This window comes from Acartia tonsa, chromosome 3 (genome assembly GCF_053477335.1).
Source record: "Acartia tonsa isolate MP-2025a chromosome 3, ASM5347733v1, whole genome shotgun sequence".
Classification (NCBI taxonomy): Eukaryota; Metazoa; Arthropoda; class Copepoda; order Calanoida; family Acartiidae; genus Acartia; species Acartia tonsa.
Genome location: NC_137262.1, coordinates 7,016,927 through 7,593,642, shown reverse-complemented (window position 1 = coordinate 7,593,642; position 576,716 = coordinate 7,016,927). Strand labels below are relative to the sequence as shown.

The window sequence follows — 576,716 nt, the reverse complement described above, 5'->3', positions numbered from 1 at the left end:
GATTTAGAAAGCGTAGCAACTCTATAATCATTACCAAAATGTCCCTACGTCCGTTTTAAACATGTTGATTTTTTTACTTTTTTAACAACAAATTTTTATGTGATCAAATCATCCGATTGATCTGATTTTTGGTATATTGATTCCTGGGAGAACAAAGTATAATGTTATAAGCGAAGCAACTCTATAACCAAGTCCTAAAAATGTAGGTATGTCCATAAACATTATCCTGTATAAAGCAGTTTTCAACAAATTTACTTACAATTTTGCTTCGACTCTTATACATTTATATTTTGATTATTCAGTTCTGACACTATATAAGTGTTCATGTCCGTTTGTCCTACCGTTTCAGCGCTTCGCTTTTATGGATGTTGTCATTCTTGTTTACATTAGATCTTTATGATAAGATAAAAAGTATAAGCTGATTAGTAAAACTATTTTAAAATTACATACATTGAAATCAATCTTTGGTGTGGTGTGGACTATAATATACTATCAAACCTACCAAGAAATTTTAATAGAATTTTATTTGAATATGGTTGCAAATTGGCAATTATTAAAGTGTTGAATGTCATTATTTTCAACTTAAAAAAAAAACTGTCATGATATAAAAGTCAATCCAACCCTAAGTAAAAAAAAAGATCATAAAACGATATATAACAAAATATGTTGGTTAAATTAAATAATGGTTTACCCAGGGGTTGGGACAGTGAACCCGAAGATAAGATATGTTGTTAATTTTTCTGTAAGTCAAAATGATTATCATAATATAGATATTCTAAAATTTTAGGTTTGATTTACAGCATTAATAGATAAGAATCTTTTGTTGAGATAACTTTTTTATCTGTTTTGTGTATCTGTGCTGAATACTATTTTTAAAAGCAAAGCTTTTCTATAATTAGGGTCCGTCCGTCCGTCCGTACGTCCGTCCGAGATAGTTAGCTTTTATTCGTTAATTTAAGCATGTTAGAATTGTCCTATCGATTTCAGACTTTGCATGGTGATTTCTGTAGTACTTAGGTACGATTTAGAAAGCGTAGCAACTCTATAATCATTATCAAAATGTCCGTACGTCCATTTTAAACATGTTGATTTTTTTTACTTTTTTAAATAGCTTTTTTCGTTTATTTAGGCATGTTGGAATTGTCCTATCGATTTCAAATTTTGCATGATAATTCCTGAAATAGTTAGGTACGATTTAAAAAGCGTAGCAACTCTATAATCATTACCAGAATGTCCGTACGTCCATTTTAAACATGTTGATTTTTCTACTTTTTTAACAACAAATTTTTATATGATCTAATTATCCGTTTGATCTGATATTTGGTATATTGATTCCTGGGACAACAAAGAACGATATTTTAAGCGAAGCAACTCTATAATCAAGCCCTAAAGATGTAAGTATGTCCATAAACATTATCCTGTATCAAGCAGTTTTTCAACAAATTTACTTACAATTTTGCTTCAAATCTTATACTTTTATATTCTGATTATTCAGTTCAGACACTATACAAGTATTAATGTCTGTTTGTCCTACCGTTTCAGTGCTTCGCTTTTATGGATGTTGTCATCCTTGTTAAAAAGTATTCACATGAATTTAAATTCACGTTACAAATACACTCTAACCCTTACTTATAATGAAGTAAAAGGATCTCTGTAAAAGTACCTCAACAACCACTGAACCGATATGGTTCTCCTTTACAGGGTCTCTTCTCATAGGTCTGGTTTATAACTGCATTTTGGGTACCACCACCTTCCCAAGAGAAATCGTCCTAAGAAAAAAATTACCCCCTCCCAAAAAAGAAGTATGTATATTTTTTACAGAGAAAGAAGTACCTGATAAAGATTATCAAAGTGCCAGTGCTCTCTCCCTGGCTGATAATTCTAAGTAATATCTTATTTCATAAAACAAATCCCTTAAAGGGGGGGGGGGAATGGCGGGGGGCAATAACTAATAGTTGAGATGGTGGAACATAGTCTGATATATTGCTCCATTATTTTACAAATCTATTTAATCGTCCCACTTATTTTTGCAGATTTTTGTCTCCCCTTCCCTTAAATGCTTCCCCAACATACATGATGTAGTAAGATACATAGTTGGCTTACACTACAATGGGAGAGATAAACTACATATATATATTTTTAATAAAAACAAAGAAGTGGACATTCTTAGGCAGACGCAGTTTCAAAATGTTATTTATGTGTATTTATATTATCTATTGGCTTTTGTGGGGTTTATTTATCAATTAACTACAAACAATGAAGGGCATTGCAAGAAAATACCTTTAGCACAATTTTATGTAGAACTAGAAACCAGCTCCCAATACACAGATTTCATTCATGTACCTAACTGTACAAGGCATGAACATAAAATGTGATAGGTCGTAATTTTTTACCGCATTATCGGGCATGAAACATGGGTTAATGTTCAAACAAACCAACCAAGTAGACATCAAGCGATTGAATAGTCTAAACTAGATCTTAGATCAACTCGTAGATTCAGGAGATGCTTTTCCTTTGGACGGATAGACAGAAATCAAACTACCTATGTAAATGGAGGTATCTTAAGGGTTAAGACAATTGGCGGTAAATTGAGAAAAAAACAAGTTACTATTTAAAGTATCCCTTCTGTAGACTAAATTATTAGTGTAATAGTTTTGACATTGCTATTTTGTACCAATAAATCAAGATTTCAAACCTTTGTGTAAAGCATAATTTACAGTTCATTTACCCTCTAACTCTGTGTATCTGTCTTTTGTATTAATTTAGAGTGCAATTATAAAGAAACAAGGATGACAACATCCATAAAAGTGAATCTCTGAAATGGAAGGACAAACGAACATTAAAACTTGTAGATTGTCAGAACTGAATTAGAAGAATATTAGTGGATCAGTACAAACAATATTTTAAGAAAAATTGTTGCAAAACTGCATAAATAGATGATACTGTTTAAGGACATACTATTATTTACATTTTTAGGGCTTGTTTATAGAGATGCTTCGCTTATAACATTGTACCTTGTTGTAATAGGAATCAGTTTTCAAAAAATCAGAAGAATCGGATAATTTTAACATACAAAAATTTGTTGTCAAAAAAGTTAAAAATCGACATGTTTAAAATGGACGTACGGACATTCTGGTATTGTTTATAGAGTTGCTACGCTTTCTAAATTGTACCTAACTACTATAGGAATCATCATGCAAAGTTTGGAATCGATAGGACAATTCTAACCTGTTTAAATTAATGAAAAGAGCTAACTCTCTGTGACGGACGGACGTAAGGACGGACGGACCGACCCTAATTATAGAAAAGCTTCGCTTTTAAAAATCATAAGCTAGAATTGAACCTAGAATTGAAAGGTTGAAAAATAGTAGACTATGCATGATAGTAAAAATTTATATTTTTGTATTAACATAAAAATGGGTTAGTACAATGTTTGTGCTATAATTTTTCTTTAGACGTAAAATTTATTGTTTCTTTTCCGTTTAATAGTCCAACATTATGAAGAAAAATATAGTTTTATCTAAAAAAAGATTTTATTATTCTAAACAACTATATTTTGAAATATTGTTCAAATATAGTATAAAACAAGGATGAGAACATCCATAAAAGCGAAGCTCTGAAACGGTATGACAGACGAATATTAACTCCTGTAGAGCGTCGGAACTGAATATACAAAATATAAATATATAAGTTTTGACAAAATTATATATAAATTTGTTGCAAAACTTCTTAAATACAGAATACTGGTTAACGACATAATGCCATTTTTAGGACTTGATTATAAAGATGCTTCGCTTATAACTTTGTACCTTATTGTAATAAAAATCAGTACACCAAAAATCAGATCAATCGGATGATTATATCACATAAAAAATTGTTGCAAAAAAATTAAAATCAAGATGCTTAAAATGGACATCTTGGTAATTATTATAGAGTTGCTACGCTTTCTAAATCTTACCTAACTACTACAGGAATCATCATGCAAAGTTTGAAATCGATAGGACAATTCTAACATGCCTAGATTAACGGGAAAAGCAATCCGTTACGTACGGACGTAATGACCGCCCGATCCTAATTATAGAAAAGCTTCACTTTTAAAAAAAACAATTTAAAAAAATATAATGCCCCACATTACAGCAATTGTTTTGAAAAAAACAGTAATGTGTTATACAGACACTTTTTACTTAATTCTTACAGAATACAGTAAGGTATTTTAGAACCAACCTAAAATTATAAATGTGTTAAATAATCAGAAATATAAAGGAGATCTCAACTTAAAATCTCTATTCTTCACCATGATATGTGACATTTCGTGTTATATGAAGAAAGTTCAATATATTTTTGATTGAAATGTGTGACATTAAAACTTTTCAATTTACATTCATAATAAATTGTCATATTTCTTATGATATCATGGAACAAAAGCAGAGGCTGGCAGCCGCCATCCGCGCATAAGTGGCTTCGGCTGAATATAAATTTGCGACTGCGACTGAAGGTGTCTTAGAAAAGGGGTTGCTGATGCTTAGAATGGCTGATTCTTCCTCGAATTGCCTAATTTTCTTGATTTCAAGGGTTTATTTCGGTTCCGACGTTATCTTTGTCTGCAGATGCTGGGATAAAGCTTTTAAAGTCTAAGGATAACTGAGGCTGAGGGTAGCTTATATTAAGTTAAGCTTAGGCTGACTGTATGATTAATTGGTGGCTGCTGCTTGTTGGATGAATTAGTAAACGGCTAAATGAAGACACTCTAGCTGCCGAGCCCTGGAAAAAATCGTAATTTAAAAAATTTTAATTAGTACAAATCAAAAGCTTAACTTTTTCTTCTTTAAAAAATTGATATAAGATAAATCATATGGTTTTTTTTTATTCATTTTACAGGACAATTTGTTTCAAAAAACAACTATAATTATGATATATCTTTCAATATATGGTTCAGAATCTGTTGAAATCAAGTGGATATTAATCGCAGCTATACTAGAATGATTCTTCCCGGTATACTGACAGACGGATATATTTAAGAGAAACTTCTCAACAATCTATTATTAATTATAGAAAGAACAAAGAAATAGAAATGTTATGTATAAAAGTAACAGGATATCTGTCTGCCTGTCTGTGTGCTTATACTGAAGAACCAAGCTAACCACTTGACCGACATGGCTCCCCTTTACAGTGAAGAGTTTTAAAGGTTATGAGAATGTTTAAACTATTTGCCTGTGTAAAAATACCCCTAAGAGCGTGGTCACTGGTCACTTGTATATTGTAAAATAGAAGAATTCCTAAAAATTTAAGGAAAAAACTACAAAGACACCTAGAATGTAGAATAAAAGAAAGTGTTGGTCACTAAATATGTCCAAATTTGATATTGTGATATCAGACTTGAGTTAATACAATCCTATCATATTGGACGAGAAACATTCAATAGTAGACGTTACATTACCTAGACTGTTCAAATGTGCCATTATCCTAAAATATTAAGTATACTATTTTGTCTGTCCATTAATATCAATCAATGACTTTATTTTAGGGATGTTTTAGTCTATTTTAATTTATATTTCTTAGTATGGTTCTATGCCCCTTTTAGAAACAGAGCCTTTAGATGTTAGGAGCGCACCTAAAGTAAACGTACTTATAAGCTCAATAAGTGAATCTTCACAGGCCAAAATGGGGCGTTGAAACTCCCTCATTTATTCCCTGCTTGCAATCTAGTGTTCGAGAAAACACTCTTTTGTGTGTGCGTGGGTGGGGGGTGGGGTGATATTTTCATTGAACCATTTCTCTTTGAAAAGTTGATCTTTCTTGCCCAAAAAAAATCTATCTATGACCTTTCAGAAGATTTTCTCAAAATGAGATATTTTAAAGCTAAAATAGTAGTATAGATACACTAAACCTAGTGTAAAATCATTTCAGTGGCTTGACCAATAATGCTTAGTCAGTTAGTTTGTTCTACCTTGCTGGAACTGTAGTAACTTTTGACCAAATAATCAATGATATTCCTGCTAAAGAAGACGAAGAAAGTCCCTCAAAAAATCAGCATGTGACGTCATAAAAATGAGAAATTATCCATTTTTCTTTCTCACTAATCCTCTCCTCATCCCTCATTTTTATGATGTTAGAATTTTTTTGGGAGACTTTCTTCATCTTCCCTGCTGAATAATACAGTGATTAGTCTATAACGAATAATTCTAATATTCTAGTGACCATGAACCTCTCATTTTAAGATATTCTGCCAAAATCTTATTTTATTTTATATGGTATGATAGTTGGAGGAAAATAAGAAAAGAAATTTATCTATATTGCTGTTGAAAGCACAACTTTATCAATTTTATTCCCTATTAAACTTGGAGGCTTTATATTGACAAAAAACACTTTAAGGTTTATGTCGAATAAATGCGATTTTTAAAAATGACAAAAGCTGATATATTATCGACATATCATTGTAGTAGCTAATACCACTGATAATTACGTTTACATCATGACAAACGTCAATAATTATACATGGAAACTGGAGGAGAAAGCTGACCATCAACTGTCCATTTTACTTATAGAATGAAAAAGTATACAATTTTGTTTTTGTAGGTGATTCCTCCCACACAACAGTTAAAAAACTTCAAATGACTTTTAAGAAGATTAACTTTAAAGGACAACAAAGTTCACAATAAATTTAAGGAGGAACTAAGTATTTTATTCTATGAGCGATTTCTCTTGGGAGATTGAAGGTACCCATCCCCAAATAATTATAAATATTACCTGGAGCTTTAAGATGCTTCACTGTAATGGAGAACCATTTACGTTCAGCAGTTACAGAGATCCTTTGCAACACACACAGACAGACACATAAATAGTTATGAATTTCAAAAAAGTAAAAAATTTAAAGAAAATTAAATATACTTTTATAATTAATTAAGTATATATTTTAAAGATAAAAATATTCAAGAGGTACAAGAATTTATATTGGTTAACGGATCATGAAAATTGGCAATGAAAAATGTTTAAATTTTATAAATTTATTAACTTCCCCATCCTTTTTTAAAAACTTCAAACTCCTTGACCTCTAAAGGCACCGTGATAAGGTAAACTAAGTGATGTTTCTGCAAACTGAAGAAAAAATTTTGAATACTCTACTCAAGAAATATAGCAATCATGGCTCTCTAAGTATTCAACAGCAAATGACCTTGATGTATAAAAAAAAAAGAGGAATGTTTGACTATTAGAACTCGAAGACTAAGGTTTTGATATGAAAGGGTTATATGATCTTGCCCTTGCATGAAGTTGTGCTTCTCACAAATCAAATCATTTAATATTTTTAGCCTTCACAAAGGCCATAACAACCAAACAAGTCATAAAATTATGCTATAAGTATAAATAACATAATTTTTTGATGGAAAGTTTTGCTGTTTTTATAAGTAAAAATACTTTATTTGTTGATAACCTGTAAAGCAGCCTTTTTGCCATTTTACTGGTATTTTTGTTGAAATTGGAATTAACGATTCAGAGAAACAATGCTCAACTCAACTTCAACATAATTCAAAATATTGGGAAATTATTAAATCCGTTCCCAAAATTAAATTAAGTTAAAAAGAGAAATTGGAAAACTAACATCGTTTGTAATGCTTTATTTTTTTGCATTTATTTTTCCTGAGTAGTCTTTATCAAGGACAATTTTATTCTAAAGCCTAATTTATCAGGGAGGGAGGGGACATTGGGCTGTTTATTACACTAGTCCCCCAAAGTCTTATAATAACGATTTCTTATTTTTTTCTTATTAACCTTGTGGACTGTTATTACATTTTGATTTGTTGGTTCATTTAGTTGAGTGTCCAACCGTTTTAACCACTAATTGTAATCTACAGAAGATTTGACTTTATGCATCATCATTGGGGATGTATATTAATTTATCGGTCATTTTCTTATCTCTTTAGATCCCTGATTTTTATCCAAATTAATTTTTCCACGAATATAAAAATAAAATCATAGAATTAAAACCAGTTTTGTTAGACCCAAGGTCTTTCTATAACCATGATGAGACAAATAACTATTATAACATGCCATATATGATACCATAAATAATGTATTTTCTGCAAAATCTAAATAATCCCCCAAAAGAAACTGTTCAAAGCAAGGTAGGGTATATGTCAGGGAGGGAGAGGACATGGGGCTGTTTATAACATTAGTCCCCAAAGATTTTAAATAGGCTTTCCTATTCATTGGCTTAACAACATTGGGGACTTTAATGAATTTTGATTGGTTGGATTGGTCCAAACGTTTCTACCACTTATTGTAATCTACAGAAAGGGTTATTTTGTGTATCATCATTGGAGATGTATTGTCAATTTTTTTGGACATTGTCTTATCCCTTTATATGCCTGATTGTATGTGAACATATCATTAATTTCATACATTGTGACACTGACGTTAATGTATCCTTCTAGTAGATATACAAATCTATATTTTACTCCTGTATACCAGGGAGGGAGGGGATATTAGGCTGTTTATTACACTAGTCCCCAAATTTTTATAACAACGTTTTTTTATTTGTTGGCTTAAACACTTTGAAAACTTTTTCTTAATTTTGTTTGTTTGGTTCATTAAGTTAGGCGTCCTAACGTTTCAACCACTAACTGTAACCTATAGAAGGGTAATTTTGAGTCAATTTATCGGACATTGTCTTATCCATTTAGATCCCTGCCTGTGTCCACTATGGACTATGATTGGACAATAATGTATCCTTCTAGTAGATATACAAATCTATATTCTACTCCTGTTTACACTATGGACTATGATTGGATAATAATGTATCCTTCTAGTAGATATACAAATCTATATTCTACTCCTGTTGACAATATGGACTATGATTGGATAATAATGTATCCTTCTAGTAGATATACAAATCTATATTCTACTCCTGTTTACACAATGGACTATAATTGGATAATAATGTATCCTTCTAGTAGATATACAAATCTATATTCTACTCCTGTTTACACAATGGACTATAATTGGATAATAATGTATCCTTCTAGTAGATATACAAATCTATATTCTACTCCTGTTTACACTATGGACTATAATGGATAATAATGTATCCTTCTAGTAGATATACAAATCTATATTCTACTCCTGTTTACACTATGGACTATTATGGATAATAATGTATCTTTCTAGTAGATATACAAACCTATATTTTACTACTGTTTACACTATGGACTATGATTGGATAATAATGTATCCTTCTAGTAGATATACAAATTTATATTTTACTCCTGTTTACACTATGGACTATAATTGGATAATAATGCATCTTTCTAGTAGATATACAAATTTATATTTTACTCCTGTTTACACTATGGACTATGATTGGATAATAATGTATCCTTCTAGTAAGTATAGTATGTATCTTATCCCTAGTCATAATATTCTACCTACTAAATCTGACAAATAGAACATAATTAATTGCACAACTTTGAATCATAGTGAAGGAAAAGATTCTCACTTTCCAAGCCATTGTAGAATCTGTATACCTTGGTGTACATTTCTGAGATTTTATATCATATAGATGGCCTAGGTCTAGTGTCAATTGACAATATTTATTCAAGTCTTGGTATTCGAAGGAAAAGAGATGGACAAAAATAGTTTAAAACGATGCAAAGCAAAATATCTTTAAAAACATTCCAGGGTCTTTTTGAAGCTTCCTTGAAACCTAGATTTTAATCGGATCAGTAGTTCTCGAAATCTTAAGCTTCATACAAAAAATTATATAATAGGATAGTAATGCTTCTATTAACCTGTCTATATTTTTGTCATTTTTTAAAAAATTATTTAGCAAGTTGTGGTGTACATGGAGCGAGGCCATGACAATGTTATTCTATCAGAATTATCCATAACAGTATTATTAAGCGAGACTTTTTTCCATTGAATCCACAACTTTTATTTCATTTCTTTCAAAGAAAATAGAAAATTCAATTATTGAATCATTTTCACTAGGGTTCGGCAGATGCAGCTGAGGTAGGCCACTTTTTAAAATTGCAGCTGCATAATATCTTTATTTTACCATTACAACTGTCAATTCAACCTACATTTTTTTTAGATAATCCAAATATTTCTGGATTAGGCTCTTGATTGTCAAAATTAGGCGATATTATACGCGTTCCCTAAATTTTGCCGCAACTTTTTAGTGGTCCAGAATTGAAATCATCAGTAATGTTAATTAACTATGGCCGTCAAGGAGGGGGGGGGGGGGTTAGGGTAATACACCTCCTCCCCATAAAAGATTTACGATACATTTACCTCAAAAAATTGTAGGCGGGTTTTATATTATAGAAATTTTACCCAATGTGTAAATGTATTTGAAAGAGTGCAAAAAATTTGGTGAAATTTTTACTCCCCATTGCCCTCCCTGAAATGATAATTAGAATATACCAACAACCGTTGAATAAATAAACGGTTAAATAGCCCTGACTTTTCCTCTCATTTCTTTGGCCAGTTTTTGCAAGGAAATTGCGTTGCAATTTTAGTTCATGTATGTTCATGTTTTTATTTTCTATGCAAATCTTAGGGATGTAAGTATAACAAAACTGTTTTTGTTATTATTAATTTATTTCAGAAAACAATTCATTTTTTGGCAACTGCAACGTAAAGAAATAGTAAAAATATATATAAGAAAAACATTGTTCCGTCCCATAAAATCATCAGTTTTTATTTCTGTATTATAAGAAGTTTAAATAATCTAAGTACATTACATATAGTAATTATATGATTATGACAATTAATATGTTTATTTGATGATTGCAATAATTAGGATATCAAATAACCTCTTATGTTGAGTGATTCTTTTTTATTATCATTTACACTTCAAATAATATAATTGGATAAAACAAATTAATTATAACAAAATATCACATATTATTTTTTTTAAATGCGGTTAAACTTTTGGGTTAATTTAATGATGTTATAGATATGCAAATTTTTTTGCAGACTATTGTTTTAAAGAACCCTTAGAGCATTGTAAATATTGGGAAAATATTTTTCTCGTATTCATTCGAATCCGATGGATGGGAACCGGTTCTCATCCATACAAAAAAACTATGTCTAGCATCGTTTTATATCCAGCTTTCTACGAATATAAAATTGTACAATCATAAGATTAAAACCAGTTTTTTTGCCGGTGCCTTCGGCACCTCGGGGATAAAAAAACTAGTTTTAATCTCATAATTGTACATTCTATATCCGCGGAAAGCCGTTTATAATACGATGCGAGAAATAACTATTAAAATATTGAATTGTTGGAAAAGGTAAAACCTATATTCCTTTTTAAAATAAGGCAAAATATAAAGAAATCTTAAAAACAAACCGAATCATGTATAAAAATGCAATCGTCTACAATAATTTCAGCAACTTTATCCAATGTTATTACATTCAATTTGTTTCTTTCCACTTCTCCAAAGTCAGTTATGATTTTTAATTATTATGGTGAGCACACTTAGCATTGATAAATCTTAATTACTTAATAATTAATAAGGGTATAGATAGTCCCTTTCGTGGCAACGCTCCTTAAGGGGCGATTCGTCGTATTTTTAAAATGACTTTTAATAGGTTATTTTAGGTTAGGTTATGTTGGGTTATGTGATTGCCCAGCAGTGTTAGGCAATTGGTTCCGCAGGGTTAGAGCACTCCGCAAGGGCTAGAATAGGAGAAAAGCAACTGTGAAAAATACGAAGAATCGCCCCTTAAGGAGCGTTGCCACGTAAGGGACTATACCCTGATTGCCATACTTTTGTCAGGTTTAGTCTTCCATCTGTTTGTAAAAGTTTGATTTCCCTGAGGTTTATAGGCGGATGACGCGCGGCTGCCAAGCCCTTTAGTTTAACCACATACTAACTACCGAGCCCTGGTTTTCATCTTTTTGTTTAGGTATTTAAGACCATTATTGCTTTGCTCTTTTTTGTTGATCTGTCCATTCAAAGTAAGATTTTCTTCATTTTACTTATACACATAAAGTTTTTAAAAATAATATTTTCAGTATTTCTTCAAAACTGACTGATATCCGCTGGATTAGAACCGGTTATCAGCCATACTGAAAAATTATGTACATAAATTATCGTATTACAGACAATTTTCCACGAATAACAAAAAAATAATTTTAAATCAAAACTAGTTTAAATCATATAATTTATTATTTTATTATCCGCGGAATATTGTCTGTTTAAAAAACTATTCTTTTAAAAACAAAATTTCATTAAGGATCTGTAGCACGTTATATGCCAATTAGAATTCCATCAGGAAAAACAATTGGAAGAATATCACCTGAAGGATTAACAATTTACAACCCAATGTTTTGGAAGGCAGCAATGAAAAGTGTTGACACCCATGGTGGACGTGTTAAACAATCTGAGAAACCGCAAGTTAAAAAGTTTGCTCCCCCTGCACAAGTGGCCACAAGAAAGAATAGACAACCACAGCGTAATATTAATTTGTTGCCCGGATCTTTAGAAGAGAGTTTTGATGGTGGAGAAAGTTATGACTATTATCAAGGTTTTCTTTTGAATATGTTTACATAATTAGACAAAAATTGAAGCAAAAATTAGTATCATTCAAAAAAAGACAGTCACGCTTTTAATGGACTTCTACTTACAAGTAGTGCTTTTATTTTTATGTTGCATATTATTCTTTAAACTACAGTAACAGGATGTCTGCATGTATGTTTGTTCATAAACTGTTTGTCTGGTCCAGAAAGGGTTTAGGCTATTGCGCTGGGAGTAGACAACGCCCCACAGTGGAATCTTTTTTAAAAAAATCGGGACATCCAAAAAATTTAAAATCGACTTTTATCCATCTTAGGAATTAATAATGGCTGTAAGTAGACAGCTAGAAAAGAAATTTTTAAAAAATATTAATTTTTGGCGGACTTATGCCATTTTTAAAAAAGGTAGTGAAAAATTTCTTTTCAGTTTTGATGATTTTCCAGATTTTTTTATACAATTTTTTCAAAGCAACAAAAATACATTTATGTTCAGCTTATGCAAATAATTTTTGATTGAGGTACTTTTCAGATACCTGTACCAATGTCTAATTTAAAAAAATCTAAAAAAATATTTTTTTGGTGGTGTAAATTGTAAATTGATTTTTAACCCCAAAAAATCAGTTTTCTCCATTTTACCCAAAAACGGCCAGGAGGCCCCGGGTTTTGCAATAATAATAATATTAATATGCAACATGCCGTTTTTGAGTAATTGAGCATTTTACATTGCATGGTTTGAACAATTTCGTTCTTGTTAATTTCAAATTTTCCTTCGTTAGAGGGGGAAGGAGTCATTTTAGAGCCCAAAGTCATCTCTGCAATATTTTCAAACTTTTTAAGGCTTTCTTTCTTGACTTATGCATCATTTGCCTCTGGCGAACCGTTTTGCCGTTATTTGCCGCCGTTGGCGTGATTTTTAACGATTTTTGCCGTTCTCGCGGTTTTAATGGACATTTAAGGGAAAAAGGAGTCGTTAAATAAATATGACTTATAAATACTTTTATTTTAGCAATTATTTGCTAAATTTCATGTGTTCTAAAAAAATTTGTATTTCTTACTGGTTTTGGTCCAGCAGAAATTTAAATTTGGGGATTAATTATAATATTGCAAAAACATTATATACGCATCAGAGAGAGAGAGAGAAATATACGTCTGAGAGAATATAATATAAGTGATTATGTTTATATTCTTATACAAACTTTAAATGAAGATAGCTAGACTTAGAGTAAAGCTATTAACACAAAATCAAAAATGTTTTGAAAATTACGTTATTGTTGTTTATATCTGTAAAAAAAAACATTTGAAAACATGCCTTATAAGTGTCCTATTTTACTTATACTGGACCTACCTAAAAATGCCGGTACTCGAACTGGGTGCACCTGACGCTATATTCATGTTCACAAACATTGTTTGCATTGAAGAAATATTTACATAGACGTTTATTTTGTTAAAATATTCCTATCATAACTAAAGTTATGAAGGTTTATAGATTTTTTAAAAATAGGGTAGCTTCGCTCCTCCAAAACCGCCAGACGTACTTACCAAATTCACATTAGAAGTTAACAAAGGCAAAATTTAAGTTATTTCCTGGCTAAAGCAAAAAAAATTACATCATTTCTTCAAATACAAGCTTATTTATTGAAGTTTACTTTTGTCTACTCCAAATGTTCCGTTTTTTGGCAAAAGATCCCACTGTGCGCCCACAAAGAAACCCCATCCACAAAAGAAATGAGACTTGCCACAAACCTCTCGGGCGAAGACTTAGAGGTTGAAGTCGCAGCCACTAGTAAGCAATATATTACAGCTGGCTCATAATCATTGGGAAAATTTTAACATTTATAAATTAACTATCCATTACGAACGGACATACCCTAATTATAGAAAAGCTTCGCTTTTGGAAAGATTGAAGACTTATTCATAAAATTGATGATTAATAAGGAAACGAACCGAATGTGAATGTGATGCCAAACAACCTTGAAGATGACATTGGAAAACCACCCAAAGACAACGCTGCAATAGTTTACAATATTCTGTGCCAACAAGGAGGTAATTTTAATTCAAGCAAAGACAATCATGTCCATAATAAGCAAGGAATTAACATTAAGGGGGGGATGGGAAGTAGCTGCCCATTGGCAACTCTAAAATTGTAGGTGCCTGAACCCCTTAGTTTTTACACAAGTGAAGTTTTATCACTCAATACATAATACATTTACTAAATTTTTATCCAAACTTACCCACTTCCCTAAAAAAAAGGTTTTCCTTTCTTTCGCTAATGAAGTGTACACCTGGGATAAATCATTTTGATGAGAAAATTAGGGCACACTTGGACGCTCCTCCCCAGAATTTGAATTATTCTGGGTTTATCATATTTGACCCTTCCCCCCTCTCCCTCCCAAGGGCCATTAGAGTAATGTTGAGTATTGAAATGTATCAACTGCAAAGGGAACTTAAACTAAACCCCTAACAACATCCCTTTTGCTATATTTTTGGGCAGTCAGATAGCCCGACAATACCTATTACTGTAACTGCACTTCAAATCAGCTTCTACCAATAACGAAATTAATTCGGGAAAAAATCACGAAACCTATACGTGTTTTTCAGCTGTCGTTGGGGGGCAACATATCGTAAAATTGACGACATCTCCATTTGTCCCCCAAATATTATTTTAGATTTATTTTGCTTGTTGGTTATACCTATTCCTGACTTCAAATAATAATGTTATTCATATTAGATTTTTAGATTTATTATTAGAATTATTTTCTTTCTTTGTATCCATATTTTTTAGATCCATCAAATAGAAGAATGAATTCAAATATAAACATGAACATAGTCTGCAACTCTAAGAAGAATAAATAAAACATGAATTTTCATTTCAAAATTAAGTGGATTTTAAAATGAAATAGAGAAAGTTTGTTTCCTGTTATTTCACTTTATATTGAATTCTTTTAGTCTACAGTTTTAGGAATTTCAAATATAGCATTACACAGTTAGTATAAATGGATGTAGAATATACGTGGATATTATGACAGGAAAAAAATTGTCGTTAAATATGTTTTTTTTTATTTCCCCTTATTTATTTTTATTGGTCAGTTCGTTTATCCAGTGAAAGTTAGAAGGGGAGTGGATGGTGTAAAGGGGAGGGGTAAAGAGATCATTATTTTAGCCCGCTACAAGGTTTACTTCAGTAGAGAGCATGAAAATCTGGTGTAAATTCCATGTAATAATAAATCTATTACAGTATAATGTATGTAATATAACTGCAATAAATATACTAATGTTTTAACAACAAGGTCAATTATGTCTTAAGCTGTGTAATAAAATATTAACATTTTAAATGAAGAAAACAACAATAAACTGTAAAACGATTGAGTATCAAATATAACCATCCTTGAATAACTTTACAACTAAACATAACAATTAGAGTAGGAATGCTTCTAGAACAAATTCAATATAACTTTCTGCAGAAATGTATTAATCAAAATTTGCAGTTTTCAGACTCATAAACGTCCTGCAGATTTATAATTTTTTCTTCATAAATGTAATAAAAAAAACTGTTAAATAAAACATAACTATGTAATATGGATTGGTGCACCATATAATGCACCAGATCTTATACTAGGGTTGCGCCGGATACTTTTTTGGCCGGATACCGGATATTCGGCTGATTTCTAATGCCAGATATCGGGTATCCGGCCGGATATCTGGCCAACGCCGGATATCTGGCATTAAAAATCAGCTGGATATCCGGTATCCTGATAGGTTCAATATCCGGTTCAATAGCCGGATATGAAAAATGACCTGATATCCTGCCAAACCGAATATCCGGCCCAACCCTATCTTATACCTATCCTAAAGGTAGCAATTTAGAAGATTGATATTTTGCAAAAGAAAGATTATCTGAGGAAGATTAGGCGGGTGCTAGAGAGAGTTTGGCTGGGTGTAAATATAAGTTAATATTCTCCTCTGAGACTTAGAAAAATGCACCCATGCTATGCCATGCAGTGCATATTCTCAGATAACTAACAGACAACTTTGCATATGTATCAAAGTCAAAACTATACAAAGCCATTCTTTTTCATTTTAACAGTTTTCTACTCTAAAGATATTTTTCTGTAAGTTTGAATTTTTATGGGAAAAAGTAAAAATAAATTTTCTTTCATCTCTCTCTTTCTTCATAAAAGGGATTGGTATTAATTTAAAAATATCATCCACTAAATATATCAAGATCTTTTCAAGTAAACTTTAAATTTGGCATCCCCGTTTGAAACATTTCAGAGCTGGCAACTCTGGTCAAATATATTAGGTAAAGACAAACATTAGTTTAGAATTTAGATCAAACAGACTGAAACCTGATACCAGCCCCCCCCCCCCCCCCCATCATTCCTGTCTTCCGACATTTTGTAAAGTTGCATTCCGCTTGTGTCAGATGCCAAGATTGCACCAAAAGTTTTTAAGGAAAACAGTCTAAAGCTGTTTAAACACAAACTATGTAATTAACAAGATTTTATTATGTAAACCAAATTCTACATTTTTCCCAATAATTTTTACAAGAGATTGTAGGGTAGAGGGGAAACATAAATTTCATAAAAACTATACTTTTATTGATTAAAATTATTCCAGAATTGCGACCAAGATTTATGTAGCTACTAAGATGATAAACATCATAATCTTTTATCTATTTTTAGTTTTCATATTGTAAATCCTATTATATAAAGTAGTAAGGATTTTTGTCTGTAGCTTAAGATTTCGATAACTACTGAACCGATTGAGTTCTTCATTCTATGAAAGCTTCCTACAGTTCTCTGGATAGTTTTAGAATATTTTTATTTTAATTTAAGTTTGGTTTCAGGCTATTTTCCTAATCTCCTTGCCCCTTCATATACAGAGCTCCTAGATGCTAATAGCGCAGCCGCACTTAGTATACAGTGTAATATGGTTAAGTATGTCATATTCTGGGTTGAAACCCAGGTAAATCAAACTCTCTACAAGACAAACACAACTACAAATTTATTACCAAATTATTAATCTTATAATATTCGACACAAAACTCATATCAAAGGGTACAATTTTCTACATGTTTTAAGATGATAAAAGCTGTGATTCCTAATTTCCTAGCACCTAATAAAACCTAACCTAGCCTGGCCAAGTCAATTTTGAGTCTGTCAAAGAAACAATCCCACTGAAGACATTAAAAAATACGCTTGTACTTCTGCGTTATTACCTAATAAGAAGCTTGTGTATTGCATCTGGGAAATTGTAGCTTAAAACATTCAAAATTTTGTTGGTATGTGGTTAAATCCTACTGTAACAGGCTATTGATTCAGTTTTTGAAACACAGAAAATACAAAATTACATCCTCTAGTAAAACCTGATTCTGAAAAGTCAATACAAATTTTGTCTACTATGTAATTTATGATATTTTCATGTCAAACAATAACAGGGTTAAAGGCAGATTTATTTTCGAGGAGGGTAATATTATTTCTTGTTATAAGTTACTAGCAGGTACGCCCATATAGTATCTAGAGGCTACATAATTGAAGGAGCTGTCAAATTAGCTTAAACCTTACCATGGCTAAAATCTGAAATTAAAATAGCCAAAAACCATCACAGAGCCTATGTAAAGTTTGCCTAAAATAGATGACCTAATAGGTTCTGCTTTAGTTGTTATTGTCCATAAACATATCAGACGGGCGGACATGGTGAATTATAGAGTAGCTTTGCTACTAAAAAGGTAATACCTTTTATTGTGGTACACGAAAGAAAACTTAAATACATCTATTGTTATTCTTTAGTTTTACTAAAAAAAATTTTTTAATTCAAAACTAAAACATTTAGAACTAAAAATCATTTAATTAAAGTTTAATATTTATATAAAGTTTGTTTATGTAAAGATGCTTTATCCTCAACCAAAAGAAAGAGAGAAATGACTTCTTTTAGCTTTTAGTGGCAGTAAAAATGAGATTTCCATTATTTACAATTTACAGTAAAACTTGACATTTACTGCCTAGGAATAGCTGGGGGGAAGATACAGTTGAAGTTGAGGTTTAGGAAGGAGGTTTTGATGGGATGGGAAGGATGAGAGGGAGGTTTTGGTAGGTTAGATAATCATTAGGTTAAGAGAATATAAAAATGGGAAAGGGGTGGGGTATTGCAATTTTTAGTAGCAAAGCTACTAATCTATAATTTTTTTTGATGTGTCAGTCTAAAATATGTAGATCTTAATGTAAAGAGAATAGCAATACTTTAGATTCATTAAAGATATCTAGAATAAACTTTAGTTGAATAATTGAGACAATAATATTCTTGTTTAATGGAGTATTTGTAGGTAATCTTCTATTACAATATATAAATTATTTCTTAACCCAAAAAGGTAAACACAACACTCAGGAATAAAGGGAGGCATATCAATGCTTGCTTTTTTTTTTACTATTTACGATTATTAATTATCTATAATACAAAGTAGCTTGATGTCTGTATGTCTGTCCGTCCGTCCATCTGAAGCTTAAGATCTCGGTAACCACTGAACCGATCGGATTCTACTCTTCAGGGAATATTCCTACTGGTCCTGTGGTGGTTTTAGGCTATTTTCTTGGGGAGTGGGACACCCCCAACCCCCCAAAAAATAAAAAAGTCCCCACCCATTTTTTTTTTTTTGCAGAAGATTTCCTTGGACCTTTTTTATGCAGAAGATTTCCTTGGTCCTTTTACGATTTTCGCCTAAATTTTTTTTGATCACCTCTTGGGGCATAGCCCCTAGAGGCTAGGGGCGAAGCCGCTAGTTAATAATATGTTATAAAGAAATGTTGACTTTACTAAAGCGGATATTTTGTTATGGGACGCACGTTATAATTTTCTAAAAAAATCAACAAAGCAATTTAATGTAATTTAAATGTTTTTGACATCAAAATTTAAAACATTGCTTATGTTTATGATTTAAAAGACAAATATGAAAAAAATGTAGAGTTTCAGTTTCAGTTTACCCCATTGATGGTAAACAAAATACCCTTCTGTAGATAAAGATTATTGGGGAAGAAGAACCCAATAAAGTTAAATAAAAGAACCCAAAGTTTTTATGCAACTAACACATTTTGGGTAACAGTGTAATTTACAGTCCCATTTCCCCATCCTCCCTGAGAAGTTTAATTAAAATGCATATTGCTGCGCCACATTACTGCTATTGCGGGTGAATTTAAAAATAATTAATCTTCCATTTACTTATTATTGTTAAAAAATCATAATATAAAAGAAAGACTTTAGGGCTTTTGAGTCCACAAGTTTGTAACAGAACGACAGACAGACAATTTACTATTAAAACCTAGTTAAATTCTTAAAAATAACTCATTTTCATTGAAAATCAAGTGTCTATAATTTTCAGTTTATTAGGGCATCATAAACTCTCATATTCTACTTCAGGGAATTTTTAAACAAGTTGAAATTCTTTGAAGAAGTAAACCATTTCAACAGCAAGTTCTGACAACCCCAATACCTGGCAGAACGTTACCGCAATTCAGCTACAACAAACAGTTAATTTTCAATATATAATTTTGAAAAATAAAAGTTTTAAAAACCAGATAGTTAATCGAAATAATCATTGACAAAGATTGACTGACATTCCTTTCATTAAAGAATAAAAATAATATTGAATTTCAAAATAAAAAATCTGTTATTAGATCAGTTGCAAAATATTTTAAAGGCAAGCTAATACTTTATAGAGACACTTCGTTTATTATAAAAAAATATTATTTTATATATTACTAGCGGATATGCCAATACCATCACGGGGTTCTGTATTAAAAGGGGCAGAAATGGATTTTTAAAATGTTTGAAAATGATAAAAAGACCAAAATCTGAAGATGTATTAGCTTAAAACCATCATTAACCTTGTGAAGCTTTCCTAAATAAGAGAACCTAATCGGTTCAGTGGTCATTGAGATCTTAAGCTTTAAACAAAAAAACTAATACTTTATAGAATAGGATAAAAAAATCAATTCTGTTTGAACTAGAATGTATGAACTAAAATTGTGATAAAAGTAGAGATTTTTCAGAAATTTTAACACAATATTTTATATTCAGATATTTTGTTACCAAATCTCAGATTTTATATTGAATATTTAGAGCTATGTTTTGAACAAACCATTTTTAAAAGCGAAGCTTTACTATAATTAGGGTCGGTCCCTCCGTCCGTACGTCTGAGACGGATAGTTTTTTTTTGTTAATTTAGGCATGTTAGATTTGTCCTATCGATTTCAAACTTTGCATGGTGATTTCTGTAAAAGTTAGGTACGATTTAGAAAGCGCAGCAACTCTATAATCATTACCAGAATGTCCGTGCGTCCATTTTTAACATTTTGATTTTTCTAAATTTTTATGTGATCTAATTAACCGATTGATTTGATTTTTGGTATATTGATTCCTGGGACAACAAATATCAATATTATAAGCGAAGCAACTCTATAATCAAGTCCTAAAAATGTAAGTATGTCCATAAATATTATCCTGTATCAAGCAATTTTTCAACAAATTTACTCACAATTTTGCTTTGACTCTTATACATTTATATTCTGATTATTCAGTTCTGACACTATACAAGTGTTAATGTCTGTTTGTCCCACCGTTTCAGTGCTTCGCTTTTATGGATGTTGTCATCCTTGTTTTATAAAAAATATTTTAAAAAATACTATTAAAAACAAATTTTAATCCCTATTTTACGTATAAGCATAACATCTTTGAACTACGTTATTTTTTCAGCTATAAAAGAAAAGCTTATTGTAAAACTGTTATGGATTTAAGATATTCAATAATATCAAATTGTTATTAATGATTTATTTGGCTTCGCTAGTATGGAAGTTAATATCGCTGTGCAATTATAAACAATCTAAAAAGCTGCTCTATAACTAATGTGAATCCAAACTAATTGTTATTCCCCCCAAATATAAATGTATGTCTAATATTAAGTTAAATATTGTAGGTTAGTTCCCATGACCATTTAATTATCCATCCAGTGAGGTAATTGAAAGGAATAAGGATATGAAAGAGCCGTTTAAACTACATTTTTTGACTTAGACAAGTGTATTTGATTGTTATTAGTTAGCTTTTTAACAATCCAAATCTATTTGAAAAGTATTAAATAAAAAAGCTAAAAGAATAACAATAAAAAGTTACTTCCTCTTATTTATAAAATCATTAATGTATTAATAGTTATTTCTCGCATCGTATTATAAACGGCTTTCCGCGGATATAGAATGTACAATTATGAGATTAAAACTAGATTTTTTAGCCCCGAGGTGCCGAAGGCACCGGCTAAAAAAACTGGTTTTAATCTTATGATTGTACATTTTTATATTCGTAGAAAGCTGGATATAATACGATGCTAGACATAGTTTTTTCGTATTGATGAGAACCGGTTCCTATCCACCGGATTCGAATGAATACGAGAAAAATATAGAATAATTAGAAAAGCCTCATTAAAGAATCTACAGTTATTTCAAAGTCCTCACTATAAATAGATAATTATTTGTAATATATATTTAGACTTTCAGTAGAAAATATTGATGTCTAATCTGATTACATAAATTGTTGGGTCATTAATAAACTTTCAGTCCACCAAATTTTATAGATTTTTTATTAACCAAGGGGAACCAGTAATGGGGCAATAGACGTCATACTAGTATTCTTACATTTTTATTGTAGCAAAGGGGCATTAGAAAAACTGAAATTTTTAAATAGTAAAAGAAATAATAGTGTTGTAATTTTTTATACTTGTGATATAAGGTGGAGCATTGTCTTAGATATAGATAAACTTAGTTCCCTAGCCTATAAAAGTCTTCACTAAGGGGATAGCTGTATCATTCCAGCAATCTTTTAGTAAAAACACACAGACAAACTGAGATACATACTGCTATTTTGATAAATAAGATTGGTGGCCGAATATAATACTGACTAATGAGCAGAGATAGGAAGATTTTGTGCTAATCAATAATTATATTTGGCTGGAGCTTCCAGCAGAAATTAGACCAGAACAAATTATTACATACAAACCTTCATCAACTCAACAAAAGGTAAACATTTCAATGTGTTAAGGCAAAATAACATCAAATTTTAAAGTAGCGCAGCTTTTCTATTACTATGGTCAGTTTGGCTGTCACTTAAAGCCAATGACTAAGTTATCGATGTTTATTGGATAATTTTTAATTTAAAGTAACCAATTAGCAGTAAAATGGCATTAATTGTTGCAAGTCAGGAATCTAAAGGGATAAGACAATGGCCGATAAATTAGTGCACATCCCCAATTAAGATACACAATATTACCCCATCTGTAGATTAAAATTATTGATTGAAACGTGTGAACACTCAACTTCACTAACTAACAAATCAAAATTCAAAAAAGTCCCCAAAGTTGTTATAAAACGTTAAATATAACTTTGGGGACTAGTGTAATGAACAGCCCATTGAATCCTTTCTTTCTCTGGTTGCAAGTGCTCGATCGGTGTTCCCTTATTCATGGTTAACATTGCCTAAAATTTCCAACATTTTTTAAAATGTAGAAAAGCATAAAAATTTTTTACACGATTTAAATCATAAAATATTTTTTGATGTTCTCGCGGGAATATGTAATATTGGGTAAATTTGTAAATGTTTTGTATAAATAAAACATTCAAATTATCTGAGAATAGCATTATCTACTGATTATCTCCTACCGTTTAAAATTACAATATTTGGTTGTTGTGAGTCTAAATCAACGACGTGTGGCCGTGTTTTTGCGGCTCTGCAAAAGTTTTTTTCAACTTCAGGCTATAAAAAGTTAATTAATATTCTAAGCTTATTATAACTATTTATCAATTTAATATGAATAAAAATTATTATTTGTTAACATTATATTGCTATTTTTTATGCAGAGCTTCGCTATTAATAACTTTAGTGTTTCTTGTGCGACCTAGAAGCTACGGCTGGCAGGCAGAAGGTCCGACCATCAGTACAACTTTTCTCCCATCTATTTCCCGTCCAAATTGCACTGCAGAACTTAAATAATTTGAACCATGATTCCATTTAAAAGTTAGATTTGCCTGCCTGACCCCCCTCCCCCAATTTCCAACTGTTCTTATCCTTTCTATTTCTCTTTCTCTCTTTCAACTAAGACGAATGGTTATGAACTTTAAAGGCCTGAAACTTTTAATAGCTTCATAGTTTAACTTAATATTTTAATTATTATAAAATTAAAACTAGGTGAAAAAAAATAAATTATTTTATGTTTAATATTATGGTTAATCATTTTTACTTAACTGAAGGCTGAATATTTCAAAAAGTTTTGACTTCATGATAAGTTTTGGTAGATTGATGTTAGATAGATTAGTGTTAAAACTATTAGATTAGGCCTTACAGCATAACTTTGTTTTTAAGTTATTTAATATTTATTGAATTTGTGTTGGAAATATACTACGTTAAAATATTCTATATCATATATATAAATAATATTGTTTCTCATACATTTCGTTTAAGGTCAATATTGAAAATTTGTATTATTATACAGTACTTCAGAAGATCTATACAAATTTACAATGTTTTCTTGGGTTTTCCCATCTATATAACACTTCATTGATAATTTGTTAACTACACATTTAATATAATACATTTTGTCTTATAAAGATAATTGTTATAGTGCAATCGTGAATTATATAGTTGTCACGATTCTATGATTTCATTTGTTTCAAAAACTTTTTTTTGTCCAAAGATTTTACACAGCATTGAAATCTGAAGAAAATCTATTAAATTGGTGTAAAATGCTTTTGAAATGGATTATGACGTTTTACAACTTCCAATCTCAAAATTCTGCCTTGTCTTTACAAATTTTCTTTATTGTGACTTAATTAACAACTTTAAGCTTTACCAAAGTTTTGCTTTTAAATCAACACAATAACGTCATGTTGATTGGTCAGTTCAGACCATTTATTTATTACTATCAGAGTAAACGCGATTCAGTAATATGTTTAGCAAAGAAATCTTACAAAATGCCCAAAGAATAGTTTATTCTTAACACCTAACAGACCTAATAAGAAACAAAATTTGAAGAGTAGCATCGATACCCAATATGAATAGTGAGTATGATCCAGAAAAATGAGTTATGTGTATTTACACAAGGTGTGGTCAGGGACTGTGATTCAGCCAATTAATTCAATTTGATATTTCCGAAAATTAAATATTTTGTTGGTGTTAAACTTGTTTTTAGATGTAAGTGAAGGGAAGTGGATAAGAAGTTGAGAAATTAGAGAAGAGGGTTGTGGGGAAGTTTTCACTTATAATTGTTTGTCAGAATAGTATTCCCTGGTCCCTGGGTATGGTGAATCCTACTTAATACTGAGCGCAAACATTGGAAATGGCATAATACGATTATGGATCAACATTTATATAGGGAAATATTTTTAGGTTACGACCATGTAAAAGTAATAGATTACATATTAAAAGATCAATTCATTTATTAACTTTTTTACATTGTTACCTATTCTATTGCTAAAATCACTGTGTTGTACCTTTTTAGTGGTCATCTTAGTTATTTGAAATGATTATTTTGGCGATCTGTTCAAATTCTTAATAAATTGTCTACTGCTATGCAAAAGTCAAACTGCTTTTAAAAAATCAGATTCTCGTATGGCAGTTGGCGAAATCTTTTGCTACACAAAGACAGATATGTAGAAAGACATCCAAGGGTGGGTACAGAGGGGTGTTTACCTCCCTCAAACTTTGATATCCATCTTTTTACCCCCTACAAATTAAAAAAAAAGATAATAGTTATTTCTTTTATAGTATTATAAACCGCTTTCCGCGGATGTATATACATACAGAGTGAGGGATCCTAACTTTAAAGAATACACTGAATTAGAAAATTTAGCATGCCAATTTCTAACTCACAGTGTATTTTTTCAAGCGAAGGATCCCTCACTCTGTCTGTAATTTGTAACGCATGTTATATTAAATAATTTCTTTTTTTGGACGGAATACTAAGATTATTAAGAAGTCATTTACAAACAAAACATAGACAGTTAAAGTAGGTTTTCTAAACATGTCCAGTGGTGTTATGGGGTGATACAACCAATTTAAGCTTATTTCAACCATTTTAAAAATCCACCGGATTCGAATGAATACGAGAAATTTAATTACCCCCCTTAAACATTTGAAACCCTTTTTTTCCCAATCTAAATAAAAAGTTTGGACGTCCCTGCTCTTTTCTTTTTATGTAAGGATAAATCACAAAAATATTTTTCTTAAAGATTGAATATAATAACAAGGATGACAATATCTAGTAGCAAAGTAGAGTAATGTAATTCAATAGACTCCCATACGTTGAGTAGGTTTTGTAAGAATATTGTAAGAATATTTATCAAAAGGTCAGTCATTTATCTTTGATAGGAGCCAAGTGAATTGAGTTATACTTTTGTGAACCAAATATCTCTTAAAAAATTAGCAATGGGCAGATAGACAAAAAAAATTATAGACTGTTTGATCATTGGTCATAAATATCTTTAAACAAGGATGACAACATCCATAAAAGCAAAGCTCTGAAACGATATGACAGACGAACATTAACTTTTGTTGAGTGTCAGAACTGAATATACAAAATATGAAAATATAAGGTTTGACAAAATTATACGTAAAGTTGCAAAACTTCTTAAATACAGAATTCTGTTTAAGGGCATACTGACATTTTTAATACTTGATTATAGAGATGCTCTGCTCATAATATTTTACCTTATTGTAATAGGAATCAGTAATCCAAAAATCAGACCAATCGGATGATTTTATCACATAAAAAATTGTTATTAAATAAGTAAGAAAAATCAACATGTTTAAAATGAACGTACGGATATTCTGGTAACGATTATAGAGAGTTGCTACGCTTTCTAAATCGTACCTAACTACTACAGGAACCATCATGCAAAGTTTGAAATCGATAGGACAACTCTAACATTCCTAAATAACGGGAAAAGCTTTCCGTTACGGACGGACAGAACCTAATTATAGAATGAATTCTATCTTACATAGCAGGTTATACGTTGCTGAAAAAAAACAGTTGTTGTTATAGACTAAAGTCGCTTCTAAAAAGATACACAACTAAATACAATAATAAATACAACACTGTACTTGATTAAAACATAATTAACTTAATTCTCTCATAATGACTCCCTAATCAAAATCAAGTTAAAGTTTCTCGCATTGAAAATCCTATTAGTACATAATACATATAAAGCTCTCTTTGTAAGATGATAATGGGAATATTTCAGGGGTCGACAGCAGTTGGCGGCTGCAGACTGTATAGCAAATAAGCTGTTGAGTATATTTCTGCTTACCATTCAACAAAATTTACCGTGTTAATTAGCTTCAGTTCTAGCTGCGTTAAATATCAGCGGCCAAGTTTTCTGCGTACTTTTTAAGACTCCTCCTCCATTTTTAATTTTAGTTTGAAAAATAATAAAATTATATTGTTTTGTCCTTTTTTTTTGGGGGGGGGGGGGATTGTAATTTTTTCTAGGTGCGATTTCTCTTGGGTGGGTGGTGGTACCCTCCCCCAAAATAGTTATAATTCTTCTCAGGACCTATGAAAAGCTATCCAGTAAAGAAATACCACATCGGTTAGAGATCCTTCGGTACAAACAGACAAACATCCTGCTGCTTTATAAGGATTTAGTTTGTTTTAAAAGGGTATCAAACCTTTATTACCAGCTGATATTTTAACAGCAGTCCCAGTTGCCATATTTGCGGCAGATTTTCATTAAAATGCGGACAGCTAGTGGCTAAATATGGCTTCTGTCTACAGCTGAGGCTGCTGATCCCTGGAATATTTACTCAACTTACTTCAAGGGCATGAATGTGTGTGCTGAAGAAAGAGGTTTTTATTTTACTCTTAGAAAAACAAAGAATTCAAAAAATTCTTTCCAGTATGTTTTTCTTTTGTCTGTTTAAAATAGGCTAGACGTGCAAAGTATTAAAAAGAACATATTTAGAATAAAAGGATGTGTTTATTTTAGGTTTGTATTTGCCTCTAGAGGACAGTTACACAACAATAGTCTTGTCTTGGTGTATTTTTTAACCGAATTTTATGTAGTTCAGGAACTAAGAACAATCAAGCTTTAAAATTCACGACCTTTGCCTTAAATTTCTACAGTGCTTGGATACAGGCATGTACCTGATATAACCAACTTGAACTATATATAGTTATTATATAGAGTTATATGCTAATTGAGAACAGTACCTAACAGTTCATTTATTACTTTTTCCTCCCCAGGCCCCCTGTGTACGCTGCTAGTTGAACACATCCCCCCAGGGGAAATATCTAAATTCACCTAAGAGTTATCAAATCTAAATACCAGACAAAGAAAGAAGATTTTGCACTTTCTACTGAAGATTAATTTGTCCCTAAGCGATTGTAATTTGTTATTTTAATGTTTTAAAAGGATCTCACAGTAAGTTTTTTTGGTTAACTCATGAAAAGCTTCTCTGCTTTTTCTGAATAAAATTAAATAATTAACTGTATTTTGTTATACTAGGTTGATATTAAAGGACATTACAATAAATCAATAGGAATCGAGTTTAATACACCAAAATTATTTCAACTGTTACTTCAGACTGGGTCATAAAAACTAAAATGGAAAATGACAATTTTACTCGCCCACAAAATATCCCTTCATCAAATTTTAATTCCACATTATAAAATTGCACTAGCGTAGTTTAGAAGTATGTTTTGATTAAAAAGAAATTAAGGGTCTTAAAGGATAATTGCAGGTCACCATTAAAAACCTAAATTCATTTAGTGAAATAGATTTTTATTAAACATTCGCAACGCAAGTACCCATCAAACAAGTATATCTTAATCTGCAATCTTAGAAGGAGCTAATTATTTTTTTTTTTTTTTTTTTCTGGAAAAAACAAGAATTAATCAAATTTCTACAATCTTTGAAGTATAAATCCTTACAAAGAATGCATAAAAAACATTGAATTTATTAATAATAAAAAAGCATAGAGCAAAATTGTAGAAAAAATTAAAAAGAAAAATATCAAAATATAATCAAAGGTGGAACACATACAAGATTATTTATACGATGATGAATTATTTAATCAGCAATATTAGCAAGTTTATGTAACTAGAAAACTGAAGTAAATGATGATTATGATGGGTGTGGGGAGATGTGCGGAATATAATTTTAGTAGTATAGAAGACGGGTAAAACATCAGTTTGCGAGTCCTATTCTGTCAGTCATTGATCTGAAGTAGGCACTGATGAATTAGACCTCCTTGAGCTCTTTGGGGAGCTCGTTCTTGGGGTGCTTGTTCTCGAAATGCTGCTTGTAGGTCTTGGGATCAGGCATCAGAGCCTTGCAGATGGCGCAGGTTGATTTCAAAGCAGCCATTGCAGCCTTCTTCTGGTCATTGGCGCTGTGTCCAGCCTGCTTCTTCATCTTGGCCTGCTTCTCAGCAGCCTTCTGCTGGGACTGAATCTTTTGCTGTCCACGGGCCATTTTGGATTTTTTATTAAGTTGGGATTAATGTCTCTTGTAGAAGTGAATCAAGCAATATTAGCTTGGTCGTTTTAGTTAAGCAATTTATCAGTTTTCAGTTAAGCAATTTATTCAATAAGTCTTTAAAATATCTTTTCCTTTTTTATGAAAAATATGACATAAATAGCAAAAGCAAAAAGGGAGAGAAATTGTTTTTAATTAAATAGAATAAGAATTTATAACCTGGGAGTAAAAAAATTGTAAAGGAATCCGATATTTCTACTTGAGCTCAACACAATTGGAATTCCAGTAAATATTATTTCAATTACCTAGATTTCAGACCAGCAGCCAGTTTTTTTTTTAAATCTTTCTTGTGTCTAGAATCTAATTATTTTAACAACAAACGAGGATGGCAATATTCATAAAACTTAGCCTTCTAAAATCAAACGGTAAATCATTAACACTTGTAGAGTGTCGGAATTTTAAAGTAGAATATTAATTTATAAGTCTAAACAAAATGTATTGAAATTTGTTGCAAAGTTGCGTAAATACAAGATAAGGACACACTTTTAGTGCTTAATTTATAGAGATGCAACGCTTATAATATACCTAAAACATTATTTTTCAAAGAATTATTGTTTAAAATTTTTTTTATCAAAATCAGTATGTTTTTTAAAGGGACGTATTGGTAACCATTTAAGAGTTGATACGATTTCTAAGTCATGCCCAAATGTTATAGGAATCATCATGCCAAGTTTGAAATCGACGGAATATCATGCCTAATTAGCGATCAGAGCTATCCGGAACGACCTTCCTAATCATAGAAAAATATTTTAAGTTTTTAAATAAGAGTAGTGTCAGACACCATTGAGAAATTGTTAAAAATCATTGTAATTATTCTTATATTATGAATTCTTTGAAACATCTCAGTAATTCGCATTTCCCTTATAGAGTTGCGAACGCACTGCGGGACAGACATAGTTAATTATAGAAGAGTCGTAGACAAAAACACGCTAGCATTAATTCACTATACAATAATAATGGTATATAATGGTTTAATACCTATATTCAAGTTTTTGTGACTTCTTTGTTATACCAGAGTGGTCAGCGATAAAACTTTATTGTGTATAATTTATTTCTTGCAAGCATATTATTCAGAAATAATATATTTTCTCGTATTCATTCGAATCCGGTGGATAGGAACCGGTTCTCATCCACACGAAAAAACTATGTCTAGCATTGTATTATATCCAGCTTTCTACGAATATAAAAATGTACAATTATAGATTAAAACCATTTTTTTAGCCTGTGCCTTCGGCACCTCGGGGCTAAAAAAACTAGTTTTAATCTCATAATTGTACATTCTTTATCCGCGGAAAGCCGTTTATAATACGATGCGAGAAATAACTATTCTAATATTTAGATGTTTTATGTAGTTGCATAAAAAAATTAAGATTGCAAGGTTGCGTGATTTTTTGGCTGTAATAATTCATGTATGCGAATTTGCTGTACCAGTATTTACTATTTACATACATCATTTGCATGTAAATTTCCATGAAGGTCTTTCATGATAAGGACAGTGACATACAAGGACATCCAGTTTCTTCGTTTTTTTTGGGGGGGGGGGAGGAGGTAATTTAATGCATTTTTTAAAAAAAAATTGAGGGGGAGATGAACATTGAACACCCCTTTAGTTTCCCTTAAAATATCTTCAGAAACAAAAAATCTAAATTAATTAAATTAAATTGTAACTGTAGCCAGTTAATAAAAACAGTGTCTCAAGGTCCTTAGCTTCTTGGTATCGCAACTACTCAATAATAGCAATACCGACAGTTACCCAAATTGATTCTACTAAGTTTTTAACAGTACAATCATCTCATATGTACGCAATAAATGTACAGATAAATAAAAATATAGATGAATAATCCAGACAACTAACTGGCCTTTGTGGTGGGGACCTTTCGTCTGCAAGCATATTGCTTTCTGTTCTTTTGCAGGGTCTCGGCTGTGTTAATATTTCCGACGCTATTGGCTGATGTTCAAAGACCAATTAAAAGTCGGCACAGGGTCCCCAAACAAGGGTAGTTACATATAGCTAGTTCCCTTTATTCGCTTACTTTAATATGTACGCTTTTAGATTTTTCTAGTACGACCAAATTTTTAAAAATATTGTTGTTGCTGCACTTTTTATGGACATAATTTTTCTTGCTTCTTAAAGTAATTGAAATCAAATAATTTAGGATTTCGTGTCTTGATAAAAATTGTGTCCAGCTAGGAAAATTATTACACTAGATGCTCAATGGGTTAAAATAATCCTTCCAGCTTAGAATTGAATTTATAACAGACGATACTCGTAGCATGTTATTTAATCTCATAATGAACGATATTTTTGGACAATATAAATTCCACAGGCCATGTTTATTAATCCTTAGAAATTCAACTGTTAATGTTTATAGCTTACTTATTATATGAATGAAATGGATGAGAAAAAAATATTCTTTCGTATCCGTATTTAAGTTGTTGCTGGGAAACAAGGATAAGACAATTCAGAACAAATCAATCTAAGTTTTGTATTAATATCTAAAATGTAAATCATAATTTCGTCTAACTGGTAAGTTTTATCTTGGGATAATATAATTTAAAACTAAAACTCTACGTATCAATGATTAAATGTCCTCGGCCCTTAAGTAGTTGTCCTATTTTAAGAGATTCATATTTGCTAATGATCTAATGAAATTGTGTTTGTTTAACATTAATTCAATTTAGGCCCTTTACCTCAAGGCACCAGTAGAACAACCAATTCCCCCCTGTCCTACCCACGATCATTGCTTTACACATAGCGCATCCTCTTGTCTTCGGATTATGGGTCCGAATCTCAGCTGAACCGTGCGTTATAACTAAAGACGTCAAAAATGCTTCCTACTGCTTTTATGTCAGATGCACTACATTAATAGTTAAAGTAGGGGAATGCCTTGGCCCAAAGTATGCTCAACTCAATACCATGCATTGGACATCTAGACAAAGGTAGCCCAATCAAAGCGTTAGTTTTACTATATTAGGTTATATTAAAATTTTAGTTAAATATTTGATTGGGTAGACATATAAGCTCCACTCTTGAGGAGGGAGAAACCTCTACCTAAAAAAAACCCTTAGGTTTAAATATCTTTTTTTTTGGGGGGGGGGAGGGAGGTTCATTTTATGCAGAGAAGTCTTGTATTTCTTAATTTATTTCAACAAAGATTTAGTGTGAATAAAGGGGGGAGAGGGTGGATACATTTCTCCAACCCCGCTTTAAACAAAGCTGTCTAAAATATGGAAAGCTAATATTGAAGTCAAATATGAATATTGAAACCTAATTCCTCATATTTAGCTCTAACAAATACAAACAAACACAACAATGAATAAATCATTCTCACAAAATTAACGCCGTTTTAAACTTATTTAACTTATTAAAAAGGCTTTTATAAAAACTGATGCCGTTTTCAAATGAAAAAAAAGATTTTCAAACTCTTTGAAATTATATTCTTGAACTTGCAAGAGAAAAAAAGAAAAAAAAGGCGCAAATGTGCAAATTTTAGACCTAAGAGACTATTAGGCATACACATACATCCAACAACTTATGCAGATTGACTTCTGATAACTCCAAAGAAAGATTAAACGAATTTTTAGCATTAAAAATCTCAAAGATTTTTAAATAAAGAGGTGTGAATAAAAAGGAGGAAAGGGGGAGAAAGAGGAAAAGGCAAGAGAAGATTGAGTGAGATAATAACAACGAGAAAAAAATAAAAATTAAAAATCAGGATATACAAAAGATAAAAAATAATTTTGTAGTATAACCAAATAGATTTAAATACATAGTTTTGTTAAAAGGGAAAAGAGGAATGACTTTGAAAGTCGTCATTATTGTTAACTATTTTAAAGTAAACAACCAGCTTTCAATTTTAATTTTGAAAAGAAAATTCTTTGGTGGGGGGGAGGGGGGGGGGCTGGTCATTAGTGTGGCCCAAATGAAGGTCTAAATCGCTTTTCAATGTGCGGAATGTAAAAATAGGTTATGTATTGTTTGTAGATTTTAGCCCTATAATTGATTTTAAGAAAAAATCTATGGCTATCTCGTCAAATGCATATTTATTTTCACCTTTTCTTCCCAAAATTAAGAAAGCCTTACTCAGTTAGGGAGTTGAATCCATTTTTATAGAAGCAGAACTATAATCTATGATTATGGTTTGGACCCTCTAAAACTATAATCTACCCTTCCACTTTCCCCTCTCTTAGTGAAGATATCTTCAACACCGATACGATTTTTGAAATGTAAGATTCCACTTTTGCCTCTCTTGGTGAAGATATCTTCAATGCCAATACGATTTTTGAAATATAAGATTCCACTTTCAATAGAGGTGAAACTGGAATCATGGTTTACATTTTTAATATCTATGTTTCTGCAATCTTCCATTACTTTTTTAACATCGACATAATAGAAATGTACCATACTATTTTAAAATTATGTCAATTGTGAAAAAAAGCATAGATTTTATATATAATTTAAACATCGTTGTATATTCTTAATTAAATAAACAAAACATACAAAGAGCGTATATAAAAGATGTTTTGTTTATTTTTTAAAAAATACTTTAAAAAGTGTATCAAATGAGTATTCAAAATTATTTTAAGAAAGTCGTTTATTAATTAATTCAATTGTATATATTTGTAATTTTTTTGTTCAATTTATTTCTTCTTAATATTTCCCTAGTAATCTCTCATTTACTCATTTAAAGTATAAAAAAAATTACCATCAAAACGGACAATGCAGCGTTCAAATAAAACAAAGAGACATTTAGAATCCATTGAGAACGAAATACTAGCTGCTCATTTTCATTTTATTTCATTTTCAAGATTTGAGGTGAAAACACCAAATTCAACGAATATACAAGGCAATTCTACTTTGAATACAGGATGTGCTCCTGTAAATTGTGCTCAGTATACTTTTAGAAACTTTTGTAACAAAAATAAAAACTTATTAATGTGAAATCAATGCAGCAGTTGTGATTTGACTTGAATTTGGTCAACTTGTCTTTGTGTTTTATTTGGTTTCTTTTAATCTTAAACATTAAGGTATAGAATTCTTAACAATCTAGCTAAGTTATTCGTAGAAATGTGTAAAAATTTGTACAGGAAAGAGATAAAATTTGCACTTCTTAAGACAAAGATAGTTTTTTAGAAATCATATGGTTGAAAAATCTAGCTAAGTTATTCGTAGAAATATGTAAAAATTTTGACAGGAAAGAGATAAAATTTGCACTTCTTAAGACAAAGATATTTTTTTTTAGAAATCATATGGTTGAAAAATTCCTTTGCTGTATTACTGGAATGATTCATAAACAACAAAAAATAAACAAAGGTGTTTATCTGCTAGATTTAAGTTTTAAGTTGATGGATTATAGGACCAGTTTGACCAAATCGATATCCTTTTTTCAATTGTGCTAATATATGACTCTACAGGTTATCTGATTCTTGACTGTAGGATAAATATTTCTATAATTTTCTATATATTTCTAATAAACTGCTAAGTAACAAATTGTAATTAACCCCTTACAGTCGGGCCCCTTGCCGCACCTTAATCGGTTGGGGGGGGGGGAGGGCGTTCAACGCCCCCCCTTATTATCTCATATCCTATTAGAGCTAGAGGGCTAATTTTTTTTGTGCAAGTCCATGGTTTGATAATGAATTTCCGACCTTTTATAAGTCTAAGTCAATTTTCGCTTCCTTCACCTTTTTATTCAACAACCTTTGTTTTTAGGTCTTTTGTTACTTAAAAATTTCAAACGGCTGTAACTTTCTTATTTTTGAAGCTAGAAGAAAATTTTTATTCCAGAAGATGTTTATTTTTATGTAAATTTTACATTAGAAATATCAAATATAAGTTTCAGCGGCCGCAGCTGTACTTGGCAGCTGCCAGCCGCCGCAGTCGGCGGTCGGCGGGAAAACGGCGGCGGATCTTCATGAAATTTTAATACCTTATGTAGACATGTAAGAAAAGCTTAAGTTTAAAATTTGAAGTCTCTAAGTCAAAAATTACGGCCACAGGAGTCATTTAAAGATTTCTGGAGACCTGGAGGATCAGGACCTGCAGGATCATACCTGGAACCTGAAAGTGACACCTGTATTTTATATAGGATGTACTACTAGAGGATTTTTTAGTATTTTGGTATGATAAAATGCTTTGTTTTAGTCAAAAAATATTTTTGCTCTTTACCTGGATGACCCTGCCAGGTTTGCTGGCATCCTGTGCCCGCCAGGATGGAGATATTCAAAAAATTCCAACTCTCAGTTATGTGTCATACCCATACTTAAAAAGTCAAGCAGTTTGGGCTCTTTATCTTTCACACACAGAAAATGAGATAGAAAAAACCGGATGGGGGGGCGTTAAACGCCCCCCCCCCCCAACCGTTAAGGGTTAATCTGTTTCTATTAAAATTTTTGAATTAAATTCTTTAATAAATGGAAGACCAACTATTAAAGGAACCCTGCAAGAAATACCTCTCTTTAACTGCTGAAAGCCTGCCATAAGTAGACCCAATACATATACATAAAGAAAGATCCGCCTCCAAAAGTTTGAAAATATTGCAGAGATGACTTTGGGCTCAAAAATGACTCCTTCTCCCTCTAACGGGGGAAAATTTAAAATTAACAAGAACGAAATTATTCAAGTCATGCAATATAAAACGCTTAATTACTCAAAAACGACTGGGAGCATATTGAAAACTGTTTTATACACAATACATGTTGCATATTAATATTATTATTGCAAAAACCCCGCCCTCCTGGCAGTTTTTGGTTAAAATGGAGAAAACTGATTTTTTGGGTTAAAAATCTTTATATTTTTGGTAAAATTTTCTTACAAAATGTCAGTTTACACGCCAAAAAATTTTTAAAAATTTTTTTTCTTTAATTAGACAGTTCTACAGGTATCTGAAAAGTACCTCAACCAAAAAATATTTTTATAAGATGAACATAAATTTATTTTTTATTGCTTTGAAAAAAGTGGGTAAAAAAATCTGGAAAATCATGAAAACTGACAAGAAGTTTTTCACTGCCCTTTTTAAAAATGGCATAAATCCGCCCAAAATTAATATTTTTTTAGAATTTCTTTTCTAGCTGTCTACTTACAGCCATTATTAGGTCCTAGGATAGATAAAAGTCGATTTTAAATTTTTTAGATGTCCCGCTTTTTGTCAAAAGACCCCACTGTGTAACATTCTTACAATAAAACACCCTTTTTTATGGTCAAAATGTCTTTTAAAAAATTTGTTTTAAATTGCGTTTGAAAGCGTAAAATAAAAGCGGGAAAAAATGAAACTATTGTAAGTAATACAGATGCTCAGCTGTAATTGGTTTTTCAGCAAACTTAGCATTGACTCAGACTTCTGATTGGCTAGAAATCCTAAAGGCTGGCATTCTCACGCTACATTACTCTCAATACAACGCAAATTAGACTGATTTTTTAAAATGATTTTGACTGTAAAGAAAGGTGTTTTTATTGTAAAAATGTTATCAGTTACTGGCATCCTAAGTTTCTCCCAAAAATAAGCTTATAATTTTCTAGGCGACGTATTTTAATAATGAAAATTTTATTATTAGCAATGAAAAACTTTCAAAATTTTCATTGTACTAAAAACATGATTTTGAAATGTCTATAACTTTTTTGTTTTTGAAGCTGAAGGCTTCAAATTTTTTGTATTGGGTCTACTCGTGGCAGTCTTTCAGCAGTTAAAGGAAGCCTGCAAGAAATACCCCGCTCTAACTGCTGAAAGACTGCCACAAGTAGACCCAACACCCAAAATTTGAAGCCTCCAGCTTCAATAACAAAAAAGTTATAGACATTTTAAAATGACATTTTATAGTACATGGAAATTTTGAAAGAATCCCAATGCTTCTATGAAAATTTTTAAAATTAAAATGCAAAGCCTAGAAGCAAAATTAAAAGCTCATCTTTGTCACAATTTTAGGTTGCCTGTAACTGATTCGATTTTTACAATAAAAACACCCCTCTTTCTAGTCGAAATCTCTCAAAAAAATTAAGTTTCTTTGTACGTTGCATAAAATATAGAGAGGTTTTTACTAAAGCCCGAAATCCCAACTTTTAAGGACTCTATTTTTAGCTATTTTGTTCCTTGATAAATTTTCCTCTAAAAATACTTTGATTAATTGTCATGAATCTTTGCACATCTAGCCTAAAACATCTAAATAAATTTAAGATAATTCTCTAATTAAAGAAATTTTTTCTCCAAAATATTTATTTAGAAGATAAAAAGCTAAAATAAATATCTAATTCGGGGGATGAAAGTAGTTGACAGAAATTGACCCAACTTACCAGTAGAGAAATCGTGCGGACAAGTTCCTCAACAAAAATGTAAACATTAATCAGCTGTTACTTTCTTTAATATTTAGTTTAAGGATTGTCGGGTATCTATTGGCAGGAATCTAAAGGGATAAGACAATGGCCGATAAATTAATGTACATCCCCAATGATAATGCACAAAATTGCCCCTTCTGTAGAATATAATTAGTGGTTGAAACGTTTGGACAAAGTGGTTTAGCCAAAGAACAAAAAACGTTATAATAAAACAATGGAGACTAGTGTAAAAAATAGTTTATTGTTCCCTCCCTCCCTAGGTATTAGGGGTGTTTTGTAATTAAGAATTTGGAATGTGTTAACCCCCAACGACATCTAAAACACGTATAAGTTCAGTGATTTATTAGAATTTATTTTGTTTTTGGTACATTAATTTGTATTGTCTTCTAATTAATTGTTTTGTAAGCGAAGCAAATCTATAATTCGAAAAAAATTGTAAATAATACCTGTACTATCAATCATTCAGTGCACTGCACATAGTTAACATAGTATTTTGACCTAAGGGTTATAGATATACACTTCTTAATTGCGAAGCGTTGCCCCAAAAAATCATGAAAAATCCATTGAAACTAATTAACATTTTTAAAATCCATTCGGTTGTTAGTTGGTTACAACAAAAATGTTTTTTTTTATGCTTTGCTACTTATTGTGTTATTCTCGAGGGTTGTATAATGAAATATGTACCCAAGATATTTAATATTCAAAAGTTTAAAAAGTCTATAATTACTTTAATTTTAAGTTATTACGATAAAACATAAACAAATAAATTGTATTTATCAAAGACCCAACCTCCTACCCCCCTCACCCCCCCCCCCCCAACAGAGAGAAAACTCTGTATTTATTTACATAATATTTATTTGTATCTTAATTAATTTCAACTATTTTTTGTTTCAGAAAGTATGACTGGCATATACAGTAACACAGTCATCCGTCAGTAAGCACGACATTATCTATAATACAATTATATATAAGGTAATTGAAAACAAAAAGATGTTGTATAGTCCCTTTCGTAACATAGCACCTTATGGGACAATTTTCTTCATATTTTTCACAGTATTTTCCTATTTCTAGCCCCTGCGAGGGGCACTAACCCTGCAGGGCCAATTACCTAACCCTGTGGGGCAATCACCTAACCAATATAACCTAACCTAACCTAAAATAATCTATAAAAAGCCTTTTTAAAAATACGACGAATCGCCCCTTATGGGGCGATGTTACGAAAGAGACTATTCCCAAAAGATTTTTTATTATTTCATTTTTTTTTGGGGGGGGGGGTGGATTGGAAGGTATTGTCTCTTATGTAGTTAGAATCATATTTCCACATTTTTATTGCACAACCTGGAAGTCCTAACAGTGCACAGGAATGAGTACTACTTTTTGGAGTCATTACATTCCTTCTCCTCTATATTAATTTTGCAGATTTCAACTTTCAATCAATGATTTTAGAAGTAGGGCTTATTTTCATTAAAGGTTTTAATTGAAAAGTAATCAAATTTAGGCCTTTCCTTACTCTTAGGTAATACTCTTGCTTTTACTATTAGGATAGGTCAGGAAAAACGAAATGTTAATCTGACAAACAATTCTAAGTAAAAATTTCCTCACAACCCCCTTCCATTTTTGCTCCTCCTCTTACTCACTTCCCTCCAGATACATCCAAAAACAAGTTTTACCCCAACTCTAACCAACAAAATATTTAATTTTCAACTATTTCAAATGGAATTAATTGGCTGAATAGCAACCCCTGGGATTGGTAGTCTGTCTAATTTTACCAGATAATTGATTATTTACACATTTCAAATAACCTTATCTCTTACTCGTGTTTTTTTTCTAGCAATTTAGTGTAAACGTGGCAACTCTAAATGGCTCTACTTCCGATAAGTTAAAATTATATTTGTCACTCTATATTTCTTAATCATTATTTGACTCTAATTCTTAATTAACGAAAATTTACTATGAATTTTATTTTCAGATAACATTTTGAACGCCACCCAGAAAACTTGTGGACAGAACTATAAACAACTTAGAGTACTTAATTTGAACATTTTGGAGTGATAAAGAATAATAAGTGATAGAATCTATTACAATGGATATTCCTGCAATACTATGACATTTTGCTCTCCTTCACACACAGGACAAGTTACAAAATGAATTTAATTAATCATAATAGATAAAAAAGTGACAAGTCTGAAACAAAGGAACTTAACTAAAAAAAGTTAGGTACATCACTGATATTATTCATGGCAGTTGCTACAAAGAGGTATTATGTGGAACTGTGAGTAAACGGCATTGGAAACACTGCTCTGGCTGAAAACCGCTATTTTCTGCAGAATTATTTTTGCATTTTCTTGCAGAATTAAATAATTTTATATAATTTTTTCAATATTTGCATTTGACAATTTTTTTAATATGTTAAAATGACTTTAATAAAAAAAAGTTTTTTTTGATGAGTCCAAATTGATAGATTTGGCGATAAATGGTAAAAAAATTTTGCGAAGAACTGCGGTTTTTGTTTTTATAACCATCAGAACCAATCTGATGTCCCTCCCCTAAATTCAAGTTAATTTTATACATCAATTGATTCATTATGTCTAGAGTTTTATTGTAAATTAATCCTTTACTATGGGTGTTTTTTATTATTATGTGATTTCAATTTCAAACTTTGTATGCTGATTCCTATGAAATTAGTTAGGAAGCGTATCAACTCTATAATCACCACATTTAAAATGTGGTGATTTTTTACTTATTTTTACATCAAATGTGGGTGGGTGGATGTACTACTTTTTGAAACCAAAAGTAAAACTCGCATGATTTCAGCCTATACAAGAGTTACAGCTCCACAAAAAGCAACTGCTGTGCCGAATTTTAGAGCTGTAACTCTTTTATGGGCTGAGATCATGTGCATTTTACTTTTGGTCTCAAAAAGTGGCACAACCGCCCCCCCCCCTTCTGTATGTTGTAATTATCCTTTTCTTTTGATTTTGAGTTACGGATTCCTATTACCACAAAGTACAATTTATAAGCGAAGCATCTCTATAATCAATTCCTAAAACTAAATGTTTCAGGGCTTTGCTTTTATAGATGTTGTCCCTTTTGTTTTATTAAAGAAGAAAACTAGACTTTTGTATTATCACGCAAGAACAAACCTAAACTTTTTTTGATTTTTATGATGCCTAATTTTTGTTAGGTATTAAAATTGTATCGTTATATTTATATTTATAGAAATATATTATCTATTTTTTCCAATGTTTACTAAATGCTAATAATAAATGCCTACCAATATAAACTTAATTCTAAATATTTATTTTTTCTTTTGTCATCCTTATGTAAAGAAAAACAATGTCTGTCTGTGTGTTCATACACAGATTTTGCTAACTGCTGAATAAAATGCTTCTTCTTTGCAGCGAAGCTTCTTACAAGTCAAGGAATAGTTATTTCTTTCATCGTATTATAAACCGCTTTCCGCGGATATAGAATGTACAATCATAGGATTCAGATTTTTTAGCCCCGAGGTGACGAAGACACAGGCTAAAAAACTGGTTTTAATCTTATGATTGTACATTTTAATATTCGTAAAAAGCTTGATATAATACGCTGCTAGACATAGTTTTTTTCGTATGGATGAGAAACGGTTCCTATCCACCGGATTCGAATGAATACGAGAATAGTTATTTCTCGCATCGTATTATAAACGGCTTTCCGCGGATATAAAATGTACAATTATAAGATTAAAAACTAGTTTTTTTAGCCCCGAGATGCCGAAGTCACGGGCTAAAAAAACTGGTATTAATCTTATGATTGTACATTTCTATATTCGTAGAAAACTGGTTATAATACGGTGCTAGACATAGTTTTTTCGTATGAATGAGAACTGGTTCCTATCCACCGGATTCGAATAAATACGAGAAAGATTTATAACTACTTTTACGACCTCATTACCTAGATCGTAACTATTACGATGTAGATTTAAGGATTTATTTGTTTCGTCAATGATCAAAAGTTTTAAAATTTCTTAGACCAAGCCAATAATTCTATTAATTATTATTAACAAAATTCAACCTAACAAAGCTATTTATTCACTTTTCTACAAGTTCATCTGTATTTCTGTAAGTTAGCTGTATGAGAATCTAAACTATAATTCACTTGGTCTGTTCTATTCTTGGAAACATTAGAATCGTGCAAGAGTTGGGTGTCTTAACTGCCCTAAAATTGAGAGCTTTTCCTTCCAGTTCTTATCATTTCATCTATTTACAACCACCCTACTAGCAAAAAGTTTTGCACGTAACAAGACGAATTATATGCTTATCGTATAGGTATCTAAGATAGACTTTTCAGAAAGGCTGATTTTTTAAACAGGAATTTCGGTGTAAAATGAATATCTACTACCTACCTATTTAATTTAATGGTCCATTAGTCCCGGAGGACTCACATTTAAGTAAGAGAAATGTGTTATTTTTTTTTATTTTAAATAACCAATTGAATTTTATTGTGATGATTCTAAACCCTAATACATATCCTCTTAATACTTACTTTGTTTGTCTGTCTGTTGATAAACTCTTTTCCTATTTGTGAGCTTGGCTACTTATGCATGATGGCATCCTTGTTTATTTATGATGTTTCATAGGCTCATAGCACAATAATCATTTCCTACTTTTAAAAAGCAGTCCAACCGCTATGGGTGTTTTATAGTTAATTATGCTTATCAAAAAAGGGGCCAGTGCATTTTTTTGTGCAATATCATCTAATTCTGTAAATTATGAAAGTACCTTAATTAAGCTGTTTACAAAATTTCAATTTACCACCCCTTTTTCTATATTTACAATTTTTTGAAATGATATTCTTTTGTGTCAAAACTTTTTGAAACAACAGTTTGAACTCAACAAAACATTCGATGATATCTAATTAAAAATGCTCATTATTTCATAGTTTTTTTTTCATATAAAACCATGGTAAAACTTAATTTCTTTAGTCGATAACACAATATTAAGCTTAAACCTAGCATATTAAAAAAACAAGGGTCAATGCTGGAAGGTGCTTAAAATCACTTGCTCTCGTTCATGCCTAGTCCCCTTTTAGCCCTCTAACGGGTGTGCAAAAAAAATGCGGACGTTTTTTAAATTGAAATTGCGCGGCTTATGTTAATAGTAGAAAAATGTTACGCATATCGTTAGAACCGTTAGGAGGAAATATAAAAACGATTCCTCTGCTACGCATAGTTTAAGAGCTACGTGTTAAAATGACTTAAAACTTGAATTGCGAGTAAATTTTGGGACATTTTACCACCTAGCTCCTAGATTATTTGTACCACAAAAACCTTTCTTATATTTCCAAAAATACAGTTCATAGCGGTTCTAACAGTATGCATAATATTTTTCTACTACTAACACTAGCCGCGCAATTTGAAATTATAAAATGTAGGCATCTCTTTTTGCTAAATATCTTCTCTAATTTTTTGTTATATTTTAAAATTTACTTACAAGTCAAGTTTTACATCAGTTTGGACATTTTAACACCTAGCTCCGTAACTATACGTAGCAGAAGAATCGATCTAATCTTTTCAAAAAATAGACTTCCTATCGGTTCCAACGATATGCGTAACATTTTTCTACTATTAACACAAGCCGCGCAATTTCAATTTTAAAAATGTCCGCATTTTTTTGCACACATTTTATATTTTATAGGAGCCGAGTAAATCACGTTTCCCCCTATCCATGTCTAACAGACTGAAAGACATTTGGAATTATAGAGTAGCTTCGCCACTGAAACATATCAATCATAAAAAAACTTAATACAATGTTACTGTATGTAAAAAAAATTTATTCATTTCATGTAAACTTTAAACATAACTTGATTATAAATTACATTGCAAAAATATACATAACAGTGATGGGAATATATAGAACAAACATATATGGATGGGGGTGGTCACCAATGCCGCTTTGCCATAAATCATGTGAATGTAATATTTAAAAACTTCATTAAAATTAGTTTCATGAAATGCATTTGAACTTAATTTAGTGAACCGCATATTTTTTGCTAGTTAATGGGTTAAACTATTTTTATATGGCATATATTTGAAAGAATTTCAATTTTCTACCACGTAGTTTTGAAAATAATAAGACTTGAAAATCGTCTTTTTGTGATATATGAAATTCAAAAAGACAATTTTCAAGTCTTGATATTTTAAAAACTACGTGGTAGAAAATTAAAATTCTTTCAATTATATGCCATATAAATGCAGTTTAACCAATTAACCAGAAAAAAATATGCGGTTAACTAAATTAAGTTCAAATGCATTTCGTGAAACTACCCCTTTGCATTGAAATTGCTATTATGAGGAAAAATACAGAACATTCAAGTAACGGCGCCCGAACTGAAGTTTATTTTGGCATAAAGGAAGCTTGCAAGGAATACACCGCTCAACTGATTAATGACTGCCACAAGTAGACCCAAAATCCCAAATGTGAAGCCTTCAGCTTAAAAAACAAAAAAATGGATGATGGAAAAAAAACCCGAATTTTATTGTATTTTCACAGTAGCTTTTCTCCTATTTCTAGCCCCTGCGGGGACATTCACCCTGGGAGAACAATTTTCCTAATCCTGCAGGGCAATCATTAAGATTTACCTAACTTAACCTAAATAACCTACGAAACCTGCTACTTTGTTATTTTTCCATGGTCCAAAAAGTTATAGGCTTCTTAAATTACATTTAAGGTAGATGACAATTTGAAAGTTTTCCAGCACTTCAGATAGAAATTTCAATATTGAATTATGTCAGCTAAAAGCAATTTACAGTATTTGAAAACAAAATTTCCACCAATGGATAATAAATGAGAAGAAATCATATGCTACAAGTTTAATAAAATATAAACAGAGTATCTACAAATAACAACAAAAAGGTGCATAATTCTTGATTTTTACATTCTTGTTTAATTCAGAATAATATTACTTATTCTTGTTTTTTTTTAACGAACTTATTATGAATATGAATTTCATTTGATTTAAGTTATAAATGTTCATCAGTCTTATAACATAAAAATTTTCTCTTAATCTGTTTACTTAAAATAATAATTTTAGGCATTGTTCTTATCTGGAAAAGCCAAGAAACGGAATATCAACCCCCCCCCCCTCCCCCCCCCAAAAAAAATTCAAAACAAAGATGTTTGAGATTTTAAAGGAGTTATGAAATGTTAAATTAAAATTTAGGTATAGAATTGTTATAAATCGAAGATAATATATATTTAACCCACAGAAAATCTAAATAGCATTATAAAGGGGGAGGCGGAATTAATGCAACCATCTCGTAATCAGTGTGCAATGGCATATAGAATCCGAATTTCATTATGAAACTTAGGATGAGTAAAGGGAGGGGGCTGAATTGACACTTTTAGAAACCACAACTAAAAGTCAAAGGAACTCATCTAAATAAAGAGTTACAGCTCTGAGATTCAGCATGGCAGTTGCTTTTAAGAGGTACAATATGGAACTGTTAAGAAATGGCGGGTGAAACACTGCTACCGCCATTACCCACTGAAATTTTTTTGCATTTCTCGCTAAAGTAGCTAAACAATTTTCAATCATCTGAGATAACCTTTTTTTTTTCAAAATAATATCCAGCGTTCTCCTCTTAGTAATTTTAAAAATTTTTATACCCCTGAAGTTCCTTTGATTCTTAGTTTTGGTTACAAAAAGTGTCACTTCCGCCTCCACCCTTTGAAAAGTAACGGCTAACGGCTGATACCTAAGCCGTACAGTCTTTTTGTTGTTGTTGCTATTTTCAGTACAAATCCCTCACAAGCCCTACACCATATAGGCCGATCCAAACGGGAAAGGGACTGGTACTAGAAATCTAAAAAATTTTTTTGGTATCATTTAGCTTGAATTAATGAGCCTTTAGCTGTTACTTTTTGTTCAATTTAGGGAAATAGACCTACCAAGGATATTTGCACACTGATTACGAGATGGTTATATTGCCCCCCTCCCCTTTATTTTAGTTGAATTAATTCTAGATATGCAAAGCGGATGCAAAGATAATTAGGTATAATTTAAAGATTTTTTACTATTTAAATTATGATAACAAAAAAGGCCAGTCTGAAATAAAATTATGTTTTGTCACAAAATATGTCTGAATGGTTTTTATTTTTTATCGATAGATTGCAACATGGTTAAAATCACTGAATATACCCAAAAAATTAATGTTGTGTTTTTTTTTCAAGCGCTGCTAACCGATATTGTTAGGCTAGGGATGTCTACTGCTGCATCTTTCGGGCATAACTCCAGCAGCCATTAGGCGACGGTTTCATGCCTACTCATTCTTAGCAATAACCTCTTGGGATAAAGACTTCCAGTATAGGTCAGGGATTGACTTGTTAAATATCTACTCCAAGGATTTAGTTTGAACAGGCGGTTCCGGCGAAGGATCTTTAAAATCTTACTGTTCGTTTAATTACACATTTCCTGTTAAGACAAATTAGATGTTATTTGTACATAAAAAATGTTTTAAATTAAAATTTGCTTAGGTAATTTACAAAAACAAAACAAAAAAGCTTTTTTAAAATTTTATATGATTCAACAAAAAATAAACTCAAAATATAAAACGAAAGCTTATTCAAGTAGTTTCATGTAGAAAATAATAGAACCCCAAAAAATATTGATTTATTATGTTTTGCTCTGAAAACTTAATACCTACATAATAATCTTATATCGTCAGTATTAGTTTAAAAAACAGAAAAATATGTGGGAGGGGTAACAAAAGTGAATAAAATTAAGAGTACTAAAAACATTTTTCCTTTTTCAACCCTCCTAAGGAAAAAAAATCAGTGGGTGGGGGAGAAAATGATTTGCAGCCGAGGAAAAAAATTAATCTTGTGCAGATAAACATCCTGCATTTTTTACAAAACAAATTATAAGTTAGAGATAAATATGTCCATAATCTCTAGGGGCGAAGCCACTAATTATATATAAAACAACATGGAAGAAAATGAAATAGCATCTAGTTTGTTCCTTGAGTGACGAGTTATGAGAATAAGAATTATGTCACTCTCCTTTCCTGTTCTTTCGTATATACGTGTCCTGAAATTAAGTATATACTTTAGTCAAATAAGGTCTGAAAATTGAAAACTGATTAATGTCTGCTAGATTAGAACTGGTTCTCAGCTATACAGAAAAAATCAATTTTCCACGATTATTAAAATAAAAAACATAAAATGAATACCAGATTTGTTAGCCAGGCCTTCGACCCCTGGGGTTCAAAACTGGTTTTAATCTTATATTTTTTTCATTTATGATCTGCGGAAAGCTGTCTATAATACGATGTGAGAAATAACTATGATATGACCAATTAGGTGAATTTTTTTCTTCAATTTTTAGGGTGATTCCCTAGTAGTGATACGACATACATATGAAGCTTATCTACAATGTAGAAATCAATCGGTTCAGTTGTTAATGAAATCTTAACAGAAAAAAAGCTTAGGAAACCTTCAAATAAGTCCGGGATTTTTATTATACTGATTCATATTGAGATTTAAGTCTTAGGGTGGTTTTAGGCTATTTTTCCTGTCTCTCCCTCCCTCTTTACTTTCAGAGTTCTTACATGCAAGGGGGGGGGGGAGGGGCAGTCGCTATTAGGATACAATAGCACTTGTACCTTCGCCTTAAGTCCTTAAATTATTTTTTTTCTAGAAAGAAGAAAATTGTGTAAAACATTGCTTGGACTAAGGGGAATTCACCTAAAAAAGCCTACTCGGTGCAGCGCAGCGGTTGAACAGATAAACAGACATCATTCTATTTTGTAAGATATCAGTAAGTAAATTTAGGTACATAAAAAAAACCTTAGGACAATCCCGTTACATTACCTTTTAAGAATTTGAGGAAACTTAATTATTTTGTCACGACGCACCCCAGCACCTCTTTCTTCTCTCACAACCACTGGCGTCCCAACTTTTGTTCCTATTTAACATCCACAGGGGTTTCACCTCTCAGAGTTTGGCAGCTGGCATAGGCTGAAAAGATAAAAATTCTAAATAATTAAATAACAAATTGAAGAGTAAAATAAAAAAGAAATTATTACTCACAGCTTTTAGCAATCGTTTAAGTTCATGGATAAACTTGATTTTAGTTTTAAATAGACTTATTGACTTTCTGATAAGGGGTGTTTTTAATGCAACCAACTCTTAATCTATGTGCAAATATTGGCACTTAGGATTCGAATTTTGTTATGAAACCTGGCTTGAATAATCCTTGTTAGGTCTATTTTCCCTAAATCGAACAAATAGCTGCAAAAGTAACGGCTAACGGCAACAAAATTCGGATTCTAAGTGCCATTTGCGCATTGATTACGAGATGGTTCCATCCCCCCCCCCCCTTAGTATAGAGTTGCAATGCTTCCCAGATTCTACCTAACTGTTATTGCAATCATTGCAAGTTTGAAGTCGACAGTTGTGTGTGTGTGTGTCAATGCTTAAATAAATGGGCTATCTGTTACGGATAAACCGACCCTTACTATAAAAAGCTATGCTTTCATAAAAAATAAGATTATGAATGATATATACCTAAAATAGACCCGTTGAAGGAAAATCATTGTGTGTATTCATTCTAACTCTGAAATTTAAATATTAGTATTTTTAGGATATGGGAATGTTACACCCGTCATCGATTTAATTTGAAAACATTCATGGGACAAAACATTAGTTTCCAACACATTATTATATATTAGTCAAAATTTGTCTTTGCTAACAAGCCGAAGCCCCCAATAGCGACAAAAAAAAGATGTTTTAGCTATATTTTTAACTTTAGGATATTCTTAGTATATGAACTGTAACACACCACATTTTAGACTAACAACTAGTAAAGTATATTCACCCCCCAACCCCATCACCTTCGGCCATCTCACTTGACTTATAATTGACATGAGAAATAAATTCTGAAAAATACTTTATCTAACACTAAATAAATTTAAGAATTTTAATAATGTTAAGATTTCTAATAGTACTCTAAAATAGTAGATATTATTACGTCCAACTATTTATTTCATAATTTTTAACAACGATATTTTGGACGATTTTTGATGAAAACAAATGATAATACGGCTAACAAATGGTTTAGTAATCGAAATTAAACATTTAAGAGATCCTCTGTATTATTTTTAATTTAATTGGCATGACCTAAGAATCTCTTTAAGTGACATGACCAATGAAAGCAGAAATTACGTTATATGTCAAATGATAGATAGATTTATAAGCACTAGTGGCTGCGTCACTAGCATATTTAGGGACTCTATATTTGTAGGGATATGGAAAGGCTGAAAAATAGCCCATATCATATAGGGACTATAAATTCGAAAGGGCATGGAAGGGAAGAAAAATATTTCCTCGGACGGACGGACAGACACACGTACGGACGTCGGACAAACCCTGCTTGATCTAAAAAGCTTCGCTTTTAAAATAGGTAATGCTAATATTCATTGTAAATAATGAAATTAATAATAATAACCAGGAATCTTGTATGGGAGATAACAGTATACGATTAGATTATTGAATGAAATTTAATACACTTTAGAAAGAATGCAATAAATTAAGAATTAATTGAACTACAAAAAGTACCAGCATCGATCGATCACTATTATAAGAAATTGAATTATAAAACTACCATTTTATACTGCTGTCCTATCCCTCCCTAAAATTGCAACCCAGTTATTTTCAAGTCGAAATATTTACTTAATAACTAAAATAAAACTACTTTATCACAATTTTAAAATAGTTTACGACGCCATAATGATATGAAATCAGCTGTTTGTTGTTGTGTAAATATTATTGTGTTTTTTTTTAGATATTCTTTGTATAATATTAAAGCCGACGAAATTAAATATCAAATAAGTCTTTTTTGTTGACAACTAACCTCTGCAGTTTTAAAAAAATAATTATTTTTTTGTTTTAAATCGTCGACATATTTTTATTGGTTAAAAAAACTACAGCTTCAGATACACATCACCACCTAGCGCGTAAGTAGGGATTTTAACGGTTATTGCTAAACTCTATCAATTTGATGTAAAAATAATGAATTTTTTCTCGGTTATACATAAAAATTATAACTCAAATGCTAAACAAAATATGTATGGTTACTGGCAACCTAAAAATATGACAAAGATGGGATTTTAATTTTGCTTCTCGGCAACGTAGTTAATTTTTAAAAATTTTCATAGAAGCATTAAAATTCTTTCAAAAATTTCATGTAACACAAAATGCCATTTTAGAAGGTCAATAACTTTTTTGTTATTGAAGCTTAAGGCTTCAAATTTTGTGTATGGGGTCTACTTGTGGCAGTCTTTCAGCAGTTAGAGCGCTGTATTTCTTGCAGGCTTCCTTTAAAGTGGTTTATTTCTTGCATGGTTCCTTTAAGGGTATTAATTTGCCTTTACTACAAGTAACTTTTTCTTATTTAAAGTTCTCTTCTATATTAAACTATTGTAAAGCTTTCCACTTAAAAACAAAAACAGTGTGGGAATATAAATCTTAATATATGGAGGTATAGATTCTGTGTGTTCTACTATACTTTCACAAGACTTTAACTGGAATAATTATACTGAAGCTGGTATGTTTGATGGCAATAAGCCCCAACCTACAGCATCTATAAGTTCTTGTTCCAGATATGGTTGAATCAAAAAGCAACTTTTGATTTATATTTGATCTAAGCAAGTAAAATTTTTTTGGATAGTGTATAAATTCAAAGCAATTTGATTGTTTCAGTTCTTCAGACACCCAGAAATTCATTGAAGATCTCAATCATGTAAACATTGCCACAGCACAGCAAAAGCAAGTCTTTTAGTTGAAGACCCTTTTTCTAACATAGTTTTTTTTTTCAAAAGGTTTTCATGGTACAACTTTAAAGTTAAAGCTTTCTTTAATAAACATGAATTTCTAGGAGAAACAGAAATTCATTTGGTGATAAAGCTGAGGTTTAAGTCAATTTGGCCAGCAATCTTTCTTTATTGCTGGTAACTTAGATAATGTATGTAATCATGCAATTTTACTAAAAGCTAGATGAACTTTAGGGTCTGTCAAAAGTTCCAATTTTTTTCAAGCTAGCTAGGCAAAATCTTCTACATGGATTCTATCTTATACTTTTTCTTCTTTGAAGCTAACAATGAAAATCATTGCTTATTTGTCTTATATACCAAATCATGCTATTTTTTGATAACTTATTTATAAGCATTCAATCAAGATTACTGCTTATTTTGCTAATAAACAAAATCATGCTTCTTTTTTTGGATAAATTATCTGTCCATCTGTCTGTCCATCTGTCTGTCCGTCTGTTCCTTAAGATCTAGGTAACTACTGAACCGATTGGATTCTACTCTTCAGGGTATATACATATTAGTCATGTGGTGGTTTTAAGCTATTTTCTTGTGGTGGTGGGACACCCCCAACCCCAACAAAAATGAAAATTCCCCCCCCCAAAAAAAAAAATAATTTTCTTGGGAACACATTAGACTATGAGCAGCACCAGTAGTACTTTTTTTTATTATCTCTTGGGGCAAAGCCCCTAGAGGCTAGGGGCGAAGCTGCTAGTTACATATAAGCAATCAATGAAAATTATTATTTATTTGGCTTATATAACAAATTATGCTATTTTTGATAAATTACTTACAGGTAATCAATGAAAAACATTGCTTATTTGGCTTATATCAGTCAAATCTTAATTTTTTCTTAAATTGCTTACAGGAAGGGATTAATTATTACTCCTCCTCCTTTTTCTTCACTTCAAAATTATATAAGCCATTTTTACTATAAATGACTGAGTATTTAAAGTGTGCTACCTTTTTATATGTTTCAACATTATTTGGCCACATTTTGGTCAAAAATGCTCACAAATCAGACCTTTTTCGACCAAAGATACTCAAATGGTTCCTTTACAAGCCCAATCAATCAGTTTTAAGATATCTTTATATTTCAAAAAAAATACCAAACAAATTTGGGTGTTTCCTTGGTAATTTCCTCTTTTTTTTATTTTTTTTTATCAATTTTAAAAATTTGGGTACCCTCCCTCCCAACAACAAAATAATTTATTTCTGTAAAATATTATTATGTTGGACAGGAAGGAAGGGAGGGGTGGGAGGTAGGGTAAGTGGAGACATAAGCCTCATTAGTCTAGCATGGCAACCGGTGAACAGAATCATAGTTCTGCACCACAAGCCACAGGCGACTGACGATAAAATTACAAAAAGCTCAATAATTTTTTAGGGGGGGGGAGGGTTCATGGGGGCTTCGCCCCATGGTGCAGTGGGATTCCCCCAACCCAATTACTGGTTTTTGTTTACAAAAAAAAAAAAAATTGGAAATGGGGATTTTTTTTATTTTTAGGGGGGTTGGCCCGTTGGGGTGTCCCACCCTCCTAGAAAATAGCTTAAAACCACCGGAGGAACCGTAGGCATATTCCCAGAAAAGTAGAGCCCAATCTGTTCAGCAGTTACTAAGATTTTATAAATAATGTAAATAAATTTTTTTTGTGGGGGGGTGGTTTTTTAGTTTTTGGAGAGATTGGGGGTGTCCCACCCCCCAGGAAAATAGCTTAAAACCATCACAGGACCAGAAGGTATAAACCCTGAAAAGTAGAGCCCAATTGGTTCAGCGGTTACTGAGATCTTAAGCTTCAGACGGACAGACAGACATCAAACTACTTTGTACTATAGACTAGTGGCTTCACCCCTAGCCTCTAGGGGCTTTTTTACCTAAAGTTTCAATGGAGAATTTTAAAAATTTGTTTACATTTTTTTTGTTTTCTGTATTTTATAACTCTTTAAAACTTTTTATATTTATTTATATTGATTTATATTTTTTTAAACCTTCAAATTTTTTCTCTTTTTTAATGTTTTAAAAAAAAATTTGTTATTAGCCTTTTTAGGGCTTTGCCCCTACAGGAGAAGTAAGGTTTCTCAATCTTTTTAATTTGATAAAACAAAGTTTAAAAGAAGAAAAGAAATTTAAAACGAAAAAAAAATTAAGTATACAAAAGTATAAAAAAGCATAAAAGAAATATAAAAGAAATATAAAAAAATATAAGAATATATAAAAACATAAAAAAAAAATTTTAAATTTTTTTCTTTTGGGGGAAATTTTCATTTTTGGGGGGGTTTGGGATGTCCCACCTCCCAAGAAAATAGCTTAAAACTACCACAGGAGCAATAGGTATATACCCTGAAGAGTAGAATCCAATCGTTCATTGGTTACCGAGATCTTAAGCTTCAGACGGACGGACGGACGGACAGACAAACATCAAGCTACTTTGTAATATAGATAACACATACTTAAGACTTAAAACTTAATGTAATGAAAACCGTTAGGAAAAATAGAGAACTATGTCAAAAAGTTTAGGTTTAGCTATAGAAGGAAAAAAAGACAATTAACTGCACATTTATATAGTCCAGAAATTTTTTCCCCAAACATAGTAAAAATCGTCAGAAAAAGCCGTTTTTTAAGGAAACGAGAGACAGTTTTGCCCTATATTTGAGATTATATTAATGAGATGATGTTAAGGTTTGATAATCTGATGAGAAATTTTCTCGTTCACAGTCCCTTTAGGCAAAGCTAACAAATAAAATTATGAAACATATCAGGAATTTAAAGAGATAAGACAATGGCCGATAAATTAATGCACATCCATAATGATGACGCACTAAATAACCCCTTCTGTAGATTAAAATTAGTGGTTCAAACGTTTATAAACACAATTTAATCAACCAATCAAAATTCAGTAAAAATCCCCAAAGCTTACGAATAAGAAAACGTTATTGTAAAACTTTGTGTACTATTGTAATAAGCAGTCAATTGTCTCCTCCTTCTCTGGATACAAATACTAACTAAGAAAGAATAAAATGCGATGGTACTCTACAATTCACTTTTCTGTCTGTCCATCATTCTGGCCATGATTTTTTATGATTTTCCAGTATGGCTACGAAACCAATTAATATCTGCTGGATCAGACCCGCCTAATCCATACTTGAAACCATGTATTGTATTATATTATAGACATTTTTCTACAAATAGTAAAGTAAAAAGTTGTAATATGAACACCAGTTTTGTTAGACTGGGCCTTCGCCCCTTTGGGACTAACAAAACTGGAAAAACAGATGCAATAAACAACTAATCTTGGCTGTTTAGTTTTGACAATGCCAGTTTTCATCAACCAATTAAGATTAAATAAAAGTAAACAAATTTATAAATCCAACAAATGTTTATAAAACTTTGGGTACTACTGAAATTTAAACCCTCCCTTATTTTGCTGACAGTTAACATATTAAAAAGACATAGTTATAGAAACCTGCAAACCATAAGAGGGATTTTTTTTAGACATACAGACTTCTACCAACCCTTTTTGTGAAAACGTCGCTTAGAAGCAATAACATTTTGTATGTATCTTATCAATTTATATTGTTATAACTCTTAATATAAAAAGCTTCGTTAAATGTTTTAAATGGACATTCAAGACTTTCTGATAATGATTACAGTGTGCTACTGTCCTTCTCATTATGTCTTCTCATGTTATTATAGACAGAATTTATTTAATTTTTCGTCCCTTTTTCCCTCCCTGTAGACAACTTTAATTGTACCCAGGGAGGTAGGGAACATTGGACTAAAATTACCTTCTTAGTATGGGCATCACCAGAATTTTATTTTTTTTTTGGGGGGGGGGAATTTTCATTTTTGGGGGGGTTAGGGTTGTCCCACCTCCCAAGAAAATAGCTTAAAACCACAACAGGACCAATAGGTATATACCCTGAAGAGTAGAATCTGATCAGTTCAGTTGTTACCGAGATCTTAAGGGACAGATGGATGGACGGACAGACAGACAGGCAGACATCGTTCAACTTTGTATGATAGTAGTGGTTAAACCAACCAATCAAAATTCAGTAAATGTCTCCAAAGTTGTTAAGCCAACGAATAAGAAAATTTATGTTTTGAGATTTCTAATATAAATTTTACTTTAAGATAAACATTTTCTGAAAAAATTGTTCTAGCTTCAAAAATAAGGAAATTACATCCATTTAACATTTTAATTGACCTTAAAAAATTAAGTTGTTAAATGAAAGGGTGAAGTAAGCGAAAAATGACTTTGTCTCACTTAAAGTCGGAAATTTATTATTTAACAGGGAACATGCACAATTTTTTTTGCCATCTAACTCTAATAGGAGCCCAGATGATATGGGGGGGGGGGGGAGCGTTGAACGATTAAGGTCCGGAAATGGGCCTGATTGTTAAGTGTTAGCAACCTTTATTTTTAGGTCCTTTTTTTCTTAAAAACTTCAAACTAATAAAAATATAAAAAAAACTAACTAATATGTACCATTTCTACCATGTCGATTTAAATACATGATATGTTATCTTGAATGTATCATTCCAGTTTTGTCTCTATTGAAAGTAGAATGATACATTACTATTATGTCGATATAAATAAGGAAATCAATGTTTATGAATACGCTGATATGTAAACATGAATATATGATTTCAGTTTTGCCTCTATTGAAAGTGGAATCTTATATTTCAAAAATCGTATCGGCGTTGAAGATATCTTCACCAAGAGAGGGGAAAGTGGAAGGGTAGATTACAGTTTTAGAGGGTCCAAACCATAATCATAGATTATAGTTCTGCTTCTATAAAAATGGATTCAACTCCCTAACTGTTACTCCAGATATAAAGCAAAACATCAAATTTTCTGTCTGTTTACAAACATTAAAATAAAATATTAAAATCACCAGGAATAAACATATGAAGAAAGAAAGTATAAAAATTTATTTATGTACAATTACAATAATTTGGGAAAGCTAATTCATACTGCAAAATCATTGAAGAAAAATAATTAAAGATAAGTCTTACTCTTTACTCCTGGTTTAATAAAAAACAATCAAATTATTTTTTGCAATATTAATTTTTTTATTAGTATGCTTTTTTTAAAGTTGAATATGAGAATAAGTACCTATATTACATATTTTTTTACCTTCATTTAATTTTTTATTTAAGTAAATTGTCTCTTTATTGGCGACAATGTCTGAGCCATGAAATTTGTTAAAAGCACTTTTTCCTATTTTATGTCTTTAAAATGTATATTTTTTATAGTTTTTCATCATTTCTCTTCTCATAAGACTAATAGCTACTGTTTTAGTTCAATTTCTTACACAAATTATCAATTTAAATAAAACAATGTTTTTAGACGTTTTTCGGAATTATTCGGCAGGAATGGCAGTTCTGCCTACTTTTTATAATTGCTTCATAATTGAACTCTTGTTACATTAATTTAGGTTGGCAGTTCTTAAATTATTTCTTGTTAAAATCATGAAAAAATGAAGTTTTTGATTTAAAGCTTAAGATTGAAATTTTGAGATCAATTTTCATTGTAGAGAGGTCTAGTTTTTACGAAAAGGTCTACATATGAGACGGTAAAAACTTCAAGGTATCCACAAATTGATATGGTAAAGATTTAAAAATTCATGTTTTTTTGGGCCAGTCTACTGGTCATAACAGACAACCATCCTGTTACTTTAAAATAAATAACAGTGGCTACGCTCTTCAGGCCTTTAGAGGCAATTAAGGTAGGAGCGGGCGGAGTCTTCTTTCAAGGGTCCATTTCTCTTGGAAGGGTTGTGTTACCCTCCCCAAAATAGATAAAATTCATTCCAGGACCCATAAGAAGCAACGTTGGACATCAGAAAGAGATCGGTTCAGTGCTTAACAAGATCCTTCTGTACATGAATACAGACAGACTGACGGTTACACACACACAATATCGGAGTCAAGGGTCAAAGTTCCCCACTTTAACTTCATCAAATGCCTTCAAAAGCCTATTGATGTAGCAGATTGTATTTTGCCTAATAACTATAATTGCTTGCTTTGAATATCATAATATGTACAGAGTGCACATGATATGGAAAACGAAATATTTATGGTAACAATATTTATTTTAAGGGCTGTGGGGGGGGGGGGGGGGGTTGCTCAGAAGAGTACGTCATAGCGGTCATAACAAAAGTATATAATGATATGCTAATGCTTTTGTTGATCAGTTGTATAAAAAAGTTTTAAAAGATAATCTTATGGCTCGGTCCGTCCGTATTTTTTACTCTCAGTTACTTCCTACAAAGTTAAAATCAAAACTTTTCTTAACTGAGGGCTTATTATTTTCATGTGGCAATTTCTCTCAGGCGAACTTGGAATATTATAGACCTAATTCAATCTACACTACATACTTAATTAAGCATCAATTGTCAAATAGGCAATCATGTTTTGTTTACATAAATTTAAATATTTGCAATTTTGAAAAATGTAAGCGGCATTCGTGCGCATAACTAGAAAATGTCGTCTTTACCGAAAATAACGATTTTCTTCATTAATTATTTAATTTTTAAATTATTTGGAATGTAATTTAATGAGCACATAAATAATTCATAGTTTATTCCAATTTTTGTTTTAATCTAAAAATACGTTCCATTAACATGTGTGGTTTACTATAATAAATATGAAAGTAAAATACAGGCTCAAATATCAATTTTACCGTTGAAGAAAGGACGGTCCGAGGTCATTCCATTCAAAATCAAAGACATAAATCCATAAAAATTTACAAATTATAAGTAAACAAAAAAGTTTGTTTCATTATCTAAAGAAATAATATTTTTGAAATTATTATATATTTAGAATATAAAATTTTATAATCATAAATATTTTTTTATAATAAAATTCTTGAATCAATATCTTAAAATTGCGCAAATTAAAAAAAAATCTTCCAAAAAATAAATCTAAAATAATAAAATAAAATGTCATTGTTAAAAATGAATTCAACGGTCCTTTTTTATATCCTATTGGCCCTAAATTAGAAATTTGAATCTTATTGGTTAGTTTAAGCCGGTCTTGATTTCTATTGGACAACAGGTTTCAAAGTTGCCAAACAAAATTTGACAGGGAGGTAACTTTTTCTTTTATTATGAATATATTACATAATTTACTTGTGCAAAATTGCTCTGATTATAAAATGTAACTCATATGAATTTATTTGATATATTTCAATGATTGAAAAACATCAAATGTCAATAAAAAACACGATGAATTTCAGGGTATTTTATTTTTGAAAACTTTCCGGCAACCCTTACAATTTAGAAGGTTGATTCTGATTGGTTGCCGCCAACTTGACGTCACGTTTAAACCGAAAAGCCGCGAGTTTTGGATTCTCTTTGAACGGTTCCTCAGCTGATCCCGGCCGTGCACAAGGCTATACAACTGGTCCCCATTCTTCTCTGGAATGTGGGCTAGGCAGTGGTTGTAAGAACAGTTGGTGAATATTACATTAAACCGTCAAGATTTGAAGTAAATATCTAATATGTGTGTTTCTAAATAAAATTGAAAGGATTCTTTGTGTGGTCCTTGGATCTTAATCTATCTCGCGTGTTTCTTACAGTTAGTGGATTTATCTCGAATAGAATGTACTATCAAGATACTAAAATTAAAAGTCTGATAAATTTTCATTGTTTTAACCCTTGTGGATTAAACCTATTTAATTTATTGTTTAAATTCTATACTTATATACATATGTATAAGGTGTGGTTATTAAGCACTTTTTGCAACGTTTTAAATGAGTCATGTGTGTAGTAAGTACTTTCATATTGATATTTTGTTTTAAATTAATGATTAATACATGCATATTTAAATTCGTTTTAACCACGTTTATTTAACAATTTTAAAGTTTTCACTTAAACCACTTGTTGCGTAAAAGCTTTTCTATGAAAGAATTTTAAACAAACGTTTGCATTTTAATCGCTCAAATGTTTTTCAATATTTTAATGACTGCAATAAAAGCACATATATCTTGCCATTTAATTTTTCACCATTAAAAGAATTTGTTATGTTTTCTCTCAATTTGCCCTAAAGACCTTTAAAATAATGGTTTCTCCAAATTCTGTGTCTCCCTTATTTACGTGAAAGCGTCGGAATTAAATTTCCGATTTTTCTGGGTTTATTGGTATATCCCCTATTCCCCCCCCCCCAAAAAAAAATCTTAGAAGTTTCAACAAGTTATTTTGGATCACTGAAAGAAAACGAAGTGTCGGGTTTCGTTTTTTACAGTAGCCTTTCTCCTATTTCTAGCCCCTGCGGGGGGCTCGAATCCTGCGGGACAATCATTAATACTTGCCTATCTTTACCTAAGATAACCTTTTGAAAGCTACTGTGAAAACGCGACGAAACTCGCAACTTTGTTTTCTTTCCATGACCCGCTATTTCATTAAAAAAAATTATATGTGGTTTTTTTATTAAAGTTCTACAGCATGACCCTCAAAAAAGTATTTTTAAGCATCTGCAGCCCTTATTTCTCAATGAATTATAAAAAAAATGCATATGTCCTTGTTCTCCATAGTATTCCACATAAGTAGATATAAAAATATTTTTTTTACCTCCATTAACACCGGAGATTTTTAGAGCTAAAGTTTTGAAAAAGTGACTGAGGAAAAAGTAACTTTTAACATGAAACGACTTTTTTAGCAAAATTAAGGTAGAAATCCTTTTATTTTTGTTACTAGCAGAAACTTTATACAAAAATGAAATAAAAAATTTAGTTTTTGAGTAAAAAGCATTTTTTTACACATATTTTTTGAGTCTTTTTAGTTTAATGATATTTTGAAAAACTTACTTATTAGGCAAAATTGTTTAAGATTAAAAAACCAAATAAATCTTTATGAATATAGCAGGAAAATTGTTTTTGTTTCACAATCCTAACTTTAATAACAAAAAAGTTATAAAGAAAATAAAATTAAAACATAATGATTTTTTTGTCTAAAAAGCTTAATTAACCCCCTATTAAATTATTGAGATGTCAGAAAAGTAGGCGGAGCAACTGTCATAATTAATCCTTTTCTCAAATAAGGGTTAATAAATAACCTAAAATTTGCAAATAATCAATTCATTCAGTAGTATTTTTTGCCATTAAAAATTTATATTTTTTGGTGGAATAAAAAAGAAATAATTAGTTAACTTGTTTTTCTTTGTGTATCATTATTCAGTTGCCAGAAAAACATAATATAACCATCCAAAAAATAAGAGAAACAAAAAAAAATTCTTTTTCTCAGTCACTTTTTCAAAACTTTAGCTCTAAAAATCTCCGGTGTTAATGGAGGTAAAAAAAATATTTTTATATCTACTTATGTGGAATACTATGGAGAACAAGGACATAAGCATTTTTTTATAATTCATTGAGAAATAAGGGCTGCATATGCTTAAAAATACTTTTTTGAGGGTCATGCTGTATATATTTAAAATTGCAGAGAAGTGAAATATGAGTTATGACGGATATAAACGTTCGTACGGGTATGAGGATGGGCACGGGGAGAGATATAAGCGACCGAGGATAGCCCCTCCAAGGTAGGTAATACAATTTCGGTTTTTTTCAGCTGATTAATATATACCCAATCGTTCAAATTGTTTCTTTTTTATTTTACTTTCCTATTGTGATTTGATTTCAACAATTTTTACATATAATAATCAAAATCCTTGTTTTTTTTATTTTAATTACATCGGTACAGTTTAACCATTACCATCCAAGTGTTTGCTGTTGATTCGCACATTTATTTGGTGGTTTTTTGTTTTTATTAAAATTTGTAAATATTTAGAGATTTTGACCCCGATGTTAAAGAATTTGAAGACCCAAGCCTTGAGAATGAAAGAACTGCGGCCCGGGGAGAATACAGGCCAGCTATGATGTCATTCAAGGCATTTCTTACAGAACAGGTTATTAAACTAATTCTATTTTACAACTTTATCCTATGGGAAGCCGTAAGGACAGTTTTATTTATTATGGTATTATAATTTACCTAAATCAATTCCACATACATTACTTAATCATAGGTTTTACTCATTGAATTGATAGAAATTAATGTGAGATGTAAATTGTAAAATTTTTGAAATACCCTCCATGAAAACCAATATGTCCGTTTTGTACCTATTAAATGTTCTTCTGGAAATTTTGCTATTATAATACGTCTGTCATCAAAAAAATATTACCTCTCGTTAGTTTGAGAATATGTACTTTTTTTTAGGATGATAGTATAACAGACGACGAAGCCCTTATAAAGTTTGCAGAGTACAAGAAAGAGTTCAACAGACAGCAGATTAACGAGTTCTTTGTGGCCCACAAGGAGGAAGAATGGATGAGAGATAAATATCATCCGGACCATCTGGAGACGAGCTCTGCTTCCACTAAGAACTCAATCCAAAATAGATTAAAGGTAATTTTTGCTGTATTTTTGTTATTTATTTTGGCGTATTTTTGTCAACATAGTTTTGGTACCTACCAACATGTGAAATGAACAAATGTTCAAACTTAATCAGCTGGTAGGAACATGCGTGGGTGTGTTAATGGTACATTTATTATTTTCTTGTTCTTAAGGGCGTTTTTATTTAACGTGGGCGATAGAGACTTGATAATACTGAAACGTTTGGTCTTGTATACAACCATATGAAGAGCATTTATAAATTATGAATTTTATTAATATTTATAAGTAATGCATGCAAGTTATGAAATTTACAGGGATACCAGGAAAAGTAAATTAACGCAGGGATGTATATTTTCCAATCTAGTTTAATTTTCCCCCTCTTTATCCCCCCCCCCCCCTCCCTACCCAATTTGTTACGCTTAAAGTTTACAGTTTTTACATAAGATGATTACTTATTTTTTACTAAAATAGCTTATCCCTAAATCCCGTGCATGACTGCCCATAAATTAAACCTGTTTAAATTATCTTTGAATGTTCTAATAAGGTATTATGAATTTAGGTTTTCATGAACTTTTATAACGAGGGCATCATAGACGATATCACTCTCCAATCCGACAATGCTCAGAAAATTGAACTTCTTTTGGATTCCTTTGTGGCCCATCTTGAAGACCCAGACCGTGAAGGCCTACTTCTGGAACCTGATGATCCACTGCGCGAGAATTTATGCAAGACCAGAAGCATTTATTTTAATTCTGTCCATCCGGAAATAAAGAGAGAAGAGCTGCTTAGTGTATTGAACAAATATCCTGGTTATTTACGACTCTGCCTGTCGGATCCAAGTCCGGATACCAAGTGGAAGCGACGTGGTTGGGCAAGCTTCAAAAGAGATGCCAAGATTAAGGAGATTTGCTTCAATCTTTCAAATGTTAGACTGAAGGTAGGATTTTTTTTTTATTTTTTGCTCTCGTTTGTTTACATTAATAACATTTTTCTGATCTGCACAGCTACTTTAAAACTAGGATTTGTTAATGAACAGATAAGAATTAATGAGAGTAAATTTATCTTTTTCTTAGCTAACTCAAATGTTCGTCTTTAATTCTTATAAGATACTCATTTTTAGTTTTTACTAGTCTTTTTTTTCATGAATAATTTAACAATAGTTTAGATGCTAATTTTATACATAACGTTTTTACTGAAGGAAACTAATTTTCTTGTTATTTAACCCTCTGTCAATTATATTCCCCTCAGTCATCCAAATGCAACAAGTTGATTTGCGTAAATATTTATTTCCCTGTGGTTTTGTTTGTCGGACGCTTTAGTACTCCCAAAGTCATACAAATTGTCCGTATTGCAAAGATTCGACAGCCGTGCCCCCCCCCTCTCCGGCCCCCTTACCTTCTCACTTTGAAAGCTTTTTCTTTCTGTTTTATGCATATTAACCAGGCAAAATATCATTTGGGGGAGTCATTGCAACCATCTCGTAATCGATGATTAAATGGCACTTAGATTTCGAATTTCGATCTGAAATTTTGCATGAATAATCCTTGGTAGGTCTATTTTCCCTAAATCGAATAAAAAGTATGAAAAGTAACGGCTAATTGCTGCTGGATTAGTCACGAAACCTATCTCCACATAAATACTTTTTGTCGCTCAAAAACATTTCATTTCAGTTCGAAATTAGAATTCTAGGTGCCATTTAATCATTAATTACGAGATGGTTGCACTAACCCCCTCCCCCCTTATATTTAAATTTAAGATTTTCTCATGGAGTTAGATTCACCCTTTGAGTTGATCGGGGGAGGTGTATCTGCATGTCTGTGTTTAAAAAAACTGCATGGGCATCCATTACTCCCCCCCCCCCCCTCCCATGCAATATATTATAGCCTCATATCTCACTGATAAAACTTATCTGGAAATGGAGCTGTGATTTTCAAGCAGTTTACGGGATCTAATGTAACATAAACGAAACTTAAAACTTTTAAGAAAAGGATTGATATTGCAAAGTACACAACTAAAACGCCTTAAAAGGGTTAACAAAGTAGACCTCAAGTTTTTGTTTGCCTAGAAAATTGATAACACTTGTCGTTATACAATATACATATTAACGTGAATAAGTTGTAATTCTGAGTTAGTTGATAAGTGTGACTCAGTTCAGCAGTAGCGCATAATATTCTTCAAAATTTCAAATTAACTTCATGTTTTTAAAGATTGCGTGATCTAACACATTCATTTTTAACAAGGACAAATGTAATAGTTATTTCTCGCATCGTATTATAAACGGCTTTCCGCGGATATAGATTGTACAAATATAAGATTAAAACTAGTTTTTTTACCCAAGGTGCCGAAGGCACCGGCTAAAAGAACTGATTTTAATCTTATGATTGTACAATTTTATAATCGTAGAAAGCTGGATATAATACGATGCTAGACATAGTTTTTTCGTATGGATGAGAACCGGTTTCTATCCACCGGATTCGAATGAATACGAGAAACATTAATACTTGCATCCTAGCTTAGTAGCATATTAGTTGCTCATATTTGTAACGTTACTTGTGCTACAGGGTGACTCATAATTCTATTCTCTTGAAAGTTAAATATTTTAATGAATTTAGATTTTTAAGTTTTTGTAAACGAGATTTTTTATTAAGTAAATTAACGAATGTCAACTCTGTTCGGAAGTTTATTTGTTGAGTTATCAAAGAATTTTTATTGCTCTATTAACTTTACTTTTATCTTATAAGCTGTGCTATGAATTAAGGGGGGGGGGGAGTTTTGACACATTTGCGTAAACCTGGCACCTAGGCTTTGTCTTTGGACTGAGAGGATAGGTTATCAATGATAAAATCATTCTTATATGATGAATTTCACGAAGTTTTAAGATTTTTGGATAGGCCTCCAGGTTCCGGAGCTCCAGGCCTCCAGGTGGTCTCTGTACAGGTGAAAATGAAAAAAAAATTACAAATAAAGTTACAAATCAACTTATAAAACAAAATGTGCATAATATTAAAAAAGATGCATTTTTTGTTCTATAAGTTGACCTGTAACTTAGATTATTTTTTTTTTCAATTTCACCTGTAGGCCTAGAGCTCCGGAACCTGGAGGCCTGGAGCTCCGGAACCTGGAGGCCTATCATAAAAATCTTAAAACTTCGTGAAATTCATCATATAAGAATGATTTTATCATTAATAACCTATCCTCTTAGTCCAAAGATAAAACCTAGGTGCCAGGTTTACGCAAATGTGTCAAAACTTCCCCCCCCCCACCCCCTTTATTTTTCATCCCTGCGAATAAAATATTTTTATTTGGTAATGTTAAGAATTAGATATGTACACAAAATAATCTTTAACTAAATATCTTTTATGTCACGATATTGTTTTAAATACAGTTACTATTTGATAAGGTCATGTCCGTGCGACCGTATACATGACTTGTAAAGATTGAAATTTTTTGTTCCATTAAATGTCTCTAGGGACACTAAAGATTTGAGGGGGGGGGGGTGATCTACCATTTATATGAATAATGAAAGTATTTTGTGTGAGGTTAAGGTAATATTACTTAGTCCCTCCCTCCCCCCCCCCCCCCCGAAAGCTTGTTTATTATCCATAACAAGACAAACAAAGCAGAACTTTGCAACAGAATGATCTCATTTTTATTTCAACCTCTACATAGACATTTTGTTCATAACTCACCTGTATGTAATTTTTTTTTGTGTGTATTGTTTTTATGATAAATATTTTTTAGGAAAGCGAGATGGGGCCTTTATTGAACAAAGATTTATCCCGACGTATTAGAACTGTGGATGTGATGTGCAATGACAAAACTGTGCTGAGAACTTGCCTCCAGGCGGCCAATCAGATCATTAACAAGTTGGATGCCAAATGGGGACTTTTTCCTGAGACGAAGCCAAATGAAATCCTGGGTATTACGAAGAGTGCCAATCCTTTGTTGGTTAATATTGCAGAATATTTGGTTGAGGAGATGAGTGCTGAAGAGGAAGAACTATTGGGTTGTGCTGACAACAATTCTGGTGACAGGAGTCCAGATTATGACAGTGAATTGGCTTTGGTTTTAGACAGGCTTGTTCTGTACCTCAGGCTAGTTCATAGTTTAGATCTGTATAACTATGCCCATTATATAACAGAAGAAGAAATGCCTAACAGATGTGGCATATTTCATGTTAGAGAAGCAATGAAGTCTGGTGCAACTGTAACAGAAAATAAGATAACGGACTATAAAGATAAGTTTTGCAAGAAGATTAAGGAGATGACTGAAAGTTGGAAAGAAATGTCGCAGGATGAAATGCATGAACTGGGGCCTAAAAGCGAAGAAGATGCCATTGACATGTTCTCTCAGACTAACATTCAAGAGTTGGGCAATAATAAGCATCTCTGCTCGTTATGCGGCAAGAAGTTTAAGGGAGTAGAGTTTGCTAAGAAACATATTATCAATAAACATGAAGATGGAATAATGGCTGTAAAGAAAGAAGTTGTATATTACAACAACTATATAAAGGATCGTAAACGTCCTGCTCTTCCGGAAAGACCAAAGACTCCTGCCAAGCCAACTGCTAGGCCAGTAGCTGCACCCATTGCCGCAGCTATGCCACATAGATCTGTATTTAGCCGTTTAACTGAGAATGTTCCCGACAGGCATATAAGAAGTACAAATGTAAGGGATAGGTTGGGATATAAAAAGGGGAATATTGCTGTTACAAGTGATGTTAAGGATCCTAGATCTGTTGTTGATTATAGTGACGTTGAATTTTCTGATATTTTTGATTAAATTCTAATAATTCTATTACTTAAAACTTTGATTGATTGGCCAAAGAATTTTTTAAAATTTTCTTATGATCTCAGTTGTAAAAATATATACAAATAAGGTATTTGATACACAATTAAAATTTCAGATTTAAACGTACAAATAACAATGAGAGAGTGCATTTCTATTCATGTTGGCCAGGCTGGAGTCCAGATGGGTAATGCCTGCTGGGAGCTGTACTGTCTGGAACATGGCCTTCAGCCTGATGGTATGCTTCCTTCAGACAAGTCGGCAGCTGGAGATGATTCATTCAGCACTTTCTTCTCTGAAACAGGTGCTGGTAAACATGTGCCCAGGTAAATTCAATTTTTACAAATATAATTTTTCTTACAATGCAGCTATCGTTATTAGTAAAAAAATAGACTTTAAATTAAATCTCAAATCTTTTTGAATATGTTAAATGATTGCGCAACTAGCTTTTAATGATTGACGTATCAAGAAACTAATATTCTTCCAGGGTCTTTACTTTCTCTGTAAAACAATCTTTTGCATTTTAGACCCCGCATTTAGCTGAAACCCTCACCCCCATTATTTTGGTACCAATTTTATAAGAAATTAAAACTTCGCATGATCCCTATGTGACTCGTAAATCTTACAATCCTTAATTTATGGTATATTTACAAAAGGAGTGAGACTATGTGAACAATCTGTTTTAGAGCAGTGTTTGTTGATCTGGAGCCAACCGTAGTTGACGAGATCCGTACTGGAACCTATAGACAGCTGTTCCACCCTGAACAACTGGTGACTGGTAAGGAGGATGCTGCCAACAACTATGCCAGAGGCCACTACACCGTTGGCAAGGAGATTGTTGACCTGGTTCTGGACAGAATAAGGAAGCTGGCAGATCAGTGCACTGGCCTCCAAGGTTTCTTGGTTTTCCATTCTTTTGGTGGAGGTACTGGATCTGGATTTACCTCCCTACTGATGGAGAGATTGTCTGTTGATTATGGAAAGAAGGCTAAACTGGAATTCTGTATCTACCCTGCCCCACAGGTACTTGTTTACTAATGGAGTATTATAAATACTAGCGGCTACGCCCCCTAGAAGCCTGTAGTGGCACTTTAAATGTTAGGTTTTAAAAAAAAGTTGCATTTAAGTTCCTAGCTATGTTGCGTAGGAGTCTCTATAAATAAAACTTTTTTCGATTTTTTGTGATTTCTCTTGAAAGAGTGGTGGTACCCTCTTCCAAAATAGTGGTGGTACCCTCCTCAAAATAGTTATAAACCTTCCCGGGATCTATGAGAAGCTACCCTATTAAGGAGAACCCGATCGATTCAGCGGTGTATATAACTAGCAGTTTTATCTGAAAATCAACCTGTTAGCTTTTTATTATTCTTCAAAGGTTAGCTAGGCGGAGAGACATTTGTTTGTACATAAATATTTCCCAAAATTCGTAACGTGCGCATGAAATATTCTGCAAAATTGACCTTGCTAATGGGAAGGGGGATAAAATGTGGTTAGGGGAAAATAATTCAAAAATAAAATGATAACCTACCAAAATGGCGGAAAAAACTAGGAGGGGATAATTTTTAAGTAGCAAGGGGGAAAAAGGAATGTGCAGAATATACAGCCCTGTAAGTATTTCAAGAATTTCGCTATAAGCATACGCTCTATATTTAATACTAGCGGCTATGCCCCTAGAGGCCTCTAGGGACACTTGAGAGGAGAGTCTGAAGTTTAAAAAAAATTGTCAAATTTTTTTTCGGAGTTAATTTTTTTCTAGGGGCTATTTTTCTTGGAAGAGTTGTAGTACCATCCCCCAAAATAGTTAAAAACCTTCCTGGGACCTATGAGAAGCTACCTTGTTATGGAGAACCCGATCGGTTCAGCGGTTAGCGAGATCCTTTGGTACAAACACACACACACAAACAAACAGAAATCCTGTTACTTTAGTACAAGGATTTGTAACTATCTTTTTCTTACTCTTAATGTCTTTTTCTCTAAATTAGTTACTTTTGAATGTAATCGTCATTGCAAAATTAATATTGGACGGATATACTTAATTTAGCACTTGTGCATAAACTTAGAAAGATAGGATTATAAAGGGTAAACTCACAATAGATAAAATAAGTTAAATTTTAAGAAATTTAAAGTAACAGGATTAATCATGTTAAGTTGATAGGACAATTCTAACATTATAAAATTAACTATTAGAGCTTACCGTTACTTCATGACGTGCGGACAGTCAAAAATATATTTATAGAAAAGCTTCGCTTAATAATGTTTAACTAAATAATGCTTGCTGAGTTGGGAGTATTTGATATTTGATACATGCAACAATTTATCATGTTAAGCTTACTCTTACCACAATCTAAGTATGTGCTTAATAATAATCAGCTGTTATATCAGTGACTGAGAGTTGTTGGTTAGTTTTTGTGAAAGTTCGCGAAAGAAACTGTTAGTGCGATAAGTAAATCCCCCCCCCCCCCCCCTTGTAATAGTGAAATTGTTTTTCTATCAATAATAATGAAATATTTCTTTGTTAGGTTGCCACAGCTGTAGTAGAACCCTATAACTCAACACTGTGCGCCCACTCTACCCTTGAACATTCTGATGTTGCTTTCATGGTTGACAACGAGGCCATCTATGATATCTGCAGAAGAAACCTTGATGTTGAGAGACCAACCTACACTAACTTGAACAGGTTGATCAGCCAGATTGTGTCTTCAATCACTGCCTCCCTGAGATTTGATGGAGCTCTGAATGTTGATTTAAATGAGTTCCAGACAAATCTGGTTCCTTATCCCAGAATCCACTTCCCTCTGGTGACTTATGCTCCTATTATCTCAGCTGAGAAGGCCTACCATGAGAGCTTGACTGTTGGTGAGATCACCAATGCCTGCTTCGAACCTGCCAACTCCATGGTCAAGTGTGATCCCAGACATGGCAAGTACATGGCTTGCTGCCTTCTGTACAGAGGTGATGTTGTCCCCAAGGATGTGAATGCTGCTATTGCTGCCATCAAGACCAAGAGAAGCATCCAGTTTGTTGACTGGTGTCCCACTGGATTCAAGGTTGGTATCAACTACCAGCCACCAACAGTTATTCCTGGAGGTGATCTTGCCAAGGTCCAGAGAGCTGTGTGCATGTTATCCAACACTACAGCCATTGCTGAAGCTTGGGCCAGGCTTGATCATAAGTTTGATCTGATGTACGCCAAGAGGGCTTTCGTGCACTGGTATGTTGGAGAAGGTATGGAGGAGGGAGAGTTCTCTGAAGCCAGAGAGGACATGGCTGCCCTTGAGAAGGATTATGAAGAGGTTGGCATGGATTCTGGAGACGTTGAGGATGGAGAAGGCGATGAATATTAAGTGCCATTAGCTAATCAGTATTATATGTTTTATATGACTAACAAGTGCCTGTGATTTTTAATCATTTATGTATATATTTCAGATTGTAAGTAGTTTTTTCCTTAGTTTTAAAAACTGCTTGGAAACTTATTATCAAAATGAGAGAGTGCATTTCTGTTCATGTTGGCCAGGCTGGAGTCCAGATGGGTAATGCCTGCTGGGAGCTGTACTGTCTGGAACATGGTCTGCAGCCTGATGGTATGCTTCCTTCAGATAAGTCTGCAGCTGGAGACGATTCTTTCAGCACTTTCTTCTCCGAGACTGGTGCTGGCAAACATGTGCCCAGGTAAATTCTAAATGTTAAATCGCGTTAAAAAAATATTTTTTTAAAACTCAAATCTTATATTAATACGAGTCTAACCTTTGTGTATCTATTCACTGTTCCAATTCATGCTCAAACTCCGCTATATTTAAAGATGTTAAAAAATTTTTACTGATTTTTAAAAGCAAAGCTTTTTTTTACTCGTATGTTAAATATTAGTAAGGTTGTGGTATTTTTCTTTGCTAACAGTATTTTTTTGCCATCGGAGTCGTGTGTAAAATCAAATAGAATAGAAAACTGATTCATTTTATTAATATCCTCCCTCATGTTACCTTACTATTTGGTTTAACCTTATTTAGGATCTAATAAGGGGGGGGGGGGGAGTTCTGACACTTTTGCGTAAACAGTGATTATAGGCTTTATCTTTGGACAGGGGTGTATATTCTACATGGGATCCCCGGCTCAGGGGGGGAAAAAATAAAAAATGTGGTGGTTGGAAGGAAAAAAATGTAAAAATTAAGAAAACTGAAAACATTTTTCCATTTCCCCCCCTCCTTGGTAAAAAAAATAAAAGAATGTGTGGTAGGATGGTTAAAATAAATAAAATATAGAGTTCTTTAAATATTTTTTCATTTCCCCCCCCCCCCCCTACTTGGTGAGAAAAAACTAGGGGGGGGGGAATAATGAAATTTGTAGCCGGGGAAAAAATATAAATCTTGTGCAGAATATACACCCCTGTCTTTGGACTGAGAGGATAGGTTATTAGGGATAAAATCATTCTTATATGATGAATTTCCCCCAGATTTAAGATTTTTTGGATAGGCCCCTAGGTTCCGGAGCTTCAGGCCTCCAGGTGGTCTCTCTACAGGTAAAATGAATTTTTTTTTAAGAGTTAGATGTCAGCTTATGAGACAAAATATGTATGTTTTTTCTTCAAATATGTGAATAACAATCAAAAAGAAGCATATTTTGTTTAATTAGTTAACCTCCAACTCTTCAAAAAAAAATCTTATTTTTAATTTTTACCTGTACAGAGACCACCTGGAGGCCTATCCAAAAAATCTTATATCTGGGGGAAATTCATCATATAAGAATGATTTTATCCCTAATAACCTATCCTCTCAGTCCAAAGACAAAGCCTGCCTATAATCACTGTTTACGCAAAAGTGTCAGAACTCCCCCCTCCCCCCCCCCTTATTCATTTAAGATTTTTATTTGGTGCTTATTTTTACGGTTTATATAAAGATTCTTTCGTCATATTAACGGTTTATTGCGTTTGTAAAATTCATTACTAGTATCGATGAGAATCTTCTATAAAAGCCAGACTTTCAACCATATACGATTAAAAAACTTTTTTCAGAGCTGTTTTTGTTGACCTGGAGCCTACCGTAGTTGACGAGATCCGTCATGGAACCTACAGACAGCTGTTCCACCCTGAACAACTGGTGACTGGTAAGGAGGATGCTGCTAATAACTATGCCAGAGGCCACTACACCGTTGGTAAGGAGATTTTAGATCTGGTTCTGGACAGAATTAGGAAGCTGGCTGATCAGTGTACTGGTCTACAAGGATTCCTTATCTTCCATTCTTTTGGTGGTGGAACCGGTTCTGGATTTACCTCCCTACTGATGGAGAGATTGTCTGTAGATTATGGAAAGAAATCCAAACTTGAGTTCTGTATCTATCCAGCTCCCCAGGTAATGATTTCTTTTATTTACTGGGTCTAGTACAAAACTTTTTAACAATGGGAATATTTTTATGAACATATAGGGCACAAACAAGGATGACTTCAACTATAAAAGCGATGAATGCACTTTAATTAAACAGCTGTACTAGATATTCTTAAGAGGGGGGGGGGGGGGGTCAATGCAACCATATCGTAATCAATGCGCAATAGGCACTTCATTAGAAACCCAAATTTCGTTATATACATTGCTTTATTTCATGTTAAATACCACTTTTCAATTTCAATTACCAGCCGCTACCTGCGCAAGCGGCTGGGAAAGCCAAGAGTGTGATATGTAGATGGGGCATGTGACATTTCTATGGGAAAATAGGGTAAGAAGGGGAGAAATAAGAGAAGGGGGTTGTGGGGAAATTTTTACGTCAGAATCATATTCCCTTTTTCCTGGGCATTTCAAAACGAATGATATATTCTTTTTATTTATAGATTTTTAACATAATATATTCAAATTAAGATTTTTATTTTTATTTTAGGTTGCTACTGCTGTAGTAGAGCCCTACAACGCAACCCTTGTTGCCCACACCACCCTGGAGCACTCTGACTGTGCCTTCATGGTTGACAACGAGGCCATCTATGATATCTGCAGAAGGAACCTTGATGTTGAGAGACCAACCTACACTAACTTGAACAGGTTGATCAGCCAGATTGTGTCTTCAATCACTGCCTCCCTGAGATTTGATGGAGCTCTGAATGTTGATCTGAACGAGTTCCAGACAAATCTGGTTCCTTATCCCAGAATCCACTTCCCTCTGGTGACCTATGCTCCAATTATCTCAGCTGAGAAGGCCTACCATGAGAGCTTGACTGTTGGTGAGATCACCAATGCCTGCTTCGAACCTGCCAACTCCATGGTCAAGTGTGACCCCAGACATGGCAAGTACATGGCCTGTTGTATGTTGTACAGAGGTGATGTTGTTCCCAAGGATGTGAATGCTGCTATTGCAGCCATCAAGACCAAGAGAAGCATCCAGTTTGTTGACTGGTGTCCTACAGGATTCAAGGTTGGTATCAACTACCAGCCACCAACAGTTATTCCTGGAGGTGATCTTGCCAAGGTCCAGAGAGCTGTGTGCATGTTGTCCAACACTACAGCCATTGCTGAAGCTTGGGCCAGGCTTGATCATAAGTTTGATCTGATGTACGCCAAGAGGGCTTTCGTTCACTGGTATGTTGGAGAAGGTATGGAGGAAGGAGAGTTCTCTGAAGCCAGGGAAGATATGGCTGCTCTTGAGAAGGATTATGAAGAGGTCGGCATGGACTCTAATGATGCTGAGGAGGGAGGAGATGAATATTAAGCCAGTACAACATTTTATGATTTAACTTCTTCTGTTTTCTATCTACTTTCTGTAATTTACATGTTTGGTTTTACATTTTATTGATCTTTATTTTAAAATTAAATCTATCTTTATTTTCAGAATTTAAGTAGTTTTTGCCTTAGTTTTTAAAACTGCTTAGAAACTTATTATCAAAATGAGAGAGTGCATTTCTGTTCATGTTGGCCAGGCTGGAGTCCAGATGGGTAATGCCTGCTGGGAGCTGTACTGTCTGGAACATGGTCTTCAGCCCGATGGTAGACTACCTTCTGACAAGACTGTTGCTGCCGGTGATGATTCATTCAGCACCTTTTTTGCTGAAACTGGGGCTGGTAAACATGTGCCCAGGTAAGATTTTTCTACATATTACCCTAACACAAAAGTAACATGTCTGTCTTTGTCTTTACTGTAGAATCCTTATAACCGCTGGATAATATTAGTTCTCCTATACATTTAAGCTTTTTATAGGTCGTGGGTAGGTTTATTATTATTTTCAGGATATATCACCCTTCGAGAAATTTGAAAGTAAGGAATAGAGTTCTACATACTCCCCCCTCCCCTCCCTTTCACTTAGAGGCCTGTAGAAGCTGAATATATCAAAATTTTCTAAAGCCATACAAAAAATATTTTTCTTTGACGGTCCATCAGTCATCATTATTATGAAATCATGGGTGTATATTCTGCACAAGATTCATTTTTTTCCCCTCTGCATTTTTTTTATTTTTTTTCCCTCTGGGTTTTTTCAGCAAGGAAGGGGAAAAAAGAAAAATATATACAGAACTCTTAATTTTATTCATATTATCCCCCCTCTTGTACATTCTTTTAGTTTTTTTTTACACAAAGGAGAGGAGAAAAATTTAAGTGATTTAAGTTGTCTTATTTTTTTACTTTTTTTCCCCCTTAACCACATATTTTTTTACCCCCCCTTTAGCAGGGTTAATTTTGCAGAATATACACATCTGCTTAAAGTTCGTGTTTATTTTATCTTGATAAAAATACTTAAATAGATTAAAATACCTACTCTTTTAACCTATAGTGTTTCGCTACTTATGTATGTTATCAGGGTGTCGGAGCCGTTTAATTTTGATGCGGCTCCGGCTCCGCGGAGCCTTATCTGGAAATACGGCTCCAGCTCCGGCTCCTACCTTAAAATTAATATATCAACTTTTGTTCATTATTGAAATTGTTAAAATAAAATAAATAATATAAAATATTTTGCTTTTATTTGATTAAAGCTATATAAAAGTAGAAGGATGTGTGTCTATTTGTTAAGTAACAACAGTTTTTCAGTTATAGACCGTTGCCAAATTATATTATTACTTTAAAAAATCATTTTTGGCTAATCTGGAGCCGGAGCCGTTTTTAACGAAAAATACGGCTCTGGCTCCGGCTCCACCAAAAATGTTACTGCTTCCGGCTCCGGAACCCTGTATGTTATTCTTGTTTTTTTTATATTTTATAGTTGTTGAATGAAATATAAATGAATAATTTTTTGTTTTGTTCAGAGCTGTTTTTGTTGACCTGGAGCCTACCGTAGTTGACGAGATCCGTACTGGAACCTACAGACAGCTGTTCCACCCTGAACAGCTTGTGACTGGCAAGGAGGATGCCGCTAATAACTATGCTAGAGGCCACTATACTGTTGGTAAGGAGATTGTTGATCTTGTCTTGGACCGAGTTAGGAAGCTGGCTGATCAGTGTACTGGTCTTCAAGGTTTTCTCATCTTCCATTCTTTTGGTGGCGGAACTGGATCTGGATTTACTTCTCTCCTCATGGAGAGATTGTCTGTTGATTATGGAAAGAAATCCAAGCTGGAGTTCTGCATCTACCCAGCTCCTCAGGTAATCATTTTTCTATGTATGCAAAGCAAAGAAGCTTTAGCTTTAAGAATGAGAATTTAATTTTTGCTTTTAAGATGGAAAAAAAATTAAAGTTGAATTGGATAAATAAAATGAAATAAAATATAATAGAACCATCTAGGTATTAAATTTGATTATAGAAAATAAATGCAAAGGCTTCACTTCAGATAATATGACCTATAAGTAGCACCTTATAAATTAGAATTACAAAAAACATTACATACCAAGTTTATGATCGTTCTTTCCATTTAGTCTCAAAGAAATGAAACACTAGGAGTTAATAATAAAAGAATAAAATGCGTCTGAATTAAATTCTAACTGAGCCGAAGAAATATTTACGTCTGAAAATCCTATGATAGATTTCTTAATTGGTTTAAGTAAAAAAGTCTTTGAAAAATGAATTTGCTTCCTCTTGACAGTTTTGATTTTTAGATAAAAAAACCTACTATAAATGCTTCATCAGGGGTGTATTTTTTAACTAGAATATATGTGATTGTGAAAGGGGTAAAAAATGAACAAAATATGGAGTATTGCTAATATTTCTCAACAGGGCTGTATATTCTGCAAATTTGACCCGGTAGAGGGGGGGGGAGAGGAGTAAAGAAGTAAAAAGATATGTGGTTAGAAAGGGGGGGAATGTAAAAATTAAAGAGGACCGAAAGCATTTTTTTTAGTTTTCCTCTCCTCTTTGGTGAAAAAAAAACTAAAATATGTGGAAGGGGGCATAACATGAATAAAATGTATTCTTAAAATATTTTTTATTTTATCCCCTTCGTTGCTTGAAAAAACCAGGGGGAAAAAATAAAAAATTTGCAGCAGGGGAAAAATTAATCTTGTTCAGAATATTCACCCCTGTATTTATATTTCCCCCCCTCCTTTTATATACCTGAGGGGGGGGGGGGGTTGTTTAGACACATTTGGTTAAACTGTGTGTATTGGTTTTGCCTTTGGACTGAGAGGATAGGTTATTAGGGAAAAAATCATTCAAATGTGATAAATTTTCCATAGTTTTAAAAACTTGATAACTTGGGAAAATTTATCATTTAACAATGTGAATGGTTTTATCCCAATTAACCTATCTACTTAGTCCAAAGGTAAAGTCTTCACACTGTTTACACAAACTTGCCAACCACCACCCCCCCCCCCCCCCCCTCTAAAATTTACTATTAATTTTGTCTTTCTAAATCAAATGTAATTTTACTTAAACAATTTTAATTTTTTTTTTTTTGTTATTTAGTAGATAATCGAAATTTATTTTAAAGGTTGCCACTGCTGTAGTGGAGCCCTACAACGCAACCCTGGTTGCCCACACCACCCTGGAGCACTCTGACTGTGCTTTCATGGTTGACAACGAGGCCATCTATGATATCTGCAGAAGGAACCTTGATGTTGAGAGACCAACCTACACTAACTTGAACAGGTTGATCAGCCAGATTGTGTCTTCAATCACAGCCTCCCTGAGATTTGATGGAGCTTTGAATGTTGATCTGAACGAGTTCCAGACAAATCTGGTTCCTTATCCCAGAATCCACTTCCCTCTGGTGACCTATGCTCCTATTATCTCAGCTGAGAAGGCCTACCATGAGAGCTTGACTGTTGGTGAGATCACCAATGCCTGCTTCGAACCTGCCAACTCCATGGTCAAGTGTGACCCTAGACATGGCAAGTACATGGCCTGTTGTATGTTGTACAGAGGTGATGTTGTTCCCAAGGATGTTAATGCTGCTATTGCAGCCATCAAGACCAAGAGGAGCATCCAGTTTGTTGACTGGTGTCCCACAGGATTCAAGGTTGGTATCAACTACCAGCCACCAACAGTTATTCCTGGAGGTGATCTTGCCAAGGTCCAGAGAGCTGTGTGCATGTTATCCAACACTACAGCCATTGCTGAAGCTTGGGCTAGGCTTGATCATAAGTTTGATCTGATGTACGCCAAGAGAGCTTTCGTTCACTGGTATGTTGGAGAGGGTATGGAGGAGGGAGAGTTCTCTGAAGCCAGGGAAGATATGGCTGCCCTTGAGAAGGATTATGAAGAGGTTGGCATGGACTCTAATGATGCTGAAGAAGGAGGCGATGAATATTAAAGAACTGGTTTATGATAATTTTTAAATCACTTTGGTGCCAAATTACAAATAGTTTTATTAAAGCAAATTTTTATCAACTTTTAATACAAAATTTTATTTTCAGACTAAGTAGTTTTCGCCTTTGTTTCGAAACCGCTTACTAAATCAAAATGAGAGAATGCATTTCTATTCACGTTGGCCAGGCCGGTTGCCAGATGGGCAATGCCTGTTGGGAGCTGTACTGCTTGGAGCATGGTCTTCAACCTGATGGTAGACTTCCCTCCGACAAGTCGGCTGCTGGTGATGACTCCTTCAGCACTTTCTTCTCTGAGACTGGTGCTGGAAAGCATGTCCCCAGGTAAAAATATTATCTTAAGGGCTAATTTATATTTAGTGATGTCAATACTCAAAGGAGCATTAGTTCAAAGTTAATCAAAAAATAGTCAATTTGATTACATAGGAATACGACAAAAGAATAACCAAGAGTTTAAAACTTGTTAAGTTATTTTTTGTTTCCTAAATATGCCTTTTTGATAGTCAGTGTTCACTTCTTCCACCATTTCAAAAAAAATTTCACTTGGTCTTATTATTTTTATTTAAAACATTTTTATGTTATTAGATGTATTTTTTCAGGGCTGTTTTTGTTGACCTTGAGCCTTCCGTCATTGACGAAATTCGTACTGGTACTTACAAACAGCTGTTCCACCCTGAGCAGCTCGTGACTGGCAAGGAAGACGCAGCTAACAACTATGCAAGGGGTCACTACACCGTTGGCAAAGAGATTGTTGACCTGGTTTTGGACAGAATTAGGAAGCTGGCAGATCAGTGTACTGGCCTTCAAGGTTTCTTGATCTTCCATTCTTTCGGTGGTGGAACTGGTTCTGGATTTACCTCCCTTCTTATGGAGAGACTGTCTGTGGATTATGGAAAGAAGGCAAAGTTGGAGTTCAGCATCTACCCTGCTCCCCAGGTTAGTAATTTTGACTTTTTCTAAAAGTATCAATTCTTTGAAATTACCCTTTTCAGTCAAACAGGGGTTTAGTTATATACGAATACTGCACAGTGGTCTAGTTTGGCATTTAGTGGACATTTCACCTACCTCTACTCTAAGTCAATTTTCTCAGCTTGTAGTTGATAGAATCGTTCAAAATAAAAAGCATGCGCCTTATTACTCAATACAACTTGTAAATTCATATAGAAAAGAAAAACAAAAGCCAACTGGTCCAGAAAATACTTTGAAACTTAGCTAAAATTTCATATTTTCATACTATTTTCTTAAGTGGCAGAGAGCCTAAATTCGATGTTTCTAAGAAATAAAACGTTTAAAAACCTTGCATCATTAATAAACATTACTGTAGAAATGATTATATAAAGGTAAATGCCCAATCACCAAACTTTGTGCAACATACATTTAATACAACTAATTGAAATTTCTTCACCTTTTTTACGAAGTTAATTTCTCTTAGATAAGTAATAATACATAATCTAGTACCTAATGTTTTCAGCTGTTTAATAGCTAAATCTAGAAATTGTAAAATTTTGTTATTAATATATCAAATAAAATTAATTAGAATACGAAAATTAATTGAAGAAGTTTAATTCTACTGAAATATTTGGGAATAGTCCATTTCGTGGCAACGCACCTTAAGGGGCTATTCGTCGTATTTTTAAGATGGCTTTTGTTAGGTTATTTTAGGTTAGGATAGGGACTATACCTAAACATTTGATGTTAAAATATCATTAAATAGTCATGTAAAATGGCTAACAGCCGAGCAGCAGCCGTTACCCAGCTGCCATATGAATTAGCCCCCACTATTTTTGAGAGTATTTTTAAGCTCAGCACCCATGAAAACCTACCCCTAGACACGACACAAGCCCTATCTACACATTTTAATCTTGGCCACTCTCAGCCGTTTTCAACTGGTTCTCTAGCCGTTAAGCGGCTGGTACAAGAAATTTTTAAAATGGTTATTGGTAACATTAAACATGAATAAAAGCAAAATTATGTTTCAAGAAGTTGTTTCCTACGTAATAACTAATGGATTTGCCCTGAAATTGGCCAAAAAAAAGGCTAAACGGCTGAGCCACCAGCCGTTAGCCATCACTTTTCCACCTTTTTGTTTGATTTATGGAAAATAGGCTTACCAAGGAATACTCATGCCAAGTTTAATAACGAAATTCCGATTTTAAGTGCCATTTGCGCATGGATTATTAAAAGGATGCATTAAACCTCCCCCCCCCCCCCTTAAAAAAAAATAAAACATTAATTTTAAATCTCTGAAAGTCTCTTAATCTAGCATAGGCTCTTTGTGGGCAGTTTAAATGCATCAGAAATGAAAATTAACAGAGTAAGATGGTGAAAATTCAAAAGGCAAAATTCATGACGTGAAAATAATCCTGAACCTTCATGTTTCAAAGTTTATAATTCATCAACCAGTAGTTGAAAAGACAAAAACTCTTCGGTTTCATGTGAGATAGGGTATATATTTTCAAAATAAATTATTAATTTTGAGGAATTCCAATGTTGATTTTTGGCGAAATGTCCGGCCTTAGACCGCTGTGTACTGTTTCTACCTGTTGCAATGACAACTTTTAACTAGGGTTGGCAACCCGAATCCGGAACCCGACCAATTAATTTTTGGCTAATTTTGGAATCTAGAATCCGAATCCGGAATCAGTTTTTTAATAGCTGATATGGATTTTTTTTAGGTAGACTTAAACCAAAAAAGTATTTTATTGTTTCTTCTTAACTACAGGTATCATGTTGGGTAGCATCCAAAGTTTCGTTTGGTTTTAGTATTTATTTTCATTTCACAGTAGCTTTTCATGCTTATTATAGGTTAGGTTGAGTAAGGGTTAGAAAATGGCGGTTGTATTTCTAGAAATAAAAGAAAAGCTACTGTGAAATTAAAAGAATCCCATCCAATTTATGACAAAGGGGGGGGGGGGTTAATGCAACCATCTCGTAATCAGTGAGCAAATGGCACTTAGAATTCGAATTTCTATCTAAACTTTTGCATGAGTAATCCTTGGTAGGTCTATTTTAACAAAAAATTGGAAAAGTAACGGCTGGCGGCTCAGCAGTTTTGCCATTTTTTGGATACCTATAATACAAATTAGTCACGAAACTTCTCTCTACATAATACTTGTTGCCACTCCAAAACACTATTAAACGGTTCTAGACGGTAGCTGTTGATACTAGAAGTTTCAAAAATGGTTATTGCTATCATTTAACATGAATTAAACCAAAAATATGTTTTATAAAGTTGATTCCTACGTAATTGATGAAGGATTTACCCTAGAAATAGGCAAAAAACGGCTTAACGGCTGAGCCGCCAGCCGTTACTTTTCCAACTTTTGTTCGATTTAGAGAAAATAGACCTACCAAGGATTACTCATGCAAAAGTTTAGATCGATATTCGAATTCTAAGTGGCATTTGCTCATTGATAACGAGATGGTTGCATTAACCCCCCCCCCCCCTTGTATTGTTTTTCATATCAAAAGGCACCAGTCAATTTTTAAGACATTAGTATTTAATGAGAATTGATTCATCAAAGTGCTTCAGTGTCATTAATAGTTTCCCCCTCCTCATTCAGGGGTGAAAGTTCTGCAAAATTGACCCAGCTAAAGGGTGGGGGGGGGGGAGGGGCAATAAAATATATAAGGTTGGTTGAAAAATTTTAACCTTATTTTCCATTTTTCTCCCCTTCTTGGTTAAAATATATAAAAGAATATGTTAGAGAGGAAATAATATGAATAAAACTAAGTTCTTTTTCATTTTCTTCCTTCCTTGCTGGAAAGACCCAGGAGGGAATAAAAAATAAAATTTTGCAGCAGGGAAAAAAAAAAAATGAATTTACACCTCTGCCCTCATTATGTATCTGCCATTGGACTTGTACATATTTTTTTTTTAAATCTCACTTTTCTTGTGCAAATGAACTTATTTTAGGTTGCCACAGCCGTTGTCGAGCCCTACAATTCCACTCTTGTCGCCCACACCACCCTGGAGCACTCTGACTGTGCCTTCATGGTTGACAACGAGGCCATCTATGATATCTGCAGAAGAAACCTTGATGTTGAGAGACCAACCTACACTAACTTGAACAGGTTGATCAGCCAGATTGTGTCTTCAATCACTGCCTCCCTGAGATTTGATGGAGCTTTGAACGTTGATCTGAACGAATTCCAGACAAATCTGGTTCCCTACCCCAGAATCCACTTTCCTCTGGTGACCTATGCTCCTATTATCTCAGCTGAGAAGGCCTACCATGAGAGCTTGACTGTTGGTGAGATCACCAATGCTTGCTTCGAACCTGCCAACTCCATGGTCAAGTGTGATCCAAGACATGGCAAGTATATGGCTTGCTGCCTTCTGTACAGAGGTGATGTTGTCCCCAAGGATGTGAATGCTGCTATTGCTGCCATCAAGACCAAGAGAAGCATCCAGTTTGTTGACTGGTGTCCTACAGGATTCAAGGTTGGTATCAACTACCAGCCACCAACAGTTATTCCTGGAGGTGATCTTGCCAAGGTCCAGAGAGCTGTGTGCATGTTGTCTAACACTACAGCCATTGCTGAAGCTTGGGCCAGACTGAACCACAAATTCGATCTGATGTACGCCAAGAGGGCTTTCGTCCACTGGTATGTTGGAGAAGGTATGGAGGAGGGAGAGTTCTCTGAAGCCAGAGAGGATATGGCTGCTCTTGAGAAGGATTATGAAGAGGTCGGCATGGACTCTAACGATGCTGAGGAGGGAGGAGATGAATACTAAACCCAGTGAATCAAGATTTTATAGTGCCATCTATTTTTATATTTTTATAGCTTAAAACTTTTATTTAACCATTTGTATGTCACTTATTTTAAAAACTTTTTAGCAAATTCTTTATTTTCAGAAGTAGTTTTCTGCTTTATATCAAAGCTGCTTTTTATTGTAAATCAAAATGAGAGAGTGCATTTCTATCCACGTTGGTCAGGCTGGTTGCCAGATGGGTAATGCCTGTTGGGAGCTGTACTGTCTGGAGCACGGCCTGCAACCTGATGGTATGCTTCCTTCTGATAAAGCAGCTGCTGGCGATGACTCTTTTAGTACTTTTTTCTCTGAAACTGGAGGTGGAAAACATGTGCCCAGGTAAAATTAAATAGCAAGATTCCCTTGGGTTTAATTCAGGGTTGTTTATTCTACATAGGATCCCCGGTTAAGGAGGGGGGGGGGTGATGTACTTTTTTTGGGGCTTTTACTAAAGTTATAAAGCTAATTTGTAAAGAACATTTCTACATGCTTCATATTATTAACCCTTCATAGTGTATCACAAAGAATTACAAATTATTATCATAAATACTGTTAAAAAGGTTACTTAATATGTATGGATGTTTCCTTTGATTGGAGAGAGATATCCTTAGTGGGGCAAAGAGGGAAGTATATCTTCGCGTGGGCCAATGGCTTTTTTTATTTATTACAGACATAATCATAACGCTGATACTGTTTTTTTTTTTGCCATTTAACCTCTTTGCGCTCCGTGTGGGTCTAAGTCTATTTTCTGAGCTGGATCTTTAAATCGTTTCAATGGTGCGCCAAATCGGAGTGAGCAAACTTTCCACCAATGAGAGCACAGCATTTTTCGAAATGCCGCGCTGTGAATATCTTAATTTTATTGTTTTTTGATTTGCCCCAACATAAAATATGTTCTAAACTGATCTAAATATTTTAGAGCCGTGTTCATTGACCTTGAGCCTTCTGTCGTTGATGAGATCCGTACTGGCACCTACAAACAGCTGTTCCACCCTGAACAGATGGTGACTGGTAAGGAGGATGCTGCTAATAACTATGCTAGAGGTCACTACACTGTTGGTAAGGAGATTGTTGACCTGGTTCTGGACAGAATTAGGAAGTTGGCTGATCAGTGTACTGGTCTACAAGGATTCCTCATCTTCCATTCTTTTGGCGGTGGAACCGGTTCTGGATTTACTTCTCTCCTTATGGAGAGACTGTCTGTGGATTATGGAAAGAAGGCCAAGCTGGAGTTCAGCATCTACCCTGCTCCCCAGGTAACGTCCATTTAATTGTTTTCGTTCCCTCATTAAATGTAAATTTTTGCTAAGATTATAAAGAGCTTTGTGTTAATAAATATAACTGTACTAACGGTAAAACGGATTAGGAAGCTATGATTTGTGTCCATATAAATTTTAATATCGCCTAAATGCTATGATTGTCTGTACTATTTAAACAGACCCTTGTTTTCATTAAAATAATGTCTTGTTTTATATTTATTTACATTATGCTTTTTTTTAAAAACCTACACGTAAGTGAAACTTTAGGTTTTTTTTCTTACATGGTGCTGACTTCCACGGTAATCATGAGAGAGATGTCTTCTTATGATTTGAAATGAAACTATTGTTATATTTAGGTCGCCACTGCTGTAGTGGAGCCCTACAATGCAACCCTAGTTGCCCACACCACCCTGGAGCACTCTGACTGTGCTTTCATGGTTGACAACGAGGCCATCTATGATATCTGCAGAAGAAACTTGGATATTGAAAGACCTTCCTACACCAATTTGAATAGATTGATCAGCCAGATTGTGTCTTCAATCACTGCCTCCCTGAGATTTGATGGAGCTCTGAATGTTGATCTGAACGAGTTCCAGACAAATCTGGTTCCCTACCCCAGAATCCACTTCCCTCTGGTGACCTATGCTCCTATTATCTCAGCTGAGAAGGCCTACCATGAGAGCTTGACTGTTGGTGAGATCACCAATGCCTGCTTCGAACCTGCCAACTCCATGGTCAAGTGTGACCCCAGACATGGCAAGTACATGGCCTGTTGTATGTTGTACAGAGGTGATGTTGTCCCCAAGGATGTGAATGCCGCTATTGCTGCCATCAAGACCAAGAGAAGCATCCAGTTTGTTGACTGGTGTCCCACTGGATTCAAGGTTGGTATCAACTACCAGCCACCAACAGTTATTCCTGGAGGTGATCTTGCCAAGGTCCAGAGAGCTGTGTGCATGTTATCCAACACTACAGCCATTGCTGAAGCTTGGGCCAGGCTTGATCATAAGTTTGATCTGATGTACGCCAAGAGGGCTTTCGTTCACTGGTATGTTGGAGAGGGTATGGAGGAGGGAGAGTTCTCTGAAGCCAGAGAGGACATGGCTGCCCTTGAGAAGGATTATGAAGAGGTTGGCATGGATTCTGGAGACGTTGAGGATGGAGAAGGAGATGAATATTAAATTGTGACCGGTTTAGACAAGATTTTGTATTTTATTGTATGATTTATTTAGAGAAACCTTACGCTTTGTGATATTATGTTTTAGTAATATTGCATCATTTGAAACTAATGAAATTTTAGGAATGATTTTATATTTTCAGCATTGTATGTGGGAACAATGACTGCCCGGTACCCTATAAACAAAGATCCAGTGAAACCAGTATCTTCCAAAGATGCTGCACCTGTCCCCAAAGAAATTCCTGATATTATTGTGGACCCTAATTCAAAAAGGAAATACGAGAGAGGAAGATTTTTAGGAAAGGTAAATAATAGATATTAATTTACCAATACCAAATAATTTTTATTTTTAGACACCAATAAGCTCCGTCACCTAGAAGTTTTAAATTGCATGGGACTTTAATTTTTTCCATGTTTAGGGTGGATTTGCAAAATGTTACGAACTGAGGAACCCGAACACTGGAGAGGTATTAGCCGGCAAAATTGTTCCCAAATCAATGCTCACAAAAACTCAACAGAAAGAGAAAATGACACAGGTACAATGATTTAGATTGTAGGGTGGATGGGTGCAAATTAAATAAATGTTATTCTAAGGGACTGACAATGCGTGGATCTGGCAGTACTTCTTTTGCTTAGTTTTAATTATTTAAATAATTGCTTTAATATTTTATCTTATTTCTTTTGTTTATAGGAAATCAAGATTCACAAATCAGTCAAGCACAACAATATAGTCAAGCTCTTTTCATACTTTGAAGATTCAAATTTTGTGTAAGTATACCTACCTACTTAGAAATTATTTTTGCCATTCTAAACTTTTCTCGGATGTATATTCTGCAAAGTTTACCCTTTTAAAGGGGGGTAAAAAAAAATACGTGGTGGGGAGGAAAAAAATACGTGGTTGGGGTAAAAAAAATTAATAAAATATTTTTTTTATATTTCTAGCAGGGGAAGAAATGAATTTTCTGCAGAATGTACACTCCTGACTTCTTTTTATTTGCCTGTAGCATAAAAAAACTTCTAAAATATCACTCTGAAAATTAGTTATTTTTTTTATATAAATTAATATTTAGATATGTAGTGTTGGAGTTGTGCAGAAAGAAATCTTTGATGGAGTTACACAAGAGAAGGCAAGCAATCACAGAACCAGAGACAAGATACTTTATGAAACAGGTTTGTTAAGCTTCAATATTTGGACTGCCTGTACTTTCTTTTGTTTGGGCCTATATTGGGCGTCTTTATCAATAATAAAAAGTAGCTTGATGTCCGTCCATCTGAAGCTTAAGATCTCTGATTCTACTCTTCAGGGTATAAACCTATTGGTCCTGTGGTGGATTTAAGCTATTATCTTGGGGGGTGGGACATCCCCAACCCATTATAAAAAAGGAAATATCCCCCTCCTCAAAAAAAATGGGGGGAGAGAATGGTTCGCAGCACCCATTTTTTTTTAAAACTACCCCATGTGGCAAAGCCCTTAGGGCAACGCCGCTAGAATATATAAATCTTTCTTTGAGTTTATGTCGTTGATAGAATCAGTTTGTCCACAAGTAAATTTTTTGTTTAGATTTTGTTGGGATGTTTGTACCTTCACGAGAACAATATTATCCACAGAGATCTGAAGCTAGGAAATATTTTCCTGAATGATGACCTGGAGATTAAGCTGGGTGACTTTGGTCTGGCCACTATGGTAGAGTACAATGGAGAAAAGAAGAAAACTTTGTGTGGTACACCTAACTACATTGCTCCAGAGGTAATATTTATTTCATTTGTTTTTGACTTATTGTTTTTTTTTATATTTTAGTTTATTTCTTTTCTAATCATGAACCACAATAATAGATTTATTACCCTCAGATGGTTGGTTAATTAAACACAATCAGTTAAACTTTTAAAGAAATTTACACTTGTCTATTAATTTTTAATTGCTATTTTTTATTATAATACAAGCGATTCTATTTTTGGACGTTCTATAATTGCCTAATCTAGGCTTTATCTTAGGAAATCTAATATATGTAGCTGACATACAAATATAACTGCCCTTTAGTTCGTACCAATGTGGGATTATTTTTACTCTGTATGCATGTGAACTAGATTAATTAAGTTTATTTTAGGTTTTGGGAAAGAAAGGTCACAGTTTCGAGGTAGATGTTTGGTCCCTTGGATGTATTCTCTATACACTGCTAGTTGGAAAGCCTCCTTTTGAAACACAGTCATTAAAAGATACATACAGTAGGCAAGTCTTATCTTTCTTTTTATTAGGACTTTGAAAAAAAAAAGTTTCTAGTGTTCGTCCTCACCAATTCAATTATGTAATTGCATCTACTCACATTATTTGTCCGTATGTTTGTCGGTCATGCTCCAAAAGACAAAATCCTTATATTGTTGGGGAAATGTGATTGTTTAATTGCTATTTTAGACAGACCGCTGTAATTTTCAATAAAGATTCCTAATATTTATACGGATCTGCTCTGTATTTTTTGTCAGTCTGTTTGTCGGTCATACTTAAAAAGACAAAAAACCTCATTTCAGCTTTCATCTTAGTTTCCATGAAAACTATTCTTGTTAAATATTAATTTATTAATAGTTTATTTTTTTTGTTAGAATTAAGAGAAACGAGTACCATATTCCATCCAAGATTGGTCCTCTTGCACGCAACCTGATCACTAGGCTGTTACAACATGATCCCACAAAGAGACCAACTGTCGCACAAATCTTGCAGGTAAAGTTTTTCATTCATTTTTCTCTTATTCATTCGAAACTGATTAATATCCGGTGGATTAGAGCCGGTTCTCATCCATGTCTAGTCTATGAGAAGAAAAAAAAACTAAGTCTTATTATATCCAGTTTTCCACGAATATAAAAATGTACAATTATAAGATTAAACCATTTTTTTTAGCCCGTGCCTTCGACATCTTGGAAATAGTAAACTGGTTTTAATTTTTTAATTGTACATTTTGTATATACTACGATGCGAGAAAACTATTCTTCAATATTTTTTTTATTATCTAAACCTATTAATAAAATTAATATAATCAAAACTAGTATTAACATTTTATTATTTAGGATGACTTCATGACCATGGGTTACATGCCAAGTAAGCTGCCTGCCTCTGTGTTGACAATGGCTCCAAGATTTGATACTAAACTGAACGCCAGTCTTATTGCAAGACGCGTGCCTCTTACAGAATACAACCAGGTAGTTTTTCTTAAATTTATTTACGGGGGTGTTATATTCTGCACAAGATTCATTTTTTCCCCTGCTGCAAAATTTTAAGTATTTTTCCCCTCTTAGTTTTTTTTTCAAGCAAGGAAGGGTTTCCCCCTTGTGGAAAAAAATTCTGAGCTCTTTGTTTTTTTTTATATTATCCCTCCTCCCGCACACTTTAGTTTTTTCACCAAGGAGGGGGGGAAATAGAAAAAAAATATTTCATTTTCATTTTTTTTCCCCCCAACAACATATTTTTAATGATTTTTACACCCCTTTTAGTAGGGTTAATTTTGCAGAATATACACCCCTGTTTTATTTTCAATTACTATTCTATTAACGAGGAATTCTATAAGACATAAGTTATAAAACTGGGCAGTGGGGGGGGGGGGAGAAATAAAAATGATAAATTTTGCAGCATGGAAAAAAATAAATTTATTGCAGCATATACATCCCTGAATAGAAACCGAATTATTTTCAAGTTTGAAAATGCTCAATTCTACGTTTTAGCAGGGCAACCAGTTGGCACCGCCTTCCGTTCCCCAGAAGCGTGATACTCTCAAGTCTTCAGACACCGGTGATTGTCATCTTGGAGAACTGTACGAGATGTTGCATAATCTGTTGGGTAGCAAACCAAATGAGAGGCCGCTCATTCAGGAGGAAGAGGCTGAAGATCCAAAGGTTTGTCAGCATATTGTGTACTCTATAATTTACCCTGTTTTATGTCGGATTCATAGCTCCAATTGTTAAATATAGGAATACATAATATTTTGCAACAAAAGCTTTTGATATTTGTATTGTATTTCCAGAAAGTTGTCTTAACCTAGAAAATATCCTAAATTACATGATTATTTGATTCAGTAATAAAAAAATGTTATTAACGTTATGATCTGTTCATTGACAAACCTCGTTCCCTTAACTACCTAATTAAAGGAATTTATACAAACGTGTATGTGACTTAATTTTTTTATTTTATTTTAGTCTCAACCTATTGTATGGGTGTCAAGATGGGTGGATTACAGCGACAAGTACGGATTTGGATACAGTCTCAACGATGACAGCAAGGGTGTTGTCTTCAATGATGTCACTAAGCTAGTTCTTTTGGCTGATGGACACAATATCCATTACATAGATTATGAAGGTATCATCAAAAAAAAAATTTTACTCTTATATTGAAAGCTCTGTAAACTTGTTAAGTACAAAACCTACCAATTTCTAATCCAATTTGATAGCTTTTGTTTATTTTTTTTTTATTTTTTAAAATTATTCTTAAGGTGGCGAGCACTACTATACTTTGACAGAATACCCTGAAGCCATCGAGAAGAAAGTGAAGCTCTTGAATTATTTCAAGAATTACATGAACGAACATTTGCTGAAGGCAGGTGCTGATATGTCGGTAAGTGGACTTTTTAAATTATATTAGTTCCTGGATTATGATGTTGTATTAGTAAGTTTGTGCTTTCAACTTGTGGAGATTTAACTAAATAATTAATCTTTTACTTATTAAATTCTTAATAAATACTGTTTTATTTTTATATTTCTATTCTAATGTTTAGGTTCAAAATGAAGATGTTATGTCCCGTATTCCTTGTCTGAAGACCTGGTTTAGAACCTCCAGAGCTGTGGTTATGCATCTCAGCAATGGTACCATACAGATCAACTTTTTCAAGGTAAATTCAGATTTTCTTTCATTGCATGGCTAAATTAAGTCTTGGCAAATAAAGAAGGTTGTATCAATGGGTTGATTTTTGAAGCCTTTTAAAATACTGCAAGAATCCGGAATCCGCCAAAAATAAGAATCTGAATCCAGCCCAAAAATTCGATGGATTGCCATCACTAATTTTAAATTTAAGCTATCTTACAGAATCAGCACTTCATTATTTATGCCAGGTCATAATTTTTAACACATAACCAATGTAACTTTTTGTTTAGGATCACACGAAGATTATCCTGTGTCCTCTATTGGGAGCTGTCACCTATATTGACAAGGACAAGAAGAGTAGAACATTTAGATTTGATCTCATCTCAAAGTATGGCTGCACCGTTGATTTGTTGTCTAGGCTCACATATGCCTACGAAAAGGTAAACTTTTTTTCTTCTCTCAATTGACCTATACCTTATTAAATGAGATCTTTTTGTCAATACAGCTATCTTAAGTAGAGTATGTCTTAATGTTACTACTCTACTTTTGCTGGTCAACAGTCTAATCAGTTTTTTTTGTGATCATGTTACTTTTCAAAATTGACCCTGCTCAGGGGGGGGGGGGGAATAAAAAATAAGTGGCTGGAGAGGAAAAAAATGTAAAAATAAGAAAACTGAAAACATTTTTTCCATTTCCCCTCCCCCCCTCCCTCCTTGGTGAAAAAACTAAAAAAATGTGTGGTAGGAGGGATAGAATAAATAAAACATAGAGTTCTTTAAATATTTTTCCATTTTCAGTAGGGGGTACTTGGTGAGAAAAAACTAGGGGGGGGGGGGGGGAATAAAAAAATCTTGTGCAGAATATACACCCCTGTAAAATTGGGTTATGTATTTTTGTTCTTGGCAATTCTTCCATACAGACTAAGGATTGGCTACACTGTATACGAGAATTAAAACAGTTCAGCCATCATAGTACTTCTATATAAGGATTACTTTAGATTGCTAAAATAATTTCTATAATTTAGATTGACACGATGTTGAAGTGCAAATCTGCAGCAAAGAAGAAATAGTCCAACTCATCATATCATCCACACACACATCTGCACTTCATTTCTGTAATTTTCTATTTTTCTGTATGTATTGTCAGATTCTTGCATTCTGGGCAATTGTAACTCCTGATTTATTAGTTTTTAAAGTTAGTTTATATCTTTGAAGGTAACTAGCTTGAAAAGCAAATTTTTACTACTTGTACAAAATCTTTGTTATTAAAACATCGAGCATTTTTAGTTCTTATTTGTGATTACTTACAGCTTTCTTATGATCTCAAATAGGAATTTCACAGTAATTCATATCTTTGTTGAACTGAACTATTTTGATCAAAACTTCTCTATGAAAGAATAATTTAAACCGTAAATTCTTCCATTCTGTGTTATACTGTACACTACTGTACCTTATTATTCTATTATATTACGCTTATAAAAGTACCTAATAAAAGGCTAGATATTATACCTAGCGAAAACTGATAAATTTGAATACGCTTAAATTCTTTGGATTTGTGATTTTTAATTTTTGTTTTATGAAATACACTTAAAAGGGCATATTTTTATTGGATTACACTGTACCTTAAATTCATTAAGACTGTTAGAAAATTATATTTTGATACTAAATTGACAGTAATAAAAATATAAAAAAAATTCTTTTTTGTACTATGTAATTTATGCAATCTTATATTAAATACATTTTGACTCTACTAGTATGTTATTTATTTTGTAATAGTTTTTTAATTCAACTGTAACCGAAAATTGACCTTACCGATAGGTGTAAAAGTTTTATGACGAGAATTTATAAACAATGATGATAACCTCCATAAGTAGCGAAGCCCAAAAAATATGAATGCAGCGTGGCCTCATTTTTCAGTATATTGAAAATGTTCAGTAAGTAAATACTGAACGTTCAGTATTTGGAAATTTTGCTTAAATAAGATTGTTTTTCAAGTAGTTGATGTCAAATTTTTTCTGCGCTTCGCGCCTTACTTTACTTTCTTTTATGTTTAACAGTATTTTTTTTCAGATATTTTGTCTAATTTTGATTTTGCTTCCAGGTGGATTCTGGACAGGTAAAAAACAAATAAAGTTAGAACAAAAGTTACTACTTTGATGGTATGAACTGATTTGAAAATTTTGGATCAGAGTCCAGGTACTGCAGCCCTCCAGGTAGATCCTGGAGAAGTAAAAATATTTTACTTTTTGACTATCCACGAATGAGAGCAAGTGATTCTAACAGGCTGGCCACAAACCTGCTATTTCCACTATTTTTGCATGCTATGCATACTATTCCAAAAAATTATGCTATTTCCACTTTTGTCCAAAACTGCATACTATTTCCACTATTTTCCAAAAACTGCATACCTACTATTTGCCACAATTAATTTATATGCGAGATAAATCTTCAATTTTTAGGTAATTAAAACGAACTGATTTTTTTAGATCATGAAAAGAAAGCGAAGTATCGGGTTTTATCGCATTTTCACAGTATCTTTTATCCTATTTGTAGCCCCTGCGGGGGGCTCTAACACTTAGGGGCAATCATTATCACTTACCTAACCTAAAATAAGTTATCAAATGCTACTGTGAAAATACGGCAAACTCGCTACTTTGTTTTCAACTTTTTTAGAAATGTTTCCAGAAGAAAGTAGTTCTTCAGATTGTTGTACCTTTTTTGAAAGTTATTGGTATTTCCACATTCAATGTAAAGATATCTTCTTTAAAATTTTAATAATTAAATACTTTTATAATTAAATGATCCTATAGGTAACTGAGGTTTATGATCTCTAAACTAATATAAATCCTCTGTTTTTAGGTCCTTTTTCACATAACAATTTTAAACGGCTGTAATTTTGAAGCTAGAAGACCAATTTTTTCAGAAAATGCTTTTGTGTGTGTAAATTTTATGTTAGGAGTCTCAAGACATAAATTTCAGCAGCGGAAGCTGTACTTAGCAGCTGCCAGCCGGGGCTCGGCAGGAAAACGACGGTGGATATTTATGAAATTTTAATACCTACCTCATGTGGACATGTTGGAAAAGATTAAGTTTAAAATTAAAAGTCAAAAATTTCGGTCAAAGGATCCTTTTAAACATTCTGGAAACCTGGAGGATCAGGACGTGCAGGATCAAACCTGGAACCTTAAATTGTTGCCTAATTATACATATATATATATGATATTTTAGTATTTTGGTAACATAAAATGCTTTCTTAAACTCAAATATTTTTACTCTTTACCTGAATGATCCTGCCAGGTTTGCTGGCATCCTGTGCCCGCTAGGAATAAGATATTTTTAAAATCTTATTCTCACTTAAGTGTCATACCCAAACCCATTATTTAAGTCACTAGTTGCCTGTTAGATCAAGGGGGGGGGGTTCTCAGGAACCAAATTTATGAACCTTGCAGATTTTTTGGACTTAAGCTTTTATGGGTAAATTAACATTTAGTTAGATGTCACCCCACTTCCACTCCCCCTAGCCCCGCGGGGGTTAAAAAAAAGCCTTTAAATGAACCTAACCTTAACTATCTCATAAACCATTTGATCATGAGAGCAGATTTTTTTGGACTTAAGCTATCAGAGGTATAGTTTAAGCAAGAAGCAACTCAAGCAACCTCAGTTTTCTCTAAAACCACTTAATAAACCGTGCAGATATTTTGGACTTAAGCTTTTATTAGTGCAGACCAACTTTTAGTTTAAAAGTCATTCTCCCCCCTAGCCCTCCGGGGCTCAATAAGACCCCAAAATGAACCTGACCTTAATTATCCCTAACCATTTAATCATTAAAGCATATTTTTTCAATTTAAGTTATCAGAGGCATGAGTTATAATTTTAGGAAGAAGCAACACCTTAGCCACAATCCCCCTAGCACTCTGGGACTTTATGAAACCCTAAAAATTGACCAAACCTTTTTTTCTCTTGGATCACATTTGAACCGTGCAGATATTTTTTAACTTAAACAATGTGTATAAAATAACTTTTAAGTTTAGAAGTCATTCCCCCTGACCCCCCCCCCCCCCTATGCCTCCAGCCTTTTAGGGCTTTTTAAAACCCTAAAAATGATCTGGAATCCCTTAATTTACCAACTTTATCAACCAACTTTTAGCCTAGAAGTCAATTTGATGCCCCCTCCCTCCTAGCCCTCCGTGGCTCAAAAAGACCTTAAGATTAACCTAACCATAGTTAGGTATCTCTTTAACCATTCGATCATCAGAGCATTTTTTTTTTGGACTAAAGCTGTCTGAGGCATGAGCTATAGTTTATGCAAGAATCAACACCTGAAGACCCTTCTTCCTCCCCTGCCTGCATTTTAAGTCATTAAGTTGATTTTAAATGCACATTATTGTGTTTAAAATGCATGCTATTTAATACTATTTTGTTTTAAATGCATGCTATTTCATACTATTTTATGGAATTTGTACATACTATTGCATACTATTCACTTTTTTTCTGCATACTATTTTATGCTATTTTGAAAAAAAGTCTGTGGCCACCCTGTTCTAAGCACCTTCCAGCATTGATTCTAAATGTTTTTTTTTGTTGAATATACTAGGGTAATGTTTTCAGCAAGGTTTTATATGAAAATAACTTTGAAATGTTAAGCATTTTTGGACGAAATATCATCAATTGTTTTATTGAGTTCAAACTGTTATGAAATAAAAGCAGGGTATCGGAGCCGTATAATTTTGATGCGGCTTCGCGGAGCCGTATATGGAAATCCGGCTCCTACCTTAAAATTAATATATCATTTTTATTCATTATTGAATTTGATAAAATAAAATAAATAATATAAAATATTTTGCTTTTATTTGATCAAAGCTATATAAAAGTAGAAGGATGTGTGTCTATTTGTTAAGTAACGATAGTTTTTCAGTTTATTATATGGAAATAGACCGTTGCCAGATTGTAATATTACTTTTTAAAAAAAATTTTAGTTAGTCTGGAGCCGGAGCCGTTTTTAACGAAAAATACGGCTCCGACTCCACCAAAAATGTTGCTGCTCCCGGCTCCGAAACCTTGCATAAAATTAAACTTTTTCACTGAAAAATGTTATCTAATAAAAAAGGATGGTACCTTGTACACAGTGCGTTTGAAGGTGCTTTGACTTTTGTGGCAGAACCTAAATTGGGACTTATTGCATTTCATTACTCTAGGTTAGGTAACTTGTTTAACTTTTCAATAAAATCTAAAATGCAGCCGTTTTTGAGAAAATTAGATTTAAAAATTTCAAGTTCAATTTTCATCCACTAGGAGTTGCCGCATAATCATGACAAGAAAAGATGTCCCAATTTAGGTTCTGACACAAAAGTCAAAGCACCTTCATACGCACTGTGTGTAATGTTGTAAACAGTTTTATCACTGTACTTCCGTAATTTACAGCATTTGATTATGTTTTGGCGTGTTATTTAAGAGGGGGGGCGGATGTGCCACTTTTTGAAACCAAAAGTAAAACGGGCATGATCTCAGCCCATAAAAGAGTTACAGCTCTAAAATTCGGCACAGCAGTTTCTTTTGTGGAGAACAATATGGAACTGTGAAGAAACGGCGGCGGAACCGCCGCTCCCGCCGAATTTATAAAAATTATGAGAGAAAATATTTAATCTCAGATGATTGAGAACTGTCTAATTTGGCGAAAAAAAGCAAACAAAATTACGGCAGGAAACAGCGGTTTTAGGTGGGAGCGGTGATTCCGCCGCCGTTACTTCACAGTTCCATATTGTTCTCCTCAAAAGCAACTGCTGTGCCTAATTTTAGAGCTGTAACTCTTTAATGGAATATGATCATGCACGTTTTACTTTTGGTTTCTAAAAGTGGCACATCTGCGCGCCTCCCCCCTTTGAAATTTTAAAATCAATAAAACAATTGGTGATAATTCGTTAAAAATGCGTAACATTTCAAGTTTTGTTAAACTGTTTTTAACCTATTTTTGAATGGGGGTCAAAAATATACAAGAACACCTATAGAATCAGACTGCAGAGCCCAAATTTGAATTAAGTCCCCAATAAACTTTTTTTGGGGGATTTAAAAATTAATTTTTAGTGTTGCTGTAATCATAATGACCGGAGCAAAAGCTCTTTTTTTACTTCGGGTAATTTTGTGGCTTACAGAACATTTTTATATAATTCACTTTATATTGATACAATAAAAAAAACATTACTCTGTTCATTGGAAATAATTTTTTTTCCAAAACAATTAATTTCATTGAAAAATCTAACATTTACAATAAAACAAATAATTCTGAAATCTAACCAATAAGAAGACTTGTTTTATTTCAATTCCTAACAATTCAAAAAAAGAGTGTTTTCACAAAGTGACTTATTTCCAATGTAGTTAAATAATTTTTATTTAATTAAAATGAAAAGAATGAAAACCATACACATGAAAGATACATTCTTTTTAAAATTATTTTAAAAAATAAGTTTGAATAATCTTATTTTATAACGCATTTGTATATGTGACAAAAATAAATTTGTTGTATTGCATAAACATTTGTTGTCATTTAACCCTTTACAGCCATTTTTATGTTTTTAAAATAAGTGAGAGAACACAAACATGTTAATGTTAATTCGTTGATATATTATAAAGAATTAACTTTTTAGTGAATTTTTATAGTAAAATCATAAGGCCTAATTTTACTCTATACCGGAATACAATATTTATGAAGCAAAACACTCTAAAAGCTATGAATTTTACCCAAATAAAAAAAAACCTTTTGCTTTGGTCAAAATGATCACGGCAACAGTAAAAATTAATATTTAAATCCCCCCAAAAAAGTTTATTGGGGATTTTATTCAAATTTAGGCTCTGCAGTCTGATTCTACTGGTGTCATAGTATATTTTTTATATACGTTTTAAAAATAGGTTAAAAACAGTTTAATAGAAAACCATGGTGAAACTTAAATTTTACCATTAAAGTTAGAATAAAATGTATCTAACAAAAGTTGATATTTTATGGATGGTGTACACTAATTTGAAGAAAATTTTGAAATCTGGCTCCATTTTAGGTACTGCAGGCCTCCAGGTTGATTCTGGACAGGTAAAAATAAAACTTCGAGTTACAAGAAAATTTATTTATTAAAAGTTTCTACTTTATGGATGGTAAGAACTACCTAATTAAAAGAAATTTTTTTAATTGGGCTTCAGGTTCAGGTACTGCAGGCCTCCAGGTAGATCCTTGACAGGTAAAAACTGGAAATTTTTACTATTTAAGTTAGAACAAAACTTATTTTACAAAAGTTGCTATTTTATGGATGGTATGAACTAATTTGATGACAATTTTGAAATCGGACTCTAGGTTCAGGTACTGCAGGTCTCCAGGTTGATTCTATCTCATTTTCTGCTTAATTGGCACAAGAAAATCTAAGAGATAAAACTAAAAGATCTTTAAAATATCCTCCTAGTTATAAGGCTATGATAGATTTAAAATTTTGCAATGAGGAATTATATTTTAAAAATATTCAGTATTTGTATTTTTTTGTTCAGTATTTCAGTATTTTTTCTTATTTTAGGATTCAGTATTTCATTTTTTTTGTTCAGTATCAGTATTTTTTTGGTTATGGCCACGCAGTGAATGGATAACTGAAGAAACTTAAATATAGACGAGTGTCATAAAAAAAATTTAAACTTGATAATTTCGAAAACTTAAAAAACCCAGGAATCTATGTATCTAGCACCACAATTATTAGACAAATCTTGATGATACTATTTCAACTAAATAGAAAATTTGTGGAGTAAACTTGATTACAAAAATTCCATTTCGTTCTGAACGTAGTATGATATGTCTTTTGATGTGTTAAGATAGATATCTGGCCTATGTGTATACATTTATTAGTAGCTACTCTATAATTCCAAATGTCCATAATTAATGAATTGGGGAAATTGTGATTTTCTTGGCTCTTATTCAAGATCGACAGCTGAAATTTTTCGTGAAGATTAGTATGCTATATGCCCATATAATCTGTACATTGTTTTGTCCATCTGTCAGTTATTTGGAGTGCTAGATTGATTCCTAGATTTTAAAGTTTTCTTGAATTTTCGCAACTCCTTTTCAAGATGGGCTGAAATTTTCAGGGATTAATTTATTTTACATTCTACATATTTTCAATAAGTTTCATTACGATTTGTTTATTAATTGCATTGCTAGATCGATTTCTAGATTTTTAAGGTTGCGTGATTTCTCTATTTTATCAAGTTTAATGATTATTGTATGACATTGCTCTATAGTACATTTTTTCCAGATATCCATTCATAATTTATGAGCTTCGCTACTTATGGATGTTGTCATCCTTGTTTGAAAAATGGTTTGCTAGGATTTCTTCCAAGTTTGACGGATTATGGGGCCAGTTTGACCATCTAGATCTCTTGTTACTAACACTAATCAGTCATGTTTCTGTTTATTGGGTAAAAACGGTTATTTTGGGAATTAGCCTAGTTATCTAACCATGTATTAACGACACCATACTTTTCCGCCATTCTTATCAAGCATTGCTATCATACTGAAATACAAACATAAATTTTATAAGACCAAAACTAAAACCTCATCTGGAAAGGATAATATGCATGAAATACAAATGATTCAGGGTGTTTCAAGAGAAATGTCTTTTTTAAAAGCTTAATTATGCATAGAAAATAAAAGAATTATATGAAATGCTTTATATATTTAGAAAACCTGTTCTTATCCATTTATGTTTTAAATATTTAATAACGATTATTTCAACAAAATATGCCGTAAAAACCGGTTTTTCCAAAGGCCTTATTTTTGAAGATTTATGGATTTAAAGGTTTTGGAAAAAATGCACACATTTTTAAAATTCGAATTGCACAGCTTGTATTAACCCATTAGTGCCGAACCGGGTTTTAAAGCCCGGTTCCAGAAAATCACAAAAATAACCGGTTTCCAGCTTCATAATTGCATCATTCTCAGTATGAATCCCACCTCTACTACCCTGGTTTTCATTTCCCCCTGGAGCAGGCAGTTTTGCTTACTTCCGTTTGCCGGTATAGCTCAACAAAATTTGAAAACTACGAAAATTTTGGTGGATTCAAAATACCCCTTCTAACTTTTTTGTTTTTATAGTAAAGTCGCTGATTTTTTCGTGAAATCTAAAGTTTATTGACAAGTACATCTATTTGTGAATTCGTTTTATTCAAATTATTATTTTTTATATGATATTTTTATCGTTTTTTTTACGCCCTATTATGACCCGGTTCGGCATGGCCATAAATGCCCGACAGTTTTAAAACCTGGCTCGGCTTTGGTTTTATTACCCGGTTTTAACTTTTCAACCATTAAATATGATTTATTATTCTTGAGCCACCCTAATAAGTATACCCTAGTAATCTATATATGTGTCCTCCAATTTTTGTATGCTCTTTTTCTGATATGTATCACCCAATTTTTATGTTCTTTTTTTGTAGTGTGTGTGTTTTAATACTTCGACAAACGGGCTTTTTTAACCGAAAAGGGTGGTACCTATAGCCAAAACACTAAATGTGATATAAATCGTTTCGTATATTACTTGTAGCTCTATAGATTACATGAGGTTATGTAGTTTTCAATTACGGATCGTATCGTAGTATTAGAAACTGTTCATCTCACTTTGGACGTTCAAAAATTATATTTTTCATTTTTTTGTCGAAAAAACCGGGTTTTTACTACAAAACCGGGTATTAATACTGAGGGAAACCGCCCAAAACGGGTCCAAATGCCTGTTGGGCATTTATGGCCATGCGGAACCGGTTTTTTTTTGCAACTTTCCTGTGAAAGCCACTAGAGCATAACAAAAAAATTGGAATTCCGTTTTGACCATTATAAAGCTTACCTGAGATTTTCAGCTCGATCGGCCCATAAAAGTGGCGCCGGCACTAATGGGTTAATAGTAGAAAAATGTTATGCATACCGTTAGAATCGTCATAAGCTCAAGTTTTTGGAAATATGAGGACCATTCTTGTGCTATGTATAGTATAGGGGCTAAATGGTAAAATGATCCAACTCAATTTAAACTTTTCATACTTTTTCTCATATTTTTCAACGTAGCTCCTAAACTTCAAATAGCACAAAAATAGTACTTATATTTCCAAAAATAGAGTTAATGACGATTCTAACAGTATGCATAACATTTTTCTACCATTAATACAAGCCGCGCAATTTAAATTTTAAAAATGTGTATATTTTTCCCTCAACCTTTTAACCAAAAAATCTTCAAAATAAGGCCTTTGGAAAAACTGGTTTTTACGGCATATTTTGTTGAAATAATCATTTTAAATATTCAAAACATAAATGGACCAGAACAGGTTTTCTAAATATATAAAGCATTTCATATAATTCTTTTATTTTCTATGCATAATTAAGTTTTTAAAAAAGACATTTCTCTTGAAACACCCTGTATAAATGCAGATGACATGGGCAACCAGTTGGCACCACCTTCAGTTCCCCATCATCATCATCATCATCATCATCATCATCATCATCGGGCTTCCAGCTCCGTCAGAGCTCCGCCTCCTTCAGTTCCTCAGAAGCGTGATACTCTCAAGTCTTCAGACACCGGTGATTGTCATCTTGGAGACCTGTACAAGATGTTGCATAATCTGTTGGGTAGCAAACCAAATGAGAGGCCGCTCATTCAGGAGGAAGAGGCAGAAGATCCAAAGGTTTGTCAGCATATTGTGTACTCTATAATTTACCCTGTATTATGTCGGACTCATAGCTCGAATGGTTAGATAAGGGAATACATAATAGCTTTTTGTTAGATTTAGGGAAAATAGACTTACCAAGGATTATTCATGCAAAATTTCAGATCAAAATTCGAATTCTAAATGCCATTTTAACTGTTTTTAACCTATTTTTAAAACGTACAGGGTGAGTCAGAAAAAACTGAGTTTTCCGATTTTCTGATACAACAAGTAGGAATATGGAAAAAACAATTATAGGTTCTTGTTCTCTATAAAAATATACATTAAACTTAGAAAAGGTGTTTTTGAATATCTCTGAAAACAACGGCGACTTTTAGAGCATAAAGTTTTCAAAAAGTGTGTGTGATGACTTTTTCGGCCATTATTTTGTACTTTTTAGGTAGATTTATGAATAATAAAAAATGTCTACCATTCTAAAAAGATAAACAAACATATTTTTTGATTATTAAAATTTGTATTCAACATATTGTAAATATTTAACATCTTAAAAATACAATTTATTTAAATTAAATTATCACATTATGAATCAAACGTTTTGTTGTAATCTATTGTTAAGAGTTAATGCTCCATGACCGGAAAACCAGCATATGACCCGAAATATTTCATCTTGTTACCTAAATTCCTACCCCCTCCCCCTGAATTTCCTCTATATTTGGTGCAAGACTGGATTTAATCTCCAAAATCTCCGCCCCCTTTTGACAAATTATAGTTGTGTGTTATAATCCATCATAATAACTTCATTTAAATAGGGTAGGGTTTCTAAAAGGCATTTTCATTTCAAAAATTCAAACCTTGATAACTTTTTTATCTTAAGAGATTTTTTTGTCAAATAAAAAGGTTTTTTTTTCTTTTTACTATAAGCTACATTATTATAGAAGATTCTTTTAAACCACATGCATCACAATCAAGAAATATGAAAAAATGACAAATTGCAGTATTCTAAAAATGCTTTTGTGAGGCGCCAAAAAGCATTTCACCTTTAAAACTCATTAAAGTACTTTTCTTAGACCTTTTTCTAAATAAATATTGAAATTTTAAGATTTTTTTATACAAAATAGATGAGTTATTTTAATTTTTCTTGATCAACATTTTTCACACAAGGCATTTTTTGACACCATACACCTATCATAGAGGCCGCATTTTTAGAGATAATGAAAAACACCTTTTACAAGTTTGATGTGCTTTTGTACAGAGAACAAGGATATATAATTATTTTTTCTGTATTCCTTTTGGTTGTTTCTGAAAATCGAAAAACTCAGTTTTTTCTGACTCACCCTGTATATAAAAAATATATACTATGACACCAGTAGAATCAGACTGCAGAGCCTAAATTTGAATTAAGTCCCCAATAAACTTTTTTGGGGGGATTTAAATATTAATTTTTACTGTTGCCGTGGTCATTTTGACCAGAGCAAAAGGTCTTTTTTTATTTGGCTAAAATTCGTAGCTTTTAGAGTGTTTTGCTTCATAAATATTGTATTCTGGTATAGAGTAAAATTAGGCCTTATGATTTTACTATAAAAATTCACCAAAAAGTTAATTCTTTATAATATATCAATGAATTAACATTAACATGTTTGTGTTCTATCACTTATTTAATCATTTAATTTAATATAACATAAAAAATGGCTTTAAAGGGTTAAATGACAACAAATGTTTATGCAATACAACAAATTTATTTTTGTCACATATACAAATGTGATATAAAATAAGATTATTCAAACTTATTTTTTAAAATAATTTTAAAAAGAATGTATCTTTTATGTGTATGGTTTTCATTCTTTTCATTTTAATTAAATAAAAATTATTTAACTACATTGGAAATAAGTCACTTTGTGAAAACACTCTTTTTTTTGAATTGTAAAGAATTGAAATAAAACAATACTTCTTATTGGTTAGACTTCAGAATTATTTGTTTTATTGTAAATGTTAGATTTTTCAATAAAATTAATTGTTTTGGGAAAAAAATTATTCCCAATGAACAGAGTAACGTTTTTTTATTGTATCAATATAAAGTGAATTATATAAAAATGTTCTGTAAGCCACAATATTACCCGAAGTAAAAAAAGAGCTTTTGCTCCGGTCAAAATGACTACAGCAACACTAAAAATTAATTTTTAAATCCCCCAAAAAAAGTTTATTGGGGACTTAATTCAAATTTGGGCTCTGCAGTCTGATTCTATAGGTGTCTTAGTATATTTTTGACCCCCCATTCAAAAATAGGTTAAAAACAGTTTAATCATTGATTACGAGATGGTTGCATTAAACCCCCCCCTTAAGGGAATTTATACAAACGTGTATGTGACTGATTTTTTTATTTTATTTTAGTCTCAACCTATTGTATGGGTGTCAAGATGGGTGGATTACAGCGACAAGTACGGATTTGGATACAGTCTCAACGATGACAGCAAGGGTGTTGTCTTCAATGATGTCACTAAGCTAGTTCTTTTGGCTGATGGACACAATATTCATTATATTGATTATAAAGGTATAATCAAAATTTATTTTTTTACTCTTGCATTGAAAGCTCCGTAAACTTGTTAGGTACCAAACCTACCAATTTCTAATCCAATTTAATAGCTTTTGTTTTTTTTTCTTATTCTTTAAAAATTATTTTTAAGGTGGCGAGCACTACTATACTTTGACAGAATACCCTGAAGCCATCGAGAAGAAAGTGAAGCTCTTGAATTATTTCAAGGATTACATGAACGAACATTTGCTGAAGGCTGGTGCTGATAAGTCGGTAAGTGGATTTTTTAAATTATATTAGTTCCTGGTTTATGATGTATTAGTAAGTTTGTTCTTTCAACTTGTGGAGATTTAACTAAATAATCTTCTACTTATTTAATTCTTAATAAATATTGTTTTGTATTTTTCTATTTCTGTTCTAATGTTTAGGTTCAAAATGAAGATGTTAATGCCCGTATTCCTTGTCTGAAGACCTGGTTTAGAACCTCCAGGGCTGTGGTTATGCATCTCAGCAATGGTACCATACAGATCAACTTTTTCAAGGTAAGTTCAGCTTTTCTTTCATTGCATGGCTAAAATGAGTCTTGACAAATAAAGAAGGTTGTATCAATGGGTTGATTTTTTTTATTATAAATTTTAAGACTTTGAAGTATTAAGAACTGGGTATGTTAATAAGGTGCGTTCTTTGAGGCACATTATTCGGATGACCAATCGCATCTTATCATAAACAGCTTTCCGCGGATATATAGTGTACAATCATAAGATTAAAACCAGTTTATTTTTAGCCCCGAGGTGCTGAAGGCACTGTCTAAAAAAACTGGTTTTAATCTTATGATAGTACAGTTTTATATTCGTAGAAAATGGATATAATACGATGCTAGACATATTTTTTTCGTATGGCTGAGAACCGGTTCCTATCCACCGGATTCGAATGAATACGATAATAGTTATTTATCGTATCTTGTTATAGACAGGTTTCCGAGGAAATTTTAATTTAATTGAGAGGCCGAGGGAAACAAATTTTTCTATTCTAAATTTAACCTATCTTACAAAATCAACACTTCATAATTTATGCCAGGTCATAATTTTTAACACATAACCATTGAAGCTTTTTGTTTAGGATTACACGAAGATTATCCTGTGTCCTCTATTGGGTGCTGTCACCTATATTGACAAGGACAAGAAGAGTAGAACATTTAGATTTGATCTCATCTCTAAGTATGGCTGCACTGTTGATTTGTTGTCTAGGCTCACATATGCCTACGAACAGGTAAACTGTTTTTTCTTCTCTCAATTGACCTATACCTTGAGATCTTTTTACCAATACAGCTATCTTAAGTAAGAGTATGTCTTTATGTTACTTCTATACTTTTGCTGATCAACAGTCCAATCAGTTTTCTTGTGATCCTGTTACTTGAGTACAAGGAAGAGGATCAACATTTTGTAAGTGAATAAATAAAATTGGGTTAGGTATTTTTGTTCTTGGCAATTCTTCCATATAGACTAAGGATTGGCTACACTGTATAGGAGAATTAAAACGGTTCAGCCATCCTGTTACTTTTATATAAGGATTACTATAGATTGCTAAAATAATTTCTATAATTTAGATTGACACGATGTTGAAGTGCAAATCTGCAGCAAAGAAGAAATAGTCCAACTCATCATATCATCCACACACACATCTGCACTTCATTTCTGTAATTTTCTATTTTTCTGTATGTATTGTCAGATTCTTGCATTCTGGGCAATTGTAACTCCTGATTTATTAGTTTTTAAAGTTAGTTTATATCTTTGAAGGTAACTAGCTTGAAAAGCAAAATTTTACTACTTGTACAAAATCTTTGTTATTAAAACATCGAGCATTTTTAGTTCTTATTTGTGATTACTTACAGCTTTCTTATGATCTCAAATAGGAATTTCACAGTAATTCATATCTTTGTTGAACTGAACTATTTTGATCAAAACTTCTCTATGAAAGAATAATTTAAACCGTAAATTCTTCCATTCTGTGTTATACTGTACACTACTGTACCTTATTATTCTATTATATTACGCTTATAAAAGTACCTAATAAAAGGCTAGATATTATACCTAGCGAAAACTGATAAATTTGAATACGCTTAAATTCTTTGGATTTGTGATTTTTAATTTTTGTTTTATAAAATACACTTTAAAGGGCATATTTTTATTGGATTACACTGTACCTTAAATTCATTAAGACTGTTAGAAAATTATATTTTGATACTAAATTGACAGTAATAAAAATATAAAAAAATTCTTTTTTGTACTATGTAATTTATGCAATCTTATATTAAATACATTTTGACTCTACTAGTATGTTATTTATTTTGTAATAGTTTTTTAATTCAACTGTAACCGAAAATTGACCTTACCGATAGGTGTAAAAGTTTTATGACGAGAATTTATAAACAATGATGATAACCTCCATAAGTAGCGAAGCCCATAAAATATGAATGCAGCGTGGCTTCATTTTTCAGTATATTGAAAATGTTCAGTATTTGTAAATTTGGGATTCCGTATTTTAAGTAAATACTGAACGTTCAGTATTTGGAAATTTTGCTTAAATAAGATGGCTTTTCAAGTAGTTGATGTCAAATTTTTTCTGCGCTTCGCGCCTTACTTTACTTTCTTTTATGTTTAACAGTATTTTTTTCAGATATTTTGTCTAATTTTGATTTGGCTTCCAGGTGGATTCTGGACAGGTAAAAAACAAATAAAGTTAGAACAAAAGTTACTACTTTGATGGTATGAACTGATTTGAAAATTTTGGATCAGAGTCCAGGTACTGCAGCCCTCCAGGTAGATCCTGGAGAAGTAAAAATATTTTACTTTTTGACTATCCACGAATGAGAGCAAGTGATTCTAACAGGCTGGCCACAAACCTGCTATTTCCACTATTTTTGCATGCTATGCATACTATTCCAAAAAATTATGCTATTTCCACTTTTGTCCAAAACTGCATACTATTTCCACTATTTTCCAAAAACTGCATACCTACTATTTGCCACAATTTATTTATATGTGAGATAAATCTTCAATTTTTAGGTAATTAAAATTAACTGATTTTTTTAGATCATGAAAAGAAAGCGAAGTATCGGGTTTTATCGCATTTTCACAGTATCTTTTATCCTATTTGTAGCCCCTGCGGGGGGCTCTAACACTTAGGGGCAATCATTATCACTTACCTAACCTAAAATAAGTTATCAAATGCTACTGTGAAAATACGGCAAACTCGCTACTTTGTTTTCAACTTTTTTAGAAATGTTTCCAGAAGAAAGTAGTTCTTCAGATTGTTGTACCTTTTTTGAAAGTTATTGGTATTTCCACATTCAATGTAAAGATATCTTCTTTTAAATTTTAATAATTAAATACTTTTATAATTAAATGATCCTATAGGTAACTGAGGTTTATGATCTCTAAACTAATATAAATCCTCTGTTTTTAGGTCCTTTTTCACATAACAATTTTAAACGGCTGTAATTTTGAAGCTAGAAGACCAATTTTTTCAGAAAATGCTTTTGTGTGTGTAAATTTTATGTTAGGAGTCTCAAGACATAAATTTCAGCAGCGGAAGCTGTACTTAGCAGCTGCCAGCCGGGGCTCGGCAGGAAAACGACGGTGGATATTTATGAAATTTTAATACCTACCTCATGTGGACATGTTGGAAAAGATTAAGTTTAAAATTAAAAGTCAAAAATTTCGGTCAAAGGATCCTTTTAAACATTCTGGAAACCTGGAGGATCAGGACGTGCAGGATCAAACCTGGAACCTTAAATTGTTGCCTAATTATACATATATATATATATTTTAGTATTTTGGTAACATAAAATGCTTTCTTAAACTCAAATATTTTTACTCTTTACCTGAATGATCCTGCCAGGTTTGCTGGCATCCTGTGCCCGCTAGGAATAAGATATTTTTAAAATCTTATTCTCACTTAAGTGTCATACCCAAACCCATTATTTAAGTCACTAGTTGCCTGTTAGATCAAGGGGGGGGGGGGTTCTCAGGAACCAAATTTATGAACCTTGCAGATTTTTTGGACTTAAGCTTTTATGGGTAAATTAACATTTAGTTAGATGTCACCCCACTTCCACTCCCCCTAGCCCCGCGGGGGTTAAAAAAAAGCCTTTAAATGAACCTAACCTTAACTATCTCATAAACCATTTGATCATGAGAGCAGATTTTTTTGGACTTAAGCTATCAGAGGTATAGTTTAAGCAAGAAGCAACTCAAGCAACCTCAGTTTTCTCTAAAACCACTTAATAAACCGTGCAGATATTTTGGACTTAAGCTTTTATTAGTGCAGACCAACTTTTAGTTTAAAAGTCATTCTCCCCCCTAGCCCTCCGGGGCTCAATAAGACCCCAAAATGAACCTGACCTTAATTATCCCTAACCATTTAATCATAAAAGCATATTTTTTTCAATTTAAGTTATCAGAGGCATGAGTTATAATTTTAGGAAGAAGCAACACCTTAGCCACAATCCCCCTAGCACTCTGGGACTTTATGAAACCCTAAAAATTGACCAAACCTTTTTTTCTCTTGGATCACATTTGAACCGTGCAGATATTTTTTAACTTAAACAATGTGTATAAAATAACTTTTAAGTTTAGAAGTCATTCCCCCTGACCCCCCCCCCCCCTATGCCTCCAGCCTTTTAGGGCTTTTTAAAACCCTAAAAATGATCTGGAATCCCTTAATTTACCAACTTTATCAACCAACTTTTAGCCTAGAAGTCAATTTGATGCCCCCTCCCTCCTAGCCCTCCGTGGCTCAAAAAGACCTTAAGATTAACCTAACCATAGTTAGGTATCTCTTTAACCATTCGATCATCAGAGCATTTTTTTTTTGGACTAAAGCTGTCTGAGGCATGAGCTATAGTTTATGCAAGAATCAACACCTGAAGACCCCCCTTCCTCCCCTGCCTGCATTTTAAGTCATTAAGTTGATTTTAAATGCACATTATTGTGTTTAAAATGCATGCTATTTAATACTATTTTGTTTTAAATGCATGCTATTTCATACTATTTTATGGAATTTGTACATACTATTGCATACTATTCACTTTTTTTCTGCATACTATTTTATGCTATTTTGAAAAAAAAGTCTGTGGCCACCCTGTTCTAAGCACCTTCCAGCATTGATTCTAAATGTTTTTTTTTGTTGAATATACTAGGGTAATGTTTTCAGCAAGGTTTTATATGAAAATAACTTTGAAATGTTAAGCATTTTTGGACGAAATATCATCAATTGTTTTATTGAGTTCAAACTGTTATGAAATAAGAGCAGGGTGTCGGAGCCGTATAATTTTGATGCGGCTTCGCGGAGCCGTATATGGAAATCCGGCTCCTACCTTAAAATTAATATATCATTTTTATTCATTATTGAATTTGATAAAATAAAATAAATAATATAAAATATTTTGCTTTTATTTGATCAAAGCTATATAAAAGTAGAAGGATGTGTGTCTATTTGTTAAGTAACGATAGTTTTTCAGTTTATTATATGGAAATAGACCGTTGCCAGATTGTAATATTACTTTTAAAAATAATTTTTAGTTAGTCTGGAGCCGGAGCCGTTTTTAACAAAAAATACGGCTCCGACTCCACCAAAAATGTTGCTGCTCCCGGCTCCGAAACCTTGCATAAAATTAAACTTTTTCACTGAAAAATGTTATCTAATAAAAAGGGATGGTACCTTGTACACAGTGCGTTTGAAGGTGCTTTGACTTTTGTGGCAGAACCTAAATTGGGACTTATTGCATTTCATTACTCTAGGTTAGGTAACTTGTTTAACTTTTCAATAAAATTTAAAATGCAGCCGTTTTTGAGAAAATTAGATTTAAAAATTTCAAGTTCAATTTTCATCCACTAGGAGTTACCGCATAATCATGACAAGAAAAGATGTCCCAATTTAGGTTCTGACACAAAAGTCAAAGCACCTTCATACGTACTGTGTGTAATGTTGTAAACAGTTTTATCACTGTACTTCCGTAATTTACAGCATTTGATTATGTTTTGGCGTGTTATTTAAGAGGGGGGGCGGATGTGCCACTTTTTGAAACCAAAAGTAAAACGGGCATGATCTCAGCCCATAAAAGAGTTACAGCTCTAAAATTCGGCACAGCAGTTTCTTTTGTGGAGAACAATATGGAACTGTGAAGAAACGGCGGCGGAACCGCCGCTCCCGCCGAATTTATAAAAATTATGAGAGAAAATATTTAATCTCAGATGATTGAGAACTGTCTAATTTGGCGAAAAAAAGCAAACAAAATTTCGGCAGGAAACAGCGGTTTTAGGTGGGAGCGGTGATTCCGCCGCCGTTACTTCACAGTTCCATATTGTTCTCCTAAAAAGCAACTGCTGTGCCTAATTTTAGAGCTGTAACTCTTTAATGGAATGAGATCATGCACGTTTTACTTTTGGTTTCCAAAAGTGGCACATCCGCGCGCCTCCCCCCTTTGAATTTTTAAAATCAATAAAACAATTGGTGATAATTCGTTAAAAATGCGTAACATTTCAAGTTTTGTTAATAGAAAACCATGGTGAAACTTAAATTTTACCATTAAAGTTAGAATAAAACGTATCTAACAAAAGTTGATATTTTATGGATGGTGTACACTAATTTGAAGAAAATTTTGAAATCTGGCTCCATTTTAGGTACTGCAGGCCTCCAGGTTGATTCTGGACAGGTAAAAATAAAACTTCGAGTTACAAGAAAATTTATTTATTAAAAGTTTCTACTTTATGGATGGTAAGAACTAATTAAAAGAAATTTTTTAAATTGGGCTTCAGGTTCAGGTACTGCAGGCCTCCAGGTAGATCCTTGACAGGTAAAAACTGGAAATTTTTACTATTTAAGTTATTTTACAAAAGTTGCTATTTTATGGATGGTATGAACTAATTTGATGACAATTTTGAAATCGGACTCTAGGTTCAGGTACTGCAGGTCTCCAGGTTGATTCTATCTCATTTTCTGCTTAATTGGCACAAGAAAATCTAAGAGATAAAACTAAAAGATCTTTAAAATATCCTCCTAGTTATAAGGCTATGATAGATTTAAAATTTTGCAATGAGGAATCATATTTTAAAAATATTCAGTATTTGTATTTTTTTGTTCAGTATTTCAGTATTTTTTCTTATTTTAGGATTCAGTATTTCATTTTTTTTGTTCAGTATCAGTATTTTTTTGGTTATGGCCAGTGGCCACGCAGTGAATGGATAACTGAAGAAACTTAAATATAGACGAGTGTCATAAAAAAAATTTAAACTTGATAATTTCGAAAACTTAAAAAACCCAGGAATCTATGTATCTAGCACCACAATTATTAGACAAATCTTGATGATACTATTTCAACTAAATAGAAAATTTGTGGAGTTTAACTTCTTTAATCCGTGAAAATTTCATCTGTCTATCTTGAAAGGAGTAAATTAAATAAAGTAAACTTGATTACAAAAATTCCATTTCGTTCTGAACGTAGTATGATATGTCTTTTGATGTGTTAAGATAGATATCTGGCCTATGTGTATACATTTATTAGTAGCTACTCTATAATTCCAAATGTCCATAATTAATGAATTGGGGAAATTGTGATTTTCTTGGCTCTTATTCAAGATCGACAGCTGAAATTTTTCGTGAAGATTAGTATGCTATATGCCCATATAATCTGTACATTGTTTTGTCCATCTGTCAGTTATTTGGAGTGCTAGATTGATTCCTAGATTTTAAAGTTTTCTTGAATTTTCGCAACTCCTTTTCAAGATGGGCTGAAATTTTCAGGGATTAATTTATTTTACATTCTACATATTTTCAATAAGTTTCATTACGATTTGTTTATTAATTGCATTGCTAGATCGATTTCTAGATTTTTAAGGTTGCGTGATTTCTCTATTTTATCAAGTTTAATGATTATTGTATGACATTGCTCTATAGTATATTTTTTCCAGATATCCATTCATAATTTATGAGCTTCGCTACTTATGGATGTTGTCATCCTTGTTTGAAAAATGGTTTGCTAGGATTTCTTCCAAGTTTGACGGATTATGGGGCCAGTTTGACCATCTAGATCTCTTGTTACTAACACTAATCAGTCATGTTTCTGTTTATTGGGTAAAAACGGTTATTTTGGGAATTAGCCTAGTTATCTAACCATGTATTAACGACACCATACTTTTCCGCCATTCTTATCAAGCATTGCTATCATACTGAAATACAAACATAAATTTTATAAGACCAAAACTAAAACCTCATCTGGAAAGGATAATATGCATGAAATACAAATGATACAGGGTGTTTCAAGAGAAATGTCTTTTTTAAAAGCTTGATTATGCATAGAAAATAAAAGAATTATATGAAATGCTTTATATATTTAGAAAACCTGTTCTAATCCATTTATGTTTTAAATATTTAATAACGATTATTTCAACAAAATATGCCGTAAAAACCGGTTTTTCCAAAGGCCTTATTTTTGAAGATTTATGGATTTAAAGGTTTTGGAAAAAATGCACACATTTTTAAAATTCGAATTGCACAGCTTGTATTAACCCATTAGTGCCGAACCGGGTTTTAAAGCCTTGTTCCAGAAAATCACAAAAATAACTGGTTTCCAGCTTCATAATTGCATCATTCTCAGTATGAATCCCACCTCTACTACCCTGGTTTTCATTTTCCCCTGGAGCAGGCAGTTTTGCTTACTTCCGTTTGCTGGTATAGCTCAACAAAATTTGAAAACTACGAAAATTTTGGTGGATTCAAAATACCCCTTCTAACTTTTTTGTTTTTATAGTAAAGTTGCTGATTTTTTTTCGTGAAATCTAAAGTTTATTGACAAGTACATCTATTTGTGAATTCGTTTTATTCAAATTATTATTTTTTATATGATATTTTTATCGTTTTTTTACGCCCTATTATGACCCGGTTCGGCATGGCCATAAATGCCCGACAGTTTTAAAACCTGGCTCGGCTTTGGTTTTATTACCTGGTTTTAACTTTTCAACCATTAAATATTTGTTTATGATTTATTATTCTTGAGCCACCCTAATAAGTATACCCTAGTAATCTATATATGTGTCCTCCAATTTTTTTATGCTCTTTTTCTGATATGTATCACCCAATTTTTATATGTTCTTTTTTTGTAGTGTGTGTGTTTTAATACTTCGACAAACAGGCTTTTTTAACCGAAAAGGGTGGTACCTATAGCCAAAACACTAAATGTGATATAAATCGTTTCGTATATTACTTGTAGCTCTATAGATTACATGAGGTTATGTAGTTTTCAATTACGGATCGTATGGTAGTATTAGAAACTGTTCATCTCACTTTGGACGTTCAAAAATTACATTTTTCATTTTTTTGTCGAAAAAACCGGGTTTTTACTACAAAACCAGGTATTAATACTGAGGGAAACTGCCAAAAACGGGTCTAAATGCCTGTTGGGCATTTATGGCCATGCCGAACCGGGTTTTTTTTGCAACTTCCTGTGAACGCCACTAGAGCATAACAAAAAATTTGGAATTCTGTTTTGACCATTATAAAGCTTACCTAAGATTTTCAGCTCGGTCGGCCCATAAAAGTGGCGCTCGGCACTAATGGGTTAATAGTAGAAAAATGTTATGCATACCGTTAGAATTGTCATAAGCTCAAGTTTTTGGAAATATGAGGACCATTCTTGTGCTATGTATATATAGTATAGGGGCTAAATGGTAAAATGATCCAACTCAATTTAAACTTTCATACTTTTTCTCATATTTTTCAACGTAGCTCCTAAACTTCAAATAGCACAAAAATAGTACTTATATTTCCAAAAATAAAGTTAATGACGATTCTAACAGTATGCATAACATTTTTCTACCATTAATACAAGCCGCGCAATTTGAATTTTAAAAATGTGTATATTTTTTCCTCAACCTTTTAACCAAAAAATCTTCAAAATAAGGACTTTGGAAAAACTGGTTTTTACGGCATATTTTGTTGAAATAATCGTTTTAAATATTCAAAACATAAATGGACCAGAACAGGTTTTCTAAATATATAAAGCATTTCATATAATTCTTTTATTTTCTATGCATAATTAAGTTTTTTAAAAAGACATTTCTCTTGAAACACCCTGTATAAATGCAGATGACATGGGCAACCAGTTGGCACCACCTTCAGTTCCCCATCATCATCATCATCATCATCATCGGGCTTCCAGCTCCGTCAGAGCTCCGCCTCCTTCAGTTCCTCAGAAGCGTGATACTCTCAAGTCTTCAGACACCGGTGATTGTCATCTTGGAGACCTGTACAAGATGTTGCATAATCTGTTGGGTAGCAAACCAAATGAGAGGCCGCTCATTCAGGAGGAAGAGGCAGAAGATCCAAAGGTTTGTCAGCATATTGTGTACTCTATAATTTACCCTGTATTATGTCGGACTCAAAGCTCGAATGGTTAGATAAGGGAATACATAATAGCTTTTTGTTAGATTTAGGGAAAATAGACTTACCAAGGATTATTCATGCAAAATTTCAGATCAAAATTCGAATTCTAAATGCCATTTAAACTGTTTAACCTATTTTTAAAACGTATATAAAAAATATATACTATGACACCAGTAGAATCAGACTGCAGAGCCTAAATTTGAATTAAGTCCCCAATAAACTTTTTTGGGGGGATTTAAATATTAATTTTTACTGTTGCCGTGGTCATTTTGACCAGAGCAAAAGGTCTTTTTTTATTTGGCTAAAATTCATAGCTTTTAGAGTGTTTTGCTTCATAAATATTGTATTCTGGTATAGAGTAAAATTAGGCCTTATGATTTTACTATAAAAATTCACCAAAAAGTTAATTCTTTATAATATATCAATGAATTAACATTAGCATGTTTGTGTTCTATCACTTATTTAATCATTTAATTTAATATAACATAAAAAATGGCTTTAAAGGGTTAAATGACAACAAATGTTTATGCAATACAACAAATTTATTTTTGTCACATATACAAATGTGATATAAAATAAGATTATTCAAACTTATTTTTTAAAATAATTTTAAAAAGTATGTATCTTTTATGTGTATGGTTTTCATTCTTTTCATTTTAATTAAATAAAAATTATTTAACTACATTGGAAATAAGTCACTTTGTGAAAACACTCTTTTTTTATTGTATCAATATAAAGTGAATCATATAAAAATGTTCTGTAAGCCACAATATTACCCGAAGTAAAAAAAGAGCTTTTGCTCCGGTCAAAATGACTACAGCAACACTAAAAATTAATTTTTAAATCCCCCTAAAAAAGTTTATTGGGGACTTAATTCAAATTTGGGCTCTGCAGTCTGATTCTATAGGTGTCTTAGTATATTTTTGACCCCCCATTCAAAAATAGGTTAAAAACAGTTTAATCATTGATTACGAGATGGTTGCATTAAACCCCCCCCTTAAGGGTATTTATACAAACGTGTATGTGACTGATTTTTTTATTTTATTTTAGTCTCAACCTATTGTATGGGTGTCAAGATGGGTGGATTACAGCGATAAGTACGGATTTGGATACAGTCTCAACGATGACAGCAAGGGTGTTGTCTTCAATGATGTCACTAAGATAGTTCTTTTGGCTGATGGACACAATATTCATTATATTGATTATAAAGGTATAATCAAAATTTATTTTTTTACTCTTGCATTGAAAGCTCCGTAAACTTGTTAGGTACCAAACCTACCAATTTCTAATCCAATTTAATAGCTTTTGTTTTTTTTTCTTATTCTTTAAAAATTATTTTTAAGGTGGCGAGCACTACTATACTTTGACAGAATACCCTGAAGCCATCGAGAAGAAAGTGAAGCTCTTGAATTATTTCAAGGATTACATGAACGAACATTTGCTGAAGGCTGGTGCTGATATGTCGGTAAGTGGATTTTTTAAATTATATTAGTTCCTGGTTTATGATGTATTAGTAAGTTTGGGCTTTCAACTTGTGGAGATTTAACTAAATAATCTTCTACTTATTTAATTCTTAATAAATATTGTTTTGTATTTTTATATTTCTGTTCTAATGTTTAGGTTCAAAATGAATATGTTAATGCCCGTATTCCTTGTCTGAAGACCTGGTTTAGAACCTCCAGGGCTGTGGTTATGCATCTCAGCAATGGTACCATACAGATCAACTTTTTCAAGGTAAGTTCAGCTTTTCTTTCATTGCATGGCTAAAATGAGTCTTGACAAATAAAGAAGGTTGTATCAATGGGTTGATTTTTTTTATTATAAATTTTAAGACTTTGAAGTATTAAGAACTGGGTATGTTAATAAGGTGCGTTCTTTGAGGCACATTATTCGGATGACCAATCGCATCTTATCATAAACATCTTTCCGCGGATATAGAGTGTACAATCATAAGATTAAAACCAGTTTATTTTTAGCCCCGAGGTGCTGAAGGCACTGTCTAAAAAAACTGGTTTTAATCTTATGATAGTACATTTTTATATTCGTAGAAAATGGATATAATACGATGCTAGACATATTTTTTTCGTATGGCTGAGAACCGGTTCCTATCCACCGGATTCGAATGAATACGATAATAGTTATTTATCGTATCTTGTTATAGACAGGTTTCCGAGGAAATTTTAATTTAATTGAGAGGCCGAAGGAAACAAATTTTTCTATTCTAAATTTAACCTATCTTACAAAATCAACACTTCATAATTTATGCCAGGTCATAATTTTTAACACATAACCATTGAAGCTTTTTGTTTAGGATTACACGAAGATTATCCTGTGTCCTCTATTGGGTGCTGTCACCTATATTGACAAGGACAAGAAGAGTAGAACATTTAGATTTGATCTCATCTCTAAGTATGGCTGCACTGTTGATTTGTTGTCTAGGCTCACATATGCCTACGAACAGGTAAACTGTTTTTTCTTCTCTCAATTGACCTATACCTTGAGATCTTTTTACCAATACAGCTATCTTAAGTAAGAGTATGTCTTTATGTTACTTCTATACTTTTGCTGATCAACAGTCCAATCAGTTTTTTTGTGATCCTGTTACTTGAGTACAAGGAAGAGGATCAACATTTTGTAAGTGAATAAATAAAATTGGGTTAGGTATTTTTGTTCTTGGCAATTCTTCCATATAGACTAAGGATTGGCTACACTGTATACAATACAGTGTATAGGAGAATTAAAACGGTTCAGCCATCCTATTACTTTTATATAAGTATTACAATAAATTGCTAAAATAATTTCTATAATTTAGATTGACACGATGTTGAAGTGCAAATCTGCAGCAAAGAAGAAATAGTTTAATTCATCATATCATCCACACACACATCTGCACTTCATTTCTGTAATTTTTCTATGTTTCTGTATGTATTGCCAGATTCTTGCATTCTAGGCAATTGTAACTCCTGATTTAATGGTTTTTAAAGTTAGTTTATATCTTTGAAGGTAACTAGCTTGAAAAGCAAATTTTTACTACTTGTACAATTTCTTTGTTATTAAAACATCGAACATTTTTAGTACTTATTTGTGATTACTTACAGCTTTCTTATGATCTCAAATAGGAATTTCACAGTAATTCATATCTTTGTTGAACTGAACTACTTTGATCAAAACTTCTCTATGAAAGAATAATTTAAACCGTAAATTCTTCCATTCTGTGTTATACTGTACACTACTGTACCTTATTATTCTATTATATTACGCTTATAAAAGTACCTAATAAAAGGCTAGATATTATACCTAGCGAAAACTGATAAATTTGAATACGCTTAAATTCTTTGGATTTGTGATTTTTAATTTTTGTTTTATGAAATACACTTAAAATGGCATATTTTTATTAAATTACACTGTACCTTAAATTCACTTAAGACTGTTAAAAATTATATTTTGATACTAAATTGACAGTAATATAAATATAAAAAATTCTTTTTGTACTATGTAATTTATGCAATCTTATATTAAATACATTTTGACTCGACTAGTATGTTATTTATTTTGTAATAGTTTTTTAATTCAACTGTAACCGAAAATTGACCTTACCGATAGGTGTAAAAGTTTTATGAAGAATTTATAAACAAGGATGATAACCTCCTTAAGTAGCGAAGCCCAAAAAATATAGATACCGGTTATTTAACTATAGAGCAGTTTCTTAAATTAAACTTTAAACTTGATACATCACGAAAACTTATATCAAGAAATCTATCTAGCATCACAATTATTAGACAAATTTTAATGAAACCATTTGGAAAATTTGTAGAAAGTTAAACTTATTTAATCCTTGAAAATTTCATCTGTATCTTAAATAGGAGTAAAGGGGGGGGGGGCGTAATGACATTTATTCGTAATCCGTGAGCAAAATGGTCTTAAAATTTAGCTAGACCCTTCAAACTTGGTATATAAGCCTAGTCCTATAGGTATTACATCTAAATGGCAAAAAAATCCAAAATTTTTTATTTTAAGGTTAGGTTAGGTAAGAAAAACCCTGCGGAAATGGGGTTTTTAGGTTTTTTTTGGTCGATTTTGATGTGGAAACTTACCCTAAATTGTTTTTTTTAGGGTTTTAACTTAAATACACTGTATCTATTCATATGGACATTATTTAAGATGATTCAGCAAGTCGGGGACCGACCCCAGGGGGCTAGGTGGGTGGCCCGCAGGGGTTAAGTGCCTTTTCCCCAATACATATGTTGTGATACATCTAATTATAGGTTTTTTAGGTCAAGGAACTCAAATTCAGAGCTAAAATAAGCATTAGACTAATCTGAAGCTAGCCCCAGCGGGCTAGGTTGGTGGCCTGCAGGGGTTAAGTTCATTTTTTCCAATATATATCATTGTTATATATTAAAATATAGGTTTTTTAGGTCAAGAAACTCAAATTCTGAGCAAAATTAACATTAGACTAACCTGAAGCTAACCCCCCCGGGCTAGGTTGGTTTTCTGCAGGGCTTAAGAGCATTTACATAACCTAACCTATAAACTTACTTATATTTTTACATGTTTTTTCTTGAATAAACTTTGTCTATTAATGAGGACTTTATTTAAGATAATCCAGCAAGTCGGGAACCGACCCCAGCAGGTTAGGTTGGTGGCCCGCAGGGGTTAAGTGCATTTTTCCCAATATATATGTTGTTATACATCTAAATATAAGTTTTTTTTAGGTCAGTTAACTCAAATTTAGAGCTAGAATTAGCATAAGGCTAATCTGAAGCTAGCCCCAGCGGGCTAGGTCGGTGGCCCGCAGGGGTTAAATGCATTATTTTCCAATATATATCTTGTTATATATCAAAATATAGGTTTTTAAGGTCAAGAAACTCAAATTCAGAGCTAAAATAAGCCTAAGTCTTACCTGAAGCTAACCCCCGCGGGCTAGGTAGATCTTCTGCAGGGCTTAAGTGCATTTTACCTAACCTAACCTAGAAACTTACTTATTTTTTTGGTTTTTTCCTTGAATGAACTGTGTCTATGAATGAGGAAATTTTTTTAGATGATCCAGCAAGTTAAGGACCTCCTTGGGTCAGCCTCCTGTATGAAGAATCTTTTAAATGATGGCTTTAGGACTGAACACTGTGTATCTAAGTAAAACCTAGCCCGCCTGGGTCAGTCCCCGACTTGCTAGATCATCTTAAATAATGTTCTCATGAACAGTTTATTCAATTAAAAAAACTTCAAAAAAGTAAGATTCTAGGTTAGGTTTGGTAAATTGCATTTAAGCCTTGCAGGCAACCCACCTAGCCCGCAGGGGCTAGCTTCAGATTAGTCTGATTCAATTATTAGTTCTCAATTTGAATTTCTGGACCTAAAAAACCTATAATTTTATGTATGACAGCACATACTTTTTAAAAATGCACTTTACCCCTGCGGGCCACCCACCTAGCCTGCTGGGGTCGGTCCCCAACTTGCTTGATCATCTTAAATAATGTTCTCATAAATAGACACAGTTTATTCCAGAAAAAACCCTAAAAAAAAAGTAAGGTTCCAGGTTAGGTTAGGTAAAATGCACTTAGGACTTGCAGGCAATCCACCTAGCCCGCTGGGGCTAGCTTCAGATTAGTCTGATCCTTTTATTAGCTGTAAATTTGAGTTTCTTGACCTAAAAAACCTATAATTTGATGTATGATAATAAATACTTTTTCTAAAAAATGCATTTAACCCCTACGGGCCACCCACCTAGCCCGCTGGGGTCAGTCTTCAACTTGCTTGATCATCTGAAATTAAACTATGATCCACATGAATGGACAGTTTATTTGAGAAACAAAACCTAAAAAAAATAATATTAAATGTAAGTTTTTAGGTTAGGTTAGGTAAAATGTACTTAAGCCCTGTTGGCAACCCACCTAGCCCGCTGGTGTTAGCTTCAGATTAGTCTAATGCTTATTTCAGCTCTGAATTTGAGTTCTTTGACCTAAAAAAAACCTATAATTGGTTGTATCTCAATGCACTTAACCCCTGCAGGCCACCCACCTAGCCTGCTGGGGTTAGCTTCAGATTATTCTAATGCTTATTTTAGCTCTGAATTTGAGTTCTTGACCTTAAAAACCTATATTTTGATATATCACAAGATGTATTTTGGAAAATAATGCACTTAACCCCTGCAGGCCACCGACCTAGCCCGCTGGGGCTAACTTCAGATTAGTCGGTCCTCGACTTGCTGGATCATTTTAAATAAAGTTATCATTAATAGACACAGTTTATTCAAGAAAAAAAACCTGTAAAAATATAAGTAAGTTTCTAGGTTAGGTTAGGTAAATGCTCTTAAGCCCTGCAGAAAACCAACCTAGCCCGGGGGGGTTAGCTCCAGGTTAGTCTAATGGTAATTTTCGCTCAGAATTTAAGTTTCTTGACCTAAAAAACCTATATTTTGATATATAACAAGATATATATTGGAAAAAATTCACTTAACCCCCGCGGGCCACCAACCTAGCCCGCTGGGGTCAGTCTTCAACTTGCTTGATCATCTGAAATTATACTATGATCCACATGAATGGACAGTTTATTTGAGAAACAAAACCTAAAAAAAATAATATTAAATGTAAGTTTCTAGTTTAGGTTAGGTAAATGCTCTTAAGCCCTGCAGAAAACCAACCTAGCCCGGGGGGGTTAGCTTCAGGTTAGTCTAATGCTAATTTTCGCTTAGAATTTGAGTTTATTAACCTAAAAAACCTATATTTTGATATATAACATGATATATATTGGGAAAAATGCACTTAACCCCTGCGGGCCACCAACCTAGCCCGCTGGGGCTAGCTTCAGATTAGTCTAATGCTTATTTTAGCTCTAAATTTGAGTTCCTTGACCTTAAAAACCTATAATTAGATGTATTACAACATATGTATTGGGAAAAAGGCACTTAACCCCTGCGGGCCACCCACCTAGCCCCCTGGGGTCGGTCCCCGACTTGCTGAATCATCTTAAATAAAGTCCATATGAATAGATACAGTGTATTTAAGTTAAAATCCTAAGAAAAAACAATTTAAGTTAAGTGTCCACATCAAAATAGACCAAAAAAAGCCTAAAAACCCCATTTCCGCAGGGTTTTTCTTACCTAACCTAACCTTAAAATAAAAATTTTTGGATTTTTTTGCCATTTAGATGTAATACCTATAGGACTAGGCTTATATACCAAGTTTGAAGGGTCTAGCTAAATTTTAAGACCATTTTGCTCACGGATTACGAATAAATGTCATTACGCCCCCCCCCCTTAAATCAAGAAAACTTGATAACCCAAAATTCGTGTACATTTTGGACGTCTTACGATATGTGTTGGTGTGTTATATGTACGTTGTACAATACATTTATTTGAAAGTTGGTTTGCTAGGGTGTCTTCAGGGACAAGGGAATTGTATTCTGACTAACAATTCTAAAGGAAAATTTCCCCTCAACCTCCTTACCCACCCCTCTTCACTTACATGAATAAATAAATAAAATATACTTCCACAGTTCTTTAAAAGGGGTCATCTCAAAAAACGCCTATCTCAGAAAACGCCTATCTCAAAAAACGCCCATCTCAGAAAACGCCTATCTCAAAAAACGCCCATCTCAGAAAACGCCTATCTCAAAAAACGCCTTTTTCATAAAATGCCCACTATATTTTTAAAAATAAAGCCTAATTTATTAATAGTATTCTAAAGAATAATATAATACTTGTCATTCATGATCTCTTTTTTAAAACACAAATAAATAGTTACCAAATAAACCATTTTAAAAACTATGTACAAAGATGGATAAAATGGTAAACTAAAGAGTAGCTGCTATATTTAGAGAAAAGGGGTAGTTTAAATAAATGGGAGAAAATTATTTGAGGGAGAACTCATTGAAGGAAAGAGAATAAGAATAAGAAGGAATATAGGGATAAGACATCAAAATAACCTCACCCTATTTTTCCCCCAAAATTTATCAACTATGGAAAGTAGAACCTAAAAAAAATGTTAAATTGCTTTATAATTTATAATAATTAGGTATTCTAAACTATAATTTTTTATTTTGAGGAACAGCTATCTAATTCTGAGTTTAAAGCATATCATACTCAATAAATATTTTGTATTTATTTGTGCATTTTAATAGCTATCTAATTCTAAGTTTAAAGCATATCATACTCAATAAATATTTTGTATATTATTTGTGCATTTTAACATTAATCTAAAATTTCTTTCAAGCATAATAAAAACTAAAACATAATTTTGTGTTTTCCAAACTATTTATCCCTTCCTTACACCCTACCCAAATTTCACAACCCCATTTTGAAATTCACCCAACCAAAATTCCACAAATATCTTTATAATTATCTCTTAACAAATTTACTAGGTTTAGTCATATTTACAACATTTCAACCTGATATTCTGTTAATTCAAGATATTAGTTCAAATAATAAAGAAAATAAATAAAAGCTCATAGTTGTTCATCTTATTGTAATAACTGTAAAGTAAACTGGGTTGTTTGCAGTAGATATATGAAAAAAAAATAAAAAATTAAAGATGAATTAACTAGGTAAAAGTTTTTGATATTCAATTGTGATCAATTTTCAAAAAGCAAACCTTTTGTATGTTGTTACTCAAAAGGCTTACAAAAATAAAAAGTGCCCAAGGAATGTACAAAAGTAACATTATACTTCAGGGATAGATATTTCAATAAGAAGATTTATAATGTACATATTGTATAATATTCACAATACCTTCTTAGACTTACATGTTTCACTACAAGATAATTTTTAAGAATGTAGTAGGCATTTTATGAAAAAGGCGTTTTTTGAGATAGGCGAATTCTGAGATGGGCGTTTTTTGAGATAGGCGTTTTCTGAGATGGGCGTTTTTTGAGTATAGCCTTTAAAAGGTTACGTGAAAATTTCTATAATTGGTTGTAGACTGGCTACCCCTGGGATTTCTTGATGTTTGACAGATCATGGGGCCAGTTTGATCATCTAGATCTCTTGTTGCTAACACTGTTATCAGTCATGTTTTATCCTATCTGGTTATTAAAAATGGCCTAATATGCTTGTTAATGACTTATTTAGCTGTTCAAATTTTCTGCTGTTTAATTGGAATCACTCGGGACAGATAAACATACAATTGATTACCCACTTTTTCCCTAATTTCCGAAGTTGTACGACAGATAACACAACTATTGCAAAAACTATTTTCAGCTACTCCGGTCCTTTTTTAATTGTGAACTCCATTTAATAAAACGTAAAAATAGCTAAACTTGTGAAAACTAAGCGATTTATACAATCAAAATTTTAATTAAATTTTGATTTGTTTTTGAAGTTTGAAGCATTTTTAAGCTAGTAGTAAATATTGAGATAGGATGAAGATGATACGTACAAAATCGGAAACTAAGATTCAGCTGGTCTCGGGACATAATAATAAAATGAAGGATAACCCTATAAGCTTGAACTTGAGTTTACTGATAATGATCATGTTATTGTTGATAACTCTGGTTATGTTGTTGTTGATAACATTACTGATTATAATCTTAAGTAGCAATAACTTTGTCTTCCTTCCCATAAATTATCCTTATTTGAGAAAATTTAGAAAAGGATCTTAAGACAGTTGACGAAAGATTGATGACAAATAAAATTACCCCTTCTGTATAATATATTAATGAAAAGTTTTAATATTGCTTGATTGAACCAGTCAATGAAGATTGAATTAAAAGACCAAAGTTTTTAGGTAGGTTAACTAATTAATAAATCTTCGGAAATAGGCAAGTATCCTTTTCCTCCCTGATATTAGTCCAAATCATTGAGTAACCATTGCTACATTATCAAAAATAAAGCTTTTCTAGAATTTTGGTCGGTCCGTAACGGATAGCTCTTTCATTAATTTAGACATGTTAGAATTTCCCTAGCGATTTCAAACTAGAACAGTTCGGTACGATTTTGCTTTTATGGATGTTGTCATCCTTGTTTATCTATAAAATTTGCTTCATTCTATTCTATACCTATTTTTTATAAAACGGCTTGCTTTATTGCATCAAGATCCATGACAGATCTATATAGGAAATAAACGTCTATATCTGAGCTCGAGTCTTCCAATAGTAGAGTGTTTAATACTCATAGTGCTCCAAAAATCCATAATAAACTCTCACTGACCAGAACTATAAGACCCATTATTTTACTCTATAAAGAATAAATTCTTTTTTAAAATTTCATGTTGCTATTTGAATTATACTAAAGTATTAAATTTCTATTCATAAAATAGAAAATTTAAATGTATAAAATAGCAAATCATAGAGAACTTAGTTTTAGAATAATTTGATACTAGCGCTGCGCTGTAATGTGTTCAGATATTAAACTAAGATTTAACATTTAACTAAATATTTTAACCCCTTGAGGACGGTAATTTGAAACGAAAAAAATACTAGGACCCTAAAATATTTTAAAGAAAGAGAGACAAAATTATAAATACGGTTTTAAATGAAAAATAATGAAATTTAAAAAAGATGGAAGGAAAGGGAAGTGAGAGAGAGAGGGACATATAATCTCCAAACATGATGAAAAACGAAACTAAAGTCGTAGTATCTTTAAAAAATCTTTAAGTGTAGTAACTTTTTTGTAGTTGGGTTGATATTCAGTGATTGGACAATGGAAGAAAAAGATTAATATTCAGAGATAGGCCAATGGAAGAAAAAGATTAAGATTCAAAGATAGGCCAATGGAAGAAAAAGATTAAGATTTAATCTAGCCAATAGCGTGATAATTTTAGAACGCCACCTCTAGTTGAAGATATGATTGAACACTATTTCTTTGTGTTAAATGAGTTAATAATGAACAAAGGGTATATAATAAGTATCAACTGCCCACTCTCGTACTCACCGATGACTAATAATAAAAATGGATATAAAATATACGTGGATATTATGACAGGTAACAGTTGTCGTCAATTTTGGTTGCTAACTTGGAACCAATTTATTAGTACGATTATCCAGAAGGAGGGGATTGGATGTATCGTTATTTTAGCCTGCTGTTTTAAAGAATATGAAAATCTGGTGTTACATCCAGGTAAAAATGTATCCATTTTCATGAATTAAAATATATTCATCACATTCTTCAAAGAACAGTCTTGATTTAAGTTTTGTTTTTAAAGTTAAGGATATCCAGAGATATATGTGGATAAGACAATGGCCGATAAATTCATGTACATCTCCAATGATAATACAGAAAGCTACCCCTTTGGATGAAAAGTGGTTAAAACGTTTGGACATTCAACTTAATGAACCAAATCAATGAAAATTTAATAAGAGTCCTCAAAGCTTTGAGGCAACGATTAAGAAGTAGTGTCATAAAACTTTGGGGACTAATCTTATACGGAATTGTTTTATAATTATAAGAATTGTAAGTTATTATCACAGTAATAGCCTGTCCTCTCCTGATAATGCAATTTATTTGTATAACATTAATGTTATACTTCTTTGTCAATAATATGAAGTGTAATTTTTGTATTCTTGGACAAAATTGTCATTGATTGACATTTTTACATCATACTTATAACAAAAATGTGTTCAGATTGGTCCAATTACTGGATTGATCATCTAGACTTTCTACGTTTATTATTTTAATGTTTTTCTTGTTTTTTTAGGCAATATAAATGATGTATTGAGAATGGTTTTAAGAGAATGAAATTTAGAAAAGGATGCAATCAAATAATCCATATGAAGTAGTAAGGTTTGTTTTGTATGAAGCTAAAGATACTGGTTTGTATTGGTTTTATTTTTCAGGAAAGCTTCATAAATGTCTAGAATAGTTTATGCTATTTTCCAAAACTCATCCACCCTCCCCTATAATCCTTTACAAAGTAGTAAAGTTTTTTTTGTCTGAGGCTTAAGATTTCTGTAACAAATGAATATTTTTTATCTTAGATTTAGGCCAGGAGATGGTTTTACTTTTAGGCCATTTTAATTTATGCTAGGGAAGCAGTACTAGTCACTATTTTAAAAGTAGAGATATTGTGATTTTTTTCAACTTTTAAAATGAATAATTTTTAACTACCCAACTAAGAATATCAGCCTAGCTAGACTTGACTACTAGAATATTAAAGTTGATGTAAGAAGTTTAATTACACAACATCTCAGGATAAGATAATTAAAACTTTGTCATTTGTTCAGAATAGACATACGATGTATACAATACATATTGGTAGCTGGATGTATGTATGTATGTGAATTCAGTAAGCTATTCAAGACGGTTGGTATACATTTTTCAGGGTAGCTTTGCCATAAATGCCATATAGGTTTAAAAATTTCTTTAAATAAATGAAAAATTCTCTTTAATTTCAAATAGGAATAATGTGTAATGATTGTGTCAGACTTACTTTGTGACATGGACGTCCAAGCCTTTTTTTGTTGGGGTAAATGACAGATTTCAAAGGTGGGAAAAAAGTAATCTTATGCATTTTGAGAGAAAAAATTGAGGGAGTTAAAATCAGGGTTTTCAAAGTTTGGGCAGGGGTAATACTAATCACCCCTTTACTTGGACGTCTTACTTAATGAAGTAACATCACAAGTTCAAAATAAATGTAATTAGAGGCTTATTGTGTCACATCCCCTTCAGGATATATTACTAAAATGAACGATGATTAAAACAAAGCTTTTCTAAATAGTAAAAAGAAGAACGTAACTGTCAAAAAGCTTACTTCAGATACATGATAAGATAAAGTAAAATTTAGTCTTTTTGTGTGATTGATCTAACACTAATCAGTCTAATATTATTTTATTAAATGTCTGCAAAACCCATTGGTCATAAACTAAAGAACAACAATTTGGCACACAATCTTTAGAAATAGATTAATTCTTTTTGTTAAGTCAATCTTTTTTTAGATGGATTGACTTGCTTTTAAATTTAGCCCAGACATAGAATTGTTCATTTGTTTGCTAAAGATTTTAGTGGCTTGCACTAAATTTCAACTCTAGTGGATTAAAGCAATGGATTTATTATTACTGGAAATAGTATTTATCTCGCACTTTTAATAGAAGAAATAAACTTTTAAACAGGCGCTAGCAGGGGTCTGCGAGAGCCTGAATATACAGTTTCCAAATTGAACTGCATAAGCCTCATACAACTATAGACTTTTATATTATGAAAATAAAAAATGCACTAATCTAGGTAATGATTTCATAATGTTAATCAATATTAATATTTTTGGGTGCAAACCATGCTTCTAACTATTTGTTTAGATTAAATCCAGATATGTGTCCAAAAAGTTGTCAGAAAAAAGATAAAACCTTATTTGGAAGAATGAGCCACAAGCCATCACCCCTCATCAGTCTACGTTTTCCCCATGTCTATCCAAAAAGATAAGTTTTCTATGTTTGGTTATTTATGATCAGATTTGTGATGTTGCGAATCAAATTAATAAAAAATGGTATTAATTTAGATTATTTTTAAGTTGGTTTCAATTATTTAAAATGATTGATCTTTTTATGAGAATATCAATTTTCAAATTATACACTTCCAAAAATCACATTATGGGTTACATTTATTTATATTTATTCAGTTCCTTCATATCAAACTAGCGGTGGTGGCCCTAGAACCTAGGAGCCCTGTATTATAAAAGGAAGGAAAGGGCAGAAAAATAGCCTAAAACTATCCTGGGTTATATTTGAAGCTTCCCTTAAATGGAAAACTTAAGCGGTTCAAGATCAAGATAAAGAAATAATAAATCCATTGACACGATTTATGAATTTATTTTCTGTCACCACTCTAAAAACCCAAAATCTTTATTTTTTCTATAAATTGACCTGAAGGAGGCGTAAAAATAGACTGATGGGGGTGGAGGGGGAGGTAGGTTTATGATATAATGACATGTAAGATTTGTATTGTATGATGTCTCAATGATATTATAGTGCCCAAACATGCCCGTGGGCTCAGAGTCATAAGGTTCCCATATCAAACAGTTAAAAATTCTTTAAAAAACGTAAAATCGCCTTTAAGAGGCGATTCTTCGTATGTTTTAAATGGATTTTGATAGGTTATTTTAGGTTAGGTTAGGTTATATTGGGTTGGGCAATTGGCCCCGCAGTGTTAGAGCCCCCCCCCCCCCCCTGGGGGCTAGAAATAGGAGAAAAGCTACTGTGAAAAAACGAAGTAGCGTTGCCACGAAAGGAACTATACCCAATATTTTTATTTATTTATTTTATATGCATTTATTTAACTTGCTTGGGTCAATACAAAACACTAACAGAATGATTGTCTGTCTATCTGATTCTGAAGATTAAGCTCTCGCTTACCGCTTAATTGACATGGTTCTCCTCTTCAATAAAGCATCTTAAATGTCTAGAGATTTACTATTCGTCACCCTAAGAGGAGAAATCGTTCCTTGATTTTTTACGTTTAAAACTAAAATTGAAAGTAAATCCTATTATATAAACTATCAACTAATATATAGAGTAGCGTCACTGAAATTTATTAGGTTTATCATTTTGTCAGGACACTTTAATCATAAATGTGAATACCTTTTATGGATTGTTGGACCGAGGACATCAAAAACGATCAAAACCAGCCCCCTTAAACATTGTATTCAAACATCATACTTTTTGCTGTTGAAAAACTTTTAAATATTTACAGCTTCTCCGTCTGTATGCCCGAACGTAACGGATAGTTCAGATCTATTTTAAAAATTATATCTCGATTTTATTTTTACAACAAATGCATTTTTTTAGCACGTTACAGAAGAGTTTTGCTTTTATATATTTTTACAGTTTGAGGACAAAATTAAAGAATTATTGTCCCTTATTCTAATTTGTTGAGTTTTGCTTTTGTGGACATATTGTCATCCTTGTTTATCAAATAGTTTTTATTCATTAGCATATAATAGGTAACTGTCTTTTGCTCTTTCTTATATGAAGATTTGTTAGTAAAATTACAATATAGAGAATTATATAAACAATTTTTCTTATATTAGAATTGCTTTTTCAAAATAGATTTATTATTTCTTGGATCTTTCCCAGATGTCATGTTCTCTAATAAAGTAAACTCTGCAGCGGGCTAAAATCTCCAACTTTACCCCATCTTCTCCCATCCTACTGGATTAACGGCCTGACCCAAAAATGAGAAGGGAAAAAGCTAGCCAATTTGACGACAATTATTCCCCTATCACAATATCCACGTATATTCTACATCCATGTTAGAACAAAAATGGGTAAGAGCTCTCAAAATTGCTTTTCATGAAATTGAGAGAATGCCTAAAGCTATCCACTCGTAGAATATTGGATTCTACCCGTTGCTTTTGTGGATTTTTACAGCCAGACAGAAGGACAGCCCATCTTTGAATTAACCAATTATTCACAACCAAAAACTTTACCATACATAATTTTAAATCATCCTTTAATCCCGTGTTTCAAATTGACAAAGAATTTCAAGATTTTTTGGACTACGTATGCCAAATTGAGAGGTGTTTTTTTGGAAAGTGCTTCTTTAAAAGAAGTGAATTTGTTTCAGATAAATAGCAACAGTCTAAGCAAATTGTTTTAGCATATTAAATAGATTTTCTGTCCTTCGGAAAAAATTTGAGAAATGTTGTGTTTTATTCCTGTACTGTACTGGACTCTAAAATTTGCAAGAAGATTACTTCTAAAAAGGCCTAAAAAAACACCATTTGAAGAAGTACGTTTGGCTATCTTTTGTGTTCTTAGTTGCTTTGTATAATATCCAACGTAAAGAGTTACTGTAATGAAATTAATGCAAGTATAATAGTTGGTTTAAAATGTAAGAATTATTCAAATATGTGTTCTTATATGAAGCAAATTAGTAATTAGTAGTTAGATTCTTCATTTTAAATCCTCAAAGCAAAGTTTGTCAGGAGCTTAAATTTAACTGTCAGGACGACTTGCCGAGTGGTTAATTGTTGAAAAAGGCAAAAGTATTTTTAGACAGAGATGCAGATTTAGTTGCGGTTATACAGTTTCTAGCTGCTAAGCTGCGTTGGCTGTTTACATATTGACCAAAATTGTATAGATTGATAAAATAGAAAATAATTTTGATTTCCATCAAATTTTAATTTAAAAATGAATTTGTTGATTGATTTTCAAAGCTTATTATTCTTAACTGTGGGAGATTAGAAATTGTATACATATGAGTTATTATAAAATCACAACAAGCTGATAAATGCAAGGACCTTGGGATAGGACAATTGGTGATGCACAATTATCTGACTCCCCCCCCCCCTTACACACACACACATACATATAAAGATTTGTGTAAAATATGCCTTTTTAGGTGATAAACTTTTGGGCTTTTTTGGGGAAAAATAGGTTTTGAATTTATGTTAGTTTTTGCTTTGTCCTTTCACTGCCTGCATGATTCCGTGGATTTAAAATCGAAATACAGATTTTTTAACAACTTTTCCAACAAATTATGTTAATGAGTTTAATGTACAAAATTATCAATTAGAAGTAAAAGCACCTTTAAAATTTTAAGTACATTTAACGATGAAAGACACCTAGTAGACCGAGAATGAGAAATAACCACTACAAATTGTTTCCAAAAGTTTAACTGATTGTAGTTGGTTTATAAGCATAAATATGTTTTGTTCATTATTTAAACCTAGATGTACAATTATTGCATAATGTAAATTATTGGATCCAGAATTAAATTCCCATCTATTCAACTATTGATGGTAATGGTTTGAATCGATATACTAATTAGGGTTGGGCCGGATATCCGGTGTGGCCGGATATCCGGCCATTTTCAATATCCGGCCGGATACCGGATATTGAAACTATCCGGCCGGAAATCCGGCTCTATAATTTTTTATACTTTACACCAAAAATCTCTGCTTTTTAAAATCTTAAATGGCTATAATTTTCTTATTATTGAAGCTAGAAGAACATTTTTTCTGAATAAGTTTAACTTTGTGTAATTTTTTATAAGATTTCTGAAGAATTTTTTTTTACTACTTTAATATCTGGTAATTTGGCCGGTTATCCGGCCGGATATCCGGTAATTTGGCCGGATAACCGGATATTTGCCGGATATCCGGCGTTGACCGGATATCCGGCCGGTTACCGGATATCCGGCGTTTAAAATCAGCCGGATATCCGGTATCCGGCCAAAAAAGTATCCGGCCCAACCCTAAATTACTAATACAGGAAAAATTATGAAAGAAAGAAAAAGAAACCATTGGCAATAATGGATTTGCATGTGTCGGGTGAGGCATACGGTGACTGTGCCTGAATTCAAGACTGCTGCTGAGGTTGACCGAATTAAAATTTGTCGGTATTGGCTGGGGCTTACTGGGAGGCTAAGGCACACTGGATGGCCGGGGCTCCAAGAAATGCTTCTGTAACCGTGCGGCTGGTTACTGTGGCTGCCGAGCCCTGCTTTGCTGGATGTACAAGCATACTAAAGATTTAGAGTGGCTGGCTCCAAATTATTTGTGATGAAGCCAAAAATCCACTGAAACAATCAGACATCACTCTTCCTTTCTTCGTTTATGAAGAATAATGGATATAGAATACGTGGACATTGTGAGAGATTCTCCCATACCCCTATAAAATGTTTTTCCAAGCTGGCTAATATAACGAAGCCCCCTCCTTTTTTGACCTTACAACATTCGATCCCTAGACCATGGAGGAAAGTATGGACCAATATCGTAACCTTACTTGGCGACAAAAATCCCCTGTTACAATATCCACATATTCATAATCTATTTGAAGAATCAGTATTATTATTATTCAGTGAAGGCGAGGGCAATTGGCAAGACATAAGCTTTTTTACCATCAATAATTATTCGAATTGTAATTAGTTTTTTTTCTTCTTCTGTGTTTGTGAGTTGGGTTGTCCTTATAAAATATTGTTGGTATGTAAATATAATAGCAATATCAAGTTCAAATATGTTCAATTTTGTCGTATATGCTCCTCTGAATAATGATTTGCTTGTTAATATTGTGTATTCATCATGCTTATTTTATTTGACAATTCCTTTCCCTAATGTATAATTTATTTTAACCTATCCTAACAATTGCAATCTGTAAATATTCAAGTTTTTATTGTTTTTGTTATTGGGGCGAAGCTTCTCTAGAGAAATAGGTCTTAGTGAATCCGTCCGTCGTGTTCGCCGCTCGCGCTCAGTACATTACATTTACTCCGTCAATATGTCCAAAATAAACCGCTATAAACTTTAGTTTCTTAGCCTATATTGAAAGGAGTAATTTTACTTTTAAAAGGCTGATTTAAGCAACAAATTACAAAATGCCAAACATTTTTGATTTATGCTGTTTTATGAAAACACTATGGGCATATATTAGTTATATTTTACACCCTTTGTGCTTGAAGGGTGGGCTTTACTAATTAATAATATTTATAGATTTAGAACTGCAAACTTTTGTAGTCAACGCAAATAATATGTTTTTAGAATTTTTTTATAATTTAGCTGAAAACGTAAGCATTTATTCATTAAAAGAATAACCCAAAATCATCCTAGTAAGCTTCTTAAAATGTAGTACAGTGGTTACAAAGATCCCAGGGCAAGCAAAAATAAACTTCTTTATATAAAATAATCATAGAAGGTTCTTTATCCTATGTACTAAAGTAACAGGGTGCCTATCTTTCAATATGAATGTTTTTCCTCTAAGATCTCGTTTATATGATTGTATTATAGAACATTCAAAATACAATATGATAAAATAAAATTCTATAAGCACAATTATGTTTATAAGTTGCACTGAACTGTAAGATTTGTTTTCTTTAAATTGCTTATATATGTGAGTAAATTATAGAGTAGCTGATTTATTTAAATGATATCAAAGTTTGTAATAAATTTAGTAAGTTCTTTAAACTGAAGTGAATTATAACTGGTAAATAAATTAATGCCCATGCATCTAGCTCCACCCACGAGATAATATAAATAAATAACAAGAACAACATGATACATTCCAGATGAACAAAAGATGTATCTGTATTCTGTACAAAGTATTGGAAAACCTAATATTACCAAATATTATGCTTATCATTTTATTACTAGAGGCAATGCCCTTAGCAAATAGGGGCTAAAAACAGCTTGAAATCATTCTTAGATATTATTATAAAAGAGCCTGCTTGCTATTACAATACAAATTTATTTTAACTGGAGTGACTGCTAAAAAGTTTTAGTAATCAGTTACTGTTCAATGAGGAAAGGACGTCCAAGTTTTTTATTTTTGGGAGTAAAAAATTCTTTGTATAGCGCCAAAATAAAGAAATTTATTGGCGTTCAGAGTTTTTTTTTGGAAGGGTTATAATTGATTGAGTTTTAAGCTTTGATAGCTGAAAAAGTAAGATACTTACCCATTATGAAAAATTAGTTGAAAAAATAAAAGTTAATAAATTAAATAACGCGGAGAAATTAAATTACAGAGCCTCCAGATATTCACAATTAAAATAGCTATATTTTACAAAGTAGGCAATTTAAAGATCTGCATTCCGCCTTTTTTTCAGATTTATTAACATCTATTTTATTGGGTTCAACCTTTGGTAGCAATAATGTAGGTGAAACAAGGTACAAAGCTTTTTTTATCAATAAATTTGAAGCTGTTTTTAAGATGGAACTACATTATTAAAAATCTTTACATTCTGTTCATAAATAACAGACATATTAACAATATAATAAGTAATCAACGAAATTATAAACCATTAAAACTGAAAATCGACAATGGTTTTCAATTAAAGGGACTGTGAACGTAAATTTTTCTCATCTTAATATCAAATCTTAACATTATCTCATTCATAATATCTCACAGATAGAGCAAAAGGCGCTTTTGTTTGCTTAAAAAACGGCTTTTTCCGACGATTTTTATAAGGTAAAGGGAAAGGAAGAAATTTTCTGTATTATATAAAATGTGCATTAAATTGCTTTTTTCTCCCATTATAGCTAAAATTAAACTTTTTCACATAGTTCTTGATTTTTCCCAACGGTTAAGCTGACTTTTAACATAATCCTTGCTTTAAACCAATGTATAGTTACTTAGAAATTGATAAAATAAGCAATATTTTTTATTGAAAACCAAATACAATAACAAATCTAGAAACAGGTTTTTTATTAGTATCCAATTAACTTAAGATGGCCCACCTTTAATTACAAATTTGTAAATAATAACTACGCAATATTTCTTTATAAACAGTCTAATAAAAGTGTACACTAATTCTCCAAAGTGGGTTATTTATTGTCCAACACAATAAAAAAGGATATTATTATTTTGAATAACCTCTGAGATTCAACCCTTTGTAGACAGTGAGGTATTTTTTTTGTCAATAATACGAATTTAAAATAGATCTTTATTACCTAATTACTACGTTATAAAAAAACTAATTGGCAATTTTATATAATAAAATAAATCCTTAACAGTAAGTAAATTGTTTCAACTATATATGACAAGTTAAATATCCCTACAAACATTATAAGAAACAAAAACGTTCAGATTTTCCCTGTTTTTTCCTTTTTCCCTCCCAAAATACCATAAAATCAAGGCACTATTACTGGATATTTTTGTTAATAGGATGTTTTTGGTTGATCAGTGTAGTGAAATGTGCTTAGAAAATGTTAAGATTTGATAATCAGATGAGAAATTTTTACGTTCACACTCCCTTTAAGCATCTTCAAAATCAAAATATATATTCTATTATCTTAGAATGGAAGTAACCGAGAGGAAGTGGACATTGGGCTGTTTATTATACTAGTACCCAATTTTATAATAACGTTTTTTATTCGTTGGCTTAACAACTTTGGGGACTTTTATTAAATTTCGATATGTGGTTCATTAAGTTGAACTAACTCTAATCTAGAGACAGGGTAATTTTAACTATCATTAATGGGGATGTACATAAATTTATCAGCCATTATTGTCTTATCCCTGAAAAGTAACCCGCCAAAATTTTTAAAACTAAAAATTAACAACTTTTGGAAAACTTTTTTTGTGTGTGTAATAATGAAAAGGTTTTATTTAACCAGACGATGACGTTAGCAAATTTTTATTTAGTTAGGAAAATTGCAAGGGGGGAAAGCTCAACAAGTGAAAAATAAGAAAACAGTAAAGAACTTTTTATCATTTTTAGGTATACTCGGTGGATTTTTATGCTTTTATGCTCCCATCTTTGCCCCCTTGCCCATTTCTTAATAAATAGCCAAGAACAGGACCAATACAAAGCTTTTAAATAGACACACACACAGAAATTTTAGTCTAAAAAAGTTTAAATAAAATGACAAATCACAAATTAACAAGGATGACATCAACCATAAAATTAATGCTCTGAAACGGTAGGATAAATGGACATTATCATTTGTAGAGTGTCAGAACTAAATAATCATAATAAAAATTAATAAAAGTTGAAGATTGTAAGTTAATTTGTTGAAAACTGCTTAAGGACACGATATTAGGACTTGATTATAGAGATGCTTCGCTTAAAATATTGTATTTGTTGTTATAGGAATCAGAATTCCAGAATACAGAACAATCGGATAATTTTTATCACACAAGAATTAGTTGTTAAAAAGGTTAAAATGGATATACGAAAATTCTAGTAACAATTATAGAGTTGCTACGCTTTCTAAATTGTACCTAACTACAACGAGAATCATCATGCAAAGTTTGGAATCGATAGGACAATTCTAACCTATTTAAATTAACTAAAAGAGCTGTATGTCTGTGACAGACGGACCGACCCTAATTATAGAAAAACTTCGCCTTTAAAAATAAGCTGCTGCTAATCCTAAGAGAAAACTTAAGAACAGCTTTTTTGTTGAAATGTAATTTAATGCAATCAAGTGTGTGAATAATTATATGGAATTATAACACAAGGTGCAAGTCTTAATTTTACTTTAGGTTGCTTTTTTGGTATACTTATTTGTAGAATTTTCGCGGATTTAAGCTAAACAAAACTAGAAAGACTTACTTAGGATACAAAATCTGTCAAAAATACTTTTCAACAAAACCATGGCGATGCCTTTCTCTTCAACATTAAAGTCACCGAACCTTTAATACAAGATTACATGTAAATCGGAACAACATTTACGCTAGAAAGAACGTTGACACCTCCTTCCCTAACGCCACTGTTATTTTGAGTGACTGACGGGGAGATGGAGGGAGGGGACATTAGCATGTAAATTATACTGGTACCAAAAGTATTATAACCACGTTATCTAATTGGTTGGTCCAATAACTTTAATTGATTTTTTTTATTTTGTTTTCAAGCTAGAAGTGTCTAAACTTTTCTACAAATGATATTAATCTATATCAATGAGTACGTACATTAATTTATCGTCCATTGTCTTATCCCGTATGACCTTAGTTTTAAAGTGTTTGCGTTCGAAAATTTGTATAATATCAAAATTGTATGTAGTTCATACAAATTATGAACATTTTCGCCTGAACTAATTTAAATTATTGGCAATATACCATATCCAACCGTTTATATGTCAAATCAGATTTATAATTTTTCATTGATAGTGTAAACAAGGACAATTTTATGTTAGAAAGCGCGTGACAAATTCTTTATTGTAAACCACCTTTCTCAATCAAAATAAACCTGGTTTTTATTTATTATTATGCTGAACTAATTTAGAAAGGGGAGTATATTTCCTCAAATAATGTGTGTTGGGGGGGGGGGAGACTTATTTATTTCCACGAGAAGCTCTTTACAGTGCCTATTAAACATGACGTCATATTAAAATAGTTCATTATTCTAATCTGACGTAATTCGTAATTCGGGATATTTCGGCTAAAAGTTTTTTTTAATTTAGTAGCTTAAAAAAAATTTTGGCCTAAAAATCCCGAATTACATCATGATTAGAATAATAGACTATTCTTATATGACGCCATTCTGTATGAAGAGCTTCTCAAAACTCTATCCTATTATATAAAGTAGTACGTTTTTTTGTCTGTAGCTTAAGATTTCGATAATTACTGAACAGATTGAGTTCCCCATTCTATGGAAACTTCATAAAGGTCTCAGGATGGTTGTAAGCAATATTTTTTTAGGGGTGGTTTAAGGCTAGTTTTTTTCCTATCACTTAGAATAAGGAGCTCCTAGATACTAGAATCGCAGCCTCTAGTACTAACAAAAAAAAACTACTTATGAGTTGCTATGCACTAAAAATTGTAACGCGGAATTGTTGATAAAAATATGAACTGTAAATTTAATTATTAATATGAAAGCATGAAATTACAGTGATGCACAACAGAGTAAAAAAATTATTAAAAAATCAAATAGATAGGACAATAAAAGATTATTAAATCTTCTAGTTTAGCTTTGTGCCGAACGTATTTAAAACACCTGCTATTAAAGATAGATGTCTAAAATTTATTTTGTAGCAACTTCTCTTTAACTTTTCCCAAAAAAAATTTGGTTGGGGGTACAAAATCTCAATATGTTTCAATTGAGAGGGGTGGGGGTAAATCACGCCACCCTCTCTCCCCTTAGACGTCTCTTTGGGGGTAGAGGAAAATTTTACAAGAAACATGTGAAATAATCAACTGCTATAAAAGCTAAATATCTTTAATTTTCAATAATTTTAGTTTTTTTAAATTTCATAATGTAATTTTACGTAAATGTCAATTACGGCAAGATTTTAATTAACAAGGATGACAACATCCATAAAAGCGGAGCTCTGAAACGGTATGACAGACGAGCATTAACTCTTGTAGAGTGTCAGAACTGAATATACTAAATATGAATATATATGCTTTGACAAAATTTTACGTAAATTTGTTGCAAAACATCTTAAATACAGAATTCTGTTTAAAGACATACAGTTTTAGGACTTGATTATAGAGAGGCTTCGCTTATAATATTGTACCTTATTGTAATAGGAATCAGTACTCCAAAAATTAGAACAATCAGATGAATATTGATAATATCCCATAAAAAAATGTTGTTAAAATAGTTAAAAATCAATATGTTTAAAATGGACGTACGGACATTCTGGTACGCTTTCTAAATCGTACCTAACTATCATACAAAGTTTGAAATCGATAGGACAATTCAAGCCTTAAATTGACGAAAAAAGCTATCCCTTACTGACGGACGGACGGACCGACCCTAATTATAAAACAGCTTCGCTTTTAAAAAGTTACTTTTAATAAAGATTGCAAACTAAATGTAATGATGCAAAGATATTATATAGTAAATGATAAAGTTTAATTATAATTGTTTGCAGAAACTACTCAACCATCCTAAAATAATACACATGCTTTTAAATAGACAAACATTTTTTACTAAAAAATTAAAAATTTTGAATATTCTTGCGTCATAATGGTGATGGGTTTGAATCACGGCCAAATCTGTACCTTGATTACAGGGTTTAGAAATTGTTCTTCTGTTATATCAGATTGGGGAATTCCTTGGCATAAAACAGGTGTAACAAAATTGATTGTCTGCTAAAGTTTAGATGTACGTAAGCGCCTTTTCTATCAAATATATAGGAATTATTTTTATATTCTTCTATTAGTTTTAGACTATTATATGGCATTGGTGGTCATGACCTATTCATTGGAGACATTATGTGAAAGATAAAGACATTTGGGTGAATGTTTACCCAACTGGGCAAAGCGAATGATAATGATATTACTGTCTTCCTCATAGGTCCATCCATAGTTTATCTCCTTCATTGGCATTATCCTGAAAAGCGTGTAAAAGAAAGATAAGTTTATTGATTTAGTTGCCCCCTTAACAAACCGATTTGTCAGCCCTCGCTATATGTAGCAAATCACATAGAAATATTTCAAAATGTTCCTCTAGCTTTTTATTAATCTAATAGAAAGTAACAAATCCTAATATTTTTTATATAACTGTTGCATGTGGATACTTTAACAACAACAATTATTGAACGTCTCTTTAATTTACAAACAGGCAAGCCCCTAGAGGCCTTAAAGAAGAGGAGGGGGTATGGCATTCCACCACAAAATTTTTTTGTTTGAAATCAAAGTGACCGAACAGATTCTAAAAAATGAGTTGTATTTTTTTTCTTTAGTGTTTTCAGTCTTGTCCTTGTTACTGAAAAAAATATAAAAAAATCATTTTTTTGTAATTTTTACCAATATGAAAAAGTCATTTAGCAAATCGTTAATTTTTACGATTAATCTTAGTGTTTTTTTTAGCCAATCATTTGTAGATCTCATGGTTACGTAATCTGTAATATATTAAGAGTATTGCGTTACTGTTAAAGTTTGAAAACTTTTTTTCTTCTTATTCTGGCAAAAAAAATTAAAAACATACATCTTTTACAGATAGACAAACGACAGAAACAAATGATTTGTAGAGTGGCTATTTACTAAAAATACCTGTAGCTAATCTTTTTATTGACTTTGACTAAATCCCACCCCTTACATAGTCTTAGGAACAAAATATCTACATGAACCCCCTTTTGTAGTAGAGAATCTACTCTATAATTCTGGATGTTCGTCCATAAGTCCGTTATGGTTCGCGGTTGCTCCGAAAGATAAGATTACGTGAGAAAAATCCAACTAACACAGAGAATATATTTTCAAACACATGTCTGTTTATTCGTTAGGTTGGTTTTCAGAAAGGAAGTGATTTTCTCACTTGTCATTAAATATAGATTTATACAATCGTACGTAAATATTCCTCTGACCAATGATCGTGTCTTCTCAAAATTATCGAAGGAAAATATCGGGAGATGTGCGATTTTCTCAGCTGTTTTAATTGTAAATGTCTGCTATTTCTTTTGATCATTTCCAAGATCATCAAGATCAAGCAAATTTATAACTCACTTGGTCCATCCGCCCGTATGTATTTATTTTAGATTATGTGTTGAGGTTCTTATGGATATTGTCACTCTTGTTTCAAAAAGAAATCAATGGGATGCCTTTTGTTAAAGCAAATCCTTTTATGTTTGGCTTTATGAATAAATGCTTTGGGGTGGGGGATGAATATATGTAGGGGCTTCTTTAATGTAAGGAAAAATCCGGGAATATTCTCTTTCGTGGCAACGCCCCTTAAGGGGCGATTTGTCGTATTTTAGAAATAGCTTTTTAGAGGTTATTTTAGATTATATTAGATTATATTGGGTGAGATGATTGCCCCACAGGGTTAGGCAATTGGCTCCGCAGGGTTAGAGCCCCCCACAAGGGCTAGAAATATGAGAAAAGCTACTATGAAAAATACAAAGAATCGGCCCTTAAGGTAAGTTGCCACGAAAGAGACTATACCTGAAAAATCCTATTAAAGCTTTTTATGTCTGCAATGGCAGATCTCGCTAACCGGTGAACCGATATGGTTCTCCTTACAGTTAATCTTCTTATAGGTCTTGGGATGGTTTTAGGCTATTCTATTTTATTAATAAGTCTAGTTATTGCTTTATACTATTTTTGCCCTTCCATACTTCGAATATATATAGCCTATAGATGTTAGGGGCGCAGTCGCTAGTTTCAGGTATAAAACAGCAAAATTTATAGAATAAATCATAAAATTAGTACCAGTACCCTCTTGGGATTAATAAAATGATCTTTAAGATTATAATTTGACTATCCGCGGAAAACTGTCTTTAATACAATTTTATAAATAGCTATTACAAATCTAACTTGCCTAAATCTACATAGAGAGTTAATTTTTAAAGACGCACGGACACATCTTAACTGCACAAAAGCTGCTCTTCTACTAAGGCTATTTCAGATAGGATGTTTTGGCTCTTATGTATGGACACTCTCTATAACTTTGTACATACGTTAACTTCCATGTAATCCGATATTTCTAAGCATTATAATAATTTCTTCACACTACAGGATATAGGTTCTATCATCAGCTAAAGGAACAATCATTCAGTTATTCTATGAGCACTTAAAAGTTGTGTGGTTTTTATGTAAGATGATTAATTACCTTTTTTATATAATTATCTAAAACTTAAACTAACCTTTCAAAGATGAAGACGAAACTTCCTAACATTTAAATACTCATCTGACTTTGTTAATTAAATTGATTCAAAGTTTATATGCCATGACGTATCAAACTATTTTAATTTTAAATTGTAAGTAAAAAAACAACTATTTTTTAACAGACGTGAAATTGACTTCAAATACATTCATTTTTTAGAAGTAAAGCTACTCTTTAACAAATATATATGTTTTAATTCATAATTTATTTAAATATTTCTTTCCTTTCCTGCTAGTTTAGCTATCCATCTCTCTCAATCTATGCTCTTATTTGTAGCTAAGAAATTAAGTAAGCTTCGCTACTCTTGGACTAAATCATCCATTTTCTCCTATACAAGGTCTATTCTTTAATTTTACACCCATACATTTAAGGAAAAAAGGGGTGTTGTTTGTCAAACATTTCCACGTAAAATTCAAATCTAATTCAAAGAAATAAGTATTTTAACATTGTAAAATTTGCCATTTTTGGAGTATAGGAGTATTTTCCTTATTTTTTTTTGTATGTATATGTATTTCACAGTGAGTTTACTATAAGTCGGTGAGAAAGGAAAAAGAATATAAAATCAAGATTAAATTCGATGAAAAATTTAGACAAAAGCAATAAATAATAAATTAAGTAGATTTTTCAAGCCGATTGAAAAGAAAAAGTAATGTAAAATACCTCAGCAAATTAAGGGTAAGTCTGTCCAACCTTTCAAAACAAATTGTTAGAAATAAATACGCCCAGAACCTATAGGAGGATTTCCTGCAAAGAAAAATCTAAAATTCAGATAGTCAGACAGACAAAGTCTTTTACATAAAGTGAAACTTTTTTCCATTTCTTAGACACTTTTTTAACCAACCTTAAATAGTTATTCGTGTATAGTCCCTTTCGTGGCAACGCTCTTTAAGGGGCAATTCTTCATTTTTTTCACAGTAGCTTCTCTTCTATTTCTAGCCCCTGCGGGGGGCTCTAACCCTGTGCGGCAATCACCTAACCCAATATAACCCCTAACCTAAAATAACCTATCAAAAGCCATTTCAAAAATACGACGAATCGCCCCTTAAGGGGCGTTGCCACTACAGGGACTATTCCCCACTTTTCTAACCTTAGATAACTTTTCTATGTTATTGTTGTTATGTAAAATCATATCCTTGTTTACTGTTGTGTTGTATTCTTTTACCCTTGATTTTTTGGTACTTCCCAGGGAGAAAGGAGGCGACTGATTAGTTTTTAAAAGATATTTCCTGAACTTCTTAGACGTCTTAGTCCTATAATGTTACGTAAAAGAATGCATTTTTACAAATAGTTTGAAAAAAATGAACCAGCTTATAGCGGAGAAAGAACTACATAACTTTTGTGTCACTTTTAAGGAAGACGATTCCCTTTTCTCCCATCTCTTTTGAAGAGATTTTTTCCCCCCTTTCCTTTTTCTTTTCCGAAATGTATATGACGTCACAGGAATCGTCTTCCTCAAAAGTGACACAAAAGTAATGTAGTTTAGTCTTTCTCTTATAGTGCCTTAAAAAATGACGTCATTAAAAAAAACAAATGACCAATGATAGGCCAGTATATATTGTAATTGACCAATGTAATGGTAAATTGTTTAAAGGCCTATCATTGGTCATTTGTATTGTATGACGTAATTTTTTATTAGGCAGTATTAGCTGTTTTAAAATATTAGGATAAACTAGCAGGGAAACTTTACCATTCTTCTGAGCTATGAATATATATTTGAAGGGGTGCTGTTTAAATAAGATTTTTTTAAATCAAAATTTCTCCTCCTTTATCCGTGATAATCTTGGAAGTATGCTCCACCCTTCTAAAATTTACAATAGTCACCCGCCTGTTTAAAAAAACAATCCATAAAATGATTTGTGTTCTATTTGAACCTTGTATTACTTTCATTTAATTTTTTTTGTAATCACCTCAAATGAGCCAAAAATACGCGAATAACTAATTATAAAATGTCTTTGCATGGCAATTTTCAATTTATAAATGGCTTCGAGTGTGTATCTCTTTTAAACTATTCTTACATATTTCCCCTTTCTGTATCTTAATCTGAATGTAAAACTCCCATGATTTACCTCTACTGATAAGAATTTAAGAATACGAATAGCTTAATATTAAATTGATCTCACAAACTCAGTAATTTTACAGTGATTTATTTGCAATACCTGCCATAAATATTAATTTCCAGAAAAGAAAACTACAATTAATAAAAAAGAAAGATTTCATCTTAAGAAATTTAGGAATCTGAAACTGTTCTCCTATAAAAGGTGTATATATGTTTTATAGTCAGTATGGAGAACAAATTTTTACATCCTATCAGAGAAGCGTCCCTTCAAAACTGAATAATGACCACGAAATATCCAAAAAAAAAAATCATGACATCAAAAAAAGCATTTTAGTATACTCAGGGAAATTAATGGACAAAAAAATATGATAATCTTCTATGAAAAACAATCTCATCAGTAGATCATATGTTTAGTAAATTTTTCGACACCACTAGTTTGAACTAACCAATCAAGTTTGAGAGCCCTCAAAGTTTTTAAGTCAACTTACGGTTGACCAATGACCATGGTTATAAAACTTTGAATACTTGCAGTAAATCACAGTCTAATGCTCCCAAAGCACTGTTAAATTATTTTGAAATTTTTCTTTAAAAAAATGGTTAATAATGTAAACAAATTTGCAACTGATTTTTTCAGTATGACTTAGAAACCGTTTAATATCCGCTGAACTAAAACTTATTCTGAGCCATACCTAAAAATCATGTAACGTATCGTATTAGCAACAGTAACTATTATAATTTGATATAAATTCATGTTGGTTTATATGAACATAATCACAGTAGGATGTAATTGTAAAGAATTTCTAAGCTTCTTTTGGATCAAAGCACTTATAATTCAGCTAAATTATATAAATGTACATAGCATTTAGATCTTTAAAACAGCTTGACTGCTTTTAATATTTCATGCTTTATAGAGAAGCTTTGTGAGAGGCTGGATAGCCTTTTTTTTTATTTTCGTCTATAGTTTTTATGGAAATCGACCAAAGAGAAAGGGTTGGATACCCTGAGTTATTTATTTTTAGTCAGAATTGCGAACTGAAATTATGCTACCTTAAAGGAGAAAATATAAAAAAAAAATTTTTCATTGCTAATTTTACCCCTCAACTTTTGTTCAGTTTTGTAGAAACTCCCATTAGGATTTCCCCTTTCTTTTTCCTCCCTCAATAAACATAACAATCCACGCCCTATGCGAGCTCAAATCTTCATCTTATTCAAGACAGAATATATGTGTGTGTTTTGTGTGTATGTGTCTGTGTGTAATTTCTGTGTATGTGTCTAAAACAAGGATGGAATTTTCCATAATAAAAGTTAAGCTAAAAAACCATACAGTGTAATAAACTAATATACAATTATAGAGAGAGAGAACCTTCGCGATTAAAGTATCTAAAAATTTCTTACGAAAATGAAAAAAATAAGAAGTTTATCGATTGTTAAATTATTTAAAATGCAAGATGCCTATCGTAATAATCTTTCGTTGTGGATAGACCTAAATGTAGATTAGATTCACTTGTAAAAAAGAGGGAGGGCGAATATGAATACATTTTACAAGATTAAAAGTACTCCTTTTGAATCTATTGTTAGGCACCATGGGTAACTTTTTCCTTAATGTTCTATTCACCCCCCACCCACCCCTTGAGCCATCTTAGGGTCCATAATTTATATAACATGGCGGCGGCGTTGGCACTTTTTTTTAGCAAGCAATATCATTTTCTGCACAGCTAATATATAATCTGTATATGATGGTAAGTTTTTTGATTCCGACGGGTAATAGGTCCGTCAAAATGCAAAGAGAGAGAGGGGACAATGAGCTGTTTATTACACTAGTCTCCAAAATTTTATAATAACGTTTTCTTAATCGTTGGGTAAACAACTTTGGGGACTTTAGTGAACTTTGGTTGATTGGTTTATCAAGTTGAGTGTTCAAACGTTTCAACCACTTATTTTGCGCTACAGAAAAGGTAATTTTGTGTATCATTATTGGGAATCAATTTATCGGCCATTGTCTTATACCTTTAGATCCCTGGTCAAAACAGCAAAGGCAAATTGAATTTAAGTCAAACAATCTTGTATTCAACTTTATCTAAAACAAGCCATAATAATGTTATTACTTCGCTACCGATGGTTCTAATTGTCCTTAATCTTAATACAATCGAAAGCTTGGAATTTTACAACAATTGTCAATTGTGTAAAATAAATTTATAGCTTCATTTCTTTAGCTTTAAATTATTATTTAGAAATTTATTAATATAATAAACTAAAATTATTAAGTATTTTCTTTTATAACACTAATGTCATTTTATTTAATGCTTTTGGCTGATTGCAAATATTTATAAAATTCCTTAACTTTTTGAATGTAATATAATTTTTCTTCAACCCTTTGGAAAATATTTTTCGTGTCAAAATTTTGTAAATCCTTAACCAATGCCAATAAAACTATCCTAAAAATATACCAACCATTCAAGAAACTTAATTAGCCTAAAACCTGCCCGGATTTATACTAAACTTTTCTGGACAGCTGTTGGTCCTGCAAATTTCAAAGTGTAATCACAAACACAGACAATTAACTTCTTAAAAATATAAGATAAAATATTATTTACATTCAATAATGTATGATTTTCCAATTTTTGAATAAAAATGTATATTTTTTTGTTTATATTATGACTTCATAAAAAGTAATAGTTCTCAAGTTCCTAATTTTCAAAGAAATTGTTAGAGTTTGTCGAAAACTTTTTGATGATTCTAAACTTATATATCTAATGCCAAAGGTATTTTAGGAAATAAGAAAAAGTTGAATGTAATATATTTTGCTCTGACTAGATTCTAGATAGATTTCCCCCTCTCCTCTAATACATTTTAAATTTTACTTTAAACATTCTTTTTTTCCCCTTTCTTTACTTTATAAAAAAAACTATGGACTAACTAAAATATATTTTTATATCCTATAATATGAAGTATAAATTTTTTAAAGTCTGAAGCTACTTAAAACGATTGATTTCTCATTTTAAGGCTATTTTTTTATCTCGACAATAGAGCCCATTTATTCTAGGTTTCTTGTTAAGTAGCAAATCAGTATAAACCTAATATTTTCTTAAAAACTGACCCTTACCCCTTCCCACTTGATAATTCCAATAAGAAGAATCCTCTAGTAGGTAGACCCCAATTAAATTTTCGTATTCCTACTCACTCACCCCTCCGTTGGTTATATAAAGTGTTCATTTAAAACAAAAAAGATGATATATATATAGGATTTCCTCATTACCTGGAATGATTGTAAAAGGGAAATATATGTATAAAAAAATAGAAACAGCTTTTAAAGTCACTTTAGTCGGTGTTTGTTTGTTATCAAGAATCCAATAATAGTTAAATATAGCATCGTATTATAGACAGGTTTCCGTGGATATTAGACAAAATAATTTAAGATTAAGAATATTTAATATTTATTTTAGGTTTGGCTGAGAACCAGATATTAATAGGTTTCGAAGCCATTATACTGGAAATAATAAAATTTCATAAAAAGATTGCTGATTAATTTAGCTATTTAACTAACTTGCTGTTTTTTGTATTATCTAATATAAATCTAGGGGGGAAAAGGTGGCAAATTGAAAAATTTATTTGGACAAATCTGTTGGAAAATTGAGGATAAATACTTTCATCCATCTAGTTGTAGCATCCCTTCAGTCGAGTCTTGGAACACATTTTCTCGTATTCATTCGAATCCGGTGGATAGGAACCGGTTCTCATCCATACGAAAAAACTATGTCTAGCATCGTTTTATATCCAGCTTTCTACGAATATATAAATGTACAATCATAAGATTAAAACCAGTTTTTTTAGCCGGTGCCTTTGGCACCTCGGGGCTAAAAAAACTAGTTTTAATCTCATAATTGTACTTTCTATATCCGCGGAAAGCAGTTTATAATACGATGCGAGAAATAACTATTCTCGTATTCATTCGAATCCGGTGGATAGGAACCGGTTCTCATCCATACGAAAAAACTATGTCTAGCATCGAATTATATCCACCTTTCTACGAATATAGAAATGTACAATTATAAGATTAAAACCAGTTTTTTTAGCCCCGAGGTGCCAAAGGTTTTAATCTTAAAATTGTACATTTTATATCCGCGGAAAGCTGTTTATAATACGATGCGAGAAATAACTATTACCCAGGGAACTAAATGGATAAGACAATAGCCGATAAATTGCTTTACATTCCTAATGATGATACACAAAATTACCTTTCTGTAGATTACAATTAGTGATTGAAACCATTGGACACTCAGCTTAATGAACCAACCAATCTAAATTTAATGAAAGTCCCCAAAGTTGTTAAGCCAACGAATTAGAAAACCGTACTAAGTGTAATAAACAGCACAATGTCCTCACCATTCCCAATTTTCCATTTGTTTAATTGAAAAAATGTTCCTATATCCTAACCCTGTTAAGATCTTTAAAATCATCCTTATTTTTCTCAACAATTTACACTAAAGTATGGAGTTTTGGGTCCTGGGGGATGTGTGCTCTAATGGCGATTAAATGGAAATTGACATTTTTGAGAAGGACATCAAAAAATAATAGAAAATAAAATATATTATTTAAATGGTCAAGGGAATAGATATATAAGATTTTAGAAAGGTGAATCTTCATAGTTAATAATTTCATTATAAATTTACCATTTTTGCCAAAAGCAATATATAAATTTCAAGTTTACAATTTTCAGAAAATGCTTTGTTTCTTCGTGGGGAGGGGGGTGGATCCAGTCTGACTCCCTAAATATAAGGCCAAAATAAAAATGTACTTTCCCCCCAAAAAAATTCTTGTTCAATGTTCATTTCTTCTAAAAATAGAAGGATTTCCTTTAGGTTCAAACCCCTAAAGACTAGGGTCAAAGCCACTGGTCTATTGAATAGTCCTAACAAATTTCTAGCGATTCTTAATGAACCTCGTAAAAGTGTCGAACTATGACGTCAGAAAAAAATAACAATTAACCAATGAGAAGCCAGTATTCACTGTAATTGACCAATGGTAAAATATATAGCGGTCTCTCATTGGTTAATTATTAATTTTTTCTGACGTCATAGTCAGACACTTTTACTGGGTTCATTCTTAATAAAATAGATTCAATACTAAGCATGAAGCCAAAAATTAAAGCAAAACATTATGTGTGAATTTATTGAAATTATTCAAAAATTTCCATCAAATGCTCATTTGCGCGGTTGTTTCTGGAAAATTATCGGACAATAAGCCATTAGACAAATCTTCAACATTTTTTGGTTTTATAGGATTTTTCTTCCACTATAAGAATAGTTATTTATCGCATCATATGATAGACAGCTTATAGTAAAAAAATAAATTTATTTTACTAGTCATAGGAACTTGTATATAATACGATACATGGTTTTTTTTAATTGCTGAGAATCGGTTTTAATACATCGGATATTAATCGGTTTCGATGCCAAACTAGAATATAATTTTATTCTTTCTTAATTTGAAAAGATAGCGTCATTGTGTGTTTTAAATAAACATGCTTTTAGTTTTTAAAAATATAACACTTTATTATTACTTTAATTTTATTTTTTATAACAAAATGACTTTTTACATAGTATTAAATAAAAGTAAAACAACAATTTTCGACATCTAAAGAGCACGCATCTATAATGTATATTCTATCATTCAAATCGTGTTCTGAGGTCCATTTAAGGCCATTAAGAAGTTAGCTAACATTACAGCTAAAATGCATTCAAAAACGTTTTTTACCATTACTGCAAGTAAAATAACTCACGAGTGCCTCAGCTACTTTATAAATTTGGCATATAATTTCGTTCGATTTTGTTTCTTGAAATGACTTTTAATTATTCCTATAAGAAAAAATGGTAAAATGGGTAGACTTTCAAAAGTAAAAGTGACAATTTAAAGTGTCTATTAAGTAGCATTAACATATAAACCTACTATACCAACATTATTTCTTATAAAGTAGCTATTCTCTACTAATAAAACTTAACTGTTTTAAAGAAACGTCCATTAAACACAAAAGATGTAAATTATTCGGTGTACCATTATATCTTCCAAAATGTGTTACATTTTTAAATAAACAAAAAAAAAAAGTTTGGATCATATGAAGGAAATGAAGTCATTCCTTAAAAGGACAGAAATTTCATTCCAAAAAGGACAGAAATCATCTTCCTTTTTCTCAGATAAGTGAAATATGAACAAAAATCACTCTCCTTTTTCTCACATATCTGAAAAAGAAAATAAAAATCACCTTCCTAAATCTCACTTAATCTTCCTAATCCTAAGAAAATTAACCTAGTTCCTCCAAATTCTACCTTTTCATAACAAAGTCTACCTTTTCCTTACACATTCTCACTTATTCTCAGATAACCTACCTTATTCTAAGAAATTCTTCCTAAATCTAAGAAAATCTACCTTACTCCCCCAAATTCTTCCTTGCTCCCCCAAATTCTTCCTTATTCTAGGAAATTCTACCTTATTCTAAGAAATTCTTCCTTTTTCTAAGAAAATCTACCTTATTCTCCCAAATTCTTCCTTATTCTAAGAAAATCTACCTTATTCTAAGAAAATCTACCTTATTCTAAGAAATTCTTCCTTATTCTAAGAAATTCTTCCTTATTCTAAGAAAAACTACCTTATTCTAAGAAATTCTTCCTCATTCTAAGAAATTCTACCTTATTCTAAGAAAATCTACCTTATTCTAAGAAATTTTTCCTTATTCTGACAAATTCTTCCTTATTCTAAGAAAATCTACCTTATTCTAAGAAATTCTTCTATATTCTAAGAAAATCTACCTTATTCTAAGAAATTCTTCCTTATTCTAAGAAATTCTAACTTATTCTAAGAAATTCTTGCAAAACATAGCAAATTCTTGCAATACATAGCAAATTCTTGCAAAACATAGCAAATTCTTGCAAAACATAGAAAATTCTTGCAAAACATAGCAAAATCTACCTTATTCTAAGAAATTCTACCTTATTCTTCCTAATTCTTTCTCATTCCCCCAAATTCTACCTTATTCTAAGAAAATCTTACTTGTTCTAAGAAAATCTACATTATTCTGAGAAATTCTTCCTTATTCTAAGAAAATCTACCTAATTCTCCCAAATTATTCCTTATTCTAAGAAAATCTACCTTATTCTAAGAAATTCTTCCTTATTCTAAGAAAATCTACCTTATTCCCCAAAATTCTTCCTTATTTTAAGAAATTCTTTCTTATCCTAACAAATTCTTCCTTATTCTAAGAAAATCTACCTTATTCCCCAAAATTCTTCCTTTTTCTAAGAAAATCTACCTTATTCTAAGAAATTCTTCCTTATTCTAAGAAAATCTACCTTATTCTAAGAAATTCTTCCTTATTCTAAGAAATTCTACCTTATTCTAAGAAAATCTACCTTATTCTAAGAAATTCTTCCTTATTCTAAGAAAATCTACCTTTTTCTAAGAAATTCTTCCTTATTCTGAGAAAATCTACCTTATTCTAAGAAATTCTACCTTTTCTAAGAAAAGGGGTCTCAAACTCAAAAACCAAGTTTCAGCGCAATCCGACCACCTGTTCTTGAGATACGGTGACCTGGCTAAGTCCAAAAAATATTTTGGCACTTAGTCAAAATTTTGATGAAAAATTACCTAGGTGGACAAATAATTTTGATCAAATATTTGAAAATTATTGAAAGTGTCAAAATATTTTTGGACTTTGACCAAATTTACTAAGGATTCGAACCATTTCCCAAATCTTACCGTCAGTACCAAGGACTTGGTTTTTGACTTTGGGACCCCTATATATTACAAGAATTAGGGGGAATTAGGTAGATTTTCTTAGAATAAGGTAGATTTTCTTAGAATAAGGTAGATTTTCTTAGAATAGGGAAGAATTTGGGGGAATAAGGTAGGTTTTCTTAGAATAAGGAAGAATTTCTTATAACAAGGTAGATTTTCTTAGAATAAGGTAGAATTTCTTAGAATAAGGTATATTTTCCTAGAATAAGGAAGAATTTCTTAGAATAAGGTAGATTTTCCTAGAATAAGGAAGAATTTCTTAGAATAAGGTAGATTTTCTTAGAATAAGGAAGAATTTGCGAGAATTGGGTAGATTTTCATAGAATAAGGAAGAATTTGCGAGAATTAGGTAGATTTTCTTAGAACAAGTAAGATTTTCTTAGAATAAGGTAGAATTTGGGGCAATAAGAAAGATTTAGGAATAATGAGGTAGATTTTCTTAAAATAAGGTAGAATTTCTTAGAATAAGGTAGATTTTCTTAGAATAAGGAAGAATTTCTTAGAATAAGGTAGACTTTCTTAGAATAAGGAAGAATTTCTTAGAATAAGGTAGATTTTCTTAGAATAAAGAAGAATTTGGGAGAATTAGGTAGATTTTCTTAGAATAAAGAAGAATTTCTTAAAATAAGGTAGATTTTCTTAGAACAAGTAAGAATTTCTTAGAATAAGGTAGAATTTGGGGGAATAAGGAATAATTAGGGAGAATAAGGTTGATTTTCTTAGAATAAGGAAGAATTTCTTAGAATAAGGAAGAATTTGGGAGAATAAGGTAGATTTCTTAGAATAAGGAAGAATTTCTTAGAATAAGGTAGATTTTCTTAGAATAAGGTAGAATTTCTTAGAACAAGGAAGAATTTGAGGGAATAAGGTAGATTTTCTTAGAATAAGGAAGAATTTGGGGGACTAAGGTAGATTTTCTTGGAATAAGGAAGAATTTCTTGGAATAAGGTAAGTTATCTGAGAATAAGGGAGAATTTGTGTAATTAAGGTAAAATTTCTGAGAATAAGGAAGAATTTGGTAAAATAAGGTAGATTGATTAAACATGGTTGTAATAGTGAGGAAAAGGAAGAATTTCTAAGAACTAGGAAGAATTTGTAAGATGGTGGACAGAGGTCACCTTCCTTTAGTGAGAATTTGTAAGATAGTGGACAGAAATCACCTTCCTTACTGAGAATTTGTAAGAAAAAGGAAAGGAAATAGCCTTCCTATACCCAAGGAAGGGAATTTCTGTCCTTTTTAGGAATGACTTCATTTCCTTCATATGATCCTTACATAATGTTTTTTTAGCAAATATTAACAGTGAGGTTGGGGAAGGTTTATTACACCAGTCCTCAAAGTTTTGTAATAACGTTTTCTTATTCGTTGGCTTAGCAACTTAGCGGATTTTCATATAATTTTGGTTGATTGATTCATTTAGTTGAGTGTCAAAACGTTTCAACCACTAATTGTAATCTGAAGTCTGGGTAATTTTGTGTATTGTCATAGTGGATGTATATAGATTTATCAGCCATTGTCTTATCCCTTTAGATTCCTGAAATATTAAGCACTATGCATGTCATTTTGCTAACATGACAATATGCTCGCAGGTGATAATGATGGCACATCAAATTATTCATGGCAGTGTGGGTTTTGCCAAAATCTTCCAAATAATTCGATTTTGAAAACGTTTATGGTAAAATAATTGAAATGCTTTTAGAAGGTTGGAATTTGGTCTGATAGGTTTTTAAGAAAAGCAATAAATCACTGTCTTAAGCTATTAAAGAAATCAAACTCTCAAATATATTTACATAGAAAACTTGAAGCTGTATAATAAATGAGCCCTTTTAGATACTGTTAAGGACATAAATTGGTAATATCTAAAAGTCTTTTTTTGTAGTAAAATTGTACATATACAGGGTGCGGCACATAAATCCGGACAAATTCTAATTTTTAAACAAATGAACATAAAATCTAAAATTTTAAAGGTTTTTTGAATTTTAAAAACTGAGAGGCAGAATGGGTATATGACTATTAGATTATTCAAAAAAATGACCGCCAACCACAATCACCGCCTCTACCCGCCTCCTCAACCGCTGGCAGGTCCAGGTCAAAATGTACCTGCCCAAGCTGGCTTAGTTCTCCTTGATAATGGCAATGAGGGAGGTCTTTGTGGTATGAGCACATCTATTGTTACATGCTTCAAAGTAGCCCCAGGCCCAAAAGTCCATTGAGTTAAGATCGGGCTGCTGGGAGGCCACATTTCCTTAGGAACGTGAGTAACCGCAGGATCCAAATTCGCCCGACTTTCAAGCTACCCTTAGACACGGAGGCTCTTATTTGGACCACAGTTCAGCTAGAACGACGTTCTTTACCTTTTGAGAAATGGCATAAAGTTTCAGCTAGGGTTGTCAGCGCAACCCATAGTCTAAAATGAGTTTTAAAGTTCAATATGGGTCCCTAAATTCAAGAACCGAGAAATTTTCACGGTTTTTGACTTTTTTTTACATCTCAAAATCTGCCCCGTTTCACTTTGCTGGAGTGCTACGGCCAAGTCATTTCAGATAGAGAGCTCTAGTCTTTTCTAGTGTCTTACTTATGTATCTAACAGTATCCCCAGCAAGTTGCATAACTCTACTTCACCTACAGATGGGCTGAGGTCAGATTTAGTGGGCCCTAGTTAAGAATCCAGATTAAACCACCGGTGCATTTGGAATCTGCCTTGTTGTACATATGCGCTGCCAGCTCGGTGTACACGTCCATCTTAGTCCAAAGATTTTTTAGTGCTAAAAGGTCATTACCTAGGCTTTTTATAGTGGGGTCAAACGTCCTGATTGGTCAAATAGTTTTGATGCTATAGCCGTTTTAAAAATGTCCGGATTTATGTGCCGCACCCTGTACATATAGTGCAATAATAAAGATATGCTTTAAGGCTTTGGTTGTGATTGATTGTTAACATAGAGCTAAATAATAAAGTAGTGGTATGCACAGAAATCAACTACGGGGTGTGGAACCATAGAGGGTGAAAAAAGAGGGAGGTAGGCCTTCTCTATTTTAAATTTAATGGAGTGTTGACACCCCTATATCGCACGCCACTGTATGGTAATTATTGTTGAATAACCCATTATTTTTAGTTTCTGAGTTCATATTTTTAAATTAAAATCACAAGTATAGAGCTGTACTGTCTGTTTTAAACGAAACGACGTACAGACAGCCTTAGTTGTAGGACAGTTACGCTTTTTAGAATATGAAAGTTGGAAACACCAGTAAATTATGACTTTAAAACCTCCCTAAAAATTGTAAGGAATAAATTTATTTACATATCATTATCCAATAATGATAAACACTGCATGTTCCAACCAACGAATAAATATTTTATATAAGTACCCAAAGTTTTAAAATTAATGAATGAAAGTGCATGTTTATAAACCATTGGGTTCCAGTGAAACTACATTCCCTCCCCCATGATTATTTGACAAGAGGAAAGTATCGTTTAGATTATTCTATAATAGTTTATATTTTTAACGATAACAAGTTACCAAAGACAGAATTTTACTTTGACGAATCAGTCTAAAGATTAATTCATAGTCTATTGTACTATCCCTGTATGTCTGCGTATTTGTATTGTAGCCTAGGGAATAAAACGTGCTTTAATATATTTCAACTCACCACCATTAAAACATATCCTTGCTTCATTAGTAGTACAGCTACAGACAAATACATATTATACAGGGTGCTACAAATTTGAAAAAAACAAGGATGACAACATCCATAAAAGCGAAGCACTGAAACGGTAGGACAAAAGGACATTAACATTTGTAAAGTGTCAGAACTGAATAATCAGAATATAAATGTATAAGAGTCGAACCAAAATTGTAAGTGAATTTGTTGAAAAACTGCTTGATACAGGATAATGTTTATGGACATACTTACATTTTTAGGACTTGATTGCAGAGTTGCTTCGCTTTTAACATTATACTTTGTTGTCCCAGGAATTAATATACCAAAAATCAGATCAATCGGATGATTAGATCAAATGAAAATTTGTTGTTAAAAATGTAAAAAAATCGACATGTAAATTAACGAAAAAAACTATCCGTTACGGACGGACGGACGTACGTACGGACGGACCGACCCTAATTATAGAAAAGCTTCGCTTTTAATAAATAAAATAATGCTAACAAGTTGAAAGGTTTTTGTTGGAAGTGCAACTAATGTATAACTATAGAAAATGCTTGTATATTTGTTCTCATCTACAAGATTATTAATTTTTGTTCAAATTCACTTAAACGCTGTTATAAATGTGTTACAGTTTACTTTTCCTTTTTCAATCCTTATACTAAAGTAACAGGATGACTGTGTGTTTTTGTGTTTGTTGTACCGAAGGATCTCGCTAACCGCTGAACCGATCGGGTTCTCCTTAACAGGGTAGATTCTCATAGGTCCCGGGAAGGTTTATAACTATTTTGGGGGAGGGTACCACCACCCTCCCAAGAGAAATAATAATAAATCGAAATTTTTATTTTAAGTATAGAGACTCCTACGTAACATTGCGAGGTATCTATAAAAGACTCTTACGCAACATATCGTAGAAACTTGAACGCAACAAAAAAACAAACATTTGAAGTGGCACTAGAGGGTTCTAGGGGCGTAGCCGCTAGTTAAGATATATTAGACTTATTATTTAAGTTATACGTCTAATCAAATAGTTACCCTTGTTAAGGCTAAGCCTAGATTTTCCAAACCGCTTTTATAATAGCTTAATTTCTTATGGTTATCTATCGATGCGATATTATAGACAGTTTTCCATGGATTGTAAAAAAAAATAAAAACTATTATATCAATTTCAATTTTGTTGGTTCCGAGTGGATGGATCCCGAGCTAACAAAACTAATATTAATTTTGTAACTTTTATTTTATTGTTTGTAAAATATTGTCTTTGATTCGATGCGATACATGTCTTTTCATTATAGTTAATCGTCTTCTAAGCCTTACTGAAAAAAATATATTTACTTTTGTATCACCTGTGTATATAGGAAAATATGGCTTGGAAAAGTTAGCGTGTGAAATCACGTTGCGTCACAATAGGCAGTAACAATTTCTAGCAAATCACAACTTTAACCCCCCTCCCAGCCAGTCTGTCCCTTATGATCTCTAAAAATGCTAAATATGCTGGTATTAAGCTTTTTGGGTAAATCTTAACTAATTCAGCTGCAGTTTAATTTAATAATAAAATGCTGACGGCTTTTGAATTATAGACCTACTGACCTAAATAATAATTATTGAATAGCTACACTGATGAAAAAAAGTAAAAGAGAAAATCATTGGAGGTCTACATCATTCTTTGGGGAAATTGGCATAATTTTTCAAACATCATTGGAGTTATTCTTTCGTTCTTTTCTTGTCCTAATGTGTTTTTGAGAATTAGGATTAGATTTATCCGAGTTGTGTATTGTATATTATGATCAGGGCTCGGCAGCCGCGCATCATCCACCTGTTATCCTCAGGGTAATCAATATTTTAAGATTGGAAAAAATCAGCTCGAAGTCTAATACTGACCCAAATGTAGATATCCCTCTTTTCAACATTTTTAAAAGCGAAGCTTTTCTATAATTAGGGTCCGTCCGTCCGAGATGGATAGCTTTTTTCCCGTTAATTTAGGCATGTTAGAATTATCCTATAGATTTCAAACATTGCATGGTGATTCCTGTAGTAGTTAGGTACGATTTAGAAAGCGTAGCAACTCTATAATCATTACCAGAATGTCCGTATGTCCATTTTAAACATTGATTTTCTACTTTTTTAAACAACAAATTTTTATGTAATCTAATTATCCGTTTGATCTGATTTTTGGTATATTGATTCCTGGGACAACAAAGTACCATATTATAAGCAAAGCAACTGTATAACAAAGTCCTAAAAATGTAAGTATGTCCATAAACATTATAGTGTATCAAGCAGTTTTTCAACAAATATACTTACAATTTTGCTTCGACTCTTATACTTTTATATTCAGATTATTCAGTTCTGACATTATGTAAGTGTTAATGTCCGTTTATTCTACTAAGTTTGAAATAGATACCATCTAAAATAATGATCAGAAATACGGACTGACAGACAATATTTTTAAAAAGCTCCGCAGAAGAAAATAATATGTATTATGTACTTTAGTTATATTTCATAAATTTATGCTAAAACAAATGTAAAATAGATAAAACTTGTTCAAACATCATAATTTAATGATAGTACTGTGGTACATATCCATATCCATAGGCAGGGGCATAGGTAGTTGCAGATACTCCAGCAACTGGAGCAGGACGGAGGAGCCTGTAGGTTCCATAAGAATTAGGCAAATATCCTCCATTGTAGAGGCTACCATAGGTAGAGTATCCATTATAAAAGCCAGAGTTGCCATAGGAAGGATATACAGAGGTGTAGGCAGATACAGCTGGTACATCATACATCCTACCACCTCTCAAGGTATTGATTCTGGTCTGACCAACTCCATTCACATTAACGAATCCATTACCCACAAGTCCTGCAACTCCAGTTCCCTGAGCGTTAACAACTCCAGTTCCAATGGCAGCTGCAGCTCCAACTCCCTGGAATCCACCCTGGCCAACAAAGTTCTGGAAGCCACCAACCACACCAACACCCGGAACTGTGGCTACCTTAACAATATTTCATATCAGGAATCTCGGGGGATAAGACAATACATAAAATTGATTACAGCCCCCATATTAAAGATGATGAAAAGTACTTTATTTGGAACCAACCAATAAAAATTTAAAGTATCCAAAGCTTCTAATTCAATTAAGATAAAGTGGTTATAAAATTTAAAATGAATAATTTAAGTTAAAATATTTATACCTGGATTTGTCCGTCTCCATTGAACTGTGCCTGTCCTTGTCCCATGAAAACACCAGCAGAGAAAGCTCCAGCAAAGTCTACCTCTCCCTCGCCAGCAAAGAATCCAAGACCAGTTCCAGCTGCAGTTACATCACCTGAATTTTCACTTTTGTATTTTAGATTATCAAAAACTTTAACAAAATAAAATTTTTAATTAACCAACAAAATAATAAAAATTTAGAAAATATTTGTGCATTTTATATTAAATATACAAAATTTAACGAAACATTATAGGGGCCCTACAGGTTTAAATTTAAGAAAAAGGGATAGTGGGCATTGAGTCAAAAATGATCAAATTTAAGAGATTAGGAATGACAGATATACAGATTTGTACATCCCAAATTATTCTAATTATTTAGGCTCAATTTAGATTCAAACTATAGATAAGAAGTTATAAAGTTAAAAAACTACAAATTAGAAATTAACCTATTAAAATTCTGTAAAAGTACCAAAAAGTTTACAACCAAAAATTAAAGAACAAAATTGGGCCAGTGTCGTTTACAGTTAAATGTCCCCTCCCTCCTTGGGTCCGTCTAAAAAATCTTAATTATTATGATAATTTCTTTGTTTTTTGGTGAATTAATTTTCTTCATACTATGTACTACTGCCGGCACCCTAGGGGATCTCTAACCCAAAACCATCCCAAAGGCTATATTGAGATTTCTGCAATAGCGTTACGGACAGACAGACAAAGTGAATTATATCAAGTAGCTATGTTACTAAGAAAGTTTAAGAAATGAACCTGTTCCAGTAAAGATGACAGATCCACCTGGAGCTCCAGCAGCCATAGGACCAGCAGGACCAGTGGTTGCTACGGGAGCAACACCTGCCAGGGGCTGCTGCACTCCATAGGGATAGTAACCAGGATAGGGGTAGTAGGAGGCAATAGTCTCATAAGGGTACTTGAGCCCAGGGCGGATATACTGCTCCCCATACACAGGAATAATATTCCCAGCTTTCACAGCAGCCACGCACAATACTCCTAAAAATAAAGGAATTTAAGTGTTAAATGTTAAAATAGTAAACAAAGATGCCAACTAGTAATAAACACTAAAAAAAATAGAGAATAGAAATGCGGACAAGAAATTTTGGGTATAGTTCCTTACGTGGCAACGCACCTTAAGGGGCAATTCTTCACTTTTTCACAGTAGCTTTTCTCCTATTTCTAACCCCTATGGGGGGCTCTAACCCTGCGGGGTCAATTGCCTAACCATGTGGGGCAATCACCTAACCCAATATAACCTAACCTAACAACCTATTAAAAGCCATTTTTAAAATACGACAAACCGCCCTTTAAGAGGCGTTGCCACGAAAGGGACTATACCTGAAATGTTAATGGGCATGTAATAATAAATCAGAAATATAAATTTATTTTAAAAAACAAGTACAAAACCTTTATCACATATTTTCAGATAAAGAATAATCATATTTTGTAGCAAGAATGACAGACCGACGGACAAAGTAAATTACATATATTTAATGCTTCTGTAAATTTTAATTTCAAATGATAATATTTAAACACTACTAGAATTGAATCCATCACTCATATTTAAAAGATTAAAAGCCAACAAATAGGATAATTTAATCCGGGAATATTAATTAAAATAACAGAGAAAAAATAGGAAATAGGATAATTACCAAATAAAACCAATGATCTCATATTGCAATCTGATGTTGAACTAAAGATAATAGCAAGAAAAACTCTTTATATATGATTAAAAGTAAATAAAACAGTGGCGTGCAAAGTCTTTTTCCAAGGGGGTGCACAAAGCGCAACCAGAAATTTGACATATCCCTTAAACCAAAATCGAAGGAGAGGGGTGTATGTGGTTGCAATTTAGGGGTGTAGGCAAATTTCAGTGGGGGTGCATCAACCCTCTTTTATTTTTGCACTTTATTCTGCACACTCTTGATTTATAAAAAATGTCTATAATTTGTTTTGTAAAAATTGTTGTAGGAATAAACATAAGATTGTTTTCTGTTTATTTGAATTTAAAAATAATTTTAAAATCGTACAAAAATTAACTATCTCTCTTTGTGGGTATTTTTATAGTTTTAAAAAACTGAGCATAAACTTGACAATGATATCTAAAAAAATATATATAGTATTTAGAGAACTACTGTATAATTTGAAATGTCTGTCCGTCTGCCAGTCCGTACGTCTGTAACAGATAGCTCCATAGCGGATAGGAATGATGATTCCTGTAACTATCTATAGTACAAAGTAGAATGATGTCTGTCTGTCCGTCCGTCCGTCCGTCTGAAGCTTAAGATCTCGGTTACCACTAAACTGATTGGATTCTACTCTTCAGGGTAAATTCCTATTGGTCCTGTGGTGGTTTTAAGCTATTTTCTTGGGGGGTGGGACATAACCCCCCCAAAAATGAAAATTCCCACCCCCAAAAAAAAAAATTTCATATTTTTTTTCTAATTTTAATGTTTTTATGTTTTTAAATATTTTTATAAATTTTATATTTTTTATATTTTTTTATATTTTCAATTATTTTTCTTCTTTTTAAATTTCTTTTCTTCTTTAAAACTTTGTTTTGACAAATTCAAAAAGATTGTGAAAAGTTCCTTCTACTTTAGAGGCAAAGCCTCAAAAATGCTAATGGCAAAGAAATTTCAAAAAACAATAAAAAAAGAAAAAATTCAAAGGTTTTAAATAATATAAATCAATATAAATAAATATAAAAAGTTATAAAGAGTTATAAAATGTTATAAAGAGTTATAAAATGTTATAAAGAGTTATAAAGTGTTATAAAGAGTTATAAAATGTTATAAAATACAGAAAATATCTAAAAAAAAATGTAAACAAAATTTTTAAAATTCTCCCCTGAACCTTCAGAAAAAAAGCCCCCAGAGGCTAGGGGTGAAGCCGCTAGTGTACTATATAGAAAGTAGAATAACTGTATAGTGTATAATCGTTGTTTTTAAAATCGAAGCTTTTCGATAATTGGGGTCAGTCCGTCCGTATGTCCGTAACGGATAGCTTTTTTCGTTAATTTAGGCATGTTAGAACTGTCATATCGTTTTCAAACTTTGCATGGTGATTCCTTTAGTAGTTAGGTACGATTTAGAAAACGTAGCAACTCTATAATCGCTATCAGAATGTCCGTACATCCATATTAAACATGTGGATTTTTTTACTTTTAACAACAAATTTTTATGTGATAAAATTATCCGATTGATCTGATTTTTGGAATACTGATTCCCAGGACAACAAAATACAATGTTATAAGCGAAGCATCTCTATAATAAAGTCCTAAAAACGTAAGTATGTTCTTAAACATTATACTGTATTTAAGCAGTTTTTCAACAAATTTACTTACAATGTTGATTCGTCATTCATACATTTATGTTCTGATTTTTCAGTTATGACACTCTATTAATGTTGATGTTCGTTTGTCCTACCGTTTCAGATCTTCGCTTTTATGGATGTTGTCATCCTTGTTTTCGAAGTAACCAAACTGGTTTAAATTTGCAGGCTTATTAGTGGATGAAGCGCGGCTGCAAAGCCCTGAATATGATATGTGTAATTATTAATCCGTTTCACGATTAGGATATTATAAAAATACCTGTACAACCCTTTTTGGGGTTTATATAGAATAAAAATATTATCAATATGTTTAAATTAGGTTTAATATTAACAAGGACAACTTTTTAAGTATTGCAAAAGTAAGCTTTTCAGGTATATTTCACAATGGTTGAATTTAGTCGGACCGCGTCGGATAGTCTTGCTTAATCCCCTATAACATAGAAGCTACGCTACTTATAAGAATTATTATCTTATATACATTTTCTTTGTTCTTTTAAAAATCAAAAAGGGTAAATTACATTTCAAAATAATTGCGCAGAAATTGTTTGTCTTAACTGTATTTATGGGATGGACTGACGTACAGAACTTTTTGTAAAGTAGAATTTATCTATAATACAAAGTAGAACGATGTCTGTCTGTCTGTCTGTTTGTTTGTCTGTTTGTTTGTAGCGAAGGATCTCGCTAACCGCTGAACCGATCGAGTTCTCCTTTACAGGGTAGCTTCTCATAGGTCCCGGGAAGGTTTATAACTATTTTCTTGGGGGGTGGGACACCCCCAACCCTCCAAAAAATGAAAAACAACCCCCCCAAAAAACTAAAATTGAAAAAATGGGGTCGACTACCACCCCCCCCCCCCTAAAAAAAATCCCCCTCCCCAATTTTTATTTTTTTATTTTTTTTAAAATCTAAAATACGAAAAATTGGTTTGATCAAACCTCTTGGGGCGAAGCCCCTAGAGGCTAGGGGCGAAGCCGCTAGTAATACTTATAACAATACAAATTTTAGTTTTTATTAAACTTTATGAAATTACTTCTTAGTGTGATTTAAAAAATAGTTTTTTGCTTTTGCTGCGCTGCTTTTGGACATGAATGACCTTTGTTGCATATAAAATTAACAATGAAATATCTGTCTTTATGGATACCTTAACGATCTAAATAGGTTAGATCTTATTGTTAATTCAGGCAAGTAAAAATTGTCATATCGATTTTAAACTTTGTATGATGATTTCTGTAACTGTTAAGTACGATTTAGAAAGCGAAGCAACTCCATATCCTTTACTAGAAATTCCGTATATCTATTTAAAACATGCAGATTTTTACTTTTTGTTTGACATAATTATCCTATTCATCTGATTTATGAAACAATTATTCTTAAGACAACAAGGTAACAAATAAAAGGCGAAACAACTCCACAATGAGGCCCTTAAAAGAAAGGTATGTCCCTAAACAGTATCCTGTACTTCATTAATTTTTCATCAATTTTGTATAGACTCAAAAAAATAACATTTTGCTTATTAAGTTCTGAAACTTTACAAGTATTGTTGTTCGTTTATCATGCCGTTTAATTATAGAGCTTCGCTTTTTTTGGAGATGCTATCATCCTTGTTTTATGTCAATTGATACTACGATAGCGATTTTAGTGTGAGGGAGGAAAATGGATAGGGCAGGGCACTGATATAATTAGGTAAGAGAGTCCACATTAAACTACAAATTTATAGATGAAATTGAAAGACTTTGGTTCAGTTGGTTCTAATTTTAGATTAGTTTTAGATTGGTAATATATTATTCTTTCCCTTTTTTCTAATTTATAAAGAAGAACCATGGTTTTGATCCTACATTAAAGTGCTGTTAAACGGATAAAATTATGAAATTGCAGTAAAGTTTCTTGTTTATAAATATTCAATGAAAGTTTTTATAAAATCTTTAAAAATGAGAACTCTGAAAGTAATTTTAGTTTATAGAGAATTTTAGAAAGGAACATACATACAATTGAACATGAATTGTAAACCAATCACAAAAGGTACTTTTAGAATTGTATTATTAAGTATCTTGGCGTTTGCTCTTACAAAGTTTAAAACCGTAGGTTGTCAAATAAGATGTTTAATAGTTATTTCCCGCATCGTATTATAAACAGCTTTCCGCGGATATAGAAAGTACAATTAGAAGGCACGGGCTCAAAAAAACTGGTTTTAATCTTATGATTGTACATTTTTATATTCGTAGAAAGCTGGATATAATACGATGCTAGACATAGTTTTTTCGTATGGATTAGATCCGGTTCTTATCCACCGGATTCGTATGAATACGAGAAACTTGTTTCCAGTAAGCCTTCGAAACCGATTAATATCCTCTGGACTAGAACAGGATCTAAGACATGCTGATAAATCAGGTATCGTATCGTATTATATCCACTTTATGAGAAATCTCAGTTCAGTGGATAGTGAGTTCTGTATGGACAAGCATTAAAGTATTTCTACTTTTGATGCGGCTCTTAAAAAAATTTGTAGGTTAGTCAATCTAATGTTGCTCTACTATAGAACTATTGAAAAAGAAGAAAGACTCGTACATGAACAATTCCCCCAAATTAGAAAAGCGTTTTAGGCCATTTTGATTCATTGGTAGAATATTGAACAAATTATAGGCTACCATTTCATACTCAATTTAACCATTTTATAGACAAATCGTATTTTAGAGGAGCAAAGCTACTCTTCGTATAATAAAGTCCGGACGTCAAATGTGACCGCTAAATAATGTAACCTCTATATAAATAACTAGGATTTCTAAGGCTTCAAGCTAAAAGAATGTTTCTTTTTTTTAATACTTAAAGTGGTTATATCTCTAGCCTCTGGGGGCATTTTCCCCAATTTGATTTTAGTTTAAAAATAAAAATTAAATGTTTTTTTCTATTTTTTTTCTCTCTCCCACTTTACCTAACAAAATAGCTGAAAACTATAGTACGAATAACCAGTAGGTTCATTCCCTAAAAAGTAGATCATTCGATATTTAAGAATACAAAAAAATCAAGTTGCATTTTTATGGATATTCTCTCTTTTGTTATCAATAGAATAGACTATAGAGGGATAATTTGGTCATTTTAAAGGACTGAATTAGAGGGGGGGGGGGGGGTTACAAAAGGTTTTTCGTGGCCGTAACAGTTAGAAAAAGCTGTCTGTAATTTTCGTAAATCATCATCAATATATTTTGAATATAATTTTCATTTCAAATCGAATAAAGAACAATTTATTTAAATTTTGTTCTTGATTAATCTTGCTAGATACAGAATTGAACTAGAGACACAAAAAATATGATTATCTGACAGAGTAAGTGTGTGTGTTTATTAAGATCTCTAAAATGGCAAAGATGTAACTAGTATGTGTGTATGTAGTTGTGTGTGATAAAGCCCATGAAAATTTAAATTTTACGCAAGGATGATAACATCCATAAGTAGCGAAGCTAAAAACCTTGTATGATTTATAACGTGAAAATCTAGGAATCGATCTAGCACCTCAGCAAATTAGCAAATCTTAATGAAACTTTGTGGGGATACGTAAATTGTGAACTTATTTAATCCTAAAAAATATCAGCCGTCTATCTCAGATAGGAGTAAAGAAATTCATGGAAACCTAAAAATCTAGGAATCGAACTAGCACCCCAATCAATAAGCAAATCTCGATAAAACTTATGAAAAGTATGCAGAATATAAAAGTATTAAATCCCTAAAAATTTCAGCCGTCTATGTTGAATAAGAGTTGAGATAATCATAAAAACTTTAAAATGTTGGAATCGATCTAGCATCCCAACCAACTGACGAATCTTAATGAAACTTAGTAAACTTTTGAAGACTGTTAACATAATTAATCCCTGAAAATTTCAGCTCTCTATCTTTTATAGGAGCCGAGAAAATCACGTTTTCCCTTTCTGTCTCAGACGGACGGACATTTCGAATTATAGAGTAGCTTCGCTACTAACAAGGATACATCTGCCCAGAAAGGGTGGGGTTACCCCCTTAATAAAAAAAATGTGCTGCATTGTCATTTCCATCACAGGACCACTGCACTGGTAGTATAAAAGTTTAACAGTAAGCGAAATCTGAAGGGACACAATGAAAGTCAAACAAACAGACAGATATTCAGACAGAGAGACGAAACGACATAATAGCAGACAGAGGGACGGACAGACATTGTTCTACTTTCTAATTTAGATATTGTATCAATATGAAAATATTTGTTTCATCGCTATGTCAAAACTTTAAGATTCTATTGATATGCAAAAAGGTTTATATCGACTATATTCATATTAACAAAAAGTGGTCATGCAATTTTTTTTCTCGACAATAATCACTTTGACTATATTGCTTACTAACAAGTGAATGATATCAACATAACACTATAACTACATAATCATGTTGACATAACAACGACACCATTTTTGATAAGGATAACCACACCTACGACCATTTGCAGTCTTGTTTTGTCTCAAACCTGCCTCATTTGTGATAGATGGATCTTCCACCTTGCTTAACTTAAACATTAATTTTTCTCAAATGCACGTAAAAGATTCAAACCCTTAAATTGAAACGTGTCGTTGGCATGCCTATAAAATTTCCCTGGGACATAAAAGTTGTCAAGGGCCTGGTTCCCATGTAATAGAGGTACACCATAGAGTAAGCATGATAATAATCAAAATCATAGTAATAAAATAATAATAAATGATTTGTATGCTTCTTTTCTGTGTGTAACTAATGGAAACTGTTCTTTTAAAACTTCCGACAAAATTATTTTTAGTCTTTTTGACTCTGTAAAAACAACATTAAAAGATAGTTGGATTATCTATTTAATGTTAATAATACCGAAAATGAATTAAAATGACAAAAGGATGATTATAATAATAAATAATATCAGTAAAAACAATCCACGAAAGCTAGAATTTAATCATTTTGACGCGTTCGAGATATTTATGGACAGACACAGATTGATTTACATTATATTTTACCAGTTGCTGCACCCCTAGAATCGAGGGGTGAAAATACTCTAAACCCATTTGTCTGTTAATCTTTTGTTGTTGTGAATGTTTACGCACAAACATTTAAACATTTAGTGTTTAAACAATGCAAAATATTTTCCAATTAGCAAAGAAATAAATATTTTTACACAATTAAAATAGATCTTGATATGTATTTTCTCTCTAAAGATTAGAATCAACTGATAATACAATTTCTGAAAGCATTTAATTGTAAAAAATTAAATCATTAAAATTTTCCTGGACCTTTTCCATTAAGGTAACTAAGATCACACATATAGAGACTTAAGATGACTATATCAAGTCTATGTAAATCTTAATGAATATTCAAATACAAATTGTGCTTAACATGAAACAACCAAATCATTTGTTTTGTATGAACACTCTCGAACAGCATTCCTCACTACATTTTTGAAACCTTGAATTCTAACCCCTTCAATCTCATATACTTTAAAGCCAGTGCGGTGCTGCTACGAAATACACAAAATTAGATATTTCATCTTACAGGATATAAATCATTTGTGATGCTTGGTTATAGCAGGTCTCCAAGGTTAAGAACCTCTGACCAATAGCATAATGTAGGTAAGGGAAGTTGGCAAAATGGTTCTGTAACTTTGAGAGAAAGAATGGCTCTAAAGTCTAAGGTAGACGGGTCCAGCTTGGAAATGCCTTTAGATTTGAAGGACTGATCGAGAGAGTATAAGGGTAAAAAAATAGAGGTGGAAGGGGTTAAATAACTGTGTGGCCCCACCCCGTGGACCGACTTTAATTAGACCTTTGCCAAGTCGCTACAAAAGAGCAGAAAGAAGTTTGCTGTCAGACGAAAAAGTTCTCCAAGAAAAGGGCCAGATATTTATCTGATTCATACATCTATACTGATTACATTTATTGTTTGGTTAACAGTTCTGGAACCTTATAAAAAGCGAATAATTTCTCATTTAGGGTGTTATCGGAAGACCGTAAAATAAAATTTTTGCCATAAAAAATAAACATAACACCACCAGAACTATAAGAGTATATCCTAAGATTCTTGGCATAAAGCCGAATATGTCAACATTCCATCTAGTATTTACATGGTAGGATGGTTCGAAATAAGAAAATATGTTAGAATGGTTCAGAATATTATTATTTGATTTAATATGCATGTAAATTTGAAATTGCAAAGAAAGACAACAATATTTTAGCATCTACAAATTATAAATGGCCAAAATCATGAAATAGTGTCTTAAAACGTATAGTATTTACATGTTTTTAAAGCTAAAATTAGTTTTAACAATGTGTAAACTAAAATTTCTTTATTTGAAAGCATAAATTTGACTTTTACTAGTTTTCATTAAAATTCAGCATTTACCATGATTTGGCTTTTTATTTGTATTTTTTATTGAAATTGGATTTGTCTAAAACTTATGTCAGAAAATAAGGAAAACTGGATTAATATAGTCATATCTCTAATTGAAGACCATAGGATGATAGGACATATATTGTTTTAAAATGTTTTGTTGTTTGTTGTTAAAAGATTTATTCATCTTATGGAACAAATCATAAATAATAAAATAATTGTTGTTTGTATTCTCTTAGACATACAAGATACGTTTGACTTAAACGATGAAAACAAAAAAACATTATAAAATGTTATTTAGATAGAAATTCAAACATTAACTAGCACAGTTAAATGTTAATAAGCATAAAAAAGGTTTCTAATAATTTTTAATTTTCTGCCGTTTTTTGTTTGTTATTTAGTTGTTATTTTTATGAACATTTTTTTCTATATCTGATTTGAGTGACATTCTTCACAGGCATAAGGGATAAAATCATCAAAATACAATGCTTGAAACTGCAGGTATAAGACAATAGCCGATTAATTAATGTAAATCCCAAATAATGATACACAAATTTCCTCTTTTGTAGAATTCAATTAGTGGTCGAAATCAGCTAAATAAACCAATCAAAATTCAATAAAAGTCACCAAGGTTGTTTAAACGACAAATAAGAATATTATCAAACTTTGGGGACTAGTGTAATAAAACAACCCAATGTCCCCTCCCTCCCTATTGAAATTGACTTTCATACAACGAATATAATCTATAATTCCTTCTGTTTTCTCCGTATGTTCATTCGTAGGCTAAAAAACAACCAAAGTATTGCTATTTTACTAAATGGATTCAAAATTTCTTGTGATTTTTCCGCTGTATGTACTCTATGATAGCCCAATTCATCATTAGATGTGCCTGAATCCCGGTAGAGTTTAATTTAAAGAAAACAAAACATTATCATAACCGGTTCTACCCCCTCCCTTATTCTCTTCCCCACTACTTTCAGGTTGGGGGGTGACGCAAATTTCAGATCCATGATTTCGCGATTTGAGAAAAATTTATCTTTATATTATAGCGAATTAAATAATCTTGCAAGCATCGCTTTTATCTTATGAAGAAAAATCAGCGAAAAACGAGATCTGAAATTTGCGTCACCCTTCAAATATGACGCATGACCGCTACGACCGCAAGACGTGGCAGTAAATTGTCCACTATCCTGAATCCCATATATCTGTCTAATATCACAGACAGGGACAGGGATACACCATCTGAAAGAAAAATACATTTCTTGACAAAATATAACTTCACTCAACTTTTAAAAAATCGTATTCTTTGAAATTTAAATATTTTGTTTTTATAACAATTTTTGTCCTAAGAACAAACTTTACACATAATGTCACAAGATCCAGGGAGGTAGGGGGTCATTGGGTAGTCCCCAAAGTTTTATAAAAACGTTTTATTATACGTTGGCTTAACAACTTTGGGGACTTTTATTAAATTTTGATTAGTTGGTTCATTTAGTTAAATGTCTAAACGTTTTAATAACAAATTGTAATCTGAAGAAGGTGCAATTTTTTTTGTATAATCATTGGGGATGTACATCAATTTATCGGCCATTGTCTTATCCCTTTAGATCCCTTCACAAGATCAACCCTTTGGATATTTACATAAATCCACCCTTTCATAATAATACGCATTGTCTTTTACGCTTTTCAATTAGGAAATTGATTTTAAACTGCTTTAAAAAATATAATTCTTTATATTCTATTACGATCTTTAAAAAAGGAGGTATGGAAAGTGTCATGTGTGACGTCATTAAAATACGTCTAAAAAGGAAGGATGAGAGGGGAAGTGGGATAGGAAACCTCTAAAAAAGAGATGGATTTAAACGTATTTTTATGACGTCACACATGATACTTTTCGTATCTCCAAAAAAATATTCTATTTAAGATAAGGAGCTTGGTTTAGTATACTGTCATGCTAATATGCTAAAAAAAATCTATAGCCACAAAATTTTTATATTTTTTGGAGTGTAGCACAAAACCTAAGAAGGCAGCTGCTTAAAGGTTGATTATTTTTAATCGGTCGCCGCACCCGGTTATAGATTATATCAAGCCGCAGTAGCTTTTAAAATTTTTATTCGTGCTGCCGAGCCCTGCTTTAAGGTATGCAAAATTGGTTGCTAAATGGAGTATATAAGGATGTCATAAATAATAATATTATCTCAGATTTGGCACAGTAGCTGACACACATACCAAATATTTATACAACTAGAAGATTAAGCAGTGACCCTCAGTTTAAGCATCTAATACGCGTGGCATATAAAAATAATTCAAAATTCGAAGCTACCCTACAAGTAAGTCTGTCATTTGGCCGGTTGGTTATGCAATAATGAAGATAAGGGAGTGTGAAATAGCTTTATGAGATAGTATCCTAATTTTTTTTATGATAAATAGGGTCGGTCTGTCCGTCCGTCAAGTCTTCATTAATTCAAACAGGTTAGAATTTTAATTTCGATTTTAAACTTTGAATGATGATTTTCATAACAATTAGGTACGATTTAGGAAGCGTAGCAACTCTATAATTGTTACCAGAAAGTCCGAACGTCCATCTAATATATGCTGATTTTTAAAAACTTTTTTTGACAAAAAAGTTTTTGTACTATTTCAGAGCTTCACTTTTATGGATGTTGTCATCCTTGTTTTTTTAAAATGTATAATTCACTCATCCGAACAAACGTAATACATACAGTCATCGTTAATTATAGATTAGCGTTGCTACTGAAAAAACAAGAAACCAATGGTATTTTACAAAGTTGACTAAAGAATGCAGAATTATCTTTTATCCTATTTGTTAAAGACATTAATGCTTAAATCAAGGATTTTGCATTTATATGTGTTTTTAGTAGCGTATCTACTTGACAATTCACATATTTCAATGGCTCTTTTTTTCTTCATTCATCATGGACATTCAAAATTTATTATTTAAATTAAGAAAAATTACCACAAAATAAATAAAACAAGGATAATAACATTCATAAAAGCGAAGCATTAAAATAAAACGGTAGAACAAACGAACATAACTACTTGTAGAGTGTCAAAACTTGATAAGAATATTATTAGTTTAAAGGTAAATATAAACATAATTATATATGAACTTGCTTCAAATTGCTTAGATACAGGATTCTGTTTCAGATTATAGAGTGGCTATACTTTCTAAATCATACCTAACTGTTATAAGAATAAACATTTAAAGTATGAAATCGATAGCACAATATTAATATGCCTAATTCAACGGAAAGATCTAACCATTGATTTTGGGATATGATTTATGTCATTTATAATTTTTTTTCAAGGATGTTCCAAAAACTTGAAAAATCTTCCTTGTTAAAATTTGTTTGTTTGTTTGGACTTTTTAGCGTTGCACACTAATGCAAATATTTGCATATCAAGCAAATTTTGATTCATAGTCACCCATTCTTTTATAGAATTAGCAAAGCACGATAATTTTTTAGGAGGAGCGTTTATAAAAAATTTTAAAATTTAAGAGAAAGTTGTAAAAAATTAGCATAAATTATAAAAAGTATAAATCTTTTCCATTGTCATGTCTATGAAACATTAAAATTGATGGATTTTCATTGGGTTGAAAATCTTTCATTTAATACTAAATTATTGCTTTTTAATTTGATTATTATATATTTTAAGATTGGATATTGCAGACAGTTATGCCAAACGATTATTTTATCTTTTAAAAGCGTAGCTACAATAAAACTAGGTTCTTCTGTACCTATGTCAGTCATAGTCATTTAAAAGATAATATAAAAAGATAAAAGATAAATATATAAAGATAAATATAAGAAACTTTTCACAGTTTAATGATGTTAATTGTGTAAGCTTGTCTATGCTATGCTAATTATGAACTTAATTGTTCTTGATACTTTGATAAAACATATTATCTCGAACACAGTAATAGTGTCTGACTGATTATGACGTAACAAAAAAAAATTACCCAATGAGAGGCCACTATAAATTTTACAATTGGTCAATAACGGCCTATCATTGGCTAATTTTTTTTGTTACGTCATAATCAGTCAGACACTATTACTGTGTTCTATTATCTCGCTTTAATGTTTTAGAACTTATGAATATTCTCGAAGAAAGGGAGAATAAAATAGTTGTTTTAGCATCGTATTGTAGACAGCTTTCCGTGAATAATGAAATGTAATATTTTAAGATGAATTCCAGTTTTATTAGTTCCGAGGGGCTGAATGATGGATGAGGATGGCTCAGAATCAGTTCTAATCCAACGGATATCAATCGTTTTCGAAGCCATACAGACAATAAGTTCAACAAACGTGTATGTGTAAGTACGTCAGTATGTGTTAGGATATCGTTAACCGTTTGACCCTTGCAGTCTGCTTTTTGTGAAAGCTTCATATTTGTATCTGAAAGATTTTACCTAGTTTTGATGGAGGAAATTAAGGTATAAGTATAACTCAATTTGAGCTCAGTTATGTGAACACTTTTTATGTATATGCTTTTATCTTTTTATTATTTACTCTCGTTGCATTAATTAAAAATTATTTAATAATGCACATAATCTTTAAAGTAATGTTATCTCAACAATTTTTAGTAGAAAGGCTACAATATAATAATAAACTTTATCCGTGCGTTCTGGTGTTTTAGGAGATTATAAATGTGGAAAATCATCCAGCAACTGAAATTTCTTAAGCAGATTCCCCAGATCAATAATTTATCTAAATATGTTCGTTTGTCCGTCTGTCTGTCCGTCCATTTCGATTAGAATCGGCTTACTAATGGTGAAATATTATGAACCTAGCAATAGTGTCTAACTTTTTATCTTCGTGACGTAACAAAAATCCATCTCTTTTTTAGGGGTTTCCTTTCCCACCTCCCCTCTCATCCTTCGATTTTTGTTACGTCACAAAGATAAAAAGTTAGACACTAATACTAGGTTCAATATTATTTATTCTGTAGTTCTTTGAATTTATTATAAAGTTCACCTGATCAATATCTTTTCGTCCTTTCTCGATTTTTAAACAAGGTATTCTTACATTTACTTATGAGCTTCGCTACTTATAAATGTTGATATCTGCGTTAAAAATTGTCATCACTTAAAATTAATTATTGTGTCAACAATTTGATAATAATTTTTTAGAAAAAAGTTGACAAATATTTGATTTGATTTATTCATAAGGTTACAAAAAATATTAATCATGAATTAATAAATATTTAGTTTGATTTTATATATTAAGATTTTCTTTTTATTTAACTAAAAATCCTTTTTAGGATTCTTTTATTAACTTTTCATATGAAGGGGAATGGGACACTTATTGACTTTTTTTTGTATAAACGTTTGTTTAAATTCAGTTCCACCAAAATTAAAGAAGAAGAAATAATAGATCATTTCATAAGTCCAACCCCGGCCCTAGCAAAATATGTTACAAAAATATAACTTTTGTCGTAGCTTAATTTTTTTCTTCTCTTTTATAAACTAATTTTTCAAACTAATATCATTGTTCTAGCTTTGTTCTTTATCAAAAATAATTTGTAATTTACATGGACTTTCAGGAGTAAGACAATGGACAATAAATTGATGTTCACTCCCAATGGTTATTAACAATTTACCGCTTCTGTATATCTAATATATTGCTTGAAAAGTTTAGTTAAAAGTTTCTAATGAAAATTCAACAAACGTACCCAAATATCGGATCAACTGCAGTTCACGGTAAAATATTGCTTGTAACGAATATTGCCAAAAATCTATGAATTTTAAAGGCTGCTAGCTGCCAAACGGCTGAACGTACAGATCATACCCGCACACCATTTTAAGCGGTATAAGAAGGCCTACAAATAATCTGGAATAGCCAAGATCCAATGATGCACAGAGAAAGCTTCACTGAAGAAAGAACGCGTAAAATAGGCCTTTTTCGCGCATTTCTCTGCACTGCGAGATAATTATGCATTATTGTTTTATGGCTATTCCAGATTATTTGTAGGCCTTCTTATACCGCTTAAAACAGTGTGCGGGCATGATCTACACGTTCAGCCGTTTGGCAACTAGCAGCCTTTAAAATTCATAGATTTTTGGCAATATTCGTTACCAGCAATATTTTACCGTGAACTGCAGTAGATCCCAAATATCTAAGCCAACGAATGATACAACTGGAGAATGAAACTTTTAGTACCAGAATAATTTAGGTTCAATTTCCCTTCTCTCCTTGGTTACATGGTTTAGTTGTTATTTACATGGAGACCAATCTACCAAAAATAGACTATTTTATAGTTATTTGATTTTCCATATTGGTATAATACAACTTTCTTATTCAATTTCTTTTTATGCGAATAATATGTCAAATTTAGAAAACTAACCTGGTCTGTATGTCTTTCTTTAATTTTTCGTCATTTGTTGCTCACTAGTCGCCGGAAGGAAAAAGCAGTTTTTTGAAACAGGCTCTCTGAGATTATTACAGATTCTGATATATACATATATAGACTAATGAAAAATGCAAAAAACGAAATCAAAAGCGTTCCTTCTTGGGAGAAAATCCGGGAAAAAGATTTTAGCTATTTTTAACCTAAAATTCACATTGGCAAGCCTGTAAAAAATATACACACATTTTAAACATGTCATTGCTCAGCACATAGAAGTGATAGAAAAATACTATGCATACCATTGGAAAGTTTATAACCTCTAGTTTTCATATTAGTATATAACGTTTTTGTACTATTAACAGTTTTGGAGCTATCCTCTAAAGTATACACAAGTTTTAAAAATGCAGTTTTTTCTTGAATTTTAAGTTTTATACTTGTTACACAAACCTTAAATCTTATTGCTTAGCACCTAGAGTAATATAATTATTTTATATAGATACTAGCGGCTTCCCCCCTAGCCTCTAGGGGCTTTGGCCTATGAGGTAATGTTTAAAAAATAAGCTAAAAACCACCACAGGACCATTAGGTATATACCCTGAAGAGTAGAATCCGATCGGTTCAGTGGTTACCGAGATCTTAAGGGACGGACAGACAAGACAGACAGACAGACATCAAGCTACTTTTTATTATAGATATTTGTATATTCTAGGTACTTTGGGTATTTACAATTTTATCTTAATTAAAAATTTTCTTTGAAATGTGCATAGTTTATATACTTATAGGCAATGAAATTTAGTATAATATTTTGCCTTGATTGTTTTTGGGCTTGTTGTCATTAACCTGATTCTTTTTGTAAAATCTCTTATATGATATAATCTGCCAGCAAATCTTTGAAAATTGAATTTTGGCACTTTCCTTCTATGGGCTAGTGTAAACTTTTTTTACATAATCAAGCTAAGCAGTCACTAAAGATTTCATTTGGTACTTTCCTCCTTGGTGCTAGTGAGTTATAACACCCGCCCCCTAAAAAACCAGAACCTATGAGAAGCTTCACTGTATAGAAGGACCATATTTGTCCAGCGGTTACAGAGATCCTTTGCTACAGACAAAAATAGCTTACTGCTTTATATAATAGGATATAAGAGATTTTACAAAAATAATCAGGTTGATAACTATAACAACAAGCCCAAACATCTAGAGCAAAGTTTTGTAAATTCTAAAAGTATATAACTCCCCCCTCCCCCCTTTGGATCTTAAAACTTAATTAATGGGGGGTCTTTCACCCCACTACCCCCTAGAAAGAAAGTGTAAAAATGAAATCTTTAGTTGCTACTTAGCTCAATTATGTGAAAAAATCCGATTGATATCTCTTTGAATAAGCTCAAGCCTTAAAGGCTTAAGTTTTAGTGTTTTGGGGAGTGTTCTACCCCACTAGCCCCAAGGAGGAAAGTGCCAAAATGCCAAAAAATGGCTACTTTGCAAAAAAGTATACTTTAATAAAATCAGCTTGATATCTCTAAAAATAAGCCCAGAACTTAAAGTTTTAGTAATTTTAGGTGCAGTTTTACCCCACTAACCCCTTGAAGGAAAATACCAAACATTAGGTTTACTGATATATTTAATCATATAAGAGATTTTGCAAAAAGAATTATTAGCTATAACAACAAGCCCAAAAACATCCAGGGCAAAATTTTATACTGAATTTCATTGCCTATAAGTGTATAAATTTTCCCCCTCCCTCCTTGGTTCTTACTACAAACTATACAAATTTCAAAGACAATTTTTAATTAAGCAAAAATTGAAAGTACCCAAAGTACCTAAAATATACAAATATATCTATATAAAATATTAATTTTTAAAAGGTTTGTGTAACAAGTATTAAACTTAAAATTCAAGGAAAAAACTGCATTTTCAAAACTTGTGCATACTTCAGAGGATAGCTCAAAACTGTTAATAGTACAAAAACGTTATATACCAATATGAAAACTTGAGGTTATAAGCTTTCCAATGGTATGCATAGTATTTTTCTATCACTTCTATGTGCTGAGCAATGACATGTTTAAAATGTCTGTATATTTTTGTAAGCTTGCTAATGTGAATTTTAGGTTAAAAATAGCTAAAATCTTTTTCCCGGATTTTCTCCCAAGAAGGAACGCTTTTGATTTCGTTTTTTGCATTTTTCATCAGTCTATATATGTATATATAAGAATCTGTAATAATCTCAGAGAGCCTGTTTCAAAAAACTGCTTTTTCCTTCCGGCGACTAGTGTGCTGCTCTAGTCCTCTTTTATTGGTCAGTACTTTCTTCCAGTAGAAGGGGATGGGGTGGGGTAAAAAGTTTGGCAATATCCAAGTAATTATATTCGATTATTGCGACCAAAAAATCGAAAACGTTAAAATCAGCCTAGAACCAAATTATGTAATAACAAAGCGTTTATAAAAATCAATTTATTGGTTTTCAAAATGCTACTCGACAGTTTTTAAATTTTGATTACAAGAAAAAAAACGATATAAATATAAGAAACTAATATTATTACCTATTATTGTAAATATAAAATATATTAATGATATTTGATATTAGGTTGATTAAATATAATGAAATTTTCATTTGATTTCACTTTAACCTCTAAAGTATCCCTCTCTCGTGGAATTTTTTGAGTGATTTTAATTCATTTTAATCATGAAATATTTGTATCATTGAGTAAGTGGGAGTGATTGAGTAAGGAACGAAGAAAATTAGAACAATACAGTATAGAAGCTTAAGTAAATGCAAATTTATTTACCCTTCTTTCAGTACACTAAAAAAAATAAACTACCAAATGCTTAATTTTACAAATAAAATTGCAGGTAAAAGAAGAAAATATCAATTCAGCTTCTTTTGTTAATGCAAAACAATAACTTAACGTAAGAGAGCATTTTACCTACGGGGGGGGGGGACATCATGGCAAAAATGATTAAAATGGGATACTATAATATTTGTTTACAATTGATAATCTCATCTTATTTTATAACATGTAATATGAACATTTTATTTCCTCTTTACGGGGAAACAGGTTCATGGCTCGGCAGCCGCAGTTGTAATTCGCTGCCCTAGTTACTTGTCATGCAAAAAATCTATTGTACATTCAATTTTTCATACTGATAAGCCGCAAAAAAAACACAAGAAAAAATCCGCCAATGCAAACCAGCCACAATTTCAACGGACAATCTTAAACAGTAGACGAAAAAATGGTGTCTAAACACTAAACGTTCAATCATATCTCCCATTTTATCAACTTAAGTTCAATGTATTTTTAATTCAGCTGCAACTAGCCGCCTTAAAATTTGCGACTTCCGATCCATGCAAAGATGTTTTTACATAATAGGATTTGTAAAAGATTAATTGCAATTACACAACACTTTATTCTTTCCTGGGTTAAAGAGTAAATTTAAAGTATAGTACAAAAATTGAAATTCTAATTTTATTTTGCTATGGAAATTAACATAAAAGGGTGTGAAAGGTGGAGATTATTGTTTTAGCCAGCTACAAGTTTCACTTTATTCGAGTTCATAATATTAATAATCTGGTGTGAGATACAAGTAATAATAAATCCATTGTCATAAAAGCTAACTGTCCATCCTTTAAAGGTTTTCCTTTGATAAACATACAAAATATAAATCCATCTACTTGAATAGCATCTAATTAACAATTGTGAGAATTACCATATGACTTTAAAAGTTAGGTTATGTTTTCAATTTTAAAAATTTGATACATTTATATATTGTCATAAAAATAATTAAAACGTTTAGCTGAAATGCAAGAAAAACTCATAAATAAAAACCGAATATACTTTTTGAATTATCTAAGGTTATACTCAAAAGATATGTTCATTATGTAAATTGCATTTGTAATAAGAATTATAACATGGATTGAGTTATTGCGTGTCATTAATTACAAGTCTTGGTGTCATGGACAAACTAATTCACATCAAAAATATGTTCACTCGAAACCACTTATGAGCTCTTTAAATAATTCGCGATTCTTTGGTAAATAAAGGATGTGGAAAATAATCCTCTCCACTGTTTTTCTTATTCTAAAAATCACTGTCTTTTTGAGTGGTAATTCGACTGTAAAAAAGAATACTCCAAATTTTATTTAAAAAATCCTCTCATTCGTTGGTTTGAAAACTTTGGGACTTTATTCAATCTTGATTTGAGGTGTATACCGTTTTTATTTTCCTTAGTCTTATCTCTTAAAATCTCTACCTAATGTCCATGCCTTAAATTGGGGTTCTATGTATAATCCTCCAAAAATAACTTTCATGGGTCTTGTGGCCACAACTGTACTGATATCAAATATTAGCAAAAAAATATTAAAATCTGACTTTTTTACCTTTATAAATTTAGTTATTTTGTAAAGATGTAATTTTTTAGTCTGTAGAGAGTCAACACAACACTCAACAAGCTTATTTACCCTATTCTCAAATATAAATGTAATGGTATTTGTAGGGGATATTTCATTACATGTTTGTTTTATCATAAAAAAAAGTTCCAATGGAAATTTTACTTTGACTCTTTTAAGTTGATATCCTATTATATAAAGTTTTAAATAAGAAGGATCTGCTGAACCGATATGGTTCTCCTTTACATTGAAGCTTCTTTTAGGTCCAAGAAAGGTTTATAACAATTTTGTTTGGAGTGTATCTTCTTTCTCCGAAGAGAAATCGCCCCTAGAAAAAATTACTCCCTTCCGCCAAATTTTTTGTTTTAGCTCTAAATTTCAAAATCCTAATTAAAAAATATAGGGGACGGGTGCCCCAGATGCTTCTAGGGGTGTAGCCGCTAGTATTATAATATGTTTCATTAGCATTAACTTTACTTATCTATGCGTCATATTAAAGACGTTTAAAATAGTGCTTACATGCTTTGTTTGGCATGAATCACCAAAAAACACTGCTTAGTTAGGATAAAGGAACTAGAGTGTAGCCTCGAGTTTACAAGTTTGATGTTCAATCCAAGAACAACCCATCCTAACGACATAGTCAACTACTTATCAAGATAGTAATGGGTATATAATATACACGGATATATTGGCAGGAGAAATTTGTCTTTAATTTAGGTTGCTAACATAGACCACATTTATTGGTCAATTCGTTCATTCAGTAGGAAGGGATGGGATGGGAGAAATCTGGTGTAACAACCTAGTAATAATATTTCGATTGAGATAGTATAAAATAGATAGGTTGTAATTTATCTTTGCATATTAGAGAAATTTGTATATGTACTTTAACATAATTGACATTGTTAATCAACCAAGCTGTGCAAAATTTCAAGAGTTTAATTTTTTCTTGCAAATGAACTGTTTTTTGTTCATTTTATCAATTAGAAATAACTCGACTGTCAAAAGATGACCCAAACAAAAAGTTAAAGACTAAAACAATTTGTATTTTCAAAGAAAATTAAACGAATTTTGTTTATTCTTCATTCACTACTCACTCTCTCTTTCTTTCTTTCTTTCTCTTTCTCTCTCTCTCTCTATTATTCCCGCGGTTTTTATGTACAACAATGTCTATTTTAAACATTTCTAATCTATAAAATCTGCTTAAATGACCGAACACTTTAAAATTTCATTTATGCGTAAACAAATTTACACATTGAATGAAATTAATTTATATTCTTTAAGATGGTGTGCAAACCATAAATGAGGAAAAATGAACCACAAAGTATTCATAAGCGGGGTCATTCAATAATATTATCTTTTCAAACTAATACAGGGACAGGGCAATGAGAGATAGAAATTAACTCTCTTTCTCATATTTTACCTTTTATACAATACATGCCAAAAAGAAATTTAACAATATAAAGTCGATGGGTTAGAGTATGCTACCAGGGATCTAAAGGGATAAGACAATGACCGATAAATTGTTGTACATCTCCAATGATGATACACAAAATTACCCCTTTAGAAAATTGATGAAACGCTTGAACACTCAACTTAATGAGCCAACCAATCAAATTCACTAAAGTCCCCAAAGTTGCTAAGCCAACTAATAAGAAAATGTTATTATAAACGTTGGGGACTAGTGTAATAAACTGCCCATTGTCCCCTCTCTCTCTCTGGTATTGTAAAAGAATAGTTTTTTTTATCTTCTAATAGTAAATCCACGTTTCCCTGATATTCAATACAAATACAGGATAAGTCCATGCAAATTTCGACATAACAAGCACAATTGGGACCATAGACAATTCAATTTAGAGATTAATTTTTGGATAATCTTTAGGTGGAGCGTAAGAATAGTTTTTTTTCGGGATGTTGACACCCCTCCTTTATACAACCAGCATGAGAAAAGCAACTTTTTATTATATTCAATTCGTATCAAAGAGCTTCATCCAAAACTCTGTTCTATGAATATAAATATCAATATTTTATTTCATTTAAAACACTTGAACAGATGAAAAATGATAGCTAATGAAGACTTTTTAAAAAACAAAATTGTTTTTTTGGACATGTTTATAAAAACATTTTTGTACTTGTTTGCAAAAATTAACAATCAATAATTTGCAATAATTTTGCAATAAGAATAGAGTACAATATCCTGAATGTGAAACTAAATTTGTAAAAAATGTGTTTTTACAACGCGTCTGCTCTATGTCAGAAATGTTAAAGGTTCAAGTCTCTACCCACGCAACGTACAAACTAAAGATATTAAAAAAAAGGCTTCTACTACTGCTATGTCAGACATGATGTTAAGAATAGAGGATGTATAAGCCCAAAAACAGGAGGAACAACTAATTGCTATATGCTTCAGTTAGAACATCCATACTAAGGTTGTTATATCAACAAGTGTTACCTAACATAGTAACCATAGATACAAGAGGAAAATAGGTCTACCTTCAAGTATTACATTATTACACTTTTTAAATTTAATTAAATTTAAAAAAAAATTCTAAACAAAGCATTTTCTTTTCATTCAAAAAAAACTTTAAATCGATAAATAATAATTGGTTTTACATTTTTTTCTTCTTCAAATTCTCAAGATGAATGCTTTCTATAATTTTTTTGGGAAATAAACCACAGAAAATTTCATGTACTTTGGGCTTACAATATCTTTTGTTGCATTTAATAAGCTTTAACTTTATAAACTACTAGCGGCTTCGCCCCTTGCCTCTAGGTAATTTAGAAAAAAGAAAATTAAGTACCTCTGGAGATGCCACAACTAATTTCAAATAATTAATGGAAAAAAAATAATTAAGTACCTCTTGAGATGCCACCACTTATTTTCAATAATTTTTTCAATGCTTTAAAGTTGTCATAAACCATTTTAAATATTTGTTAAAATTATTTTATTTTCAGTCGAACTAAATTTTACTAGTATAGGATAGTGAAATAGTATAATAGTCACAAAATTGAATTCCTGTAAAGGAGGTGGTTAATGAATTGTGGTATGGCGTCGCTGGTATGAACATTGTCAGGGAAACTGTATAACTGATTGAATTTTTTTATATTGGTATAAAATTAATCAAAAATTTCCTTCAATTTGTCATAAAAAACAGCTCTTCTTTGATTGCTCAGCCTTCTTTGAAAGTCACATCAATCATATTGAAGATTTGTGATTGCTTCTTAGTCAAGGCATTTTCTCTACTATTACTTTGAATGTAAAACTCCTGTTTAAATACAAATATACGTTGCTAACTAAAATTGGTGTTTACAGATCCCTAGTCCCTGGTTAGGAGCATGAAATTAAAATTTTTCTAGACAAACCAACAAAAATGTTGTTTCTTTGTTTTCAAGGTGACAATGTACTATCTGTTTTTTTTACATAGTTCAAGAAATATTATTTGTCTGATGGTCTGATTAATAAGTAATGCTACTACTAATTTAAGTTTTAAAGTACAAAGTAAAACGATATTTGTTTGTCTGTCAGATCTTGTTAACCGCAGAAACGATTAGGTTGTGCTTTTCAGGGATTATACCTACTGGCCCTGTAATGGGTTTGAGCTATTTTTCTGGGATTGAAAAACATTCTCCCCTAACAAATTGCCCCCTTCTTCTCCCCTTTCTTCAAAAAAAAGAAACGATGCACAAACTGATGTAGACGAATTCATTAACAAACAAATTATTATCATTGTTCCCTCCCCACCTCTTGATGAAGCCCCTTGAGGCTAGAACCACAGCAACTATACTATAGCCACATTAAGATTCTTGCATTGCTTTGAATATGAAAAGTGGTTTCACCCCTAACTCTGAAGGCCTTTAAACAAGAATATAATTTAATCCCAATCCCATAACAATAATCTAAAACCACCTCGCGATTCGTATAAAGCTTACATAAAAAGCAAAACCGAAGGATCTTGCTAACCGCTGAACCGATATTGTTTTCCTTTACAATGTAACTTCTCATAGGTCCCAGGAAGGTTTATAGCTAGGTAAAACACCAGCCTCGAAAGAGAAAAAAACCTCTTTTTTAAACAAAATTAAAAGGGGGGAAGTGACTTTTACACCCCTTTCATCAAGTGTACCTAGAGGCCTCTCAGGGCGTGTTCGCCAGTAATAAATAAAAGAAAGAAAAAAACTTTGATACCTTAAGGATCTGAAAGTACAGAAGCCAGATAAAAAAGGTAATTGTTTTAAAGATTTATCAACACCTTGGCTTTTTATCTTTCTCATCAACAAACCACAATAAGAGTATGGGTTCAGCTCAACAAATTCACAATTTTAAATTTTTCTTCCTCTTGATGTAAAATCTGATATTTGCTCCAACTTTATTTTTAGAACTAATTCACCACAATTGATTTTTCCATTATTAGAAAAGCTTTATATAGTTCATTTGCAGGTTATTGTCGTTTTAAAGAGGATTTATTAAAAATTCATAAGAGAAATATCTCTACTAAAAAAATTGCTTAGTCAAAAACAAAAAATAGTTTTGATAGTTTTGGTACTTAAAATTTAGAATTGCTTTAAAAACCCCACACTTTTAAAGAATTTAATACCCAAGCCTGTCTCTCAATCATTGCAAAATAGCATGCTAATTTAATTATATAATTCTGTGACAAATGCAGTGATTGTTGGACACACTGGCATGGGAACTAAGCATCTTTATGAAATCAATCCTAAAATCATTTCATTTTTATTTCAAGGCCTAGTTTTTCAAACATTTAATACAGCTTGAATGCTGAAAATGTTTTTCATCTCAAAATATTTTCATTTAAGGTTTGTATTTTCTATTAGCAATAAGCTTGAAGCATATCATTATAACTTAATTGTGTTCTAAATAGTAATAATGAACTTTCAGATTAAAATTCTTTTATTATATATAAACTCGTAGAAGTAAGAAGTAGCTCACATGCTAGTATGTATTGATAATTTGCTTTTGATATAGATTTTATGGTAAACAAAATTCCCCTTCTGAAAATATAATAATTTGTGGAAAAGTTTTGACTCTGCAAGATGTTTTCAAGATTTTATAAAAGTTCCCAACTTTTTAAAACGAATTAAAGAACTTTGGGGACCAGTTTAATTTACTGTCCAATGTCCTCTTCCATTATTAAAAAAGTTTGGAGATTATCTAGAAATATTTAAGTGAAGAGAATCGTAATCAAACTCCTTACCACAATGCAAAGACTGCACTAGGCCTATTTCTAATAAAGTTAAATTGTATCATTGTTTCATAAATGATTGCCTATAATGGCAATTAAATTTAACAGTAAATATTTATTGGTATAATTTAGAGTTTAGTTGTTTCAGTGGTCAACAAATTTTATGGCGAATTGCAGTTTGAAATAATACGTCTAGGTTTATGCTTTTTAGTATCCTCAGTACATCTTATTTAAAATTGATAAAAATTTTAAGGCGAAGATACGTCTTTCAATGTTATAATTGTCTTACCGATTTCAAATTTTTCAAGATGTTTCCAAACAGGCTGATTTTTTAAATTTTTTTTTTACAGTAATTTATTCATGACATAATTACCCTATTCAGTACTTAAAATGTAAGTATGTACCTATACATATCTTTAAACAGTATTGATTATGTAAAGACTCATAAACTAATAATCTGCTTATTCAGTTCTAACACCTACCGTCTGATTTCAGAGCTTCGCTTCTATGGATGTTTCCATATTTATTAAATCAAGGACAACAATTTTCATAACCTAAATGACTATTTTTTTGATATTGAAATTGGACAATAAACAAGGTAGATTTAATTTTAAAAAAATTATGGAACATTATTGTAATATTAGTTGATTAATATTCTGGCTAACAAACATTAAATTTATTTAATCTATAAAAATTGTTTTTAAAATCATAAAAATTAATTACCCTATAAAATTTTTATTAGTATTAAAACAAAGTTATTGATCTCAGTGAAACTAGAATTTTCTTCAAAACACTCGGATTGTTCTATGTGTGATAAATGAAAAATTAATAGACGAACATGAAAATGTAATTAAACAGCCAAATAGTCGTACGAGTATACGTTATCTATAGAAAGAGCTACGTTACTAAAGTTCTGAGGTGGATTCTTAAAAAAAATTTGCCCCCCTAATCGCTTAGTGGGGCAAAATTGTTTTCGTGAAAAATCCACCAAAATCACATTAAAAATCTACAAAAATTAAACAAAATCATAGAAGGGTTATGAACATAAGATTTTATTTAATTTTTGTAGATTTTTTATGTGATTTTGGAGGATTTTTCACGAAAACAATTTTGCCCCACTAAGCGATTAGTGGGGCAAATTTTTTAAAAGAATCCACCTCTGTTTTATTCAAAGAGACGAGTGGACATGGGACTGTAAATTAAATAGGTACCCAAAAATTTATAATAGAGTTTTCTTATTCGTAACTCGTTGACTCAAAAACTTTGGATACTTTAATTGAGTTGATTACATCCAAATAGTGTCCATACTTTAACCAAAATTTTGGATCTACTGCAGTTCACATAAAATATTGCTGGTAACGAATATTGCTAAAAATCTTTGAACTATGAGCAGTGCAGAGAAATGCGCGAAAAAGGCCTGTTTTACGCGTTTTTTCTTCAGTGAAGCTTTCCCTGTGCATCATTGGATCTTGGCTATTCCAGATTATTTGTAGGCCTTCTTAAACCGCTTAAAATGGTGTGCGGGAATGATCTGTACGTTCAGCCGTTTGGCAGCTAGCAGCCTTTAAAATTCATAGATTTTTGGCAATATTCGTTACCAGCAATATTTTACCGTGAACTGCAGTAGATCCAAAATTTGTAATCTACAGAAAAGGTCACCTATGGATACATCAACATTTTATCATTAATTGTCTTATCTCCTCAGATTCCTGGTTTACTTAATCCTAGAAAAAGTAAACACGCTAACCAACTAATTATTCATATTAAATGACCAACTGTGTTTTCTTTAAACAAATAAACATCATGTCATTATTAAATCAGGAAAAAAGATAAATATTTTTTTGAGAAATTAGAGAATCTTATAAAAAGATGGATGAAAAAGAATAGTAAAAGTAATGCTGCTTAGCCTCTAAAGGTTGGGGTTGGATTATCTGAAAAAAACATCCATAAAGCTGAATTAAAAGCATTCAAAGTTGGCCAACTATTTAAATTACTGAATAATATTTAGTAGAGTGAGTAATAGATATTTATCGCATCGTATTACAGACAGTTTCTATATTAAAAGAAAAATGATTAGATTAAAACAAATTTTGTTAGCTCCTTGGAGCCGAAGGTCCAGGCTAACAAAACTGGTAATGATTTTAAGTATGGCTAGTTACGCTTACGAAATTTTTTCGTTACTTGAAGATTAAAGTTTATTAAGACTAAAAGACAATTTAAATTTGCCATAAACAAACTAACTTTGTCAAAAGTTCGTCTTTTTAAAAATTATGTCTAAAAATGTTCATTTCAATTTTCCTTTTCTTCTGCAACACAAGCTTTAAGGAAGGGCTGAAGGACAAGTATGTTTAATTTGGTATAATATGTTCTTTGTCATTTAGTTAGTGACATGTGAGACGTAAATCAATTATGGAAAATGATAATTTTTTCTAAATTAAAAAAACACTTACTTTTTCAGTTTAATTAGTTGCAATAGGGAAAGAAAACACCATACATTTTTGGAGGGACATTTGGTAAAGAGTAACTGCGGTACATAAAATCAATGGAAAATTTTTCGCTATTGTTTTGTATGTTGACACTTTTATCTTTTAATTGAGATAGATTTACTTAATATTTTATATCTTAAACTGTTAAACTTGCTGTTCATTACATTTAACAGATTAAAACTTTACTAAAATTAGGAAACTTCATTCGTATATATATATTTTTTATAAGACTTGATAGATATGTTCTATTTTAAAAGTTGTTATCTTGTTATTACTGCGCTACTTTATAGTTAAAGCAGGGCTAAACTATATGCGTTCTTTTAATTTTAATATTATAGGAATCACGTATAACAATTAGAACAATCTATGATAAATTATATATACCTATTTAAGGATAACTAACTTTTGTTTGAAAAGCGAAGCTTTTCTAAGTTTATGGATGGTCGGTCTTTCAGTTCATCAGTAAAGGGTAGTTCTGATGGTTGGTTGGTTGATGTTATCGTCATGTAGTTTCCAAACTTAACATAATGATTTTTGTAATATTTAAGCATACTTCTTCTTTTTCTTCTTTAATAATTTATTCCTTTAAGAACAAACTATACATAATTAAATCACATAGTCTTGAATTATTAATATATACAGCTTATAAAATAGCACATAAATTGTTAATAACAAGCGATATTATAATATATTGTAAAAAAAAATTAACTAGTTATATTTGGAGACAGTTTGAAAATTAAATACTAAAATATTTTGTGTTGTCTTTGTATTTCAAAACAAAATTAATAAATTTTTCAATAAGATATGTTGATATACCACCCTTATCTAATAATTTTGAACAGAATTGAGCTAAAAGCAATGTTTGAGAAAAATAATTGTTTTCATTCCATCTTGATAGACAAGGTTCTTTACTAATTTTTAGCGCCTTGTCTTTAGCTGCTAAAATGAGCATCGAAATTTGAGCAAAATCGTCACCTTTAAAGCATTCATAATAGATGTTAAAAAGAAAGAAATTTTCTTTAAGGAAAATGAACTCAGGGCGACCTTGGAAGTAAATTTCATCTAGAAAAATAGCAAGACAATGGGCGAAGTATTTCGGGAATTTGCAGAAAAAAATTGCATGATCTGAATCATTTTTTACATAACATTTAGTACAAATATCACTATCTATTAGATTCCATTTGAATAATTTTGTACAACTTACCAGTGTGCGTATGTATTGTTCAAAAAGGAATCCTTTATAATATAAAGTTATAGGTAGATCAAGAACAATCTTAAAACTATTTTGAAAACTTTCAATATCTGGAAACCATTTTTTATCTACCTTTCTAGTTTCTATTGAAGGATGAATACTAGCAATTTTTTTCTTATGCATTTGTTTGAAAAAAAGCGAAAAAATTGATGGTGTCTTGTATGTAAGATAAAAAAGAGGTTTTTCTGCATTTTTATTCTTATTCAAAGATAAACATTGTAAGGAACTAAACTCAAACTTATTTGAAATGTTTATAACCACTTCTTTTAGTTTTGCATAAATTTCCTGGTGATTGGTTAAATTTTCTATCAAATTTTCTTTAATAACAGGAATATAAAGATATTTTTGCTGAATTGTTATACTTTTTAATATAGAAGCAATAGTCTTTAAATTACATCTATCAAGGATTATACTTTCTCTACTGCTAAATTTAATGTCTTTAGACCAATAGGATGAAGTAATGGGCGATTGCAAAAATGTCTTTGGATTTTTTTCTAACTCTTCCAGAAAAATTTTAGATTTTTTAAACATTGTTTTCCCCTGAGGTGGGTATAAAGACATAAATTTATTACTGTATTTTTTCAACATATTAGAGCCAAAGTTCTTAAGAATAGAAGAAATAGGTACATGCTTTTGTTTTAGAATTATAGCTAGATTTGAATTAGGGTATTCGTTGGCATGTTTGAGGATATTAAAAAAGCTTGTTATCCAAATAGAAAAACTTTGCTGTTCTGGTAAAAGCATATTTAAACCGCCATCGTGAAACTCTGATTCAATTCTCTTTTTAGCTTCTTTGTATCTGTGACTTGATCCATTTGACCAAAGAAATTTAGAAGTACTTTTCCATATTTTTTTGCATATCACATTATTTGGTGAGTAAATTCTATATATGTGTAAAGCACAGGAATTCATGAATGAAAGGCACAGATTTCTTCTCTTAAAAATATTTGTTCCATGGTTAAAATGCATATTTTTAGAACGATTATTAAGTTTATTCAATAATTCTTTATATGTCAAATTTAGAGAAGTTGCAAAATCAAAAGACAAGTAAACTCCTAAATGTTTAACAATATTACAGGGTGTTCCCAAAGAACCTAAATTTACTGGACAGTTGCCATATGTTAAAATTTTTGTTTTTTTGAAGTTAATTTCTATATTTACTGTTGACTTTAGTTTTTTAAGTAAATCAGATAAAGAAGTCACATCTTTTTCAGTTTTTAGAGTTAAAGCTTTAAAGCCGTCATCGGCAAAAAATATGGCTGGCAAATTGTGTTTTTTGATCTTTAACATTAAGTGTGACATTAACTTACTGTTTAAGCAAGAATAAAATAAGTTATTATAAATAACAAATTTATTTGCACTACTAGGGGCACCCTGTGGAAATCCCAACTTAATTTCATATTGTTTTGATATATGATTATTTACAACCACCCTAAATTTGCCTCCATTAGAAATAGATGCCCAAACTTTGGCAAATTGTGGTGAAAAAATGTGGCTTAGTATCTTATCAGATACTTCGTATAACGTTTGATCATATGCTTTTTTTAAATCAAAGAAAACTAATTGGGAATCTATTTCTTTAGACTTTATATAGTTCATTATAGCAGTAATAGATATTGTAGCAGTAGCCATGTGCCGTTTCTTAACAAAGCCAAATTGATCAGAATGTACAATTTTACTCATGAAAGGAACAATTTTATTGTTTAATGCTTTGTCCAAAATTTTTTGGCTGTTTTCAGATAAATAAATTGGCCTTAAATTATCCGGATTTGATGAATCTAAATCTTTTTTTGGAAGAAAACAAACATTTTTGATCTTAATAAATGAAAAATCTGAATTATCTAAATCCATGTCGTACATTTGATTAAATGCATTAGTTGCAAACTTAGGGACATTTTGAAAAAGAAACATAAATAAACTTTTTGGCTGTGATGTTGGTCCAGGGCTGCTGCGATCTTTAAGAGATTTTATGACTTTTAGAAACTCCTTTGTACTACTATATGGAGAAATAGCATTTTGTATTTTAGGAAAAATATCATCCAGCTTTAAATTAAAAGTTTCTAAAAGTCCGTTTAAATCAGCTTTAGGAATATCATCAGGACAGACAGATGCAGCATGAATTTTGCCTAGTTTATTTACAATTTTTTCAGGACAATCAGTCATTTCATTGTCCATTAGTAAATTGTAACTGTTCTTTTTCTTTGGTTTCATATTTTGATATGTAAGATAATTTGGTTTACCATCTAGCAGAAGATATCTCATATAATATATTTCTGCCCTTGAACTAACCAAATTCTTAAAATATTCTTGCTGCGTCTGAATAATGTCCTGAATGCTTTGCAAAGAATCTTTATCAGGAGAAGTTTCAATCTTATTATATAACATATTAATTTGTGAATCAAAATCTTTTGTTTTCTGAAACTCTTTGTGTCTCAATTTTGAGTAAAATACATCGTGTTTTTGCTTTAAATGTTGAATAAGATTGAACATGGTTCCTGTGTATTGATTTTTTGCGTTTAGAAAGGATAAATCATCCACTGAAACATTTGCCAAATTTATATTTTTGTCATCTGAGCTCTTTTTTAGAAACCATTCTGTTTCTGTTTTCATAATATCTAGAAATTTTTTATCTTTAAACAAAAAAGGTTTCCATGTTGGATTTTTGTATTTAAATTTACTTTTTTTGGCAACTGTGACAGTTTTATGATCAGAAAAACTATTAAATCTAAATTCTATATGATTAAAGTAGTCAAAATTACAAAAGAAATAGTCAATATTGCTTTTAGAGTTAAATCTTTGCCCTGAACCGCGCCAGGTAAAGATTGGATTGACAGAAAGTTTATTGGCTAAATTAATCATATTGTGTCTAACTAAGAAATCATGCAAAAGCTTAGCCCTGTAAAAATGTCCAGGGTTGTTAAAATCGATATTAAAATCCCCAAAAAAGGTGAATGCTGTCAAATTATGATCTTTTATAAATGTAGCAATTCTATTTAACATATCTTTTAGCTCTAAAGTTGAACAAGATGGTAAATATGTAGGAATTAAATGAAATATACTGTCTCCAATTTTATATTTCAAATACATGCAATGCGTGGAAATTATTGTCCTTGTCTCCAAAATTTTAAATACATTGTCATGATACACAAAAATACCTGCTTTTGGTTCATTTCCGCTTGTTTCCCCCCCATATACGCATCCCTTGGGAAGTTTTATTTCACGATGAGAGCTTATTAATTTTGTTTCAAGACAAACAAAAATGCTAGGAACATAATTAGCTGAACACGTTAATTCTTTAATCTTAAAAGGAACCTTAGATAAGTTTAATTTTCCTTTTGAAAAAAATGCAAGACCACGGACATTGGAAAATTTAATATTTAAAGGAATATTTTTATTAGACATACGAAATATAAAACAATAAAAAAATGATAATTTAATTAAAAGAAAGAACTAAAAAAATTCTAAAAATCAATTTGACTTGACTTTTAGCATAAGCCTAAATGAATAAGCCCTTCGGTTTCTTACTTAGTATGAGAAAAGGGTTGAAACCACCTCCCTAAGTTGTGTAATTTTATTCTAAAGATTCATTTAGCCGGCCTAAGAGACAATGAAATATTAACATTAAGCTATTTATCACCCTTGTCCCCCCCCTCCCCCCCCCAACTTATATTTTACTTTTTTGCAGACATATGAGCATAGCTTCTCTAAAATTATGTACATATATTCTTATCTGTATAAATCCAAACTAATTCTCGCCCTTGCCCTCCCCCCCCCCCCCCAACTTATATTTTACTTATTTGCAGACATATGAGCATAGCTTCTCTAAAATTATGTACATATATTCTTATCTGTATAAATCTAAACTAATTCCCACCCTTGCCCTCCTCCCCCCCCCCCAACTTATATTTTACTTATTTACAGACATATGAGCATAGCTTCTCTAAAATTATGTACATATATCTTGGTTTACATTTAAAAAAAATATTATTATAACTGCTTAATATCATATAACTTTTTCACTAGAATAAGGAAATTGTTTTTTAAAACAGTTGAAAAAATTGATCAAGAACTAGTTTGTGTTGTGATTGATGAATGCATGTGCTATTTGTAGTAAAAAGTCCATGCTGTTAGAATTTTCCTGATAGCTTCCATAGTGATGTGTTGGTGGGCTTCGCGTTGGCAGATTGCGGGCTGGCGGGCTGCGGAGTGGCGGATTGCAAGCTGGCGGGCTGCGGAGTGGCGGTCTGCTTGTTGGCGGGTGGCAGACTGGTGGGCTACAGGCTTGCTGGTTGACTAAATTCTGCCTTAGATTTGTTTTTGGTTTATTTCTAAGCCTGTCATTGTGTTGTGATTTAGTTGAATATCTTGATTTTGGTGTTCTATGCATATAATCATCCTTGTTTACATGAATATAGGATTGACCTACAGATGTGTAATTAAACACCTTTGCCTTCCCTTCTCTTCCGCCACCTTCTCCCCGCGCCCCTATCCAATCTCCACTGCCACCGCCTCTGCTGCTAACACCTCCCACTCCTTTCACTTCCATCCCCTTGATACCTACGTTGTCTCCGTTATATTTACTTCTGACCCCTTCGCCTCTCCCCTGTAGCCCCCTACCCCCTGATCCCCCTACCTGTGTCCCCTTACCTCCGTCATTTTTAACCTCCTTCCCTTTACCTCCCAACAACGCAGTTTTATAAGATTTACTCTTCTTTTGTTTATACTTGTTAATGATATGTTGTTTGGGTTGGTTCATTGGTCTGTAAATCTTGCTGTCCTTTCTGATGACATCTAAATCCTTGTACTGCACCTTCTCATTTGCTGTAACTTCTATCTGTTTACTTCTTTTATATGTCACCTCCGTCCAGTTGTTGTCTGTGCCTGTCTTGTCTATCTCCTGTTCATCTTTTGGAAGCCTTTCATAAACAAATTCCTGAATAGTTTGTTTAAAAAACAAATATTCATCTGAAGTCATATCTTTGTCCTGCTCTGGTATGTATAGCCCAGAATGGTACAATGAATTGGTAGGGCATTCTTTGTACTCTGTTAGACCTTCGGTTCCAGGTATCTTTACAATGAACATAGGAGCCAAAAAATCCGCGTAATTGGTGGCCATAAAATCATTGATGTGGTAAAATTCAATTTTACCCTTATCTTGTAAATCCCTGAGAATTGTGGACAGAATATGAACATTGTGCTTAACAGTTGGGTATCTGAACAAACTGTACTGAATTGGAAGCGATATTTTATTCCTGTGGCAGTGTTGTTGAATCTTCTTGACTGCAATCTGTCTCTTTAGAGGTGATATGTACATAACATTTACAGGATATCTCAACTTGCCATTCTCCTCTACAGGTGGAAGCTGTATAATCTCTGTTATATAATCACACCCTGGTATGTCAGTACCACCTATGATCGTGGCCAGACTTGCATAGTGTGAGTATGGTGTGCTCCATGATTTAGTATTAATTGGCACAAGCCTTTGTGCGTCAATAATGTGTAATGTACTAAAGAGATCAATAAGCTCTGGCGTTTTGTTGTGGCTGTACTTGTGGATAGGTTCCTCCTCGCTGCCAGAAGTAAAATCTAGCCTATTTAGAAGAGCCATAAACTTTTCATTAAGCCTAGAGCATTTAGCTTTCACTTGCTCTACATCAGCATGGCTACTCTTATTTAGCTCCTCAATTTGTATTTTAATTTCATTTATTTCACTTAGGCAATTTTGCATATCATTCTTTAATATGCACTTTTCACCTCCTTTATCACAAATAATTGCCCCATACTTAAAGAATTTATATTTGTTATCCATTGTGGAATCTGTGTTTTCACTCATGTTGCCTAATGGATTAGCCTCCATCACTAGATATGTTGTTAACCCGGGAAATATTTTATATTCAAATTTTATGAAAAGCAAACTACATAAAAAAACGAATTTTTGTTGGTATTATTGGTGATAAGATAGTTCAATTCACACTTTTGTACATTAGGTGAACTTTTACATGCTTAATGCTATATAACATAGGCAAATAAGCCGGCTAAATGGGTAATTGACCTTAAAGCCGAACTAACATATGGGCTAGCTTAGCGGTCACACGTCTTACCCTCACAAAGATAATGACACAACTGAGCATACTTCTATTTTCAACATTTTATCCTAATCACTTTAGTTTCAAAATAGTTTGTAAGCTTCGATTTTGTGTTTTGTGTTTTAAATGATTTATTCTTCTTATTAGACAAATCATAGACAAATTAAATATGATAATATTACATATTACATATTACAAACATATTTATATATATACATGTTAAAACATAATGTTATATTTTGATTTATATTGATTTCATATTACTTTTTTTAAAACAATGGAGATCGGACGTTATCTAACAGCTAAAATACTTTGAATTGTCCTTATATCCTAAAACAAAATCTATAAAATTAGTTACTAAACTGTAATTTAATCCGATGGAATTAAGTAGTTTTATGGTAAATTGTGCTAACAGTAAAGTTTGTGAGAAAAAGTTATCCTCATTCCATCTTATAATACATTCTTCCTTGCTTGCTTTTAAAGCCCTATCTTTTGCTATCAGTATAAGTAAAGTTATTTGTGTGAAGTCATCCCCTTTAAAACAATCATAATAAATATTAAATAAATAAAAATTTTCTTTTAGAAAGATAAATTCAGGACATTCATTATTATATATTTTATCCAAAAATGTGGCCATACAGTGAGCAAAATATTTTGCAAACTTGCATTCAAAAATTGCATGCTCACTGTCATTTATAACTTTGCATGATTTGCATAAATTGCTTTCAATAATATTCCATTTAAAAAGTTTGTTAGAGCTAACTAATGTACGAGTAAATTGTTCAAAAAGAAAACTCTTAAAATACATAGTTATGGGCAAGTTAAGTATTATATTAAAACTATATTTAAAACTTTCCATGTCTGGGAACCATTTTTTGTCAATTTTTCGTGAATTCAAAGAAATGTACTGCAATTTATATGTGATTCTGCTGATTATTTAACTAACTTAATTTTACTGACTTACTGTTATAGTAATTATTTTAACTAAGAACCAATCTGCAGTTAATGTTTTTCTTTTTTAAATAAAACTTTTGTCCTTTTCTTCAACTTATCTAAAAATGTCATATGAAATTATTATTTATAATGATTATTTTTACCGTACTAAGTTCAATAGGTTACATCTTTATTGCCTTTTTTACAAAACAGTATCATTTAAGAAGATTGAGGGGAAATTAGTTTTTAATATGTTAGAGTTAAAACAAAAAGCTGTGGGTATCCTCTGTCAGGGATCAGCAGCTGCAGCCAGTTTAAGCCACAACAAAAATCAGCGGCAAATCAGCTGTTTACATCATAGCTGCATTATGATTGGGTGATAATAAGCCACAGTTGCTAAATTGTCTTTTGATTACGCGACTGCAGGCCGAATATTCTACCGCAGCTGCCTATGATTTAAGACAACATTCATCAGCCAAAATTTAAGTTGTACGTAAGATTTGATGCGGCCTTTTTTTTTAACAATTTCAGAAACTAATACCCTTAAAAATCCACTTGCAGCTACTCAAAAAAAGCGCGGATGTCGAGCCTAGGTATCTTTATATGATCTGTGTACAAAGACTCATTAAAAAGAATTAATAACCTATTATCTAAAATAATGATTATAATAACAGGACCCTAACCGGGCTAACCAGCTCTTTGCCGCGCACCAGTGTGTTATTGTGTGTGTGTGTGTGTGTGTGTGTGTAAGTGTGTGAAACCTAAAAATACCCATTGTACTGTTATTTATTTCTTAATGATTTTTAAGTTACATTTTCTTAGGGCAGACGAGCTATTTACGGTAATGACCCTTAATTTAAAAAAAATTTAATTTGATAAAATTTAAATGGCTCAAAATCATTATAGATGACAGAAATGCTCCAATAATAGAGTAACTGCACAATTAACAAGTTATATTGAAGATGTTTAAAGTCCCTCCACAGATTATGACGTCATACGATAGAATAGCCAATGAGAGGCCAGTATAAACTGTAATTGACCAATGGTAAACTTTATGCTGGCCTCTCATAGGCTATTCTATCGTATGACGTCATAATCTGTGGAGGGACTACAATCATCTTCGTTATATTTACTGGCAGTTTATTTGTTCTAAATTATAAATTTGAGTGTCTAGCAACAACTCAATGATCTGTATTCTGTGGCCTAAAACAGAGGTTAATTACAGGATAATCAAGATATTGGTGCACTAACAAAACTACCAATCAATCTCTTGACTTTTTTGTTGTAAAATTCTAATGCTATGAATAATTATTTAGTCATTTTTTTTATATCCATATCTATTAGTGACATCCCATTATAGTAGAGTAGCGTTAATAGCCCTCTAGATGTACATTTCTACTGCAATGAAAAAACACCAATTAAGATATTTTTTCCTGTTATAAGGTTTTTAGGTGAACTGAAATTAGTTTCCGAATGTGAACACATTTTCCTAGGTGTTTCCCAATTCTATCTCAATATTTGCTACTAGCTAAAAAACCTTCAAACTTCAAAAAAAATCAAAATTTGAATGTATTAACGATTTATACATTATACATTCAAAGTTTTAATTTTTCAAATTTTGATTTATTTTTTTGGAAGTTTGAAGGTTTTTTAGCTAGTAGCAAATATTGAGATAGAATTGGGAAACACCTAGGAAAATGTGTTCACATTCGGAAACTAATTTCAGTTCATCGGTTTTTATGCCCCCCTTGTTGTTTAATCAAACAAATACGTTTTTATAGAAATAAGATAATAGGGTTTCAGTTTTACCAAAAAAAAATATTCTTATGGAGAGTTTTTTTTTTATGTTGATATGAAAATATTTTGATAAAAGAAATCGCGCAACCTTTCTGCATGATTTATACATGATTCAATACCAAAATGAAATTCTCAAAATGATAAAGTTGTAATTATGAAGACAAAATATGTAGTGTTTATAAGATTATTTTTTTCCTTTTCAGATTGCCTTACATGCTTTTTTGTCTTTTTGGAAAAAGGCATATAGTATTCAATTCTTCCACCAATAAAATATTTGTAGTGCTTTATTGTCATTTGTAAGAACATTATAAATTATTTCTTAACAATCTGAACCAACAATAATTTGCAGGTTCTTGAAAAAATGTTTAAGATACTGTTTATCCAACCAAAATTCAATAACACAATTTTTTAAAGAGTTTGACTAGGTCAGGAAATTTGTTTGATTGATTCAGTTCCAAAGTATTTTATGCAAATATTATTTTGTTCTGATAATTGTTCACACAGAAGGGATGAAATATCTTTGTAAAAAATAGCACACCTAGGAATAAGAGAGATTCATGATTGCATTGTCCAGGACCAGTGTCAACATTTTTTCATCAATGATTTTAATCTACATTAAGATTAATTTTATTTATAAAATTTTAAAGGTACATTCATCTTTCAATGTTCTATGACTGTATCACTAGGCAAGGGTTATATGATTGAAATATCATTCCTATGTTTGTTTTGGAGGGGGGATGGGTGATCATATAGAATAATAATCACGTTTTACCTCCCCAAAATGTGAAATTATTAAATTATCGGAATCCTGGGCACACCTTGTTTTGTTTCTTCTCTCTCTCTCTGTGGGAATATTATGTCACTTTAAACTGGTAAAATATTAAAATATACAAAACAATTCAAAACATTTAAAGCAGTTAAATATTTACCTTTTTTTAATAGTGCAGCTGCTCTATAACTTATGTACGTTCGAACAATATACGGTTGTAAAACAAAGGAGAAGAATTTTTATTTACCAAGGCATGAAAAGTAATTGATACTCCTTAATCTAATATAAATCATACTAGTTTTTGATTCAGTACATTTAAACGTAATTGTCCTTGTTTTATTTTTGTAAATTTAAAAATTAAAATTGAGTAAATGATCAAAGATTTTTTTTATTTGTTTTTCGTATAAAATTAAAAAGTAAGTCCACAAACAAGCCAGCCTTTGGATAGCATACCCATTATCTTTCAAAGGTGAGTTTACAGTAAGGACATTGAATACTAAATAACAGTTTCATGCTTTTAATTTAAAGATCAATTTGTTTCCGAAAGTCCATTAAAAAATATTGATTTAAAAAAAAATTTTGACAACAAATTTTTATATGGTAATTATTCTATTCGGACTTTTGGAATATTGATTCCTAGGACAACGAAGTACAATGTTATAAGTGAAGCATCTCTAATATCAAGTCCTAAAAATTTCCTGCAGCAAGTTTACAAATAAAAAACAAAACAAAAACATATTTAACAAAACATATTTATTTGTTTATACTTATATTTTTTCTTATTAAGTTCCAAAACTCTACAAAAGAATAAGAATAATAAATAAATATACACGAAAAATCAATAAGAAGAAATGGGAGAGGTGGGTGGGACAGTTAAGTAAATAATACTCTCAACATTAAATAAAATATGAAAAAAAAACACTTAACAGCTTACCTATTTAGTTTTCACCAAAACATAAAATGATAAAATATTCTTTAACAGACGCGTCCAGCTAAAAGATTTCTCTACGACTGGGGTACAATTAGAATAATCATTATTCCCCCCCCCCCTACAATTCACCCTTGATGCACCCCAGCCCCTTGGATACATTTCCTTTCCCCCTTAACCTTCAATACTAAAATTGTACTGTCCAAAATAAAAATTTCTTTAAATAATTTCTTACAATGGAAATGTATAACAATTAATCATTGTAAGGAGTGAGTGAATTAGAACTGTAAGAAGGTAACCTAGCATCACCAGTGCAACCAATACTAGCTCCAAATTCTAAATCTTTCAGAACAGTTTCATCAGGGGTAATGTTGTTGTCAATAAGAAGACTTCGCAATATTTTGTGATTAATCATAGACTTTCCTGGAAATTTATAGTTAGAAGGAAATTTATCCCAGAAATCTTTCCCAGGATTGTCTTTATAATTGTTTAATATTGGAAGATCAAACTTTGGCTTAAATTGTTTTTTCTTAACAGGATCTGGTCTTCCTTTCTGTGAAACGTCTGAGAATATTCCCCAAAGAGCTGATTTTTCACTATCCAAATTCCTCCAACCTAATTTACAAAACTAATTAAACAAATATAAAATAAATACTGAAAATATCTGTAAATCTAATTGTTTAAATCCTCTAAACCTATCGCTCCTCAACAATTCGGTTACAACAATTATAAGACAGAATGATATTACTAAACAACTGTAAAATAGTAGTTAGGCAGACCTAAACTAAGATAGATAAAGTAAATAAATCAAATTATAGAATTACTTCACATAATGGCAACCCCTCACCCCAAAATTTAAATTGATAGGAAATCAATAAGCTTATAAAAACTTGCAAATACCAGCAAAATATTCTAACCAGAACCATTTTAATAACTAACTAATTATCGAGGCCTCCATATTTTTTACTAACATGCAGACTCACACCCTTGGTAATTTACTGCATATAAATAATTTACCCATATAAATAGAAATGAAACAAGGATGACAACATCCATCAAAACAATGCACTGAATCAGACATGAACACTTATATAGTGTCAGAACTGAATAATCAGAACATAAGTGTATAAGAATCGAAGCAAAATTGTAAGTAAATTTATTTAAAAAATGCTTTATATAGGATAAAGTTTTTTGGACATACTTACACATTAATAACTTGATTATAGAGTTGCTTCGCTTATAACATTATACTTTGTTGTCCCAAGAATCTATATAACATAAATCAATCGGATGATTAGATCCCATAAAAAATTAGTTGTTAAAAAATAATCAAAAAAAAAACATGTTTAAATGTACGTGCAGTAATGATTATAGAGTTGCTACGCTTTCTAAATCGTAACTAACTACCAAAAGGAATCACCATTCAAAATTTGAAATCGGTAGAACAATTCTAATATGCCTAATATAACGGAAAACTATACTCTACAAATGGACGTACAGACGGACCCCAATTATAGAAAAGCTTCGCTTTAAACAATATATAACTCAGAAATAAACCTTTACCAAAATTATTAAAGTGAATAAATTGTTAGAAAATTATCTGGATATAATAAAAATTTAGAAATTGAAAAATTATTTACTAACACAAAAAATAACTGCTGAAATGCAGTGTAATGTTTAAGTGTATACTCAATTTTTTTATTATTAAGATGGTTCGCAAAAAATGACTACTTTAAATAAAATCTATAATGCAGACTTCTTGTAATAGCTATAGCGTAACAATGTTTGAAAATCATACCTAACTACTACAGGAATCCCCAAGTTTTAAAGAAAAGGATATTTAGGACATATCTAACAAACTACGGACGAAACCCTTACCCTAAATCATAGAAAAACAGCTCTTTAATAAAATAAAAATTTAAAAATTATAAATCAAATATATTTCCATTTCATAACAATATATCACAAACTACGACATAATCACTAGATAAAATGATTAAACATGATTCTGTTTGCTATGTGGCCCATAGCAGTACTGTTTTTTTACCATATCATAAAATAAACAATTGTGGGCATATTCTTTCCCATTGGCATCTTTACAACCTCCAGCTGATTTGGACCTCGTACAACCCTTCCCTTGATTATTAAAATCATAACAAATAAATCGCGATTTGGATTGAGGAGAACTAAATTTGTTCTTGTTTAGACCAAATCCACTATTAGAGCTAGACTTCTGACTGTTCACAACTTTCTTTTGAAATCCGATATCCGTGCTCTTTTCAAATAACGCTGTAGGACTATTTGGTAATCCTTTGTTGTCTAACATTTTTTTAAGAGATTTCTCCAACTCATCAAAATCAAATGGAGACTGTTTTTTACTTGCTCTCGATGCATTGGCCTCCATTACATAATTAAAATGTTCCTGCATTAAATTTATTCTTTTAAGGTCATTACCCGCACCTTGAAGCCAGTTGTAGTGATTGTATAATTTCATAAAAAGATATCCTGTCTGATCGTACGGAAACAACATCTGCTTCGTCAAACCGTAGTTGATAATGCTGTCCTGTAGGTTCTTAATATTTGAAATGTTAGACCAATTAAAATCTGCAATAGTCCCTAGAGATTTCCCATCTTTAACTTTAGTTTCTACCATTGGTCCTCTTGATACACCAGCGTTGCCAGAGTAAAAATAACGAAGTTGTAAAATTTCTCTTCTAGAATGCATTTTAGCAATGGTTTTCTCACTGAGCTGACAATCTGCTCCAACTGAAGCCAAATCCAGATTCCGATATTTCTCCATTATTTCAACTGGGACTTTCTTCCAGATGTCATCTAAAGTACAAAGAGGAAACCGCAAGAATCTGGCCGGATGCAAGCAATCAAAATAATTGTCTTCTCCTGCTTCGAACATAACCGTCCTCGGCTTTTTATCTTCTCGCATACTATCATTAGAAGACAAATCTTTCTGCTTTTTTTCATAAATTTCATAAAATCGGAGAATTGTATCAAGGGGGGTAGAATTAATCCACTTCTTGTCTCTCAAATGCCCTAAATAAATAAATATATGACTCTTCAATAAATGAGACACCTATCAACTTGAAAGCAAACTAAATAAGACCATATCTTATAGCTAAATAAGATAAAATCTTTTATCTAAATAACTAGAACTAATTATGAATAAAAATTTCTCTTTTGATGCAATAAATTTCCTAATGATATCTTATTATATTTAAGTAGTAAGCTTTTTTTGTTTGTAGCGTAGTATCTTGTTAACCACTGAACCGATATGGTTCACCTCCACAGTGAAGCTTCTTATATGTTTTGGGAAGGTTTTTTTATTAGTTCAATAAAATGACTCCACCCCCCCCCCCAAAAAAAATATAAAAAAATCTACCCACTGCGAAAAAATGCCCTTAGAGGCACATTATAAATCCAAATGTTTAATATACCTTCTGGTCTCTCATCTAAAGGCCAAATCAATTCCAGCTGGTCCCAGTTAGCATAGTAGACTTCAGCTGACTCGGAAAATTTGTGGTGTTTCGCACTTGGAGTGGCTGAACTACCAGAGCAAAGAGCTTTCCTGTAAAAAAAAATCATATTCAAACCAAAATTTAACATTGTATGTAAATACAAACAAATAACCAAACAATTTGATCTTGAACACAATTAATTTTTCTCAATTTCAACGATAAATTAGATATAAATAAGTTTTAAAGACTCCTGTCCGAATGCATTTGACCAATTTATTTAGATTAATATCTAGTTTAGATAAAGTTAAAATTATTAAACTGGAAAAAATTACTCTTTATGTCATTTGATTATAAATCTACATATTAGCTTAGATAATTTCCACATTAAGCTTGAAGAGTAGCTACCCTACATAAAATAAACATCACCTTTTAGGCATACAGTTAGAAGAGTCATTCAAATCCAAATCATTCCCTACTTGTCTTAAAATAGAATCTTGATCTTGGCCCGGGTCAGAGAGATCCTCGTCGCTAGAGGTTGCGTTGTCGTGGTCTAAATAATAAATCCATGAATATTTATATGCCGCCAGATAACCATTAAGTATAATTACCTAATTTCAATATGAAATAATTAAATGGGTAAATCCAAATTAAATTTTAATCGTGCTTATAAACTACGCAGCTTTAAAAATAAAATGTAGAATTAAACCTAGCACCCCTGCTAAGTTTCTATATAAAAATTGGCAATTCTTTAATAATAAAAAAACATTAAAATGTGAGACAAACAAATCAATGACAACAAAATCATTTACTGCTAGAATGAATAATTTGAAATTATGCTTAGTTACAAATTAGATTCCAATTTTCCCATTTTTTTCAAACAATCACATTAAGATTGATACCCAAACCCCCCCTCACCCTCCCCCCCAACCCCAGTACCCCTATGATATAAATTCAAGTTTTCCATATTAAATATTTTTTATTGATATACCTTCCCCCTTTTACTATGTGTGAAGGAACTCCGTGTCGGGAAAATAAAATGTGAAATATATGCAATATAAATATCTACACTATCTACTACTAGTTGCTTCGCCCCTAGCCTCTCGGGGACAGTCTAAGAAAATCGGGAAAATAATCTAAAACTTCTCAAAGACATTTATAAAACTGCCCTGAAAAGTGTAATAAAATCAAATCAGCAGTTTCCAATATCTAAAGCTTAAGATGAAAAAGCCTCACTACTTTAAATAAAAAGGATAACCAAAGTAAACGAAATAAACCCATGTAAGTTTAAAAGAAAACTAAATTTTCAGACTCACTTTTTAATACTTTATATTGGCCATTTTCTTAGCCATTTCCAATCTTTTTGTGCGTGGTAATTTCGTGTAAAGCTCAAAACATCTAGAGCTCCATCTGCCAACAGCCATAATATCATTATCAGAATAGCCTAAAATACCCATGTGACTGGCAATTCCAGCTCTGAAGGAATGAGAAGAAATAAAACCCTTCCTGTAAGGGATGTGTTTTCCTAGACATAATCTAAGAAATTTGTTCAAATCTTTTCCCGTCAGGGGGGACCCGTCTTGCTTTCGGAAAAAAGGAAGGTTACGGTTGCGGGGCGGGTTGGTTTCCAACCATTTCCTGAATCGATAACATTATGGAGTTTTGATCGATTCTTAAACCAATACATAGAAATATCCCAACAATATAAAAAAAACACAGAAAATTCCTATAGAGAAATGTTCGGACATTCATACAAAAAAAAAAAAAAAAACTTAAACTTGAATAGATAGAAATTACTTGAATTTACATTAAACTAATATATAAAATAAACATATAGCCTACACAAATAATCCATAATGTTCGAACCTCAAAGCTCTTACTGGGCACAAAGGGCCCTTATTTTCGTATATATCCACAATTTGGTTGTTAACAGCTCTGCTTTCTTTTGGAGATTTAATGCGCATTTGAATCACCCAAACTGCTTCTTTATTGATTTTAATCTTCTTTAATACTAAATCTTTCCCCAAGAGTGTATTTATGGGATCAAAATAACTTTTATTTTTGGCTAAACTTTCGTGAACTCTCAAAGCTCCAAAGAAATTAATGGAGCAAACAGCCCAAATTAGCCGTTTTTCGCCAATATCAAGCTCTAGATTATTTATCTCTATTTTTAGCAGTTTGAGGATAGAAAAAGTCACTGGTAGCCTAGCTTCGGTTTTTTTAACAGTTAATGAATCAACATTCTTCTGGCCGTTTATAATGGACGAAACTATGTCCGGTCGCAGATTCTTTACTATATATCCGCTGGCCATGTGAATTTGTCGCAATGCAGCAACATACACATCTATGGTGGAACCTTTTACTTGTCTTACATGCATGAGCCAACCAATAAATTTTATAACGTCATTTTGATCCATGGGAAACTTAAATTGATTATTATAAAATCTGCTACAACTTTCAATATGGGTTTTTACAGTTGAGTAAGTTTTCCAAGTGTTAACGCTCAGGCTGTGATTTGCTGCATTAGCCAACATGTAGGCAATGCCTGGCTTTAATCCGGCAAAATTAAAAGATTCTTTAGTGTACAGTCCTCTTCCATTGTACTTGGCGCTACCCTTTATTGCCACAGGTTTATAAATTCTTCGCCCTGTAAATATTAACAATGAAATAGCATTATAAATAAATGAAGCATAGATTTAAATTGATGAATTCCTTAACGGTAAACCTTATGTGATTAATAATTTTACACATTGTCTTTTTAACTTCTAAATGTGTGAGAAATAATATGTAGCTATAAAACAAATTCTTTAATAGCTTTCTTATAAAATCAAATAACATTAATTCAACAGAGTCAAGTTCTGTGACATTTCCATAGAAATCAAATATTGAAATAACAAATAAATAATTTGTTAAAATTAGCTAATAAATCAAATATGAAATTAACTATTAAAAAAAAATTCTTGTTAGATTATAGTCATCACTGTTGTAGCTCTAAATAATCCACCAATATGAAAATATGGCAATTCCAATATTTTAGACATAACTTGTCCCAAATAAAAATACAAATAATTAGGTGCCTATATGCATCTGCCGAGTATTTACCACTTAACAAATCTTAGAAAAGAGCTTTAAAACTACCTCATTTCTCTTCTTACAAAAAAGAAATATTCTTTTTAGAAATAATGAGAAATATAAATTTCCGCAATTCTTATGTAAACAAAATGCAGCACTTAAATATGTTTTTACTAACACAAGGTTTTACCCCCCTATATTTCTTTCCTAGCGCAGCTACTCTATCTTTCCAAATAGTTTCATTAAAGAAATACCAAAGAGCAAAACAAACAAACAAACAATGGTAACAAACTCCATAAAAGCAACGCCTTGAAACATGAGAGCAAACGCCCATTAACACTTGTAGCGTCAGAACTGAATAATTGAGATATATGTGTATACAAGTCAACACTAAACTTGAAATAACAATTATATTGCTGTTAGGCTTTTTTTATTTGTACCTAACTACTCTAGGAATCACCCTGCAAAGTTATAACTGGAAAGGCAAATTTCAACATGATTAAACATGACCCTTTCCTAAATATATAAAAGCTTTTGTTTTTGAATAAACTTAAAATACTATACTTAATAGTTAGCAACTCGCATGTTTGAATAGAGGTGATTGGGTTAGTCAAGCATAAATATTAGAAAATTGTTGTAACCTTATGACGGTAAACTAACTACTAGTAGAACCTTTAAAACTCTTACCTGAATTGTAATTAGTAGCCCCTTGAACTTCTGGCCATACTTCTGTAGCTATAGGATCGCTGACTTCACCACTTTTTAGCTTCTCCAGTCTTTTCTTGTAAGACTCCATCTGGCGGCATGCTTTGATGACAATTGACCCCTGTAACACTTTGTGAATTGCTCGTCTTAGCTCAAGTTGGTCAATCTGCCCCACGTCCTTTGTTGTGTCCCCTTTTATTAGCAATGTTACAAAAGCTAGGCCCCAAGGGAGTCTTGCCGCTGGTGAAATTGCTAGCTCTTTGCTAGTTAAGGCAAACCCAGGTACTAAACCCGCTACACAGGACAAGGTATTCAAGACTTCTAACGATTCCGGGACCAGCATAAGAGATAGCCTAGCAGAATGGTCGGTCGTTGGTGTGACATGCGCGCGTATACACATTTCTCTTCCTCCTTGCTCCACATAATCCTCCCAAGAAACTTTTTCCCCCTCTAGGTTGATGACCGGTTCTAGAGAGGATAAGGGAATACATTGTGACACTAGGTTCTCGTCCAATCTGAACTGTGAAAGGTCCAGATCCTTTATAGTTAAAAAGGATTCTTCATCCAGCGCTGGGCAGAATCTGTGGGTAGATACAATGATATCTGACTGCCAAGAACCCAACATGGATAAATAGCAGCTGTTAATTTTCTTGTTATCAGAGCCCAGATGTGTGAAAAAGAAAAACGTTGGTGACGCATCCCATAACTTTTTTTCTTGAAGCGCCCTTGCCGCTACATTCCCTGTGCCTGGCACACACAAATTAATAATTTCTGCATTTGATAGCGGGGATACGGGTTTAAAGCTTGTCCCTTGGATTGGAGGCATCCTATAAATAATTTTCTATATCAAAAAATTTTTAGTTAATGACAAGAGAAAAGGAGATATCACTTATTTTCCTTATTAAATTGTCACCCCATCAAATTAAAGGGTGCACCTATTATTTTAAATTAATATTAAATATTTGATCAAATTTCCATAAATTTTAAACACAAACCAATTGCATCCAGATTATAAAGCAATTAATGGTTGAAATAGCAACAGCAAATATGAAAAAGGAAGTAAACAAGTAAGCTAAGTAAATAATACTCTCAACATTAAATAAAATATGAAAAAAAAACACTTAACAGCTTACCTATTTAGTTTTCACCAAAACATAAAATGATAAAATATTCTTTAACAGACGCGTCCAGCTAAAAGATTTCTCTACGACTGGGGTACAATTAGAATAATCATTATTCCCCCCCCCCTACAATTCACCCTTGATGCACCCCAGCCCCTTGGATACATTTCCTTTCCCCCTTAACCTTCAATACTAAAATTGTACTGTCCAAAATAAAAATTTCTTTAAATAATTTCTTACAATGGAAATGTATAACAATTAATCATTGTAAGGAGTGAGACAATATGTTCTTTTTTTTAAATTCAAAAATATTCAATTTAATTCTTATTGTAGGTTAGCCCTTCTCAGCCGACATCCTTAAGATACTTAACCGCTTGAATATTATTCATAATATTGAGCAGCTTAAGTTTACATTATACTTATATTTTTTCTTATTAAGTTCCAAAACTCTACAAGTGTTAATATTCGTTTGTCCTCAGTCTGATGCTAGAGCTTAGCTTTTTATGGGTGTTATCACATTTGTTTATGATAACCAATACATCTATCATTTAAATATTATCAACTAGCTTTCGATCATGTAAATAATATCTATCAATCTATCATATAAATAATATTTATCTATCATTTAAATGCATAACAAAGAGTTTAAATATTAAAAACAATCAGTGCAGGGGGGGGGGGGGATAAATGGCGAGGGGAATAAAAAATAGTTGGGGTAAAGTTTTACCCCCACCCCTAAGGAATTTCAAAGAGATAATGTAATATATATAAGGGTTGAAATTAAGGGGTGGGGAATTTATCACGTGGAGAATGGGGGAAAGAGTAATTCGAGGCCTAGGGAAAACCTCTCTCTCTCATTCTCTCTCTCTCTCTCTCTCTCATTCTGTCTTCTCTTATTTATTAAAGTTTAAGAGTGAGTAATTGGTCTTTATACCACTAGTGTAGCAACAGATATATCAATTTTAACTTATATAAATATTTTATGAAATAAGATTTGCATAATGATGAAGAACAGTGAACTATTATTAAGTACTGCAAGCATAATAATGGCATATATGATATAAGCCGGTGTATGAGTAAGTAGGGGAGGGAAAAGGGAGTGGGGGCTCCGAAGAGATGGGGTAGAGGCATACAATATGTTTACTAGGGTTGCCGTGTTCAATAAATTTACAAAAAAAATATATAAGAAGATTTTTAAAATTTTTAAAAATGTAATTTAAAAGTTTTTTACTACAAAAATTAATTCTCAAATATTATTTGTAATGACTCAATCTGAAATTATTTATTTTTTTAGATTTTCAGATTTTTACAATTTTGAAAAGATTGTTTTAGATTTATTTCTTATTGATAAAGATCCATTTAATTTAAGAAAAAGTGTTTTGAAAATTTATATTAAAATGTAGCACAACTGTCGACGCACGACCGTAACTTGTAATTTGGACACCCTGCTCCACACTGCATTTTCAAGTCAGTATCGTGAGAACTATAGGCCTAGGAGGAGCCTGTATTTCTAGCTTGTCAATATTTTTGACAAGTTTTCATATTTGTGATTCTTAGCCGCTTAGCTCAAAAAGTGATCTAGGAGTGATAATAAACTTTTTAATAACTTAAAAAGACTTGTGATTTTGTTATAAAGTATGTAAAAATATCTCTTTTTAAAGGTAAGAACAACATTTTTTCAAAAACATAAGTTTGACTTTTTCAAAAAATTAAAACATCAATATTAGATTAGTTTTTAATAGGAATATAGCCTGTGTCATTACAAAATTAGAATTAAAATATATATTAATAATTATGAATAAGTCAAAAAAATGAAATTCTATCGAAATTATTTTTTGATCTTTGATCTTGAAAAGTTTGTGAATCATCTGAATTTACAAAACAAATGCACAAAATAAAAGTTTTAAAACCCTAGACCCAATATCAGCTTTGTTTTGTTACTGATTCTTTGTTTTAGATTATCTTGAACTAAATTAAGAATATTGCAGAAATAACATTTTTAAGATAAATATTAAATATTAAAGAAATATTTCTATGTCCAGCTGCAAAATTATTTGCAGAAGATAAAAATAAATAAAATTTTACACTTGATATTGTCTTAGATATAAAAAAATTTAATTGTAGCTTTTGGAAATATTTTATAGAAAAGGCAAAAAGAAAAATGATTCTTATTTTATTAATTTGATAAGCAAAAGAAGCATTGGAAATAATATATTTACTACAGCCCATAAATATTTTGCTATGTTTGACGTTGCATTCATCAAAATAGAGTCTTTTTCTGCACAAAGATAAGAGTTAGGGGACCCAATTCTAATAGAATTTTAATGATGTTCCTATAATTTTTGCTACAATTTCCATATATCTTCTATACATATTCTAATGAAAATAAGCATTTTCATAGCTAAAAAAATTCAAGAGTTAAGACCCTAAATTTCTCTGCAAAAATAATCTTTTATAGAGCAAACAGAGAATTTTTGATTGGACGTAAATGAATTGGAGGGGGGGTCTATCCCACTCAATATTGGGAAGGTATATTTTTATAGACTCGCAGTGTGTATTTTTTGCAAAAGGTAATAAAGTTTGCTGATTGATAATATTTTTTTCAAAGGAATGAATAGCAAACTTATAAAAGTTCATTAATTTTCAATTTTAAACTCTTAGATTTTTTGGTGTTTTTGAATCAATTTAAAACTTTTGATTGTATTGATAAGTTTCTTTTTAGCCATGCAAAATTTTGGCCATAATGTTGATTTTCAAATCAGTAAAATTATCCTTTACAAGATCATGTCGATATTAAGTTATTAATGACAACTTCTTTTATATTGTTATACAGTCAAAACAAACCATGCAAAATGTAAATAAACGAATAGCATATTCTTCAAATTATAAAAAATTAAGGATAATGATAAATTGTTTGAATTAATGACAAATGAATTGGTCTATATTAACCCAGAGAGAGAGAGAGGGGTTAATGGGCCGTTTATTACACTAGTCCCCAAAGTTTATTAAATTGATTGTCCTTACGTTTCAACTACTAACTTTGTATATTAACATTGGGGATGTACATCAATATATCGGCCTTTGCCTTATCCCTTTAGATCCCTGATATTAGCCAGTTGAGTCTGACAATAAAGTAAAATACAGTACAATGAAAAGGCCTTGATATTTATGATAGAGAATGCTTAATTTATTATTTATAAACCTCTGATCTAAATTCCAAAATAAATATATCTGCACTGTTCACGAAACAACCTGAGGTGGATTCTTAAAAAAAATTTGCCCCACTAATCGCTTATTGGGGCAATATTGTTTTGTAAAAAATCCTCCAAAATCACATAACAAATCTACAAAAACTAAATAAAATCTTATGTTAATTACCCTTCTATGATTTTGTTTAATTTTTGTAGATTTTTAATGTGATTTTGGTGGATTTTTCACGAAAACAATTTTGCCCCACTAAGCGATTAGTGGGGCAAATATTTTTTTAAGAATCCACCTCTGAAAACTTTTAAAATTCATGTTAAATTTAATATCTAAGCTGCATTGAAAATTGTTAAAAACACATGCAGCTAATAAAGAAATTAAAAATTAATGCAATAAAATTAGTTCAATGTCATTTTATTTTGTTTGTTTTTAATTAAGCTTTATTTTAACTAAAAAATATGAGAATTAAATTCTACACAACAAGCACGATTATGCTGAAACACTAGAACTAGCGGAAATACTCTAGAAATATAGTAGCTGAGCTTCTAAAAATATGTAACATGCAACCAACCTAATTTGTTAAAATGAGCGTAAATTAATTAAAAAGGAAATTATTAACCACAAGAAAATATTTTCCCTTAAAATGTACCTAGTCAACGATAATTTTTCCAGTATAACTTTAAAACTGATTTTGTTCGCTTGGGCCTTCTGTCCCTCAGGTCTAACAAAACTGGTATTTTCACTTTACTATCCGCGGAAATATGTCTTTAATACGATGCGATAAATAACTATTATGTTTTTTAGCTAATATAAATTTTAAATAAAATTATTTTCTCTCTCTCATTATTATACCTTTGCTTTTCACCCTCTTACACAAAATCTCCCTCTCACACACAGAAATCTCTCTCATAAATATCTTTTTTGACACAAACCCACACAAAATCACACACACATACACACACAGAAAATCATAATATCTTTGTTACCCCCACTCACACACACACGCACACAATCTTGTTAATTTTTGAATTTCTCCCTTATTTTCTTGAGATTTTTGTAAATTTATTTGCAACCTTGGGGTTGATGTTTTGCAAGTGCAAATAAGGGGGGGGGTGAGGTTTTGCAACAATTTGCACGATATTCTGCCATATATGTGTGAATTGGCGTTAGCTTTTTGTCAGTACAATGTTTTAAGTAGCGCAGCTACTTGATTTGTAAACCATTTGGCTATAAAAGGAAAAAATTTTTACCCTTATATATTTCATAATAATTTTAAGTTGGGATGTTTTTCTGATTTTTATGATTATCAACTAACAAGAATTTAACAGGCGGAAAAATAGAAAGCTAGGTTGGGAAAAGTATTTAATATTTGTCACGTATGTTTTCCTAATAATGGATGTTGCCATTCTTGTTCAGTGCACTTTTTCTGAAATCTTTGAACATGTGGGTGCTTGTTTTTATATATTTTTGACATGTGTATGTATACTAAATTGTTTAAAATGATTTTTGTTTCACAATAGACAATCAATATACCAGTAGATTTTACTTGGAATAAATTTAGATAAATCTAATGTTTATACATTTTATTTGTCCTTTTCTACAATAATTATAACAGGGAAATAGGTATTAGGTATGGCACATGAGATACATTTTTTTTGCCTTTATAACTATTTTTAGTGGATGCTGTGAGTATTGGTGCAAAAAATATGACGTAACAAAAAAAATTAGCCAATGAGAGGCCACTATAAATTTTACCATTGGTCAATAACGGCCTCTCATTGGCTAATTTTTTTTGTTACGTCATATTTTTTGCACCAATACTCACAGGATCTTTTTAGTGCAATTTTTTCATCTATTATGAATTCAGATTTACACATAATAATCAAATTAATTTGACAGGTTTACAAAATAATTAAAATTATCATCAAGGTGCTCTGTATTTGAAGAGGTTAGCGGGGGCAGTAAATAGCCTAAACCCTTCACGAGAGCTATGCGAAAAAACCTTACTTCTTTACATAAAAGAATGGTTTTTAAAAAGAAACCTTTGTGTGTATAAATTCTAGACAGACGGACATTATGAACAATAGAATAACTGCTTAATTGACAAGAAAAGTAAAGTACAGAATAGCAATCCTGGAAAACTTTAGATTCTACACTGAAGGGCTTTCCCCACACACTCACACACACACAAACACACACACACAGTAACATGCTTATATACTTTATACTTTGTGAAGAACATGAGTAATTGAAATTCAGTGAACGTAAACCTTCACTACTGCCCGGGCTTCATAGGTTGGGCTACTGAAAACCCATTAAAACTATTAGGTTAAAGTAAAACAATTTACTCTCTTTGATAATAACGACTTTGTTTTTTACTTTTAGTCATTTTTTCGTATTTATGAAAAATCTATGGATTTCAGTCGGTAGAGCCTTAACTGTAATTTTTTAGAAAACTAAAGCTTTATCAATAAAAACTGTTACCTGCTGTAGATATTCTTTATTTGATTTAATATTTATGATTTTTTTAATTTAAAGAAATTTCGTAGCAAAACCGTTTTAAAGTTGCTGACTTTGATATATATTCTGTAAAGTAGGTAGATTCTGATATAGGCAGGTCAACTTTTAAAACCGCAAACAAGCCTGTTTTCAATAGGCAAAATACTAGTTGCTTTGCCCTTAGCCTCTAGGGTAGGTATGTGGAAGTTAAAAAAATAGTCTAAACCCATCTCAAGACATATATAAAGCTTACTGAAGAGTGCTACGCATTTGTACATTTTTTTTCCGAGATCTTAAGCTTCTGACAAAAAAACCCTTAGTGCACTATATTATATGGTAAACCTATGAAATAAGATCTAAAAGATTTTGAATGAGACAAGAGCAGTAAATTTAATAAAATTCGATTGAAAACTTAAATTTAACATCTTTTGTGTTTACATTTTAAAACTCAGTAAAAAAATCAAGGAAAAAACGGTATTTAAGTGTTCCTTGAAAGGACAAACCTACCAACTTTATATAGCATGCAGGTTTATTGCTAAAAATGTATTTGCTTAAATAGCTGAAGTCTAAAAACACATACATAGAAGGGGAGATTGTATCATAATAAAACATACACTTGACAAAATATCTTATTGACAACAACCCACAGCTTAGGAAGAAAACAAACTTATTTAATTAACTAAAAAGGGACTTTTTTGTTGTTTAAAAGTTTGGACCGCACACTTAAAATATTCCCCCAAATTGTAGCATCAAAGCTTTTCTACAATGAGTTATGTCTGTAAGTTTGTTGCGCATTCTAAATGTATGAATCTTTATTGCTACGCTACATTTCGACCTAATAATCCTTGTTAATTATTAAAATGGAACACGTACACAATTGGATCTCCTCCTGTCTATTTGAATTGATAAATAATTCTGTAGCTCAAGTATATTTATCATTTATTTTAACATTTTAATTGTCCACTTGACCTTTCTGGTATTATTTATTTTTTTTGAGAGAAATTTAAGGTCCTTAAATGGATTTATAATTACTTGGATTTACAAGATTATCATGTACTCTAATAAAGTGAATCTTGTATCTTGCTAAAATAACGTCAGTAATAACTTTGCAGTGATGGGGTGCGCACGTACCTCTCTTGAGCTCCTGTCTTTTGTTAGAGACTGAATTTTTTTAGTCTTTTTTTTATACAGTCAGCTTATAATGAAAATGGGCTGACAATTGTATAAGAACCTATTGGATTCTGAAGAATTCTAAGAAAAAAACATCATGAAGATCAGAACATCTTACCAGCTCAGTGAAAGCCAACCAGAAATTTAAAATATGACAAAAAATCCTTTTACATGGATTTTTGTTTTGTTTGATAAACATGTGTATTCATTTTCATCTCCCCCTTTCAACATCTTCGTCCTGCCTACCCCTCGCCTTCCCTTTTTCTTCTCCCAGAACATCAGGCAAGTTGACCCTAAAGGCAAACATATGTTATCACCTCACTTCATACTTCACCCCCAGCTCCTCCACCTTCTACAATCTACATCTACTACAATTTCAAACTGAACCACAATAGGCATATCAGAGACAAAACAAATAAACTTTGGGGATATTTATTTGTTTCAGTTATTACTCCTGACCTGTCAGTAAAATCCCTTGGTTGCTCTGCCAGGCTTTGTCCATTTTCTTATGAGCAAAGGCATTTTTAATTAAATGTTTGCGTCGTGCTGTAGACGAACTGTCTTATACTAAGGCATTTTCAAGTTAATTTTTCGCCAAGTATTAATACAGAAGAATTCAGTATCCTGTACAAACTGTAAATATCCTCAATAGCAAAGCTGACGGTTTTACCCATCATTCTTTCCGTGGAATCATGATTACATCAATTGAAAGAACATATCTGAGAGAAGAATAACATCAATATATTCAACTACAAATCTATATTATTTATTATCATGTTGATTATCATTATTATAATCTTATTATATATGCATTATACTATGTTATTATGGAGAGTAACATAGGCATATCATTATTTTCCAGTATTTAAATACTGATGACTGCCTTATTTATGGCAACATTTCGGCCCATTGTGCCCTAATTATCTTTGACCCAAAGAGGGTCACATGTCTTATGACAATAACTCATTTTGTATAACGAATTTTATCTCTTATCAAATGTAGTTAGCTTATTATTTATATTATTCTTTGACATGATTATGTTATTTTTATTTACATGTATGATATGTTTCTTTTAAGTAAAATTGTTCGTATTTTATTGTTATGATTTTTTTTCCATAAGTTGAATAAATCATTGAATAGAGCTAAAATAACGTCCTTCTCCTCTACTCCTAATGGATAAACAAACTGACTAATAAATGATGTCCATGTTAGCAACCTAAATTTACGAAGATTTTCCCCCTGTCATAATATCCACGTATATTCTATTTCGATCCTTAATACATAATACGTACTTATTATATTTTAAAAAATGGATAGTTTAATTTAATAAATATGATCAAACCAATTTAATCATGATATTCTACCGTGTTACTTTAATAAATTGGTGGCTAAGAAATAAAATGTTAATTGTGCTTTTGCATTGTTCAAAGGTTAATATTTTCTATTTTTTCTGTCTTTATAGATGAGCTTTCTATAGGACCTTATAAAAGGAAAAATGTGAAAGGAACGGAAATATGAATTATAATAGGCGTCAAAGAAACTTTTATGTGTCACATTAATCGAATTGCTCTTTATAACCTTCCGTAAAAGTTGAAATTATTAAAACATTATTTCTGATATCACCTTCCTCAGTCTTTTGTTCCTTAAATGGCGTTTCTCAGGATATTTTGAAAAGCTAGAAACCATGACTTTATCATTTTAGACACCATTTTAATTTTTTTCCCACCCCAGGACAATAATTTTGACAATAGTCTTTGTCATCAAAATAAAACATTAGTGAGGCACAGTAATGATATACCATACACCCAAAACAATAAGTGGTAAACCCAACTTTTTATTTTCATCAAACTGTAAAATAAAACAAGGACACATATGTACGGTAATAGTTGGATGGTCTTTAATTGTAAATAAAGGTAAAATATGTACTTTTATATAAAGGGATTTCAAAGTGTCTGTTGCTGATTCCTGTAACAGTTAGGTACAATTTAGTAAGCAAACCAACTATATAATCGTTAGCAGAAAGTCAATAAAGATCATCATAACACCGGAATAGCTTTGTTAAAAAATGTCTTTTTTTTATTTAATAAAAAAGCTTAATTACTTAACAGAAAGTGTATATTTATATAAATTATATACATACAAACATGTTATAATTATATATTTTGTAACATGTGATTTCTGTAATGAAAATTAATTGTTTCTGTGTATTGTATATACTTATGCTTAATATGTGTATGTGTGTAAAAACAAGAGAAAATTACAAACTAATTTATTTTTTATCTCAGTATGATACATTTTACATAAATAGAAGGTTCGATAGCGGCGATTAAGCCGCCATTTGCTTTAATGTTTTTCATTCGCCGTCTTTTGCGGCTGTACAAAAGCTTTCAATAATGTCTGTTTGGTAGCTTTTCATTTTAATTTGCGAGTGATCCGAAGTATAAAAAAAAGATGTTGTTCAATAGAGGGATTAATAAAACGCGGCTTGAAAATTGACATTCATTAGCTATCTCGCGGTTGCTTCATGGCGGCTTAGATGCGGCTGCCGAGCCATTGTTTGTTTATTGTATGTTTTGTATAATTAATTGTGTGTATCCTACTTTTTTTCATATGAAGATAAACCACTTAAAAAATTAAGTCATGGTGGTTTACCCTTCAATGAAAGCGAAACTTGAAGCAAAATATAATTTTTTTTCGGTCAACTTTCCAATGATTCGCTCAATTTGTTTTGCTTACAAATCATTTTTAAAAACTAATAGCTAATATTATTAGAAAATCCATGAAAAAAGTTTATCCCTTAAAAAAGCTTTTATCTTCTTAAATTTCATAAATTTCTCCTTTAATCCATCCTTGTACTTTTCACTGACATATTTTGTCACAATTTCATTCAGTTAAAAAATACAATTTTCAATTTTTAAGTAAAACTATTTAAGACAAATTTAGTTTCCATAGCGCAGTAATGATAAGTAGACAGCTTTCTGATGATAAAAAGAATAGTTAAGTATTATAAAGAATTTCTTTATGCAATAATAGATAAATTTATTCTGTTTTTGGCAGGTATTGTATATGAAAATTTTTGCATTTTTTGCATATTTTGTTCTTAATTTAAAATCCGCCAATTAATAAAGAATAGTCCATTTACTTAAGGTTCTATTACTCATACTTACTTATGAACCACCCCTCTTCATTTATCCCTGTGGGAGCACCTTTAAACTTTACTTAACCTAACCTAAACTATAATTAAGTGTTTTTACACACCCTAGTTATAAAGCAGCTGCGATTCAAACGAACCTTAAAACGTTAAATAAGCATTGAGATATGTTTAAAATTTCCTAAATTCATGCACTTGACCTTTCTTCTTAGTATAATATTATAATCCGATAAGCGCGCACAAATAATCCATACACTTGAACCATGTAATACTTAAAAATATGTTTAGATTTTCCTTCAATTTATAGACAATAAAATTGCTACTTAGACCTTAATAAATTAGTTTTAAAATATATTTAATCCATGCGTCCTTAGCCTTAAGGGATTATAATTTAGGGAATAAGTTCTTGACTATCTTAACCCCCTTTAAAAATCCTGTAGTTCAATTAGACGAAAATTCAATAAGATATTTTATAAAAATAAAATAAGAAAATATTATTTGTTCTTTTTATTTTGATCAGTAGAAGAAGAAGGGCTAAACAATATTAAATAAAATACAGAAAGGAAAAAGAATTTAGAATAGTTTCTAGAAGCAAAGCTATTCTATAATTTGAAGCGTCCGATAGTAAACTTAACTAAGTAATGTTATTATATTTTGAATATTTGAATTAAGTAGTTTTTTTTAAACGTCTACCAATCGTTTTGGAAAAGTATTTTCAAATATTTATTTTTTTAAACCGATATGTTAGATTATTAATGTTATATGAATCTAATTCAAAACTATTGTAATCTAAAAATTAAACTTTCTTGTATCCTAATTTAAACCAAACAAATATTTTCAATATAATGTTTTATTATTACTGCGTTACTTATGGACATACATGTTGTATTTGACAGAGATTGAGAAATGTTATCAGAATATTTACACAGAATACAATTTTCTTATTCTACAGATGTAAAAAAGGAAAATATCTTTTGCTGGTGTAACATATTGTAAAAATGTGGTATATAATATTTTTGTTGAGAATATAAACAAGAATGATTACATCCATTTGTATTAAAGCACAAATTGAGTTTTTTTTTCAATCCTTTATAAAAAAAATTAACATTTACAAATAAATATAAAACTTCTAAAAAGCTTATGGGTAGACAAAGAGAATTATAAAGTAGTTGCTCTTTGGTTAGGGTAATCTTCAGTACATTTAATCAATCTATCTCACATGCTAGCCGAGTAAATCTAACTTCCTTTTTTACAGAATGACAAACGGACAAATAATGAGTCATAGAGTGGCCACGCTTGTAAAAAAAGGGGTGAGCTTTATTTAGACATATTATATTTATATTATTTCTTCACCCTTACATTTTACAATTCCATAATTGAATTTTCCTTTTTTCATGAAGATTTTTACTGAATCCTAATATGAAAAAAAACTTTGTTATGTGGTTGAGGTAAAGATAAATTTATCTCCTATTGAACTATCCTTGTAATTATTTGGCAAGCAATAAAGCGCACTATTTTCACGATGAGACCTAAAAAACCACAACCATATTTTTACCCCCGCCCTTCCAATTAACTATCACCATTCTTAACCATTAATTTCACCCTCTAACCTTTTATCAGAAACCTAAAAGAAACCCCTAAGAGTGTTGATACAAAGCAGTAACATTTTTCTTTCACAAAATAGCAAAATACAGTATGGATTTAAGCCAAATACAGGAAGGACAATTTATTTTATCCCTCCAATAATTTTTCTCAAAAGAGCAACTCAATTGAGCAACTGCAGTCGAAGGGTCAGATACCGAGAGACATATTGCTATAGGTTTTGCTAAAATAATATTGTTATATTCAAGAGAAACCATTTCTTTATGTTCCCATACCCATCACCTTATAAAAGACAATTTCTAAAATATAATCGTCAGAGAAATCACATTAAATTTTTAGTTTATCATAAGAAAAAAAGCAAATGTGATGTAAGGAAATTATTAACAAAGGTACAAGCCAAAAAAATAAACCACGATAAGCTTTATATCATTTTGGTGGAACTAAATTAAATAAATAATAACTTTCATGACTTGACTTAAATTTTAAGTATTACAGATATATTAATCATATTATAATTGTCATATTTAAAAAGAAAGTTTATTTCTATATGTTTTTTTTTTTCAAAAGATATTTTCTTTAAAAGTTGATAGTTTTTTAATAGAGTTGATTATTCATGAATAAAGAAAATAAGCGCATAATGATTTCTATATACTTAAAAAAATATTTGCTAAAAAGTAGTAGATCTTTGATTTCACCCCTCGTATATAAATGTGTGTATGTGTGTGTGTATGTGTGCGTGAGGATGTGTGTATGTGTATAATTGTGATTTGTAGAACTGTGTTTCTTATTGGGAAATTTTATTAGGTTATGTACAGTTTATGTTATGTGCTTGGATAGTTATTTGCTGATTTAAACGCAATTTGGTATCCAAAGTTTTACGAACTCGTTCCTTATTAATAAGCTTAAAACTTTGTATTCTCTCACTTAATAGGGGAAAATAAAATAATAAAAAATAGTTAAAAACCCTCCACTCTGTTTAAGAATTTTTTTGTGGTAGTTAGGAAGATCTAAATCAGAATTCATTGATTTTGCTTAGAGTATATTTTACAATTTGTACAAAAACTACACAAATTTCTCCTTTTGATTGGATCCAAATGGGTGAGAGTTAAAAAAAATGTTTCTAAGACAGGCCTAACACGATTTTATCTCATCCTCCAAACTTCCCCTTCCCAATTCCATTAGCCTAACATACCACGGGTTAATAGGTCGCGATATTTTGGTGTGAAATCGCTTTGTATCAATCATACATAATTTTACAACGCACACTTTTCTCCCCATATAAATAGGAATTCATTTTTTTTTATACTAGCGCAGCCTCCTTATGATCCCCGTTCGTCCAATAGAGTGTCAATTTACTTGCAAGATTGAAGTTAAAGATTAATAAATAAATGTTGAGTTGATACTCTACTGATGGAAAACTTAATTATCTTTTTTTTTTACAATGAACGATTTTTTATTTAATTAAATATATTTCTTCAATAAGGAACTAATGAATAGACATTAATTAAACCTAAAAAAAAAACATTCTTTTAATTAACTTTTGAATTTAATCAAAATTTTTTAATTGAAACATATTGAAAAATGAAGAAGATTGTCTTCTTTGGAATATAAATTAAGGATTGGAATAGGAGAATGTTCCAACAATGAAAAAAATTAACTTTTAGCCATCATTATTTACAAAGATTTTAAACTGTTATTTATCATGTATCAACGTTTTATCTTCTCCCCTATCAAAATATACAAAATTCTGACTTTTGTAGACTTAATTTAACATGGCAAATTTGGTTTAAGATTAGTTTGCCGTTCTATTATCATCAAATTTAGAAGATCATTTTGTCAACAGAAATTACTGACATTTAGTTAAAGTTGTCATGATTGACATATATAGACATTCCGGTTTTATGTCCACAAGAAATATTTCTTCAATCTAACGCTTTTCTAATAATGAATAAATGACCATAGTTGAAAATACAATTTTTTGTGTAATTTTAAATGAATATGGCACCCAATTAAGCAGTAGCAGGAAGATTAATGTCTGTGTGCGCCAAGATGAATGCAGGGCACATACACACACACACACACATACTCCCACACACTCACTCACATATTTCAGATTTCACACTGTGAAAAATCTCATCTTTTATGCAAACTGATTTAAATTGGGTTTTCATATAGATTATGGATTGGTGCATAATTGAGTTATCAAAGAGTTTTGTGTTCATTGTTAATATGATTTTTAGATAAAAGATGATTATTGATTTGATGTATTTAATGCTCAATTTTCTTATCGAGTTTGGAAAAAAAATGTTAGCTAAAAATACTCTAAAGTTTGGACTCTAATTCATAAGTTTTATACATGGATCTAAAGGGCAATAAATTTATGTACATCCCCAATGATTATACACAAAATTATATCTTACAATAAGTGGTTGAAATGTTTAAATACTCAACTTAATTAAGTAACTAATCAAAATTCAATAAAAGTCCCCCAAAGTATTAAGCCAACGAATAAGATAATGTTGTTATAAAAATTTAGGGACTGTTGTAAAAAATAAACAGGCCAATGTCCCCTCACTCCCTGAGTTTTATAAGACAGATGACTATTTGGCATATAAAGCATGGATTCAAATATATGTTAAACCATATTTATCGTGACTTAATGGTTATCATCCATAATCAAATTTTGTATTTTGGGTTCTTTAAAAATACATTTATCATAGTTTTAAATAGTTTTAAATTCTCTACAAGACCGTCAACGGCAATATTTTATAATATAAATAATAGAATTAGAATAAGAAACAATTAAAAGAAGTTATATTTAATCTTTTATAATAAATGTTTTGTAAATATTTAAAAATAATTACATCTAGCATTTTTTTTGATTATCACTACATTTAATTTGATCATGTCTATAAGTTATAAAATAAACAGGGTTAAGGGATGTGAAAATTCTAAAATTCCGTGAGAATATTAGTAAAGACAAGAATAAGTACAGCCATATGAAGGGCAGTTAAAAAAACAGAGAGAGAGGAGATAATGGGCTGTTTATTGCACAAGTCTCCAAAGTTTTATAATAACGTTTTCTTATTCGTTGAGGAATTTTTTGTTGTTGATTTATTATGTTGAGTATTCAAAGGTTTCAACACTAACTTTAATTTACAGAAGTGGTAAAAAAAAACATTTTGATTTTAAAATTTTAAGATAAATAGATAATCAACTTTAACGGCGCAATTTTCAAACTTTTAAAATATGACAATAAACAAGAAAGTTATAGTTTTATCCATAAATATTTAGACGACTAAAATAGTACTTTTCAGGTCTATTGTCCCTGAATATAAAAATCCAATCATGCAAATAATAAAGGAATGGTTTGGTCATGGTAGTAGACAAAAACTTTTTAGACCCATCATAGGTGTCCATTTTCTAGGCGTAATTGTTTGATTGTATTTGCTTTTCTTATTTGTGCTGAAATTTATCTTTTTAGATGTTGTATGAAGTAATATTAATGGATTTGGTAGCCAACAAAAAAAGTTATACAACTAATATGATAACTTCTTTAAATTTCTGGGAAGGGTCAGTTTACCACATTAACTCTCTTAATGTTATAACTGTATAATTCCAGAAGAATAATCAAAATGAATCATTTTCCTCGTATTTGGCAACAAAAATAACATTCTTAAAAAATTGGGGTGTCGGCTGTTTTTTTTTCTGGACAAAAACTATGATATCTTTTAAGATTTTGTTTTAAACTAACCTGTAAAATATTTAGTTTGTCCCCTAATTTTCTACAAGCTAACATAAATGATGTTTTGGCTCCACCAAAATAGCTTGTTCGTTCTTGTCAAAGATAAAAAAAAATGTAAAATTTTCCTAACCTCACGCCAATCATTATAAAGATTAATTACTCACGAAATTTTAGAATTGAAAACTCATCTTAAGACAACAAGTTTTTTCGGCCCTTTTTTTGTTGTCTATCTATGCTTTTTATTGTGTAATGAAATGGCACTTAATTGATTAATGACACTTTTTATAAGTTATTCAAAAATAACTATTAATAAAACCAAAGACAAGGATATACACGTGCGCAGAAAAGTTCCTTTATATAAACTTTGGAAAATATTAAAAAGAAATAAAAATCCGCCAAGAATTTATAACTTCCACACCCTTACGATATTTTTTATAGGTAGAGGGGGGGGGGGGTTGATAAATTTACAACTTAGGATTGGTTAAGGGTAAAACATCTTAGGCCGTAATCCCTATAATTGAATTTATCATACATTGTACCGCTTAAAACAGCTAACAAAAATAATATTGTAATTTTAATGTGAAATCTTTTTATTGTAATCTTTAAACGATTAACTAATTAAAGATTTGGTACCAAAAAGAACTATTATGTCAATTTCTTTGTTGAAAACTTTTACAGATTGTATAAACACCTTTCATAAAGTCAAATGTTTTGACTTATTCTTTTTGATCAAGATTTGTTTTGATCTCGACGATTTTTTGCTGGACTTAGCATAAATTTATTTGACAAATTCTATGTGTAATTTTTTTTTTCTTCTAACAATTACATTTACATACACAAATTTATTGTTAATGATTTATTTTTTTTACAGGTATGTTAATGTTGTTTTTTGGAAATAAAAGATCTATACAAATAAAAAATCTATATCATCAGTAATTTAAGGATCAAAATTCAAATTCAAACTACAAGCAATTTCCTAACAAAGAAACAGAGGGAGTTGATATAAAACTAAGTCAGAACAAACTTAGTTGTTCAATAAATTATGTAAAAGTATCAAATATTTCTTGCAAATGTCATGTTTTGCCCTGCTAACCCTGGAAGCTGTTTGCTGACATGGATTATATCAATGGTTTATGTCGTTTTTTTTTTAAGTAAAAGGATGTCTTCTGTGTATGTGTCTGTCTGTCTGTACTGAAGGATATCGCTAACCGATATGGTTCTCCTTTACAATATATCTTTTCATAGGTCCTCGAAAGGTTTATAACAATTTATGGGGAAGGTACCACCACTCCCCCAAGAGAAATCAGCCATAGAAAAAATGCCCCAAATATTTTTTTTCTCACTTTTTCTTTTTTAAACTAAAATTAAAAATGATGACCACAGTCCTATTTTGATATAATAAGAGCACCAAAGATTGGTGGGGTAAGAACAATAATTGTACCAACTTGTTTAAGATTTTATTATTCTGTAAAATGAGTTACACCAGTGGCGTGATTAAACAACACAGTTTATGTGTTCAACCCCTCCCCCCCTTTAACAAGGAAAAAGGATATGGACTATGAAAAAAAAAACTGTTTTGCATATGCTTTTCTAATATTCTATATTTTATTGTTCATAAATTTTTATAAAAAATGAAACAATGCTATTGCGCAAAAATGAACCCGGTATTAGTGTCTTAGAAATTATCTTAGTGACGTAACTAAAAACGAGGGATTAGAGGGTAGGTGGGAAAGGTAACCCCTAAAAAAGAGATGGATAATAGAGGTGATTGATAATTGATAATTGATAAAGAAAATGTAGGAAATAATTTATACTCTCTGTACTTTCTACCATAGATTAATTAATTTGTATTTTCTAGACAAGGATGACAACATCCATAAAAACGAAGCACAAAAATCAGAAGGTAGAACAAACGCACAATAGCTAGAGTGTCAGAACTTAATAAGCAGAATATTAATTTTGAAGTCTAAATGAAATTGCACTTAAATTTGTTGCAAAATTGCGTAAATATAGCATACAGTAAAAGGACATACTTCCGTGCAAAATTTGAAATCAATAGTATAATTCTAATATGTCTAATAAATGTTGTCAAAAAAAAGGTTGAAAAAAGTCCGCATATTTGATTAAATTTTTCTTAAAATCCGCATATTATGTTGATATAAACTATAATATATTATCACTAGCAGTAACATCACTAGAAGCTTTTAGGGTGGTAAGGGGGAAAGTTCATTCTTCCAATTTTCAATTTAAGTTTTAAAACAAAGAAGTAAAATTGCGGAGATGGTACTTTTTTTCTAGGTGTTATTTTTTTTGGAGAGTGGAGAGCCCTCTTCCTAAATAGTTATAAACTTCTCTATACCTATAATAAGCTTCACTGTAAAGAAGAACCCTTTAGGTTCAGCGGTTAACAAGATCCGTTGCTACAGTCAAAAAAAGCTTAGCTTACTAATTTATATAATAGGATATAATAAAGTAACAGGATGTCTGTTTGTTTGTCTCTTTGTTTGTTTGTTTGTCTTTTTCTTTTAAAATCTAGAAAAATAAATTGGTTTATTAAATTGGACTCTCTCCTCCTCAAGTGCTCCAAGAGGCCTCTAAGGCGTAGCCGCTAGTAATAGGATACAGTAACAAAATGCTAATCCTTATATCAAAGTAAAAGAATGTTTGTGTGTGTGTGTCTATTTATATGGAAGGATCTTCCTAACTAATATGCTTCTCCTTTGCAGGGACATAGGTCATAGGTCATGGGAAGGTTTATAACTATTTTAGGATAGGGTACCTGCACCCTCACGCGCTTAGAAAAAAAACCACCAACATTTTTTAAATTTTTTTCTTTTAAAACTAAATTGTCCTTTTAAGTATATCTGTCAGACAGACAGACAATAGATATATGGAGCAGATCTGTATAAATATAAGGTATCTTGACTAAAACTTACAGCTGGCTATCTAAAAAAGCAGTCGTGAAAATAACATTTCTCCAACAATAAGGTTTTTTAAGCATGACCGACAGTCAGACAGACAAAATAATGTATAGAGTAGATGCAGGGGGGGGGGGAAGGGGTGATTACTTGAGGGCACCCTCAAATTTTGGAAGTCGTTAAGTAGATGCACATATATCTTGGGTATAGTCCCTTTCATGACAATGCCTCTTAAGGGACGTTTCTTGGTATTTTCACAGTAGATTTTATCCTATTTCTAGCCACTGCGGGGGGGGGGGGCTCTATCCATGCGGGGCCATTTTCCTAACCCTGCAGGGCAATCACCTAACCTAACCTAAAATAATCCATCAAAAGCTACTGTAAAAAAAAATACATTAAAACACCTCTTAAAAGACCTTTTCACTTAAAATTTCAGTTGTCTTTCTTCAATAGCAGCCAAAAAACACACAAAGCATGTTTTAAATGGACGTACTGACTTTCTGTTAACAATGATAGAGTTGCTTTCTAAATTATACCTAACTGTCATAGGAATCATCATGAAGAGTTTGAAATTGATAGGATAATTCTAACATGTCTTGTTTAATAATCTAAAATCAATTAATAATTTTATCTAATTTCAATTTCAATTTATCTATGAAATAAATGTAAAGCTGTACAGGTTAAGGCTACTATCTGACTCAATACATTTCTTTTTCTCCTCTTTTTAGCAACCGAATGAAAGTAATTCTTTTCAATTCCAGATAATTATAAGAATTGGTAACATTTGCTTAGATATTTATTTTATAAAAACATAGCAAAAAAAATAATAACCGTATTATAATACAGGTATTAAATATTTATATACAAACAATAAAATTGAATATGAATAAAAATTAAGGATGGATCAATCAAATAATAATTATGTACAGTGTCAAAGGACTAAACAATCTTGTGAGAGGTAATATAACTTATGCATTTTAAAAAGATATTTGTTAAATAGACTGATTATTTAAAGACATATTTGTTAAATATGTTGCTCTACTGGATATCATTACCCTTGTTAGAATGTACCATTCATAAAGAAGGTTATTTTTTAATGGCAAATCTGTTTAAGCTAGCTTTTTTAACAATTACGTTCAAATTCCGTTAAATTTATTGATATAAATAATCTAATAATTGATTGTTTTGTTTTTATTCGTAATTGTCTTTTTTATATATACATTATTATGCTTAATTAAAAATTTCTGATAAACATCTCATTATATTTAAAGAAAAATTAGCTGTCTCTAAATTTAATATAGAAATAAAATTATTATGGAAAATCAATTGATTTTTCATGGTAACAAGTATAAGTTATAAAATACAGACGAATTTATAGATGTAATCTTGAAAAGATAGCTTTAATTTAAAATGATAAATATGCGTTATTTTTACCAAAAACTAGACAAAACCCTTTTTTGTTGTTGTTGATAGCAATATCTTATTTCTTTACTCTCGTTTATATATAGTTTTAACCTAATATCTTTTGATTTAATTGTTATTGATTTGAAATTTTGACTAAAAAGCTGGCTTAAAAAATAGCTCATATGTGATAAAATATATAGCATTTTGCGCTAACTTATGAGGGGTTTATACAATAAGTATAATTATAAAAGCAAATATTTGAAAATTATTTAAAATCATTCAATGTTTAATGTAAGATTAAGCCAATTATTAATCACGAAATTACAAATAGGTTTTTTATTATTTTGCTAAATAATCTATAAAATATTTACACATTGTAAGTCAACTCTTGAGTTATGTAAGAAGTACAATATCAGCTGATAGATCTTATTTCAATTTTGAAAGATAATTTTATAAAAAAAAATAAAAAAAAAGTTGATTTTGTTTTTTAAAAGTGAGCAAAAATAATGTAGAATTTTTAGAAATATTTTTAATATTTTTTAAAAGCACAAAAAATCTTGATTTCAGGCCTATATTAACAATTCTTAGAAATCCTAGTAGTATCGACACATCCTATTTTTTTTACGTCACTAAGATAATTTCTAAGACACTAATACCGGGTTCGCAAAAATCAGAGTTAAAATGTCTTAAGTCGACATATCTCTTACCCTGCCTCCCCACCCTTCTTATAAGTTTTAATTTATTATCTAGCTAAAGTTTAGGTGTTAAATATATTTTACATCTAATGACAAGTCGAAATTTGATCATGATACCGAAATAAAATCTTAAATATTACATCTTTATCGATTAAACTTTTGAAAAGATCATCCATTTTAAAATGCCCCAGTAAACCCTTGTTTAATACAATGCAATGGGTAATTGAAAAGGAATGAAATGGCTGTTACGAGCACTTTTTGCTACCTTAATACTTGTCCGATATTGGAATATAGAATGAAATAGAGTTTATAAAAAAGAATAATAATATGTATTTTTTAAACGTCATTATGTCTGTTTTTTTTCCACCGGAATTAAACCGGTTGTAGCGCACCCTTAGACAAAATATTAAGAAGGATTACATACGCCTTTTTTCATTCTAAAGGTTTTACAGCCCCATGGTAAATAGCTGTGCACGCCACTGTTTTGTAGGCACTTTGAATACCAAGTCACGAATGATTTCTTTTAAAGCTGTCCACAGAAACTAAATAAAAAAACAAAGTGTGTTTTTTTCTTCTTTATTCAGAACCAAATCTTTAGCAAGGTCTATAGATTAATCAAAAGAAACTTATTTTTTTGTCCATTTTCTACAGTCTAAACCAAGAAAAGAGCAGTCTAGAACGTGTACGTCTACTATATATGCAAAGTAGGTAGTTATTGCTATCATATTCTTGCTTTATGAAGTTGAAAGTTTTTATTAGAAAAATATTTGATTCCTGCAATACAATATGCAACACAACATATTGAAGGAACGGCTACTTCAATATTAAACAGGATAAAAGGAGAGGTGTATTAGCCCCCACAAAAGGACAATTAAGGAAGGTAGATGGCATTAGGCTGTTAATTACACTAGTCCCTAAAGTTTTATAATAAAGTTCTTTAATTCGTTGGCTGAACAAAATTGCGAACTTTTATTGAATTTGGATTGGTTGGTTCATTAAGCTGAGTGTCCAACTGTTTTAACTAATAATTGTAATCTACAGAAGGGGTAATTTCGCGTGTAATCATTAGGGATGTAAATCAATTGTTTAATACCTTTAGATCCCTAAGGGACAACTATGGCAAATCACTACAAAAGCTTTGAACTTTTTGTGAAAAAAATGTTTTCTATTTAATTATGTCTTATTTGAAATTTGCCAATTTAAATTAATAGACTGATTTTTTTAATTCTTGGGATAACTTTGCGAAATTGAAAAAAAAACAGCAAATAAATATCTTTTTATTTCTGGTTTATAATATTGCAAAGTGGTAAATGTGTTTATGGTTATTGGTAGTAGAACAATTTATGCATCCAGAAAATATTGTAAATATACTAACAGTTGATATGTGTGTTCGTGTTCATTAAGATCTGTGAAACGGCAGTAAAAACAAGAATGTATTTTGTATCAGTCCACAACAGGTTTAAGGCTATTTTTTTGAGAGTGATATATCTATGGAATACAGTAAGGATAATTGTACCCCTTCCCCCCTGCCTCCAAATTTCTGGGCACGCACAGCTTATGATTTATAGGCATGTAAAATACTTATTTTTGTGAATTTTTTACCTTAAAAGTTTGCGAGCGACAAACTTTTATATGATAATTTTTTATTCTGATTTACCATAGGTCACAAATTACCATTTTTACCGACTATCATTATGGGTCTGCTAGTACCATGTATATACTACCTAATAAATATTCATATATGTTTGTTGTCTTATCATTAAGTTTTCACAGTACAAATTATACCAATCTCTCTCTCTCTCTCTCTCTCCTCTCTCTCTCTCTCTCTCTCTCTCTCTCTCTCTCTCTCTCTCTCTCTCTCTCTCTCTCTCTCTCATTATCATTATCATTAAACGTGTTGTTTATTATTCTCAGGTTATTTATACCAAAAAGAGACGATAATGTCCAAAAGAACCAATTCCTTTTTCATATATCTTTTTTGGTTCAAATCACCAACAAAATAACTGAATCAAACATATTCAAAGAAACTTTAGCTTTTCTACTAAAAGTTATATTAATATGAATTTAAGGTATTAAACTTTTTATAATATGACCCTTTGATTTTACAACCTTGATAATATGCACATTATTATTGAGTAAAGTATGGGCCGGGAATATTCATGTTTTGCCAACATCAGAGCTGATAATTTTAGACTGATCATACAAATTTTTATTGATTTTTTGCCTATTAATTCAAATCGAATGTCAATTATAAAGACATATTTTTTTAGTTTTTGAATGCTAAGAAAAGGAATTAGAAGATAGTTTTTTACCCTTGTAATATCCTTTTGCTAAACTTTTTTGTCCACAAATATATGTTGAACAGTCTATTATCTAACTCAATTGGTTTACCCAAAGAGGTAATAATAGTGATAATATGATAATTATCTTAGAAGGTGGCTTTCTTCCAGCTACTTGAACCCTTCAAATTAACATATCAAAATTTTCAGCAAATCTTCATATAGTCTATGTAAAAGTATTTTATTTTTGATTATTTAACTCTATCTTTGGTAGTCTGTAAATGAGGGAGAAAGAAAGGGTTGTAGATGAGAATAACAATATTTTTTTTATGTTTCATTGTATAGAATCATTAGTTGACATCATAATTTATATATAGTTTTCTTTTACAACTCTTTATATTAATTCTTCCTCTCTCTTCCTAATTCTCTCTCTCTCTTGAGTACTGTGAAAGAAAAGGATATTTGTTGTTCGTTCTATATTTTCTTTTCTTCAATTTGTTTTGATTTCGTCCTCCTTTTTGATTTGAAATAGCTTTGTAGATGACACATAAAATATAAAAGGATCACTTATAAAAACAATAAATAATGACTAGGGCAAAGATTGATGGCAAAAAGTTTTCTATAATATTTCATGTAAACTAGATGTGTGTCTATTCTACATTTAAAGCAAAAAAGTGCTTACTATTGCAACCCACCTTTCCCCCCTTTTACATCCCTTTGATTAGCTCATGGTTCCTAAATTTTAGTTCTAATGCTGGTCTGTTGGCTGATTTGTAATGCAATATTCTTCTGCCGCGTATTAATTAGTTGGAAATCTGTTATTTTGATTTTCTTTCTTTCTTTTATTTCAACCTAAATGTTTAGTTATTATTTAATGTATTATTTCTTGTTTAATTCATTTTCAATAAATTAAAAAATTAAATGATTTATCTTTTTTTCCAGAATGTGCTTTAGAAGATAATAAAAGTCCCTCCACAGATTATGACGTCATACGATAGAATAACCAATGAGAGGCAAGCATAATTTTTACCATTGGTCAATTACAGTGTATACTATTCTTTCTTTCATAATCTGTGGAGGGACTTTAATCATCTTCTGTGCTTTAAAATGAAATGGTATCATTTCATTTTTGGCAACCCCTAATAATATCTAAGGTTGTCTATAAATCTGTGAAATAAAAAACTAAAGTAAATGTTCCAATTTATTTTGCACAGATTTCTATACAATTTTGTGTGGATGATTAGTCAGTAATCAGAGCTCACTATGCAATTTTTTATTTCTTTGCTCTCTTTAGTAGCGAAGCTACTCTATCATTGTAAATATATGTCTTTTTATTGAAAATGCTGAAATTTCTAGTGGAGATTCTGATTTCTTTGAGCATCTATTGTCAATTTAGTCGTCTGTCCCATGATCAATGTAGTATTGTACTCTATAATTCTCTATGTGGGTCTGCTTGTATATTTGTTTTGAAAGTTATACTATTTCTATGAATCTATGAGCTTTACTACAAATAGATGTTGTCATCCTTGTTATTATTTCTTTTGCTCTTTTCTCTCTTTTGATTTATTTGTGTGTTGTACTAGTTTTTAATTTTAGTTGATAGTCATGCTATAAATATGTTGGGTAGTCAAATTACACCTTTTTTCTACCTTCACCTAATAAAAATTTTTTTTCTCAAAAAGTAAAATAAACAAGGATGACAACAGCCTTGAAAGGAAAGTGCTGTTAAGATTATACAAGCCTGAAATCTATAGGATGATTCTATCATGCTTAGATTTAAACGAAAAATTAATTTTTTAAAAAATCAACAAACTTAGAAAGACAGTTAAGAAATTATTCCCATAGGTAGGTGCTATTAAATTGAAATTAGTAAAAAAAATATTTGAAACAAAATTTTGTATTTTTAGAAATTATGAATAGAACTAATTACTATATATTATTTAGTAAATATTACATTTATAATTAGGATTATGATATTATTTATAAAAATAAACATTTATGTTATTTGTTATTATATTATATTCATGTTGATACAATGGATTTGTTATTACTTGGATCTTGCACCATATTATCATGTACTCTACTAAAGTGAAACTCGTAGATGGATAAAATAACGATATCCTCCCCCTACTATCCACCGCCTTGATCCCATCCCCTTCCCCTCTACTGGGTGAAAGAACTGACCAATAAATGATGTCAATGTTAGCAACCTAAATTGATGGCAATTTTTCACCTGTCATAATATCCATGTATATTCTATATCCATTGTTGATACATATATTTGATTTCCACCTACTTATTATTTATCAGGGAAAAAGGAAAGATCAATGAAATTAAAATTAATTTTCCATATCATTTATTGATTTGTTTATGTACCCAAAAATCTTGAATTGGGGAAATATTATTTATTTTTCATTGGCCTATCCCCGCTTCCCTGATATTAATAATGTAATATAACCATAATCCTAATCCTTAATACGTCTTCAATAATCTTCTTATGAATTGGGAAGAAATAGAAACTACATGTAGATTAGTTTACATATTATTAATATCATAATTATTTTTTTTGTCTCAGATATAATTATTCTTTTATATAAGGTTTTTATGTCTGTAGCCTAAGATTCTGCTCTTATCCCCCGTGAATTATAATGCCCCTAAAAGCTATGGGCGCAGCCGCTAGTAACATATGTAAGAACTAAGTAGTTATTAATCCCTTTATTTTTACCTTTATAACATGCATTCGTCGCAATTGTGTGTATGATTTTTATGTCGATACACACATACGACGGAAAAAAAGGTGATTGTTACGAATACCAGATGGACTTTTGAAGTAGCTTCTGTTTTGTTGTAATTTTGTTTTAATGATTTGTAAACGATGCTATGCTTATTTAACACAATTTGCATTCGTCTATTTAGGTTAAATAACTAATTATTCTTTTCAGAAAGCATTTTCAATGTAAACAAAATATGTTTTCTATTCTGACTAACAAAACAAAATCTAAATGAACGTAAAAAACCTAGAAATTTCGTAAATAGTCCTTAATGAAAAAAGAAAAATAAACTTAATTCCTCAAAATTTATGTCTTTAATTATTCATATTTTTAACTTAGCAATATATTCTACAGGTGTCAGAGTATATTTTTGATAAAACATTCAAAATGGGTTAAAAACAGTTTAAGTCCCATAAATAACAATCCAAATTTACACTTTTATAAAAAAAATCAGTTTGTTTCAAAACAGTTTCTGACCATAAGAACTAGACCACATACATAAGAATTCTTTGTATTTTTATTTTAAGGTTAAGGTTTAAATGTGTTCTTTCATACCTGGATAAAATGTAAATGTATCTATTGAAAATATATATTGTTGGCTCACAATTCTAAAATGCATTACAAGCACCAACAAAATGGTTTAAAGAGCATTACTCAATTCTCAATTTGACTAGTTTTATGCAAATTAGGTTTTGCATGTGCGGGTCTGTGTGTGTGTGTGTGTGTTTGTTTCTGTGTATGTGTGTGTTTTAGACAAAGATCATTTTTGAATGTTTTAAAGAAACTTTTTAAATATTTAGGAACATCAAATCTTAAATTACACTGGTGTTCTTAGTTTTATTAACATCTTTGCTTATTTGTTGGCTTATAAACTTTTGTCTTATCCCTTAAGATCCCTGAAATACACTTGAATGTTCCTCCATTGCACTATTACATAAATATAAAAAGATTGTATTAATGTGTTTCATAAATAAAAGTAATTGTACCATGTTGTTCTTAAAACCAGACGTGCATTAGAGTAAGCAACCCTCGTAGAAAATGTCAATTATTGACTTTCCTTGTTTAACTTTCTTGGTGTGTCAAAATAAGCATAAGCCAATAGATACCTATAATGTCATCCTTAAAAATAACCCCCCCTCCAATCTTTTTGTGTAAAATGTTTATGGGTGGTAAGGGAGTGAAACACCTCTTTGCTACTTTTCCTTTTGGACATCTTTTCTTCTGTATGAAAGTCTTCTAATGGTTAGTCTATTATAGTATGGTTTAATATGTAGAAAATATATCCATGGTGAATTTGTTTTATTGCTTATGAAGATATCCCACACATGTTGCCATAACAATAATATACATTCAACATATTTATACATATATGTAGAGTTGAATGCTTATATTTCTTTTATAAAGAAAATAAATTGGAATTTAATAAGAAAGATGATTCCCTTATTCTTACTCTTAAGAAAAATAGCTTAAAAATTTATTAACCTTTATTCTGACATTAGCTCCAATATTTTTATGTTAAGATTTAGCTTTTCTGAGTGAAAGTTTTTTGAGACTCGTCAAAGCGGCTTAAAAATGAGCCGTGTTACGTCATAAAAGGGAGAGATGAGAGGAGAAGTGGGAAAAGAAACCCCTTAAAAAGAGATGGATCTATTGACGTCACACGGCTTATTTTTTCAGCCACTTTGTCGAGTCTAAATATTTTTAAAGTCCAATTTACAGTTTTTTTTTATTATTGTCAAAAAAATGTATGGAGGCGTTTTAAGCATCTTTTGTTTAAAATCACTAATTATCAAATTTGAAACTATATTCATAGCAGAACTAATTTAAGTAATTATATAATATAAATTTTGGATTTTGGTTTCGTGTAATTAAAAATTATCTTAATTAGTTTATCTTAATAGATTTACGAACATTTGTTTTACTAAATAACAGATCTATAGTATAGATGTATATACAGACAACTACCTCCCTTCCTTAATTTTCAAAGACATTTTTCGTCTGCTTCTAAATTATTTTCTGCTACTTGGCTGTGTTAATATAAGCGACACCATTGGTTAATTTTCAATGACCCAATAGAAAGGTTACACAATGCGGTTGCGATGGGGAGATACAGTTATTTAACCCTTTTTCCCTCTAGTGTTTTACTCTGATTACTAAAGCATATTTCTATTTCTATATTTTACTACTAGCGGCTTCGCCCCTAGCCTCTAGGGGCTTTGCCCCAAGAGATGATAAAAAAAGTGTGGAAATCTTCCACAAAGGTTACAAAAAAAAAAAAAAACTGGGGGGGATTTTTTTTGTTTTTTTGGGGGGTTGGGGGTGTCCCACCCCCCAAGAAAATAGCTTAAAACCACCACAGGACCAATAGGTATATACCCTAAAGAGTAGAATCCAATCGGTTCAGTGGTTACCGAGATCTTAAGGGACGGACGGACGGACAGACATCAAGCTACTTTATATTATAGATTATCTTCTTATGATTCTATGTCTCTTTGTGTTAAAGAGACAGTGCAAGGATTAAAAAAACATTACTTCATTCTTAAATGGTAATGAAATCTTCCCCATTAAAATCTTAAAAGATTAAAAATTGACCATGCCCTAAAAGGCTAAAATGTCAAATTATAATGTTAAAAAAACACACCCTATCAAAATAAAATTGTTTAGATAAATATTAATAACATTATTGCTGTGCAAAACCACAAAGGTTTTGCAATCAAAGGGTTGGATATATAATCATAAATGAAGAGATTTAAAATGTTTCAACCATCCAACTTGAAGAATTTTAATTGAATCTTCAAAATTTGTCACCCTATACATTCTTTACACAATGGTCAAGAAATAGACAAAAATAGATTCTTGTTTTGTTGTTTTAAAATGATATATTTCAACTTTAGGAAAAGATATCATACATATTAAAATAAAAATCATGAACATTCTACATATACATAAAATTACTGTGTAATCATAAACTATTTAATACAACACAAAATATTAAATAGCTAAATAGTTATAATAATGAGTTGTTATACAGGTTAATAATTAATGACATACACATGTCACTTAAGAGAGGGTTTATACCTTCTTATATTTATAAACATAAATAGATAAGATAGTCACAGTGGACAAAACTGTGGACACAATGTTATAATATAGTTAAAAACATGATAGCACATATAATGCAAATAGTTAGAACAGGTGAATAATATAAACACAACAATAATGGTAAAACATCAATAATATTCAACTGTTAGGAGTGTTATGTAGATTGATAATATTTTGATTCACAGATAAATTTTATACTTTGTAGTCTGATACAGTTTCTACTCAATATTTTGATAGAATACACTAAATTGAAATATGGGTTGAAGATATTTAAACCATTGCTTTGCTATTGTTTCTATTTACAGTTTGTACAATGCTGTTTTCATCTGTCATACTATTTTGGCGGAAAATTTAAATTGAAGATGCCAGAAACGATAACATGTCGTCTGCAGCCCGACGCAATACATCCAATAAAGGATGCCTTTTACTCATTTTAATAACTGGTAGAAACCAACAGCCTGAGTAATAGCCAGAGGATAAAAAGTGAGCAGCAACAAACAAATCTGTATCCTCAGCATGATTTGTTTAGTTCCGAGATATTCCCATTGTGCATGTGTGGTGTATAAAACAGCGGCGGTCAACTAGGTCATCTTACATCTTGGGGATGAGGGGAATGATGGGGTTAATGGACCGGATCGGGTCAAATAACAAGCGCACATTATAAATTGACTGGTTTTTTCTTGCAGAAGTAAAAAGGTGGCTTCACTGTTTTTGTTGAAAAAGGCAGATTTATGTTTGATGGTACATGTTAACAACACATGAATTAGTATGGGTACCCATACAATTTTCAACCCATGTTTTCAAAGAGCTGACTGTAAGGGTAAGATTGAAAAAATTCAATCTACACTGAACTGCATATGAAGACGTCTGCTCGCCTCCAATGTCTGTTTGCTACTGAAAAATAGATTCTTAAAATCGAAAAATCTTATCAGAAAACATGGACATTTTTTGTAATGCATGGTAGCTCAGCAATAACAAGATTAACAAAATTAAATGAAAGAAGAGTAGTAATTGTTAAATCTATATAAAGCTCAAATCATAAGCTCAAAAATGAATATAATACAGCAATGTTCAAGTCTATTTCCCCCTACATTTCTTAAATGTAGCAGAATATGAAATACAAAATAAAATCTGCATTCAAAAATTATATTCCCCTCCCCCCTAAAATTTCATTATTCTGATTATAAAATACAATAAATAAAGTTTGAATTGAAATACTGCGGGCTTGTTCAAACTATGTGTATCACTTTATCAAAAATTTAAACATAGATACAAATTTTGCTTTATAAGTAGCACAGCATTACTATAACTAGACCTGTCTGTACGTCCATCCCTATTTTCCTTGTTTATAGATGGATTAAAAAATGCTTGAGGTTTAAGAAACAATTTTATCATATTCAGACATATAAATATTTGATAATTTCATGAATTGTAACAAACAGTATTCCTTTTTCATTAGCTTCCTATTACTGCGATATTAATGGACATTATTGTTCTTGTTTTGTTATGTGAAAAAGGACAATATACTTGCATAAAATAAATGTATGTCATTGTGTTGTTAGTGGTGGTGTAATCAAAGGAAATCTAATCCAGAGTTTTGATAACAAAGATATAATATTTCTTCATTTCTAATTCTACATTTGTTTTCTGTGCGAGGCAGCAACAACAGATTAACAAAGTTCTAAAGGGATAAGACAATGGCCGATAAATTGGTGTACATCTCAAGTAATGACAAACAAAATTATCTAGATAATAATTAGTGGTTGATATGTTTGGACACTTGCCTTAAATAATGAACCAACCAATCAAAATTTAATAAAAGTCCCCAAAGTTGTTAAGCCAACAAAAAAGAAAATTGGTGTAAGGGGGAATGAAAAAAATTGCGCGCTTCAGCGTTAATTTACCAATAAATGGACGCTTGTTGGACTTTTGAACATTAATTTTACACCAAAATACATAACTAAATTTTCTTCCCTAACATCTTTTATTAATTTTGTTAAGATGAATTGTTTATTTCCCCCTAAAACAGAAGTGTTAGACCAAGTTTGAAATGTAAAAGTTTTAGCGCAACAAACTTTTGGTTAAAATTTTATTGGCAATATCCTCTTAAATTTACTTTGGCTCATTTATTTTCCACCTTTTTTATCAATTAAATTAGTTAACATTTGAGATGCACTGTGGACACTGTATTCCAACGCACTCATGGTGTGGTACATTAAATACCCATTCCAGTATGGCCTCAAAACTGAGCAATATCCGTTGGATTAGAACCAGTTCTTAGTCATACTGAAAAATCATGTATAGCATCGTATTGCAGACAGTTTTTCACTAATATTAAAGTAAAAATCATAAAATTAATAGTTTGCTTAGCTCCGAGGGGTCTATCCCCCCTTCCCCCCCACCCTCGGAGCTGACATTACTGGTTTTAATATTGTATTTTTTCATTTTAACATCCGTGGAAAGCTGTCTTCGTTTTATAATAACCTATTAGCTGTCCTTCTGGTATTTTAACTTATCTGTACAAAATAAGTTATTACTCTAATTCTTGCCAATACTTTGTTTACTTTCCTCCATATTATCAATAATTTCTATATTCATCAAAGTTTCAACTTTTCATCTACTCATAAGTTGGTGAGATTGGGATTTATACAAAACAAATAAATTTTAAAAATCTGTAAATAAACAAAGTAGTTGAAGTCATTTTGGCTATCAGTCTTGGCCATAAAAACAAACAGACGTACATTGAAATACTCTAACTGTATAGTAGCTGCGCTATTTAAAACACATTGCAGATTTTTTCTTTAGTTGTTTTATAAAACAATCTTTGTTGGCAAATTATCAGCAAACTTCTTAGACTTTACCAAGGCGATAGCAGTTTGAAATGAATTGAGGATACTCAAAAGTATTTAAGTAATAATTTTTTAAAATAAAATCTAAAAAAATTCTTTGTTAAAAGGAAAAAATATTCAGGGAGGGAGGGGCCATTGGGCTGTTTATTTCTCTAGTCCCAAAGAATAATGACGTTTCCTTATTCGTTGGCTCAACAGCTTTGAAGACTTTTATTGAATTTTGATTGTTTGGTTCATTAAGTTGAGTATTTAAATGTTTTAACCCGTAATTGTTATCTACAGGAGGGGTAATTGGGTGTATAGGCATTGGGGATGTTAAGCAATTTATTGGTCATTATCTTGATAATGTTTTGTATAAAAACGTGTTTTCAAATTATGTAAGTTATCCCTCTAAAGATTAAGATTAACCGTGTGTAATAATTTTACATAATTATACAGTAGAAGGTCAGATATCTTCTTAAAATAGAAGATTTAAATATGTTTTTATTTAGAAGATTTTAAAAAAATGACAATATTAATTTATGTTTTTATTTTTAGGTAAGATACATCGTGGAAATGGATTTATTATTACTTGGATCAAACACCAAATTATCATGTACTCTAATAAAGTGAAACTTTTAGCAGGCTAAAATAAGGCCCTCCCCACTCCACCCCCCTTCACTCCATCCATCCCTTCCCTTCCTGCAGGATAAACAAACTGACCAATAAATGACAGGGGATAGAGCAACCTAAATTGACGACATTTTTTTCTTTTTCATAATATCCACATATATTCTACATCCATCATCGTGGAATTGGAACTTTTAAGGGGGGGGGGAGGGGCGTTATGTAATTAATACTCTACCCTGTATCCCTGGCTGAAGGATGGTATGAGTTGATGATATAACATTGAATTTAATCTATTCATTAGTTGAGTAGATAATCCTCTAACACAGCAACCATTAAGATGAACGTTTTCAAAATCCAACTTTAATTCTATAGATATTTGCTGCTTAATTATATGATGTTTGAGTTTGTTTCAAATGTGACCAACTTCCTTTTATTTTCCAGTTTTTTTGCCTCATATTAGGAATATATACAGTTTAAATATATACAGTTTATAATTAAAAAAATAATTCTATAAATTTACTTTAGTTTTTCCTTTTTCCCTAATAATACTTTACAAATACAAATTTTAAATAATTTTGCTATTTTCATATTGTAAGAGTTTAACCATATTGTATGCACATAATTTAGGATCACATCCTTTGTAGCTTTTAATAAACTTATATAGATCGGATATGATATAAACACAGATTTGGATATATAACAATATTTTTAGTAGGGGAGCTACTTTATAAATAGGATATACCCCTAGACGATGAATTGATGTACATCCCCAATCATGATAAATAAATTAATCTTCAGTTGATTAAAATTATTGGTTGAACAATGTTAGTTAGTACCAACTAATCACAATTTACAAAAATGTCTTTAGAGACTTTGAATACCATTAAAATGTCCACTCCCCCCCCCCCTGAAATTTCTAACCTTTAGGCGTTTTTTACTTTTATTCAGATATAGTACAAAACTACTTGAAGGTTGAACAAATTTGATGTAAATACCTATACAAGACATTGACACTGCCTTTCAAACTGTCAATACACACTGTCTAGTAAAACTAGTATAATAGAAATGGATAACAATTCTGTAAAATAAAACTTAAAATAATCTTTAAGATTTATGTATTAATAAAACTGAAGGGCCATTAGGTTTTGGATAGATAAGTAGATACTGGTTTCTAGAATTTAAATATGCCTAGTTTGATTATTCAGATTAAATATCACTGACTTGATCTTTATATAGTATTAACTAAACAAACAATAACTAGTGAAAATTTTAAAGCTTACTTCGATGACTTTCATTTATTTTGAAGTCATAATAAGGTTAATCTTTAGCCTTTTCGGGTAAATCTATTATTCTGTTAACTGCTTCTATCCAATATTTACAAGCTACCAAAAGCAAAATTTTACTCCTATTTTAAACACTAGTGAAAAACAGCCCAAAACCAACGAAAGACTTAAATATAAAAAGAAAATAGCCTAAAACCATCCCGTGGCCTATGTGAAACTTCCCTAAAATGGACAACTCAATTGATCCAGTGGTTATCTAAATCTTAACCTACAGACAAAAAAACCTTACTGCTTTAAAGAAGACTAGCGGCTGAGCCCCTAGCATCTAGGGGCTCTATATTCAAAGGGATATGGAAGGGCAAAAAATAGCCTAACCACCAAAGGACAGTTAAGAAGCTTCACTGTAAAGGAGAACCATATCAGTTCAGTGGTTAGCGAGATCCTTCGCTACAGACTGAAAAAGGCCTACAACTTTTTATAATTGGATATATGTTTGAATGGTCGTATTTTGCACATTTTTATATTATTTTTAAAAGTTCGCAAATCTACTTGATATTTAATCCATGATGCATATACATATTAGATGAACTGAATTTAGTTTCCGAAAGTGTGCGTAGCTTCCGCGTCCTATCTCAATATTTGCTACTAGCTAAAAAAGCTTCAAACTTCAAAAAAAATCAAAATTTGAAAAATTAAAATTTTTGAATGTATAATGTATAAATCGTTTAAAATAGGGTCTGTAATAATTGGGTTATCTGCTGTACACTTTAGGAAACTAGGGCTCGAATAGGAAATTTATTTCAGCTGATCACATATTAGCGCAAATCTTGGTCAGCCACAGACAGGGTCAATATCATCTCCTTCAGAAATACAGGGATATCTACTCGGAAGATGAATTTTTCTTATAATATTATTTGATGAAATAACATCGTAATGTAAAATTTATATAAAAATTATGTAAAAAAGAGCTTTGACAATTACAATTTCATTAATAACTTTTTCAATTTCTGGACGTAGTTTGTTCATTGAAAACTGGGAAAATATTAATTTATCTTATATTGACCTATCCCTGGGGCCCTTTACTCCACACCCCTTCTTTCCTATTATACTGTTCATTAATTTAGCTAATATAGTTATTAGCATGCCTGGTCTAGGAATTCTGTGGTTAGGCTACAATGCTTTGCTAATAATATGTGTATACATATAGTTAGGAATTTCAATTGGTTGCGATATGATAGAGCGGGATAATATCTATTTTTTAAACATTATTTTTAAAAATATTGATATAAAGAAGTATGTTGAAAAAAAAGATTATTTTAAATTAGAATAAGATTCTCATGACAATATAACTAAGAAAATTTCTAATAATTTAGATACGTAAATTTTCACTCTGATACACTTTCATCAACTAAACTTCCTTACCATATGTAGAAATGTTAGGGTTAATATTAATAAATTGAAGAGCATAAGATACAAATATTTCATTGATTGATTGATGTCTGTATATGTTTGATGTTTATGATTTAAATGAGGTCAAAATTTAATAAAAAAAAACTTGCCTTGAAAAACTTTAACAGTTGATTTAAAGGTGCATAATTAACACCCAAAAGACAACCTACACTACCCTACAACCTTTTGACTGTTCTTTTAAATTGACTATGCCTATTAAAGGCCAAAGCATTCCTTCTACCATTGACATGACATGCGTTTGACATATCAATACAAGTAATAAAACATTGAGAGCCCTTATTTTTTGACAAATATTAAAGAAAATTAAACGTTATTTTATATTGAAACCAATGTATCATTCTAAATTTTGTAAGATGTAAAGGGTACGTGGAAGAAAAAGAGGTTACATGATAAATGAGCATTTCAGTTTGTAACCAAACCTAATTTCCTTAATGAACATTCTGCCCATAATTGCCAGAAACAGAGATATGCCAACTGAATAAATTTTTATTCCAACTTTTCAACGGTAGTTGTTATTAAAAAACAAGAATACAAAAATCAGGAATCTTAAGGGATAAGACAATAGCCGATAAATTAATGCACATCCTCTATGATGATACATAAATTACCCTTTTGTAGTTTACAATAAATGGTTGAAACATTTGGACACTCAACTTAATGAACCAACAAATCAAAAGTCCCCAAAGTTGTATAGCCAACGAATAAGAAAAAGCTATAATAAAACCTTGGGGACTAATAAACAGCCCAATGTCCCCTCCCTCACTGACAAAAATATTCCAAAACATTGTTTGTCAGAAAATTTGGATGCAATAACAGATTTTTCTATGAGAATCCATGTCCCTTTCCCTGTATAATTGCACTTTTTACTATTTTTACTTTCCACAAAAAGGGACAAATTTTCAATTCAATTGTCTTGAATTTTATCACACATATATCGTAAATAGTAGGTTAAGTAAATTGGAAACTTATTGTTCACTTGAATAAACGAAACAGGATGTTTGTCTGTAGCTTAATATCTCGCTAACCGCAAGCCTGATAAGGTTCAACTTTACAGTGAAGCTTCTAATAAATCAAGGAAAAATAATAACTTTTTGGAAGGGTACCTCTATACTTCTAAGAGAAATAACCCCAAAAAACATGAAATCGAATGAGAAGGGTTTAGTTACCCAACCTTCTTCTTCCTTTCCTCAAATGCCACAAGAGCCTTCTAGGGGCGTAGCCGCTAGTAGTTTCAAAACCAATTAAAATTACTGAAACCATTCCCTATTTCTTCTTAGACAAGAGGTGAGGATAATTTCTTCACACAAGGCTAGAGTAATAATAATTTATCACTAATTACACATAAATTAAAACAAAATGCTAATTTGATTATCATTAAATCCTTTTGATTATGCTAATTTATGACTCTAAAACTTATAGGTCGATGTGTTTAAAAAGCTTTGAATTTAAAAAAATTAAATTTCAGACCTATTTGAACTTTACTGGAACAAAACATTCTTTCGGTCCAGTGGTTGCAAAATCCTTGCGGTCATACTCCATAAGGAAATATTGAAAGCTCATTTAGATAATGAAAGTAAATATCTTGAAAGATATGACAGTAATTTGACCTAAAATGTTCAAATATTTGGCATTCCCCCTTTTTAATTAGGTGAAGTGCAATAAGAAAATTCATTAATGCAAAATCTTTAAATGTATTAGAACTATTTAAATTTTTCCTTTTTTGTAAAAAAAAACTTCCAAATTTGATAAAAAAAGTAATCGAAATTAACAAGGAGATTAGGATTATTTGTTTGTAATTTTATAAATCATCTAACAAAAAAGGAAGCTGAGACCAATTAAATTATCGACTAATTGCGCCACTACAATTAGGAATTTCATGGGGCGATATTTTCAAAGAATAGCCTTAAACCTGCCGATCAAATCTTTATTTTCAAACATTTTATGAGATTTTAAGTCTCTTGCAGACAGACAGTTGTCATAAATTAGACTATAGAAATCACTGAGGAATTTTTGTGCAAAATTGATTAAGCTTAAGATTTGCAGAGCACCATCATGCTATTATTAAACACATGAATAGTCTATACTATCATGGATAAAGTATTCCTAAATCTAATAAGATTTAATCCTATACAAATATTTTGTTATGTAAGATTTATTTCTTCAATAAATCTGTTAAAAAACAGACATTTTAAAATTTTTGACAGGTATTAATTTTTATTTACTGATTGTTTCCTATCCTAGATATCCCTGTAATACCTTAAAAATAAATTTGAATCAGTTTTTGTGTGTCTATCTGTCCCTCTTTCTTTTTCTCTGATCATGGTTAGTTTGTGTATACAGAGCAAAATATGCGATATTTAGGGTGCTACAAAATAATAAAAAAAAAATTAAATTAAAATTTTTTTTTTAGCCTAACTATCTGACTATCAAAGAATTAGGATGTTCGTTTATTTTGAAGATCTCGAAAACGACAGAAGAAATTATAAAGCTATTGTTTCGTGAAAGCTGTATATAGGTCATGAGCGTGTTCTGTACAATTTCATGAGAATGTAAGTTAAAAAATGCGCCAATCCCAAATAAAAAGATCCACGAATAGTAAAATAATAAAAATATTTGGTAGAACCTAACAATTTTGTATGACCACCCGGGCATGCAATCTGATAAGAATATTCAACAATGCATGGTCACCATTGCTAGCAGGCCCTATAACACCACCCAAGGCCTAGCTAAATTATAGAAAAAAATGCCTAAAACTATAAATAATTTTTTTAAAAGTTGATTAAAAGGGAGAATTTTATTGGAAAAAAAGGTGAAATGTTATCCTATGAAAAGACAGTTGACCACGTCAATATAAATTATTTAAGTTTCCGTAGGTAATTTCAAGAAAATATAAGCAAAGAACCGGTTTATTTTGAATTGAAATTAATTTAGTCCAAACTAATGTTTAAAGCAAGCTTTAAAAAAATAAGTTATAAACTTTTTCTCCATACTCTTCCATGCTCTTAAATATGAAGGCTAAAAATAATAAAATTGATAGGCTTTCAAGTTTATCATTTTTTTAAAGGATATTTTAGGTAGTAATTCGCCTTTGTGTGTGTCCAGTATGATCTAGAAAACGGCTGGAGTTTTAAGCGAAGTATCAATTTGTGTTGGTCAAGTTTTAGGCTATACATAAAAATGCAATTAATGTCAGGGAATGAGAAGACATTGGGCTGTTTATAACAACACTAGTTTCTAAAGTTATATAATAAGTTTTCTAATTTGTTTGTTAACTACTTTGGGAACTTTAATTGAATTTTGATTAGTTGGTTCATTAAGTTGAGTGTCCAAACGTTTCAACCACTAATTGTAATCTACAGGAGGAGTAATTTTGTGTATCATCATTAGGGATGTATATCAATTTATCCGCCATTTTCTTATCCCTTCAGATTTATGGATTAATGTGCTATTTTCTGTTATATTGGGGACCCTTACACACACAAACTAAAATATTTTTTGCAATGTCCCAAATAAATTGGTTCCATTTATACTTACATTCATGCATGTGTACATACTTTGTACACATTTATACTTACATTCATGCATGTGTACATACTTTGTACACATTTAGTGTACAGTGATTAAAGTAAAATAATTGAGGGGAAAGGGGTTAAATAACTGTATGTCCCAATTCCGTGCACCCTGTGCCGACTTTCAATTGGGTGTTTGAATTACAGCCAAATCGCTACGAAAGGGCCAAAAGCAATATGCTAGCAGACGAAAAGGTCCCCAACACAGTTATCCAGGTTATACATCTATCATTTACATTTATTGTACAGTCTCAGGGATAAGGGATGGGAAACCTGACCGAAAATTAGGTCTCAGCCTCATTTTAAAAGTGATGGGGCAACTTTTCTTTTTTGCCTATAAAATCAACTCATTTCCCCCAGTTCCTCATTGGCTGTAGGCCAATATCCAATAGCCTGAAACTTGCTTTTAGCATTAACCAATTAATTAATAACAAACGCGTCCCCCAGTTCATTATTGGCTAAATTAATTCAACCAAACATAAATTTCTGCTATTAGAAAAACAACAATGGAAACTTTCTGCTATTAGAATGACAACAATATATATGACGTTCAATCACATCAACTTATTATTAAATCTACACATTAATAAATGTCCATATAGCAAAACATAAATTGAGAGATCGTTTTTTGAAGACTGAGTAGGATTCAACATTTTATACTTTAGAACAATGTGAAAAACTCATGTCTTTAGACAATTTAAAAGTTACATTTCATGTGGAATTGATAACCCATCTAAATGATCACAAATACAAAACTAGTTCAATATGTAAATAAAAGTGTACTGTGTTTTGTTAAAAAAAAAATTTAACTAATTTTTGTAAAAATTATTGCACACTTAATTGAACTTTTCTGTTAATATTTAACGTAAAATAAATTTTTTTTTTAAATTCTTAATTTATATGTTTGCTATATATGGAACAATTAGTTGATAGAATGTTACCCATGTACTTATTCAATTCTACTTAATTTATTTATTAAAGCTGGGGAGCTAAAGCAGTGTTTATTTCTATATACAAATTTTGGGGTGAAGTAGATCCCCCCTTAAAATGTTTGAAAATAAATCAGATTTAACCATCTCAAAAAAAACTTTTTTTTAAATGGGGGGGGGGGGGGGGGGGTTGGCGAAGTAATAACGGGATTCTACTTAAAGCCACTAACATATTGGTTCTTTGAAAAGTTTTTATTATATTTTATGATAGGTGAAATCAACTACCTGAATTCTATTCTATACTTTTTTTCTTTGCATTCATATAATAGCTATTTCATAATTGTTCATAGTTTTCAAATCTAACTACTGCGTCATCCCGAAACTAGTTTTTTAGGCCTAGTTGGAAAATAGGCCTGGAATAATATTTTCTTACGTTTCCCATCCCTTATCCCTGTACAGTCTACATATTAATCACAAAGTTAAATTGGAATCAAATTATAATATAGAGTTTTTTTTTCTAGGTTGCTATACTTCAAAATTAAATTAATATCTGACCTACCGCCTTCCTAAAAGATTTTGAGAACAAAGCTATGTTAAATAAGAATACTAATAATTTGATCCAAAATAAATGTATATGTATAAAATTATGCAAATTTTTCAGTTAAAACCAAAATGTTCACATATAAATCCTAATTTAAAATTCAAGTAATTTGATAATCATTATGATAAGGCTTTTAGAGCTCATAAACTTTATTTCTCAAAAAATTTTGGCTAATTTAATCCACTCAAGGGGGGGGGGGGACATTTTGGAATTAAAATGTTTTTTTTTTCTTGTTTCTCTTTGATTTTTGATTTTGTATTTGAAATGAAACAATAGGTTTTAACAATATTCTTTGATTTGAAACCCAAGATTAATAAAATTTATTGTATAAGAAAACAATATTCTGTAGAATGGTAAACAATAAGAGTGATTTATGCTTTTTAATAATTGTTTTTTTTCTTTAAAAAAAAATGAATAAGAGGCTAGCCCAACCTTACCTAATCTTGTAAAATAAAGAGCCACGATTTCTGTTATCTGCTGTGTGTAGTAATAGTAAAATAGAAAGATTTACCACTTTAACACTCTTAAAACTTTTTACCCAAAATTTAAAAAAAATTATATGATTATTCCTTTTTACAAAGACGAAAAAAGTCCCTCAAAAAATCAGCATGTTACGTCATAAAAACGACGGATAATCCATCTCTTTTTTTAGGGGTTGTCTTTCCCAGGCCTCCTCTCCTCATCCCTCATTTTTATGACGTCATTGAGGGACTTTCTTTGTCTTTCTTTTTACATTCTATTTCCAAACATAAATGTAACAAAAAAATTGTTTTTAATAGGCAAATCGTTGATTTCATCTTTTTGGAAACTGTCTACTGTTTCAAAGGGTTGAAATTTGAAAGATATACTCCATATTTCCCCATGTTTTAAACAGTATTAATATATACTACACATGGGTAAATATCGTCCCTAGGGGGAATGGACGGAGCCAGCAGTTAAAAATTGCGGAAATAGTCCTTTCTGTGTAAATTAAAATTAGTTTTAAGTCTAATGTTAGCACTAATTTTCTTATCTTGAATGAACTTTAAATTTTTGTAAAGTGTCCTAATCTCAGGGTGGGGGGAATGGCACAAGAAAAACTTTTTTTGCATTAATTTTTATCTGCCTATTAGAAAAGTCATTTAGTGATTTTGTAATCCTGAAATTGTTAAAAAATCTGATTAGTTTTGACTAGCGGACAAAAATAGGATGCAAAATAGTTTTATTTTCAGATGTGTATCCCTGTTTTTGCCAGTATCAGGCAAATCTTTGTATAGGTTAAGACAAACAAGGCATAAATTCCACGACCTTTTCTTAGTTGTGCAAAATAAAGGAATTAATCGCCTAAAACAATGCCAGGGTTTGACCCTGCTGCCTGTGTGTGTGTGTGTTTGTGTTTTTGTGTGTGTTTGTGTGCCTGTGTGTGTGTGTTGTATGGTGTGCAAACTAAGCCATATTTTGGTTGGGGTGTACAGATAGGCAAAAAGGCAATTAATGGTAAATTCTCTTATACCTTAAATTAAGAATAAGCCTTATATTGACATCTAAAGCTTAATATTTTGTCGACAATATGACATTCAACAATGGTAATGGCGTATGTATATCATGGCTTGTAAAAACCATTACGTAACGCTATTTTGATAAGTATTTCATGATCACAGCCTTTTTTTAAAGTAATAACCTATCAAAATACAAAAGTTTGACAAATAACCGTTCCCTACCACCCTGAGATCTTATATGCAAAAGGATAAGGTGCAATTTCTGTTTCTTTCCCCATATGTTCCAATTCCTTAAAAAACACAATAAACCAATAAATTGCTGAAAATAACACTAATAATCATTTTCTATCGTTTTTAATAATATGTTTACTGTTTTCAGGTAATTTAAGAATATCAATAAAGAAAAAAACTTTTAACTACAAGTAATGGTAAAATCAATATTTTAAGAAATTGGTTACATCATAATTCACTTAGGGGGGTGGGGGGGATTGGGTTGATCCACTTTCCTAAAACGGACTCTGCTAAATAGATTAAATACATGCTTTAACGTCAAAGCAATCAATAAGCAACAATTAAAGAGAATTCTCAAATTAAAAAGTCAATTACTTCATGCTAATTAATTAAGGTGGGAAAATGATTTGTTGACAAAAAAATCCTCCAAAATGGTTAGGCAAAATCTTCGAAGAATGGGATTTCAGCAAACATAAGTTTCCTTCATTTTTTTTTTTTGGGGGGGGGGGGATAGAAATATGCTCCTGCGAGAACTTTTTTTCTGCAATTTATTGTTTTTTTTTGTTTTTTTTTGGGTAAAATTTAATAAGTAAGACTTAAGAACTAATAAATTAAAGATTTAAGCTTAAAAGAAATTATATAAGCTAGGGGTCCAAAATGAGAAACTTGGAAAACAATTGCAAAATTTAACCAACGATTGACATTTTTTGCGTACGACGAAACGATATACGCAACTTTTTAATGTCCATTTTATGGCCCTTTGCTTTTAAAGAGAATAGCTGCTAAATGATTAATTTTAATTAACAATTTATCTTCTATTTTCTTAAATGATATTGACTTTGTCAATAGTCTTTAAGTCTTTGATTTTAAGAGATTAACTATCATTTTGTTTAAGACAGAAAAACACTAAAATTCAATGTTTTAAGTAATAAACAATAAAAATACATCACGTATTTATGAAAAAAGCCATTTGAATATGTTTAGCAATAATCTTATTGAATGTTTTGTCTTGAAATGTTTGTGTGTATGAGTCTTACGCAAGCAACCCTATACATAGTACCACCAAGAAACGTGCGTATTATACGCAAAACTATACAACAATACGCACACGCACACGCACACACACACACTCACATGCACAAAAGTCTGGATCCGTTATATTTAGCAAATACTTGTTTCTAAAAGAGTTTTGTGTTGTATCTATCTGTGTAACTCAGCTGAAATTTCGCGTATTTCTCAAAATTTATCTGTGTTTGTCCATAAAGATCTTAAAACAGCTACGATTGTTAAAAACGCTTTGTATTAGTCTGAAGCAGGTTTTATGCTATTTAAACAAATGTTTATACAAAAACATTTAACCTTTTTATTTTAGATTAAGACTGCATTTATGAAAAGAAAAGATTCATAGATAGAACGAGAGATAAATGGTTAATAATATCTTTGATGACTATAAGTTTTTCTACATCGCGCACGATTAAATAAAATCAGCATCGTGATTTTTTTTGCCTCAAAACTGTTACACAAAGTTTTCTTTTAAGTGTTTTTATAATATCAGTAAAAATATGAATATTAGGCTGAAACACTCTTAAAACGTTTTTCTATATCTTTAGAAATGCGTTGTGCTTTTTGGCTTCTCAAAAAACTATAGATCAAAATATTTGCAACTTTTTTGCTGGCAAAAACAAAATCATTTATCAGCTTTTGTCTTTCAATAACAATTTTGATTGAATTATTTTAATAAATGATAAATAAATATGTATGTAGAGCATAAATAATGTTATCAATACAGTTTATTTTAAGCTGTAAAAAAATAGAAGATTCAACCATTTTGTTTTGTTTAATATTTATAAACTAGCGGTTGGACTAGTCATCCAGAGGCTTTGTATAAGATGGATTAGGGAAGGGTAGGAAATAGCCTAAGACCATCCCAAGATTTAAACAGGCATCGTTGAGCCTATGTAAAGCTTCCTTGAAATGTAGAACTGCCCAGGTTCTGTAGTTTTCAAAGCTTTGGCCAAAAAAAAACTTACTTCTTTCAATAATAGGAAAAACCTAACTACAGGCACTTTCCTTCTCGCCCTCCAGTATCTCATTCCTATACAGGAGAACACTAAAGTTAACCAGGGATCTAAAGGGATAACACAATGGCCGATAAATTGATGCACATCCCTAATGATGATAAACAAAATTACCCCTTCTGTAGATTACAATTAGTGATTGAAACGTTTGGACACGCAACTTAATGAACCAACCAATCAAATTCAATAAATGTCCCCAAAGTAGTTAAGAAAACGAATAAAAATAAAGTTATTATAAAACTTGGGGGACTAGTGTAATAAACATTCCAATGTCCCCTCCCTCCCTAAAAGTTAACACAAAAACAATAAAAAACTACCACCACCCCCCCCCCCCCCTCCCCCGTTGAAAAATTTTAGATAATGTCCCCAGCTCTACATATATAAATATTGTTATTTATGATGGTGTGGTTAACCCAACATCATTTATACTCAGTTGTTGATGTTGTTGTTGTTTTCTACAATTGTTGTTGTTCAGACCTTTTTGTTTCAACTTTTAACAGCATTATTAGAGCATTCATTTGTAGATTGGCGTTTCTATCAAAAACTGCAAAGTAGTATGGTTACTGTCTGTCAAATAAGATGTCTTAAATGGGTGCACCAAAAGTTTTGCAATTCTTTTGAAGTTCAGTACTAGTCTGCGGCAGGTTTTAGGCTATTTATCAACTCTAAAAATATCTCACACCCTAAACTCAATATTTTTGGTGAAGTATCTAGTTTGATAAAATATAGCAAATATAAAATATACTTTTTTCATGTCAAATTAATCCCTACAAAGTAAAATAAAAGCATGCTAAATTTGTTATTAACAAAGAAAATATGGAGATTCTATTTTAACTCTAATACTTTTATTACGCAAGAATCATAAGCAAAAACATTGGTTACTGTTTTCCAATTATCGTCATTTTACAACTATTTTTTTACTCTTCATAAAATGTAATTCTTTTACATTTTGTAGCATAACTTCTCTTCTATTATGTTATGGAAGACGTTGTTCCTATCAAAAGTTTTACATAACGCTTGCAGTAGATCTACTATGTTATTTTTATTTAAATGCTAAGACAGTTAATTCAGGATTTAATTTTAATGTTTTATATTAAACTAATTCATATTTAAATTGTTTTATTCGAGCCTTATTTGACTTAATATGAAAAATGCTTGTGCATTTTAAAATAAGAACAAAACTATTCATAAGTTATATGGCTTACATCAATTACATGATTGCACTTACTTTGTAAGCAGTCTAACACTATGCCTAATACTATCAAGAGTTGAATGAGGGTATTTGCAGCTTAGACATAACAGAACATAATTTTTACATCTTTGTTATGACACTAATTAGGCAAATTGTTAATTTCATAACTTACCTTACAACCGGATGAGATACACTTCACTTTTAACTGCATATCAATTACAGAGTTGCTACACTCCCCGCCTCCCAAAAAAATTAGCCTCATCTTTTTGAAACTATTTTTCATATTTACCATTTTTGGAACGACAATAACAGAAAAATAACTCATGCACAATGAGATAGCGAAATAATGAGGGAGGAAGAGAGAGAGAGAGAGAGAGAGAGAGAGAGAGAGAGAGAGAGAGAGAGAGAGAGAGAGAGAGAGAGAGAGAGAGAGAGAGAGAGAGAGAGAGAGAGATAAAGATGAGCATGTTTTTCTTGCATGTTTTGTTTGCTATTTTAATATTTGCCAAACTAAAACGTTTTTTATTGCTGTGATACTGTATAACAATTACATTCTATAGTATAAGAATGTTAGATTATGTTTATGCCTTTTCAAAAAATAGAAACAGACATTTTTCCTCGAATATTGAAATAAAAATCATAAAATTAATACAGTTGTCTTTCCGGGCCTTTGGCCCCTCGGGACTAACAAAGCTGGTTTTATTATCATATTTTTTATTTTAACATCCGCGCAAAGCTGTCTATAATACGATGCGATAAATAACTAATATGCTGAAGCAAAGCTGCGCTTCTTATAAAGAATATCATTCTTATTGAGTAGATTTTGAAAACCATTAAATGTTGTTCGTCTTAGCTAGATAAAATGTACAATACAATCATTTTTCATTCTTAGTAGTACAGCTACTCTAGAATTAGGATTTGTCTGTACGTCCGCACGACCAACCGATCGTAAAAAAAAACGACCGAACGTTGTGGATATATACGTAATTTTGTTGTTACAGACGATGCGAATATTACAAGTTAAAAGAAAGGCTATTTGCTTATAATGAAATAAACGTATATCCTGTGATTTGTTGACAATGACTACCTTTTTGCTATAAGTTTTGCTGTGCTTCGTTGAACCAGGGATCTAAAGGGATAGGACAATGGCCGATACATTGATTTCTATCCCCAAAGATTATATACAAAATAATCCCTTCTGTATCTTACAATTAGTGGATAAAACGTTTTAAGGCTCGACTAAATCACTATTGAATAAAAGTCCCAAAAGTTGTTGAGCCAACGAATAAGAAAAGTTCTGTATAAGACTTTGGGAACCAGTGTAATAAACAGTCCATTGTCCCCTCTCTCTCTGACTTTGAACCGCCTTGTCCCTGTTTATTATTGATTTATGGTTTTCATATCTTTTCCTTTTTAGTCAATTGTTCTGATATTAAAGAAAAATTGTTTTTGGTTAAACAATAAGATTGTTATTTTTTTCAAGTTATTTGTTATTTCAATGTAATCGCGCATTGAGATTTTAAATCTTTAAAATTTATTAATTGCGGCGCCTCTTTCATTTTTGGGCTTTATATTTGAAGAGAGAGGTTTGGGATAGAAAAAAAGCCTTAAATCCTTCTAGAAAATGGAAAACTCCATCGGTGAAGTGTTTATCTCGATCTTAAAGACAGACAAAAAGTCTTTATACTTCATCGAATAGGATACTATTTCCCTGCTAATAATTTTTTTATTATCTACCAAGATCTAGTTAAAGAGTAGCTGCTCTCCAATCAGCATGACATTGCTAATGAATAACAACAATTACAATATTTTTCCCTTTTCTCCTCAATTTTTCCCTCTTTACCTCTTTTCCCCTCTTCCCCATATTCCACAATTGGTTAAACTAATTTCCTCCCCCTTTCGATCTTAATCTATAATCCCATTATTCCTCCTCCTTTCCTTAATTGTAAGATGACCAAAAATAAAGAAAGATATGCATTGAAAACAGCAAAAATAATAAATAGTCTTGTAATTTAAAGCTGGTAATATTAGCCGATATCAAAAGGAAATACAATGTACAAATTTCTTCTTGGGTATAATATACAATTAACTTAACCTTTTATTTTATTGTTATTTTTGCGAATTTCAAAATAAACTTGCAAATTAAACCCCTTCTCCATGGCATTTTAATATAAACTATTTTTTTGCTATTTTAAAGAATACTTTTTGTCTTTTTTTTACGTGTGCACCAATATGACTAAAGGAAATGATTCTTGATAGAAATGAGCTAAATATATGAAATATCAGATAACACATATGTTCTTCCTAAGACGGATGGACAAACGGCAGAAAGGGTTAAAGAAAATGAGGGGGAGGGAGGGATTATACCTTCCATAAAAATGGATAGTTTTGTCCCAAAGTAGCGAAGCAACAACAAACTTATAATTGCAAAAAGTTAATGGATATGCAAACTAGACTACTATTATAATTGTACAGGCATTGAAAATCTCACAAAAGAGAAAGAAGTTAAATTTTTTTAAGAGGCTGCTTAGATATTGCATTCATAAACTTACCAAGCGGTGCGATTGATAATGAATATTTTTTACTTGAAATATATTTCGGAATGATGCAGTAGACTTTATATTTTTAAATTGGGTTGAGAAAGCTTTCTAACAATTTTTTTTTACGTTCATAGCGTTGCAGTTTAATGACGGAACGTTGGACGGGTTGACGGACGGACACACTCTGATAATAGAGAAGCTATGCCAGTGAAAAACAAAATCTATTAACTACCTTTTCAAAAAAGGGCACATCATAAATAAATATTGAAATTTAAGATTAAACTCACAGATAAACATATACCTTCTAAATTTCTATTAAAATTCCTTTTATGTATCGATTTCAAACTTTTATGGCCATCATAAGTGATTTATATGATGTGTATTAACAAGGGGTCTAATTTCTTATCATTAATGTATCTTTTGTGCTAATTTATGCCCGACCATTCAGACGATTTTATTACCTCCGCCAGGGACATGGGACATTACACCCCTAAAAAGAGTGTTCTGTCAAAACAATCATTCAAGTGGATTATATTTAAAAATAAGGTAAAGTATTTTGTATAATTCTTATTTGATTTATAATTGTTGTCAAAACAAGGACGACAACACCCATAAAAGCAAAGCTTTAATATAAATCGGAAGAAAGAACAAACGAACAATAACTTGTGTAGAGTGCCAGAACCTAATAAGCAGACCGACGCTAATTATAGAAAAGCTTTAATTTTATAAAAACAGTTTCATGTTGAAAAAGAAACATAACAAGAAGCTAAATATTCTTTTCAGAAACAATATCTTTGTCTATTTATGGCCCGAGTTTGGTATATCGTCGATAAAATAACTTAGCGTTGATTTAAAGCATTGTTTCTTTAAATGATCTCATAATTTTTTAGTAGTGCAATGGATGGCTAGAAAAAACCATATGTATGTAGGATTGTTTGGGTTATAATTCTTTATTAAAGCACTATTTGCTTTGCCCCTAGGGTCAGGGAAATAACCCAAAACGATCCCAAGATATTTAGAAAGCTTTCCTGAAAATATGAATCCATTATCACCAGTAATTTCCTAGATCTTTAGCAAAAGACAAAAATACCTTACTACTGTATATTATTGGATTGCATAACATCACTGCATTAATATGAGGTCATTTAATTATACGTTTATAATTGAAAAACCCTATCAATGATATATAATACTCTTAAAATTTACGTCCGCTGGGATAGGGACACAATAAAAGGAGTGGGGGATAGAAATGATAATTCAATTGAATATGGTAGATAGATAGATATTATCTGAAATAGGAAATGACTTTATTGAATGATCTTAATAATTATCATTTGCTATTTACATAGTTTATCAATCAAGTTCATTTGTTACAAAACAATTAAAATAAGTCTGACCAAAATCAGATTATAAATAATGATGGAAGGATATGTTAATGGAAGAAAAATTTACTTTCAACAATTTTATGAATCATGAAATATTTGCTGAAGATTTTTTTTGTCTTTTATTTATCTAAGATTTTGTAATAAACGTCTCACTCTTTATAAAATGTTTAGGACTATTAAATCACGCTCATATTACCCTTTTTAAAGTGGGAAATGTAAATTCTTATAAAAGGGGCAAAATTGCAATGATCAAACACGATGAGCTGAAAATGGATTGCCTATTTCTTCAATAATTTCCAAATGTGTACAGCATATAACCCAATTATTGCAAACGCTATTTTCAGCTACTCCAGCTAAAAGGAAAAGCGATATAATGTATAAACGATTTATACATTATACATTCAAAATTTTAATTTTTCAAATTTAGATTTTTTTTTAAGTTCGAAGCTTTTTTAGCTACGCACACTTTCGGAAACTAAAATTCAGTTCATCTCAAATACAGATTTAACGAACAAGCATAATTTTAACATTTTTATCAAAAGAGAGAATGAGTAATTAATGTTGTTATTAATTTTTAAAAATTTTAACTTTTACTAATTTTTGTTATACTTTTTAGGTAAGCTCTTTCCTGGTTGCTTATACTGAAACTGTTAATTGAAAGAAAACAAAAAAGTGTGTTGAAATGAATTACAGATTGTTGATTAGATCAGCCCAGCTCAGCTAAATTTTTAATTAGATTTTTCCCTAATTTTTGTCAGAAGGGGGAATTAATTGGATCTATTAAGAATCACTTTTTTGTTATATTTTTTTAGTAGTGTAGCTACTTTAATACTATATCCATCTAATAGACTATGGATAGCAATGAACCGGACTTAAATGACGGAATTTATTATTTCAAAAAAGACATATTTATCTTGAACCTTGTAATCAAATTATTTATCTAATTAGAAAGCCATAATTAGTGATTTATTGATAGTACATGCTAAAATATTTTCTAAATAATACAAAAATGTTGTTAGCTAGTCATTGTTGCGCTACTTTTGGACATTATTATTCGAGTTTTGGTTAATGTTTAGTAGCTCCCATATGGGAATAGGGCTGATTTGGTTAATTCAATTTCCAAAATATTAAACATTTTAGATTTTTCTCTTTTTTTAATGGATAAACTTAGTTTTAAAATTTTAAATGGTAGATACTGAAGAAAACTGACCAAAATAACTTTATTTGGCAAATTATTATGTTTTTGATTTAATACTAGGGTGGATACCGTCTTTGTAAGTTTAAACATACTCCTTAAAGTGAGGAATTTCATTGGAATATTGTATTCTTGAGCGGATAATATACTGTTCTATAGTAAAAACTGAAAACCTATTTATAACGAAAATACAGCTCTGAAATAACTGAAATTACCTTTTTTTAGCTTATGAACATTGAACATAAATGTTCTAGTTTAGAACTCATATTATAATAGCGTACAAAAAGGTCAAGATCTTTAAGAAAGAATAAGAAAACTGTATTCATTTCAAATTCCCTACTGCATTACCCTCTTTACTTGGATCAATTCACAATTTTCAATGTCAAGCTTACTTATAGCTCGATTCTTAAAAGTTCGTCTAAAAGCAATATTTTATCAATTTCATTTAAATATAGACCTTTACTTTTTAAAATCATATATAATGCCAAAATTCTAACGAAATATAAGTTGAAAGAAAAACAATTAAATATTTGCTTTTTTATAACGTGTTTAGTCCTTGCAAAAATGCACAAAATTTTAAGGATCGAACCATAGAAGTGAAATGATGCAAATAATAATATTTGCCATCATGTGTTAAATCTATCAAAAAACCCTTCTCAAGGTTTTAAGCAAACATTATGAATGCATCTTTGCTATTATTATTTAATGCTTTTTCAAGGTTTGGAAATTGAAAAAAGATTAATATTATAAAGTTATTAAAAAGCTTTTAATTTAATTATATTAGCATAGCACAGCTACTGTATAACAACGGTGTCAATGTCTATCTGTGAAAGTCAAATAACTTAATTTCTTGACGGATTGAAAAAAGTAAAAAACCCCATCAAAAAATCCTAATCAATGATTAATTTGCAATATATAAGGTACTAATTTTTTTACACCTTAAAATGAGTAGATTTGTATTTACTGAACTGTCCTTTAAATAAACATATTTTTCCTTGTTTAATTAAAATATCATTAATAAAACTAATTTCAAATCTGAATGTAATTTTGTTTCGTCTGAAAAGTTTCTATTCAGTTTTTACATTTTAGAAAAAAAAATTACAAAATTTAAAAATATAAAACTAATTTAAAACCCCCGCTTTCCAATATTAGTTGCCTTAGGCAGAATTTTACAATAAAATTTTCCGCCATTATCCTATTCCTGCTTCCCTAATAAAATTAACACATTCATAAGGTTTTTAATATTAATATTACATTTTATATTATGATTATACTACCAGGAATAAAAAACAAAACTTATACATGAAAATTACCAAGGCATATAAAGAAAAAACTATTTTTTTCCTAGATTTACCTACTATTATTTTTTTTAAACAGATGATAATTTTATATACTAAAATATTTTTTTGAAAGTTGGTAAGAAAATAGTTTTTTTCTTCTGGTGATATATCCCCATCTCAGTGTTAATAAATATTAGATTGCTACCTAAGATATGGAAAGTGAGGGTAAGTAAATTTGGATCAATAATCGTAGATTTTTATCTAACATTGGTTTCATGAATAATAGATTTTCTTTACAAATGTTACCTACATATTATAAAGAACTTTACCTAAATATCATAAGGACAAAGTTATAACTACATACAAGAACTATCATGCACATAAGTAGAGCAGCAATAACAAGGTTGAGCTTGAGTGATTGAAACAGAAAAGACAATTTATAGGGCAGCATTGTTAGATATCTTTGAGTTTTGTACAACTTTTAAAATATCAAAACAGTCAATAAACAAGAAAGTTACAGCCATTTTTAAGTATTTGTATTCCAATTGACAGAAAACAACATGGCTATAGTGAAGCTAAGCTACTGTTGTTTTTAACTAATTTAAAAATTAAATTAGAATAAATTATCAGAGATTTGTATAATTAAAGTTCAATGACACTCTGGAACAGAACTTCCTAATGATTTTAAATCTGATTAATAAAATTAGTTTGTCCAGTAATTATGTCGAGTTATTTTCTGCCACAAAGATTTCTCCATGGTAACAATAGATATATAATTACGTAGATGTTGCACCAGGTTTTCAAGTACTTTATTAAAGTGTTACTTGCAGCTGGCTAAAATAACGAAACCACACATCAATTTCTTTTACCCCATCAATTATTTCCTATTGAATTAACGAACTGACCAATAAATTAGATCTATATGTTATCAACCTATATTGACGATAAATTTTCCCCTGTCAATATATCCACTTAAACTATCACCATTATGGTGGCGGCGAGAGCTAACACCTTGCTAATTTTGTGTCCTGGTTCATTAGGTCGTAAGTTTACAGTTAGGGACTTGAATCCATTTTTATAGAAGCAGAAATATAATCTATGATTGTGGTTTGGTTCCTCTAAAACTGTAATCTACCCTTCCACTTTCCCCTCTCTTGGTGAAGATATCTTCAACGCCGATACGATTTTTGAAATATAAGATTCCACTTTTGTCTCTCTTGATGAAGATATCTTCACCAAGAAAGGCAAAAGTGGAATCTTAAATTTCAAAAATCGTATCGGCGTTGAAGATATCTTCACCAAGAAAGGGGAAAGTGGAATCTTACATTTCAAAAATCGTATCGGCATTGAAGATATCTTCACCAAGAGAAGGGAAAGTAGAATCTTACATTTCAAAAATCGTATCGGCGTTGAAGATATCTTCACCAAGAGAGGGGAAAGTGGAAAGGTAGATTACAGTTTTAGAGGGTCCAAACCATAAGCATAGATTATATTTCTGCTTCTATAAAAATGGATTCAAGTCCCTAACTGGTTTAGACAGAATATTTTTATACAATAAAATATGAATTACAATGAACAAGTTGATAAATCATGCTTTTTGCATCTTTAAAACCTAAAATATAACGCAAGCATTATATGCATTTTTGTATAAATCAGGCTTCTTTGGACTTTTTCATGTTTTGAAGATAAAAGTCAAATATTGCTATTAATTTTTCCTTCATTGACCTATAGCCCTATATATCTGTTTTCTTTACCACTTTAAGTGAGGCTTTTGCTAAACCAATTTTTGTTGTAGCATGGTGTATATTTTTTAGTTTGTTTTAAGTCATGTCTTAAATTTTTTTTTAAGACATAATTTTTGAAAATAAATAATATTACATAACTAATGGAACATCTTTTTTATTGTTCTTAAAAATAACATTAAATAAAGATCGTTGTTAAGGTCTAGTAATTACAATTGAGTTAAATTAAGAAATATTCAAATTGACTTTTTTTATCAATCTAAAATTAATTTAATTTAAAATTATTAATTAAAAGAAAATATGTTTACTAGTCTCAATAACCGTTAAATTTGAGGGTATATATATTGGTCCTAAAAAGGTGTCATAAATTTGATTTGAACCTTATATATCAATTTAAAAGATTAGTCTAATTTTCTTTGATTAATTATCTAATACAATAAGAAAACTAAAAAAGTACGCCAAAAATAGAATTACGTGAAAACCAATTTTTTGGTTGCGTTCCTTTGTTCACGCGCTACTGAGCATTTGAATATCAGATTAATACAAAAACAATTGTTCTGCTTCCTTATGTAATTATGAATTATGCTATAAATAATAAATATGATTATTGATTATTCTATTTGTTATCATAATTCAATTTTCAATTCAAAAGAAAAACTTGAAAAATCTAGTTTTTCCAATTTTATTAAAACAAAGACGATTGTGTCCATAAGTACATCAATAACTAGATAACAAAAATTTGAGGGATCTAAAGGGATAAGACAATGGCCGATAAATTGATGTAATCCTCAATGATTATACACAAAATTATCCCTTCTGTTTATTACAATTTGTAGTTGAAAGGTTTGGACACTCAACCTAATGAATCAAACAATCAAAATTCAATAAAAAGTACCCAAAGTTATTATGAAACTTTGGGGACTAGTGAAACCAACAGTCCACGGCCTCCTCCATACTCGAGATAACATGCATTATTATTTTAACTAAGGAAGCAAATACGAAGATCCTTAGTTAAAGAGTAGCTGTGTTAACCTAAATCAATTAATTCTAAAAATCATATTTCTGACCAACTCAACACACAAAAAACACATCCAATTTAATATTTTTATGCGAAATGGTCGGATACTTGGTTTAAATGATGTTTAATTGATTTTTATTTCGTGAAACTATAAACATGATATGCTATATGTGTCTTTTCAAACCTGCAAAAAAATCATATTTTTTTGGCAAATTGTTATTTAAACATCAGCTAGCTTACATTTTTTTATTTAAATTCAGCAAAAATACAGATAATTTCATGACTGTAACGATATCTAGCCAAGCAATAGCAAAGCATTTTTAACAAATAATTGAACCTTGATCAGCCACATTGTATGACCATCATGATATGCTGTTATAAGCACACACACGCACACACACACACACACACACATATATACACACCCGCCCGCACACGACTAAAGCGAGAAAATATAAATATAATTGCCCTAATTAGGTAATTCCTTTTGAAAAAAGACACCTGGTTTTTTATGTCCGCAAAAAAATGGATATTTTTACATTTATTCTTATAGCGTAGCATCTCTGAAACTTGGGCCTTAAGTCTGTCTGTGTCTGTTTTTATTGACATACTTAGACATATTAATTGCTTCAAATACAATAAGCAACTGTTGTATTTAATAACAATTTTATAACATAAGCTTTGCTACGTAGTTTCAGACATTATTGTCCTTGTTATAATGTTTATGATAAAACATGTGTTTATAATTATAATTTATGAACACCTATAATCATGTTTTGTAAATAAATTCAATAAATATTATAATTCTTAATAAAGCAAGAATGACAACATCCATAAAAGCGAAGCTCTGAATTGGTAGGACAAACGAACATTAACACTTTTAGAGTGTAACTGAAAAATCAGAATATAAATGTCGAAACAAAATTGTTCGTAAATTTGTTGAAAACTGCGTAAATGCATTATAATGTTTAAGGACATACCTTCATTTTTAGGACTCGATATGCTTCGCTTATAACATTGTACTTTGTTGTCCTAGAAATCAGTATTAAAAAAAATCAGACTAATAGGATAATTATATCACATAAAAGTTTGTTGCTCGCTTTTAAATAATTATAGAAAAGCTTCGCTTTTAAAAATACTTTTTTTTCTGAAAATGACATAATCGTCAAAAAATGTCTTGAATATTAGTTGTGACAGTTTGAGCATTTTTAACAGTTTTTTTTAGCTTTTAACCTTGCGGTCTGCCTGTCAAATTAACATCAATATTATTCTTAAATTATCAACTAAACTGTATATTTTATAACATGCAAAATTTTGTCATCAAGGCTTATATTCCCCTACTTAAAATTCTTGTTTGTTGATGTTTTTAAAAAATGCTTTAAATTAGTTTTGCTACTTAACAAGAATTTTATTGTGAGTGGATTGTTGTAAAACACACTGTTATGCAATTTTTGGATCAAATTATCCTTTTAATTTATGTGCTTTTATTTAAATAACTATTTTTCTTCTTGCCTGGGTCTCTTTCTTTCTTGTTAATTTCAATGTTTATTTGTTTTTTTGTACGTGTGTTAATGCTTACTTCATAATAATTGGTTTGGCTAGATTTATAAATTTAGAAAACTTGCCCTTAGGCCTTCCAAATATAAGTAGCGTTTTTCATATTTTTCAAGAGTTTTATCAAAATTAAATAGATTCTAGGAAGGCATATACTACATACTATATTTATATGCATAATTTTGATTTTTAATAGGGTTATTTCAAAAAAATTCAAATAAAAAATATTTTTTTTTGCCTTTAATATTTTGATATAATAAATTAGCTGCTTATCCCTTAGTTTAGGGAGAGGGGGGATGGTTGAATAATAGCATAAAACCAAAATAAGACACATCTAAAAAAAAATTTTACCTTGTCCTTAGTAAAACTATAAGAAATAATTTATTTTTTCATTGTTAAAAGCAATATATCGTTATAAAATTATTTTATCAAAAGTTAGATAGGATTTTGATGTAGAAAACAGAAGTCAATAGGATTAAAGTAATCCTTTCTTCCCCAGAGAACAAGAAGATTAATATACTGTACATTCCTGTTTTTAATATTTTTAACAAATTTAGAAAATGCGGGAGAAGCCTATTTATTCAAATTATACACCTATGAATGAGGCATAACTCACTCCAACTTTTTCTAGCCCTAAGAATTCAATATATGAATATATGACTGACTTAATGTGTACTTATCCTACTGCTGTCCCTTGTAAAACCTATAGGCGCAGAGTTGACATACATTTCAATGGTCTTTCTGGAATAAATAGCATTTGATTTAAATGAATAGGATTGTCGTACTATAAAGATAGCAAAGTTGAATATTTTTTGATTTGACAAAACTTAACATTACTTTTTAGTAGTACTTATAAGACTAATAATTACTAAGTTTATGTTGATATAATAACAACACAGAAGTCTAACAGTGTATATACATTATGCATTGCAATTTTTTCTGACCATTTTGACTGATGGGCATAAAAGATAGGAGCTAGCTAGAAAAGGAGTAAATTGCCTTTTCAATTTTTTGTTTTCTCGTTTTCTTACATAGATTTTTCATATTGTTCAAAAAATGCTGTAATTGTTATTAAAAGAGAAAACTAACACCCTCTAAACTGTTTAGTTTTGATTTGTTTAAAAGGCACTTTTTCATATTAAAAAATTGAACAAAATGAAATAAAACATAATATGGTAATGGTAAATATTCATGGAAAATTGTCTAGTTGATTGAACAGCTTCCAGTTATTTTATACGGGTATCATTACATCAGGATTTATTTTGCCTCCAACTTTTCCAGCATTGAAATTTTACAGACCCAAATTTACTTTTGAACTTCATATCGCATATGGAACACAAACAAAAGACACAAACTTATTTGTAATGCTCATTTTAGAATAATTAGGGATAGTAACCAATGTTTATATGGATTTTGACCGACGACGGGATGGGTTTGAGACAAAGCAGTTTTTCATTAGGTGATACATCCCCTTCCTCTGCAATAAATACTTTTACTTGACTATGATACTATCTGACCACACTTGAGGCTATCTCATAGTTTCATTTAAATCAAGTTTTTGATAAAAATCTAATTTGAATTTTTTCTCGATTTAAAATTTTCCTATGCTTAGTTTTTACCTTAGCCGGAAAATTTAAGTAGCGCAGCTACTTTATCATTTTGAAATGTGCAACTGTCATACGGTCAACAACGGTGTAAAGTGGTGATTGGGGGGGAATCGTTATATTAGCCTGCTAAGATAACATCTTATAACACCATCCACGTATTCTATATCCATTTTTTGCAGTCCTATTGTCATTGTCCTCTCCCTCCCTGCTAAAATGAAAAAAAACTACTTTCCTATTGCATGTTTGTTAAAAAGCTTACAAATAATGACGAATCAAAAGTATTGAATTAATAAATCTGGTCAAGGTCCTATGTATCATTTCTTTGGTGTTTTAATAAAATAGCCCAAGTTTATCATTAATATTTTTATAGATATTCTTTATTTAAATTATTTAGATATCTATATACGTTTTTTCATTTCAAAGATTTTTGTAATTATTCAATTTGAATAAAAAAAATGGACAAAACAGATAAATTGACCTTTTTGTATGAAATGCAAACCTTTAAACTGTCAAAAGCGTGGAAATTTTTCCCACAAGCAACCAGCACGAGAAAATATTACCATGGGGGCAACTTTACTTGATCATATGGTGTTACTTATGTAAAAAGCCATATTATATTTTGCTTTAAAGAAAAAGCATATGATTGAAGTAAGGTTTTAATAAAAAATAACCATGTTTTATTTGTAAAATGGACTTTCAAGCAATCCACATGTAAATTACGGATTTGAAACTGAAATGTTTTGACACCCATGTTAAGGAATCATGTCACATAATTAGCTTCGCACTAAAACTTTTTCTTGCTACACAAACAAACATTACTCACACATAATATTAATCTTTTAATACTTTTTTTTAACAAGGTCAACATCAGACAAATCTGTCTTTTAAATTTGCATTAGCAAAAAAGTTGCCCCTGTTAAAATTGACGACACGGTTTTGTGATGATATTTAAATGTTTCTTCGGCAGATTCCCTCATATTGCAAGTGGACCCCTTTCTATTGAAATGGCATTAAACAATCCCCAAACCAAAGAATTATTGTTTTAGAGATCTAAAGCAACAGACAAAAAAATAGACATACCTTTTCATTCAAATTGTTTTAGTGTAATTGCAAAATAAATTATATGAAATTGCAAAGAATTTTTTACTCGCTGTAGGCAACCTTTTTATTATATTAAAGATGTAAAGTAAAGATAATTATAAAGTTTAAGGTCATTTCTGGCTTTAATGTGCTTCTTGTCGGCAGCGTAGCAACTTTATAATTAGGTTAAGTCCGTTCGTTTTTTTCTGTGACAATCAAAAAAGGATTACAACCTCCATCTTTATTGGTGGATTTTATAAGTAGAAGATAACTGTTTAGAATATTTACTTATCGCATCGTATAGCTTCCCGCGGACAATAAAATTAAAAAAATATAAGATTAACAGTTTGGTTAGCCAGAGTTTTATGAGTTTTATTTTAATATTCGAGGAAAATTGTCTGCAATATGATGCTATACATGTTTTTTTTCAGAGCTGGATCTTTAAATCGTTTAATGGATCGCTGAATCGGGGCGATCCAGTTCGGCGCACATAGATATTATTAGATTTCAATCTTTAAATCAAAATGGAATGGGCGAATCAGCTGAGTGCCATTGCCGCGCCAAACCGGGATGAACTGGATCGCCCTGATTCAGCGCACCACTAAACGATTTAAAGAGACAGCTCAGTATGGGTGAGAACCGGTTCTAATATAGCGGATATTAATCGGTTTCGAAGCCATACTGGAAAATTTGTTTATATTAAAATGATCACCCTCTGAAATTAGTGCCAAAAAAGAATGTAATTTTTTTATTGCTGCGCTAATTGTTGACACAATTGTCCTTGTTGGTTACTTTGTATTGTTGTTTTTTAATGACCAGAGATGTTTATCATTTTTATGACCATTAAATTGATGTTATATGATTCTTTAAACTTTTTGCTTGACATAAATTACCAAAAGGTACATTTTAGGTATTTTAGTGACGTAGCTTTTAACAGAGTTATGTCAATGGTTTTAAAAATCCTTTGCTACTTTGCTTTTTTTACCTAAGGACATGATTGTCTTTTTTCCAAAACAATTTACTTATATCAATATAAATTTTAGGAAGTACTGTAATTGATAGCAAATTGAACAGAAAAATTATTTTTTTAAACCATATTAACTTTTTTTACAATTGAAGTACGTTTTACAACTTGTTAATGCAACTGATATTGAAACCTTAGCAATGCAAATAAAAAACATAAACTTATTTTACAGCAGTGTTTTTCAAACATTCAATGTTTTTATGCTAGTAAACCACGTTTTGTTTTAACAAACATTAAAAAACAATTATGAGTTATAATTATACCCCTTCTGTAGATTACTAATATTGGTTGAAACGTTTGGACACTAAACTTATTGAACCAACCAACAAAAATTCAATAAAAGTCCCCAAAGTTGTTGAGCCAACAAATAAGAAAAAGTTATTATAAAACTTTTGGGACTAGTGTGATAAACACCCCAATGTCCCCTCCCTACCCTTCTAATCAAATCTATACAGTATTTTACAAATTGTAATAAAGTGTTGAGGTTTTTGGTATTTTATCAACTTTAATTAGCAAGACCAAAATATATAATTAATAATAATGATTACCGTTGCGTACTTTATTTTGATAATTTGAAATTGCGAAGTTTTTTAATTTTATTGTTATTTTTTGCAGGTATGATTATAATCTTAGGATAAAATATTGGAAGGTTAAAGGGAACATTTGAAGATTTTTTAAGGGTGAAAACACTCAATAGAGCGAATCTTAATCAACTAGAATTCTGATATTCAGCCCTTTAATGAATTTAAAATGGATATAATAATACTTGGATTTTACACCAGATTTTCATGTTAAACTAACGATTTCTCCCCGTATATGAACGAACTGACCAATAATAATGTCAGCAACCTAAATAGACGACAATTTTTCCTCTGTAAAATTATCCACGTCTATTCTTCATCAATTGAATTAAATCATTCAATGTTTGTGTGGATATAAACTCTAAAAAATGGCTAAAGTTGGTTTTGTAAGTTTCATTGCAGCTTTCTTAGAAATGTTATTTTTGCTGAGCTTCTGAGGTTTTGAATTTTTCTTGTTATTGAGCAAATACATTTTATGTGTAACAAAGATGAAATTAGAAAATTTCTCTATTTTTTGATGTTTTAATACCAGACAAGGTGCAAAATTTAATTATTATTTGAGTAATGCTTCCGACGGAAAAATAGGAGTACTTAATAACATAACTAAAATACAGCAGTATGTTCTTGTAAAAAAGTTAAATAAAATTCATATTAAATAGCTAAATTAAAGTTACTCTATCTAAGTTGATCATTTATTATCATCTTCAAGTATAAGTTTAAATTTACTTAATTCGATAGCTAATTGTAGTTTAAAATGTATGATGTGAAGGTCTAGGTTTTGGAATGGCTAATCTATTTTCAACAAAAATTGGCTATTCCAAATTCTGAATGTTTTGAGTTCACATTCTATGGCATAATCTAAACAACACTGTATAAAATACATAATCATAGTCCTGGCTATCATAATAACAGACAGGCCGGGGGGAAGAGGGCACTAGTTTGCACGCCCCTGAAGGGGAGAGGGTGGTACTTTGCAGAATAATCTCTCCCAGTAGCAGCTACCATAATTATACATTTTAATTCTATCTGTCTACATTGTATGTATAATTTACATTAGGGCTAGGTAAGGGGAAGATCTTCTTGAATAAAAAATAAAATGGATTAATCTATCTTTTGTGATTTTTATAAATGTTTATTTAAACACAGTACAATCAAGATAATAAAAATTCAATGAGGAAAATAAAAATCAAAGGAGCGAAGCTTTATATTATATTAAATAATGTAAAGCCAAAGATAAACCACCTTCAGACATAATAATACATCGTATAAAAATTATGATTTTTCCTTAATTAATTATATTCTTATTATTGGAGAATGTCATGACGTACAGATAGAACTATGATGACAGCTTCGCTTCTAAAAATAGAATTGCAGAATCTATTTAACGAAGCATGAAGACTAACTGGCATGGTTATGATGGATCTCAGGGAGGGTGGGGATATTGCTGATCTATGATCTACAACCCATTTTCTCCCCAAAATTAAAAGCAACTTAAAGCAAATTCTTACACATAAGATTTTTGGGGGGAGGGAAATTATTTGTTGTCCATTGTGCTATCCCTGATTCCCTGGTATGAAAGGCTTTGTGCAAATTATAAATTTGCAAAACAAACTGGAAAATTGAATGTATACATTTCATGGCAGGGAATATCTGCCAGGATTAAAAGGATAGGACAATGGTTGATAAATAAATCTTTCTGAAATCTCATGGAAAGCTGGTAGCTAGAAACTATTTGTGAATTAATGGGGGTGTAGAATAATTTTATATGCCGTTGTCCTCTCGTTATTTATATCAACTTGTAGAGTAGATTTTAAGGTAAATGTACCACATTTTACAATCAATCATCAGATTCGCAAATTTTTACTACAGCGGCCCTTTTGTCAATATGCGGAAGTTATGGCCCACTCAATAAAATTTGGCTCTAATTTGTAGACGAAATTTGAATAGTATAAAATCCACTAATAAAAAGCAAAAGCACAAAATATAATTCGATGCTCATTAACTTTTCATAAACTAAAGAATAGTGAATACTAGCACTTTTTATTTTACATTAATTTGTGTGTATGTGTCTGTTTTGGCGTGTGTGTGTGAGTGTATATTTTAATTAAATTTTGGATACAACTGTGGCTAATTTAAGTTTAATTGATTTTTATTTTAGTAATTAATTCAAAATAAAATCATAATTCGAATAATTATATTTTTGATTTATTTTACAAATGTTTATGTTAAGCTTAAAAGGAAGATTGATTTACTATACGTTAATTCCCTTTTAATGAAAATAAATCCCAAGATAACTATGTAACATTATAATTGACAACAAATCCAATCCAATTGGTCACCTTTAAACGTTTTGATTTAACAAGGATGACAACCTCCATAAAAGCGAAGCTCTAAAATGGAAGGACAAACTAACATTAAAACTTGTAGAGTGTAAGAACTGAATAAACTGAATATTAATGCATATGCTTTTACAAAATTGTAAGTAGATTTCTTGCAAAACTGATTAAATACATGTTACTGTTTAAGGACATACAGACGTTTTTAGGACTTGATTATATAGAGGCTTCGCTTATAACACTATACCTTGTTATATTTTGAATCACTATTTTAAAAAAATCAGTGTTGTCAAAAAAGTAAAAAAATCATCATGCAAAGTTTGAAATCGATGGGACAATTCTAACCTGTTTAAATTAACGAAAAGACCAAACTTTTAACAAGATAAGGATTTTTAAGTCATAGCATGAAACTGGCACGGTGCTTAAGGGATAAGGCATTTGACGATAAATTGATATACATTCCCAATAACTGTAAACAAAATCACCCCTTTGTTGATTAAAATCATTATTGGAAAAAAAATTTCATTAGAGTACCCAATATTTTTGAGAGATAGTTTTTAAATCTTTGGGTACCAGTATAATTTACAATGTCGCCTCCCTTCCTGCAAAACTCAAAACAATGCTAAAAAAATGAATTGTACTATATGACAAGTTTAAATTTGTATTCATGAATCTGGAAGCCTCTGGAGAAATCACAGTTTCAAATATTTCACTAAAACCATTTTCAGTGTCACTGCATTGCGACCAAAAACATTATTCGTCTAGATTTGAACATTGCTTACCTTTGTAAAGGGGTTTCCTTAACCCTTGAGCACGTATTATAACGTTTTATTTTCGCCAAAACATACATGATTAAAACTTTTAATTAGGAATATTTTTTATGAGTGGCAACAAAGATTCTATTTTTTGTATGAACAGGAACACTCAGAGCAACCATTGTCATTTTTGGAAACAATAGAGAAACATTGAGAAATTTGGTAATGGCGAAATACATATTGTACTTCATATGTGTGTGTGTGCGCGCGAGTGTGTGTGTTATTGTGTGTGTGTGTGTTAGTGTATGTGTGTGTGTTTGTCACCTTCCTTGACAAACCAATAAATAGAGTGTTAAAAGAGCTACCAATTCAATTTTTTCTAACGCATTCTAACTAAAATATCACAAACACTGACGTTATAACGTTATAAAAATCACTCTACTTTTGTTATTTTTTGTTGTTGTATTTAATATCTTGGCTTTTCTGTAATCTTCTTATGATGCATATTTATCTCTGTATAACGTATAACTGTTCTTTTTTGATAAAAAAGTTTTACATTAAATAAAGAGAATTTTTTATTTGCTGTTAATTCAAAATAAAAATCAGTCTACTATACCTTAATCTAATGTCTAACCACTAAGAAATTTTGTGTGTTAGCTTGAATTTATGTTTAAGGACTTTTCTGTCTTTTATTTTGTATTGTGAACAAATTTTTACCATTGTTCACAGTTTTATGAAGATTTATTTCATTTTTGTAAGGTTTACTTTTTAATAAGCTTTTTTTTATTACGTGTCAAGGACAATTTTAGCAATTAGTAGCGTATCAATAACAAAGAAAGAACTATTTTGAGGAAAAGAAATTATACGTTGTCAATCTTCGATAGATTGTAATGTATTTTTTTTAAATACATAAATCAGATACAGTTATTGATTTGAATCATAGTGCCATACGAACTGAATTACATACGTAAAAGCCTACTTTTAGAGTAGCTACGCTATTCAAAGCAAAGCAGCGTAATAAAATATTCCATTAATATAATGATATATATTACTTTTATGTTTAATGTGTTAGCAATTTCCCCTTAATTAATAGTAGAGGAATCAAAATCTTACTTTTTTTAGAACCATATTTGCAAATTAAGTTAGGTATGGTTAGGTAAGGTTTATTCAAGTCCAAACAGAGTTAAAACCCCTTAAAAGAAAGTTTGGTGGGGGGGGGGGGGGGTCCACTGTTATATTCAAGTTCAAAATAATTATATTGGGGGGAGGGGGCGGGGGGGTGTCCAAAATGTCTATTAAGGGATTTTACCTATGTTTGAATATGAATATTAGCACAAGTGTTTTTCACACGTCTTTATTTACTTTTATTTCTGTGTATGAGATAAGCAACAATTAATATCAAGGTCGAAAAATTGATTTTTTTCTGTCAAAACAACATATATTATTAAACTGCATGGATCTTAAGGGATAAGACAATTGGCAATACATTATCAATAATTTGAAACTTAGTCGCTCCTGTAAAATAGAAAAGAAAAGTGATTTTGCTTTGTCTAAACAACAAATAAGAAACTCAGACAGAAGGACATACTGTCATACCATAGATATAGAGTAGCCGTTACTAAAAATTAAATAATCTACCCGATTTTTCACAGATAAAAATGATTTGTTTATTTTTGGAAGTTTCTTTGTATACATTTTTGGCTTGGACATTAACCCTTAACCCAATCTTCATTTTACTCTTCATTTTTTACATGTATAAAGGGATAATGCATAATATTCATTACTACAAAGTACATATTGCCTTTTTATGTGTTAAATAAGAAACATTAGTCATAGTTTAAATGCTAAAATTTAAATACCTCACCTCTTTTCCTTTTTATTATGCAAAATTACCCCCCCACACTCGTTCCTTACCTCCACTGCAAGGAAAAAAATCATCTTTTGTTTTTAATAAACAGTATAGAATTTATGCTCATTAAAGCATCATGTATTTTTATTTATCTAACTGAAGATTGTTCTTGACTTGAAACACTGTGTATTGGACTTATCAAATAAAAATAACATGTTTAATTAAACTGTGTTGATCACTCTATGTTATTCCTATACACCTGAAGAAAATTAAGATTTCTCCAGGGATCTCAAGGGATAAGACAATGGCCGATGAATTAATGTACACCCCTAATGATGATACACAAAATTACCTCTTCTGTAGATTAAAATTAGTGGTTGATTCGCTGAACACTCAACTTAATTAATCAACCAATTAAGATTCACTAAAGTTTCCAAAGTTTTTAAGCCACCGAATAAGCAAACATTATTTTAAAACTTTGGGGACTAGTGTAATAAACAGCCAATTGTCTCCTCTCTCTCTCACTGGTTTTCTCTAAGTTAAGTTTCCTCTATAATTAACGCATTTAACCTTTAAGAAAAGAAAATTTATTCAACAAATTAAAAAGGGAAAATATTTATATATCTTAAATTGACCTATCCATGTTTATTGGTATTTTATATTGAAAAGTAAATTATCAGAATGAAAATCTATACATTGAAAATAAAAGTTTATAAAGTTGGTGGATTTTATGTTGGATTAACAAGGATAAATAATGCATAAAAATTTTGTAGTAAAATCTAATTTTAAGAAAAATGAACAACAATCTAAAATATTGAAAATCTTATAAAAATCTCATTTCAAAATTAATGGATGTTTTTTAAACTAACGGACACACATTAGTTATAGAGTAGCTACGTTGTTAAAAATGTTGACCAACCAGTTTTAGTATTTTTTCTGCGGTTGGATAGATGGTGGGCGGGGCCTGTTGAACAGGGGAGGAGAGAGGGTTAGAAGGGCGGGGCTCATCTAGGCCAGGGGAACATTTTTACACGCTGCCCATCACTGAGCTACAGATAACAAAGTGGTCGTTATGTAAAACAGCAAAACCAATGATCAAAAAATCTTTTACCTCTAATTTTATATTTTTCTCTAAATTATATTCATTTTGAATAAAAAAATGGTTTAAACCGTATAAAATAGTCCTATTGCAAGTCGTAATCACTCAATTCAGACACGTAGTCCCCTTGAATTTTTTCACTGCATAATTTCTAAAGTACAAGTGTTGTTTTTTGCTGTTTTAGAAAAACATAACCAAAATTTGAAATGAGGAAATTTTGCATTCAGAAGTTCAGATCTTGGTAGTTGAAAGATTTCAATTATTATCTGGGTGAGGCAAAAAAAACTACCATCATTTTAGTTCATTTCACCACAGGACCAATAGGTATATATACCCTGAAGAGTAGAGCCCAATCGGTTCAGTGGTTACTGAGATCTTAAGCTTCAGACGGACAGACAGACATCGTTCCACTTTGGATTATAGATATAATCTAAATAACCTTTTCATTTTTTTTATTTGGAAGATTTTTTATAATCACCCTGTAACATTTAAAAAATAATTCTTTTAGAATCAATGATATTGAATTAAAAGTTGAACTTGAAATCTTGGTTTAACTTTCAAGGCAATGGTCCTTAACAGATGTTAAGGGTAGATATTTGTAGGGATAGATCAATTGCAAGAAAATGCATTTTTCCCGAAAAAATAAGTAAAATAAATGAGGGTTATGTGGGTAAAAATGAAGTAAATTGGACAATACCAAAGAAAAAAGATTTTAGTGTCAAAATTTGCAGCTTAAGTATCTCATAAACGGTTAACACAAGCCTGTAAAGATTCCTTCATACACACATTTTGTCAGCCTTTTCTTTCCTACTTTTTACTATAAAATTTAAATAAAAATGTTTTATTCTAGGTATGTTTTGCTTACTTCATATCTTCTCTGTTGAACTGTGGGCATGGTATTGACTTGACAAACAAGTTCAATAATTTTGTCGACAATATAACATTACATAAAAATGTTTATAGCTGAAATATAATCGGATATTCTTTCAATGAAATTGTAATGACCTAAAAATTTTCGAAAACTTAAAGTACTTCCATATAAGATATGTTAGTATCAAGTATGCAACGCTATTCTAATGCTTAAGCTTGGAAATTATTTTTGTTATAAATAAGCGTCAATAAATTGCAGCATGGCCTGGAGTTGTATACTTTTGACACTCTTACTATTATATATTATGCTCATATTATAACAAGGATGACATTGTACAAAAAGTTGAATAAATCTATAATACAAAGTAGAATGATGTCTGCCTGTCTATCTGTCTGTCTGTCCGTCTGTCCCCTGAGATCTCGGTAACCATTGAACCGATCGGATTCTACTCTTCAGGGAATATACCTACTGGTCCTGTGGTGGTTTTAAGCTATTTTCTTGGGGGATGGGACACCCCCTACCCCCTCCCCACCCCAAAAAATGAAAATCCCCCCCCCAACAAATGAAAATTACCTCATGGGGGAAAAAAAGCCCCTAGAGGCTAGGGGCGAAGCCGCTAGTGGACTGATAAAGAAGCAACAATGAGAATATTATTTCTGCCATAATATTTTCTAAAAATTTACTGACGGTCTGACGAACAATGTGAATTATATAGTAAATGACTTAAAGGAATCTTTACATTCAAGCAACCTTAATCTAAATTAATTTAAATCTTAAATAACAGCTTGTAAATCAGATTTTAAATAGACTCATTTTTAAGTACAATTTAGATTAGCTTCGCTACTTACAACTATTATATATGTGGTGCTCTACCCTAATTTCTACTCTTATACTGGTTTTAACCCTTATGAAAAGTATGATGACTCATGCTTTACTTTATGCAATTTCAAGAGTAGCCATATAAAACATTAAAAAAAAAATAATAGCAAAAATGGTTATAATCAGTTACCATAGGTAAAATTTTAGAATTCTAAAGTTTACAACTTTCTAATCTTGGTCTAAGCCAGCTGGGGTCGAAAAAATATTAGTTGAGGCATTTTTAGCAAGAAGTTTAATTTTTAATAATAAAAAGACTTTCAACATTTTTCAATGAACACTCTAAATGTTATGCAGTTCTAAAATCTATAATAAAAAGTGCATACTAGAAAATGCCAGAAGGGCTCAAAGGAATTGCTTTAGTTTTTTAATAGTGGTAGCGAAGTTGCTCTACAAAGCTGCCTTGGCTGTTTGACTGACATTTTTGTCTTCTATTGTCTATATCCACTCAATCTTTCATAAGATAATTATCAGTCGGCTAAACTTCACCCTTGAAAATAGACACAATTTTTTCTCTAGTTAATTTAAATATTTGTAATTTTTGTCCAAACAGCTTCGCTAACGAAGGCAGAAATCTGCCTTGTTTTTTATTATTACTTAACATTTACAGTGATAATTAGGAACAATTTTAGGACATTCTAAATATTACACAGTGCTATTTTCATGGCCCAATTTGGGAATATTTTTAAAATTGTTTTAATTGACACTAAAGTGCCCTCTGTTGCAGATTTTAATAATTAAACAGTTTTCTTTTGTTTCTAGGATTTGAAAACTTGAAAATTACATATTTAGACCAATAATTTGGCTTCTTAAACATTCTTGAGGGTTAAAAAAAATCAACAGATGGTTATTTAGGTCCTCAAACTAAAAAAGTAAGCTTACCATCCCTCTGACATATTTGAGCTGTAAATCTATCAACATAAGAATGTAGTCACCAAGGCATCAGTATTATTATTCTTAAATTGGTAATAAGTCAGCCATTACCGTTTTATTAAACTTTTTTGGCAACTTAAAAACATTGTTTTTAAACTATTTGCCTTATATGTTTTATTTTTCAGTTGTGCATATAATTATGTAATGAAAAGCTAACTGTATGAAAAATTAGAATCAAGACTTCAAAGAAGATTTACCCTTTTAAAGATATAAGAATATAAAGAGAGTGCACATTAAGAAAAATTAATACTTTGTGAGTAGTAACGAGAGATTAATACATTTAGGGAACAAGGAGAGGGCAACTGGAGTGAAATAGTTTAGCATATTTTTGGAAGGTATTGTCAATAAATCACGATTTATGTCTTTTAATAAGATAGACCATTATGTTCAAGCTATTTTTTTAAAAATATACAATTGATTAAAGTTATTGTCTTTTAAGCTGACAATCTTTCAGTGAAGGACTGTCAGACTATCATATCTAAATTATAAAGTAGCTTGACATCTAAAAAAGTTTTCTTGCTGTGCCCCCTTGTCCCTGAAATATACCTCTTTGTTTCATCATTGCCATAAAGTAACCAATACAAAAAAATATGCTTTATTAAAAACGAGCATACTATGGTCGGGCGGTTGAACTGTTTCTCTGATCTTTTCAAATATAATCAAAGAATAGGAGATTTATACGTGTAAAGGAAAATTTAAAAGATCCTATTATGATTTTTGAATTGTTCTACATGAATATCTTGCCTCTAAGAATCACTACACAGTACGAGAATCAAAATGTTTTGGTCAATTACCTTTTAATATTATTGGACAGGATAATCCTTATATAAAAGTAACAGGATGTATGTCTTTGTATATGTTCAGAAAGATATCGCTAACTGATGAACTGATATAGTCCTCCTGTACACTGAGTGAAGCTTTTAATAAGCCCAGGTTAGGTTTATTACTAGGTACTACAACCCCTCTCAAGAGAAACAGCCATGGATAAAAAAGATTTCTCCTAAAAAAAAATTTCTACTTTCTTTTCTCAAAACTAAAATCAAAGTGGAAGCTTAGTATGAGAAAGGGTACCTAATCATTGAATAAAATTTTAAGAGAGATTTTAATTTCCACCCTCCTAACTGGCATACCTACCTCTCTCTCTTCATAGTTCTCTTTCTCCCATTATGTCTAAATTACTGTGTTTTCAACATTTGAGCGTCTAATAACGCTTTGTTGCCTTTTAGAACAACACACACGCACGCATACGCACGCCCGCGCGCACGCAAGCACACCGCAAAAGCAAACATTTAACTTTTAAAAAGCATAATGAAAGCTCGCCAGGAACACAGGGATAGTTATTATCAATAAACAATGTTTTTTTTTATTTGGATTTCCTATTAAGATACATGTACAGCATATCTATCACTAATATAAGCATGTATATCTCTATATTATACAGAAATGTACCTTATCTTATTAGATAACTATACCAATGAATTTAATATTATTTGGATCTTACACCAGATTATCATGTGCCATAATTAAGAAAAACATGCAGTTGGCTAAAATAACAATCCCTCCCATCTACCCCCTTTAACCCATTCTCCCCCTCCTTCTGGATGAACGAACTGACCTATAAATGATGTCCATGTTAGCAACCAAAATTAACGACAATATTTCTCCTGTCATAATGTCTATTTATATTCTTATCGCTTTACCTATTTTTACTTTAAAAGTTAACAAATAGCGTTTTCATATTTTCATTTAATTGAAACTAAGCTTAAAGATTTCCCATTACCTTATCCCTGTACCCCCTCCTGCCCAAGCCCTACTAAAAAATTCTCCCCATGCAAATTAAGTTATACATCTGATGATTAACTTTCATTAAACTTATTAATGGGTCCAGTCAAATTATAGTATTTTTACCATAGAGGGCAGGTAGGGATACAAAAAGAGGTTCTTATTTTTTTTTATACAAAATTCGCAAATCTATTCCAGCCACTAGGAAATTATCCACTAGAATTTTTCTGGAGGGAAATGACTGACCCCTCAAAAAGTAAAGGAGACAGTAGGAATATTTCTTCTCAATCAGTCCAGCGTTTTTGTTCGACCAGACTGAAGCAGAAAGACACCCTATTATTTTGGCATTTAATCAAAACATTGAAATGAAATTTGATCATTAAAACAGATCATCTGAGCTTGATAAATCAAAATGGATAATAATACTAGCTTACTCAATGATTAATATTTAATGCCTGTAATATAAATTTTTTTTTTTATTTTCATGATATTTCGTATCCCTACCCTTTAAATATAGAGTATAATATTATTGATGCTCACATGCAACCTTTTATGCCACAAATATTCATCATTAGTCATAACACACACACATATATGGGTGTGCACATAAAACAGCAAAAAATGTTTAGCCATTAATGTAAGGTGGGTGAATGGACAATAAGGCGGGTTGATTTCCAACTTTTTTGGAATTTCACATTTTTTCACATTGTTAAGGGTTACTGGGCCAATATAAAACCCTGTGAAATTTGAAAGAGTTTTTTAAATCCAAAAACAACGGGCGCGCGGGGGTTATAAAATGTGCCCGCCCCCTTTTATAACCAAAAAGTAAAATTCCTTCAAAAAATATTGATTCAGTCTGAAATGATTTTCAAATAACCTACCCAAATGAACAATTTTGACTAAATCAGCCTTTTTGGGTACTTAATGAGCTCTTATTCGAACTTGGAGCAATATTTTTCAAAACAGTTTTCAGATTCATAATCAGCATTTCAATGCAGTCATTTTGATATGCAACATGCCTGTGTTTGAAGGAATTTCAATTTTTGGTTTTATAAGGGGGTGGGCACTTTTTATTCCCCCCCGCGCGCCCGTTGTTTTTGGATTAAAAAACCTGTTTCAAGTTTCACAGGGTTTTATATAGGCCCAGTAACCCTTGCCAATGTGAAAAAATGTGAAATTCCAAAAAAGTTGAAAATCAACCCGCCTTCATGGACAATGGAAGATCAGTTTAGTTTTACTCCAATCTGCTACAAATATTTACAATTTACTAAATGCAAAACCCTACACTACAAAGTTTAATACCATATATTAGTATTCAAAATGAACCATTTCATTTTTTTGCAAATTTTTTTTTTGCAGAAATAACCGCACACCCTCAGGCACATGCTATCTGAAAATAATATATCAGCTTTTGATTAGTTTATCTAAAAAGCACGATAAGTTTCAGCACGATAATGTTAAATTATTAATAGTTCTCATAAAAAAAAGTATATAATATTTGTTTAATTATCGATAACAGTTTAAATGCGATTCTAAATAATTTTTATCAGCGCAGTTGCTCTATAGATAGAAATGTCTTTACATTAATGCCTGTCTACGTCATAGTAAAATAGCTAAACTATTTTTTCTCTCTTATTTTTTAGACAAAAATTTGAGTTTTTTTGAAAATACCTGTCAAGCATATTACCTAAACATAAAAATCGTTCTTGTTTTATTAATAGTTATGATTGGATTAAAATATTTGTTAATTTATTTCTTGATAAGAAGTTAAATCCGCAATTAATCATAAACTTTTAAAGAAAAAATGTATCATAAAATTTATTTATTTTATACAAACTTACGTTTTAATAGAAAGATAAGGGAACTGCATTAGGTTAAGATTTTTCCAATATTTTTGAATATGAAATTTTCCTGTCATTTGGTCTGTACAGCTTTTAAACATATGAAAGTCATATTCCTAATACCTTTTTTGCCTTGTGATTAAAATATCTGCACATAAATAACTTGTTTAACCCCTTTATCTTAAATGTGGTTGCAATGCATAAAATGAAAGAGGTGCGTGCACAGGATTTTACTAGGGGTGTGCGCGAAGCACACTAAAATTTTTAGGTGCATTAAAATAAAATTTGGGGAATCTTGGGGTATTTGATAGATGTAAACAAAAAATAACAATTTTACTAACTCAACAGAGAAATTCATTGTAGGGAGTATGTAAATCACTTTTATTTTGATCATTTGCATACACAACTTCACCCCCCTCCATTACGTCCCTGAAATGAAATATATAACTAGATCTATATATTTAATGCTAAATGTGCATATTAACTTTTATTTGCATAAATGTACTTTGCCAATAGAATTAACTTACAATTTTATTTTGCTCTCCAATTTGTCTTTTACCCAAAGAAAATTCAACCATTAGAAAAAATGTTTTACATTATGTTAAAAGTCTAATTATGAAGAAATAGTGGTTGCGACCCTCGCATCTAGGGGCTCTGCACTTAAAGGGCTGGTGATCGAAGAGCTAAAAACTAGATTAAAACCATCTAACTCCTTCAACTAAAATAAAATCGCCCAAACCGTCCCGGGATATTTATATAAAGCTTCACTGAAATGGAGAACTCAATCAGTTCTAGTTCAGTAGTTATCAAAAACCTAAGCTACAGCCAAAAAAACCTTACTGGCTACTTTATATAATAGGATATGAACGCAAAAACAGCTATCTATACATTGTCATTTAAAATCTTTAGATCGTTGCACTCCCATATGATACAGTGCACACAAACAAATTTGAATTTACCTAGTACATCATAAACATATCTCAAGTTCAAAGGTTTGCTACAGGGTGTTTCAATGTAATCAATTCATGCAATAAACAAGTATTAAAATACATTTATATATTCAAATCCTATATTTTTAAGTAAAATTTATTTTTAGAACATAAATTAAGAGGAATATAGGTGTTTTTAATGCTGTAATAAATTTTGGAAAGTTTTTTTTAAGAGGTAGAATGACAAAAATGAGTAATTCTAGACTTTTACAATGCATCTATCTTTGAAATCACATATTTTATGAAAATATTTTTTGATTTTTTATAAAGACACCTAGTTGGTTTGTTGGCTAGATATCAAATGGTTATATGATTAAGAGGAGTTATGAAGTTATGCAGGCCCAGGGTTAGGTTATCAGAATACATTAAAATATTTGCAGAGACAATCAAATTTGGTTGTTTAAAGCTAAATAAGGTGGGAGGGGGGTCGGGGGGGAATTACAGAAAATGAGACAAAATATTGCTTAAATTTTTTCATCCCATAAAATTAATATTAAGATAAAAAGGAAAACTCTTCTTGGTTTTTGTTTACAACATAATACTGGAAATGTTAAATGAAACTGAAGCTTTGATCAGCAGAATTATTGAGTGGAAATCAGTTTGTTTCAACGATAAAATATCTCCCATCGATGCAGCATAGAACATATTGAGCCCTGAGGCTTACATTTGATGTATGTGTAATTATTGAGTTTAGTTCACTTAACCCTTGCCTTCCAGCGAACACACAGGTTTATACATAGCAGCAAAATTTCATAAGTATATAAAAGCAAAATTCAGAATTCATTTAACTTTCAAAATTCCTTAACTTTTTCAGATATTTAGTTTTTGGGTCTTAAATCATACGGCCTGAGCTCAGTAAATTACATCATAGTGTTTTAAACCTAATTCAATGCAAGAACTTCAAAAGTTCAATCCTTTTAATTTAACCTAACCAAAAATATCATTAACAAATATACCATCAACAAACAGAAGCTTAGATTGGAATTGCTAAAATACATTATTATTAAAGTTACTGTTTTGTGAAACAACCGTTTATCAAATGTTTATTATATGTGCATAGAATTCAAACTTAATAGAGAAGAAAGGGCTTTTTAGTTTTATATTCATAGTTGCATTTCATTTTTATGTTGATTGTTTTAAATTCATTTTTTATTAAATTTATTTTAATATTTTAGGTATGTGATTATTTTGCTTTAAAAGTTTTTGCTACGTAAAATAACAATATTTCCATATTTGGGGTTGAAGAAACCACCCTACACCCCCCTGGTACACGCCCCTGTCCCCCCGTCCATCATTGATTTACCGCTGCTGGCCAATCTATGATAATAAGATTTCTTACTAATGGAAATATTTAATTTTATAATTGGTCAAGCTGGGGCTGGTATGGTCAGGGAGGGAGGGGATTACGGGCTGTTTATTACACTGGTCTCCAAAGTTTTATTACAACGTTTTCTTATTCGTTAACTCAATAACTTTCGGGACCAAAGTGAATTTTGATTGTTTGGATCATTAAGTTAAGTGTTCAAACGTTTCAACCACTAATCTACAGAAGGAATAATTTTGTGAATCTTAAATGTGGATGTAAATCAATTTATCAGCCATTGTCTTATCCCTTTATATACCTGTGGTATAATAGTTTCTATCATAATGAATCACAATTTTGCTTCATAAATCAACATAAGGTCAAGAGGTATTGTTACATGAAGAGGATTTAATCAAGAAAAGAAGATTTTAGCATTGGTTTCACTTTCATTAAAATAATAATTTTCTAAATGCATTTGGCAATGCTCAAAATGATATACATATGTAACAAAAATAAGAACTTAATATATCACAAAGCTATGGATAATTTTATGATATGTAGCTAAAATGGTTTGAACAACCTCTATGGAAGAACCCCTTAACAAACTAATTAATAATTAACATTTTTAGTAGAGAGACCTGGGCTTGATAAAGTTACTCGGAAAGTAAAATTTAATAAAACTGCAATTTTGAAATTATTTAAATGCTGGAATATATGTGTTTTTTAGTCACTCAACAAGTGAAGGCAAATGTATATAGTTTGAATTGAATTCAATTGGGGTTTCTCTTATGTTTTTTGTAGTTTTGAGATTGATTTTAAAAAGACTCTGCGCTGTAGGACTTACACGGCCTTGTTTTATGTTTGAATTTGGTTTTGTACGAAATATAGTGCTAAACAAATATTCGACCTCTTAATTCGCCATTTTATTTGCAATCTTTGGTTTTCTCAGGGATTAAGGGTTAGCAAAATGGATATCTCAAATTCAAATATGTAATGTAAAATTCTGCCTTTAATAGATTGTAGTTCTTTTGGGAGAACGACGGATTGTAGATTAATTTAACTATCATTGTCCTCTCCCTCCCTGGGCTGCTTTTCTGCACAATATTTAGCATCATACAAACACTATGTTTCTACAAATTAGCAAAATTAATGAATTTGTAAAGCAAAACATTTTACCTAGAAAATGAATGATTATCGGCCTTGTTAAAGCACGTACTATTTTCCAATTGGAATCATAGAGAGTGAAGAGAATAACTGTGGCAACCTAAAAAGTGATGTTTTGCGACACCATGGAAACTGTCCCAATTTTGTATAACTTTTGCGGAACATGTTCCAGTTACGTCATATTTTTCTTTCCCGAAAAAGGGAAGAGGGAAAGAAAAAAGGGAAGGGGGGAAGAAAAAAGAGATGGGAGAAAAGGGGGTTTTCCCCATCTCTTTTGAAGAGATTTTCTTCCCCCCTTCTCTTTTTCGGGAAAGAAAAATATGACGTAACTGGAACATGTTCCGCAAAAGTTATACAAAATTGGGACAGTTTCCATGGTGTCATGTTTTGCATTTACATTTATTCTACATTTTCTTGAATAAACTAATCCCTTAATTGTTTAATGTTCTTAATGTTATGGCTATAGGTTTTTTTTTAAAGTTGCCATAACCCTTCACGAAACTAATAAAATGATCCAATAATTGTTTTTAACTTTCGTTATTTTAAAGCTGTAATTTATATTATTAAGTTGCTTTGAAAGTGCACCAAAAAAATGCCTTGAAAAAAGGTTGAAAATCAATCAAACATATTATATGTGTGGCATATTTGTTCATTTTTAGTAGACACAGTGGAAAAATAGAGAATTTTCTAAAAAGTTTCCTACGTTTATTTTTCATTTTAAAAACGAAGATCAGAGTTTTAACTGGTTATTAACAATTTAAGATAGTTAAATCTTTAAGCTTCCAATATTATATATTTTTTCTTAATGTATTAGGGTTAAATCATTTGGAAGGGTAAAGGGAGTGGGCTTGAAAATGCAATTTAGACATGTTTTATTAAGATTATGCAAAACAATAGTGGTCATTCAATGCAACAAAATGTGTAAGGAGGCAAGAAATAGCAAATTTTTTTGAAGGAATATTTTTAATGATTATTAGACGATAGAGGTCTCGAAGCTAATGTTGAAAAATTTTCTAAAATATTGTTAATCACTGTTACTGCTTTGTAGGTGAACCAAAACAAAAAAAATCACAATATGCATTGAAATAAAAGTGTAAAATGCAGATAAATTCATGTGTGTGTGTGTGTGTGTTGTGTTACATTTTTATGCATAAACAAAAACGGTTTGCATCTACAACCAAAGATCATAAATGTTTATTTTTTTATTGGAAAACAAGAAGGATAATGTCCAAAGATGCATAGGCTTTCTGAGATGATAAATAGATAGATCAATAAATAGCAAAGTATATAGGCATCTGTAGGTCAAAAAGACCATAAAGGGGGTAAATTTATGCAAAAATATTTAACATTAAAGAAAAGAAATGAATATCAAAGAGCTCATTTGTTAGTACCATATCCCTAGCTATCCCTGATCACACCCTCTATTTATAGCATAAAATTTAAGATAGAAGGGTAGGTATTGCAACTACTTGCCAATTTTGATCTAATCGCCATTAGAGCACCCAAAATAACTCCCCATCCAATGGTTTATTGTTTTTGAAGCAAATTTTTATTTGTGATGCCTTTCTCTTAGGTTAGGTAAAGTAAGGTTCAATGAAAGCCTTGCAGGGTTAAAGTGAAGGGTGGGGGTTTTATATGGTCCTCTAATCCATTTCAGGGAGAGTACTATGTATAACTTTTATAGGTCCATATTATAGGTAGCTAAGAGATGTAGTGAAGATTATATCTTTATTATTGATCGTAACCCCATATTCGCCAGATTTTAATGTATTTATCCTCAGTTTAATATTGTTTCAATTAGACCTGTCCAGTATTTTAATTTTCTGGTTTACAACAAACAAAAAGTTTCATGGATTTTTGCGTTTAAGTTAATTATAGAAAATAAAATTAATTCTGATGAAGCAGCAAATAGTGCCTAATAAAAAATGACGTCATACAAAACACATTACCAATGATAGGCCAGTACACAATTTACCATTGGTCAATTACAATGCATACTAGCCTATTTGCTGCTTCATTCTGATTCATTAAAAAAAACTATAAAACTATATTGCTAATTATATTTTGCCATCGATATAAGGGGTTTGGTCATTTCTTTTTTGATATTATATTCTAGTTTTAGTAATATTTTGCTTAATTTATGGCCTAAAAATCCGCTAAATGGACAGGCCTAAACCATATATAAATATGTATTTATGTATACTTTTGAAATTGCATGTCAGTGATTATGTTATGACGGCTTTATGAATCTATTTGGCATTGGGGGCTAAACATTGGTTGGGGGTGGGTTCAGAATGATAGACAAGGGGGTAGGGCACCTAAAGGATACTATTATGCTTCCAAACTTTCTGCCGTTTAAAAATATTCTTGTAATTTTAAATTATTTTTTTTAATTGGCAACAAAGTAAGATGAATTAAAGCTTTATATACGTTCTCTTTGATTACTCTTTTGACTATGAAAAAAATATTAAAATCTATTACCAGTCTAATTGTTCATTTCAAGGAAACTTCATATTGGCCACTTGCAAGATTTAAAGTATCGTCGCATTAAATTCCATTTAGAAAATAAAAAGAATTGTCAACTTCTGAACAATATTAGATGAGTCTCAATCCAGCACATAGTTACAGATCAAAAGGGAGCGATCAAATTTGGATCAAATTATAAGTTTCAAAACTTTTCACAAATAATCTCATCTACAAATGGTAATTTGTTTGTAATCATTGACGATGTACAAGAATTTATCATCCATTGTCTTATCCCTTAAGATTCCTAACAGAACTGAATTAATTAAACCTCTGTAGAGTAAGATTGTAAAAGAAGGATGGAAAAAGATAAATGGATTAGGAGAGTGACAGTTCTCATCAGTAAATTTCTATCATTGATTGTCTCTATCTATCTATCTATTTGATTTTTTTATATGTATGGATATCTATTTATCTATTTGTCTATCCATCTCCCATTCTTTTCTTTTCATCCTTATTTAAAGTATAATACTATCTATCTAACAATCATCTTTCCACCTACCAATCGATTATGCAAGCCATCAATTAATTTGAATTTATCTATTCTACCTATTTACATTTCTTTCTTTCTTTTAATCTGTCTGTCTCTCTGTTTTACAATTCTTTTAATACTCAGTTTTAATCTCACAAAACAAATATCTATAAAACCTTTCATTTCCTTAAACACTTTGACCCAAAAAGAACAGAGAACTGGTGTGCTTACATAAGCCAATTATATAGTAATAGTATACAGCAAATAAATCAGATAACTTAGGAAGTTTTAGACATTTTTTGGTGAAAGAATATACTATTCAAATATCTGTTTAGGTTAGGCGTACTTATCTTCAAAATAGGTTTATCTTAATATTCATTTCACTTGATTTTCAAGTTTAGTACATACTAGAAAACTGCCAATAGCCTAAAATTTGGAATATTTTTGGTTTGTTTTGTATAAACACTTTCCTGGCAAGAACTATTGCAAGAAAAAGGTGTAAAGCTGAAATATCTTTTCTTTTCCCTCAAAACTTTCTTCATTTACTGACTGCCAATGTTTTTAAGTGAAAAAAGAAATTCTTTGCAAAATGTTTAAAAGAGGATTGGATATTAAACTTATTCTTAGATTTTTTGCTGGAATTTATGGTGATTAAAATTGTTTAACCTTTGGAAGTAGATTAGTTTATTTTCTATTGCCATATCCCTTATTTTAAGACATCGTTTTTAAAATCAAGCAAATTTGTTGACAGAAAATCATACCAGATCTTATAACAGACTTTTTAGCAAGTAAGAATACTGAACAACAATTATCCTTAATTTTATGCAAAAAAGAGTACAATGATACAATAATACTAAAGAAGCATAATCCTTTTTCCAATATATTAGTAAATTCTTTTTCTTTGTGTGTTTGTTATTGTGTGCATGTGTGTTGCGAGAAAGAAGACAATGGGCTGTTTATTACACTAGTCCCCAAAGTTTTACAATAAAGTTTTCTTATTCGTTGGCTTAACAACATTGGGGACTTCAGTGAATTTTGATTGGTTAGCTCAATCGTTTCAACCACTAATTTTAATCTATAGAAGGGGTAATTTTGAGTAACATCATTTGGGATGAACAGTATATCTATTTATTGGCCATTGTCTTATCCCTTTAGTTCCCTGGTTGTAACTATTTATAAAACCCTGTTAGCTCATATTGTGTCTGTTATTTGATGAAGGGGGTGAGTGTTCTCTAAATTAATCCAAACAGTAAAATCCTTCAATATTTTTCTTTTTTTCTTTTTTTGATTTCTTTGACCAAATAAGCTTTGCTATAATAATAAATGTTTATTCATAAATATTTATATTTCATCCAGGGAGGAGAAAAGAGACATTGAACTGTGATTTGCACTGGTACCCAAAGTTGTATAACCAAGTATTTTTTATCGTTGGTCCAAAAACTTTGGACACTTATGTTCGGTTTTGATTGGTTGGTACTGAACATGTTTAAACTTTTCAACCACTAAATTTATTTAATGGAAGGGGTAATTTTCTTTATCATCATTGGGGAAGAATGTTAATTTATCATCAACTGTCTTATCCCTTAAGGTCCCTGATTCCATCCCAGATTGTATTTTTAACGACATTGTGCGGACACAGAGAAGAAAATGGAAGAGGATTACAAGCTTTAACTTTGTGTAGAAACAAACATTTCATTGGCTAGCCCCAGATCTTAATTAAACTTACAAAGGGTGCCTTCTGGCTTATTTTAGTTTCTAGAAACTTTAATTTTATATGTTTTCTTTCATTTCTTTTCATTTTAACTTATTTGGTCATTTCTTTTACCCCATATAATCTAACTATACCTTTTTTATTAGCTTTATTTAAACTATAATGTAAAATTTTTTGCCTCTAAGAGAATAAATTTTAGAAATTGCTATTCCTAATTTGTTTTCTTTTTTAAAAAAGCTTCAGGTCGATTTAACCATAAGTAAAACAAACCCGCTATAGTCTGTGAGTTAAGATTCCAGTAATTCCATAAAATAGTAGTAAATTTTGAATATAATAAAACCCTTTGAAAGATTTATTTTCTTAAAATTTTTCCCTCTGATAGTCTCTATAACTAGGAGGCATTATGGTCCAGTAGTCATTCTTCTCCCAGAGAACTTATAATTGGATCCGAGAATTGGTTTACCTCCGTAACACAGTAGGAAATAATTCATAATTTGAAAATTACTATAAGTTACATTTCAATTTAACCCTTTTTTATCTCTTACTTGAAAGTATGGCTTTTAAACCGATTAATATTCACTGGATTAGAACCGGTTCTAAGCCACACTGAAAAATTATGTATCGTATTATAGAAAATTTTCGGTCCTTCGGGGCTAACGAAACCAGAATTAATCTTATAATTAATCGTACATATCCGCGGAAAGCTGTCTATAATATGATGCGATAAATAACTAAATTTACTTCTAAATAAATTAGTTTTTTTTCCACTGTTCTATTTTTAGTTAATGTAAACCTATTGGATTTGTCTCTTTGTGGTAAACAAAACAAGGAAAAGGACAAATTTGAATTTAATACAGTTGTACATCTACATAAAAGAGTTTTAATGTTTTTTATTATAAAATTCTAAACCTCTATATTATAAAATGAATCTTTTTTTAGGTATGTTGAATATTAAATGCCATCAAATTCTTAGTAAATTATCTTTTTACATCTAAGGTAAAAGCTCTACCAACTAACCCTTTGATTGCACGATCCCTTGCAGTGTTTATAGTAATTGGTTACGCCTGTTTTGGCTAGTGCTATGTAGGGCATCTGACTATAAATTTCACTTGTCTAACATAGCAGGAGTAGGTGCAGCTTTACTTTTAACTCATCTACATCAAAGATATTGATTACATTTTGGTTTAAGGAATTTATTTTTGATTATCTGGTGGTATTGATATGTTATTCCAGTTAATCCTCTATGTCATATCCAAACTTTTCATTCTCATACCATCCAGGATGCTAGGGAGAGGACAATGGAAATAAATAGATTTCCCCCAATTATGGGATGCAATCCTGTTATATAAAGTAGTAAGCTATTTATGTCTGTAGCAAAGGATCTCGCTAACCGCTAAACTGATATAATTCTCCATCAAAGAGAAGATTATTAAGGTTTCTGAGATGGTTTTAGGCTATTTTAGTTTTATAAAAAGTCTGGGTATTCTTTTAGGCATTTTTCTGTCCTCCATATCCCTTCGAATATAGAGCCCCTATATGATATAAGTGCAGCCGCTAGTATATACAAAAAGTAGCTTGTTAACATAAAGCAAAAGAAAATATTACCTTTATGGTTACGGAAAAATTTGTCAAATTAGAAAGAGGGAAAGATTAATTTATCATCCCTTGACCTATCCCCATATTCCTAAATAGCATCACACTCTTTTCTTCATTCTCTTGTCATAGTGTTGCAATAAAAATGACTGAAAAAGTTGTAGACCCACAAATACTTTATAAGTACCAAAAAATATATATAAACAGTTCAAACTGTTGATCTGTCAAGCGACAGACACGAATATTCCTAAACGCAAAAGAAATTCGCCTTCTAGAAAAAGGTCATGTAATTAAAGAGTTTGTATTTTGCTGTTTTAAGATGGACAACTTGATTGCCACTTATTTTTAGCTTACTGAACCATGAATATTAGTAACACACACACACACTCACATATAATAAGACAATAACTCACATAGTTGAATTATTCTATTTGAGGTAAATAGGGTTATTTTCCCCCTTCACATCCTCTTGCATAATCTCCCCCCTCTCCCTACTCCATTTGTTACATTATTCCTTATTTTCCACTATAACATCTTTAGTACCTATATGATAACTCCACAACAATTAGTTATTGAGTATTCAAAATTATCTGTGGTTTTTTTTAAGGGAAGCATTCAATAGGTTCTTCACTTTTATTTGTAGCGGAACTACTCTTTAAATAGACCCTGGCCATCGGCTTATTTTCGTTGAGCGATTTTTTTATTCAAATAACTTCCTTGTTTGTTGATTGACTTCACAACCAAATCAGTATTTTATCAGATCTTCTGTATAAAACTTAACTAGACTTTTTCCATTGCTGCGAAATTTATGTAAATGATCGCTCTTGTTTACCTCTAAATATGTTAACCAAACAAGTGTTATGACCAATCAAGGGTTAAGAGTTGTTGGGAGGGGGGGGGGGAATATTCCCCCTTTTATTGGTTTTTATTTGATCTAGACGGAAATACGTGTGTATGGTTATAGGGGGAATAAAGGTGGTTTTTTACAATTGAGTTTTTATTAGTGATTATGATAAACAAAATTACCTATTAAGAGATTAAAATCATTGGTTGATAAGTTTGGACAATGTTAATATGTAAAAACCAAATCATAAATCAATTAGTCCACCAACAGGTCTTAAGCCAACGAATGGCAGAACGTGTTTGTGCAGTAGATTGTCCCCTCCCTCCCTAAAAAAACTTATTTCTTTTTATGTTATGTGAGGTTTTAAACTACATGGTCTATTGTAAGGATAAATTACGTGACTAAGAAATTTTGCAAATTAGTCAGATAAATTTCGCAATACAAATCCACACATCTAGCCTTATTCATCCTTCAAGTAGCGAAGCTACCGTACTAATAATATATAGGTCTATACGTCATTTTTCAAAGTGTCATAAAAACTTGTCATATTAATAATGTTATTGACGGGTTTTTAACTATATTATTGTTGCTGCGCTGGTTATGAACATAATTGTCCTTGTTTTTGCAAAATTTCCTTGAAAATAAAACTTGTAAAGGTTAACGATGTGCTAATGAGTATTTGTAATTAACACACATCATTATATAATTAACTTGAAAAATTTTAGGAATTTAATTATGTTTTCTTAAATGTTAATTTGAAAATGAATGTTTTGCCTTTTTTGGCGCTAAATACTTTTTTCTGGAAAGATTATGCACTTGAAAAAAAAATTGTTGTCACATTGGCCAGTCAATAAGACCATTATTAAGACAAAATGATTAACGTATGCTATACATTTTGTCATAGTCTATTTAGTGGGTATGGGAGTAAAGGGGGGGGGGGGGTTAAGTGACCCCCCTTAAAAGATTGCCAAAAAGCCTTCTACTCAAGATATACTAGAGCTTAGAGGGGTAAAGTTACTGGTGCAATAACAAGAAACTATAATATTTGACTGGCAGATAAGTTTATGGGCAAATGTAAAAATAAAAAATGATGGTTTAAGTTTACAAAGGAAAATAAAAATATAAATTTTTCGCTCGTGCAAGAACCTTAATTTGGATTTTCCTAGTTCCTCGGCTATAATTATTATGCAGCATTCCAGTTAAACATAGTTGCATTGTGTTAACTAACTTTATGTCGATCACTTTTCCTTAACTTACAGAACTTTTATTTACGTCAACAGAATAGATTGACACTATGGCTACAATCATATGTTGATATAATACCAACACCTAAGGATAACAGGGCTAGTGCAATGTTAATTATTATGTTAGTATGGTGGTTAGCAATTATGATAAGAATCATATAGTTAAAACTTAAGGCCCGCTCTCGCACATAGTTTCATGCATGTTATCAGGTGTCCTTAAAAAATAGCTAATTTTCTAAAAATATTCTACAGGGCGTTTCAAAAAAAACTGCGTTTTCCAAATTTGGGAAACAACCAGTAGGAGTACAAAAAAAATAATTATATGTCAATATTCTCTATAAAAATATGCATCGAAATTGTTACAGGTGTTTTTTAATATCTCTGAAAATAACGGCGCATTTTAAAGCATAAATATTTCAAAAAATGCGTATGATGCTTTTTTTCTGGTAGAATTTTGTGCCTTAAGGTTGGTTTTCAAAAATGTATTCACTTGAAAACAGCATCTTAATACGACCAATACAATTTTCTACCAATTACACTAAAAATTTCATTTAAAATTCCCTCACTGAAAACAAATATTCAGTTTTTCTTTTTGTATACTTAAGAAACATGACCTTAAAAATTACTCATGTTCGTAAATCCCCACCCCTCATTTATTCCTATAATCCTTTAATTTGATTGACAGGTTATGATATAAACTCATAATTTATCCATTATTTGTAATTAAATGCTTTAATTAAAAAAAATCAAGCTTCAATAACTTTTTTGTCTTTAGAGATTTTTTTGTCAAATAAAAAGGAGTTTTTTTCTTTTTACTATAACCTACGTTATTAAAGAAGATTCTTTTACTGCAATTGCATCACAATCAAGAAATGTGAAAAAATGACAAATTGCAGTTTCTTAAAAATGCTTTTGTTAGGAGCTAAAAAGCATTTCACCTTTAAAACTCATTAAGGTACTTTTCTTATACCTTTTTCTAAATTAATATTGAAATTCTACGATTTTTTTTATACATAATAGAAGAGTTATGTTAATTTTTCTTGCACAACATTTTTCACATAAAGCATTTTTGGAAACTATGTACCTACCTATCATAGAGGCCGTATTTTTAGAGATAATGAAAAACACATGTAATAAATTTGATGTACTTTTTTACAGAGAATAAGGACATATAATCGTTTTTTTCTGTATTCCTTCTGGTTGTGTCAGAAAAACGGAAAACGCAGTTTTTTCTGAAACACCGTGTATTTTATCATTATATAAAGGAAACAGGATGTTTGTGTGTCTATCTGACTTTACCGAATGATCTCAATAACCACTGAATCGAAAGGGTTCTCCTGGGAAGTGTTATAACTATTTTGCAGGAGGTTAATCATCATTCTACGACAAATCAATCCTGGAAAAAGATTACCACCTCCGCCCCTCCAGTTCACACTTTAAGTGTCACTATTGGCCTAAATGGGCGTAGCAGCTAGTAGTTTATAAAGTAGTAAGCTATTTTATCCGAAGCTGCATATGTTGAGATCGGCTGGTTTAATCTGGTTGGGATTTTAAGGGAAGCTGTAATTTCGAATTTTAATTTCAATATTTGGTTAATGATAAGAAGAACACAAATAACCTTTCTTCTGATTTGTATTAATTTGGTAATTTTGTATAGAACCTGAAATTATTATTGTCCATATTTTCTCTTGCTGCACCCCTTGTCAAAATCCTTGCATTAAGTAAATATCAGAGATACGGGGATGAGGTATGAAAAATAAATAAATTGATCGAAATGTATCTTATCTTAGAGCTAAGCAATTTTGACCACCTTACCATGAAAATATTAAATTTTAAAGAACTTACATTTTCTTTTTATCTATATCTTATCTCTTTATCCCTGGTAAATACTAAGAATGGGACTTTCAAATGGCAAATTTCAGGGTCAAATATTTAAACAATTTAGCAGCTAAAAAGTTTCAAAAATTTTCTACCCATTAAAATGTTAACACTTTCTAAAACATCGATTTATGTATATTCCAAATTTTAAAACGTTTTAAAAGTAATTTTAGGTTATTTAGGTATATTTTTGTCAAATCAAATGATTTATGTATTTAAAATAATTCCAAACAATTTTACAAATTGGTATTAAAAAGTTATGGGTAAATCGTTATTTTTCTTCATTTCATAGCATTTACCTTTAGATTATAGTTTTAGGAAAATTGATCACATAATTGATCATTCTACAGCCCTTTAATTTTCCATTTTTAATTTTTAGCCATGGCAGTACTTATACATTACAATTAGAAAGAAGATTAATTTATCTTCATTTTCCTATCCATGAATATCTGGATTATAAATATACATGGTTAAGAACGGGGGGAACTTTACATGGTGTATACATTTACACAGGGTTAACATGAACAGATTCTGGTAGGGATAAGCCACTTGAAGAAAGAACCTTTATACCAGAATAATAATTTCTTTTGTAGATTGTTGCTTTGAATTATTGATGATTATAACAGCATGCTTTTAACTCATTTTATGTACAACTTTTTCTACTAGTCAAAAAAATCTTTAAATTAATATTCAAAATGCTCTTTTGAGAATATTGTATCATTTGTATAATATTAGTGAACAATAGCATGCTGTAGTTTTTAGCAATAAAGAAAAAAAAATATACTCCCAGGAAATGAAAGAATTATTTTGCTGTTTCTATATCCTTGTCGCTAGCCTGGGGGAAATTTGTGCTAAAAATAATTCCCTACGTGTTGTATGCTGACTAAGGAACGACACCCTTATTAGGGTTAAACGAATTGCTTACACAAGATGGGATGAACAAATAAACAAACGTGCATAATTGTTACACTCATATTTGGCTACCCCGAAAGTTTGCGACAAATGTTTAAATTTTAAATTCTTTTTAGGTAAGTGATGGTTCGACTTGTTAGGAGGTACCCAAAGGGGTTCATCTTGAAAGGAATATACTCAAAGATTACAGCTAAGATAAAATGTGTTATTTAGATTGTTTTTGATGGTTAATAATATTATGAAATATTGATTTTATTAGCAGAATTGAAAAGCGCATTTAATAAATAAAAAAATGTGCGCTAATTTTGAGTTTGTACAATTATATGGCATACAAATGCACACCCATAGTATTGAAGATATGGATAGATGGCAGGGATAGAGGTATGACATCCAAAAAAAATACTTCCATTCCAACCTTTCTTCAAGTTAAAACTAAAAATCCTTTCATAAACAGATTCCTTTTTAGCAAACATTTAAACATCACATTGTATAATTAGATGTTTAATAATGTAAATTTTGACCACCATAATGGAACATTTGGAGGCTGAAAGTTTATTTTATCAAGTGCACTATCCCTTTTCATACAAGAAGAGGGAATAAGTCAGTTATTAGGGAGGATAAATTATACATCATACATCTTTTTTTGTCCGCAACTTTTTTTTTGCCAGACTGTTTGTGTGTGTGCTAATTTTATTCGCAGACTATTAAACTTTGCCTTACTTTGAATTTTGCTTGTTTTATAGTAGCGCAACTCCATAAATAGGGCACAAATCTCCACATGCTTTCACTTATTATGACTGTTCAATTAAAAAAGAATTTATTATTAGAACTTACATGTACTGCATATTTGATATATTTTATTACAGTAAAAATAGTTAAACTATTTTTACAGAAATTTAAAAATGCCTTTTTAATATAAATTCTCATAAAAAAATCATCCTTTTAAACCTAAGATAGAAAAATAGCCTTTTGATATGAATAAGAATTGAAATATTGAGTGCAACATTTACAGTTTTGATCGTAAACTTTTGTGATTTACATAAAAGCCTAATATTTACTATGCAAACATTGTTTTATAACATAACATTAGCTGTATTTCAAAATATGTATATCTATTCACTTAGTTTTTTATTCATTTGATATAAAGTACATTTGAATTAGGTAATCCAACATTGCAGTTTAAATTAATTTTGCACAGCTGTTTGGTTGCATTTTTTGCCACCACTGCCTTTGCCATCCATTTTGTTGTAAATACTTGTGTAATGTAGTTGTGTACCCAAAAGTGGCAACCAGAACCGCAAAACATTTTCTAGTATAAATGGGGGAGGTGTTCCTCCAATAATGAAAAAATAAAAATCCTTTTTTGGCCAAAAAAAACTTAATAAAGAATAATTCAGTAAAGCTACATAGCATTAAAAACAAACAATAAGAGTTTATTTTGAAATATTTGAAATTAAAGTTAAAAATTGCATCTAATGCATGTTTTGCTTTATTTGTAGGATACCTCTAAAACCTTATAGTGTGGTTTTTCTCTTAAAAGGGCAAATAAGTTCAAATTGACAAAATTTCTTCTTGTTCTTGCCTTTTAAAAAATTTAGTCAATGCTCTTTTAACATTAACATGTGTTAAAGGTAACATGTATTATAATGGTACAATTAAATATTTTTTAATCGTTTTATCGTCACTTAATTCCTGAATTGTAAATGGATATAAACACAAACCATGATTTTTCTTGGTTTTCTTTAGTTTACATCATTTCAGGTGCGGGTTTCATTCAACAAAATTACGTTTTGCAATTTTTGAAAATAAGCTTTTCTGAAAAGATGAATCAAGTGGTGGAGACCCATTGAATCTGGTAGCAAATTGTTTATCTGTGTTGATATTTCCGACGCTTTTAGCTCACTCCAAAGACCCAATATAAAATCGGGACAGGGTCCCCGCCCTTTTGGCAGAGTTACATATAACCCATGTCCCCTCTATTCTTTAACTTTTATGTAAAAAAAATAGTCAGGGTGACTTATTAGCTTTATAAAATTAGCAAAGTTTTTGCTGTAACATTCACAAACCTGATATAAGCAATCAAATGGTGGACGAATGTAAATGTGGAAAAGATTGAAGAAAATGTAAAAACTTGCCTCCGGCCATGGGAGTGGAAATGGTGCTTTATTAGGGAAACAGGGATAGGTATAACGACATAAATTACTATTTTATTCTGTATTTTATTTATACGCAAATATTATTAACCTTTTCCTTAACCATGAAAGTTAAATTTTTGATGTCTTGACATTGCTCATATAACTACTTTTGGATCTGCTGCAGTTCACGGTAAAATATTGCTGGTAACGAATATTGCCAAAAATCTATGAATTTTAACTGCTGTTAGCTGCCAAACGGCTGAACGTACAGATCATACCCGCACACCATTTTAAGCGGTATAAGAAGGCCTACAAATAATCTGGAATAGCCAAGATCCAATGATGCACAGGGAAAGCTTCACTGAAGAAAAAACGCGTAAAATAGGCCTTTTTCGCGCATTTCTCTGCACTGCGAGATAATCTTGCATTATTGATTTATGGCTATTACAGATTATTTGTAGGCCTTCTTATGCTGCTTAAAACAGTGTGCGGGCATGATCTGTACGTTCAGCCGTTTGGCAGCTAGTAGCATTTAAAATTCATAGATTTTAGGCAATATTCGTTACTAGCAATATTTTACCGTGAACTGCAGTAGATCCCTACTTTTTGGATAGAAAATCTTCCCAATTTAAAAATCCTTATATCTCTGAAGTTTCTCTAGGCTTTATCTCTATGTAACTATATATGGGTATTTTTATGTTAGTTTCAAGTTTGAAATTGATGTATGGATGCTTTATAATACAGATTAACAAAAAGTTATATGTGTTACATATACACATAACTTTCTTTAGATTTCTAATTTTATATGTAAAAACCAAGAATTTGACCTTTTTGATTTCTTACTAAATTAAATGTTTGGATCATGGAAAGAAAACTAAGTAGCGGGTTTCACAGTAGCTTTTGATTATTTTAGGTTAGATAAATGTTAATGAATGCCCCGCAGGGTTAGGGAATTGGCACCACAGGGTTAGAGCCTCCCACAGGGGCTAGAAATAGGAAAAAAGCTACTGCTTTCTTTTCATGATCCCAATTTTGTTATGAAACTATCAAATATTTATCCTTTAAGAGATAATTTAAAAGAAGGATAAGAAGGCAAAAGATTAATAGTAAATAAAATTATGATAGAAATAAAAAATAATTCTTTTGAATTTTTGCTATTGTCATTACAGTGAGATAAATGATAGGCATGTCTATCTACTATTAAATGTTATCTTATGCCGTAGATATAAAAATTTCTTGTTAAGTTAGGTAGGACTATTATTTCTTCATATATTTCCTATAAAATTGTTATAGGATACTTTAATAATTTTCTTAATGTTTTGAAAAACCTACATTTGATTTAAATAAAGTTGTATGAAGATACTTTAATAATAGATAAATTATAGGATTACAACAAGGAAGATAAGAGGGGTAAAGCTCAGGGACCTAAGGGATAAGACAATGGCCGATAAATTGATGTACTTTCCCAATGAATATACACAAAATTAAAAAATAGATTACAATTAGTTGTTGAATCGTTTGGACACTGATCTAAAAGAACCAATTAATCAAAATTCAATAAAAGTACCAAAGGTTGAGGACTCGTGGAGCCAACGATAAAACAAAACTTTGGGGACTAGTGTATTAAACAGCCGAATGTCCCCTCTCTCCCTGGGAAGAGCTAGTGGTATAATAGTTTAAGACGTTGGTAATTGATATAGGATGACATGAGTTTTAGATGCCTTCCCTATTTCAATGTCTATATGTCGAATAGACTGGCTCATTATTTCATTATTCAAATTTTATTAGTTTACCTGAATAACTGTTTGACCAATTGCAGTTGCCTTTTTTTTAGGGAAATACCTTTTTAATCAAACATCAAGTTATATCTTCTTACTAAGAATAAGGTTTTACATTTTATGTTTTTAGTCGACATAATTGCAATTATGACTGTTGTAAATCAAGAGAAAATTAGCCAGTACTTTTATTTTCATGTTCTTGTCAACTTTTACATTCTTAATGTTAATAAACGATTTGCTATTATTACATTATACGAATACGATAATAACAGAAACAAAGAATGGAAATTAAATGCTTTTTTTAATGGTTGGGTTATCTAAAATGATTCTACTTATTCAAATGTTTTGCTTTGATTTTATAATTTTTCAAAAAAAAATTGTTTTTGTGCCAGGCTACTGTCTGAGATAGGATGGAACAGAAAGAACAACGCCCTTAAAATTGATATTGAGATATTATATCCAGTTTAATCTTTGTCTGTCATCAAATTATACTTCTCATTAAACAACAAAGTAATAGGATGATTGTCTGTCCACTTTGGTGCATACTAAGATCATGGGAATGTCGTGGCTAGTTTTCTTATAGGTTTTCACTTTTATCTGATGAAAATAGCCTAAAACCCAACATAGAATATTAAAAAGCTCTTGAAAATTGTCTTAGCTGTTTTAAAGATCTTAATTAACACAAGAACAAACACATATTTAACTCCTTTAGAATAAACAACGATGTAATTTAAATAAAATATATATTGCTGAAAAAAGTTAGTATGATTATTAAAGGAAAAGATGATGAATGCAATAAGAATGAGTGATAAAATAACAAGTGCACCTAACTGCAAGATAAACACTTATTGACTTATCAAATGAAACCTAGAAAAACATTCAACATCAAGTAGAAATAAAGAGGAGACTTTACCAAGGTCAATGTAAACTCTTAAAGAGGACCTTTACGCCCTAATTTAGATAAAGAATTGTGCCGCTTTATTCATTAGAGTTGTATTAGAGTTGCTCATTTTTGTGAAATATAAATATAAATCTTTAAATATAAAAAAAACAGTCTAATGCAAGAAACTAGAATTTCATTAAACTCTAAAATTACTAGCAATCAAAGACACACAAGATTACCGCAGTCCAAAATTAAATAATAAAAACAAATTAGAACAGTCTAATTTAGAAATCTAATGGTTTGTTTCTAAACTATATCTGCAATACTAAGCTATTAGATCCAATCTGAGATATAAAGTATAACTATAACTAGACTCTCATAAGCACACAGAGATATATCATCAGAAAAAAAACTATTTTGCATTAATCTTTTCCATTATTTAACTTATTACATATTTGACATTTATATCAATATAAATATCGGTCAAAATAGTTATCATGTCAGCTAAAACCACTTTTATAAAAAGCAATTTAGTCGATATAAAGTAATTTTTGTTTATAATTACTACAATACAAAAGTAATGTGTGCCTCTAAAAATTGCAGTACAACAAAGTTTCTTCTTCAGATAACATATCCCTGTCCCTTTACGGCCTTGTTGTAGGCCAATCAAATAGTACCAGATTAATAACACAGATATAGAAAAGAAATTTGTTTAATTTACCCCCCCCCCCTCTCTCTCTCTCTCTTTTACCTCAAGTATTCTTTGCCCTTTTTTATGATTGGAAATCGGATTTGAAAGATATAATTTTACTTTAGGGGGCTTCGCCCTTCGCCTTTAGGGGCTTTTTATTAAAGGGACAATGGGCAATGGCATCTCCTAACAAATATATTTTTTAAATAAAAAAAGGAAAGCAAAATTTATTGGCTCAAAAAATAGCTAAAAATCAGGATAAGACATTTTTAAATCTTCCCTGTAAAGGGAAAAAAGAGGCCTTATGTGTAAAAAATTAATGCGCCAGTTTTAAAGCAGTAGGTACCAATTCGAAGTCCCTTGTATGACGATTGACATGTTTTATGTTAAAATTAAATTTTTTTAGCAAAGATCACAGGTCTATTTATCTGTAATGAACACTTTTTCGCACACAATGGAATTGGTTAAGTATCTTATTGTTATCGTCTCCGAGTCTGTGTCCTATGCGTAATTGGTTGGTAATACAAACTAACAAAATTCTTATTGAAAAGAACAGTAAAGTATCATTCAGCTAAACGATGAAAACTTTAAGGCATAGTGTAGCCAGTATATATCTTGAAATAAAAATTTAGAATAGTAAAATTGTCTACCTAAGTCCGCAATAATAAATGAAGTTGTAGTCATTCTTTAATATAAAGTAGTAATGTCTAAAGCTTAGGATCTTGCAAATTGCTGGTCTGATTGAGATGTCCTTTTTAGGGAATCCTTATAAATGTCTTTGAGTGGTTCTAGACTATTTTCCTGCCCTCCCCCCTCCCTTGGGGCTACGGACAAAGCAACTAGTTTAACATAAATCTGTTACATCCCATTTGTAGAGTATAAATGCTTCTAAGAAAATAAAATCAATGTTAGTTTGAATGTGTGAACACATGCATTATGCCGCGCACAAGACACGCGTGGGTTGAAATGTTTCAGCAAAAAATCCGCGAATAATAAATCGTTTTTATTATAAGTCCTTGGTTGTTATAGAGTGATCAACTATATCCTAATTTACTAATATCTAGAGTATTACAGTTTCATGTTTAACTTTATTTTTTTTTATTTTTTTGTAAATTTGAATTAATAATTGACGTTAAATGTGTGAACACTCTAAAATTAGCTCAATTCTAACACTTTTTACAATCCTAATAAATATAATTTTCAGACTGTTATATTCCAAAAATCAATTTTAAAATGCGAAAAACAATATTATTCAAAAAAGATTTCATTGTCAAAACCATGACAGTTAGATCATGGCAGGGTTTAGCAGTCGACATATTTTTGTTGACGGCCCAGCTACTGTTTCTGATTGTTGAACAATACTTCAATATGGCAGCTTGTCAGGTTACTGGAAGCTGTCATTTTTTTAAATACTGGCTTCTGTGAACATGGCTGCTGGAAGCCAAACATTTCGGCGGCCGACTTCAGTTGCAGCTCATTAAAAAATTCATTTTAAAAAGCGGCTAGCAAGCCCTGGATTATATAATGTAAGAAAGAGACATTGTTCACTTTTTGAACTATCATTTTCTACTTGAACTCTTTAGCATAATAGGACAAAGTAGTTATATAAGAAATTGTTGGTAAAAAGGCACAAGGCTTCTAAGTAGCGCAGCTACTCTATTCCTAATCTTATTAGCTTATTTTTTGCTGCGCTACTTATGGGTGTAAACGACCTTGCTGTGGCACAGGAAGTGTTTGTAATTTAGGATTTTTTTTTTAAATTTGAGTCAAATATGCCAATTTTTATTGTTGGGAATTTTTTTAGGACGCGCCGGTCTTTTCTTTCCCAAAAATATTTTTGTTTTTGTCTTAAAAGACGCGGGAACAAAAGAAATTTTGTTCAACTTTTTGGATCTGCTTTTAGGGTGAGGGAAAAGGTTCAGGTGTTTTTATAATATAGCTAAAATTCAGTAGCTTTGCTCGTCTGTCTCCTATTGGACAGAAAAAATTACTTTGTCTTTATTAGGTACTAGCGGTTGCGCCACTTACTTTTTAGGGTTTCGCTAAGGATTAGGAAGGGGTAGAAAAGTAGATTGAAACCATCTTAATATTTAAAAATAAGCCTAAAACCATCCTGGGAATTCATGTTTCATTAGTATGGAGAACCTAATCGGTTCAGTAGATATCGAACTTTTAAGACAAAAAAACATACTACTTGATATAATAGGATTAAGTATTGATTTTTTCAAATTTAAAAAAATAAATGAAAAATTTGCACACAAAAAATAATTCTCTGTTTTGTATGATCAATCAATAAATTGAATTACTCCTGAGTGGTTCAACAAAGGTTACATAATACAGTTAGGGAGTTGAATCCATTTTTATAGAAGCAGAAATATAATCTATGATTATGGTTTGGACCCTCTAAAACTGTAATCTACCTTTCCACTTTCCCCTCTCTTGGTGAAGATATCTTCAACGCCGATACGCTTTTTGAAATGTAAGATTCTACTTTCCCTTCTCTTGGTGAAGATATCTTCAACGCCGATACGATTTTTGAAATGTAAGATTCCACTTTCCCCTCTCTTGGTGAAGATATCTTCAACGCCGATACGATTTTTGAAATTTAAGATTCCACTTTTGCCTCTCTTGGTGAAGATATCTTCAACAAGAGAGACAAAAGTGGAATCTTATATTTCAAAAATCGTATCAGCGTTGAAGATATCTTCACCAAGAGAGGGGAAAGTGGAAGGGTAGATTACAGTTTTAGAGGGTCCAAACCATAATCATAGATTATATTTCTGCTTCTATAAAAATGGATTCAACTCCCTAACTGTAATAATCACAAATATACTTCGTGATTTATTTCCATAACAAGGACGATTACGTCTAACCGCAGGGAGGGAAAGGGACATTGCTATGTTTATAACCCTAGTCCCCAAAGTTTTATAATAATGTTTTCCTATTAAATGGCTTAACAACTTTGGGTACTTTTATTAAATTTTGATTGGTTGGTTCATTAAGTTGAGTGTCCAAACGTTTTACCAACTAATTGAAATCTACAGAAGGGGTAATTTTGTTATCAATAAAGGGGATGTACGACGTACGTCAATTTATAAGTCACTGTCTTATCCCTTTAGATCCCTGGAATCATGTAATGTTTTGTTTTCCTTCGAATTACATTGAGTTCATCAGACAAATTATAAGAAAACTAAAATATTTTTTAATAATTATTGCCACTAAATATTTTTAAAAACATTGCAAGATGGCGTAAAGTTGTTTGTTCTTTTTTCATTCATTAGTTTTGCCATGTACTTTTGAGACAAAATGCAAAAAAGGAAAGAAATTTTGGACGCATTGCATTTTAAATTGAGGAAATTAATCGTCTGCCCAGGCAGTGGGAGCCAGTCAGATCTCCCAGGTTGATTCTATATATATTTAAAGGTATATATTATAGACATTGTAAAAGAGGGGATACAAAAAATATATAAATTTGCGCAAAAAAGTCCAACAATTCTCAGTTTTTTTACAATCTAAAGGAGTTTTTAATTGGTGGGAAGAAGAAAGTTTTTAAAAATTCTGATTGTTTATCTTTACAATAGCATAAAACCAGCCCATGAGTAATGCAAGGCCTCTACAAACTTTGTTTTGTACAGTTAAATTACGTTGATACCATAGATAGATTCTAAAAAATTAAACTTTTTTATTTATGCACTTTTTATTTGATTTTGTATCACTGCTATGAGATTGGAAAGGTTTTAACAACAATGGAGCCCCAATTTTTCATGTTTTCCCAGAAAGGAATTCAGACTAAAGAGACTCTTTCTTTTTTAAGTAGCAAAACTACTCTATGATATACTTTGTCCGTCAGTCTGTAGAGTAGGCTACGAAGTAAACTTTTTTTCGGCTGCTATTATAGATATATGCCTTAATACAAGACAATGGCCGAAAAAGATGTAAAAATAAGAAATAAGATTTTACTTTATACCTTACTTTGTCCGCCTGTCTATAACGCTTTAATGAAGATTTTAATTTTATGAAGAAATGGTTTTTCTCCAACTGAATTTATGAAGATGATTGAAAATTCTTGTTTAAATTCACACTATTGGCTAAATGTCAGGTTTTCAGTAAATTGTTTAATAATTCTAAGCAGCGCTAACTATGGAATCTTGTCATCCTTGTTTATTGTCTTTTTCCTATTTTTGCGCTGCCATGCCATTGTTATTCAAATTATCTAAATATTTCTAGTTTCATTCTTTTCAAGAAAATAGTGCATTGTTTTGGCTTGAGAAGGAAAAAAATTCTTTTTGATTTTAATTTATGAGTTAGAATTTTTAAAAAAGATCAAATTTATAAATACAAAAAAAGTTAAATGAAAAAATAATATCTAATCAAATTTTCTGCAGTAGTAGTCAATGAATATAGTTTTTTTTTTAACATGTATGTCACAGATGTATTTTTTAACTTAACCATTATAAACAGATCCTTATAGATTCGCTACTTAAAGCCAAATCAAGAAAGTACAGAGAAAATATAAATACTATATTTCTATATTAAATATACCACTAGGTTGACAAAGAAAATTAAATTATCAATATGTCCCATCACCATATTTAGTGTATAGACAATTTATATGGAATATACAGGGTGGGGCAAAAAAGACCGGACAAACTTTAAACGGCCATAGCGCCAAAACTTCTTGACCAATCAGGACGTTTGACCACACAATAAAAAGCTTAGGTAATGACCTTTTAGCACAAAAAAATCTTTGGACGAAGATGGACGTGTATTACGAGCTGGCCGCGCATATGTTCAACAAGGCAGATTCCAAATGCGCCGGTGGTTTAAACTGGATTCTCGACTAGGGTCTACTAAGTCTGACCTCAGCCCATCTGTAGGTGAGGTAGAGGTATGTAACTTGCTGGGGATACTTTTAGATACATAAGTAAGACACTAGAAAAGACTAGAGCTCTCTATCTGAAATGGCTTGGCCGTAGTTCTCCAGCAAAGTAAAACGGGGCAGATTTTGAGATGTAAAAACGTCAAAAAGCGTGAAAATTCGTGAAAATTTCTCGGTTCTTGACTTCAGGAACCCATATTAAAATCAAAAACTCATTTTAGACTATGGGTTGCGCTGAAAACCCTAGCTGAAACTTCATGCCATTTCTAAAAAGGTAAAAAATGTCGTTCTAGCTCAACTGTGGTCCAAATAAGAGCCTCCGTGTCTAAGGGTAGCTTGAAAGTTGGGCGAATTTGGATCCTGCGGTTACTCACGTTCCTAAGGAAATGTGGCCTCCCAGCAGCCCAATCTTAATTCAACAGACTTTTGGGCCTGGGGCTACTTTGAAGCATGCACCAATAGACGTGCCCATACCACAAAGACCCCCCTCATTGCTACTATCAAGGAGAACTACGCCAGCTTGGACAGGTACTTTTTGACCTGGACCTGCCGGCGGTTGAGGAGGTGGGTATAGGCGGTGATTAAGGCTGGCAGCGATTTTATTGAATAATCTAATAGTCATATACCTATTTTGCTTGCAAGTTTTTAAAATTCGATAAAATCTTTAAAATTGACGATTTTATGTTCATTTGTTTAGAAGTTAGAATTTGTCCGGTCTTATTTGCCCCACCCTGAAGTTGTTATAAATAGAGAGATAGATACCTATAGATTAATTTGTCAACCAACTTCATTCAATATATTCTTCTTTTTGCCCCTTGTCTCTAGGGGCATTTGCATGCGAATGAAACTATCCATTAAGTGCCCCTACAGGCCTCTAGGGGGCGTAACCGCTAAATAAATAAAATATATAAACTATGTTGAAAATGTTGCTTACTATTTACTTTTACCCGGGAGGGAGGGATCATTGGACTGTAGATTATTCTTTCATAGACACGTTCTTTTATTCGTTTACTTAAATACTCTTAGTACTTGGTTTGGTTGTACAAAACTTCAGAGTCCAAATTTTTCAACCAATAATTTAATATACAAAAGGTGCCATTGTGTTTATTATAATTTGAGGTGTATATAAAATTTGTCGTCCATTGTCTTACTCTTATCCCTTAAGATCTCTGACTTTTACTAAACAAGTGTATAAGAGATGAATTGTTATAGATTGTGCTTATCTTGCCTTTTCTCTCCATCAATATAATGTTTATACAAATTTATAAGTCTTTTATTTGTATTGGATATTTTATACATTTTTTTCTTTTTATTTTGAGTTTTAAATGGTTTTTGAGATATTAATGTGAAGAATAACAATTTATTGATCAAAAAATATTTAAAAAATATATTTAGGACTATTTTTCATTTTTACCGTTTTGTCATTTTTGTTTCAACTTTAGATTAAGATGACTTGGTGTAAAATAAATCTTTTTAAAGTGATTTTTAAAAAGTCTATAAAACAGGAAACCTTCCTCTAGAGTTCCTTTTAAGAAATGGGTAACATGTCAAACCTCCCAACTATTGGGGATTGAAATATAGGACAAGGGAAGTTGTTTACATAATTTTGACCCTAACTTACATAGATAATCTAATAACTATGTCCCATGTTATTCTTATTAGAAGCGTAGCTACTCTATAACTAGGATATATCCCTCATTTTGACGTATAGCTCTGATAATACTTTATTTGAATCGTAACAACCCTTTAGTCCTGATATATAATTGTATGATTAAATCGTCACATTCATTTTAAAATAAAATATTGATTCTTAAGACGATTAAGCATGATATAGAATTGAATTTTAGAAAATTAGGAAAAAAATATTCTGTTTAAAGCTTTAATGTCAAAAGTGTTTCTCTATAAATTTCAGCTTCTTGTTCAACCCTGAATTTATGTATGTTATCATCCTTGTTATTACAATAATAACATGGTTGTAGTTCATGTAAATAACATGTAATTGGTTATCATATCTACACCTCTTATCTAAGGAGCTTAAGATTAGAAACTTCCCCTAAGATTTAAGTGTGGGAGGAGATATATGTACACCCCCCTTCCACCAACAATAAGTGTGTGTAGGTTGAATTAGTCCTCCCAAAATAATATGTCCCCACAAATTGACAAATTTTATAAAAAACTTTCCCGTTCAAAAGCATTTTAAAAATAGAACCATATTACAAATTGTTAAATACTATTTAATAAGATAATATATCTGATATTTACGTCAAAATCACGTTTTATTACTAGAAACCCATATCTACCTTGTAACAACACAATCATTTGACAAGGATGTATAAACAGCAGAAATAATTTCTCTTGTTATGTATTGATGTAGATATTATCAAATTTTCTTAAGAAATTTATTTATTAGATTCCTGGATTTTAAAATTATTTAATTTTTTTCATGGATTTTTTCTTTTCTTTAGGTATGTTTCATAAGAAGAATTGATTTTCCAGTATGGTTTCGAAACCGATTAATATCCTCTGGATTAGAACCGGCTCTCATACCTACTGAAAAGTCATATATAGCATCGTATTACAGAAAAGCTGTCTATAATACGATGGGATATATAACTATTATCATATTTGGAACTATAATGTCTTTAAGAAGCGTTGCAATAACATGTAAAAAGCATTGAAACATAAAAAGACTAGTAAACTGTAATAAAGTTCTTGTAGGAAAACCATTAGACAAACCTCATGAATCTTTAAAAAATGAACAAGGGATTGCGATAGGTCCTAATTATTTGATTACAATAAGCGTCGTAATTGACTTTTAAGCACAGTCGGAATATCGAGACTTATAGAGAGGCAGTGCTTTTAATTCAACCAATAAAAAGTGCTAATTTATTGAAAATCAATTCCAATGCAGTGCAACGCACATAAAATCCATGATCTTATAAATTGTCGAAAATTACGCGCGTAGGAGTTCGTGTGTGTGCATAGTAATGATATATCAATGTCTTCAATATTTATTTTAAATATCCTCCCAAAAAAAGATGGCTATCAATATTAATGGCATTTGTAATGAAGAATTTTCGATTTCACTTTATTATTTATGAAAATTTAGAATTTTAATAAAAAATTACTAAAATAGAATACTAATTTTCAACTCTGACATTTATTAACAAGATGGGTTGTAATATTCACAGTGAACTGTACTACAGTAACTAATATAAAGAGATGTTGAACATATACATGATACACAGGCATGCAGAAGGGGTGTTTGAGGGTGTCAACAACCACCTAAAATCTTAAATTTGTTAGGGCTGCTTTCTACTCCCCCCTCCCCCAGTCTATAAAACCCCTGATAAATCGCAATGCACGCCACTGCATAATAAATAGGAAGAAAAAAAAAATTTGGACCATATAACATCTTTTTAAAAAAAAAATGAAAATAAAAAAGATTTCCTTATAAAGATGTATTCAGTCTGGTCGTACTGTCAACTAAACTAATTTACTTGTCTATCCAAACTATCATTGTTCACCTCCTACGCATAAGGTGATACTTCTAGAAAGAAAAAAGGCAATAAAAAATATTTAATTAAAAAAGGGTAATATATGAAAACTATTTTTACCATAACGACAATTTGGAGGGGAAAAGGTTTATTCAGGTGCTGTTCATTCCTTTGTAAAAATCCTCCAACTCTGATTGTTCCTTTTTTGTTTGAAGAAAAGTCCCTATCCAACCCACGCATGGGTATGAGTGTGTGTAAGCATAATCAATGTATAATTACCTGGATGTTGAATCAGATTTTCATGTACTCTAAAAAAGTGATACTCCCAGCTGACTAAAATAGTGATGCGCCACATTCACCATCTCGTCATGACCTCCTAATTTATGCACGAACTGAATAATAAATGAGGTCCATATAGGAAACCTAAATTGGCGACAAAATTTTTAACTGTCAATATATCCACATATTCTATTTCCATTGTAAGCATATATATCTTTATCAGCAAATACAGGACATACAACTCAACACTAATTAGGAGGGGATGGCTATTATTACATCAAATTAAAAAGGTTTTTTTTATTTCTTAATAGATTTTTTAGTTCTAGTTTTCATTATCAAATAACGAGTTATTTGACAATGGAAGAGTAATTAGTCTTCATCATATTGAAAAAGTGATAATTTCTGGTCAGTTCTTCAATAGTATTCTTGAAAATATTCTTATTATAAAAAGATTCTTTGTAATAAATGTAATTTAAGATAAATGACCTATTCTTCTTTTATAAATACATAATTATTTATGATAAATTAGTGAAATTAAATTGTAATTTATGCTATCTCATATCCACGCCCCTAATTAGTAATATTAGCTTTTTTTGGGGAGCAAATTCGATGCATGGGTAGGGCTTCCACAAAACAGCATACATGATTCTTATATTTTTATTCTATAAATTTAAAATATTTCAGATTGGATGTTTTAATTTTCATCGCATAGCTAGTTTTAGATAACTATTGTAAATTAGAGTTTTTAAAGAGAGCCATTGTTTAAATGATCAATTTCTAAATTTATATTTCTTAAATTCTTTTTATGTAATTATAAAGACTATAACTTGATTTAAATTCATAATCAATAATAACTCGTTTTGCAGATAATCTTTACTAACGTACAAACTGTATGAACACACTTTGTATTTGAACTGTAATGCATAAACACCTGGCTGCCGCGGTTTGATGATTGTTTAAATCAGCTTCATGCCTTATTTAGAGAACCCAATTATTTAGAAAGTGTTCCTGTAAAACACCCAATTTTTTATGATACTTTATAAAAACGAAGCTTTTCTATAATTAGGGTCGGTCCGTCCGTCCGTTCGTTATTTTAGGCATGTTAAAATTGTCCTATCGATTTCAAACTTTGCATGATGATTCCTATAACAGTTAGGTACGAGTTAGAAAGCAAAGCAACTCTATAATCGTTACCAGAAAGTCCGTACGTCCATTTGAAACATGTTGCTTTTAAACTTTTTTAATATAAAATTTTTATGTGATAAAATTATCCGATTGGTCTGATTTTTGGAATACTGATTCCTAGGACAACAAAGTACATTGTTATAAGCGAATCATCTCTATAATCAAGTCCTAATTCAGTTCTGACACAAGTGTTAATGTTCGTTTGTCCTATCGTTTCAGAGCTTCGCTTTTATGGATGTTGTCATCCTTGTTTATAATGAAAAGGAAAAAATGCAATTAATATATGAATGTGGATTTATAATTTATTTTGACCAAATAATATTATTTTAAGTAAAAACTTGTGAATTATTTTTTTAGTGGTTTTGTTGTAACACAATATTAAAACATCTTCTTGAGTATAATGCAATTAGAAAGAAGAAAGCTAAACAAGTTTGTTGACAGTAGTGATAAATGTCAGAATATTTGGAGTAGCGCAGATACTTTATAATAAGGTTTCTACGTCTTGCAGTACAGTCTTTTGTAAAAATATACTTTACTAATAGTACTTAATGCCAGGTAGGTAGGAGACATTGGGCTGTTATTACACTAGTCGCCATAGATTTATAACAACGTTTTCATATTCGTTGAATCAACAACTTTGGGGACTTATGTTGTAGTTTTATTGATTGGTTCATTATGTAGAGTGTCCAAACGTTTTAACCACTAATTGTAATGTATATAAGGGATAATTTTGTGTATCATCATCGAGGATATACGTCAATTTATTGGCCATTGTCTTATCCCTTTAGATCCCTGTTTTTTTTTGTCTTTTAATCATCTGCAGTTGGGTTGTTATAGCTACGCTACTTTTTGACATAATACTCCTTGTTCAAAGAATAAATTGGTTTTTAGAAGAGATAAATTTCGAATGAAGTAATAATGGAAAGACTTTTTTTGGAATAAGATACTTAGTATAAATTGATAGTCCATTTTTGTATACAACATTAAATAATAAATAAATCTTTTAATTTAAATCTGATACTGTTTTTTTTATTTAGATGGTAATACCTGGCGATAAATTAAGATAGGGTAATAGGGCTGATTACAAGTTAATTGAAGGTTAAAAATGCAAAAAGGGTAGAAATTGAAAGAAAGAAGATAAAAAAAATTGTGGGAGACCCTCAAGCAGGGGTGTATATTCTACATGGGATCCCTGGCTCAGGGAAGGGGGGGGGGGGGGGAATAAAAAATAAGTGGTTGGAGGGAAAAAAAGTAAAAATTAAGAAAATTGAAAACATTTTTTCCATTTCCCCCCCTCCTTGGTGAAAAAAACTAAAAAAAATTGTGGTAGGAGGGATAAAATAAATAAAATATAGAGTTCTTTAAATATTTTTTCATTTCCCCCCCTTTTTGGTGAGAAAAAAATAGGGGGGGGGGGAAATTAAAAATTTTGAAGCCGGGGAAAAAATAAATCTTGTGTAGAATATACACCCCTGCCCTCAAGACTCACATAGACGAACAGCAGTGATATTTAGATACTTAGTGGGAGGGGGAAACACTGGTATTCAAAGTTTTATCTTGTTCTTAGCTAAAAACTTTGGGTACTTTTATTGATTGAGTTTATTGTCAAAACTTTTTAACTTATAATTTTAATCTAACAAGGGATACTTTTTTTATCATCATTGTGGATGTGTATCATTTATCGTCCAAAGTTCTATGCAAATAATCAAAGAAAATAAAAAATGAAGGATACAAAAATCTAAACTAAATCTGAATGAAAGCTGTGACATTTTTGTAGAGAAACAAGGATGATTATATCCAAACTGATAATAAAACATTTTTATTTAAAAAATTTTAGCAGATCGCGAAAATATTAATTTTTGACAGAGAAAAAAAGTAAACCTTATTATATTATTTTTTTTTCGTATTTTTAAAACGCACAAATTATAGAGTAGCTGTGCTTCTAAAAAGCCCACGGTCCATGCTCTGCTGCCGACTAAAATTATTTTTACAAGTTTTCTCTTTTGATAAATAATTCGCCAAATTAGAAATCCTGCTGAGCCATTCGATAAGCCATTTTTCTTTATAACTGCGCGGTTTATAATCAATTATCATGTTCTACAATCTACTATATATATATGTAGGGTTTAGGATAGACGGGGGTTAAACATCCTAATAAGGATAAAATTCATAACATTATATATGTATGTAAGGTACATATATTTCAATCTAGTATAGTTAACCCGTGGCAACGCCCCTTAAGGCGCGATTCGTCGTATTTTTAAAATGGCTTCTTATAGGTTATTTTAGGTTAGGTTAGGTTATATTGGGTTAGGTGATTGTCCCATAGGGTTAGGCAATTGGCCCCGCAGGGTTAGAGCCACCACAGGGGCTAGAAATAGGAGAAAAGCTACTGTGAAAAATACGAAGAACCGCCCCTTAAAGTGCGTTGCCACGAAAGGGACTATACCCAAAGATTCTATTGAAAATTCATTTTGGCTCAATAATGATCATTGTAAATGACTGAAAATATTTTTTTATGTATCTTGAAATGAAAATCCTCCCCATCTACCCTGCAATATTTATTTGGTATACAGAAAAACAGCAGGCCAATTTTAGTAGTTGGCTTTAAAACAACAGGATTTCAATTTTTTATGCTTGAAAATGCAATATAGGTCCAGTAGAAACGAGGCTATAAACATACTTTAGCTTATGGCATTACTGTTATTGATATTAATAGAAAACTGATTTATCATAATAATTTATTCATAAATTGTTTTTAGTTTTACAAGACACATAAAAATTGGTATCCCAAATGGATAAAAACCGTTGCTTATTAAGATATTAAGGATAAATGTATCCTTATAATAAAGTAACAGGATGTATGTCTGTACCAAAGGATCTCGCTAACCGCTGTACCGCTGTTCTCCTTAAAAGGGTAGCTTCTCATAGGTCCCGGAAAGGTTTACAACTATTTTGGGGGAGGGTATCACTACCCTCCCAAGAGAAATCTTTCAAAAAATTTACGTAGAGACTTCAACGCAACATAGACAATAATTACATATTTGAAATAAAAAACTAGAAGCGTAGCCGCAAGTACTAATTGATACACCAACCTTTAATTGTTATGTCCTTGTTTAAAGTATTGTATTTCATGATATTAATACTTTAGATTTTTTGTGCAAATTAATTTACTAACGTGCTAAAATAATTTGCACGACTACTGCAATTAATTTGCATGCCACACTTGCAATTCTTCTAGGGATTTTTTTTGCATATTCATATTCTAAAGTGAAACCTTAATGTATGTATGTTTGCCTAATAGGTATACCTAGCTACCTTAATTGTTTAACTTTTATAGCAGAGATAGGTATAATTAATTATCTATTTGAATGATTCCACAATATTACTTGAGTTGAATTGATTTACAATTATAACCTTATCCTTTTTATTTCTCACGCTTTTCTCTTTCTTTTTCCTTCTTTTCTTCTCTTTCTCCCTCTGTCTATCTCTCAGTTCCTATCTCTTTCTCTCCTTTCTTTTTTTCTATCTCTCTCTATTTATCTATCTCTCTTTCTCTCTCTTTCCCTTTTCTATCTCTCTTTATCTTCTTGGTTTTATAAAAAGTCGCATCCTAAATCCGAAGTAAAAGGAAGCAAGTAATAATTCATCTTCAAATACAAAAATGGGAGGATTTTAGTTAAGGATTATCTTTTTATACAACCTTAAATCTTTTATATAAAAAAATATTATAAAGTTTATTGTACAAAAATTAATGACATGCTCAAAAATAATATTTCTTCATTTGATATTTTTTCAAATCCTCTCAAAATTTTGAAAAAGGCGACTTTGGTTTAATAAGCTGGGTTTCTTGGGTTTTGTTTTTGTCATCACTCTCTGTTTCGGAACGCAATCCTAGCCGTTCTCGAAATCTTAATCTCAAGCCCTCCGAATGACCAACATGTGAAGTTTACAAATGTGTATTTATTACCATGAAAACAGTGAGTCTAAAACAAAAATATAAGAATTAATATCATAAAATTAATGGTTATTATTTTTGTAACATCGAGGTTGCGTGATTTCAATTTAATGAAAAATATGAAATTTATAAAAAACTTTAAATTGGCACGAATCATATTAAATAGCATCAGAAATTGATAATTTTAGAATAAAATGATCAATAATATAAAGGAAAATATTCGTATGTCAAAACTTAGCAGTTAAATGGTCTATTTATTGAAAAATTAATGTTTTAAAATTTCTTCATAAAATCATACCATTTTACACTTAATTTCAAGAATTAAAGATAAATTCTTACCACATATGATGTCAAACTAAGCAGGAAGGCTTATTTGAGATATTCCACACATCAGAGCACATGTATATTAAAGCAATACATTATTTTTATTCACTTAGCTCCTCACGTGGGACTAATCAAAGGAAAAGTGCGCGTTTCTTTTGTCCGTTTACAAGCCACGCGCCGCGCGGAGATAGTTAGGAATGCCGCGTAACACACTCATTCTCTAGGAAATTTGGTGTAAGGAAACAGGGATTAATGGGTTCGAACTTGCCAGGGAATACAAGAAAAACATACCGAAACACACCCGTCTATTCACTGGGAATCGAACACAATACCTCATCTTTGCAATATGCGTGCAGACAGTGTCCACGAAATCACAATCTCACAACACATAAACCACAAGAGTTTAAAATGTTATGGCCATAAGGCCTAAAATTAATTATGGTAACTCGCGAATACCACAATAACTCAAACCGAGTCCACTACCACATAAGGATAGGAATAAGGAATGGGAAAAGCATTCAACATTCATGAATTGCACATTTACCACTCACACATCTCATTATATCATGGCCTCATAATCTCAATTAAAATTAGAATTACAGACCATGTAATTGCGAATACATGAATTAATAATCAATAGTACCTAAACTTTGATTAGGTATCTACATAATAATAGGCAAATGATTTTTATATTAAAAATCGCATCAATAATTAAATAATCAACTCAAACTTTTTTCATCAAAAGAAAGAAAGATTAAATAATGACATTTTTTCTACTAAATCTTTTTGCTAGAAAAGAAAAGTAAAATTTCATAAAAAACTTCTCAATATTTAGCATTTTTCTCCGGCGGAAAAATACTCGTGCTTACATCTAAACATTTCTCAGATAAGATAGGTAAGATCCTTAAATCTAAACATGTTTTATAAAATAGATACTTAAATCTAAATAAAATATGACTGTAAAAAATCATCAAACTTCGGAAAATTAAAATTTCATAATTTTAAATCTTCGTGAATCAAATTTGCGTAAAATTAAAAATGCAATTAATATGCAAATTAAAATTACCAAATAAAAAAAAAGCTCAATATAAGAAAAGAACTTCTCTAAATGCTGAATTTGCAATTTCTCTCTGTTTTAAGAAGAAAGCAACTTATACATATTCAAACAGTCATAATTAAGACAATTTGGGGCCTCAGTTAGAATGAACCCCTCAAGATACAAACTAACAAATCTTTCAATATTAATAATGCCATGTTCCAGCTATCCTGTCGGACGTTATGTCTTTCCATCACAACTTTTGATACTGCATAATTTCCAACAGGATTTCTGGCGCAGGGCTACATCAACTGAAAATAAACATAATTAGTGATGTTTAAATCAAATCAAAATATAAAGAATCATGAATAATTCAAGAAACTTTTCAAAATCATCAATCAAAGCAATCGAAATTAAATCAAATTATCTTATGCTTTAGTTTTGCCGTTCTGCGGTATGTCTGGCCGAGGAAACAGAGCTAAGATACACCGTAGAGCGGTCTTATTAAGCTTAATTCTACGAATATCAATATCAAAGAATCTACTTAATTCATCGGCGAAAAAAATCTACATTTTTTCTTTAGATACATCAGTTCAAAGGTAAATAGTAATAATTTTAATATGCATGCAATATTAAATTATTTATGTGATTATAATAAATCTTAAAGAAATATTTATATGATGTAAAAAATCTCATTGTGTTAATTTTTTATCATATCGAATTTCAATCAAACAAGGATAAAAATGTTTGTATTTGCGTAGGTACCTAGGAAAATTTCCGCGAAAAAAATCCCTGGTCCCGGAAAGACTTAAATCATTGAAAAAACTTACGTAAACGTATAAAAAACTTAAGTTTGCACTTCAAATGAAAAAAATCTTGCATCGATTTGAAAGTTTAAACGAAATTGTATCAACTTTTGCGTTACTTAAAAATCTTAAGAAATGTTACCCATTTCTTTTACAAAATACTGCTTCAGTTTTAATATATGCGATAAAAATGAAGGTAGAGTTAATTTAAAATATGCATAGTTTATCTTAAATTAATTCTGTGGCATTCAGATAAAATAATAATCAATATTTTAATAATACCATACATCGTGTTCATTATTATAAATGCTTAACATGAACGAAAAATATATATACCTAGGAAAATAATTGCTAAAGTATTTTCTCAAGGTTTAAAATTGTCCGAAATCGCTAGGTGCGTATATTGCTACGAATCTCTGCTCTCGGAATGAAAAAAAATCTTTACGCTGGATTAATAGGAATCCCAGCTCCCGGAGTGAAAGAAAACTTTTGTACATGAATTGTTAAGAATCTCTGCCTCCGGAATGAAAGAAAATCTTTGATTTGCTTACAAATTTAAACAAATATCTTGATTTTTTGCGATAATCTTTTAAAATAATAATGAGGAATATTTTAAACATTATCATAATAATATTACATGTTGTTCTTTACTTTAATGCATTATTTCATATGAGAATCTGAGAATTAACATTTTTTAAGTAAACGTAAACCATAAAAAAAAAAACTAGAAAAATAATTTGTAAAATCTATTTTTCTCAATTTAAAATCTGCAAATCATTTGGTATTTGATACACACAAACTTTTGCTTTTCAAATCATACTTAAAGAAACAAATCTTTTTAAATCTGCTTTAAAAGTCTAAACAGTTTTGTAGAATATTTGTGCTTAGGTATGAACAAAATTAGTTGAATAATGAATACTTATTCTTTACAGAACCGATTCAGGTTCCTTTCACAAGCTCAACATATAACTTGTAATATTCTTTCTTTAAAGATCATTTTCACATAAATAGTTTATGTTGTAGATTAGATATGTGTGGTTTGAATATTTTCAATGACTTTCTGGCGGCAACACCCGCCATATTTCTACCCGCCAATGCAGGCCTCTTGCCCTGTATCAGGCGGCAAGCTTGGCAGCAACCAAGTCGATTCTTGATTCATAACACCACCAGGGCAAGTAATAAAAGTGTGGCTGTCATAAAACTTAGAATCATCTACCGGCTTTTGTCCGGCCGGAACCGAAACTCCCGTCGGCTCTTGTCCGGCCGAGACCGAATATCTTATCGGCTCTTGCCCAGCTGGAACCGAAACTCCCGTCGGCTCTTGTCCAGCTGGAACTGAAAATCTGATCGGCTCTTGTCCAGCCGGAACCGAAACTCCCGTCGGCTCTTGTCCGGCTGGAACCGAATCATTCAGCGGCTCAACACCCGCCATAACAATGTTATCAACGGCAACAGTATCGTCACCAATATCATCAGGAATAATTGTAGCACAACTAACATCATTATCAGTAATAACCACGGCAACACCCGCCGTAGCCAGGTTGTCAACGGCTGCAGCACTAGCAGAACCAAAAGGTGCATCAGCAGCGTTACAAGCAGAACCAACAGGTTCAATAATAGCATCACAAGCAGCACCAACAGTCGGCTGCGGCTGAACATCTGAGCTTTCTGGTTTTAAAAACCCTATAGCTTCACTTTCCAACTCGAAATCTGAGCAGACAACATACCTACTCTTTGCTAAACCATTAGCACTAACAGCAAAATATCCAGATCCAAACAGGCTGGAGTAAAGCATGGTCTCTCCTACTGAACGTTCAGAGTAGGGAAACATCGATGGGTGCAGGTGCCCTACGAGCAAATCAACCTGCCCATTAACCAAAGTAAAATCTTCAGGTTTCATATCAAACAAAACAGCTGCCTCCACAGGATTTATGGAGCAGATCGCCTCTTCAGGACCAATGAGAGGCACTACCACAGGTTCTAACATGTGATAATTCTTGTGTCGATCAACTAAACATAGCTTGACCGTCGGGAAACATTTAACTTCACCGTCAGCTAGAGAAATTCTTGCTGAACGTCCAGTAAAAGGTAACTGAAATTTATTAACAAGTGACTGGGTTACCATTGAAGTAGTTAAACCAGTGTCCCACATGGCGTTCACTGGGACCTTCTGGCGATTAATGTCAACGACGTCCAATTGTTGTAACATTAACATTAGGTTCGCCTCAGGGGAAGTATGTACTTCATAGACGGCGGCAGCCATATCAACACTCTCATGCACAAGGTTGTTATGGGCCTGACCACAATTGTCCACTTTGCAGCCGCCTATTACATCTGCCTTCGGGCAATCCACAGATTTATGCCCTTTTTGCAAACAAATCCAACAGCATCCAGCACTCTCCACAATACTCTTCCTGTCTGGCACTGACAGGTCATGAAATTTTGGGCACTTGTAAAGTAAGTGCATCTCATTACAGCCATTAACAAAACATGACTGCTTCATCTTAGATTTACCAGGTTTACCTACGGCGGTAGCGGCTGTCGCAGGGTTACCTTTCTTCTTAGAGGGGGTGTCCATATCAGTCGAACACCTCATTAAAATGGCGCCACGCTGTTCTTCAATAATCTTTAACAGCTTTGGGACGTTTGGGACATCCATCGAGCCCAATGATAAATTGAGCTTATCTTGAAAATCACGTGGCAACTTCTTGGATAACATCTCAAGAAGTATCACGGTCAACCACTGGCTGGTGGTGACCTCATCATCTTCATCATCTTTAGTCAGCTGCTCGAGCTGGCTAACTGCACCACCAAACTCTGCTAAGACTGTCACAATCTGGTTGGAGTCCGACGGTTTAGACTTCTTCTCCCATTGGTTGAAAAGGCAGAGCATCTGACGTGTTTTGGACTTAAAACGTGCATCGAGGTAAGCCCATTGAGATTCATGCGATTGAATCTGAATTAACTGAAGTCTCAACTCTTTATTTTTACAAACCTTCTCACTGCTCAACAATAACTGCAAATACGATGGGTCTTGTCCTACAGTAAGCTTTTTAAAAGTGTCTTTAAAACTTACGTAGGAAGCTTCCAGGCCGTCGAAAGATGGAAGAAGACGTTCATCGACACGATTCATATATCCTGGCGTGAACATAGAACCGGCGGCGAACTGTGATGTGCCAAACGGTGACACAAATGGCGATGCTGTCGAGGCACCCGCCGTCGTCGTGGGTGGCTTCACAGGTTCAAGCTTAACCTCAGCCAGCCGTTTCATCAAAGCAGACAAAGTGTTTATAATTGCATCAGGTAAGGGAAAATATGGCCCTTTAATAACTTTCACAATCTTCAAACATCGATCATAAAGTTCAGCCTGATGGTTAGGCAAATTATCACCAACAACATCAACAACACTTTGAATGTCACTAAGCTCTTCTATAGCATCAAGAGCATCTTTCAAGGCACTATAGTCTTTTTGTACAGTAACTATATCAGAATAAATGTCACTAAACTCATCAAGCTCTTGGATTCTCAAACCAAGTTTGCTAAAACCGCCCATGATGCTGTCGAACGTTTCGAACTTGTCGTGGACAAGGATTGACTCCTTAGTGAGATGTCTAACATTAAGTTCTGAAGTATCACTGACCAACTTCATCACTCTATTTAGCTCACTGGTTAGGGCATCAACGGCTGGACGCAGCCGCTTACTCAATTGTTCACCTTTATTCTTTTTAGGACCCATAATTGTCACTAAAGTTAACTGTACTGATTATGACTATAATAATAATGTGTGGTAAGGTATCACAACCAACACATTTACAAAACTTCACAGAATGTTCTTAGTTCCATCTGTTTCTGTCTTGTTTTCATTGTTTCGGAACGCAATCCTAGCCGTTCTCGAAATCTTAATCTCAAGCCCTCCGAATGACCAACATGTGAAGTTTACAAATGTGTATTTATTACCATGAAAACAGTGAGTCTAAAACAAAAATATAAGAATTAATATCATAAAATTAATGGTTATTATTTTTGTAACATCGAGGTTGCGTGATTTCAATTTAATGAAAAATATGAAATTTATAAAAAACTTTAAATTGGCACGAATCATATTAAATAGCATCAGAAATTGATAATTTTAGAATAAAATGATCAATAATATAAAGGAAAATATTCGTATGTCAAAACTTAGCAGTTAAATGGTCTATTTATTGAAAAATTAATGTTTTAAAATTTCTTCATAAAATCATACCATTTTACACTTAATTTCAAGAATTAAAGATAAATTCTTACCACATATGATGTCAAACTAAGCAGGAAGGCTTATTTGAGATATTCCACACATCAGAGCACATGTATATTAAAGCAATACATTATTTTTATTCACTTAGCTCCTCACGTGGGACTAATCAAAGGAAAAGTGCGCGTTTCTTTTGTCCGTTTACAAGCCACGCGCCGCGCGGAGATAGTTAGGAATGCCGCGTAACACACTCATTCTCTAGGAAATTTGGTGTAAGGAAACAGGGATTAATGGGTTCGAACTTGCCAGGGAATACAAGAAAAACATACCGAAACACTCTCTTATCTAACTTTAGATGCCTTGTTAAATGCGAGGCCGCTATCTAATTCACTCCAAGATGCTTTTAGGAGGTTAGGTTAAGTACGGTTGGTAAGTTTCTCACGTGGTTAAAAAAGAGAGTTTTATTTGCGGATTAAAAAAATTAAACTGGCATTGCAACCAGAAAATTATAGTTTATGTAAAATCAACCATGCAACCTATGAAAATTTTCATCCTTGTTTCTTAAAGGAAATAGTTTATATTATACTTGAGGAATTTTTTTTAACACATATATATATACAACTCAGGGAGGGAGGGGACAATGAGCTTTTTATTACACTATTCCCCAAAGTTCTAAGATAACATTTTCTTAATCGTTGACTCAAGAACATTGTGGACTTTTGTTGAATTTTGATTATAGGTTCGTTCAGTTGAGTGTTCAAACGTTTCAACCACTAATTGCAATCTTCAGACGGGATAATTTTGTGTATCATCATTAAGATGTACATCAATTTAACAACCATTGTCTTATCTCTTTAGTTCCCTGCATACAAGATACTAACAAGATACTTGGGTTTTCCTTATGAAGACATTTAGGATTTTCTTACACACTTGATGTTGGCCCATTATTTTGAAGACCATTACTATTTACAGTCCAATGATCCCTCCCTTCGTGCAATTTGCAGAATATAAAAATGGAAAATACCCCAAATTTAATGTATTGTAACAAACAAAATAACATGTTTAATATGAAATCATAATTCTGGTTAAAAACTAATGGTGTGGTATTTTGCAGGAAGGGAAGGGACCAAAAAAATATTTTCCTCCGTTTCTTGTATATGATGTATAACAAATAGTAGTTTGTAAATAATAAGGGGAAGGGGGAAGAGCTGAAGGTTGATTTTAGCGTCATTATCCTTTTCTTCCCTGTGTATTTTATGTGTCATCTAGCATCTAACCAAACATGATTTCATGCTTTTTTTATCAAACCGTTAGAATCATCTTCGAGGGAGGGGATAGTCACAAATATTCGGAGAATTCATTTGATTTAAATTATTTAATGGTTGCGTTTTGCTAATAAATATGTAAATATGATAAAAGTTTCAGATAAGAACCTAAGATTCTCTTATTTTTTTTTTGGTTGTTATAAATTCATTACTTTTTGGACGCAATATCCCATATCATCAGAGAGTGTTTATTACACTGTCCCCAAAGTTTTATAATGACATTTTCTAATTCGTTTGCTTCATAACTTTGGTGACTTTAATTGAAATTTGATTGGTTGATTCACTTATTTAAGAGTCCAAACGTTTTAACCTCTAATTATAATGTACATAAGAGATAATTTGTATAACATCATTGGGGGTGTTAATCAATTTATTGATTTGAATCACAGAGTATCTGTACCTATTCTTGAGACTTCGTACTATACATTAAGTCTCACCTTAGTGCATTGTTTTTTTATCATTCTAGAATTTTTGGAAGGGTTATATTAAACCTAGTAAAAGTATCTGACTCTAATTATGACGTAAAAAATTAGCCAATGAGAGGCCAGTATACACTGTAATTGACCAATGGTAAAATTTTTAGTGGCCTCTCATTGGCTATTTTTTACGTTATAATCAGGATCAGACACTTTTATTAGGTTTGTTATATTAATAGCACGGTTATTTTATCTGTCCAAAAATTGTATATGGAAGTTTTTTAGTTTGTAAGCTCAGTATTAAAGGGAGATAAAAGGGTTGTAGATCATCGTAAATGCTATCGTGCTCTTGTTGTTCAGCTATCATATTATCTACTTAAAAATATTGTTAAAAATATTTCCTTAAAATTGTAATATTGATTCTACTTATTGGTTGGTATAAAGATTGATAATTTTTTGTTTGTCATTATAGGTATGTTAGTAGTTTCAAACAGAGAATTTGCGCTATTGAAAAAAAGGGAAAAAATCCTTCAAAACATTTATTTTTTCAACAAAAGACACACGCTCTGCAATAATCAAAATGTGACCTTACATTTCTCCTTCAGACAAACATAAACTAGGACAATTATGCCCATACGTAGCTTAGCAATAAAAGAAGTAACTAACGGCATTTGGCATGGAATAAATGTGTAAACATTCTTAGGGTACATTTAGTGAATATTATAATAGATATAAAATATAGGGAATAGTCCCTTTCGTAACATCGCCCTATAAGGGGCGATTCGTTGTATTTTTAAAAAGGCTTTTTATAGGTTATTTTAGGTTAGGTTAGGTTATATTGGGTTAGGTGATTGCCCCACAGGGTTAGAGCCCCCCCCGCCCCCCCCCCTGCAGGGGCTAGAAATAGGAGAAAAGCTACTGTGAAAAATACGAAGAATCGCCCCATAAGGTGCGATGTTACGAAAGGGACTATACCCAAAATATTAGTTGATATTTTGACAGGGGAAAATTGTCTTCAATTTAGGTTGCCAACGAGGGGATGGGGAAATGAGTGGGGGTTATCGTATTTTAGCCAGCTACGAGTTTCACCTTATTGGAGCACATGATAATCTGGTGGAGGATCCAAGTAATATTTAATCGATTAATGTTATACCGGGTAAGGCCAAAGTTTTTATTCAAATAATGGCCTCATTACTTTAAGAACTACTGAGTAGCTTCGCTTCTGACAAGTTATTGCAGACTTGTCCCTGGTTCTAGTGAGACCCCCTGCTGGTTGTCTGTTTGTCTTGTCAAACATTTAAAATGTAAATCAATGTTGTTCTCAATGTTCATTATAGACAGAAAAGAAGCACAAACAAATGCCACATTTTAACCTTCATTGTTAAAAAAAAGTGTGCCATCTCTCTAGAAGTTGTTGAATCGCTTTATTGACAATCAATTCTGATTCAATTTGTCATAAAATTATTTATAATAATGGATGTAGAATAAACATGGATATTATGACAGGGTAAAAATTGTCGTCAATTTAGCTTGCTAAAATGGAACTCGTTTATTGGTCAGTTCGTTCATCCAGTAGGAGGAAGGTAATGGGTTAACGGGGTGAAGGAAGAAATCGTTATTTTAGCCCGCTGCGAGTTTAGCTTTATTAGAGAACATGAAAATCTGGTGTAATGTCCAAGAAATGATATGATATATCCATTGTTATAATAGAAGAGAGAACTTTTTGTTGTTTATCTTGAATTTTTTAAGTAAAAATATTAAAATTTATAAGTTATGCAAAATGTCATACCACTAAATTGCTAAAAACAATTTCTTTTACGATTCTTTTTATTTTAAATGAGCAATTATGTGTAATAATTCTATGCAAAATTGAAAAAAATTAGCTCCAAAATATTCCATTGATTTTAGGGTGGACTTTGCCAATTTTGGGTATACTGTTACAATTTTGCAGTTTTTTTGCCAACAATAATCACGAAAAAAAGAACTTTAAAAGCTTTTAGCCTAAAATTGTGTTAAACAAGAACAAGTAATTTGCGGGCAGCGCAGCAAAACCAGTGAACGAATGTAAAAAGTTAATATATCAAAGAAATTGAAGAAATATTTTTTTCTAGTATGGCTTCGAAACCAATTAAAATCGGTTCTCATCCAGAATGAAAAATCATGTAAAGCATCGTATTACAGACAATTGTCCACGATTAGATAAAATCATTAAATTATACCAGATTTGTTAGCCCAAACCTTCGATAACTTTGGGTTAACAAAACTGGTTTTAATCTCTTATAATTTTTCATTTTAATATCCGCGGTTGGCAGTCTGTGATACCTTGCAAAAATAACTATTAGCCACACTTTAACATTTAACAGAGCACTATTTTTTCATAATTCTATAATCTCATTTGGATGATTTTATTTTAATATGATTAATATCAAGAACATTTTACAGTTAGGGAGTTGAATCCATTTTTATAGAAGCAGAAATATAATCTATGATTATGGTTTGGACCCTCTAAAACTGTAATCTACCTTTCCACTTTCCCCTCTCTTGGTGAAGATATCTTCAACGCCGATACGATTTTTGAAATGTAAGATTCTACTTTCCCTTCTCTTGGTAAAGATATCTTCAACGCCGATACGATTTTTGAAATGTAAGATTCCACTTTCCCCTCTCTTGGTGAAGATATCTTCAACGCCGATACGATTTTTGAAATTTAAGATTCCACTTTTGCCTCTCTTGGTGAAGATATCTTCAACAAGAGAGACAAAAGTTGTTTATATAGAAGCTGCACAACTAATTACAGCGGTAAATTTTGCCTATGACACTTGAGTATAAAAAGATAGTGGTTGGAAATAATTTGCTGCATTTTATAACTTTACGACAAATAAGCCATGCGCAATTTAAGAGGATGCTATTTCAGTTAGATTTATTAGATTAAACAAATCTAAAATATGATAGATTTTCAATTTATTTTATAATTAATTGTCGCCATTTATACAAACAAACAAGGCTCCGAATCCGATTGGCACTTGGCGAATAAAAAACTGGTTTTTAACCAAGATGAAAATATGTATCGTATATTTTTTCTAGATATCGTCATGTGTTTTATCAATAGAAATTATTATATGGACTTTTAAAAAGATTAATAGAGCCTTTTAAGAACTTTTTAAATTTTAACGGCCTGTTTTTCAGATGTGAAAACAAACAAAACAAAATTAAAATTGAAGTCCAAGAGCTTCTCTTTAATCCAGCAATAAACGTATAAACCTAATTCTGCAAACATTTAAGATAAAGAAGTTATTTTAATTTGCGCACGTAAACAGTTTCATTACTTTGTGTGGATGCTTAGATTTTTAGCAGGATTCAAGCTATTCTCTGATTTACAATCATAAAGATGTTAAATTTTAAATTTATAACTTTTTCTTTGTCAAACATTGTGTCGTTATCATGTCTACATAACATTACGTACGATCAACTATAAAGCTTTTTTTGTCTTAATGTTCACGAAAAAAATAACATGAATAATAAGAAGTGTCAGTTATGGCCTCTTTTTATCTAATACCTTCTTGTCGAACAACGAAGTAATCAAAAATATTTTCTCACGTTTCACACACCCCTTTTTGACAGTTTCAAATTTTATTGTATTCGAATATTAAATAAAAACATTAAATGCCTTCAATGAAATAATTTTATTCTTGTTTTTGAAAAAAAAATAAGAACCAAGGTGTTCTCAATTTTATGGCTTTAATTAGCCATTTGCCTTTGTCTGCTCGCCTGTGAACCAAAATTAATACATTTTTTATCAGACCTTCTATCTCTCTCTCACTGCCTTAACGCTGCAATTAAAAATGCCCAAAAGATGATTAAAACTGTTGTTTTTTGTTTTTGTTTGGGCTTTATATTGTACAATTTTAATGTTTATGCTATTGTTGTACATACATTTAAAGTAATAAAAATCTGCTTTTATTTTCTATTAGTTTAATAGATCACTTTAAAATACAAAAATATAAGTTGAATTATTTTTTTTATTATGTATTTTTTTCAAAAAATAATCATATAATTATTTTCCATTAATGTCTTAAGAACCGTAAAGCTACTAATATAAATATGTATTTTTCTGATACATAAACAAATCTGAAGCCATTTTCTTTTCTCAACATCATGTCACGTTTCATTAAAGGTTCAATTCTTTTTTTGTAAGTGGGACACTACTCCACTACACAGTTTACTATACCTATATACTGTTAAATCTTGTAACATAATAATTTGAATGTTCCATTTCGACTTTATCATATTTTTAATGGAAGTTGCAATTGCCATTTTATATGTAGACATGCAATTTTAATATCCAAATTTATGTTAGCATCTTATATCTAACGCTATTCTAATCATGACGTTTAAACGGGGGTGACAAAATCGAAACCATAGCTCCAGGAGACTAATTTCTTATAATAAGGGTGATAATGGTTAGTTTTATCTTGGAAAAAAAGGATTTTACCATTTAAACCATTTCATTTATTATATAAAGATAAAAATGATAAGACACATTTTTGACAAGGACAACCAAGTTCATTGACTGCGAGGTAAAAAGATGTTAAAATTATTCAGTTTTCGATCTCTAGAACGGCATAATTTCAATTTTCTATAAGTATTTTAGTACCAAGGCATTTATTTATTATTTGATTTATATAAGTAATAATTTTAATAATTTTATTTTACAAAATTTAGCTTTTATACCCCAGACTAATACGATTTTATTCCAAAGAAAGGCCAGTCTAGAATACATTAGAAACATATTTTATTTAAACCAAAAACTTACAGACAAAATATATCTACAGATGCTTCGCACCACTATCAAGAAAAAAGACAAAGAAAAGTGTAAAGACCTTTTCTCTCATGTTATGATATTTAGATCTGTTAAATCAGGCGAAGAGTAAATCATCATCCGTTTGCAATCATAAAAATTATCTAATTGCTATTTTTATTTTCTCATGCTTTTTAAAGAACGGTATTAATTACGCCTTGTTATTCTGAGAATTTAGACGTAAAATGAATTGGAAAAAAATGTGTTGTAAATGGTGCAGGGCCAAAAATAAATGTTGAAAATCAAGTTTGAAAAATATTTTTCTAATAGGTTTGATCAGTATCTAACATATTTCTCTCTAAAGAAAGTTTGTTCATAATAGCGTAAATCAGAAAATTACCAGAAAACTGTTTTAAATAATTTTATTATCTTATTATCCCTTTTGGCACAGAAATGACACTGGATGCTTTTTTGAGTAAGAAAATAAAATGAATGTTCATTAAAAGTTAAAAAACTATTGGAATACCAGTTTGAAAGGTCCATCTGTTGGTTTAAAAAGTCGATGTGAAAAAAATGTTGCCCACTTAAAAATGCATTAAGTAGCAGGAACATAATTTTTATAAGCAAAAATTCTCTGAAATTTACTCTCATATATATAAGAATTTTAAAAAATCATTCATTAAAAAATATAAATTAAAACATTATAAAAACAATTTACTTTAAGATTTTAAAAAATGAAACTTCGAGTATTAAAATCATTTTGATAGTTTTGCAATAAAGCTAAAATATTGTGCTTGTTTTATATAGTGAAGCCAATTTGGACTTTTATTCATTATAATTAGATTTAAACACGCTTTTGTTACCAAGGATAAAGAGATAGGACAACAAAAATTAATCCCACCCCCCCCCCCCTCTGCCCATTTTTTTTTGTGTAATTCCAGTGTTTTCAACATATAATAATTGAGGTGTAAACTATTAAAACCCCATGGGTCTATCCCTGTATCCTGACAATTTTTGCAAAATAGTTATTTGCACCTTTTCAAATACAAATCACCAATAAACCGAGATTGATACATTAATAATTACGATAAAAATAATGGCACATAAAGTCACATTTATTAAAGCGAATTCGAAGAGGTGGGAGTAGTATTGTATCGACTTTCAATGTCATTGATTATATCGACTAGTAAGGCATTATTAAAAGTGATTATTGCTGACATGTTATCGACATGTCTTTGTAAGAGTATTTTACCTAATGTTTTGCCGACAGTTTGACAAATATCATGCATTACTTTTAGAATATTTCTAATAAAACTATGCCAATAATGAAATATTGCGTTGATTTGATAACAGCAGATATTATCGAAATTTTTTTTATTAATATAGAAACATTAAATCAGTTTGCCATTGAATTATCACTACATTCAAATGTAGAAACCCACATATTTTTAGCAAATAGTGTTTATTTTCAAATTAACTTTTTTGAACACAGTAATAGTGTCTGACTGATTATGACGTAACAAAAAAAATTAGCCAATGAGAGGCCACTATAAATTTTACCATTGGTCAATAACGGCCTCTCATTGGCTATTTTTTTTGTTACGTCATAATCAGTCAGACACTATTACTTTGTTCAACTTTTTTCAATTGCAATATTTAATACCTATTTATTAATTGGCAATAAACAATGCAATAAAATTTGCAATATGTTAAAAATTAGTAGTTTACATTAGTATTAGCATTGATTTATGTTTGTTGATTTTTTTCAACATTTTTTAACAAGGGTTTAAATGTTTATGCTATATCTGTTAAATTAAACTTTTACAGCGCTTTGCTAACATATCAGTACTAATCATATTTATTTCATTCATTAGACGACAAAATATATTGGATGTCAATTAGAATGATATGATGCATTTTTCATTTGGTAAAATAAGTTTATCTTCAATGACAAATCCCTGCACCATAGATCTATATGAAGTTGATTACTGCCTAATAGTTATAGATGCTAATCATATAATGAATGTAATAATAAGTCAAGGGCTTCAAACTGGGGGCGTGCATGAGGGAAGGATGTAGGGGGTGGTAATAATTAGGGTTAGGAACATACCCTACTATGTAAAATTTGAAGGAAGTTTTACAACATTAAAGTTTGATTTATGGTACTTTTACTCATATCTCTAAATGGGCCAATAAAAATGACACTTTCTTATTTTAATAAATGTTTCTAGCCCTTGTGTAGGGGTATAACCTTGTGGAAGGAATCTATAACTACAAGATACTATTCCAGAGGGTCCTAAAAAAAGTATGATCTGAAAAATTCCTGTGCACGCGCCAGTTGAACATATTATATCTTTTTTTTTTAAGACATATGTTCACTAACACACACCTTAGACAGGGTTATGGGACCTGTAAAAAAAATCTATCTTATTACCAAGAGTTTTTGCATTGTGATAAATTTATGTGGTAAATTTTTGGATGATGTCTCCATTTGATCATTTTGATCAGTGGTAAAATAGTTTATCTTAAAATGCCAAATCTCTAAGACTATATGCACTGCAAAAGCATTGATATATATGTTGAGTATTGTGTTTAACTAAGCTTATATTAACCTATCTGCTCCATATAAGGTGAAGCTTAACTAGTATCTTAATATTCAAACATTCAACACAATACAAAAAAAGTTTTGCACTATTATTAATGATGTTAGGGATCTATCTATCTATCTATTATTTTCTGTTTTAGCTTCAAATAAATTTTATCCACACATCTAACCATTAATTAGATATCAGCCATGCCTTTCTTAAACCCCTCACAGACTTAAATTTAATCAATTAATTGATTTCATTCAATTATTTAATACAATAAAATATAATTTTGTTTTTTAAGATTTTTGATGGAGATAAAATTTTGAACAAAAGAGATGCCTGGTTCTAAATGAAAAGCAGTTGCAATAAAAAGCCAATTTATAAGCAATTACCTATACTAATAATGTGTGAGATTTATATTTAATAAATTAACTTTTTTTAGGTTTTATAAGCAATATCATTTCATAAAATGTCAATAAAAAAAAGATAAGAAAATTATATCATTTACAATTTGTTTTTAAATTTTCAAATAGTAAATTACACTTTTTAAAATTTTAATTAAATATTATAGTGTTTTTATTAAAATTTCTAACAAAATCTTGCTTTACTTATATCTTTTAAAAATCTTCAAAGAGGAAAAACGACCATATAAGCATTTTAGTCCCGGCAACTTCTGGCAAGCAGGGCCAGAATAAATATTAACTGTGTCTACCCCTTGCCAAGGTATCAGATCTGCGCGCAGATTTTGTCAATTATATGCAGATTAAGCCACTACAACTTTCTGTACAACTTGTACTTGTAGAGTTAACTTAGACGATTTGCGCATTTTTTATATTTTCTTCATTTTTTGCATATTAGCAAAAAGTTGATCAAAATGTACTATTTTATTCTTGTTTGGTGAGCCTTTTTTCAAAAAGCAGGGAATGAGGGGATATTGGTCTATAAATACACTGGAATCCAAAGCTTTATAAAATTATCTTATTTGTTAGCTAAAAAATTTTGGGTACTTTTGTAATATTTTAATTGGTTTGTTCTTAACTAGAAGTGTTTAAACTTTTTAACTAATATTTGAATCTACAGACTAATTGAGAAAATTTTGCTTTCGTGGATGTATGTCAATTTATCGTTCATTGTCTTATCCCTGAAGATCTCTTAACAAAAAGTTAACATGTAACTGCAAAAATTGCCATTTTTTTATTTTGAAATATTCATAGTTTGTTATTGCTGCATTACTATCAGACAAAATTGTCCTTATTGATTAGTCTACATGTTATCACTGTCAGCCCAACTCTGTCCATATGAAATATGATTGTATTGTGTTCATTTTTTTTAACCAGGACAAGGGTTTTTAGGTGACTTTAGGTCATTTTGGACAAACAAACAAAACCTCCCTCTAAGAAAAGGTGTATTAATCTAATCAATGATGCTTAAGTTCTAAATCTTTTTTGTCCGAAGGAATTCACCAATCATATAAAGCTAAACACTTAGAAATATATTGTTTGCACAACCTTTGGCAAAACCCTAATGTTTATCTGTGCTTTATGATTCTTTTAGGCCAGGCCGGAATTAAATAAGTTAAATATGAGTAAAGACTAAAGATAAAACATATTTAGTGGTATTGTCATTAATCTATTATTAGACATAGAATTATAGTTCTTTGGATCATAAGATTTTAAGCAATTTATTTTCTTTATATTTTCATTGATTTGCCTGTTAAAAAAGATTATTTACGTGAACGATTTTATCAGAAGACAAACAAACGTATAGACATATCTTAAAGAAAAAAATAGCTACGCTAGATGTTTAGATTAAAGCTTCATTCATTGTAAAGTCAATTGCAATTAGAAGCCAAAATTATTTAATTAGCTCCAGAAATAGATGTTTTATAATCTGGTTATTTTTCTTGTCTGGTGTTTATACAATAAAACATTAATCAAAATAGCTAAAAGTCAGGAAGGGAGGGGACATAGGGCTGTTTATTACACGTACTAGTCCCCAAAGGCCTAGCTATAATAAAGTTTTCTTAATCGTTGGCTTAACAACCTTAGGGACTTTTATTGAATTTTGATTGGTTGCTTCATTTAGTTGAGTGTTAAACGTTTCAACCACTAATTGTAATGTCCAGAAATGGTAATTTTATGTATCATCAATTTATTGGCCAGTGTCTTATCCCTTTGGCTAAAAGTGCATGTTTTAATGCGTTTTTTTATTTGTTCAAAATCGTTTTGATTATGAAACCTTTGTATTTAGGTCTTAACCAGGTATAATATAGGATGTTACATGTAATTCTTATATTACAGATTTTAAATTTTGGTCTCATGATTTTGGTTACTTTGATTGAATACCAAATTTACACTGATTTATATGTATGCATTAAACAATCTATTAATCTTTTTAAAATATGTCTATTCATTTACACAAAGTACCAATTAAAAACAATATCAAAAATATCTTTAGTAGCGCAGACATTTTAATTACTTAATACCCAATATTAACCATTGCATTAACCAGAAACAAAAAAATAAAAAAAGACTTTATATCAAAATATATTTTTAAACTTATTTAGTTGATTATCGCTTAGGACATCAACAACGTCTAAATCATTTAGTAAATACAAGAATTGAATCACCTTTTTGTGCAGTTTATTAAAAAAAAAACTTAGATGCTGTTAAAATTTGTTCCCCGAAATATTCATCGGTTTGTAAAATACTAAGAAAAAAGTTCCAAATATGTAAATTAAATTGCGGCAACGCTACTGAAAACAGTAAATTTAGCAAAATAAGTTTAATTTAATGTCTGGTTAGCATTAATTTATTTATTGCAATAATATATCTTGGCTTATTTTCAATCTGTGTATCAAAATAACTGGACTGGGGACTAGTATAAAGCTTTACGTGAAAAGCGCAATATAGTTCTGTGAATTTTACTTAAGACAAATTTTTCTTTTATATTGATTTTTCTTTCCTAGCTATAGCTTAATATTTTGGAAATGATTTATTTAATCGTGTTGATCTTTTTAGGAAAGCTTTATTTTTGTAATGAGATGGCTTTAAGTTTGTCTTTACTCGTCGATAGCCTTCCTTAAAAACGACTTTACTTTTTAACCGTGAAATTATAAAACCGTCACCACCAAAAAAAGTGCATCAAACCATATGCAAAATTAAAAAGTGAATAATTTCACAAGAAATTTTTTGTCGCCTGTCATGTTTCTTATCATTGTAGCACACTAGTATGATATGATGTATCCCCATGTAGGCATATTCAATTTATACAAATTAAAGGTGTGTTATCCTTTCCGCTAAATGTTTCTCATTATAAGTTTGCAAACGATACAGCCTAAATACCATCTCGGGCCCTTTGTGAAGCTTCCCTAAAATGGATAACTAAATCGGTTTTATGGTTGGCGGGAATTAATCGGCCAAAAAAATCTACCTAATTAGTTTGTGTCTTTTGCAAATATTAAACATTTTTCGGTTATTGATTATGCGGAAGTTATGGTACATTGAAATTGAATACTAAATATATATTTTCTTTTTGGCTTGACATTATATTTGAAAACCAAAATTCATTATTAATTTAGAAATACTAAACATACTATATTTCATTATTTATTTGATTTTCTAAATATTGTAAAAATATGTCTTTTATAAAGTAAAAATATATATTTGTTTTAAACATATAAAAACTTTCTAACATATCTCTTTCACACATCCGAAAAGAAAAATTTCTTGCTAAAAACATGTGAGTTTATGGAATCAGATTAATTATGAACTGAAATGAAGCATCTTCGCCCTAAAATAGCTTAGTTTTTCCTAGAATGTCGTTTGAAATAGTAAAAAAAACTAATACAACAAACATAAAACTAATTTATTACTTTCTAGCGGCTGCGCCCCAATCATCTAGAGTATCTCTATTGGTTGGGGAAGTGACGGGCAGAAAAAACCATAACCATCCCAAGACTTAAATCTAAAAGTAAAAAAGTGTAGAAATCATTTCGTGGCCTTCTCTAAAGCTTCCCCAAAATGTTGAACTAAATCAGTTTAAGTCGAAATCTTAAGCTGCATACAAAAAGTAAATAATGAGATAATTTGTCATGTTTGATTAGTCTAATGTCATATATGTCTAATATGACACAGTGTATGATTAAGATTAACATGTATCCATATTTTTTTCAGGTATTTTACTGACACAGCCTAACCATGTCACTGCGGGGCACCCTACCATCATGACATACAGGCGACACCAGAATTACCACTTCAAGAGGGACATCTAGCCGCTCCCTCCGAAGGGGTTTAACAGCTGTGAGAAGGATGGCAAGCCGCAGGTTGGCGGGCTCGAAGCCTTGCCCTAGGCCATAGATTAACATAAAACTTGCGTAACACAGGCAGCTAAACCATTTTTGATTTTACACATGTTTTACGAAGTTAAGTTTATTTCTTAATTCAAAACATAGACTAACTACTAACATATTCTTTAAAACTTATTCACCAACTTAAAGTAAAAGTAGGTATTATAATTGATTCATTTAGAAGAAGAAAAATATGCCTGTAAGTGGTATTGTAGCAATTGATAATTAAACGTAAACTGTAGGAATACTTTACACTGACGAAGTGGCGTACGTACATACTCTATCTGTGGAGTAGCTGAACTATTATTAAGCTATCGCCTTCTACTATTTGACGTCCCACGCACCAAATATGATTTCAATTTAAAATAATGTAAAATAACACATTTAAAGTTATATGAAACTCAGGGAGGGAGGGGACAATGCTGCGTAAATCATTTACATCAACTGCTACCGAAAGCAGAATTTCACAGGGATCTAAAGGGATAATACAGTGGCCGATAAATTGATGTACATCCCCGTTATTATAAAACTTTGGGGACTAGTATAATAAACATTGTCCCCCTTTCTTTGATAATTTCAAACTCAAACTTTGGGGAAAGATTATTTATTTTTTATTGTCCCATCCCTACGTCCCTGGCGAACTCTGGTTTTACTAAAATTTATTCTCACTTTTTGTGTGACAGCTTACAAGTCTATCATTTCAAAACAAGGATATGGGGGATAGGTGAATTGGGGATAAATCAATCTATCTCTTCAATATTTAAAGGTACACAACACCAAAAATTTTTACGCTTTTAACTTATGTGTTGATTATTTTAACTTTGATTGAACTATCTCTAAATCCATGAAAATTTTCCTTCCTTCTCCTTTTTACCACAAGGCCTAGGGCTTCATTTTTTGAAGGAATTGGTTTAAAACAGCAAATCTGTAGCTAATTGTAGTTTGTCTTTGTAGGTCTTAGTAGCATCTTGTCGAATGCTTTATAGAGAAGCTTAAACTGTTTTAGTTTTTTAGGTGTATATTGACAGATTTAAGTAACATTTGATCTTACAACGAAAACGTTAATTAAGTGGAAATCATGAAAAGCTATATTTTCGCTTAAACGAAGAAACGCCCTTTTCAATTCATGCTTAAAATTTTTCATGTCTTACGTGATATAACCACATACATTTCAACAATACAGTTCCGTCTCTTTTCCACACTTTCGATGACACACTTTTTTCTCCACTTGGCGGAAAAAAAACTTTTGATTTTCAATTAGCAGGATTTAAAATACAGCAAAAACTTTGCTTGAAATAATTAGCTTCGTTTTTTTTGTAATTATGAAAAATCTTCTAACATTTATTTTCAAAATCCACCAATTCAAACAATATTTAGTTTTTCAAGTCCACATTCAAAGTATTCTAAATTTTATCAAAATGAAAGCAAAATTTAAGTGAAATGAAATTTAGTTTTAATAAGGTAAAAATATCTATGATTCCATAAAAATATATAACAATTACAATTGCATTTAACATTAAAATTTTACAGATAGCAAACCTATTGATTTTAAGATAAAGAGAGTTTCTACTTAAACAAAACCATTTGTTTATTTATGCCTTAGAGGCAAGCTCTTCAAAATTCAAGGGTTTGCTTGAAATCAAGACAAACAGAAATTGAAAAACAATTGACCTTATATGGAATTATTGATTAAGTGAAAACACCACGTAAATTTACTTCAACAATGTTTTCTTCATTTTAAATGATCATTATTAAGACAAAGAAATGTAAATTAATGTTACTACCTACACTGTGAGAAAAGTAATTAGGTATTTTATCGAAAAAAAAACTTTTCGCCCATCAAAATTGGGATATTTAATATTTTAATTGTTCAAAAGTTTCTATAAAGCATATAATCGAAATGGTTTAATCATTTTAGAATTTGAGTCTGTAGATTTGCAAACTGAACATAATTTTATCAAAATCTTCCACAGCAACACAAACAAACTGTAAAATAATGGAGGTGCCACAGGTAGTGACCGCCAGAATAATGCCAAATATCCAGGTGAACACTCCGTCCTTTCCCAGCACACCCACCCTGTCCAACGGGACAGCTGCTGCCGAGCTGGACCAAAATCACTTTCACGTAAACGAAGACGACAAACTGTTTATTAACCGCCACAACAGCCGTCGAAACAGCAGCAGTAGTAGCTGTGCCGCCAACATAGACTATATCTCCAGCAGCCAAGCCGCCATTTTGAACAATAATAACACAATTTGCCAGGAGCCGCATCGGCGAAGTGTCAGTGTCTCCTCTTATAACGGAAGTTTGACAAGCGGCAGCATCGCCAACGACACTTCTCCGGAAACGGAAGAGTTTGAGTCCTTGGAGCGGCGGCTGACCGCCGAGCTGGAGGAGAAGCTGGCGCTGCGTCGGGAGTCCGAACATTCGCGCGGCGGTGGACGATTATCTGACGAGTTTAATTGTAGTGTAAACGGTTCTAGTGATAGAAAGTATTCCACCGCCACAGACCTAAGTGATAGAGACAGAAAATATTCAATTTTCAGTGATAGAAAGTCAAGTGAGCGCAAGCTGTCAGAGTTGAGTGACGTCACGGGTGTAGACGATGACGTCAGCTTGCAGCTGGTGGAGAAGAGACAGCTGCGCAGCTTCTCCAGAGCTGATGAATACCTGTATGCCATGAAGGCAAGTACATCTTTTTTCATGGATTACGTCCATCTTTGCCGTTCATTTTTTACGAACACCTATTTTGTTTCCCTCTATGGCTCTACCCTCCCTTTTTTATCTTATGAATATAACAATCTATAGAGTGGCTTAGCTACTTTAGACTTCATAAATGGTTATTGCATCACCAGTATAAGTAGATTATTACAGGAAAGTAGGGACAGGCAAGTCGACACAGGGTCCTTTTGGTGAGGACATAAAGTTATTTAACCCCTCCCCCCTCTATTTTTTACTCTGATCTTGATTAAGATGTTTTTTTTCAAATTAAATTTGCAAAGCTTAAAAATTATCTAAGATGTAAATGAATTTGACTTATATTCAGACATACACGACAAAACTTTACATTAATTAATTTTTTTACCGGTATTACCATTACTTATCCCTACCTTCCTAACAATTGAGTGTGTGTGTGTGATTGTGTGTGAGCGGACATTTTGTGAGAAATGCTCTGAAACACGCAACAGCCATCATGACAAATCAGGTAGCAAATTTAAAAATCAAAATGAAATATTTCCTAAATAAAATGCACTTTTTTATACTTGATTAGCAACACACACACACACATAAACGTACACACACACACACACACACAGAAACACATTTAGGAGGGAAGGGACGGGACATTGGGCTGTTTATTACACTAGTCCCCAAAGTTTTGCAATAACGTTTTCTTTTCGTTGTCTCTACATCGACAACTTTGGGGACTTTTATTGAATTTTGATTGGTTGGTTCATTAAGTTGATTATCTAAACGTTCCAACCACTAATTGTAATCTACAGAAGGGGTAATTTTGTGTATCATCATTGGGGATGTACATCAATTTATCGGCAATCGTCTTATCCCTTTAGATCCTGCAAACACATACTCGGAACATACACACGAACAACCATAATATGCATTTACACAGATTAAATTAGCGGAAGTCAGGCAATCAAAGAGATTTTATAGAGGAACATTGCAACACTTTTTTGAGTCCATTTTCTTTTTTTTATCATTTCTTCATCAAAAACCTAAGCTAACCCCGTGACACAGTCACTACACCCTCACGGGGTTCTTTCAAATATAACCTATCCTAAAAAAGAGAGTAGGGTAAAACAATCAAAATTAGAAGAAAAAAACGTCTAATCTAGGGCTATTTTTATTAATCCTATTTAATCATTGATATTTATCAATTAAATTGTGTAAAGCATTGAAATATAATTTTTAATTTATCAATCTGTTAAAATTTAAAATATATAAGCCACATGGCAGGTGTTTAAACATTAATTTGTTGTTTTGTTTAATATTTTTAGTATAATGTTAGCATTTTGGAAACCAATCTTCATTAATCAACTGGTATATCCCTGAAATTGCATTTAGACGACAAACGACCGTTTTGATAAAAAATAACCTTTTGATGCCTATTTAGCTAGGTAATTTAATTTTAGGAAGTTTTTTTTGATGACAACAGTTTTGCTCTTATAATAAACCTTAATGGATGTATACGTGGATATTATGACAGGAGAAAGATTGTCGTCAATATAGCTTGCTATCATGGAACTCCTTTATTGGTCAGTCCGTTCATTCCATAGGAGGGGACTTGTGGTACAGGGGCGGAAAGGGGTAATTGTTATTTTAGCCCTCTTATTTGAGAATATGAAAAACTGGAGCAAGATCCAAGTAATAATATATCCATTTAAATCTTAATTTTGATTTCAGGAGGATTTAGCTGAATGGCTGAACCTTTTGTACCCATGGCTGGACCTCTGTGTCGAGAATTTTCTTGAAAGACTGGAAACTGGAGAGCATCTTCTTAGGGTAAGGAATCGTAGACATTTTTATTTGCGCGCTAAAAATAAAACTTTTTTCCCGCCTTCTTTTGTAAGTATAAAATTTTTGTTTAAGACTATTTAGAAAAAGTTTTAATGTATATATTGTATGTTTTAACACCATAAAATTATAGTAATCAAGTTTTAAGAATTTACTTTTTGCCCACCTTTTTGGGGCCTTTTTGTGGTGTTAGATAAAAATGTATGATATTTATATGATATATATACTCTTGGAATGCAGGGAGGGAGAGGACATTGGGCTGTTTAATTCAATATTCCCCTAAGTTTATTCGATGGCTTAACAATTTTGAATGGTTAGTTCATTAAGTTGAGTGTCCAAACGTTTCAACCACTTATTGTTATCTACTTAAGTAATAATTTAGGGTATAATTATTTGAGATGTGCATCAATTTATTGTCCATTGTCTTATCCCTTTAGTTCCCTGCATTGAATGAGTCATATATAGATATCTCAACTGAAAAACTTGCTCTCTAACCTTTACTAACAATATTTTTGTTACCCACTCCCAAATGATGATACAAAATTGCAGAATAATATTTTTACACAGCTGGTAAAATAACATGCAAAAAATAACCATTGACTTTAAATATCTTTATTTATGTAACTGGCATTAACATAACAGTAACACACAAGATCTTTTTAATGGTACTTTAACAGAAGTATGTAATAAGGAAACTGGCATTTAAATCTATGGGCATGCTTTTAATTTTGTGGTCAAAAGTTTTGTATATCTCATTGAAATTCTAAGTTACATCAGTAAATTTTGCAAATTTTTTGCATATACGCGCGAACACCACTTCTTGTCTTTCTTCAGATGATGGTTTGAATGTTTTTTTTGCATAGGCCTTATATATGTATATGTGCAGATCTGTGGCTATTTCAGCATGAAATATGAGATTAATCACTTTGTTTAGAACATCACTTCACCAAACTTTATTACAAATTGTCATCATGATGTGACAGCTAAAGTTTGGGAAAGAATGTAACCATTTAAGGTAATTTTTTACCATTTGAACTAAACTCAGGAGCAACTGGTCTCATTTTAAACATAAGTATTATTTTTAAGTTTTAAAATGAAACCTACTATATGATATAGTGATACTTTTTTTGCTTGGTTTAGTAAACTCTTAGTAAATTTGGATTACAAAATCGTACTCGAAGGCCTTATTTTTAGAAGGACCTATATTGTATTTTCTTACCTTGCAATTTAATACACAATAACATGAGTTTGGGTTTCCCTAATTTTTTAACCCTTAAAAATATTTTTTCTATTTAACAATTTATAACAAGTGCAAGAATACAATATAGAAGTTATGCTTGATATCTAAGTTAAGTTGAAAATACAGAAAATTTCTAATAAAATCCTATCATGTTACATAAAATAGTCAAGTTCTTCATGAATTAACAAAGGTTCCGGGATGGTTTTAGTCTATTTCCTAAGTAAATTTTAAGTCTTTTGGTGGTTTAAGGACATTTCCCCCCCCCCCACACTCGAATACACAGCTTTTAGATGCTTGGGACACTGCCGCAAGTGGTTATTCTAAAGTATAAGAAACGTTTATTTAGACTCCATTTAATACTTTGAAACTTTTTAGACTAGGAGGAAATATTTTTGTAAACTTGTAAAATGCTGACGACAGAAAATGATTTATTTTTCCTGGATCAACTTTTATTTGTATTGGTATTAGTTTAGTTGTAGTGGGTCGGTATCCTGTTAAACAAAGGTGTTGACATTGTATCATTATAAGAATAAAGATATTATGAAGTTTAATTCCCTCATAAGTTAGATATATTCATTTATAAAATGAACAGGATGTTTGAGTGAACCGAAGAATCTTGCTAACGGCGGAACCGATATGGTTCTCTTTTACAGTGCAGCTTCTCATAGGTCATGGGAAGGATTATAATCTTTTGGGGGTAGGGTACTTCCACATCCCTAAGAGAAATCCCACCTCAAAAAAAGACTTCTTAAAAATGATTATTAAGGTTCTTCCCTTTTGTACTTTCTATAAACAGTCGATTAAAACCAATGCAATTTTATGTCAATATAACGTATATAGGTTTAACATGGAAAGCGGGGAGGAAAGTTAAGGGAGGGGAAATTAAAAAGTTTAGCTGGTCCAGCCCTGCTATAGTCCCTCCCTGGAGACCAAGGTTAATCTTGCACCCAGGGTAAACAAATTAAGAAGTGTTGTGTTGGTTTGTTTTATTTTTACAAACTAATATCGCATTGTTACACATTTGTTCTTAGTTGTAGATTACAGCTACTCTAAAAAAAATTATTTATTAACAAAAAAATTATTTGATATAATAATAAATTGGCTGGTGGAAAATTTTATGGCATATATATTCTCCTTTAGATGTAATGACTCTCATTGTTATTGATTCTTCTGCTACTTAGGGACATTGTTATACTTGTTTATCTTTTGAATATTCATTCTAGGTATACTTTTTGCTATCTAAAGCAGAATTTTACATATTTAGAATAAATTTTGAAATGATTAATCTATCTTTTTTATTACCATATACTTGTTTTCCTGTGGCTTAACCCTTTTGTAGATAAAATTGCTAAGCTTCTAATGTGTTGTTGTTGCAAAAACTAAAGATTTGCATATTTAAAAAGTGTGCAATTCTACCCAGTTGTACTGGGAAGTATTTTATTGATATAAACTTTAATTGGTTTGTCTCGACTGTATTGCTTTAAAAAATGTAACAGATTAATTGTCTAACATATTTTTTGCTTGCTTATTTAAAAGTTTATTTGCATGGTGTTAATGTGCAAGTCTAAAAAAAGGACTGATACTAAAAAGACTATTCTTACAATGCAAGTTTTTTGAGCATGATGTAGACATAATTATCAGGAAAAAAAAGCTCCAAAATTAGCATAGTGTTGTTCCAAAACAAAGTCTGCTATTGGTAAATAAAATCATATCTATAAAAAACTATTGATATTTCATAACAACACCAAGTTCAAAGCTTAACAGGACAACTTGAGCAAGAACATCCATGAAAATGTAGAGCTTCACATTAATATACAGGGGAAGGATTAACCTTTTTAGTCATTTTAATATTTTTATACACTTACTTAGTATTCATTGTCAAGGTTAGATTAGTTAAAATATTTTGGAATAAATTTGAGAAAAAAATAAAATCTATCAATGAAAAATATCTGGTTTACAACCAACAAATTTTAGAGTGAATTTTAGTAGATTTTTCAATTTTTTAATAAAAGTTATTTTTCAGTTTATATTATTCTTGTTGTTAGCTTGTTAATAATACACCTTAATGGGCATTATGGAAATAATTATCCTTGGTTGAAATCTAATTCAATATTTGTACACATCTTCATGTTTGTGCAATAATATTTCATATGTCCGAGAGAGATAGGACAAATCAATATAAAAAATATCTTATAACCAAGATATAAGAAATGGCAAAGGCAGAATTTACTCTTAAGATTTGGAAATATTTTGATTTATTGTGTATTGTCCTATCCCTGTTTTTAATACATATATGTGTGTTGTAGTCTAGGCTTAATTTATTTTGATTTATTCATTTCCTTTGTAAACATAATTGCTTTGCGAGCTCGGCGGATCAGATTTATAAACAGAAGGGCACCACTTCAACTATTATTACTAGACTAATCAAACACATTTTTTGTAGAAGATTTTTATATTCTAAACTTCTCTAATTGCTTTATAAATACTTTCAAAGTTGAGTTAAAAATCTCACAAGGCTGAATGTTTACTTTGGTTTTGGACAAAAATACAGAATGGGGATAGGTAAATTGAGGCTAACATAAAAATAAAACCCTAAACCTGTCAAGAAACAGTCCTCAACAATTTTGCAGATCTTGTGTAACATACAAGCGGACAAACACATTCTTTATTTTTATAAGCTTTTTTAGTTTTATTAAAAATGAAAAAAGTAAGGTTGCGAAGTCTAAATTATCTCTAATATTGTATTTAATATAGATGAGGTGAACTCTATTCTTTGTCATCATTCCCTCCTACTGTTGTAATCAATCCCTGTTAAGTTGGATACGCTGTGTTGATATATAATTTCACAGGTCTTTATAGACCACTTTCAGTAATTGATTAACATATTACCTATGTGCTGTTTTACGTATACTGAATTTAAAGAATAAAATCTATTTGTATACTGTTTCATAAAACGTTATTGTAGTAATGGCATTATTACTTGGAAATAACGTTACCCCCTGTCATTCCTTTACTCCTACTGGATGAACAAACTGGCCATTAAACGAGTTGCATGTTGACAACCTACCATTTGTTAAAATAATAACAGGACTTTAGTTTACCAGGATAATATTGCTATATATTGTCAATTCTTAGAGAATCATTTTTGTGACATATCTAATCTTACCAATATAGAACAACTGTAGTATGAAAAATTATAAGAGAATTTTTTATCGAATGGAAACTATTTCGCCTTGAAATTTTCTTCTATATAAATAACAATTTTGTTTGTATATTAAAAAATACATGTTTATGAAATGACCAAAAAAAATGTTATTTTTTTATTTACTTATAAATTTATCCCCCAAAATTTATTGTAATGAAAAAGACACTTTTGCAAGAAATGCGCAAAACTAATTTTAAAAAGCGATCATAAATTGGCTGCAAAAAAAGTTGTGTAGATGATAAATTGTTGGCTTTTGAGTAGCTTTGTCCTTTGTGCACCCGATCTCTTTACCACCCGCTCACATAATGGTGTTCTTGAAAAACTACTAACTTTGTTTTTAGAATTTAAGTACAGAATATAGCTTACAGTATTTTAGGTTAAATTATCCTAATTCTTTATATTACCAGTATAGATCAATTTAAACAGACAACCAATCCTCTGAATAGACTTTCTAGTTTTACAAAGGGTTAAGTTGCGTCTGCTGTAAAACCAGAGCACATCCCAAATTATTTTTTTCTTCTAATTTTACTGATTAGAATATCAGTATCAATGTATGAATACTCACATTTGCAAAAAATTAAGTCAACAAAAATCCCTTTGAATCCTGCAAAAGATAGTTCTATAAAAAAAAGTATAGCATAAAGGTTTATTTCTAGCCAATTTATTCAGGTTGGTTAATTGTTACATAGCATAATAGCTTAAAAGCTTAACATTAGGTAATATTTTGGCTTAGGAAAAAAAATACTTTACCTTTGAATTTAATAGGTTGTAAGGCTTTAAAGCATCACTTGATATTCTTTGAATTTTTCTTCCTGAATAACAACCTTGACATGTGGCTTAGCTCCGTGTGGGAGGTAGGCACAAAATGTCTTTGTCCCCCCTTTTTATTAACTTTTACACAAGGAAATTTATCATCACACTGGCAGTTACAACTTAAAACTACTGTAAAATTCCATTTTCTGTGACCATTCAAAAACATTTGCATACACAGTTTAAAAAAAACAACTTTAATTTGAATCCTTTTACAATGTGTTAATAATATTTTTGTGATTGGGAAAGTTACAATTTAAGTAAAATCAAGCATTGCACAGATTACAAGAGTTTTCATATTTTCTATTTTGATATGATATAATTCACAAACATTCTTGTCTAAGTACACTTACCCATTACACTTAAAAGAAAGCATTAATCTAATAAGATTATTTTTTACAGTGCATTTGAATTCTTAACTTTGATGATTAAAGAACATTATCCTTTTCTGTTTGGATTCTAACTGTAAATTGCATAAAACTAAGTTGGTAAGCATCTTGCTGGGTATGATAGTTAATAATATATTATTAACCTATTCAACTCTTATTTATCCTGATTTAGTTTTGCAAAATCTCATGTAAATTAAGGATTACAATCAATGAATTTTAATGCAATTATTATGTTCTAAAGTATTTAGTGCAGAAATAACAAGTTAAAAGATTTAATTAATGAAGTAGAAATTGTAATTTACCCTTTAATTCCAATATCTTTGTTTGAATGCAATTTATATTTTTAAAAATCTATCAAATAAATGGTTAAGAAAAAATACTTATTTTTTGTTTTACTTTCAAATGTACATTCAGACCTTTTATGATTAAAGAGTAGCATCGCTAAAACAGAAATGTTTAAGCTACTTGTTTTCTGATGTTTTTAACAAGGTGAATCGTTGATTCATCAAATCAATTTTATATTTTGCATTGGTTTTTCTAATGGTTGTTATCTTTTTGCATGTGCAACATTCATGTAATGCGGACAAAAGTTGTTTGCTGTAAACAGCGCAAAGATATAAATTTACTTTTTGTTGATATTTTTATTGCATTATTTTATTGTTTAATAAATGAAACAGTATAAAAAAATAATTGTTTATGTTCGTAATTGAAAAGGTTGCAAAAATGGTTTTCTCCAAATGAACTATCCATTTTTCTAGCACAAACAGAATCTTGATAGGCGTGTTATATTCAAAGTAAATTACACAGAGATGCCTTGTAGAAGACTATTTGCTGTCTAGGATATTTATAATTTGACAGTTTTGTGAGGACACTACCTTGTTATGAATTGTTGGGTCTCAGCGTAAAAACTGTTCTAATTTGCTCCAAGCTACTTTACCCAAAAGGATTCAAATACAGGGATCAATATTTTCTTTGTAAAATGTAGTCGATCGGAAATTTTTGAAACATAATAAAGGTTTTTTAAACATCTTGTGCAGACATTTAATATTTTTGGTATCATTAGTTTAATCTATAGTATTCAGCCCAATGAACATTGCAGTTTTTATTTTATCGTCATAAGATAATATATCATCTTTAAAGAGCATTATGTTGTACAAAGAATTCAACAAGTATTGCCTAATGTTGGTCATAATGTTAACATAATAATCAGACAGTTTAAAAAATACCTTTGGTAAACCTCCCTGTCGAAATGAAGACGAAGAAAGTCGCTTATTGTGACGTCATAAAATGAAGGATTATCCATCTCTTTTTTAGGAGTTTTCTTCCCTCCTCCTCCTCTTCTTATCCCTCATTTTTATGACGTCAGAATTTTTTTAAGCGACTTTCTTCGTCTTCTGTCGAAATAGACAATAAATATTGTAGATCAATGTTTTTAGGTCAGTCAAAGATATTTTTTAGAGCCAGACTTCTTGAGCTCTGTTTGATAATTTGAAAAAAAAATACAACACAAAGAGGGACTTTACTTCAAATAATTTTCTACTAACCATTAAGACCAAGGGGTATTATCAGGAGAGAGGGGGAGTATGGTTTTTATTGTATGGGTTTCATCTACATAAAATGTGTTTTGACTATTGTGGTATTGAGGCAGGTTAATTTTATAAAATAGAGTAAACACACATAGAATGTAATAGGTTTTTTTAGTAATAGTTATTTTTCATTTTGTTAGTTAGTTCTTCGGTTTAATCGATGCCGTTAGTTTAAATAGCCACAATTTCCTAGTTAAAAAATAGATTTAGTAAAAAATACTAGAACTTAAATGTGATATTTTCTGATTTGTTGACAATATATGTTAAAACAAATTTATCCTTTTATCCTTTTTCTGTAATAAATAATGTTTTCATCATTAAATGATATTAACTTGCCATACTTTCCAGAATGAGAGTTCTATTCTAAACCTGGTCTGATATTTAGATCATTGATATGTAGAATACAGTATTATGGTTAGTTTATACTCAACATGGTCTGATATTTAGATCATTGATATGTAGAATGCAAATGAAAGAAGATAAAGAAAGGTTAAGAGGTGCCCATGAATATTCGCCAACTCTTATTCTTTCATTCCCATCTTTCTATGTTTCTCTCTCTTTCTTTCTCTTTCTCTCTCTTTCTCTCCCTTTCTCTCTTTTTTTTTCTCTCTCTCTCTCTCTCTCTCTCTCTCTCTCTCTCTCTCTCTCTCTCTCTTTCTTTCTGTATCTGGCTTTATCCATCTTAACTAATCGTCTTCTTTATAAATGATATCAATGCAAAGATAACAGGAGAGACCAATGTTGGATGATTTAATCTTCCCTCAACAAAGAATTCTAAGTTCTTTCTTTGTAATTTTAAAACTATTATAAGGGGGGGGGGAGAGATTAATTTATCTTCCATTCACCTATCCTTAAATCTCTACTTTTATGTCTTAACATTTATTATAGTATGTATAATCGTAATAAAGGACCAAAGCCTATGTTAAACCCCACTAGACCTTTAGGAAATCTTCTTGAATGTAATTTAAGACTCTAGTAATTTTTTTCTTGTAAAAATATCTTTTGGATTTGTTTATTCTTGGTTTATTATTAGATGTTATCATGCGAACACAAATATTTTCATCAAGAATTAAAACCCTTCTTATCAAATTGAGCGGTTGAAACATTTTAAAAGTCTTACATTGTATTATTCTTAAACTATTAAGAGATTATTTCTGTTTCTAAATAGATTATCGTTTTAATACATCTTTTTTTAAATTCGGCCCCTCTTTTAACCCTTAACGGTCGGGGGGGGGGGGGTGAACGCCCCCCCCCCTCCGTTTTTTTCTATCTCATTTCCTGTGTGTGAAAGATAAAGAGCCCAAACTGCGTGACTTTTTAAGTATGGGTATGACACATAACTGAGAATTTTTTGAATATCTCGATCCTGGCGGGCACAGGATGCCAGCAAACCTGGCAGGGTCATCCAGGTAAAGAGCATTTTATCATACCAAAATACTAAAATATTCTCTAGTAGTACATCCTTATATGAAATACAGGTGTTGAAGTCACTTTCAGGTTCCAGGTATGATCCTGCAGGTCCTGATCCTCCAGGTCTCCAGAAATCTTTAAAAGGCACCTGTGGCCGCAATTTTTGACTTAGAGACTTCAAATGTTAAACTTAAGCTTTTCTTACATGTCTACATAACGTATTAAAATTTTATAAAGATCTGCCGCCGTTTTCCCGCCGACTGCGGCGGCTGGCAGCTGCCAAGTACAGCTGCGGCCGCTGAAATTTATATTTTGATATTTTTAATATAAAATTTACATAAAAATAAACTTTTCTGGAAAAAAATTGTTCTTCTAGCTTCAAAACTAAGAAAATTACAGCCGTTTGAAATGTTTAAGTAAAAAAGTACCTAAAACAAAGGTTGTTAAATAAAAGGGTGAAGGAAGCGAAAATTGACTTTGACTTATAAAAGGTCGGAAATTCATTATCAAACAGGAGACTTGCACAAAAAATTTAGCCCTCTAGCTCTAATGGGAGCTGAGATAATAGGGGGGGGGGGCGTTGAACGCCCCCCCCCCCCTCCCGACTGATTAAGGTGCGGCAAAGGGCCCGACTGTAAATAACTTTAATCTTGGCTAATAAGATAAAGATAGGAAAACCCTTAGTGGTCTTTGATAATTTTATGACTATTTAAGACGAATGTTATTTTAAGATAGAGGAAACACTTTCATCCCCCCAACTGTTGATATTGAGAAGTCGGTGGACCATTATTGATCAAATCATTGTATCGTTGAACGCGCCGCCCTTTTTGGCTGCTTTTTATACAATTTCTTTACAAGTGGATTGATCGACTGTTTGATAAACGTCGTTCAGATTGATTAGGTTTTTGTACAAAAGAAATTTGGGTTAGAAGGCTCATTGCTCAAGCTACTATACGGTACAAACATTTTTAGTAGCTACTCTATAAATGCGATATGAACGTACGGCCATCTGACCTATTACATTAACTAACTTATTTTTGTTTTAAATGATTCTAAAATGACTTTATCATTAATTTTGAATGTTTAAAAGTATTTTTGACAAGTATTTCTGGTTTCAACAAGTAAGCACTTAAAACATGAGTTAATTTTAATGTTGGTTTTATCTTTTTACTTTAAGCACTAAAATAGTTTAAGGTTAAGGTTTAAGGCAACTATTTTGGGAGATGGATATGGTACCGGAAAAAAACTCAGCCTTTAGTAATTTAGATTATTCAAAGTGATTAACATTATGTACTTTTCCTCTACATTTATTGCACTATGCTAACTAAAAATGGTTATCTCTATAAGGAAATAAGTTGGAGGCAATTTAGTTTTTCTTTAGATTTCATATCTGTATCCCTGGCTAAAATACTTAAAAGTTGAGTTAAACAAATGAATGGCGGTGATAATTATCCCATAAAACTTTAGAATGTCTGCAGGTTAGGCTTAAGTAAGGACAGTAAATCTTCCATACTACATCAATGGATAGGTAACTAAAGGATATTGTTTTGCAAATGGACTTTTGATTAGTAATTGACGCATAAGGCAAAGTTTTTAAAAACCTCTTAAAATTTAAGGGGTGTGACCTTTTCAACTTGGTTAGCTTGGCTGTTTTAGTGGGTGTAGGGGTGTGGACTCTTAGGGGGTGTTTTCACCCACCTTAATTTTGCCAGGTGAAAGGATACAACCCCCCCCCCCTTCCCTCCTTCTCCACGCCTCTGATATAGTATGCTATTTTAAAATAACATTCTACTTAATTACAGAGAACATTTTTTATTCCATTTACTTATTCAGGAAATTTTTCATGCAATAAGATTTAGAATGCTTTATTTTCAGTAGTTTAAATATTTCTTAATTATGGTATTCTTATTTTTAAGCATTGAAACATAGTTATGTTGAATAATACCTGTTCAAAATCATTATCAAAAAGGAAAATGATTTATAATAGTAAATTACCGCATCGTATTATAGACAGCTTTCCGCGGATAGTGAAATTTAAAAAAAAAAGAATCAATTCCAGAGGCTGAATGCCCGGATTTACAAAACTAGTATTAATATTATTATTTTTATTTTATTATTATTGAAAACTGTTTATGATACGAAACTATATATAAAATTTCACTATGACTTGGAACTGGTTCTAATCCAGCGGATATTAATTGGTTTGGAAGCCATACTGGAAACTCTATTAAGCCTATATTGTGTGTAAACTGGGGCAAGTGTTTGCAAAGTGTGATTAAATTGAAATGCAGGATAAAACACTCTTCCTCAAGTATTTTTACATAATCTATTGAGAACAAAACAGGAAAAAATACTTCAAACTTTACCATACTCTTTTGAGGATGAATATATTAGTCTTTAAACAATAAACATGTATTGCTCATACCAGATAGGTTTGATGAATTTTTAGGCTTTCTAACGGGTAGATATTTTGGGTATAGTCCTTTCCACGACATATCTCCATAAGGAGCGATTCTTCGTATTTTTCACAGTAGCTTTTCTCCTATTTCTAGCCCCTGCGGGGGGCTCTAACCCTGCGGGGCCAATTACCTAACCCTGTGGGGCAATCACCTAACACAATATAACCTAACCTAACCTAAAATAACCTATAAAAAGCCATTTTAAAAATTCGAAGAATCGCTCCTTATGGAGGGATGTCGTAGAAAGGACTATAACCGATATTTTTGTATATGATAAATTTACGAAGTGAAAAAGTCTTTGATACTTCTTAGTTATTTATTGAAATATATTTCGGTGAACATTGCACCCCCTTCAGTCCAAATAACATAAATCATATTAATTTAATTTACATATTAAAAGATAAGTAAATATAAAAAAAATTGTAAAACTTTGCTATGTTGTTATAAGTTGCAATTTATAATTCTGTGAGTTTTTCAAGGAAAACACCCTGAAACCGATATCGGAGAAAAAATGTAAAGTAAATTTTATGCAAATTTTGAGAATAAATTTTGTGAACAACAAACTTTCTGTTTAAACAAAACATAATATTTTACATAAATCTGAACACAGTAATAGTGTCTGATTATGACGTAACAAAAAAAATTAGCCAATGAGAGGCCACTATAAATTTTACCATTGGTCAATAACGGATTCTCATTGGCTAATTTTTTTTTGTTACGTCATAATCAGTCAGACACTATTACTGTGTTCCATAAATCTCAATGGTTAGCCTCGAAATTTGCCCCAAACTTTTCCGTCAGTAAAAGTAAAGGTTTGGTTAATTATTGTATTTTTTTTCTTTTCTATGTGTCTCATATCATTTTATTTTTACATTGATTTCAAATTCAAAATAATTTGTTTTATTTTACGTACCATTGCATATAAATAGAAAATTTAGCAAGATTTTGACTGCCATGTAAAAATTCAATGAATTTTGACTATGGGTGTGGAAATTGTTATAATGTTATTGATGAGTGATAGTTAGTGCAATAACTTTCCAGGGAGAGGGATAGGACATATAAAGAAAAAATATTTTTACCTCAGATCATTCTTGGGACAAAATGTTGATTCTTCTTCTGCACAGAAAAGTACATTAACAAATGTAGTGTTAGAGAATTAAATTGATAAAGTGAATACTTTAAATCGCCAAAAATTTTGAACATATAACCTCTGAAGATGAAATATCATGTAGTTATTTAGCTAATCTTTTAGAATACTAATTCATATTTCTTTATTTTATTTTATTCTTGATTTTTTTTACCAAGTTTCACCAAACCCACACTCTACAAGTGGCTATGGGAGATGGGAGGGAGGGAAATTTTGATAATGGAATTTACTTGAATTGGTTGAATTTGAATTGAATGTATAATATGTGTTGTGTTGCTCATTCTTATTCTACTTGTTGATGGGGTGTTGCATAAGATGGCAGGGATTAAGGGATAGCCCAATGGATACAAAATTTACATTTTCAATAATTCCTGCACATATTGCACTAAAGATGTAGGGCAGATGGGGGGGGGGGGGGGGGGTTTGAAGGAAAAGCAGTGGAATATAAAGTAATACGTACCAAACTATCCAACCAAAAATAACACAGGCAAATTTTGTTAATATATTTGGAGGGAAATATTATTATTTTCATTGATATATTCCTGAATATCTGATAAGGAGGAGATTTATCCATCAATAATAATAACAAGTAACCCTAGGAATTTGACCCTCAAATCACCGACCCGCTCCCCCCCCCCCCCCCCTTAATCCAAGAATTACTTAATATCTACTTGTCTTCGCTTTACGGATTATCTGTTTGACAAAATAAATTTAGGATATGTAGAGTCGAATATATCGGTTAAATTTGTTTTAAAATTTTCCTAGAAAATGCAGTCTTCCCTCTTATATTTCCCTATATTAAACTGATATTAAACATGCATATTTTGAAAACATCTATGTAAATTATGAGGTAGAATCGCCATTAAGATATATTACATACAGTACAAATATCTCAATTAAGTATTACAGGCCGATAAATCACAAATAGCTGCCTGAATAAGTACAATATGTAAGCCATTGCAAATCTTTATTATCATTTATAGTAAGGCCAATAACTTACATTTTTAAGAAATAAATATTTTACAAAATAAATTTTATAGACTTTTTAAAGTTATTTTTGTAGGCAAAAGGGAGGCAAAATATTGTTTTGTTCTCCTAGTTCTGTTTTATATAAAAAAAAAACGTTGAAAAATAAAGGAAATAATTAACTGTAAACGGTTACTGATTGTTTTTAATGTTTCATGTAAACAAAATTAATGTTCAATATTTATTTCTGTTTGACTTTATTATTAATACCACAATTTATTTGTTTGGCTATTTTCAGTTTTCTACCAAATGATTATAAATTGTTAAACATTATTAATTTGCCGACAAATCGACTTCCGCAAATTTATTGCAATATTTTTGGATATTTTACAGTGTTTTTAAAATAATCATTATTGTTTTAGAATGGAATCAACTATTTATAAAAATTTTAGATAGAAGCGCAACAACTCTATAATTTACACACAATCAAATAACTGGAGGCATAAAATCTTAGAGTATCTAAATGCAGTGCTATGCCAAGTTCATATGGATTAACATGCCATCATTTGAACAATAAATTCGGAGTATGTACTACAAAATAATGTTAACTTTCACTGTACTACAGTCTATTGCTATTTTTAACATCAATTCTATATGGCTGATGATGCGCTCTTTATGGACCAAATAGTCCTTGTTCGCTTCTAATCAATTAAATGTACATTGTTTTGTTAATTAATGACATTGAATTATTTAGAATGAGTCTTAACTCAATCTAATGACATACCAATATTCAAAGTTTTCCTTCAAAGCCGTTAATAGTTATTTATAGACAGCTTTCCGCGGATACTAAAATAAAAAACTGGTATTATTTTTATTTTGATATTCGTGGAAAACTGCCTGTAATACGATGCTATACATGATTCTTCTGTATGGCTGAGAACCGGTTCTAATCCAGCGAATATCAATCGGTTTCGGAGCCATACTGAAAATATATCTAAATATGAAATCATACCTGTAAATCTATCCTTAATGAAATTTAACTTCTGGTATACCAATCTACGAGGATACCTTAATTTTAATATAAAAAAATGGTAAAAATGTGTGAACACATTATAATATCTAAATAAATGACATGACATTTTGTAATTCCACATGACACACCCAAGTATCTTTGCTTTTCGTGATCTATTTTCAACATCAAAGGACTCAGACTCTTTTGTCATCTGTATTTAATAGCCCTAAAACATTCTATTCAGTTTTCAGTTTTCATTTTTGATATTTTGATTTAAACAAACCTTCTATAATGATACTTTTCTTTTGATCAAATTTAAATCTTGATTTTTTCCAAAATATTTCTATATGAAATTTTGAAATTAATTTAAATGGGTATAGTCCCTTTCGTGGCAACGCACCTTAAGGGGCGATTCTTCGTATTTTTCACAGTAGCTTTTCAACTATTTCTAGTCTCTGCGGGAAGGCTATAACCCTGCAGGGGCCAATTGCCTAACCCTGTGGGGCAATCACCTAACCCAATAAACCTAACCTAACCTAAAATAACCTATAAAAAAAAACATTTTAAAAATACGAAATGCTACTATTTGAAATTTTAAAATTAATTTAAATGAAAAAATTGATAAACCCGTACCATAAAATATTCTAATTCTATATTTGTCTTTTTAATATCTGAAACCATGTCGACATTTTTAACAGGGTAGTCTATGTACTATCTAAAGTGAAGAAATATGAAGATCCGGAAATTAATTTCTGACATGTCCTTGTTCTTCTAATAGCCATGAGCTTTGTGGGCCTCACAGACAAACAAACCAGACATTTTAGATAGCAAAGATTTTTAATTATTTAGATAATTATTAAACTTCTATAGATTGTTAAAATATTATCAATTCTACAATCTAGAGTTTTATGAAATTTATTATTACTTAAGATACATGAAATTTATACAAAATGTTCTTGTGATTTATGTATGTTTTAACTGCTTTGGTATCTTTCATAAATACCAGTCAAGTCTCTTGTTGAAATATATGAACATTGTTATATAGGCAAATCCACAAAAAGTAACCCCCATACCAAACATCCCCTGTGTAATATAGCACGCTTTCAGGAATTCATTTTAATCTAATCAACACCACATATTTTATAATTCAGTCATTTTCATTTAATCCCTAGTTTATAACTAATACCTCTCCCTGTAAACTATTTAATTTTGAAAAAAAAACACGTATTTGTTATGCTTTTATGTTTAGGTTAGGTTATGTTTAGCAATATTCAGGAGAGCCCATCAGATTTAGAGCCCCCCTCATTGAGTATTTTTTTTTCATTTAGAGATTAAATCAATAAAAAGTTTTTTGAGGGGGGGGGGGCAGTGTGACCCATTTGGTGATTAGATTGGTTTTCATCCATTCTTTTATATCTCATAATCATCACGAATAGCTTCTGGTAATTTAGTGAATCACTTTTAGGTGTTAATTTTGTATTTTTTAATCCAACAAAACCCTGTTGAAAAATCTGAATTTGTTAATCAAATTAAAAATTTTAGATGTTTTTTTTATTGCATGTCCAAAATAAGATAACTTCATATGGGGATTTTTAAAGACCATTCATATTGCGTAATCTTTCAACAATATTTGCAACTTTTTAAACGTTTATTTTGCGTGAAGAATTTGATTGACATTGGGCTTTTTTTCTTCTAAATTTGGTATTTTATGTTGCCTATTATAATGAATTAAAAATCAACAATTTCTTTGTGTTTTATGAAACCTTAAATATATGATTTTTTGGTATTTTTGCTTATTTTATTAACGGCTTTTATTCCAGGTATAACTGATTTATGCATAAATGTTATTCTTGTTTTATCCTTAAATATTTGATTCGTTTACAACATAAAAAATATAATTCTTTAACGTTAACGTCAAAGAATGTCAACGGGAATGGGTTGGCAACCGTTTATTTTACTGCAATTTTTTTAGTTACTAACGGCTGATTTTTAAAACTTCTTGTCTTTGGCTGCGGTAGAACAAAACTAAGGAGGACTTGTTGGTCTCTTATAATGGCAGCTGCTGCTTTTTTGCGATTCTGGCTAGTTAGATCAGCTACCTTCAACCGCGGTTTGTTCGGCCGACGAGCCTTGCAAACGAAGGATAAGAAAAAATTCAAATTCTACGTTTTATGATTATAAAAAAAGGATTTAACTATCAATTGTGATTTGGTTGTAATATTTTGTTGCAAATCTTGTCAACCTCCAGATTTAGAATGCAATTAAACAAGGATAAAAACATTCATTGGTCAGGGGTCACAGAATACAGGTTTATGTATACGGCATCTGAAGATAAATTATTCTGTCTGTAAAATTTCTTGTAAATATTGGAGGCAAAATAGCATTTTTTAAGTTTAAAACTCTGAAATATAATTACCTAATTTTATCAATCAATTAAATGATAAAATCATCTTCCCATAATTAATCATCTACCCTTAGAAACCTGTAATGAATATTGATATACTTGTTGCTTACAATTTGGATATGCATTTTGATTTGATTTGATTTGTACCAATTCATTGCTCTACATTAATATAGTCAAACCATTCTAAACAGCAAATTTGATATAAAAGCAAAGAAGTACTCCTTTACAAATATGATACATTGAATGTTCAGAATAGTTATCAATCGCATTGTATTATAGACAGCTTTTCGTAGATAGTTAAATAGAAAAAAATATGAGATTAAAACAAAACTGTTATTAATCTCATGATTTTTATTTTAATATTCGTGTAAAATTGTCCATAATACGATGCCAGACGAGATTTTTCAGTATGGCTGAGAATCGGTTCTAATCCAGCGGATATTAATTGGTTTCGAAGCAATACTGGAATAGACTTTAAACATACAATTGGTATCATTTTTATAAAAGTAAACACTACTTATATTGCAATGCTCATAACATATATGTTCTAAACCTTTCACCGTTATTCAATGATTTAATTGTAGTGTTATGTTGATGTAATTACTATGATAGGTCTTTGTATTATATTTTAATCATCTTTTTTCATAATTATTTAATTTTGGTTGGTGTGGAAAAACACCTTTCTAAATGATGATGTATCAAATGGTGAATGTGAATAAAATAAAAATGATATGGATTTTGCATTTTCATTCTATTTCATTTACAATTTATTTGAACTTAAGTAATTTTTGTATGGGGGGTTTATCAGGGATCTAAAGGGATAAGACATTGGCCGATAAATTGATGTACATCTTTAATGATAATAAACAAACTTACCCCTTGTGTTTGTGGTTGAACCGTTGGAACACTCAACATAATGAAATAACCAATCAAAATTCACTAAAGTTCCCAAAGTTGTTAGGCAATCGAATAAGAAACATTATTGTAAAACTTTGGGGACTAGTGTTATAAACGGCCCAATGTCCCCTCCCTCCCTTGGGGGTTTATAAAAATAGATAAATAGGAATAAGACTTTGGACAATAAATAAACATTCACTTCATATTATTATTAACTATAAAAATCTGATTTAGCTTTAGATTATTGGGATTATTTAAAATGATAATGCACATCATAAAATATTTTAACATTTTATGATATTTTATATCTAGAATAAAATGCAATAAGTATTTTATTAGATATATCCTTGATTTACAAGATATTTTTTGTATAAATCACTGATCGTAAATGTCATTTTATTTTGCATTTTGTTATGTGAACAGTTATTCGAATTTTTAAACATGATATTAAACACTCCACATTGGCTAACATTAGTTTGATGAAGTTGATTGAAGCATAGTTCCTCTAAGTAGCCAAAAATATTATATTTTGATCAGAAATTTTGACAGTAAATATCCTCATATCAATCAAAAAAATAATCAACACACCTCAAAAGTTCTCAACATTATTGCAAAAAAAGGATAATTTCCCATGTAAACATTTTTGTAGATTTTTCATACCACCTTTTCATAAAAAAGATATATTGACATAATTTAAGTAATTTATTGACAATACCTGACAAAATTTGCATAACTGTTTATTTATTACTACCAGCTAAGCCCCTACAGGCTTTTAGGGGCACTTGTGGAGAGGTTGTGGGGGGTTGATTTTGACCCCTCATTTTTTATTTTCAAAAAGAAGTAGTAATTTTTTTGGGGGAAGGGGTATTTTTTTCTGGGAGCAATTTCTCTGAGGAGAGAATGGGGTAACCTCCCCGAAAATAGTTATAAACCTTCCCAGGATCATTGAGAAGCTACATTTGAAGGAGAACCATATCAGTTCATCGGTAGCGAGATCCTTCGGTACAGACAGACACACCTAGATTCTGTTACTTTTATATAAGGATTGTGTTTGCTATTCTTATGGACATAATTGTCCTTGTTTATTTTAAAAGTGGTCCAGGTCAAAAACTTGAGAAAAGAAAATAATGCCTTCATCAAAAATTGATGTTGTGCACACTTTTTTGAGGTGTATAGTGTTTATTTTGCCATTTTTATAGAGAAAACTTAGATTCTACACCCATTTGTTTCTCTTCATACAGAATGGATGACAGACAACCTGTAGACTGAGAATGAACCCAAGTTTAAAAAGTAAAATGGCAAATAATCACAAAAATACTGCTTCTAACAGCTTTTAGGTTTTGTTGTATATTATAGTGAAGTATTCTTCTTTAGATTTTTTCAAAATTCGATAAAAACCAATATGTACAAAATATAAATGAAAAGTATTTTTGTTTTATCTGATTTTTTGTTCTTTAAAGTTTCCTGAAATTTAATCAACATAATACAAATTTTAACCAAGCAGTGATTGGTCTATATTTGCTTACCCTGAAATATTTACTTTATCTCGTGTTGATGGCTTAGAATTCTTGTGTGCCCAAATTTTTGACACAATACATATTTTCATCATCAAACTATGGTGCTACAAAAAATTAATTTATACACAACTTTGCTAAATCAACTAGAATAACTTATTTCCTTAATACAATATTTCATGTCAACTTTTAATTGGATCTTTGAATATCAGATAATAGCGTCGGAAATATTAACTCAGCCAAGTCCTACAAAAGAGCAGAAAACAATTTGCTAGCACACGAAAAGGTCCCCACCTTATATACTTATACATTTATTGGGCATACTTTTTAAGAAAAGAAGCTACGCTATTTATTCATTACACAATCCTTTATTGGGATTGAATGTTAATTAGAACCTTTTTATCAAATAAAGTAAAGATTTTGTAAGACTTCTTTTTTTCAATCGTTCTCATTGCATCCTAATTATGTGATTTCAAAGCCATTTTTTCCACCCCCAATTCATTATTATCAGTTTATGATCAGATGTTTTCAGGGATACAAGAATAAGACAATGGAAGATAAACCCCATTTTCATTCCACAATAAGGAGAGTTTCCACTTTGGTGGCGGTTAAATATTGGGGAAATAGATTATAAAATACGTGGATATTATGACAGGGGAAATATTGTCGTCAATTTAAGTTACTAAAATGGAGCTCATTTATTTGCCACTTTGTTCATCCAGTAGGAGTGGAGGGGATTGGGCAGAAGGGGTGCATAATTTTAGCCCGCTGCGAGTTTCACTTTATTAGAGAATATGAAAATCTGGTGTAACATCCAAGTAATAATAGATCCGTTATTGGGGAGATGAAATGGTTGCAGATTAATTTTTGCTCTCTCGCCGGATGTGACCCACTTATACCACATTTTTTCACATGACAGTGGTGTCATGAAATTTCATTATGTGCATCATGATAATAGAACTATTAGTTTATGACTCTGCAATGAAAATGTTTCCCTTTTAAGGGAATTAACGTTTTAAAAAAACATTCTGTTCAATCCCCTAGGTGCTTGATGAACTTAATGAGTGTGATCCCGGAAAGGTATGATTACAATGAAACCTTTTTAGATATATCTCATTTTTATTGTAATGTTTTTTTAAAAACTTTAATAACCAAATTTGAAAACAAGATGCTTTTCAATTTGGTAAATATTTTTGCATGTCATAATTTTCAAAGTTATTTCAATATTGTAAAATATATTTCTCTTTTTTAGGTAAGTTTTTGATAATTCAGTTTCATCATTGATAGCAATTGTTGCTGAAAAAGTGATTTGGTAGCTGGTTAATATTTGTGAAAGAAATTATAGTAGAACTAGAATTATTTATTCACCATTTTCTGATCCCTACCTGGTACACTCTAAACCTTAGAAAACTCTAATGTCCCAAATAATCCAACCCTAACTCTTCTACCCTTCATTAAAACCTAAAAAAAGATATTGTTTGACTTGTGAAACAATGGACTCATGAAATGCTGCGAACAGACCATAAAAAGACATTTGTGCTCTTTTCATTTCAATAGAATTTTATCATTCATTTGTTATTATTATATTATATTACTAGTGGCTTCGCCCCTAGCCTCTAGGGGCTTTGCCCCAAGAGGTATAATTACATCTTCTATTACTTACCCAGCAGAACGGATCACAAATTTTCGCACCTACCCAGCAGGAAAACATTTTGCGATTAAATTCGCGAAATTCGTAAATTTCGTAAAATTCGTAAAATTCGTAAATTTCGTAAAATTCGTAAAATTAGTAAAATTAGTAAAATTCATAAAATTCGTAAAATTTGTAAAAAAAAAAAAAAAAAAAAAAATGGGGGGGGATTTTTTTGTTTTTGGGGGGGTTGGGGGTGTCCCACCCCCCAAGAAAATAGCTTAAAACCACCGCAGGACCAATAGGTATATACCCTGAAGAGTAGAATCCGATCGGTTCAGTGGTTACCGAGAACTTAAGCTTCAGACGGACAGACAGACGGACGGACGGACGGACGGACAGACATCATTCTACTTTGTATTATAGATTGTGTTGTGTCCTTCAGTCCACAATTGTTCTCAATACTTAAACTCTGCATGTACATTTTACACTATATTTCTACAATCCACATTTAGAAATAGGATAAAAAAAAATCTATTTTTATAAAGATTCAAGATTTTATCATTTATAGTGTCTAAAAAATCAGCCATGTGACGTCATAAATATGAGGATTGATCCATCTCTTTTTTAGAGGTTTTCTTTTTCACTTTTCCTCTAATCTCACTCATTTTTATGACGTAACATGGCTGTTTTTTTAAGACACTTTGTCCAGCTACCATTTATTTCTCTAATATTTAACTCGGAGAACTTGCTATTCAAAAAATTTATCTTATAAGTAATATAAATTTAGATTTTAAAAATTTGGGACAGCTGCCATACATTAACTTGGCAATTATGAAAATATTTCTCAATTTTCTCTACAACCACTTGAGATCAAATCTATCACAAATTTAATAAATCAATAAATTAAAACGAAAAACAAACCATTTAAAATAGTTTAAGATTTATGTACCCATAAAAATGAAGCTGTTTGTGAATGAATAGATTTTTATGTTCGTACATTTCCTTACTGGGAAACCATCTGGTTATTATTTCAAACAAACCAACTAGAATTATAATAATCTTTATATATAACATACAAATTTGGGACCTAATGGGATATTATTGGGCCTCTTAGTTTTCTGGAGGTAAAAATATCTTTTTTTAAATACATCTTTTAGTACAAAAACCTTTTTGAATTTAATGAAAAAGTTCATTGTAAGAGTTTTATTCTGTTGGTTTATAGGACCACTTATTTAAAGGAAGGTAAACCTTTTGGGTACAGGATTAGGAACATGTGTAAGAATATTGGAAACATCTATACACTCATGTAAATATATTCCTATATATGAAACTTTTGCTACAGTTTTAAAATTGGTGATATAATTTTAAGTTTCAGCGTATTTTAACAGTAGCTTTTGATAGGTTATTTTAGGTTAGGTAAATGTTAATGATTACCCCGCAGGGTTAGGAAATTCGCCCCAGAGGGTTCGACCCCCCCCCCCCGCCTGCAGGAGCTAGAAATAGAAAGGCTCCTATATAAAAAAAGGAAAAACCCGCTACTTCGTTTTCTTTCCATGATCCGAATACAATTTGCAGTGAAAATTTCAAACATTAGTAATAGGAGTTTGAAGTACGGTACTAAATTTTTATAGTGTATATTCAGATAAGAATTTCCATAAATACAGTGTGTTTTTTTTTATGAGAACTTTTTTGAAAGCAATTTTACCCCACTTTTAGTTATCAGAATTTAATGATTAATGGCTTATTTTCTTCGTTTTTTAAGGCAATTAATAGAAAAACAAAAAAATATTTTAGTTCTCATTTAAAAAGTACAGTAAAATCTAAAATTAAAAACTTAGGTGTCAACATCTAAAAATGGTTTTAGCGCATTTTTCTTATGCTCAAATAATCAACCTTTTGCAAGAATGGCTGCTAAACACTTCAAAGTTGATATATAGAGCTAAAAATGTATACAGATACTATTAGGGACATGTACTAGAACATATCAAAGTTTGAAGGTCATATCTCAACCAGGGAGGGAGTACTGGCCCCCCAAAGTCGACTACAGAAAATCAATTTTTTTAAGAAAAATGCGCTAAAACCATTTTTATATGTTGACACCTAAGTTTTGAATTTTAGATTTTACTGTACTTTTTAAATAAAAACTGAAATATTTTTTTGTTGTTCTATTAATTGCCTTAAAAAACGAAGAAAATAAGCCATTAATCATTAAATTCTGATAACTATAAGTGGGGTAAAATTGCTTTCAAAAAAGTTCTCATAAAAAAAAACACACTGTATATGCAAAAAAGGATATTTTGCTATCCATAAATTTTTCCTTTTATATAAATCTAAATTTGTTGATAATAACTCATTTTTTTAAGTTTCCACCTGAAGAAAAAAATATTTTGCCTACAACTTTAAAATGATTTCAGAGAGAGAGAGAGATAGGACAATGGACTGTTAATTACATTAGTCCCCAATGTTTTATAATAACGTTTTCTTTTTCGTTAGCTTAACAACTTTGGGGACTTTAGTGAATTTGATTAGTTGATTCATTAGGTTGAGTGGTCAAAGATTTTAACCAGTAATTTTAATCTACTACTATAGGGGTAATTTTGTGTATAGTTATTGGGGATGTACATCAATTTAACGAACATTGTATTATCTCTTTAGATCCCTAAAAATAATTTAAATCTGAAAAATAAACTTATTTGCATATCTAAATAAAGAAATGGTTGACCCAACTCTATTCATGTTATAATAAATGAAACTACTGCATTGAAATTTAAAGCTTCTTGTATTTGTATTCTCTAGTCATTTCATGTTCATACATTGCATAGCAATTTATTTAGTAGTACATCCAAACCAGAATAAGAAGGTGACTGTGCTTTGATGTCATATTCTGTGATTAATGACAACTTAGATTACTAATGAAAATTGAAATCACAGACCCATTGTTTTTAAATGCTGCCATAAATTTGAATAATTATTTGCTAAATTATTCCGTTGAATTTTCGCTATCTTAAGAAAACACCAATAAAATTTATTATACAAACATCCAGACACAAGAGTTTTATGCATATATGGATTATGTCTTCTTAACAATGGTTTTTAAAAATGTTGATATTTTGAAAAACTAAAAAAATTTAAATATTGCTCTATTATTAAAGAATATTTAATTAAATGTAGGAAAATCTTACAATAAAATGTCATTAAATTAAAAATTTATACAAGACATACAAAAACAGATATTTTTAATATATAATTTTTTATATTTCAATATCTTAAAATTTTATTTTTTTCCGTTAAAAAGTATTCGTTGTTTTGTAGACGTATCTAAAAGTGCAGTTATTCAGCGAAGCTACATTTCCATTTATGTAAATTTCTGCCTATACATTTAAATATTAGATATGTGTGTGTCCATGTGAAGTGGTCAAAAATTTTACAACAGCAAAAGTATTGGTCAGTAAAAATTCAATTTTTTTATGCCCATGAATAAGAAAAACAAAGAAAACCCAATTTGCCAATAACTCTCAGCCTGTCATTTAAGCATTGCTTTATTTCCTTTAAGAAGACAATCTGTAATGCTATTATACAACAAGATGTTCAAAAAGTAAAAATGACATGAAAAGCTGGACGAAATCTGTTGGCTATTTTTAAGAAAAGAATTTGTACTACACTAATGATAAAACACCTGATTGTTCATCTTTTCCATTTACAGTAAATATGGTCATCATTTCATCAAAAAGTAATGGAGTAATGGTCAGTTTAGATGGATTTTTTTTGGATTTATATTCAAATGTTATTCTTTATTTGAAGAAGATGGTCCCAGCACATATATGGAACTTTTTAATCAGTTAATTCAGTTAGATTTGCTGGGGAGGGGGGAGGGGGGAGGATTTATATTTTTTATGAATATTTATTTAAACCCCAGGCGATTGATGTTTATTGTAATTTTTATGATTGGTTTGTTGTGTTTGCTCTTTTAAACTTTGGGTGCTCTTACTATGACGACTACCGCAAGGACGTCCAATATTTTTGGACGTCACTGGACTACAGACTTATATTGAAATACCATTTTTAGATTTCTTGATAGATGTATCTATTCAATTAATATCCTAAAATATTACAAATCAAGAAAATATCATACATTATCTCTTATAAATTGCTAAATAGTCAATTTCAACTATTGTAAATGTTTGTTAATACAAGGCCTCAAAGTTTAATAGGGTGTCATGTATTCAAATCAAAGCAAGGAATTAAATTGATTGTGAATATTATGGACAAAATCCTTTAAATTACTAAAAGAAAATAGTAACCCCCCCCCCCCCACCCATAAAAAATGTATATTTTTGTGATGCTTTTTTTGTTAAATTGTTTAAGTAAAGTCTAATTATTCGAAAGGTAAGAGAACCCCAGATTTCTAGTTTCATAAACAGGATAAAAAATTTCCTAAAATATGAGGGGTGGGAGGGGGGGGGGGGGTTGATGCGAGTTCTACTAGCTACTAAAGTGTTTCTACCAGATTATGTACTTAAAAAGAACACACAAAGAGAACACAACGATATGGATGAAAATATCCATTTTTAGCGAAGCTTCCAATTTTAAAACTATTGTAAACAAAACAGTTGAAGTTTTAAAGTATATGCTCATTTGTTATTTGTTATTTGTACGAAATTACGTACTTCTATCTTTAAAAACAACAGAGAAACTTACATTCTTCAATAGTTACAAGTTGAGAGATAAATCCAGTTAGAATATACTAATTGTTCATTGAAATTTCAGACATTTATCTGTTATGACTGCTTAAAAATCAAGCCTTCACTAAAATGTCTCTGACAATTTGACGAAAGTACAGACACTTGTAATCATACAGGAGTTACGCTACAAAAAAAAAACTTGTGCTACCAATTCAGTGACATTTAAAAGCACTTTGTAGATAGTAAAAAATAACCTTATCTGTAACCAACAACAACATGATGATTTTGAGAAATTACTTTTTATCCTTTCTTCTTTATTTCATTGAAAGGATTCTTTAGCGTAGACCGCCGCGCCGCTGCTTTTTGTTGCACGGTGGTCATTGTCATTTTATATATTGGCAAATAGTGGTTGCTAAGTGATACATTTATTAGTAGCGCAGCTACTGTATGGATATGATTTGTCCGTATGCCCGCCAGGCACAAAAAATAGTTTAACCTAACAGCGATACTATCGAATGTGCAATTAAATTCTTATCTGATTTATAGTTAACTGTTATTGTCTTATTTAACTGGAATATTTTTTTTTCGTTTCTCAGTTTGTTTTTAATACACTTATTATGACTATAATTGTCCTTGTTCATTCATAAAGTTCAGTTGATATAAAAATATTTCATGCTTTACAGCTATTAATATCCTAAAATTTTCATTGTTAATGCCCTAAAATTAAATGTTAAAATTTGAAAATAATCAATTAATTTTGCCCTTAAACGGTCTGGGGATATTGTTAAAATTTGGATCCAAAATCATAAAAAGATTTGCAATCTATCCTAAAATGGCTATAAATATGTTTTGTTTAAAAATGTTGAGCTGTCCAAAATCCAGCCATGCCATGATATATTGGTTTGTGTGCAAAAAAAAAGTTAAATATATTTATGTATATTATATATTGCTGCGCTTTTTATATGTTTAAGCATTACAGCTAAATTATTTTGTTAAATGAAACTACCAATTCTTATAGATTAGTTCATTGTAGAAAAACAAATTCAAAACAGAATTAGATAGTTCAAAAATTTTTGAAAATGATTTCAAAACATATAAAGTTTATTTCATTAAAATATTAATAATTTTTTCTGTTCATTAAAATAAAGAGTTAGATTTTGATTTATGGTTATCATTCAAATTACTATGAAAATGGGAAAAAGCGGATTTACTAGGTATTTTAACAGTTAATTGTAATTATTAAACCTTGAGATTCATTTTTTAAATAGTTAATAATAAGGACAATTCGTATCACCGATCAACAAAAATGTTGGGCCATTTTTAGGGACACCGCGCTGAGTAACACAGGTGGGGGGGGGGGGGAGGGAGTTTTGAGTAATGGGGGAACTGGTTTCTAAACATCAAGGTCGTGCTTCAGATTGGTTCAACAGTCAAGGATTCGGGGATACGACAATGCACGTTAAATTAATCTTCCTCCAATTGGTGTGCTTAAAAGTCTTCCTGCAAAAATCAAATATATGAGGGTAAAAAGGGTTCCATTTTAAATAAAGCCCAATTGTCCACTCCCTCCCTGAGATTAGTTGAAGACCCGTTACTTGAAAACTTCTACAGCAAGCAGACACACTGAAAGAAAGGCTGTGGATGGAGGGCTGGGGGGATGATTCTTACATCAGAGCTGTAGTGGACACACAAAACAGAAGATTACAAGAAAATGCTCTTACATTTTTTTTCAATTAACAATATTTGCTGTTATTTTTTATTGCTTTTTGAAGGACTGAAAATTGTAATGAATACCTATAAATAAAAGAATATTGTACATGATAAGAAACATTTATTTTCAATAAGAAGAAAAAAATCCTTCAAATATTGTGTTATCTTCTCAACTGAGATTCAGAAAAAAAATACATTTTGATTCAGTAATGATCAACAATAATCTTCAGCCTATAAAATTGCTTGAGAAAATGGACGCTTTTTTTGTATGAACACTTTTATCTAAGAACTGTCTCTCTTTTCTTTTTCTTTCTCTTTTGCTCATTTTGCTTTGGCTACTTCTAAACATATAACTTGAAGGGAGGAGGGGGATAATGGAAGAAAAAAAATTCTAGGTACCCATAAAGATTTTCGTACATACTATTTTGGGGGGAAGATTAATTTAGCAACCATAATACAATACCTATATCCCTGTATAACTTGTATGTTGTGTGTCAAGTGGTTTGAACAAAATTTCTTATCTAATCAATGATTTTGTCTCCTTATACAGAGCCAGATACATGTTGAGATTATTTTCATTATTTCTTCTACATGATAACAAGAGATTGTACAATTATATTTAATGATGTGTCTGTTATATGTATTGTCTATTGTTCTAAACTGACCTATACATTATACAATAGTAATCTTACAACAGTAATTTGAGAGGTTTGGGGCTTTTTAGAGATATAAAATCACATTAAAACTGTATAAGATGAACACAACGTAAAAATACGTAGGTATACCTATTTCACATTACTTCTATTACTTCGCTCATCTGATTAAATTGAAACATCTAAAATTTATAGTCCTCACTAATCGTCTTAAAAAAAAACCAAAAAAATCAAAACTTTAAAATTTTTGAAAATAGACACAGTACAAATTTGAAGGAAAACAAAAGTACCAAAATTAAGGTATATTTCTTTTAAACAATGGCTTAATTAATCATTAATCAAATACTACAATTTCGAAATAAGACTAAAGTCATTATTATAAGACTGGAGCATGTGAAAAAATGCAGAAAAACTAGACTTACAAATTCTATAAATAGAATTGGTCATGACATAACTGACACAAGAAATTACAATTGGTCATTAAAACCGGTCACAGATGGATTAGAAGAATGTCATTTCTAGTTCTAAATTTGACTTAATTTTTAAATAAAATAAATATTTGTTTATTTGATGTATTTTTCAGAAAAAAATATTTTTTTTATATTTGAACCAAAGTGAAAAATGCCTGGGGCAAATTGCGTAAAATCCTTAAGAAACCAGGCCCCGGGCCTCGGGGGGGGGGGGGGGTAACTATTCAAAGGGGAAGTGGCAAGGAAAACTTTTAATATTATTATTATTATTTATGTATGTAATTTAGATTATTATTTTCTCTGTGACACGCGATTTCGTTTATACTTTTTAATTTTTTTCTTCTTTTTGGGATTCATTTTATTGTTCTTTATTTGTTCTTGATACTTCATTTCAAACTTATTATTTTATAGTTTACCTTAAAAAGGGATAAGACAGCCCCACGGAAAAGTTGACCAAATGAATGTGTGCTAGAAACGTTTAATGGGTCTTATATTAAAAATTTCAGGGATCTAAAGGGATAAGGCATTGGCAAATATATTGATGTACTGTACATCCTTAACGATGGTAGACAATATAACCCATTCTGTAGATTACAATTAGTTTTTGAATCGTTTGCACACTTAAATTTATGCATCAACCAATCAAAATTGATTAAATTCCTCAAAGTTTTTAAGCCAACCAATAAGAAAAACTTTGGGGACTAGTGTACTAAACAACCCATAGTCCCCTCCCACCCTGAAAAATGGCAAAATTATTATGCAACTCTTATTAATATTTAACCACTAAGGAACTGTGCATGTTAAAATAAAGATCTTAAAATCACGTAAATTTATTGTATTTTTTTAAAACTTCCCTGTAGCACTTTGTATTGCAAAAGACAGGATATCGTGAAAATTTTGTAATATTTGTATACTCTCAACTCCAGGGAGGGAGAGGACGATGGGGCCTAAATTATTCCTTACCTCTGACTTTTCCCATTAAAGTTTAGGCTTTTAATAACAGATTTACATTTTAAAAATTTGAGATAAATCGTTTATTGCCCCATCCTTTAAGACCTGAATGAACTAACACACTAGCCAACTCTCACACGTAAAAATGGTTGAGTGGTGGTTTTAGGTCTCTCTTAAAAGATTTTCTACTAAAAGATAGATATTTTTCCTCAAGAGATAGTGAACATTGCATTGCAAATTATACTGGTACCCAACGTTTTGTAACCATGCTTTCACATTGCACATATATTTTATTTCCATTGTCTTGAGATAGCTGATTTTACCCTTTCTAATAGTTTACAGAGCAGTATTGCTTTATTACTAAATTCATACCTTCTTTTAACATATAATACACAATTACATAATTTATACAAATAGACAAACATTATTGACTCTTTTGTCTTCTTTTTGTTTTTTTCACACAAAAATGGGACCTGAGAGGTTAGTTTTTTCGACCCACCCCCCCCCCCCCCCCTTAGGACTAGAACAAGAATCATTTTTTAAAGGATTATATTTCTAAGAAAGAAGAAATATTATCACCCTCCTCACTGTAAAATACATGTATAAATGAAGTAGAGCTCCGGGCTAAATTGTTATTACTGTCCTTACGCAAACGTCAATTTCAATTATAGGCCTTGTCCTGTTGGTTTAAGTCCATTTTTTCTTTCTTTTATAAATTTTAGCCTAAAATACTAAATAAAATTGCTTTAATATTACATAAGGATTCTTAGTTTGGAGTAAATGAAAGCACCACTTTTATACATAGTTATATTAAGCTTCCTCGAAAATAATATCTTAATCAGTTCGGCCGTTTTCAAAATCTATCAAAATTATCATATGGTAAGAAAATGTCCATATTTCAATTTGTTGACAAACAAAAGAAAATGGAAATCATATACAAACAAATCTGTTGCTTTTCTTAATAAATTAAATCAAGTAAAAACTGCTTTAAATCTAACTGTTAAAATTTTCTTTGAATATTTGATATAATTTTCTTTAAATTTTATCATAACACCGTGAAAAATTGCATAAAGTATTTGATAATGATGAAATATTTATCTCCTTGTCTCTTTTATAAGAATGCTTTGTTAAAAAGAATATCATCTTAATTTTATCATTGAAAAATCTTAAAATCTGTTTATAAAGCATGAAATCCTAACAATGCATAACAAAATCATTTCAAACATTTTTGCAAGGCTCGGCAACCGCGCGTCAGCCACCTGTAAGCCCCAGGGAAATTAACCCCTTAAAATTTTTAAAAATCAGCTGGAAATCTAAACCGAACCTAAATATGGAAATAAAAAAAATTCAAAGCACCCAAACGTGTTTAATTTTAAGGCTTAGTCGCGGCTGACGCACGGCTGCCGATCCCTAATTTTTTCATAATAAACTAAACCTGTTGATTTTATATGATGTTGTTAGTTGCAAGCAACAGCTACTCTATAATTTTTATTTGTCATTATTACCTCTGGGATAGGTCATTGATAATAGACTTAATCTTCCTAAGAATAAGAAACAAATTTACTCAATCAGCGGGGAAAATATTGATCTCTTATAACATTGTACATTTTTAGCTAATAGTCAGCAATGCAAATAGCAAGTATCGAATGTTCATGTTTTACTCTGTTTAATTTCCGAATATTTTTGGTGATTTTTTATTGTACTCTGACTATGGTCTTGGTCATCCTTGTATATAATGGTTACAGTTACAGTGATTATATGATATCGTATATTATACGCACATCTACGTGCATATACTCGTGATGGACATCATACCACATACATGGACAATTAGCTCCATGAGTGGCGCAGCTAACTAGCAAACTAAAAGAACCACACCATGCAAAGAAAGTCAAGTAATTTATTTATGTAAATCATACTATATATAAATCACCAAGAACTTAATTTTTCAGAACAAACAATTAGTTTTACAAATCAAGGTGTTTTACATCGGACGGACGTACAGACAAATTGTAGTTATAGAGTAGCTACGCTGCTAAACATTATCTGGAAAACAAAATATGGTTGCAGCTATTTAACTTAACTATTATGTCCAGCATAAATGATCATTTGAAATTTTTATGCAAGCACCTTTTTTGAGGGTGATTTTAAAAGGTAGTTTTATGATGAATTTTTGCACTTTTTAAATTCATAAACTTGCAAATTTGGGTTGATTTGATAGGTGTTGCAATTTGAGTATGTTTCTAATATAAAAACATCTAAGAAAGATTTTTTGTATAAAGTTTTAAAATGAAAATGTTAAAATTAAATCCTTTATCTACCTTTCTAAATTGTAAATTTGCATGGAAAGAAAAATGTTGCAATTAATTGTGCAAATTTGCATCCGCGGTGGTTCTAATTAATGTCCAATAATATACTCTTGTTATATTATATAGAAACAGAGATAAGGCATTGCAAGAATAGTTATTTATCGCATCGTGTTATAGACAGCTTTTCATGGATATTAAAATGGAAAATGGAAAGATTAAGACCAGTTTTGTGAGCCCGAATGGCCTAAGGCCCGGGCTAACAAAATTGGTCTTAATTTTATGATTTTTATTTTAATATCGTGGAAAATTATCTGGTATACAATTCTATACATGATTTTCCAGTATAGAAAAGAATCTAATCCAGCGGATGTTGATCGGTTACGAAGCCATCCTGGAAAAAAACTATTTTGTTCATAAAATAATATACATACTCTTGACTAAATTACCATTAAAATTCATTTTCTACCTTTTTGTTTATCTAAAGCTATTTTTTCGTACTTATGCGGTTTTATTCTTTTCAACAAATGATTGCATTTTGTATGTTTAGATTTTAATGCATAGACCTAATTGCTTGTGTGTGTATGTGTGTGTGAGCATATCTGCACACAGCACATGTGTGTTACTGTGTCAATAGAAAATAAAAGTAAAAATTGTGAGAATCTATGTCAAGTTTAATCTTAGATTTTAAATTTTTTTTGAAGATTTTTTAAAACTGTTAATTAAGCATTTTTCAATATAGGCATTATTAATATTATTATATCATTTCTAAAAACTGTTTAATTAAGAGAAGAAAAAGATAAAATTATAAAATTTTAAAGACTGTTACTGCAAAATATTGGATGTTAATACAAATCTGCATGGTTCCTACATTAAGAATTAATGCTTGTATAAATATCACACTGTAAAAGTTTTTTCTATTATTTATTATGTTAATTTTGTTTCAAATCAATTAATGGCACAATGTTGCTACCTTTTTACAATCAAAACATTGCTAATTTGTAATTGGCGGGTTTTATTGGACGCAATATTTTGTTATGATACACCTGTGGAGTGAAAGAATGGAGTGGAACAGCCGCAAGCAACCAGACTAAATATTGATAGGGGTGACACAAAAGTTAGAATTTTTGCCAATCCATAACCTATTAAACTTAGAATCAAACAATTTCAATAGTTTAATGTCTTGTCTTGATATTTAAGCACACAAAAATGTATAATTTTTTATATGTTAGAGATGTATAACTTATTTAGGGGTTGTATAATAATCTTAAAATATTCTTGACTTTTTGGTATAATTGTAACACCACATACATAAAAATAAAAAGAGAAGGAAAGGTTATGAGAGAAAAGAAGAAATTTCTTAACAATTTCTTTTTAAAATTTATTTTTCATGGTCCAAGGAATATATGCCAAGAGAGGGAGGGGTGGGGGAATGAAAAATATCAATTCTAATGAAATGAAAAAGGATTTTTAATAATTTCATTTAAACTGGATAAAAAGTATAAACCTTAACCTTTTCTACCATTAAAAAGAATATGTAAAATAAGCAGAAAAATAAATTTGTCGTAGTTTATTTTTTTGGATGGGGGGTGGGGGGGGGGGGGGGGGTACAAACGTCTCTTTACAAACCAATGGAAAATGCCAAATTTTCATGCGAGTTCTTTATTCAATGAAAGTTTGAGAAATTAATTTACAGTAAAATTTTTTTACAAGTTCAACTGGGTGTGATATTCTTTCTAAGGAATAACTATGCTGGCTCCTAAATTTCGGAAATAAATACATTAGATAAGTTACATATGTTTGTTTGATTCAAACCAATGACAATAAAACAGCGAAGCTAATAAAAAAGATAATTTAAATATTTGTTGAACATTTTATAACATTTCATTTTTGATTAAAGATTCTAAGCATGATTCCAATGATGATAGTTAGGTAGCGCCCAGGGTTTAAGGGATTATTGACAGCTTTCCACTGATATTAAAATGAAAAAGTTTAGGATTAAAACCAGTTTTGTTAACCAAGAGGGACTGAAGGCCGGGGTTATCAAAACTGGTATTAATTTTATGTTTTTAATTTTATAAATCTTGGAAAACTATCTGTAATACGCTGCTACACCTGTCTTTTCAGTATGGCTAAAACCGGCTCTAATCCAGCGGATTTTAATCGGTTTCGAATCTATACTGTAAAATAATTTTTGATGGTGATACCTAAGAAGAGGAAAATATTGTATTTTGTCCTTGTCTATACCACCCCTGGTAGCTTCAAAGAATTGCTAAAGAGATATGTAAGAAATCTTAAAGGAACATCAGCATTGAATATAAATTTATTGAATGCCTAATATTGTACTTTTTTGATGGTAGCGATATAAAGTAAATAGTAAAATTGTTGTCTGAAGCTAAAGATTTTGAAAAATGATGGTCCAATCAATTGTAAATTTCTGGGAAGCTTTTTAAATGTCTTTGGGTAGTTTTAGGCTATTTTCCTTACCCCATTCGCCTTCCCCCAGAGGCTAGTTATAAAAAAAAGAATTGGAAGTGAGGAATGGTGCAAAATTATTCAAAATTACAGACTAAAAGGACAGATTGACAATAAACTAACATGCGAATACCTAACACTGTTAGAGTAGCGTTATTTAACAAACAAAGGACTGTCACATTAAGACACCTTTAAACCAGGGAGGGATAGGACAACAGCGCATTCTTCACCATTCTTCACGTAGTATACGATTATTTTATCAGTCATTGTCCTATCACTGTATCCGTGATTCAAACAAAATCAGATATACAAGATGTGTATGCAGCAGTATCTGTCTATGTCTTGAATTTAAACAATCTTTATATAGAAACTAATAATAGATAAATATTATACCACCACTACATACATAATTTATAAACATATGGCACGTGTTGTGTCCAGATACATATGTAAATAGGTTGGTTCAAAAAGTGATTTTCAAGTTTCCCCAAAAGGATACACTTGAATTGAGTTTAATATTTAAATTGATTATGATTTATTTTTTCCCCCCTAAATCTGGTATTTCTAAAAAAACATAATTTAACATTCATTTAATTAGTTCTACATGATATAAAATGGCAAAAATGATAACCTTACATTTAAGATCTTTCTAGCATTGCTTCGAAACCGATTGATATCAGCTGAATTATAACTGGTTCTCAGCCATACTGAAAAATCATGTATAGCATTGTATTACAGACAGTTATTCAAGGATATTTAAATACAAATCATATTAATACCAGTTTTGTTTTTAAAAATTTTTTGAAATCCGCGGAAATACGATGCGATAAATAACTATTGCCTGTTTACAAATTTTCTATATTTCTCAAAATAAACTTAAAACTATCTACATTTTATATGGTGGTAGTGTACCTATACAATATGTCAAGATAAAATAGATTACATCATTTTTATTAAACTTTTATACCAGGGGTTAGAGGGATAGGAAAATGGATAATCAATAAGCATTAAGCACTCATAGCTTGAAAAGTCAAAATTTTAGTTAGGTTTGATACCTTAAAAATCTAAGAAAGATTGTACTTTATATTTATTTTACTATCCCTTTTTCCCTGGATACACCTTACATAGAAATTATGAATACTTAGGCCACATATCTTATACATAATTTATCATTTTTATGTCGTCTCTTGTCTATGCAATTTATTTAATATAATAATAATAATATTAATAAAATATACATATTATATTAAGATGTGGATTTAAATATACATTTTTCATGTAATAGATCTAAGGTCATCGAACGCGATCGTGAAGATACTCTATAAGTCTTGAAAGCTGGTCTGTTTGTCTGTCTGTCAGTCAATACTGCACTTAACTTAAACCTAAATACCATATAAGTTTAAAACTAAAATTGAGTCACTTTTTTCAATAGCAAAAATATAGTTATGATTAAAATAATGAATTAATCTTATTTACTTATTTCAGCATGCGAATGCAGTGAGAAAGAAGCATGCCGACATAATGGAGAGAATAGAGCGGGGAGAGTACAACAGGAAACCTCCAAACTTTTCCGTGCCCCCGGTAAGTTTAATTTTTATTGAGGGATTGTTCAATCGAAGATAATTTATTATTTATTTTCCAAATTACCAGGTAGAGAGAGATATTGAGCTATAAATTGTTCTCGTCCCCAAAGATATATGAACAAATTCCCCTACATGTTTTCTAAAAAGAATTTAGGAACTTTCATGAAATATTGATTGGTTGGTGCAAACTTAAAGTGCCACAACTTCTCCAAGACTTATTTTGATCTTTTAAGGGTTACTTTTGTGTAGAAATCAATTAATCACCAAATTTCTTATAACTTAAGAACGATTTTTTCCTGGACTTTCATAGATTAAAGAATTTTTATGAATTAAAGATCTTTGAACATTTTCATAAATTAAAGACCCTTAATGAAATAAAAATCCTTGAACATCATTTATCTGATTCATGCAAAATTTAGTGATATTTTAGCATGTAAAACATTGTTAATAGTTTTCTTAACATTTTCTTGGCAGCTGGCACGGATTGATAATGTTAAACACAAAGGCCTGGGTCATTAATACTTGTTTGAAGCGCATCTACTCTGTGTTTTGGTATGCCTGTACGTCTTTTTTTTAAATTTAAGGACCTAAAAGCATAAATTGCTCGAAATTTACATAAGTCCTGTCCTAGTTGCGAGGATGATTAAAGTCCCTCCACAGATTATGACGTCATACGAAAGAATAGCCAATGAGAGGCCAGTTACACTGTAATTGACCAATGGTAAAATTTATGCTGGCCTATCATTGGTTATTCTATCGTATGACGTCATAATCTGTGGAGGGACTTTAATCATCTTCCTTGATTGCTTTAAATAAGTCCTGATTAAAATTATAAGCTGTGACTTTTCCAACACCTTTTTATTTTCTCATATCTATACCATTTAAAAGAATTAATTAGAAAATGATTTTGAAATTTTTTAGTCTCACTTTTTTATCAGTGACTCCATTAGTAAGATTAAACTAATTATAATCAAACTAATTTTCCACCATTCCTCTTAAGATAATATTCATATCAAAGCAGTGTGTTCACCGTTCATGTATTAAAGTTTTTTTTATTTTAAACTAGCGACTGTGTCCCTTGCATCTATTGGCTTTTTATTCGAAGGGAAGGGCAGAAAATAGCCTAAAACCATCTCTGGACATATAAGAATCCTCACTGTAAAGGGGAACCATATAGGTTCAGCGGTTACTGGTTAGCGAGATCCTTTGCTACAGACAAAAAAAACTTACTACTTTATATAATAGGATAGGATACTGTAGTTAGTATTCTTTCTACCCAGTTTTTGCACTTTAAATACTCTAGACCTTAGCTTTAATGATTTTTTGTTATTTAGTATGGACAATTTTTAAAATGGTTTTACAGGTTTTTTTAACGTCACACTAAAGATTGGTTGTGTGACTTCTTTTAAAATTATGTAAGCGTATTTTTGGTCTCAATTAATGACATAAATTATGAAACTAAATTATAAATGATAATGGGTCTATTCTTAAAAATTGTTGAAAAAAGTTTTTGTGACAATTGCTAAATTACATTCCTTTAGAAGACTTTTGACTAACAAAAGTAGCGGTACAAAGTGTCTCAAAAATCAGCCATGTTTCGCCATAAAAATGAGGGAGATGAGAGGAGAAGTGGGAAAGAAAACCCATAAAAATTATATGGATTTGGATAATCTCTCATCTTTATGACGTCACATGGATGATTTTTGAGACACTTTGTCCCGCTACGTTACAAAATAGCAAATTTTCTTCCAAAACAATAAGATTGTCAGTACATCCTGTGTTCCAAAGTTCGACGTCCTGCCTTTCATTCAGACCAAAATACAGGAAAAAATATTTCATTGTAAATTGCAAAAGTTTAAATCTGTGGAAATCGCAGGGATTTAGGGGCAGGTAAATAAATTAAAAATGAAGCTCTTTATAGTTCCTATATAAAAGGGGATTATTAAAAAAAATTTAACCGAAGTATCCTGAATGACGTCTTATTAAAACAATAGACAGTTATGATATGACGTCATTCCGGATATTTCGGCCAAAAGTTTTTATAATTTATTCCCTTTTATATAGGCACTTATAAACAGCTTTATTAGAAATAAAACTACTCATCCGTGGAATGTACAATGTACTACATTTAATAATTGGGGGAAGATGAATTTAACGTCCATTGACTTATCCCAGCATCCCTGTAAATTGCAAAGCTATTAGTGTGACACACAAATTGAGCTCTTTGGAGAATTATTTTAGCAACACGCTATTTGTCATGCATTTTTACAAGGTGTCCATAGTTTACAGCTAAAAAAATGTTTGTAATTATGTATATGCTAATATCTTCTTGATTCTTATAGTTTAAAAACACAAGATTTAAATTGACTCCATTGGAGATACGTAAAGTATAATGTGTGACGTCATAAAAATACGTCTAGAAGGGAAGGAAGAAAGGAAAGGAAGTCCCTAAAAAAGAGATGGACTTAGACGTATTTTTATAACGTCACACATGGCACTATCCTTCAATTCGCTAAAGCAAAAATTAAATCCTATCTCAATTAATATATCCATGACTTCTAAATCGGTTTGTTTATCTTATTTTAAATCCTTTCTTTTTCATTTGCTGTTTTGTAATATTACTGTAGATGAAAAATTAGATGATTTGGAACTCAATTGAAATTAGAATTTAGATAATTTGGATTTTTTACAAACATTGATTTTTTTTTTATTTATAAATTAATTTATTTCAATATAATTACAAATAACATGAAATAAACTATAATATTTATGGATTTTTTTATAATAAAAATACAGTAAAATATTTCGCATTAATGAAACAATATGTATAATATTTTGTTTGTATTAATAGTTAAAATTTTATTTCATTGGGAAAAAAAAACATTTTTAGGTTTGAAAGTAAGTAATATTATCTTTATATTGTAAAAGAAAATTCAAAAATTCAGATGCAATGTTGCTATATGAAGAAGTTTTTTCTAAAATTTTTATGGAAAATTGGGCAACAAAAAGAGTTTGAGAGTAGCAATTATTAACAGTCCATTTTTTTATAGCTTCGTCCAGTTTGATATTAATATGTATTATGTTTATTTTTGCAAAATTGTAATATATTATTTATTTCAGGTGGATCTTCCTATTCGTGAAAATGTTATTCCTGGCACTTGGTGAGTATCTTTTTTTATTTTATACGACAAACTTGTTGTGAATGCTCAAAGAAAACACATAAAGTGTATGCATTTGCCTGTTATTGAACCTTTAACACCAATTATTATTATAACAGGATTTCTATCTACTTTATTCTCCTTTACAGTGCAGCTTTTCATTGGTCCTGGGAAGGTTTAAAACTATTTTAGAGGAGGGTAGAGAAATAACCCCTAAAAACAAAAATTCTTTTTAAAAACTAAAATTGAGGCGTCTAGGGGCGTGACCGCTAGTGATAAAGATATCATTAATCCTTAGATAGAATCTTAGCTTTAAAGAACATATTGTTTGTTCCATAAATGCAGTTAAATTAAAATATAAAAAAACAACGCTTTAATTTAACAATTGAAATTTTTCTATTGATTTCATGACCAAAACTGCTTTAACCAGAGGTGGATTCTTAAAAAACTTTTTAGCTCACTACCTCACTAAAATAAGTGAGGCTTGCTAAAAAAAATTGTGAAAAATCCTCTAAAATCGTATTAAAAATCTACCAAAATTAAACAAAATCTTACGTTATTAACTCTTTTATGATTTTATTTAATTTTTGTAGATTTTTTATGCGATTTTGGAGGATTTTTTACCAAATTTTTTAGCGAGCCTTACTAATTTTACTGAGGCAGTGAGCTAAAAAGTTTTTTAAGAATCCACCTCAGTAAAAATTTCAACAAAGAAATTATTAGGGGAATTTCTTATTAGTAATTTGTCATTCAATCTTTCAATTTATTGATAAAACTTGACAAGAAAATGGTCATTATTATCAAAATGCTTTGTTTTATTTTTTTCTAAGTTAAATGCTGCATTAAAAATGCACGAAACACTTAAAGTATTATACAAGAACAATTATGTCCAGTAGATCAGCAATAACAAGTTGACATAGGTTTTATAATAAAAAGTAAGCAGCTTAAAGTGCTTAATAAGGAAATACGTCATACAATACAAATAACCAATGATAGGCCAGAATGTATTGTAATTGACCAATGGTAAATATATACTGGCCTATCATTGGTCATTTCTATTGTATAGCGTCATTTTTTATTATGCACTATAAGCTGCTTTGATAAAAAGTATAAGTAAAGTCAATATTCGGCATGATTCAATCGTTCAAATTTTAAAATCCGTCAAATAACTTAAAGTATTGTAAAATTACGCAGTAACTCAGTAAGACTTACGGATGTACACGGATAGACTCTGATTATAGAGATGCTTCGCTACAAAAAAAACTGCATCTTAAAGATTTAAGGTATAAATTATGATAATGATATAACAACTAGGATAATCATGCCATACAGAAACAATTCTAGGATTCTCACAATTAAAATCTATTCATCTTTTGTTGGTAGCATAGCTACTTCTATGATTAGGGTCTGTCCGTACGTCAATGCATCCAGAGTTAATGAAATTGACTCTTATCTTCCTTGTTTAAAATAGATTTTAAAAATAACAGATATATTGTTCATTTATAATGATATAATTGCCAGCTTCCAATACAACTGTTATCATTTATTCCTTTTTCTCTTATTAATGCTGCGCTACTATGGAAATAATTGCTCTTGTTAAATTGATATGTTTTGATGGCTGCGAGAAATTGTTTTTAATTTCTTTCTCTCAATTTGCCCCTCCTACTTTATTTTTTGGAGTATAGCTAATCTATAATTTGATTTCAATATCCGTTATTTTGACGTTTTGTAGACAATCTTGTTCTAAAAACTGGCTGCTAACCTTCAATTATTATGACCATTGTTGAGATAAAATGTATTGCCTAGCATTATTACCAACAATTATATGCTGTATTTGATTTTAAAATACAAAATATCACAATAATAAGAATTAAATATTAAGCGAAAAATAAAATTATTTATTCTTACACTTAGGTTTTTTTCATCGCTTTGTTCGATTTTGTCATCCTTGTTTTTATTTGAAATTATTAAAAAGCAATAATTTTCTCTGGTAAATTTTTTATTCTTCAATATATTTAATACAAAACAATATCTGAGAAAATAAGATGAAACATCAAAGTCAAAGTTTGAATTTGAAATACAGAAATTTCGAGACAATCCCTTGTTGTCATTAGTGGACCATTTGTATCCCCCAGTTTGGCATGCTGTAATTGATACCAATAAATAAAAAATTCATAAAATGAGAAGCCTGTTACTTTTTTTGGTGTAAAGTTTTCTTTATTAATGATGAAATACTAATGTTTAAAGGCTTTTTTAAAGAGGAAATGGTAGGTCATATCATATTAAATAAATGGGACTACCTAAAATTCTTTATCCTGAGTTCAATAAAATTGATGAATTTTAAATTTTGCTAAAACTGAAAGCTTTAACATTTAAATATGAAAAGTTTGAGAAATGAGGACCAAGATTGTTTTAAACTACTCATGAACAAGGATGTATTTCTACAAGTACCAAAGCTATTAAAAATAGCGATATATTTTTAGTAAAAAAAGGCAATTCAAGTCTGTTTTGTCAATGCACAATACATTAACAGAAAGCTTTTTCTTTAAATTTAAATCCTGTTTTATAAAATAGTAAGGTTCGATAACTACTGAACAGATTTAGTTCTCCATTTTATTAAAGCTTCTCACAGGTCCTATGATGGTTTTAAGCTATTTTTTTAGCCCCTCTCTGCCTATTCGAAAACATAAAATAAAGCCTGACCATACACGTTTATTAAAATGAAAATATTATATAACTTCAAATTTTAATCAAATGGTTCATAAAATTTTGTATATTGGTAGGCACTTCCCAGACTTAAAGAGAATATAAAATATACTCAAACTCTTTGTTATTCAGAATATATTTCAAAAGTATATTTTACTCTAGATTTTACCAAGATATTCTACAACTGGGGTATGTAAGTCTCTATGTCTGGACGTCATAAATTGTTTTTGAGAAAGAAATTAAAGAAACAATTAAGACATTAAGCGCTAATGTTTTATTTAGATATCTGTCTATTTTACTGTCGCCTTTAATTTAAAAAGTGTTACTGTCGCGCTACTTACTTACATTATTGTCCAAGTTTTATTTATATTTTATTAAATTTGATTGACTTGATTCTAACGAAAATATCTTAAGGGGGAATTAATGTGCAAATCTAAAGACAGACATTCTGATTTAATCATAAACATGTGTGAGAGATATTTCAAATTCTTAACAGACGATATACAATTCGTTTCGGGGGGGGGGGGGGTTATGTACGCAGGGGGGAGTTAGGGATCAATGGACTTTCCGAAAAGATTCTGACACTAACATTGAAACAATTGTTTAATAGAAAAACATGGATCGGCAGCCGACAATTTTGGGAGAAGCTTTAAATCTTTGACTTACTACTACTGCGGATTTGGTTGCGGCTGAACAAAATCTAGACGAATCCGTTTGAATTTTCAGCATTTAGCCGCTAGTTTAGTGGGATGCAGCTTCGGATTGTTTGAAGAACGTCTTTGATTGCGGCTTGCTAAGCACAGTTTAGTAGCCTAAAAAATATTCTTACAAATTAAAATGCACAGTGTTTTAGCTAACTTTTTGATCAATTACTTTAACTGGAATTGTTTTTACCCATAGCGGCCATTAACTACTTTAATTTCGTGCCTTTTTCTGATTAATAATTTGTAAGTGGAAAACAACAACAAAGCCAGGCCTTGAAAGTTGGAAAGGTATCGCATGTTACAGTTTATATCAAAACTATGGATACAGCATTTCAATAAACAAAATGGATTGGCTTGAAACGAACTTAATAATTTTAATTCATTCGAATAATTGTGTGAATAGTGTTTCAATTGATGCATTCTCCTTTTAGGGTTTAAATTGAGTTCAAAATACTACTTACAAATTACAAATAACAAATAGTTGGATAAAGGAAGAATTTATCCATCTAGTTATTAAATCCATTACTGCCTGTTACAAATAGAAGAACCAACCTTTTTCCATGTCTGGATATTTATACAGTGTGGGTTTTGGATAGCTAGTTAAAAAACAGCACAAAGCATTCTTTAGCATTATTCTTAAGATAGAATATATTGTTCATAAGTACACCCGCCTGTTGGATATCATAATCCTATTATATAAAGTATTAAAGTTTTTATGTATAAAGCTTAAGAATTCTTATATCTAAGTTTGGTTTTAGGCTATTTTCCTACTTTCCTTACTCCTTCGAATTCATAGCTCCTAGATGCTAGGAGTGCAGTCGCTAGTTATCAATATAAAATTACAGTCATTATTATGAAAGTTATTTTTCGCATCCTATTATAGACAGATTTTTGCGGATAATAAAATATATAAGATCATGATTTTTATTGCAATATTCGTGGAAAATCGTCTGTAATACGATGCAATACATGATTTTCAGTAAAGCTGAGAACCGGTTCTATTCCTGCAGATACTAATAGGTCACGAAGCAATAGCTTTTACGGTTTTTATTGGTGATACTTTCCTTTCTGCCGATGATGTCGACGGAGATATCAGGCAAATTAGCTATTGAAAGGCATGTCGATGGTATGTCAGTCCAAATTACTTTGATTAAATGTCATAATCGACAAAAACCAACACATAATTTTCGCCAAAAACCAACACATATTTTTTGCTAATTTTTATTTGCTGAAATGACATAGAGCCAATTTATTCACTGTATATTGTATTAGTGTACAACTTTGGGACGTTTTTGCTCACATTTCTAACTCTAGATCCATATCTAAATAAGTTAAAAGTTTAAAGAAAATACACCTTGGTTAGTTTAATCTAGACTCGTTTAACAAACACAAGGACAATTATGTCGGACGGACATACGAACATACTTTATACATAGAATAGCGTTGGTACTTAAAAACATTGAGCAATTATGCATCTAAAATTTTATTCCACCCCTCCATTAAAATGAAAATATGCGCCTAAATCCAGAAGCTTCATGCTAATTAAGACAAAACTAAGCGCAATCAATTTCTTTCTCCACGTCTCCCCTAAAAGGATTCATATCATCCCTGTTAAACTTAGGAAAATGTATTGACTCCAAATTTTTAGTAGTTCATGTTCAATGTTCACATTCGTTAAATTGGTATATCATTCACATTTTTCTTTTTGCCTCGCATTTGGAATTATCAACAATCATTAATACTTGAAATCTATATCTACCACGTAACATTAACATGGCTATAGGCGTATGTTGATATAATAACAATACCAAAGTTTAATAGGCTCCATGTCCCCTTAAATGGATTCTGATAATTTAGATTTATGTCTAAGACAAGAGAGGTTACAAAATACCCTATTGTTATAAATATATATTGTTCCATATTATTTTTCGTGTTTTAGAGTGTTTAACCTATATGACAAAAAATAATAGCAAATTATGGGCTGTCTTGAGGCTGCAAAGTCATTTTTTTATCACAAAATTCCTATTCTAACTTTTAAAGTTATATACATTCAAACAAGTTTTGAAGAAATTCTTTAAATACTGATAAAAATAACAAAAACATGCCTAACATTTAATTCAAAATTCTTACAATCTCCGCTCTTTGACTGAAAGAAATTTATGGAATTTAGTGTCAGCACCTTGTGAATAGAGAGAGAATGGCAGGGAGGGAGGGGACATTGAGCTGTTTATTACACTAGTCCCCAACGTTTTATGATCACGTTTTCTTATTCTTTGACACTTTAACTTTGGGGACTTTTATTGAAATTTGATTAATTGGTTCATGAAGTTGATTGTCCAAACGTTTCATTTACTAATTTTAATCTAATGAAGGGATTATTTTGTATATAATCATTGGGGATGCACATTAATTTATCGGCCATAGTCTTATCCCTTTATATCCCTGAAGAATGGATAAAAGATAAAATTCTCTAGATTTCTTTTAGTACGGCTGTTTAATTAAATGTTTCTCATCCATGAATAAAGATAAAGATAGGGCGGGAGCGAGTAATTAACTTTATTTATTATTACATTAGGGAATTAATCCTGGGAGGCGAAATTTATGTAAAGAAAAACTGTTTTGTCTCCAAACTATAAGTCATTACCAAAATTGAAGTAAAACAATAGAGGGGTGTTTCTGAGGGGTTCATTTGGGTCTCTGAATATCATACGAAAAAGGTCCCCTAAACTGGGTCCAGGTAGTTTTCTTGATTACTTATCTATACTTCTACATTTATTGTACATAATTTGTACAACATTTTCTTTTTAAATCTCACAATTTTCTATGTTGATTTTATCAAATAAGGATTTTTTTTGTAAATTGTGGAAAATAATATACATTTTTATAGACTAAGTGAAATATGAGAAATCTTGAAATACCCATATTTGAAGTGCTTAATGCTTATATGTACTTAGGATTCAAAACAGTTTCTTAGTTTGAAGAGGAGTGCTGGAAAGGGAATTGTAGACAGACACAAAAATTTGACAGGGTGGTGCTATAAAAAAGGGAAGTTTCATCAATGATGTCCGATGATTTAAGCAACAATAACGGATTTTCTTAAAAATTTAACTATAAAAAGTCATGCCTGAATTTCTAATAGTTTTAAAAATATTCTTCAATTTATTTTTGTTTTGGTTCCTATACATCTTTACTTAAGACAGACGTAGGTTAATAATATATTTGTTTTGGTTAGTAGCACCTCTATGAGTGTAAGTGCACCTGTTTCAAGTATATGTATACACAAACATGAATAAAGGGACAAATATATGGATAAATAAGTATAAATAAAATCTTCTTTTCTATACTATTAGATTAGTTTCTGTTTTCAATAGATCAAAATTTATAAGAAGAAAGTTTTCTTGTATAAAACTGTCCCTGTTTCCCTGGAAGACTCTTCTCTGAAATATTCACAAGCACAACACACATGTGTTGATGTATCTCTCAATTAGACAAAATAAAGAGTTTTTAAGAAATTCAGTAATTTGGAGATTTAATTCTTAATTTTCATCCTGACACTCTTCACAGAGACGTCCAAGCTTCTTATTTTAAAGGTGGGTAAAATAAAGGGTTTGAGGGGGGTAATCTAATGTATTTTTTTGCAAGGGTTAAAATAGGGTGTTTCAAAGATTTAGGGGGTTAAACACCCATTTACCCAACCCTTGGACGTCTTTATAAAAATCTAGAAGTATTCTTTGATTTGTTGTTCAAAATGTCAACGTAAATATTAGACAAATTTGCTCACATACAATTTAGTTTCAATAGAATTGACGTCAAGTATGAATAATTACTAAATGAATTAAAGAATAATTTTGCTGAGAAAATATTAATGATTTGAATAATACTCATTTATTAAGTTTTACAGACAAAATTAATCAGTTAAAATTCTTAAGTCTAATGTTAGTTAGGGCCAATGTTTGTATTTTCGGATGTGTGTATGTATGTTATTGGACAAGGATGCCAAATAAAATGCTTAGAAATTAGTATTTAATAATTACTAAAAATTTCTCCAAAAATTGTAATCTAAAGACATGACGAGGAGATAATTTTTCTAAATATAACTTCAATTTCTAAAAATGTAATCAATATCTTTCTTATTATTGTAATCTATCTAGTTTAAATTTGGGAACCCTGACCCTTCAAGAAAATGCAGGGTAGGAAAAGGGTGCAAAATATCTTTTTGGGGGGAATATTTTGGGTGCTGCCGATTTTGTGATGGATTTCCTTATTTTCAACTTATTTTTTTTTTTAATTAAAGCTTTGAGGGAAATTATTACTTTGCCATATAAGTCATTTTACATTGAGATTAAACTTAGATTAACTACTTATCATGAACAATAAAAAGATAATATAAAATAACATATTATAAAAAGCATATGGAAATTAATTAAGGAATCAATTGATCGTGATATACACTTGAAACTGTTTAGTTTAGGGGGTAGTTTTCAAGCAATATTTAGAAAGCTCACCCTAAAATTTCAACAAGTAACTTTAACACATATTTTATGTCTGCCTGCTAACTATATTTTTAAACTTTATGATTTAATACTATTGGAGAAAATTATAATGTTTAGAAAATAAATAGACAAGGGAAATAACATTTGAGTTAAAAATAATTTTCAAAATAATCTTGAAGAAATTATTCTATGAAAATTAAATAAATATTTATAAAAAGTTCTTATTACAAAAAGAATAACATTACTTACTGTCTTAGATAAATAGTTTTGGAGCCTAAATTACGTTATAAAACAAAACAACTTTCAAATTGAATATTTAGGACTTTTTTTTTATTATTGTTTTATTAGAAAAAAGGTACAGGGCAAGACGTCCCCTTAAGCTTAAAATTGCTGCAAGTCGACACAAATCAATAAATTTAATGTCAATGAAATTCTCTACTTTTAACAAGGACCCAAAATAGTTTGCCTCCCTTAGATGGCCACAATCTAAAAATAATTCTGCACAGTCCTATTATATTAAATCTTTTATGCCAAAATGATTTCTAAACCTTTGCACGAAAATTGCATCTGAAATGTGCTTATTAGCTTTGGCCAGAATGTCAGGGAGGAATAGGACAATAGCGAATTTATCAATCATCTACCTTTTATTACTCCAGATTTTATCAACTACCCTAGGCGAATAATGAAAAAATTGGAGGAAAGATTATTTTATCGTCAATTGTCCCATCCCTGTACGAAATGTGCACACTAAACTCAATGGAGAGAAAGAGAAGAATAGAATAATTGATTTATTTATGAGTGCTTCAATAAAACTGCAAAAAAGGAAATGGTTTTAGAAATTTTTAATTAAGATATAAGATAAATTTTTATAGCAGATAATTCAAATTTTATAATTTTTAAATCCGCTAACAAATAAGAAAGTCATGGACAGACGGATAGATAACCCTACCTAATTAAAAGGTAGCTGTGCTATTTGTTGAATTTAGAGAAGATACTTATAATTATTTATTTATCTGCATTGATGGAACATATATTTATTTGTGTGCTTAAGAGTAATTGTAATTATGTTATGTATGTGCATTTCATTTGCACAAACCTTTATACCATGGCTCACAATATGGTCATTAATGTATAATTCATTGTATTATAGGAATTGATCGGCCAAAATTAAATTAATTTGAATGATTATCAATACCTACGATTTCAAATAGTGAAATTTAGTTTTTATTAGATATAGAAATAAATCAAAAGTGTAATCTTTTTAAGAGATACCTTTTCAAATTGAAAAAAAATCGGGAATAGTCCCTTCCGTGGCAACGACCTTTAAGGGGCGATTCGTCGAATTTTAAAAATGATTTTTGATAGGTTAGGTTATATTGGGTTAGGTGATTGCCCCACTGCGTTAGTCAATTTGCCCCGCAGAGTTAGAGCCACCACGCAGGAGCGAAAAATAGGAGAAAAGCTACTGTGAAAAAAACGAAGAATCGACCCTTAAGGAGCGTTGCCACGAAAGGGACTATACCCAAAAAATCACCTATTTTTTTTACATTTTTGTCCAATTTTATGATTTAGTGTATACATTTAATATATTAGTGCATGATCCCATGCTGATTCACTCCTTTAGTATGGATATTTAATGCATAACTACCCTTTCTTCCTTCCTTTTTATAATTATATTGGACTTATTATTTATTTATTCTAGATTAATCATATTCCTATTTTCATTAAAATAAACAAAACATAGATTTTTCATAGAACATACAAACTGATGTTTTTAACAACAAAGTACAATATTATAAGCGAAGCAACTCTATAATCAAGTCATAAAAATGTAAGTATGTCCGTAATCATTATCCTGTATCAAGCAGTTTTTTAACAAATTTACTTACAATTTTGCTTTGACTTTTATACATTCGCATTCTGATTATTCAGTTCTGACATTATACAAGTGTTAATATCCGTTTGTTCTACCGTTTCAGAGCTTCGCTTTTATGGATGTTGTCATTCTGTTTTCTATACACTTAACCCATTAAAATCTAAGTTCAAAAATAACTCCTATGTATTCTTTTTACTATAGAAAACTAATTAACTCTAAAAATCCCTCAATAATACACCTCTACAAATAATAATAATAATATATTATTATTCATCATCACTTGCATAAAGAGGAAATATTTATACAGCGTGTGTTCACTATTGGGGGGCAAATACGATAAACATTTACTTAATTCATTCGAAAATCTGTGTAAAAATGGTTATTAAAGTAGAAATTTGATCGTTAATTTAGCTTGCTAATATGGACCTCATTTATTGGTCAGTTCGTTTATTTAGTAGAAAGTGAGGGGATATAGTAAAGGGGTTGAATCGTTATTTTAGCCAGCTGTGAGTATTACTCTATCTCAGTACATGAAAATCTGGTGCAACGTCCAAGTAATGATATATCGATTAGTAAAAACCCAAGCATCAAAAAAATATCACAAATGAACATTTTCAATGTTTTTCTTTTGTTAATGTATATTATTGTTTAATGGATATTGCACCGCTATTTATGGATATTTAACCTTGTTTCCTAACAATCTTACTTGCTAGCGTTCTTGTTTTCTTTATATAAAACTTTCTTATTTACTGAATTTTGTTTTTGCTTACTTCCTAGAATATTTCATTTAAAATTCATATTTCAAAGAATAGAGTTCATAACCGAATAAAAATCTAGACAAAATTTCTTGCTATGTAGCGTCATTTTAGTTACTAGTATACATTTTCTATATTATTTTAAAGCTGGAAATTTCGGATAGTTTATAGTTACTTATCACTTAGAAAAAGATTTGCGAATTAACAAATTTTATTATTTAATATTCAAAAGAAAGTAGTTAATTTTCATAAAAAAAAAAGATAGAGACAAGGTAACTATCTTCATATTTTTAAAAAGTTTTTATTTGCATAGTTTTGGGTAAATCAAATGAAATTTTTGGCCAATGGATATATTATTATTTCTATCTTACACCAGATTTTCATATTCTCTAACAAATTCGCAGGTGGCAGTGATTCGTCCTTCCACTACCTTTACCCCATCCCCTCCCATCATACTGTACTAATGAACTGACCAATTAACGAGTTTCATGTTAGCAATCTAACTTGACGATAATTTTCCCCCTATCGTATTATCCACGTATTATGTATATTTTACATCCATTATTTGGTCTCATTTGTCCGAAACATGTTGTGCTACTGTATAAGTTTCAATGTCAATGTTTTGTGTATATTTCTTGTATTAAAAGATGTATAGAGACACATTATCATAATATCATACACAATTTGCCAAGGTCTAGAGCAATAGATAAGCTTTTGAATTTATGTAAACGTTAAAAATGGGCTTTTTCTTTCTAGTTCGCATTTCCTTTTCAATGTAGGTATTTATTTATTCTAAATCTTGATGACAATGCAATAAACTGTTCAATGTCTTTTATTTGAAATGTAAGTTTAGTTTAAATGCTAGAAGATAAAACAACAATGCTGGTTTTATAAGGTTTTGTAAGGCTTTAATATGATTTCGTATTTGGAAGTAGTTCTAGGACAGTAATAAGAAGCAATATAGGTTAAGAGGTTTGGTGATTTTTTTCTTTGATATTAATTAGTATATTATTATTTTAGGTTTGCCCGAGATAACGTGTACAACTTTATCAAATTTTGCCGCGACCTGCAGGTCATGGAGGTCATCATGTTCGAGACAGAGGACCTGGTGGGCAGGAAGAACGAGAAGCACGTGGTGCTGACCCTGCTGGAGGTGGCCCGCAGGGGAGCCAAGCTGGGCATGCTGGCCCCCATGCTGGTACAGTTTGAACAACAGATTGATATTGAGCTTGCAAGGTTAGTTTTTTTTCGAGGGATATAAAGGGATAAGACAATGACCGATAAATTGGTGTACAATTACATCCCCAATGATGATGCACAAAACTACCCCTTCTGTAGATTACAATTAGTTTTTGAACCATTTGGACACTCAACTAAATGTATCAACCAATAAAAATTCAATGAAAGTCCTCATGGTTGTTAAGTAAACAAATAAATTACCATTTTTGAAATACTTTTTTGGGACTAGTATAATAAACAGCTCAATGCCTCCTCTCTCCCTACGAAAGTACACATTTAACTTTAAAAATACAACCTTATAAAAGGGTTAAAATATAGAGTCATTAAAGGGTATTAATGTCAGAATAGGTCACTCCAATTTATATTATTTCTGCGGGGCTTGTAAAAGAAGAAAGAGAACTAAATTTGAATCCTTTTTTCACATTTGGAAAGTTTATAACCAAATCTCCCCCCTCCCCCCCCTGGGATTTTGTTTTGTGTAGAACGCTCGGATATATAGGGGTCAATGCTGATTTAATACATTTACAACTCTTCTTTCATCAAAAAAAACTTTACTAGCTTCCAAAGACAGAATTTTTACATGAGACTTCAAGAGGGTATATTAATTGATGTACAAACAATTTTTCGATCTTCCTTTGAAGTGTAAATAGGCCAATGTTAAAAAAGTCCCATAGCATTAAAAGTTTTTTTTTTTTTTTTGGAGGGAGGGGGTGATTTGTGATACAATTGCGAAGTATGAGATATTATCAGAAAGAGTTTAAAATGAGAAGTCTGTATCTTGTTTTACAATCTCAATTTAGCTTCGGAGATAAGAGAGAGAGAGGTCATTTTCGCTAAGGATAATTAAACCCTGTGTTTTTGCCAATAGCAATAAACTAGCTCTAAGGATATTGGCGTTTAGCTTTAATTATTCTCAAATTTAGCCGTAATAAAATTTTCAAAAGAAGCGAAGCACAAATTTTACAGCATTTAATTCTTATTCTAGTATGGCTTATGCGGTTCGTGGCCATATTTAAAAATCATGTATTGTATCGTACTATAGACAATTTTATACGAATAATTAAATAACAATCATAATAATATTAATACCAGATTAGTTATCTTATACCCTTTCATTTTACTATCAACGGAAAGCTGTCTATAATACAATGCGATGAATAAGTAATCTAATTTAAACAACGAAAACCAGTTTAAAGTGTCAGCGGTTAGATCAATATAAATAAGATTTATTGGCTTCGCTACTTTGAATAAAATGCATTCATTTTCTGTATATTTGAATGTAATTGTTTTATGGTCAACAACAAAAAAAAGAAATTTCTGCCTTATGCAATTTACAATTGTTTATTTATTTATTTTCCTACATGTTTAGAACCTATGTAAATACAAATATCCGGTGTGACTTAGACAACATTTATTTAACTAATTTTACAGAAAAAAAAACTTTTGGTGGTCATCTGAAAATTAATGTTCTAATTCAGATTAAATCCCATCAAAAAAGCCTCAAACCATACCAATTGAGAGCTTAATAATGGCAAATAATGTTTCTGCCTTTTTAAAGATCCTATACAGCTAACTAACACATAATAATAATTCTTCCCAATTAAAAAAGAAATATTAGTTGAATAGATACGAAAGTAAGAATAATTTTTTCCTAGCTATTCATAGATTTTAATCACAGAAACATTTAGAATAATTTATTTGCCTAAACAAGTATTTATCTGGCGAGAAATTGTAATAAAAACCTTTTTACAGCCAGTTAAACAATTCAAATTTTTAACACCTGTCTTTTATTTTATTTTTGTCCGAAACGGACGAAAGATTTTATCGTGATTTGAGCGGGAGAAATTTGCTGCTATTTAAAAAGTTTCTAATTTATTTTATGCTTCATTTAAATAGTATTTTTAGTCAGGGATCTAAAGGAATAAGTCAATGGCCGATAAATTAATATATATCCCAAATGAGGATATATAAGATGACTTCTTTGTAGATTACAATTATTGTTTGAAACATTTGGACACTCAACTTAATGTACGTATACATACAAATTAAATTAAAGTTCCCAAAGTTGTTAAGCCAACAAAAAATTAATCACTTTTTAAAAACTTTGTGAACTTTTGTGACAAACAGCCCAGTGACCCCTTCCTCCCTAGTTTTGAGTAGCGTAGCTTCTCTTTAACTAAAGTATATCTATTCGACCGTTCAATCTTTTGTAATACTTATCAAAACTAAAATACCACTGATTAATTGAGAATACTATCATCTTTACTTATATATTGGCTAAGGTAACTTTTTCTAAAGATTATTTATTCTAATCCGCCAGAGGCTATGGGAGAAGCCACTTGTATGATTTTAAATGGAATGACAAATATCAAATTCAATTCTAAAACTTTTAGGTCGAATGATATTGAGATCAAAATTTCTATATTTCAATACTTTGTATATTTGTAAATTTTAAATCATGACACATATATTTTCATTTTCATTACATTTTACAAATATGTCTAAAAGTAGCGCAGTTTTAACAGTAATTTTTTTAGAAAAAAACAACAAATTTGTACAGTGAAAAAAATTTCAATAGTTTTAATAGGTGAAGTAAGAAAACAAACGGAATCGGTCATCTTCGTGGTCTTTTATTTTCATTATTTATAGAGTAGCTGCGGTACTAAAATGCTCATTTATCTAATATAAAGGTATATTTAGCAGCATAAAATAACCTTCCTTGTCTATAGGAAAAGATAAAGAGGCGAGAGAGGGGATAAATAAATGTTTAGATGGTGTATAAAAATGATAGGTAATAACACACTTTAAAGTATGTGTTAATACCCCCATTATAAAGACTATACTATACATAGAGTCATAATGTATTCTAACATAATAATGTCTATAGACAGCGCATATACTTAACAAGGATTAAACCATCCAAAGGTAAATGAAAATGTCGTTTTTTTTCTGGTAAAAAAGTAAAGCACCTAATGCTAATCACTATTAAAAGTCATGGACATAAAAAAGCTTAAATAAGCCAAATATTAAAAAAAGAGTAAAATCTTTAAAAAGGTATTTTTAGTTTTCTTATCCTTTTTTATCTCCTAGAACCACTTACCCCTCATCTTTAAGGAAGCCTGCAGAAAATACACCGCTCTGAATGCAACAAGTAGACCCAATAACCCTAATTTTAAACCTCCGTCTCTTATAACAAAAAGTTATGGGCATCTTTAAATTACATTTTAGGGGGTTAAAAGTCTTCGAAAATTTTCCAGCCCTCCTATCAGAAATTTTCTATAAACTAAAATAGTCACAACAGACATTAACTAGTTAAATTTCACCCAAACGTTACATGATTCGATCAAGTAAATACCAAAACATAAAAAGCAAACTTTTTTTTTTGTATTTTTCGACCTGGGCCGTAGTTTGTGTCTAAATTAAGTTGGATGATATTTTGTGTCTACTTGTGATAAATTGTGTTCTGTCTCGGGCTGAAGCCAATCATGTACCTTATCTGATCTTAACCACCAACAAACACAGACAAGGATAGAAAAAGAAACAATTATGTTCATAAGTTGCGCTTGTTTTAGATTTTAGCATGAATCGAGGTCCTCGAGAATGATAGAATTAATGTACCCCAAATTATGATTAGTAAAATTACCCCCTATTTAGATTTATTGAGAAAAAGTTTTGATACTGTTTCTTATCACGAATTCAACTAGACTACAAAAGTTTAAAGCCAACAAATTTAAGAACTTGCTTATGAACTTCAAGGGCAGTTTAATTTACAAACAAATATCCCCTCTTATCTTGATAATATCTTCATATTATTTAGATATACCATTTAATTTTAAGCCGTTTCTTACTTTAGATTGTTAAAATTCAGCCATTTTACCAATGCAAGGACAAACAGACTTACAGACACGACATGGATAAGTTATATAGTAGCTGCGCTACTACCAAAATATTTTTTATGAAAATCTTTACCTGTCTCTTGTAGGACCCATTTAAATTTTGCCAGGGTGAATGATGATCTTTCTATAATCACTACACCATGTGCACATTATTTATGTCAGATACATTTTTATAAATTCATATTTTATGCCTATATAAGCTTATTAGGGACTTTAAATTTTTTTTGATAAGTATACCCTATACAATAAAGTAGGGAGTTATAATATCTGGAGCTAAAGATCTCTGAAATGGTTGTTCCAAATCGGTTGTACATTTTATGGAAGCTATAAGTTGATTTAAGGCTATATTTCTAATTTTGTAGCCCTACGGTAGAGGCTAGAGTCGAAGCAACTAGTGCATGAAACTAGCAATTAAAAATATGACAGCTATAATACTTTTTTTGTTGACATTTAGTCAACAGAAACCATTAAAATACAAAAATCAAAGGTTGATTCTTAATATTTTTTGTATTTGGTCGATAGGTATTCCTCAATTAAAAAGAAGCTTTGCATGTAAACAAAATGTGGTAAATTATAGAATTTTATCTTCACTATTTTCTAAATAGATCTTAATGCAGTATAATAAACTAAAAACGTGTTAATCTCTTTTGACAGCAACATATCAACATCCAACATCTTAACTAAATAAATAATATAATATTAAATAATATTTTTTCTTTGCACTTTTTTTTGCAAAGATTACGTTTTTTGCAGATTATGGCATTAAAAAGCTGTAAATTAAATATACATTCATAATATATTTTTTAGCCCGTGCCTTCGGCACCTCGGGGCTAAAAAAAACTGGTTTTAATCTTATAATTGTACATTTTATATCCGTGGAAAGCCGTTTATAATACGATAACGAAATAACTATTAATCAGTCAATTAAGCCTAGATATAAATAGCTTTATGCTAATTTCTTATTCTCTATTGGTATATCACCACTTTTTAAACTCTCTTTGTACGCCTGAGTAAAATGGGAGGAGCAGATTGTGTAAAATGATTGACACCTTTTACGCACACATACACGGAAACATACACACACACATGTATAAACATTCACACAAACATACACACAAACAGAAAATGACATGCACATAGATGCTACGACACGCCCCCTTTTTCCTAGCTCTTCCATCCATCCGCCTTACTTCTGGTAGTGATTTTAAATTTTAAAAAAGATGCAATTGGCACTTATATATGAAGTTCAATTTTCAATTCTAAAACTTTTTATTCGTTTTGAAATGTAAATCAAATTCGAATTTTCATTTGACCAATATGGTTATATTTCTTATTTTGTAGAACTAATACTTTTTATCATCTAATTAAACCCAGGAAAAAGGGTAAGAGTAGCCAGCATTTTCCCAACTTAAAAACTGCAAAATATGGTATGGAAATGATAATTGTACTCCACCTACCTTTCCATTTGACCATGTTAACAGCCCAATATCCCCTCCCTCCCTGTTTAAAACCGGACCCACCTCCTTCTTCTATATCTCATTTCCACTTTTTGTTTATTTCAATTTCCTAACTCTTTTTACACGTATCAAAATTAATTGGATTGCTTTATTCATTTTAAAAATGAAAGGACTGCTATGTAAATACTAACAAGGATAATTATGTTAATAGGTAGCATTAACAATTTTGAACACATTTTAACTATTTTATTTGCCAACTATTTTATGGATATTTCAATGACCTCAGAAATAGTAGGAAATTTCAAAGACTATAATATTACTTAGATCTAGCACCAGATTTTCATGTTCTCTAATAAAGTGAAACACGCAGCAGGCTAAATTAACGATTCCTCCTTTCCACACCTTTAACCCCATCTCCTCCCCTCCTACTGGATGTACGAACTGCCCAACAAATGGGTTCCATGTTAGCAAACTAAATTGACGACACTTTTCCCCTGTCATAATATCCATGTATGTTCTACATCCATTGAAATTTAAGTATTTTTACGTAACTTACTTTATTAAGGGTGGGACTTAATGACAAAGTGCCGTAGTGAGTGAGTTACAAAGTAGCCGTTTCAGATATTTTAACGGACAGACAAACAGAAAATCATTACATTCATTTTTCACTTTGTATCTGGTTTGTGTTAGATTTAATTTATGCTTTCATTTAAAATCATTCAGTCTGTTTTGATTGGCTTTGTCCCTGTAATTTCATAAATAGTTATAATTTGTTCGAAAGTTTGGGAAACAATTTAATAATAGAGAGAACGGGAGAGAGAGAGAGTGAGTGAGGGAGAAGGAGAAAGAGAGAGACAGAGAGTGAGAGAGAGGCAAAGAGAGAGAGATAATATATTTTGATTGACACATATGTTGTGTGATCATATTTTGTATGAGGCTTTGATATCATCCAGATAGTATATTTCAACTCATCATAAAAGGATTAAACCTCTATCATAATAATATAGCTAGCTCCTAAGTAACACAAGGTTCCGTTTAAAAAGTTGAATTCTAATGGTTAAAAACCTTATGAATATGAACTCTAAAGTGTCCTTTTTTTGTTTTTAATATTAAATTTAACTTGGACTTAAATATAAAATATTAAAATGTAAAAATATGTAACATAAATATTCTATAATTTTATCTGATATGACTTGAAAAAAGTATGACTAATTTTTTTTAACAAGGATGACATTGTTCATTGTTAAAAGGCCTCTTCAATAAAAAAAATCTATTATAATTAGATGCTGAAAAAAATTAATTTTCCTTTAAACGTTTCTTATGGACAAACATACGGACATTTATAACTATAAAGTAGCTTTGCTTCTAAAAACAGACTGTTTTTGATAAAAGTGAAACACGTTTGATTTTTATCTGATTATGATAATATTTAAAAAGGCTAAAATTACAGGCTTACGTTTCATATTTAGCAGGTGTTTAGTCTGTCCCAGATTAAAATCAATGAAAACAATTTTTTACACAAAAAAAGCCTTAATTTCCAAACATAAAAGAATACTCAATAAATTTGACACAAAGGATAGTAAGAATAAGAGTGGGTTTCAACTTTAGGCAATATTACGACAGTTTCCTATTAAGTTCATTTGGGCATTTGGTGTAACCTTGTAAAGATACTTGTAGGACTTTTCTATTTAATTTAATTTTGAATTTTTAATACTATAGTATATTTTTCTGATTAAAATAACAGAAATCAAATTCACTGATAAAAACCAAAACATCATTTTTTCTACTAATTATTAGTTTTCATGGCGGAACAGTGCTTACTGTTTCTCTTACTTTTTTGCCTACATTTTTCAGGGGGGGGGGGGGGGTTCAATGGTTTAAAACATAAGTAAAAAGTAAAGAATCGCAATAAAAATACCCCCAATTTGTCTTTAATTTGACCATTACCACACGACCACCCGCACAGCACAGAAAGAAACAAAAACGTGTGTTATATAGTGTGGTGGACAATAAAAATACTAGAGAGAGAGAGAGACTCATGATGCATAGTGATAACTTTGAATTGCTTTAATTTACAGCTTTTTATTGCCGATGCTCATGAAATAACGTAAAGGCGGCTTTGTTCGGAAAACTATGATCATTGTAGCCTATTAGCCTACCTGATGTTTATAAAATAAAGGCTTTTAAATAAATGTTATGTTTTGTTTTTGTTATATTTTATAATGTTTTTTTAAACTAGTTGCTTTGCCAAGGACATCCAAGCTTTTATTTTTACGTGTGAGCGAAAAGATGGTTTTCAAAAGTTTTTAGGGGGGGGGGTTGTAGTCTAATTCCAAAATTCGTATAGGGGGAGCATCCATTTACCCCCCTCCCTATTATGCTTTGCCATTTATTCTTGATGTTTTTTGATGCAGTAATAAGGGTCATATCGCAAAGGATATTGACCACTACTTTAAAATCTTCACTAATTAGCCCAAAACCTGCATTGGAAAACTTTTCTGCGCTTCCATGTTTACATTTCCAACAGCATAAAATGCTGGATATATAAAAAAAACTAAAAGAACAATTTAATCATAAAATCACTGTCCCAAATTATTTGCAACTATAGAGCAATACATTAAGAACTGTATGGCCCTGAGGTATTTAGATGTTTTTATCATTCATCATGCGCCAAAGGTAAAATGCATTTCTCGAAAGGATCGACCCCCATTTTGTTATTTTACGAGGTTCATAAAAAGGCATTAAAGGCACTTAAAGGTTGGAATTGCCATTCATTGATTAGAATGGCCGCCCATCAAATTGCTCAAACAAGAACATCTTTTTATAGAAAATCAATTTGCAATTAATTGTAGTGCATTTAGCAAATAAATAACTCCTACTGACAAAAAATGTAAGGACAAAAATATCTGTACGTACATTTAACAATAATAAGGATCCATATAATGTTTTATTTACAAATTTAACTATGCATGCTTTACATTTATTAAGAATCAGTATAAATCATTAATTAAATTTTTTATCAATTTAATAACAAAAAGGCTTCTTATATTACCAAATATAGTCTGTATTTTTTAAAGTTTAAAATTAACAGAATAATTATTGGACTAGCTTTTAGAGTGAGATTTAAAGTTTTACAAATTTTTAGCAGAAAAAGTCGTCTAACACACTTGATCAATAAAATGATTACTTTCCACATTTTTCATCAGAATTGTTGCCATTTCTTTTTACATCAACTTTGACCTCATTCTCATTCCAAATAAAAGAACTTATTGTGATACAGTTTTTGCAATGGTTTATAATTGAAAATGAACACAAATAATATTTTTTTTGCTTGAGATTAATTTTAATCAGTAATAGAGGTTTAAAGTAAACAGTTTTAAGTATGGATAAAAATATATTTTGGCCTATTTTTAGCCTTTAATACTTATCTATGATGCTGCGCAAAATGGTACAAAAAAATGACGTCATACTATAAAGTTGTCCAATGAGATGCCAGTATACATTGTAATTGACCAATGGTAAAATATATACTCTCCTCTCATTGGTTATTTTATCATATGACGTCAATTTATTGTACCATTTTGCGCAGCATCCTTATCTATGCCATTTTAAATTAGTTTGTTATTGCTTGTAACATAATAAATACTTTTTTTACATTCTTAGAGAAATTTCATTGTGCATTTTCGGAAATCTATTGCACATTTTTTTAACATAAATAAAATGTAATTTCAAACTTTCATCAACAAAGTTTCATTTCAAAACAGAATATTTCGTACATTAATCTAGAAAAATACTCAAATCTAAATATAGCTTTGTGTCTTAGAGTTGTGCAATTTCATGAAAACTTCAAAATATCTTAACTTTTCTATTTTGATCCAAATACATAATAGAATCTGAAAAAAAACTCAAAGCTAAAGAAGATTTTTTCCAGCTTATGTGACTTCTTTCTTTGACACACATCTATCCGTCAAATGCTTTATTTGGTGTTGTTACAAATTTCCCATATGAATTTTAAAACGACCAAATTTTCCATTAAATTCCCATTAGACAAACAAAAGAAACTAGAGTGCAATAATCGATGTATTATTACTTGGATGTTGCACCAGTCTTTTATTAACTCTGATAGAGTAATGATCACAGCTGGCTAATATAATAATACCCAACCATCCACACCCTTTATCCCATTCCCTACCCTACGACTGCAGGAACGAATTGACCAATGAATGAGGTCCATATTAGCAACTTAAATTAACTACAAATTACCCCTATCAATATATTCACGTATAACCTATATCCATTAAATTCTCCTTTCAATTCATCCATCCAATTCTATATCTGTTAGAATAAAATACTTACAGATTTTAGATTTCTGCCTGAAAGTTGACAACAAAGACAAACAAATAGTTTTAATGGACAATTGTAAACACATACACTTTTTATTCTTTACAATATTTTTCGCGGTAAAACCAATAAACCTTAAACTTTTCGGTCGATTGATTCAAAATTGTATAGGTTTCATTGTAAAGGTGTTTTTCTATTATCTGATAAATTACATTTTAGCAAAATACCGATTCATTTTTTTGTTTCTCTAGCTAAGGGCTCTATAATATAATGGATAGAACAGATAAGAAAAATAGCATAAAACTATCCGAAGACTTAAATCTTAAAATAAAATAACCTTAAACCATCCCGGGACCATTCTGAAGCTTCCCTTAAATTGAGAACTCAATTGGTTCAGTGGTTATCAAAATGTCAAGCTACAGACAAAAAAACTTTATAGAATAGGATTACATTATACAAAAACTATTCAAAAAGCTTAATACTTACAGCTCAAAAAAGTATATTTGAATGTAATAGTTTGATGGAAAAAATCCTTTACCTTTTTTTTCAAATTTTGTCTGTTTTAAGTTGACACCTTTTTCTGTTTAACAAAATGATTGAGATGCTAGGTGGATGTTTTTTTATTGCGTATATGTGTCAATTATATGGTGGAGGGGCTAAAAAATATCAACAACACAAAACGAATTTTAACCAAAAAAATTTAGACTAGAAACTTTAATCCACTTCAGATAAACCAACTCTTAAATGCAATTTATTTGTAGGTAAAAAAATCAGCCATGTGACGTCATAAGAATGAGGGATAATCCATCCCTTTTTTAGGTGTTTTCTTTCCCACTTCTCCTCTCATCTCCCTCATTTTTATCACGTTACATGGCTGATTTTTGAGACACTTTGTCCCTCTACCATTTATCTAAATGTGAATTAAATTCTAAAATCTGCAAGCACCAAATTTTATATATTTTGTAATTACAATAACATATTTTGATAATTCACACTGTGTTTTAATTCTAAACTTTGATTGATACCATGTAACACATGATCAATATAAATATGTTTACAGTTCCAATACGGAAATGCAGTTTTTTTTCTAATTTAAAAATGCTTATGGTTTAATAAAAGTTCAAACTAACAATTACATATATAGATTATTGCATTGATTTATGAAGAGATGGGACATTGGACTGTTGATAACACTAGTTACTAGTACCCAAAGTTTTATAAGATTTGTTTCTTATTCGTTGACATAAAAAACTTTGGATACTTTACTAAATTTTGATTGGTTGGTTTATTAAGTTGAGTGTCCAAACGTTTTAACCAATAGTTAAAATCTACAGAATGAGTTTATCACCATTTGGGGATGTACATCAATTTATCGTTCATTTTTCAAAAATATATTTTTTTTAAAGATTTCAATAACTGATATATTAATTACAAACGAATAACTCATATACAATTACATGCTAAAAATTTGCAATGCAAAAATCTTTCTGCCCTATTTTATTTTACTCTGGCCAAAATTATTTTTTCCTTTTCTTTTTTATTGGAAGCTCAACATAGGTATTTATTGGAAAAATTATTATTTTATTTGAAGAAGAAATGTATGCTGAGGTGTTATTTAAATGCCAACAAGGATGACTGCCTCTATATAAGCGAAGCTATCAAAAATGCTGTATTGATTAGCTGGTTGTATGTTGAATTCATTTGACCTAGCATAAAAACAAATACTAAGTAACTTGAAAGAAGGATTTCAACAGAGTTTCCATAAAATAGTTAATTTTTACATTGAATGAACTTAATTAGATATACTAGCAAAGGCGCCCCTAGCATCCATGGGCATTGTATTCAATGTGGGCATAAAAAAAACTAAAACCATCATAGGACCTATGTAAAGTTTCTTATAAAAGTGAATTCAAACAGTTCAGTTGTTATTGAAATCTTCAGCTTCAAACAATAAAGCCTTACTACTTTATATAATAGGATTTGTGCTTTGGTTTATTATAAATTTATTTGAACTAGTCTTTAATTACTGAAAGCATATTTTTTTTGCTAAATTGAGTAAACAACTTTGCTTTTATCCTCTCCTTAGTGATGCAGATTAAATTGAACACCTGCATTTCTTAGTCAACTTTAACCAGGGCCATTCAATTGTGTTTAACAATCAGGACTTAGGTTAGGTTAAGTTTGGGTTTGCAAGGTTAGTTTGGTTTGTTAAGGTTAAGTTATTGCTTATTTAAAATTAAATAATTTTTAAAATTTCAGTCAACATCTTTAAAAGTTTTCTTGACTATAACAAAACTTTTTGTTTACCTCTTACTTTGCTCTAATTTGGTCTAAAACGTATTCTACGTACATATGAGCAAGGGATCTAAAGGGATAAGACAATGGCCGATAAATTGATGTACATCCCCAATGATGCTACACAAAATCAAAAGTATCCCTTTTGTAAATTACAATCAGTGGTTAAAAAATGTGTGGACACATAAATTAATGAATTAACCAATTAAGATTCAATAAAAGTCACTAAAGATGTTAAGCCAACAAACAAGAAAACGTTAATTTTAAACTTTGGGGACTAGTGTAATAAACAGCCCAATGTCCCCTCCCTCCCTGCATATAAGCACATACTCGATATTTAAATCAAACTTGTTAAAGTTACTTTAACTTAGTTAAGTACATGTTATATAATTTAGAAAGTTAATAAATTAAAACTTACTCATAATTAAAATTAAACTTAAATCGTAAGAAAATGAAGACATTAGATGTAAAATAAAAGCTATTTAAACCTAAATTTGAGTGTTGTAAAAGTAGAATAAAATTGTTAAAAGAAAACTTGAGAAATAAAATTCTTTCTTCTTATTCCCAAGTAGACGATTACTTTTATTTCTTTTCTCATTTCCTTTTATGAAATTGTATTATAGCATCATTTGGGTGTAATATTCTTTTTTTCATATCTTTGTGCAAATTTTCATTTTTATATAATTTTGGAACTTATATTGCACTAGAAGTTTTTGTCGAATTTCTAGTTCTCCGTCCGTATGTTTGTATGGACGACCAAGAACTTTAACAAAAGTGACATATAAAATGTTTAAAATGTTTGAAAACACATTTTACTGTATAATACTTTACTTCTCTTTCTTTTTCAGAGAGGAGAAAGAGAGAAAAAAGAAGGAGAGAGAACAGCGAGAGCGAGAAAGACAAGCGAGAGAGGAGGAAAGACAGCGAGAGCGCGAGGAGAGAGAAAGAAAGAAGAAAGAGAAAGAGGAGAGAGAGGAAAGAGAAAGAGAGGAGCGTGAGAAGAGAAAGGAGGAGGAGAATAACCCTGAGAATGATATGTTCCCCAGCTTGGCGGTCGAGGTCCATGGAGATACAGGTAAAAACAAAGTTGATCAAATTTTCAAAATTTTAAATGAAGTCTCTTTATCGTACATTCTAATAATCTTGATTTCTTTGTTGATAGACAGATTGAAATTGCCAATATGAATCCTTTCCAAATTATAATTGGTATTGGGTACCATCGCCGTTTCACCACCTCAAGGAGTAAAAAAATAACGTACCTCCCCCCTGGCAAAACCCAGTACACGCCACTGTATGATTCAGATAAACCCTTCTTATAACCTGCCTTAAGAGAGGTTTAGTGACTTATTTTCTGCGCCACAAATTTTTAAATTTATCAGATTAGTAAGATGTTTATCTTTGCAGAAAGCAATTATGATATAATACATCAATAAAAAGACAACAACAACTCTTTATTTTGCAGGTTATTATCTGTAAAATTAGTTATTTACAGATAAAAAAAGTATTTTGCATTTTTATAGCTTTATTTCATGTATATTGTTTATCATTCGAGCGAAACTTTACAGTGAAATTGAGTAATAAAGTGAAAAATTTGAGACTCAAGAATTTAAGGATAGGTTAATAGAAAATAAATATGTCTGCCCAAAAATTCATAACTTGGAAACACAATTTTTTTTCTCTTGTTAAAGGAAGGAATTTTGTATATAGGGTCGTTTTGTCGTATTTTCACAGTATATAGCTTGTGATAGGTTATTTTAGGTTAGGTTAGGTTAAGTTAGGTTGGGTTATTGCCCCGCAGGGTTAGACGATTGACCCCGCAGGTTAATAGCCCACCGCAGGATATAAAAATAATGGGAAAACTACTGTGAAAATACGACGAAACACCCCTTAAGAGGCGTTGCCACGAAAGGGACTATACCTAGAATTTTCCTTTTAAGAAAAATTAAAGCTACACTAAGAATATTTTACTTTAAGGGAGAAGTATTATTTTTTTTTCTATTGACTTATCCTTTCATGCATGGGGTGAGAGATAAGTTGAATTGCTAAACTGTATTGTAAAGATATTTAATGCAAACATCAAAGTATTAATTTTAAAAAGTTTTATTTTGAAAGAATTTAATTACTTCAGTTTCACTTTAAGGCTAATTTATTTAAGTAGTGCAGCTTCTTTATAACCTGTACAATTTTAATTTTTAATGTTTGGATGTTGATTTTCTTGTTTTTTATCCCACTTTCTTGGATTTCCACTAAATGTTAGTCTTAATACTCTCAAGAACTTATATTTAATTACCAAAATTTCACTCTTTCTTACAATTTAAACCCTGAATGTTTGTTTTCGCAAAAATGAATTAAATCGGTCTTGTAAGGGTAACAACGAAAATAAATCAATTTATTATTCAGCATTGAAAGTACTTGGGATAACCTTAAGAAAAATATTCAATGTTACATGCAATCGATGGCTATTTCCCTCAATTTGCAAGTAGGTGGACTATAACTAGCCCCTACCCCCTCCCTTTTATTTGATATACGAATTTGTAATATTTTTGTAATTTAAGGTAAGGTCTATTGGACAAACATATTTGAAACTCCTCTCATTGTATTGAAGCGAGTTGTAGAAAAAAGGTTGATAATCGGTGGAGGGAGGGGGAGTGATAAAGTAGGCAACAAATATAATAGAAGGATTTTGCCCCATAGACTGGTGGTATTTCATGATTGTTGTCAATGGCCTCACAGATAATTTTTTGATTTTGTGGTTATATTTGACTTAAATATTTTCCAATTTTTTTTAAAATTTTTAATTTAAATCGTCATTTAATGGCCTTAATATATTAAAATTTTGGGGATTTGACCCTTCCTACAAAAAAGCATGACCATTATGGCCATTATGTCAAGATCTTATTCATCAATCCAACATAAAGAAAGGCATACTACTTCTTCTATAAGAAGATTAAAATTTTAATAAATGATTATATTTTATGAAGTAAATTAAAAAGTAGATGCACAATACTAACTTTGAAAAATGACTATTAATTTAACTTTTAGTTCAAACTTCAAGGCTATTTTTATTAACACTGTTAAATTTAAATCTTTTGCTGACAACTTTAACAATTTTTTTTCTGCAAAACTGTTCACAACTTTTTTAGCACATTTGCATTGAGCTGCGCAAAAAAAATGAAAAATATATCAACTTTTAGAACTTTAGCTTAAAAGACACGAAATGATCAAAATGTATGGCCTGATTTTTTTCAACAAATTTTTTTTGCACAGAAAGTTTTAGTTGCCTTACAACACCTTGAAAGTTAAATAGTGCAAATCCAAGAAGATATTGCAAAAAAAAACTTTTTAAGGTGAAGTTAAAAATGATTTTTTAAAGAAAAAATATTAATTACCTATCTTAAAAGTTTATTTTTAGCATTATATGAAGGTGCATCATTACTTATGATACGCCATTGTCCTAAGTTGATAAAATAACAGCACTACAAATGTACATAGATATTTGAATAAAAATTGTTGGTATACATTACTTACCCTACATATATTAAGATTGAATGACCCTAACTCTAATAGATCAAAACTAAAAAAGTGTATAGCCAATGATTTGAGAGATAAGACAATGGACAATGGTCCATTAATTAATTTACAACAAATTTACAATGAAGAGGAAAAAATACCACTTTTGTAGATTAAAATTATTGGTTTAAAAGTTTGGACACTACTAAATAATAAAACTAATCAAATTCTGTAACTATCAAGTACCCAAAGTTTTTGAGCTGGCTAATGAGATAAAACTTTGGGTACCAGTGCAATTTACGGCCTATATTAGTGGGGGAAATTTATTTTGCCTCTAACTTTCCAGCCAGTCAAAATTAGGTTATTGAAAAAAAGATTTTATTTTCTGAATCTTTATAGGAAGCATGCTATAGGCGTTGCCAAAAAAGAAAAGTATTCCCTCAAAATTCAAAAGTAATAATTTTGAGTTAAAAAGTTTGGCAAAATTTTTTCTAAAGATGCAACAACCCTGGTTCATACTCCCACTTAAAAAAAAGTTATATTAACTGACAAAGATAAATGAACATTAATTGTTGAAGTACATAATATGAGTGCACAAGAAACTACACCAACCTCTTTCAGGGATGTGGGGATGAGGTAATGGGTGTTTGATTAATTTTCCCCAAGATCAAAAAAACTTTTATGTTATATTTTCTTTAGTTTAAAGATACGATTTCATGGTTTCCCATTGTGTCGCATAATAAAATCTCAAAAATACCAATTAAAAATGTACCAAAATACGAGAGGTAGAAACTTTATTTTCCATTGTCCCATCTCTGTAGCTCTTACCGCAACCTTAAGAACTCTGCAAATATTGGAGGTAATTTTAGAGTGTCTAAAATACCTCTCCGTTAAGTTTCTGAATTAATTGTATTTCATGAAAAGCATCCTTTTATAAGCATATACACAAAAATATATTTGTCTCAATAAGGCTTTTAATTAATACCAAAAGAAGGGAGGCAATGCAGCTTTTTAACTGTCCCTATTTTAATAAAACATGGCGTTAAAATCTCTAACGTTAATTACTCTAATATTTTCAAGTATAGAACAACAAGAAGAACAAAAAGGAGGTTAAGCTGGACCTTAAATTGGGTGCTTAAAGCTATTTAATAACACATAATCACAGTAGATTAGAATTTTATTAAACTCAGATAATTAAAAGTTATACAACAATATTCGGCTTTTCTAAAAACTTCATCTAGTAAAAACAAACAATACCTTATTTACGACAAGGAAATGGTAGGATATTCGACAATTTTGATAGATAAATCGATTTCTGCAAATCTTTTTTTTTATTTTACACCCATGTCCTATTATTTGTAAACACACAAATCAGGTTTTTTCCTAGATTTTTTAATATGAACCAATAAATTTTAAGGGAATTGAATTATTGAATATGTTACCCTTTCCCTGAAGACACAACATGTTGTGCTATTTATTCTTTTCTTTCCTTAATCTACTGTGTTCAACTTTTTCTAGGATTATTTTGGATGGTTAGTCAAATAAAAGACTATTAAAATGAACTGTAAAGGTCATGTTTTATATACTTAATAAAATATGCTTTTATAACATACTTGATTTTCAAAATTTGAATTAATTTCAATATATAATATTTTTCTATAAAATTGTTTGACTTCAAATATTCTTGATTGTGTGTTCTTAAAGCTATGATCCGCTGGACCAAAAAACCTGCAATATGTAGGGAACCTTTGGATGAATTCAGGCAGCCTTAAAATGATCTATGTGTTACTTTCAAAACATGGAAAACTCAATCGGTTCAGTTGTTAGTGAGATTTTAATGGACAAACTTAAAAATCTTATTTCTTTATATAATAGGATTTAATATATTGATGGGGTTTTTGTCTCCATGGGTAAAGATACAAGTCCACAGTTTTTTTTTTTATAAAAAGAGGGCCATTTAAAGCATCTAGGACGTTACCACTTCATGATTAAACTTTACAACAGTGTCGTAGAAAAAGTAATTGTAAGCAAAATTTCTTTCTGTTTTGTTTTGAAAACATGTTTGCAAAATTATTTTCTTTTCCCATTTTTAATTACAACCAAGCAAGGACGTTTCTATCCAAATTTAAATTGTTAAAGTAAGTTATCAATAAAGTACCAAATGATTGTATATTAGTTTTGATTTTATTAAGATGTGATCACATAAAAAAAATGTAGGTTAACCCCTATGCTAATTAAACATATAGGATCAGAGAGGGTTGGGACAATTGGACTGTAAATTATAGGTTTTTGTAGTTCTCTCATTATTTGGGAACCTTTATTTTATTTTTTTTACTTTAATTGTGAGTGTTCAAACTTTTCCACCAATAATTTTAATCTACAGAAGTTGTAACTACTCTATTTATAATAATTTAGTTGTACATCTTTTCTTATCTCTCAAGATCCCTGTTTTTGTTTAATGATGATCTAAACCTTGATATTTATGTGCAGGTATGGATGACTTGGATGACCTGGAGGGAGAGGACGAGTATGAGGATGATTTTGAGGATCTGGAGGATCAAGAATACGAGGATGAGGTTGAGGAAGAGGTAAAAATATTTAAACTTTTGAGTTCGAATCCAGATCAAATCCTTCTAATACTGAAGACGTTAATTTAGTCCTTACCACGTCCACCACCTTGAAGGTGGCTGACAATGGCTATGAAAGGGTCAGTAGTTTTCTACCGGATAAAAAGTTCTGCTTCGAATTGTCCTATTATTGAATTTAAATATTTTTAGGAAGCTCTTTATATTGCCTTTAAAAAATGACATCAGACAATACAAATGGCCAATTGTAGGCCAATACACAGACTAAATTACCAATGGTAGGCCAGTTTACATTTGAATTGACAAATGGTAGGCGAGTATGACGCCATTTTTACAGGCACTATAAAAAGCTTCATAATTTAGGCATAAGCAAAGCAACTCTGTATTTTGTGCTTGACAGTCAGTACGTCCATTAATTATGTTATTTCAGGAGGAAGAAGAAGAAGAGGAAGGTTATCCCTACCCCATTGGACCTCTACCACAAGAAATATTCAATGACCTCAAGAGCCTCGACGAAATGGTAAGCCATAATAGATGTGATTGTTTTGTTCACTTCACGTGCATACGTCTGTACATATTGATAGGGATATGCATTTTTTTTGTGTGTGCTACAAGTCTTATATTATAAGCGGTAAGGTTTTTGTTTGAAAGATGCCTGTCAGATTTGATGGTCTTTATAATTTTCTTGTGTTGATTATAAGCTATTTTCTGACCTCCATCGCCCACCCCTAGAGGCTAGGGGTCGAGCAATTAGTAAGATTTTAACAACCCGAGTCTTAGGAGTCCATTTAAATGCACTATACTTTAAGAAGACCAACCAAAAATATATGATTAATCAAAATCATTATATTTCTATTGATACAGTGAGTAGATTCGAACTATCTATTCTAAGATAGATAGATAGCTTGATGTAAATTAAGCGATATTGATAGATTATCTTTTAAAAATGAATTTCCTGAAATTGAAAGCAGAACCCCTATTATATTAGTTTCTGGCTTGACAGTAAGTTTCTAAAGATTTCAAATCCGGTTCATTCCATTGAATTTTGTTCAAAGTTGATTTTCCTTACAATCTATGTGTATATTTTATATATAGGCCTCGTGTTCATGTTCAATATAATAAGCAATGGATAAATTATTTAGGATTAAAAAGGGAGATTTGAAGGTTTTTTGGCTACATAACGGCCATGAAATTTAAAATTCTTTATTTGATTTTTCTTGTTTATTACTGTTATTGTTTGTACTTTCAAGGCTACGAGTCATAGTATAGCAATTGCATGATTCACAGATCGACCGACATAACACTTGCTTCATTAGTTATAAGATCTTTTGTACAAATATACTGTCCAAGAGTTGGATGTAGGCGCAGGGTTTTAAGGATTGTTCAATGAAAGATAAGATTTTGCAAAAAGATCAGATTAATTCGTATTTTTTGGTTTATTAAGCTAACAATATCCTTAATTGAAAAGTATATATGGTGATTTACATATGACATGTATATTATTCTCAACTTTATAAAAACCTATCCATGTATCCCTGCTAGGGTAGGACATATTGGTAGGACAGATAGGAGGACATGTATTTTATTCTCAACTTTGTAATAACCTATCCATGTATCCCTGCTAGGGTAGGACATATTGGTAGGACAGATAGGAGGACATGTATTTTATTCTCAACTTTGTAAAAACCTATCCATGTATCCCTGCTAGGGTAGGACATATTGGTAGGACAGATAGGAGGACATGTATTTTATTCTCAACTTTGTAATAACCTATCCATGTATCCCTGCTAGGGTAGGACATATTGGTAGGACAGATAGGAGGACATGTATTTTATTCTCAACTTTATAAAAACCTATCCATGTATCCCTGCTAGGGTAGGACATATTGGTAGGACAGATAGGAGGACATGTATTTTATTCTCAACTTTGTAATAACCTATCCATGTATCCCTGCTAGGGTAGGACATATTGGTAGGACAGATAGGAGGACATGTATTTTATTCTCAACTTTATAAAAACCTATCCATGTATCCCTGCTAGGGTAGGACATATTGGTAGGACAGATAGGAGGACATGTATTTTATTCTCAACTTTGTAATAACCTATCCATGTATCCCTGCTAGGGTAGGACATATTGGTAGGACAGATAGGAGGACATGTATTTTATTCTCAACTTTGTAATAACCTATCCATGTATACCTGTGAGGACAGGACATATTGGTAGGACAGATAGGAGGACATGTATTTTATTCTCAACTTTGTAATAACCTATCCATGTATACCTGCTAGGGTAGGACATATTGGTAGGACAGATAGGAGGACATGTATTTTATTCTCAACTTTGTAATAACCTATCCATGTATACCTGCTAGGGTAGGACATATTGGTAGGACAGATAGGAGGACATGTATTTTATTCTCAACTTTGTAATAACCTATCCATGTATACCTGCTAGGGTAGGACATATTGGTAGGACAGATAGGAGGACATGTATTTTATTCTCAACTTTGTAATAACCTATCCATGTATTCCTGCTAGGGTAGGACATATTGGTAGGACAGATAGGAGGACATGTATTTTATTCTCAAACTTTGTATTTACTCGTTAAACTTTTGGACAACTAGATTTAAAGTTTTCAGCTTATTTTCTTCCCTTCCTTGCTTTCTATTTTCTATTTGCATCTATCTTTGATTTTCTCCTTTTCTCTCTTTTTCTATAAAATATGTATATTTGGCTTTTTTAACCTTTTTTCCTACTACCTATTAATCTATGAATATCTTATAATTTTTCCCCCTTTTCTCTCTTTTCATGTTTATTATATCTTTTTTTGTCTATCTATTTTTCCATTTGTCTATTTATTTATCTATGTAATAATGTATCTATCTATAAGTACCCGTTTCTATCTTTTTCATTTCTATGCTGCTTTTTAAAAAGTATACAATTACTTAAGAACAACACATAAGAACAAAATATAAAATTTAATTAATTATGAACATGAAAGTGTTATTAAGTATTGTATATTAAACCTTTGTAACACATAGTACAGCATGCTAGGGAGCTGATAAAAACTTTTGTGCTCAGTTATTATTATTATTATTCAAACTTCTTCCTAGAAACATAATGCAAAAAATGGGGGTGCCTCAAAATATATTTTTTAAAGCATTTCAATAGAATAGAATCCTTTTGTATGTTTTTTGCATTAAGAATTTAGAAAAAAATAGACCTTATATGTTTAAATTTTTTCTATTTAATAAAATATATGTAATACTTTATAAATTCCGAAGCAACTTTTTTAAAATCCGTAAATAAACAGAGAAATTACTGTAATATTTGCTGCAAACTATTGTTAGTTAGCCTTTGTAATGAAAATATGATTTCTTACATTTCTTACATTTCTTCTATTTAAAATAATTTAAATTAGGTAATATTTGGTGATTTTTGAAGCACCACCAAAAAAAGTGTAAAACAAACTTTTCACCGTTAATGCAAATTATGGCTTTCTGAAAAGTTAGCATTTACAATCACAACTTTTTTCATTGGCTCCGATTCTCCATAAAGTTGAGCTGCAGTTAGCCAGGTTTTTTCATGGAAATTATTATTGAAAAACGTTTCTTTTATTTTTATAGATTGATTGTTGATATGTTTATTGTTTACTGCATTTCAAAATAATTTTTGTATGGATTAAAGTTTTTTTTAAATGTTACACTGAAATTTTTGATAACACCTTTAGTCAATTTTTTAACTTGATGTGTAATACAGAGATCTACAGGGATAAGACAATGGCCGATATGTTGAGTACAACCCCATTGATGATATACAAAATTGCCCCTTCTATAGTTTACATTTAGTGGTTGGAACGTTTGGAAACTCAGTTAAATAAACCAACCAATCATAATTTAATATATAATACAATCTCCAAAGCTGTTAGGCCAACGAAAAAGAAATGTATGGGGACTAGTGCAATAAACAGCCTAATGTCCCCCTATCTCCCTGAATAAAGAAGCATAGACATAAATTTATTTTTCGCAAATAAAAAGATGCAATTTTAGAAAAACTTCGCTTCCCTAAATGATAGTGAGTAAATAAGTTAATTTTCAGCATCTTAAATCTACACTGTGTTGTGGTGTGTTAAGGGGAGAAATAGATTTATCACGTGAGTGCTAGTGTTGGTTTTTAATCAGGGAAGCGTTGATAGGTATATAACATTGTAATTTTTTTGGATATAGTCCCTTTCGTGGCAACGACTCTTAAGGGGCAATTCGTCGTATTTTCAAAATTGCTTTTGATGGGTTATTTTTATGTTAGGTTAGGTTATATTGGGTTAGGAGATTGCCCCGCAGGGTTAGAGCCCCCTGTAGGGGCTAGAAATGGGAGAAAAGCTACTGTGAAAATATGATGAAACGACCCTTAAGAGGCGTTGCAACGAAAGGGACTATATCCAAAAAAATTAGCCTTTCCTTTTACCATTTTTTTTGGTTGTAGGTTAGGTTATTTCTAAAAAAAAAAACCTAAATGTTTTAAGTATCTACATTTATATAATTTAATTAGTTATTAACATTATTATATTAATATATTTTGATAGTACATTTAGATTTCCATTAACTACTCTTTAATCCCTTATTTTAATAATGGTATCTGGAGGTTATATCGGGAGGTTGTTAATATAATAGATAGAGAAGATAATAAATCAGCTTCAGAGTAATTATGAAGATACAAGTTTATCACAAGAAGGGTGCAACCCGGGTGCTAGTACATAATTAATCACAAAATTGTTGCTAGTTTTTTGTTAACTTCAAGTTAAAACACACAAAACTTAAAAATTAAAAAAGATATTGCCTGTATATCATAGTGCAGGGATTTCTTCAGATTAATTTGAATGGATATAGGATAAACGTGGATATATTCAAAGGGGAAAATTTTTCGTCAATTTAGCTGGTTAATATGGACTTCATTTATTGGTCAGTTCGTTCATGTAGGAGGAGGGGAGGGAATGGGGTAAAGGGGGTGAATGGTGGTATCGTTATTGTAGCCAGCTACAGAGAACATGAAAATGTGGTTCATTTTAATTTGATTTCTTTCTCATAATTCAATCATTACTGAACATGACTTTTTTTGTAGGTGAGAGAATTGGTGTCCGAGTGTCAGTGCCCCACCCAGTTCCCCATGATTAGAGTCAGCGAGGGGAAATACAGAATTGGAGACACTAAAGTCCTTATCTTTGTCAGAGTAAGTACAATTTTTATATTTATTAATGTAAAAGGATTGAAAAAAATGTCAATGTATTGTAATAGTTATATATCGCATCGTATTATAGACAGCTTTTCGTGGACATTAAGATTATAAGATTAATAAAACTGGTAATTTTATGATTTATTTTTAAATATTTAAATATGATTTTTCATTATGGCTGAGAACCGGTTTTAATCCATCGGATATTAATCGGTTTCGAAGCAATACTGTAAAAAAAATCTTAACCTTATGTTATCCTCTATTTCCTTTTAATTGGATTTTATGTTAAATCAAAAGTTTTATTTCATGTTCTTACCGACCTCGACTACTTTGCCCTTATTACAAAGGTTAAAATGCTTTTTTATTGCGAATAATTTCGAATTTGTATGGAATCAAAACAAGAACAAAACGGATTCCAATTGGTAAAACAAACTTTTCTATTTCGAGTTTATTTTCTACTATATAAAAGTTAAATATGACAATCAAACTTTGGAATAAAATATTAAAAATATAATTTATATTGGCTGGTTTTTTTTTGGCATTTCTGTATAATAAGTATCCAGGGACTTAAAGGGATAAGACAATGGCCGATAGGTTATTATAAAACTAGTGTAATAAACAGCCAATTTTTCTTTCTCTCTCTGATAAGTGTCCCCTATAAAAAATTCGGATCATATGAAGGAAATGAAGTCATTCCTAAAAAGGACAGAAATTCCCTTCCAAAAAGGACAGAAATCATCTTCCTTTTTCTCAGATATCTCAAATATGGACAAAAATCACTCTCCTTTTTCTCACATATCTGAAAAAGAGGATAAAAATCACCTTCCTAAATCTCACTTTATCTTCCTAATTCTAAGAAAATTAACCCAATACCTCTAAGTTCTTCCTTATTCTCAGATAGCCTACCTTATTCTAAGAAATTCTTCCTTATTCTAATAAGATCTACCTTATTCTAAGAAATACTTCCTAATTCTATGACAATCTACCTTATTCTAAGACATTCTTCCTTATTCTAAGAAATTCTTCCTAATTCTATGAAAATCTACCTTATTATAAGACATTCTTCCTTATTCTAAGAAAATCTACCTTATTCTAAGACATTCTTCCTTATTCTAAGAAATTCTTAGTTATTCTAATAAGATCTACCTTATTCTAAGAAATACTTCCTAATTTTATGAAAATCTACCATATTATAAGACATTCTTCCTTTTTCTAAGAAAATCTACCTTATTCTAAGACATTCTTCCTAATTCTATGAAAATCTACCTTATTCTAAGACATTCTTCCTTATTCTAAGAAAATCTACCTTATTCTAAGACATTCTTCCTTATTCTAAGAAAATCTACCTTATTCTAAGACAATCTTCCTTATTCTAAGAAAATCTCTTCCTTATTCTCAGATAGCCTACCTTATTCTAAGAAATTCTTCCTTATTCTAATAAGATCTACCTTATTCTAAGAAATACTTCCTAATTCTATGACAATCTACCTTATTCTAAGACATTTTTCCTTATTCTAAGAAATACTTCCTAATTCTATGAAAATCTACCTTATTCTAAGACATTCTTCCTTATTCTAAGAAATTCTTAGTTATTCTAATAAGATCTACCTTATTCTAAGAAATACTTCCTAATTCTATGAAAATCTACCATATTATAAGACATTCTTCCTTTTTCTAAGAAAATCTACCTTATTCTAAGACATTCTTCCTAATTCTAAGAAAATCTACCTTATTCTAAGACATTCTTCCTTATTCTAAGAAAATCTACCTTATTCTAAGACATTCTTCCTTATTCTAAGAAAATCTTTTCCTAAATCTCACTTAATCTTCCTAATTATAAGAAAATTAACCCAATACCTCCTAGTTCTTCCTTATTCTCAGATAGCCTACCTTATTCTAAGAAATTCTTCCTTATTCCAATAAGATCTACCTTATTCTAAGAAATACTTCCTAATTCTATGAAAATCTACCTTATTATAAGACATTCTTCCTTATTCTAAGAAAATCTACCTTATTCCCTCAAAGTCTTCCTTCTCATCACATATCCTTCCTTTGTCTCAGATAATTTAGCTAATTCTTGCTAATTAGACCAACCATTCCTGGGATCTTAAGCTTCAGACAGAAAAACCTTACTATTTTCTTCATATTCTACCAGGAGATGAGAACAGTCTGTGTTGCAATAATTTTATGTAGATCAGATTTTTTCATCCAAATAAAAAAGCTAGCTTTTTTTAAGAGTGAAAAATAAGAATGTTTTTAATTTAATGACAAACTAGCCCCTAGAGACCTCTTTAATTTTAGTGGGTTTCTAATTTTTTTTTTTTTTTTGGGGGGGGGGAGATTTTTCCTAGGGGAGATATTTGTTTAGAATGTGTTAGTACTCTCCCCCAAAATAGCTATAAACCTTCCTTTGTCTTATAAGAAGCTAAACAGTAATGAAGAACCATACTGCTTCTATATATAATATTAAAAAAATATTCTTATAAAAAAGGTAGCTTTTAGAAATTAGAAAAAAAAACGTCCGTCAGCTTGGCTAGCCTGGACAAGAATTTGACACAGCACGGCCGCCTACATGGTAAGGGAGGGTGTGTATTTTTCATGAACGAACACTAACCCACAGACATACATTTAAAATAAGACCATAGACTATGTATATTTAGAATTTTAAGAATTTTAATGGATAATTAATTATATTGTTAGTGTTTTATTTCAAACTAGCGGCTAAGCTCCTAGAGACACTTTTAGGGGCACTTTAGGTGGTGGGAATTGAATTTAATATCTCCATTTTCTATAGTAGTTTAAAATGAAAAAGTGAAAAAAATGAAGGGAAGGGGGTTAATTTTTTTTGTTTTGGTGGGGGGGGGGATCATACTCATCCCCACATTTTTCATTCTTTTTTTTTATTTTAAATTAAAATTTTTTGTAAAGGAGTAATATTTTTCAAGGTGGGTGGTGGTACCCTTCTCAAAATAGCTATAAACCTTCTCAGGATCTATGAGAAGCTACAGTGTAAAAGTGAACCATATCGGTTCAGCGGTATCTAATTATTTTTTAAAAACTTTTATATTACATATTCTATATTTATAAATTGTCTTTTTTGATGTTGTCCTTGTCCCATGCCGAAACAGAGAAATCAACCTATAATCAGGAATTAAGAGGGATAGGACAATGGATGATAAATCAATTTACTTAATTAATTAAATAAAAAGTCTCTAAAGTTGTTGAGCCCATAAATAAGAAATTGTTAAAATAAAACTTAGTGTACTCTGTAATAATCCAGGGAGGGAGTGAATATTGAGCTGTTTATTACACTGCACTGGTCCCCAAAGTTTTATAATAACGTTTTCTTATTCAGTGACTTAAAACTTTTATTGAATTTTATTGGTTTGTACATTAAAATGAGTGTCCTGTCCATTAACGATTCAATTCAACCACTAATTATAACTTACAAAAGGGATAATTTTATGTTTAATCAGTGAGGATTTACATCAACTTATCGGCAATTGTCTTATTCCTTGGATCCCTGTTAATAGTAAACGATTTAACCACCAATTATAACTTACAGAAGGGATAATTTTATGTTTAATCATTGAGGATTTACATCAACTTTTCGGCAATTGTCTTATCCCTTTAGATCCCTGTTAATAGTATATTTGCGGTCCGCGGAATGAATAATAGAACATATGGGTTAGTGAGGGGATGAGTGATGACCAACATCAGAGCTAAAGAATTGTTGATTTTCGGATATTTTTATAATTATAAATATATGTTCAAAAGATATAAAGGATAATGAATTTTTCTTAATATTCATATTACTTAATACCAAAAAATAAAATATTTCTTAATGTCAAAACTTTTTGTATTTAGATTTTAGTATTGGTCTTTAAAAGCAACAAATTGGGTCGAGTTGGGTCAATATTTATAAGGATGGTTCGATTTTTAAAGCTATAAGTACCCTATCTTATTGACATAGAGTTACATAGAAAAGTTGTCGCCAAATTAAGTTGCTAACCTGTTTATTGGTCAGTTTATTCACCATAAAGAAGGAAAAGAGATAGGGTAAAGGGGAGAGGGGATAGATAATGTTTTAACCATCTACAACAATGATATTTTAAGAGGATACAAAATTATGGTTCAACTTCCAATTAATTCTATATTTATTCACGTGGATTAATAGTATTTTAGTTAGTTTAGGTTGCAATTTCCCTTCGATTTTATTTGGTGTACCATTTTTCCATAAGGAGGGGAGGGAATAGGGTAAAGAATTGGGTGGGGAAGATCGTTATTTTAGCCCGCAAGAGAGTTCACTCTATTAAAGAACATGAAATGTTTCGTGTAAGATATAAGTAATAATAAATCCATTGTGGTGAATTCAAAATTTAAAAAAAAATTGAAAATTGACCCACTCTAATTGCCCTTGAATTGATTTCATAATTATCAGCTGTTTGATTTTACTGACGAAAAGAATAAGTTGCCAACTTTCTATAGAGTTTGTACCACATAAATAGGAATGTGAAGAAAAAAACATTACATTGGTTGAGACTAGCAGCTACGCCACTAGAGGCTTCTATGGACACTTTGGGTAATTAATCAAATAAAAATGTCTGACTCTAAGCCTGGGATTTTATTTTTGAAAAGGAAAAGATTTTTTTCTGATGGTTAGGGGGGAAATTTTTTTCTTTAGGCAATTTTTCTTGGGAGCTCAGACAAACATCCTGTTACTTTTTATAAAAGGATTGATAATAACATATAGTTATTGAAGAAAATTATCAGTAAAATATACAAAATATTTTAATTTGTTTTGAAATTATTACTTTTTTGGTCTTGGTCTAATATTTTATGTGTTGGCTAGAGAAAGATTGTAAAGACTACTTGTCTTTTTCTGTTATCCTGTTATTATTAGGTTTATTTCTCTGCAAAATTAAGTTAATTATTAATAATTTTATGAATAAAAACATAAACACTAAATGTCAAAAGATACAACCAAAAAATATACTGAATTTTCTATTATTTCTTAAGATAATTTCATACTTCTGACTGGGGTTCCTATTAAAATGTACTTTATGAACATTCCACCTACTAAAGTACAAACAAACATTTCAGGTCAAAAGATACAACTCAAACTTATCCTACACATCTTGTTCTGATATCCCAATAAACATAAGGAAATATATGTGAGAAAAAACAAGATTTTGAGAGAATAAGGAAGGGGAAAAGGCAGAATTTATATATTCTCTATACCTCTATTTCAGTTATGATATCCCAATATAAATTAGGAAAATTATCTGAGAAAAAGGAAGAATTAGGGGAATTAAGGAAGAACTTCTTAGAAAAAGCTAGGTTATCTGAAAATAAGAGAGAATTAGTAAGGAAAAGGAAGAAGTTCTTAGAATAAGCTAGATTTTCTTAGAATAAGGAAGAATGTCTTAGAATAAGGTAGATTTTCTTAGAATAAGGAAGAATGTCTTATAATAAGGTAGATTTTCATAGAATTAGGAAGTATTTCTTAGAATAAGGTAGATCTTATTAGAATAAGAAAGAATTTCTTAGAATAAGGAAGAATGTCTTAGAATAAGGTAGAATTTCTTAGAATAAGGAAGAATGTCTTAGAATAAGGTAGATTTTCTTAGAATAAGGAAGAATGTCTTAGAATAAAGTAGATTTTCATAGAATTAGGAAGTATTTCTTAGAATAAGGTAGATCTTATTAGAATAAGGAAGAATTTCTTAGAATAAGGAAGAATGTCTTAGAATAAGGTAGATTTTCTTAGAATAAGGAAGAATGTCTTAGAATAAGGTAGATTCTCATAGAATTAGGAAGTATTTCTTAGAATAAGGAAGAATTTGAAGGAATAAGGTAGATTTTCTTAGAATAAGGAAGAATTTCCTAGAATAAGGAAGAATTTCCTAGAATAAGGTAGGTCTTCTTAGAATAAGGGAGAATTTGTTAGAATAAGGTAGATTATCATAGAATTAGGAAGTATTTCTTAGAATAAGGTAGATCTTATTAGAATAAGGAAGATTTTCTTAGAATAAGGAAGAATGTCTTAGAATAAGGTAGATTTTCATAGAATTAGGAAGTATTTCTTAGAATAAGGAAGAATTTGAGGGAATAAGGTAGATTTTCTTAGAATAAGGAAGAATTTCCTTGAATAAGGTAGGTCTTCTTAGAATAAGGGAGAATTTGTCTAATTAAGGTAGAATTTCTGAGAATAAGTAAGAATTTGGGTAAATAAGGTAGATTTATTAAGCATAGTTGTAATAGTGAGGAAAAGGAAGAATTTCTACGAATTAGGAAGAATTTGTAAGATGGTGGACAGAGGTCACCTTCCTTTAGTGAGAATTTGTAAGATAGTGGACAGAAATCACCTTCCTTACAGAGAATTTGTAAGAAAAAGGAAAGTAAATAGCCTTCCTATACCCAAGGAAGGGAATTTCTGTCCTTTTTAGGAATGACTTCATTTTCTTCATATGATCCAAAAATTCTTTCATAGAGTAGATGCTCCACTTGCAATAAAAATATTAAACTAGAAACATGTACAATGTACATATGCATTTATTGTTGGTGTTGTCATTCTGTACATTATACCACAAATCAAGAGATAGGCATTAACTGATTAATTTTTATAAATAGGCCAAGATTCTTTTGGATTTTATCTTTAAGTTTTAATTGAATTTAACATTACCCCATACAATACCATAGCCCTATAAAAAAAATTCTTATATAAAAGTAACATGATCTCAGTCAGTCTGTCTGTCTGTATCGAAGGATCTCGCTAACAGCAGAACCAATATGGTTCTCCTTCACAATGTAGCTTCTCATAGGTCCTGGGAAGGTTTATAACTATGTAGGGGGAGGTTTACTTTTTTTACTTTTTACAAATAAAATAAAATAAAATGGGAAGGTGGGAAGGAATGGAACGCCTATTTGTCGCTGGACTTTTTATATGCTGGTGCCATTACCAATCTATAGACCAACACATAAACACTTCCTCCCTGTTGTCATGTTCGCCTAGAGGTCAGCAGAATCTGAGATGCATAAAAAAGGGCATACGGAACATACGGAACAAATTCATAGAAAACAAAACACGCAAGTACATGTACAAATTTCTAAGTATCAATAAAAAAGGAGGGTGGTGTCTTTTTATCAAAAAATTCTAATAAAAAAGTATGGCGATACATAATAAATAGTATATGATGTTTATTAATCTAAATGAACCAATACTTGATTTGTTCAATTTCTATGAACCTGAAGAAAAAAAAACTACTAGATGACATGATTTGTTTAAATAAGAATACCAAAATAGATTTTCTCTAAAAATAAATTAATTCTAAAAATGATTTTCCAATTTTCTCCTAAGTTACAAGTTATTAATTTGAAGACCCACTATAAAAAAATCTTCATTGCAGTTTAAGTTTTATATTCATGCATTATATTCATGCACCCCCTACAAACACACATACATACACACATACCCACAAACACTCCCACACACATACACACACACACACACACACACACACACACACTCATGCTGAAATGCAAGGAAAATGTATGAACGATTTGCTTTTTGCAACAATCGTATCTGCATATAATAGAATTAAATTAGATTGCACTACTGTATGAATTTTATTTGCCTGTTTGAAAAAAAGGCACATAGTGTTCACTTTTTCTCCAAAAACATCTTTAAAGGCTTGTTTGTCCTTTGTATGGCTTTAAGGAGCTCTAAAACAATGGTTTATTGATTAAGCCTCAGGAAAGTATATCAAATCAAAAATAATATTTAATATATAGCAAGGCTAATATTCAACACATAGGTATTGATCTGTCTGCTTGTTTGTGGGTCTGTAACGCTTTTGGTCCACCCTTTTTTTTGAAAGAAAATACAAAAATGCATATGATGCAAACTCTGTTAATGGGAGGTCTATAATGGCATTGTCTGATCTGAATAAAATTTATATCTTGAATCTCTTTAATAAATGTGAAATTATCATAAGTAATGCAAGATCAAGGAAGACAACGTCCATTAATAAATCCTAGTGAAGCGTTGTAAAGTTTTGGGCTTTAGGTTATAAGAGAAATTAAGGCACTACAAGTAAAACAAAGACAAATGTGTCAAAAATATCTGTAGTTATTTGAATTAATATTGTGAAACGCCATACAGACAGCTCAACAGACAGATACCATAAAATCCTTCATCCTAGATTGTTTTAAAAAATCTATTGGGCATAAAGCTTCGCAGATACACAAGAATAAAATATAATTTTTACAACGAGTGTAAAGCAAGTGATTAAATGTTTAAACATGCCTGCAAACTAAAATTACTTTTTTTATGAGACTTTTAATAACTGTAAATGTTATCCTAGTAATTGCATGCTTTAAATAGACGTTTCATTTAATAAAGAAAACAAGCTTGTATTTATTCCTTGTTAAGATTAGAAGCATTTTTTTTGACGTTTTAAATACATACGCCCCTAAAGGTTTCCAGTGACGCTTGAGGAAATAAGGGTTGGGTAATTCGACCCCCCCCCCCCCCCGATTTCAATTTTAATTAGAAAAAGTAAAATAATCTTTATTGTGAAACCAAATAGGTCCAGTGGTTAGTTAAATCCCTTTGCCTGAGTTAGTTTGCCTGGTTTTTGCGTTCGAACCCATTAATGATAACAAGTTTAACAGGCTAAGGATATCCAAATGGCCTTAACCCTCTTTATATAAAAGCTTGTATAACAATTTATTTATGCATTTTTGAAGTTAGTTACCAAGAGAGGGATGTCTCATGTTAAGAAAGACTATTTTGCCTACACTTTTTTTCATTAAGATAGTTAAGAGAAAGATGATTCGTCTTAAGAAAGACTATTTTACTTACAAATATATTAATAGTAACAATATTATAAATGAGTAATATGATTATGATATGATTGACTGATAAAATAGTTTTTCTTCTGGCGATATTTCCCTCCCTGAATAGTTACACACATATAAAAAATTGTTGAAAGCTGAAATCGTGATTTTAAAGTTGATCAGATCAACAAATAGTTCAACCATTTTTACCACAAATTGTACAGGGTGCTTTAGTAGAAATTTGCATAGAGCAAAAGATTTTTATTTAGATTGCGTAATCTAAATTAATTATATATTGCATCGTATTACATACAGCTTTCTGTGGATATTAGAATAAAAATGAAAAAAAGGCCCGGTCTAACAAAACTTTTAAAAATTTTATTATATATGTATATTTTAGTTTCCGTGTGATACGATGCTATACATGATTTTTCAGTATATCTGAGAACTGGTTCTAATCTTGCGAATATTAATCGGTTTCGCAGCCATGTTGGAGATTATATTCTTTGCAAATGTGTATCTTTACCTTTAAGTTAACTTTTGTATTAGTCTGATGTGGGTTTTTAGGCTATTTTACTTTAAATCCATCAACCATTGAAAAAAAATGAATTTTAAAAGCTTTCCTATTGATCAAAATTGGTCGAAAGACACATTTTTAAAATTCAAATTGTTGGAGTTTCACCCTGTAGATTAGATAAATATTTATGCAAGGAAGAACCAAGGCCATGTTTTTTTAAACGCCCCTTAACTTAAGAGATATAAAAATCAAGAGATGAAGAAAAAGTAAAGAGGAGAGAGAGAGAGAGAGAGAGAGAGAGAGAGAGAGAGAGAGAGAGAGAGAGAGAGAGAGAGAGAGAGAGAGAGAGAGAGAGGAAGAAAGGAAGAGCTATAGAGTTATATTGGAGTGTTCTTCTCCCTAATTTAGTTTCCTCAAACAATATGTCTTTGATTTCTTTTTTGGTCGATAATATAAATTCTAATTTTTCAATTTCTTTATTTTCGTTTTACCCATTTTTCAAGATCATTTATAAATATTGCAATTTGTTAACTTAGAATAGAAAAATAGACTTGCAGCATGGCTTTGAAACCGATTAATGTCCGCTGGATTATAACTAATTCTCAGCTATACTGAAAAATCATGTATAGCATCGAATTAAGGACAATTTTCAACGAATATTAAAATAAGTATTATAATATTAATACCAGTTTTGTTAGACCCGGCGTTCTGTTTTAATAGTTTTCCATTCTAATATCTGCGGAAAGCTGTCTATAATACGATGCGATAAATAACTATTAAACCTCTAATAAAGTTTCTATGATTCAAATAGGAATTTAAAAATCATAAAAAACGGAAGAGGGTTAAAAGTATGGAATGGGGTCTAAGTCGTGCAATGTTTACATGGTTTATAACAATTTTGCAATGCCTCTTAATTTACGAGAGAGATAGGTACCCTAGCTATTTTCCGGCCAATGTAACAAGTTTTAGTGGTGCACGAGCCTATCATATTTAACATAACCTATTTCACCCCAGAGAAAACACCCCCCCCCCCTCTTCATTCTATCATTATGGATATAAAAATATGTGGATATTATGACAGGGGAAAATTTGTCGTCAATTTAGGTTGCTAACATAACATGGATATCATTTATTGGTCTGTTCGTTCATTCAAGGGGGGGTTTTAGCCAGCTAAAGTTTCACTTTATTAGAGTACATGATAACCTGGTGTATTATCCAAGTAATAATAAATCCATTTCTAACTTTACTTGCCCTCTGCCTTTTAATTTAGTGTTTAATTTTACATTCCGAATGAAAAGTCTGGATAGTTTTAAATATTTTTTTAAACTTCGGAAATAAATTTAGTCTTTTGGCTAGGAATACAATATAGCTTTATCCATAAGAAGCGCAGCAATAACAAAATAACAATTTTAAAACAACAAATGAATTAGTTATGGACAGGTTCTTTTTACAGTGGTGCTATGCTGCTGAAAAATAATATAACTGGGTAAGAAAAGTTTATGATATTAAAATAATAATGATGTTTTATTGTCCTAAACGTCCTGATTCATAGAAATTATTCGGTACAGTTCGTGTTCTATAAATATTGTGAATAGTCAGCCCGCATTCTTTAGCTTAGTTTCTTTAGTTATAAAAATCAAGGACTTTAATTGTATGAAAGTAGGCTTGAAATAAAGCAAAAACAACATAAATAAGACTCAAAAAGAATAAATAAAAATACCAAGATAATAAAGACTGAACTATAAAGCTAAAAGAATATTATTCAGATACTTAATCCCACTATAAGATTCCAGCTTATAAAACATTACTTCAGAACGTGCCAATAACTATCATTTTAAGAATGAAGTTGATATGATAATTTGATTTTAAATAATTGACTGCAACATTCCTAAACAGCCTGCCTTCTATTTTAGTGATATATTGCATAGCCTACATTTAAAGAAACAGATACGCATCTAGGCATAACTCATCTCTTTTAACCAAAACATAAATACATACCTAGGTCTTTTTTCAATGTAGTCAAAATTTTATCAAGAAGGGATAAAACTATCTAAAGAAAACTATTTTGCAATTATTACTTAGATCTTAAACTAGATTATCATACACTCTTTCATAGGTAAACTTGTAAAATAACGATTGCGACCTCCTTTTACCCTTTTTCTCCCCTCCTACTTGATGAACAAAGTGATCAGTAAGTGATGCCTTTGTTAGCAACCTAAATTGATGACAACTTTTCATAATATACTACGTATATTTTGCCATAGCAAAGTATACAATGACAACAATAAACAAATTAACGTAATTGTTAAAATACTGTTTTTATCTCTGAATTTCATAAAAATTTTCTTGCTGCATTAAATAACAAGCGTAATTTTAGGGCTGTAATTGTTCATTAGGATCATTAGGTCTTAGTATTTTGAGCTAGTTAACCTTTTTCATGCTTGATATATGACCAATGTAATGTTGTATGCAGTGCAAAAGTGTAGCAACATTATAATTTGCTTTAACATCTCATACTTTATGGAGTGTTATTGTTTTTGTGTTGTACTTCCCTTTGGTCAGTTACATATTTTAATTTTCTAGAGTGTAGTTAACTTTTTTTAGCTTGATTTGTCAGAAATCATTTAATAGTTTACTTTTATAATTCATCTGTAAATACTTGGATCTTGCTCCAGATTTTCATGGACTCTATTAGAGTAATACTCCCAGCTGGCTAAAATAACGATACTCTTCATCCACATTCTGTACCCCATCATCTCCCCTTCTAATGAATGAACGTACTGACCAATAAATGAGGTTCATATTAACAACATTAATTGACGACAAATTTTCCTCTGTTAATATATCCACGTATTTTATATCCATTTGTTTTAGATATTGCGAAGTCACGTGATGGTCCGAGTTGGAGGTGGCTGGGACACACTACAGAATTATTTGGATAAACATGATCCCTGTAGATGTAGGAGAGGTAAGGTTTTACCATATTTTTGGGGGCGAAGCTACTAATCAAGATGCCATGATCGGTTGGTCTTTAAAATATTATTTTTATGTGTGAACAGAATGGTGTGAGTTTGTGCGAATTCATCCAGATTTAGTGACTGTAGTCCAAAACTTTGGAATAATATAAATTATGGAAGTGTTGGTAAGAAAACAACTTCAATAAGCAGTAATCTGTTAAATACTCTTTTTGTTTAGTTTTTCTTATTTTAAATTAATTTTTTCAAAAATTAAAATTTACCATCACTTGCCAATTTTTTAGGTCACAGATCCACCACCGGTGCTCACCTTGCCCTCCGTCACAACAAGTCCCCCATGGCAGCTGGAGTCACTTACGACAGGTATAATAACAACCAGGACACTGCTGCCCGCCAGCAGGCTGTCAACGGCCGCCAGCAACAGACAGCTGGACGCAAGCACAGGACGCCTGGCCGCAAGCCGCTGGTTAGATAGCAGAGGGAGAATGGTTTCTCTCTAGGCGGGAGAAGCTATATAAGGGGGAAAAATATTAGTCCTTGGTCCAGATATTATTAAAAACATACTTTTTTCCATATTTTTTATGCATATGACATTTTTCAAGAGGCATTTTGCTTTTGATGTATTTTGTAGCATTAATTGTATTAACATTTTTTATTTTTAGTTAGAAATATTACTAATTTACTAATCATATTGTATATTAACCCTATTTTGTAATGTTTTGATGTTTCATATATCATATTTTTGGGGGGATTATTTTTTTTTTTTTTTAGATTTATATTTGCAATTAAAGTAAAAATGTAGCTTACATTTTTAGTCTTTATGTGCCATTGCTATTTTAATCATTTTATTTTACAAGAATGTAGTTTAATTTATTATGTTAAAAATAATGTTTTTTAAGAAAAATTTTTAGTAGTTATTCTATTAAATTTTTAATCTATTTGATTCATTTTACTTCCCATAAAGCAGGGATTTGGCACCTGAAAAAATCTATTTCATTGCCTTGTATTTTATAATTCATAAGAAAATTAACAATTTAGGTTTATACACGGAAAATGAAGGCATAGTAGTTTTCTTCAAGGGCCAAATCCCTACTCTATAATAAATATTTGACTAACCCAATAATCTCTCTGTATAGACATGAGTTGTATTTTGGTAACCGCAAAATCTCCGAACCATTTCTGTATCGCTACATGGATACAGTCAAGTGGTAAGACACAATTAAATAGTAGCTCTGCTACTAAAACTAAAAGCATTATGATAATTCTAACTTTTATATTTTATGGTGTTTTGAATGGTTTGATTCAGAAATAGGTCAATATAGAAGATAAATTAAATAAAAAATTGTGGATCATGAAAAGAAAACAAAGTAGCGGGTTTCGTCGTATTTTCACAGCAGCGTTTCTCCTAACATAATAATAACCTACCAAAAGCTACGTGAAAATACCACAAAACCCGCTACTTTGTTGTCTTTCCATGATCCCAAATTGTCTATAAGATTATCTTTAAACTAACGATGTGAGGAATGCCCCTCATAACTTTATCTTCATGTTATCTATCCCCATATTTTTAAAGATTTTAAGTCATTAAGTAAAACTTTCCAAATCAATTTAATTAAGTAGATGACCATTAAGATAAAGGTTTTCCTAAACTTAAATTTTAAAAACTTTTTATATTCCTAAATCAAACCAATCAAATGTGATTTAATAATGAATAAGGTTATGGTATTTTATTTTTAAAAATGTATCTATATTAAGGTGTTGGAGAAAAAAAATTAATTAAACATTGCATGTGATATTTTTATGAGAAGATATATATTTCTATTTTCTTGAATGGTTTTACAGACAGTTGTCCGCGGAAACGCAAATTAAAATATTATACTAAATTTTTGTGCTTAGATCCGCAGACCCTTACCTTTTTGTTTCTGTAGACAATTTTTGTAAAACCATACTAGATATGATTTTTCATCACGAAATCAGAGCCGTGGTGGAATAATAGTTATTTCTCGCATCGTATTATAAACAGCTTTCCGCGGATATAGAATGTACAATTATAAGATTAAAACCAGTTTTTTAGTCCCGATGTGCCGAAGGCGCGGGATAAAATAACTGGTTTTTATCTTATGATTGTACATTTTTATATTCGTAGAAAGCTGGATATAATACGATGCTGGAAATAGTTTTTTCGTATGGATGAGAACCGGTTCCTATCCACCGGATTCGAATAAATACGAGAAAAGTTTTTATATAAATGTTTAATTTCATAAGATATAATGTAAGGTAGAGCATGTGTAAAAAAAAGCTTCTGATACTGCTTATACTAATATGGGACTAAAGCTTGCAACCGCATGGAACTATACTGCCCTAACAACTAACAAAACAGATATTTAAAGAGGTATGCGAAACAAGAGTATCTATTTGGTGTTTTTTCTGTGATTTAGATTTTAGGAAATTAGCACTTTTTATGATTTTATTTTTATTTCAGGCACATTTTTAAAAAAATTTAAAAAGTTTTTTTTCAAAATGTCAGTAAAGTGGGTTTTATCTTTAGTTTAATTCAAATATAATAAAATTTTACTAGATTATTTCCATTTGGATTTAAAGGTTTTAATTTTATTGACACTAATTCTTTGCAGTTCAATAAAAACGATAAGATTTTTATTTTTAAGAAAAATATTAGGGCTCGGCAGCTGCGCCTTTATTGCGAACAAGCCCCAAATTTAAATCCGCTTATGTGCAAAAAAAAGTAAATTCCGAAAAGATGGATTGTCTGTTTAGGAACAGGTTTAGACATCCAGCTTAATTTTAAGGTTATAATATGACTATTTACACTCGGCTGATGCGCGGCTGCCGAGCCCTGAAAAAATATTTTCTTTTAAGTTTAATAAATGTGGCTCGTGAAAAAATGAAAGTTAAAATGTTTGGCTGCTACTTCATATTATAATAATCCTTCTAAATCGTGTTATAGAAATTATCCTCGCTAATTCTTAAAAAAAAGAGAGCGCTTAGTTGGTTAAGGGCTGATTTTTTTAAGAGCATAACTATAAAATTGTGCTTTATTATTGTACTAGCGGCTACGCCCCTAGAAGCCTCTAGGAACACTTAAAGTGGAGGGGTCATTTTTATTGGGAGGGTGGAGACACCCTCCTCAAAAATAGTTAAAAACCTTCTCTGGACATATAAGAAGCTTCGTTGTAAAGGAGAACCATATCGGTTAGCGAAATCCTTTCCTACAGACAAAAAAGCTTAATACTTTATATAAATTACTAGCGGCTACGCCTTTTTTGGGGAGGGGGGGGGGGGTGCCCCCCCCCTCATTTTTAATATTAGTTAAAAAAAATTCAAAAAAAAATTTTTTTTTTTTGGGGGGGGGGGAGATTTTTCATTTTTTGGGGGGGTTGGGGGTGTCCCACCCCCCAAGAAAATAGTTATAAACCTTCCCGGGACTTATGAGAAGCTACCCTGTTAAGGAGAACCCGATCGGTTCAGCGGTTAGCGAGATCCTTCGGTACAGACAAACACACAAACATCCTGTTACTTTATTATAAGGATTACTAGCGGCTACGCCCCTAGAGGCCTCTAGTGGCACTTTAAATGTTTTTTTTTATGTATTTAAAATATGGTTTTTTTTTACGTTTGACGTTTATTTTTCGTTGAACTCTCTTTCTAAAATCGAAAATTAAAAAAAAAATTTATTTCTCTAGGGAGGGTGGTGGTACCCTCCCCCAAAATAGTTATAAACCTTCCCAAGACATATGAGAATCTACCCTGTCAAGGAGAACCCGATCGGTTCAGCTGTTAGCGAATTCCTTCGGTACAAACATACAAACACACAAACACACAAACATCCTGTTACTTTATTATAAGGATTACTATTACTCTTTAACAATATTATTTAAGAAACAAGGAATTTAAAGCGAATTCAAATGTCTTTTCTAAGATACAATTTTGTTATGTAAAGAGTTGGGATGGTTCTATGCTATTTTGTTGCATAATCCCTCTTTCTTGGTATACTTTGCCCCTAGTTGCTATAGACGCAGCCGCTAGTTAAACCTAAATGCACATTATCAAAAAAAAAAATTTGTGAGCACGTAATTGATATGCTGCTACCCCCCAAACAAACTCTTTTTACTCGCACATCACGTTTAATTGTAAGCTAATACCTCTCCAAACTTTTTGCATATACTTCTTGTCAGATAAAAAGTTCCTAATTGTGTTCGACTTCTGTAGTGTTTTAAACAAGCTCCTAATTTTGCCAATTATCGAATTTGAGAAGCGCAGCTACTCTATAACTATTACTAGTATAGAGTATATCACTAAGGATAAAATAAGATTAAATTTCAACTAACAAATATGTACTTACAACCAGGCATCTAAAGTGATAAGACAATGGCCGATAGATTGATGTACATCCCCCAATGATGAGATACAAAATTACCCCTTTTGTAGATTACAAATAATGGTCGAAGCGTTTGGAAACCCAACTTCATGAACTAACTAATCAAAATTCAATGAAAGTCAACAAAGTTGTTAAGCCAACCAAAAAGAAAGAGTAATTATAAAAAAAACGTTGGGGACTAGTGTAATAAACACCCCAATGTACCATTCCTCACTTTGTACTTACAACTGATTTGCCAAAAAAATCTATTAAAACTTTTGTTTTCTATCTTTGGTGTTAGCTTTTTATAGCTGCGCTATATATGGATATAGTTTTCTTTTTTAAAAACCTTTGAAACCTCTACACCTTTTGAAATGAAAGTTGTCGAAATTAGGAGTCTTATATACATACATATCTCTTAGCACAATAGCATGATCATATTTCTAATAAATGATATCTATACCACTCTATAACACTATTGTTGGTTTCTGTAGTTGTTTAATACTTAAATGTCACAGTATAGTTTAGTTTTGAAATTAGATGATTTTAATGTGACACTACATATTGAACGGCTGTAGAACCCACGAACGGATTGTAATGCACTTGACACCCTATATAACATACTAGCGGCTTCGCCCCTAGCCTCTAGGGGCTTTGCCCCAAGAGGTTTGATCAACTTAATTTTTCGTATTTTAGATTTAAAAAGAAAAAGTAAAAAAAAAAATTTTTTTTTTTTTTGGGGGGGGGGGTATTTTCATTTTTGGGGGGGTTGGGGGTGTCCCACCCCCCAAGAAAATAGCTTAAAACCATCACAGGACCAGTAGGTATATTCCCTGAAGAGTAGAGCCCAATCGGTTCAGTGGTTACTGAGATCTTAAGCTTCAGACGGACAGACAGACGGACAGACGGACAGACAGACAGACAGACGGACAGACATCGTTCTACTTTGTATTATAGATAACGTATATATTTCCATTGTTTTATAGAATACCAATAAGGATATCCATTTTATTGTTTTCAATAAGTTTTTTCTTACATATTGATAGTTTAAACCGGGTTAAACGTTTTTTTTAGTGCGTAGCTTCTTTACAAGCAAATTCTTACCTTCGTTTTTTATATATTTTTATCGTTTTATTTCAATCACATCTCTAACTTATAATACAGTAGCTCCTTTAATCTTTAACTTTTTATTTGATCAACTATTTAAATTGAGAAAAAAATTATCAATCTTCTTTATCATCCTTGCTTATTGTTTAATCTTTAAATGATCGATTTACTCCTAAAACAATTTGATTAAATTTCGACATCTTTGTAATTGTTATCCCTTTACAGTTATTGGCAATTTTTAAAACTATTAGAAAAAGATCTGGTAAATTGTACGAAAAAAAACACATCACTTCCACGTTAACACAAAATTAAAAAGGTTGCACCACACAAAAATAATAATATACTAAAAAGATTCTCTATAATTTACTTTGTCTGTTCTTCGTTTAAGACATTTGTGGACCTTCTGAAGAGAATTTCAATTCTACCTTTAGCTGTAAAATAAGAATAAAAAGAAAATGTGGATTATTGCTGATCATACAAGAACAAATAAATGAATACCCTGAAATGTAAAGACTCGTCGGTCTAACTATATCGGACATACATATCAAATCAACCAGTACCTCGAATAGTTTAGCTTTGCTACAAATGAAACTTTTTGAGTATTACTTGCGTTACCAATCTATAGCATTGTATTATTTGTAGGTGTGAGTCTCCAGGCACCCCCAGACGACGGTCATCTGCCTTCACAGGTTCCAGCAGGCAGGGGTCTTTCTGCTCCACAACACAGGAGAAACCAAGGGCTTATTCAAGGTGAATATATTTTTGATCTCTGAAAAATCTGTTATGAAGCTAAATAACAAACCATGCTTTATAATTCTATGAGAAGGTTATTTTTATAAATTCCTATTAAAGCGCATTAGTAAAAAATGAAAAATAAAATTTAGGGTTCAAGCTAAATGTCATTTTTAGTAAATACTTTTCTAATAGTAAATCTGTTTGATGGTCTACTTTCTTTCTTTCCTTCTCTTTCATTCTTTAGTTTTTTTTTCACGTTCAAACTTTTGAGTTCTGACATCATAGTATTACTGGTATAAGACACTATAGACATAAGATTTTCTATAGCTTAGAACTATATGATGTAAAGGCTAGACATAAAAATATAAATTACGGTCAATGAAAGAAAAGTTTTGACACCCTATTAATATCCATCAATATTGTAAAGCGTCAGAGGTTTTGACCCTATTCATTTCCTAATCACTGAATTTGCATTTTTCATCTAAATACAAAATTAGGAGCCTATAAGAAACTTTATTAGAGTTAACGCTAGACAGACCTGAGGTAGGCATTTGAAAAAATGGAATCGGAGAATTAGCATTTGAGTGACGGCAAAACTATTTTTATAAAAATCTGACTCTACGATTTAATTTTTATAAAAAGAATCCGATTTAATTTTTATAAAAAGAATCGACCTCTAGTATTTTTACCTATCAAAAAAATGAGACTTTATTTACCCAATTATAATTTTCAAAGTAATCAAAACATTAGAATAATCCATCTAGAATTTGTCTAATGGTTGCTAAGAGGGAGGGAGAGCATTGCATGGGGAAAACGTTTTGAATTAATCTCAAACTTTCATTAGTTTAAAGACTCTCTCTCCAATACTCTAATCTTATTCAATTTTATAATTAACTATTTCTTTTTATAATTTATTACAATATTCAATTTTTAGATTATTTGATTTGAATAAATCACTTATGAATTTGAGTATAAAAAGACGAATATGAAAAATAAGCATCTCTAATTTTATCTAAAATATAAAATTGATTTAAAATTACGTTTTTAACTTTTGGCAAAAACTAAAGTTATCTAAACTAAACTTTATTAGATAAACAGGGATGAAATTTTCCCAAATAATATTAAGATTTGAAATAAAGTAACCTTTTGAATAGAAGTGTTGACTTGTACACAGAAATATAAGCTTAAAGAGTTGCTACGCATCTAAAAAATCAAATTAATCAGACCGAATCAAGGCCATATCAAGACAATTGAAAAGATTTTTAGCAAAATCAATTTGAAGAATTAATTGTATAAAAGAAAACTTCATACAAATATATATCAAAGTCTATACATATTAATTCAAGAAGAACAAAAGATTTTTTGCGCATTTATAATTTGGATGCCCATTCTCCATATAATAAATCATAATTTTGAATTTAAATGGAAATGTTCGAAAAAATTTGACATGTAAATTATATTAATCATTACAAAGGTATTTCAAAATCAAATATCTATCTTGTATAATGTAATATTTTTCAAACTTCTTTTAATTGTGTGTTTTTAACAATAGTATTCCATATAGCATGTCACTAAAAAGCACAATGTGTACTTAAAAAGATATCCTTAGCTTTATTTATTAGGATAAGCCTCCCGCTAGTTTTTAAATAGTTGTCAGAGGTCTTACAAATTCTATAAACTATAGATGTTAAATTATTTAAGATCTCTAAAACAGGTTGACCAATAGTCTTGTCCTTTTAAAGCTATGATAAAATCTTTCTTGTTTTTTTCCTTTTACAAGGATTATGCCGGTAGTTGTAAGAAAAAGTCACCTCCAAATGAAATGATTTTATCTGAATATTAAAAATTTTATATTATACCTAAGTAAAATGAAAAAAAAATACTTTTTTATTAATTTGAATGACCCCCCTTAATAAGAGACAGAAAGAGACCACATCATTTGGCCCCCAGCACTTTTTAATTGAAAAATTGGTACAAAATAATGAAATAGCTTCATTTGTTTGTTGTCTCCGTGTTGGTGTGACTTCACTACCGTATAATGCCATTTCTGCTAAGTGTTTTATATCCTATTACATAAAGTAGTAAGTTTTTTGTCTAAAGCTTAAGATCTCAATAACTACTGAGTCGATTGGATTCTCTATTTTAGGTTGGGTTCTCATAGATACTATGGTGGTTTTTTGGCTATTTTATTTTCAGATTTAAGTCTTGGGATGCATTTAAGCTGTTTTTAAGCCCCTGTATGTTAATAGGAAAAATAGCGGAGGAAAAGAAGGAAGCAGCAAAAAATGCGGTTCTTATTAATTTAAATACGTGAAACACTTTGCGAAAGTGATTTCACAACTTTTGTGCTTTATAAAGTTCCGCATTGTTTGAACTTGGCCAAGGATATTGTAGCAGACATTAGATCACAAGATTATAGACTTCTCTAATTAAACACATTTACCCTCCAACTAATTTATTTCAACCATTATATCTTAAAATAAGTTTTGATTTAGTTTTTGTGTATGCCATCAATCTAAGAACTGTTGATATAGGTATTAGCTTTGAATACATGTAGTTCATAGGCACATCATTTTTTTTATTCCAGTTTAATAGTACCTTTTTCTGCTCCTTCAAGAACTAGTTAAGATTATTTTTAAATTTTCAGTTGGCCAAATACAAAATAGGAGAATATGTCAATTACTTACAAGTGAACAAAAATGGTAAAGCACTCTATCTATGTTAACTCTATGTATTTTTTTTGACAAATGACAATTTAAAGTAAATGAAACCAAGACTTAATAAATCTCAGCAAAAAAAAAATCATTAATATCTAGAAGGAAACAAATTTAATATGGTTTAAGCAAATTATTAAAAATCTGTAATAAAATGTTGAAAGTGAATAAAAACTTTGAATGTTACGCAAAATTAAAAATTTTACGCCTTAACTATACAAAAGAGATATTAATCGTTTTATATTAATAATGAAATTTAAGTAATTATAATTAGTTTTACCTCAGCGAAGGTCACATAGGTTTCATGCTTTAATAACAAAAGAATTTTGTATAAAGAATGTTTTCTTATTATCAAATTTGATCTTTAGATTATACTTTGAGAAGGACACTTCAATCGACTATTGGTATTATTTTCAAACTGTGTGTATAAGAATAGGCCTTTACAATATTTTGAATAGTTTTGGTGGATTTTTGCTTCAAAGGGAAGCTTTAAAATGCCCTAATCACTAAAATAGTTTAGTTTAGTTTAGTTTAGTTCAGAGAGTCGGGCTGAGCACACGCATTTAGCAAGCTCTCCCCCGCCCTACCCCATGTGTTAAGCTCAGTTCTACCTTCCCCCTCTCTCTCAACTAGTTCCCCTCTCCCCACTGCCCGTGGTCACTCCGCAGTTGGAGGAAAGGGAAGACACTGTAGCCAGAGGGCACCTCGTATTTAGGCCTGGCAATGTGTATGTGTTAACGTATCGGTCAATTGTTAACACAAAAAAAGTGAAAATAAAACATTAATGAATTAAAAGTTTTTTTTTAACTTATGTGTAACCTAATCGCTTTAACTTAATGAACAATTTTTGGTGAAAACACTCTCAAATTTTTTTGATAATTTTATGATAATTTATCGGTCTGGCAACATTTTACCGGCGCAAAGTACTCCCGACAAATAAGCTCTCCCATTGGCTAACATTTTTTCGCGTCCCACCATTGGTCAGCTGACCCACACTCACTCAGCACCCTCGGTTCCGCCATCTTCACTTCATCATGGCCTGTAGTACGTGTGACAACCCAGAATATTGGTCAAAGTTTAAAACAAATTTGGACGCTGCTTTGGATGTTAAGTTTAAAGAATACGATGCGAATATAGCTAAGGTAAGGGATGAGCTTATTCATAGTACTTTTGCCAGTCATAAAACCGAAATAAACGATATTAAATTGAGAGTCTCAGATTTAAATGTTAAAATTCAATCTATCGAAGGTATAGAAAATTTCGTAGACGCTAAATCTGTTGCAAGTGAACAAAAAGCGATTAGGACCACGATTACACAACAAAAAGACTATTTAAACTCTGTCGAATCGTCGAGAGAAAATTTCGTCAAATTTCAACTTCTACAAAACTCGATAAGAGAGCAAAGGTGCCGCGATTGGAGTTGTAGAATAGTGAATTTTCAGCAGCCGTGGAGCCGTGAAAATATTACAGAGTTTATCATATTTAGAAACATTATAAGGCCCACCCTTGAAGCCGCTCTTAAACGTGGGGAATTAGAATATATTCCCTCACATTTTTGTGATATCGTCGAGCGTGCCCATATGCTCCCATATACAAAGGGCCAGATCCCCGTTTTTATTTTTCGTTTTATGTCTAGATCCTACCTCGACGCGTGGATGAACAATAAGAAGGCTGTGCTTGACCGTTACAACGCCGAGATCAAGAGGTTCAATCCCAGGAACAACGCGTCACCGGTCCCGTTCTTCCCCAATAGGTTAGTCCAGGCGAAGCAAGATATGTCCGACCTCAACAGGAAGACCATGACCTTTGTATATGCCACAAACCAGATTTCGAGGGCCAAAGTCGCTGGCCAACATGTCCAATTTCAGCTCAAGAACGGCAGCCGCTGGATACGCTGCCTTAACCCGTTTGGCAAAGACCTGAAGGAAATGGCCCAACCCATACCTGGAAGCGAGGATTTTTTTCTGTCAGAGGCACCGCCTATCCTTTGTTTCAACAAGCTAGCGCCTGAGGAAAGGAAAACATTCTTCTCTAATCAGGCTGACTTAACAGAGGATGACTTCCCAAGACAGTTTAGTACGATCACAGCCCACCCTTCCAGCACGATTCAACATAATTTAACGTCTGCCCCTGCCCCAGCTCTTGGGGACCTAGCTGTGTTCCCTCCCATAGACTCTGCCGCAACCGTCGCAACCGCCGCACATACAGCCGTTGCACCAGCCGCACAGCCCACACAGTCAGTACCTGCCGCCGTCGCATCCGCAGCATCCGCAGCCGCCGCTACCGCTGATTTCACTGCCGCACCTGCCGCCGCGCTCACCGCCGCACCTGCCGCCGTGACCGCCGCCGCATCTGCCGCCACGTCTGCCGCACGTGCCGCCGTGTCTGTCGCCGTACCTGCGGCATCTATTGCCGTACCTACCGCCACACACACCGCCGCACTTGCCGCCACGTCTGCCGCATCTGCCGCCACGTCTGCCGCATCTGCCGCATCTACACCTGTCGTTGACTCAGCACCTTCTGATCCTGTTGCCCCTGTCGTTGACTCAGCACCTTCTGATCCTGTGGCCACGAGGGCCAAAGCTAGAGACACCGCCAACAAAGCTAAGCAAAGCAAAGCTACAAAGGCGGTAATCACATCATGAGGTTAAGTATCTTATACGTCGGAAAAAAAGGTACCTAACAAAAATTATTATCATCATTTTTAAATTCATTTACAAAGTGATTTATTTCGAAAAACTTAATGTTTATATCCACGTAAACTCTATATTATTATAATATTATTATTAAATATTACCTAACTTGTTAGAACGCCAACATAGCATATTAATTTCAATCTATTTTTCTTATTTTTCTTTTCTGCTGATTAGCATATAAAATACTTGGAACTTGTATGAAAATGAGTAGGGGGAACTAAACTAGCTTGAAATGTGTTGCCACCCCCAACACACACATAAACTAAACGCTATCGGAATAACCATAGTAAATATGGTAATTTTTTTCGCTTTAACGATAATATATTGTATATTACCTATTTTTATTTGTCCACTAATATCTACTGTGTTTCAGATGTCCATACTTGATGTTAAGACGATTCCTCCTGCGGTGCTCCTGGACCAGCTCTACTATGACAAACCTCCCTAATGATCAGATTAACCAGGATTACGGTAACTTAAACGATAACATTGGTCTAAATCTTATGAATCCGATTTACGGCGACTACTTTAACGATTTTGAGAATGAATTCGGAATAAATTGCGTTTTTTCAAGTGAACAAGGTATCGTACAGAAACTAAAAACATTCAATGAAAACCTTCTCAATATTTTTAGTATTAATTGTCAGTCATTACATTCTAAATACAATGATATTGTCTCCACTGTAGACTTCTTTAGGCAACATGATATCCACTTAAATGTTCTGTGTTTTCAAGAATTATGGCTGAATAAGGATGTAAATATGGATTGCTATGGAATTAATAATTACGATTGGCATGTTAAACTCCGCACAAAAAGTAGGGGGGGAGGGGTGGGTATTCTAGTAAGCAAATATTATAAAGTAGATAAACTATTTGATAAATTTTCATTTAAAGAAAATATTCTTGAATCTATTTGCTTAAAAATTTCCCACAATGGACTAAAGTTTTGCTTACTAAACTGTTATCGGCCACCCAATCAGAGTAGTGCTGAAATAGAAGAATTTTTTGAACTTTTTTTGGACCTGATTGATAGAATAGCAGCTTTAAGCATACCATACTTCATTGTGGGAGATTTCAATTTTGATCTTTTCAAAATAAATAATATAAATAGCAACTCCATGAGAATTATTGAGTCTTTTTCTTTTAACGGTATCATAAATACCGTTACCAGAGCTACTAGAGTAACTAGAACCACTGCAACCCTTCTTGATTTATTCGGGGTAGGTAACTTTATTCAAAACCTAATGTCTTCCTTTGTTTTAACTTCAAAAATCTCCGATCACTTGCCAATTATTAATTCATTCCGAATAGACAGAGTAAATAAACCCAAACCTCCAGATTTCTTTGAAAAAAGAGAATTGAATGATGAAAACTTTGATGCCTTAAACTATGCACTCTACCACACTAACTGGAATCACGTTTTAAGTCAAGACAACACAAACATTGCTTATGATAACTTTATTTCAACTTTTTTGAGACTTTATAATGAAAAGTGTCCAGTTAGAAAAAAACGAAAAAACAAACGTACCCAGCCTCAGCAGCCTTTCATGTCAGACTTTTTATTGCGTTGTAGATTGCATAGAGATATTTTGTACAGCAACTTTTTAAAAGATAAAACAATTGAAAATGAAAGTATTTACAATGTCTATAGGAATAATTACAATAGGCAAGTGAGAAGAGCAAAGATTGAATATTACAGACAACAAATAAGAGATGCAAACGGGGATGGGAAAAAACTCTGGAAAACCCTAAAGGAAGTCATTGGGTTTAGTAAATCTTCCCCTGAGTGCACATACCTTCAAGTAGGCCCAAATAAAATTGAAAATGACCAAGAAATAGCTAATGAATTTAATCGTTATTTTAGTCAGATTGGGTCTTCCCTAAGGCCTGAAATTCCTTCCACCCCCAAAAATTTTTTTGAATATTTACCACCCCCATGTCAAGATTCCCTCTTCTTTGAGCCATTGTACCCCTTCAAGGTTATTAATATCATTCGTAGTATTAAACCTAAGCGTTCCACAGACATAAATGATGTCTCGATGTATGTTCTGTCTCGCTGTGCTGATACCATTGCCACTCCCTTAACACATGTTTATAATTTATCACTTCAAAATGGCACTTTTCCTGAAAAAATGAAAACTTCCAAAATAGTTGTCCTTCACAAATCAGGTTCACTCAGCGAGGCAGATAATCATCGAGGAATTTCACTCATTGATAACTTTTCCAAACCCATTGAAAAATATGTCTGTGAAACGCTGGTTAAGTTCTTGGAAGATCGGTCTTTTTTTAGCAACCGCCAGTTTGGCTTCATGAAAGGGATCTCAACCTTTCACAATGTATTGAACTTAAGCACATTGATCACCCAAGCACTCAGTCGAGACACTTCCTGTATGGCCATATTTTTGGACATAAGGAAGTGTTTCGACATGATAAATAGGGACATCCTTTTTAGCAAACTGGAGAATTCAGGGATAAGGGGGGTTGCACTTGATTGGTTCCGTAGTTATTATGCAAATAGAAAACAGCGTGTATATTTTAAAGGCCTTTTCTCCTCCACAATTGAATTCATTATCATTGGCGTACTTCAGGGGTCAGTCCTGGGACCAATTCTTTTTTTGATTTTTATCAATGACCTTGTTTCATGCAGTGAAGAGATCCTAATCAATCTCTTTGCTGATGACGCAGTGGGCTTCATTGAAAAGCAGAATATTATACAATTGATCAACCTTGCAAAGGAGCTTGTCCCCAAACTGACCCAATGGTACAATGCCAATAAACTTCTTATTCACCCCCGCAAGACCAAATGTATGGTCTTTTCCTCCCCCCGTGAGATACTCACCCCCGCTGAGCTCGCCGCTAAGACCAACTTTGAAGTCTATGTAAACATGAATAATCATAATGAAAATGATGAGTCAAAAATCACTAAGTTGGATCTTGTGAGCGGTACCAATGAGGGTAGTATCAAACACTTGGGAATTCAATTGGACGAGAAAATGAAGTTTTCTTATCATCTTGAAAAAGTCTATAGCAAAGTCTCTAAAATAATTTATAGTATGAAAGTAATGCGTCATTTGTTGGACAAGAAACACTTAAAGCTACTCTATTCTTCTTATATTAAGTCGAATATCGAATATTGTTGTCTCCTGTTCACTGCCTGTCCTATGTATCTGTTAGCACCAATCATTAAGTTGCAGAAGCAAGCCATTAGAATAATCGAAAATTTACCTAGCAGAGCTCACACAGCTGAATTCTTTAAATCTAATGGCATACTTCCATTTAACCTGTTAATTGAATTCAATGTTTGTAAATTTATGCACGCCTATAAATTAGGCAATTTTCCCAAAATCTTTGAAAACACCTGGAATTTTGTTCAAGACAGACATACGTATGGCACTAGGAACAGGAACAACTTTGCTTACGAACCGGGCACCAATAGAAACTTTCTCCTGCACGCCCCTCTTAACTCTTTCCCAACTATATTCAACAACCTTCCACTTGAAATTAAACTAATTGATAATAAAAATATTTTTAAGAAAAAATGTTTTACTTATTACCTAAACAAGATTGAGTTTTAAAAAAAAGCATATATTTTAAAAAAAAAAAAAGCAAATATTTTATTTTTGAAATTAAACTGATTGATAATAAAAATATTCTCAAGAAAGATATTTTACTTATTACTTACTATCTTAAAAAAGCAAATACTTTATTTTTTCTCTTCCTCTATTTAACAATTTTTTTTGTTCTAACTAAGTTTCTATTCGTATCTTTAGCCCTCGACTTTTTGTAAGCACTTAATTTCTATATCAAAAAAATAATAAAACAGCATTTCTTTAACCTCAAATCTCAACGAGTAGGTTCCGTAGGAACCGACATACATACCTATGTATAGAGTAGCTTTAGCATAGTTTGTTTCTTATCCATTTTATTCATTTTACATTTTATATTTTGACTTTAACTTCTTCTATTATATTATATATTTTTTATCAAGCAACTAACGAATCGCGCAACCTCTACCTCTATTTTATCTAATAAAAAAATAACAAAGTTTTTTCATAATTTTGACCAAAATATATTTATTTATTCAAATTTAGATATCGAAAATTTTGTTTAATATATGACTATCGCTGACTGGACTGGTTAAGCTCATGTAGTGGGCATAGCCATCTACTCGTCGTAGTCGCTGGAGTCGCCGATGTCGTCGGGTTCCTGTTGGAGGAGCTCCTCCACAAGGTCCTGCTGGACGGTGACCAGGCGGTCCATGGCGGCGATGGAATCCATGTTGGCCTGGAAGGAGCGGGCGTACGTGGGCATTACTGATATTAACCTCACGACTAACCCATAGTTGGAATACATCATGCGGAGGATCTCCTCATCGATGGCGTCGTTGCGGAATCTCCTCCACATCAACATGTCGCCCTCGTGCACAACGCCCAACAACCTCCTCTTGACCATAAACCAGAGGTCCAGACAGCGCCTGTCTACCCCCGGAAACGGGAGTAGATCAGGCACTGCCGCGAGGTTCAGCAGCTGCTGGACGCCGTGCACGGGTGCAGGATCATCGACATCATCGCTAGAATTTAACATAGCGATGAGCTCCTGCACCTGTTCATGGAGGGGAACATCTTCCTCACCTCCAGCCTCCTCCGGAACTTCCGGCGCCCCGTCTGGTAGAGCACCTTGGCCTTGTCCTACTTCCTCTTCTTGATCTGACATCTTGGAGACAATTGAAATTTGACCTTACCTACCCCATATTTATACCCCCCTTGTGTTTTAATAACATGCATTATGCAATCTTAATTTAACTTATTAATTAGTAAATAACTTTCCCCACTTCCGATTTCCCGCGTATTTCCCCTATGCTTTACAACCAATTGTCTCCCTCCCACCCCTTTTTCCTTTATTTTACTGTGCTTTACCGGAAAACCACTCATCCCCCCACCCCCTACTTTTTCTCCCCCCCTAGCATATACCAAACAATAAGCGCCGCTCTGTCTGCCTGGCTGGTAGCCACGACCGCGCACAAACCATTCACCACGCCCCATTTTATCCCCCCCGTTTTCCTCCCCTCCTCCCCCATACCTGTTTAATTCCTCGACCCATCTCCCTTATTCTATCTAGCCTCTCACTTCATCTACTTACATTTCTTATCCTTACTTCTTTTTATGATAATACTAAATTAATCCATAGCAAAATATTAATTAACAGACATCCTATTACTTTGTACATCTTTCAAATAAAAAAAACAAAAGTTCATAGCAAGATATCTAGGATTTATTAAAAAACAAATCAATGCATTTATGGTAAATTATTTTTAAAAAAAAAAAAAAATTATATTTAGCTACTTTTTTTTTCAAAAAACAAGACTGTATTATTTATTTCTCACTTTGCAGATTTTTTTTCGGTCGCCTCACTGTTGTTTTTTGTGGACGTCTTGCGGATAATTCCGCGGTTGTTTTTGCGGATATTTTGCGGATATCTTGTATATAAAGTCGTAGAGAACTTGACCATAACTGGTCCTGACCAGAAATGGCCAACTTCTGGAGCTATAGTTGGAGACAAGCCCCCTCTTGTGCAGTTATCCGCTCAGCAATTTCACCTAATTTAGTTTCATGATACTCCATATCCTTGTTTGGGTTGTATAGTGTGAGTGCCAACTCGGTTTCTAAATAACCCTGATGGTATAGTAGACGGGCTACCTCACGACGTACTTCCTCACTGACATTGTCACCATTAACTATATTGAGAAGTCGTTGATATGTTATTGTCAGTCTATTGCGTAGCGGCTGCCACATTTGTTGGTACTCTTCCTCTCCGAACATTTTCGTGCCTAAACAACAGAAAGATCTAAACTCCACTAAAGCAAAGCTATAACAAATTGTGCGCGCAATAGCACGCCACAGCCTTTTTTTAACATGACCCACTTTCACCCTTTACTTTCAAAAAGAGTGAGATCAATGGATTAATGTAAACGTTTTCTAGCACAAACCACTCTCCTCTCACCTTCCCTCACCTCACCCTCCCCCATATTGTTGCCCCATTCACAGCCATGCTGTGACCAGTTCTCAAAACACAAAAATCAGATTCCGGAGGAATCGAACCTTACATATTTAGGGACACACTCCCATTATCAAAACACCAAAATCAGATTCCGTAGGAATCGCACATGACCTATTCTTTATTCTGTACAATTATACAATTGTACTTCATAGGATTATTATATCCATTCTCAAGAAATAAAAATCAGATTCCGTAGGAATCGAAACCAACCATTACACCTTGTTCACTTAGTACATGATACGATAGTACATGATACGATTATATATTAGGATATCTTATTCATTTTTTGGATTTTGGATTTTTTGATTGGACCAAGTGTTATCGCGAGATTTGCCGTCATCCTGTAATTATTGGTGTGGAGATGTCCTTAGACCCGGACAAAACTCCACTCTATAATGAAAATAATTTGTTATAAAGGAAACTGTCTATGTAGAGCTGAAAAGGGATCACAACGGGAATAGCGACTCCTGGTGGAGGTTTTGGTTCCTTAATTGTTCCGAATTTACGCTTGGAGAAGTTGCAACTGATAGTAGGAGGATGTCTGAAATACACAGCAAGATATTTTTGTTCTTTCATTGTTAAGATTATTATTTATTTGCACATATAACATTGTACCGGCTTAGCAAGCGTCAAAGTACACCAGTGGCTCCACAACCCTTAAAGGGTTATGCTAACTATCTGGTACAATGTTGCATGGAATTTTTTTCTGTAAAATGTTATCTTCATATTATTCGAACTGGCCTGGTAACTAGGTGGAGACGAAGTTCGGCCAATTCCATGCTAGGTACTTAATAATAGTTATTATGTATATTATTATATTACCAAACCTGCATCAAACAAACAAGAAGAATCAAACAGATCAAAGCATAGTAACATAATGTATGATATATATCTAATAAAATATGTTGTACCTTTGAGGAAAATAAATCTTATCTTATCTTATCTTATCTTACTATCAGGGAGATATATTTGATGTGTAACGCTATCCTAATAATGATTTGATGTCTTATTATATACAACAACCATTAATTGTATCTTAAGGATAAAAACAATGATCCATTTTTCTTAAAATATTTTCTTATTTGCAGACAATGGGAGACGCCCCGAGGAAGTCTTGCGGCCACAGGATCCCTGCCACGCGGACATTCTGCTCATTCCAGGTATTATTTCTTCGGGGATCTAAAGGGATAAGACAATGGCCGATAAATTAATGTACATCCCCAATTATGACACTTAACATTACCCCTTCTGAAGATTAAAATTAGTGGTCGAAACTTTGAACACTCAACTTAATTAACCAACTAATCAAAATTCAGTAAAAGTTCCCAAAGTTTTAAACTAACAAATAAGAAAACGTTATTATAAAACTTTGGGGACTAGTGTAATTAACAGTCCACTGCCCCCCTCTCTCTGATTTATATTACATACTCTGACAAGGTGAAAGGGACCTTTTGTGTAAATCAAAGATGTCTTTGAAATTAGCTAAATAGTTGTTCTTCAGATAAATCATACTTCCCCAGATTGAAATTGAACAAAATAAAGAAACTATTAGAGTAAAACAATAGAGAGGGATGGGATTAAATACCTGAATGTACCACCGCGTGGACCATGTGCTGACTTTAAATTTGGTCTTTGAATTTATCCAATAGCGACGTAAATATTACTACAGTCAAGTTGCTATAAAAGAGCAGAAAATAATTTGCTATCAGACAAAAAAGGTCCCCAAGATAGGGGCCAGTTAGTTGTTTGGGTTATACATCAATACATTTATTAATGAACTAATGCTTTACGTCCTATTTAATAACTTATCTTTAAGGTCCAGATCTCCATCCAGTGCGAGCCTGGCAGGAGGACTGGGAGGTTTGGCTGGTGGGGTCAACCCGCTGCTCCGTGGCAACTCTGGCACTGGTTCGGGCAAAGGTCTCTTCATACAGGACACCCCAAAATCATCAAAGGTATACATGTTATATTTTTGTAATTCTTTAAAAATAAGTTTGATTTCTTTAGATTGATTCTGAACTTTCATATTTTCGTTAATATCTTTTAGGATTTCAGGATTAACCTAAAGACATACGTCATAGATACTTGTAAAACAGATTCGCTTCTAAAATAAAATTTTCTTGATATTTTTTCATTAGAAGATTTTTTTCTACTTTTTTCATTTATAAAATTGTTATTTTTTTTTGTTTTCATAGGACTGTAATTTTTCTGCTCAACATTCAGAATCATCCTCCACAAAACAAAGGTGACAATTTCTTTCATATAAACTAAACATAGATATCAAATATTAATGGATTTATTATTACTTGGAAACTAAAACAGATTATCATGTACTCTAATAAAGTGAAATTTCTAGCAGGGTAAAATAAAGATCCCCTAGTCACCCTCTTTACCCCATCCTTTCACCTCCTACTGGATGAGTTGACTGACCAAAAAATGATGTCCATGTTAGCAACCTTAACTGACGACAATATTAACCCTGTCGAGATATCCACGTATATTTTACATCTATTCAAATATCATATCTAAATAATATTATTTACAATGTATTAAATCATCAATTTATGGGTTTTAATTGTCCTTGATTCTTGGAAAAATATTGCAGAATGAAAGATCAAGGTTTTCTTATGTTGTTTTCCATTGGGATCCATTATTTTTCAATGTTTATGTTTTGCCTGCAGTCATAAAACAAAGAATTTAGTGGTTTAGCAGGGTTTTGATGATTTAGTAAGCTTTCTCTCAGGGAGGAAGGTGATATTGGGCTGTTTATTACACTAGTCCCCAAAGTTTTATCATAACGTTGGCTTAACAACTTTTTGGACTTTCTTTGGATTTTGATTGGTTAGTTTATTAAGTTGAGTGTCCAAACGTTTTAACCACTAAGTTTAATCTACAGAAGGGGTAATTTTGTGTAACATCATTTTGGATGTACATCAATTTATTGGCAATTTCTTATCTCTTTATATCCCTCGAGGTGAAGACCTTTTAGGTTCGGACTAAATTTTTTCCTTAGATTTTAGCATGGTTGGTATTATTATTTTCTAAAAATCCACAGGAGCTTTTTTATAGTTCTCAGAACCCATTTAAAGGAACAGTATACGCCCTTAATCCTTTTTAAAGAGAAAGGCGGAGAAAACACAAAGGAATTCTTTGAATACAGTATTTTCTCTTATTCTCTTTGCTTATGGGCGTGTTGTGCGAAACGTATTGGTAACATACTGGGTGTTTATTCAATACAAATAAAAATTTTTAAAGGCAAAACATTTTCTAGGAAAATACCCCTAAAAATGATAAATATGTGACTTCCATTATACAACAGACAGAACATAGCAATTTTCAAATAAAAGCATTAAATTCATCTGTCATCAAATTTTTATAGAAACTTTGTTTATTTTGTTGCTCCCTCCCCCCCATCCTAACCCTACTTGTATTTTCATAAAACACTTTTCTGTAAAAAAATCTCTGTTTTGTATGAGCTCTTATGGTTGTAATAATTGGAATCCAATAACAACCAGAGAACCAGACTTCACACAAAGCATACAGTTTTCTGTTTGTTATACATTTTACTTTTTAAAGTGCATTATGTAGCTCTCATATGGGATAGGTATATAGCAGACCCCCCCCCCCCCCCCAACAAGTACCAACTTCTTAAAAGTCAAAATTCAGTGTTTTCTACTTTGAATGTAACTGTAAATAACTTTTATTTAAATTTAACACATACCAATTACGGTCCTAGGACAAACGCAGGAGTCCCAAACGTCGGAGTGGACAAACGTCGGAGTGGAAACTTAACCTAACCTATTTAAACTATCTAATAGGTTTTTAACTGCCTAACCCCTGCGGGGGGCTTATTTGTATATTTATATCTTAACCTAACCTAACCTGTATAATAATACTTAATTAAATTGATATTTTAACACTCCTGTGTTTGTCCACTCCGACGTTTGGGACTCCTGCGTTTGTCCTGGAACCACCAATTAGATTATTAGAAACACAGGTTGGGTTAAAATTTAAAATATGGTTCTCCCTTCCATTTTGACAACATAACCAGCATGAAGAAAGGAGAGGGCATTGATGTTAGGGTTTATTATCAAGGAAAATCAAACCAAAATAGTTTATAGAAACTTATATATATCAGTACTTGTTTTTGCTTGAAATAATTACTCTACTAATTGCGAAAAACAATTAAGTTTCTTCAAGAGAAGTTTTTATATTTGTTGCCTATCTACACTCAATTTTAGACTATCATTGTTTTTAAGCAGGATATTTAAAAGCTTACATTTATTTAATGGCTGGGGATTAAGAGACGTATAAAAGGTTCACTTTAAAAACTCGTCTATTCAAATAAGAATTTTATAGTTCAAATACGGAAATTTCTGTTAATATGTGACATAGGATCTTTTAAACGGCTGTTTAGAGGGATTTTATATAAACAATTAGTCCTCTTGTAGTAAAAAGACGTAAATTGTGGAATAATAATCAAAAAAAAATCTATCATTATTTTACCCCTCGATTCCTCCCCATCCTAAAAGTCATTATATGCATATCTTGTTTACATATCCAATAAACAAGGAGAAAACTGTGCATAAAAAGAACATGATGTTGTTGTTCGTGACTATCCCCAGCATGACCATCATGTTCACCATCTACAGACCCGTAAAAGGCAAACAGGAGAAAATGTGGCTTTAGATTTGATGCTCAGGGGTGTTCCAAAAAAATAAAAAATTGCGCTAAATTAATTTATTTAAAATTCTAAGAAATAACATTTCAATTTCTCATTTTGGGAGAGGTTAGCAATAATTAATTTACACGCCTTTTATCCCCCTTTAATCTGTGACTATTTATATAAGACAAACAAAATTCTGCTTTTGATAACAATAAATTATTTGATGACATTAATATTTATTATCTATAAACACATCTATTTAACCCTAATTTAAATTCTATATAAACATATATTTTTTCATTTATTAAAATCGCACGTTTTTTTTATTTTTTGTCAATTTTGTAAGACTCCAAGATTTGATATCTTGAAAAGCTTTCAGTCCTTATCATGAAAACTTATTCCTCATGTCACAAGTTTTGCAAGGGAGGATTCTTCTTAGGAAGATACTTTTTTTGGATTTGGGTGTCCCAACATTATTACCATTACATTGCTTAGTGTTAATAGTGTTTGTACATTAATAAAAATTAATAATATTCTTTATTTCCAAATGATGACTGTGTCCTGTCCAATTCTAACTGTTTTTTTTTTAAATGTTTTTTTTTTTAATGTCTGCCTTTGTCCTCTACCTACCCTCTGATCTGAAATTATTATAAAAAAGTTTCTCCAGAACGTGTGAACACTATTTTTTGTTCCATTCCTTCTTCCTTTTTTCTTCTTGTCTAAGCTCCAGCCTTAAAAATGATCTATATCAAAAAAGACTATTATTAGAAATTCTAAATTACTTTTGTATTGTTTTTAATCAAAGACACTTATTGCATTAAAGAACAAAAAAACAATAATCTTTAAATGGTAACACATGACCTAAACTATGTAAATTTTAAGATCCAACTCAAGTTATATAGCTTTTAAGTGGTTTAGGCAAAAAGTGTATATGGACATTGTCCGCCTTTTATACATTTCCTACAGGGAGGGAGGAGTCAATGATAGCAATTATATCATTATACAACCTTTTTTTCCCCAACACAAAATGCAACCAAATTTTGCACATATGAATTAAGATGATGATTGGTTTATTGTCCAATGGCATATCCCTGGAAATCGTATGTGTTCTACTTTGATAACAATAGGAGGATCCTTCAATAGAGTTTATCCAATCTTACTAAACAAATATATCCCAAGTTTTCTATTTTTCCAACACCTATTCTATATTAAAGTATTCATATAAAGAACTCTAAAATTATTATTTATAAAAAAATGAAACTTTCTAGAGATTACATTTGATTAAAGTTTGATACTAGCTTTAAAGAATTGTTTTAAACTTTTTAATTCAGGTTTTTGTAAAGTTGCTACTTGAATATTTTGTACAGAAATGTATGATTACTCCATGAATATAATTTTGGTCACTTTTCTAAACAATCTATTTTTACCACTTTTATCTCTACGCAAAAACTGGCGTATGAATGAATACTTTTTGGCCATTTAAAAGTGAAATTTATAAAGCACTTTTTTGTAACATTCCTTAAGGTTTTAGTAAAAAACAAGGATGACAACATCCATGAAAGCGAAGCTCTGAAACGGTAGGACAAACGGACATTAACACTTGTATAGTGTCAGAAAATACTTACATTTTTAGGACTTGTTTATAGAGTTGCTTTGCGTATAATATTGTACTTTGTTGTCCCAGGAATTAGTATACCAAAAATCAGAACAATCGGATAACTAGATCACATAAAAATTGGTTGTTAAAAAAGTAAAAAATCAACATGTTTAAAATGCACGCACGGACATTCTGGTAATGATTATAGAGTTGCTATGCTTTCTAAATCGTACCTAACTACTACAGGAATAACTATGCAAAGTTTGAAATCGATAGGACAATTCTAACATGCCTAAATTTATGAAAAAAGCTATACGTCTCGGACGGACGAACGGATGTACGGACGTACGGACGGACCGACCCTAATTATAGAAAAGCCTCGCTTATAAAAATAACTTTTACTTTGCTTTAATCTTTTTGAACATAACAGATTTACAAATTATTACAAAAGTAAAGTCTATATTTAGAATTTAGTGTTGAAGAATGTTATTTTATCTTTAAGATATCAAAATATCTTAAAGCATGCTCTTTAGATAAGGATAAAAACTTCCATAAATTAAAAGATTTGAAAAGAATAAATTAAAAAATATCAATAAGTAAAACTTTTTTGGTTAAAAATGACAAAGACCAAATTGCTGCAAAATTGTGACAAAAATAATTCATGTGACGTCCTAAAAATGAGGGATTATCCATCTCTTTTTTAGGGGTTTACTTTCCCACTTCTCCTCTCATCTACCTCATTTTTATGGCGTCACATGGATCATTTTTGACACAATTTTGCAGCAATTTGGTCTTTGTCGTTAAAAATTATTGCATATTCATTTAACGTTTGTACTTCATTAATGTAAGTTTTACCTTTTAAAAATCGGGGAACTTCTACCACCAATGTCTATTCCTCCCTTTGCTCCGAATTTGAATGTTCAATGTTTGTTTTGGAACTTGACTAAATATTTAAGATTATCCATTTTCAATTCTTTCTGAATTTAAATTTAATATACTCATAATCAACTTCTTAAATTCAAATTTAATACACATAAAAATTATCATTGATGGAAATTTAAGTGAAAAAAAAACTTTTCAACAGTTTTAAAAAATATGTTTCAATTTTCATATTTAAGTAAAGTAAAGCTGAAGAATATTATCCATTGGTGTTTTGTGATTATTTAATAATTTTTTTGTGTTTGATAACTAAGTTTCGTTTATATGATAATAGGAAATAAATATCACAGCTAAAGGTTTGAAAGTTTAATATATAGAATATTATTTATGAATTATTTATTTTAAAAGGGTTTTTATACTCTAGAATTTATCTACCTAACCATCCAAAATTATTTTTCTTGCTAATTTGATTATTATTTTAAGGGATCCGCTGTTGCTGTGTGACTCTAGCTCCGAGGTATCTGACGAGGGATATAAATCCAGCCAGGGCAATGTCAGCAAGATGGAGAGGGACTTGAACCAAACACCCTCGCCAAACAATCAACTTACTTCAGATGGTAAGTGGTGGGTTAGGGAGCTCAGAAAAACAGCCTAAAACCAGTCTATGATATTTGTAAATATTCCCTAGAAAGTACAACCCATTTAGAGCAATGATTTCTGAGAGCTTAAGCTTAGATTATACAAAAGAATTTATTTAGAAAATAGATCTACTGATATATTGCATTTATTTTAATAAGTATTTTTTTTATTAACTTTTATTATAGGACGTCCCGAGTCTAGTCTGACAGTGGGGTCTGATTGTAGCTCTACAATATCCACAGACGACGAGGAGGGTGTCACCATCTCCCCCTCACCAGTTCCTCCAACCACAACCTCCATATCTCCGCAGTTGACGTCCTCTTCAAACGTCGGAGACAACTCGGATAACATTGATGTTGACCTTAGCTCTGGGACTATTAAAACATCTTCTGTAAGAAATTCTAAAAACATGGATGATGAAATGGGATCCCCAGCCGCGGTTGCCAACGTTAAAAATCAACAGGCAACTACAAGTTCAACATTGTCACCAGCAACTAAAAACAGACTGGCCAACCTATTTAAGAAAATTCCCAAATTTAAGCAACAACAGCAGCCAACACAGCAACAAAATCCGCCAAGTAGAACTGTGTCAAATCTGACTGAAACTATTGACCACCAAAATAATCATGGCTCAATGAGCCGCCGTGGAACTGTTGCAGACGCGTCCAAAACCCCGACAGCGTCCCCACGAACTCCAAGCATGACACGAACAAGGTCGGCGAGTAGCGAGAATGGTTTCAATAGAGGCACATCCGAGCGGTCTAGCTACCGCGCTCCTAAAGGCACTAGCAGATACATGCAAGCTGCAGAGGCGTACAAACAAAAGTCAGTTTGCGGCAATTCCAGCATAAGCAGCGGAGTTTCCTCTACAAGTACGTGGTCAGCGGCGAGCACAACAAGATCACGGCCGAGAGCGTCCATCACAGCGGATACATTTACGCCGCGGGCCCCTCGAACGGCGTCTGCGAGTCCTGCTGTTCACAGAAAGCGAGTCAATTCACTGTCATCACGCGATAAGCCGAATGGTACGGCGACAAATATGAGGACACCTTCCGCCGGCGGAGCTATGAACTACTCTCCTTCCACATACACTGTAACAAGCACACACTCCACGCCTTCCAAGAAACCGATGAAACGTTCCCAATCACGTGATTATTATAGCAGAACAAACAGCGGCAGCGGCGGTTGTGCGGCAAATTTTAGCGGTGGCGGTGTCGGCGGAGAACCCGAGACTGATGAAATGATCCTGAAGCGCATGGAGGAGATCCTCTTCACCTACAAGTCCAAGGTGGAGGACAGGTTGGCCGCTGAGGGCAAGGAGCTTCCAAAGGACATATTCAATGACTTCACCGAGCACTGGCTCAACTCTACGCCACAGCGGGCAAAGTCTATCGACACCCTGAGTGAAAATTCCTCTATCCGGTCGCATGAAAGATCGCCGGGTGATAGGAAAACACCGGTGCTGCCAAAAGCGCGCAAGGAGAGCAGAGAAGGGTGCTCAAGCACAAGAATTCCAAAGCCCATTTTCTACAAGAATTCGATTTCATAATTTTCAAGACTTTCACGTAAAAACTTAAGGCCAAATTTGCAATAAAGAAAAACTTGAAATGACTTTAAACATTTTTTCAGCAGTATATATGTAAGTGATTAATTAACAAAAGTTAGGCAATTGTGATGAAATTTATAATAAAATGGTTGAATAAGAGATATATATATTTTATAAATGCTCAACATTATTGGTGCTTTAGTATAATTAATAATTAGGGATATCAAATCTAATACAAGACGTAGAAATTATTATTTAATCATTGGTGATAATTATTGTTAAAATTTTAGAATCAATTATTTTCAAAAATAACATTTCTTTTCCTTTTTTTGGCATTTGCAAGCATTTTAGATGTAAAATTCTAGGTAAAAATTTACATTTCTTTTTTCATTAATTTTTAACTTTTTATTTTCTTTATCTTTTAATAGTCTTATATTGAAAATAGTCTTTTTTCTAGTCAATTTATAAAAAGGTTATTGCTTAAAGTATTACTTATTTTTTGTAAATGTCTTTGTATTTCTTTCTCTTTTTTATAGAAAATCCTATACAGTTTTGTTGCAGATTTCTTTTAATTTTGTTCTTATTTTTGATTATTATGTTTGGCTCATCCTAACGTTTCCTTTTTTTATTGATTTTTTTAAAATTTTTTGCATATAACTGGAAAAATTGAGCCCTTAAATTACTATTTGGCCCCGGCTGTGAAATCTAAAATATTTTTTAAAACTTCTCTTTGAACTGTGATTTGCCTTTTATTAAAGAATAGCAGAATTTTTAGCCCTTAAATGGTATCATCATTTTTCCAGTATGACTTTGAAACCGATTAATATCCAGTGGATTAGAACCGGTTCTCAGCCACACTGAAAAAATTATGCATAGCATCGAATTACAGACAATTTTCCACAAATATTACAATAAAAATAATGAAATTAATACCAGTTTTGTTAGCTCCTCGGAGCTAGCAAAACAGGTTTTAATATTATAATATCATTTTATATTTCCGGAAAGCTGTCTATAATACAATTCGATAAATAACTATTATTGTCCCCATTCCTCATTGAAAAATCTAGCAATACACTTCTTTCCTTCAACTTTGTTAATTTTAAAAAAATTTAAAAAATGTAAATAAAAAGAAAGACTTAAAAACACACAATTAACATAATAGTATAGTCGCTTATTATTATTTGGTAGACTTATCATTATAGTTAAACCTAGTCAATGTTATATATTAATTGAAAATTAAATCAAATAAAATTTTATAGTTGCTTGAATATTAAATTGAAATCATAAATTTAAACTTAAAAACAGAGTCTACAAAATTGGTATATTAACAATTTAACATTAATATGATAAAATTATAGTTTCACTTGAAAAAGATTTAAATATTCTAATTAAAATTGGCAATAAATAAACTTATAGTATTTTTTATGTTAATAGAAATATTACACTTCAATAATATACTGTAGATCTTTCCCCCAAATGAAATATTATCAAACTTTTTATTTATAGTTTTTTTAAATAGATAAAATTTCTTTCTCGTATTCATTCGAATCCGGTGGATAGGAACCGGTTCTCATCCATACGAAAAAACTATGTCTAGCATCGTATTATATCCAGTTTTCTACGAATATAGAAATGTACAATCATAAGATTAAAACCAGTTTTTTTAGCCGGTGCCTTCGGCACCACGGGGCTAAAAAAACTAGTTTTAATCTTATAATTGTACATTCTATATCCGCGGAAAGCCGTTTATAATACGATACGAGAAATAACTATTTTAAAAATTCTCAAAAGTTAAAAGATTTATCTAAGGGAATAATCTTTGAATAGTATATATACAAAAAAAACTATGTATATTATTATGTATGTATCATAAAATTAAAGAAACACATTTGTTACTCTGAGTCAAATTATATAATTAATAATAATATATAATAACAAAAAGTAGAATAATAGTTGTTTAAAACCAAAAATGTAATACAAAAGGACGGTTGCAGTTGTAAATTTCTGAATAATTATTATTATTATGTAATTATTAACAAATAAAAATAATAATTAATATGTTTATTATTATTATACTTAACATTATATAAATATGTATAACTTACAGAAATAAACTGGAAGAAATCAAAAGTTTCGTTCTTTAATTTTGTAAAGCGTTGCTACTCATAAATACGTTTATTCTAATATCTGTTTATATAGATTTATAGAATATGCGTGGATATTTAGACAGGAGAAAAATTTGTCGTCGATTTAGGTTGCTAACATAGAACACATTTATGGGTCAGTTCGTTACTTCAGTAGGAGTGAAGGGGATGAGATAAATGGATAAATGGTGGGTATCGTTGTTTTAGCCCGCTGTGAGTTTCATTCTATAAGAGAACATCCAAATAATAATATATCCATTGTGTTACTATTTTTTATCTAAACGTTATTAAAAAACTTTAGGGACTAGAGTAATAAACAGTCCAATGTCCCCTCCCTCCCTGGATATCGGAAATTTACCATATAGCAGTGTCATACAATAATCATTAAACCTGATAAAATAGGGAAATCACGAAAACTTAAAATCTTGGAAAAGATCTAGCACCGCAATTAATAGACAAATCTTAAAGAAACTTGATGGAAATATGTAGAATATAAGCTTTATAATTTCAGCCGTCAATCCTGTATAGGAATAGAGATAATTACAAAAACCTAAAAATCTAGGAATCGATCTAGCACCTTAAATAATGAACAAATCTTAATAAAACTTGGTGAAAATACTTTGAATGTAAAATAAATTAAACTCTGAAAGTTTCAGCATTTTATCTTGACTAGGAATTGAGAAAATCACAAAAACTTGAAAATCTAGGAATCGATCTGGCACCCCAAGTAACAGAAGATGGACTATATAGTGTATAGATTAGATGGGCAAATGTCATAGGAATCTTCACTAAAAATTTCAGCTGTCTATCTTGATATGGATGGACGGACGGACAAAGTGAATAATAGAGTAGCTTCACTACTGTTGTAGAGGATAAAAAGTTTTCATTCATGATCAGAAAAGTTTTTTATTTTCTACCACTACAAACTTTTTACTGTCCTCGTTTTGTCTGAGCATATATACAGTCAGGAATTTAAAGGGATAAGACAATGGCCAATAAAGTGATGTACATCCATATTTTGATACACAAAATTACCCCTTATGTAGATTACAATTAGTGGTTAAAACGTTAGAACACTCAACTCAATGAACCAACCAATCAAAATATACAGGTTCTAAAAGTTGTTAGGCCAACGAATAAGATAACGTTATTATAAAACTTTGAAGACTAGAGTAATAAAAATCTCAATTTCCCCTTCCTCCCTGATATAACTAGTTCCAGTAGAATATGTAATTTGTAGATTTAAATGGAGTTTAATCTTTTTTGAGAGAGAACAGCATAATTCGTCCATAGAAAAAAAAGTACTGCCATTTTCTTTAAATTTAAAATTTAGGGTGGCGGACAACTGGCAGCAATTTCTATTTATCCAAAAAGTAGCTATAAACCTTCTCTGGACCTATAAGAAGCTTCGCTGTAAAGAATAATCATATTGGTTCAGCAGTTAGCGAAAACCTTCGTTCAGACATAAAAAGCATACTATTTTATATCATAGAATTACTGAATTAGTTTAACAACAAAATTATCAATGATAGAATTTTCTAATAACAAATAAATTACTCCACTATGATAAGTCATATTCTTGTTATTAAATTAAAATTTGTAAATTGAATAATTACAAAGACGGTGTACATTACATGTTCTTTATATTCTAGATTTTAAAGTAGAAAAGAGGTAATTTATAAAGCGAGGAGCGCAAAACCAATGCTTACTATTTAATAGTTATTTCTCGCATCGTATTATAAACGGCTTTCCGCGGATATAGAAAGTACAATTATGAGATTAAAACTAGTTTTTTTAGCCCCGAGGTGCCGAAGGCGCCGGCTAAAAAAACTGGTTTTAATCTCATGATTGTACATTTCTATATTCCTAGAAAGCTGGATAAAATACGATGCTAGACATAATTTTTTCGTATGGATGAGAACCGGTTCCTATCCACCGGATTCGAATGAATACGAGAAAAATATAAACTGCAAAGCACTGGATTATTATTATACATAAAAAACTTTCATGGTAGAAAAAAAGTCGGTAATATCCTCTTAGAATTTTTTTTTTAATTTTGTAAATTTAAGTACCCCCTCTCCGACCTGGCTGCAAATAGTTGTTCTCTGTCAAGGGGGGGGGGGAGATACTTAAATTTTCAAAATTGAAAAAAAAATTTCTAGGAGGATAACGACAAAAAGTCATTGGAGATTTTTGGCGAATTACACAGACAATTGAAATATACTTGAGGATTCAGATTTGACTAGGAAAATATTAAAAAATTTTTAGCTTTACAGGGTGGGGCAAATAAGACCGGACAAATTCTAACTTCTAAACAAATGAACATAAAATTGTCAATTTTAAAGATTTTATTGAATTTTAAAAACTGGCAAGCAAAATAGGTATATGACTATTAGATTATTCAATAAAATCGCCGCCAGCCTTAATTACCGCCTCCTCAACCGCCGGCAGGTCCAGGTCAAAATGTACCTGTCCAAGCTGGCGTAGTTCTCCTTGATAGTGGCAATGAGGGAGGTCTTTGTTGTATGGGATTGGGCACGTCTATTGGTGCATGCTACAAAGTAGCCCCAGGCCCAAAAGTCCATTGAATTAAGATCAGGCTACTGGGAGGCCACATTTCCTTAGGAACGTGAGTAACCGCAGGATCCAAATTCGCCCAACTTTCAAGCTACCCTTATACACAGAGGCTCTTATTTGAACCACAGTTGAGCTAGAACGACGAGAATCCAGATTAAACCACACACCGGCGCATTTGGAATATGCCTTGATGAACTTATGCGCTGGCAGCTCGTTGTACACGTCTACGTCCAAAGATTTTTATTTGCTAAAAGGTCATTACCAAAGCTTTATATTGTGTGGTCAAACGTTCTGATTGGTCAAGTAGTTTTGGCGCTATGGCTGCTTAAAGTTTGTCCGGTCTTATTTGCCCCACCCTGTATATCTCTGGCCTAATTATGACAGGGGATATATCAGGGTACATTGATTTATAGAGTATATTCGCTACAAAAAAAATATGGAGAATTGAATCAAAAGACAAAATCCTTAACAATTCAAATAGCTGGAATTAGTAATCAGAGATATTTTTCTACTCAGTAAAATATGCTTTCGTGCTCCTAACTGTATAATATAAATTTTGCTATTAAGATGCAAATTTATTTATTCATCTCACGTTCATATTCAATTATTAGTTTAGTAAAACTGTTTTGATGCTTGAAATACAATATGAGCCGGGGATCTTTAGGGATAAGACAATGGCCGATAAATTAATGTACATGCCCAATGACGATACTAAAAAAAGATTAAAATTAGTGGTTGAAATGTTTTGACACTCAAAGTTTAGTAAAACTGTTTTGATGCTTGAAATACAATATTAGCCGGGGATCTAAAGGGATAAGACAATAGCCGATATATTGATGTATATTGTACATCCCCATGACGATACAAAAATTCGATTAAAATTAGTGGTTGAAATGTTTTGACACTCAAAGTTTAGTAAAATTGTTGTGATGCTTGAAATACAATACTAGCTGGGGGTCTAAATGGATAAGACAATGGCCGTTAATTTGATGTACATCCCAAATGACGATACAAAAATATCCGTTCTCTATAATTAGGGTATGTTTGACTGTCCATCCGTATAACCCAGTAAGAAAAGTATCCTAGGCTGCGCATCTTGTGGATATAATTGTACTTGTTATTTTATGAAAAGTGTTGCGATGTTTAAAATAAATGCTTCTTACATAAATAGGTTAGAAGTCAGACTAAAATACGTTAAAAAATTGAAAATTATGTTAATTTTATTTCTTTAAAAACAAAACTAAAAAAACGGTCATAACACGCAATTAAGATGCAATGTGAGGCAAATGAAGAATAGTTATTTACGCATTGATTAATAGGCAGCTTTCCGCGGATATTAAAATGAAGTATGATAAAATAAAAAACCAGTTTTAAAACCAGAGGGGCCGAAGGACCGGCCTAATAAAACTGGTGTTAATTTTACGTTTAATGTTTTAATATATGAGGAAAATTGCCTTACGATGCTATACATATTTTTTCAGTATCCTGCAAATATTAATCGGTTTCACTATTTATTTCATATCATAAAGAGAAAGTGTTGCTTGCAATTGTAAACAAGAATGAGAATAACCATTCTTAGGTAGAGAAGCTTATGAAAAGTATTTTGATTTTGGTTAATCAAGTAAATCAAAATTCTTTGTTCCATATTAGCGTGTTTCCTCAGGTAGGGAGGGGACATTGGGCTTTTTATTACACTAACCCCTAAAGTTTTATAATAACGGTTTCTTATACGTTGGCTTCATAGCTTTTTGGACTTTTATTGAAATTTGATAGGTTGGTTCATTAAGTTGAGTGTCCAAAGGGGTAAGTTAAAGTATCATCATTAGGGGTGATTTCTTGTAATTGAGCAAAAACATAGCGAATTAAAAACATATCTCATTAAGAGTGCATAGTAACATGATAACAAGCAGACATGATAGTATTGTAGAACAATTAGATTTAAAAATCTTCAAGAAAAAATACAACAAGTATTTCAGAGCTTAAAATTTAAGCGAAGATTTATGGGAAGAAATGAAATATGTGGAGTGCTTCTATTAATAGTTACAGGGATAAGGGATTCTTTGTAAAAAAAACCCTTACAGATCGGCCCCAATTCCCACCTTAATAGATCGGGGGGGGGGGGGGGGGGGGCTCAAAGAGCCCCCCCCTCTATCTCGGCTCCTGTTACAGATAAAGACGTAAAATTTTTTTCTGGTGGTTCATGTGTACTTTTAGAGAAAATTACTTTTTCTAGTCATAGCAGTCAGACCGCTCCTAAGCCGCTTTTTAGCGGCCAGCCGCTAAATTTTAAAACAGCTGTAGAGCAGCCAATTTTGCAGCTATGATGACCAAATTTTAGGACGAACTTTTATTTTTCATAACAAAAAAATTACTTTTTCTGATCATCGCCGAAAAACGGCAAATAACGGAAACCGCCATTTTCGGCGGTTACGGCGGTAAAACGGCGGTTGGCGGCGCAAATTAATATGTTTATCTGTTTATTATTGCTCAAGGATTTACCAAAAAAAATTAAAGGTCTCTAGCTGTAATAGAAGCCACGATATTCATGATATATGTCTGTAGTAAAAGCCGGACAAAAATCGGTCATAAAGTCGGTCAGGGAGCGGTCAAACGGTCATAACACCACTTTTCTCAGATGGTCATTGATATCTAAGTATTCACCAACAAAATTTTAGGTTTCTACCTTATACACAAAAGTCATAATGTAGAAATTAAGATTTATTTAGATTTTTTTCTAATTTTTTTTGCTACCCAACCGACTTTGACCGGACACCACGACCGACACAGACCAGATATCCTAATAAAATCAACTCTTGCCGACGTATAATTACTAAACTTAAAAAGTCATGAAGTTACAGCTCTCCATCTTACCTACAAAAAAAATGAGATTGAAAAAACTAGAGGGGGGGGCTCTTTGGGCCCCCCCTCCCCCGATCTGTGTAAGGGTTAAAAGAAATGCATAGAAAAAATGTTTAAGAAACGAGGTACGTTATTAGTCTGCTTTCATAAAAGCAGGGGTCGGAAGCGACGTATAAGCCACGACTAAGCGTCAAATTTCAAACCGTTTGGAAGCTTGAAAAAATCTTTTGGAAAGAGCGATTGACATAAATGGGTCAGCTTTAGGCTTGCAGTTGATTTTTATAATTTAAATGGATTATTTCTCCAAGGTTTACAGGCGGCTGATGTGCGGCTGTCGAGCCCTGCATAAAAGTAAAATAGAAATTCTCTAGCTGCTAGCCGGCTACTTTAATGCTGGCCCTTAATAATGCAGCTTCAACTGCTTTGCAAAGGCCGCAGCTCAATCAAATTATCCATATATGTTTTAATTTAGTCCACCGCCTTTACAAGCTTTCTAAAATACTTTCTCATCCTTGGAGGCAAGTACATTAATCTTGCGAATAAAAGTATTTTGTAGATAAAAACATGGTTTGCAATTTCCCTCTGAAATCTGTAATTCTACCATACAGACTCAACAAGAAATCATTTATGTCTAACATTTAGTAAAGGTGATTTATATTTCAATCCAAGGGCATTCACAGAGTTTTTTTTTACATGGTTTTCATTTGGTTATAATAATAGATCAACCATAGGCATACATAATCAGATAGAGGGTGCATCAACCCCTCTGGCAAAACTAAAATAAACTTTGACTCTTTGTGTGTTGATTATGTAGTGGGGTGGACATTAATTACATTTACACATTGGAACTAAATAAAAAATAGTAAGCTGGGTCATTTGAATAATATCATCTGAATAATTGGTCATTGTTTTTAAGTGAATATAATATAGTCAAAAATGACATACATTATAAGGTTTTCAACATTTGTGTATGGTTACGACTTAGATCTACTTAAAACTCTTCTCTATTCTGCCACTTGGGTATAAACCCATAGACATGCACACACGCCACTTTAAGTAAAGTAAATTGGAAATGAGTTGAAAAAAGTAAATTTCTTTTCAAACATAAATTCACCTTAATCGTTTTTCAATGTCGGAATAATATTTTTCTTAAAGAATTATAAGAAAGGTATGGTGACTTTTTGTATTTGTAAAAATTGTATTGTCAGTTATTAAAGGAGTATTGTACTTTTAATGTCACTGGAATATCAATGATAATATGTCAGCCATGGTAACTTTAATTTTAATCGATATGAATGATTAATAATAAATAGAAAATAGCTGTCGATATTAAATCAGCCATTAATACTTTTATTATAGCCATATAGTCGAAATATATCACAAATAAGTTTTTATTAAACTTGACATTTTAATTTCTTTTAGGTTATGGGCGAAGAAAAAAATGGGTGTATAAAAATGTTTTAATTATTTCCTCTAGATATAAATCTGGTTGTGAGACATGAATTAATTACAAAACCATCACCTCTCTCTATGTGTAGTAATAATGGATATACAATACGTGGATATTATAAGAGATTCTCGCATAACATGATAAATGTTTCTCGAAGCTGGCTAATAAGATATAATTCTTATCCCTTTACTACATCCACTCCCCTGACAATGGAGGAAAGTATTGGCCAATGACTACACCATCAACCCTAATTCACGAATAGAATTCCCCAACACAATATCCACGTATTCTATATCCATTGTAGTACTGGTCAAGACTACCAGAGTCTAGAGTGAAGCTACTCTAAAATCCTTATAATAAAGTGAAAGGATCTCTGTGTGTGTGTAATGAAGAATCTCGTTAACTACTGAACCGATATGGTTCTCCTTTATATTGTAGCTTCTCATAGCATCTACTTTTTAAACTACAATTAAAAATGGGGGATCGACACCCCCCCTCCTCTCAAGGGTCCTTAGAGGCCTCTATGGGCGTAGCCGCTAGTTTGTATATAAGATATGAAATAAATATAAAACTAACACTCCTATGAGAAGCTTGTAAACTTTATAAAAGTGCCTTTTATTCCTTTAATACACTCGACATATAGTATATACCTCCTAAAATATATAAATCATTGTAACGTAGCTGTAATTCTGTGCAGATTACTATTCTTGTTGAGTGTTTCATTTGAATATGAAACATGATATTATATTCTTTTAACAGACAAACATACTATATCTTTAAACTATTAGTGTTTACTAGCGGCTACGCCCCTAGAGGCCTCTAGTAGCATAATAAAGGAGAGGGGAGGCGTAGTTTTTCTTAAGGCAATTTCTCTAATTTTCCCGGGACCCATTTTAACATCTAGGGGCTCTGTATCCGAGGGATTAGAAAGGGAATAAAACTGTAAACATAGCCTAAAACCATACCAAGACCTAAATAAATAATGTTATATAGCTTAAATCCATCCCAAGATCCATGTGAAGCTTAATTAAAAAGGTGAAGTCAATTGGTTTAGTAGTTATTGAAATCTTAAGCTTCAAATAAAAAATCCTATATGAAAGGATAGGATATGTAATCATAAGCTTTCATCATATAAATATGTATGTCAACGCAATGGAAAGTAATTTAACAGGATAATCTTTCTGAACATAATTCCCCTATCCCTGTGTGTGTGAGATGGATGGTGGTAAAGTAATTAAAACTCTTATGCTTTGTAATTACTTTGTCCGTCGACATGCAATATATGACCTAAACTTCACCCAAGTAGCATAACGTCTCTATAACCAAGACTGTGACAATTCAAATAAGTGTCGTGCAGAGGATATTTCAAGGGATGTGCCTGGACTATTAAATGTTGACACCTCCCTGTAAATGAATTGAAAGGGGATGGGAGCTTTTTGAGGGTGTTGATTTGTTTAGGACACCTCAGCATTGGCGGCTTAATAAGCAATAAGTCGCAGCCAAAAAAAATAAGCCTCTTAGCCACTCCAAGAATCGCAGCCTAGTCACCCTCCTTTGTAACTGCAATTTAACATTCAGCTGCAGCCGTATAATTTTATTTTAGCCAAGTACTGGATTTGATAAATTCAATCACGCAACTTAAAATTAAACAGTAGTATTCCAAAAACATTACATGTCCGTAATACAGACAGACAATAAGTCTTTAAAGAGTAGCTTCGCTGCGAAAACAAAAAGACCTATGGAGACACGTACAATGTACATATACGACATACATGACGGAAGGTTAAATTACGTGTGTGTAATTTTTGCAAAAAGGTCATTTCTGTGTGTATGATTATTTAATTGTGTGGTAATTAACACCTCGATGGGAAACAAAAGTTTAGCGCCATTCTAGATCAGGTATCTAAAGTGATAAGACAATGACCGATAAATTGATTTATATTCCAAATAATAATCCATCTGTAGATAACAATTTGTGTTTGAAACATTTTAACAACCAATAAATATTCAATAAAAGTCCCCAAAGTTGTTAAGCCAACGAGTAAGAAAACGTTATTAAAAAAAAACTTTGGAGACTAGTATAATAAACAGCCTAATGTCTCCTCCCTTTCTGGATTGAGTAGGGTAGTTTGAATTCATTTAAAGATTGTTTCATTTTAATGTATCCCATATGAAAATGGGCAGTAAAGGATATACCAGATTTTAAGGTTCTCTAATAAAATGAGACTTGCAGCGGGCTAAAATACCGTCTCTCCTGTATACCATCCCCTTCTGCTAAATGAACAAACTGTCTTATAAACGAGTTTCCCTTGTTATAATACCCACGTATATTCTACATCCGTGCAAGTCTCCAGCTAAACATCTTAAAAACGAGAAGCCGTAGACACTCGCCAAAATTTTCAAAAATTAAACATATTCCCCCCCCCCCTCCCCTTTTTTGAGGGGTTGGTGAATTTCTAAATACTGAAAGACCAGGAGGTAGGTGGTACCTTCCCCCCAAAATGTAATAACCCCTCTCAGGATCAATGAGATGCTACACTATTGATAACCATTCGGTTCAGAGAAACTGTTACTTTTATCAAAGAATTAAGAGACAAAATACACTAATACTAACGTAATACTAATAAGAAGGAAAATGACAGTTTGTTGATTGAAGCATTATAATTTTACTAACAACTTAGCGTTAAATAAATTCGCATTCTTAACTGTACATTTTTATTGGCTGGGTTTTCTAGAAATAAAGAATGTTTAATTTACTCTTTCATCTTTTTAACATATCAGATATGTAATGAGCAAGCTAGGCAATTTAAAACCCACAATTAACTTGACCCCAAAAGCTTAAGTAAATGTATGGATGTGTTATCAAATATTTTTCACAGGCCTTGTGGGTCAGTATATCCCTCCCTCCACCCTTAAAACATTTTTCACCGACTACAAATTAAAATCTTCGAAACCCCTGTGTGCGTGGCCAAGGCATTCCCTATAATTTTGCAATTTTTGTCATTTAAAAAAACATTACATTTTCTATGTCGTTCTTATGACATGTATCTAATTTGCGACTCGAACCCATTACTTTGACTTACACATAACAGCAGGTTAGAATAAATTTAATTTGCAATGGATCAAGGAACAATGCAATTTCGATGTATTTTTTATGTCCCATTTTAATTTGCGACTCGTACTCGTAATTTTGCAATGACCTAAGGAACTCGGCAGTCATAAGACACAAATCATTCCTTGTGAATATCATTTTTTTGCAGATGATTGAAGCAAAAAATTATTAAACAATTATTGAGCAATCTTTTATTTCATTTCTAGTCTACCATGACTAAAATGCATCTTAATATTTGGTTTATTAGATTTTAAGACAGCTCTGTTTTGTCTCAGAAATTAACATTTTTGAAAGAAACAAGGATGTAACATGTAAGTTAAACGCAAAGAACTTGTTGATAAATTAATCATAAACTAGCAGTTGCACCCCTCGCATATAGAAGATATGCATTCATAAGGAGTAAGGGGGCAGAAAATAGCCATGAACCACTCAAGGACCTTTGTGAAACTTAATTTCATAGAATGAAGAACTCAATCGAATCAGTAGTTATCATAATCTTAAGCTGCAGACAAATAACCTTACTACTTTATATAATAGGATAGATTTCAAGCAACTGTTATAAAGTCAGAGTATAGGGTTCAGCTGTACCCATTTAAATTATATTTATAATCATTTCATAAGAAAAAAGTGGCACAATTGGTGACAGTAACGAAATGAAACTATAATTCAATCACATAAATTCACATGTGAAAAACAATTCTTACAGTATAAAAAACTAGTTTTTATACTATGTTACTGCAGTCACTATGACAGGGTGAGGTATACTAAGCTTTAAAGATCACGTATTGCGTGTTAAAAACTTCATTGCTTAAAGATAAAAACACAATACAGTATATTTACATATTCTATTTCATAACAAAAATAATGTATAAATTTCTTTACTTGTATTTAAAGTAAACTTGTACTAAAAAGTATTATTTGAGATATACAAAAAGATTCAACCGGTTTTTATAATTCATAAAATTGAAAATATATAAAAATAGATTCATAAATTATAGATTTTTCAGTTTAAATCACATTTTGGTAACTAAACAATATAATTTCATATGACAATATAATATGAATTTGAGTGTATTGAAATGTTTCTTCACTTCAAAGGAAACTATCCACGAACGAGAGCAAGTGATGCTAAGCATCTTTCAGCATTGATCCATTGTAATTTTTTTAGTGAATATACTAGATTTATGTTTAATATTTAGTTTATCAACTAAAAGGTTGGGTTTTACCATGATTCTATATGAAAAAACTTTGAAATGTAAATCGTTTTTTGGTGCTTTATCATCAAGTGCTTTGTTGAGTTCAAAGGACAAAATAAAATAACACGGCAGAAAAGCATCAAATGCTGTAAATTTCAAAAGTACTTTACATAAATTGTTTACAATATTACAAGTTACCAACCCCTTTTCTGAATATACATTTTTAATCAAAATAATATACTTTTGTGTCAAAGCTTTTAAAAACAGTTTGAACTCATCAAAACATTTGTAGATATTGCAACAAAAAATGCTTTACTTTTCAAAGTTTTTTTTTATACAAAACCAAAGTAAAACCTAAGTTTTTAGTCGATAAACCAAATATTAAACATAAACCTAGTATATTCACTAAAAAAATACTATGAATCAACGTTGGAAGGTGCTTAGAATCACTTGCTCTCGTTCGTGGATAGTTCCCTTTTAAAAAATATAAATTTCTTAAACTGTGGTACTTAAAATTCATTAGGTCTCAAACTTACAAAAAATGTAAAAATACATTATTACACATATATTACAAAACCAGTATAGGTTCCAAAGATTCGATGTTTATTTACAAATCACATAAGAATTGTTTAAAGCTAAAACAAACAAAAAATTAAGTAAAGAACTTTAAAAATTGCACTACAGGAAGAGAGATATGAATTTGACCAAAAGAAATGACTACAAAATATTCATTAAATTACTTTAATTATTGGTAACTAATTCACCATTTTTATAGAAGAACTAAGTATATATTATTTTGTTTGATTATTTATTACTGATTTTTTTTTAGTATTGGCAAGGGTATGTATTTGCACAGTCCCCAAAATTTATATTTGCCCCCTCCCCCTGAAAAAAATCACAAATCTATTAAAATTTTCATGAGGGCGGCAAAAATTGTGTTTACAGTATAATACACTCCTGAGAAAATTTCCAAATGGTGAAGGTACACCTTTCTATGGATGGGTATCCAACCCCCACCTAAAAAATCCGATACAAATCATCGGTTCATATTAGCATTGAACTCAAGTCTCAGATTTTCCAGTTCATGGCACTTCCTGTCATAATCCTCCCGGACAAACACACATCCAGATTTATGCTTCCAGGTAACTTTCTGGATCTCACTCTTCCAGCACAATCTAAAACATTGAGCTTGTTTGCCTCTTTATTGGTTCAAAAGTTAGAACACTGCGAGTTTGAACAAGCCAATCAGGATTGAATAAAGGTACTCAAAGTTTTTAAGCCCACTTTCAGAATCAGTATAATTTACAGTCCAATGTCCCACACTCTTTGTTTAACATGGACGACAATCATGTTCACAGATGAAGGAAAAACAAGATAAAAATGTCTGAGATAATCAATTAAGAATTCAACTGTTAGCAAAGCTTTTTCAGCATTATGTATTAATATATAACATCTCAACTGCAAACGGGGCATTTTTTAACCCATGAGATTAAGTCTAAAGTTTGGTTCTTAGGCGTTTATCTTAATTTGTTGACTTTAAATATAAGGTTCCCTGAATATTTATTAAAAACTATTTACCTTGTAATGAGCACATAACCGTCTTTATTCTTTGTTTCCTGTGGTCCATTCAAATCTGCCCAGGGATGCGCCCATTTATAGTGTATTATCTAGAAAAATTTATATATTATTACTTGGATGTTGTACCAGATTTTCATGTTCTCTAATAAAGTGAAACTTGCAGCTGACTAAAATAACGATTTACATTCTCTTTACCCCATCCCCTTCTACTGGATAAACGAACTTACCAATAAATGAGGTCCAAATTACCAAAATTGACAACAATTTTTTCCCTGTCAATATATCCACATATTCTATTTCCATTTATGCATTTGTCATTTTTTTGGAATGGGATATTTAAGAAAGTTTGGCTTGTACAAAAAGTTATCATACTTGTTTATTGTAGAACTGTAAGTAATTTAGATATTTACCTGAAAAATAACAGCAAAGAACCATGGAACAAGAACCCAAGCTATAGCATCAATGTAGCTTTTATACCTGACAATAATAAATGAAAATTTACTTGTTGATTAAGTACTTTTTGAGTATTACTGTTCCCCTACACAATTGAAGCCTTTTTTTCATTTATTTGTATCATGGCTTAACTTCCCCACAAACTTGGCTCTTTGATTGTTCTACCTTTTCCATTACTTTAAAGGATATTTTATCCTTTTAAATAAGTCAAGGCATTCACCAAATCTAACGTACTAATTTATTTGTTACTTAGTGTGACACTTCATGCTCAAGTCATAGAAAAGTAGAGTTCTTAAATATGTTCATTTACAAATACACAAAATCCTAAACCTACATATTTAGACAAATATTTTGAAAAAGAGAGTGGTAGGTTTCTGGTAAAATCCGTTAAGGTGTGTGTTTTAAGGCTTAATATTTACTAAATATGTGTATTTCTTATTAAAAAATAACTATAGACAAAATTTTTTTAAAAAAGTTAACATAAATTTTTATCATTTTACTACTGTTTTTTACTTATAACACATAACCTTAACGGATTTTACCAGAAACCTACCTCTCTCTTTGTGATTTATAAAATATTCACAATAGAATTCCAACCAACCTGAAACACTCTTGGCTTGGGTAGTAAGAAGGCACAATGAAAGGTAACAAAATAAGAACAAGATTCTCCAAAAGGATAAGTATCAGGAACAGAGAGTGAGAGATAAAGCTGTATTGTCGTCTTCCAGTTCTAAAAATAAACAAGGATTATGCATCCTTGTGTTGTACTTGTCGCATTACATACTATTTTCTTATTATTTTTATTACTACAAGGAAACTTCAAAAAAATTAACTTGCACACCAAAATTTCAAATTGAAACTACTTTACAAAATATTTGGTTTGTAATTTTATTGTGAACAACTAAGACAGCAATACGCAATACTGTAAAACTCTATACTATACCCAGGATTCTTAAGGATGAAACAATGGCCGATAAATTGATGGCCCTCCCTAACGATGATAAATAAAACTGTAGATTACAATTTGTCATCGAAAATGTTATTTTGAAATGCCTACAACTTTTTGTTATTGAAGCTGAAGGCATCACATTTATGGTATTGGGTCTACTTGTGGCAGTCTTTCAGCAGTTAAAGCGTTGTATTTCTTGCAGGCTTCCTTTAATGAACCAACCAACCAAGATTAAAAAAGTCCCAAAAGTTATTGAGCCAACGAATAAAAAAAAAACTTTATTTATAAAACTTTGGAGACTAGTGAAATAATCAGCCCAATGTCCCCTCCCTCCCTGACTGACTATACCTGACTGAATTTTCATGTATATGAATCATAATAATGGCTGATGAGAAACAGCTGATCATAAACTTGAGACAGTTCATGAGACTTGTTGAGGGTTCGTGAGGATTGTAGTAACAACTCATGAAACTGATTAATAAATGTCTTATTCACGTTTATTCTTTGTCATTTGGAAGATATATTTAAAACGAATTATGGAGTAATCTATGATTAAAGCAATATCAAAGAAAAACCTATGAAGTAATTTAAATTCTACCAACCTAAACTCTTAAATTCCCTAAACTTTGCCGGTTTCTTTTACAAATTACCTAGGTATATGTTTAAATGTTTGATTTGAAAAAAAGTTTTTCTTTTTAGAAATTATTTAGATGTAAGACATTCCTATTTGAATTTTTCTCTCTTTTACTTCTGTTCTCAAAAACAAACTGATTGAAAATATTTGTAAACAATAGCTCCAATTGTGATAGTATCTAGTTACTAAGATAATATTTTAATTTGCTGTAAGGTTTATTTTGTCTGAAGCTAGGGATCTAAAAAATTATTGATCCGAATGTGTTGTAATTTCGAGGGTGGCTTTCTAAATGTCGTAGGGTGGTTTTGGGCTATCTTCCTTACCTCCCCCGCCATGCTAGGGTAGAAGCAACTATTTGATATATAATGAAGATTATGTAAAACAAAAGCCCCCAAAAATGAGTTGTAAATTAGTTCACAAATATTCCTTGATAAAAATCATAAAGATAACATGTAAAGCAAAGAAAATGAGGTATTTGGACAGGTAGAGTGGAGATTCCAGGACGATCAAGCTGCGCAGAGCAACTATTCTGGCAATTGTTTGCAATAGAATACTATAAAGTTTATGGTGTTTTCAATAAAAATGCTTGAAATTTTAATAATGAGGTAATTGATAGAATTACTAGCCCATTTAAATTCGACACAAAAATATCATGCATTTGATGAAAACACCCCTGAACAGAATAGGCAAAGTTCTGAGAGGTCGCTCAAAGGGACCAATTCCAGGTTTGGTAGATTTCATGAGGGATACACCAAGTGCAAGAGATATTAAAGTCAACAGGATTTTGCCCATGGCTCGTTCCAGGTAACAGGCTATAGGTTATTAAATTTAAACTTTCATGTAATTTAGTTCATACTAATAAAAGGTGTCATTTTTAATTTTTTTAAATGATTAGCACATAAAAAAGCCAGGAGGAAGTGGGGGATTAGAAAATAATACATTCCTCAAAAATTTCATAATTTAGTGTGGTGTACACATCTTCCTTACATCACGCAGACCCCTGTAATGTAATCTAAAGAAAAAAGGTAGACAAAATGACGTTTTAAAGAAAACTACAATATTGTAATCTTACATTTAAAGTTCAAAGATTCCTGGATATTCTCCAAAGGTGAGAAAATTGAGTATTCCATGAAAACTCTTGAATATCAGCACCTTCCATTCCAGCTGGGTCAGGTACGAGAAGAATGGCTTTAACAACCAGATCTAAAAATAACAAAATATATAATATATGTATTTACTAGTGGCTTCGCCCCAAGAGGGGAGAAATAAGGTTGCACTAAATTGTATACCTCTATTTTTTGGCGGGGTGTGGGTGTAACTTCATCCTCAAGAAAATAGCTTAAAACCACTAAAGGAACAGGATCTGTACAATATTCTTTGACGAGTGGAGCCAGTTGGTTCTGATATTAAAATTTATACGGACAGACAGAAATCGTTCTACTTTGTATAATAGATAAAAAGCAGGGCTTATCTATAATTAGGTCCTTTATGTGAGTACGTAATTACTTCATGGACAGTTAGATCTATTACAATTTTAGGCATAAAAGAATTGTCACATGAAGGATTGTGCAACTCAATCCTTTTAATAAAATAAAGGGATCTCTGTTTGTCTGTACTGAAGAACCACTGAACTGATAGGGTTCTCATGTACAGTGTGATATCTCATAGGTCCTGGGAAGGTTTATAGTTATTTGGGGGGAGGGTACCATGTTATTGTTCAACTAGTGAGATATCAGGTGACTTGCCTGTATAAAAAGTTGAACACTGCTTTCAATACCATATTCCACAGTTTTAACAATCTTCCATGTATCATCACTTTCAGCAGTCAAATCTTTGTGGTCGCTTCGCTTCTCAGCAGCATAATATCTACAAGAAATATATGCATCGTATTATAGACAGCTTATAGAAAATTGCCTGTAATACGAGGCTATACATGATTTTTCAGTATGGATGAGATTTCGACAAAAACGGGAGATTCTTACAGAGACGTTAAGTCTGCAAATGAAATGTAAAAAAGAATATTGAAGACATATAAAGTAGCGTTGCTAATGAATTATTATAATTTCATGTAACCTACCTGAATTTTCTTTCTATATGTACAAATGGCCAGAAAATCTTGCAGATGACAATACCAGTATAGTACACCACATTGGACAAGAACCTGACGATCAAGGATTTCCAAACTGGCATCTCTTTGTGGCCTTCCCGCATTTTGAACCACATTTGTTTAAGAAACCTAAAATTGTACTGTATAAATAAACTAGCTGCTTCGTCTCTAGCCTCTGGGGGAAATCGGGGGATGCCATAAATAATAAACATAGTCTAAATCCATAACCAGTCAAAGACATTATAAAGCTTATCGAAAAGTACAACCTATTGGAACCAATATTTACAGAGAATATAAGATACATATTAGATACCTAGGTAGTCATTATATATAATTACATTCTTGTAAAACTAAATTTTTTTGCGCCATATTGGAAAATTGAATGAAACCAGTTTTAAGATATTGACACTTACTCAGCTGTGCGAATTAAACTTGCCTTTGTTTATTCTTATTAAATTTTTAGAAGTGCAAAAACAAGCTAATAATATTTTGCACATATTAGAGGGTACTATGACGAACGATGGAAATGTCCATGTTATAGAGCAGCTGCACTACTACTAAACCTGATTACCTGGGATTAGAATGTTTGGCAACAATGTAAAGATAGATAACAGTTGACAGGATGATGGTGCCCAGGGTAATATAGAAAGAAATATAAAAATTAAACTTGATATTTTCATAAGGTACAATTATCTCTTGGCAGGTTGTGTTGAACTCCACCCCCTGGCAGCTGAATAAGGTTTCATTTGTCTCCTCCCCCGTGGCAAATAGGACGTATTGGTACAGTAAACTTATATCTGATATTATTATTCTTTTAATAAATGCATGATAATTAAAGGCAGAAAATAAAAAACAAATTAACTTTCCAATTCCAATCGTAATAAAGAGTTTTCGACGGCGGAACTATCAGCCGTTTCTCTACAGTTCCACATTGAAACTTCCAAGATGAAAATCTTTCAGTTCTGACCGCCCTTGGCCCCCTCTCATTAAAAATAATGTTCTTTTAGGTAAGTTAAAGTCAAACCAAATGTGTGATATAATCTAAAGCTACACATGACAAAGTTAAAGCCTTAAAATTAGATAAGAAATTTATCTACATATTTGCAAAATTTTTATGCATGTATTAAACCTCCCTGAATAGTAATCATAAATAAAGGTCATGTAGGAGAATACAAAAAGCTCCAGAAAAACAGTGACCGCAGCTCGAAACTTTCTACTCATTTCTGACTGTTCAAAAAAGTTTCCATAGGTTTCAATGATCCAGGGTAAAAGTGCATCTCTGCTCAGGTTCTCTTTGAAACATTCCAACCCGCATTTCTTGTTGTGGTGGATTAGCTTCTCAAACTTTATAAGCTCTAATGCAATAACCTGATAAAAAATTTAATTCACAATTGCGCTTTAATATTTTCATATATTAACCATTTCAATTTTAGGTTCACGGTATTAAGATTAATTGAGAAGAAAAGATCTATCCAAAGTAGGTAGTTACATAGTTTTCTCCTTCAAAAAAACTTGTTGAGTTTAAAAATCAACAATTTTTTTAATAATATAATTTTACCCTTTTTTGTTATACTAAAGACCACAAAAAGTTAGAATTTTACAAGATTGAAAAGAACAACGTTGACTAAGAAGTGTAGACTGACAAATAAAATAAAAGACAGAAGGTTGATTATTCATCCAACCCACTATTTTTTCGTATCAAAAATCTAGTAAAACATACCTTATCATTATTCTCATTGGCCCAATTAAGGGCAGTCTTGTGAAATACATGGAAACAGGCATAATTCTTAAAATGGATAATATGTTCCAGTTCATCTAGACTTGGCTTTGGCACTGTTTGATAACCCTAAGAAAATATAAGTTTTTAGGTAAGGTTGTAATCAGGAATACGACATTGTATTATAACAAATTGTTCATTTTTGCAAATAAAAAATTGGACTTGACTTTTATTTTCTGTAACATTTATTTGGCAGTACAAAGCTAAGTTTGACACATCTTAAATATGATTTGTTGTTACGTAGCTATTACATAGGGATATCATTATTAAGGGATAAGACAATAGAGGAATACAGAACTGTAAAAAAAAACGTTTGGACAACACTGCTGCTAGTCCAATCAAGATTTGATAAAAGTCCGTTATGGTCTGAAGCCAAGCCAACGAATGAAAAAACGTGGTTATAAAACTCTAGGAACAAGTATAATTTACAGTTCTATATCCCCTCCCTTCCTGACATTACCTCTAGCAAGAAATGGCATATTTCCCTAACCAGCTCGCAGTGCATCTCTTTGCTGGCACCCGCCAGGTGGGTCTTCAGGAAGTCAATCAGCTTCGTTGAGTCGTTCGACTTCTTGTAGAACTCTATGATGCGCACCAAACCAAAGCTTTTCAATGCTTCAAAGTATTCTTTGCCTTAATATCAATCTTATTAGTTTATGATTCTTATAATTAAAAGTAAGTACCTTTATATTTTTTAACGGGAATGAAACCTCATTGAAATTAACATTAACTATCAGAGATTTAAAAAGGGGAAATAACAATGGATGATACATTTATTTACATCCCAAATAATGACATAAAAAATTACCCATTCTGGTGTTTTTTGAAATGGTCTGCTGTTAGACCATAAATAGATATGTAGCGGGAGTGTAAATATGTTTAAAATGTCAAAAAAGTTTATAGGACGATTGAGAATGATAACCTTAGTTATTGAAATATATATATGGCCTGTACAATAGACTATAAAAGTTGGAAAGATTTTTAATCAATATAATAGATTTGAAATCTGCATAAAATTTTAAGGATTTTTTATAAAATTAGTTTTTTATATAATTCTTTATTTAAAGGCGCAAATACAAATTAAGTTAAATAATTTTGAGATCTGTGATTGGTGGATTGAAAACTATCTGCGCTCTGATTGGAGAAGCTTAAGTGACGTACATCATTCAACCAATTAGAGCGTAGGTAGTTTCCAATCCAGCTATCCTATTGGTCAAAATTTATTAACTTTAATCGTATTTGCGCCTTTAAATAAAGAATTATATAAAAAACAAATTTTATAAAAAATCCTTAAAATTTTATGCAGATTTCAAATCTATTATATTGATTAAAAATCTTTAAAACTTTTATAGTCTACTGTACAAAGATGTTAGTTTGATAAAGTAGTCTTGGGTTGAGATGGATCAATAGCTTTTAAAACCCATTCTGTAGATTAGGATAACGTGGTTATAAAACATTTCCAATAATAATTTCAGTCCAATGTTCTCAATCTCACTGATTAAATATGCTTTAGAACAACAGCTTCCCAAAAAATCACAAACCAAAAGGCCAAGCTACTTTAGAGGTCTATAGGTATTAACATAGAAACATCAAAATCTTGTAAGTAATAGATTTTGTTTATAAAAAATTCATTATCAAAATATCGAGATACCAAAAGTGATGATATATTAAAGCTTACTTTTGTTTTGAGCTATAGATATCTGAAGAGGTATCCGAGACGTTTCTTCCATACATAGGTTCTGAAAATACGTTATATATGATTTATTTACAATCAAATGTAATTTTTATCATAATCTTTAATTTTAACTGTGTTTCTAAGTCTTATATATAACTGACTTTTAAAAAAATTAGATTTATACATAAGTGAGAATTATGAAATTTCAATGAAAATCTAAATGGATAAGACTTTGGCCGAAAATTGAAGAACATCCCCAATGATGCTACACAAAATTACCCCTTCTTTAGATTTTAATTAGTGAATGAAGCTTGTGGACACTCAACCTTGGTAACCAACCAATCAAAATTCAATAAATGTCCCAAAGTTGTTTAGCCAACGAATATGAAAATGTTATTTTGAAACTTTGAGGAATAATGTAATGAACAGCCCAATGTCCCCTCCCTCCCTGTGAAAAAATATTAATCCTAGTTAGTTATTAGCTGCTATACTAACCTGATCATAGTCAAAGCTCTTGATATTGTCTTTAATCATGATATCAGCATCCTTTTCAAGGATCTTGCAAATGATCTGTCTGTCACAGTTGACAGCAGCATGATGCATCAGAGTCTCACCTGTATACTTGTCTGACATGTTTATATCCTAAACATAAAAATTTACAAGATTTTTTTTTTTCCCCTGTTACAAAATTTTTTATTTTTCTTCCCCCTCCTAGTTTTTTCTCACCAAGTAGGGGGAAAATGGAAAAATATTTAAAGAACTCTATATTTTCTTTATTTTATCCCCCTACCACACATTGTTTAAAGTTTTTTCACCAAGGAGGGGGGGGGGGGGGGGGATGGAAAAAATGTTTTCAGTTTTCTTAATTAATTTTTACATTTTTTTTCCCTCCAACCACTTATTTTTTATTTCCCCCCCCCCCCCCCTGAGCAGGGGATCCCATGTAGAATATACACCCCTGCACAGAGCCTTTCAATTAAAAATGGTCAATTAGGGAGGCTATAAAATAAAACCATATGTACTGATGTAAAAAAAATTTCACCTTTGGATGAACATAATCAATAAACTTCTGAAGCAGTTTGATATCCAGATTTGTATGTGTTGCCATATACAGGGGGGAATCTCCACTGTCATTGGGTACATAACTTGGGTCCACACCTTCCTCCATCATTAGATCTATTATCTAAATGGAAATGATTATTAGATCCATTATTTATATAATATTTAGCACATGTGGATGGGGAGAAGAGTTTTGACTTTGCTATCAAATATTTCAATTTAGATTTACCTTTAAATGATTTTCATTGATAGTAGAGGCCTTTCTAAGCAAAATCTGTAGTGGAGTAAGCTCTTGAATAGGATGGATCAGGTGTGGATCTGCACCATGTTCCAGCAACACTATGGCAGTCTCAAGGTTACTAATAGGAAGGAAGATAGTTGAATTATTTATCTCCTAAGTTGTACCTATCGTTTTCCAAGAATAAGAATTAATAAAAACCCTGGTGTTTAAATGTTAATGTTTTACTGCTACAAGTTCGTAATATAGAAAATCTCAGTAATTTAATGATGGAAGGTTACGACTAATAAATTCAACTATTCCTGTTATTTAACGCTTCATGAAGAGGAGTGATACCAAAAACGTTCTCGACATCTACTAAATGGCTGTAAGGTGGCTTTAAGATGATCTTTACACCTTCCCAATAATTCACCAAAGCAAGACAGTGTAGGATAGTTCCATGTGACCTTTACAATGTTAGTGTTTTTATAAAAAAAAAGATCTTTCCATAAAACATTGCCTACACATGAAAACTAAAGAATTTTATAAAAATTTCCAAAGTTTTATTTTTTCCTTAAGAAGTTTGTCTTATTTGCATATACTTCCAAAAGAAAATAAGCTTTTATAACTTTTTATTCTCAGTTATTTCTCAAATATTAATGTTGTGAATAAAACATAAACATTCCTATCATCAACAATTTCCAGAGGTTCGTTTGGAAGATTTTTCATGAACAAATTGAGGATTCTGTAGCATTTGACAAGCTCATGGTCTATTTCATCAACATCATCTTCATCCTTATCCATGGTCATACGTCTCATACTCTCCTCGATCTCTTCACGAGAGTGTAACCTAATCAATTATAGAGATAAGTGATTTGTTTACAAAAAAATGCAAAAAAATTGAAAAACATACAGGGCACCGTGTTCCAGAAAAGCCAAAAAATGACAAAAAATCATAGAGAGTGGATATTTTAAAATTTTGATGAAATTTTATTTAAATAGCAATAAGTATCCATATATCTTTCAATATAATGGCGAAATTTTAAATATCTCCATCCTGGCTGGCACAGGATGCCAGCAAACCTGGCAGGGTCATACAGGTAAAGACCAAAAATATTTTGTTTGCCTTAAACTAAGCATTTTAAGTTACCAAGTACTAAAATATCCTATACCAGTACATACCAATATCAAACTTAAGTCAATTTCAGGGTTCAGGTATGATCCTGCAGGTCCTGATCCCTCAGAAATCTTTAAACAGCTCTTGAGACCGCAATTTTTGACCTATAGACTTCAAACTTTAAACATAAGCTTTTCTAACAAGTATGTATGACCTACTGAAATCATATGAAAATCTGCCGCCGTTTTCCCGCCGACCGCCGCCGCCGATATTTATATTTTGAGATTTCTAATCTAAAGTTGACATACAGATGAGCCTATTTCTTATTTATTTTCTGTGTGTATATGTAGGGAGGGAGAGGACAATGGGCTGTTTATTATAATAGTCCCCAAATTCACCAAATAGCGTTTTCTTATTTGTGGGCATAACAATTTGTGGGACTTTTATTGAATTTTGATTGGTTGGTTTATTAGTTGAGTGTCCAAACGTTTCAATCACTAATTGTAATTTATAGAAGGGGCAATTTTGTGTATTAGCATTGGGAATGTACATTGATTTCTCGGCCATTGTCTAATCCCTATAAATCTCTGATATGAAAGACTTTCATTTTATTTTCAATTTACTTGAAAAGAAGCATTTTCTATCTTAAACAATACAAATTCTACTTGTCTTTTTTAATAAGTATGAAAGCACCTTTGGAAAAAGGTTGCTTAATAAAAGGGTGAAGGGAGTAAATAATGCCAACGAATTAAATAAGAATATATATTTGAACTAGGAAACCACATAAAATTTTTTTAACTTCTAGCTTTAATGGGTTCAGATGTGGTAAGTGGGGCGTTGCCCCCCCCCCCTCTCCCCCCAATAAAAAAGTAAAATGGTTCAGATAAGAGCCTAAACAATTAGAGATAATCTTTATTTAAAACTTTTCTTTACTTTTAGTTTAAATGAATATGTGTTTTAAATAAGTAGAAAATAAACTACTTTTATATCTTAAAAAATTGTTATTTTTTGATAGACCCAGTATCTTTAGGGCTTAAAAAAACAAACTTCGCATACCTTCGCATACACAGGGTAAAGTTCTCTGATATTATACATACATCTAATATCACCATGTAAGAGGATTTGCTTGCGCTCTTTTGCGCTTAAGAGATCTGGAACCAAACGTAAAATTTTCATTATAAGAAAATTGTATATTTTACAGAAATCAGGTATGCTAAGAAAACCATCAATTACATCAAAAATGGAGATTTGACTTATTTTAAAGGCTTAACGTATAAATTATTACATACTGATTCCAAATATATATAATACTTAAAAATAGCTTTAAAAATAAAGGGTCCACACTGATTTGAAATGTAGTTTAGTTGACCTTAAAAATAGTTGTTAACAATGATGAAAAGGAACTTAATTCCATACCTCTGGTACAATTACACATAAAATTCTTATTTTTCATAGTAAAGAGCTAATTCTTTCGGCTTTATTTCCAAAAACTTGTGTATATTATTAAACAATTGTTTAAAAGTGTATATTCCAAAATGTAAAAAACGATTATTTGTCACTCGCTGGAACATAGTGCAGGGGTGTATATTCTGCACAAGATTTATTTTTTTTCCCCTGCTACAAATTTTTTTATTTTTTATCCCCCCTAGATTTTTCTTAAAAAGTAGGGGGGAAAATAGAAAAATATTTAAAGAACTCTATATTTTATTTATTTTATCCCTCCTACCACACATTTTTTTAGTTTTTTAACCAAGGAGGGGGGCGAAATAGAAAAAATGTTTTCAGTTTTCTTAATTTTTACATTTTTTTTCCCTCCAACCACTTATTTTTTATTTCCCCCCCCCCCCCCCCCCTGAGCAGGGGATCCCATGCAGAATATACACCCCTGAAAACATACTAACTTTAAAAAAGAAAGATATTTTCATATTTTAAGTGGTTTGGGTCAATCCAGAAGCGTGCAGAAGGGGTGGGTAAGGTATCCTCCACCTAGTAAAATTTAAGGGGGATGGAAACACCCTTCTCTACACCGATTATTATAACCAAAGGGGGGATTAAGTAAAAAAAACTACACACACCTGAAAATCAAGGGGTGTGTGAATATTTTTTACACGACACTGAATGTATGTCTTACACCACCTGAAAAAGATATAACAGCCCTATTGTTGTCTGTATTACAGCCTCCTAAAGCTAACACACTTCTTAACCCCCCACCCCGATTTACAGAATGTCAAAATCAATCAATCAAGCACTTCAAATGAGAAAAAATTAAATTAAAAATTTTACCTTTTAACCCTACGTCTAATGAGGTTATAGCAAAGTAAATGGAAAGGGGTGAACAGTTTTTTGTCCCCTGCTATGTCTTCTGAAGTTTGCGTTACTCGAGCACCGTATTTAATAAGTTCGTCCAAACATTCATATTCCATGCAGTAAGCTCCTGTAAAACAAAATTTCATTAACCTAAAAATATTTCTAACTAATTATTTATTACCTATATAAATCTACAAATCTACAATGATAGAAAGATGGCCAAATAAATCTTTTTAGAATTTTCCTTAGTGAAAGTCTGTTTTATTATCTGTTACATATTTGGGAAGGGACGAATTGACATTTTTAAATACCTGTATGAATAGGGTACCAGCCATTTTTTTCATTCATGCTATTCACAAGGCGGGGAAACTTTTTCAGCAACATTCGCACAATCTAAAACATCATGTTTTCGTGAACATCAAACATGTTTTTAGGTCTTTAAATTAAATCAATGCCTACTATTAGAAAATAATAGGTATACTATTACTTAATCTTTCACTACAATATGTCCGTTCGTGTGATTGCCTTGACATAAAGATCAAATTAAACTTTCCTATAGTCCCTTCAGAATCTTAACTCTAAAATATCTTTGTAATTCGGAATCTAATATCTTTATGAAGGTAGTTGTTCTTTTTTCTCCCAATATTATTTTACTATATCATTATTACAGTCTAATGCTAATGTTTATATTATCTTGTTATTGCTTCGTTGCTTATGATCAAACTTAATCTTGTGAGACAGAATATTAGACTTGTACCTTGTAGTGACCGCTAAAAATCGCCAAATGAATTGCAGAACTTCCATTTTTTGACTTAATGAAAGGGTCAGCTTGACAATGTACCAATGCTTCAACAATATCACTATGTCCATGTTTACAGGCCCAGTGAAGTGCAGTCCAACCTAAAATGAAAATTTTTACGTTAAGAATATATTTTGTTATCTTAATTTAACATCAATTGTTGTATGAAAAAATAACTAATCTTATAATTTTCTTTTTTTTTAAAATCCTTTACCTTCGTCTGAACTTTTAGAATTAATATCAGGATAGTTTTTGACCTCCACCATGTGAGAAATCTGGTAGCCAACCAAATGCTGACATATCTTGGCTTTCCTAAAAATACATAACATTTTAAAAAATTAATCAAAGAAATTAATCATTGGCTACTATTAACTAGTCGCTTATTAACTTAGCCTCTGAAAGAATTGCTTAGAGAAACTTTTCACAATTGAAAAATAAGAGTTTAAGAAACCAGTTTACCAAGTTTTGTGATGTTGATTAAGCAATTGCTAAATATTTTGCTTTATATAGACATTATACTACCTTATGTTATAGGTACATTAGACCTTATATCCATTTAAACCTGAAATACAAACCTTATCTTATGCTTAACAAAGTATTCAAAAAAGTTCGCCATCTCTTCAGTAGTAAATCCATTTTGTGACGTTTCAAAGGGCGCCAGGGCCAAGCTTCCACCACTAAAATGACGCTCCCGTTTCTTGAAGCCATTCAGTCCGGAAGCCGCGCCTGCGCCGCCATTAGCGGTTATGTGAGCCGCTAAATTTCCATCGGATATGGATATATCGAGGATACTTGAGCCGGGTGAATCAATCATTGATGATCGGTTGGACGAAGTCGTTGGGGGGTCCATTATCAAGATTTTCTTGTTTTACTCGATTTTCAAAATGTTCTTTCAAAAGTTACAAATATCAAGAATTTATTTTATTCACATTTCAAAATTGATCAATAACTAAGAATAATTTCTAGTTTTCGTCTCGTGCGGATTCGTTAAACATATTAATTTTGTACATTTCTTTATAATATCACTAAGAAACTAAGGACGAATTTCTATAAAAAAAACCATGGAAGCCTTTTATTTTGGGCCTCCAACCATTCTTTGTTCATAAAATATATACATAATAAAATTTCTAACAAAGGCCTTTTTTTGCTTGAGGCCTTGAATCTATTTATTTTTCTACATATTTTTTACATCACAGTTTTGTTTCTAAAATTACACATATTTATATTGGTATGGCTAAAAATGGAGTTGTTTTTACATGGACTTGGATTGTAAAAGTCATTGTGTTTGTTTAAGTTGTTTGCATTGTTCTAAGTTTTCTAAGTGTTGGTCTTTGATTGACTTTAATTGTCTGTCTGTTATTGTTTTCCATATTGAAATTAGAAAGGGGACAATGGCACATAATAAGAAAAGGGAAGGATATCTCTAGCAGACGAGTATTTATTATTATGAATGATGACGTCACAGATGAGCCTCGCAACACTTTACTATAGAGTTCAATAAACTTTGAAATGTTATCTAAAACTCAATTTTTATACTTTTGACAAAGTTTGAGATACATTCCAGATTATTATTTTGATATTTCATCTATTTTTTCAATATGTGTGCTGTTGTTTTGTCAAAATTCGTAGTAACAGAAATTACCGTTGTTTCAGAAGTTGTATTGCGGATCTCAATAGGATTTCCCATAAAGTTACGCGGCATTACCGAACACAGTGCGCACGCCCTCTCAATTTCATTAATGAAAGCCCAAATTTGATTAATTTTTGCAATATTCTTGTTAAATTTTGCTAATTCGTGCTTAAAATGGCCTCAAATGTGTTTGGAGCGAAGCAATTCAAGCCTACGGCACCAGATAAAGGAAGTTTTCCTTTAGATCATTTTGGGGAATGCAAGGTAAATTGATTTCCAATGAAACCTTACATTTATTTTTGGCTTATTTTATTAATTTTGCCTGTTATTTCTTAATATTTGTTTTCCATTCAAATCTGTTTATTTCCAACAATAATCCTTATTGATATTAGTTTAAAATTCTCAAAATAAAATTAACAAAGTTCATAAAATCTATTATATGATTTAATTCTTTTCATATTTTAGGATTTTTACAAAAAGTTTATGAGATGTCTACGGGAGAATGATAATATGAACTCCAAGTGTCGTCAAGAATCTAAAGATTATTTGGGATGCAGAATGGATAATAATTTAATGGCCAAAGTAAGTTTTTATAAAATCATATTTTATTGATAACCATTTGTTGAGGCTTGATTTTTACAGAAGATAATCATGTAATTGTGTTTTTTACGTATTTAAAAATGAGACATTCTATGGAAGACATTGATGAGGTTTTTTTCAAGACTTATGAAGGATTCAACATCATAATTGATACTTTTTTTTCTATCAATAAGTGCCATTTTATTTTACCTGTCGGTATAGTGTCTCTATACCGGCAATCTAAAATGCCATCTAATTAAAACAAAGGGCAAAGTGTGTGACAAACTTTCAATTTTCTGTATCCGTAATCGATACCTTTTGTGTCGGCGAATAGACTAGAACCTTAAAATATATGCCTTTAGTCAAAGATAAATCATGTTAATTTTGAATTTTTATTTTAGGAAGAATGGTCGAAGCTTGGTTACAAGGAAGAAAATAAATGAAATCTGCATGCCTTTAGCATAAAAATCAAATTTAAATTCATTCAGATATATATATATGTACAAACTAGTCTTTTAATTCTATATGACATTAAGTATTAAAATGAAATGCTAAATTATAAAGAGATACAAACTTATTGTTATGTTATTTCCAGATGATCATAAAAATGAGTGAGGGTGGGGGATCTGAAACTGTCCTGAGAAGAAATTTACCCGGAACCAAGGCTGCCGATTATTCCAGGTAAGGTTATAAATCCATCACTTTTTTCATGGGATCTTAACAACAAATAAGCTGATTTGTCTTCACTTTTTAGACAATTTTAATATTCATTCTTGGTGTGTTTTTATTTTTTTATTTCGCTCTTAAGGTTTAGTATTTGGAAAAATTCGTTAGCGTTATGAACAATAACCCGACGCAGTAAATTAAAATGGTCACATTTCTATTCGCAGACGGCTGACCTGGCCATTGAGACTATAGTAAAATTATTTGCTTGGATTGGTTATAAGCTGTTTAATCAGAGGGTTATATTTCAATTGGAAAACTAGAATTAAGATACCTAGTGTATGTATAATATGTTGCATATCATATATGTTAAAAAAAAATTTTCTCAGATGGAAGGAGGAGCCTTTTGATGAGATGGACTCAACACTTGCAGTCCAGCAATACATTCAACAGACCATTAGAAAAGACCCTAAAGGTAAGAATTGCATTTCGAGCTTAATTAAGAAGCATTTGAGAGTAGCGTAGCGATTATCCGCTAAAACCACTGAGGGCTCCACTTTGTTTATATTTTGTTTTTGTTTTTACCTATTCAAAAACCTATTTATTTTTATCTTCTTGAATAACTTATAAGCATAATTTACTTAATTATCTGTGTCTGAATACCAAATTCGTCTAACATACCAGCCTGAAATTTATATTACCGAATATTGTTGTGCATGTTATTGTATTTTATATAAAAATATACTTTTGCTTTCTAGCTTTACCTAATCATATTCTGCGATTTTTAATAATATATTTACCAAAGTTGTGTAACTTACAAATATTTTCATCCTTGTTGCTAATACGCTAAATATTTAGACGTGGATCAAATCTTGAATCCTCCGGAGACACAGGATGAGGGTGTCTGGAAATATGAACACCTCAGACAATTCTGCATGGAGCTTAATGGATTAGCCGTAAAATTACAGGTAAAAAAACTATTATTCTACTTTGAAAATCAGAGAAGTTCGAATCCTTGAAACACAAGAAGCCAAAGGATTAAACCTTTTTCTTTGATTTCGTATGCGCGGATACCTGAGGTGGATCCCTAAAATTAGTGAGACTCGCTAAAAAATTTTGTGAAAAATCCTCCAAAATCGCATAAAAAACTACAAAAATTAAATAAAATAATAATAGGGTTATTTACCTACATAAGATTTTGTTTAATTTTTGTAGATTTTTAATAAGATTTTGGAGGATTTGCCACAAACATTTTTAGCAAGCCTCACTATTTTTAGTTGGGCAGTGAGCCAAAAAGTTTTTTCTTAAGAATCCACCTCTGATTTCTTTTCTTCTAGTCTGAATGTAAACCCGAGACATGTACCCAGATGACAGCAACTGAACAGTGGATTTTTCTCTGTGCTGCCCATAAAACGCCAAAGGTAAAAACTCAAGTTTTAAAAGATATTGATCCATCTCAACCCAAGACTATTTTATCAAACTAACATCTTTGTACAGGCCATATATATATTTCAATATCAGAAATTTACATTCTCAATCGTCCTATAAACTTTTTTACACATTTTAAACATATTTACACTCCCGCTACATATCTATTAGTGGTCTAGCAGCAGACCAATACAAAAACCCAGTATTCAAGAAAAGAGATTTAATTTGAAAAAAGAAATGTGACTTTTGCTTTTCGAATTATTTTGTTAGATTCACTTATTCACGAGATTAATATTATAGTCTAGATTTTTTTGACAAATGGATTTTTTTTTGTTTAGGAATGCCCAGCAATTGACTACACTCGCCACACCCTAGATGGTGCTGCCTGTCTTCTTAATTCAAACAAATACTTCCCTAGCCGGATCTCAATCAAGGTTAGCATCAGCTGTTATTTTTTTTCCTTTCGTGTAATGGCTCTGTTTTGGAATATGGAGGGAGGGGGAAATACAGTAGCCTAAAACCATCACGGTAACTCTGTGAAACTTCCCTAAAATTGAGAAGTCGAACAATAAAATAGCCAAAAACAATCCCAGGACATATGTAAAGCTTCTCAATCGTTTCAGTAGTTAGCTAGATTCTAATAAATAAACAAAAAAATCTTAATACTTTATATAGAAGGGTTATACGGTTGATATATTTATTGAAAAAAAGTAGTGTGGGTAGAGACTCATGACTCATAAAGTGTGAAGAAGATATGATAACATATTATGGATCTTTAGGAGAGCAGTGTAGCCAAGTTAGGCTCTGTTTGTAGAAGAGTTTACAGAATATTCTCACATGCTTACTTCCATCACAGGTAAAAACAATTTTGCAATTTTGACAAAAAGAATTTTTTTCTAAAACATAATTCTGCTTACCTAATTTCTTCATGTAACTTGCCCCTTGTATAAATTAAAATTTTTGTTAGGTAACTTAACAACTAAAAGTTTTATACCTATGATTATTCACTTACGAAGATCTTAACGTAAAATAGCTTAATTAGTTGGTTCTAGTTTTGGTTTGAAGCTACGTCACAAATAAAGACGTTAAAATGTTGGTACAGAAAGTCGATATTACCATGACATAAATATAAATAGTAGTAATATCATTTTTCACAGAAAACTTGCGATTGATTTCTATGCGAAGTTATATCTTTGAAAAGGGACATGCAATCAAGGGGCTGAGTTTATTGTCTAATGGGCTTTACTTTAGTTTTACCCCTTAAGCGTGTTTTTAAGGTAGCAATTTTAGTTTTATCTTTTTGATTTTTAGACAAATATTTGACGTGTTTGAGAACGAGTCACACCTGTGTCGACGTTTCACAGTGTTCGTGAAGAAGTACAAGTTGATGACCAAGGATAACCTCATTGTTCCCATGCTGGACGAGTCGGGCGCAGCTGAGTCGGATGCTTAAAAAGGGCAGCTATGTCGCAATTCCCTAACCGTTAAAAATATTTTGTAATGTTTTTATTTCTTTATTAACATTTAATGGTATTGCTAAATGGTGGATAGTTTCATAAAGAGCATTTATTTATATTTACATTTTAAACTTATTAATCATCAAGAATCATAAGATTGTATTACAAAAACATATACTTTCCTATCATGTAGTTTCATACGATAAAGTCCTTTTTTTCCATTCTTTTTTTTTACAACAAATCAAAATTAAGCCAAATATACAATTACACATACAAAAATGTTAAAGGATTAATTGTTAGGTGCTCTAAAGGAACTATCCATTTATGTAATACCTTACTAAGATTTTGTTTTTGGGTTATAATTCTTACTTTTCTTTTTAAGTGTTAAAACTGTTAATTTGTTCTATTTTGGGTTATATTTTGCAAAAATCAGTTTATTGATTAACAGTAGTTTAATTTATTATACCAGTATTTTAATTGTAGATAAATTTTTATGTTGTCTATATGAAAATATAGATATTTTTTATAATTTAAGTTATTTTCTTTTTCAAAAGTATATGTTAGAAATAGCATAATAATAAATAGAACATTTTTTATATTATTTCTTGGAAATAATCTAATTAATGTTCTTTTTCAATCATAAATGTTTTTTTATATAAAATACAAAAGATAAAATTACATCAAAATTTTGTGAATTTTTCAACATGCTAAAAACTAAAACCTCCTTGAACCTGTGTTGCTATAATTTGTAGGGTTGGGCCGGATATCCGGTTTGGCCGGTTTGGCCAGATAACCGGCAATGGAAATCAGCCGGATATCCGATATCCGGCCAAAAAAGTATCCGGCCCAACCCTAATAATGTGTGTATAGTCAATGTGAAAATCTTTTCTGTATAATTAATACCTCATTTTCAAATAAATCATAATTATTTTATAAACTTTACCAAGCCTTTTAGAAGCATACCTAATGCTTTAAAATAATTTTACAAGTTTTTGTAGTTTCTTTTTATTTGAATTTAAGTTTTTTGTTTTTCTGATCACCAAAAATGAAGTATTTGTGTAAATTAAAATATTTGTTATATTCTGAGCTTTATGTCTGAAAATCAATATTCTTCATATAGTTAAATAACTTGCAATAAAAACTAAAGATAAAAATTATTACGTACTTAGTGTTAAATTGAAAATCCTTGTTTTCAACCCTTCCTAGCTCACAATTTTTATGATTTCAGATACAAATATATATGTTTAGACACAATGGGTAATAAAAGAAAACACAGTTTTGAGGAAAAAGAATTATCATCCACAAAGGCAAACTTCAGAGTTTATAAAATGATAATTTTTTACAAGAGTAAGGAGATTGGGGTAAGTGTTGTACTGATATCATGTACGTGACTAGTAAGTGTCCAAACTACTCATTAATCTCCAATCTTAACTACCAAGGGGAGGTTGTGTGAATGTATTGTGACTGAGAATTTCGAGATTTCATTGATTGGGATTTGAACTCGAACTCTCGCCACAGTAATTCAGTGCGATACCACTGAGCTACAACGCTATTTTGTTTCTTGCTGAACACACCTTATAATATAAATATTGCCTTTCTTGATAAATTTGAAACGGTTAGTAAACGAGTAACATAATAAATAGGTATAGAATACTTGGATATTATAATAGGGGAATTTTGTCGTGAATATAGGTTGCTAATATAGTCCTTTTAAATTGGTCATTATGGTCCTCCGTGATCAAGGGAGGGAATGGAACAAAGTCATAAGGTGGATGGATGTCATCAGCATATTAGCCAGCTGGGAGAAACATTTGATCAGAGTATTTGAGAATCTCTGACAATATCCACATAATCTATATCCACTATTAACATGAATTTTAATAAAATAAACTCTGAATAAAAGTATAAAAAAAAGGATGTAAACAAACAGAAAACTTCCCCAAAAGAAAATCCAATAGATAGCATAACACCAGGAAAACATGACTTACAATTTTCACTTACTTTTATAGTTAAACAGCTATATTATCATGTACGAACGTAAAAAAGAATGCATTTACAATGTACATGTTGTACATAAATACATACAAGTATTGATAAAGTTTAATAATAAGAATTTAATACCTATATAATTGAAAAGGATTTTTTTGTTTGATTTTATCTATCAAATAAAATTACTGTTCTATTTTTATCTTTGCTTTTAATTGCTGTACTATCTAATGATCATATTTGTGATACAATTTAAGTTTTTGTTACAGTATTTTTTTATTTCTCTAAATGATGTTTGCGATTTTGTCTTTCAATGTAAGATGTTTTGAAAAAATAAGATTCTACAACAGCAGCCACAGACAACGCTTCTACTAGTCAAGATTACCAAGATGGGGACAGAGAAGTAGCAGGACTGAAGGATATGGCGCTAAATGATAATGAGGAGCAAGGCAGTGATGACAGCGAAAGTGACGAGGAAAATGATCAAAGCTTTCCAGGTAAAACAATTAAAACTGGATATACAAATATTATGTCATAGCCTAGCCTAGCCTAGCCTAGCCCATTCTACCAATCAATTAGGTCAACCTGTCTAAGCACATAATGGGTAGGACGGTTATTATAACAATATAAATCTATCAAAATGAGACCTATGTGAAGCTTTCCTAGAATAAACAATTCAACAAGCGAGATTTTAATGACCAAACTAACACAACTCAAAAACGAAAAATAAAGGAAATGGAATCAAAACATAAAACAGGAAAGGGGGATAGAAAGGAAGTTAAACGAAAAAAGTTAAATTCAAACAAAATAAGATGAATTTTTGAATTAAAGGTAAACAAGGAAATTACACTTATGATAATTTAGACGACCTGGACAATGATAATGATGAAACCAACCAATTAAATGAAAGTCTGTTTGTTGTTGATCCCCTTGGTACAGGCACTATTGAAATTGCACAATCTCCAGCAGAAAGTAACACAGAAATTAAGGTAATAATAATTCTTCAAATCCAAAGATCTTCTTTAAAAAACATAAATGCGTCCAACTTATACACTAGCCAATATTTTCATTACTTGAAAATCAAATGTGAAATTTTTTCTTACAACAGTTTGATGCTGTAATTATCATCGACAAAGAAATATTTTGATTAACATTTTTGATTAATGGAATACAGAGTAGAAAATAGTTCATTGCATTGGATGATTTATTGAATATTTTTTTTACATAGGTAACCTTTAAATGTCTATAAAAGCAGACAAAATTTTCAATTGAAATAAACATATTCATACATCCGAATATTTTAATTGAAGGAAGAAATGGTGGAAGATGGTGGCCAAGAACAGATTATTCCCCCAAATATAAATAATACAAGATATAACTACACTCTGCTTCCTCAGAACAGAGCTCTCATTCAGATATACGTTAATGACCACTTTTGCTTTAGAGGATCCCTTAAAGTTAGAGTGCTTAGGGTAAGCAATTCAATCGATTTTTTAGTAGTGAAGCTACTCTATAATTTACTTTGTTCATCCGTCCGTCAGTTCGTTGCGCTTTTGGGTAAATGTGATTTTCACATTTGCTATTCAAGAGAGACGACGAAGTGTTTTTTTGTGTTTACTACCCTATGTAGGTAGCCATTCTTGTTAAAAATCTTACTTGTATTATACTCTTCATAATATTATTTGTTTTAGGGTGTGATAAGCTGCCAAGGCTATCATATGAAACCATCAACACAATTTACAAATGTCTATTCTCCAAAGTTTTATTCTTCCATGAGTTTTAAGTAAGTACCTACCTATATTTAGTAGCTACGCTTTTCTTAAATTCTCAACATTAGTTTGTGTGTACCGTGAAGATCTTATGCGGAATCTAAGAATGGTAGAAGGGTCCAAAAAGGAAATATTTTGCAGGGTTTTTTCCCTCATGTGGAGCCTGCGAACGAGGGTGACGGCGGATATCAGCGGTCACCAGAATACACCCACCCCACCCCCCCCGTCTTCTTGTTCTGCTTTAACTGCCAGAGTGCAATCCTACATTTCCCTTCATAGTTATTTTTCTGATTGGCGTAAATGTTTAATGTGAACTGGTTTATCTTTGGTTGTCAATCCCTGCCCAAAATAACATTTAAAGTCATTAAAATTTCCTTATATTCACGAAATTATTTAACCTTATTTGTGTTCAGAGGTGTACAGAGTGGAGAAGATGAGTCAAAAATGTTGGATGATTTTCTCAAGTCTGCGTGTATACGGCACCAACCCAACATATTGCCAAACTGTGCTGTTGCTATTATTGAAATGCATTCTGAACCATGGATAGATTATTTAAAGAAGGTAGGCCTTCCTATTATTTACAAAGGCAGGCTTCTTAATATTATCAAAAGCGAAGCGTATCTATATTTAGAGCTCGTCCGGCCGTAACGAATAGGTAAAATATCGTAAATTTTAGCATGTTTTGATATTCTCCTATCGATTTCAAACTTGGCATGATGATAACTGTGACAGTTAGGTACAATTTGCCAGAAAATGTGTATGTCCATTTTAAACATCATTTTTTAGCTTTAAAAAAAAATATTCATACCTATTCACTTGGATTTTTATTTCTGGATTTCTAGGAGTTTTAGTTAGGTAGATATAATGTTATGATACGTTAATACGAAGCGTCCTTATCAAGTTTAAAAATGTAAGTATGTCCACTCACTAATCCACCACCTTTTTTTTTACTGTATATCAATTTATCGTCCATTGTCATATCTCTTTAGATCACTTTTAAGTACCTAGACACTTTTAATAAAGATATTTTTTGTCACACCTTAATATCAGAAACATTTTAGTGAAAAATATCTTATTACTACATACCGGATATGGAGTAATGCCCCCCCTTCCCACACCCCCCATCTGCTTGAACAACCACATTGTTAACGCCTATTTTTATTTTCAGGGTTTGAAATCTCTTGGCGGTAAACCTATGTCAGAAGACAAGGTAAGACATTGTTATTTATCTTTAAATACCTTTTCTAGGGGGGGGGGGGGGGGGGTTAATGCAACCATCTCGTAATCAATGTATAAATGGCACTTAGAATTCGAATTTCTATCTGAAATTTTGCATGAGTAATCCTTGGTAGGTCTATTTTCCCTAAATCGAACAAAAAGTTGGAAAAGTAACGGCTAATGGCTGGCGGCTCAGCCGTTTAGCCATTTTTTTTGGTATTCTCAATGCAAATCCATCACGAAACCTATCTCCACATAATATCTTTGCTGCTCCAAAACGTTTTCAATCGATTCTAGCCAGTAGTTGCTGGTACTAGAAATTGAAAAAATGTTTTTTGTATCATTTCACATGATTTAAAGCAAAAATATGTTTTAAAAAGTTGATTTCTACGTAATTTATGACAGATTTGTTTTCTTTTTAAATCTGTTTATTTAAGTCTTAATTTTATTGATACAAACAAATCAATAAATCTATCTAGGGATTCTGTAGTTTGGGGAAACAAATCGATATTAATGTTATCGGAACAGAAGACTTTCACAATCAGATATGGACAGAAGGCCAGGTACGTAAGTTTTTATATTTTAATCGTTTTAAATCAAAACAAATCCTATACCTAGCCCTGTGAATTTAGGTTTTTAAAAAAAAAATTTTATTTTAAAAAGTAGAATGGCAATACCCATAAGCAATTAAGATTAACAATGTCTTGTTTCTACTTTTTTAGCTTTCAATGTTTTGAGAAGGTGTAAACATGTTCAAACTTAACTGCCATTGTTTTATCCCTCCATACAGAGTTGGTAAAAAAACAGGTTTTTTTTAAATAAAAGAACAAACCAGTTAGTTTTTTTTTGGTTTAAACCAGGTTTTTTTTGTTTTTTTTAATAATATCCAAATTGTAGGCCTGCCCTCCCCTTCTTTTTTCATCCCCTCCCCTTTTTTCACCCCCCAAAACGGGGGGTGCCCAAATCTGCCCAAAAGGACCCGATAAAGGGCAGCCCAAAAGCGCCCGCCTGATTTGACAACCCTGGCTGATACAGTAATTTAGATTTTTGACACTTCTTTACTGTATTATTTACATTATAAAAAGATATAACTGGAAAGATAGGCCTTTGTATAAATATTTTTTAAAAAAACCACCCCACCTTGTTTTTTTTTGGGGTTTTTTTAAGCTTGGTATTTTTTTTATTTAAACCACTTGGTTTAAACTAAGAGGTTTTTTTAATGCCAACTCTGCCTCCATATTATCGCGTTCTCAACTTCTATCTCTTATGCGTTGAGGTCTTGCCCTAGGGGTGTATATTCTGCATGTTTGACCCTGCTAAAGGAGGAGGGGGGGGGGGGGGGGGAGTAAATAAAATTATGTGGTTGGGAGGAAAAAAATATAAAAATGAAGAGAATTAAAAACATTTTTTTCCAGTTCCTCCTATGTGATGAAAGACTAAAATAATATGTGGGAGGGGGGATAATATGAATAAAATATGAGTTCTGAAAATATTTTTCTATTTTTTCCCTTCCTTGCTGGAATAAACTAGGAGGGGATAAAAAATAAAATAAATCTTGTACCGAATATACACCCCTATCTTGCCCTTAACAGTCAACGTTTGTTAATATTTGCCCAGTTCACTAATAACTTTTAGAGGTCGACCAATTTTTTTCTGTAGGTCAACCTAAACAAGTACAACCCACAAAAACCCTTAGGTATAAAATCGGTTAACCTAAAGCTTCTCTAGGACGACCTAAAATTTCCAGAGGTTGACCTTTGTCTTTTGTGAACTGGGCTTGCTATTGTCACCCCATAAATTTTCATTTCATCTATGTATACCTAGGTACTCATTTAAAGATTTTCTTTTTTAATTGTAGGTATATTTTTCAGGGGTGTATATTCTTTATGGGATCCCCTGCTCAGAGGGGGGGGGGGAAATAAAAAATAAGTGGTTGGAGGGAAAAAAAATTTAAAAATTAAGAAAACTGAAAACATTTTTTCCATTTCCCCCTTACCCCCCCCCTTTCTTGGTGAAAAAAAAAAAAATGTGTGGTAGGAGGGATAAAATAAATAAAATATAGAGTTCTTTAAATATTTTTCCATTTCCCCCCCTACTTGGTGAGAAAAAATTAGGGGGAAAAAAAAAATTTTGTAGCAGGGGAAAAAAATAAATCTTGTGCAGAATCAGGGTTGTCATTTTGGGCGGGCGCTTTTGGGCAGGCAGTTTTAGGCGGGCGGTTTTGGGCCGCCCAATATAAGGTCCTTTTGGGCAGTTTTAGGCATCCCCCTTTTAGAGGGAGAGAAAAAGGGGAGGGGGTTAAAAAAAGGGGGTTTGGGTGATATCCTTATACTAAAGTAACAGGATGTGTGTGTTTGTTTGTGTGTCTGTGTGTTTGTACCAAAGGATCTCGCTAACCGCTGAACCGATCGGGTTCTCCTTAACAGGGTAGCTTCTCATAGGTTCTGGGAAGGTTTATAACTATTTTGGGGGAGGGTACCACCACCCTCCTAAGAGAAATCGCCCCTAGAAAAAAATTACACTCACCAAAAAACTTTTTTAAAAATTTTTTAAAACTAAAAATAAAACTGGGAGGAGGAAACCTCCCCTCCTCAAGTGCCCCTAGAGGCCTCTAGGGCCGTAGCCGCTAGTTAACTATATAAATCAGTAAGCTCTTTTTGTATCTAGAGAAGGATTTCGCTAACTGCTGAACCGATATGGTTCTCCTTTCTAGTGGAGCCTTTATAGGTCCTGAGATGGTTTTAGGCTATTTTATTTCTAATAAGTCTAGGTATGGTTTTAGGCTATTTAATATCCTTTTTAAATGCTTTTTACGTCATTTGCCCAAAAAGGGTGCCCAAAACCACTTTTGGGCGCCCAAAACCCGCCTAAAACCCTTTTGGGCAATTGGGCCGCCCAATATCAAAAAAGTGCCCAATTCGACAACCCTGTGAAGAATATACATCCCTGATATATTTTGGAAAAATTCTGTAATTTTGGTTAATTTTAGGATTGGGAAATTGTTCTGAACAGCATGGAAATCACTCAGAAAAATGGCCAACAGCCAAAACTAATTTGCATGGGCGGAAAAGGTGTCGGAAAATCTACATTTTTAAGGTAATTAAAAGTTACACTTTTATAAAAGAAAGAATGACATCATCCATAATAGCGAATTAAATGGTATGACAAACGAACAAAAACAGTGAAAACTTAATAAGTAGAATATCAATATTAATTGTAAAACTGCTTAAATACAGGACACTTTTTAAGGAATTACTTACATTTTTAGGACATGATTGTAGAGATGCTTCGCTTATAACGTTATCCCTTGATGTAATAGGAATCATTATTTAAAAAATCAGATAACTAGGGTGATTATAACATATAAAAAATGTCGTTAAAAAGGTTTAAAAACCAACATGTTTTTATGTACGTACTGACTTTCTGGTAATGATAATAAAGTTGCTACGCTTCCAAAATGGGGCCTAACTCATATCGAAATTATCTTGCAAAGTTTCAGATCGATAAAATAGTTTCTCGTATTCATTCGAATCCGGTGGATAGGAACCAGTTCTCATCCATACGAAAAAACTATGTCTAGCATCGTGTTCACGCTTTTCCTCAACAGTTTAGCGGATTTAAAACCGACACGCAACAAGCGGCCAATGGATCCTATAAATAGACACATTTGCTGAATCAAAACTGGTTTTACCTAAATTGTATCTGTTCCTTCTTCGCGATTATAGAATTTCAAAGATTTTAACAAAAATTGTGTGATGATTTGACTTTAAAATGGCCTTTGATATAAAATATATATGCTGTATATTACCCTTAACACATGAAAGTAGTAGTTGTTTTAAAAACCTTTTTTTGTAGATTAATTATAACTTATAAAATTGTCGACGGGGGTAACTTCTGACTTTAATTAATGCTTGTTTTTCTTCAAATTACCTTGAAATTTTAAACTTAGAAAGTAAAAACAGTAATAAATAATAAACATATCATTTAACTAAAAATACTGGCACAATTGATTTACAACATATACTTTTTTTTAAAATTGAAGCTTTTCTACAATTGGGGTCGGTTACTCTCTCTGTCCGTCAGTAACAGTTAGCTTTTTAGGTGGAACAATTACCTTTTTCATTAACTTGGACATGTTTGAATTTTCCTATCGATTTCAAACTTTGCAAGGTTATTCCTGTACTAATTAGATACGGTTTAGAAAGCGTATCAATTCTATAATCATTACCAGAATGTCCATACGCCCATTTTTAATATGTTGATTTTAACTTTTTTTTACAACAAATTTTTATGTGTAAAAATTATCTAATTGATCTGATTTTTGGAATACTGATTCCTAGGACAACAAAGTTCAATGTTTAAAGCAAAGCATCTTTATAATCAAGTCCTAAAATGTAATTATGTCCTTTAACATTATCATGTATTTAAACAGTTTTTTTAATTACAAACAATTAAACAAATTTACTTAAACGTTTGTTCCGACTTTTATAACTTTATATTCTGATTATTCACTTCTTAAACTGCACAATGATAATGTCATTTTATCCTACGGTTTCATAGCTTCGCTTTTATAGATGTTGTCATCCTTGTTTACATAGAAACAATTAGCATTGACACTCGAATTTTGTATGTAAAAAAGACACGATAGTATTAAGTTATCAACCACATAAACAATAGATTGTTGAAGACATTAGGCCTTTAATTGATTATATCAAAGGAATGTTAGTAATAAGTATACCTAGTCAAATTAGTTAACAACTTAATAGTTGATTATACATTAAATAACAAGGATGAAAATTTCCATAAAAGTGAATCTATGAAAGGGTAGGACAAAAAAACATTAACAATTGTAGAGTGTCATAACTGAAAAAGCAAATATTCAATTGCTAAATAATCTTAAATACACAAGACAAAATTTGGTGTTTAATTAAGATATACTAGCTCAATATAAAAAATAGCGATTGTGCCTATCGATTTCAAACTTTGCATGGTCATTACTGTAGTAGTTTGGTACGATTATAAAGCGTAGCAACTCTATAATCATTACCAGAATGTCCGTACGTTCATTTAAAACATGTTGATATCTTAACAACTTTTTTAACAACAAATTTTTATGTGATCTAATTCTCCTTTTGATCTGATTTTTGGTATATAGATTCCTGGGACAACAAAGTACAATATTATAAGCGATGCAACTCTATAATCAAGTCCTAAAAATGTAAGTATGTCCATAAACATTATCCTGTATCAAGCAGTTTTTTTAACAAATTTACTTACAATTTTGCTTCGACTCTTGTACTTTTATATTCTGATTATTGAGTTCTGACACTATACAAGTGTTTATGTCCGTTTGTCCTACCGTTTCATTGCTTCGCTTTTATGGATGTTGTCATCCTTGTTCAATATATCAATTATTTTATCCATATAAAATTCAAAATGGTTTAGAACAAAAATATTTACTTTTGTGTAATAAACGGCAAAGTATCTAAACAATTAGAATTGATATATAAAAAGTACTTTTGATATGACTTTTTATATCACTCATAATGCATAAAATAACCATTGTTATAAATCCTAAATATGCAGTGTTGAATTGTCTATAGAAATATTGTTTTAAAACCTCAACAAATATGACAAACTTATATTACTAAGCCATAAACATTAAGATTAAATGCTATTTTAAAGTCAAATCATCGCACATTTTTGGTTAAAATCTTTGAAATTCTATAATCCTGAAGAAGGAACAGATACAATTTAGGTAAAACCAGTTTTGATTCAGCAAATATGTCTATTTATAGGATCCATTGACCGCTTGTTGCGTGTTGGTTTTAAATCCGCTAAACTGTTGAGGAATAGTGTGTGTTATATCCAGCTTTCTAAGAATATAAAAATGTAGAATCATAAGATTAAAACCAGTTTTATTATCTTACAAAGTTTCAAATCGATAAAACAGTTTCTAACATGTCTAAATCAATTAAAAGAGCTAACTGTTACGGACGGACCTACCCTAATTATAGAAAAGCTTCTTTTTTAAAAATATAAAAACATAAATTTTATCATTTTTTTTAGATGGTGCCAGAATCAGAACCTGAACGCCGGTAACAAGTGTCTGTACCTGGACCTGGATCCTGGTCAACGGGAATTTGGTTTGCCATGTTATCTTTCCCTCTGCCTTGTTAATAAACCAGTCCTAGGTTAGTAAAGCCTGTGATTTCATACATTGATTAATGATTATTGTTACCATCCATCTAGATTTATAAAGGTTAGAATTATTTCGAATAATGTATGAAGAATGCAGATTCTTGTATCGATACAGTACATTATTAATAGGTCAGTACGTCTGTTTAGAAACATTTCAAAAACTATGCGACTCTACGTCTAATTGGCTATTTTACCCCTGTTCGCTTATGAATTATATCTTTATTGTTTTAGGTCATAGCGTATGTCAGCCGGAGCCTGAATGGACTTTTGATGTTTTCTTCGGGGACATTAGTGTTGGGAGTCAACCAGGTACTTTTTAGTAGCATTGCTAAACTCAAGTCTGATCGTAATGCTATTACTTGCTGTATTGCATGATAAAATGGCCCAACGCCAATAAAACTGGAGTCGTAAGAATGAACACCGTACGCACCTTTTAGTTCAACACACCCAATGTATGACAGGTTTCCCACAGTCACTTTAAACTAAGCTATATGAAATACAATTAAAATATTGATTAATTACCAAAGCCTAAATTAATAAATATTAGAATGATCTGCTTCTTATTTTAGGTTTATTAAGGAAAAATTTTGATACTTGAGTGTTACTTGATATTACCTACTAATTTTAGAAAGATATCTGAAGTGTGTAGATTTGTTGTTGAAGGAGGCAAAGAAGTATAAAGAATATCCACTTCTAGTCAACACAATGGGCTGGGTCCAGGTATATTTGGCAATAAACTAAAACTCACTTTCTAACATGGCTTCTAAACCGAATAATATCCGCTGGATTAGAACCGGTTATAAGCAATACTGAAATATCATGTACCTATCATATCGCATTATTGGACAAAATTCAACCAATGCATGCACACTGGTCCGAAAACGCAGTTTTGGGTCAACAATTCGTTTTCAGCCGTCTTTTGGCCGATTTTATTGCCCAATACGGCAAATTGGGGGTTTTAGGGGTCAGGGAGTCCATTTACGAGAAAAAAAATATATGACCTCAAAGGTCAAAGACCTTTAAAATGACCTTTAAAGTCTGATTTTCCCGTTCTCGTGGTTTTATTGGACATTTAGGGGGGGAAGGAGGTGTCCAATCAAGGCGACACTGAAATACGTTTTTATAGGGGATTGCATTAGCTAAATTTCATGTGAAGTAAAAAATTTTGTAAAATAAACTGCTTTTGCACCAGCTGAATTTCAAATTTTCGCCTTTATTTTTAGTTTTAACCCATTTATATAAACATATATATATATATAAATATTATATTATTAAGACATACTTTTAAAAAAGAATTTATTTGATACTTTAAAGTCTTGCAAATTGTAATTTTTAATTAATAAAATATTACAAATTATATGAAAGCCCAAAAAATGTGTTTATTTAAATAGAAGCAAACGAACACACACACGAACGCAGACACACGAACACATAGTTTCGACCAATCAGAGGCAAGAGATTTTTCTTAATCGTCCAATGAGAACTCAGAATTTTGGCTTCGACCAATAAGAGACAAGGACCTTTATTTCGACCAATCAGAGGCGAGATTGGCTAGAGGCAAGATTATCTATTCCTCTATGTATATTTTATATGTATATTTTATGACATACATTTTATTTTTTATTATTACGCACAAAACGAACAAAATCGGATGCCATATATATCGTGAAATATGAAGCCAATTACAATACCAGCAAATTCTCTTTAATAAACATGCGCGAAACTCAGAGAATACTCACTAACAAAATTTTGCCAAACTTACCCTTATCTTAAAAACTGAGAAAAAAACCCACATTTTTGCATTTTGTAGGGTAAAGCGGGGCGATCTCGGTTTTGAGGTGAAGTCGGTATTTTTTTGACCACCTTCATTAACCCATTAGTGCCGAGCGCCACTTTTATGGGCCGATCGAGCTGTAAGTTTCAGGGAAGCTTTATAATGGTCAAAACGGAATTCATATTTTTTTGTTTTGCTCTAGTGGCGTGCACAGGAAAGTTGCAAAAAAACCCGGTTCGGCTTGGCCATAAATACCAACCAGGCATTAACACCCGTTTTTGGTGCTTTCCCCCAGTTTTAAAACCCGGTTGACCTGTATAAACCCGGTTATTTTGACCAAAAATCGAAAAATGTAATTTTTGAATGCCAAAAGTGAGATGAACACTTTTTAGAACTTTGATACGATCCGTAATTGAAAACTACACAACCTCATGTAATCTAAAGAGCTACAAGTATAATACGAAGCGATTTATTTCAAATTTCGTGTTTAGCCGGCGATTTCGGGTAAAAAAACCCTGTTTTGTTGTTGTTGTCAAAAAAAATCTATTAGTGAAACCGGGTAATAAAAATTTCAGACTCAAAATGGAAATGCCGAACCAGGCCTATATAGGGCGTAAAAAAACGATAAAAAAATCATATAAAAAATAATAATTTAAATAAAACGAATTCACAAATAGATGTACTTGTCAATAAACTTTAGATTTAACGAAAAAAATCAGCGACTTTACTATAAAAACAAAAAAGTTAGATGGGGTATTTTGAATTTTCATGATTTTCAAACTTTGTTGATCTATACCGGCAAACGGAAGTAAGCAAAACTACCTGCTCCAGGGGGAAATGAAAGCCAGGGTAGTAGAGGGGGGATTCATACTGAGAATGATGCAATTATGAAGCCGAAAACCGTTTTTTTTACATTTTCTGGCACCGGGTTTTAAAACCCGGTTCGGCACTAATGGGTTAAATGACATTTTTCTCCATGTTCTAATCGACTGACAGAAAAAAACATTAAATCAAATTTGTTCCTTATTAAATTGCCTACAAAAAAGTATTTTTGTGAGATGAATTTTTAGGGTACTTATTGGGTCTTAAAGTCGGACGACAAAATAATTTTTTTTCGATTTTTTTGCTTCGGTCGGAAAAACGGTAAGTTGGACAAAAACTGGTAAGAGCTAGAGCTTAGACGTCTTCAGGGGACTTATTAAGAATCTAATAGGCTATCCATTTCCGTTTAAAACTTTAAAAAAGCTTGTATAGTTTTTTCTTAAATCGACTAAAAGTGAAGCGGGGCGAATTCGGTTTTTTCACTTTTTCACTTAAATTTCTCGTACTTAGAAAAAAAAATTTTTTTTTTGTAGAAAAAATTGTCCGATCTTAATAATTTTTTTTGTGAATGCTCTTTATTACATTTAGCAACTTTAACCTTTAGGGCATGCTGTAATTAAATCAATATGTCATAGGTTTTTTGAAGCTGGAAACCCGACCACACATTTTGCCAAACTTTTATCTTTTTTTCAACTTGATTTTTTTAGGAAATTTTGCTAATAGAACAAATTTTTTTTGGGCCAAATCTATTCAAAATTGCCTGAATTTTAAGGATCAGGCCTTTAAAGTCATAAAAAGTTATTTTTTCTAGTAGTATTTTTATGTTTTTTATCAAAAAAAATTTCGAAAAAAAAGTCAAATTTCGCGTACTTCGGAAAAATTATTTTTTTTGGTAGAAAAAATTGACCTATCTTAATAAATTTTTTTGTGCATACTCTTTATTACATTTAGCAACTTTTACTTTTCGGGCATGCTGTAATAAAATCAATACGTCATCGATTTTTCGAAGCTTGAAAATGCCCTACCGACTTCGCCTCAAGGCGGGGCGAAGTCGGTGCCGTTTTAGAGATCAATTTTGACAAACTTCCCAAAGTCCTAGGTTTACGTCCTTTTAGGACCTGATCGACTTTTCCGAGATCTTTCTACTGGTCTTGGTCCCATTTAAAAAAAATAATTTTTACGATTTGCAGGTTCAAAAAACCGAAAAAAACACCGAGTTCGCCCCGCTTTACCCTACCATTTTTAGTAGCGAAGCTACTCTATAATTCACAATGTCCGTCCGTCCGTCTGTCCGTCCGTCTGTCCGTCCGTCCGTCTGTCCGTAATTAATGAATTGGGGGAAACGTGATTTTCTCGGCTCCTATAAAAGATAGAGAGCTGAAATTTTTTGACAACATTCCTATCAATAAGGAGCACAATTAACTATAAAACATCAATGGCGGTCGGACCGCTTTTTAGCAGGTTTTAGGCTATTTTTATATTTTTTCAAATTTTCCTCATAACTTGGGTGTTTGTGGTCCGATTTTCAAAATTATTTCAGTTAAAGATATCAAAATTAAACTTCCCGTCATTTGAAGAAAACAACAATGACGGTCAGACTTCCTTTTTGCAGGTTTTTGGCTATTTTTATATTTTTTACATTTTTCCCCATATCTTTGGTGTTTATGGTCCAATTTTCGGTATTTTTTTTACTTATAGATATCAAAATTAAATTTCCTGTCATTTGAAGAAAACAACAATGACGGTCAGACTTCCTTTTTGCAGGTTTTTGGCTATTTTTATATTTTTCATATTTTCCCCCATATCTTTGGTGTTTATGGTCTAATTTTTAAAAAAATTTCAGTTAAAGATATTAAAATTAAATTTCTGGCGTTTTAAGTAAAGAAACAATGGCTGCCTTTTAGCAGATTTTTGGCTATTTTTATATGTTTGACACATTTCCTCATATCTTTGGTATTTTTGGTTCAATTTTAAAACTTTTTTGCATTAACAGTTTCAAAGTATTTTTCCCATTGTTATGTGCATCTAGTATGTAAATTACCTTAACCGTTTTCATCAGGCAAAATAAAACAAGGTTTCGTGTTTATTTTTCCAATAAATCTATTCTTGATTCATGATTAAATACACTTTAAATCTACTTCTACGTATTCCCATCCACAATTTTTTGTGCTTCGCTACTTATGGATGTTGTCATCCTTGTTTGTGTTATAAATAATTTTTGAACTTATATAGGACTTATTTTAGTTGGACAATTTCCAACATGCGGATATTTGATTTTATCACATTTAAGCAAGTATAGCCAATTTATCAATGTCAACAATACCTTCTTAGATTTTAGGGTTCTGCAGCTTTGGCCCCAAATTATTTCAAAAAACATATTATCAACATGGGTTGATATTTAAAATAAAGGTGGCCCAGGATGTCTTTGAAGGCTGGCAGGTCAACTTTTGTCTAAATTGATGGGTAGGAAAAATTGAATTTTTGACCCCTCCAGACCAGTGTGCAATGATAAAACAAAATTCTGAAAATGATACTAGTTTTGCCGGCTTTGGCCTTCGACCTCTCAGGGACATCAAAATTGAAATTAATCATTTATACTTATTTTGAATCCTAGATATTTTTTGTGTTTTTTGCTACTTATGGATGTTGGCATCCTTGTTTAACCTTAAGATATTGAGAATATTATTCTTTTGTCAGGGACTTGGATTACAAGTAAATACAGAGATCATAAAAAGATTAAAACCTACAACAGTGGTCCAAATTCAATCCAGGTAATTAAATTATTTTTTCAATTAAGGGGGGGGTTTTTAATGCAACCATCTCGTAATCCGTGATTAAATGGCACTTAGAATTCGAATTTCGATCTGAAATTTTGCATGAGTAATCCTTGGTAAGTCTATTTTCCCTAAATTGAACAAAAAGTTGGAAAAGTGACGGCTGGCGGCTGGCAGCTCAGCCGTTTTGCCGTTTTTTGCCTATTTTTGGGGCAAATTCATCATTTATTACGTAGGAATTAACTTTTAAAAACATATTTTTGGTTTAATTCATGGTAAATGATAGCAATAACCATTTTTTAAATTTCTAGTAAAAGCTGCTAAACGGCTAGAACCGGCTGTTAACGGCTGGGAGCTGCCAAGATTATGAAGGGTAGATATGGCTTGTGATATATCTAGGGGTAGGTTTTTATGGCTGCTGAGCTCAAAAATACTACCAAAAACAGTGGCCGCCCATTTATTTGGCAGCTGGGTAACAGCTGCAGCTCAGCTGGGAGCGGCCAAGAGTAGAATGAGTAGATAGGGCTTGTGACGTGTCTAGGGGTAGGTTTTTATGGGTGCTGAGCTCAAAAATACTACCAAAAATAGTGAAGGCCCATCCATATGGCAGCTGGGTAACAGCTGCAGCTCAGCTGGGAGCGGCCAAGAGTAGAGAATGAGTTGAATCAGTACATAGGGCTTGTGACGTGTCTAGGGGAAGGTTTTTATGGGTGCTGAGCTCAAAAATACTACTAAAAATAGTGGCGGCCCGTCCATATGGCGGCTGGGTAACAGCTGCAGCTCAGCTGGCAGCGACCAAGAGTAGAATGAGTAGATAGGGCTTGTGACGTGTCTAGGGGTAGGTTTTTATGAGTGCTGAGCTCAAAAATACTACCAAAAACAGTGGCGGCCCATCCATATGGCAGCTGGTAGTTTTTTGAGCTTCGCAATCATAAAAATCTACCCCTTGACACGTCACAAGCCCTATGTACTCATTCTACTCTTGGCTGCTCCCAGCTGAGCTGCAGCTGTTACCCAGCCGCCATATGAACGAGCCGCCACTATTTTTAGTAGTATGTTTGAGCTCAGCACCCATAAAAACCTACCCCTAGACATGTCACAAGCCCTATGTACTCAATTAACTCATTCTACTCTTGGCCGCTGGCAGCTGAGCTGCAGCTGTTACCCAGCTGCCATATGGATGGGCCACCACTATTTTTGGTAGTATTTTTGAGCTCAGCAGCCATAAAAACCTACCCCTAGACACGTCACAAGCCCTATCTACTCATTCTACTCTTGGCCGCTCCCAGCTGAGCTGCAGCTGTTACCCAGCTGCCAAATGGATCGGCGGCCACTATTTTTGGAAGTATTTTTGAGCTCAGCAGCCATAAAAACCTACCCCTAGACACGTCACAAGCCATATCTACCCTTCATAATCTTGGCAGCTCCCAGCTGTTTTCAGCCGGTTCTAGCCGTTTAGCAGCTGGTACTAGAAATTTAAAAAATGGTTATTGCTATCATTCACCATGAATTAAACCAAAAATATTTTTTTTAAAGTTGATTCCTACGTAATTAACAATGAATTTGCCCTGAAAATAGGCAAAAAACGGCAAAACGGCTAATCTGCCAGCCGCCAGCCGCTACTTTTCCAACTTTTTGTTCAATTTAGGGAAAATAGACCTACCAAGGATTACTCATGCAAAATTTCAGATCGAAATTCGAATTCTAAGTGCCATTTAATCACTGATTACGAGATGGTTGCATTACGAGATGGTTGCATTTAAACAGATATTTTATCGTTTAAGCCGAGCTAATGCCCCGTGAAAGCTATACTCTAGTGTTCCATAAAGGTGTTTTGGGGTGGTTGGGTGTGTCCCCCCCCCCCCCCCCCCCAAGAAAATAGCATAAAACCACAACAGGACCAATAGGTATATACTCTGAAGAGTAGAATCCGATCGGTTCAGTGGTTATTGAGATCTTAAGCTTCAGACGGGCGGACGGACGGACAGACAGACATCAAGCTACTTTGTATTATACTAGCGGCTTCGCCCCTAGCCTCTAGGGGCGTTGCCCCAAGAGATGACAACAAAAAAAATTCAAAAAAAAAAAATAAGAAGAACTAAAGAAATCTTCTACAAAAGAAATTTTCTACAAAAAAAAAAAAAAAAAATGGGGGGGGGATTTTTTTGTTTTATGGGGGGTTGGGGGTGTCCCACCCCCGAGAAAATAGCTTAAAACCACCACAGGACCAATAGGTATATACCCTAAAGAGCAGAATCCAATCGGTTCATTGGTTACCGAGATCTTAAGCTTCAGACGGATGGACGGCCGGACAGACGGTCAGACATCATTCTACTTTGTATTATAGACTAGCGGCTTCGCCCCTAGCCTCTAGGGGCTGTGCCCCAAGAGGCTTGATCAACCTAATTTTTCGTATTTTAGATTTAAAAAGAAAAAGTAAAAATTTTTTTTTTTTTTGGGGGGGTATTTTTCATTTTTTGGGGGGGTTGGGGGTGTCCCACCCCCCAAGAAAATAGCCTAAAACCATCACAGGACCAGTAGGTATATTCCCTGAAGAGTAGAGCCCAATCGGTTCAGTGGTTACTGAGATCTTAAGCTTCAGACGGACAGACAGACAGACATCGTTCTACTTTGTATTATAGATAGGATTGTTGAAAATTAAGTTACAGATATTATTTTTTTCTTGTCAGGAATAGTAAGAGTAACGCACCGTGTAGCTTTACTCCAAATTGGGCCATGAATAGAAGAACAACTTGGACACGGAAAAGCGTAGAACTATCCTACGCCCTAATAGGTACCTAAATAAATAATTTTTGTTGATTTTTATGCCAGTAGACGAAAGAACAGAAATATTTTTTGTATGGCTTTTAAACAAATACATACTAAAGGACATTATTTTGTCCTTCTGTGTGTCGGCCATGCTTAAAAAAACAAAACCTTATTGTTAGGGAAATGTGATTTCCTAACTGCTATTTTAGATTGACAGCTGCAATTTTTAGTCAAGATTCTTATTATTTAAACGCACCTGAGGTGAATTCTTAAAAAACTTTTGCCCCACTTAAATCAGTGAGGCAAACTAAAAGTTTAGAGGGGATAATTTTGCCCCACCAAAATTTTAGTGGGGCAAAAGTTTTTTAAAGAATTCCCCTCTGCTCTATAAATTTTTTATCCGTCTGTCTGTCGGCCATGATTAAAAAGACACCTTATTATTCAGTTCAAAAAGGCATCAGTTTTCATGAAAACTGTTCTTGTTTATTTTAAAAAGAATAAGTTTTCACGAAAACTATAATCATATGAACAATTTTTTACTCTAGAAATTGACGTTGCAGAAGAAGTATTTACATCAGAATCTTTGAAGAATCCGCTTAAATTAAGGTAAACAAACAATTTTTAGTTAGAAATGGGAATAGTTGTACTGTATTATATGTAACAATAGCAGAATTTAAGTCATTTGTGGTAAGATTATAATTCTTTTATTCCTCAATTAGGGTTTTCTGTATATAAGTTTGTAACTTTATTGAAAGTTTATAAAAAGAAGTATTTTTCCCTGGCTATTATATGCCAAGATTTGTAACCTTCCCGTATTTGTATTAGGGTTGGCAATCCGGAATCCGCCCAATTTTTAGCCAATTTTGGAATCCGAATCGGATTTTTAATTGGTAGGCTAAAATTAGCGTCTAGAGTTTTTTCTTTCAACTCCGCCTTTTTGAAGGCAAAGATTATCATCATTATATATAATATCTTATAAAATCTGGTTCGATTCTCGGAAGTGAATTATAGATAACAACAAGAACATTCCGAATCCGGAATCCGCGGGAATCCGCCTTTTTTTTGGACGGATTATTGTAAGAATCCGAATCCGGTCCAAAAATTTTATGGATTGCCATCCCTAATGTGTATAGTTGCTTTTAGGTTGAATTAGTGATGGCAATCCGTCGAATTTTTGGGCCGGATTCGGATTCCGGATTCTTAAAAGAATCCGTCAAAAAAAGTGGCGGATTCCTTGCGGATTCCGGATTCTTATTTTTGGCGGATTCCGGATTGGGATTCCGGATTCTAGCAATATTTTAAAGGCTTTTTTTTAAATTAAAAAATTTAAGTGCTACATATGTCCTAAAAATTATTTTTTTTTGGTTTTTTTTCTATAAATCACTTCCGAGAATTGAACCAGATTTTAAAAGATATTATATATAATGATGAGGGTAAGGGGGGGGAAGTTTCGGTAAGGGGCTATTCTCGGTAATTTCGACCTACCTTCATTAAATGACCTTTTTCTCCATGTTCCTTTCAAATGACAGAAAAAAAACATAAAAGCAAATTTGTTCCTTATTAAATTGCCTACAAAAAAGTATAAAATGATTTTTTTGTGAGAGGAATATTAAGGGTACTTATTGGGTCTCAAAGTCGGACGAAAAATTTTTTTTTCCCAAACATTTTTTAGTAGGTGTGTAAAGATCGACCTACACAAAAATTGGTAAGACCTAGAGCTGATCTGAAAAACTTTTTGAACTAGAAATTGCCCGCTTTTTCCAAATCCGTTGAGAGCTTTAAAATCGGGTTAATATTTTTTTCAAAAATGACCAAAGTTGGCGCCGGGGGAAAAATCGGTAATTTCAAAAGAAATTAAAATTCAACTTTTAAGGTCATGTTTTCATGTTTTCTTTTGTCAAATCTATTATTCCATATGGACATTTTAAGAATTAGGCCTAAAAATGAATAGAACAGATAAAAAACAAAAAAAAATTAATTTTATCTTTTGAATCAAAATTTTGCAAGGAAAAAATCAAAATTTCTGGTCCTTTGAAAAAAAAAATATTTTTGACATAGGAGGAATAGTCCGATCTTTATGAATTTTTTTGTGGTTAATCCCAATCACCTATACTAATTATGATTTATTACGCTTGTTTGGTCGTTTGGCCTTTTTTCATCGATTTTTTTAAGGTTAAAATGTAGTCAAGATTTTTTGCAAAGATGACACTTTTGCTTCAAATTCAATTTTTGAGGTCAATTTTTAATCAATTTTCATGTTTTTTGGGCTAAATCTATAGTTCAATGTGAGCTTTTTTAGGATCAGGCCTAAAAAGTAATAAAATACGTTTTTTTCTTATAGGGTAACGCGGGGTAATTCCGGTCAATTTTTTTCTTCAACTTAAAAAAAACATACTTCCAAAAAACTTTTTCCGGTTTTTAAGAGTGCAAATGAACGATATGGCAATAACGAAGAAGCCTGTCTTGGTCCCATTAAGATCTCGCAACTAGAAGTCGGTCAAAAATCGGTTTAAAGGGCGGCGGTTGGCCTATACCGGAATAGCCCCACCGGTGGGGCTATTTCGGTCAGTTGACTTTGGGGGGGTGGAACACCCCCTTAAAATATTTTTTTTTAAATTTCAAACTATGAGTAGAAAGCTGAGGTCATTAGCTTTCTAACAGTACTAGTCGCATGCAGATCAGACAATTTTTTGACAACATTTTTCCCATTTTAAAAAAGTCGGTAAAATCGCAAAAAAACCCATCAATTTTTTTCATGCAAACTTTTAAAAAAAAATCATACTTTTTATTATATGATTAGGTTTTTTTAAGCTTTATACATAAATTAGAGGCAATTTCTGATTAGCAGGTCTTGGAATTTCTTGAAAAAAGTGATTTTTTCCAAAAAAAATTTTAATTTTAAAAATCCTGCCAGTTTTGACAGCAGTTTTTGATACAATTTTTCTTGTCTCAAATTGGCTAGGATTGACCTACAAGGGTGGTTAAGGTGTCTAAAGATGCAAAATTACATGCCTGACAATTAACTCGAAATGATATGGGGTCTAACTCTAATATTTCAACACATTTTATGCAACAGGAATTTTGAAAATGCAAAATTTTGAATATGTACTCTAAATCTTGGAGATAGAACCCATATCCTGGGGAGTTTTTGTTAGGACATGCAAAGAGCTTTCTATAGACACCTTAAACACCTTTCTAGCTTAATCCTAGCCGATTTGACATAAAAAATCCAAACCGCGCAAAAATCGCGAACACCCTCTTATACGAAAAAGATGCAAGAGTTTCATATGGAATTTAAAATCTTCTAGCGGTCTTTCTATTAGACATACCCCTTCTTACATGAGCCAATGCAGCTGATACATCTTCAGGCAAATATTTAAGGCGTTCCTTTGGGTGATATACTCTTCCCATTACTATAAAAATGTGTCTGAAAAATTTTAAATGTCTTTACAATTTGAAAAGCTTAGGCAACAAAACATGACATAATACAAGCAGTAAAATGACTAATAATGTACATCTAACAACAGGCAAGGGAAGGTTAAAGCCTTTGTCATGCATTGAGGTTGTTCATGCTTCCAGATCACCTGAAAAAAAAGTTAGGGTATTATAAATTTATAAATACAGTAATAAAAAAAAAGTTAAAAAAGTGACCGGAATAGACCATATTTTTGAGATGAAAAAAAAATTATGAAAAAATCAAGTTAGAACAACGCCTCCAATTGCAAACGATAAATCAATGCCATATCTTTCATTTTACAAAAACCCGCGGGTCAATAGGACTTACCATTTTTTCACAATTTTAGATTGAACATGGCCTATTTTGAAATTTTTTTTTTGCAAATTTTTTGCAACTTTTTGAGGGCAAAAAAATCATAGAAGGAGTGATCTGACAAAAGTATAGGCAATAAACTACAACTTTGCTTTTCTGAAGATCTCTCGCAAACGTTTAGAACACCGTTAAAAAACGGTTTTAAAAAAGTTGGTCGAGTGACCGGAATTAGACCCCCCTACCGCATTTACCCCGCGTTACCCTATTAATTTTAAGTTTTTAAAAAAAAATTTCCGAAAAAAAAAATCGAAAATTCGCGTCTTTCAAAAAAATTCATTTTTAACATAGAAGGAATAGTCCGATCATTATGAAACTTTTTGTGGATAATCCCTATAACCTATACTAATTATGATTATTTATGTTCGACTGGCCGTTTGGCCGTTTTTCATCGATTTTTTTTAGGTTGAAAAAAATTACCGATATTTCCCCCGGTGGTGGGGAAATATCGGTAACTTTTTTGCGGTCAATTTCGGCCAACTTCTAAAAGTCCTAAGATAGTGTCCTTTTAGGACCTGATAGTCCTTTCCGTAAGCTTTCTACTGGTCTTGGTTTCATTTGAAAATATTAATATTTACCCCATTTTTTTTCAAAAAAACCGAAAAAAAACCGAAATTTCCCCCCCCTTACCCGATAATCTTTGCCTTCAAAAGGGGAAAGTTGAAAGAAAAAACTCAAGACGCTAATTTTAGCCTACCAATTCAGAATCCGGAATCCGCTATTAAAAAACGGATTCCGGATTCGGATTCCAAAATTGGCCCAAAAATTGGGCGGATCCCGGATTCCGGATCCCGGATCCGGATTCCGGATTGCCAACCCTAGGTTGAATACAGGGGCGTATATTTTCCTTAATTCACTTCCATCCCATGGGGGGCGGTGGGGGGAAGAAATTCAAAATAGGGAAATATTCTGTATCATTTTTATATAGATTACTTGTTAGGTAAATATTCACCCCTGGATGATTTTTTTCAGTACTACCAAAATATCTCTATTTTTCAGGGAAATTAAGCTTTTGGCTTGGATGGGAAGGTTTAAACCCTTGAAGGAGATGCCGGTGTTCAGCATATCTTATTCCAGTGTGGCACTTCATGTTATCCATGAACGTGTACCTAATCAGGGTCTATTGGCCGCTCTGGCTGGCAGGAAGGATTACATACATACAAACATTTTGATGCTACATAATAACTTCAAAAACATAATTTAAAAATATTTTACTGATCTATTTTTAAAAGTGAAACTCTCTATAATTCACTTTGTCTATCCGTACGTCGGTCAGTCCGTAACGCTGTGGGGGAAATGTGATTTTCTGAGCTGCTATTAAAGATAGACAGCTGAAATTTTTAGTGAAGATTCCTATGACATATGCGCATCTATTCTATTTATTGTTTTGTGCTTCTGTGTGTCGGTCATGCTTGAAAGATGTTAATGTATTTTTCCATGATTTTTTTTGTACTTCGCTACACAATTTGAGTATGTATGTAAAATCAATTCAAACACAAAGGTTTGTGGATTTGTGTCACGTGCCTGAAAATGAAATAATCCGTTGCAAACAAATGTAAGTACTTACAAATAATCTAAAGAGTAGGTGGATGTGATTTGGTCTATTTATTTTTTAGGGACCGATTAGGTTAAGTCATTTAGAAAAGCTTAACAAATTAGAATTAGACATGGATGGGAAGGGAATATCATATTTATTAGACAAATAACTTTAGACAACAACAATACTTTAAATTCTTTTGATCTTTAACTCATAGTTTTATTTAGTGCAAGGCACAGGGGTGTATATTCTGCACAATATTAATTTTTTTTCTCCTGCTGCAAAACTTTTTATTTTTTTCCCTCCTAGGTTTTTCCATCAAGGAAGGGGATAAAATGGAAAAATATTTCTGAACTCTTTATTTTATTCATGTTATCCCCCCTCCCATATTCTTTTCGTTTTTTTACCAAGGAGGGGATAAAAATGTAAAAAAAATGTTTTCAGTTCTTTTAATTTACATTTCTATTCCCCCAACCCCTTACCTATTTTTTTTTGCAGGGTCAAATTTGCAGAATATACACCCCTGATAAGGCACTTGGAGGGAAAACCCCTACCATAAATATACAAGTCCAATTTTTTTAGTTGAAAAAAATTATTATTAGTATAGTATAGAACCGTGACCCTATCCTATTCCTATCTATAATACAAAGTAGAATGATGTCTGTCCGTCCGTCCGTCTGTCCGTCCGTCTGAAGCTTAAGATCTCGGTAACCACTGAACGGATTGGATTCTACTCTTCAGGGTATATACCTATTGGTCCTGTGGTGGTTTTATGTATTTTCTTGGGGGGTGGGACACCCCCTACCCCCCAAAAAATGAATATTCCCCCCTCCAAAAAATTTTTTTATATTTTTTTCTAATTTTAATGTTTTTAATGTTTTTATATATTTTTATAAATTTTTATGTTTTTTTTTTATTTTTTTATACTTTTTTATATGTTCTTTATATTTCGATTATTTTTCTTCTTTTTAAATTTCTTTTCTTCTTTAAAACTTTGTTTTATCAAATTCAAAAAGATTGAGAAAACTTCGTTCTCCTGTAGGGGCGAAGCCCCAAATAGGCTAATTGCAAAGAAAGTTTAAAAAACAATAAAAAAAGAAAATATCCAAAGTTTTTGAATAATATAAATCAATATAAATAAATATAAAAAGTTATAAAGAGTTATAAAATGTTATAAAGAGTTATAAAATGATATAAAGAGTTATAAAATGTTATAAAATACAGAAAATATCTAAAAAAAATGTAAACAAAATTTTTTAAATTCTCCCATGAACCTTTAGAGAAAAAGCCCCTAAGGGCTATGGGCGAAGCCGCTAGTTTCTATTAATATAATCAATTTTCTATTTGTACAATTTTTTTAACTTGAAATTTATTTCTCTTTGACTTAAAATTTCATGCTCCTTGCAATCTTTAGAAAGATACTACTTATTTACTAAAGTTATTACACAAAATTTTGAGGTTAACTATCCATTAATACAATGCAAAAGTTGTAGATCAGTGGTATCAATACTGTATTGATACCACTACTGTATTGATACTATAAGTATGTGTAAAACTATCAATAAAACTAATAGATGCAATTCTAAAATATATATTTTAAGATAAGAATCAAGAATCATTTATAACAATTCTGAAACATAGAAAATCTGAAAAATTCTCAAAAATGTATAATATAGGTATTTAGTAATTATTCTAGATTTAGCATTTTCCACAGGTAATCTTGCATCCTTCAGCAATATTTGCCTGAGAACAGTAGGCGCCCATTTCTCCACAGTTGGAATATTTGTCATAGCAGGTATAGGATCTGACTGGAGTCATACCTGCACACAATCCACAGGACTTCTTGCAGCCATCAGAAATGTTTGATTGCCAGCAAGAGGTTGCAGCCATTTCTGGACAGTTGGAGTAGTTATCAAAGCAAGGAGCTTGGGTGGTCAATGGAGCATCAGTTGCTTTTGATGATGGTCCACACTTGATGACAGCAACATTGCTACCAACACCACACATACCAACTCCACGCCTCAGCCTGATGAAACCATTCTCACCCCAGTTGTCTCCCCAGCTGTTCTTGATAACCCAGTAGTCAACTCCATTCTCAGTACCATATCCAACAACAGCAACAGCATGGTCAGTTCCACTTCCTGCAGGACATCCAGCAAAGATACCTCCCTTGTACTCCATAAATGGTCCTTCAGATTTAACACTTGTGACTACAGCTCCATGTTCATACACTAGCTCCTTAAGAAGATCCTCATTAGCACTGTATGAGTAATAGGAGCCAGTAATTTCAGCACCTCTGTTGTAGGTTGGCAAGTTAGGGCAGGTCAGTCTGGGTTCAGTGTTTAGGTAAGGATATTGAGACTCATGAGCTAAGCCAAGCTTATTGTCTCCCCAGTATTTGATATAGGCATGAGGTGGAGCACCATCACATCCATCAGCACCATGCTTGCCATAACCACAATCAACAAAATGCTGTTCAGAATAATCTCCCATATCTCCTGACACTTTAGCAAAACAAGTCTCAACAGTAGCCATGCTTGAGAAAGCAACACAGGAACCACACTTGAGCTGCCTTTTTACAGGGGATACAAGTCCATACCTCCTAGAGTCATATTGAGAAGGTGCTGATCCACGCCTTAACATAATTTGCCTGAAGTAAGCCTCAGATGCTGGGTCAACACGTTCAGACTCTAAAGGATTCAACAGACCTCTACCTTCAGTAAAGTTAGTGATGGCACCAGCATGTTGTTGAACAAACTCATCATCAGGCAGATCAACATATTCATTGATAGCATCAAACCAATCAATCTCTCCAGCCTCAAATTCTTCATTGATCTCATGGATTTCCTTCTCATGTTCCTTCAGAGCTTCCTCTCTTCTCTTCATTTCTTCAGGATCATCAGGAGCAGTCAGGTGAAAATATTCTTCAAACTCCTTTTCATCCATCTCATCAAGAGGATCAAGATCCATTGGGTTTGCATGTTGGCTAGCAACTAATGCTGCCAAAAAAAGTTGGGCTAGTGCTGTGTTAAACAACATTGTGTTAACTCAGTATATGTCATCAGGAATGTGTCTTTTATACTAGAACAACAAGTGTTCAAACTAATCTGCGTAGAAAGATCCATAAGAATTTAAGAAAATGTTATTTCTATCTATAATATTCTTAAATGATTATTAATAGAAAGATAATAAAAAAACTAAGTATTTTTCACATCCTTAATTATTGTGCAAAAATACTTTTAATGGTTTAGATTGCCCAGAATGTAAGTCCTTAATATAATATTTGTGTGTTTCTATGTATCAAAAAGTTATTTTCTATATTCGTAGGTTAGTTTGTTAACCAGTAAAAGAATAGTACTCAACTGGTGTTGATCTATAGTAACTGTGCAAAGTTAGGATAGATTTAAGATTTTAAAAGAAAATTTAAGTATATTTGATGAAAAAAAAGTATCCTTGAAAATATCTTACAATATTTACATTGAAACAAAAAGTATTTGTTTAAGAAACATATGTAAAGTATTTTCTTAAAAAAACATATTGAAATATACACTACAATTATTTATCAAGGTCAAAGAAAACAATTTACAGTGGAATAAGTTAAAAAATACATCTTTTTTGGTTTTGGATTGTCTCAAAGATTTTTTACAAGAGTGGGAGTATAATGGATGGGTACAATTTTCTGCAACCAAATCTAAAGCACACAGAAACTCAACCAAAAAAATGAAAACAGAATAGAACGTAGAGAAAAAAAAACAAGCCTTCTTTTTGTAATTGCACAACATGTACCTTTTACCTTTTTACCTTTCAATAGATCCACATTCAATTTCCATTTGTACGGATTATTTTACTCTGAATTAATCGGTGGTGTATCTGATGGTGGATGAGGGTTGAAAAAAATTGGTGCACAGATAACCCTCCCTCCACCCCATAATTTTACTTTAAGGCTGGCGTAAAAAGTTTCAGAAAATGGGATTTGCACACCACCTAAGCAAATCTCTGTGCACGCCACTGCTATTGATCTTTGTTGTTTGCTTTAATATATTTTTTTACATATGTAAATCTAGAATTTTCTTATTATTCCAACCTCATTTTCTTTATCTATAATACAGAGTAGCTTGATTTCTGTCCGTCCCCTAAGATCTCGGTAACCACTGAACCAATCGGATTCTACTCTTCAGGGTATATACCTATTGGACCTGTGGTGGTTTTAGGCTATTTTCTTGGGGGTTGGGACATATTTTTTTTAATTACCTCTTGCGGCAAAGTCCCTAGAGGCTAGGGGCGAAGCCGCTAGTATAATATAAAGTAATAAGCTTTTTTTTGTCTGTAGCGAAGGATCTCGCTAACCGCTGAACCGATGTGGTTCTTTTATATAGTGAAGACTCTTATAGGCTCTGAGATGGTTTTGAGCTATTTACTTTTAAAAAAATAAGTCTGGGTATGGTTTTAGGCTATTTTTCTGCCCTTTAGAATATAGAGCCCCTAGATGCTAGGGGAGCAGCCGCTAGTTAATAATATAGTGAGAGTAGGGGGAATGTCTTGACAAAACTCTCAACTCTCTGTAAAATTTTACTTATTCAAATAACCTATAATTGTATCAGAGTATCACAACCCATTATGTGATCATTTGAAATAAAAAACGAGATAATTGAATAGGTAAACAAATTTATTTATATTTAAGGGAGGAGTATTACTCAATACTTAAAACTAGTCCGCTGGTACGAAGCCTCGGGGTTGGACTGATACGCAGTGTGGACGCTCAGAAAAAGATGATCTACCTCACCTCTTATATACCAGAAGAACAATTAGAACAAGTCAACTGCCTAGGTATGCAACAAAGACTTTTTGTTATTTTGATTAGTGCCAAACATCTGAAATAGTTATTTATCGCATCGTATTATAGACAGCTTTCCGCGGAAATTAAAATAAGAAAATAAACATTAAAACCTGTTTTTTAGACCCGAGTAGTATAGCCTAAGGCCTGGGGTAACAAAACTGGTTGGTATCAATTTTATGATTTTATTTACATTCGTGGGAAATTGTTTGTAATACGATGCTATACATGATTTTTCAGTATGGATTAGAAACAGTTTTACTTTAGCAGATGTTAATCGGTTTCGAAACATTACTGGAAAAGGATTTATTTGTAAAAATACAACGATTAAAACGTTTAAAACATGTTTCTTTCAGTTGGAGGTAAATTAGAGGTGCCCTCTGTTATTTTAAAACGCGAACAGAAGGGTCCACATATGTCTCAGGTACGGAATCTTCAAATACACAAACACACATACATTCCTGATACTAATACTCAATTTTCTTCTGCTCGGACATTTTACTGAGATCTTAAGCTTCAGACGGACAGACATCAAGCTTTTTTGTATTATAGATACTTATTGGTAACTATTAGGGTTGCTATGCTTCTTAAATCGTAACAAATTGTTACAGGAATCACTATCCAAAGTTTCAAAAAGATAAGAAAATTCTATCATGTTCTATATTATACACTAACGGACAGACATTCAGGCCCTAATTATAGAAAAGTTCCGACTTTAAAAGGATTTTTTTAAGTTGTTCAATTTATCATAGTCAAAAGTTACAGAATGAAGTATGTTACGAATTTTTCACTAATATTTCTTTTTCTTTCAGGCTGCCATCATGGAACATCCTTTAGAAAAAGATTGGACGTATAAAAATTATCTCTTCTAATCTACACTTCATTCTTCCACCCTCATTATATTTGGCTGTGATCTTTTTATTACATTAAAAAGTTTTGTATTGGAAAATTTAATTTCTCTTATTAAAAAGAAATCATATTTTTTTCTATTTTTTTCAGATATGAAAATACAAAAAATGGAATACCTACAGTTTCAAGTCTCTACCAAACGCAAATTCAGGTCCTTTATTTTGTTTTATAAGAAACTAGCGGCTTCGCCCCTAGCCTCTAGGGGCTTGGGGGGGGGGGGGGGGCCCAAGAGGTTTGATAAAACCAAATTTTCGTATTTTAGATTTAAAATAAGAAATTTTTTTTTGGGGGGGGGAAGGGTAGTCCACCCCACTATTTTAATTTTAGTTTAAAAAAAAAATTCGGGGGGGGGGGATTTTTCATTTTTTAGGGGGGTTGGGGGTGTCCCACCCCCCATGAAAATAGTTATAATTCTTCCCGGGACCTATGAGAAGCTACCTTGTAAAGGAGAACCCGATCGGTTCAGCGGTTAGCGAGATCCTTCGCTACAAACAAACAGACAGACAGACATCGTTTTACTTTGTATTATAGACTAGCGGCTTCGCCCCTAGCCTCTAAAGGCTTTGGCTCTAAGAGGTTTGTTAAAATTTTCTTTGGGGGGGGGGGAATTTTTTCGTATTTTAGATTTAAAATAAGAAATTTTTTGGGGAAGGGAAGGGTAGTCCACCCCACTAGTTTAATTTTAGTTTTAAAAAGAAAAAAAAATTTTGGGGGGGGTATTTTTCATTTTTAGGGGGGTTGGAGGTGTCCCACCCTCCAAGAAAATAGTTATAAACCTTTCCGGGACCTATGAGAAGCTACCCTGTAAAGGAGAACCCGATCGGTTCAGCAGTTAGCGAGATCCTTTGCTACAAACAAACAGACAGACAGACAAACAAACGGACAGACAGACAGACAAACAAACAGACAGACATCGTTCTACTTTGTATTATAGATTATATAATATGGATAGTTCATAAAGTGCATTTAGCAAGTTTGATTGCAAGTATAAGTTACGAGAATACCATCTAACGTATATAATTTTGTACTACAATAAATAGCAATCAATTAGGCACTACCAAAAATAGTCATTATGATGTTTTTTGTAAACAGGACAGCCACATAAGTTGCATATATTAAAAAAAAACTATTCAGTTCTAAATCTTTCTCAACCCAATTAAATTGCATATATTAAAAAAATGTGATTTTCAAGTCTTTTTTTTTTTAGAACTACCTGGTAGAAAATAGAAATTCTTTCAAATATATGTCCTGTATATGTAGTTTCAACTATTGAACAGATAGGTAAATATATGAAATTCACTAAATTCAAGTTTAAATGCACTTTGTGCAACTACCCCTTTGTTTTCTTATTTTAGTAATGCCATTCTGAACTAAAAGCGTTAAAAATGGTTTGTACTGCTGCAATGTCAGGTGCATGACATTAATAGTTATATGAAGATTAGGACCAGAGCTATTCCGAAATAAGACTAAGGTTAACAAACAATTTTTACAATAGTTAGAAATAATATATATTACTATTATCTGGAAACAGTATTTGTTTTCTTTAGGTTGCCTTCCAAGAGTCATTCAATATGATCAAGAGAAATTCAGATTCCTAAAATGAAGTTGTACTCTTACGCAGAGAATGAACATTTCAGCTCAATACATCTAAAACTAAAGCTAGTGGATGGAGTGGATGTTTTACCCCAATAACCCATAGAAGGTAAGTGTCAAAATATTTTTTTTGTTTTCTTTAGTTTAGTTAGACATGAGATATTATTTTAAAATAAGTTGAAAATATGCGCAGTGTTAGTTTTTTCCTTTGCTTTTTTTTTATTTAAGGTCAGGTTAGTTTAGGTTATAATGGGTACTGGGTAGCCCCCTCGGGTGTTGGGCATTGAAACCCCCCCCCCCCCCTCCCAATTTTCATTGAATTAAATTTGAAAATGAGGGGAATTAGTTTCTGTGCTCTATAGGCACTTTGAGAGAAATTACTAGAATATCTATGAATCGATTAATTTTTACTGGTGGAAATTTAGAAGGCCCAAAAGTCCTCTTCTATCGCCATATCTCTATCCATGAAAAAAATATATTCACTATTTTCCAGTATGGCTTCAAAACAGATCATTATCCACGGGATTAGAATAGGTTCCCAGCCAAACTGAACAGTGACATATAGCATCGTATTACAGACAGTTTTCCACGAATATTGAGATAATAATCACAAGATTGAGACAGATACCAGTTTGTTAGCCTGGGCCTTCGGTCCCTCGGGGATCACAAACTGGTTTTAATCTTATAATTTTTCATTTTAATTTCCGCGGAAAAATGTCTATAATACACAGCAATAAATAACTATTCTCACACTTAAAGATCTATAGTAGACCACTTGAAAACTGAAATTTGATTTGAGAATGGAAAATTTGATTTTCCTCCATTTCTATTCAAATGTTTCAAGTTCAAGGTCAATATTCTGTACTCTAACTAGGTTTTATATCTTCAAACGATTTCCAAATGTATTTTAGTTCAGTACTTTTATTTGAAGGCTTTAAAATATTTTTACTGCAAAAACCTTTTATTCTATCCTACTCAAAATTGTTATTTATGTTTCAAATATTTTTTACTTAGAAGACCCAGAATTTGAGAGTTTGTAGATGATCTATTCCTGGAGAATATAAATAATCACTCTTCTATACTTTCTGTGAATTTAAACCTGGCATGAAGCTGCCTACATACAATCCAGGTACGTTAGAGTAGTTTTAGGGTTAATGTTGTGACAAATATGGTTCTAGTAATTTTATGCTTCTAACGTAATTTTCAAGGTAATCAAACTTAACCTTTTAGATCATGGAAAGAAAACGCCGCGCAGTAGCGGGTTTTGTCGTATTTTCATAGTAGCTTTTCTCCTATACTTAGCCCCTGCGGGGCAATCAATAAAATTTAACTAACCTTACCTAAAATAATCTATTAAAAGCTACTGTTAAAATACGTCAAACCCCGCTACTTCGTTTTCTTTCCATGGTCCAAACCTTTTCTGTTTTTTTAGGTGATAGAGTACAATAAGATGGTCTAAAGAAAATTCAATTCCTGGCAATGAAATATACATACTTCCACTAGAAGAATTGAATGAATATGAAATATGAAGTGATGTGGTGGTGATAATTTAATCAACAGCAACAACCTTGAAAACTCCGCCCAACAACTCTCCACTTCACAGCCACAGCACACTTCTGCATATTATTCAAATAGAAAAGTTTTTAAATGAAATATAATTATGTTTTTGTTTGAATAAATACTGTGTCTTCAAACTTTTAAGTCTGTAGTATGATTTTTATTTAATTTTACTGTACAAGATTTCAAACAAATTACATTAAATGCTGCCTTAATTATGATTTTAACTGAAGGAAAAGTTTGAGGCACTTTAGTTTTTCTTGGTTGTCATAAATATAATTTACATATTTCATATTTTTTTTTAATAACTTAGTTGTTAATGTTATGTTAACTAAATAAATAAATATTAAATATTTGTGTTATTTTATTCTAAAAATCTTTTTTTGAATTCAAATGTATCCGAGGTTATTTAGTTGTGATTATGTGATGTTTTACCTAATAGTACTTTGATAATGATCAGTATTATATGTTTTCAGGACAAAGAAAAGATTTTTTGAATAATAAAACGGTGAAATATTAACAATTAAAGATTATATATCAGTGAAATATTATTACAACAGCGGCTACTCCCCTTAGGGGTTTGTAGAGGCACTTAAGGTAAGACTAAGAAGGTTGACTCCATAGCTTTTTAAGAAATAATTTTTATTAGGTTTAGTTTTCTATTCCGTTGATATAGGATTATTTATTTCAAGTACCTACAGTGTTTCAATCGAAGCATCTATATAATCAATTCTTTAAGAACTTTAGTGTGTGCAAGTTATGAGTTATTATTTAAGTAATTTTGGTAATGATTCATACGAATTTCAGGGGTGTATATTATGAACAAGATTAATTTTTTCCCTTGCTGCAAATTTATTTAATTTTTTTACCCTCTAGTTTTTTCCAGCAAGGAAGGGGATAAAATGGAAAAACATTTTCTGAACTCTATTTTATTCATATTATACCCCTCCCACACATTCATTTCCTTTTTTTACACAGAGGGGAGTAAAATGGAAAAATAAATGCTTTCAGTTCTCTTAATTTTTGCATTTTGCCCCCCAACCACATATTGTTATTTTTTTACCTCCCCCCTCCCCCTTTAGCAGGATAAAGAAATTTGCAGAATAAAATTATACACCCCTGACGAATTTTTTTTTGTTAAGTTGGCGTGTTTTTATGTTTGTTTTTATCCTTGGTTTTTTATTATTTCCCCCCCCCCTTTATCAGGATAAAAAAAAATTGCAGAATATAATTATACACACCTGACGAATTTTTTTTGTTAAGTTGGCGTGTTTTTATGTATGTTTTTATTATCCTTGGTTTTATATTATTCTACAACACTGCCTATTAAAATCAAGCTGTATCAAGTTTAAAGAAAAGCGAATTTTCACTTAAATTTTATTTTAGAAATGTGTAAAATGCTTCAGTATTAATCTCATAACTCTTAAACAGATATTCATCTGTTCAATTAAAAGTTTAAAGTCGAGGTTGGGTTGTAGGGTGAAAATTTAAGAATTAATTGTGGTTTCTGGTCCAGGTGTGTGGATCTGTGACAACAAGTTTATTAAATAATCCTTAAAAAATAAAAGTATCAGGTGGATGTCTATGTTATGTCAGTACCGAAGGATCTTAATAACTACTGAACCGATATGGTTCTCCTTTACAATGTTGCTTCTCAAAGTTTCAGAACTATTAAGTGGGGGGGGGGGGGGGGGGGGGTTCCAAGAGATTCTCCCCTAGAAAAAATGACCACCTTAAGACCACTAGGGACGTATACGCTAGTCATAAATTAAGAAACAAAATGTGTAAGAATGTCCGCTTTGAACTTATAATTGGTTGGCTGGACTGACCGTTCTACAATTTTCAGGCAAGTCATCATTTTGGGAAGAAAATCATTCAGGGCATTGTGAATTTTGACAACCAATCCTTTGATTGCTTGACCTTTATCTGGATATACGCTTGGATATGAGGTCTCTGTGTTACAATTAAATCTTTTTAAAAACCCTAAGTTGTATTTGTCATAAAGGTTTTAAAAAACCACATATTATTTTCAGATTTAAAAGTAAATGATCAATATCTTAATTATGTTTCTGATTTCTTATGTAATGTGATAAACCGTTGTTTTTTCTTTAAAAGTTAGACCCTAAAACGTTGGATTTTTTTATTATTTTGATCTTGCTCCAGATTATCATGTACTCTAATAAATTGTAACTTGTAACTGGCTAAATTGACAAACCACCCCTTTATTACATCCCCTCCCCTCCTAATGGATGAACGAACTGACCAATAAATAATGACCATATTAGCAACCAAAATTGACAATCCTTTTATAATAACCACGTATTTTCTACATTCTAGAACTTCCATTATAATTTCAGAACCTCAAATAACATTGTTTGAACTGGATCTTAATCTCTGACAATGTGGTTGTGTTGTTAATCAAACTTTATGCTCCAGGTTTTGAAAATCTTTTGTTCTACAAAATTGACTTGACAAATCTTGAATAAGCTTCTTCTGACGCTCAGGTACAAACGGTTGTTAATGATTTGTTATTAAGAACGATTATGTCCATTTAAGATTTTCAAAGCTAGTGATTTTGTCCTAATATGAAATTTAGATTTTTGTTTTATGATGAAGAAAAAACATTTAAAAAATTTCCGAGAAGAAAGGCTGGTTATAATTATTAATCATTATTGGAAAGGTTGAAAATGAAATGAATTATTATATTTTTAAAAAATATGTACACTTATTTCATACTAATAAGATGTACAGAAGCTTTGAATCTAAATATAAGAATATAAGCAGGGAGGGAGGGGACATTTGATAGGTTAATTCATTAAGTTAATTGTCCAAAAGTTCCACCCCCTAATTGTAATCTATAGATTGGGTTATTTAGTATCATTGGGGAAGTTCATCAATTTATAGGTCATTGTCTTATTCTTTTAGATCCCTTGAATATAACTTTGAAGTGAAAGCTAGAATGAAATAGAAGATACAAATTTCTTTATCTTTGTAGACTTCATAAATGTTTTCATCTAGGCTAATCTTTTAGTGTTAAGATTTTGCTTGGTTATAATTTTTGTAAAATCTTCATTTTTAGTTAGGAATAATCTTTAGATGATAAATATGGTTGCCCTGTAAAGGGCGTTTTTTAGTCAGTAATCCGGTCAATGATAATTTAAGCCTTGGTCTTCTCAGACTTCTTGGGGAGGAGAACAGCCTGGATGTTGGGGAGGACACCTCCCTGGGCGATGGTGACACCGCTCAACAGCTTGTTCAACTCTTCGTCGTTACGGATGGCGAGCTGCAGATGTCTGGGGATAATTCTGGTCTTCTTGTTGTCTCTGGCGGCATTACCTGCCAACTCAAGAACCTCAGCGGCCAAGTATTCCATGACAGCAGCCATGTAGACTGGGGCACCAGCTCCAACACGCTCAGCATAGTTTCCCTTCCTCAGCAGACGGTGGATACGTCCAACGGGGAACTGCAGACCAGCTCTGCTTGAACGGCTCTTTGCCTTTCCCTTAACTTTTCCTCCCTTTCCGCGGCCAGACATGATGATTGGTTAGGTGTTTGGAACAAAAATTCGAAACTGATTCTTAGCCGTTTAGATGCCTAATTTATACCCTTAACCGATTACAAACTTTATTTTTAACTATTATCTGCCTTCCCTTTTAGTCAAAATAATCATTTTACTTATTTTCCTCCCCTTTTTCATATGGGACACAGAACCTACCCCCCCCCCCCCCCTTCTCCTTAATCCACTTGAGCGCCCCAAACGTGCACGCACCCTGCTGTAGACGTGCTTTGAAAAGTGTAATATTCCCCTTTAGCTCCACATATTTTCCCTCCTATTTTGAAAGTTCACCTGCCTTTTACCGGGAAATTTAACAAAGAACTTTTATTGATTTTAACTAAATTCTTCATATTTGAAAATAAGACTTTGAAAAATATAAAACATTGAGGGTTTAAGTATTTAGAACTTAGAACTTTTAAGCATAAACGAAACATTACTTTCTAAATCTATATTATTTAAAGAGGCAGTTCCACGAAAATTGTTTTAAGAAGGACTTACTCAAATTGATATTTCATTTCAATGAAAATAAGTTTTGTTATGAAAGCTATATTATATTTAAAATGTTAATTTTGTTTGGATTTATTATGTATGTACCTACCTTTTAAAATTTACACAAAAGCATCTAATGGAAACTATATGTTAAGAAACTGATCTTATATTTTTCATGTAAATACCCCTTATTGAGAGTCTAGTTTTTTTTTTCAATATATGTTAAGATACAAGGAAAATGTCACGTAGAAATAAAAAGTTTGTATGAAAAAAATATTATAGTCTTTTCTTTGTAAATTATACCCTGATTAGAATAGTTATTTATTGCATCGTATTATAGACAGCTTTATGCAGATATAAAAATAAAATGATTTATATCAGTTTTTCTAGCCCCGAAGGCCCAGGCTTACAGAATTGTTATTAATTTTGATATTTGTAGAAAATTGTCTATAATACTATGCTATTCATGATTTTTTAGCATGATTGAAAACCGGTTCTAAATGGCGGATATTATCAGTTTCGAAGCCATACTCGAATAAATATTTTATTTCAGAAGAAGTTAAATTTACTGTTCTATATATTTGCTTGGCAGTTCTAATATTTTTATATTTTTGAGCTTTGCACCTAGAAAATTAAAAATCTACAAAGAATCGTTTTCTATTTTACACTACCTAATCTTAAACATTTCAGATAATAAAAATGACAACATAAATAAAGAAAAAAGACACACTATACCCAATCGTTTCAGATATAAATATGTTAGTTCGAAAAAGGATATCCATTTAGAATAGAAAATCATATTTAAAAAAATAAGGATTGAAATGAAAATACAGTTTCACAAATATCTACTGAAAATCTAATTTTTTTCAAACAAAAATGACGGTTGATAAAATAGTTAAGTTTATATTAAAACATTTCAACTCTAAATATTTGTATGTGTTATGTATATTTCTCAATCTCTTTAGAAGATTTTAAAAGAAAGGGGTAGTTCTGAAAAAGATGCTTGACTGGCATAGACACTGAAAAATGTGATTCTTCTAATATTTCTTAAATATATTTGTTTAAACTAGCGGCTTCGCCCCTAGCCTCTAGGGGCTATGCCCTAAGAGGTTTGATCAACCTATTTTTGTGTTATTTAAATTTAAAAAGAAAAATAAAATAAAAAATTTTGGGGGCAAGGGGGTTAGTCGACCCCTCTTTTTAATTTTTTTCTTTTATAAGATATTTTTTTTTTGGGGGGGGGTATTTTTTATTTTTTGGGGGGTTGGAAGTATCCCATCCCCTAAGAAAATAGCTTAAAACCATCATAGGACCAGTAGGTATATTCTCTGAAGAGTAGAGCCCAATCGGTTCAGTGGTTACTGAGATCTTAAGCTTCAGACAGACATCGTACTACTTTGCATTATAGATGGTAGTGTTAAATGAAATATTTAAAATTGGAGAGCATATGAATTTGTCTTGATTTTTAAAAAATTCCTCAGACATTTGCAAAAATAATTTTAGTTTAATATGCTGTTCGTGGAAATATCCCTTTTGTTTTTGTATTATTTATTAATACAACTATTTTCACCTTTCCCCGACCTATGATGTAGGAATAAATTGACATTTTAAATGATGAATTACATTTCTATGTTTGTTTTGAAATATGCAAAATATCATAGGTATTATATGTCAGTAGGTAATATACCAACGTCGTCTTAAAATTTTATCTTTATCATTCCGGTTAAATAAAAGCAAATTATCAATCTTTTTCTAACAAAAAGCAGTAATTTCAGCTAATTTTTTTCATTTCTTTGTTTCAGTTTAAAAGTGGGAATTTGGCGGTTAAAGAAAAAAGACATAAATAACAGATGAACGGAAATTAACCCAAGCCAAGCTATTTCAAGTTTAAAGGGACAGAACAATGTACTGTACCGGCTAGAAACCCAAGCCAAGCTATTTCAAATTTAGAGGGACAGAATTATGTACTGTACCGGCTAGAAACCCAATCCAAGCTATTTCAAATTTAGAGGGAAAGAATTATGTACTGTACCCAACTAGAAACCCAAGCCAAGCTATTTCAAATTTAAAGGGACAATACAATCTACTGTACCGGCTAGAACCCAAACACAAAGCTTATATTTAGGACTAAGCGAGAACAAACTTTTTACAGATAATTTTCTAATAAATAAACACTTAAAAGTTTTTACTTGATGACAATTTATCATAATAGTATTTCCGATAAGAAATGACCTTAACTTCTATTTTCTTTCTATAAAAATAATAAAATCATATGGTATCAAGAAATAATGCATTGTTTTTAAAAGAAAGTTGCATATCAATCTTCTTAGAGAGTAATATTAAATTTACAAGGAAGTTCTTAAGTTTTAATGACAGAAAAGTTAAGTGTTACAAGCTACAATAATGTCAATTGTCATGCATAGAAAAAGATAACACATTTTAATGAAATAAGTAGTACCTAAACATATATCCTATTACATAAAGTCGTAAGTTATTTGTTGTCTGTAGTTTAAGATTTAGATAACTTAAACAAACGAATTGAATGGGTTCTCGATTTTAGGGAAGTTTCACATAGATTGAAGGGTTGGTTTTATGCTATTTTATTTTTGGATATAAGTCTTAAAATGGTTTTATGCTATTGTTCTGCTTTTCCCTTACCCTTCGAATACAGATTACCTAGATGCTAGTAGGGGCGCAGTGGCTAGTTTCTGTTTTAAATAAGGAATGTTTGAATAATCATATTTTTAAGTTTTCTCTAGATTAGACCAATTTTGTGTAAAGAAAAGTTTGTTCTCGCTTAGGGTTGTTTATCTCCTATGGTAAATTTTAAGTTACCCGCGTTTTCGAACAGGCCATGCCTGTACGGGGTTGTTTGGTCGTGTCAGTACAACAGACGCACAGTGCTCATTGAAGTACCTCGCCTGCCCGACTCAACGTGATGTTATGTATGCTATAATATCACCCCGCCCCCCTCATCTATTCTACATTTTCTAGGGATGAAAAATAAAGCTTCACCTGCCCTATAGATTTCAAAGGGATTAAGAATAGAAGGCGGGATTAATTGTAGTAACAGAACACAGAGTGAGTATATATACAAGGAGATTTCGCTTAAACGATAGATTCTTAATCTACATCACCATGCCCCCCAAGGTTTCAGGAAAGGCTGCTAAGAAGTCCGGCAAGGCCCAGAAGGCCATTGCTAAGGGAGACAAGAAGAAGAAGAAGCTGAGACGTAAGGAGTCCTATGCTATCTACATCTACAAGGTTCTGAAGCAGGTGCACCCCGACACTGGAGTCTCCAGCAAGGCCATGAGCATCATGAACTCTTTTGTCAATGACATCTTCGAGCGTATTGCTGCTGAGGCTTCCCGTCTGGCTCACTACAACAAGAGGTCCACCATTACCTCCAGGGAGATCCAGACTGCTGTCAGGCTTCTCCTGCCCGGAGAATTGGCCAAGCACGCCGTATCTGAGGGAACCAAGGCTGTCACCAAGTACACTAGCTCCAAGTAAATTGATCTTCTGCCCAAAGGAAAAACGGTCCTCTACAGGACCAACCATGTTTATCATATACAGAGATTCTCTATAAATTATTGTCACATGTATGCTTAAAGATTCTTATAGATTTGATTATAAAAAATGAGAGATTTGATTAAGATGTTAGGATCATTTATAATTTGACAGTTATAATTGAAACCGAATGGAAATTTTTCACTTAAGCCATTTATGAAATAAGTTATTTATTATGTTGTTCTTACTTTAATGTTTTACTCTTTATCTTTTAATAGCTGATACGCCTCTAATGCTCTTGAGGAGAGGGGAATGGAATTTTATAACCCAATTTCTTATTTTGGATTTTAAAAGAAAAAGTAAAATAAGATAATTTAGGTGATGGGGGGGGGATGCCCCCCCCCCCACCCCATTTTTTAATAGAAATATATAATAGATGCCCATTAATCAGGAAATCTTGATCCAATAAAATCAGGCTTTCATCTATGAAAGCAATTGAGTATATTTTTACACTTATTTTCTACGTAATGAATTGTAAAGAAACATTAAAAAAAACATTTGCTTCTGTGACGCGATAGTTCCACTAAACGCATTTATGCTAAAACAATGGATCCAATATATTTAGGGTTATTCTTTTATTAGATTTATTTTTTACCCTCCGTACTGAAATATAAACACTTCCAAATCTTTCTAGTTTTATATAACATACTAGAGTGATACTCCTGCAACTTGTGCCAACCATTATTCTTATAACATCACAAAAGTTGTAGTTGCGCGATGTGTATTTAAACCTGAATTTAGTGAATTGCAATTTTTTTATATTCAATAGTTTAAACAACATCTATAGATTTATATTCGAAAGAATTCCAATTTTCTACCAGGTTGTTTTAAAAATATCAAGACTTGAAAATCATATTTTTTTGATAAATACAACATAAATTTCTGTCCTGTTTTCACAAAAGCATCATGATATCTATTTTGGTGGTACCTAATTGATTGCTATTTATTTTAATACAAAATTATAAATGTTAGATGATATTTTTGTAACATATGCTTTTGTGGTATCCGCCGAGGATAAATGGCAGACACCGGAGTTCAATTAGATTACGGCAGTGTGAACAGACGTGGACACCTTACTATAGAGAAGCTACGCTTCTCTAGCATTCACTAGATAATAATCAACATCTATTTCAGTTGTCACTTTATTGAAGGTCTAAAGAGTACTAAAGCTATATACAACAAACAATAACTACACAGATAGGAATAAATAATCATAACATAAAAGCATTATAATACATATACAATAGTCAGTTTGGGCAATAATGATCCCCCATCCCTGGAAAGGGTGGGGGAATTAACAATACAGCTTAACCATAATAAAGCTTGTCAGATTCAATCATTAATTTTAGACACAGGGAGGGGGTCGGCAGACCCCTTCCCCAGGACTCGGGGGAGGGCCGTTGGCCCTTCCCCGAACCCCGGTCAGGGGTGCCATAGGCATGGCTCACGGTTGCCGAATACCACAACTCTCCCCTCGGAAGGCTGGGAGAGGGTTTCCCTACCAGACTTCCGACAGTGGTTGAGGCCTTCGGCCCGCTCCTTAGGGCTAAGATATATATACAAATGATAATGATTCAATGGAATCCTAGTGGTGAGTGTGTTTCAGGGCTGATGGGCTCCCAACGTGGGATAGAAGGCAGAGGCTGGTTTTGGTTGGACACGCAGCTCAGCGCCGGCAGGTGTCAGGTTGGCGGGTGGCACAGCGGTTGCTGGGACGGTCAGCAGCGGGGCATTCTGGTGGTTGTTGGCAGCGGCTGGGGCACTGGCTGCCAAGTTGACCGTCTGGGCGGCAGCCTGACCTCCCGAGGGGCCGCGGGGTCTTCCAGAGGGCGGTCCTGGCCGGCCTGGGCGGTCATGCCCGCTATCGGCTGATTGCATGGACACCATTTCCTCGGCTGCTTCCCGGCCGATGGGAATGGCATCCCAGTCTACTGAAAAGTCCCGGGACTTGGCATGGGTGAGCCGGGCTCTGGCCAAGGCCTTCCTGTACAAAGTTGGATGGTACAGGAACACTTGTGACATCGCATTCATGGCGGCCCGTACACCTCCTTGTGCTGCTGCCAGGGAAATGATGGTCAGATCCCCCAGCAGTTTGAGGATTAACAACAGCAAGCACAGTATGGCTGCGCCATCTCCCCACTCGTGAATAGCTTGTCTGAATCCAGCCCAGACATCCAGGGCGGCCTCCCCTTCCTCCGCCAGTCGGTCGATGTTGTAGGACACTATCCCATGGTCCCCTGTGGCCGAACAGCTACCTTGCTGAACGCATGAGCCATAGGACAGGCCGGTCAGCATGGCGCTTTTATACGCTGGGAACGCCAGCAGTTGCTGCCAGTCGTTCAACTCAGCCTGCGAATACAAGCCCCCTGAACTGAAGTCATCCAAGGGTTCTGTCAGCAGCTGCTTGGGCGTGTCCAGCGGGGGTGGCCTCTTCTTAGGAGCGGGGGTTAACTCTATCCAGCCTTCCTCCGCGTGCACAGTCAGGGGGTATGTGGAGGAGCAGGGAATCTTGGTGGCGTGGCCGCTATACACTCGTGTCACGGCGTCTACAAATCCTGTGGGCTCCACTGGTACTTTGTCCCAACATTCCTGGCTTTCACGGACAACATATTTGTTGCATTGGCAGGTCAGCTGGAGCAGGACATCTCCCCTCAGTACCGAGAACGTGCTCCCCTGGACACGCACCGGGTGGGCCGGGTCTAGTTGCTGGAGCTTCCAGCAGTTGGCCGCTACCTCTTCTGCTGCTGTGCTTTTCATGCGTGTCTCCAGAGTGAATCCAATATAACCTGCATGTATCTGGGCCTGCAGGGGGATATCAACATCCCTGGCCGATACTCTGGGCAGCGCTGCCGCGGCTGGGTCAGCTGCCACGAACAATGCTGGGTGGTTGGTGGCATGGGCCTCAAAGTCGCAGTTCACTATTGAGGTGGGGTTGGTCATGTTGATGAAAAACTGGGCCTGATGGTCAACCAGGAACGCATCCATCACTAGGCTAGGCTGGAGGCTACGGATCAGCCTCAAGGGGCAATCTCTCCCCAGGTGGTCCCACACGTAGGTTGCTTCCCCAGTGATGCAAGACAGCTCAGAATGGGGGCATTCTAAGGCCAGGTGGTCAGATTGGGACTCCACCCGTCCATCCTCTACTACGTAGGTCTCTTCCTTGACCAGCAGCCGTCGCTCCTGGAGCACTAATTCATTGCGGTACAGCTGGCCCTCGAAGTGGACGTCCTCCCCTTCACAACCCACCCCCTCGGGGCTGTTGACGAGGGCGCCCACCATATCGAGGGTGAAGAACAGGGGATGGTTCAGCTGGAACGTCAGTGGCTGGGTCTTGCCTGGCAGCGTGTAGACTCGGTTCCTGGCCAGGTCTCGGCACGTTTCTGGATCTATCTTGGTTGGCCTCATGAGGGTGGGGACCGAGGTTACCTTGAGGTGACCCCATACCCCACACCTGAATGTCCACTGGGACACAGTGAGCTGGCAACTGTATCCTGTTGTTTCCCTAATCTTGACTTGCTGCAGGACGTGTACTTCATGGCCCAGGGGCACCTCCTGGTGTAGCGGTTCCGTGTTACACATCTTTTCTTTATTGTAGGCTGTGACGTGGGTGGGGTTGGCACAGTCCCACCCCACCAGGACGTAGCTGGTTGTAGGCCACACGGCTGCCAGCAGTAGTCCCCACAGGACCATCCACCAGTGTGAGAAGCTACCAGACAGCCATCCACCTCGCGCACGCGGCTGGGGATCTTCGGCTTGGGTCACGGCTGCTTCTCGGGGCTGGACACGGCTGGGCTGCTCCTGGCTAGATACAAGTTTCCATTGAGCGTTATCTTTGTGTGGCCGGGGCACCCCGATACCCTCCCCAATGACAGACTGGCAGGCGACTGGCGCTTGCCTGGGTGTCGGCTCCCCTAGCCCCAAGGGGTCCCTTCCCTTGTCCATGGCATGCCCAGTGGCATGGGGCTGAAGTGCATGTGGCACAGGCTCGCCCTGACTCACGTCCCTCCCCTGCCCTAGGAACTCAGGTGCATGTGGCACAGGCAAGTCCTTATATCCCCAAATTTCAATCTCCCCAGCCTCTGGTGCAGGGGGCACAGGCAAGGCTGGGGTTTTACAATAGTTTGGATACAACACATTTGTTAAATTTAACTTATCCTGGCTCGACTGGAAGTGCTGGGCAGCTGGGTTCCTTCGGCTGGCAGGGGGCGCTGGATGGTGTATAGTTGGGCTCTCCCTACAGGCTGGTGGCGCTGGCTGGCTGGGGGTGACGGATGTCACCCCTTCCTCTGGGACTGCTGGCTCGTTCCAGGATCCAGGTATCTCGGTGGCGGCGACGGTTGTCGCCCCAGGCACCAGGTTGGAGGCGGGCTCGTTCCAGGATCCAGGTATCTCGGTGGCGGCGACGGTTGTCGCCCCAGGCACCAGATTGGAGGCGCTGGATAGCACCCCCCAGTCATCGCAGGTGGCTTCTCTAGCATTCACTAGATAATAATCAACATCTATTTCAGTTGTCACTTTATTGAAGGTCTAAAGAGTACTAAAGCTATATACAACAAACAATAACTACACAGATAGGAATAAATAATCATAACATAAAAGCATTATAATACATATACAATAGTCAGTTTGGGCAATAATGATCCCCCATCCCTGGAAAGGGTGGGGGAATTAACAATACAGCTTAACCATAATAAAGCTTGTCAGATTCAATCATTAATTTTAGACACAGGGAGGGGGTCGGCAGACCCCTTCCCCAGGACTCGGGGGAGGGCCGTTGGCCCTTCCCCGAACCCCGGTCAGGGGTGCCATAGGCATGGCTCACGGTTGCAGAATACCACACTTTCAAACAAACTTGTTAAATGCTATTCATGCAACTATCCCTTTATCTTTTTAGCATAACTCTATCAAGTAAACTTTATATTGATCATTATATAGCAAACCTACATTTTTTTACTTTTAGTATTGCTTTAAGGTATGATGATTAATAATTTAGCTTGACATATCCAGCCCCATTCCTGTGCACGCAATTTTTTTATATCATCCATATTTATATTTTCTATATTTTTAGAAGCGAAGCTACTCTATAATTCCAAATGTCCATCTGTCGGTAATTAGGGTAGTGCGGGGTTATTCCGGTCAATTTTTTGCTTCAACTTAAAAAAAAACATACTTCCCAAAAACTTTTTCCGGTTTTTAAGAGTGCAAATGAAAGATATGACAATAACGAAGAAGCCTGTCTTGGTCCCGTTAAGATCTCGCAACTAGAAGTCGGTTAAAAATCGGTTTAAAGGGCGGCGGTTGGCCTATACCGGAATAACCCCACCGGTGGGGCTATTTCGGTCAGTTAACTTTGGGAGGTGGAACACCCCCTCAAAATATTTTTTTTTAACATTTTAAACTATGAGTAGAAAGCTGAGGTCATTAGCTTTCTAACGGTACTAGTCGCATGCAGATCAGACAATTTTTTGACAACATTTCCCCCATTTTAAAAAAGTCGGTAAAATCGCAAAAAAAAACATCAATTTTTTTAATGCAAACTTTTTTTTTAAAAATCATACTTTTTAAGCTTTATACATAAATTAGAGGCAATTTCTGATTCGCAGGTCTTGGAATTTCTTTAAAAAAGTGATTTTTTCCCTAAAAATTTTTAATTTTAAAAATCCTGCCAGTTTTGACAGCAGTTTTTGATACATTTTTTCTTGTCTCAAATTGGCTAGGATTGACCTACAAGGGTGGTTAAGGTGTCTAAAGATGCAAAATTACATGCCTGACAATTAACTCGAAATGATATGGGGTCACTGTGGGCTAGAATTGAATCAAGACAAAAGTAAGTGCCGAGCCCTGGGACCTTTGTATGGTGAAAAAAGACATAAAACTATGATGATTCCAGGTAAAACCAAAATATTTCAGCGGGGGCTTTTTGAGAAAATTAGATTTGAAAATTTCAAGTTCAATTTTCACTCCCTAGGAGATGCCGCATAATCATGACAAGAAAAGCAAATATTATTTATTTTAAATTTTGAACAACTTTGCTTTTATAAAGTTCTTTATAAACCACTCCTGGAGGGATTTAATAAATGGTCATTTTTATCACTTGCTTTGCAAAGGTCACGAAAATTCAGCCTAAAATAAATCATACATAGAGAGGTTTTAAGAAGGAATTCATAAAAGCAAAGTTGTTCAAAATTTAAAATAAATAATATTTGCTTTTCTTGTCATGATTATGCGGCAACTCCTAGCGGGTGAAAATTGAACTTGAAATTTTCAAATCTAATTTTCTCAAAAAGCCCCCGCTGAAATATTTTGGTTTTACCTGGAATCATCATGGTTTTATGTCTATTTTCACCATACATAGGTCCCAGGGCTCGGCACTTACTTTTGTCTTGATTCAATTCTAGCCCACAGTGGGGTCTAACTCTAATATTTCAACACATTTTATGCAACAGGAATTTTGAAAATGCAAAATCTTGAATATGTACTCTAAATCTTGGAGATAGAACCCATATCCTGGGGAGTTTTTGTTAGGACATGCAAAGAGCTTTCTATAGACACCTTAAACACCTTTCTAGCTTAATCCTAGCCGATTTAACATAAAAAAATCCAAACCGCGCAAAAATCGCGAACACCCTCTTATACGTAAAAGATGCAAGGGTTTCATATGGAATTTTAAATCTTCTAGCGGTCTTTCTAATAGACATACCCCTTCTTACATGAGCCAATGCAACTGATACATCTTCAGGCAAATATTTAAGGCGTTCCTTTGGGTGATATACTCTTCCCATTACTATAAAAATGTGTCTGAAAAATTTTTAATGTCTTTACAAATTGAAAAGCTTAGGCAACCAAACATGACATAATACAAGCAGTAAAATGACTAGTAATGTACATTACACAACAGGCAAGGCAATGATTAAAGCTTAGGTCATGCATTTAGGTTGTTTATGCTTCCAGATCACCTAAATTAAACATTAGGGTATTATACAGTTATAAATACAGTAATAAAAAAGTTAAAAAAGTGACCGGAATAGACCATTTTTTTTATACGAAAAAAAAAATTATAAAAAAAATCAAGTTAGAACAACGCCTCCAATTGCAAACGATAAATGAATGCCATATCTTTCATTTTACAAAAACCCGGAGGTCGCTAGGACTTACCATTTTTCACAATTTTAGGTTGAACATGGCCTATTTTGAAATTTTTTTTTGTAAATTTTTTGCAACTTTTTGAGGGAAAAAAAATCATAGAAAATTTGCTGACAAAAATTTGCTGAAGTAAGAAATGAAAGTATAGGCAATAAACTACAACTTTGCTTTTCTGAAGATCTCTCGCAAACGTTTAGAACACCGGTAAAACGGTTTTTAAAAAGTTGGTCGATTGACCGGAATTGTACCCCCCGACCGCATTAACCCCGCACTACCCTAATGAATTGGGGAAACGTGATTTTCTCAGCTCCTATAAAAGATAGAAGCCTGAAACTTCTTGTCGACATTCCCATCAATTTGGAGCACAAGTATAAACATTCGTAGCAGTCAGACTGCCTTTAAGCAGCTTTTATTTTTACAACCGATTTTCTTGGCACCTGGAAAAGATAGAAGGCTGAAATTTCTTGTCACCATTCCCATCAAAATAGATCATAATAGAACATCCAAAGCGGTAGGACTGCTTTGAAGCAGCAGTTACTTTTTACAACAAATTTCCTCGGCTCCTATAAAAGATACAAGAGTGTAACTTCTTGCCAATATTCCCTTCATTATGCACCATAATTACTTTTTACAGCTTCTTAAGACATAAACCTTGTTTTTTTTCTCGTGATTTCAAGTTGTTGCATATTCTCTCTTTTTCTTTGTTATGATAATAGATAATCTGCTCTATAACTCACTTGTCTATTTGTCAATTTCATTATAGATTTTGTGCTCCTCTACTTATGGATGTTGTTATCCTTTTTCTATTCAAATAGTTGCATGAAGAGCAATTAACAAGTTTGATTGCAAGCATAAGTTACAAGATTACCATCTATCATCTATTACAATAAATACCAATCAATTTGGCACTACCAAAATAGTCATCATACTGTTTTTGGACAGCTATATATGAAGCATATATTTAACAAATGTGATTTTTAAGTCTTTATATTTTTAAAACTAGCTTGTAGAAAATTGAAATTCTATACATGTAGTTTTAACTATTAAACTTAAAAATTAATTGCAGTTCACTTAATTTAAATGCACTTCGTGTAACTACCCCTTTTATACAATTACCCTACCAAATCTTATTACTAGTAGTGGTATTATAATAAGAGAACCCATAAAACTTTATTGTTGTATATGAAGACTCAAGAGCTTAAATATCTTATGTGGTTAAGTTCTACTGTGTACCTAATGTAACATGATTATAATTCAGTTTTAATAGTATCTCTTTATGATAAATGTGGTTGGTCCTGTAAAGGACCGTTTTGATGTTTCCAATGAGCAGTAAGTTTAACCTCCGAATCCGTACAGAGTGCGGCCTTGCCTCTTGAGGGCATAGACAACATCCATAGCGGTGACAGTCTTCCTCTTGGCGTGTTCAGTGTAGGTGACAGCATCCCTGATAACATTCTCAAGGAAAACCTTAAGAACACCACGGGTCTCCTCATAGATGAGGCCAGAGATACGCTTGACTCCACCACGACGAGCTAAACGCCTAATGGCGGGCTTGGTAATGCCCTGGATATTGTCTCTCAACACCTTCCTGTGCCTCTTAGCACCTCCCTTTCCAAGTCCCTTTCCGCCTTTGCCTCTTCCGGTCATCTTGATAGTTTTATTTCAAAACTGAAACTGACCTAATGATGTTGAACACGCCATATTTATAGTCAACTCTCTTAATTACATCGAACTCCTATTGGATGTGTTGGATGTAAGTCTCAGCGTTCCAGTACAAGAAAGGCAGGTGAAACTTGAATACAACAGCAACATTGAGTGTAGTGCGCGTCACTCTAAGTGTGGGGGGGGGGGTGAGGTGTAGAGATTAAGTTCTATTTTTATCACAATACAAAAGAAAATAGGAGGGAAACTAAAAAACCGTTGAAAATATGTAAGATATCTATATTCCAACAAATATTATTTTGTTTATTTTCATTTTAATCTTTAAAATTTAACTGACTTAATATGAACTTGAGTCACACATAAAAAGCCTAAAAAAGTTATTTGTTTTAATATCTTCCATATTTTTGGGGATGAGATTCGGTTTTACTTGGAAATAAATGCGTCAATATTTTATTAAACACAATTAGTTATTTTTTTCTCCTTTTCTTTTGCTTTGACCTCTGTCTGTGAGTTTAAATATTTTAACCAAAGCCATTTAAAGTATTAAGAACTCTACTATTATTAAACTTGACACATATAAACTTGAATATATTTAGATATAATAATTAAAAGTCCCTCTTAAAATAAAAAAAACTTTATAGTCGGAAAATAAAGTTTATGTACATATGTTAATTCTTTATGCAATATGCATTATGTTCATAGAAGATTGTAGCATCTCTAAAGAATTTCAGAATAAAATTCTTTATTAGTATAATTTTTGGTAAAGTAAAATTTTTTTGTCTGTCCATAAAGATCTTGCTAAAACCAATATTTTTGAAAGAAAAAAAGTGAAAAGTTCATAACATAAGAGTAATCTGTAAATCTAAAGAAAATTATACATAAATTTGTTGTAAAATTGCTTTAATACAGTGCAGTGGATATATTTACAATTTGGGACTTGATGCATCGCTTGTAATATTGTATCTTGATATCCTAGTAATCATGAACACAGGGGTGTATATTCTACATGGGATCCCCGGCTTAGGGGGGGGGGGGGAATAAAAAATAAGTGGTTAGAGGGGAAAAAAATGTAAAAATTCAGAAAACTGAAAAAAAATTCCATTTCCCCCCCTCCTTGGTGAAAAAAAACTAAAAAATGTGTGGTAGGAGGGAAAAAATAAATGAAAATTGAGTTCTTTAAATATTTTTCCATTTTCCCCCCTACTTGGTGAGAAAAAACTAAGGGGGGAAAAAAAATTTAAAAAATTGTCGCCGGGGGAAAAAATAAATCTTGAGCAGAATATACACCCATGCATGAACAATTTGAAGATTCAATATCTAAGTAGTTAAGTTCTGTAAATATATTGCACATACCTAGATCTTTTTTTTAGCAAACTAGCGGCTGCGCTCCTGGAATCTATGGGAGCTGAATTTGTACGTCAATAAAATAGCCTGAAACCATCGTTATTCTTGAACTTAAAAATAAATTAGCTAAAAACCAGCCTGTTAAAATGAAAAACTCAGTCGGTTCATTAGTCATCGAAATCTTGAGCTACAGACAAAAAACCTTTCTACTTTTTATTATAGGTTGTATCATAAAGATAGGAAATATCTACATAAATAAAGATCTCATAAGATTCAGTATATTTATAAATATCCTATATGATAAACTTTGCATTTAGGTTCCTTTAAACTGGTAATAGTAGAAGGCTTAAATTTTGTGTTGATTTTAACTATCTTCATAATAACTGATAATACCTTTATTTTTAGCCTTCTATGAGTAATGTTTCCAATTTACCAAACATTTGATTTATTGGATTTTTTTTTTTATGTTATACACATAGGAATGTTCTTTTATAAATATTGTATATGCATTAGATACTCGATTTTGAATTTATAATTTGATACTTATTTCTTCTGTTAAAATTAAAATCCTTTTGTATACATACAGTAATGATATTAGATATAAGGAACATTTTTCGTATTTTTTACTTACTGAAAACTTTAAGTTAATCTTTAAAATTGTAGCATAAAACTTATTAAAGCCCGCCTAGATTTATTGTTAGATAGAAAACCGTTGAAATTTTAGTTTCCTGTAAGGTAGGTCATAGTTATTTTCCCTTTATCTTTTAAATTTTTCCCTCAAAAACATCTGCCTTGACAATAATCCGTGACTGTACGGCATGTTTTCCCTTTTAACCCCTGCACTGCACCCAAACAAAATCAACCTATAGACGCCACTTCCAACTGAGTTCCCCCCACATTCTTTATCACCTCTACCCCATTTCCCACCCCTGTATAAGTTTTAACCCCCTTATTTGGAAGATATCTCATCCCTATACATCAAATTGCCTTCTCTTTTATGTTGTATTTCATTCCTCTACACCATTTTATATGACTGTGTTTTTAACTATAAATAATAAACGGAAAATTTTCTAAGCTAAGTTGAATATCAGCATTCATCATGGCTCGTACCAAGCAAACTGCCCGTAAATCTACCGGAGGAAAAGCTCCCCGCAAACAGCTGGCCACCAAGGCTGCCAGAAAATCTGCCCCCGCCACCGGTGGAGTAAAGAAACCCCACAGATATAGGCCCGGTACCGTTGCTCTCCGTGAGATCAGACGTTACCAGAAATCCACTGAGCTTCTGATCCGCAAGCTGCCCTTCCAGCGTCTGGTCAGAGAAATCGCCCAGGACTTCAAGACTGACCTCAGATTCCAGTCCAGCGCTGTCATGGCTCTGCAGGAGGCTAGCGAGGCCTACCTGGTTGGTCTCTTTGAGGACACCAACCTGTGCGCCATCCACGCCAAGAGAGTTACCATCATGCCCAAGGACATCCAGCTCGCCAGGAGAATCCGTGGAGAACGTGCCTAATTTATTTGTATTTGCCCAACGACTAAGAAAAACGGCTCTATATAGAGCCAACCATACATATCAAATTGAATTATTCACCAGTATTTAAAATATTAATGGTCTAGGAATCTTCCACATTTTAGCAGCGGATAAGCTTAGAAAGGCGTCTTGATATCCTGTACCAGGATCTATGTGTACCGAAAAATTTCTTTCTATGTAATGTCTCATAGGCCTTGGGAAGGTTTATATCAAGTTTGGGGAGCTCACCATCCTAAGATAAATCGCCACTAGAAATTAAATATCAATAAATGTCAAGATAATGGACTAAATAAATTACAGCTCTAAGATTTGACATGGCAAATACAGGGATAAGGGATGGGAAACGTAGGAAAATATTATTTCAGGCCTATTTCAAGCCTAGGCCTATTTCTAGCCTAATAAACCAGTTTTGGGATAGCGCAGTGGTTCGTATAAAATGCTAATGAAAAAGCTGTGTGTGTGTGTAGATAAAGTATAGAATCAAATTCAGGTAGCTAGTTTAAAGTAAAAAACATAACTTTTTATAAACCTATATATTAATGGCTTTTGTTAAAAAGAAGTTTTTTCTCTCCCAAAATTTTTTATCTTTTACTTTGGTAATTTGAACTGTCAGAAAGCTATCGTTGGGTTTCCCTCAGACAGATTTTAGTTTGTATTATTTGCATTTTTATTAATGAGTAAAAATTTTATTTGAAAATTTCATTGCTAATTAAAATTCAAAATAAATAAATAAATATGCACTTGGGTAACATTCTATCAAGTTCTTTGGATACTATACTGGATATAATGTAATGATATATCTGTACTGTGTTGTATTGTACAAAAATTAGGGTGAAGGTGTTGTATCAACTCCGTACTAAATTTTTAAAATTCAAAATACAACATCTAATTTATAAACTACCAAATGAAAATTCGTAGCTACCTTCTTTCCAAAAAAATAATCCCGTTATTTTTGTTTTTTCTATGTGGCCCTTTTTTAATGTTTAACTCTAAGCAGATTTAATAATTAAACTAATGTGATCTAACACCATTTATATTTATTTTTTCGTAGCAGACAAAATCATTATTTTTTCCAGAATTGTCTGCTTCTAAAATTTCCGCCATCTGTGATTTGGGCTTGTTTTGTATCAACCAATCACAGAACACTTGGTTTAGAGCGGTAGCCAATATGAGCCGTCCGCCAGTAAGGTCATTAAATTAGGCAAATGGTAAAAGTTGCATGATCCCTTTCAAAACCAGGCCGAGACCTAATTTATGGCCAGGTTTCCTATCCCTTATCCCTGGGAAAATACAATATAGAACTGTGAAGAAACGGCAGCAGAACCGCCACTCCCGACGAAAATTGCCATTTCCCGCCAACATTTTTGTCTTTTTTCGCCGGATTAAACAGTTCTCAATCTGAGAAACTTTTTCTCATGAAAATTTCCCTTATATTTTCACGTGACACTGATAAATGAAAATATTACGGAAATTTTTATGAAAAAAAAATTCGGTAGTAAACGGCGGTTTTTCGGCGAGAGCGGCGGTTCCGCCCCCATTTTCTTCACAGTTCCATATTGTACCTCAATAAAGCAACTGCTATGCTTAATCTCAGAGCTGTAATTCTCTTTATTTAGTTGAGTTCCTATGACTTATAGTTATGGTTTCAAAAAGTGTCACTTTAGCCCCCCCCCCCCCCCCCTCCTTGGCTAAACAAAATGATATTATATATAGCATATCATAAATATCTATTATATATACATCAAACATTATAATATAAAACTCATGTAGATAAGGAATGTAATTACAATAAACAAATATCACATTATTTAAATTATACTTAGTTTAAAGATAGACTGGGATTTTTACTCTGATAAGATATAATATGACAGTTATAATATAGGCTGTTCAAAGGGGTAGTTCCATTGAGGACCATTTAAGAGTGTGGTGTTTAATTTGGTAATATAAAAGATAAGTTCTGCCATATTGCTAAAGACAGTTTTTATTTCAGAACAGTTAAGAATCTTCTTCATGGAACTATCCTTTATGTCAGGCACTGTCATTGATTTCAGAATATACTTCCCTGTCATTAGTCTTAAAATTCATATTTAAGGAGTGTAGGGCTTAATGATGGATGGATCCCTACTGACAACCTTCTTCCGAGTGATCACCTCGAAGAACAGGATGACCAAGGCGATTGTGATACCAAAGAAAAGAATATAGAATGAGCCCTGCATGTCAAGAACGGAGACAACGGCGGTTGTTCCGGTCCCGCCGCGGGCAGACGCCGAACATTCATCCTCTGATGGCCAAAAGTCCTGCTTGAATTTTTCCGTTAGGCCAGCCTAAACAATTATAGTTACATACCGCATCGAATTATTGACAGCTTTCCGCGGATATTAAGATGAAAAAAATAACACAAATTATATTTTAATTTTATGATTTTTATCTCAATATTAGCAGAAAATTGTCCATAATACAATAATACACATGATTTTTCAGTGTGGCTGAGAACCGATTCTAAACCAGTGGTTATTAATCAGTTTCGAAGTTGTAATTGTTGGAGAGGGAGGGGCAGAAACATGCTTAAAACAATCTCCGAGCTTAATATGTTAATATCATTGCCTAAAACCATCATGGGACCTATAAGCTTCCCAGAATGAAGAACTCAATCGGTTCATAGGTTTGTGAGATCTTAAGAGACAAAAAACAAGGATATGTTTGCCTGTAGAATTCTTTTGATTTCAATGTTGAAATGTTCTATCCATGGTGAGTCTTTGGGGAAAGCCAGCGCCACACGTTCAAAGAAAAATTCTTCACTTCCTATGAAATAAAAAAAAAACATGTTTGTTTAATAGCAAAGCTGCTCTATAATTCACGCCCGTCTGTAACCCTTCGGGGAATTGCTGAAATTTTTAGTGAAGTATTATTAAGTTTAAGTCGGTGACGGTCAAGTATCAAAGGTCACTTTTTAAAAGGTTAAGTAAGGAGGGGTTTTTTAATGCAACCATCTCGTAATCAGTGAGCAAAGGACACTTAGAATTCGAATTTCGATCTGAACTTTTGCATGAGTAATCCTTGGTAGGTCTATTTTCCCTAAATCGAACAAAAAGTTGGAAAAGTAACGGCTAGCGGCTCAGCTGTTCAGCCGTTTTTAGCCTATTTTCAGGGTAAATCCATCATCAATTACGTAGGAATCAACTTTTTAAAACATATTTTTGGTTTAATTCATGTTAAATGATAGCAATAACCATTTTTAAAACTTCTAGTACCAACAGCTACCGTGTAGAACCGTTTGATAGCGTTTTGGAGTAGAAAAGAGTATTATGTTGAGAGAGGTTTCGTGACTAATTTGCAATATAGATATCAAAAAAATGACAAAACAGCTGAGCCGCCAGCCGTTAGCCGTTACTTTTCCAACTTTTTGTTCGATTTAGGGAAAATAGACCTACCAAGGATTACTCATGCAAAATTTCAGATGGAAATTCGAATTCTAAGTGCCATTTGCTCACTGATTACGAGATGGTTGCATTAAACCCCCCCCCCCCCCTTATATTCTTTTTATATCAACTGAATATAATCTCTACAATTAACTATGAGCGTTTTGTCCATAGATTACAAGTATAAAGTTAACTCTTCCTTAATATTGAAATTGAATCTTTACACAATTCTATGTCTGTCTATGTTGTTGCTTATCCTTATAATTAAGTAAAAGGATGTCCGTCTGTTTGTGTGTACCGAATGATCTCGCTAACTGCTGAACCGATCGGGTTCTACTTAACAGGGTGGCTTCTCAAAGTTCCCGGGAAGTTTTATAAATATTTGGGGGGATGGTACTACCACCCTCTTAAGAGAAACCACAAAAAATCGAGAAAAAAATTTTTTCTCGTCTGGAGACTTCCAACGCAACATAAAGAGGTATCATAGAGATTTGAACAAAAAAACATTCAAAGTGCCACTAGAGGCCTCTAGGGACGTAGCCGCTTGTCCTTAATAACTTAATATGCATATAACAAAGATAAAATCAAGATATTTACCTAGAGCATAATCACATTGTCTGGTGATGTTGTATTGTTCTTTCATCATCATTTCTAGCTTTGATTTAAACTCTATAGTCATAGAAGAGATATATTTAGAATTGAACATAATATCTTTTTTTTTCAAAATCTATAAGTATATTTTGTGCAACTATTCCATAAATTAGATTTGCCTGTGTCCAGTATAATATTTTGTGTTTACAATACCACATTTACATAAAATAGATTAAATGTCTTTATTGATAAGTATCAATAAGTCAATAAATATTTTCTATATTAGTGCATCATTAATAAATCATTTAATATTAATAATCTTGTTGCTTGATAATCACTTACATTTGGAATTGTCCTAATTTATTTTAAAATTTCTAAATTAAATTATTAACCATGCTTATCAACTATTTTTATATATCTTTCCTATGTAAACATGGTCTTCATACTTAATCTTCTGTAGTAGCATGCCATTAGGATCAGTTCCAGGTTCCTCATGTTTCTGTGCATGTTTACCTATCTCCATAAACTTGGGTTCATTAGAGTCACGGAAATAGGATTCAATTACAGAATCAGACAATAGTCCCCATGTTACACCTTCTTCAGCTCCCTTTTCAAGGAGCTGTGACAGAGTGTTGAGAGGGTATTCTACTTGAGGGAATGTCAGGAAAGCAACAAGGTTACCAGAGTAAGTTGTGACCACTACCATGACAAACAGCCACCAGAAACCAATTAATATCCTGCCAGAATCGGCCATGGGTAGGATGTTACCACCTTGTTGGAGCAGAGCACCATAACAGTACCACATACAGTTCTGTAGTTGGAAGAGTCCATATTTGTTAATCTCATCATGGTATTTGTAGTAGTAGCTGTATCTGTGGATAGACCAGAAAATTGGGCCAATAAGCAATGTCATGGCAGCAATATAAAGCCACACCATTGGGGTAAAAGGGTCTATAAACAGTAGGTATCTTGACAGTTCAGTTGGTCTTCTGTAGATGAATGTATAGGGTTGCATGTCAACTGTATCTGAAAAGTTAACTACAGACAATCTTTCTTTTGAGACAGACAGAGCAGCAGCAGATAACATTACCTCTTTGTCAATGACCTGTTTGATTAATCCATTCCATTCTCCACTCTTTCTATCTCCCCACAGCCCATCGCTTGGTTCTTTAACAACATAGGTAAAGTTTAATTTCTTAGCAACTTCATCCAATAGGGCAAAGATTAATCCTGAATATTTGACAACCTGACCACGATTGTTACGGTTAAATATCATCCATGGAGGATAATGCATGGATCCAACAGGAATTGACCTTCCGCGGAAACCTCCAGTCACATGTGGGAGAAGGTCATCTTTGAACATCAAGCCTATATACAAGGAAAATAAAACCCGATTAATTGAAAGATAAGATTAATGAAACAGAAATAAGGGGGGGGGGGGGGGAAATGTGGTGACTCGTCACACGACATACCAGCAATTTTATTTTGGGTGCTACTCCCTTAGTTTTAGAGATAATTGGGTGAAATCTTTTTGATTGTGTCACTAATTATCCTAAGTTTTTGTATCTTTCAAAAAAAACGGCTGCGGGACCGCCGCTCCCGCCGTCCGCCGCCGTTTTCCGCCGCCACCAAAAAATTTTTTTTATTGCATTTCTAGCTCGCCGAGTTGGGCAATTTGGAGTCATTTGAGACCATGTTATTTTTTTCAAAAAATTTTGCCCCTACCAGCAACCCTGCGGGGGGACTTAGTCATTTTTTTCAAATTCTTGTTTTTCAAGGTATATCTTAAATACAGTACTTCTCCTGTGATTTTGAAGATATTGAAACAAATCTTTTTAGGTTGGTAAGTAAAAAATATTTGAATTAAGAAAACAATAAAAAAAATTCCCGCCGCCGTTTTCATAATCAAAATATTTGTTTAATTACCAACCTAAAAAGATTTTGTTTCAATATCTTCAAAAGCACAGGAGTAGCACTGAATTTAAGATAAACCTGGATAAACGAGAATTTGAAAAAAGTCCCCCCTCAGGGTTGCTTGTAAGGGCAAAAATTTTTGAAAAAAATAACATGGTCTCAAATGACTCCCTGATTGCCCAATTCGGCGAGAAATGCAATAAAATTTTTTTTTTGGTGGCGGCGGAAAACGGCGGCGAACGGCGGGAGCGGCGGTCCCGCAGCCGTTTTTTTTGAAAGATACCAAAACTTAGGGTAATTAGTGAAACAACCAAAAAGATTTCACCCAATTATCTCTAAAACTAAGGGAGTAGCACCCAAAACAAAATTGCTGGTATGTCGTGTGACGAGTCACCACATTTCCCCCCCCCCCTTTGCTTTTATTACTGATATCATTGAAATGAAAAATAACTTCATTAATGAACAATAAATGGGTTTAGATAGGGAGTCAATTTGTTACAGTGTAATAGCATAAACTATCAAATGTATGTTGCATTATACAGCTTGGTTTATTTGTTTAGATCCTTGCCTAAATCTACAGTCCAGCTGCCAACCTCAAGCTGGTTGACACGTTGAGATTCTTTAATCTCAATTGCTTCCATCATCCATTTTGTGCAAGCAGTGCATTTTCCAGGAGAGTTCTCCTTTTCCAGGACAATCTTGTGGATTACAGACATTGTCCTGTCTTCTTTACTAGGCATTATTATTTCCCACTCTTCAAGAGCCACCTCTTCAAAGATTTCAAGCTCTTCCTCTAATGTTTTTTCATACTTTGCTACCACTTCAGTTAGTGTCTCTTCTATCAGACAGGTTACACCCCTAAATATTATGAAGAAGAATGCAGATATGAGGGATTAAATGAGGGTAATTTGAGACAAATCAGGTTTAATTTGATTTTATGAAATTAACTAGAACACGGTAACAAAGAAAAGATACATTAGATGATCCTGATAGGACATTTATTTATTTAGTTCTGAAAATAGGCCTAATGCAATATATGTACCTTTCATAAATTAACACTCTGTTTTTTTTAAATTAGCTTGAATGAAAGAATTTTGCTGACTTTTCAACAACAATAAAAAGATGAGATTCAAGTAACAATATTTGAATTTTACCTAGAGCAGTCTTTCGTAGCTTGTTGAAGACTGGCATTAAATATAAATCCCACATTGAAACCATCCTTTCCCATGCTAAAGAACTCAGAGAGGTCAAAGTCCATGCTGTGGGTGTCTGTGATCAGGAAGATCCACTGGGTGTTGTGCTTGAACAGGTGTTGACTGTTGGCAGTCTTCATGATGTCCATAACCTACAAAAAAAATAATTTTGCAACCATTAAAAGGACATGAAATTGATAATATAGAATAAATTAATTCATTATTTTACAATGAACCATGTTCAATAATTTTACCTTGTTCTTGCTGCAAATGACTAGGAATCTGTTGCCCAGGTCTAAGGCTGGCATACTCCTAAAAATCTTCTCAAGTCCTACTTCCGTTTCTAAATATAAGTATAATCTCTAAATAAGGCATATAGGTAATACTTTTAAACCCCTCAGTTTGCCAGGGTGACCTTGGGGAAGTGGAGACCTCCTCCATTACCCATAGTGGAAATAAGAATAAAAAAAAATAATTTGTCATTCCAAATATAATCTAGGTATGGGCTAATATTGATATATAGGTACTTTTTTAGTAGTTACATGCTTTAAGTTAGATTAAACTGTTTTCAAACTTCAAAGTTTTATTTAAAGTTACAAGTAAAACAATGTATTAAGTACAGTAATTTTAGATTCATTGCCCCATCCCTATATCCCTGAGTAATTTTACAGGTATTGATTGTTGTATTTTTTCTACCTTGCTTTTTGTCAATGGTGTAAGTAGTTACTGCTGCATCCTGTTTGTATAATTATATCAATTAATACTACCTTGCTTTTTGTCAATGGTGTAAGTAGTTACTGCTGCATCCTGTTTGTATAATTATATCAATTAATACTACCTTGCTTTTTGTCAATGGTGTAAGTAGTTACTGCTGCATCCTGTTTGTATAATTATATCAATTAATACTACCTTGCTTTTTGTCAATGGTGTAAGTAGTTACTGCTGCATCCTGTTTGTATAATTATATCAATTAATACTACCTTGCTTTTTGTCAATGGTGTAAGTAGTTACTGCTGCATCCTGTTTGTATAATTATATCAATTAATACTACCTTGCTTTTCGTCAATGCTGTAAGTAGTTACTGCTGCATCCTGTTTGTATAATTATATCAATTTATACTACCTTGCTTTTCGTCAATGCTGTAAGTAGTTACTGCTGCATCCTGTTTGTATAATTATATCAATTTATACTACCTTGCTTTTCGTCAATGCTGTAAGTAGTTACTACTGCATCCTGTTTGTATAATTATATCAATTAATACTACCTTGCTTTTCGTCAATGCTGTAAGTAGTTACTGCTGCATCCTGTTTGTATAATTATATCATTCATGAATTACAATTTTGGTAGTTCGTTTAAATCCAATCTCATTGACTACCTTAATTGGAAATAACACTTTAAATGTTTTCAGAATGCAGACCATGTGATATAAATCATTCCTGTGATAAAGAATCATAGACATGCTGGCTAAGCATTGTATCCACTGTTTCATCGTGCATCAGGATGTAGGATTTCCAGTGGATGGTGTTCGAATGCCTGCAGTTTCAAGGATTGATATAATTGCCTCACAGAAAATATTTTTGTATGGTCTAAATGCCTTTTTATTAATTAATACACAGAGCCCCAAAAAATTGCATCGGGAGCTGATAACCTTATTTTTAAAGAAATTGAAAATTAGGTAGGGGAGAGGGATTAGGCCAAAAAAAATGTGCCCATTGTTATTTTCAATATATTTCAAAATTAGAACGTTTTTGAAAGGCCCGACAGATTTTGCAAATTATGCAAAATAATGCATTTTTATGGGAAAAAAAACAATTATATTTATATTCCTGAGATCTGTTAGGATTTGAACAACTGCATCTTTATCCTGTGGGGATATGGACATTTTAAAATACAAGTTTAGATAAAACAAGACTACTTATGTTCATAAGTTGTGAAAACTGTTATATCTAGTATTAAAATGTTACTGTATCGCTAGTCAGGGAGAAAGAGACACTGGGCCGGTTATTACATTATTCCTAAAAGTTTTGTAATACTAATAACGTTTTCCTATTAGTTGGCTTAAATACTTATAAGAATTTCATTGAATTTTTATTGGTTGGTTCTTTAAGTTGAGTTATTAAACATTTCAACCACTAATTGTAATTGTAATCTTCAGAATGAATAATTTTGTGTATCATCATTTGTAATGTATATCAATTTATCACTAATCAATAGTACTTAAATACAAAGCCATTAGATTATTTTAATGACCATTTTCCTGGATGTAGGGAAGCAATAATCCATTCTTCCTTGTAATTCTCTTACACCCCACTCCTGTTATGGCCAGGTGGATCACGGGTATATTTTCTAATCTCCTAATCAAATTTTAAACATGTTCTGTTTTCTTCTGTGAAGTAAGATATTTGAAAGATTTTATGCCTTCGGTACATAGCTTTTACTTATTCCAACTAATTATACATTTCTTCTTAATGCTTTCTCTTCTACAACGGTCGTCACTATTCAGTAACTAAATTCAGTGAGGGAGGATCCATTGGGCCATTATTTTCTTATTATGTGGCTTAAGAACTTTGGGGACTTAAATTGAATTTTGATGTCCAAACGTTCCAACAACTAATTGTAATTTTGTATATTATAGTTGGGGATGTATATCAATTTATCGGCCATTGTCATGTCCAAAATAGAATAATGTATGTGCGTCTGTCTAAATGAAATTTTTCTTCGGATTTTAGATTTTTTAGATCAATTTGTAAATGTTCTGTTGGGTTTGTATGTCTCTACACGAAAGGACAGTATAATTTTTCATTTCAAAAAGACACCGTTTTTTTTTTTTTGATTTAAAAACTTCCATCTTTTTTTTTTACCTGGAGAGCGAATGTGATTTTGTACAGTCCAGCATCGAGACAATAATATCCAAATCAGATCCATAATTGTCCTCAAGCTTTATATCGGTTCTAAAAAATTAGTATTTGTTTTATATTGTGAGGTTTTTGTGATTGTGTATTTCTTATGTATAGGTATGAGTTTTAAACTAAAGGTAATTTTCGGCACATATATTTTTCCAACAGCTTCTTTCTTATTGATAACCCCAAGAGATATAAAGGGATAAAATAATTGGCGATGCAACATAAAATTACCCCTTAAGAAGATTACATTTCGTGGTTGAAACATTTGGACACTCAACTTAATAAATAGACCAATCAAAATTCAATACAAGTCCCCAAAGTTGTTGAGCCAATACTAAGAAAATTATAAAAAATTGGGGACTAGTAAAATAAACAGCCGAATGTCCCCTTCCTCTCTGGCTGGAGGTTGGCAGTTATCATAATTTTATTTTGCTCCAATTAAACATATTTTCTCATTGTCTTGCTATGTTTCTAATCTAAGTTAATTCTACTCTAATGTTTAATCTGCTTATAAAGTTCCTATAGGTTCTGAGAAGAATTATAGAATATTATCATTAGATAATCTTATTAATTAATCTTAAGTTTTATTTCTCTTCTTTGTCATTACTCAGAAATATTAACGCAGATGTATGACGCTTGCAGTAGAGCTCCTATGTAATAGATAATTGAAGAAACCTTTGTATTTATTTATAAACTTGTTATTTGAGAAATATGGAAAATAATTTTCTGGATCATGGAAAGAAAACGAAATAGCGGGTTTCGTCGTATTTTCACAGAAGCTTTACTTCTAGTTATAGCCCCTTCGGGGTCTATTTCCAAATCCTAACATTTACCTGACCCAATTTAACCTATCAAAAGCTACTGTGAAAATACGACGAAACCTGTTACTTGGTTTTCTTTCCATGATCCAATTTTGCTTTTACCTGAAATGAAGGGTAGTTTGGCCAAGAACAAGAAAATTTTCATCTGCTCCCTCTATTGTTGTTTTTATAAGCTGAAAATATTGAAAAAGTTTGTTTTATTTTGCCTAAATACTATTATGTAATTTCCACTGGATTATAACCGGTTTTCAGCTATACTGAAAATGCATATAAAACAACGTGTTACAGAGTTTTGTTAGCCCGTGATTCAGCTCGTTGTGTCTAACAAAACTTTTTATGCTTACCTACAATTTTTTATTTTGATATCCGTGGATAGCTGTCTCTATAATATGGTGCGATAATAAATAATATATATTATAAGAGAAGTTGTAACAAGTTCGATCTTGTCATAAAAATGAGGGCTAAATAAGCTTAACCTGCTCTAAGTCTTCAATGATTAGACCATGCTGTTCTGCCCATTCTTGATCAACAAGGACGCCAATGTGCAGATCAGTGTTGTTGGGTAGGTGGGAGTAGCGCAGCTCACCTGGCAAGAAGGGACGTACTACCTCCTTAAATATATATATTTTTTAATTTCAATATTTTATTTGGACCACAAACAATAAAAATGCGTTAGAGCACACTGCATGTGATAGAAATATGTTATTTCTCTCCAAAATTTAAAATAAATAGAGCAGTGTGGTTCGTTATGAGTGTGAGTAAGGACACAGTGAATTATGTATGTAGAAGCAAAGTATTGGGATATTGCATATTTCAAGAAAATACATTGCCAGTAACATTTTACTACAATACTGAGGTGGATTCTCCTTAAAAAAATAGAATCGCTGCATTACCAAAATTGTTTTTTTTTTTTAAATCCTCCAAAATCGCATTAAGAATATAAATAAATTGAATAAAATTTTATGTTTACAAACCCTTCAATGATTTTAGAACACTTTTCTTTAAATTTATAGATTAATTTGTACAAAAAAAAAATTAGTGATCTGGCTAATATTGCCGATTCAGCAATGCTAGATTTGTTAAGAACCCACCTCTGAATTCCGATGGTTTACCTGAGCTGAAGTAAAAGCCACCAGGAATGCCAGTGTTAAACATCCCCCGCCAAACATTATTCTAAACAAGAACAATAGTTGATACTAGGTACTCAGCTAAGGATTAGTAAAACATTATGGTTACACTATCTCTAATCATCAAAGTGTCCCGCCCTGGAAAAATCAGAAACTTTTCTCTGTTTCAAAATTATCTCGTTCCTAGCCTGTGAAAACCTCAAAAAAAACCTATACAAATTTGACAATTCTCAATAAACCCTAAAAAATGGTGTTTTCTTTAGTCATTTATGTGGCTAGGCACGAGATATTTTAAAACGGACAAAAGTTCCTGATTTATTCCTCAAGGCCTTTCCTCAAGGCACCATGAAGCCATATTTCTGATTCAATAAATTTCAGGTCTTTTTGCAGATTTAAAAAACCACATTTTTACTGGTTGCAAAAATTTTATCAACATTTTTCTAGGGCTTGACACTTTACTAAACATCCATTTGATTTTTTAAAATTAGGTTATTTATGTTAATAGGTATATAGTTCAAATAAAGAGAAGGTTTAGTGGCCAGAAACAAGTCCATTCTAGTCAGGGACAAGGGAAGGCTATTCTGGCAAACAATGCTTTAGAGCTGATTTCTTAGATTTCCAGTTTAAACTTGATGATGAGATAAAGCAACTTTTGGCAGAATTTGATAAGAAACTCAAGCATTATTTTAACACTTTTTGCTTTGTTTACTAAAAGCCATGCCAAAAGGATAGACAGAGTTTGCCTACACGTCCAGTTTAAAGATGTATGGGCAGAAATTAAGCTTTTTAACAATATTTAGGTATTTTATCTAAATCATAAACTACTCGTAAATTATATGTTAAAGAGTGAATAAATTTATAAAAATCCTAAAGAGTGAATAGCTGTGATACTTTGAAAAATATTTAAGATTATTTAGAAATTTATCTCATATACATATTTTAATTCAAAAAAGGTTTTTACGACACCTAGCATTAAAATTCTGAACTACATAGCTATGAATTTTCACAATCATACATTTTATAATATTTGTAGTAGTTTAATTTTGACTTTCTTGGCAACTTCTTGTCTCTAATGGCTAAACACGTTGGAGGAAAGTGGCGAATTAGGGAAGTAAAATAAAAAAGCTTCCCTGAAATCATGATTTAATAAGTACTGCAATAATCAAACCTAAAAACTTCTAATCTTCTCCGAATATTACAACTTACAAACATTTGAATCATTTAAGATATGGGTAATTTCCCCCAAAGTGCCTTGTAGAGCACAGAGTCCCCCCTTTCCCTATCATTAATGTAAAACAAATTGAAAACGATCAAAAGGGCGGCATATTAGAATTGTCCTATTGTTTTAAAACTTTGCATGTGATTCCTGTAGTAGTTAGATACAATTTAGAGAGCGTAGCAACTCTATAATTGTTACCAGAATGTCCATATGTCCATTTTAAACATTATGTTGATTTTTTTACTTTTTAATAACAAATTTTTATGTGATCTAATTATCCTATTGATTTGGTAAACTGTTTCCTGGGACAACAAAGTACAATATTATAAGCGAAGCAACTCTATAATCAAGTCCTAGAAATGTGAGTATGTCCATAAACATTATCCTGTATTAAGCAGTTTTTCAACAAAGTTTACTAACAATTTTGCTTCGACTCTTATACATTTAACTTCTGATTATTCAGTTCTGATATTCTATAAGTGTTCATGTCCATTTGTCCTATCGTATCAGAGCTTTGATCTCATAGATGTTGTCATCCTTGTTTGATAAATAATGAAAAATGAATTTAATTTTGAGCTTTAGGCATAAGTTTGATTATTTTCTAATTATTTTCAATTTTTCTTTAAAGATCCAAATTGTTTTGATTGAATTTGTCCTATTTCATTTTTTATAGATTCATAAAGTGAGATATTATTTAGTTATTGAATCATTTTGAAACTTTTGCGTTAACCTACTTCAGGGGGTTAAACAAAGTGCTTGAAAATGTTTAGGATTAAAAAATTTTTGAAATATTTTGTTTTTGATTTTAAACAGTTACAAATATTTTGGATAAGAAAAAAATTTAAAGATTTTAATTTTAAGAAGTTTTTAAAAATATTTTTTTAATCTCCCTAATTCTAAATTCTTTAGTAAGAAATCTTTGTTTTGATTCCACCAGCAGACGGCAATTCTAAAATTCTAAGCTAACAAGGTTTGGTGATAGCTTATGATTTATACTGTCTGAAATAAATAATAGTACATAATAGAAGTAGTTGCATCTTTCTTTTTGCTATATCAGCTGACGATTACCGTGGTAGGTTTGGTGATTTTCCAAGAATTGTTGAAGAATTATTGAAGAATTGTTGATGAGACGGACTGCCCCTGATTCTAGTAAAGTGGTCCTCCACCTTGTAAAAATGAAATATTTCTCTTTTCATTTTTTTATACCTATTCCCTTCCAAAACCTATTATGCTCTATAATCTAATTAATATCAGTGAATATTACCTTTGAAGTTATTTCAGAATTGTCATTGTATTCCGTAGTGTTGTCAAAACAGAACTAAATCCATCCCTCCCTCATCTAAATACAACTCATACAGGTTACAACTTTCCAAATGTCAATGTTTCACACAAAAATGAGCCAAGTTCCCAATATTCTAATCAATAATTAATTTGAATTTAAACTTTGATAAAGTATTGGAATTAGATAGGATATTGTTGACTTTCAATTTACTACAATAGATGGATGTGTTCTTTAAGTTTTTCTTAATAAAAAAACTAGTGTCTTCGCCCCTACTTTCTAGGGACTCTTAAGGACAGAGAGGGGCTAGATAAATAGCTTAAAACCATCCCAGGACGTAAATTTTAAAGTAAAATAGCCCAAAACCATCACAGGACATGTACAAAGCATACCTTAAATAGAGAATTCAATTGGTACATTAGTTTTGATATCTTAAGCTTCAAAAAAAAAGCCCTTTATATAATAGGATAAACATTAGATCTTTTCATGAAAATACCCTTTATCGAATTTCAATCTTCTGCTAACCTAAAAAGTTACTTTAGGGGCCTAGAAATATATGTACAAAATTTCAGCTCTCTATCTCTACTGGCGACCTAGCGCCAGGCATGTAAAATATCAACAGATAACGGTAGCACGGCGGTTTTAACAATATCTCAGTAATGTGCAGGTTTTTAGCTCTTCTGCATATTTCAATTTAAACACATAAGGCCAAAGATATTATATCCAAAAAATCTTTTGTCAAAGTCTACTCTAGACCTAGCGCCAGTCAGTTTTCTAAAATCATGCATTTTATACCTGTGAAAAATGAAATCGCCAGCGCTAGGTGTAGAGTAGACTTTGACAAAAGATTTTTGGGATATCATATCTTAGGCTTTATGTGTTTAAGTTGAAATATGCAGAACACCTAAATTCACCTTCCAAGCCATTCTCTAAGCATTTAAATTTTTTTTTTAAATAACAGGATTTCAAAACTGCCTTTTGAAAAGGCCTAAAAAATATCTTTTTTTGTCCCTTTTTTCACTGTATATAGTTACAACTTATTAAGATATTATTCTCAGTTAAAAAAAAAATGGCGCTTCCAGCACCAAAACCGGCAAAAACAGGCAGTTAAACTTCTGAACCCCTACTTAACCCCCTGACAGACCCCCCCCTCTATCTCGGATCCTGTTACAGATAGAGACGTAAAACTTTTTTCTGGTTGTTCATGTGTATTTTTAGAGAATTGCTTTTTCTAGTCATAGCGGTCTGACCGCTCCTTATCCACTTTTTAGCGGCCAGTCACTAAATATTAAAACAGCTGTAGAGCGGCCAATTTTAAAGCTAAGAAACCCAAATTTTATGACAAACTATTATTTTTTATAATAAAAAAATACCTTTTCTGACCATCGCCGAAAAACGACAAATAACGGAAACGGCGGTTGGCAGCGCTAAATAATATTTTTATCTGTTTATAGTTACAACTTATTAAGATATTATTCTCCGTTAAAAAAAAAATTGGCGCTTCCAGCACCCAAACCGGCAAAAACAGGCAGATAGAGACATAAAACTTTTTTCTATTGGTTCATGTGTATTTTTAGAGAAAATTACTTTTCTAGTCATAGCGGTCAGACTGCTCCTTATCCGCTTTTTAGCAGCCAGCTGCTAAATATTAAAAAAGCTGTAGAGCGGCCAATTTTAAAGCTAGGAAAACCAAATTTTATGACGAGCAATTATTTTTCATAACAAAAAAAATGCTTTTTTGACCATCGCCAAAAAACAACAAATAACGGAAACTGCCAATTTTGGCGGTAAAACGGCAGTTGGCGGTGCTAGTTTTATCTGTTTATGATCACAATAAAGACTACATACAAAAATTGGCTGGTCTAGAGCTGTTTTAGAATTCCGCTACTGGCAGCTTAAAAACGGCAAAACTACAGGTAGGAAATAAAAAATCAGTTAAAAATCGGTCAAGGAGTGGCCAAACGGTCATGGCCTTACTATTCACGGAAGTTTATTATTACTCAAGAATTAATATATATTTATCAAAAAATTTAATTGATTTGAAGCTTACATGGACTGCCGCCACTGGCTGCGGTCAGCTGGAAACAACAGCTGATTTAAAAAAAAAATTAATATGTCATATAGGCATGTAGGATAAGCTTAATTTTACAATTTTAAGTCTATGAGTAAAAAAATAAATACACTGGAGCCATTCAAAGTTATTTGAAGACTAGGAGGATTATATCCTGCTGGATCATACCTGAACACCTAATTTTCATCTTATTTTTTACTAAGGTTGATTAAATATTACAAAAGTAATTACAAGAGAGTTGTCCTTACTTCTGATCTTAGAGCTTTGTCTTTATGGATGTTGTCATCCTATTTTTTGTTTGTATTTAATCACTTATTAATGTTGTCATCATTGTCATATTATTTGATAAAAATATCAATGCTTTACAAATAAAATTTATAGAGAGGATCATCTTGATGTTTTTAATAATTAGATTTGTATATTTTGATTTTGTTGTTAACCCTTTGTAGACAAATTGATATTTCTAAATGTTATTTTTTTTAATTGTCTGCGTCTGGCATCTGACTAAAATAAAAATCTATTACATTAGTTTAAACAATTAACTGTCTTGACCCTTTCCAGACCTTAATCAGCCAATTTTTGTAAGTAGTCTTTTATTGTGATCATAAACAGATAAAAATATTAATTGGCGCCGCCAACCGCCATTTTACCGCCAAAATTGGCGGTTTCCGTTATTTGTCGTTTTTTGGCGATGGTCAGAAAAAGCATTTTTTTGTTATGAAAAATAATTGCTCGTCTCTATCTGTAACAGGAGCCAAGATAGAGGGGGGAAACCACCAAAATTGGCGGTTTCCGTTATTTGACGTTTTTCGGCGATGGTCAAAAAAGTTATTTTTTTATTATAAAAAATAATAGTTTGTCATAAAATTTGGGTTTCTTAGCTTTAAAATTGGCCGCTCTACAGCTGTTTTAATATTTAGCAGCTGGACGCTAAAAAGCGAATAAGGAGCGGTCTGACCGCTATGACTAGAAAAAGTAATTCTCTAAAAATACACATGAACAACCAGAAAAAAGTTTTACGTCTCTATCTGTAACAGGATCCGAGATAGAGGGGGGGTCTGTCAGGGGGTTAAGTAGGGGTTCAGAAGTTTAACTGCCTGTTTTTGCCGGTTTTGGTGCTGGAAGCGCCAATTTTTTTTTAACTGAGAATAATATCTTAATAAGTTGTAACTATATACAGTGAAAAAAGGGACAAAAAAAGATATTTTTTAGGCCTTTTCAAAAGGCAGTTTTGAAATCCCGTTATTTCAAAAAAAAAAAAAAAAATGCTTAGAGAATGGCTTGGAAGGTGAATTTAGGTGTTCTGCATATTTCAACTTAAACACATAAGGCCTAAGATATGATATCCCAAAAATCTTTTGTCAAAGTCTACTCTACACCTAGCGCTGGCGATTTCATTTTCACAGGTATAAAATGCATGATTTTAGAAAACTGACTGGCGCTAGGTCTAGAGTAGACTTTGACAAAAGATTTTTTGGATATAATATCTTTGGCCTTATGTGTTTAAATTGAAATATGCAGAAGAGCTGAAAACCTGCACATTACTGAGATATTGTTAAAACCGCCGTGCTACCGTTATCTGTTGATATTTTACATGCCTGGCGCTAGGTCGCCAGTAGAGATAGAGAGCTGAAATTTTGTACATATATTTCTAGGCCCCTAAAGTAACTTTTTAGGTTAGCAGAAGATTGAAATTTGAAAAAGGGTATTTTCATGAAAAGATCTAATAAACATTCCTCTAAATGTTTTGTTATGAAAACACTAATCTATAATACAAAGTAGTATGATGTCTGTCTGTTCGTCTGCCTGTCTGAAGCTTAAGATCTCAGTAACCTCTGAACCGATTGGGCTTTACTCTTCAGGAAATATACCTACTGGTCCTGTGATGGTTTTAAGCTATTTTCTTGGGGGGTGGAACACCCCCAACCCCTCCAAAAAATGAAAAATACCCCCTCCAAATAAAAAAAAATTTCTTTTTAAAACTATAATTAAAAAAGGGGGGTCGACTACCCCCCCCCCACAAAATAAATTCCCTCCCTAAAATTTTTTTTTTAATTTTTCTTTTTGAATTTAAATAACACAAAAATAGGTTAATCAAAACTCTTGGGGCAAAGCCTCTAGAGGCTAGGGGCAAAGCCGCTAGTATTAATATACTTCATGTAAGTAAGTGTCTTATAGAATCGTTAAGATATTTTATATTTGAAATTCAGTTCATGCATACTATCGGCTACGCTTTTAGCATTTAGGGTCTCTGTAATCAAAAGGGACAGAAAGGGGCTAGAAAAATAGCTTAAACCATCCAGACTTAAAAATGAAAATAAGTTAGTCTAACACTATGACGGGTCCCAATCGGGTCAGTAGTTATTGAGATCTTAAAGCCAGGATATCATCCTATTTTACAAAGTAGTAAGCATTTTTTGTCTGTCCCGAAGGATCTCGATAATCGCTGAACCGATATTGCGATATTGTTCTCCTTTACAGTGAAGCTTCTTATACGTCCTAGGAAGGTTTTAAACTATTTTTAAGGAGGGTGTCTTCACCCTCCTCCCCCCCCCCAAAAAAAAAATATTCTTTTGAAACTCAAATTTAATAATGGATGAGGTCGAATTTTCCCCCATCTAACTTAAGTGCCCCTAGATGCTTCTAGGGGCGTATCCGCTAGTTACATATAAAGTGGTTTAACACTATTATAAATAAAATCCAATCCTATCAATATTTCATCTATGATAGCATTATTATGTGTATATGGTTTATGTATGTATTAGTAAGTGTCCTTTATAAAATGTCATTGTCGAACATGAAAATGTCACTCCCACAGTTTACTTGTCCAAACAGCAAAAAATCAGAAGCTAAATTTACAAAACCATTAATCTAATTTTATATGAATTAACAAGCCTTTTCCCCAATTTTTGAAATAAGTTAAATTTTTTAAAGCGAAGCTTTTCTATATTCTATAATTAGGGTCGGTCCCTACGTCCGCACGTAACGGATAGCTCTTTTCGTTAATTTAGGCATGTTAGAATTCAATTGTCCTATCGATTTCAAACTTTTCATACTGATTTCTTTAGGAGTTAGGTACGAGTTAGAAAGCAAAGCAACTCTATAATCGTTACCAGAAAGTCCGTACGTTCATTTTTGACATGTTGCTTTTTAACAACAAATTTTTATGTGATAAAATTATTTAATTTGTCTGATTTTTGGAATACTTTTTTTCGTTCGACTTTTATACATTCAGTTATGACACTATACAAGTGTTTATATTCGTTTGTCCTTCCGTTTTAGAGCTTCGCTTTTATGGGTGCTGTCATCCTTGTTATTGGGAGAGGTGAAAACTTTTTGCCATGTGCTTTAAATAGTTAAACGAAGGTTAAGTCTACTTTTATAATTGGAAAATTAAGTTTTATCTAACAATCAAAATATTGAATGAAATGAAGAAACACTTATTTCCATTCAATAATAAAGTATTAGAATAAAGTGACATTTATATAAATCTATTCTTTTGCCAACTTCTGGGAAACTAATTAAAGAAATATTTGATATTTATAAAAATAGATAAGTTTATATGATACCTACATAATCTGTAAAACTTGAAAAATTCATTTACATATCTATTTTTTATTCATTTAAAATAAGTATAAAGCCTTGAGGCCTCTACGGGCACTTAAATGGACAAGAAATGTAAGGAAGAATTTATGGAGTAATTTTGTGCAGAGCGATTTCTATTAGAATAGTTGTGGTATCCTCTCCTAAAAGAGCTACAAACCTTTCCAGAACCTGAAAAGCTACATTAAAAAGGAATAATTATATATGGCAGCGTTAAGTGAGATCCTTAACACAGACAGATAAACTCTAAGACATCCTGTTACTTTTATAAAAGTATTAATTTGGAGGTACTGAAAGGTTAGGGGAGAAATACATATAAATATTAACTATAGATAGGGCTTAATAACCTGTATAGTTATACGCTATCATCCTTAGTTTTATCGACTATATTTCAAAACTATCGGCTGCGCCCCTAGAAGCCTCTAGTGGCATTTAAATGTTTTTTTTATATATCTAATTTGATAAAATAGTTAAAAACCTTCCCGGGACATATGAGAATCTACCCTGTTAAGTAGAACCCAATTGGTTCAGCGGTTAGCGAGATCCTTCGGTACAGACACACAGACAAACACCCTGTTACTTTAGTATAAGGATTATTACAATGCTTAGGATTTTATCCTCCTTGTGCAAATACTGCCTTAAATACGCATCCAGAAATCTACTACATAATGCTATAGAGTTGTTTCTAGAGGAGCTATATTTTATCACAATAAAATCTTGCCATTCTAGATTATTTCTTTGTTATGTAATATCACTTAACAGAATGATTCTTAGAACCAGCTATGTTTAGAAAGATGCACATATAGAATTATTAAAAGCATATATTTTCTATAATATGCCTTGTAAAGTTCAAGCATATGAATTTCTTATATTCTGGAGATCAAAGATTGATTTAAATGTGTTCCAAATGGTAAAAAACAGGTGCGAAAAACATTTAATCAACTAAAAAAAAGGGTGAAAAGATCATGGTAAAAAGCTGGGCTCTTTGATAGATTATCAAATGTTTGTTACATTCAAAGGTAAAATAAATTATACCTCAAATGCTTGATATGAAACTCTGCCTTTGCTTTGAAAAGTTGTACATATCATCCTTGTTAAAGAATGTCATATCCACATAAAATGTAATTGTCATATGCACAAATAATTTATCTTTCATACATAACATATATCAGGGATAGGATAAGGAATTGATTGACCAATAAAAAGTAAGAATTATTGGGGGGGGGCGAAAAATTTTTTTTTTTTTTGGGGGGGGGGGGTTTTAGAAAAAGTAAAAAAAATTAGGGGGGGGGGCGAAATTTTTTTTTTTTTTTGGGGGGGGGGTAATTTTCATTTTTGGGGGGGTTGGGGGTGTCCCACCCCCCAAGAAAATAGTTATAAACCTTCCCGGGACCGATGAGACGCTACCCTGTTAAGGAGAACCCGATCAGTTCAGCGGTTAGCGAGATCCTTCGGTACAGACAGACATACAGACAAACATCCTGTTACTTTAGTATAAGGATATTCTCACTTTTTTATCTAAAATTATGTTAACTTGCTAATGCTCTTGCACTTACTTCTTGGCGCTAAAAATGACCCTCCTCTTTAGAAAGAACTTAAAAATCTCCCTAGTTAATGGGAAATTGTTGAAAGCATGGACTCTCATGTTTGCAGTAAATCTTATGTTTAAACTTTTCCTATCATAAACAAACTTGTTCAAAATCTTCAATAAAGGATTTATGTGTAGAGTTAAGAAATAGTTTATACAACATTCATACCAGGAAAAGGTACAAAAATCCACCAATTCAAAATTTAAGATTTTTCTCCAAACAAGTATATTTTCTCACATCAGTAATTTTTAGTAATATACTTTTTCTTAACAGTTTAAAAAAAACAATGCTAAAAATCAATTTCAGAACTAGGTATATTGTTTTTTAATCTTAAAATCTAGAATTGAAAAATCCCTTTGTAAATAATTTCTTTTTTTTGGACTATAATAACTACTGTGGATAGGATTTGTTGTTATTAGCATATCAGAGACATTATCATGATTATGTATCTCTCCCTTTGAATGTGAACTAATGTGTATTGGTACCCTAAAGGAAGAAAAAAAATATCTAAAGTTTAATTGGAATTTATTAATCAAAACTAAGAAAAGTCTTCCTTAAAAATCCTCAGATGGACAAATACACATCTAAGTACTTTATTAGTGATACTTTTGCCAAACACCATAAAGACTTGGAAAGAGCTTTTTTGCAGTTTTTTTGCGTTCTGATCTTGGCAAAGAATTTATTGTAGATTAAAGAATTTCCAATCTTTTAGACTGATTGGAAAAACCTCAATCTATGCAACAAGCCTCTTCTATGTGATATGAAAGGTTGAGTTTTGAAAAAGAAAACTTATTTGAGTTAAGAAGGCGTAAAGTGTTGCAAAAAGAAAAAGAATGTTAAATATTATTATAGAAATCCCATTGATTAATAATTAGGTTATTCCATAAAAACATTTTTTTTTCTCAATTGAATAGGTACAAATGAAGATTTTTTTATTTCAGAAATAAGTTGTGTTGGCTTTATGGGTGGACAAACGTAGCAGACTCTTATTACAGTAACTACAATAGCTTAATATAAAGTATAAGTGTATAAGTTTAACCCTTACAGATCTAGTTTTTTCAATCTCATTTTTTTTGTAGGTAAGATAGAGAGCTGTGACTTCATGACTTTTAAAGTTTAGTAATTATACGTCGGCAAGAGTTGATTTTATTAGGATATCTGGTCTGTGTCTGTCGTGGTGTCCGGTAAAAGTCGGTTGGGTAGCACCAAAATTAGAAAAAATTCTAAATAAATATTAATTTCTACATTATGACTTTTGTGTATAAAGTAATAACCTAAAATTTTTTTGGTGAATACTAAGATATCAATGACCTTCTGAGAAAAGTGGTGTTATGACCGTTTGACCGCTCCCTGACCGACTTTATGACCGATTTTTGTCCTGCTTTTACTACAGACATATATTATGAATATTGTGGCTTCTATTACAGCTAGAGACCTATAAATTTTTTTGGTAAATCTTTGAGCAACAATAAACAGATAAAAATATTAATTGGCGCCACCAACCGCCGTTTTACCGCCGAAAATGGCGGTTTCCGTTATTTGCCGTTTTTCGGCGATGATCAGAAAAAGTAATTTTTTTGTTATGAAAAATAAAAGTTCGTCCTAAAATTTGGTCATCCAAGCTGCAAAATTGGCCGCTCTACAGCTGTTTTAAAATTTAGCGGCTGGCCGTTAAAAAGGGGCTAAGGAGCGGTCTGACCGCTATGACTAGAAAAAGTAATTTTCTCTAAAAATACATATGAACCACCAGAAAAAAAATTTACGTCTTTATCTGTAACAGAAGCCGAGATAGAGGGGGGGCTCTTAGAGCCCCCCTCCCCCCCGATCTATTAAGGTGGGAAATGGGGCCCGATCTGTAAGGGTTAAGAAAAAATAAGGTTTCACACTAAAAGAATTTTTAGAACCTATTGGAGAAAAAAGAAAATAATGGTAAACCTATTATAAACCTTGAACAATGCAGAAATATTTGGTGGGAAAATTAATGTTCTCCCAAGAGGGACAAGGCTAAATGTCTTTCTTGTCTTACTTCATGTTTTTGCATGTGGCCTTTGGGCACTTGAAATAATTTAGGTTGATTGAAAAGTATTTTCAATGATTTATGTTTTAAACATAAATTATGGAGAAATTCAAGTTAGATTAACTGTACACTTTCTAGCTTTCAAAACATATTCATTCAAAATTTTGTGTCCCTATGCATGGATGCTTGTGCTTATGTGGTGTAGGGGAATGATGCAAATATACATGGAAACTTTTCAGACTACCAGAATAGTTGAACACAAATAGGAAATGGAATACAACTTTTATATTAGAAAATTCACACAATAGATGTATCACGTTTTAGATAGACAATGACTGGAAAAGATTTATTATCTGTCAATTATTTTCTATCCAGATTAATATTCGCTGGATTACAACCGGTGCTTGGTCATTCTGAAAATTCATGTATTGTATCGTTTTAGTTTTTGTCAGCCCGGGCCATCAGCCCACCAGGGCTAACAAAATCGGAATAAATCTTAAAGTTTATTCTTTAGCTATCTGTGGAAAGTTGTCTTTAATATGATGTGATATATGACTATTAAACATTTATCTTTTCTTCTGATTGTCCTTCTAGAATAACTTATCTATTATCCAGACATGTCACATGTCTCTATCATTTAACATTTACATTTCTAGATGAATTTTAATTTTTATATGAATAAATATTAAAATTAGTTTTAAAATTAAATTTTGTCAATATAAATATCTACATTAAGTTTTAGACTATTTTCTTGAAGGTCACTTACCCTCCTTTCCTGTAGGCTAGGGCAAAGAAAGAAAATAATTTGGAAGAGTATGCAGTTATGATAGCATACTCTTTATGGTGATTTAGTTATTTTCTCATTAGATTTTTTCAATTTTGTTTGATAGCTTAATGGGACATGTTTAACGAAGCTGCCCATTTTTAAAAATAAAAAAACTTAGTTTCTAAAAATAATTTTAAAATTACTTATCTGTCAGTACTGAAATTTCTTATGTACTTTGTTTCTTTTTTTAAGAATATAAATAAATAAAACCTTAAACTATCAGAAATATTGATTTAGATTCTAAATATTTGTTTAAAGCAGGAAAACTAAGTGATAAGGAAGTTTCAATCTGAGATATTAAGTGTAAACAAAATTAACTTTAAACCTTAAGTCTCAAAGTCACACTTGTGTTTTTATATGAGAGTTCGTGAGGTTTGGAGAAAAAAATAATGGCTTAGCAGCCTCATGGATTGCGATTAGCTGCATTTATCAGTAAAACATCAATCTTCAGCTAAGCTGCTTATTTGTTCATCATTTATTTACATAAATAAAGTCTCTGTCTTTGTCCCTGCAGAGAATGAATTATATCTACTCGACCCATATCCATACCACACACAAATATCAGAATTTGAATTAAAACTTTGTTATCCATTTGTTTTATGTGCCAGCCTAGCGTTATAGGTCAAACTTTCACATACACTCTGTAATATTTGTCTGCTTTTGTCAAAATAATTGTAATTAAGAATAATTAAAATTTTAATTTTCGGTTTAATGTATAGAATACAGGTTACTAGGGGTTGCACCTCTAGAATCTAGGGGCTCAGTATTTAACGGGGTGGTACAGGACGAGATTCAGCCAAAAACCATCCCGCTGTACGCATGTGCTTCCCTAATACAAAGAACTCAATCAGTTTAGTAGATATCAAAAATCATTAATACTGACAAAAATATCTTACTACTTTATATAAATGACTAGCGGCTTCGCCCCTAGCCTTTAGGGGCTTTGTCCCAAGAGGTTATTCGTAAAAGGACCAAGGAAATCTTCAGCAAAAAAAATGTTTTTTTTTGGGGGGGGGGGGTGTCCCTGCCCCCAAAAAATAGCTTAAAACCACCACAGGACCAGTAGGTAAATTCCCTGAAGATTAGGATCCAATCAGTTTAGTGGTTATTGAGATCTTAAGGGATGGACAGACATAAAGCTACTTTGTATTATAGATAGGGTAGGATATACAAACAAAGATGACAACATGGATAGGCAAACGAACCAAGTGAGTTATGGAGCTTATGTTTAGTTGGCATGAAACAGAAATAATAATCTTTCTTTTGAAGCTTGACCGAAGGCTAGTAAATTGTATACACTGGATGCCCATCTGTATAGGGAATCATCACAGAAAATCTTAAATGGCTTCCGAGGATACCACATTCCCCCATATCATAGCTTTACAGATGGACTGGAGGGCTGGCAAAGTTAACTATAGAGTTGCCTCGCTATAAAAAATAACCCTAAAGAAATGATTCCTTGTCCAACCCAAGTATTAAGAAAAACATTTGTCTAGGGAGGGTTATTAATTGTTTTTACACAACTAAATATATCAAGTTCTTACTTATATAGTTAGCTTGGTCCCCTCTTACATATTAGCTGGTATTACATCAACTAACTACATCTATAATACAAAGTAGCTTGATGTCTGTCCGTCCCTTGAGATCTCAGTAACCACTGAACCGATTGGATTCTACTCTTTAGAGAATATACCTACTCGTCCTCGGGTGGTTTTAAGCTATTTTCTTGGGGGATGGGACACCCCCAACCCCCCAAAACAAAAAATCCCCACCCCCCCATTTTTTTAGGCAATTTAAAATTAAGTGGTTGCAGCACGAGATGTACATAATTTTTTTTTAAATCAAATTTTGGGGCAAAGTCCCTAGAGTCTAGGGGCGAAAAATAAGGATGAAAGCATCCATTAATAGCAAAGCTAAAAAAATAAGGGATTGTCGTACTAAGTGATTTCGAGACCAGATGTGCATTGGTCATTGTTCAAGAAATCATTTGTATAAAAAATCTTTAGTAGAAAGACCAATGGACCATGTAAATTATATATTTGATGCTCATTCCACCCATAGCGTTGCGGTATTATGGATGGAGGGACAGACGACAAAATAAGTCATAGAGCAGCTTCATGTTCTGTGGGAGATTTAGCGGTCTTGGAATATAGGGTAACTTGGATAATTTCATCAACATTATATAAATTAGTATGTATTAAGTTTTGGAATTGTATGTCAACACAACACCTCTATGATCAACTGAAACGCTTTTAATATATAGCTACTTAAGAATCTAAGACATGATACAAGGTAGATTATTTAAACATACAACCAAAAAGAATTTTAAATTTTCTAGGCATAAATATTTTTAAAATTTAACACATATACCTCTAACATAAACATTAATCATTAATATCTTAATGTCTTCATTCGCTTGGGGGGTTTTGTATCACAAATTTTTTACAGTTTTTTAAATACATTCATTTAAATATTTTTGCAAAAGTAGGTGATTTTTAAAATATCAATGGATCCAGAGCAAATTATATAAGTAAGATGATAATGATTAATTTCTGTTTAGAGTAAGTGGGTTAAACTAAACAATACTTTTGGTCTATTAAAAAAAACACTCTGGTTATGCTCTAAACCCTATATATAAAAGTTAACTAATCTCGTTCTAGTTTTATAAAAAAAAGTATAATCTTAGCTACTTTAACTATCTACATTATTTGCTATGGAAAGACAAAAATGAATGATTGAAGAATAAGGTCATAGGTATAATAATTAATGTTTTTTTTGTCTTTCTGGTATAACAATCTGAAAGCTTTTCCTGCTCATATTTGTCACTTTTAAATCAAGGTTTATTGAAACAAATTAAGTTTAAATTTTTTCAGCCAACTTCTTTTGCCTAGAAATAGTAGAAACATTTATAGGTAGCAACATAAATACATATTTTTTATCTTTATTGGATGATTCAATTGCAGTGAATTTTAAGAAGGAATGAATCTATTCCTAGGAATACTATTGTAAAAATTTAAAAAGCTTTAGTTTTATTTTAAAAATGTTTTTCCCTATGTGATGCCAGCCGTCAGCCACTAGAATTTGAGATATAATACCATTTCACACATTTTTACGCCTTGCCTTGATGGTATTGAAATGAAACCACTAAGGTTTAATTTTTTATGAATCTATTCTTTTCTTTAAAAAAGTGGGGAGTGCGAAAGTTTAGACATGGGGATGTGAGCTTTAAAAGTGTAGTACAAACAACAAGAGTGTGCTCATATATTGCCCCCCCCCCCCCTACATAATTAACAGTAAACAGGTTCCCTTAGATCAGTAAAATGGACTTAAAATTAAGGGGGAGGGGAATTAATTTTGGCTGTTTTAGGGGAGTGTATAAGGGAGATAGAGACCCATGTCAAGGGTGTATCCACTCCCCTTCTGCACATCTCTAGACATAATATTGAGCTCAATAACATAATTATGCTCAAAACGTGTATTGCTAATCTTATTTATCGTATTATTTACTGTTTTGTAAGTGTAACCCATTTTGAGAGCTTAGCTAGAGGTAAAATTCAAATATAACTTAAGTGTCAACTTTTGACATTAGCGTAGCATGGTAGGGCCAATGGATTCATAGATAGATTTGGGGAAAGGTATTGATATTTCTCGTATTCATTCGAATTCGGTGGATAGGAACCGGTTCTCATCGAAAAACTATGTCTAGCATCTTATTATATCCATCTTTCTACGAATATAAAAATGTACAATTATAAGATTAAAACCAGTTTTTTAGCCCGTGCCTGCGGCACCTCGAGGCTAAAAAAACTGGTTTTAATCTTATAATTGTACATTCTATATCCGAGGAAAGCTGTTTATAATACGATGCGATAAATAACTATTCTATTGGATTACCATAAAGATTATTATAAATAATAAATAAAATAGAGCTTTTACATTAAAAATTCACCAAAAAAAGGCAAAAGCGGTCACGATGTCCATGGGCCAACCTACCTATCCCAGTCACTCATTTTTGATTTTGAGAATTTACTCTTCATTTGCACGATCTTTTTCGGGAAGTCCTAACTGCCTGAAAATTAGTTGCGCCTTTTTATAGGGCCAAAGCATTTTCCTACTCTTGATATTAGTTTCACCCGACAGACATTACCATTTCTACCATCTCTAGTACGACGTGGTGTGATATACACGGGAATCAGGCGCTATATTAATTATGCCAGGCCATGCCATATGGGTCAAAAAATAGCGTCTAACGATAGATAATTGTTAGACTTAAACACATCATTTGATAAACAAATACTTCTGAATACGCCCTTGAGTTTGAATAAAATTTTCAACTGTAAAAACAAAACATATTTTTCAAAAATATTTCACATATTAGGCACTTCATACAAAATTACAAAATATCATTTTAATTTATCTAAATACTTTTTTTTTCTCACCTCAAGCAATAAATAAAACAACTTAATCCAAGCCTGTGTTTCAGTTGGAAACAATAAGACATCTGATTTCTTTAAAATAAGCACTGGAGTTAGACAGGGATGCATTTTATCACCTATTCTATTTATATTGGTCATTGACTGGGTGATGAAGAAAACCACAGAGGACAAAAAACGTGGTCTCCAGCTGGGCATACTAGGACACCTAGAAGATCTGGACTTTGCTGATGATCTGGCACTGATTTCAGAAACAATTAAACATCTACAAGCTAAGACAGATAGACTAGTCAAATACGCAGGACAAGTCGGGCTCTTTGTTAATGTCAAGAAGACTGAAATTATGAATATACCTACAAACCCTGATCAAACTATAACAATAAATGGTGAACAATTGAAACAAAGCAACAAATTCACCTATTTGGGGAGTGTTATCAGCAGTGAAAATGGCTCAAAAGCTGATATTAAAACCAGGATTGATAAGGCTAGGGTTGCTTTCAACAGTCTACACAACGTTTGGAATTCAAAGAAACTTGCTCTGAAAACAAAAATCAGACTTTACAACAGTAATGTAAAATCAGTTCTTCTTTATGGAGCTGAATGCTGGAGAACTGTGAAAACTGAAATTCAAATCAACTTAATGCATTTCACAATAGCTGCCTAAGAAGAATTTGCAAAATATTCTGGCCAAACAAAATATCAAACATTGAGCTGTATGCTAAGACCAAGTGCAATAGTATTGAAGCAGAAGTGAAATTTAAAAGACTAAGATGGCTAGGACATGTGCTCAGAATGGAACAAAATAGGTTTCCAAAAAAGTGCTTAAAATGGAACCCCACCACTGGTAAACGTAAACGGGGACAACCAAAAATGACCTGGAGGCGGAGCACTGAAAAGGACCTCTTTAATTTGAAATTAACATGGGGAGAAGCTGAAGCACTTGCCAAAAAAAGGAATTCATGGAGGAGCAGGGTGGCCGTATTCTCTGGACTCCACAGTCCAAAAGAGAGACGCGACTGAACTGAACTGAATCTTATATTGTTTAACACAAAGCTTTTTAATTTGAACTCTAATAAATCTAAAGGCATGGATTTGTTATTGTAATTTTTTTTGAAAAATTGTCTTTAATACGATGCAATACATGATTCCTAAGTATGGCACAGAACCGGTTCCAGTGCAGTGGATATTAATCGGTTTTGCACATTACTGGAAAAAATTCTTTGCTGCTGCTTCCAAAGATAGACATCTTAAACTTCTTGTTAAAATTAAATATTGCTATAATCAATGAGCATTAAGTTTAAAATTAGTTGACAAAAGAGCTTCTACATTTTAATGTTTTCAAATGATTGATCTATGAATATTGCTATCCTTTGCATGCTGTTTTTAAATATGTAATATTGAATTGACACCCAATATTCCCACATATATGCCTTTACAAAACTTAAATCCAATATTTTCATTTTTCCTCCAAAATATTTATTTTTCTTCAAATATGCTTTTTCAAACCTATACATTACGTATTTGTATGTTTAAAAGCAAGATTTTCCAGTTCAATAGCTTTAACGGGAAAATTATAATAGTAAAATTGAGTTTTATAGCTTTAGAGAGATCCCTATAACGATACTATGTACAAATAAGTTAAATGAATAACAATATAGATTTTTTTGTAGCCTGAAACGATTAGGCACAATTGTATAAGAGTAGTAACTCTAAAGTTGCTCTTAATAGGAGAGTAAAAAAGGTAAGAAATAAGCTTTCATACTGTTGCTTTTAGAAAGCTCCAGGATATAATATTGTCATATTCTTTATCATTCATTTATTAGCTAATAGTTAGTATGACTTGTTTATATGGTGTAAATAAAGGTAATCTAATGCGACACTTACACAAAGGAAATCTGTATATATACAATTAAATTTTCAGCAGTGGAGACACTCTGTAATATAGGCAATTCTTTCACTAAATCTTAGAAAAAGTAAAAGGATGTCTGTCTATTTGTCTAGAAAAATTAAGTATAGTCCCTTTCGTGGCAACGCACCTTAAGGGGCTATTCTTCGTATTTTTTCACAGTAGCTTTTCTCCTAATTCTAGCACTTGCGGGGGGCTCTAACCCTGCGGGGCCAATTGCCTAATCCTGTGTAGCAATCACCTTACCCAATATAACCTAACCTAACGTAAAATAACCTATAAAAAGCAATAAAAAAATACGACGAATCGCCCCTTAAGGGGCGTTGCCACGAAATGGACTATTCCCGAAAAATTAACTAAAACACACTACTTTTAACTATTTGATTTTGGAATTGTGATTCCTAGGACATAATATTATATTTAAATTTCCTCGAATCAAGTCCAAAAAATGTAAGTATGCATCTAAACAGTATTCTGTTTTTAAGCAATTTTGCAACATGTTATATACAATTTTGCCTGGAAATAAATTAATATTCTGCTCATTAAGTCATGCCAAGTGTAAACGTTCGTTTGTTCTGCCGTCTGTACTGAGAGAAAGTCGCTCAAAAAATCAGCACGTGACGTCATAAAAATGAGGGAGATGAGAGGAGAAGTGGGAAAGAAAACCCCTAAAAAAGAGATGGATAATCCCTTATTTTTATGTCGTCACGTGCTGATTTTTTGAGCGACTTTCTCCCCCGCGCGTACTTAAATCTTCGCTATTTATGGATGTTGTCATCTTTGTTTTACTTACCTATATTTTATATGTATATTCGGATTTTTGTGTATGTTGGCATAGCTTATTAGCGACCATACATATCATAATTTGCTAAATTAATAACATTACACAAAAAAAACTAGATATAAACAAGTATAACAATCTTTAAAAAGGCGAAGATGAATAAAAATATCTAAATTGACAATATTTTTATTATTGCAGAACTAAAGTCCGTACTTAAAGTTTAAAATATTTTGCCAGGGAATGCGCGAAGCTTGACCGGAAATTTTGACCATTTACCTAGGAGGGTGTAATACAAGAGAATGAAAAGAGTCATTCTGTTAAGGGCGAGGTGGATAACTTAATTGGATCTTCTTTTAAAAATAAAAAAAATAGCATGTAAAACGTAGACTAAAAAATACAAATAAATATCTATAATACAAAGTAGTACAATCTGTCTGTCTGTCCGTCTGTCTGAAGCTTAAGATCTCAGTAAACACTAAACCGATTGGGCTCTACTCTTCAGGGAATATACCTTCTTGGCCTGGGATGGTTTTATTCTATTTTCTTAAGGAGTGGGACACTGGGACACCCCCCCCCCCAAAAAAAATCTAAATAACACAAAAATAGGTTGATTAAACCTTTTGGGTGCTAGTAGGACGTTCAAACCCAAAAAGAATCATGCAGCTTCGCTACTAAAGAATATACACTACATAGTACACATACATGATGACACGTTACAAAAGACGTTGTTTCTTTACTTTTTCAGGATATTTTAGGTAATTTTGATATATGTGAAGTATATATTTAGGAAATAAAATGTATTACAGTGTAACTTTCAATTAATCATACTATTTCAAAATGACACCGACCATTTGAGGCAAAAAGAAGTAGAAATCTTAGTTCTGTAGAGATTCTATACGATTAAAGTCTACACGTCAATTTCTAAATTTTTTATGTAATTTAATCTGTCTTTATTTGTGTTGTGTAACAAAGGATCTCGCTATCTGCTAAACCGATATGGTTTTCTATTAAAGTGAAGCTTGCAGCCATAGACGTCCAAGCTTTTTTTATGGGGGGGGGGGTAAAAAATTTTAAGGGGGGTAATTTAAATTTTCTTAAATATTTAGTATTAAAAATGCGCACGAAGCGCGCAAAAATTTTTTATGTTAAAGATTTTTTATTTTAGGGGGGGTATTTACCCCCCCCCCAAAAAAAAATTGTTTAGGGGGGGGGGGGGTTAATACCCCCTCCTAAATGGGGGTAGGGGTAAAATTTAAATGGACGTCTAGGCTTGATGAGGATTACACCATACTCAACCAATTTTTTATTTCCTTTTTCTTTCTAAAACTAAAATTTTAACAGAGGTGCTACTTCCCCCCCCCCCCCTTTACATTCACTAAAGTGCCTCAGAGAACTCTAGGGGGCTTAGCCGTTAATCGTAAATATTTGACCGTCATTTAAAAAAATACTTTAAAAGATCATTATGTTCAAAAACGATATCTAATCTGCTCTGAATAATACAAGTGGCTTCGACCCCAGTCCTTTACTATTTCCTTCGGAAGTAAGGAGAGTAGGAAAATAGCCTTAATCCAAACTTAGATATTAGAATTAAATAGCCTAAAACCATCCAGGAACCTATAAATAGCTCCCATAAAATGCAAAACTCCAGTAGTTCTCGAAATCTTAAGCTACATACAAAAACTTTCTACTTTATATAATAGGATTAAATAATATTTAGTTGTTACTTTAGCTTCGCTTTCTATGAATTATAAGTTCTGTTTAACTTAACTTGAAAAGTATCTGCTGCTAAGACTCGATATAGAAAACTGATATTTCATTCACAAACTTGTAATGGATTCTATTAGATATTAAAAAATAATCTTTTTTAGAGCGAAGCTTTTCTTTTTTCTTTTTAAATGTTTTCGTTCGAATTTTTGTTATCACTTTTGGCTTGTAACAGTCAATCTATAGATTTATTTAACTTTAAAAAAAGCAATTCATAATCAGTCCCAAAAAATTGTTTTAAACATCGAAATTTTGTTTCTATATTTTCTAAGTTTGCTTATAATTATTTGTAATATCTGATATTTAAGCTTTGCTCTATGGACGTTGTTCTTGTTTTATATATTTGCACTATATGTCTTTCAATATTTTAGCCAACTTTTATAATTTTGAATTAAAGAAAATATTAGGAAATTTGTACAAAAAGAAACACTTTTATCCTGTAAATAAAGCCAAAGGTGTACGATAAGTACGGTTAGGGTAAATAGCCTAAATTAAATTTTAGAGTCTTTTTTCAACGATAATACTACTGACTCAATATTAGACTACACATAATTAGCGACATATTAAATAATTGCAGCTTGGCCTAATCAAAGCATCTGAAATATTTATAATTGTTTTCATTAAAATAATAAGATATTTGTGTCTGTTTGTTTGTCCCAAAAGATCTTGTAAATGGCTGGATTGATCATTACACAATTTGCAGAGAATGTGGGTGCGTCATTAGAGTTAAACACTAGAGGGAGAAAGGGTTAAATAACTGTATCTACCCATCGCAATCACCTTGTGCAACCTTTCTATTGGGTCATTGAAAATCAATCAATAGTGTCGCTTATATTAACACAGCCAAGTAGCAGAAAATAATTTAGAAGCAAACGAAAGAGGTCTTTGAAAAACAAAGGGAGGTAGTTGTCTGTATATACATCTATACTATAGATATTTTGGTGCGTCAACCAATTAATTATAATTCAAACGAAAAAGATGTTATTAATGAAATGAGTAATTAAATTGAAATCTACTAATTTTATCCTATTCGTTTCATCATTCATTTATATAAATTTAACGTATTTTCAACCGCATATTGCTCAATTTAAATAGTAGCTGCTTCTCTATAACTACAGTATATTCGTAGTTCGTATTTATTATATCTGTATTTATTTATACCATGGTTATCTTTTTTCTAAGAAAAAAGTTTATTACATTCAAACCTTCAAATGGAACAACAAAACTTATTGTCAGTGTTTGGAAATTTTAGATACTGTGATACAGCATAGGTCCCGAATTTGAATCTCGACGTTCAGACAAACTTACGTAGAACTACTAATTATATATTAGCTACGCTACTAAAATATTCACGTCTGCTAACGATCCCGTATTCATTTCTTACGTTTAATTAAATCGTAGAATTTAAAATTTAGTTCTCTGTCTTTCTCATAAATCATTTCTCTTCTTTTGATCTTACATTAGTATTACTAGAGGCGAAATTATCTACTATTTTAACTTAAATACAGAATATTATACTTTTCCTTTATGTAAGGTTTTTTTTGATTGCAGCTCCTCTAAGATAAGGATATTACTTTCCCTTAAAATGAATGAAAATCGCCAGGGAATATGTGCATGTGCAATTATCTATTTTTTCAAATCAAAACAAAATGTAGCTGAATCCCTACAACACCTAAGGGCTGGGCCGATATTTTTAAATAAAATATTCTTAGATATATCAATTTCTTATTCTATTTTTTTGAAGACATATTTTATGTATGCTTCTTGCTGTTATGTCCCTCATAAAACCATTCCAAGACTAAAATCTAAAATTTTGAAACTATCCAGTGACCTTGGTGAAGCTGACATAGAATAGAGACCTCAATCAGTTAGGTGTTAAGAGTTAAGACTCTAGAGGGCTAGGTGTCGCTTCGGGTACTAGACCTATCTCCACGCACCTTGGAACATACATACAATACTTATGATTGCGGTGTAAAGCGTCCAATCATCCATCAGACAACCAACTCTCTGAGATGCACGACCTTTGTCTGAGAAGCCCCAACTGTGCATGGTAGCGAGTTGCGCCTGTTTTGGGCCAAGGCATTCTCCCCACTCTAACTATTTAAGTCGCGCATCTGACATAGTGGGAACCATTTTTAACGTCTTAAGTTATGACGCGGTGTCGGACCGAGATTCGAACCTATCACCTTCCCGACGACGAGCGGATGCGCTATGTGTTGAGCCACGGTCGCGGGTATCAGTTAGGTGTTATCATAGATATCGAATTATTATTGAAGAACTACAGACATAAAAATCTTACTACTTTTATGTAAAAGAATTATTAATAATTATATAATATTCGAGTGTAATAGGATAGGATGCACTTTTATTTTATCAACACAAAACAAAGATTAGATAATAAAAGGAAACTCTACTTATTAACAAATTATGATAAAAAATATACCACGTTTGCAACTGTTATTTTTAGCAATTCATATTGTTGCGCTTTTTTGCGCAAAATGAGAGTTAAAACTGAAAAAACAAGGATGACAACATCCATAAAAGCAAAGCACTGAAACCATAGGACAAACGGACACTAACACTTGTATAGTGTCTGCACTGAATAATCAGAATATAAAAGTATAAAAAGTATAAGAGTTAAAGCAAAATTGTAAGTAAATTTGTTGAAAAACTGCTTGATACAGAATAATGTTTATGGACATACTTACATTTTTAGGACTTCGGATTATAGAGTTGCTTCGCTTTTAATGTTGTTCTTTGTTGTCCCAGGAATCAATATACCAAAAATCAGATCAAACGGATAATTAGATCACTTAAAAATTTGTTGTTAAAAAAGTAGAAAAATCAACATGTTTAAAATGGACGTATGGACATTCTGGTAATGATTATAGAGGTGCTACGCTTTCTAAATCGTACCTAACTACTACAGGAATCATCATGCAAAGTTTGAAATCGATAGGAAAATTCTAACATGCCTAAATTAACGAATTAAAGATATCTATCTCGGACGGACGGACGAACGGACGGACAGACGGACCTACCCTAATTTTAGAAAAGCTTCGCTTTTAATTATGGTAATGCTATTTCCTATGCGTTACAGTAATAATTAGAAAATGAGGATTGTAGTTATTCTTTAAATTCAGATTTAAATCTATGACAAATGTGGTGCTTCAAAATCTCAAGTTTGTTATTTTTTCAGAAACAGCCGATTATAAAAAAAATTTGTCGTCCATTTGCAGCCGAGTCCTGCTTCTATGTATGAAGAAGGTGTTATTTTGTTATTTAAACTATTTAAAGAGTCCGTGATTCAGCAATTCTTATTAATATTGACATAAATTTTGATCATTTGTCAGAACAAAACTGGTTTGGGATATATTTTAAAATTATTTGCCATAAAATATAACCTTCGCTTGAAACTAAACAAAAAAAACTCGCATAGTGTCCTCTAAAAGTGGAGGTAAAAGTTTTCTATTTATTTTTTGCACTCTTTTTAATCGTATAACAAGAGATTGCGGGACAAAGGTTAACCCAGAAAAACTAATTTGTATTATCCTCACAGATAAAGTAATAAAAAAGTACTAAAAATCCTAAAGAACATGTCCTAACTTTTTTGATTTAAAAAAAAAATAGCTAGTCGGTGCTTTTAGTAGATAGTAGATGTAAAATGATCCATAGATTTTCGATATGCAATCGTTTTTTTGTTGTAGACCTCTTATTTTTCAAGTGATATAAGTTTTTTTAAAAATTAAGTTGGTTTTAAGGTATTAAAACGAAACAAAAAAGAAGAAAATTGCTATTATGAACAAAAATAGTAAGATCTTTAATTTGACATCTTATTTTTTTTTAATTCTGTTGATTAATTATTGAAAACATAAATTTTGTTGAACCCCGGTTTATCAAACCTTTTAATTTTGGAGGTCGTCATGAATGGGTTAAACAAAATCTTAAAAGTTAGGACACGTTCTTTCTGAAAATTTAATCAATAACCAGCTAATGTTTAGATAATTATAAGTGAGTATTATTAATATAGAAACATATCGCATTTTAAAAGATGTTAAATATGCCTTGGCACACAAAATGGTGCAGACTATGACAAAATTCAGCTATAGGTTTTCATCCACCCCAATTAGGTATTAATCGGGTGTATCGTAATTTTACATTAAAATTGTGATGTAAATAATTTTTTGTTTTTCCTACTCACTTTTTCCCTGTTATTGTGCAATAGTTTGTTATACAAATGTTAAGCTGGGAATGGGTCAGAGTAAGTTGTTCAAGATGCTTAGTTATACAATATTTCATTCGATTTTTCCTTTGGAGGCAGCTTTAACAGGAGCTTGTAACCAAACAGTACAGGAATTGTCTATTAAAGTCTGTGTTTGTAAATATCTAACAATGCAATAAAAAAGCAGAAAAATCTCAAAAGTAAGTTTTATTCTTATGAAAGTAATTTGATGAAATAGAAAGCAGTAGGGGAAAAATGTTAAAATAATAATCTGCCAAGATGAGACAGCAAATTGTTTGTAAACATTTGTCAAAATGTCACAGTTGTAATCTCATAACTGCCAAGGAGGAGCTTGGCTAGGACTTTAAAGGACTTTCATAATCAATAATAAGGATGATTAATTGCAATGCTTTGAACAATAATGAGATAATCACAAGAGAGAGAGAAAATGAGAAAGAGTGTGAAAAACGAGAATGAAGGACAGACAAGAGAAAGAAAGAAGAGAAGGAAGAAAGAACAAATAAAAACACTAACAGGAAGAAGGAAGAAAGAACTGTTTCGGAACGCAATGCCTAGCCGTTCTCGAAATCTTATCTCGAAGCCTCCCGAATGACCAACATAGTGAAGTTTACGAATGTGTATTTATTACCATGAAAACAGTAAGTCTAAAACAAAAATATAAGAATTAATTACATAAAATTAATTGTTATTATTTTTTAGCATCAAGGTTGCGTGATTTTAATTTAATAAAAAATATGAATTTTCTAAAAAACTTAAAATTGGCACGAATCATATTAAATCGCATCAGAAATTGATAATTTTAGAATAAAATAATCAACGATATAAAAGTAAATATTCGTATATCAAAACTTAGCAGTTAAATGGTCTATTTGCTGAAAAATTAATGATTTAAATTTCTTCATAAAATTGTACCATTCTACGCTTATTTTCAAGAACTAAAAGATAAATTCTTACCACATATGATGTCAAACTAAGCAGGAAGGCTTATTTGAGATCTTCCACATATCAGAGCGCATGTATATTCAAGCAATACATTATTTTCATTCACGTAGCTCCTCACATGGGAAATATCAAAGGAAAAGTGCGCGTCTCTTTTGTTTGTTTACAAGCCACGCGCGGAGATAGTTAGGAATGCCACGTAACACACTCATTCTCTGGGAAATTCTGGTGTAAGGAAAAAGGGATTAATGGGTTCGAACTTGCCGGGGAATACAAGAAATACATACCGACACAAGAACAGAAGGAAGGAAGAACAAATAAAAACACTAACAGGAAGAAGGAAGAAAGAACAGAAGGAAGGAAGAACAAATAAAAACAATAACATACAGAAGGACTATCGGAGAGAAGTAAGGAAAAAATTCAAAAGGAAGAAAGAACAGATAGAAGAACTACCAAATAAGGAAAGGAAGAACAGACAGAAGGAAGGAATTTGTCTAACCCAATAATTTTGAAACTTTAAAAGCACTTAAATTAAAGCTCAACTTTGTGCCTTAAAACAATGAAGGTTTAAAACTATCAAATGTAAAAATTCCTTAGGGTTTAAAAAGGGTTTAAATAAGTCTATTCAAAAAAATTTAAAATCTGATCTAATTGGGGCAATGCTGCCTTAATGTTCACATACTTTAATAATTTAAAATAATTTGCAGAAGAACAATAAGTCTTTGAAACCCCTAAAAGTTTTGGATGACAAGAATGTTTATAATTCTATTTCCAAAGTTCTTATCTATGGCCAAATATTTTCTTTGGTAATACAATATCCTCAGCTGACAAATTATAATATTGTTTTCATAGTTTCCCTAAAAAAATGTTTTTTTTTTTTAAATATTTATAATACCTTTTCCAGTCTGGCTTTGAAACTGATTAATATCCGCTGGTTTAGAACCGGTTTCAGCCTTTCTGAAAAATCATGTGTAGCATGTATTACAGACAATTTTATATGAATAAAAAATCATGAGATCAATACCAGTTTTGTTAGCCAGGGCCTTCGGCCTCTCGGGCCTTTCAAAACTGGAATCAATCTTATAATTTTTCAATTTCCATACGCGGAAACTTGTTTTTAATACAAGGGAATAAATATTTATTCCTAATATCAAATACTAAATTCATTTTGTTTTGAATGACAAGTTTTTTTCTTCTTTTGAGACAGCAGAATGACGTTTATTGTTGAGAAATATCCTAGTATTATGTTTTCAATTATCTATAGTAAGAAATATAATATCAAACAAGGATTAATATGTGTTGTAGTATTTTTAATAATGCAATATCTTATTACAAAAAAAAGATTAGTTTTGTACATTTTATAACACTGCATTCAATCAATTTTCCTTTAAAAAGACTTTTACGTATAGTCACTTTAAAGGAAGGAAAGTTGAACACCCTATAGGTATAGTGAAGTTTCACTTTAAAAAGGATGAAATCAATGCCCAATTTAATATTTCTGGCTTTGGTTTTCAAACTTGTTTCACTTTTGATTATTTAGAGGAGTAAACATCTAGGATGGTGTATCAAACCCCCTTACAACAATACAACATCCCCCTAATGTTGTCTTTTATTAAACCCCCCAAAAGTTCGCATCTCCTTCATTTTAGGTTGGTGCAAAAATTCAAAAAGAAGAGTAAAATTTCTCGAATTCCTTCTGACAAAACCACGTGCACGCCACTATATTGCACAAAACATTGAATAGTGATACCATATATAATAAATCACTATAGAAGAAATATTGAATAAAAATAGCAAAAACAAAGTTATCTGATATCGTTTTTTTTATTGTAATGTATATGAAATCTTTCTTTTAATAATAAACACATACTATTTTATAGATTATAAGGTATCTACGCATTCTGATTTCGTAGAGGGAAAGAATATAGCCTATAACCAAAATTAGACTTAACTTTAGAAATACAAAAGAACCAGAAGCCCCTGTGAAGCTTCTCTAAAAGGCGTACCTTATCAGTATAATGGTTGGCGAGATCTTAATAAACAATCAAAATATATTATTCAGAGACTTTATCTCTGTTGCAACTAACTCAGACCCACTATCCAATGATAAAGGATTAAATGGTCTAGAAAAAAAGTGAGTTTTCTTTCCAAATGTAATTGTAAACGATCTGAAAATGGTAATTTCCAACATTATTATACAGTATCAAAGGTTATAAATATCCCTTTGCTTTACAGTGTGGCTAGTATTCACCCCCCTTAAAGTTCTTTTTAAGAATGTTTTCAATTTGAAATAAAAATATTTTTGATCCTATTCATGTTTGCTTTACGTATTTAATTTAAAAAATGGTTTAAAAATATATTGAAGAAAAAAAATAGTTGAGGGCTTTCTAAATAAGCCAAGAATGGAGCAAAGCATCCCTGGAATAAAAGGCTTGTAAATTCAGAAGTTTTAGAGATCTTAATAACATCGATAAGAAATAACATTTAACTTATATAAAGTGCTTAAAACTTTAAGACAATAAAAACAAAATAATTCATGTTCTTTTTGCATGTTCAATACAGTTCTTTAAATTGTCCCATTACAAAAAAATAAATTTAAATTGGTTGATAAAATTGGTGCTTGAATATATAATTTTCAACGCCTGTTCAGATTTTAGAGATTTCTTTTTTATTTTATGTTTCTAAATTCTTTTTGTCTTGTCCTAAGTCTCTCTATATAAAGGCTTATTTGTAATAAAGTTCTCATTATATATATAAGAACATTTTTCCTTGTAAACTTCTAATAGCTCCAAAAATACTAAAAAATCATCAGCTCATGTTTGTCATTACTTTTCTTTTAGTCTAATCTTGCTTCTATAATATGGATATTTTGGTTCTTGTTTATATCCAATCTTCTTCAGAAATATCTTTTTATGAAGCATAAATGTAGAGTATTTTTTCCTAGTTTGAAACTGTATTTTTATTCCCTACTTACCCTATTGAGTTGGTTCAACAAAGGTTTATTTTTTCATTTCATACTGATTATAAAACATACCTCTCCATATTTTAAACTACCAAAGCCAAATTTTGTTAGAAAACAATACTATGAAAGATTATCTTTTATATTCTAAATATTTAACACATTTTTAAATGATTAATGTACCTAAAAATAACGCAAATTATTATATGATAATTAACCAACTACAATTGCACATTACCCTGTAATAACTAAGCAAAACTAATTAACAAAACATTATTCTGTAATAATCAAGCAAAATAATTAGCAGAACTCCATTTATACAGAGTTGCAAGAGAGATTAGCATTAACAAGAGTGAATATTTACAAAACCAATAAGTCATAGCCTCCATCTGTAAATTTCAGTTGCAGCCGCCAAGAATAATTAGCAGCCAGTGTTTGTTTCAGTACCAAAAAATCCCAGCTGCCAAAATTTTAGCCGCCGTAAAGATGACAGTTTAGTGCAAAGAGTTGCCTTGATGATTTACTTACATATTTGCTATGCCTTCTCTCAGCCTACGGTTGACCCGGTTTTTAAGAAATACTTTCACCCAGTTTTCATTTGGTACAGACCAGTATTTTGAAAAAATTAACATTTTAATTAAAACATTTCATTTATTTATCTCCTTCAAGCAGTATGTAATTACTTTGATGTTGCATCATATTTTTATATATTCTAATAAAGTGGTAATCTCATCTGGCTAAAACAACGATACTCACATATTTCAAATCCATTTTCAAACCTTTTCCCTTTAAGTACATCCCAAACCCCAAGTTTACCCCGACAAAATATACAAACTTTTGACAATTACAAATTGAATCAAATAAATGAATCACGACCCCTCATACTTCCAATAATAGTAATTTACAACAAAGAAAATTATAGAGAAGCTGCGCACCTTAAAACAAATAGTATACACACACAATGTATACAGCTGAATATATTTCCTAGATAATTAGCGGTAACCAAATTATTTCAAATAATCTAAAGGATTAGGAAATAAAAATTTTATTTTTCAAGTATAGCTTCATAACCCATTAATATATGCTGAATTAGAACCGGTTCTCAGCCATACTGAACAATCATGTGTAGCATCATATTACAGACAATTCTTGGCTTGCAAAACTGGCTTTAATCTTATAATTTTCCACTTTAAAATCCGTGGAAAACTATCTATAATACGATGCGATAAATAATTGAATCAAATAATTTTTGAGCTCTATAT

The 576,716-nt window shown here is 31.7% G+C and overlaps 25 protein-coding genes, 4 long non-coding RNA genes and 1 pseudogene across 37 annotated transcripts; 19 read left to right on the top strand and 11 right to left on the bottom strand.

Moving 5' to 3' along the window:
• Positions 1-11,909: 11,909 nt before the first annotated feature.
• LOC145315078 (uncharacterized) lies at positions 11,910-15,485 on the top strand. Its single transcript, XM_080155119.1, has 4 exons — positions 11,910-11,959; positions 12,238-12,528; positions 14,453-14,560; positions 15,300-15,485. Exons 2-4 carry the CDS (start codon positions 12,255-12,257, stop codon positions 15,368-15,370), a joined length of 453 nt encoding a protein of 150 aa, XP_080011245.1. The 5' UTR covers positions 11,910-11,959; positions 12,238-12,254; the 3' UTR covers positions 15,371-15,485.
• A 12,921-nt stretch (positions 15,486-28,406) lies between these two features.
• On the bottom strand, positions 28,407-29,088 carry LOC145313209 (zinc finger protein 706 pseudogene; annotated as a pseudogene). Its single transcript, XR_013877286.1, has one exon. The product of XR_013877286.1 is annotated as a zinc finger protein 706 pseudogene (transcript).
• A 9,215-nt stretch (positions 29,089-38,303) lies between these two features.
• Positions 38,304-40,345, top strand: LOC145313208 (uncharacterized). Its single transcript, XR_013877285.1, has 2 exons — positions 38,304-38,383; positions 39,381-40,345. It is a non-coding gene; the product is annotated as an uncharacterized LOC145313208 (long non-coding RNA).
• A 2,859-nt stretch (positions 40,346-43,204) lies between these two features.
• Positions 43,205-45,863, bottom strand: LOC145313193 (uncharacterized). Its single transcript, XR_013877284.1, has 2 exons — positions 43,719-45,863; positions 43,205-43,381 (listed from the first exon to the last, which is right to left on the bottom strand). It is a non-coding gene; the product is annotated as an uncharacterized LOC145313193 (long non-coding RNA).
• Positions 45,864-46,408: 545 nt separating this feature from the next.
• LOC145313192 (uncharacterized) lies at positions 46,409-49,216 on the bottom strand. Its single transcript, XR_013877283.1, has 3 exons — positions 47,959-49,216; positions 47,263-47,409; positions 46,409-46,480 (listed from the first exon to the last, which is right to left on the bottom strand). It is a non-coding gene; the product is annotated as an uncharacterized LOC145313192 (long non-coding RNA).
• A 10,425-nt stretch (positions 49,217-59,641) lies between these two features.
• Positions 59,642-65,554, top strand: LOC145313198 (serrate RNA effector molecule homolog). Of its 2 annotated transcripts, none has more exons than XM_080152490.1 (5): positions 59,642-59,796; positions 60,045-60,162; positions 60,471-60,659; positions 61,207-61,584; positions 64,389-65,554. In XM_080152490.1, exons 1-5 carry the CDS (start codon positions 59,711-59,713, stop codon positions 65,427-65,429), a joined length of 1,812 nt encoding a protein of 603 aa, XP_080008616.1. In that variant the 5' UTR covers positions 59,642-59,710; the 3' UTR covers positions 65,430-65,554. The 2 variants fall into 2 exon arrangements, with proteins under 2 accessions (XP_080008616.1, XP_080008617.1); XM_080152491.1 differs by having other exon boundaries at positions 59,671-59,800.
• On the top strand, positions 65,521-68,859 carry LOC145313203 (tubulin alpha chain-like). The gene is made up of 3 exons (XM_080152495.1): positions 65,521-65,761; positions 66,122-66,458; positions 67,952-68,859. The coding sequence occupies exons 1-3, from the start codon at positions 65,574-65,576 to the stop codon at positions 68,774-68,776; spliced, it is 1,350 nt and encodes a 449-aa protein (XP_080008621.1). The 5' UTR covers positions 65,521-65,573; the 3' UTR covers positions 68,777-68,859.
• A 54-nt stretch (positions 68,860-68,913) lies between these two features.
• LOC145313206 (tubulin alpha chain-like) lies at positions 68,914-72,238 on the top strand. Its single transcript, XM_080152499.1, has 3 exons — positions 68,914-69,101; positions 70,438-70,774; positions 71,295-72,238. The coding sequence occupies exons 1-3, from the start codon at positions 68,914-68,916 to the stop codon at positions 72,114-72,116; spliced, it is 1,347 nt and encodes a 448-aa protein (XP_080008625.1). The 3' UTR covers positions 72,117-72,238.
• Positions 72,206-76,104, top strand: LOC145313202 (tubulin alpha chain). Its single transcript, XM_080152494.1, has 3 exons — positions 72,206-72,482; positions 73,640-73,976; positions 75,257-76,104. The coding sequence occupies exons 1-3, from the start codon at positions 72,292-72,294 to the stop codon at positions 76,076-76,078; spliced, it is 1,350 nt and encodes a 449-aa protein (XP_080008620.1). The 5' UTR covers positions 72,206-72,291; the 3' UTR covers positions 76,079-76,104.
• A 118-nt stretch (positions 76,105-76,222) lies between these two features.
• Positions 76,223-80,952, top strand: LOC145313205 (tubulin alpha chain-like). Its single transcript, XM_080152498.1, has 3 exons — positions 76,223-76,415; positions 76,691-77,027; positions 80,008-80,952. The coding sequence occupies exons 1-3, from the start codon at positions 76,228-76,230 to the stop codon at positions 80,827-80,829; spliced, it is 1,347 nt and encodes a 448-aa protein (XP_080008624.1). The 5' UTR covers positions 76,223-76,227; the 3' UTR covers positions 80,830-80,952.
• LOC145313204 (tubulin alpha chain-like) lies at positions 80,927-83,426 on the top strand. Its single transcript, XM_080152496.1, has 3 exons — positions 80,927-81,186; positions 81,767-82,103; positions 82,463-83,426. Exons 1-3 carry the CDS (start codon positions 80,999-81,001, stop codon positions 83,285-83,287), a joined length of 1,350 nt encoding a protein of 449 aa, XP_080008622.1. The 5' UTR covers positions 80,927-80,998; the 3' UTR covers positions 83,288-83,426.
• A 17-nt stretch (positions 83,427-83,443) lies between these two features.
• Positions 83,444-89,872, top strand: polo (Serine/threonine-protein kinase polo). 2 transcript variants are annotated; one of them, XM_080152493.1, is made up of 14 exons: positions 83,444-83,587; positions 83,703-83,819; positions 83,975-84,051; positions 84,354-84,453; positions 84,845-85,030; positions 85,389-85,510; positions 85,879-85,996; positions 86,341-86,472; positions 86,995-87,162; positions 87,463-87,622; positions 87,756-87,877; positions 88,038-88,151; positions 88,414-88,563; positions 89,148-89,872. In XM_080152493.1, exons 1-14 carry the CDS (start codon positions 83,444-83,446, stop codon positions 89,190-89,192), a joined length of 1,755 nt encoding a protein of 584 aa, XP_080008619.1. In that variant the 3' UTR covers positions 89,193-89,872. The 2 variants fall into 2 exon arrangements, with proteins under 2 accessions (XP_080008619.1, XP_080008618.1); XM_080152492.1 differs by having other exon boundaries at positions 86,992-87,162.
• A 317-nt stretch (positions 89,873-90,189) lies between these two features.
• LOC145313207 (serine/threonine-protein kinase PLK1-like) lies at positions 90,190-103,656 on the top strand. Its single transcript, XM_080152500.1, has 7 exons — positions 90,190-90,238; positions 98,561-98,814; positions 101,185-101,344; positions 101,478-101,599; positions 101,755-101,868; positions 102,446-102,595; positions 102,933-103,656. Exons 2-7 carry the CDS (start codon positions 98,566-98,568, stop codon positions 102,975-102,977), a joined length of 840 nt encoding a protein of 279 aa, XP_080008626.1. The 5' UTR covers positions 90,190-90,238; positions 98,561-98,565; the 3' UTR covers positions 102,978-103,656.
• Positions 103,657-103,991: 335 nt separating this feature from the next.
• LOC145313197 (serine/threonine-protein kinase PLK1-like) lies at positions 103,992-115,299 on the top strand. The gene is made up of 7 exons (XM_080152489.1): positions 103,992-104,048; positions 111,470-111,711; positions 112,817-112,976; positions 113,110-113,231; positions 113,387-113,500; positions 114,078-114,227; positions 114,579-115,299. The coding sequence occupies exons 2-7, from the start codon at positions 111,475-111,477 to the stop codon at positions 114,621-114,623; spliced, it is 828 nt and encodes a 275-aa protein (XP_080008615.1). The 5' UTR covers positions 103,992-104,048; positions 111,470-111,474; the 3' UTR covers positions 114,624-115,299.
• A 39,351-nt stretch (positions 115,300-154,650) lies between these two features.
• On the bottom strand, positions 154,651-157,379 carry LOC145313196 (uncharacterized). The gene is made up of 4 exons (XM_080152488.1): positions 157,040-157,379; positions 156,144-156,383; positions 155,363-155,496; positions 154,651-155,163 (listed from the first exon to the last, which is right to left on the bottom strand). The coding sequence occupies exons 1-4, from the start codon at positions 157,059-157,061 to the stop codon at positions 154,729-154,731; spliced, it is 831 nt and encodes a 276-aa protein (XP_080008614.1). The 5' UTR covers positions 157,062-157,379; the 3' UTR covers positions 154,651-154,728.
• Positions 157,380-197,190: 39,811 nt separating this feature from the next.
• Positions 197,191-203,743, bottom strand: LOC145313190 (uncharacterized). Of its 2 annotated transcripts, XM_080152482.1 has the most exons (5): positions 203,651-203,743; positions 202,500-203,344; positions 199,170-199,293; positions 198,723-198,853; positions 197,191-198,321 (listed from the first exon to the last, which is right to left on the bottom strand). In XM_080152482.1, the coding sequence occupies exons 2-5, from the start codon at positions 203,341-203,343 to the stop codon at positions 197,270-197,272; spliced, it is 2,151 nt and encodes a 716-aa protein (XP_080008608.1). In that variant the 5' UTR covers position 203,344; positions 203,651-203,743; the 3' UTR covers positions 197,191-197,269. The 2 variants fall into 2 exon arrangements, with proteins under 2 accessions (XP_080008608.1, XP_080008609.1); XM_080152483.1 differs by lacking the exon at positions 203,651-203,743 and having other exon boundaries at positions 202,500-203,630.
• A 1,363-nt stretch (positions 203,744-205,106) lies between these two features.
• LOC145313194 (uncharacterized) lies at positions 205,107-448,504 on the top strand. Of its 2 annotated transcripts, XM_080152484.1 has the most exons (20): positions 205,107-205,299; positions 329,433-329,641; positions 331,524-332,291; positions 334,029-334,127; positions 369,544-369,639; positions 372,762-372,802; positions 384,354-384,569; positions 397,410-397,636; positions 402,562-402,659; positions 403,087-403,176; positions 407,775-407,882; positions 420,118-420,211; positions 420,503-420,581; positions 421,355-421,426; positions 426,343-426,450; positions 438,991-439,062; positions 439,719-439,857; positions 440,098-440,147; positions 445,528-445,661; positions 445,869-448,504. In XM_080152484.1, exons 3-20 carry the CDS (start codon positions 331,602-331,604, stop codon positions 447,230-447,232), a joined length of 3,777 nt encoding a protein of 1,258 aa, XP_080008610.1. In that variant the 5' UTR covers positions 205,107-205,299; positions 329,433-329,641; positions 331,524-331,601; the 3' UTR covers positions 447,233-448,504. The 2 variants fall into 2 exon arrangements, with proteins under 2 accessions (XP_080008610.1, XP_080008611.1); XM_080152485.1 differs by lacking the exon at positions 421,355-421,426.
• Positions 430,160-431,918, top strand: LOC145313195 (uncharacterized). The gene is made up of 2 exons (XM_080152487.1): positions 430,160-430,291; positions 430,786-431,918. The coding sequence occupies exon 2, from the start codon at positions 430,805-430,807 to the stop codon at positions 431,792-431,794; it is 990 nt and encodes a 329-aa protein (XP_080008613.1). The 5' UTR covers positions 430,160-430,291; positions 430,786-430,804; the 3' UTR covers positions 431,795-431,918.
• Positions 448,505-461,103: 12,599 nt separating the features above from the next.
• Positions 461,104-464,737, bottom strand: LOC145313187 (uncharacterized). The gene is made up of 7 exons (XM_080152480.1): positions 464,610-464,737; positions 464,273-464,316; positions 463,896-464,020; positions 463,200-463,328; positions 462,556-462,622; positions 462,146-462,234; positions 461,104-461,742 (listed from the first exon to the last, which is right to left on the bottom strand). The coding sequence occupies exons 1-7, from the start codon at positions 464,620-464,622 to the stop codon at positions 461,604-461,606; spliced, it is 606 nt and encodes a 201-aa protein (XP_080008606.1). The 5' UTR covers positions 464,623-464,737; the 3' UTR covers positions 461,104-461,603.
• A 48-nt stretch (positions 464,738-464,785) lies between these two features.
• Positions 464,786-476,606, bottom strand: LOC145313183 (uncharacterized). Its single transcript, XM_080152475.1, has 19 exons — positions 475,815-476,606; positions 475,454-475,551; positions 475,198-475,340; positions 474,752-474,833; positions 474,417-474,567; positions 471,704-471,866; positions 471,342-471,485; positions 471,029-471,160; positions 470,783-470,923; positions 470,236-470,382; positions 469,744-469,804; positions 468,526-468,698; positions 468,009-468,134; positions 467,426-467,656; positions 466,860-467,089; positions 466,259-466,417; positions 465,927-466,047; positions 465,275-465,384; positions 464,786-464,995 (listed from the first exon to the last, which is right to left on the bottom strand). The coding sequence occupies exons 1-19, from the start codon at positions 476,087-476,089 to the stop codon at positions 464,812-464,814; spliced, it is 2,871 nt and encodes a 956-aa protein (XP_080008601.1). The 5' UTR covers positions 476,090-476,606; the 3' UTR covers positions 464,786-464,811.
• On the top strand, positions 476,484-478,044 carry LOC145313188 (cytochrome c oxidase assembly protein COX19). The gene is made up of 3 exons (XM_080152481.1): positions 476,484-477,133; positions 477,335-477,451; positions 477,850-478,044. Exons 1-3 carry the CDS (start codon positions 477,044-477,046, stop codon positions 477,889-477,891), a joined length of 249 nt encoding a protein of 82 aa, XP_080008607.1. The 5' UTR covers positions 476,484-477,043; the 3' UTR covers positions 477,892-478,044.
• Positions 478,010-481,988, top strand: Mob4 (MOB kinase activator 4). 4 transcript variants are annotated; one of them, XR_013877281.1, is made up of 8 exons: positions 478,010-478,129; positions 478,501-478,586; positions 478,970-479,079; positions 479,449-479,532; positions 479,878-479,973; positions 480,319-480,395; positions 480,851-481,069; positions 481,339-481,988. XR_013877281.1 is itself a non-coding variant. In XM_080152479.1 (7 exons), exons 1-7 carry the CDS (start codon positions 478,044-478,046, stop codon positions 480,990-480,992), a joined length of 681 nt encoding a protein of 226 aa, XP_080008605.1. In that variant the 5' UTR covers positions 478,010-478,043; the 3' UTR covers positions 480,993-481,988. The 4 variants fall into 4 exon arrangements, 1 of the variants encoding a protein (XP_080008605.1); XR_013877279.1 differs by having other exon boundaries at positions 480,851-481,082; XR_013877280.1 differs by having other exon boundaries at positions 480,851-481,082; positions 481,308-481,988.
• Positions 481,989-482,227: 239 nt separating this feature from the next.
• Positions 482,228-511,504, top strand: LOC145313184 (polynucleotide 5'-hydroxyl-kinase NOL9). The gene is made up of 21 exons (XM_080152476.1): positions 482,228-482,303; positions 482,912-482,969; positions 483,321-483,479; positions 483,847-483,971; positions 484,293-484,454; positions 484,674-484,765; positions 485,165-485,312; positions 485,920-485,961; positions 486,449-486,532; positions 488,959-489,065; positions 492,039-492,163; positions 492,402-492,479; positions 492,799-492,890; positions 497,464-497,537; positions 500,231-500,334; positions 500,855-500,915; positions 505,135-505,279; positions 505,638-505,690; positions 510,354-510,499; positions 510,863-510,930; positions 511,319-511,504. The coding sequence occupies exons 1-21, from the start codon at positions 482,250-482,252 to the stop codon at positions 511,376-511,378; spliced, it is 2,037 nt and encodes a 678-aa protein (XP_080008602.1). The 5' UTR covers positions 482,228-482,249; the 3' UTR covers positions 511,379-511,504.
• Positions 507,248-508,748, bottom strand: LOC145313185 (cathepsin L-like proteinase). Its single transcript, XM_080152478.1, has one exon. The coding sequence runs from the start codon at positions 508,709-508,711 to the stop codon at positions 507,371-507,373; it is 1,341 nt and encodes a 446-aa protein (XP_080008604.1). The 5' UTR covers positions 508,712-508,748; the 3' UTR covers positions 507,248-507,370.
• A 1,472-nt stretch (positions 511,505-512,976) lies between the features above and the next one.
• LOC145313189 (uncharacterized) lies at positions 512,977-514,923 on the top strand. The gene is made up of 3 exons (XR_013877282.1): positions 512,977-513,117; positions 514,023-514,137; positions 514,441-514,923. It is a non-coding gene; the product is annotated as an uncharacterized LOC145313189 (long non-coding RNA).
• Positions 514,924-517,618: 2,695 nt separating this feature from the next.
• Positions 517,619-518,132, bottom strand: LOC145315077 (histone H2A-like). The gene has a single exon (XM_080155118.1). It carries the CDS (start codon positions 518,098-518,100, stop codon positions 517,723-517,725), a length of 378 nt encoding a protein of 125 aa, XP_080011244.1. The 5' UTR covers positions 518,101-518,132; the 3' UTR covers positions 517,619-517,722.
• A 3,578-nt stretch (positions 518,133-521,710) lies between these two features.
• Positions 521,711-522,168, top strand: LOC145315076 (histone H2B-like). The gene has a single exon (XM_080155117.1). It carries the CDS (start codon positions 521,749-521,751, stop codon positions 522,121-522,123), a length of 375 nt encoding a protein of 124 aa, XP_080011243.1. The 5' UTR covers positions 521,711-521,748; the 3' UTR covers positions 522,124-522,168.
• An 8,415-nt stretch (positions 522,169-530,583) lies between these two features.
• On the bottom strand, positions 530,584-530,977 carry LOC145315075 (histone H4). Its single transcript, XM_080155116.1, has one exon. The coding sequence runs from the start codon at positions 530,968-530,970 to the stop codon at positions 530,659-530,661; it is 312 nt and encodes a 103-aa protein (XP_080011242.1). The 5' UTR covers positions 530,971-530,977; the 3' UTR covers positions 530,584-530,658.
• A 2,445-nt stretch (positions 530,978-533,422) lies between these two features.
• On the top strand, positions 533,423-533,946 carry LOC145315074 (histone H3). The gene has a single exon (XM_080155114.1). It carries the CDS (start codon positions 533,429-533,431, stop codon positions 533,837-533,839), a length of 411 nt encoding a protein of 136 aa, XP_080011240.1. The 5' UTR covers positions 533,423-533,428; the 3' UTR covers positions 533,840-533,946.
• Positions 533,947-535,566: 1,620 nt separating this feature from the next.
• Positions 535,567-548,401, bottom strand: Ir93a (Ionotropic receptor 93a). Its single transcript, XM_080152473.1, has 16 exons — positions 548,309-548,401; positions 545,811-545,871; positions 545,175-545,309; positions 544,801-544,871; positions 543,836-543,925; positions 543,225-543,328; positions 542,804-542,831; positions 542,415-542,510; positions 542,097-542,140; positions 541,229-541,317; positions 540,936-541,126; positions 540,350-540,639; positions 538,295-539,235; positions 537,874-537,949; positions 536,562-536,659; positions 535,567-536,181 (listed from the first exon to the last, which is right to left on the bottom strand). The coding sequence occupies exons 2-16, from the start codon at positions 545,865-545,867 to the stop codon at positions 535,945-535,947; spliced, it is 2,547 nt and encodes an 848-aa protein (XP_080008599.1). The 5' UTR covers positions 545,868-545,871; positions 548,309-548,401; the 3' UTR covers positions 535,567-535,944.
• Between the last annotated feature and the right edge of the window lie 28,315 nt (positions 548,402-576,716).

What these genes read in the sequence shown, in the direction of transcription:
- LOC145315078 (XM_080155119.1), top strand. Translation starts at nt 12,255, where the DNA reads ATGCCAATTAGAATTCCATCAGGAAAAACAATTGGAAGAATATCACCT. An exon ending in AAGTTATGACTATTATCAAG is followed by an intron (nt 12,529 to 14,452) that starts GTTTTCTTTTGA and finishes ATGATTAATAAG; the next exon opens with GAAACGAACCGAATGTGAAT. An exon ending in TATTCTGTGCCAACAAGGAG is followed by an intron (nt 14,561 to 15,299) that starts GTAATTTTAATT and finishes CATATTTTTTAG; the next exon opens with ATCCATCAAATAGAAGAATG.
- LOC145313198 (XM_080152490.1), top strand. Translation starts at nt 59,711, where the DNA reads ATGAGTTATGACGGATATAAACGTTCGTACGGGTATGAGGATGGGCAC. An exon ending in AGGCATTTCTTACAGAACAG is followed by an intron (nt 60,163 to 60,470) that starts GTTATTAAACTA and finishes ACTTTTTTTTAG; the next exon opens with GATGATAGTATAACAGACGA. An exon ending in TTTCAAATGTTAGACTGAAG is followed by an intron (nt 61,585 to 64,388) that starts GTAGGATTTTTT and finishes AATATTTTTTAG; the next exon opens with GAAAGCGAGATGGGGCCTTT.
- LOC145313203 (XM_080152495.1), top strand. Translation starts at nt 65,574, where the DNA reads ATGAGAGAGTGCATTTCTATTCATGTTGGCCAGGCTGGAGTCCAGATG. An exon ending in GCTGGTAAACATGTGCCCAG is followed by an intron (nt 65,762 to 66,121) that starts GTAAATTCAATT and finishes AATCTGTTTTAG; the next exon opens with AGCAGTGTTTGTTGATCTGG. An exon ending in GTATCTACCCTGCCCCACAG is followed by an intron (nt 66,459 to 67,951) that starts GTACTTGTTTAC and finishes TTTCTTTGTTAG; the next exon opens with GTTGCCACAGCTGTAGTAGA.
- LOC145313206 (XM_080152499.1), top strand. Translation starts at nt 68,914, where the DNA reads ATGAGAGAGTGCATTTCTGTTCATGTTGGCCAGGCTGGAGTCCAGATG. An exon ending in GCTGGCAAACATGTGCCCAG is followed by an intron (nt 69,102 to 70,437) that starts GTAAATTCTAAA and finishes AACTTTTTTCAG; the next exon opens with AGCTGTTTTTGTTGACCTGG. An exon ending in GTATCTATCCAGCTCCCCAG is followed by an intron (nt 70,775 to 71,294) that starts GTAATGATTTCT and finishes TTTTTATTTTAG; the next exon opens with GTTGCTACTGCTGTAGTAGA.
- LOC145313202 (XM_080152494.1), top strand. Translation starts at nt 72,292, where the DNA reads ATGAGAGAGTGCATTTCTGTTCATGTTGGCCAGGCTGGAGTCCAGATG. An exon ending in GCTGGTAAACATGTGCCCAG is followed by an intron (nt 72,483 to 73,639) that starts GTAAGATTTTTC and finishes TGTTTTGTTCAG; the next exon opens with AGCTGTTTTTGTTGACCTGG. An exon ending in GCATCTACCCAGCTCCTCAG is followed by an intron (nt 73,977 to 75,256) that starts GTAATCATTTTT and finishes TTTATTTTAAAG; the next exon opens with GTTGCCACTGCTGTAGTGGA.
- LOC145313205 (XM_080152498.1), top strand. Translation starts at nt 76,228, where the DNA reads ATGAGAGAATGCATTTCTATTCACGTTGGCCAGGCCGGTTGCCAGATG. An exon ending in GCTGGAAAGCATGTCCCCAG is followed by an intron (nt 76,416 to 76,690) that starts GTAAAAATATTA and finishes GTATTTTTTCAG; the next exon opens with GGCTGTTTTTGTTGACCTTG. An exon ending in GCATCTACCCTGCTCCCCAG is followed by an intron (nt 77,028 to 80,007) that starts GTTAGTAATTTT and finishes AACTTATTTTAG; the next exon opens with GTTGCCACAGCCGTTGTCGA.
- LOC145313204 (XM_080152496.1), top strand. Translation starts at nt 80,999, where the DNA reads ATGAGAGAGTGCATTTCTATCCACGTTGGTCAGGCTGGTTGCCAGATG. An exon ending in GGTGGAAAACATGTGCCCAG is followed by an intron (nt 81,187 to 81,766) that starts GTAAAATTAAAT and finishes TAAATATTTTAG; the next exon opens with AGCCGTGTTCATTGACCTTG. An exon ending in GCATCTACCCTGCTCCCCAG is followed by an intron (nt 82,104 to 82,462) that starts GTAACGTCCATT and finishes TGTTATATTTAG; the next exon opens with GTCGCCACTGCTGTAGTGGA.
- polo (XM_080152492.1), top strand. Translation starts at nt 83,444, where the DNA reads ATGACTGCCCGGTACCCTATAAACAAAGATCCAGTGAAACCAGTATCT. An exon ending in CTAACTACATTGCTCCAGAG is followed by an intron (nt 85,031 to 85,388) that starts GTAATATTTATT and finishes AGTTTATTTTAG; the next exon opens with GTTTTGGGAAAGAAAGGTCA. An exon ending in TTAAAAGATACATACAGTAG is followed by an intron (nt 85,511 to 85,878) that starts GCAAGTCTTATC and finishes TTTTTTTGTTAG; the next exon opens with AATTAAGAGAAACGAGTACC.
- LOC145313207 (XM_080152500.1), top strand. Translation starts at nt 98,566, where the DNA reads ATGGGCAACCAGTTGGCACCACCTTCAGTTCCCCATCATCATCATCAT. An exon ending in AGGCTGGTGCTGATAAGTCG is followed by an intron (nt 101,600 to 101,754) that starts GTAAGTGGATTT and finishes TCTAATGTTTAG; the next exon opens with GTTCAAAATGAAGATGTTAA. An exon ending in TACAGATCAACTTTTTCAAG is followed by an intron (nt 101,869 to 102,445) that starts GTAAGTTCAGCT and finishes CTTTTTGTTTAG; the next exon opens with GATTACACGAAGATTATCCT.
- LOC145313197 (XM_080152489.1), top strand. Translation starts at nt 111,475, where the DNA reads ATGGGCAACCAGTTGGCACCACCTTCAGTTCCCCATCATCATCATCAT. An exon ending in TCATTATATTGATTATAAAG is followed by an intron (nt 112,977 to 113,109) that starts GTATAATCAAAA and finishes ATTATTTTTAAG; the next exon opens with GTGGCGAGCACTACTATACT. An exon ending in TCACATATGCCTACGAACAG is followed by an intron (nt 114,228 to 114,578) that starts GTAAACTGTTTT and finishes TCTATAATTTAG; the next exon opens with ATTGACACGATGTTGAAGTG.
- LOC145313196 (XM_080152488.1), bottom strand. Translation starts at nt 157,061, where the DNA reads ATGAGATCATTGGTTTTATTTG. An exon ending in TGTCATCTTTACTGGAACAG is followed by an intron (nt 155,497 to 156,143) that starts GTTCATTTCTTA and finishes GTGAAAATTCAG; the next exon opens with GTGATGTAACTGCAGCTGGA. An exon ending in ATGGAGACGGACAAATCCAG is followed by an intron (nt 155,164 to 155,362) that starts GTATAAATATTT and finishes AATATTGTTAAG; the next exon opens with GTAGCCACAGTTCCGGGTGT.
- LOC145313190 (XM_080152482.1), bottom strand. Translation starts at nt 203,343, where the DNA reads ATGCCTCCAATCCAAGGGACAAGCTTTAAACCCGTATCCCCGCTATCA. An exon ending in GGCTACTAATTACAATTCAG is followed by an intron (nt 199,294 to 202,499) that starts GTAAGAGTTTTA and finishes TTTATTATTTAG; the next exon opens with ACCACGACAACGCAACCTCT. An exon ending in TTTAGATGAGAGACCAGAAG is followed by an intron (nt 198,322 to 198,722) that starts GTATATTAAACA and finishes TTATTTATTTAG; the next exon opens with GGCATTTGAGAGACAAGAAG.
- LOC145313194 (XM_080152484.1), top strand. Translation starts at nt 331,602, where the DNA reads ATGGAGGTGCCACAGGTAGTGACCGCCAGAATAATGCCAAATATCCAG. An exon ending in GCTGGAGTCACTTACGACAG is followed by an intron (nt 420,582 to 421,354) that starts GTATAATAACAA and finishes CTCTCTGTATAG; the next exon opens with ACATGAGTTGTATTTTGGTA. An exon ending in TCATCCTCCACAAAACAAAG is followed by an intron (nt 440,148 to 445,527) that starts GTGACAATTTCT and finishes TATTATTTTAAG; the next exon opens with GGATCCGCTGTTGCTGTGTG.
- LOC145313195 (XM_080152487.1), top strand. Translation starts at nt 430,805, where the DNA reads ATGAACAATAAGAAGGCTGTGCTTGACCGTTACAACGCCGAGATCAAG.
- LOC145313187 (XM_080152480.1), bottom strand. An exon ending in ATACATGAAAATTCAGTCAG is followed by an intron (nt 463,329 to 463,895) that starts GTATAGTCAGTC and finishes GTTTATTTTTAG; the next exon opens with AACTGGAAGACGACAATACA. An exon ending in CCAAGCCAAGAGTGTTTCAG is followed by an intron (nt 462,623 to 463,199) that starts GTTGGTTGGAAT and finishes TATTATTGTCAG; the next exon opens with GTATAAAAGCTACATTGATG.
- LOC145313183 (XM_080152475.1), bottom strand. Translation starts at nt 476,089, where the DNA reads ATGGACCCCCCAACGACTTCGTCCAACCGATCATCAATGATTGATTCA. An exon ending in TCAATGAAAATCATTTAAAG is followed by an intron (nt 470,924 to 471,028) that starts GTAAATCTAAAT and finishes ATTTCCATTTAG; the next exon opens with ATAATAGATCTAATGATGGA. An exon ending in CATATAGAAAGAAAATTCAG is followed by an intron (nt 466,048 to 466,258) that starts GTAGGTTACATG and finishes TATTTCTTGTAG; the next exon opens with ATATTATGCTGCTGAGAAGC.
- LOC145313188 (XM_080152481.1), top strand. Translation starts at nt 477,044, where the DNA reads ATGGCCTCAAATGTGTTTGGAGCGAAGCAATTCAAGCCTACGGCACCA. An exon ending in ATCATTTTGGGGAATGCAAG is followed by an intron (nt 477,134 to 477,334) that starts GTAAATTGATTT and finishes TTCATATTTTAG; the next exon opens with GATTTTTACAAAAAGTTTAT. An exon ending in ATAATAATTTAATGGCCAAA is followed by an intron (nt 477,452 to 477,849) that starts GTAAGTTTTTAT and finishes TTTTTATTTTAG; the next exon opens with GAAGAATGGTCGAAGCTTGG.
- Mob4 (XM_080152479.1), top strand. Translation starts at nt 478,044, where the DNA reads ATGATCATAAAAATGAGTGAGGGTGGGGGATCTGAAACTGTCCTGAGA. An exon ending in AAGGCTGCCGATTATTCCAG is followed by an intron (nt 478,130 to 478,500) that starts GTAAGGTTATAA and finishes AAATTTTCTCAG; the next exon opens with ATGGAAGGAGGAGCCTTTTG. An exon ending in GATTAGCCGTAAAATTACAG is followed by an intron (nt 479,080 to 479,448) that starts GTAAAAAAACTA and finishes CTTTTCTTCTAG; the next exon opens with TCTGAATGTAAACCCGAGAC.
- LOC145313184 (XM_080152476.1), top strand. Translation starts at nt 482,250, where the DNA reads ATGGGTAATAAAAGAAAACACAGTTTTGAGGAAAAAGAATTATCATCC. An exon ending in AAGAATTATCATCCACAAAG is followed by an intron (nt 482,304 to 482,911) that starts GCAAACTTCAGA and finishes TATAAAAAAAAG; the next exon opens with GATGTAAACAAACAGAAAAC. An exon ending in AGATATGGACAGAAGGCCAG is followed by an intron (nt 486,533 to 488,958) that starts GTACGTAAGTTT and finishes GGTTAATTTTAG; the next exon opens with GATTGGGAAATTGTTCTGAA.
- LOC145313185 (XM_080152478.1), bottom strand. Translation starts at nt 508,711, where the DNA reads ATGTTGTTTAACACAGCACTAGCCCAACTTTTTTTGGCAGCATTAGTT.
- LOC145315077 (XM_080155118.1), bottom strand. Translation starts at nt 518,100, where the DNA reads ATGTCTGGCCGCGGAAAGGGAGGAAAAGTTAAGGGAAAGGCAAAGAGC.
- LOC145315076 (XM_080155117.1), top strand. Translation starts at nt 521,749, where the DNA reads ATGCCCCCCAAGGTTTCAGGAAAGGCTGCTAAGAAGTCCGGCAAGGCC.
- LOC145315075 (XM_080155116.1), bottom strand. Translation starts at nt 530,970, where the DNA reads ATGACCGGAAGAGGCAAAGGCGGAAAGGGACTTGGAAAGGGAGGTGCT.
- LOC145315074 (XM_080155114.1), top strand. Translation starts at nt 533,429, where the DNA reads ATGGCTCGTACCAAGCAAACTGCCCGTAAATCTACCGGAGGAAAAGCT.
- Ir93a (XM_080152473.1), bottom strand. Translation starts at nt 545,867, where the DNA reads ATGTTTGGCGGGGGATGTTTAACACTGGCATTCCTGGTGGCTTTTACT. An exon ending in TCATTGAAGACTTAGAGCAG is followed by an intron (nt 544,872 to 545,174) that starts GTTAAGCTTATT and finishes CAATATTTTCAG; the next exon opens with CTTATAAAAACAACAATAGA. An exon ending in GTTCAAATCCTAACAGATCT is followed by an intron (nt 542,511 to 542,803) that starts CAGGAATATAAA and finishes TCCTTGAAACTG; the next exon opens with CAGGCATTCGAACACCATCC.